Source organism: Antedon mediterranea, chromosome 1 (assembly GCF_964355755.1).
Source record: "Antedon mediterranea chromosome 1, ecAntMedi1.1, whole genome shotgun sequence".
Taxonomy (NCBI): Eukaryota; Metazoa; Echinodermata; class Crinoidea; order Comatulida; family Antedonidae; genus Antedon; species Antedon mediterranea.
Genome location: NC_092670.1, coordinates 16300489 through 16868432, shown reverse-complemented (window position 1 = coordinate 16868432; position 567944 = coordinate 16300489). Strand labels below are relative to the sequence as shown.

At 32.9% G+C, this 567944-nt stretch overlaps 31 protein-coding genes across 64 annotated transcripts; 17 read left to right on the top strand and 14 right to left on the bottom strand.

The window, feature by feature from the left end:
- Positions 1-24215: 24215 nt before the first annotated feature.
- LOC140059121 (voltage-dependent T-type calcium channel subunit alpha-1H-like) lies at positions 24216-78010 on the top strand. Of its 13 annotated transcripts, none has more exons than XM_072105047.1 (34): positions 24216-24585; positions 31101-31198; positions 31381-31552; positions 35458-35740; positions 38257-38349; positions 40393-40906; positions 41662-42134; positions 48669-48820; positions 49266-49451; positions 49796-49913; positions 50376-50531; positions 56488-56620; positions 56919-57085; positions 57261-57427; positions 57567-57813; positions 59570-59673; positions 60215-60338; positions 61215-61468; positions 61751-61877; positions 62420-62545; positions 63768-63857; positions 64028-64241; positions 65206-65357; positions 65445-65554; positions 65765-65895; positions 66936-67006; positions 67626-67704; positions 67873-67994; positions 68462-68692; positions 69168-69206; positions 70379-70411; positions 71854-71907; positions 73257-73434; positions 74772-78010. In XM_072105047.1, exons 1-34 carry the CDS (start codon positions 24296-24298, stop codon positions 76070-76072), a joined length of 6789 nt encoding a protein of 2262 aa, XP_071961148.1. In that variant the 5' UTR covers positions 24216-24295; the 3' UTR covers positions 76073-78010. The 13 variants fall into 13 exon arrangements, with proteins under 13 accessions (XP_071961148.1, XP_071961085.1, XP_071961093.1 ...); XM_072104984.1 differs by having other exon boundaries at positions 40393-41179; positions 56497-56620; XM_072104992.1 differs by having other exon boundaries at positions 40393-41179; positions 64028-64220.
- Positions 78011-78204: 194 nt separating this feature from the next.
- LOC140059201 (UNC93-like protein MFSD11) lies at positions 78205-84163 on the bottom strand. Its single transcript, XM_072105065.1, has 9 exons — positions 83986-84163; positions 82797-83061; positions 82239-82394; positions 82028-82151; positions 81709-81743; positions 81193-81258; positions 80446-80740; positions 79735-79870; positions 78205-79321 (listed from the first exon to the last, which is right to left on the bottom strand). The coding sequence occupies exons 1-9, from the start codon at positions 84082-84084 to the stop codon at positions 79163-79165; spliced, it is 1335 nt and encodes a 444-aa protein (XP_071961166.1). The 5' UTR covers positions 84085-84163; the 3' UTR covers positions 78205-79162.
- A 936-nt stretch (positions 84164-85099) lies between these two features.
- On the top strand, positions 85100-86905 carry LOC140059111 (large ribosomal subunit protein bL27m-like). Its single transcript, XM_072104955.1, has 4 exons — positions 85100-85164; positions 85590-85751; positions 86081-86151; positions 86314-86905. The coding sequence occupies exons 1-4, from the start codon at positions 85116-85118 to the stop codon at positions 86515-86517; spliced, it is 486 nt and encodes a 161-aa protein (XP_071961056.1). The 5' UTR covers positions 85100-85115; the 3' UTR covers positions 86518-86905.
- Positions 86906-87107: 202 nt separating this feature from the next.
- Positions 87108-95543, bottom strand: LOC140059101 (ubiquitin carboxyl-terminal hydrolase 22-like). The gene is made up of 13 exons (XM_072104946.1): positions 95386-95543; positions 94919-95051; positions 94610-94708; positions 94230-94346; positions 93891-94060; positions 93459-93606; positions 93068-93170; positions 92236-92360; positions 91900-91993; positions 91487-91613; positions 90725-90882; positions 90139-90288; positions 87108-89058 (listed from the first exon to the last, which is right to left on the bottom strand). Exons 1-13 carry the CDS (start codon positions 95503-95505, stop codon positions 89016-89018), a joined length of 1587 nt encoding a protein of 528 aa, XP_071961047.1. The 5' UTR covers positions 95506-95543; the 3' UTR covers positions 87108-89015.
- Positions 95544-96702: 1159 nt separating this feature from the next.
- LOC140059048 (uncharacterized) lies at positions 96703-155549 on the bottom strand. Of its 7 annotated transcripts, none has more exons than XM_072104875.1 (47): positions 155167-155546; positions 149010-149120; positions 148056-148418; positions 146932-147045; positions 146551-146664; positions 146038-146151; positions 145292-145405; positions 137878-137991; positions 137446-137559; positions 136435-136545; positions 134360-134473; positions 133639-133752; positions 133010-133123; positions 125873-125986; positions 124186-124299; positions 123661-123774; positions 122330-122443; positions 121337-121450; positions 120346-120456; positions 119919-120032; positions 119289-119402; positions 118982-119095; positions 117975-118088; positions 117369-117482; positions 116367-116594; positions 115800-115913; positions 114812-114925; positions 114238-114351; positions 113243-113356; positions 112944-113057; positions 112139-112252; positions 111738-111851; positions 111262-111375; positions 110827-110940; positions 110327-110440; positions 109393-109749; positions 108799-108915; positions 107788-107904; positions 107280-107393; positions 106127-106237; positions 105326-105442; positions 104891-105112; positions 104220-104333; positions 103557-103769; positions 102305-102425; positions 101411-101569; positions 96703-98784 (listed from the first exon to the last, which is right to left on the bottom strand). In XM_072104875.1, exons 1-47 carry the CDS (start codon positions 155261-155263, stop codon positions 98700-98702), a joined length of 6174 nt encoding a protein of 2057 aa, XP_071960976.1. In that variant the 5' UTR covers positions 155264-155546; the 3' UTR covers positions 96703-98699. The 7 variants fall into 7 exon arrangements, with proteins under 7 accessions (XP_071960976.1, XP_071961007.1, XP_071960968.1 ...); XM_072104906.1 differs by having other exon boundaries at positions 101444-101569; XM_072104867.1 differs by having other exon boundaries at positions 101327-101569; positions 155167-155545.
- LOC140059088 (uncharacterized) lies at positions 152795-169161 on the top strand. Of its 2 annotated transcripts, none has more exons than XM_072104934.1 (4): positions 152795-152947; positions 164905-165002; positions 165685-165780; positions 166792-169161. In XM_072104934.1, exons 1-4 carry the CDS (start codon positions 152920-152922, stop codon positions 166978-166980), a joined length of 411 nt encoding a protein of 136 aa, XP_071961035.1. In that variant the 5' UTR covers positions 152795-152919; the 3' UTR covers positions 166981-169161. The 2 variants fall into 2 exon arrangements, with proteins under 2 accessions (XP_071961035.1, XP_071961028.1); XM_072104927.1 differs by lacking the exon at positions 152795-152947 and adding an exon at positions 160481-160871.
- A 1246-nt stretch (positions 169162-170407) lies between these two features.
- On the top strand, positions 170408-199184 carry LOC140058982 (delphilin-like). 10 transcript variants are annotated; one of them, XM_072104808.1, is made up of 27 exons: positions 170408-170512; positions 175660-176349; positions 177932-178086; positions 178278-178352; positions 178505-178593; positions 179426-179614; positions 180958-181142; positions 181667-181737; positions 182072-182223; positions 182960-183133; positions 183545-183613; positions 184702-184743; positions 185505-185657; positions 186842-186904; positions 187820-187981; positions 189411-189982; positions 190753-190843; positions 191871-191888; positions 193016-193081; positions 193676-193803; positions 194119-194187; positions 194452-194607; positions 194721-194807; positions 195707-195889; positions 196794-196865; positions 198413-198577; positions 198705-199184. In XM_072104808.1, the coding sequence occupies exons 2-27, from the start codon at positions 175675-175677 to the stop codon at positions 198741-198743; spliced, it is 3900 nt and encodes a 1299-aa protein (XP_071960909.1). In that variant the 5' UTR covers positions 170408-170512; positions 175660-175674; the 3' UTR covers positions 198744-199184. The 10 variants fall into 10 exon arrangements, with proteins under 10 accessions (XP_071960909.1, XP_071960879.1, XP_071960903.1 ...); XM_072104778.1 differs by lacking the exon at positions 186842-186904 and adding an exon at positions 186198-186371; XM_072104802.1 differs by lacking the exons at positions 184702-184743; positions 186842-186904 and adding an exon at positions 186198-186371.
- Positions 199185-202910: 3726 nt separating this feature from the next.
- Positions 202911-208578, bottom strand: LOC140059038 (cytoglobin-2-like). Its single transcript, XM_072104858.1, has 5 exons — positions 208323-208578; positions 206417-206484; positions 205721-205835; positions 204874-205102; positions 202911-204145 (listed from the first exon to the last, which is right to left on the bottom strand). The coding sequence occupies exons 2-5, from the start codon at positions 206481-206483 to the stop codon at positions 203987-203989; spliced, it is 570 nt and encodes a 189-aa protein (XP_071960959.1). The 5' UTR covers position 206484; positions 208323-208578; the 3' UTR covers positions 202911-203986.
- A 1003-nt stretch (positions 208579-209581) lies between these two features.
- LOC140058971 (putative RNA-binding protein Luc7-like 2) lies at positions 209582-219134 on the bottom strand. Its single transcript, XM_072104767.1, has 8 exons — positions 218974-219134; positions 218682-218776; positions 216884-216982; positions 216585-216695; positions 214989-215132; positions 211049-211225; positions 210835-210938; positions 209582-210644 (listed from the first exon to the last, which is right to left on the bottom strand). Exons 1-8 carry the CDS (start codon positions 219032-219034, stop codon positions 210314-210316), a joined length of 1122 nt encoding a protein of 373 aa, XP_071960868.1. The 5' UTR covers positions 219035-219134; the 3' UTR covers positions 209582-210313.
- Positions 219135-219427: 293 nt separating this feature from the next.
- Positions 219428-227830, top strand: LOC140058959 (zinc transporter ZIP11-like). Its single transcript, XM_072104757.1, has 9 exons — positions 219428-219589; positions 221516-221554; positions 222054-222221; positions 223162-223273; positions 223593-223754; positions 224028-224097; positions 224284-224382; positions 224713-224871; positions 225023-227830. Exons 1-9 carry the CDS (start codon positions 219482-219484, stop codon positions 225099-225101), a joined length of 996 nt encoding a protein of 331 aa, XP_071960858.1. The 5' UTR covers positions 219428-219481; the 3' UTR covers positions 225102-227830.
- A 49-nt stretch (positions 227831-227879) lies between these two features.
- On the bottom strand, positions 227880-232330 carry LOC140047134 (target of rapamycin complex subunit lst8-like). Its single transcript, XM_072091972.1, has 9 exons — positions 232257-232330; positions 232042-232172; positions 231455-231506; positions 230913-231075; positions 230380-230455; positions 230053-230127; positions 229251-229453; positions 228966-229108; positions 227880-228521 (listed from the first exon to the last, which is right to left on the bottom strand). Exons 2-9 carry the CDS (start codon positions 232168-232170, stop codon positions 228403-228405), a joined length of 960 nt encoding a protein of 319 aa, XP_071948073.1. The 5' UTR covers positions 232171-232172; positions 232257-232330; the 3' UTR covers positions 227880-228402.
- Positions 232331-232677: 347 nt separating this feature from the next.
- LOC140058950 (ras-related protein Rab-40C-like) lies at positions 232678-246662 on the top strand. Its single transcript, XM_072104748.1, has 5 exons — positions 232678-233166; positions 238079-238139; positions 239838-239976; positions 240484-240706; positions 241748-246662. Exons 1-5 carry the CDS (start codon positions 232986-232988, stop codon positions 241981-241983), a joined length of 840 nt encoding a protein of 279 aa, XP_071960849.1. The 5' UTR covers positions 232678-232985; the 3' UTR covers positions 241984-246662.
- A 687-nt stretch (positions 246663-247349) lies between these two features.
- On the top strand, positions 247350-251489 carry LOC140058939 (thymidine kinase, cytosolic-like). Its single transcript, XM_072104737.1, has 7 exons — positions 247350-247504; positions 247879-247910; positions 248119-248232; positions 248874-248967; positions 249157-249246; positions 251063-251182; positions 251289-251489. The coding sequence occupies exons 1-7, from the start codon at positions 247415-247417 to the stop codon at positions 251487-251489; spliced, it is 741 nt and encodes a 246-aa protein (XP_071960838.1). The 5' UTR covers positions 247350-247414.
- A 1156-nt stretch (positions 251490-252645) lies between these two features.
- Positions 252646-263277, bottom strand: LOC140058919 (uncharacterized). Of its 3 annotated transcripts, none has more exons than XM_072104711.1 (10): positions 263157-263277; positions 261167-261380; positions 258696-258819; positions 258362-258445; positions 257726-257814; positions 257403-257573; positions 256913-257050; positions 255765-255820; positions 255116-255252; positions 252646-254386 (listed from the first exon to the last, which is right to left on the bottom strand). In XM_072104711.1, exons 2-10 carry the CDS (start codon positions 261329-261331, stop codon positions 254076-254078), a joined length of 1275 nt encoding a protein of 424 aa, XP_071960812.1. In that variant the 5' UTR covers positions 261332-261380; positions 263157-263277; the 3' UTR covers positions 252646-254075. The 3 variants fall into 3 exon arrangements, with proteins under 3 accessions (XP_071960812.1, XP_071960821.1, XP_071960828.1); XM_072104720.1 differs by having other exon boundaries at positions 261167-261350; positions 263157-263182; XM_072104727.1 differs by lacking the exon at positions 261167-261380 and having other exon boundaries at positions 263157-263249.
- Positions 263278-263880: 603 nt separating this feature from the next.
- LOC140058903 (protein CLEC16A-like) lies at positions 263881-304703 on the top strand. The gene is made up of 23 exons (XM_072104690.1): positions 263881-264015; positions 264674-264802; positions 265169-265302; positions 266619-266686; positions 266964-267044; positions 267438-267543; positions 268303-268426; positions 268906-269092; positions 269552-269617; positions 270106-270222; positions 270659-270872; positions 271532-271643; positions 273898-274048; positions 274834-275016; positions 275512-275607; positions 276307-276435; positions 277138-277258; positions 287298-287343; positions 288511-288619; positions 288856-289018; positions 289472-289646; positions 299712-299761; positions 299947-304703. The coding sequence occupies exons 1-23, from the start codon at positions 263939-263941 to the stop codon at positions 300888-300890; spliced, it is 3582 nt and encodes a 1193-aa protein (XP_071960791.1). The 5' UTR covers positions 263881-263938; the 3' UTR covers positions 300891-304703.
- Positions 304704-309977: 5274 nt separating this feature from the next.
- Positions 309978-312701, bottom strand: LOC140058908 (cytokine-inducible SH2-containing protein-like). Its single transcript, XM_072104701.1, has one exon. It carries the CDS (start codon positions 312392-312394, stop codon positions 311753-311755), a length of 642 nt encoding a protein of 213 aa, XP_071960802.1. The 5' UTR covers positions 312395-312701; the 3' UTR covers positions 309978-311752.
- Positions 312702-313828: 1127 nt separating this feature from the next.
- LOC140047125 (uncharacterized) lies at positions 313829-315615 on the top strand. The gene has a single exon (XM_072091962.1). The coding sequence runs from the start codon at positions 313961-313963 to the stop codon at positions 314618-314620; it is 660 nt and encodes a 219-aa protein (XP_071948063.1). The 5' UTR covers positions 313829-313960; the 3' UTR covers positions 314621-315615.
- A 1437-nt stretch (positions 315616-317052) lies between these two features.
- Positions 317053-319351, bottom strand: LOC140042346 (uncharacterized). Its single transcript, XM_072087695.1, has 5 exons — positions 319181-319351; positions 318617-318734; positions 318227-318366; positions 318000-318083; positions 317053-317869 (listed from the first exon to the last, which is right to left on the bottom strand). Exons 1-5 carry the CDS (start codon positions 319349-319351, stop codon positions 317060-317062), a joined length of 1323 nt encoding a protein of 440 aa, XP_071943796.1. The 3' UTR covers positions 317053-317059.
- A 121-nt stretch (positions 319352-319472) lies between these two features.
- On the top strand, positions 319473-322436 carry LOC140058895 (coiled-coil domain-containing protein 166-like). Its single transcript, XM_072104680.1, has 7 exons — positions 319473-319642; positions 319860-319913; positions 320179-320233; positions 320400-320544; positions 320691-320770; positions 321017-321193; positions 321332-322436. The coding sequence occupies exons 1-7, from the start codon at positions 319530-319532 to the stop codon at positions 321581-321583; spliced, it is 876 nt and encodes a 291-aa protein (XP_071960781.1). The 5' UTR covers positions 319473-319529; the 3' UTR covers positions 321584-322436.
- A 997-nt stretch (positions 322437-323433) lies between these two features.
- LOC140058883 (E3 ubiquitin-protein ligase SMURF2-like) lies at positions 323434-346186 on the top strand. 2 transcript variants are annotated; one of them, XM_072104659.1, is made up of 15 exons: positions 323434-323592; positions 325606-325644; positions 326686-326794; positions 327994-328127; positions 329843-330017; positions 332541-332624; positions 334139-334338; positions 334672-335069; positions 339700-339918; positions 340313-340491; positions 340710-340847; positions 341928-342048; positions 342308-342509; positions 343153-343240; positions 344076-346186. In XM_072104659.1, exons 1-15 carry the CDS (start codon positions 323541-323543, stop codon positions 344173-344175), a joined length of 2238 nt encoding a protein of 745 aa, XP_071960760.1. In that variant the 5' UTR covers positions 323434-323540; the 3' UTR covers positions 344176-346186. The 2 variants fall into 2 exon arrangements, with proteins under 2 accessions (XP_071960760.1, XP_071960768.1); XM_072104667.1 differs by lacking the exon at positions 332541-332624.
- Positions 346187-346364: 178 nt separating this feature from the next.
- On the top strand, positions 346365-358448 carry LOC140047116 (uncharacterized). The gene is made up of 8 exons (XM_072091950.1): positions 346365-346433; positions 347811-347913; positions 352319-352444; positions 353380-353503; positions 353663-353787; positions 354259-354517; positions 354888-355023; positions 356980-358448. Exons 2-8 carry the CDS (start codon positions 347841-347843, stop codon positions 357106-357108), a joined length of 972 nt encoding a protein of 323 aa, XP_071948051.1. The 5' UTR covers positions 346365-346433; positions 347811-347840; the 3' UTR covers positions 357109-358448.
- Positions 358449-359857: 1409 nt separating this feature from the next.
- Positions 359858-367490, top strand: LOC140042330 (uncharacterized). The gene is made up of 12 exons (XM_072087694.1): positions 359858-359876; positions 359986-360079; positions 360690-360806; positions 361687-362025; positions 363804-364076; positions 364640-364921; positions 365309-365590; positions 365799-366083; positions 366254-366364; positions 366692-366805; positions 367185-367307; positions 367456-367490. Exons 2-12 carry the CDS (start codon positions 359989-359991, stop codon positions 367488-367490), a joined length of 2052 nt encoding a protein of 683 aa, XP_071943795.1. The 5' UTR covers positions 359858-359876; positions 359986-359988.
- A 1153-nt stretch (positions 367491-368643) lies between these two features.
- LOC140042314 (uncharacterized) lies at positions 368644-394309 on the top strand (the record flags this gene model as incomplete). Its single annotated transcript, XM_072087692.1, has 62 exons — positions 368644-368764; positions 368940-369053; positions 369625-369738; positions 370249-370362; positions 370730-370840; positions 371170-371283; positions 371928-372044; positions 372229-372342; positions 373984-374097; positions 374243-374356; positions 374642-374755; positions 374855-374968; positions 375832-375945; positions 376064-376177; positions 376398-376511; positions 376602-376715; positions 376824-376937; positions 377049-377276; positions 377628-377741; positions 378002-378115; positions 378397-378525; positions 378817-378930; positions 379204-379317; positions 379487-379600; positions 379795-379908; positions 380004-380117; positions 380275-380388; positions 380774-380887; positions 381181-381294; positions 381789-381899; positions 382065-382178; positions 382262-382366; positions 382749-382865; positions 383094-383210; positions 383304-383417; positions 383740-383853; positions 383962-384075; positions 384244-384357; positions 384460-384573; positions 384675-384788; positions 385160-385273; positions 385506-385619; positions 385732-385845; positions 386087-386209; positions 386328-386441; positions 386522-386635; positions 386769-386996; positions 387358-387471; positions 387727-387840; positions 387982-388095; positions 388271-388633; positions 388944-389063; positions 389333-389452; positions 389731-389850; positions 390118-390231; positions 390492-390611; positions 390757-390873; positions 391037-391147; positions 391304-391423; positions 391759-391872; positions 392009-392122; positions 392720-394309. Coding segments are annotated over 62 exons (7659 nt in total), but the record flags the coding sequence as incomplete, so codon positions are not given.
- Positions 394310-394430: 121 nt separating this feature from the next.
- Positions 394431-398107, top strand: LOC140058875 (UDP-glucuronosyltransferase 2B15-like). The gene is made up of 4 exons (XM_072104646.1): positions 394431-395535; positions 395865-396090; positions 396471-396690; positions 396882-398107. Exons 1-4 carry the CDS (start codon positions 394618-394620, stop codon positions 397177-397179), a joined length of 1662 nt encoding a protein of 553 aa, XP_071960747.1. The 5' UTR covers positions 394431-394617; the 3' UTR covers positions 397180-398107.
- Positions 398108-399530: 1423 nt separating this feature from the next.
- On the top strand, positions 399531-454134 carry LOC140058857 (uncharacterized). The gene is made up of 110 exons (XM_072104623.1): positions 399531-399811; positions 402255-402389; positions 402861-403241; positions 403610-403729; positions 404029-404148; positions 404554-404676; positions 405939-406061; positions 406395-406511; positions 407088-407210; positions 407608-407730; positions 408094-408216; positions 408466-408585; positions 408723-408839; positions 408967-409089; positions 409237-409359; positions 409534-409650; positions 410024-410146; positions 410447-410569; positions 410770-410892; positions 411252-411368; positions 411705-411827; positions 412155-412277; positions 412416-412538; positions 412642-412764; positions 413167-413295; positions 413422-413538; positions 413715-413837; positions 413983-414105; positions 414367-414489; positions 414862-414984; positions 415299-415421; positions 415801-415923; positions 416356-416478; positions 416659-416775; positions 416992-417114; positions 417246-417368; positions 417562-417678; positions 417770-417892; positions 418077-418199; positions 418648-418770; positions 419403-419519; positions 420095-420208; positions 420724-420843; positions 421036-421152; positions 421487-421603; positions 421964-422086; positions 422465-422587; positions 422762-422881; positions 423111-423233; positions 423499-423615; positions 423914-424036; positions 424284-424397; positions 424554-424667; positions 424795-424914; positions 425371-425493; positions 425682-425798; positions 426180-426302; positions 426597-426719; positions 426931-427053; positions 427178-427294; positions 427677-427799; positions 428025-428138; positions 428429-428542; positions 428773-428895; positions 429027-429149; positions 429376-429498; positions 429899-430021; positions 430141-430266; positions 430374-430499; positions 431201-431329; positions 431679-431810; positions 432140-432274; positions 432670-432789; positions 433029-433151; positions 433283-433405; positions 433667-433789; positions 434003-434125; positions 434703-434819; positions 435290-435409; positions 435923-436045; positions 436439-436561; positions 437026-437148; positions 437362-437484; positions 438071-438187; positions 438646-438765; positions 439282-439404; positions 439798-439920; positions 440249-440371; positions 440536-440658; positions 441001-441123; positions 441349-441468; positions 441561-441689; positions 441900-442019; positions 442112-442234; positions 442579-442692; positions 443212-443319; positions 443656-443769; positions 444163-444276; positions 444705-444818; positions 445129-445491; positions 445956-446072; positions 446292-446399; positions 446718-446837; positions 448411-448527; positions 449056-449166; positions 449615-449728; positions 449979-450098; positions 450347-450460; positions 450904-451017; positions 452596-454134. The coding sequence occupies exons 1-110, from the start codon at positions 399655-399657 to the stop codon at positions 452820-452822; spliced, it is 13932 nt and encodes a 4643-aa protein (XP_071960724.1). The 5' UTR covers positions 399531-399654; the 3' UTR covers positions 452823-454134.
- A 268-nt stretch (positions 454135-454402) lies between these two features.
- Positions 454403-461864, bottom strand: LOC140058866 (diacylglycerol lipase-beta-like). The gene is made up of 12 exons (XM_072104636.1): positions 461675-461864; positions 460337-460443; positions 459357-459872; positions 459059-459137; positions 458582-458956; positions 458321-458404; positions 457932-458084; positions 457603-457736; positions 456842-456910; positions 456352-456424; positions 455927-456264; positions 454403-455636 (listed from the first exon to the last, which is right to left on the bottom strand). The coding sequence occupies exons 2-12, from the start codon at positions 460429-460431 to the stop codon at positions 455468-455470; spliced, it is 2085 nt and encodes a 694-aa protein (XP_071960737.1). The 5' UTR covers positions 460432-460443; positions 461675-461864; the 3' UTR covers positions 454403-455467.
- A 3465-nt stretch (positions 461865-465329) lies between these two features.
- On the bottom strand, positions 465330-468175 carry LOC140047105 (SPRY domain-containing SOCS box protein 3-like). Of its 2 annotated transcripts, none has more exons than XM_072091937.1 (6): positions 468147-468175; positions 467575-467615; positions 467272-467403; positions 466307-466486; positions 466002-466181; positions 465330-465851 (listed from the first exon to the last, which is right to left on the bottom strand). In XM_072091937.1, the coding sequence occupies exons 2-6, from the start codon at positions 467591-467593 to the stop codon at positions 465628-465630; spliced, it is 735 nt and encodes a 244-aa protein (XP_071948038.1). In that variant the 5' UTR covers positions 467594-467615; positions 468147-468175; the 3' UTR covers positions 465330-465627. The 2 variants fall into 2 exon arrangements, with proteins under 2 accessions (XP_071948038.1, XP_071948029.1); XM_072091928.1 differs by having other exon boundaries at positions 468096-468167.
- A 3368-nt stretch (positions 468176-471543) lies between these two features.
- LOC140058850 (tether containing UBX domain for GLUT4-like) lies at positions 471544-480057 on the bottom strand. Its single transcript, XM_072104610.1, has 14 exons — positions 479969-480057; positions 479499-479554; positions 479093-479308; positions 478838-478907; positions 478129-478647; positions 477872-477940; positions 477361-477500; positions 474025-474167; positions 473832-473894; positions 473292-473344; positions 473067-473118; positions 472824-472893; positions 472561-472730; positions 471544-472091 (listed from the first exon to the last, which is right to left on the bottom strand). Exons 1-14 carry the CDS (start codon positions 480047-480049, stop codon positions 472081-472083), a joined length of 1713 nt encoding a protein of 570 aa, XP_071960711.1. The 5' UTR covers positions 480050-480057; the 3' UTR covers positions 471544-472080.
- Positions 480058-483665: 3608 nt separating this feature from the next.
- LOC140047097 (RAD50-interacting protein 1-like) lies at positions 483666-490918 on the bottom strand. Its single transcript, XM_072091916.1, has 12 exons — positions 490751-490918; positions 489978-490205; positions 489651-489794; positions 488675-488831; positions 488016-488129; positions 487501-487726; positions 487216-487353; positions 486748-486947; positions 486209-486471; positions 485559-485739; positions 484943-485061; positions 483666-484305 (listed from the first exon to the last, which is right to left on the bottom strand). Exons 1-12 carry the CDS (start codon positions 490789-490791, stop codon positions 484095-484097), a joined length of 2022 nt encoding a protein of 673 aa, XP_071948017.1. The 5' UTR covers positions 490792-490918; the 3' UTR covers positions 483666-484094.
- Positions 490919-491551: 633 nt separating this feature from the next.
- On the top strand, positions 491552-534362 carry LOC140058841 (serine/threonine-protein kinase SMG1-like). The gene is made up of 72 exons (XM_072104602.1): positions 491552-492053; positions 492393-492526; positions 492876-492934; positions 493397-493477; positions 493797-493878; positions 494041-494137; positions 494611-494687; positions 494937-495009; positions 495219-495316; positions 495665-495747; positions 496439-496523; positions 496703-496775; positions 497073-497233; positions 497855-497956; positions 499331-499407; positions 499713-499905; positions 500312-500442; positions 500592-500750; positions 501280-501398; positions 501623-501716; positions 502017-502118; positions 502472-502675; positions 503064-503160; positions 503530-503650; positions 503854-503916; positions 504198-504325; positions 504661-504825; positions 505084-505235; positions 505502-505736; positions 505966-506105; positions 506407-506631; positions 506984-507140; positions 507359-507485; positions 507593-508186; positions 508465-508618; positions 508907-509072; positions 509505-509693; positions 509975-510161; positions 510589-510756; positions 511339-511609; positions 512015-512126; positions 512487-512657; positions 513196-513330; positions 513790-513983; positions 514558-514708; positions 514826-514912; positions 515128-515228; positions 515413-515566; positions 515743-515862; positions 516233-516681; positions 516774-516946; positions 517107-517174; positions 517412-517516; positions 517828-517913; positions 518234-518460; positions 518765-518863; positions 519114-519232; positions 519319-519585; positions 520092-520331; positions 520629-520746; positions 521028-521140; positions 521316-521566; positions 521787-521930; positions 522304-522508; positions 522659-522783; positions 528837-529041; positions 529458-529680; positions 530308-530392; positions 530845-530942; positions 531428-531619; positions 531909-532063; positions 532511-534362. Exons 1-72 carry the CDS (start codon positions 491624-491626, stop codon positions 532586-532588), a joined length of 11103 nt encoding a protein of 3700 aa, XP_071960703.1. The 5' UTR covers positions 491552-491623; the 3' UTR covers positions 532589-534362.
- Positions 534363-538387: 4025 nt separating this feature from the next.
- Positions 538388-566946, bottom strand: LOC140047082 (ribosomal RNA-processing protein 7 homolog A-like). 2 transcript variants are annotated; one of them, XM_072091897.1, is made up of 7 exons: positions 566583-566673; positions 562915-563054; positions 560898-561029; positions 552179-552302; positions 543578-543675; positions 541493-541691; positions 538388-539011 (listed from the first exon to the last, which is right to left on the bottom strand). In XM_072091897.1, the coding sequence occupies exons 1-7, from the start codon at positions 566632-566634 to the stop codon at positions 538926-538928; spliced, it is 831 nt and encodes a 276-aa protein (XP_071947998.1). In that variant the 5' UTR covers positions 566635-566673; the 3' UTR covers positions 538388-538925. The 2 variants fall into 2 exon arrangements, with proteins under 2 accessions (XP_071947998.1, XP_071948005.1); XM_072091904.1 differs by lacking the exon at positions 566583-566673 and adding an exon at positions 566888-566946 and having other exon boundaries at positions 538389-539011.
- Positions 566947-567944: the final 998 nt, after the last annotated feature.

Genomic DNA, 567944 nt, shown 5'->3' with positions numbered 1-567944 from the left:
CACTAAAGCTTGGTTCCCACTTAAGCGTGGTTCCCACTAGAACGCAGCGACGTATCGACGCAAGGTTCTGTATTGCGTAATTACAAGTGGGAACCGACGACGCAAAACAGTGCTGCAAAGTCGCAGGTTTGATTTCACGCAGGCTGGGGCAAACACAATAATCGGAAGGGCATTTTCTTACGTGGCGTAGGCTGCGTTACGTTGCGTCGAGCTTTAAGCTTGGTTCCCACTAAAACGTAACGCAAGGACGTAAACGCAACGCAAGCGTTTAAAAGCGTGGTTCCCACTAGCGACGCAACACAAGGACGTAACGCAACGCAAGTGAATTGACCAATCACCAGCGATGGCTTATTCGCTTGTGATTGCTAACTGTCTATAACTTCGCTTGTCATTGGTTAAAACGCTTGCGTTGCGTTTACGTCCTTGCGTTACGTTCTAGTGGGAACCAAGCTTAAATAAGGGGACAACCTGTTAAGGTTTCTTCTTAAAGGCGTTTTACTGTAATGTATTTCTCCATGCTCCTACATTTTATACAGAGGCTAGGGATTAGACTAATATAAAGAAAGCATACTATGGCGGCATCGGAGATTCATCGATTATATATCGTTGCGTGTTTGTCTACTTCAACCTCTTTTGATGACGTATTATAGTTAGCACTGTCTGTAGAATGTATTAAGATTCGTTTATTAAGATATCACGTGACCGTCTGGACAGAAGGATAGTGAATTTATCAAGCGGAAATTTCAACCTCTTCTTCGGAAATTAAGTAGTGAATTCAACTGTAATTTTACAAAGAGTTATATTTCCTAATCTAATTTCATATTTGTCATGAAACGTACTAGCAGATGCAATGTTAAGTGATGTATGATTCTTGCGCACTGTCTACCAACGAAAGCAAAAAAAAAGTTGTATACCGCAGTTTATTTTTGTCAACAAAGTTCATCCTCTCTGTCACTAAAAGAAATCGTTTAGAGCCGAGAACAGTTCATTATTACCTAAAATCGATTTAATTACTCAATTGTATCAAGCTCTCTAGAGAGAACTAGCGAACAGACAGCCCCTGGATTATATGAACATCGAGGTCTTATATATTAAGTATTGTACATAGAATATTCGTACTTCTTAATGTTGTGTGAACAATGTTACGGCATGCGCAGATATTATATATATATATTAGGTGGATTTCTTTCTCTCTTATTACAAAAAAAAAATTCGGGTGGTAATATGTTACCGTATGATTCTAACGATTTATAAGTAAGAAAAATAAAAATGTTGATGAGTCAAAATGAAATATATGGCATAAAAACTACGAAATAGATGCTATTATAAAAAAATAAATAAATTACCAAAAAGATTATAATATAAAACTTCTCTGACTATTGTTCATATCAATGAAAGAAAAGAAAAGAAAAATTAATAGCGCCCTCTTATTTATGATTGTTTTATTATTTTGGTAGGTAAGCACATTTTACCAGAAATAAGCTCGTCTAATCTTATAATGAGAGTAAATGGTATCGCCCGTAAACACAACTTCACTGTGCGGCAGACGACAGATCAACTATCTATCCTGGACCTCAGACCGGGCAGAGAACAAGGCTGACCATCGTTTGAAAAGTACTTTTGTCTGTAATTGATTTCACTAATAAATTGTATAAACCTGGCTCGTCGAATACGTGGAAATAATACAATAAAGAGGAATTACCACGTTCGTTATTATGGAGGTAAGTATAGACTTTAGGGATGACCATCCATGCTGTATATGTGTATGTTTCCAGGTGCCCACTTAGTACCATATTCGGGGGTCGTACCTTGTACTGTTACAGCCTAGAGAGTCCAGGTGGCGAGGCACATTCCTTACTGATTTTTTGTCTTCTCCAGCATTTTACTACTGTCTAAATGGACGAAAACTGCTTCATTTTCATGTTTTGCCAGAATAAATGATTTATTTAATTCATATGTATATTTTTTTTTCTTTTTAATAAAATCATATATTTATTTATGACTGTCATGTAGGCCTAATGATTTTAAAAAATGAAATTTGATTTTATTATGATGAAAATACAAACATAAATTATCTTTATTATCTGAACTGTACAGTATTTATAAATCCCTTTGTGATTACCAATAAAATATTTAAGATCAAGTCTTGTTGTAAATTGATTGTACATGTGGGAGTTAACTAAATTGTAAAACATATAAATAAATCTATATGTTGATGAGGGCTATTTTCCATTGAACCTTTTGTATGTCACAATCCGTACAGTATTGATAGGCTGTTTGTGATTTATGACCATGTAAGTGTTACCGTATTTGTTAATTGCTGTACGGTTAATATCGTCTTTATGCAAAGTCATTCCTCTCAAAACCAGCCCTCTTTGTAGTGGAACAATATATTATTTTTAAAAGAAGCAATATTATACAAAATATAAAAGAAAGTGAAAGGAGAAACTTTATTTTATGCAGCATGTAAATACTTCTTTACTTCTAATACTGGTGGGCTAGAAAAATACTATCACTATTTAAAATCTGAATAGGCATAGTTATAAGCATTTTTTTCTTAAATAGGCCAGAGGGTTAGTCAAAAAGGAAAATATATCAAATTTGTTTGGGTTAAATTAATGATTAAACGTACAATGAAGAGTATTGTAATTCTCATGTATTTTTTTACTTATTTTATTATTTGAAAAATGTTATTATGATTTAATAATCATCCAAATTTTAATATAATTTGAAAATAAATAATAAATATAACCTTTATTTTGTCAAACTATTTATTATACAGCATTTTATTATAGTTAAATTGTATATTTCTAGCTTTTATTCAGCAACATATTTTTTATTATTTATGTTAATTTTATATGGTTCCAATGTCGTTCCATTGTTCAGAATCAAGAGTTGTTACTGACTATACTAATGATAGGAGAGATTGCAGAAATGTCCTTGGCAAACAGAACAATCCAGGTAGCCAAAAATGAATGATGCATAGTACTAGTTATTTAAGTGTTATCCATTGGAAGATAAAACTGATTGATACTATAGTAATTAAATGTGTTTGGAAAAAAAATGTTAACATTTTGTTATGAAATAAAATTTATACATAAAAATTGAAATTACATTAATATGCAAGACATTAAACATTAATTTATATTAGTAAATATTTATTTGTAAATCAAAACAAATAAAAATTCTATGAATGATGTATAAATTTCACAAACTGATCAAATTATTTGTCACGTTTAGTAATGCGGATTCCTTGAACAGGGTGGTGAAAAAAAAATTTGTTTTTACCTCTCCTGCTTTGAATATATCACTTTTTGCTATAAAGTAATTTGCATTTAAATTAAAATAACATATTTTGTAAATAGTTTAATAGTGCCATGAGATGTCTGTTTTAAAAAATCTGAAATATTTCTGCTGCAAAAACAATAAAATTTGTTTTGTGTAGACTGTTGAGGAGATGGAATAACATACCAGAGTAACATCTTTATATTAAATTAAGAAGTATTCTAATCAAAGAAGGACAGGAGGTCTTGAAGGCGTTGATGGAATTTAGACTATTCAAATGTCTATTGATACTTTAGCATATGATCCGAGGACATTGCATAGAAATTTAGCAATCTGTTAGTAGTAAACAAATTATATATATTATATAGCCTACTGTATGTAAATGGCAATATATATTCCCTCGAACATAATATCATTTCCTCGGGGATGTCAAATCTTATATTTAACCTCTATATAAGCATTCAATATCTGTATAATATTGAATAAATTTGATATGATTGAAATATTATATTACAAAATAATTAATTATTTCATAGGATTATTAATGATCAGGGATTATTTAATAGATTAGTCATAAATATTCACTATTTACACTTGCAATTTAAAAATATTCCTACACTACAGTACTGTATATACTTTAACTTATTGACGTTAGTTGGGATTAGTGAATAATGGCTGTACATAGATCTAATATGAATAATAAATATTATTAAAGATTAATATTAAATATAATTATGAGTGTACTATAATTAAACAAATTTTAATGTAAGTAACTGCATATAGTATATATATTTTATTATTGTAGCTTTTAATTGTTATTTTAGGAAATGGAATGGTGCTGATGAGTGATGACATAAGTAGTTAGTGTTGGTGGGTGTTGATGGAAAAATGTGATTATCAATGTCCATGCTTTACTGCCTACAACATATTTTAAGTTGCAACTATTACCACTTACTAATTTTGGTCTGGAAAAAGCGTCACCTTCTATTGGCCCAATTATCCATTTCATTGAATTGTATGAAAAATCCACATACAGTACAGTAGCTATTAAGTGGATATTCTTGGGAACAAACAAAAGTGAATAAAATAGGGGTGTCCCTTGAATATTGGGTTGACTAATTATAAAAACATATTACTTTACCAAAGAAAAATGTCCCCTGGCAAAGGAGGTGTTCTACAGTTTAATACTTAGGAAAAGAAGCCACATGATACAAAACCCAGTAGGGTATTTCCCATAGTGTATTGTTAAGAATACAGTTAGTATATTATTGTTTCCTTATTGCTATATGAAACTTTATTTGTTACCAATTAAGGAAGGATACTTAAGAAAAAAATAAAGCATCTTGAATATTGACGACATACTGAAACGTTTAAACCACTAGACAGTGTTCTCCCAATATAGAAATCAAGATTCCGGCAAATTGACAACAATATACTGTAGCCTTTGACTGCTCTTGTTTTTAATGGCTACAGAAGGCCTAACCTACCACTAGTATTAGTAGATACAGTAGGTGTACACAATTTTTTATACCGGTTGGAGCCAATTTAGCCTGGCAAATCTTGCTGGCAAAACCTGCTTCGGGAGAACATTTTAAAAACACTTTACCAACGGCAACAGAATATCAAAAACCTTTTATATACCCTCCCTCTCGGCAACTTACATGTGCTAAAAGCTCAAGTAAATTTGTCTGAAAAATGTTTCATGGAAAAGCACCATTTTAATAAGAAGTAATAGAAGGTGCCCCAATGGCATGATTATCCATCCCTTCATTTAGGAGGTAGAATAGAGTACGAACGCTACACAACAGCTATTTTAAATGAGCCTTCGGTTATACGCATAAATTACAGTACTAAAATAAGATAGTTATTTTAGTGCATTCATTCAACTATCAATTTACAGTTTATATTAATCTGTAATTTAATGTTATTTTGCATGCGTTCCTTCCAGGAAAGAATTTACATCACTTTCACTGTTCATATTTTATAGTCTAGTCTTATTAGATAAAATGTTCTTTTATGTAACTGATAGGTATACTACTACTAGCCAGAGTTATGCTTATGGAAGATATATTTAGATTTTGTAATGGTTGCCAGAATTTTAGCCAGAAGATGTAAATTACCGAGATATAAAATAGAACAGAGAGTAATTAGTGAGTGAAACCGAACGTAAGCTGCACTATTAAACCACTAACTAGTAACTACAGATGAAAATAAATATCTGATTGTTTTGCCTCATCATTTTATCATACTGTGCAGTTTCATTTATTATGTCATATTTTCAATTTTATTCAAATTCATTTGTTTATGAAAATTTCTAACATAAAATAAAATGATAGACTTTCCTGTTGTTCTTATAGAATGGTTGAATAACTAGTACAGTCAATTACCAGACCATGATGGGACATATTTTACCAGCGACATATCACTACAAACAACAGAGAAGACATGGTCCGTAACCAATATAATGAACAAAACAAACAAGTGTTATAATAAAACTGTCAAGCCACTCTTTCACAATTTTAAAACGACTCCATAATACTCGTTTTTAACCAAAATTCTGGACTAAATTTAAAATATAGCATTTGCATTAAAATAAGGAACGCAGCATGTCTGATAATGATATAGAATGCCCGTCAGAAGAGGAGATCACTCGGAGCGAACATAGAAGTGATTCGGAAAAGAAAGGGTCGTCAAAAGGTCATAACAGTGATGAGTATAATGAAGAGTATCCCAGTGATGAAGATGGAAGTGAAGAGGAAGAGATCTTTAGAGAGACTGTGTTTTATTGTCTTCGAAGAGAAAATTTCATCCGGAAAGCATGTATACAGTTAGTCTGCTGGCCATATCCTTTTTGAATTAATTATTTTTTACATTTTTTTGTTAAAGCATATCAAGGTAAGTGAATTTGTGTTGAAATCGAAAACTTGATTTAATTTTTCGATTGGTTCACTTTAAAATAACAAGTTAAAAAAAATATCTTTATTAAGTCATAAACAAGCAATTGCTGTCCTATTCTTTATAAATGCGAGTACTTCTGCATAATTTATCTGTAAGATGCTAAGTGTGCCACTATTCAGCGTTCACAACAACCAATCTTGAAAGTAATTGTCTAACAATCAGTATTCGGTATGTCCATTACAATCTTCATTTGCATTAGTAGGTTATTTACCAAGAATTTGCTGATTAAATTTATTAAGAGTACACTGCTGCGATGGACAATATCAACTTTTTCATGACAATTATTACTAGGCTCAATAGTGACTGCTTTTGAGCATGTCTTAACAGAAGGATCCAGGATTTTGAAATAGGGGTGGGGTAGGGTATCCCAGGGCCTACATTATTTGAGGGGGGTGCCAGGTTAAACTTCCCCCACCCCTTGGATCTACAGTACCTAGGTTTTCTTCAACCATTTTCCTGCACTCAATATTAGCAGGCAACCAAGAGTGGGTGTTTTATGTGTGTTGGTTCTGAATCAACATTCTTATCTCTGGTTTTTGCATCGAGCGAGCGGTGAGGTGCGTACAATGTTTACTCAAACACATTTCAATCATGGTTATGTACAGAAACCCTCGTATCACACCAGGCTACACCCATGCCTAAACTATGGAATGATGAGTGCTACAACATAACTTCATAATAAATTGTGGGGATTGGAAGTTAAAATATCTTTTTAAGGTTGTTAATAGGAAAGCTTAATGATCATAAAATATATCATGATGATCAAAAGTTAAAATATCTTTGATGATTACACCTACGGAAGCTTGATGATCATATAAAATAAATCGTCGATAATAAAGCAAATATATTTGATGATAATGTGTAGAAAATACTTCTACTAGCAGTTGTCATCAATTCTGGATGATATCCCTCAAGTTAGATGAGATTGCATCACTTACAAAATGTGGAATGTTATCTCAATTGGTCTATTAGCACACTGACACTAAACATCTACAATTTTAAATATCTATCGCATTTAAATATGACATTGCACAATTTATTGTGCTGGAATGTGCTTGAAAAAGAATAATATTATAATATTATCTAAAATTATATAAAATATCTATGTGTTGTAAGACATTATTTACGAACTTTAGTTTTTAAAATCGTCATCTTCAACATTTACAAAATGTTTCTGTCACTCAGAAAACTTAATTACTGATTGATTAATCGTTGATTGATATGAATTTAAAGATAAGAAAAATGCCTTAAAAATTTAGATAGATTTACCCGAGTGAGGTATTAAAATGTAATAGAAACTTGTATAAAAGTTTTGGTTACATTTAACATTATCAAATGACTGGAATAACTATCTAGTTTTAAATCAAACAAAATTTTAGTTTAGGTTTTTTAATATATACATAATATTGGTATTTAAATGAATTACTATAGGGAAACCCAACAACAACAAAAATGATGTTAGAAAGATTATTTCTAATTTTGTTTGCGTTTTTTATTTCGAATCTAATATAAAATACTGTACAAAAATAATATTTAATTTCAGGGTGTACTGTAGTAAATCTTATCTTAATTTTGTTCTTATTAAACCCCTAATTATACATAGTGACTGATTGGTACGTCCTTAATACAAAAGATTTGAAGAATTTTCCTCTTTTCAGAGAAGCTATTTTTTGGTTTATCCAGGTGTATCAGGCACGATGAGACAAAATAAATATTTATGGTTTTGTTGTATTCAACAATCTTAATATTGTTCTTATTAAAACCCTAATTGTACATAGTGACTGGTTGGTTACCATGTCAATACAACATGCCTTGTTAAGTATACAGGCTATTGGTTATGTTTGCAAAGCCTGTCGTCCTCAGTTGCGTGTTTAAACTCACTTAATTCACACTCTTTAACCAGTTCTTTTAAGAGCTCTTTCGTTGTTTGTTCAAGACTACGCCGGCCTGATAGCAACAGACCTACACTAATAAGTGATTTCCGTTGCATCATGTTGATTATTCAACAGTTAACCAAACATTTAACTATTAATAGATGAACTCCCTTTCATTGATACATGCTGATTGAAAGAGACCAGGTGTTCTAACCATGGTGATGGTGGTGTGCTTAAAGTACATTCTCATTCTGAATTTTATCATGGTGGTATCCCTGAACCTGACATTATTATTTCTCTGGCATCTTAAAAATATACAGAAGATTGAAGACTCATTGAACCAGGTGTACATGCGTGAAGATACTGTGAGTCCTAAACGTTGCTAATGAAAAGCGTTAGGAGGCTGCGTTCTTTATCCCAGTGAACTTATATTCAGTATGGAAAAAGAGTATACTGTAGGTCATAGGCGTGAAGATATGCAGTGTTTAAATATACTAAAGTTTACATTTTGGGTAAAAGGAACCGCCCACCATCCCTTCATTGTGGCTGTTGGCTTTATTTGAAAAATTAAATCATTTTATTATCAGTCAATCTGCTACTCCTTGTTTTTGCCTGAACACTACAGGAAAAAACCCGTATTGGCATCCAATGAACTTAAGTTCATTTAGATCGTTTGAAAATGCCTTCCAAAAATAACTCGCTTTATAGTATAAATCAATTTTCTATCAGCTCGTCAATGTGCCCTTTAAGGAATATGAAGGCAAATATCACCTTTGTTAGTATACAGAATATGAACTTTTAAACAACCGATAAATTATTCTTTTTCATGCCTGTATTTATACCAGCGAGTCCTGTTTAATTCTCTTCTCTCGTATAATCGCCCAAGTAATATTTGTTAGTGGGAGGAAACAAATCATTAAACCGTGTTAATGTGTTGGTTACAGATCATTTACCATGATAAAGAAGTGTGGTTATGTTTCTAAAGCATAGAATTATATTTTGTAAAGATACTAACAAGAAAGTATGATAAATTATATTTTTTGCCAGTTCTAAATCTAATTTCTGCGATTCGTATTATCAGTAGATGTGATTAATTATGAAATATAGGATAGCATTAGGATATGAATTCAACAACCCCATAAATATTTATTGTGTCTCATCGTGCCTGATATGTACCTGGATAAACCAAAAATAGCTTCTCTGAAAAGTGGACAATTCTTCAAAACTCTGTCTACACTATCAAACTTTATGCGACAAAAAAATGTGATGTTCCCATATATGGACATGATGATGTCATCATATCACTACCATAATCAAGCATATCACTACCATATTTTGGCACATCAATCACATTTTTTTGTCACATAAAGTTTGATAGTGTAGATAGGGCTTTAAGGACATACACACGACATTACATAAAGAAATGATGATATACATGGGATGGTCCCCAGAGCGTGTACTTTGGTTTTCTTCATTTTGTAAATATATTTCTCTTCGGAGAGAGAGGCTATTGTTAATGTATTCAGGTAAGGTGGCACTTAGACTACAAACATAAATGTTAGTTGGTGTACTTATTTTATTGAATAAATTCAAATGATTCCGATAAATAATGAGTTTAATTTCATTTTTAAAAAGTAAATATTAACAGTAATATCTTTTTCATTTTATACGGTACTATTGTATGGGTTCAAAACAAAAAGTAAAAAAATGATTTAAATATTGTTTTAATTTTATTACAATTTAATACAACAGATTAAATTGTATTGTCAACTTTTTAATTCTAGTAGCCTATTGTTGCTTACTGTAGTGTGACAATATGATATATTAGACAATTACAGATTTATAGATGTATTGTCGTTTTCGGCTCAGTATTGCTTCACTAGGAACGATCCCTGTTGGATTAAACCGTACTTCTCTCGTTGGAATACTTATTCACCTCTGCATTCTACTGTTGGTTGGTGTGTTGCACTATATTTCAAAAGTTCTCTCAAGCATAGCATTGTTTTAATCCGATCAATGATTTGTCGCAAAATAACATTATTTTCATTGAATCTTGTTTCCAAATTTCATTTGAAACCTAGTTGACATAGTTTGACAAAAAAGTGTGATGTACCCAAATATGGTAGTGATATTCCCAAATATGGGAGTGATATAACATCATCATGTCCATATATGGGCATATCACATTTTTTGCTTTTTGTCATCTCATAGATTTTGTCATCTTAATCATTTCAAAATAAATTTATTAACGTACAACATATACCTGAACTGCAATTTATTTTTCAATTTTACATATTAATTATAAAAATTAATTTATTTTTAAACATATGTAATATGTATGTATTAAATCTTTATTATATACCGGCATATTATTGTACAGTTTAACATAGGTGTGTATTTACAGTAAATGAACATGGTAATAAACCCTCATTTGGAGTCTTCTCTAGAAGAAATCAAGTTTCTTGTCTCGAGAATTACAAGTTGTTAGCCTTGGTACATATTGATAATTATGAATGGAAAACTATAATAGAATAAAAAATATATAATATTCAACAATCTCTCAAAGATATGAATGTAGACCAACACACAGATATTTATTTAAATTTTTCATTTCAGCTATTTAATTACACATCAAAACATGACATCTGTTATTGCATAGAATATTCCGTAGAGGTGTTCTACTCGCCCACTATATCATCATTTGTATGCATGTCCTAAAGAAACATCATTATTATTATTATGTTAAGAATGTTTGTGCTATTGAGAATGGCAGAGATGATTAAAAAGGTATGGTTGAGAAAATGAGGAGTGAGAAAGTGATTAATGGGGTGATTATTAGAAAGATGATGAGAGGCAGAAAGGAAGTAATGAGAAATGTGTCGATGATGTGAAAATATAGTTTGAAATTAATGAAAAACTAGATAAAAGAGAGAGATGGTAGATTGCTGTAATGTAGTGTGTTTCAGTATACTATATACTATATCCTACGTTTTATTTATTACATTATTATTATAATAAGCATTTTAATAAAATTACCTGTAGTGGACTTTATAGGTTATATACAGTAGATTTTGAATTCTAAATATACAGATTATGCTTGTCTATACTCAGAAAATATACTCATTATTGACAGCCAGACAAATGTCCAAATATGGGCATGGAGAATGAGTTAGCTTTATGGTTAAGTACCACATGCTTAGGCCAGTGTAGAAACTTAATTTTAAATTGCACATGTTTTCAAGTGTTTCTTGGATAGCATTTGTAATCTGCAGATTACGACATATTGTAGGACATTGTACTCTGTATGATATTTAATTAATCAAGTTTTTCTTTTACTGTGGTGAAGTCATTGTACCAATACTGTCAACTTAAATCCAGTGAGATTTACTTTTCAGTTTGGACACAGAATAATTGAAATTAATAGTCCTTAGGACTAAGTAATGCAACAGGGCAGCCAATGATGCAGCCCAATAATAATCTATTGTTTCAATCCTTACACACATTTTCATCTACCATATTACATGTGTGTGTCATAGTAGGATGGTGGACAGGTAAAGCATTTGAACTTAAATCATCAGTACCCTACCCCTTAGTTGGAATGGTTGTTCAAACCCTAAGACTTAGATAGATGATGGTAGATGGTAGACAGGCTGAGCATTTGAACTTAACCCATCAATACCCTACTCCTTAGTTGGATTTTTTGTTCAAACCCCTATATAACTTTAGCAGGTAGGTTAAAGATGGTAGACCGGCTGAGCATTTGAACTTAACCCATCAGTACCCTAGGTGGATTTTTTGTTCAAACCCCTATATGATTTACCGGTAGTAGGTAGGTAAGATGGTAGACAGGCTAAGCATTTGAACTTAAACCATCACCTTTGTTCAATAATGATTATCATCATCCAGTCCTCTTGTGACCGGTCTAATAGCATTAACATATCCTACAAGACAGTCAAGCATAATAATGATTGCTAAGTTGATGGCCTGTGTCTCATTGGAGTTTCTACTGTGAATGTATTATTTAATAAATTCCCTCTTCTCTTCTTCCTTATTTGAGACGGTACATGCTTGTTTGATGTGAAGCACACTAATTAATTTGTATGTAAATAACTGCTGTTTATGTAATGTACTTTTGTTTATTTTGTGATTGTAAATGAATTTAACATTAGTAAATCAATAAGGATTTCTTTATCATTCTGACATTAAATAATAATATTCAAATTTGATGGTATATTTGCTAATATAATTTATCCTTACTATAGTAGAATTAAAGTGCAATAACACCGTTCAAAGTTATGATAGTATTATATGAATAATAAATATCATCATTATCTACTGTGTCATTATTATCATCACTACCGCCATTCCATCGGCGTCATTGCTAAATTGCATTGCAAATCATCATAGGTACATTATAGGTGGGTTCCAACCAGACCGAACCTATCCTCTCCACCATTACTGTACATTTTGAACATTGAAATACAGCACATTTAGTTCAATGCTTCATTTAACAATTTTTACAAGGTCCCTATTTCAAAGTCATGTATTCGCCGCTGATAGACATAATCAGTTTATACTTGTAAACATTGTTATCATCATTGTTTAGTCCTATGCTATCAAACCTTATTACTGATAATTCCTGCTCATCAATAATTACCAACTTGCTCATCATCATAATTATTGCATTGTTTCAACATAAACTGCAATGTCCTCATCCTCCTCTTCTGCGTCAACATCATCAACATATATTAATTATCATACAACATCAACTAGCAACAACAATATATTTTTTTACCATTTTCCACTGTTTGTTTGTCTATTACTTTCTGAAACCATTATGATACATTAACATATTGTTATTGTTAAAAGTATACTCGGTCGTCTGCTGTGATTTACTATCCATTATGGTGATATCATACCAGGATATTGGTTGGAAATATAAATTACGGTAAGTAAGATTTTTTAATCTTATATGAACATATCTCATTAACCTTTAGGGGCCATGCTAAAACTATTATTATACACTGCAGTTTACTGAAGTAACTACATTTTGTTTACCTTTTCACTTGATTATGCTATTATTTAGCAAGCTTACACTGTTGAGTGTTGCTTCATAAACTACTACTACACAAACTATATGCTATTGCACTGCAGTAACAAAAATAGTTACTGCAGTAAATTTAGACATGACCACTTACATTGCTAATATGTAATAATTGGGTTTGAAGGTTATTGTTTTATTGATTGTTCTATTTTGTTGGTAATTGTTCTGTAATTTAGGATAATTTTCCGTGTATATATATAGTACAATAGTTTGATTATTTTTCATACAATTTAAAATGTGAAATTGGCTACGTTAGTCAAGCTCTTCACACATAAATTTTATAAATCATTTAAATTTTGCTTTGATATTTTATTTAGATTCATTAACATGAACATTTTTGTCAATATGTACTACTTGTGCAGAAGCTTATACCTAGTCATATTCTGCCACTCCCTGCAGATAGTAGAATATACAAAAAGAAGCACGCGCAAATGTCAAAGGAATTTGAAAATGTCCTGATCAATGTTCTGTTACATTCATTGAAAATGGCCTAATTAACGTGCTGACGTTCATTAAAATAAATCAGACGCTTTACAGCAGACATCTATTAATGTTTTACATCTGATAACCTTGTAATCATATTGATATTCAAATTTGAACTAAACAAATATCATTAAACTTGAATTGGAGAAACCAGAACTAGAATATTGAAATTCAACCTGATTAGAGTATGATGATGATCAATCAATTCTATGAATTTATATTATATATTAATAATATTCATTTCAGTAAACTTACAGTATTGTCAACTGGATGGTTCTAGTATAAGATAAATTTATTATTAGGACATTGCTATACTGTAATATTTACCTGTAGGCCTAAAATGTTTGCGTATTTATGACAAACAAAATATATTAATACAGTAATATGGTATAAATATCTCCTAATGAAAAGTTCAGACGCTGAATTGTGTGATATTAGCCATATTAATTGCGGCTGGAATGTTATGCTTTATCAGAATATCATTACTACTTGTTTACAAGCCTCTCAAAAATACAAAGATATCCGTGTCATCCCTTGGGGGTGCTACTTCTCACATACTTAATTACCAATGATGTATGCTTAGTCACATCTTAGTCTAACTTAAGCCAATTCTTTATTAATCTGTTCGTGTAATCGTAAACCAGATTTTGTTTTATAGCCCTACTGAAGTAGGTTTGTTGTTGACATACAGGTATTATATACAATTTTCAATTCGTTTATTCCATATGATCAGTGACCGATACAATTACTGAATATCAAAATTCGTTTTTCAAATATAATTTTCTGTATTGAATCGGCTACCATAGTGTGTGTACTTAACTTAAATTTAAGTCTGAATGGAAGGATATACAGTAGTTAGTATGTTGAGGATCAACCATTTGCATGTATGAATAAATAGATATAAATATAAACCATGACAGACAAATTATCTAATGTTTGTTGTTGAACAGCTTAAGAGCTCAACATAAATCAATTGCATTCAATGATAAATTGAAGGACAAAATCTAAAATAATGCTGTCCATTTTTCTAGGTACGTATACTGACCTGGAATTAAAGCCCCATTCCCTACGTTTTTTAGATCTAATTTAAGATCACAAACTATATTTAATGTAAAAATAATACTATATGGTCCTATTGCGATAACCTTTTTCGTCTTTAAACGGTTAAAAATGTGAAAAATAAATCGATTTTAATAATTATAGCGGCCCGCTATAAATCCCAAAATGCATTGCGCGCGGATTGATATTTTTGTTTTTCACCTGTAATTCGCCCACTTTTCGATCGATCGTGAAGCCAAAACAAATGGAAGACTCCTAACTTTTCAGCGAAAATACCGGGTTTTCCCCAATTTGTATCAACGGAGTCTGGCAAAAATAGAAAGACAATTAATGCAGCAACTATACAACGTCAGGCTAGGTATATAGCTCGCGTACGATGTTCGTACGTTACCGATGTTTACCAGCTAGGCCTACAAAACTAAGCCTAGCTAGGCTAGGCCTGAGACCGTCCACGAGAGGTCGATCGCCGCGAGCTACTTAGCTAGTGCATTGTTTCTCACTTTTTATCATAATTTACCATAAAACGTACATTTAAGACAAGGAATGACATGGTTTAATGTTTTTAAAGTGATATATATGTATTATTTTCCAAAAAACGTCTAAAATTGCAGGGAAGGGGTCTTTAAATTAACCTAGCTATTCTTTGATTTGAAATTATACATTTGACAGTGGAAAAGGTTGACTTTTAGGCATATCTTCATAGGTTCTTTTAACATTTGCAAAATCTGAGAGTTGAGTTCTTGGAAAGTTAACTGAAAAGGTTTATTTCAATATTCCATACCATACAAGCCTGTACCCAAGATTTGTTACAGAGGGATACTTTTTCTCCGAAAGGAAACTTACAACATCCCCTCTCCTTCCTGTCCGAACGCTCCAGCATTCTTAACATCAGACTTTATTTGATTTCATAATGGTAATACAGTATATTAAATAAGGTAAATTTAGATTTAATCAAAGATCAAGCCTTTCGAAGAATATAACCACTAGTTTGAATGGGGAAGGAAGTTCATCAGGCACAGACTTGGACAGGGAGGTAAACAAGCTTTACATCCCCCCCCCCCCCACCTCCCTCTGAAACAGCCATGTCTTTAAAATAAGATAATGATTATTTTTATTTTCTGCAACCCGACAAATTGTTTTTATCATCTATGAAATATTTAGCCCCCCCTTAATCTATAATGCTGGATCCGTCCCTGTTCATTTGACCCTAGGACAAATTAATGTGTTGTATCTTAATTTGTGCACTTAAAGTACATATAAGACGGCTTCACTGTCAGGCGGTATTCTCTGTATTAGCACATGTGATTAATTCTTAACAGTATTTATTTGATATCATAGTCTAGATTAGTAGGGCATACACAAACCAATAATCAATGACGGCCTTATACCACAATGCCGTTAAACATGGCTGATTTAACTCTTCAATATCTTCATTTTTCTTTCAATTGATTTTAACTGAACACTGTATTTTCTATATTCTGTATGTGTGATATAGCTATTGTAACTATGGTTTCTGATATTATTTTATAACAAGTTTTTATTATTATTATTTATGCTACTGTACGTACATTATTGCAGTGTTTTTTTTAACGTGCAGATATAATCAGCATATTTGAGTGCAATTTGCTTACTATCCCAGCTAGGCTACTAGTGCTTGTGTAATACATAATGTGCTATACCCCAAATATGACATATAAGAAGACATATTTATTGGATTTGAAGTTATAATGCAAACTGTATATCCCTGTAGAATGCTTGGTTTGCCATTGTGCTATACAGTATGTACTTAATACCTGAACTAAAAACAAGTTTTAAAAGCAGATTGCTATTTAAGTATTAGTACCAAGAACCCCATAGAATGAGAATTCCTGTATAGGATGTACTTTTATTGTGAGACGCACAGAGCCTTCAACTCTATAACCCTATTCTTTATTATTATAATAATAAGACTATATTATATTATTATTTTGTAAGCTATTGTCACTTTCAATTGTCATTTTTACCACTTTATGTTTTGCTACTCCATAGTAACAGACTTTTATTACATTGTCTATACACACACAGGTAGTGGATAAAAAATGAAATGTAGTGCTTAATCCACTAACTCATTTTGAATTCCATAAAAAACGTACAGTACAATTCCATACAAAAGGTACAGTAAGATTCAATACAAAACGTACAGTATGATTCCATATAAACGTACAAAATGATTCCATACAAAATGTATAGTACGATTCCATACAAAACGTACAGTTTGGTTCCATATAAACGTACAAAATGATTCCATACAAAATGTATAGTACGATTCCATACAAAACGTACAGTTTGGTTCCATATAAAACGTACAGTACGGTTCCATACAAAACGTACAGTAAGATTCTATACAAAACGTACAGTACGATTCCATACAAAACGTACAGTATGATTCCATACAGTACGATTCCATACAGTACGATTCCATATAAAAGTACAAAACGATTCCATACAAAATGTATAATAGGATTCCATACAAAACGTACAGTACGATTCCATACAAAACGTCGTACAGTATGTATGTAAACAAAAAACGTAACATAGCTTTCTCCAGCCACCACACAGAATCAGTGTAAACACAGCTTTTATATAGCAATGAAAACATGCTTACAGATATATCTGAAATATAATTTTTAGCTTTCTTGTTGATTATTTAAATATACCACATACTACTGTATTACAGTAGTATGTGGACACAATGACTCAACCTGCGTAAAAAGGCAAGCCCATTTCTTGAGTAGCAATATAGTGATTTTACAATACAGCCTATAGTCATACATTTATGTATTATTTCTAATGGGTGGAAACGAACTGTTGGACTTATTTACCATAGATAGCAAATATGTTGAGTATGTGTACTTAACTTGTTGACATTGACTTAAGAATTTGCTAAATATAATCAAATCTATTATCTATTAGTTCTTTTACACCATTTTGTATACTGTTTTAATTTGAAGAAAAAAAATGTTACTTAGAATTGAATTTTATTTAGTATTTGACATATTTCATCCATTTAATAAAAAGTAATTCACAACAAAAAGTTCTTTATCTACCGTAGGAAAAAACAAGTTTTCCACTCTTTATTATAATCATATTCACACAACAGGGAGATCTTTGTGGAAAGATTGGTTGGCGAGAAATGATTTGGTTTTGTAATATTCAATATTTTTATCATATTCATAACAATGCTCCAGCAACCTTTTGTACATCCCACAGTAGTACTATCTACGGTAAAATACCAAATTATTACATAAATAATGTTATTTACACGAATGTACTGATTCAAAAGTTATTTTCATGAATATCTGGTATTCAACTGTTATATACATTAAAAATGTTGTATGATAAATGTTACATGAATGTACAATAATATTCCACCGTTATTAATTATATTAAATGTATCAAAATATTAACGAATGAAAGTGTTTTTTACATGAATATTAACAGACAGTGCTGTTAAACATACATTATTTATTACAGTAGTTTATGCATTTTAATCGTAAAGGATCCATAACAAATTCTAAGGATTCTCCTTAAGGCCGACTTTGATTTCATGCAGGTTCATCATCATAGAAATAAATGTTGTTATTTGATGCAGGAATTAAATACATACAATCCCTAGAGATCGTTAATTAGCCGTGCCTGTGGCCACGTTCAGTTAGCCGAACAGAGTCAAAAAAACCTTTCGACTAACGGTTTATCCGCACAACAGCAGACAATGAAAGATCGTTTGTTGACGCAAAAGCACAGTGTTTTACGTATTTCCTGTTCTTGTAGTAATGAGCGTTTATACCTGCACACTGCCTTGCATGGATTATTCTGTCAACTAGATTTTGAAATTTAAATTGTCTGAATAAAGATGCTTTTCATATTGCACTATGCTTATCAATCATGTTTTATTTAGATCATATTTTAATTTTTTTATGATGGCTATATAGTTTACAGTTCAATATAAAGCTAAATAATTAAATGAAGTGAGTATGCGTAGATTTGATTTAATTTAATATAACTACGTATCAGTATTTACACATTCAACAGTGTAAACACTGAATTGTATTACCTAAGATATGTATAAACAATGCTTTTATTTGCTAATTGATAACCGTGGTGCTAATAATAAAATGTTGCATAATTATAATACTAATAATTTGAATACCTGGTTATATTTAAAGGTATAATTAGGGAAAATATCAAATTATTCTACTGCAGTAACTACATTTTTTAATGTTTCAATTTATAAAAGTATATGAGGCAGTCACTGCAGTAACACAGTGTGTGTGTGTGATTATATATAAAAGAAAAAAATTACATAAACATGGTTTAAAAATTAAATGCAATGTAGTTACTGCAGTAAATGTTTTATTTACGTCAAACTCCTAATGACTTTAATTTCACTGAACATTACATTTGTTAATTCTTTTATATAAACATGTTTAATACAATTTTATATCAAATTGATCTTGAATATTGGATTACATAAATCAGTGTTATGATGATTGGATGTAAGTAGAGCGCAACGCTAGGGCTTCAGGATCGAGACGAGTGACAACTTGAGAACGTGATGTACCACCGTAGATGAGGGCGACTGTTATTAAAGTAATCTAGGAATGAAGATTTTGAATTAAGATTGTTAGCTTTTCAAACATTATTTAAATTTGATTTATCAATATAGCAGTCAATCTATTCATGTCAGACTTCAAATTAGTAGAATTTTTTTTTTTTCAATATAAATAAATGTCAAAATGTTAATATGCAAAATTTGTGGTAAATTCTTATAATCTCTTCTTCAAGAAGTTGTTTTGTTGGTATTTCAATTGTGTAACGACAGTGAACATTCAAAGTAATTTGGTTAGAAAAATAATGGACTTTCATGTTTCAAAACCTGTGGGAATTGTCTAGATGAGATGACATTTACGATGACCGCATCTTCTGATGCCATCATCCTCAATGTATTTAATCTCTGGAGGAATGTTTCTGACTGAGATGATGGCCATTCTGTGTAATTTGGTAGTACCCCATTATCTTTTAATAATATCAAGAGTCGGAATTAATTATAAGGTTTTAATCTGTTTCCTCTAGATTCTTAGTTTTAAACTGATCTGTTGTTTCTTCTTTTATCAATTTTCAAGAGTCACTAAACTGATTAAGAAAGTTTGTGATCCATGTTGGGTGCCATTAGTAAAAGTATGCTTACCATGTGAAGATAAACATGGAACGTAGAGTTGATATAAACCATGTATATGCTTGTAATTCTTGAGCATTACCTGATAACGTCAAACTGTAGATGACACTCTTTATTTTTATTTCTGATATATAATTAATAATTTTATACCCTCTTATTTCAATGCACAATGAACAAACAGTGTATTGATGTTCATACAGTAACCCAAGTCCCCTGAATAGAGATTAGCTATTATTTTAATAAATATGTTGTTCCACATTCATTTCAAAGGAAGGTGTTTCCTGCCGCCCCCCCCCCCCCCCCCACCCCACCCACTACCACCAAAGGAGGAGTTCTACTATATCTAGTTCACAAAAGTTCAATGTGTCGAGTCATTGCAACAAAATTATAAATCCATAAATTTTGTTTAAATCTTTTAAATCTTAAAGAAATCTGTATGACTGTTTTATAGCTACAGTCTACTTGTACAGAGTTGCAACAGTATTATAAAGGTATGGTTGATTTATACGCAAACATTGTATGTGGTTTAAAAAAAAGACATCGTACAAGAATGTAGGCAGGAAATATCTGGCTGCTTAGGCTAAATTGTCTCATCGATCAAGAACATCTACTGCTTCAAATATTTCAAACTTAGCAACACGTGCTGGACTGGTAGATAGATAACCTGGCAATTTTAGAATTCCATCAATGCTTGACAGATAGGCCTTTGCTTTCTATTTTTGTCCTGAACGATGGAAATATTATATTACCATACGTGTGTGCGTGCAGTGATAATTTATTGTTCGATGATTGCCAATGACCGTTGGCAGTTAACTTATTCTTCTCTCTGTGATTAAAATGATCATGTAATACATTTTACCAAATAAGCAAGTTCTATGAACAAACCCAGACAAAATGACAGGTTGCATGTTTTATTCAACATGTATTTATTAATTCATAATCTCTATGCAAGTTGAATGTATGAGTTGTTCACATGTTTCAAAGAAATTTGTCTGAAAAACACATGTTTTGTGGAAAATTGCCGTTATCACATAGGTCAGGAGGAGTGTGCCAACTGCATGAGTTTAAGCTCTGTCTACACTATGAAACTTTTTATGTGCCAAAAAAATGTGATGTGCCCATATATGGACATGATAATGTCATATCACTACAATATTTAGGCATATCACTACCATATTTGGCACATCACACTTTTTTTATCAAACTAGTTTGATAGTGTATACAGTGCTTTAGGAGCAAGTAGAATACATGCTTTGACACTACTTGTGTTAAAAGATAGATGTTATTAAATCATTTAAATATAGTAAATCAATAATACATAATAAATTGTTTTATTGAACAATTTTGGTATGTTTAAAGTTCATGAAAATTACATACGGTAGCATGTTTATTGACCATGGGTAAATTTGAATCGTCTCCGCGTAGGATTTGTTTCATTTTCTTTTTACTTCACTTCAACTTTGATAAAGAATTTCTTGTGCCTTTTTTGCCAATTTATTTCTTAGAAAATAGATTTATACATTTATATTAATATATTTTATATTAGATAATAATATAATGTACCTTGAACTTATAATGTAATATGACTTGACATTGTTTCATTTTCTTTTAATACGGTATTATGTATCTCACATCCTTACAAAAATGAAACAATTTCTGCCAATTTTCTTTATATAATAACTATCTTCTTTATATTTCAACATTGTGGTTTTTCGATAGAAAACCACCAAAACACCAGATGTGGAAAATAAGTTTTGCCTCATAAATATGAGATTCATAATTAATAAGCATTCATACTAAATATGTATGAGACTCATACTAAATATGCATGAGACTCATACTAAATATGCATGAGACTCATACTAAATATACATGAGACTCATACTAAATATACATGAGACTCATACTAAATATGCATGAGACTCATACTAAATATACATGAGACTCATACTAAATATGCATAAGACTCATACTAAAAATATGCATGAGACTCATACTAAATATGCATGAGACTCATACTAAATATGCACGAGACTCATACTAAATATGCATGAGAACAGAGACTCATACTAAATATGCATGAGACTCATACTAAATATGCATGAGACTCATCTGATGCCTGCGTAACCCTATAGGCACCATTGTGGCATTGTATACAGAATTTTTCTATGATACTAGACATGCCATATGTAGAGATACAGTACAGGAAATCTGGTGAAACGTGGTGGAATAGAAGAACATGGTCTAGAAATATTTATCAAATATGGCTTAAGATGTCATATCACTATCATATTTGGGCATATCACTACCATATTTGGATGCATCACACTTTTTTTGTCAAATTAGTTTGATAGTGTGCCCTGTCTACATTATTAAACTTTATGTGACAAAAAAATGTGATATGCCCATATATGGACATGATGATGTCATATCACTACCATGTTTGGCCACATCATACTTTCGTAGTGTAGGCAGAGCTTTAGTGTCTCTTGTACTTAATGTTACTACATGATATTAATGAACATTCTGTATTGTGATTGACAAATGTGATCTGTAGCTATGTTTGCTTTGGCAATCTGTTGTATCTGTAAAGTGTGCACTGCATTACTAGGTTGAGGTCACATTGGAAATTAATGGTCAAAGCAAACAATAACTTTGACAGCATTGACTTTGATTTAAAGAATTAATAGTAAAACGATGTGAAAACTCGAAATAATTTAATTACGATAGACATTAAAGTTAGTTCGTCATTTCTGCAAAAAATTACTATTGAATTAATTTGATATGAAATTATTATGATCTTTTTAAAACCATAACATTTTATTATTATTTATATATGCATACTAGTATAGAAATGTGTTATTTTATATTCTAATTCATGCCTAGCTTTTACTTGATTAGAGGAAGAGAGAGAGCGTGTGATAATATGAAAAGACAAAAGACCATGGCCACACATGGAGACGCCCCCCCCCCCCCACCCACAAATAGCCGTCATCATTTCTTTTTGTAATGTTGTTGTGTTACAAGCTACAGTACAAAGCATAAATGTTAATTATTTGACATTAGCTTTTGGAACACATAAAATATATTAATGAAATGTCTCCACTGAACTTTAAAGTGATTTTTATATTACATTATCTGATCAATGCAATTTAAACTTTTTTTTATTGCAATGTTTAATAATACTTATTTGGCAAAAGTTCTTAAAAGTAAGTTTTACATTTCATCTTGCCAGGAGCAAGTAATAGGCACGAGCCCAAACTAAAAACTGCTCTTACTCCGTCAATGTTTGTATAATAATTAAAGGTTATTTATTCGATAATTTTATTATAGTTCAACTAAAACTGTGATTTGTAAATTTTAAAAGTTCATAAAGTACCAAATATTTTTTTTTTTTTTTTCGACTACAACTAACTTTCTAAATACTAACTTGGAATTTGTACTTTTTCTTCTTCAATCATCACCCTATATCCATCTCTTCCACTACATAAACCATACATGATTATCACACGATTTACGCGTGATTAATTCCAATGCGCCTAGACACGCATAAACTTTCTGATGCTATTAACCACTGCATTGGTGTGAAGATCGCTTTTTAATACAATTTCAATGCATTGGGCACGACTCCCCAGAGACTGGACTCGGCTATCAATGCTGTAGAATTTAGGTTAACATAAAGTTGCAACGGTTCGCCAGATATTAAATTATTATTGTTTATACCATGCTGTGTCAGGTTTTCGCACAGAGTTTATGATTGGAACATAGTCAGTAAAGAACAGATTTTAAATTAATTGTTCAAGTATTGGCTGTTTTCATAGTAATGTTATAATTTGTGGAAAATTAAAGATTGGAGATTACACTGTTCTCCCAAATTAAAATCAATTCCAGATCAATTAAGCAAGTTAAAGATAAATGTAAAGGTGTGATCTAATCTCATACAGAAATCACAAATGCATTATACTTTATACATCGACATAACATAGCCTCTAACTAATTGTTTTTTTTAATCCTTTTTTTTATCTTGCTGAAAAATATTATAATTTCACCAAAAGAATATTAGTATTTTCAATAGTATGTATTATTGTTCAATTACTAAAACATATTTTATAGTCTAAACACCCACTCTTCCATGCTTTCAGTCACGTTATGTCTTTAGATTATAAGCATGATAGAATTTTTCCATCCATAGAAACAATATACTAAGATATAATGCAATATAACACAGTATAAATATATCGCAATTTTTCCACTCATATTTTATATTATCTTGATAAATTATAATTGTTTTATCTTATAAAATGGTTTTGTAGATATATGCAGTATTCTTTAAAAAATGTTTTTCTTAACAATATATTTACATGGTTTGAGAGGGTCAGTATGCTAATAATTATCTTGAACTGTGTTACGCTGGGGATGTATCGTCCGTGCGAGGACACAACGTGCGACTCAACTAGGTGCCTGGTGCTAGCAGGATTTGATCATTTTATATTCGGATTTTTTGCTGTTGAAATGCTGATCAAAATGACTGCGATGGGAATTAAAGGGAAAAATGGATATTTGACGGAATCTTGGAACAAACTTGACTTCTTCATAGTATTAGCAGGGTAAGTAATTTTAAATACTTAAAATATTCTAGTCTGTTATAAACTAACCTGGGTGTATCTTTGCCATGTGATTGGTTGATTGCGTATCACATGCCGTTTAATAATTCTACTATTAAAATGGAAAAGTGATATTTAGGCCCTAATTTTGACAATGAACAGTGCTAAAGAATGTTCAGTTTTTTAAAAAATATTTTCTGTTTTTCTTTATTTGTGTTTTTATTTCAAAATTCGGTCATTACATTATTTTATTTAATTGGTGCAGGCAACTTTTTAAATGTTTATGCAGTGGGATAATATTTTTTGGATATGATTAAAATTGAAATCAAAATGTAAAAGTAAACAGTTAAAGAGATGGCAATCTTTCTTTCATCGTTGCTATTTTATTGTTACATTTGGTGTATTGTCTGCAATATTCATAACACTTTGTTGTTGTACTGGTTTCATGTAATCAATTTACTTCATCATATGGCTTGCATGAAAACTGAACAAAGACAAAACGGTAATTAAGTCATCACCGATAAGTCCTTACTCATTATGTTAATGAACACAGCCTAATTAGTACTTTTTTATTAGCAACACCTATTCCAATTTATTTTTCACTTTATTTGTGTTTTTATTTCAAAATTCGGTCATTACATTATTTTATTTAATTGGTGCAGGCAATTTTTTTAATGTTTATGCAGTGGGATAATATTGGTTGGATATGATTCAAATTGAAATCAAGAATCTAGGAAGACTAAATGCTGGAACTAAAGTCTATACTAACAGTAGTAAACACATTAGAAAATTATAATTATGTCTTATTTGGACTGGATTTGTTTTTAAATTGAACAGATTTTTTATATTATTATATTATTCAACAATATGGCACTAGCATACAATATGGGAAGGTCTTAAGTGAAGGCCAATTAATTTATTGGAACTGTATTAAAACATTAGCATCATAGTAAATATAATATTCCTGTACAAAAGATATACTCTGTAAAATAAATTGTGTAAAAAAATAGTTTTTGAAATTGTTTTTGAATAGTGTAACTAGTGGGTATTCAAATGTTTATATGAGCACTATGTTCAGTAACTGGCGTAAACACAGTGGGCAAATTAGGCCCCTGGTTTAGCACTCCTAAGGGGCCTTCCAATGCTGGGGAGTTGCATTGGACTGTTCATGCTCTGAGGCCCCTTAAGCCCCTAAGTTTAGCCAGTGAGCATTCATAGCTGTTATGCCACTGATTTTAATTTATTTTCAACAAATTCAAATTCAGCAGTGTTAAAAAAAAATGAAAAGAAGAAGTCGGCCAGGTACTGCTAACAAGATATACCCAAGAGACTATAATACTAACTCTTAAATATGAACTTTGTATCTTTTAATTAAAAAGTTAAAAGATTACATTATTTATTATAAATCTAATTCATATCACAGTATACGATTAAGCCTTTGGTACCAAATTTGTTGCATTTTTAAATTGTTATTTTATCAGTACACTCTAATACGATGACTATAATAAGTAAGAAAGAAATACAGGAAATCAGACCAACTGTGAAATTAGATGTATTAAACTTAATGCTTGCTATTTCAGCAATTTAAAGTCGCTCTTGTTTTCTCACATTTGCTTAAATCTAAAAGGTTTGCTTTTAAAACAACTAGTTTATTGAGAAGACTATGCCTATAGGGATATTCAATACATAAAATCCATATTATACCTCTAATCACTGTTTTTATTTGCTTAGGTACTGTATATATTTGAATAATTATAGTAATCCATGCGAATAATTACCATTAAGAATTTCTTTTATACATAAACATTTGTCTGAGATCATCTACAGTATTGTCTTTATCAATCTTAATTGTTTATATGCGTTATGGCTGTAGTGTAATATGTGACTTCACTCTGTTCTGATCTAATGATAAGAATATGTAATTATCACATTTAGTACAAACCTGTTAAAGTCGGTAGTCTTTCACACACTCCGTGCAATGATATCAAAATAAAGTGATAGTTCCTGCAGGTGATACTTTACATATTTCATCACCTGAATAACGATGATAAAATATTCGGAGCCTTCAGAAACATCTGAGACCGATACCTCAAGAGGGATCTTTGATTCCAATGAGTTCAGGCAGCTAATTTTCACTTGCTACCACCAAATTCTTTGACTAATTAAAGATTATTTAACAAATAAAACACCTGGAATCGGTTTCTTTGTTCACACTGAAACAAGCATGAGAAAGTATGGCAGCAGTCTCAAAGTGCATTTGTATCTCATAAAACAGCAAATTGCTTGTAAAAATATAGATTGTCAGCACTTATTAAAAAAGGTCATGCTATAAAAATCAATATTAGTTGATTTAAAATTTACAATGGATTTTTTGTTGTTGCATACAGGTACGATAATCACAAATAATAATAATATTTTGTCTAATTTAGATTCAGGTTAAATTTATTATCGTATATTCGGTAGAAAGATTCAATGAAATCCTATTGACTTGCAAGAACTATAGAACTAACAATCTATGGTACACTAAACATTAAAACAAACATTAATATCTGGATAGCTGCCACACATGTATATAATAACTTATGTATTATAACTAGTAACGTCTTTTAAAAAAAAGCCTTTTTTATCTTATAATCAGATTAATTCAACAAAATTATTGTTATCCTTTTTCTCAAAGAATAACCAGGTATTGAAAAACCTTTCTCAATTTATTTATGTAAATTACATTCAAGAGGATCGTGATCACAAACAGCGGCAACAATGTGTTTATATGAAAAATATTTCTATGCATGTCGATAACGATGGTTCTTGATGTTGTCAAATATATAAATGTCATTTCGGAATACTGAATGTTCGTATTTTTAGATTGCATTTCATGCACTTATGATTGCCTGTGCACCTTCAGGCAGGCAATCTCATTTTAAAGTTGATGCCTTTAGTAATTATTCAACAAGCTTCTCCAAAATGGTTCTCATCTCATCAAACTAACTGTTACCATAGTGATAACGCTTAGACTCCTTGATAATAAGTGAAGAATAAAATACCGTATTATAATAATCATATGACTTCACACGAATCTTGTTCTTTTAATAAAAATAACGCATAGAAGATTTTGTATTACTCGATTCACTATTTGTTATTATCTGGTTTTTTATTCCTGTATTTATATTTCATTTATTCTTTCTTCAATTTCCTTTTTGTTGAATGCTTATAATAGCATTTATTTTTCCCTAACTAGGTATAAAATGCTTATTATATTTTGTACAAAAACACCAAAATGTGACTTTAATTAATTTAATTAATGGCAAAGAATCGCTATCCATTCCAACAAAATAATCATTAATTTTATTATGATCATCATCATCATCAGTTTCCTCCTTAATGTTGTCATCATCATCATCATCATCATCATCATCATCATCAGTTTCCTCAATGTTGTCGTCATGATCATGATCATCATCAGTTTCTTCCTCAATGTTGCCGTCATCATCATCATGATCATCATCAGTTTCCTCCACAATGTTGCCGTCATCATCAGTTTCCTCCACAATGTTGTCATCATCATCATGATCATTATCATCAGTTTCCTCCACATTGCCGTCATTGCACTGATGCCCCTGGCCTAGGAACCACAAGTGGCCCTCCAACGCTGGAGGCCTCGGGTGGTTTTAGCCTTTTTCGACATATTTTATGTTTTCCTCAGTGGCCCCCATAAGATCTGGGGCCCCTGGGTTTAGCCAGTGAGGGCTCATAGCAGTTACGCCAATGTGTCATTGTCATTGCTATCTGCCATCATCATGAAAATCATCATTTCATTTGTCATCATCAATCAATATCATTAATGCCGTTGTCAGCATAATTTTTTGATTCTGGTCATCATTACTTTTCTTGCCATATCATTTTCCAAGTGCCACTATCATTGTTCCTTTCATTGTCGGTGCCATCATCAGTAGCCTACTGTTGCCGTCATGTTCACTTTAATACTATTGATGTAATTACAGTTATTACATCACAATGTGAATTTTTATCAATTTTGTTATTTTTCATTCGTATTTTTGTGGCTGACGGATAATTCATCACAATTCTCTAAAATATATTCATTGCCATTGGTGACCTTAACATGACTTTCTATTCTATTTTATTATTACATTTTTAAAAAATTCTTAATAAATCAATCTATCATCTTTTGCAAATTTATTTTTTCTCTTTCTTTCTCTGGGTCAAAGGTTAACTGAGTTTATAATGCAGTAAGGATTTTTGCAGTATATTTCCAAAATAGATGCTTGTATAGAAAGAATGTATCTTTATATATTGATCACCTTTGACCCCTCATCAGCCATTATCAGAAACACTCTACTGACAATGCATGTTTACCACAGCACATTTAGACATAATTAGGCTAGAATCAATGAGAATCCATCAAGTTCATTAGAAAATAGATACATCAGCAGTGATGCTGGAAGAACACTTAACAGTAGAATAATATTAAGGGTACAAATTAGGGTGAAATGAGTGACGGGAAATGTTTAAACACTATTGCCAACTCCCTATTTAAGGGACACTCCTATTAAGGGCACACTTCTATTAAATATGGACACTCCTATTAAGGGGACACTCCTATTAAATGGACTCTCCTTTTAAGGGGACACTCATATTAAGGGCACACTTCTATCAAATATGGACTCTCCTATTAAGGGTACACTTCTATTAAGTATGGACTCTCCTATTAACGGCACACTTCTATTAAGTATGGACTCTCCTATTAAGTGGACTCTTCTATTAATGGGACACTCCTATTAAGGGGACTCTCCTTTTAAATGGACACTCCTATTAAGTGGACACTCCTATTAAGTGGACACTCCTATTAAGTGGACACTCCTATTAAGTGGACACTCCTATTAAGTGGACACTCCTATTAAGTGGACACTCCTATTAAGTGGACACTCCTATTAAGGGGACACTCCTATTAAGGGGACACTCCTATTAAGGGGACACTCCTTTTAAGGGGACACTCCTTTTAAGGGGACACTCCTATTACAGGGACACTCCTATTACAGGGACACTCCTATTACAGGGACACTCCTATTACAGGGACACTCCTATTACAGGGACACTCCTATTATGGAGTCACTCCTATTATGGAGTCACTCCTATTATGGAGTCACTCCTATTAAGGGGACACTGCTATTAAGATAACACTTTGTTGCTATCCTCTAATTATACCACTAAATAAACCACCTCTTAAAATATCAGTTTTAAGCGTTGACAGTAAAAATGTAATGCTAAAAAATTATGTGTGTGTTCAAGATGCAACTCATAGCCATATCATGTTATGTAACATTTACAGGAAAATTACTGCAGTAACTGTGTTATAAGATACATGTTTCTTTATTTATTCATGATGGACATTCTGTAGGTCTTCTGTATTTGCATTCATCGTTTGCATTTTTAGTTAGAATTGAATCAAGTATTCTACACCATATCACATGTACAGTATAGATTCTTCTTACTTAATAATCTCATTAATGACATAACTGTTGATAATTTTCCTTAACGATTCTGCATTAATTCTGTTCAATGTCATTCTAACATACTCAGAATATATTAACATTTCAAACTCGCATTGAATTTCATTTATATATTTCACTTTAAGTTCAGAAGTTTATTGCAGAAAAAAACCTATTGAAAATGTTTTGTACCTTATTGCTTAATTTTTATGATTTTGATTTTGAACTTAATAACTAACAAAGCATGCAACATATGTGTGTATAGTTTGTACTTGCACTTTTATAACTCTTTTTTAAAAAATCCTATTTCAAGAATGAAGTCCATTCTTTTTTGGAAATTTGAAAGGGTGTTTTTAAATGAAAGAATACCAAATTTATTATGTAAATATTAATAATATTTTTTTAAAGTCATGTTAAAGTCACCAACAACATGAGGTTAATAGAGGAATGTTTATCCATCATTTTCATAAATATACTCATTTATATAATTATTTGTATTTTATATAAAGTATCCATGTAATTGTGTTACCACCAGGTACCATTTTGTGTACTATATTTTTACTTCTGCAGTTGCTATTCCCAAGAAAAGTGACTTCATTGCTGAAATGTCAATTTAGTTTAATAATATTAGGGACCATGTCAATATTTTTCTACTGCAGTTACTGCAGTAACTACTTTTTTTGCTGTGCTGTTTAACCTGGTATAATATGTAATTATTTAGTTTTTTGTGTGATCATACATACTGTTTATTAGAGTCCATGCCTCAATAACTTCTAAATTTAAAAAAACACCATAAAGTTATTACAGTAAAAATGTAGTTACTGCAGTAACTTCAGTAGAATATTATAAATCTTGAATTGAGTTTGTATTGTGTATGTATCTGATATGCTAATATTCTAGTTATAAACTGCTATACGTATTTAGTCATCCAAATTATTATTATATCAACTTTAATATAATATTATTTTGTTTAAAAGTTAATCAATTTATAAATTTCTTATTCTCTTTCAGGACACTTGAATATTCATTAGATTTAGATGGTGTGAATTTATCGGCGATACGTACAATACGAGTGCTTCGTCCTCTACGTGCAATTAACAGGGTTCCAAGTAAGTTTTAATTCATTTTTTCTACTTGGGTTTTGGATCTACAATGCCTTGTCCACAATTCTTTGTAGTTTATATGTATTTTTTTATTGTAATATTTATGCCAGGTTGGAGACTGCTCAGTGTGTGGTATATTTCAAAAAGATGTAATAAACCATTCCTTTTTTTATACTTCTTCAATATAGGTTTACGTATTCTTGTAATGTTGTTGCTTGACACATTACCAATGTTGGGGAATGTTCTTCTTTTGTGTTTCTTTGTTTTCTTCATCTTTGGTATCATTGGCGTTCAACTATGGAATGGATTGCTTCGAAATAGGTGTTTCTTAGATCTTCCGACGAACTTAACAACATTTGAGTAAGTATAACGTTATAATGACTTTATTTGAGCGATAATTAGAGCGTGGGATACACTTAAGCCTTTAGGAAGTTGTGTTGTATTTGAAAATAAACTATTAAGAAATGAGATTACATTTGAGCAAATCTAAGGAGTGGGATTATATTTGACAATAAACTAAGAGTTAGGATTATTATTCAAGGCTTATCCTTATGTTAAATACAGACAATTAAAATAGAATTTATTTATTTTTAATGATCACAGTAACTAGTTATTTAATGCACATAATTTTATTATTATTATTTATTCAAGCGAAAGATACATTTTACAAAATATAATACAAATCAACAAATTAAACAAACACAACACAAGAAAACATAAAATCATAGTCACTAGCTACCAGGAAAACGCAAAAGCAGCCTAAAGCTCTGTCTACACTATCAAACTAGTTTGACAAAAAATTATGATGTTCTCAAATATGGTAGTGATATGCCCAAGTATGGTAGTGATATGACATCATTTCCATATAGGCACATCACATTTTGTTGTCACAGGATGGTGTAGAGAGAGCTTAAGCCACTGTCACCAATTAGGTATGTACCTCCAACCAGTATAACTAATTATAATTAATTATAGTTTATGAAAATTGACAAGATAGTAACAGGTATCATAATTTCATTTCTGCAACCGAAGTACTGTAGTAACAATTTCATAATGAATGAATGATAAATGTTATGTTGTAAAAGACAGTGCATTAATGCAGTATCGTTCTATTCAATGCATATTTCATCGTATGCTATATGCTGTGAATTATGTAAGCTATGTGGATTTAGATGAAGGAAGATATGTGTTATTATTTAGCAAACAAGATCAAATAAATTTTGCAAAAAGGGAAGGCTGATGTTCATGTTTGCTTAATATGGGAAGTTATGTACAGCAAATGTACGGCCACACTGAGTCTCATACTCATTAAACAAACCTGTCAAAATTAAAAATATAGACATTTAAACAAATTTGTTTTTCAGTAGCACCTGTCTTTAGACCCTACAATTCCGACCTAGTATCGTTAATATTTGGTAGAAATCGTAAGGGTGGCAACATTTTAATGACTTTCTAAAGAGCAATTTGTAAGCTGCGGATGTTTCACGTTAATTAGAACTTGTTAATTTATTGATGAGATTAATACTGAGATTTTAGATTTAGAACCGGAAAAAAGGCGGTAATCCATAAAATAAAAAATGAATAATTTATGTGAAACATTTCACTTGTGTGACTTCATTTCAATTACGTTGATTTGCTGATAAATAAAACAAGATTGTGTTTTGCCTTGCGTGCGAACAATTAATAAGCCAATCAACACATCCGTCGTTATTGATAAATCAATAAAACAAGTTTGATTCGCATGTCAACTACCTCAGTCATGTGGGATTATTAGTTTTAGTTGAGGGCATAAGCAAAATTTCATGTATGATGCTCAGGTGACATTGTGGGTTTTCTGCGTGTAAGAGCCCGTCCACCTACGTGTTATGCAAAACTGTAGATCAACCTATTACTTTTCTGCCCTAAGTTATAAATAATTTACATGACATTTGGGAGTTTATTATATCTTATAATATGTTTTTTTTATATCCAAAACTTTAGGCCATAGTGTTGTATATTTTAATATTTAATATATTCTTCAGTCATTTCTTGACAGCAAATACCATTAATACATGCAAGAAGTGTATGTAGAAATTAATGTTTGTACAGAGGCGCTTCAAAAATCAAGAATTTTCTCAAGTATTTATATTGAGGCAGCTTTTGTATACTTCATAGTACAAATATATATAAATAGCATACAGGCAATATAGAATATGAAGCCTGGTTTCCATAAAAATCGCTACACGACAGCATAGCGATTATATGGAAATGCTAAAATTTATCGGGAATCTAGTACGCGAGCGCTAAATATTCTTTGGTACGTATATACGATTCATCGCCGACAAAATAGGCAAAGTTGAACTGCGATGAATCGGGGAGCCTTCCCAATTGCGCAGCGACATCTGCGCGTGTAGCGATTTTAATGGAAACGCTGTAGCGACGGTGTGGCGATTTTATGGAAACCAGGCTTTGGGTATGATTGGTAAAGACCATTCTCATAATAAATACAGTTAAAATGAAAAACTTTATTTAGAGTCAGCCCTATTAAAGGACACTCTTCTATAAAACAAATGAGGGGCAATATGTTTTGAAGCCCTGTATACACTACCAAACTTCATGTGACAAAAAATGTGATGTGCCCATATATGGACATGATGATGTCATATCACTACCGTATTTTAGCATATCACTACCATATTTGGGCATGTGACACTTTTTTTTGTCAAACTAGTTTGATAGTGTAGACAGAGTTTAACATTATACAACCAACTCCTAAGACACTTTTTGTGTGTATTAAAAGATGATTAATTTTATATAACATGACAGATAATGTTGGATTAAACGTTTAAGAATAAAGTTATTTTTAGTTTTGAACACATGTATCACATTCCTAATTGAATCTCAAATGTAAACCCTTTAGCTGTTACATCATTGAACCCTTTCAACAATTTACGATAAAACTATCAATATATTTTTTCTATAAACGTAAAATAATTCTGTAGAAACAAGGTCTAACTAGATAGCATTGCACAGCAGTTTCACTTAATATTTATACTTTGTCTCGTGTTCAGTGATCTACGTAAATACGCAGTAAATCACATAATTGACCATGCTCTAAAAAAGGGATTGAAAGTAGATGTTGCCTATGGTAGTTGAATTGATTGACTTACGAACATTCTGATTGGTTGCGTTACACACCTCATGACATTTAATGCACTATTAGCTCACATTAGCATTGTCGTTAACACCGTGAAATATATAATCATATTTAATACATTATTATTATTGAGATGCAGTCAGTGTCAGCATAAACAGAACGTTTGTGTGCATACTGGTAGTAGACCGATTATACTATGTCAAAGGTATCTCTAGTTTGGATAGGTTTCAATCAGAAGCAACAATTAGAACTTGTCACCCAGATGAGACAAGATCACCTAACTGTTATTCAATAAGTACATTATAGACCATGTAAAAATTACTCTACTGCAGTTACTGCAGTAACTACATTTTGTATATTCTTCTTTTTTAGTGATTTTGTACACCTAGTTTATGCCATTATCATAATCATACACTGTTTTTATCGCAGTGACTATCTCATATAAACTTAAACATTATTGCAGACATTGTAGAATTCCCTATGAACCTGTAAAGTTTGCAATTTTGAGGAGGGGAAACTGAACATCATCCTCCACTGTGTATGAGCTTTGCATTTTTTTGTCATCCCTTCCATTCATCTTGTTTTCTTATATTTCAATTACGCAATTAGATCAAGGAAATAAACTAAAGTAATTAAAGTGCTATTGTCATAATTATTATTAATATTAGATAAATGTATTTAAATGTCAATTGATTATACAGAATATCAAAGTAAATAAAAATAAATCCACATTAATGTCTTGAGCAAATGTGCTTATCAAAAGGTCCTTCATTTCTCAATTCAATAAGCACATAATGTTGATGACGTCAATGCTACCTTATGTCTGCATTAAGATGTTGTCTTTAATATCAGATTGATTCCTAATTGTTAAATCTGAAGTTAAAAATAACTTTTTATCGATTTTATTCACTACTCTCAAGGTACCTCAAGTGTTCTTGTACAAAATAGTAACTTAACACAATTAAAACAAGTACTTATAACATTTAAAACGCATTAAATAGGAAACACATAATATAGTGCTTTATATGCACAAGCCTTGACGTGACATTTTGCAATTCATAATAAAAAACATCAAGAATGTGCAATTTACCATAAATAAATATAGACAATAAATTATTCATATTTACAGAAATTTGACCGATTTTTATCGACCTGATGACGTGTATGAGGACTTTGTGTGCAGCCTTGAAGGAGACAAGGGGATGCTGCAGTGCACTGATGATATTAGGCCGTCCTATCCAGTAGATGATACTATTTGCAATAACACCATGTTCATAGGCAATGGGTCTGATGATGGACAATGCACAAACTGGAACCAATATTATACTGTTTGTGAAACTAGTTCGTTCAACCCATTTCTAGGTTCAATTTCATTTGATAACATCTTATACGCATGGGTAGCAATCTTTCAGGTTAGTTACATTTATTAATTTAATTTCCTTCTATATAATTATTTCAATATATCTCCAATTCAATGGCCAGCTTTGTTTATTATAAATTATAAATAATAATTAAAGATATATAGCTCATTATGCATTTTGCAAACCCTTTATCAAAAATGTTCTCCAATGGCCCACACTGACCCTATATTTTCACCAGTAATATTAACCACACTATCGACTTTTTAGATGCCTTTGAACTTGTATCGGGCCATTTACTTCTTCAATATTATATTGATTTTAAAATCTTTACATGACTATATAGTCCCAGGAAATGCCGGGGAAGGAGGGTACATAATTTGGCAAAAATAAGGGGAATGAGATTAAAAATATTAGATTATTTGTTATATATTCCAAGGAGATGGGGCAAAATTGATGACTATTTTGTTCTCTATATGTTTTGGCAAGTTTCAAGTGTATTACAGGTGCATGTAATGCCGGTATATTGAATAATAATGCAATGATAGCCACTATTATAATTTAATTGCAATTATCAACTTCAATACATAGAAATTTGGAAAGGAAATTAAGTACATAGCATGTTTTAAGTAGACTGTTTGTCTACTGGTAGTGGCATGTTCAAAGCTGTTCACACCGCTTATTATATGTTATTTCCACTCTAGTAAAATAGAAACCAAATTGGTCTTTATGGATTGAGACATCAAAAAACGAAGTCGATTATTGCCTTTACAAGAGATACATTTGTGTCTTTTAAGAAGCAACACTCCAATTCAAATTGACTTAATCATCACTTGAGTTCTCATTTGTTTTACTTAAAACCAAATACTTATTATTATTATTCATGTGATGCCTTTTACATATGTATGTATATAAAGCCAAATGCTGAAACAAATTACAATGCTGTGTGGATCGATGGATCTCAAATAAAATAATCAGAAATCTACATCAAAACAATGAAGTAAAACAGCCAGAAAGAATATGGCAAGCTTTTGTAAAATACTACTTTCTTGATCAGATACGGTTCAAATTTAATTGGATAGCAACTCTTTAATACTGCTGTCCTGGTGTATATATGTACATTGTATTAAAAACAGATAAACTAAATAATGTATTTAATCACTTATTATTTTATACTTGCTTATTTCACTGGTGCTTGCAAAGAATGATTTCAATATGAATTGATGTTCACATTATAATTTGCCCCATCAATAATGTTGATGATATACCTTGATGCTTGACATATTTTATTAAAACCTCACTATTTTGTTTCTATTCCCACCTATGATTTTGGTGCTTGACTCAGTAGCTTATTCAGATTAGAAAGTGAAAACAATTAATAAGATATTACAGTATATGGATGAATATAAATGAAGTTCATTTTGAGTGCCTTGCTTACCTGGATAAACCGACAATGACCTATGGTCTTCCAAGGAAGGGCTACAATACAAATAACTTCAAGTTTCTAGAGTACCCCTACCATAACAGACTATTCTGTCACCCACACCCTTACATTGGTATCACGGGTGGATCCAGCATTATAGATTATGGTTGACAAAATAAAAATAGTCATTATTTTATTTTAAAAAGACATGGCTATTAAATTTTAGGGAGTGGGGCTAAAGCTAAATCCACACCTGGGCACCCCTATGTACAAACATCATTTTCAAAACGTGAGAACGTTAATCCAGCTAAGCAGCACTTGTAGTCTACTAACACCACTATTAGTTCAAGTGCAATTTTTGTCTTTTATCTCTGAATGAGCTACTATATGATTATTTTGATTACCTTGGATGATCCAATATTAATCCCCCTTTTCATTGGATAATCCTGTTTTCCTATACCTACCTGGATGATCAAACACTGTTAATCCCCTGTTTTATAAACAGTTAGTCAACCCATGAGTTTGCTTACTGCTTGTAATTTAGATCATCAGCCTTGAGGGCTGGGTCGATATACAGTACCAACTGCAAGACAGTCACTCAAAATGGGATTGGATCTATTTCGTTTTTCTGATTGTAGTAAGTAATGAGTTGCACGTGACAATTCCTGGTTTGTATCATGCATTACCATATTCATGCATATTAACTCCCAGCTAACTTTTTTTCAAATGGTATATTTTGGTTGCATTATTTGTTTCAATATTCTAAACAGATTTTTCTCATTCAAATTTCCATTGAATGCTTGATACGGTTATTTTAAGAAAACATAGCTCCTGGAGGTTTTGTTGGCCTAAAGTTTGTGCTTATAACCATGGAGTAAAGAACTTTATTTATGGTAATGCTATAATCTATTAAAAATAACTGTATGATAATAAATAAATGTATACCCTATATAATTTAACAATTTTGTGGAAACGATTGAAAAAAAATTGACAATAAAATAGTTAATTTGTAAATTCGGTGGAAAAAATCTGTTTACAATATCTATCCTGCTAGAATCATTGTATGCACCGCACACATTTCATTCCTCCACCACAATGTAGTCCATTGATTTAGAGGACTCACTTCATCGCTGTTTCTATCTGACAGGTTATAACCCTGGAAGGTTGGAGTGAACTAATGTATTATGTTCAGGATGTCCATAGCTTTTGGAACTGGACATACTTTGTTGTTCTTATTGTAGTAAGTATTTCAAAGCTTACACTATACGGAATACTATGATGCATTAGAGCGTAACACCTGCACATGTTTACGGACATAGTCATTAAAGTCGGTACGTGTTGGTGAGCATGTGCAGATGTATTAGACGCTCTATTGCTTTGTAGTCTAATGGCCAACTCAAACAGCATCGTACGAGGAAATGTCTTGACTCGTCGGTTACTATCTGAGTTGAATTCCGAGAGGCGAGTTGTCTAGAGATAACGTTGTGCATAGTATTAGGTCGTCAGGAGAACTTTAAACAAGTTAAACAAGGCCTCGTCGTACGACGCTGTCTGAGTTGGCCGTAAGTTTACTGTGTTCAACCACACAGTGAATCAAACCTCAACATTGCTAAACCCATGTTCACTCATAAACCTAAGGGATAATTAATACCTTAATTTTAATAAAACTTGCTTTGTGATTCTATGCTTATTATGCTATTAGAAAAAAAGTTAAGTTTCTGTGCATAGGATGATGTATGGTAAGTATAATTCAGTTTTCAGTTGCATATCCAGGGGTTACCTAAGGTGGTCCAGAAATAACATTTGTACTGACTTGATAAATGCTGAATGGTCAACTTATAAATGAATACTATATTGGTTCTTCTAAAATGCAGGAACTTGCTTATAACGAGAGGTTCATACAGAAAGTTAAAGACTAAATTCAATACTGGAGTTTATGTTGGACACAATATATACATCAAATGATAATATATGCTTACTGGCTGGTTGTAAAGCTCTGTCTACACTATCAAACTAGTTTGACAAAAAAAGTGTGATGTGCCCAAATATGGTAGTGATATCATCATCCATATATGGGCACATCACATTTTTTTGACACATCAAGTTTGATGGTGTAGACAAAGCTTAAAATTATAATTTTCCAATACCGTATTAAAATTATTACAAATGCTAATTTGGAATCTATTATAATTTGGTTATTGGGTTAAATTTGTCTAGTTTTATTTTATCTACCTTTTATTTGGTCATTTCTGGACGCATCCTGGCTATACCCATCTAAGTTCCTGGCTATACCCATCTAAGTTCCTGGCTATACCCATCTAAGTTCCTGGCTATACCCATCTAAGTTCCTGGATATACCCATCTTTAAGTTCCTGGATATACCCATCTAAGTTCCTGGATATGCAACAGGTTTTCATACATTATATGTAACATTTCTATGTATAATTATCATTCATTGTTCAATATTGAACATTTTAGATTTATGTACATTAAACAGCACTGTTTATGAATTTGCTAAAATAATGCACACATTAATTTGTTATTTGCATAACAGTTTCTTAAATACTTTGTATTCATGTCAAAATATATTAATAATGTAGCTTATATATGGCAGGATATTATCTAATAATATTAATTATATATAATAAATATATTAATCATACCTATGTATATTTTCTCATTTTATAATATTGCCATTCTCATACTGTAAATATCATGGAATAATGTATCTCTAATTCAATTATTTAAACCACTTTCAGACAGATTTAAAATAAATACACAATCATGGTTTGATATACACATTTAGAAATTCAAACTACAAAATAATTAATTGAAATGCGTGAATATAAATGCAATATTAAATGATGCAAACATTAATACAAATAATATCAATTATAAAGCTTAATTTATTACTGAAACTTAACTCTACTGTAAGTTGTTTTTTACAGTAAGGCCTTGCTCAAAAGAAAACAAATACATATAAAAATATGTTATTATCACAAACAAACTTTAACTAAGGTTGTTAATAAAAAATTTACATTGCAATTGAAATAGAATAAAATATTATAGTGTATTATAATATTACTACCAATTTATTTACAGTACCTGTATAATGGAATGCATTTAAACTTTGTATTGTACAATAAGTATTCTACGATTTTGCAATTACCAGTTAAATATAAATGTGTTTACATTAGGATTGCTAATGAACCTAATTAAAGAATGCCAGTTACTTCAATTAAAGCATAAAGTAATTATTTTATTAATTTATTTTCCTTTGCAGATTGGTTCCTTCTTCTTGATAAATCTCTGCCTTGTTGTCATAGCAACACAGTTTTCTGAGACAAAGCAGAGGGAAAACCGTTTAATGGCGGAAAATCGGCGACGATTTAAATCGACAAGTACTTTATCAACGTACGAACAAGGAAGCTGTTACGGAGAAATATTGAAATACATCGCGCATCTTGTACGTCATGGTAGACGTAAGTTAAGACAATGGCGCAAAGGTATGGACGGTAAAAGCAAAATTACTCCTGCATTATCGCTTCGTAGAAAAAAGAGAAAAAAGTCAGTGCATCTGCATCATCATCATTATCACCACCATCATCACTATCATTTTGGTAACTGTACTCCTGTACCACCTCATGCAAGCCCAGAGAGCAGTGACATTGGATCGTCGCCGACTCGTCAAAATCGTTTTTTAGTTCCACCCACGAACAATCTAATGCCAAGCTCAGACTCGTTGCATTCCATAACATATTGCACAGAAAGAATTGCTCACGTGGATGCGGAAAAAAGTAAGAAATTACCAGAACCAGTTAGGTCACCCCGTACCCACCTTATTACAACACTTTCAATTCATCGTGCTTCATCTATTAATTACCCAAATACGAACTCAAAGGATAAAACCCAGGCTTCGGTGGCGGCTAATCCTAATGCTAGTGAGGGCGCTAACATTGATTCATCAAATAAGCTCCCTGAGGAGTGGCAGCGATTTAAGGATACAGACTTGTCCCTTAAGCCTTTAGCCCGTTTACCTGCCATATCTAACACATCTGCAGATACTTCAGGTAGGATCACTATCATTAACTTGCTTGTTCCAGAAGAAACAAATATTTCCAAAAAATTGTTTAATATTCCTACAAAATACACACAAAAAAGAGCAAAGCAATATTGCTATTTTAAATAACTTGAGACTAAATTTGTATTTAATTTTTCTTTGCTTTGTTTTTGATCATCAATTTTTAACCATCTTGAACATATTTCTTCAACTATATATGATCACCCTTAAAGTTCACCTTTCCTAAATATGTTGTTTTTTTTTATAATAACAAATGATGTTGGGGAGGTGGAATTATATTAAATTAGTTCATTATCATTATTCTATTCTAAAATTATATTCATGTATTTTACAATGTTTGATAGCATTCGTAGAGCTATAGATATCCAAAAAAAAATTAGAACTTAGTAACTTACCAACATTTTAATTTGACAATATATTTATTTTATATATATTTTTATAGATTTTTTAATACTGTTTTTTATCCTTCAGCCTTAAAATCTCTACGTCCTCCGAAGCACCAGCCACTTGCCGCGAGACTTTCTGCCCCTTGCTCTCTAGTTCGTGACTACCCTCCGTCCCCCTTACCAGCTATACGTAATCAAGCTTGCCTATCAACCCAAGCAAAGTGCCCTATTCACAACCCATGTCCCCTTCACAAGCCTTGCCCCTCACACTGCAAACCGTCGTATCGTAACCAATCTTGTCCCCATACCTGTGACGAACATCACACCTTGCAGTACGAGTATACCGACTCGGATTCAGACAACAGCGAGTCTGCATTGAATCAGTCCGAGGAGACATGTATCACTGGACGCAAACAACGTTGTTGGCGATGTAAGAACCGTTGCCGATCGTTTCAACGCAAACTTGAGGGAATCATTGAGAGTGACTTTTTTATGCGAGGAATTCTAGTGTGTATCTTGATCAACACTTTGAGTATGGGTATTGAATATCATCAGCAGGTGTGTAACACTTTTTTTAAATCATATTTTAAAGCCTTGATTTCTTTAAAATGTTTAGCTTAATAGGCATACAGCAATGTTTCTGCTTTTGATAATAGGGAGCTTTCAACTTGTTGACAACCTATGACCTAGGAAGTAGTTACTTGATGTTGATTCATTGTGCGTATGCGCAGATATTGGGATGTGTTTCCTCAATCGATTCATTACACAGTAATAAGATTTGACAGAACCTTCTAGGTCATAGGTCATCACAAATAGAAACCAGCATCTGTTCCTAATTTTGTTTTCTTTAAAATCATTGACAAACAAATATAAATGACTATTGTACAACTGGTTCATATCAGTCTTTTTCGTAACTAGTGATTTTATTTCAAATTTTCAAATCGTAAAAATCTACTTGGCAAATTTAATGGCAACAGGGCATAAAAAAGTCAGCGTAAAATGTGAAATAAAACACATCAACATTACGAATATGACAAGTTTGATTTAAAAATCAGCTTAATTATGCATTGACGTTTGTATGATGAATTCAGATAAAGACTTTTAGAGCAGAATACATTATTTTATATTAAGGTTATTTTTGATCTGGAAGCTTATTCATTAATTATTGATAAATAAAAAGTGAGGGCGCTTCTCAAAAAATAATTTAATAGGGTTTTCTTCTGTGTACTGTATATTGTATTGATGTTTACAATTTACATGTATGTAGGTGGATGTATGCTTTTTAAGACAAATAGATATGTGAAAAACTAGTCTAGGTTCATTTTGGCACATATGGCATGTCATACATATACTTGGAGTGGAATAGTAAAATATCAAAACGGCTGCAGAATTACTAACAAACAAAAGACAATAACACACAACCTTATTGAGAACTGTGATGATGTTCAAAATACCTCCGTGTTCACATTAGAAATTGTATATATATATATTGATTATTTTTAGCTTAAACTCTTTGAAATAATACTGAAAATAGCCTGTTTGTTTATATTGCGGATATTTGTGTGGATTATGATTTATACAGCTGGCATTTACTTAATAGTCATGTGACTTTAGGGTCAATGAACGCACGGAATAATTCATGGAACATCTTCAAATGCGACTGACGAGGTACAGATAGGTAGAGATTTATGGTCATAATGTACGATTGAAAACTAAAACATAACTGTACAGTGTTTAGTCTGGACGGTCAATGACCTTTTACAGATTAGTTGTAGGCTAAACATAATTAAATGCGCAAGTACTTGATTGAACCGATTGGAGGATTAAACGATGATTTTATAGGTTTTATTATTATTATTTATTCAGGCAAAAGATACATTTTATAAAATATAATACAAATCAACAAATTAAACAAACACAACGCAAGAAGAAAATATAAAATCATAGTCACTAGCTGGCAGGAAAGCACAAAAGCAGACTGAGCCACTGTCACCAATTAGGTGTGTACCTCCACATAGTGACTAGCTGCCAGTAAAGCACAAAAGCAGTCTAAGCCACTGTCACCAATTAGGTGTGTACCTCCACATAGTGACTAGCTGCCAGTAAAGCACAAAAGCAGTCTAAGCCACTGTCACCAATTAGGTGTGTACCTCCACATAGTGACTAGCTGCCTGTAAAGCACAAAAGCAGCCTAAGCCACTGTCACCAATTAGGTGTGTACCTCCACATAGTGACTAGCTGCCAGTAAAGCACAAAAGCAGTCTAAGCCACTGTCACCAATTAGGTGTGTATAATACAAATCATAAAATGATATAGATGATGAGTTTAAGTTTAGATGAATACAATGCTTTTTATTATGTTTCTATATATATCAAAGGATACCTACTGACACTAAATTTTAGAGGTTCTTCTTTGCCCATGCCAATTAATAAAGCAATCCACGGTACTGATAGTTGCCACAATTACCCCAATTTCTAAATCCCTACCAGTGTATTAAAGTACTTGACATTTGGTCGGCCATGTGATCATTGTTGCCACTGAAAATTAATAACGAATTTGCAATATAAAGCACTACTAGATATATTGACATTTAGAATAATATAATTTATTCATGTAATTTATTATTGCTACTATATGATGGTAGAAAATGACTTGGCTTTTGTTATAATAAATGCAACATATTGTTGATTATGAATATATTGATTTTAATACATATGCAACATTTCAATGTGTTTCTATCAGACATAACATTTTAATGTGTTATTATAAGTGTAAGTTGTTAAATTTATAGGTAGGCAATTTTACACTCTGTTAAAATGTCAGGTGGAATATCCTGTATTTTGTACAAATGTGATAAATGGAATTTTCAGTACACAAAAAGTGTACTTCAATAAATAATTGTATGTTGCATTATGTTTATTGAAATAAAAACTTTTTAAAATATAATAATTTTTTTTTCTCTGAAGATTAGTATAATATCTACTGCTCAACTGTAATAATAATAATAGTTGTATTATATAGAACCTAATGCAAATTAGGTGCACTAACCGTATATGATTGACAATATATTGTACTTATATACCTACTAGTAATACATTATATAATTAATTGATATTGGATACTGGATACAAATCTTCTTGAATTTTCTTTCAATACAGACCTACTGGTCTCCAAGTCTTTAATTTCATTTTCATTTCATCTTTTATTTCGGAACAAATAATACAAATAATAAAAATACAAAATTCTTCATAGCTCAAGAACAAATTAGTGTCTACATTATTATAAACATAAAGAAACAAATATATATATATATTAAAAAAATCCTCACATACCGTAGTCACTAAAGCATATTGAAGATATATAAAATATAGAAATATAATTTAAATAATTTTGATAAAGAAGATGTTAGTTGTGTTATTATACTGTCATTTTTATCCTTAATTATATAATTATATACTCTAGGTTTATTTTTATTTTGTTAGTAATGTGTTTTCTTGTGGGTCCCTGCGAGACAAGTTTTTAACTTCTAGAAGGGATCCATGATAATAATGACTACCAATTACTGCTTTATCTATGTTCACTTTAATATCTTTTTTCTATTTTGTATATGTTTATTCATTATTATCTAAATAAATAATAAATAATTATCTGAAATGAAAATGAAAAAAAAAAAGATGATACAGAGGAACCATTTTCACTGTTTTCCAGTACTTTGAAGCTACTAAATGAGAAATCACAGGTCGAGTTTAAGTGGAAATGGTGCTTACTAATCTTTTGTTTTTTAAACCCGCTAATAATTAATAAAATAATGTTCCAGAATAGAAAATCTATAAGTGTACCTGCGTATGTAATATGACATAATAGTTTTAAAAATACACCTCTTTTATAATGTCATTAAGATCAAGACTAATAATTCAAACATAACGTTTAGGTTCGGAAACCAGAGATCTGTATAATAGTCATTATGGTTCCTTATGATCCTTTCCTTATAATAAAAAAATATCCCAGAATAAATAAATCTATAAATGCACCTCCGTTATAATGTTATTAAGAACAAAACTATTTTAATAATTCAAGCAGAACCTCAGACAAAATATAAATATTCTTTATTTTTCGTTATGATCATAATAAATGAATGTCGACAGAATATATTTTGTAATAGATTTCTTTAAAGGAATCTATTACAAGTGCATGTTGAGATCAGAACTATACTATTATCATTCAAGCAGAAACACATGTTTGGAGACCACTAGGTCTGTATTGAAAGATAATTCGAGAAGATTTGTATCTAGTATCCAATATCAATTAATTATATAATGTATTACGAGTAGGTATATTCTATTATGTCAATCATATCCGGTTATTGTACAGTTCTATTGGACTGCGAACAATACATTGCAATTATTTCTCTGGAAATGGAGATTGCGTTTAGTTTACTCATACGTGAACAAACTCGGATAAATTTCCAGCTGCTATGTCAGACATGCCCTAAAGGTTTCTACTAGATTCAATATCATCTTGTGATTGATTACGGTTTCAGCAAAACTGGAAATTCTATTGTTTGTCATACGCGTTCTTTCCCGCGATTCTTTCAAGTTCCTAAAGATGTTCTGTTAATACCTAAAACTCCATAGTAAGAAAAAGCTTTAGCTTACGATTTGCAATGGAACAAGTTAGTTGATGTTTCATCGGTTCTGTTCTGAACTTAGAAACCACCAATACAGTGTCGAGGTAGAGAGCAAGGAAGCACGTACCAACTTCCCCGCATGACATAGTTAGGTCGTCGATATCGTTGCAAATCAAAAGTTCCCTATTAAGTAACTTGGAGTTTTGGTGTGTGCGCACCAATTCCTTAACTCTTGGTAGATACTTAAGTAATTTTTTTTTTTTTTTTTTGATTTTTGTATCAATGACAATATTTTGAGGTAAAAACAGGTGTTGCAAAATAGATTATTGATTATATATATGGGCACTTTAGAATTTATTATTTTATAAAGTGCTTGGATATACATTGTACATTAATTAACCTAAGTAAATGAAAACATATAGCCTGAAGAGTATTTGTCCAGGTGGCAAATTGTAGCTGTGATGGAGCATCGTTAATAACATCTCAAATTTTCTAGTTGTGATTTATACGGCTGTTTTTAAACTGTCACAGAATTATGGTAATGAGTCGTCTGTAGTATAAAACAAGTCGCACGCAATCCTCCATTTACATTGTCATTTTTATGTAACATTTTGTAAATTGTTTTGGTTTTTTTTTTTTAGATAAAAAACAAATCAATTATTCTGTATAATTAGTTGTTTAGATTGAATAGTTTAGGACTTTCTTGACCCCAACGTAAAAGGGAAAATCTGTACATCTGTTTCATGTGAATATCACATTTACAAACATTTCAAATGTGATAATATAATATTAAACAACAACTTTATTTTTAAACGTATCCAAAACTTAATCATCAAATTGGTGTTTCCCCCTTAGAAAACTGATACAAAACTATTTTAAATTTTATTATTTACTAATTACTTCGTCGATCAAATAATGTTTGTGAAATCTTTTCAAATTTTATCTTTATCATTTCAATTGATCATGAATTCCTTTCAAAATAATAAAAACAATTATCATTTCTAGAAAGTAACTTTAAGTAATCTTAAAGTCTAAGAAACATTGACAAATTTCTATGAAGAAGACGACTTTATTTGATATTTCTTAAAACCAGTAAATTTATCATCTAACAAACGAACAATTCTTCACACAGTTAATTTACCAAGAATCATACATTCTTCTTTATTCTTGACTATCTGACATATAGAATTGATAGCTAGTCATTTACAATTCTGTACTTGATTAAAATTCTCCATCGTAATGATGTTGATGAAGCATTGTTATCGGTGCGTCTGAATTGTGTTCTACTTCTCGCTACACGTTACAGTCTTCTCAATTTGTATGTATGAAGAATCGCACATTAAAAACATTAAAGAGAGAATACATCATAAAAATCATAGTTTTATGTGAAAACTGATTTTTAGGAAATGAAATGAGACTTTTGTTGTCAGTCAGTAGACATAGTCCCTTACTTGTTTTTTCTCAAAATAATTTGGAAATTAGTTGTTCAATCATTGTGATAGAAAACCACTTAATTTAAGTAGAGCATCATCAAGGTTTTGGAAATTGAAAAACTTCCAGCCAGAAATAATTTACTCTCGTATTTCCAAACAATAATATAAGTGATCAACGTGATTAAGGCAATATCATATAAAATGCTATTTCGCAATCGTTTTCATATCGTAATCTTAAACTGGCTGAGAATGAGTAATCAACTCAAAAGGTTTCAGACAAATTATTATGATTAGATAACGTACCTAATGCCTTCTATACTAATTGTAAATAACACACTTGTATTAAACATTACCTCATCAACCAATATTGTATTTTTTCCCTTGTATGAAAACTTGATCTTTTGTAGGATTAGAACCTATGACTGCTATTGTACATGTCTGCCTATTTTATTTAAACTTATTTCTGCAATTGATTTTGTAGATATTGACGTCCGTTTCCGAAATAAAAGTAAAATGAATGAATAAGAATGGCACCAAACCTAGCCAGTTTTAAGAATAAATTGAGCCCCATTGACATTGAAAATACAAAGTGCACTTTGCTATTAATTTATCTTCTTGCACTTGACTCCTGACCAACGATCACCAGAAATGGTGTTTGTATGTTAAGGATACAGATACAGTGCTGGAACAGTCCCTAACAATTGTAAAATAAGCTGAACTTAACCTTATGTACTACATTTTTCATTTTAATTTTCCAAATTTAGGTTGACGGAGACGGTTAAGGGTTAGGGAATAAGTGATCTGACTGACTGCCTCCTCCTCCCCCTGGAACTGCCTATGAATACCATTAGACCATGGCAAAATACCCTGTAATAGGAAGAAAAGATTCTTATTCCACAAATTCTTATGAAACTCTATAAACCTACCCTTCACACATTTTTACTGCTCCCTGTTTACCTCTACTGTATAAGCATTTTGTATCATTGTATGTTATAAAGTTATTTAAATTCGTCGTATATTTGTATCTTTTAGCCAGAGGAATTGACGCAGGCTATTGAAATAAGCAACCTTATTTTTACCAGTATATTTGCATTGGAGATGATTCTGAAGATTTTAGCCTATGGCTTGATAGGTTATGTTAGCAATGGCTTCAATGTGTTTGATGGAACTATAGTTATCATCAGGTATTTTTGTTTTAAAATACATTCAATTAGAGAGCGGCTAATTCTTGTTCATCAGTATTCTTTAGTAAACAAGGCCATATACATTGGTGCAGTCGCATGCTCACATTTAGTGTTATCCGACCGACCATCCGACCGTCATAGTGAGCTGTATGTGTGTCGCCAATGTAGTAGAGCCTAAATGCTAAATTTATGAAAATTCTGGATTAATTTGTATCTAAAATAATCGATAGACATTGCACCTTTAGTGGGAGACGACAAATCACTTAAAAGTCTGTAGTTAAATAAAGATATGCATAGTTATTTTTTTGAAAATATTTGTAAAAAAGAAAGCTGTGTCCAATAAGTTGAAACAATTTGAATTAGACTAGAGGTCCACGGTTGAGTTTTCAACATTTCATTAACATTGGTTAGTAATCTAATTTAACTATACAAATATTGTTTTCAGTGTGGTTGAGATTGCTCAAAATGGTGAGGGTGGTCTTACCGTGTTGCGAACATTCAGACTTCTCCGAATCCTGAAGTTGGTGCGGTTTATGCCAGCGTTACGTCGTCAACTTCTTATTATGCTGAAAACGATGGATAATGTTGCTACGTTCTTCACCCTCCTGGCCTTATTTATATTCATTTTTAGGTTGGTATATATATATATAGGTTAGGTTAAATGTTATAGATTTAAATATTCTTTTTACAGCATTGGGAGATGTTAGACTGTAAGTGTAACCTAGATCGTAAATTTCTTGTAATATTAACATTGGTATTGTATCGATCTAAGAACAACAACCACATTATTTAAGTTAAAAGGTTTCAACTCTTATTAATAGAACTCTAGAACTTTTTTACACAAGATACTGTATTATTACTTTCTTGGAAAACTAGCTGTTATTTACCTAAACTACAAACATAAATTGTATACGAAAGAAATTGTACTTAAATGGCGAACTAGTTGTTGAGCATGTTTTGAATATTTTATTGCAGTATTTTGGGCATGCATCTGTTTGGTTGCAAATTCTGTTACGATCTCGATGATGGAACCCAGGAATGTGATCGCAAAAACTTTGACTCTTTGCTATGGGCAACTGTGACTGTCTTCCAAGTAAGAAATATTATCGCCGACTTTCATTATAATTTGCGATCTTCAGATTCTGGTTTTAAGGTGTTTTTTTATTTGGAAGGAGACCAGTTTAGGAAAGTTTACTGTACTCCTGTTACAGGAGGGACTGTGTAGACCAATATATGTCGATCTTATATAGTGCGATCTTATATAGCGCAATCTTATATAGCGCGTATATTAAATGCATAAAGCCTTTAAGCACTTTACATTTTTACCTTGGTTATGTTTTGGATGTTGAAGCAATTAATCAGCACTTTTGGTTTATGATCTTTGCCAGGTACCCATTTGTAAACCTTGGTGGAGAGGGGCAAACGTAAGAAAAGTATCTTGCCTAAGGATACAAGCAATGCGAAGAGCTTGAGATTCTAACTCATGATCACGTTCAACACACTGCACCTCACGCACACACATTTGATTCATTTTATTCTGACTTCTTCTATTTAGATTTTAACCCAAGAGGACTGGAATATTGTGCTTTATAATGGCATGTCCAAAACCACTGCCTGGGCTGCCTTGTATTTTATTGCCCTCATGACGTTTGGTAACTATGTTCTCTTCAACCTTCTTGTGGCAATATTGGTTGAAGGTTTTGCTGCTGAGGTACGTTTATTTTTTTAAATCTATGTACTCATGATGGTGTAAAGCTCTGTCTACACTATCAAAGTTTATGTTACAAAAAAATGTGATGTGTCCATATTATGGACATGATGATGTCATATCACTACCATATTTGGGCACATCACACTTTTTTGTCAAACTAGTTTGATAATGTAGACAGAGATTTATATGGCTATTTAACCTATGGTTAAGATGTTAACCCTGAGGTCATGTGTTCTAATCTGCCCAGATTCATCATACAATTACTATGACATTTAATTGATTAGTAATGCATGATTTGAGTACACACTGTAGTATATACAATTTGAAAAATAGTTATTATTCAGAACGTAATTGCCATTAGATATCAATTCACTATAGTTTGTATATACAGTATACAGTATATATATATTGGTACTGTATTATAACTTGGCTAGAAACCTTCTAATTATTCAAATTACTGAAAAGTGTCATTTGATATCAATTCACTCCAGTTTATACAGTATATATATATTGGTACTCAGTCTTATTAAACTTGGTTAGAAATATTTTAATTGTAAATTATGTACACTGACAAAATGACAACATTCGTAAAAGGTGTTACCACTTACCACCCACTTTACACTAGGGCGCACAGAGTAAATAAATACTAATTTAAAGCAGGTCTGTGTAGTAACACATTTGATAAGAATCCATCATTTCATTTTAGTTAATGTGTGATCCTATGAATAAATAATCATATTTGCTATCAGATCTGTCATATTAATTGATTTAAAGGCTGTTTTCTGAGAAAATTATGTCCTGTAGTATTTATTCAACATATGTTTTTGGAAATGACTCAAATATTTAAAAAATAAGATGATTATCAATAAATAATCATGTTAGTAAATGAAATTCGTCTGTTGGTGTACTATATACTATAGGCGTTCTGCTTAAAGTTGAATTTATGTATTTAAGTTTTGTGATACCAAAAGGTTATTGATGGTTGATCGCCATTTTCCTTGTATAGCTCTTTGACTCGGTCTTTCCATCTCTTTTTTTCTGCAAGATCTTTTGGGGTGAGGTCGTCTATAATATAGAACACTTCATCTTTAAGAGCATCATGTCGTTGTTTCATGATTTCAATTTTAGTTACGTAAGATAAAAAACGTACCAAGATATGAGGTGATTTACCTTTCATTCCCCGTCCAGCTCGATGCGCTCGTTCAATAACAGGGATAGTTGACAGCGTGAAATGTTTTTTTAAAATACTGTTTGCAATCTAGATGCAATTTTCGCCAGGATTTAATTCAAGGCCAACAAGCCTGATGTTATTTCGTCTTGAAAAACGTTCGGCTCTTTTAATTTCAAGATGGCAGCCAGTTAGTTGTTCTCGCATCAGCTGAAATGCTAATTAGCGTTGATTCTCTCGCCTTATCTTTCGTTTCAAGCACTGCAATCTTTTCAGAATTAAATTCAATGGATTTGCTTAGATCTTCTCTTATTTGAGCTTGGCCTTGTAGGACAGATTTAAAAGAATCCTGAACAAATTTTTAAAAGTCTAGGCCGAGCAACTCCATCTCCTGTTCAGGTAGAGCTGGCGGGTCTGGGCTGGCTGGAGTGGTAGCCTTAGCACGTGTGCTTCGTTTCGACGTCGGTAACATATCGTGTTCACTGTAGCATACAGAGTTTAATGGTTAACCAGGAGTTCGCGTCGAGTACGTCTTATCCCAACAGCGACATCAATACACTATCAAACTTTATGTGACAAAAAAGTGTGATGTGCCCAAATATGGTAGTGATATGCTTAAATTTGGTGATATGACATCATCCTGTCCATAAATTTGTTCAGAAATTTAGATTTGGTGACCTCATTTCAGCTTGTTCGAGTAGCACCAAATCGTCCTACCATTTAGTTGTTTGTTTTAAATGGAATATTTGAATATTTAACCATCTATGTTCATCCTAACTCTGGTGCAAAATTATTAATTTCAACAAGTTTTTTGTCTACAGTTTCGAACAGAAGACAAAAACAAGGTAGAACATGTAATTTTTAAAACTGAAGCAAAAAAAAAAACTGTTGAATTTAAGAATAAAATGTATGCATTACTTTGATAGGCTCTGCAAGTGAATATCTGCTGTAGCTTTTATGTTCAATGTATTTTACTAATATGGGAAATACATCAACCGCTGTAACATTATCTTTATACACTTCAAAATTTGTATTCCAATTTCTAATTTCCAATTTACCAAAAAAAAATAGGTCAATTGCAGATTAACCTCCAAAAGCCAATATGATAGCTTTTACATTAATTTAGATAGTTTTTAAAATATTACAAATATAATTGTTGGTTTCATTTTTGTTGTACGCCTTTTGTTTTAACTTTGTCTGAATAAGCAATGCTGTCGGTAATAATTTTCTCTAACTTTGTAGAAAAGTAATATTATACTGTATGTGCAATATTTGTAAATTGATTTGATGATGATGATAATAATAACAACATTAAAAATAACTTTAACAATAAGTACAGTATAAAATAAATAGTTATTCTAATTAAAGTACTTTTAACTGTATGAATGTAACTTCTTCTGTTCGATATCAGCTATTTATCTCCTGGTTGGCAGCTATAATACTCTCCATCTGTCATTGATTCGAGAGTTTCATACTGTAGCAACTACTGCTATATGCATAAATACGAACATTGTACATGTTTGTGAGGCAATGATATTATTTTTGTTTAACTTAGTTTTAGTTTAGTATTAGTTACAATTTGTATTTAATATTCGTTTACTTTTGTCTTTTATGTGATAACACTTTCAGTTTAATATTAGCATTACTGATGTTAATACCGTAAGTGGATCACAGATATACACAAGCAATACTAATATAAGCAGTACTATTTTTACAACTTTTTTTAATATACTAGTAATGCTATTGTAAGATTAATTAAGAGGTATTTCTACATTTGCTAATATGCTGCAAGATTATTAATGTTTTTATTTATTATATTAATGTTAATATTATTGTTTTTATATGAAAATAAATCACAACTGAAACGTATTAAGCCCCATCCTGTAAAACATGAGAGCCTTACATGTAGATGTGTTCTTATAGTGCTCTCTTGATAAAGACATTAATAGAGATATTGTTCTTATTTACAAAGTCAAAATATTTAATGAATGAAATGTCTTTAGAAGAGATGAATGCAGTTTTCTGTCTTGCGCGTTTTAAATACAACAAAACTTAACATTCAGGGACTTCATACAGCCCATATTAGCATTTTTTGTCCAAATAACATTTTCATTTATCAATTAAATTACTCATTGGAGAATCACAAACTCATAAAAATGTCATTGTGCTCCTCGCTGTTGTATTGATATTAAATGCCAACAACATTAATGCTTTAACAACAGTATATGTGGTTATGCTTTATTAATTATCATTAATAAATCAATATAACAAAGTGAATTTTCAAATTATTTTTGATTTATTTACTCTCACAAATCGTGCTTTGAGACCATGGCACGAAACTGTTTAACTGTCTCAATTTAAAACAAAATAATGATGTGAGGTGAAAATAATGTGGCAACCTTGATCGCTAATAAGTTTACATTAATAACATCTTGAATCATTATATTAATAATTTAATATTCTTTCATTGCTTCCAAATATATCATTTGTATTGCTGTATCTTCCAACATTATTTTAACCTTCTGGGTAAGTTGTTGTATTGATATATGTACATGTGATAATGTATATATAGATGTTCATTGATATATATAGTGGCAGATTCAGAAAGTTATTAATGGGTATTTGGGACCATGACCATCTGCAGGCGTGGCTTATATAGAGAGGTGATTCTGGATAGCGCAACTCTGGGACGTGACCATCCACTGTTGTGGATCAAATAAAGAGGTTATAATGGGTGACGCAACTCTAGGGCCTGACCATCCACTGTTGTGGCTCAAATAGAGAGGTGATACTGGAAAATGCTACTCTGGGGCCTGAAAATCCCCTGTTTAGGCTCAAGTAGAGAGGTGATACTGGGTCTGCGGCCATGGGTATTAACTGTTGTGACTTAACTAGAGAGGTGATACTGGGTATCGCACCTTTAGTACTATGCCCATCCACTGTTGTGACTCAGAGAGGTGGTACAGAATAAATCAACTCTGGGGCCTGACCATCCACTGTTTTGACTCAAATAGAGAGCTGACTGGGTCTGTTATCATGGGTACTCACTGTCGTAAGTTAACTAGAGAGGTGATGCTGGGTAACCCACCAGTAGGGCCATGTCCATCCACTGTTGTTAATGCTCAACTACTTGTATTTATATTCAAAGTGTTAATGAAATGGGTAGGGGAGGGGATGGGAGATAGGCATGCTGTACCTGGATCTGTCACTGACATAAGTTGTGTTTTAATTTTCTTGAAAACTAATTATTTTAATTTCTTAACAACTCTATTAGTGCTGATTTTTTTTATACCACTTTAAACCACTAACTAATGTGCTGTAGGATTATGTTCTAACCCAAACTATATGTTGTTGTCAATGTCAAATAACATTCAAACTTTAATCATAAATTAAAATTGTTTGTCCTTGTTAAATTGTTTTGTAACCATTTTATTATCTGGTCTGTATTAATAGCTAATGTTGTAAAATCTCATAGCTGCTTTTTCAACATCATTGTGTAATTGAATGTGTAGTTGCATGCATCTGGTCACCCATAGTATTGTCTGTAAATGTCATATTGTCTAAATGTCCAATGTTCCAATAACTTCAGGTCAAAGTTGAACGTGTGTGTTGCTTCTGAGCATGACAGAGGCTTGTTACTACTATGTAAAAATAAATCGGAAAATGCAATATTGGATTTTAGGATCCAAATACAAACCAATCAAAATGCTGTTAAATTAAGAAAGATTCACTTAATTAATTCATAGAATGACTGATAAACTTGTTTATTATTTTGATAGATTAAATAGATAGATATCTGTTATCTTAACAGATGGTTTGAACTAACCATTCCTATATACTGTGTTTTGACACGTGAATGTGTTTCTCTATCATTAATTAAGCTGCTATGAAAGAAAGATGATACCTGTCTGGTTAATTGTTTAAAACCGGAGCAAAATGATCAGTTTGACGTCAAAACATTATTAACATCAGTTGCCATAGTAACGACTGATCAGAAAACTTGAATGCTGTAATGAAAAGATTTCAAATACAGTATAACTAATAATAGGATACTTTGAAAGGGAAAACTTTACCACTTAAATAAATTATGTTTTTTACTAGTAAAAGCCAAAACAATTCTGTTATTCATAGTAATAATTCAATTCAACTTTCAGACAAACTGTCCGTGAATATATATATAATATATAAATACAATTTTTTTAAATAGAAAGAAGTACAAAGCATTATGTGACAACCGTCATAGAGAGATGACTAAGAATTATCTGTTGACATAGAGTGCCTCTCTCCACTTAAAATACATTTTGGAATCTAACAATAAATAATCATATATATTTTACACAGAAATCTTTAAAAGATGTTGAGGCGAAACTGAGGTTTACAACATATTGTTAATTATTCTTTAGTTTTCCTTTGTAAGAACTGCCAGCAGGTGCTTTTTTTTGTTCGTAACTAGATTCTCGCTCTAGTCTACCAAAATGCTTCTTTTTCAAATGAATAATTATACCTAAATCGCTATCTAAAAATGTGCTTATGACCAGGTCATGTTTACAATAAATACTTTTTATATTTTTTTATTTTGACATTGTTTTAACATTGTTTTTGTATGAATAGGGAAAAAGAAGAAAGAATGCCAAAATGCTTTTTTTTTCAAATGAATATTTATACCTAAATTGCTATCTATAAATGTGCTTGTGACCAGGTCATGTTTACTATAAATATTTTTGTTATTTTTTTATTTTGTTTTTAACTTTAATGAGGACATTTACACATTTGTTTTTGTATGAATAGGGTGATCAGAAAAAGGAAAACTCTGAGACCGATGAGGAGGAGGAGCAGTATGAAGGTGATTTTGAGATGGAAGCAGATGAGAACAGATTGAACCAAGAATATTGTTGTATGGAAGAAGCACATAAGAATAATGGTAAAGATTATAATTGAAATGAGATTCAAACAGCTCTGGTGCTCACATTTTTCCATCCATGTATTAGTAAGGTCTCGGGGAAAACTGTTGATAGTATGAAATAAATACAAAATGACTCCTCTGTATACACAGTAGTATATCCTCCATTTGACTGTTCTTGCCACCCACACCAATTCTTATCCCCAAGATTGTTTACCTACATTTCTGCAAATTCACTATCACTGTTCTCGGAATTTTCTGTGACTTTTTATATTTTTTTTTCTGCCCTTTTACTATATGTAATTTCTTTTCTATTTAGTTTTTTCATCTTCGATACTTGCATCAAACACAGGCAACCAACTCCAAAGCCCTCCAATGATAACCCACACAGAGGCCACCCCACAAGGATCCCCACATTCTGAAAACAGCCATGAGCTTAAACCAGTAATTAATATCAAAGATGCAGAAATCGATACACTCTCAGTGGTAAGTGACATACATTTATTTTATACAGGTATCACAACAACACAGAAATCTTTGATAGATGTATCTTCAACTTAAACTGATAATGTATAGCATAATATGTTACTGTAAGGCAAAAATATATCTTGGACAATTACTCTTTTGCTGTAATAAAACAATTATATTTGTCTCACAATAGAACACACAATCTCTACGAGGTTCTCCACGATTGCGGAGGTCTGGAAGTGCCAGGAGTGCTCGAAGTGTACAAAGTGAGGGCGCCATTCAGTCTAAGCCAATCAACGGAAACTTCTTGAGTCCATTTAGGATGTACGACAGTGACGGCAGTCATTTAAGTATATGCAGGTGAGATGTGAAAATGAATTTATATTATAACCGAGTTGAAGTTATTCTAACTAAACTGCAAGTTTACAAAGATGTTGGTAATCCACTACTTTTAATAACAATATGTTACACAACCAATATTTTAAAAATATTTCTTTAGATCTCAAGATGTTTCCAGTCACAATGGCTACGTGCCTGACAACGAGAGCAGTCGTAGGTCTTCCATCTGCAACGGAGACAGTAGACGGGTTTCCTTTTGTTCATGTAATGGACTGGCACCACCGATCAGTCAGACAGTTCGTCCAATGTCATTGCCTACAAAGGATAACTCTATGATTCGACCAAGCGAAGAGTTAAATCAAGCAGATGATGCCGATATTGAAGATCCTGATGCTATAGATGAAGGTGTAAGTAAAAAAAATAAATAAATTTCATTACATTACATTTTTTTTGTCAGCTTGTCATGCTGTCAGATTGTTGTCAGCCTACTTTGCACCCATGTTACTGTACATCAAAGTTATTCACAGAAGAAGACCCCACTTATCTTGGTTCGGTTAAAATTGTACTTATAACTGTATTATTATGCTATGCCATTTAATGACGCATGAGTTTTATGTGTGATAATCCTGTCATATTGTGATCTTATTCTTTCTGACTCTAAGGCTCCAGTATCGCCTGACATGTCCACTATAGCCTCTTCATCCAGACAGTTCAACGATGACTATTGCTGCAGTATTTGTTGTGGGGTAATCAAGGTCCTTCTCCTAATGCACACAAGAACATAGGCCTCCTAACAATGCTAAAATATGATGAATGTTATTGCCCTATATTTAGGCCTCCTTGCACATATTATTCAAGTTGCACTATATTAGCATAACATATTGTAATAGGCATGGTTACCCTGAATGGTAATTCCAGGTTTGACAATATCTCAACCTATGGCTCTAGTCTTTATTTATCTTTATTGGCAGTGTGCATTAAATAAACAACAAAATTAAAATTATTGAAAAATGTTGATGTATTCAAATTCAAATAAGAAACAAGAATTGTGCTTTTGCAATTTAAGTTTATTATATAGAATGTGTTATTAAAAGATTATCTTGTTTTGACTAATAATACAATAACATTCATAGTAATAACATTGTGATGTTCTCCATTATTAAGAATGCACAGTAAGATTTACTTAAAATGTCATCAGAGTATGAGGGGTTTAATGGATTGGTCGAATATACAATGTGAATTAAATAGATTGTTGAAACAGGTGGTGAAATAGATCAACACAAGTAATGAATGTTTAAATATCAAACTATGAACAAATAACATTTGAGACTGGGGGAAAAATTACTTTGTTTTTAACAATTTGTTTTTTATACATTCTTTCCCATGTATAAACTAAATCTTTTCCCCTTAACATTCTTAGATCGTCTCCCATCTCTACTTTTTAAACTACCCTACTTTATTCCTTCGTGATACATAATATTATTTTTTAATTTTTATTTTACAATTATTATATTACCGTAGGAGAGAGTACAGGTAATAATAATTAGTTGTTGTTTAAACACTAATATTTACAATATAATTTATATTCCAGACTACTGTATAATGTATGTTAATTAATGATATTGTATTAACAATAGTGTAGTATGTTAATTTAGTGATTTTGATTATCGAGTTTTAAATTTCACAATAATGTTTACGACATGAATACCCAATTTTCAAATTGTGCTGATTGAGTCAGTAAGGTTTTGTGGCACATTTTCATTATGTTCATTCTAATGCTTGTAGTCTAGAATGGCGTCTAGTGATATTCAAAACTCCTTAATAACAAGTAAGGTGTGCATTTGTTATAATGCTTACTAATCATAGTATCATGTTTCATCCGATCGCCTTGTCATACAGTATGTAATAATTTATGAAACATATGTATAATAACATTTCTATATTCCAGATTGATTCCTTGTAAACAAGTTTACGTTTCTTAGATTTTAATCCGAGATCAATGTTATAACAAATTCTCATTGGTGTTAATTTTTGTATTATAATAATTAAACTGTTGTATTCACGTGTAATTATATTATCTTAATTAAATCTTAAGTACTTAGTACAGTGAGTAAGTACAGGTATGTATCTGTGTTTTTCTTATATACTTATTTTTTCTTGTAGGATTGTGACTTGTTTGCAATGATTGGCAAGTGTTTACCAGAGCCACATGGGTGCTTTCTCACAAGACAAGAATACTCCCTCTATCTTCTGTCACCAAAAAACAAGCGAGTATTATGTTATTAATTTTATAGTCAGATTTAATCCCCCACAATATAGAGTATCACGGTGTGACGTCACAACGATAGAGAGCGCTGCATGGTTGCTAGCCAACCAACAAATGCGTTCAACGCTACTATGTTGATAAACTGTACAGATCTGTATTTCTATCAAATTATTTATCTTAGCTTGATTTTTTTAAACTTAAACGGTAGTTGAAGAATAAATAGATTATTAAAAACAAATATTTAGTGATCTTTTGAAATTTTAGTTTGTTTTTATTGAAAATGATTAAGTTTTAAAATGACTACTTCAATAAGCCTATTCCAAACCATTGGTGACCTTAAAGTCACTCAGGCAGGTTGAACGCATTTTTGGGTGCGCTAGCAACCACGCAGCGCCACCTACTGTCGTGACGTCAGCACCGTGATACACTATAGGCCCACTAATTAATTTTAAAAATTAAAGGACTAAATAGGTATGTACAATAGATATGCTCTTTTTTTTTTATAGATATGTGTAATTATTACTTTTTTGTTGTTTTCACAGGTTCCGTCATAATATTCAGTACTTGATCAATAAGAAGTGGTTTGACTACATGGTGCTAGTTGTTATATTTCTCAACTGTATTACTCTGGCCATGGAACGACCTTCCATTCAAGATGATGACTGGGTATGGAAACAACCACAATATTTGTTATTATATGCAATATTGGCAACAACATTGTCATCATCATTATTGTCAATTTCATCAACATCATTGTCACTATCGCCATCATTATCATGAGCATCATGTTCCCATCATCAACATCACTGTTATCATTATCACCATCATTGTCATTATAATTAGCATATGTGCTACCATCATGTCACCATCATCAACATCAATGTCACCATCATCAACATCAATGTCACCAACATCAACATCAATGTCACCAACATCAATGTCACCAACATCAACATCAATGTCACCAACATCAACATCAATGTCACCAACATCAACATCAATGTCACCAACATCAATGTCACCATCATCAACATCAATGTCACCAACATCAATGTCACCATCATCAACATCAATGTCACCAACATCAACATCAATGTCACCAATATTCACATCAATGTCATCAACATCAATGTCACCAACATCAACATCAATGTCACCAACATCAACATCAATGTCACCAACATCAACATCAATGTCACCAACATCAACATCAATGTCACCAATATCAACATCAATGTCACCAACATCAACATCAATGTCATCAACATCAATGTCACCAACATCAACATCCACCTCATTACCATAAGCATCATGTCGCAATTATCATAATTGTCACTGTCACCAACATCATTTTCATAAACATCATTTTCATCCACATAATTGTCACCAACATCAATTTTAACAACATCATTGTCATCCACATAATTGTCACCAACATCATTATCATCTACATAATTGTCACCATTGTCAGCTTCACTGTCACCATCATTATTGACGTTGTCTATTGTCAGTATCATTGACATTTTCTTTTCTTTCTTTCAGGAACGCACATTTTTAACCATAACCAACTACATTTTTACAGTTTTATTCACGATTGAAATGTTTCTGAAAATCGTAGCAAAAGGATTTGCAATCGGAAAGCATGCATACTTGCGGAGTGGTTGGAACGTCATGGATGGTTTTCTTGTATTCATTTCTTGGCTTGACATTTGCATATCTCTAGCATCTCAATCTAGCCCAGATATTTTTGGAATTTTAAGAATCTTTCGACTTCTACGAACTCTTAGACCATTAAGGTAAGTACTCTTAGACCATTATGGTACAATACAATGACTGATTGTTTTGTACTCTGTCAATACAGTACAAGACCATTAGGAAACTGTGGCAGGTACAATAGTGACTTTGAGGTCTATTTTGAACATATCTGACAGATAGTACAAGGAGCTTAGTTATATAGTCATAGTAAGTTGTGTGGATGATTTAAATTGGAAATTATGTTTAGAAAACAAGGTCCCAAAGAATTTGGTTCAAACAATTAAAATAATCTTTCTAAGTATGTTTTTTATTTTCATAAACAGAGTGATAAGCAGAGCACCAGGTTTGAAACTAGTAGTACAGACATTACTTTCCTCTCTACGTCCCATTGGCAACATTGTGCTTATTTGCTGTACATTCTTCATTATATTCGGTATCCTAGGAATTCAGGTAATATATCTATTTGTACAAATATTTTTCCTTACTATAGCTATAGCACCAAATTACTTAATGTCCCTTTCATATGTTACTGCTCTACGGTAGCTATATCACCAATTTACTTAATGTACTGCTCTACGGTAGCTATATCACCAATTTAATTAATGTACTGCTCTACGGTAGCTATATCACCAATTTACTTAATGTCCCTTTCATATGTTACTGCTCTACGGTAGCTATATCACCAATTTACTTAATGTCCCTTTCATATTTTTCTGCTCTACGGTAGCTATATCACCAAATTACTTAATGTCCCTTTCATATTTTTCTGCTCTACGGTAGCTATATCACCAATTTACTTAATGTCCCTTTCATATTTTTCTGCTCTACGGTAGCTATATCACCAATTTACTTAATGTCCCTTTCATATTTTTCTGCTCTACGGTAGCTATATCACCAATTTACTTAATGTCCCTTTCATATTTTTCTGCTCTACGGTAGCTATGCACCAATTTAGCCAAGTATATTTAATGTCTCTTTCGTATTTCTTGTAGTTATTTAAAGGTAAATTCTTCCACTGTGTTGGAAAAGATATACGAGATATACGAAACAGAACGCAATGTGAGGATATGGGCTTCCATTGGATAAACCAAGAGTATAACTTTGACAATATTGGAGAGGTAAGTCATAGCTGCTTTCCTTTTAAGCTCTGTGTTCACTATCAAACTAGTTTGCCAACAAAAGTGTGATGTACCCAAATATGGTAGTTGTATGACATCATTATGTCCATATATGGGCACATCACATTTTTTGTCACATGAAGTTTGATAGTGTAGACAGGGCTTTAGACTATCTTTTATCCTGGTTTTTCGGTTAGTTTTCATACAGTGATACCTGGTAAGGTAAAGACACAACTTTGCGCTGATTTCCAGCTACATTATGGGAGTACAGTATGTTTCCATATGTGTTTGATCCAAAAATGACTTGGGTGATAATATGTACAGAGTTTGGAGGTTTTACAAATTTACGTGTTTTATAAATGCAGAATATTATTATTTACCTCCGCCAAGGAGGTATATGTAATCGGTAGCGTGTGTTTGTTTGTTTGTTAGCAGGATTACTCAAAAAGTAATTACAAGATCTTTACCAAAATGAATATACAGATAGATATGTGGTCAAGGACCATTCCATTAAATTTTGGGACCATTGTCCCAATTCTGGACCACTTTTTAGTATACTTTTCAGACCTGCTAGTGTTAAAAGATAGGACATAAATAGGACAGCGAGCAGTCTTAAAGTAACAAGTATACTGAAATTGCATTTTCTCGAGAACTACTTGTCCAAAAAACTTCATTTTTGTACAAGAGGCAAGAGTTATAATTTGTAATTTTAAAACATAATTTGATTTAATGTTCACGTTTTTTGATGCCAGTAGTTTAAAAAACCTATTTTCTTTTCAAATTCACTCGTTTGATTTTCGCGTTGCTGTTCTATTGTTAGTCAACTGAAGCCATTGTTAATTGAAAGGCTTGTTATATAACCATTACACCAAACTCGCATACACATGCTTGTAGTGAAATTAGCCTAAATCACAAACAGCATTAAGACACACACAAATATATATATATTTTTTTTTTACCGGAGAAATCTTATGTAGGAGAATTTTACAGTAGGCGGAGGTATGCACTCTCGGAGTGGCTTTCTAGTTAGTATTGTGTTGATTTTTACTGCAATACAGAAAAATGTGCTGAAGTAGCTGTAGGCATGTTTTACATCCGTAGTACAAATAGAGCAGTTATCTCCATAACAAACATTTATTACCAAAGTACAAATAGAGCAGTTGCTGTAACCATCACAAACCTCTTTTACCATCATTTTAAACATCTCAATTTTTTCTTGCAGGCTTTAATGACATTATTTGTGTTGTCATCAAAAGATGGATGGGTAGAAATTATGTATAATGGCATTGATTCAGTTGGTATCGATCAACAAGTATGTAAATTTGTTAAGCCTTTGACATTTGACCTTTGATTAACATGTTTACGAATCAAACTTTCTAGATAAATTAAAATGTATAAATATGTATTTCAACTTTTTATTGAAAGCTTCTGAGCATAATAAATTCAGTTGTGGTTTATAATGAATTTGTTTTTATTTTTCAGCCTATTCGAGATAACAATGAATGGTTAATCATCTACTTTATCTCATTCCTTCTGATCGTTGGTTTCTTCGTCCTTAACATGTTTGTCGGAGTTGTCGTGGAGAACTTTCATAAATGTCAAGAAAAACAGGCAATTGAAGAAGCCGAGATGCGGGAACTTAAACGATTGCGTCGCATTGAGAAACTGAGACTTAGTATGCAAATTCCAGAGCTGGGTTTGTATCACCATCTTTGTCTAGTTCACCTGAATTGTCCACAAACCAACCAATCAGAAACATCATTTTTATTTCAAATTTTTCAAATTGCACATTCGCAGCTACAAATTTGATGACACTTGAATTACTTCATAAATTTATTCTCATACCATTTAATTTATGTTTTGTTTTTTGTTTGTTTTCTGTTTTATTGTAATGTGTGGATGATTAAACATATATCTATTTGTTAAAATACACCACGCATATGCTTCACTAAAATGAAATAACAATTTTGCATATGTTAGTTTTTGTTTTCTCTTTGTTGTTGCTGTGATTTTAACTTGTTGTTTGCTGTTGAAATTTGTGTAATTATAAAGAATATTTTGCTTGAACATATAACAAAATCTAGTAGTTTAAATCCTGCCTATAATGGTTATGCTGTGTTTGTTAAATTTAAATTCTCATTATTTACTCTCTATTTGTTTACTTCAACAAAGCTAAATTATATAACTAACTTGCCTTATGGCTTGTTCACAATTCACTTTACACTCTTAGAAAATACAATCAAAGTAACACACTAAACATTTGTGAACTATTTTTTTTAATGAAATTTTGGTGGTGGAATTATCTATGAAGGTACTAGGCATTTGGGGTGTTTACTAACTTATTTTCTGATTTCTATTAATAATTATTTAATGATATTCATTAAAGTCTGCAAATATTATATATGATAATATTTAATAGCACAATGTTACATAAATTGTATGAATTTGCTTGCAGCTATTTATACTATAGCATGATTGCATATGATATTTAGCTATGTAAGATAAACAAAGAAACAGATTGGTAATAATCAAAACAATCACTTGACCTTTAACAAGCACATTTCCCTTCATCACCATTTATTATTATTCACTCATTTCAACATTTATTGTTCTAAATATATTTATGTTGATATATAGATTATTGTTTAATCCCATTTTAGGAAGGCTTGAGCCGAATTACTGGGATGATTACGGAAGAACACGACGGCGATGTCATGCTATGGTTGAAAGCAAATACTTTGACCTTATTATTGCTTCTATAATCTTTCTAAATGTCATCACCATGGGAATGGAATTCTATGATATGCCACAGGTTGGTTTGTTTGTTAATTGAAACCTCTATATATATATATTTCACATTTTTTCAATTTTCAAATTTAATTTTTTTTTACTTTTATAGCTTCTAATTGAAGTTCTACGCTATTTTAATTATGTGTTTACGGTTGTATTCGTTCTGGAAGCCATTTTGAAGATATATGCCTACAGTTTTAAACGCTATATAAAAGACAAGTAAGTTTATCCCAATTATTAATATTCATATATAATCATCATTTTGTCATTGAATTGTTATTGCTAATCATTATTATTATAACCAATATCCTCATCATCATCATCATCATTACAATCCATATCAAAGTCCCAGAATAGTTTTGCCTTCATATTTCTTATATTAATTTAAATTTTGTTTTTTAATATTGATTATTCTTTATGTATTTATAGATGGAATCAACTTGATATGATGATTGTAATATTGTCAATTATTGGAATTGGTTTAGAAGAAGTAGAAGGCGATGTTATTCCAATTAATCCAACCATTATACGTGTTATGAGGGTTTTAAGAATTGCTAGAGGTAAGTTAGTACAGTGATATATTGAATATCATACAGTATGTTTATAGTAACAGAAAAAGCTTTAATTCTTTATTGTCTATATACACCTCTTTAATTTACAAATTCAATTTCTTCTCCTCTTACTTTTAATATTCATAATATATTGTTTTTTCTACGCTGACCTTTGACACTACAGTGTTAAAAATAATGAAAGCTATGAAAGGTTTACGTGAGCTGTTGGGTGTATTGATGGGTGCGATACCACAGGTAATGTCGAGAGTACATGGCATAAATTTGGCATGTATTTTAATACCCATTACCCATTCCTCCTAGCATGCTGTGCTCACTGTATTTACACCATAAAGATGGTTTACATTAGAGATGTATTGTTGCCACTTGCATATTAGCTATACAGTGCATGAATGTACTGATAATGTAGTGAAATGTATGTTGATTGTCGTACTGTATATTGTTGACATCAAGAAGCTTATGCAGCACCAAGTCAATGTTTATTTCCTGTACCTTGTCACTTGTATGTACATTTCCATGGGATCTTGCACGAGACAAGTATTTAAATGTTAAAATCAAATGCTTATTGTTATTATGCCATTATTGAAATGCATACATGTTCTTGAATTGATCTTGATGTATGTCACATACAATGTGATACAATTCAACAATAAAAAAGTAGGTCAGCTGGATCCGTTGTTGACCTCAATCTTAGTTACAATTATGACAAACTGTTGCTTGATGACTTATGGCTTTAAATTTCTGGATATTTCATCAAACATCAATGTTGAATTGAAATGTAATTGTACTAGCTTTTATTGTAGTATGTAACTTCAAACACATGTTCTCAAAACATAGAAAAACAATCAATTGGATGCTCTTGTTTCAAACACATAATCATTTGTTTAAAATTTTTTTAATGCTTTTGAGAACGTGAGATTGAATGTTGTTTATAGACTACCAGTATAGATTTTTTTGATGTTGCATGTTGTTTAATAGTGTTATTGTCTGCTTTTTCCCTCCATTTTCTTTGCATGTTATGTCTTTTGTAGTTCTCAAGTTGTTAAGGTATGCTCATGGCATCCGTACCCTTTTGTACACTGTACAGAAATCTTTTCCTCAGGTAAACATTGTGGAGTATTCATTTCAATTTTACAAAATATAGTAATAAATATTTGACCATACAGTATACGTATTTAGTGATTGAAAGTGCTGTAATTGGCACAGCCTGTTGGAATCTATGACATCATCCATGACATAATAGTTATTTTTGTTTGTCAGATGATTTTCATCAACAAAACCTAAATAACATTTTTATATAGTTGCGTATTATTTTCTTAGTATTATTTTTTAGTATTGTTTTTGTAGTTTTATACTGTTGCTATATATAGATTTTACCTTTGTAGTAATTATAGTAAGTCAAATCTGCTTTTAGAAATGCGTGGGAATAACTTTAACTTGTATACTGTAAAATTCAGTTTATATATAGACATATTTAAAAATAATTTGTATACAACATGGTGTATATTTAACTATGGGATTACAGCCAGCTGTAACAAATTAAACTAATTATATAGCTCAATAAAATTCACTTTTTTAATCATCCAAATTTGTTTTATTTTTCAAAATGCCAGCCCAAGGGTGCCCAGTTGATCATACTATCAAATTAGCCTAAAAATGCAGGTTTTTCTTCTTATATGTTCTTATGAGATAGTTATTTATTTATAATTTTTTCCCAACAGGTTGGAAACCTTGGTCTTCTTTTCTTTCTTTTATTTTTTATATTTGCTGCTTTGGGAGTTGAGTTATTTGGACGATTAGGTAAGAAGTAATACTGAACCGTATTTTATCTAAATATTATGACTTATAATACAGTGATGGCAATGATGATTGGTGGGGATAAAATCAACATGGCAGATGGTACTAGGGAGCATCTTTCTAAACAAAATCATTATTTATACTGTTTATTCGTTTCTATATAACACATAGGTTGTTCTGAAGACAATCCTTGTGAAGGTCTTGGCAGGCATGCTTCTTTTGAAAACTTTTTTATTGCTTTCCTCACACTGTTCCGTGTTGCGACTGGTGATAATTGGAATGGTATTATGAAGGTAAGGCATGATTAGTGTACAGATGAAAACAAAGAGACTCTCCAGCACCTGTGTAAATAGTAAAATGAGAGTGTTATTAAACACAAAGACAAGAGTATAAGGAATTATGAACAGTTTTCATCACTATTGATTCAACTTTTAGTGTTGTTAGACCAAAGCATTGAATATTGACAGAGCTTAAAAAGGACTAGATTGCCATAGTAGTATGTACTCTTTTCCAAAAGATGCCATGCCAACAAATATTATTTATACAAAAATATTTGCTAATTTACATATTTATACTTGCTAATTTACATATTCATATGCTAATTTGCATAACCATATGATTTATATGTTCATATGCTAATTTACATACTCATTCTAATTTTCATACTCATATGCTAATTTCTATATTCATATGCTAATTTACATACTCATATTCTAATTTGCATATCCATATGCTAATTTACATATTCATTGATTTGCAGGACACACTTAGGTCAGATGGGTGTGATTCATCGGCAAGTTGCAAACAGAACTGTTGTGCAAATTCAGTAATTGCTCCGTTGTTCTTTGTATCGTTCGTCCTGATGGCGCAATTCGTCCTTGTGAATGTAGTGGTGGCAGTGTTGATGAAACATCTTGATGAAGCGCATAAATTAGAGAATGAAACTATTCAAGAAGAGGAAGATCTGGCAGAGGCAATTGCCCAAAGTGAAGTAAGTTAACATCAGCAACATGCAATCATAAAGGAACATTGTTATTTTAATCTTCCAACACGATAGAAACTTGGAGTAGAAGTTTAGTTTATTTGTAGCCCTCAATAGTTGGTCATGTTCTGTATTAAAGTTACTTCAACCCATAGATTCAATCCAGCAATGCACATAGGACATTGGCTTAAAGTTCAGTACATTTTACAATTCTATTTCAAAATCCTCTGTCACTAAGATAAGTTACAACTGATACTGTTTAGGAGTAACCATGCTACTATCACAAACATATTGAATACCAAGATAGGTGCTGACGATATGTGCAGTCAGAAGTATGGCTGTGTGAACTAGCTTTTGTTCAAAATTAATTAATGTTAAAAAAATTATCAACACAATTGTAACATCTGTTGGATGCTGAAACATGTTGGCATGGTGCCTCAATATTTGTTCGTTAAATTATGCTGTAAATATCTTTTTATCACAGGCAGAGGATGCGCAAAATAATTCTGAACAAAGCAAAAAGGTATAATAAATATGATGATGTACAGAGCACACATGCACCCCTGGTTGAATTTTGTTTATATAAAAAGGAATTTTTAAATAAAAATTATAATAACTCCATATACAGTACATTTACAAATGAAAATTCCTTTTTGTCGATATTTGCACTCAATACTCCTGTAAGCTTGCCCTGTATTTATTTTGGTGCTCTTTATGTATGGTGGCAGAAACTATGTGATTTTGTATTTATTATAAAAGCTTTAAATAATACTTGGTTAAGTATTGCTTATAAGTTGCTTGCTAATACAATAAATTATGATAAAAAATACATCATTTATTGATCAATGGTTGGTCAAATTACATGAGTTACACCTACAGTATGTCCCATGTGTTGTGTCTTGGTTGAAACCAAAAAGTTATATAGAAAAATTCAATCTATACTAGGTACAGCCAACGTCATAATAGTTATTGTGGGGAATGTTGGAATTCCTCAATGATGCACTTAAAGTATATTCAGATGTACATTTCACCACTGTTGCACAATGAGCTTTGACCTACTGTATGCACATTTGTTTTTCTTGTGTGAATGTTAAACAAATATCTTGTCAAGACTCCAAGTCACTTCTTTATTTTCGTCATCTATTTATTTCTCCACTCTACATTCTTCTATCAAATATTTCACATTTGTTTTTGCAAGTTTAATCACCCCCCGAAATGAGGATGTTTTGTATTTGTAGTCAATTTAGCATCAAGTATGTAAGTGTGTAATGTAAAAAAGTAAACTTACCTATATGTCTTTAGAGGAATGCCTTCCCATGTGTTGTGGGTACCTACTTTAACAATAAAGGTTTGCATGGGACAATCTGTACTGTATAATCTTTTAGTTCAAATAGGATTTGTAGGCTAAATTAAATTTTGATTTCAATATAGAAAAAGATATAAATAACTGTGTTCCTAAAGAACAAAAAGAGGTGTTCTAACTTGTCATATAAACACCTTAATTTGATTACCTAAAATTAACTACTTTTTTTGACAGACTAATTAGTAGCATCTATTAGCGCAGCCCTATTTGATCCTAGATCCACCCCTGTGTGCTAGCATTATACAATAATTAAGTTAGTATGAGAAGCATATAATTCTCTCCACTATTTTCACTGTTGTTGTTATGTGCACAATTCTTTTTTTCTTCTGCAGGAAGAAGCTTCAGCTCTTACTCCACTCCTTAAGGTACTTTATCCTTCTCTTCTAATTCTTAAACTCATCTTTTCATCTAATTTTTAGGTCTCATTGTTATTGTTATGTTTGTTATATTTGATTATACTACAGAAGAGTAATGTTTCACTCTTTACTGATTACACACTAAACCAAGAAAGAGTGTGTTTCACTCTTTACTGATTACACACTAAACCAAGAAAGAGTAAGTTTCACTCTTTACTGATTACACACTAAACCAAGAAAGAGTATGTTTCACTCTTTACTGATTACACACAAAACCAAGGAAGAGTATGTTTCACTCTTTACTGATTACACACTAAACCGAGAAAGAGTATTTTTCACTCTTTACTGATTACACACTCAACCAAGAAAGAAAGAGTGTGTTTCACTCTTTACTGATTACACACTCAACCAAGAAAGAGTGTGTTTCACTCTTTACTGATTACACACAAAACCAAGAAAGAGTATGTTTCACTCTTTACTGATTACACACTAAACCAAGGAAGAGTATTTTTCACTCTTTACTGATTACACACAAAACCAAGAAAGAGTATGTTTCACTCTTTACTGATTACACACAAACCCAAGAAAGAGTATGTTTCACTCTTTACTGATTACACACAAAACCAAGAAAGAGTATGTTTCACTCTTTACTGATTACACACTCAACCAAGAAAGAGTGTGTTTCACTCTTTACTGATTACACACTAAACCAAGGAAGAGTATTTTTCACTCTTTACTGATTACACACAAAACCAAGAAAGAGTGTGTTTCACTCTTTACTGATTACACACTCAACCAAGAAAGAGTGTGTTTCACTCTTTACTGATTACACACTAAACCAAGGAAGAGTATTTTTCACTCTTTACTGATTACACACAAAACCAAGAAAGAGTATGTTTCACTCTTTACTGATTACACACAAAACCAAGAAAGAGTATGTTTCACTCTTTACTGATTACACACAAAACCAAGAAAGAGTATGTTTCACTCTTTACTGATTATACACAAAACCAAGAAAGAGTATTTTTCACTCTTTACTCATTACACACAAAACCAAGAAAGAGTATGTTTCACTCTTTACTCATTACACACAAAACCAAGAAAGAGTATGTTTCACTCTTTACTGATTACACACTCAACCAAAAAAGAGTATGTTTCACTCTTTACTGTTTACACACTAAACCAAGGAAGAGTGAAATTAGCTCAACTTTGATAGAAAAAATAACATTTATTTTTTGAGAGAACATTAATTAACCTAACCACAATGAATCAGTTGATACTATTAATAACAGTAAACAAACAATTTCGACAAATAACATTGATGAAAAATGAGTACTTTATTTTTAGTATTAATAATTAACCTTTAACCTTTATTAAATTGTTTTAATGATGAATGAATGTTTGTTTAATGTTTTTTGTTTGCCTTCTCCCTATTTTGTTCTGTCCATTAGCTTATATCACCAGCCGAAGTCGTTCTCTCTCTGGGTTATGATAGAAAACATTTGGTAAAACATGTTATTTTTATTCATTAATACAATTTTTGGCGGGTGCACATATGGTCAGTGCCAAAACCCAATAAAGCTTGTCTGATATATAGCTGACCTGTACCCTAGTAATATAGATCCACATCCATGTCATCATATAACCTCTCACCTGTACTCTAACATACAGATCTGCACCCATGTCATCTTATAACCTCTGACCTGTACTCTAAGTTACAGATCTGCACCTATGTCATCATATAATACTTTTAGTTTATCTCTTATATATATCTTTCACCTTTTCCACCAATTTATTAAAAAAATTATTTATATACTCTTAACAGAATTTCATTTTATTAGATGATTTTTTTTTTCAAAATGCATTTTTTTTAACATTTTTTGTTCAAATCAATTGCATGCACTAATAGATTATACACACCTTGTGTATATTTTATACCTATGCACAAATATATTAACTTAAAAGTAATACATATTATTTTTCTTTACTACTGTATTATAATATAGTACTTTTCATATTATTATAGTTCTAATATCAGCAAATTGTTTATTTGTATAAGCTCACATTCAATAACCTGTATCTTTAGTGTATAGTCTTTTCTTGATATTATAAATTGTTTCAAGCTAATGCAAAACATAATTAGCATGTCTGCTATGCAAAATAATTATAGTCATAATTTGTGATCTATATTCATAATAATAATATGTATTCATAGATGATATTAATGCATTGTATATCTACTTTAAGCTTAGCAATGCACTATTAAATTGTTTATAACTTTACCAATTCATTTATGGCAACAATTTTAAATTGTTAAAAGTTTCACAACTGAGATTTGAAATCTATAGATGAAAGGCTTTACTATTAGCTACTGTGACATGCCAGACATGAGGACGATAATCTAAAAGTTCATTCGAAATTTACGCACCAATAGGAACAAGATCATAATCATGCAATATTTATGAAACATCAGACGATTTTTTTTTGTACTGAACTATGGAAAACAATTTTAAATAGCTAAAAACGTCATGCCGCTTCAAAATTTGATGAAGGAGTGAATGTGAAACTGTCACATCTTTTGTCTACAGCTCTGTCTACACTAGCAAACTAGTTTGACAAAAATAATGTGTGATGTGCCCAAATATGGTAGTGATATGACATCATCATGTCCATATAAGGGCACATTTTTTGTCACATAAAGTTTGATGTAGACAGAGCTTAATGTGTTTGTTCTAACGTTGGTAAAAATGAGCCCACTTCACACAAACATTTTCCTCAAGAATTGTGGATGTTTGTTATCACCATATTTGTTACATTCTTATAATTACCTTTTTTGTCTTCTTTTTTATTTTAGACTGAAAATGAGGGTATGGAAATGGGTATGACCAGCTACAGTTGTCATAGCGAAAATCTACAGGATCATAGACTCTATGGTCAGAAACAACCCGTCTCCCGTGTTCAGTCATTACCATTTAGTTTTAAACCGTATTGTGAAAATGACAGCTCAACTACAGAAGCAGAGATCAATGCAGGTTAGTTACTTAAAGACCCCTTCCCTGCAATTTTGGACGTTTTTTGGAAAATAATACATATATATCACTTTAAAAACATTAAACCATGTCATTTCTTGTCTTAAATGTACGTTTTATGGTAAATTATGATAAAAAGTGAGAAACAATGCACTACCTAAGTAGCTCGCGGCGATCGACCTCTCGTGGACGGTCTTAGGCCTAGCCTAGCTAGGCTTAGTTTTGTAGGCCTAGCTGGTAAACATCGGTAACGTACGAACATCATACGCTAGCTATATACCTAGCCTGACGTTGTATAGTTGCTGCATTAATTGTCTTTCTATTTTTGCCAGACTCCGTTAATACAAATTGGGGAAAACCCGGTATTTTCGCTGAAAAGTTAGGAGTCTTCCATTTGTTTTGGCCTCACGATCGATAGAAAAGTGGGCAAATTACAGGTGAAAAACAAAAATATCAATCCGCGCGCAATGCATTTTGGGATTTATAGCGGGCCGCTATAATTATTAGAATCGACTTATTTTTCACATTTTTAACCGTTTAAAGACGAAAAAAGTTATCGCAATAGGACCATATAGTATTATTTTTACATTAAATATAGTTTGTGATCTTAAATTAGATCTAAAAAACGTAGTGAAGGGGGCTTTAAATATGAAATGTTGCAAAGTTTGGAGGTTGACCTTTTAACCAAAGAGCAAGTGTTTTTCATTCATTCATTCATAAATATATACAGTTAAAAACAAGATAAGAAAAAGAATGTTGTCATCGGCCGGCTATGGATGGCAAAATAAACTCAATTACTTCAGCCTGCAGGCCTGACAGTCAAAACTAAGAAATTCAAATATAAAAATACTATAGAACTATATAAAGCTGTATAAAAATACTATAGAACTATATAAAGCTGTATAAAAATACTATAGAACTATATAAAGCTGTATAAAAATACTATAGAACTATATAAAGCTGTATAAAAATACTATAGAACTATATAAAGCTGTATAAAAATACTATAGAACTATATAAAGCTGTATAAAAATACTATAGAACTATATAAAGCTGTATAAAAATACTATAGAACTATATAAAGCTGTATAAAAATACTATAGAACTATATAAAGCTGTATAAAAATACTATAGAACTATATAAAGCTGTATAAAAATACATAATGCACATAAAAAACATTACAAATATAAAATAGAAAGGAATGATACAATCAAATTTAAATGCAATTATGATATCACACATTGGCACTGAGTTGAAATACAACAACAACACATTTATGCTATATTTTGAAAATTAAAGATATTTTTGACTTGGAAAATGTGTATTTTTAATCTTTCAGAAACCAGAAAACCAAGGCAGCGATCTTTACGGAAAAAAGCTCGTCACTCTAACCCATTTAGAGGACACTGGTCTCCTACACCAGTAGCTAGGAAAAAAATGAAATCGTATGATGAATCGAATGAATCTCTTGACCTAAAGGCAATGACTGAACAAAAGTTGATTAACAACAATGCCTTTCTTCCGGTGCCTGCAATTGTGTTAAGCGATGAACCTGATTTTGAGTTGTCTGCGGACGAATCAAACGATAGAACAAGACTTAGTTCTTCAAATACACTTCGATTAGCGGATCCAAAGTTAGATAGTTCATACGAAAAATTGATAGAATTAGACGATGAAAATATGCCAGTATTTTCACCAGAAAATAGTAAAACGGAACAAAAAAATGTTCGAAACGAAACCGAAATCCTTCCCTTGGCTGCCTTTTCAATCAGTGATGAAATTTTTTCTGTGAATGAAACAGAGGATGATAAAGTAAAGAAATCAAATTCTGAAGAAAAATTACAGATTAAAGACAGTCCAGCACCGATACGGGTAGCCAGGGGGTCACGACCTACGCAGAAGGATGAGGTGAATAGTAGCGATGGTGGATTGGTGATCTCTTGTGATGAGCAAGAAAAGGACAATAATTGCCAATCGCCTAACATAGTTTTTAACGGAAATTCTAGGCCTCTAAGAAATGAACTGATAAATAGTGATACTATGAACTCTAGCAATGAACTAGAAAAAAGTAATGGCTGTTTATCACCAGAATTAATTAATTGTAGTGACAATAGTACGACGAGGCCGACCCCTCCGAAAGAAGAACAGATACAGAAAAACAAAATGGCAAATCAGTCTGACAACACTGATTTTCAGTCACCTAAATTAATTCGCAGAGGAACAAGACCTAGGCAACCAAGAAAAGAACAGATACAAAATAATGACATTGAAAACTCTAGCAAGGATAATAACTGCAAAGGGCCTAGTATGCCATCTCCAAATGGAACAACTCTTGGGCCTTCCGAGGACTGTCAATGGCCTAGTGAAACAGCTCCAACAGAAACAACTCCTAGGCCTTCTAAGGTCGACTACCAAGAGCCTAGTAAAACAGCTCCAACAGAAACAACTTCTAGGCCTTCTAAGGTTGACTACCAAGAGCCTAGTAAAACAGCTGCAACAGAAACAACTTCTAGGCCTTCTAATGTTGACTGCCAAGAGCCTAGTAAACCTGTTGCTCCAGTTGATAATGATGAACATTTATCTACTCCTATATGGTTACCAATAGTCCAAGTGGAGGAATGTGGCTCACAGAATATATAAAACAGATACACCAACTATAATAGTAGAAATGGATAGTTATAATAAAATAATTATGAATAAACCATTAAAATAATTGTAAAGTACGCTTTAACATTCAGTCGTTAAAAATTATCTGCCATATATATAGGTAAAATTAGGCAATTCCTGTAAAAATTATGAGTTACAGTTTAAAAAATCAAACCCAATCCTAGTGAAACTGTGCAATTGTAAATTGTTTACTTTTAAAACCTACCTTTCATGCTTCACTAAATCTATATATAATTTTAATTTTTAATATTTCTAGTTTAAAATTATAAATAAGATATAAACAAAAACTATTTATAAGTAAATGAATTTCTATTTATGTTTTTAATTATATTTTAATATTTTTAATTATATTTTAATTATATTCAAATATATAATGTATTTATAATGAAAATGTAAGTATCTCTTTAATTTATTCACTAAATTTAATTTAATTTTTTGTTCTATTTCAATTAATTTGAATAATGTTCTTATTTGTTTGAATAATGCACAGTCTTTTCATTTTGCAATTTCACTATTATACAAGGGTAAACAACAAACATAGGATAAAATGATTTTATATTGCTGGGAACAGTGATGTATATATCATTTCCAAGGAGACAATACAAATAGCATTTTAGTCTCAGACGTATTCTTACATACCTTCTTATTTAAAACATCGCATGCACTTTTTTATTTGGTAATTTTTTAAATTAAGTTTTTTTTTATTAATAATAATTCATAAATAACATAAGAAATCTTCCTAAAACACATTTTTTATAGCACTGTGTATTGTTTCACATAATTTTAAGTAGTAACTTACACTATAGGCCAAGCTCTGCAGGCTTTCCAATAAGAAATGAGGTGCACATGCCATCAAATCAAACTGTTCTGAATTGATTTTTAAATATATTTTTTGTATTAATGAACAGTGTTAAAATGGAGGTACTTACTTGGACAACTTGCGTATATTTTTTGAATTTTCACACCAAAAAATGTCATTAAATAAAGGAGCTAAATAAAATTCTGTTGAGATATAATATGTAGAAATTTAAGTTTGATACAATTATGCAATTAAATGTTGTGTTGTGCTGTTTAGTTATGTTGGTTGCCATTTATCTAACTGAATAATTCCTGCACGGACTCATTAGGCATGCACATAATTGGGTACATTTTGGGAAGCAAGCTGAATACAATGAATTAAAATGTGGGTAAGAGTATATTGTAACTATTCATGGAGTCTGTCTCCATACTGCAGTGCAGTACAATACATGAATTTAATTAAATTAACTTTATGTTTATATTAAAAACAATAATAACTAAATGTATAAAAATTATGAATTGTGATAAATTTAATATTTTGCCTAATTTATCAATTTCTATTCTTTTGATAACATTATATACACATTTACAGAATTTATATATACTACTTTTTATTAATATATAGTTTATGACGGTGACTGTTGCAAAGTTCTATAGTTAATTATAGAATATCCAAAGTAATATATTGTATCTGGACATGAAGATGACAAAGACATATTTGTAATTAAGAAAGGTTCTTAGATTAATTAAGCACCACATTCACTTTTTATTCACTTCACTTTTTTACGTTGCGGCCGCAAGTGTATGGAACAGCTTACCAGCAACAGTTAAATGCTCAACTAGTCTAAACAGTTTCAAGACCAACCTAAAGACGTCGCTATTCGCTGATGTTCTCGCACGTTGTTAATGCACAAAGCGCCACATGGGTGGAGGATACCGGCGCTATATAAGTTTTCATTTATTATTATTATTACTTTGACACAGCAATACATTTGAGCACGTTTGCTTTGTATATCCGATGATTAGTTTCATTTTGCAGGACAAAGGTATCAAAACTAAACTGAGTAAGTATATAAGCAAAGTAAACAAAATGTAATTTCTTTTAAGTTCTTTTTATTTGCTTTGTAGAGAGCTATGAATATTTTGGTATCATAGCATAAAACTGAAATTGTGATTCAAAAATGTTAAAATTGTAATTAGAAAAATAAAAAACATGTCAAACTTTGTTTAAAACGTTGTTGCTATTGCTGCTGTGTTAATCAAATCATTGTCTTTCAGTTCACATAAGTCAAACTGTGATGTAAAATTGGCACACATTAATGTTCTCGGATCAATGAATGCACATGTTGTCTGCCGTAGTAAAAAGAAAATGGTGATGTGCTTGGTAAAATATTATCATTTATCTAAAAATGTTTTACAAAAAGGCTTTTGGCTTTGTTGAAAATGAGATGCTGTCATGGATGGATGGATTTAATGTTTTGATTTGTATTTCAACATGCATCATGGAGGCTTTAAACTTACATCTACCTACAATATAGACCACATCATTGCACTTTGTACTAACTGATCAGTCTGAACACCTGGTAGAGATATGTCTCTATACAGAATACAAATCCACCACCAAATGCATCCAAAATACACTTAAGCTTGGTTCCCATGAGAGAGTAAACATGCCTTCAAGAGAGCTTGCACAGTGGTTTGCTGTTGAAATAGATATAATACATGGAAAAGCCTTAATAAACCAACATATATACTTTATTGCATTTTCATTGTTATCATCACCAAATTACAATATAGTACAGTTAAATAACAAATGTAATTAACATGATACAGTGTTATTCAGACAATTAATAAATATCTGTAAATAATAATCATAATTACTTTACATAAATAATTTTTAAAATATACATAACATTTTTATCAATATAACAGTTTGTACATTTTTTTACTGTAATACTCTTAATTTTGATCGCCTATGTGTAAATGTCATCACCTTTAAAAGCATTGTCTAAATTGTTTAAAGAATATCCTATCGATAAGGTCGATAATTAAGTACAGTAGCACGATTTTATTCAGCCTTTATTAATTAATTCTAAGGTTCAGACACCACCAAAGGTTAGTAACGCTCCAATATGCCGCCATAAGAGGGAGACACTGGCACAAGTCAATGAAAAATAGGCTCCATCTTGTACAACTGTATTCTGGTAGCATATTTAGCAAGAACCCTTATTGCATTGTCTATTTTCGATGTTATAGTCTATCAAGTTAAATTTTGCGATAGCATGTTCTTGAAGCCTCGCTGGCAATTCTTTCAACCATAAAGAAAGTGATCGTTCCAAGAGTTCCGGATATCACCAGTATTAACAACTGCCATTCAAGTTGAAGATGGTTACTGTAGAAGAACCCAGCAGCAGCGGCCAAAGACTAGAAGAGAACAAAGGTGCAAATTTAATGATGTAAACTTGTGGGTTGGTGTTCATTGGTTCATACACTTTACCAAGAGCTAATTTAATTACTTTTCTGGGCAAAATTCAACAGTGGCATAGTAAAGTGAAATAATTCTATTATATGATGTCTATTATTGACTTTATGACTTGATATTGATGTTAATAACTTTAGGATAGAATTGTTTGATATTTGTTTTTCCGTTATGTTTTATCTTTGTATGAGACAAGCACCATTATTTCCACTTGTTTTGTGGACGAAGTAAAGTTATCTTATCTTATGTAAACAAGAGGTCAAAGGTTAAACTGTGGACAAAAATAGACTGTTACTTTATGATGGAAATTAAATTTCACATTCACTTTTGTTACATGATGAGCATACACATAGATTACCTGTGTAAATTTAAAAAGTGCAAATGCTGGAGCACTGTCTTCTGGGAACATGTATCCAAGAATAGAATAGATTTGTGTATTGAAACAGCTGTCACCGAATCCTAACAGAAAAGCACACAACAAGCCAACACCAATGCTGAAATGCAAAATATGTTGTAGCTAGCTGGGGATATACACAACATGATTAACAATACTCTTGGCTCCTAATAAAGTGGGTGGGGTTAATGCTAATTTGAACAGACAAGCAGTATTAACAGTAGACAAAAAATCATGTAGCTTGTCCCAAGTACAATCTGTATCTATCCTCTCAGCAGAAACTGCCCGTCCACTCTATGCTTTGTGTAAATGGTCAAAAACAATAGATTCTATATTTTTATTACCGTTACTGCTCGTCTGTGTAATTTGGCCTTCAATGTACTGTTTATTTAGATAGCTTTATGTAATGTGACATAATGCCTATTATATGCCTTCAATTCATTCAAAATTAAACTTTTTATAAGTAGTAGTCAGTGAGATTCCGATCTATTGTTTAATCTTAGCTAAATATAAACAGTAGAGTCCATTGTGGATGCTTATAAAGCCAACGACGCAATAGTGCTGCAAACATCGTAGCTTTGATTTCACGCAGGCGGGGACAAACACAATTAGTGGAAGGGCATATTCTCATGTTTCTAAGTGGTTAATGTCCAATTAAGTAGTTAGTAGTAGTACCTTGGTTCAATGTATGCATTATCTTCAGCCTTGTGCAATGGTGCATTTCCAGGTATATTTAACAGAATCATATAGAAAGCTATTATATGGACGATATACCCTAGAAGTACTATAGGATCACGACCGTGCTTGTTGGTTTTATAACCCAAAATTCCAAATGTAGCGCCTCCGATGATCTCTCCACAACCAATCAGAGTACCGGTTAGTCCAATGTAACCTTTAGCCTTTTCACCCCAGAATGCAACATTGCCAATGCATGTCCCATAAACACCGCTAAAAAATGTCATCTCAACACCTACAATTTTATATTATATAAATCAAGTTAAAATTACAAAAAAAATCTATTCTAAAAATATTCTGCACTATTTGTATGCATATTTGAAATATTATTGCTTTACATATTTATTTGCTTTGCATATTTTGATTGTATTTGTATTTAAAATTTTTATGGATTTACATATATTATTATTTTTATTTGTTGATTTTTAGTTTAAATTTTAGTTATTATTTTCTTACCCGTGTAAATTACAAAAAAAATATATTCTAAAAATATTCTGCACTATTTGTATGCATATTTGAAATCATTATTACTTTACATATTTATTTACTTTGCATATTTTGATTTACATATTTATATTTAGCTCTTCCTTGTTGTTTGTATTTGAAATTGTTATGTTTTTACATATATTATTATTTTTATGTGTTGATTTTTAGTATAAATTATAGTTATTATTTTCTCTGCCTTACCCGTGTAAAAGAAGCAAACACTTAGTAGCAGTAGTTCTTTGGTACAAAACAGTTGGAAAGATCTCACTGAAACAACAAATATAGTTATTATTGTAAGTTTCATTACAAGCATTTGTTTACCATCTAAACACCAGTGGCTGTAGTCACCATTCACACTTAGGCTAAGGAAAACATCCTTAAAATTAAAAAAATCTCCTATCTAAGTGAATAAAATTTAAGGCAAATTTATTGAGTTAAATGAAATACTTAAAATTCTAAGTAAATATCTCACTTAAAGTGTGATTGGTGAATACGGTCACTGATTCTCAGTGTTTTACCTCCACATATGTCAATGTTTTGCTCAATATCAGAAGACAAATTGGTAATACAAATTGTGAGGTTAGGTTATGGTCAATGATACTATAGGCAATATATTGCTGTATTACAGAATGTTCCTATGATACTGCAGAAAAAAGTATATACAGTATCCAGAATAAGGTGTTTTAAACTGTAATTTACTTTTTGTAAGTTGCTTACCCAGTGCATTCCAAGGCTTTTCTACACGATTTACACTGAAAAAAAAAAAAAAAAGTTAATAAATAGACACCTAGTTGTTTAGAAAAACAATTTATTTTACAAACACATTGTATTTTTAGATCTCGAATTGTTTACAAAAAGATTTTTGATTTTTTATTAATCATCCAATAAAAAACTATGATAATAAAAACTATACACCTACAGTACATTTGATTCTTAAGCTTTCGCTTTTATCCAGATAGTTTTTATTGAATCATCAAAAAGAAATCGATACAATCTATAAATCCAGATGAACGTTTTCACTAATGTTGATTTTTACCTAGAATTTACTGATAATAAATTATCTGTGTCTTCTGGTCGCTTGTCTCGCAATAAAAGAAAGAGTGCAACCCCAATAGCGGCCAGTACTGTTAAAACTGTATACACAGTAACACGTGTACTATCTGTAAAACAAAAAGAATGAAATTATAAAATATTGAAATCTGTCAATATAATTGAATGCTGAATTTGTATAATCAGCTAAGCTTTACCTTCTATTGTTTCTTTTCCCTGCCACTCAAAGTAGATGAAGATATTTCCGAAAAAGAGACTACACTGCAGTAGTGCCCAAAATATACCACTGTTGCGAGCCATAGTATCTGAATTGGAATTGATTGTGAGATAGTTGCCTTGCGCAGTCCACAGAACTACAACGAAGATTTAATAAATGATTAGAAATAATACATTTTATTTATCCAAAGTCTTAGCTCTAGAAATGTATTCATAAAACAACTGTAACTTGAGAAAAAAAAATGTTGCAGTCTTTTTTTTTGTCTTTCATTTGTAGAGGGGGTTAAACATACTACTGTAGATATTTTTTTATGCTTTTTTGGCAATAAAATATTGTTTTTATAAAATACCAATTTAATTGATATTCTAAAAGTCAATTGTCTAATTGTTTAATTGCTTTGTATATTTCTATATTTAAATATCGGTATGGGTACTAGTTACTTGACATCAAAATTCCTATTAGTTATATGTCACGAACACAAAGCATTTATCTGAATGGGTGTCTGTTTATTTTTAAAAATGTTTAATGTGTGTCAGACCTGCAGCTGCGAATCCTAGTAACACTGAGCCAGTATAAAGACTCCACACCATTGGTTTGATGAAGCTCAAGATAAAAAGTGTATAGATGATTCCCCCAGAAAACATTGAGAATCTTGGACCAATCATCGCCACTACAGATGGCGCTATCCAGTTAGCAGCTGCAAATGTTGCATAAATAATGGATAAGCTGTAGTAGCCAGTGGCTTTGAAGTGATGCCCTGTCTTGTTGAGTGTCTCTGCATCTACTGAATTGATTACCGTTTCCTGCAAACGAACAACATTTTTTGTTTTGTATTTGTTTGTGTGTAAATCATTAATCAACCTTGTCGATAACTCCCAGACTAACTAATTTATCTATTGGAAATTTCAACCATCCAAAAATAATAATAATAATAAACAATATTTATATAGCGCCTTATGGATCACTGACCCCTCTTGGTGCTTTACATTACACCCTAACTAATGGTAATAAACTATCCCCCACCGGACACCATTCCGGTATTTCTTAGCCGAGGTTTCGGGGATGGAAACGATCAATAATGTGAAAGAATGTAACTATGCTTAACTAAGGTAAAACTATCCCCCGCCGGACACCATCCCGGTATTTCTGAGTCAAGGTTTCGGGGATGGAATGAATGAATGAATAAGTTAATTAATACCAGATGAGAACAGATGGGCTTTCAGTCGTGATTTAAAAATACAGACTGAAGGAGCAAGTTTCACAAAGTGTGGAAGTTTGCAAAAAAAAACGTTACACTATTATAGACGTACATGTCATACATATGATACAGTCAATAATAAACGCTCTACTATACCTCTCCCCACTAGCCACCACTCACTGGATTCTATTCTTCACTAGACCTAGCCTATAGATAGGGCCTGGCCCTAGCTACTACTAGGCTAGGCCTACTAGCTAGGGTTAGGCCTACAGTCACTTTTCTTTTACATTAAAATGTAAATATAATTACAGTATATAAGGATACTAATTCACAGTTCCATGATTTGTACTACTAATCTGGCGAATACCCATTGGGCCATTGTGTATGTAAGGCTGATTATCGCATGTTGAGGCTAGGCCTAGTCTAAAACGACACTGTGCCACTTCGAAGAAGGATCCTGACCCGCTGCAGACTTGACCAACCAACCTTGGCGGACAGCGAGTCAGAAGGAATTATGATGTGAACTTACTTCAATCATTGAACTCGTCTGGAACGCTGTAAACAGAAACATGAATGCTAGCCCGAGAATTATCACATTGAACAAATGAACATCAAAAACCAATGCCATGGTTACTGTATAAAGTATATGTTGTTATGTTTTAAACAATAAAGAAATAGGCCAAGGCTAGGCCTCAATTATTGACACATATCGGAAGGAAACTCGTGATGAAAACATTATATCAAAGAATATATATCACAAGAATGAGTATTCCGCGATTTTTGCATGAGAAATTTGTAACAGAGAGCTCCAGTGAGTGATGCCCGCCCTCATAAGGGCGGATGTATACATACTAAATAAGACTTGATTTAATAGATATTATACATGTCACATTAAATAGAATTATGATAATAGTTTTTGCAATTTTAAACTATTTTATAATACATATTTATTAACAAACTAGTGTACATTCACTTTTACAGACAATTATTTACTAACATCCTAAGTTAGTTCACAAAAAAGGCCTAACACAGCAACACCAAAAATCAATGAATCGTTTACTCAGCACGGCCTATTCTTTACCATTGCCGTGTACTACTCTACGCCCGGTAAATTAAGTATTGTTTTTATGATATAAATTAGTATAAAATACATGTTATTAATAGGACAAAATGTTAAATGTTATTAACATTTATTTGTTTTACCAGAAACAAGTTAAATATAGGAATATTATTAAACAATCCTTCGTGAAAACGCGTAAACACCAACACGCCCGGTCACGCTATCGTAGCGCCCGGTTGATAAAGCAAACTGTTTATACGGCAGTTTTTACTAAATAAATTTCATAAAACGAACAATTAAATATCCAAATAGTATTTAACATGAAGTTGGCATGTAGTTGATAACATTTTTTATCATGAAAATACTACCGGTGGTCTAGCCTTTGATTATTGAAACCGTCACAAAAAGTTGTATACATCCCAGATACATCCACACTTATGGCGGCGCCCTACCACATGGACAATATTACTGTTACAGGAAAAATCGCGGATTACTCATTCTTGTTATATATATTCTTTGATTATATCAACAAACAACCAAACAAAAAACTCTTGATAGCCGTTGATGGCGCTCTCATCTTTTTTTTATTAAAATACACAATGCTGGCTATATCAAATCACCTTAGAAATGTATTTTCTATTGGAAAAGGTAATTAATTTGTAGAATTAAATATTATAATGGTTTCATTACATTTTAATTTTCAAATGGAGAAAGTTGTAAACTTTAAGTAATCCGAATCTGATGCTAATTTGACCTCTAATATTAAGTATGGGCTAGGCCTGTCTGGATTTGTCGGCGTGACTTTCTGTACTGACTGAGTGAGCTCATCTCCTGAGCTAGGGATGTGAGCGGACCATCAAGGCTTAGACCAGCGGCCTAGCTTAAATCAGATTTTGTATTTGGTCATACAGTATATGAAATAGCTTGGTTATTTGTATATAAATATGTATATATTTATATAAACGCAAATCAACACAGAACATGAATTCTAAACCGCCCTGTGATATATTTATATACTGAAATTTAATAAATTAATTTGAAACAATATTTCTTCATTCTTTCTTAACATTTAGGTTTACTAGTTAATTCTATATTACAACAAACATGTAGGCATATATTGCCGCCAGCATCAATGGTATTACCGGCAAGATGTGCATCAAAAAAAGCAAGTAGCAGCAAAAGAAATACAGGAGGAAAAAGAAGAGGAAAACGTCTCGGCTTAAAAAAACGTGATGGTAAGTAACAAAGAAAACCACCATTGGTTTAGTGTTTATTTGAGGGAGACTTTTATTTTGTTTTGGTGTGTATGGTAACATGTACAAAATAATGCCCCCTATATATAAAACACAATTATTATCAATAAAATACAATGAAACTTCTTGTATAAAAATACTTTAAATAGTTTGGTGTGTTGTGATGAAATATTGAATGTGTATATACATTTAATTCCAAATGATGTTCTTTCGTGGGTGGGGATCATGTTTATTTAACAGTGTGTATTCGAATAAATAGGGTATCTTATCTTCAAAAGTTTCAGAGTTATTTCAATTGTATTTTGTTACAGGAGAATTTGTGCAAGTTGGGATGATACTGGTGCGGCAAAAGGGTGCTTATCGATGGTTACCAGGGCAATATGTAAGTACACATTAACAACTTGGATACAATGTGCAGCCAAAATGAATTATACCCAGCATAACATGTTTTAATGCCTTCCACAACAGATCAATTTTCACACAACCACACACTCTGATCATCCTAGTCTTTTTTAATCGTCTTAAAATAAATTTTTCTTTGCAGGTTGGAACAGGGCGTGACAGAACATTATATGCAATGGAACCTGGATATGTGTTCTTCACACGAGAACAGTGGATCCCAGCACCAGTGGATGATTTTACACGAGATGTAGCGCCAACGTTACCTGAAGAGCGCATGCTTAAAACATTCGTACACATTCAGCCAGAACCACAAGTTGGACGATTTAAACTCATTGAACAAGTGTAACATTTATAAATCTGAACTATTAAAAAATTGCTACAAGTACAATTATGAGAAGCGTAGATATAAATAATGATCGTGCTGATTATAGTCATCTGTGGTGCTTTTTTTTTAATGGGCAAGTTTTGTTTTATTTTTGGTTATTTGGTACAGGGAAATTGTCGAAAAATGACCAAATTTTGACCCTTTTATTTTTTTTAATAACTGGTTACTATGACTCTATAAGATGATGATAACACAATATATGCACATATATGGCAATATTATTACATAATAATTAAATTTAAGAAGTCAATTTTGAAAAAATCCCTGTACTATAGTACAGGGAAATTGTTGAAAAATGACCAAATTTCCACCCTTTTATTTTTTTAAATAACTGGTTACTATGCAATATTATTGCATAATTGAATGTACCAATTTTCGACCCTTTACTATATCATAATTGACATGCTCAGAACATAAGTTACCTCAACATATTGAATATTGAAGTAAATATATGCGCAGAACACATAATGTGTTTCGGCGCATGTTAATTATGATATAGTATATAGTAACCAGTTATGTCAAAAAATAAACGGGTCGAAAACCATATTTTAGCGATTTTTTGAAAATATCCCTGTACAGCACTATATACAGGGAAATCATTTTTATCTGTATATATGTTTTTATTTTATTTTTTGACATAACTGGCTACTTGACATGACATAATCCCTGTATCCTGTAATCAGTTTCACACTATAATAATTAATAGCAGAACTGAAAAAAATTAATATTTATTTCACTATATTAACAGCGCCGTTTGCATACCCAACGACATAATGTCACTTATACAGAAATTACTCAACTTTTTAAATGATGTTTCGAATATTTTAAGGACAATGTCGCCCTCTATACACTTACATCTTATCATAAATAGCTATTGAAAATATGAAATCTATTTTAAGTAAAAAGGCCAGCCAGTTACCACTACTAAGCATCATTTGTTTTTTGAGGATTTCTGAAATACCTCTTTATCATTTCTAAAAATTAAATTTCTTTTTTATAAACTAAAACTGCAGATTGTAGCAAAATCTATTGAAATATATAGCATAATATTATATTCCCATGTCTCTGTAAACCAGAAATATTTGTTATTTTAATATTTGATGCATTTTACTCTCACAAAAATATCAAATTATTCATATTGATATTTTAAAAAACAATATAGACCAACAAAACTCTTTTGATTGCTAAAATTTTTGTTTAAATACAGCCTTAGTCCTGATGCTTTATCGACTGCTTTATTTGACAAGGTACAAACGAAAATATGTATAAATAATACTAATAATAAAACAGTAGAGCCTCTATTAAGGGGACACCAAGTAAAGTGTTCACTGAACTGGGTTGGTAGTGTTAATTCATACATTGCCCCTGTTTCATGGGAAAGTGTCCCAGTACTAGGGGTGTCCCAATAGAGAGGTTATGTACCAATATATATATATTATTATGTATTAAGAAAGTATTATCGCAATATAATATTACAATTATGAAAATTTAACTGTCAGAATAGACACACTTGTCCGGCGCACACAACTATCCACCGGATTGAAGCAAGGAGTAATTATTATGATATTCAACTCGTTACTCTAATCTACTAACCATTGGAGAAAGATGATGATGATTTTGTCAATTTCAATTACTGTATGATACTGTATAATAACAGCCTCTGTGCCACCAGCTCAGAGGTTAGTTATTAACGCATAAAATGCTTATTTGTCTACATACGAAAATTATACAAAAATGCTTTCTTAATGAAATTATTGGCCGCATACTGATCCTAATAAATATATCAACTACTTATTAATTAACAGTTCTATAATAATACATACAATTCTATTATAAAAAAGTAATAATTTTAGTATTTATAAATACAGTTGATTTTTTTAAATACTTTTTTATTTATTATTTAATAAACTAAAGTGTAAGTAAAAGCACCAATCGGGTTCCCCAACAACGTTCATCTAATATTAAACCTCCTCTACATGGATAAATATAAAGGACTGTAATACTATATTGACATTATTGTAATAATACACTCTCTGCTTACTACTCTAAGACCTTCAAAACAAGTTCGCAAAGAATTATAAATATGAATTAAAAATATATGTCATTAAATACATTTTCAGTTTGTTTAATAAATAATTATATTCATTTCATATTTATCAGTTTCTAATTAGACATGCCCATCTTATTCCCTGATTATTAAATTCTTAAGCCATGTCTAAAGAACCTAATTTAATATTAAACTTCTCATTGAATGCGACCATACACCAAACTCTACCATTTTGGACCCTTTGAATCACCTCAACTGTTTGTACAGTACAGTCTGAGGTTTGATAACATGTTGACCATTATGGTTCCATTCAACGTTGGATTATATTCTAATAATAAGTAACACCTTATACACATAGCAATATCTATTACTTGTACTTGCTGTACTTCATGATCTGTTTCACTGCTGAGGTCTATTGATATTCCAGAATCTGCTTATGGTAGAATAGTAGATATCTGTTGAGAAAAATAATTTGAATGTTGCTTCAGTGTCTATTTAAATGTCATTTGAGGGATACAAGTAAAATTTTTCACGCTGTTGCTCTAGCCCGCTACGTCACACGAGATGACTCATTAATTAGATGAAATCAAGCAGCAGTTATAGTACTACACTTTGACATTTTTGTTAAAATGGAAACTCCACTATAATTTATAGGTAGCAGCTGCATTTCTGGTATTTATGAGTCCCATGATAATACTGTATTTCGCTGTCAGATAATCATTGAATTATTATCAAAACAGTCCATGAAAACTTTTGTTTGTAATATGATACTTCACACTTGAAGTATCTAAGGCGTGATGAAGTGACCCCCAGACTTGACCTTAGCAATAAAATAAACTAAACTGAGTCTGTTTCATATCAAAGTTATTCACTTCTGTAACAAAATTCACATTATAGAAAGAGAAAAGAAACGTTTAATTATAACTCAAAAACCACATTGTCTGACAGACAATTGAAGTATTTTTTGCTTTTAATTACATTTTTTCAGGTAAAATAACTATTATGTGACAATAAAATGACACATTCAAAAACAAATTTGAAATAAAAAATATTTTTCAGAGGGACAATATTATCTTTAAAACGGTTACGTCAATAAGCGAGCAGCGTTTTTTGTAAGAAATATTTCTTGTTTAGATTGTTACTATCGTTGAAAAGTATCAACGGAATTGACTCGGTTATATAACTAGCAAATATCTTAGGGGATTTCATCTACTTCCCTTCCCTAAAGGGCCTTTCACACCTGCTCCAGCACGGTTCCGGTCCGGTGAAGGCAAACCAAACGAACGTCAATGTTTTGTGCATAGCCGCATGAAGTCATGAAAACGAAACATTGACGTTCGAGTCGCCGTACCGAAACCGTGCCGGAACAGGTTTGAAAGACCCTTTATAAAGGTGGGTTGGGGGGAAATATATTGTCCCTATCATGGTCAGAAACCATTTTTTAGGTATTTTTCTCAAATCGCTGGTGTCGCCCCCAACATTCAAAATGGATCAGAAGCCTGGTTCGATATCTCAAATAAATGTAAATAAAATACCCTTCACTATCTAGAACTTCACCGAGTGTAGCTCTAGTGATAACGGCATCATCACATTTAAACCACTGATCTTTGTGTTGTCTAATAAAACATGTATAATGTCCTGATTCTAGTGTACCAATGTGGTTGACAACTGCAAACAAACAGTACCTACAAGATAATGACACAAAATGACAGTAATGATAACAAGTTGCAGTAAAAAAAATTCCAAATCTCAGTATAAAATAACTTTAATGATTCTAGTTTTAAGTAACTTCTAAAAACTCACTTGTTTGTTTTTGACAGCGCTATGAGCAATCATTGTTGGAGTGGCACTTTGAACGATTGATTAAACAATACAACTCCCATGGGTGGATCCAGGATTAACATATTATATTAATAGTATATTAATAGTGTATCAAAAATAGATTAATTTCAGAAGGCGGATGGAGCATGCACCCCTAGCTCTTTCTCTGAATATTCAGCATAAAGCCAATATAAGGAATTGCAAAAAAATCACAAAACACATCACTAATATACACAACACTGAAGAAGAATAACAATAACACTGACCTGAATATCAGACACGAAAATATTTCACACTTACTTATTATTAGTTGGTGATATACCGATATTAGACCTAAGATTATTACGTTGACCATTAGAACGTCTGTGTGATGACATGTATGGAGTCATATCAAGCTCATGAGGGAATGAAATAAAAGTATTAATCTTCTTACGGGAACGGGTACTATGCTCAAATCTCTGAAAAAGAATGTAATATAGTTCTGTAAGAAATAGACAAATATTTTTGATATTTTTCCTCTTTCAGAATTTTCTTCCAGAGGGTGCAGTTTCTTGAAACGAATGCCTCTAAAGCTGTGCCTACATTATCTGTGTGCCCAAATATGGTAGTGATATATCCAAATATAGTATTGATTTGACATCATCATGCCCATATATGGGCACATCACATTTTGCTGTCACATAAAATTAGATAGTGTAGACAGAGCTTTATACTAGATGACCTCTTCTCAGTTCAAGAATGTTTTTCCAGAGGGCGCTGTACAGGACCATGATCAGCACAACGAGAGATGATTTTTTTTTATTAGTGTACAACAACTTTATGTTTCATTTGGCAATGGGAGTAAAGTATCTTAATTAATGGTTCAAGCATTCTGGAATTAACATGGCTTAAACTAATGCCTCTTATAACATCAGGTACGATTATTTTGTACTGTCACAAATAGTTGAAAGCTACACATTTCAAATATTTTCGGTAACTGCTCTTAGATACAAAATTGTAATGTAACACTGTACTATGTTAAGTGTTTACGAAAACTGTACCAACGGTATAATGATTGTTTACCTTAAGATGGAAACATGCGACAATTGGAAGTTTCTTCATGGTTAGTTGCTTAGTTGATTCTTCATAACTTTGACATGAGTTGCATTTAATCTTTGCACTGCTTCCCAAATGCTCCGCCCTTGTAAATCTGAAAAAGTAAACATGAACACATATTAGCTTGCCAAATGCTTCATCTGTGTGCGTCTAAAAATTAAAACAATAATATATTATATTGAAATGAGTTGTTTTCTTCCTAAATGCTCTATCCTTGTAAATCTGAAAAAGTAAACAAAACACATAATGCTGATAATAGTCACATTGGCTTGTCAAGTGCTCCATCTATGCAAGTCTAAAAAACAAACCAAACACATGAGTTACTGCTTCCCAAATGCATTTTAATTGGTCATGGGTGAAAAGCCAAATAGTTAACCTACCTTCGAAGACAATCGTCAAGGGATGTAGGAATATCTTCAAATCCTGTCGGAGATAATAAACTTGGGAAATCATCAATACAGTTACAACTAGAGCCTAAAGAAAAATGACAAGAAAGTTCCTTTATGTTATTTAGGTATTTTATAATAGTGTGGAGTGTAACATAAAATTTGACATCCGTCGAGGGAACTATTATATATTCCTCAAGGGATTATGTGTTGAGAGAAAATAGTAGTCCTGGTATTCACAAAGTTTTGTTGATTTCTTATACAGTATTAAAATATTATCCGATTGTATTATTATTATTACATTTAATGTGTGGATCAAATCTTGCTTACCAGATGAATTACTGTCATTTGAGAGCACCGATGTATTTACTGAAATTGGATTTAAAAAATGACTGCCTGATGAGCCAAGGTCTAATGATATATCCCAGAAAGGATCAACTGTTGTACTAATTCCCCTGCAGAAAAACAAATGAAAAACTATATTGAGGCAGAGAAATTTCTATATAGATAATTTTGCATTAACAATTAAAATGTGTGAGTAGTTTATTGTGTGTCTTTAGGCACATGTGGCCAAGGATTACCAATAGTATATTAATGAGTGTCCTACCAGATAAGTGGTAATCCCCCTGATACAGGGGCTATTTTGTGAACCAGTTCACCAGAGTAAGCTCCTACTCGTCTCGAATGAACTGGGTTCTTTAAAGTGCACATGGGTTATAACTGTGTACACTGGACCTACAGTTTATAGTCCTTATCCGAGAAGACTTGCTCCACCACCAGAACTAGGAGCTAGTCGGCCTCAAATCTATGCCGACATTGTTGGCTCTTTAGGTACAGTAAAGGGTGCCCCAGTTAACTGCTCGGCCTAGTTGACTTACAGTGAACTCTCCCAAAACTGGACACTCTTGGACTGCTGGCATAATATAGTTTTCGAGAAATGGTGGTATTTTTAATGGTAAACAAAACATTTTGGACCTCTGATTTTGAGAGACTTTCTGGTTTTAGAGTGAATATTATTATTGGATGAACATAGACTCGAACAATTGATGACTGTTTAGCGACTAACGTATGTGCGGATGTTCCAGAATTGTTTTCATATCAAGCGCCAGTAGACACAATAAACGTGCAAAGCTCGTTATATGCTACAAAGTGATTTGTATACCTGCATACTTGACAAGTGACATCTGACTGCAGACCACCTGTAAATATTTGGTCAATAATACAATTACAATTGCTTGGGTTACTGCTACGCACTCCATTGTGACCTGAAAGATACAAAAGACAATTCCATACAAAAATGTTATTTCCTTCTGAAAAAAATTACATAAAAATAAACACAATTGAAGTGGAGTGCTGAGGGTCAAGAGTTAGGGCTATAGCCATTAGTACGATTGGGTAAGGTTTCAACCTGACCACTTGTTCACAGAAAAACTCAGTGACTTGAACAGAGATTGTTCCCTTTTCTTGCAAAAACCGCACCACTTTATTTTTTGTGGTTACATCACTGAGAGGAGAGATACCAATACTGGGAATGATGTGAACCTGCAACTTACCTTTGCAGTGTCTATGTAGAACATCTAATGCTGCTATAAAGAATTCATGCGCATCTTGCTGTTCATAACCTGCTAAATGCCTAGCATGCGTCCACACTAGATGCAGCAAACGATATGGAATGTGTACATGGCGTCTACCTGAGTAAAACTATAAAATGAAAATTGTTTGGTTATTATTATAAATCGATATATATGGATGTGTAGATTCAATTCAAGTGAAACAGTTATTGTGTACGTTTTATACACAGCAAGTCAAAGATGCTCTCCAGGTGGAATGCCATCCGGAGATGAGTAGTTAGTAATTAGTACAGTCTTGTTTATTGAATGTAATTTTACTTTCTATATAGACCCGAGATTTTGAAATAAAAGATTGAATGAATGAATTATTAAACAAGCTAATATCAAATGTACATAAATAAATTAAAAACATACCTCTTGGAATAGTTTTGACATCTCACATACTAAACATTGGCCATGCTCTAGCATTTGGCATTGGTGACGATCAGATAAGAAGTAATCTCGTAGCAGAGGTGTGTGGGTTAGAGCTTGTACTATACAGTTCATAAAACAAGTATTACCTAAATTTATCAAGCCTAGAAGACCTTTAAAGAAAAAAGAAAATTAGTTGAGAAATTGGTCAACATGTGTTTGACAAAAATATTGGCCAAATGGAACTCATAGTACGAAAATATGAGCCGATTGGGAATTTCCATTTATTTACATAAATGAAATGAAAATTAATAACTTACTACGTATACAGAAAATACTTGCCTATTGTTGAGTTATCTGTAATTTTTCTTCGCTTTGGATTTCGTAGCAGTAAATCAACTTCACGCTCCGAGGCCTCCCAAAAGGAAAACTTGTCTATACTTAGATGAGATGCAGATTCTTAAGATAAAAGAACAAACAAAAACTTCAGTTAGCATTATATTAAATAAGTAGATGATATTTAATTCCAGGGAGTGTGACAAATATTTCTGTTCATGACTATTTTACTATTCAGTTCCTTCTTAAAGATAAAAAATAATCTGGTGCTAAGCGGTGTGTTTTGTGTTTCCGTTTTGTTTATTAGTTACAGTGTTGTACAAAATACATTGCATTTATTTGACCTTCTAGCCCACAAATTTCTGCAGAAATTCAATGAAATGCACCTTGTAATTTAAACTTTTCATTAGCTTCCTCTAATTCTTGATCATAAATATAATCTCTGCAAGCACAGCAATAAACAGCACCATATGCCAAGTCCACAGCTGAGAAAATAAAACAACAACAACAAAATGATTATCATTCATAACACAATAAAAATACTAACTCTCTTCTAAAACCAATCAATTACTTTCACTGCAGATTTAGGTGGTGGATCAGGGAGCAGGAACTTGCACTGTTGACCACACCCACATTGAAACCAGGATGCATTAGAATATAAATTTTAACAATAATGGATGGAATCTCTTGTTTACCTAAGTTGTGTTGATTTAATTTAGCATGATCATGAATGTGCCCTCTGTTGTAGCATCCAAAGTATATGCACTGAAGACAGGCGTGAAGCCGACCATCATGACGATAACATGTGTTACATTTAGAAACTTTTGCCTGAAAAAGAAAAAAGATTTGATGTATATTGCTATTATTATAATATCTCTATGGTTAGACTATGTCGAGACAATGGAAATCATTGATTGAAATTGCCCAGTATCATTTTTATAATTTATTATCTCATCTCCACAGTAAAGTAGTAGCGTTTACAGTTTAAGAGACTTTCATATTTTGTAGACGTTGGGTCATACTACTAGCCTTTGTTGGGCAAGCTTATAATACTACTCTTGGCCTAGGATTAGAGGGAGGATGGGTCCGGTCAGGCCTCCCTGCCTTGAATGAAAATAGAGGGGAGGAGCTATCTAGCTAGGCTTAGCCATTGGCTACTTACCTTTCTTTCTCGAGCTTCCACGGAAGAACAGGCAACAAAATATCTATGTATTATTGAATATGGCCTTGTTCCTTTATTCGCCTTAAAGGTGCCTAAATGTGGGCAGCTTTGGAGGCTCATAATTTGAAAACAAAGCAACTAAACCATAAGCTAGTTGCGGAAACTACAGTTGTTTAGCTCGCTTCTTCATTGTTGTCCTCAATTTGGAGGTATAATTTTAGTACCAAATTGGTATAATAAAAAATCAACCCAAATATAATTTTTTTAGAAGGCTAGAATATTACACATCTAAAATATTTACAGGAAATCAGCGCTTATTTAAAAGAAATACATGTTCAATCAAACTGCTTGGTAAAATTTTAGAGATTTTAATAAACATTACAATGCAAAAAAGAAATCTGGTACTGGGAGACTAGGCATAGAACATATAAGAATACGGATTCTGACGGTTGCGGCTGAAAACTTACCAACCAATCAGAACTAAGTACTCAAGTACTCGACTGTACTTTAAATAACAATATAATACCAATTTACTATTGTCGGGGCTATTTGTATACAGTGGCCTACTAAAACTATGCACATACTTAGATTTAAAGATGTATTGTCTCCAAAAAACATGAAAAATGAAGATTAATAAATCAGACTTTAAATAGGCCATTTTGTAGTTTTAATAAAGTTATTGACTTCTGTAAAAAAAAATCCTCAAACCTTTGTAAATTTTTTTGGTGAATAATATTATGTGACTTAAAATGACATACCCACAGCTTGTCATTTGTTCAGTAATTTGCCTTTGGACTGATATATATATATCTATCTATATATAAAATTGATTAATGAAATTAATTACCAACCTTTAAGCCCTGTCGACAACAGGTTGTAGTTATCCAAATTTAATTTATATTTATTTTATGTGTAAGTTATATAACTTTAGAAGATGGGAAAATTGGAAGAAAAAATGCTGACAGGAAAGAGGTATATTTTGTTTATAACTTATAAAAAGATTGACTACTAAATCATAGATCGATCATTCATAACCTTTTTTTTCATTGAACATTAATTTTGTTTTTTCAAATGCAGAACCGCTATTATTAATTGTGTCCCTTTAATTGGCTGTAGTGTTAAAACACATATTGCTCTTAGTTGTTACACAAGAAAGTGTCCCCTGGATAGAGGTGTCCCGGCTGTGACATTTTTTTTCTTACGTTTTATGAGGGGTCATGTACGACAACATTTCTTAATGGGAGGGGGGGGGGGGTCTTCCAATTGATGGTTTACACTGTACTACATAATATAGATTTTAACTCTAATGAAAACAATGACATGACATACAAACACTTTCTTTAAAATCTCAATTCAAACCTTTATTTCCATATTTTTATAGTAATCAATACAAAGGAACAATGTATGCCTTTATTGATAAATTGATTTGCATAAACCATCTTAAAAGCGCAGCTTAAAAATGAACACTCAGCAAACTAGGATAATATGTATAGTACACAAAACCCCAGCAAATTGTATGGAGTATCAATCACTTGTTAGTTATCATTAGAATTAGCATTTAATGCATAAATACCACAGAAAAGTTGAATACAGAAGTAATAATGACATGTTCTACACATCCATAACTACAGAATTAATTTAATTAAAATCAAAGTAAATAAGAATATTATAAAATATTTTATCCCTTATCCTTTTTCATAAAAGTAATACACCTTACCAAATTAAATTATTTTAAGTAAGCAATTAAATAATTAAGTACTGTGTTGATTAATAAATCATTAAGTATATATTTGGAACACCACAATTAGCAATAATATTAAAATACAATTCTGATGAAAATATATGATTGCATTATACTGTGTATTAATACTTTCACATTTCAAGGGCCTGTTGTTATGTACAAAAACACTACAGTTGAACCCCTATTGGGGGGACACCTTTGGAACCCAACAATGTGTTCACTTAGGCTGCTGGCAGGCTTAACAATGAGAAATTTGAAACTAAAACCCACTACTGACATTTTGCATTTCAATACAAATTTAACACATTATTTATCTATTATACAGTATCTGTGTATATATTCATCCCATAAACAGAATAACATTTATTTTTTTACAACGGTCTGTACTTTTGAATTGATCTAAACTTCAAACTTGATTAAAACATTTGAAAAAACAAATGTTGTACAGTAAATAAAATAAGAAAAATTGTTTAATTTATTTATGAAATTTATAGAATGATTACTATCGAAAGCACACTTTTAAATTTGAAATATTAACAATAAATTTATAAAAAACAACAATTTCTCACTTTCACAAGAATAATAAATTGGACGGATTGGATTCTAAGGTCTTGAAAATGGTTTAACCCATTTGGTTTAACCCAAATGGTTTAACCCATTTAATTTCAAACTATTCAAAATGTCAAATACAATGCAGCAATAGAGCTTTTGACTACAGCTTACCTAATAACCCAGTTACTATACTTAATACTGTATGTACTAATACATGGCAAATGCTATTTTGCTATTGTTACGAGGAATAGGTAATTTCAAAAGGAATAGAAGCAAATATATCAAGGTGTTTAAAAAAGTTAATTATATTCTTTAAAAGTGTATTTTATTCTTTTTACAAATAAAATAGAATTTACACTCCATAATTTATACAGTATTTACAATAGATTATATATTCAACAAATGTTGGTTCCTTCACCATAACAAAATAACAACATTAGTTAAAAACCACAATCATCGTATAAAAACAGTTCTTAATTAATCTTTTTTGAAAACATTCCTACACAAAGACTACAAAACAACTTGCCACAATCTGTGTTGTCATAGATTGCACAGCTACCATAATTGTTTTTTTTTTGTCATACAGCCTCATAGTCTTGAATGCTGTGTAGCAAAATCAACTAAATTCTATTTAATATGAAGATAGCTTCTTCACAACTAAAAATTATTTGTAATTAATAAAATATTTAAAATCAATAATTAAAAAATGATTATCAAATTAAGTATTTACAGCTTAATATATATTTTATTTCATTTTGCAAGACACAGATATGCCCTTCATTATCTACACAATTGACACTGATAGAAATATAAATGTAAAGTAAAGAAGGCACATTTGAAACCAGCACATCATCAATGCCTGGAAACTACCAGATACGACAGCAGGCAGTCAACATTAAGTTGACACTTAAGTATTGGCTTGAATTGTCTTCATTACTCAAATATACAAACATAACACTATAGTCCAGTAAAATAGTTGTAAATTATAGATGTAGGAAAAAAAGAACGTTTTGACAGTAGACTATAATGTTGTTCGTGGAGGCTCAAATTCTTCTGTGCTAACTGGCCATGGGTTCTCATAACTGTTGATTTCAGCAATTGTTGACCTAAAAAATATAAATAAATGAAGGTGTTACCAGTATAGTATTTGAAAAATGTACTATTGTAATACAGATGAAATTATTACACTGAATTGTTATGTCTTGGTATGGGTATAAAGTCTAAAAATGAATTCTTAATAAGTAAATAATGTTGCTATAGGATGACCCATTAAAGGCCAATTTACACAGATGAGCGGTAATGGTAAGTGGTAAACGGAAAACAAAAGTACAGTATGTTATTTTTTATGACAATTTACCCAAAACGTGGAACTGACGGGGGCAGTTCAGCGATAGCTCGCTCATAATATATACATTGGTCAAGCACGCAGTTTTTTTTTCGCTTACCGTTAACGCTCGTCTGTGTAAATTGGCCTTAAAGAGGGTGGGCAGCCAGTCAGATCAGTAATATGAGTATTATATATTTAGCATTTTTATTAATACAAATTATATTGAATAAAAAAAATTCAAAATACACTATATATATTTATAATCAGCATAATTATACAAATAATATGCAATGCATGCTGTGTAATTATACATACTACACTTAGCTTTCAGTCAGACAGTGGAGAAAAGAAATTTAAAATTTGATGATACATTTTTGATAATTTTAAGATTTTAAGTTTCTGTCGCATTGTTTTTCTAATGTTTTTTTTTCTCTCCAGAGTCTGACTGTAAACAATTACACTACTACTATGAATTTAATACACAAAAAAATCAATAAAATATATAACTACTATATCAATATTTAACAAGCGAGTATGAAATAAAAGCATGATAATAAAATGCACTGTGATTTTGTTTGTTTTTAAAGGGCTGTGTGCAAAATATGTAATTCAATAATATTGTTTGTAAACGTTTAAAATATGGTACTATAGTAGGTTAATATTTTATTTCAAATAAAAATGAACAGTTTGGTCTTACAACAATAGTAATTTTGGTGATTATTTTAATTTTATAGGATCTTTGTTCAGGCTTTTGTTACTAAAAATATAATATATAACAAATAATAACTCACAGAATTAAACGAAATGAGCAGCAAAACCTCACACCAACTTTATAAAAAAAAATATTCAACCTACAACCTTTAACCTATGACCCAATTCTACTGATCTGCTATTACTATTCTAGCAATAAGCAATTTTTAAACCATTATTTCTCTACATGCAAATCAATAGCCATTTAATTAATTTCTATAGCATTTAGGCAAGGTTAAAAATGCAAAAAAATAGGAAACGCATTTTTTTCAAAACAGCTAAAAATAAAAGAAAAAAAAAGGAATTATCTGGAAAAATGGCCAATTGCTCCAACTCCAGTATTTCACTTCATAGGTGCGGTAGTTTTACATTGTAATATTTTTTTTTTGCTTAAATGATAAGAAAAATTGAGTGAGGCAATTTTTTTGAGTTGTATTTTTAAAAGATAGAGTTAATGGAACATTTACATCCAATTGGAAAGGCCTACAGCCTGAACAAGTTAAGAACACTCCACAGTGCAATATTTTAATGTGTTATATTTTGCATTCTAAATAAAAACAGCTCACACATCAATCAAATTATTAAATTAGCTAGAAATGTCAATAACAACGATTGTATGATATTGATGAAGATGTTGGGTAATTATGATAAAGATGATGCTGACCAATTATTATTACTAATAAATATATATTCAAAATTCTTAAAAGAAAAAAAAAAGATTTCTACTACTAAAATATGTAGCAATCATGAGCACAGCGACTGGATGCGAGGAGTTTATCTCCAATCTGACATTCAAATTTTGGGAAAAATACTTTTTGTTACTAAACTGGATTTATAATTTATTAAATACTTTGTAATTTTAAACAAGACAGGTTTAGTATGAATGTGAAAGAAATGAGTGCGAAAAGGTAAGCTATCTATAATTGTCTTCTCTGCTATATCATATTGAGCTATGGTATATGTAGTATAGCTAAATATCCTAATTTGCCAACATGCACTTAAACAGCTGATGTTGCTGACTTTTTAGAAAGACAGAGCTCTCACGATGCAGATTTGATATGTACATCATGCTACAGTACATTTTTCTATTTGTATGTCGCATGAAATATTCTCTGGTAACATGCATATAAATGATGCTACATCACTAGTTACATGCACTTCTACATCTAATACTAATGATGTCCTTTTATTACTCTAATGGATTTAAATATCCCCACATCCATAGATTAAAGATCCTAACAATGAACATGCTATATAGAGTAGGTCTCTTGCTATGAAGTTCAACAAGAGTAGGCTAATAAAAGTACTTCTAGATATACTGGATACCTGATAGGCCAAGATGTCATGCCATAGAGTTAGGATTAAAAATGAAAACTTTTTGGTTGGGGCAAAAACTGGGATTATCATATTTGCATGCCAATGGTGTTTAGTAGATCAATTATTTGAAACAGCCCTATAATCGTTTTACAGAATAAAATAAATTTAATCAAATTTGTTAAGATATGCCACTGTGAGCCTTAAGGCTGTTTCAAAATAATTTTAGAATTTAAAGAATTACAGAATGTAAGCACCTGTCATGAATGCTGGGAGTTGGTGTGGCGCCATTCATATGGCTTTGACCTTTTTTCTGGATGACCCAGTCCTGTGCATCATACCTGCTACCACTATTTGGTGGAATAAAACCGTACTCATTTTCAGCATTACTCCGACTCTTGTGAGGCGGAGACGGGATGCCGTTTCGCTCCACTATGTCATCATCAGCATGAAGGCGAGAAGCTTCTTCTTCACTCATTGCATAGTTTAGTCTTCTGTCTCTATTTTGAAGGAAAAAAAATGGTATACAAAATTAATATTCAATCAACAAATTTCACCACATAAAATTTGATCTAATACAGATCTAAAAAAAATCTCCTAAAAGTACTATTCAGAGAATAAAATATGAAATTAATTTTAAAAACCATATTTAATTTATTTGAAAAAAGAGAGAAAAACGATGCAAAATTTAATATATGGACTTGAACATAATTCTTAAAATATATTGCATATGTGTACAGTATGTCTATGACTTTGTTAAGTTTAAATGTAGTAGACATGTATCACAAGTGAAACGTTGTAATTTGTGATTTTTAACAATTTATTGTTGGGAGTTTTATATACTATATTTACAAGCCACTGTGTTTCACCCAAAAAAATTTAAGTGAATGACGTATGTTTTATATATGACATTTATTTGTAGATTAAGCATACATTAAAATATGTTGAAATCACAGAAAAATAATTATTAAATAACATACTTATATATACTGCAAGTGTTTACAAAAGCATATAACAATTTATACAAAGCAAAATTTACCAATAGCTAAACAGCTGAGTTACTTAATGAGTACTTACACAATGAAATTTATTCAAATGAAGTGGAACACCCTCCAAAATAATAGAACAGTCCATCCTTTCTAACTTGTGATACTATGCAATCACTTTTAATTGTTATAAGTGGAGAAGATTGGATGAATAAGGAACAAAATGAAACTTTTAAATGAATAACTTACTTAGGTGAGAACCAATAATAGAGTGTTACAGCAAGGACTAACAAGACGATAAAACCGAGAATAGCACCAACGATGATGATGATTTCTGTATTGTCAAGACCACTGGTTGAAGATGATTCAACTGTAACAAAAAAAAACCAATGCAACATTATCATGAATTATGTATGATGATAAAGATTATGATAATAAAGATCAAAATGATAATGTGATTAAAATAGTGATGTTACTGGTTATTAAGCCTAACCAAATTTGTTGCACAGTTAGAATACAAATTAATATACGTCATTAACTCAAAATCAGCTAAAAAAAGCTGCACTGATTTCAGTTGATGCTGTGCATTACATTTTTCCTTTTTAGGCCTTTATGAAAATAATGTGATGGCCACGATAATGATGATAGTAATGATCATGATAACAATGTGATGACAATAATGATAATGATCATGATAATAATGTGATGGCAATGATGATGATAATGATCATGATAATAATGTGATAGCAATGATGATGATAATGATCATGATAATAATGTGATAGCAATGATGATGATAATGATCATGATAATAATGTGATAGCAATGATGATGATAATAATGTGATGGCAATGACCATGATAATGATGATGATAATAATGTGATGGCAACGATAATGATGATAGTAATGATCATGATAACAATGTGATGGCAATAATGATAATGATCATGATAATAATGTGATGGCAATGATGATGATAATGATGATGATAATAATGTGATAGCAATGATGATGATAATAATGATGATGATAATAATGTGATGGCAATGACCATGATAATGATCATGATAATAATGTGATGGCAATGATGATGATGATGATGATATTAATGATCATGATAATAATGTGATGGCAATGACGATGATAATGATCATGATAATAATGTTGTAGCAATGATGATGATAATAATAATGTGATAACAATGATGATGATAATGATCATGATAATAATGTGATGGCAATGATGATGATAATAATGTGATGGCAATGATGATGATAATAATGTGATGGCAATGATGATGAATGATGATAATGTGATAACAATGATGATGATAATGATCATGATAATAATGTGATGATAATGATTATGATAATAATGTGATGGTAATGATGATGATAATAATGTGATGGCAATGATGATGAATGATAATAATGATTATGATAATAATGTTACCAGTAATTTTATAAAAAAATATTTGTGCGAACATAAAAAATTACTAACGTGCATCACAGTTCACGTCTACACCATTTTGAGAGCATAAACAGGTATAAGATCCAACTGAATTTACACAAGTACCATCACTGCCACAGGGCTTAGTAAGGCATTCATCGACGTCGTCATCACACGTAGCGCCCTCATATCCAGTGGTACACTCGCATTGGTTGTTGTTAGAGTTACATACACCACCATTTGAACAGCTATTTTGTTCACAACCTGGTAAAGAAAGAAAAACAGCTTACTTTTAAGCAACAATCTCCAGTATAACTAATTGATGAAAAACGTATTCCAAATAGATGCAATCGAAAATACTAATACTAATTTTAGAAACAAAATTTAAAAAACATTAAAACATTAATTTATATTTCAGTTGATAGTTTTAGATGTTTTGACTACATTTATGTATTTCAGTTAGTTTAACATTTTGATAATTTATCAATATCTCACTGTACTAAGTGACTGGTTTCCTGCTATTGGATATGATTTTAAATTAAACAAACACAATAGGATAATCTAGAAATCAATGAAAAATCAATTAAAAAGAAATAACAAATAAATTTAAAGAAAATATGAAAAAAATTGCTTTTCAGCATGCAAATTATCGATATATAATCCAATACAAATATATAATCTCTGAAAATACAGTATATATAAAAGATTGCAGACCTTCAGTTTGGCAATTGATTCCAGTAAAGCCATTGGTACACGAGCAAACATATGAACCATCCTCAGAGGCAAAACAATTGCCATTGTTTTGGCAAGGAGACGATGAACAAGGACCTAAAGCAACGTGCAAAAAGAACAGCAAAGTTGAAAAAAAAAAAACCCACAAAAGAGAGTAAAAGAAGTACCGTACTGACACGGGTATGAAGCAAAATGGGTTAAGTTTGGGCTTGCTTACACTCCAGATTGTGCTTATGATCGATACCCCAGGTTGGGCTGAAATTGCAAGGTTGGGCTGATACTCCAGGGTAGGCTTACACCCTAGGTTTGGTTTAAACCATATTCTTTATACAGCATACTAATATGTGCTATACATGCTCATATATATGTGTCAGTAGGGTACTAGTTTAAAAATAAAACATTCTTCCTCATACAACCAGGTAAAGGAAAATAAAATTGAAAACTGGAAAATAGAGATGAGCAATGACTTATATTAATTATAAATATATGCTCAGTTCTAATAAAACTTAAAAGGATAAACTGAATTAAATGTCTCTATAAGGACAAAATCTATAAACATATATAAATAATTTTAGAAAATGTAAAAAAAAAACAAACAAAAAAGACAAAGAAAAAAGGAAAAAACTAAAAATTATCAATGAATAAAAACTTACCATCCTGACAATTTAGGCCACTGAATGGAACATTGCTACAATCACATATGTAACTTCCTTCTTGATTCGAACAAACCCCTCCATTAAGACATGGTGCAAGCAGGCACTCGTCTACATCGTCATCACATTCTGGTCCAGTCCAGCCATTGACACACGCACACATGATTTGAGAATTTGCAATACTACATGTTCCTCCATTTAGGCATGGATTAGTTTGACACTCTGAAAATAATTGTTAAAAAATATGAATGTGTGAGAGCCCTTTTTATGGCCTGCAATGGCGCATGGACTATTCAATTTTTTTAAAGGGGTGTCCATATCGGAAATAATGTAATGTCTATAAAGTAGTAGTGTCTCACAAAATAGACTTATTAAGTAGGGATGACATGTAGGTTCATATCTAAAGTAATCAATAAACCCAGAGGTTTGACTTACCTGCAAACTGGCAGGTTGCACCATAGAATTGGTCAGGACATTGACATTGGTAGTTTGTACTGTCTACTGCATCGCAATATCCATTATTCTCACATGGATTTGGGTTGCATACATCATCTGTAAGGACAAAATATTCATATTAAAATTGGGTTACACTGGGTTGCTGAATATGGTCAAAATAAGTCATTGGTCTTGCACATAAATGCACAAGTGCAGAACAAAGACCTGTTCTATCATTATTATTGTTTCCAAGAGTGACGATCACAGCACTGTGGCTTCTGAGGATGGAAAGAACTGCTACTCTAACGTACTTTCAATACAACAGCAAGTAGAAAGTGTTTTTTTTCATATTTTTTTCCCTTTTTTACCAATTCACACCATTTCAAGTTTATCTTTCTGTTAAAATGTATAGTTACTAATGATGACTGATGGTAATAATTTAATGAGTTGAGGATTACAATGGAAATAGTAAGGATATGAATGATATAAAAGATGGTAATGATAATATGAGAAGGTTAATGCTGCTATATTATAATAAAAAGTACTAGATGATCACTATACACACTATAATGACTAAAGCCTTATAACATACAATGATTAAAACTTATATTAGTAGAAAGACAAACTATACTAACTACTATACAATGATCATTACATGTTGTATGTTAATAATAGAAAATATTAATTAAAAAGATGAATGGTCTAATCATAGAGTAAGAATAGTGTTAATTGAAGCAAGAAAATGATGGAACTAAACAATCTATATCATTACAAAAACAAAACATAAAAACACAGACAGACCTTGACATTGAGCACCTGAGAACCTTTCTGTACATACACATATAAATGTTGTTCCAGAAGGGGAACACTGACCCCCATTCATACATGGCATATTACTACAAACATCAGTGGCTAGAAGATGAGTAAATTAAACAGTAAGCCTTTTATATTATTAAGTTTCCCAAGATGGACGTTTACACACAATCCTGTATTATCAAATGTACAAAGTTGGGCAAAATATTATCCTAGGCATATTAACAGACACAAAAACCTGTTATTATCTTAAAGTTAACAAGTAAAGCTTTTAATAATCCTGACAACAAGTCGTTATATACAATCTAAATCTACGATTACTAAATTACATAGATCATATTTTGATGACATTTTAAATGTAGAAGCTATTGTATCTGCACATAGCGCTAGAGTTAGGCGAGACACAGTTAGGCTACATGCAGATAAAATATATAGCTACAATTAAGCTTAGTTTATGTTCTAGACAGCAACTTGGCTTAATATTAGAAAAAAACATTTTGACCCATATGGTGTGTCACAATTACCATACTTGAGCTGAAGGAACAAATCCCTGCTTCATAAAATGAAACAAAAACTGAAGACGTGGTAAGTCTACAATTAAGCAAGACTAGGCTAAGCGAGCTTGACAAGAAACTATAGATGACTGGTGGCAGGTACAAATTACAGTAAGTTAGTTGTACTTTATCTGGTAGAAATTAAGCCAGCTATAGCTATCAGCACCACATCTCTTTACCTAATTGTGTGGTGGTATCTGGGGTGCAATCAACACCAGATAGACAGTAGCAACCATATGTGTTGCCAGACGAAATGCACTCCCATGGAGGCTCACAAGGAGAGCTATGACATGCTGTGACTGTTCCATGTAATGTTACACAAATTGAAAATAAAATTAAAGTTTACAATCAATGAAAAAAATATAATTTATACAGTACAGTAGAATCCCTCCTTTGAGACAACACTATTCAAGAGACACTGTGTCAGGCGTTAAAGGTTTTCCCTTAATAGGGGTTTTACCAAGTTTTTACCCGTCTTTTACATTCTTAACTTCATATCATCTAACACTCAGCAGTATATATAACAATCCATAACTCTTCATTTTCAAAACACTACTTGATTTGATCTCTACAAAAATAAAACTTACTTGGTATCTCGCAGTCCATTCCAGAATATAATGCCTCACAGTTGCATATGTAAGAATTTCCAGATTCAATACATGTTCCACCATTTTGACAGGGACTAGCATCACAGGGTGAAACTAGAATATGAAGCAATTGCAATTTATAAACAAAATAATGATTATTATGTGTAGAAGAATTTAAAATACAGTTTATTCTCCAATACCAGACAGGCTGGCCTAATATGTCAGGATGTCTGGTATTTTGGAACACTTGGACCTCAAGAAAAGTCTAGATTTGGGAGAGTTTCGGTTTTCAGAGAGTCCGGTAGTGGAAGAGTAGACTGTATTAGAAAAAATGTAATAAAAATAAGTTAGCTCTGTTATGTGCACGTTATTAGTATAAAATGTTAGCATAAAAGCATGTAGAACAATTTAGATACATCAACACACAATTCAATATATTAAAGATTTCTTTTTTGGGTAGGGGAAGAATTATTGTGAAATGACATGATGATGATGCATGACAACTTACTTGTGGTATCACAGAACGAACCAAAGAATCCAAGTGGACAGGCGCAGACCAATGACCCACCACTGTCCATACACGTACCACCGTTCTGACATGGGGACGAAGCGCATGGCAACGGTACTAACAGAATAATGAAATGAATACTACTATAGAAGTGCTACTAATATAAGCATGACATGTAATAGGAAGAGATTTATCGCAGATAGCAAAGAAATGCGTGGCGCATGCTGGAAAGAAACTGTAGGAAACATTCACTTGTTGTTCATTTTCCCTCAGTTCCTTCCTAACATACATTATGCAACAAAGCTTTGTCACGATATCAGCTATTTGCGATAAACCCTATTATCAAAGCAATGAACTAGCATGACAATAAACTAATATTAGAATAGTAAAAGCTACTACCATGATAATAGTTTAGTAGTAGAATATGACCATACTGTTGTTAATATTTTGTGACAGTAGTCAAAGGAGTGGTAACAGACCGTGACAAGTGGAGGGGTATTCCGTCAATTTTACTAAGTGACCACCTCCTTTGTCCACCACCCGTAACGAAAGCTCACTATTATTAGAGCAATAACATAAAAACTAAAAACTACATGGTTAATGGAACTGCAATATTAGTAGTGATGATTAAGTGAATATGATTATGCAGAAATGAAGTGAGTGGTAAAAGAAGTAACTAACAAACACTAACTGCAAGATAATGACCTTAACCTAAGGTATAAGTTTGGCGACTCTTAGTCAAGTTCGGACTGAGTTGGTTTAACAGATGTTATAGATAAGATATGTTACAGATAATATATATAATCTTCAGAGTTGATAAAAATTATTAAAAGCACAACTAAAGGTGGTAATAAATGTAGGATTACCAAGAGTCAAATAAACAGAGATCAACTTAGTTAATTAATACAGTTATATTATAACGTAATCTACAGTGCTATGTTATGAAATAGGATTAGGGTGCATTTTGATAACATTTGGACAAACTCTCTATATATTGGTCTCTGCCATTACCTATTTCACAGTTGTCACCGGAGTACCCAAGCACACATGTGCAGGAGTAAGTTGTTGCGGTCAAAGGCACACATGTCCCTCCATTTAAACATGGCGATGCATCACAAAGGTTGGGAACTATGGAGAAAAAAAGTTTTTAAAAAGTGAAACAGCAGTACTCGTTTATAAATTATATGGAGTTATGGGTTTAAATCTGGTTCAGTATCAGTATATTGTTTTTCATGAGTAAAACAGAATAATTGTCACTGATAAATGAGTCAATTAGCATAGCACACACTACACACAGCTGACTTGTGTGTAGTTTAAAAGCCTAGTGCATTAGTCCAACATACTGGTCTATCTCAGCTCATCATGAACAAAAGAATAACAGCTGTTTGGTACCACTCTCGGGACCCTTAGAAGAGATGAAAGTCATTGTATGAAAAATCCAGTTCATTGAACTTTGTATACAAATGTGTCTTTTGAATAAGAATCAATAATAATAATAAGATCAAAGCGATGTATAAGCAACATACTACTTAAAAGGCTTTTAGAGGTGAATCATAATTAAATTTGCAGCTTGAATATGTAGTGTAATAATTAAATGTTGCATACCATAGCATGTGTCTTGTATCTCCACGTAAAACCCACTCTCAACTTTAGTAGAGTCTGTCTCAAATTGCATCCACATCTGGTCATCATTCACCACAAATGTTTCAGGTACAACACTGCCTGTAAATTCATACAACTTGGTTGAATCGTCAGCTGCATCTGAATACCCAACAGACAGGATATCATGTTCGTCTTCAATATCAAATAGAGAAAAGACTACACGTATCCCTGCAACCGGTCCTAAAGCATAGAACCGCCATAGGCAGTTCAAGTTGTTATCATATGGTTCAGGGTAATTTGGTGACGTGAGTACGACTTTATCACAATTATCTATTGTGAATACTTGATCGCAGCCAGTAGCTAAAGATAAAATAGGTGACAATATATAGGTTTAGAAAAAACAAAAGAGTATATAAACACATTAACAAACCCTGTTCAGGAAATAACTTTATTTTGTTAGTGGTTTTCAGAAAGTCAATGGCAGTCTTGTGTCAAGTTGTCATATGTACTTCTATGTCAGTGTCACAGAAGATTACCCTAAACTTTTCTAGTTCAGACCTATAAAGTTGTAAGCTAATACTTTTATCCACAGCGTGTGAAAGTAACTTATCTCATGAAATATCCATGTATGAATTTGCTAAATTTGATGTTATGTGTGTGTTATCAGGTACTAGATTGCTCACTTGGTGTCCTTACTGACAGTACTTTCTGGTTTCTTCAATTTATTAGACAACAATATGCAAGACCAAAGCTCTATTTACACTATCAAGCCGAAAAAAGTGTGATGTGCCTAAATATGGTAGTAATATGACATCCTCGTATCTATATATGGACACAATTTTTTGTCACATAAAGTTTGATAGTGTAGACAGAGCTTAAACCTATAGAAAAGTTGTTGATACTATGGTAAAGTAAATTACTGACTGTTAGTACTTACTTAGTTCACAATGTATTCCAGTAAAGCCTTGAGGACACTCACACCGGTAGCTATTGGTTTCATCAAAACATACACCACTGTTTGTGCATGGGTTTGGTGTGCAATCATTAACATCTATCAAATAAATAAAGGTAGATGGGAAATAGTAGTAGTCATTGTATAGAGGGTTTTAATAGAAATTAAATCAAGCAATTAATATAATAATAGGTTTCCATTTAATAGTAATAGTTCCAATTTGTGTAGCACCATTCCAATGATCATTGCTCATGGCACTGGATTTCAACTGAGCGTCATGCCATATGTTTGACTAGTACACCTCATCTCAAAAGATGTATTAAGTTCTTTAAACTCTGAACGTACGGTTTATAGTCCATATCTGAGAAGATTTGTTCTACCACCACAAGTGAGCCTTGAACCCTTGACATAAAAGCTAAAGATTACGGTTCCACTGTCTTAACCACTTGGTCATTCACTCGCCCATTCACTCACTTAATACTTACCCTGTTCACAAAGAATTCCAGTGAAGCCAGTACTACAACTACATGTGAACATGTTAGGGCCATTCACACAAACTCCACTATTCTGACATGGATTGCTGTTGCACTCATTGATATCTGTAACAAAAATGATAGTGACAAATTGTGGGTGTTGGGAAAAATATTTCCGGTTTTCCGGAAAGTCTGGTTGGTAGGTTTATTGCGGCTTTTTCTCAATCTCAATGATTTCCTTTATCGTTTCAAAATAAATAAATTAATATTCAGTATATCACCCGACACTTTACAATTTTTGATAATTCTTCTATGTAAACGTCCATATATATATCTTGGTATCTTTGGGCAATTATGTAAAAACATAATCTTTTGACTTTTTTTGTTTGTTTTTTACCACAAAAAAAAATGTTCTTTGTACCATGTAAAATAAAATGCTTTAAATACCATTTTCACAGTTATCTCCATTCCATCCGTTTAAACATATACAGCTGTAGTAGTTTATACCGTCCAAGCACTGACCACCATTCCGACATGGATTGCCATCGCACTCATTTTCATCTGAAAATTTAAGATAAGGTAGTATTACACTCTAGTTTAAAAAAAACAATATGTATATCAGAGATAGCAATATTTTACTTTAATATACGACAAATTTTGATGATCTAGAAGCTACAATGTACAGTGTAGTCAGTAGTCACTGTGGCTGTATTCACCAATCACTTAAGTAAGATATAAACAATAAATATACGTATACGTATCTCACTTATTTTTTCTTAGCCTAAGTGTGAATGGTGAATAAGGACATCGGACCTAGCGTGTCCCAATATCCTCACATAGTTTCTAGGTTTTTGTGAATCTAATCAACTAGAAAACTATGTGGTAGGCTTAGATTATGTTTTTGTAGCAAGCATCATACTAACTTGTATCACACTGTGTGCCTGTATAGCCCGGCTGACATGTACAAAAGAAACCATTGATTACGTCCGTGCAAGCTCCTCCATTTTGACAAGGAACGCTAGAACACTCATTGTAATCTAGAAGATAAAAATAATGAAAATAAGCAAAAAGGTTTATTAATTGTTACATAATGCTAGTAACTTTTTCATAGCTGCCCTCTTACCCTCTCTCTACACTATCAAACTTTATATACAAAAAAATGTGATATGCATGATGATTTCATATCACTACCATATTTGGGCACATGATACTTTTTTTTGTCAAACTAGTTTTGTAGTGTAGACAGAGCATTAGCCCTCATCCAACATTCTGTGTGATTACTAACCTTTGCCCCAAACCATCCCCCGACCCTTAAACAACGTACCTTGATCACAGTTTGTACTTGTAAATCCAGGTGCACAACTGCAGGTGTACATATTAATAAGATCATTACAAACGCCACCATTCTGGCATGGTCCACTTAAACAATCATCTTCATCTACAGTTTAACACAAAATACACAGTTAGAAGCAAATCAAAGGAATACAATAATGATTTAAAGGTAGCTTTGTGTTAACAGTTTCTAGTGTTTAGTATCATTAACCTTTGCATTAATGTTAATAATAAACCTTTACAAATTTGTCATCAACTTTAAAATCAACTGTAAAGCATACTAAGTGTTGTGAATTGAAATTGGTGGTTTTAAAGGACCTTTTGTAATGTATCTTCCAATATTAGTGTCTTACAACCAAAAGAACAGCTATGACTGAGCAGTTGAGCATATACTGCTCAAACAATGAGTTTGAGTGAAGATTTCAGATCTACATTCATTCCCATTATCTAATAATGGGAGAATAACAATGGCTAAAAGAATGGCTGAGTCACGCATATGTATGGCAGAAGATGGATGTTATGCTTCTGTATCTGTTTTTATTTATTTTTTTTTAAACATATTAAGACAAATTACCAAGGGTAACTTAAGCAAATTCATAACACTCTAAACTTTCCTTTACTGTCATTGATAACTATGTTATATAATCTAATAAAGCTCTGTCTACACCATCAAATTAGTTGGACAAAAAAAGTGTGATGTGTCCAAATATGGTAGTGATATGACATCATGTCAATATAAGGGGACATCCCATTTTTTGTCACATAAAGTTTGATAGTGTAGACAGAGCTTTACTTACTATTGTCACAGTTTGCTCCAAGGAATCCTTGGGCACATGTACATGTGTAAGATCCTAAAAAGTCTTGACAAGCTCCTCCATTCCGACATGGATTAGGAGAACATTCATTAATATCTGACAAAAATAAATAAGGTTTATGGTTAAAAGAATTTCGTTTTAATATGTAGGTAGGACAGTAAACATTTTTCAGTATCTACCAAAAATAGTCAGTCCAACAGAAAAATAGTGTCTATACTAAATTATTACTGATTTAATAAAAAATAATTTTATTTAATAATTTGAACAAAATAGAAAATTACCCAAATCACATAATACGCCTCCATATCCTGGTTGACACTGACAGGCATAACTATTTGCACCATTTATGCAAATTCCAAAATTTTGACACGGTCCACTATCACACTCATTAATGTCTTTAAAAGAAAAATAATTACAATATATTAATTGCACTGAATCTATTGGGCAGGTGCGCAACGGCTATGAGCGCTAACTGGCTTAACAGAGGCCCGGAGCTTACAGGGGCCCCTGAGCAGTGCCCTGTCAAAACAATTGTCAATTAAATTATGTCGAAAAAATCTAAATATGTCTGTAGCCTCCAGCATTGGGTGGGCCACTAAGGATTCCTAAACCTGGGGCCTCGGGCGCTTGTGTTACACCACTGACATTGGGTTAAAATTGTCAAAATTACTCAAACAATTACTTATTCAGACTGGGTACCAATTCATATGAGTAACTTATTTAAATATGATACTATAAACTCAAATGAAGCTACTAATTCAACAGAATATTTTTAGTAGTGGTCGAGCGGTTTAGACAGTGGAATTCCAGTAGTCTTCTTAGATAAAAACTATAAAACGTAGGTACACAAAATGCTTGTGTGCACTTTAAAGAACTTAGTACAACTTTCGAGAATGGGGAAGGGGGGTTACTCCAGTGAGTGTACTAGCTCACAGTCACTGTCGTGGAAAGAATAATTATCGCTGTAGTTGGCAGCTCCGACATGATGGGAGAAGAATGCTGTTAAAAAGTGTAACTAAGTCCACAGCCCATTGAGACAACATTGTTTGTGGAATGCACTATGTAAATACATCAACATTATTCAAATGGCTTACTCATATAATGAATGGGGAATCAACTTGGTACAGTACATACTTATTTGAACAGTGTGCTAACTAAGTTGGGTTACTTATTTAAATTTATAGGTCCTTAATCTTATAGCATTCTTACTGAAATGTTCATTTATTTTTTCTAATTTAGCTTGCTTACTGAACTTATATTTGAATACGGTACTTACCAATTTCACATCTAACACCTGTGAATCCAGGTGTACAATCACAAATAAATTGTGTGAAGGAGTCTCGGCAATAACCACCATTACCACACGGGTTGCTAGCACATTCGTTAGTGTCTAAGAAGTAAAAGTTTATTGATAATTGTCAATGGTATTTATATTGTGACTTCACTGCTATTTTTGATTCCTTTATAAATGTCAATATAGACACAATTTTAGTCTAAAACTGTTGACTTTATTTATGATTTAATTTTAATATTCAATACAATTCAGACTCATAATTCATTTTTATTTCACTTAATAACTTAAGTTGGAGGAGCCTAAATGACCGACATCACATAATAACGAAGATTTTTTTTTTCTTAACAAATACATTTTCTCTAACACATATTTTTAACAATTAGTTAAAAAATAAGACAAGTAACATAGATTATATAAAATATTTAAGATAATTTATTTAAGATAATGTCCAAATATGTAAATAATAAAAGAAATATATAATAATAAAAGTTAATTATATAACAGCCCACCCTTTTCTAATTAAATTATAAGAAAATGCTTTGAAAGCAAGACTCACCAGCAGTGCAAAACGGTCCCTCCCATCCTGTAGGACAATTACACGAATACTGTCCAGGTTCATTGAAACATATTCCACCATTTTGACAAGGCTGGCTATTACATTCATCAATATCTGTAATAAAACACATCAATTAGCATGGCAAATTAAAATAATTAAAAAATAATAATTCAAGTATTCAGAATAATAAATCACTGGACCGCATTGCCATATGACTTAGTAAACGCAACCTCTGTGAACGTTTTTGAAGGAAAATTGGACATGTATTGGTCAAAAAAGGACTTTAATATCATTCTGGGCTTCAAAGCATAACTGACTGTGGGTCACAAGAGGCAAATTAGCCTATGTAATATATACCCACACACAATAAGTTTCAAGAATTTATAAGCTTGTACAAATGTTTTACTTAATGCAATATTTTTTGTATTTCGATGTTTTTTAAGGGGCAACTGACTCTTTGAGTTATAGTAATTGTTTTGCTTTAGTTGCCCCTGACCATTGTGCTCTGTTTCTTTTCTGTTCTGTTTCTATGTGTTTTGTTCGAATAAATAAATGAAATGAAAATGAAGAATAATAATGATCCATTTATATAGCACTATTTCATACAGATCAATGTGCTTTAAGTGTTTGTTGATTTAAAATTATGTAGACTCTAAGTAGGAAATAGGCTAAGCCATTAATGACAACAACAATTGTTGTATGTTATGTTTGGTTAATTTAAGCTTATTTAATTAAGTTAATGTAATTTTGGCGTAATAAATTAAGTTAACATATGTTAATTTATTCTAAATTATATATTGTTGGTTTCTTAATTTCAAAATCAATAATCAAAATTCATTATCAAGTTGAATAAAGGCCAACTCCGACAGCATCATACGGCGAGGCCCGAAGAAACATCTTGGCTCGTCGGTGATGTTTGAGTTGAATCGCGACGAGTCGTCTTGAGATATTGTCAGGTATAGTTTTTAGGTCCATCTGGAGAACTTACCAATTTGACAGTTAACACCTTGATAACCTGGTAGACAATTACATCGATAAAAATCACGGCCATTGTCACAAGTTGCTCCATTCAAACATGGATTACTTGAACACTCATTAATGTCTGGAAATATAATTTTGTGTGTGAATAAGTGGGTAAACAAGTATATCACTATTGTATATCTATTGTAAGAAAGTTTGTACAGTTATTATTATTCCTACTGCATGCACCATACAACTACAGTTCAACTTTACTGGGAATGATTATATAACATTTCAACAATATCTTCCATTTTGGATATAAATTCCCACTTTTCCACATTTAAGATGGTTGTCTGTTACACAAATTGTTGCTAATGTACTTATCCATTTGAAAGGTTGTAAGCTACATATGAGAATTTCCCCAGAGTGTGGATAGGGGTTATGAGAGTACCTGCTCTGGGTCAGTTTTCTTTGCTATTAATATACAAGTATTTAAGTTAATATAGTAAGTTCCCAGGAATGGTTTTATCAGGGGTTTGCTTGTGTAGACCACCAGTACAAGGTAAATATAAGTTGTTATAAGTCAAAAACTCACCTTGATTACAATTTGTTCCAGTCCATCCATCAATACAATTACAGGTGTAACTATTCTGACCATTGTTACACTGACCACCATTTTGGCAAGGAGCAGAATCGCATTCATTAACATCTTGATCACAATTTGTTCCCATCCACCCTGATGGACAGTTACATTGGTAGCTGTTGATAAGGTTAATGCAACTCGCTGTACCAAGACATGGGCTACTTGCGCATTCATTTATGTCTGCAGATAAAACGAATATAATGAGATAAAGATAACACAATGGTGAATGAAGAATCAGAAGACAACGTTAGAAAGTTTGAGAGATCCACACGGCACCCGATAATTTTTGCCTTCGACTTTTTTTCAACCTCTCGCTATGGCCTTGTATGTTATGGTAACAGTTAGGTTAAGCTTATGACCTATGATAAAGGCAACACACTGTATTACAGAATCTGCCTATGATACTAACAAAATATAGATACAGTACCAAGAATTAGCTACATACACATCAAATTTATCCATCTCTACTAAAGAGACAATTGTTTAGGTCCCCAAAGTGAACCTGTAATAGTGGTTCTGTTATAGTACTGTACACTTGTAACATGCAGACAACTCCCATCCTCACATACACTTCACTCTGGTGTTTACACACAACTGGATCACATCAATAAAAAACACCAGCGTTGACTCTCCTTTGTTGTGTGTAAACTATGGAATTTTGCTAGATGATGTGAAAGTATATTTTAAGCAACTTCATGTTGACAATGACTCTAATTGTTTATTCAGTATTTTATTCTTCAACTTCTGTTTCAATAATAGTCAATATAATTATTATTATTATTATCATTACTGTAAATAATCACTGTATATATTTTATAATTAATATTTTTTTTGTAAAAATCACTGTAAATACAGGTTATTATGGTTACCATTATAATACCAAAAAAATGTATGATTGATGGAATAAAGTTCACATATAACACATTACCACATTGGAAAAATTAAAGCCTTTACCTGTTCCGCAGTTGGTTCCTGTGTATCCCAGAATGCATGCACAAGAGTAAGAGGCTAGTCCATCTGTACAGGAGCCACCATTGAAACATGGGTTACTTCCACACTCATTTATTTCTAAAAATAGATTGTTTGGGTAAAACATTATTTTTTAGCCCTTCCCTTGATATATTATGTTTTATTTATGTTTATAACTTATTTCTGGGTAACATAAAGATAATAATGATAGCAAATGAAAGGAAAAGAATTGACAAATGATAACACTAAATTAATTTGTTAACTGATGATAATTTTATTACATACTGTAATACTAATGATGAGAGGATAATGATAAAAATGATAATATTATGAAATCTTACATTATTACTAAAATTCATTTCTTTGGAATGAAAAAGTTATAATACTATTTAATAATTTTTCTATTTGTTTTATAAATTTGAATTCTTTATTCATCTCACGTGGGACAAATTCAAAATATATTTTTATACGTTTGTTGAATTTCAATAAAGATAATGAGATATATATGTTGATAAAAATGATGAGAAGATGATGATAACAATGAAGACATTGACAAATTGATAAGTAATGAAGGTCACGCGTTGTTTCTACCTGTGTCACAGTTGACGCCTTGGTAACCTGCTGGACAGTTACATGTGTACTGATTGGCATTGTTAAGGCATGTTCCATTATTCTGACAGGGGCTGGAACTGCACTCATTTATATCTAACAAACAAAAAAAGAAAACTTAGTATTACATTTATCTATTTAGATTTTTAGTATGAAGAATCATAATGCAGACTTTTCAACTAAATGTGGTTTTTTTTGTATGTATAAAAGATGTAAAAAAAAAATTTCTTGACAATAATTGTGAGAGTTTACCGATATTTCCAATATCTCTTGATAAAATGCAATTTCTCCGAATTATTTTGGTATACAAGGGTGGCAAAAATGCGCACCTGAAAAGTTCCTGGCATGTTCATTGTTTACTATAGATGCTTTTTTTATGAAAGTACCCCCTTATTTTTATAGCTTTTTCTCTTGTTGGGATGCTTTTATCAATTCTCCCGATATTTTTTCAAGTTGAGACATTTTTTAATGAATGAAAAAATGTGATAAATTCAATAAAATGTTACTGTAAGTAGAATAATAATAATGGAGATAATAATCTGCCTAGTGTTATGGAAATGAACAATAATTGAATGAAACAGAAAAGAATTGCAATTATGAACGATGATATTCATCCACTTCGTACATCCTTCGTGTTTAATCGTACTGGGTGTAGACTAAGAGTACCATCAAGGTTACGGACAGCACGGTACCGACTGTCATTTGTCCCACAATGCATATTTAAATATGACAACAAACACAAATAATTGTATTTTCGAACATCTGGGAACACCTAGCAGCATTATCCTCTTCTTATTTTTTGTATTTTGTAAATCTTGTATATGCATTTTAATCCTGTATATTTTTACTGTACTGTGTATTTTACTTCGTGTTTTAACATTTTATTGATTTTATTTCTATTTTTATATTCAGTTGCCATGAGAAAAATCAATTTCAAATCTTTCGTTGAACTATTTGACAATAAAGTTATCTTGTATCTTATAACATACCTATATCACATGCCGTTCCTTCCCAACCTGGCCGACACAGGCATACCCATTGATTGATTTGATTTGAACATGTACCTCCATTTACACAAGGGTTGCTCTCACATTCGTTTATAGCTAAAATAATAAAATAATTGAATTTAACCAATATTCTGATAATAAAATCCAATTTTAAAACAAGCAATATTAACAGTTAATTTCCGCCTTATTAACAATAGATTTTCAACTCATTAAATATTCTCTTTAACTCATATATTTAACTCATAATCATTCATTAGTTGTATACCATATAACTGACAAGTACTCATACCTATATTACATGTTGTTCCTGCATAACCTGCAAGACAAACGCAACTATACATATTGATATCATCAACACAATCACCACCATTTTGACATGGAAAACTATTGCATTCGTTGGTATCTGAAAAAAGAAGTAGTAAAAATACGTAAGAAAAGTGAACAGATTGATGCCGATCTGTTTTTTTTCTGTAAAAAGGTAACTCTCTTTTGTAGAAAAAAAATGTGAATCTATAAATAGAATTGTTTTTAAAGATGTTGTCCCCCAAAAACATGAAAATGAATATTAATTAAATCAGACTTTGGATATGTTATTTTGTAGTTTTAATAAAGTTAATCACTTCCGTGAAAAAAAAACCCGAAAAAAATAATGTTTTCACTTATAAAATGACAAAATAAATGGTTAAATTTAACAAAAAAAACATTGAACCAGCAAATTTGACAATTTTTTGCTTTGAATTACAGTTTTTTCAGGTAAATAAGTTTTTTTTCGATCCAATTTTTGGTAAAAAGTGGATGTTACATTAAAATTGCACATTCAACAAAAATGTTGTTAAGAATTATTTTTTCAAGGGGACAATACATCTTTAAGTAAAAAAATATTCCATTTTATTTGTATACAGTACATCAAGCATCTTACTTGTCTGACAGTTGACTCCTGAATACCCATTCACACAAAAGCAGGTGTAGACATTTTGAAGATTAAAGCATGTACCACCATTTTGGCAAGGGTCACTAATACATTCATTTATGTCTGAAAAAAAAGGGTGAAAATCAGTATTAGAATATTCTACAAACATGATCAATGTTTGAAAATACATATATTACACAAACCAACAGCGGTGTTGGTAGTCTATAAGTGAGATACTTACCTGTATAGTCTCTACATATTCCATTTTCCTTTCGAAGAGGTGTCCATATTGGGATTAATGGCATATGTAGAGTCTATACAGGTAGAGATCTCACGAAATAGACTCATTCGTTCATATATATTTTCTTGTGCATGGAAAAAATCAAACTAATTGAATTTATTGAGATTTAATGAGCAACTTAAATGCATACCGTACCTTCATCACAGTGTGTACCATTCCAGCCTGCTTGACAAATACAAGTGTAGCCATTCTCTTCATTTTGGCAAAATCCGTTGAAACAAGGGTTGCTCGAACACTCATTAAAATCTGTTATAAGGATATAATATACCAAAGTACAAATGACAAATCATACAGTCAACTACTAAAAGACAACTAAAGTTAATCAATTGTCGCTAACTTTGGTGGTTAGGTCACACACTTACAATTAGTAAAAACTATGCCTGAATTATTTATTTATTTATTTATTTATTAAGGTATAAAAAACATCAAATTCCAACCAGCAGCAAGAGCTGAAAAGGTTGGATTACAATCATAAACTGAGAAGTAAAATACATCATAAGAGATCTAAACTAAACATTAAACTTAAACTTAAAGGATTCGTGCTAAGTGCGGAATAGTAGACCGCCTATATCTTCTGTACGACATCTGCAAGAATCCAACTTTGAGCTAGTATTGCTCCTCAACGATCTTGAATGCCTATCAGATTTATATGCTGGTAACATATTTCTAAATTTGGTAGATTCTAAAAGACTCTTGCAAAACTTGAGAAGAATCTGTTCTCTAAGGCAAACCTACTTGCTCTAGGGCTAATTTATAGCTAACATAATGTGGGCTCAAAATTATGCGCAATGCCCGTTTTTAAATTTTTTATATTAAATTTGATTGCTGAACAGTTAATGATGAATGCCAAACCTGGCAGGCATATTCCAGCACAGGTCTGATATATGATGTAAATTATATTAATATTATAATATATTATTATTTTCTGTACTGTCAACTCTACCAAACTCCACATATATACAGTAATAGAAACTTTCAGGTAGCTAATTATGATCAGATATTAAGTCATTGGACCCATAAGTACAACATGATTTGGGAAAAAAAAACTATGGAAGATGACTTTAACCCATTAATATACTATTGAGAGGTTGGATGGCATGTGCCTAATACCGTTATTGTTTCTTACCTATTTCACAATTGGTGCCTTGCCAGCCTGGTTCACATGTACAAAGATACTGATTTTGTCCGTTGTTGCACATTGCTGAATTTTGACATGGGTTGGAGGCACATTCATTTATATCTGAAAAAGTTACCATAAGTTTGGAATTGTAGAAATATTCTTACTTTTATTTCTACACAAACATAATACTATATCATACAATGCAATATAAAGTATAGCATAGTTATATTAAATAGTTCATTATTTATTATTATTGTTTATTATTATTTATTATATCAATATTTATAAAGCGTCAATTCAAAGACCGAGGTACAAAAACAAAGGCGCTGGGCATGTTAGTGGTCGAAAAAATGAGTTTTGAGCAATTTTTTAAAATAAGGCAACAGAAGAGCAGTGTTTAATTTGTGGGGGGAGTGAATTCCAGAGTGTGGGTGCTGCAAAAGAAAACGATCTATGACCAAAGGTTTTAGTGGTTATGCGTGGAACAGAGAGTAAAAAATCATCAGATGATCTAAGAGTCCGTCCAGGAACATAAAAGGTGATTATTGACGGATGTAAGCAGGTTGGTTGAAAAGAAGTGCTTTAAAAGTAAGGAGCAAGATTTTAAATTTGATTCGATTGTCAATGGGGAGCCAGTGAAGTTCTCGAAGAACAGGTGAAATGTGAGAGCGACGGTTAGTGAACGTAATGATACGAGCAGCCGAGTTCTGTAGTCGTTGAAGACGATTAATTTGAAGTTTCGGAAGGGCATAGAACAGAGAATTGCAATAATCAAGACGAGAGGAGATAAAACCATTGTATCATTTATACTGTAGTTTGCGATGATGGTTTCCGGATCAGAAAACATTTGTGCATTCTCATACTGGTACTGGTTCAAATAACCATCTCACAGAGACATCTGGTAGCCATTGACTTGAAGTTGGCATTTGGATGTGTTACTTTTAAATGTACAGTATGAGAGTGACTATTCCAGTCAAGACTGGAAACATTGAAACCTACCAATATCACAGTTAATCCCTTGCCATCCATGGGGACAATAACATGTGTATTTATTTTGGCCGTCCGCACATGTTGCTCCATGTTGACATGGTGCACTTGCACATTCATTAAAGTCTGTGGAAAAAGGTAAAAAGCATTAAAAAAAAAGTGCCACAGAATGAATGACTGTATGAATCACTCACTTCACTCCTTAAATGAAGAAATAACTGAATTAATAAGTGAATGACTGAAATGATGACTAAAATGATGAATAAAATGAGTGAATGACTGAAATTAGTGAATGACTGAAATGATGACTGAAATGAATGACTGAAATGAGTGAATGACTGAAATCATGACTGAGATGAATGACTGAAATGATTGAATGAATGATTGAAGTAAATGACTGAAATGAATGAATGATTGAAGCAAATGACTGAAATGACTGAAGTGAGTGAGTAATGTCTGAAATGAATGACTGAAATGAATAATTGATTGAAGTGAATGAAATGAATGAATGACTGAAATGAATGAATGAATGAATGATTGAAGTAAATGACTAAAGTGAGTGAGTAATGATTGAAGCAAATGACTCAAATGACTGAAGTGAGTGAGTAATGACTGAAATGAATGACTGAAATGAATAATTGATTGAAGTGAATAATTGATTGAAGTGAATGAATGAAATGAATGAATCAAATGAATAATTGATTGAAGTGAATGAAATCAATGATTGATGTGAATGAATTAAATGAATAATTGATTGAAGTGAATGAAATGAATGATTGATGTGAATGACTCAAATGAATAATTGATTGAAGTGAATGAAATGAATGATTGATGTGAATGACTCAAATGAATAATTGATTGAAGTGAATGAAATGAATGATTGATGTGAATGAATCAAATGAATAATTGATTGAAGTGAATGAAATGAATGATTGATGTGAATGACTCAAATGAATAATTGATTGAAGTGAATGAAATGAATGATTGATGTGAATGAATCAAATGAATAATTGATTGAAGTGAATGAAATGAATGATTGATGTGAATGAATCAAATGAATAATTGATTGAAGTGAATGAATGAAAGGAATGAATCAAATGAATAATTGATTGAAATGAATGAAATGAATGACTGACTGAAATGAATGACTGATTGATGTGAATGACTGAAATGATGGATTGAAATGACTATGGAATTAAAGACCAAATCAGTGACTGAAATAAATGACTGAATGAATTAAATGAATACCTGAAATGAATAAATGGAATTAATGACTGAATGAATTATGTGTATGTGAATAATTAATAAAGAAATGAAAAAGTCTGAATAAATAAATAACTCACCTTGTTGACATGTAGTACCTGTAAATCCTGATGCACAATCACACTCAAAATAATTCTGCATATTGATACAAGTAGCTCCATTATAACAAGGATTACTTGTGCATTCATTGACATCTGATGACAATAAAAGATCATCAACAAATGAAACCTTAGATGAAGCATTACACTAGTTTGACAAAAAAGTGTGATATTCCTAAATATGGTAATGATATGAAATGTCCATAGTTTGTTATCCCATAAAGTTTGATAGTGTATTCAACAAGGCTTTAGACTAAACTTCCAACAATGTGCTGGTTTTCTGAATTCAAGTTTCAGATTCCATTTCAATTTTATTTTGTAAAAGTAACTTTTCTATATTCAGATTGTTTGGGAAATCTTTAGAGATGTGACTCCGTATACATTGTTTTTTTTTTCATTATAACTAGACAGCCATTACAATTTGGTGATGATTCACATTATATATTTTGCTACATTTTGGAGGTAAATATGCTTTATAGAGATTTCTAGAGAAATAAAAATGTTTACCAATATTGCAGAAGATACCCCTCCACGCTGATGTACATGTACACATAAACATGTTGACTTGATCAGTACAAATGCCTCCATTCTGACATGGATCAGAACTGCATTCATTTATGTCTGTAAAAGCATTAAAAGAATTTGGTTCAAGATGAATACAGACTAAACTTAGGTATAAAACTAGTAATTTGGCATAAACTGTTACAGTACATAAAGTCAGGTAAAGGCTATGAGCACTCACTGAATTTGGTTCAAGATGAATACAGACTAAACTTAGGTATAAAACTAGTAATTTGGCATAAACTGTTACAGTATGTAAAGTCAGGTAAAGGCTATGAGCACTCACTGAATTTGGTTCAAGATGAATACAGACTAAACTTAGGTATAAAACTAGTAATTTGGCATAAACTGTTACAGTATGTAAAGTCAGGTAAAGGCTATGAGCACTCACTGAATTTTGTTCAAGATGAATACAGACTAAACTTAGGTATAAAACTAGTAATTTGGCATAAATTGTTACAGTACGGAAAGTCAGGTAAAGGCTATGAGCACTCACTGGATTTGGTTCAAGATGAATACAGACTAAACTTAGGTATAAAACTAGTAATTTGGCATAAATTGTTACAGTACGTAAAGTCAGGTGGTAAAGGCTATGAGCACTCACTGGATTTGGTTCAAGATGAATACAGACTAAACTTAGGTATAAAACTAGTAATTTGGCATAAATTGTTACAGTACGTAAAGTCAGGTAAAGGCTATGAGCACTCACTGAATTTGGTTCAAGATGAATACAGACTAAACTTCGGTATAAAACTAGTAATTTGGCATAAATTGTTACAGTACGTAAAGTCAGGTAAAGGCTATGAGCACTCACTGGATTTGGTTCAAGATGAATACAGACTAAACTTAGGTATAAAACTAGTAATTTGGCATAAATTGTTACAGTACGTAAAGTCAGGTAAAGGCTATGAGCACTCACTGAATTTGGATCAAGATGAATAGACTAAACTTAGGTATAAAACTAGTAATTTGGCATAAATTGTTACAGTACGTAAAGTCAGGTAAAGGCTATGAGCACTCACTGAATTTGGTTCAAGATGAATACAGACTAAACTTAGGTATAAAACTAGTAATTTGGCATAAACTGTTACAGTACGTAAAGTCAGGTAAAGGCTATGAGCACTCACTGAATTTGGTTCAAGATGAATACAGACTAAACTTAGGTATAAAACTAGTAATTTGGCATAAACTGTTACAGTACGTAAAGTCAGGTAAAGGCTATGAGCACTCACTGGCTAAAGCCAGGGCTCTGGAGCTTACGAGGGTCCTTGAGTAGGGTCCTGATGAAAAAAACAGCCATTATAATATGTCGAAAAGGGCTAAAAACGCCAGAGGAAGACCACTTAGAGACACAGACAGACATCAACCTGTGCCATAGCAGGACAAATAGTGATTAAAATAGGCACTTAGATTTGCCCCAAGTTTATAATTATTGTCTTTTTTATGTTAGTAGGTTTTTGTCTTAAGTACTGTAGTCTTACTTTATCTTGTTACTATATTAAGTCACTAACTCACTGCTTTCAGTAACTATTATAGACTATAGACTATTATACAGTAGATATATGTCAAGATGTCAATTTGAAATCTTAGTCAAGTAATGCCTGGAAGATAATTTGATTAAGAAGTTACCTACCATTTTGGCAGCGGGTACCATCATAGCCTGGTTGACAAGTACAGGTATATTCATTTGTTCCATCAGTACACAAACCTCCAAACTGACAGGGGTTACTACTACACTCATCAATATCTGTAATAAACATAAGGTGGAAATATGTGTAAATGAGTTATTAATTAGTTTAGTATTTAGTAATTATGTCCCCTGTACAGGACCAACATGGTTCCATTCGTTTTCCAATAACATATAGTTTCTACAAAATTCTCACATGTTTTACCTCTAGTTTTTCAAAACTCATGTTAAAAGTATGGGAGAGAATTTGGGCTTTTAAATACATGTTCAAGGGGTGGTCCATATAAAGAATAATGACACTTGTCATATACAGGTAGGAATCTCACAAAATAGACATATGTTCAGTTTTCCATTATATAATTAATGTTAAGTTGACTAACCAGTACCACTCTGTAAAAAGTACTAAGTTGTCTGTAAAAAGTACTAAGTTGTCTGTAAACTTTTCTAAATGGGTAATAAAATTCAACACAATTATTTTATAAAAAGTTCCCATTGAAACACCATTTGTTGCATAGTTGTATTGAAAAATAAAAGCTCCTTAATTTCAAATAAAAACATAATATAAATACTGTATAACAATAATTGTATCCTAATACAGAAAAATTTTCTTAGCAAATAAGAAATAAAACCCTCAAACCAAAATTATAATTGAAATAATACCAACTACCTGATTGACAATAAAGTGCTGAACATTCATGTAAATTTTATACAAATATTGTACTGATTCAGATATAACCCTAAGTTTTCATCGATGGAGGCGTACCCAATGGGGACCACATGGGTGATGCAAGTTGTTTCAGTTTTATGACCAACTCAGACAGCATCAGACGAGGCCTGATGAAACGTCTTCACTCGTTGGTGCTGTGTGAGTTGAATCCCGACGAGACTAGCGTTTAATTTTTTCCCTGACGAGATGACTTTAGCAGACTGATGAATCTGCAGTATTATGGAATTAACTAAGCATACAGCGCAGCGCTCCGCACATTATGGTCGTAATCCCATGTTGGCACCCATTGATAAGTCTGGCTGGATTCGTGTAAAGCTAAACATCACAATCAATAGTGTAAATTTTATGCAAATAAATTAAGTCTCATTTCTAATCCTCCTAATACCAAAGTCAGTACAGTATTTGTTTACAAACACAACAATTAAATAAGTAAAGTAAATTACCAATCACCCTTATCAATCAAAAAAGGTTTAAAAAAAGTACTATATCTATCTGTGAATCAATGATTATTTTTTAATGAAAAAAATATTATAAATTTTAAAAGTGTGTACAAGTCTTCCACCAAACTGTTGCCACCATCTATTGTGACAAAAACAGCATTACATGCACCCATAACTGATGGGTAAAACTGCTGCAGTGATTGCTACCTATGTCACAGTTTGTGCCAGTCCATCCGTTAATGCAGGTGCAAGTATAACGATTGATGTCATCTTCACAGTTGCCGCCATTCTTACAAGGATCACTGATACATTCATCAATCTCTGAAAAATAATGTGAAAGAAGCATTATATAGCTATCAAACTTTATGTGACAACAAAATGTGATGTGCCCATATATGGACACAATGATGTCATATCACTACCATATATGGGTACATAACCCTTTTTTTTTGTCGTCAAACTAGTCTGAATAAAATTTAAAACCCAATTGAAGGTAGATCCCCTATATTTAAGTGGTGTATAATGTATTTTACTGTGAGCATTATTCAACTCTGTACTTTATACATTTGTGTGTGACGATTGTCCTATTCGATTTAGACTTTCACCGTTGAGTACAGTTTTTCTGTTGAGTACTTCTTTAACGGAGTATTTTGAGCGTTGAGATTGTTCTTAACAAAAAAAGCTTTCGTTGTCAACGTTTTCTATTCAAATGACTTTCTGTTGAGCACAAATTTACAATTCGAATACAAAAAGTATTCAACGAATCTTTACGTTGACAACGAAAGTTCCCAATCGAATACGACAAATGAGAGATGTATACAGTGGCTATTTCATATGGTGCCAATATACATATTACGGGTTTAGTAAACATAAAATCTTACCTGTTTCACAAAGTAATCCTTCATAACCTGATGGACATATGCATTGATATCGGTTTGGAAGATTTGTACAAATTGCACCATTCAAACATGGGTTACTACTGCATTCATTCACATCTATCAAAGAATAATGAAAGAAAATATTTTATTTTCTGGACCGGTCAAGGTGGTCTAAAAGTGTGTTGGCGAATTGTTTTATAGTTTAGTCCCTAGTACAGTGATTAAGTTCAATTTTGATAATTCTTGGCCCTTAGTTTGACCGGGTTTTTCCCTCTGTAATACTTGTTGTGCCAAATGTAAATAGATAAGAGTATGTGTATTGATCTCTTTATATAATAATATAAAAGTAAATGTAAGAAAATATGTAAGTACCCATGAGACACTGTGGTCCTGAGTATCCATTGAAACATGAGCAATTGTAACCATTGATTGCATCTTGACATAAACCTCCATTAAAACAAGGATTACTATTACATTCATCAATTTCTGCAAGGTAAAAAAAAAACATTACATTAGTGTTGATATTTCATATGGTGAGAATGATGAGAATGGTGAGAATGATGAGAATGGTGAGAATGATGAGAATGGTGAAAATGATGAGAATGGTGACAATGATGAGAATGGCGAGAAAATGATGAGAATGGTGAGAATGATGACAATGATGTGAATGATGAGAATGATGAGAATGATGAGAATGGCGAGAAAATGATGAGAATGGTGACAATGATGAGAATGGTGAGAATGATGACAATAATGAGAATTAAGAGAATGATGAGAATGATGACACTGATAAGAATGATGAGAATGGTGAGAATGATGACAATGATGAGAATTAAGAGAATTAAGAGAATGATGAGAATGGTGAGAATGATGAGAATGTTGAGAATGATGAGAATTAAGAGAATGATATGAGAATGATGAGAATGGTGAGACATTGCTGTTTTTGTAACCTGTCATTTATATTAAGCAAATTGAATAATTCTGGTTTGAAAGAAAAGTATAGTATGTTAAGGTCTATATGAAAATTGGTGGTCCATTAAGGCCAATTTACACAGACAAGTGGTAACGGTAATAAAAATATAGAATCTATGTTATTCCTTATGACCATTACACTCAACGCATAGCGGATAGGCAGTTTCACGCTCAGAATAGATACAGAATCTATATGGGACAATGTACATGGTTTCCCGCTTACCGTTACCGCGCGTCTTTACTATACTATACTACACATGACTTACGTGTAACTACCTATAGCTTTGATGGCTATAATCGCAAAATTGAAAAACAGTCATTAAATAGAGCATGTATTAGTGATTTGACTCTTAGAGAGCATCTGTAGTTTACCATAAAAACTGTATATATGTTATATTGAGATAAACATAATTAGGAAAAAAAAACATACCTGTATTACACTGTTGGCCTATGTATCCCTTGCTACACTGACAAGTGTATCCATTCACAAAATCTGTGCATTGTCCATTAATACATGGGTTACTTCCACACTCATTAATCTCTGAAAACAATTATTTAATTTTGCTATGAAAATCCTGTTTAAAAAATAGAGATAGGGGTATATGTTTACATAAATTCTCTCCTGTTTAAAATGGAGATAGCAATCATTGGGGTATATGTTTATGGTTTTCCTAAATCCTCAAGTTACAAACTATCGACTGCAATTCAAATTAAAACCAGACTGTGTCTCATTGTTTTGTATTTGTTTTTGAATTAGTTTTGCAACATTCACTCTTTTAAAAATTCACTTTCTGTTATTCAGAGGATAGTTTTTTGTTATCAAGAAATTGGAGTAAAGAAGTAAATGTAAGAATGTAAAGTATGGACATTCATGAATATAGCAAATGGAACAGAGACTTACCATTTTCACAAAATAGACCAATGAATCCTGGTAGACATCCACATGTGTACTGGCCAGTATCATCAAAACAAATGCCACCATTTTGACAAGGGTCACTAGCACATTCATCAATCGCTTTAAATTGAAAAGAAAAAGAACACTTTACAATGATACCACACAATTATCTTTCTTTATATTACAAACAATAGGGGTAGCTGACTCATTTGAATTACAGCAATGTATTTTGCTTAAACTGCCCCTTCCCAGCATTTTGTCATCTCTATTTTTTTTTAAATATATATATTTATATTTTAATTTTCTTTTATGGTGTTCAAATAAATAAACGAAACGAAATGATATTAAAAATAAATATGGAATGAATAATACACATGCTATTCAATTACTACACAAACATAACTTAACATAATATCAGTTTCACTATTAAGCTAAAGGTAGTGTTTTGTCTAAAAAATAATATATGAAGAAATTCTGAGTAAGCTTAGGTTATAATTAGCATGAATACAAAGTATGGTTGATTAACAATGGTGAGTAACTATGGTAACATGAAAGCAATACTGTACACAGTGAATTAAACTTGATGAGTTATATTTACATACATTGAACTACAGAGAGAAGTTGTTAAAGTGAAGTGCATGTTCAGATGACAAAATGGTGATGACGTTGGCAATGACATTATTGTTTCTTATGATGACAATGATGATGTTGGTGATAACTGTGAGAATGGTAAGAATGATAAGAATGATGAGAAAGATGAGCATGACAAGCATGATAAGAATGATGACAATGATGATAAGAATGATGATGATAAAAATGATGACAAAGATGACAATGATGACAATAATGAGCATGATAAGAATGATGAAAATGATAAGAATGATGACAATGATGAGCATGATATGAATGATGACAATGATAAGAATGATGAGAATGATAAGAATGAGAATGAAATGATGACAATGATTATAATGAAAATGAAGAGAATGAATAAAATGATGAAAATGATGAGAATGATAAGAATAATGACAATGATGAGAATGAATAAAATGATGAGAATGATAAGAATGATGACAATGATGAGAATGAATAAAATGATGAGAATGATAAGAATGATGACAATGATGACAATGAATAAAATGATGAGAATGATAAGAATGATGACAATGATGAGAATGAATAAAATGATGAGAATGATAAGAATGATGACAATGATGAGAATGAATAAAATGATGAGAATGATAAGAATGATGACAATGATGAGAATGAATAAAATGATGAGAATGATAAGAATGATGACAATGATGAGAATGAATAAAATGATGAGAATGATAAGAATGATGACAATGATGAGAATGAAGATGGTGGTGGCTGCCCAGTGATACTTGAAACAATTACAGTAATCAATTTATAGATATATAACTGATATAGCTGATGATGTGTTTAAAACTCTGTCTAGAATATCAAACTTTATGTGACATCAAAATGTGATGTGCCAATATATGGACATGATGATATCACTACCATATTTCGGCATATCACTAATCACTACCATATTTCGGCACATCACACTTTTTTTTTGTCAAACGAGTTTGAAAGTGAGTTTAAGACTTTATGAGAAACATGCCATTTGACTTTCAACAAAGTGTAACTAACAACACCACAAATACCATAGAGCAACAAGGCAAATACTTACATTGTACACAGGTGAGGTCCTCACAAAAATACAGCATCTCTAATGACATTTAAACTCAAACAAACAACTTCAGGAAAAATGTTACAGTCATGATTTATACAAGTAAATAAATAGAAACATTTACAAACACAGAAATCAGATAACAAGAATAATAATATAACTAATACTGTCAATATAAAATGTCAATTCAAGATTTACAACTACTGTACTAAGTTGAAAGAACATAAATAACAGTATGCCCTACAAAAATGTCTTTCTCTATAATGATTATTAACAAGTCCATAGCCAGGATTTTTACACAATGGTTCGTTTTCCCACAAAAGCCTTTTTACTATTACTTCTGCTACTAGTCTCTCGTTGAAAAGAGCACTTCAGACAAAATGGTGGTTCATTCAAACACTTGACCCTCTGGCTACAGGGTTGTAATATCAATAACATACAACATTTATTCTTAAAAAAGTTAACATTACCCTCTTGATTATTGTAAAATGTCATTACATCTGTGGTTATTACATTCATGTTTTAATTAAATGTAACACGTTTGCTCTTTAAAATATTGTGAGCTTTTAACAGAACAAAAAAAATGTATCAAATATAAAAGAAGTAGTCATTCTTAACATTACAAACAAGTTGATTTTGTGATGCACCTACGCAGCTATTGAGTCGAAAAGTCATTGATTGCAACATACAAATATGTGCAGAATGACTTAATTTATAGTAATGTGCATCATAAAACGAAAACTATATGTCAAAAGAATACCTAGCATGTATGTAACTAGCAAAATTATTTATATATACAAAGAGAAGGATTAATAAATGTGTGTGGTGATATAACAAGCCACAATCAATAATATATTGATTTTCCTCAATAATACAAAAAGGTATTATTGGTCAAATCAATATACAATATAACAATACCACCTGAATAATACACACTTGCTGCACCATGGCTGTGATGCTTACAAAATGTTCAAATATTTAAAATTAGAAACGTCTAATTTTCTTATTACTTAAAATGTTTCCCCTTATATTACTGTATTACAGTTTATCTAATGTATGTATTCTTTTGCGACTATAATTAAGTAAGCTTTTATGGTAATTATTCAACAAAATAAAAATAATATATAATATTTAATGGTTATTCTCTTTTAAAATGTAGTATTATAGTTGTATTTAAAAGATGCTAGTACATTTTAATATAATATAAGTGTTATAAAATGTATTATATTCATTACTGAAACATTAAACCTGTATTCTATAAATAGTGAAACCAACTTACACTAACAAAGAAAAATTTCGTTTTACTTTTCAATCAGTAGTTTGTTAATATGAATCAAACATGTGCATTCTTTTTGGATACCTAGCATACATAGGCTGTTCGTTTTTTAGTCAAATACAGAATTGTGGGTACACATGTAAGGCTCTTTCCACTTTGGCCATAGTAAAATAAATTCAAAATATAAGAATGTGTTTACCTTGATTGCATAGTATGCCTGCCCATCCTTCTAAACATGTACAGTCAAAACGATTCATATTATCTAAACAGGCTGCTCCATTCAGGCATGGACTGCTGGCACATTCATTAATGTCTAAAAGCATAAATTACAGAAAAACATAAACCATGGGAATCTGCAATGAATTTATACAAATTTCAGTAAACCATCTCATGACATCATACACATGTATCTACAGTACATTTAAGCACCCCCTTTGGAACACAATAGAGTATAAATTATTTGAGAATTTCAATTTGGTATAAGTATAATTTCTGGACATTTTTATTGTTAATGTTTATCATTACAGAGTTTTAACACAAAATGGAGGTCATGAAACAGTAAAGCGTGGTTCCCACTAGCGACATTGGTTAAAACGCTTGCGTTGCGTTTACGTCCTTGCGTTACGTTCTAGTGGGAACCAAGCTTTAGCTAGTCATGTTATATACTAATGTATAATGAATCTTTGTTATGGTGGGCTTATAAACTAAGAATAGGCAGTATGTGTTATATCTATGTATACAGTACATACAAACCCATGTAATCACATTACATACATACCCATGTAATCACATTACATACATACCCATGTAATCACATTACATACATACCTATGTCACAGTTGGTTCCTTCCCATCCTGATTGACAATTGCATGTGTACATATCGGGGCCATTGGAACACTGTGCATTGTTCATGCATGGAGAAGATGCACATTCATCAATGTCTGGAAGTAAAATATCAAACAATGATTTCATGATTAACAGAAAACAGAAAGTATTCTTGAAATTTAACAACATAAAACTATCCTCTTAAAAATTCAGTCTACACAATGTTTCAAAGTGGTTATGACAATATTATATATCAATCAATAAATAAATTGTTCATTTGTATAGGGCCATTCCATACAGTTGAACCTCCGTAAGCACAAAACAGTAAGACAACAAAAATACAATTTTGATACAGTGGTTTATATATTAGCTTTGTTTCGAAGCAGTTTTAAAAACGTTTCTATGAAGAGCATTCCTGTGTTTTTTAGATGAGATGAGAAAACTACACAGATTTTGACTGACCATTTTCTTATGATAAAAGCTTTTAAAATTTGTCTGAAAATCATAAATAATACTAAACCACCTGATCATAAACAATAAAATACAATTAGCTAGAGAATTTAGAGGCCTGTTGCATTAAGAACGCCGAAAAATATCGTGCATGGCCAATATGTGATTTTGGCCCTCTATCAGCATAACCTCCTGTAAGCGGCCACTTTTCCCGGTCCCGAGGGTGCCCGCTTACTGTATATTAAAAAGCGGATTACTACAGAATTTCAATACCTTGTGAGCATCTAGATCCTTCCCAACCTGAGGTACAAACACATGTATACTGGTTTAAGAGATTATTACAAACTGCTCCATTATAACACGGATTACTGCTACATTCGTTGTAATCTATGAAAAAAAAAAAGAATGAATGAAAAATATACACAAAACAATACACATAAATATTATTATAGTACAATTATAAATGGAAAGAAAAGAGGAAGGATAGGTAGAGAATATAGGAAGAAAATGGGAAAAGGAATGACAGTACATGGAGGGTAAAAGAGACAAATATAGGAACTAAAAGGAGGAGGAAAATAGGGAGGTATAGAGAGGAGTGAAGTAAAGAGAGGAGACGAGTAAAGTAAGGGCACAAGTACAGAGAAAACAGGTGTACAAGTACAGAAAGAAATGAAATACAGAGAGGAGTTGCGAGTTTAATATAGAGACAGATTTATAGAGTGAAGGAGAGTGTAGAAAGAGAATGGAATACAGAGAGAAGAGGGGTACAGAGTGGAAGGAGTACAGAGAGAAATGAAATACAGAGAGGAGTTGAGAGTTTAATATAGAGACGGATTTATAGAGTGAAGGAGAGTGTAGAAAGAGAATGGGATACAGAGAGAAGAGGGGTACAGAGTGGAAGGAGTACAGAGAGAAATGAAATACAGAGAGGAGTTGAGAGTTTAATATAGAGACGGATTTATAGAGTGAAGGAGAGTGTAGAAAGAGAATGGAATACAGAGAGAAGAGGGGTACAGAGTGGAAGGAGTACAGAAAGAAATGAAATACAGAGAGGAGTTGAGAGTTTAATATAGAGACAGATTTATAGAGTGAAGGAGAGTGTAGAAAGAGAATGGAATACAGAGAGAAGAGGGGTACAGAGTGGAAGGAGTACAGAAAGAAATGAAATACAGAGAGGAGTTGAGAGTTTAATATAGAGACGGATTTATAGAGTGAAGGAGAGTGTAGAAAGAGAATGGAATACAGAGAGAAGAGGGGTACAGAGTGGAAGGAGTACAGAAAGAAATGAAATACAGAGAGGAGTTGAGAGTTTAATATAGAGACGGATTTATAGAGTGAAGGAGTGTGTAGAAAGAGAATGGAATACAGAGAGAAGAGGGGTACAGAGTGGAAGGAGTACAGAGAGAAATGAAATACAGAGAGGAGTTGAGAGTTTAATATAGAGACGGATTTATAGAGTGAAGGAGAGTGTAGAAAGAGAATGGAATACAGAGAGAAGAGGGGTACAGAGTGGAAGGAGTACAGAGAGAAATGAAATACAGAGAGGAGTTGAGAGTTTAATATAGAGACGGATTTATAGAGTGAAGGAGTGTGTAGAAAGAGAATGGAATACAGAGAGAAGAGGGGTACAAATATAAATATAGAGAGTAAAGTTAAAGGATGTGGAGAACAGAGAGAATTTCTAGGTGAGGGAGAAGTTTATATTTATATATTGTAAATACATCTTTTTTCTTATTAAAGATGTATTGTCCCTTTGACTAATTCCCAAAAAAACATTTTTTTTTAAAGATTTCGAAAAAAAAAGTGGGTCATTTTGAAGTATCATAATAGTATCCCTTTGACTAATTCCAAAAAAAGTTCACAAAAAATTATTCGAAAAAAAAAATCATTTAATTGAAATACAGACGTTTTTTGGTTTAAAAAATAACTTTGACTTCCAGTCAAAGTTTTCGATGGCTACTCTGTATGCATAATCATAAAACTTCCTCGCGATCTGTGTGAGAATACCTTCTCAACCGTGATGAGTTGTAAACAATCCTAATTAGCATCATGCATAATGCATACTCGTGGCTTGAAATCTTTGTTTACTTCTGCTCGCGACGATTTTCCAGACGAAATGTAATCAAATTAACTTACCTGTTAATTACGTAAACTTTTTGTTTTTGGCTCAAATTTTCGACTTAAAGTGAAGAACTTTAATATTACTTTTATATGGCCAATTTAAATTTAGAATATTTTGACCTTCATTTTTTGTGTTTCAAGGGACAATACATCTTTAAGTCTTTTTTAACTAGAATGAAATTTCCCTGTGAATTATAAAATTTAAAAAAATACATATCACTTCTTACCTAAATCACATTTTGTTCCCTGCCATCCAGAATCACAAAGACAGGTAAAGGAATTCAAGTTATTCACACATTGGCCCTGGACACATGGGTTGCTTGCACATTCATCAATATCTATTAATAAAACATTTAAACATTATAGACAATAGTGGGAGTGAGATGAGGCATAATGAAGTAACAAATACCATAAAAAAAACTTGTATATCAGAACACTGCTGTATGTGCCATGCTATATTGTACTATTTAAATGGTAACACTGACACCATGTACTGTGTAAATGGTAACACTGATACCATGTACTATATAAATGGTAACACTGACACCATGTACTATTTAAATGGTAACACTGACACCATGTACTATGTAAATGGTAACACTGACACCATGTACTGTGTAAATGGTAACACTGACACCGTGTACTAAGAAAATGGTAACATTGATACCATGTACTGTGTAAATGGTAACACTGACACCATGTACTGTGTAAATGGTAACACTGATTCCATGAATTGTGTTAATGGTAACATTGACACCATATACTAGGTAAATGGTAACACTGACACCATGTACTATGTAAATGGTAACACTGATACCATGTACTGTGTTAATAGTAACACTGACACCATGTACTATGTAAATGGTAACACTGACACCATGTACTATGTAAATGGTAACACTGCCACCATGTACTGTGTTAATAGTAACACTGACACCATGTACTGTGTAAATGGTAACACTGACATCATTTATTATGTAAATGGTAACACTGATACCATGTACTGTGTAAATGGTAACACTGACACCATGTACTATGTAAATGGTAACACTGACACCATGTACTGTGTAAATGGTAACACTGATACCATGTATTATGTAAATGGTAACACTGACACCATGTACTATGTAAATGGTAACACTGATTCCATGAACTGTGTTAATGGTAACACTGACACCGTGTACCATGTAAATGGCAACACTGACACCATTGCTAATACATGTATGATGTGTTCTTACCTATTTGACAGTCTGCTCCAGTCCAGCCAGCAATACAATCACAGGTGTAAAGGTTCACACCATCTATACATACTGCATTATTCTGGCATGGATTACTAAAACATTCATTGATATCTGTAAATCAACAAAAAATGTTGAAACATAAATATACTGTATTACCAATATGTTGAAGGTATTGAATGGGCATGTGTAAAGGGTGTTATTAGTTCATTTTGTATACATTAATGTTTAAAACACTATTTTAAATTGAATTGGTACATTACAATTTCCGAATACCAAAACAATGTGCATTAGAGCACGTTAATTATCACCAATATTTTTGCATTAGGTAGGGCTAATTCCAAATGACACATGCCTAATTAACCAATAAAAGTGTGTTGTAAAATTTATTATAAATAAATTTATTATTTATAATAAACATTATGTGCTTACTTGTATCACAGTTGATCCCAGAATAGCCAGCTACACAGGTACACGTATAGCGGTTGGCTAGATTACTACATGCTGCTCCATTTTGACAGGGAAGACTGGAACACTCATCAAAGTCTATAAGATTATTCAAAAATAAATAATAATTCATAAGCATTCAATAGAGAGCAACACACCATTAACAGGATGGATAAACTATATTTATATATGCTTATAAACCAAGTCTCATTAGAGGCTGAGGGAGGTAAGTGGGAAGAGTTGTGTGTTACACAACCATGACACTAGGTCAAGATTGAACCCTAGACCTTGGGATTGAAAGGGAAGCACACAAACAAGCTACAGCTCCACTACTGCAACTTTACATATAGCTATTCAGCAGTATGATATTACAAAAGTTGCCTGTATGGAAAAGTTCCTGAATGAGTGCTGCTTGCAGACCATGGATAAATGGTGATCGCAGCTTTTGGTTACCCCCTGGAGAAATCCAGCAGCTACAGGCCAATGGTGCTTGTAGTTTATACAGGTCTTGAACAAATGGTATTGCAGCTTGATTGATGCTTGCAGCTGCTGCTGAACAAGTTTTGCCAGCAGCTAAACAACAAATGATGCTTGTAGCTCAGAGCATATGGAACCTACAGTTCATGAACAATTGATGCTTGCAGCTGCTGCTGAACAAGTTTTGCCAGCAGCTAAACAACAAATGATGCTTGTAGCTCAGAGCATATGGAACCTACAGTTCATGAACAATTGATGCTTGCAGCTGCTGCTGGACATGTTGCCAGCAGCTAAACAACAAAATGATGCTTGTAGCTCAGAGCATATGGAACCTACAGTTCATGAACAATTGATGCTTGCAGCTGCTGCTGGACATGTTGCCAGCAGCTAAACAACAAAATTATGCTTGTAGCTCATAGCATATGGAACCTACAGTTCCTGAACAATTGATGCTTACAGCTGCTGCTGGACAAGTGTTGCCAGCAGCTAAACAACAAAATGATGCTTGTAGTTCAGAACATTTGGAACCTACAGTTCATGAACAATTGATGCTTGCAGCTGCTGCTGGACAAGTGTTGCCAGCAGCTAAACAACAAAATGATGCTTGTAGTTCAGAACATTTGGAACCTACAGTTCATGAACAATTGATGCTTGCAGCTGCTGCTGGACAAGTGTTGCCAGCAGCTAAACAACAAAATGATGCTTGTAGTTCAGAACATTTGGAACCTACAGTTCCTGAACAATTGATGCTTGCAGCTGCTGCTGGACAAGTGTTGCCAGCAGCTAAACAACAAAATGATGCTTGTAGCTCAGAGCATATGAAACCTACAGTTCCTGAACAATTGATGCTTGCAGCTGCTGCTGGACAAGTGTTGCCAGCAGCTAAACAACAAAATGATGCTTGTAGTTCAGAACATTTGGAACCTACAGTTCATGAACAATTGATGCTTGCAGCTGCTGCTGGACAAGTGTTGCCAGCAGCTAAACAACAAAATGATGCTTGTAGTTCAGAACATTTGGAACCTACAGTTCCTGAACAATTGATGCTTGCAGCTGCTGCTGGACAAGTGTTGCCAGCAGCTAAACAACAAAATGATGCTTGTAGTTCAGAACATTTGGAACCAACAGTTCCTGAACAATTGATGCTTGCAGCTGCTGCTGGACAAGTGTTGCCAGCAGCTAAACAACAAAATGATGCTTGTAGCTCAGAGCATATGAAACCTACAGTTCCTGAACAATTGATGCTTGCAGCTGCTGCTGGACAAGTGTTGCCAGCAGCTAAACAACAAAATGATGCTTGTAGTTCAGAACATTTGGAACCTACAGTTCATGAACAATTGATGCTTGCAGCTGCTGCTGGACAAGTGTTGCCAGCAGCTAAACAACAAAATGATGCTTGTAGTTCAGAACATTTGGAACCTACAGTTCCTGAACAATTGATGCTTGCAGCTGCTGCTGGACAAGTGTTGCCAGCAGCTAAACAACAAAATGATGCTTGTAGCTCAGAGCATATGAAACCTACAGTTCATGAACAATTGATGCTTGCAGCTGCTGCTGGACAAGTGTTGCCAGCAGCTAAACAACAAAATGATGCTTGTAGTTAAGAACATTTGGAACCTACAGTTCCTGAACAATTGATGCTTGCAGCTGCTGCTGGACAAGTGTTGCCAGCAGCTAAACAACAAAATGATGCTTGTAGTTCAGAACATTTGGAACCTACAGTTCCTGAACAATTGATGCTTGCAGCTGCTGCTGGACAAGTGTTGCCAGCAGCTAAACAACAAAATGATGCTTGTAGTTCAGAACATTTGGAACCTACAGTTCCTGAACAATTGATGCTTGCAGCTGCTGCTGGACAAGTGTTGCCAGCAGCTAAACAACAAAATGATGCTTGTAGTTCAGAACATTTGGAACCTACAGTTCATGAACAATTGATGCTTGCAGCTGCTGCTGGACAAGTGTTGCCAGCAGCTAAACAACAAAATGATGCTTGTAGTTCAGAACATTTGGAACCTACAGTTCATGAACAATTGATGCTTGCAGCTGCTGCTGGACAAGTGTTGCCAGCAGCTAAACAACAAAATTATGCTTGTAGTTCAGAACATTTAGAACCTACAGGTCCTGAACAATTGACGCTTGCAGCTGCTGCTGGACAAGTTTTGCCAGCAGCTAAACAACAAAATGATGCTTGTAGTTCAGAACATTTGGAACCTACAGTTCATGAACAATTGATGCTTGCAGCTGCTGCTGGACAAGTGTTGCCAGCAGCTAAACAACAAAATGATGCTTGTAGTTCAGAACATTTGGAACCTACAGTTCATGAACAATTGATGCTTGCAGCTGCTGCTGGACAAGTGTTGCCAGCAGCTAAACAACAAAATGATGCTTGTAGTTCAGAACATTTGGAACCTACAGTTCCTGAACAATTGATGCTTGCAGCTGCTGTTGGACAAGTGTTGCCAGCAGCTAAACAACAAAATGATGCTTGTAGTTCAGAACATTTGGAACCTACAGTTCCTGAACAATTGATGCTTGCAGCTGCTGCTGGACAAGTGTTGCCAGCAGCTAAACAACAAAATGATGCTTGTAGTTCAGAACATTTGGAACCTACAGTTCCTGAACAATTGATGCTTGCAGCTGCTGCTGGACAAGTGTTGCCAGCAGCTAAACAACAAAATGATGCTTGTAGTTCAGAACATTTGGAACCTACAGTTCCTGAACAATTGATGCTTGCAGCTGCTGCTGGACAAGTGTTGCCAGCAGCTAAACAACAAAATGATGCTTGTAGTTCAGAACATTTGGAACCTACAGTTCATGAACAATTGATGCTTGCAGCTGCTGCTGGACAAGTGTTGCCAGCAGCTAAACAACAAAATTATGCTTGTAGTTCAGAACATTTAGAACCTACAGGTCCTGAACAATTGACGCTTGCAGCTGCTGCTGGACAAGTTTTGCCAGCAGCTAAACAACAAAATGATGCTTGTAGTTCAGAACATTTGGAACCTACAGTTCATGAACAATTGATGCTTGCAGCTGCTGCTGGACAAGTGTTGCCAGCAGCTAAACAACAAAATGATGCTTGTAGTTCAGAACATTTGGAACCTACAGTTCATGAACAATTGATGCTTGCAGCTGCTGCTGGACAAGTGTTGCCAGCAGCTAAACAACAAAATGATGCTTGTAGTTCAGAACATTTGGAACCTACAGTTCCTGAACAATTGATGCTTGCAGCTGCTGCTGGACAAGTGTTGCCAGCAGCTAAACAACAAAATGATGCTTGTAGTTCAGAACATTTGGAACCTACAGTTCCTGAACAATTGATGCTTGCAGCTGCTGCTGGACAAGTGTTGCCAGCAGCTAAACAACAAAATGATGCTTGTAGTTCAGAACATTTGGAACCTACAGTTCATGAACAATTGATGCTTGCAGCTGCTGCTGGACAAGTGTTGCCAGCAGCTAAACAACAAAATGATGCTTGTAGTTCAGAACATTTGGAACCTACAGTTCATGAACAATTGATGCTTGCAGCTGCTGCTGGACAAGTGTTGCCAGCAGCTAAACAACAAAATTATGCTTGTAGTTCAGAACATTTAGAACCTACAGGTCCTGAACAATTGATGCTTGCAGCTGCTGCTGGACAAGTTTTGCCAGCAGCTAAACAACAAAATGATGCTTGTAGTTCAGAACATTTGGAACCTACAGTTCATGAACAATTGATGCTTGCAGCTGCTGCTGGACAAGTGTTGCCAGCAGCTAAACAACAAAATGATGCTTGTAGTTCAGAACATTTGGAACCTACAGTTCATGAACAATTGATGCTTGCAGCTGCTGCTGGACAAGTGTTGCCAGCAGCTAAACAACAAAATGATGCTTGTAGTTCAGAACATTTGGAACCTACAGTTCCTGAACAATTGATGCTTGCAGCTGCTGCTGGACAAGTGTTGCCAGCAGCTAAACAACAAAATGATGCTTGTAGCTCAGAGCATATGAAACCTACAGTTCCTGAACAATTGATGCTTGCAGCTGCTGCTGGACAAGTGTTGCCAGCAGCTAAACAACAAAATGATGCTTGTAGTTCAGAACATTTGGAACCTACAGTTCATGAACAATTGATGCTTGCAGCTGCTGCTGGACAAGTGTTGCCAGCAGCTAAACAACAAAATGATGCTTGTAGTTCAGAACATTTGGAACCTACAGTTCCTGAACAATTGATGCTTGCAGCTGCTGCTGGACAAGTGTTGCCAGCAGCTAAACAACAAAATGATGCTTGTAGTTCAGAACATTTGGAACCTACAGTTCCTGAACAATTGATGCTTGCAGCTGCTGCTGGACAAGTGTTGCCAGCAGCTAAACAACAAAATGATGCTTGTAGTTCAGAACATTTGGAACCTACAGTTCATGAACAATTGATGCTTGCAGCTGCTGCTGGACAAGTGTTGCCAGCAGCTAAACAACAAAATGATGCTTGTAGTTCAGAACATTTGGAACCTACAGTTCATGAACAATTGATGCTTGCAGCTGCTGCTGGACAAGTGTTGCCAGCAGCTAAACAACAAAATTATGCTTGTAGTTCAGAACATTTAGAACCTACAGGTCCTGAACAATTGATGCTTGCAGCTGCTGCTGGACAAGTTTTGCCAGCAGCTAAACAACAAAATGATGCTTGTAGTTCAGAACATTTGGAACCTACAGTTCATGAACAATTGATGCTTGCAGCTGCTGCTGGACAAGTGTTGCCAGCAGCTAAACAACAAAATTATGCTTGTAGTTCAGAACATTTGGAACCTACAGTTCATGAACAATTGATGCTTGCAGCTGCTGCTGGACAAGTGTTGCCAGCAGCTAAACAACAAAATGATGCTTGTAGTTCAGAACATTTGGAACCTACAGTTCCTGAACAATTGATGCTTGCAGCTGCTGCTGGACAAGTGTTGCCAGCAGCTAAACAACAAAATGATGCTTGTAGTTCAGAACATTTGGAACCTACAGTTCCTGAACAATTGATGCTTGCAGCTGCTGCTGGACAAGTGTTGCCAGCAGCTAAACAACAAAATGATGCTTGTAGTTCAGAACATTTGGAACCTACAGTTCATGAACAATTGATGCTTGCAGCTGCTGCTGGACAAGTGTTGCCAGCAGCTAAACAACAAAATGATGCTTGTAGTTCAGAACATTTGGAACCTACAGTTCATGAACAATTGATGCTTGCAGCTGCTGCTGGACAAGTGTTGCCAGCAGCTAAACAACAAAATTATGCTTGTAGTTCAGAACATTTAGAACCTACAGGTCCTGAACAATTGATGCTTGCAGCTGCTGCTGGACAAGTTTTGCCAGCAGCTAAACAACAAAATGATGCTTGTAGTTCAGAACATTTGGAACCTACAGTTCCTGAACAATTGATGCTTGCAGCTGCTGCTGGACAAGTGTTGCCAGCAGCTAAACAACAAAATGATGCTTGTAGTTCAGAACATTTGGAACCTACAGTTCCTGAACAATTGATGCTTGCAGCTGCTGCTGGACAAGTGTTGCCAGCAGCTAAACAACAAAATGATGCTTGTAGTTCAGAACATTTGGAACCTACAGTTCATGAACAATTGATGCTTGCAGCTGCTGCTGGACATGTTGCCAGCAGCTAAACAACAAAATGATGCTTGTAGTTCAGAACATTTGGAACCTACAGTTCATGAACAATTGATGCTTGCAGCTGCTGCTGGACATGTTGCCAGCAGCTAAACAACAAAATGATGCTTGTAGTTCAGAACATTTGGAACCTACAGTTCCTGAACAATTGATGCTTGCAGCTGCTGCTGGACAAGTGTTGCCAGCAGCTAAACAACAAAATGATGCTTGTAGTTCAGAACATTTGGAACCTACAGTTCATGAACAATTGATGCTTGCAGCTGCTGCTGGACATGTTGCCAGCAGCTAAACAACAAAATGATGCTTGTAGTTCAGAACATTTGGAACCTACAGTTCATGAACAATTGATGCTTGCAGCTGCTGCTGGACATGTTGCCAGCAGCTAAACAACAAAATGATGCTTGTAGTTCAGAACATTTGGAACCTACAGTTCATGAACAATTGATGCTTGCAGCTGCTGCTGGACAAGTGTTGCCAGCAGCTAAACAACAAAATGATGCTTGTAGTTCAGAACATTTGGAACCTACAGTTCATGAACAATTGATGCTTGCAGCTGCTGCTGGACAAGTGTTGCCAGCAGCTAAACAACAAAATGATGCTTGTAGTTCAGAACATTTGGAACCTACAGTTCATGAACAATTGATGCTTGCAGCTGCTGCTGGACAAGTGTTGCCAGCAGCTAAACAACAAAATGATGCTTGTAGTTCAGAACATTTGGAACCTACAGTTCCTGAACAATTGATGCTTGCAGCTGCTGCTGGACAAGTGTTGCCAGCAGTTAAACAACAAAATGATGCTTGTAGCTCAGAGCATATGAAACCTACAGCTCCTGAACAGGTGATGCTTCCAGGTTGTAACGGTAGTCGTGTCGAGGGCCAGGACAATAACGATGTTAAAAATGTATTCAATGTACAAAATATAATATTTATTCAATCAAAAGTAAGATTATAAAACAATGTGAAAATGTAGTGATTCTGACTGATGTTATAGTCTCAAGAATCAATATCCGAACTAATATTTATAATAAGGGGACAGGAAGGATGACTAATTAAATGGTACCACATCCTGATTGACTTTCCTTGGAAGACCCACCTCAGGAATGTAGTGCTCCAAATTAAGTAGGCATCGGGGAGAGTAAGGGGTGAATAGCCTGTGTGACTACTACAATAGGGTTTGGTCCCATCATGTTACACAGTAGCAACTGCAGCCAATTCAATTGCTGTATTATCCTAGTGTTATAGGAACAAAGCAAGTAATAAGTGTATAAAATAGACCAACTTACCAACATTGCATAAAGTACCAGTCCATCCTGATGTACAAGAACATGTGTACTGATTGATGCCATCACCACAATTTGCACCATTTTGACATGGCTGACTTTGACACTCATTAGTATCTACATAAGTAGCAAATGAGAACATACATTTAATCTGAGATGCCCATTTCAGAAAGAATCTTAAAGATATATTGTCTCCATAAAAAAAAATTGTTTCCACATTTTCTTTTAATATATCATTTTAATGTCACGAAACTGGATGGAAAAAAAATTATTTACCTGAAAAAAATGTAATAACTAATATAAAGCAAAAAAATGCTTAAATTGTCTGTCAAACAATAGTTTTTGGTTAAAAATAACTGTTTCTTTTGTCTTTTTTGTGTATGTGCATTTTGCACATGTATTTGTATAGTTTGTTCTTTTTGTTGTTTTTACAGAAGTGAATAACTTTATTAAAACTACAAAATGGCCTATTTAAAGTCTTCTTCATTTTTCATGTTTTTGGGGGACAACACATCTTTTCATTTTTTTTCATTTATCTTTTTATTTCGGAATATCATGGTGACATAATAATATCCATAGCAAAAGAGAGAAAAAAAAATCTTAATCTAAGAGCTCATAGAACAAAAACAAAGATATGTAAATAAATAAAGTCAATGCAACAAAGCATTCCATTGTATGTGCATTCTAATGATTATATATGATTTTAAAAAGATTGATAATACTGTAATCATAATAAAGAATAAGCTTACTGGTATTGCATAGAGTTCCCTCGTAGCCTGGTAGGCATGTACAAGAAAATTGATTGACTCCATTAACACAGTTAGCACCGTTCAAGCATGGACTTGATGAGCATTCGTTGACATCTAAAAAAAAGCAGAAATTGTTACGATTTAAATACATCATTCATTTAAAATGGTGCCGGTCAAGTCAGCCCTAAACCATGTCGGCCAAATTCAAGTTTGCCCCACCTCAGCCCCATGGCACAGAACCAAGCATTAATATAATATTCTATTCATTATTTGGTGATGCTTGTGTATTACTATTTGTATATTTCCTATTAAATTCAATCCAGTTACTTTTTTTAACTATACTTATAGAGCTAAAGTTGTATTCAGATATATATTAATTTAAATGACTATAAAGATATACCGCTTAGTCCCAATAGATACATCACTGTTGGTGGTATAATATATCACCAACAGTGATGCATCATGGGACTAATTTTTCTGCCCCAACCCCCTTTCTCCTACTGAAATACATACCAATGTCACAGTTAATCCCTGTCCATCCTGGTGCACAAACACATGAATACATGGCTAACCCATCTATGCATTGAGCTCCATTCTGACATGGATTTGACAAGCACTCCTGTGTGTCTAAACAAGGAATAACAATGGTATCGAAATTATGAGAAGTTTAATTTACAATAATGATTAATTAAAAGTGACTGGAAGGAAGGAAAACTTATACTCAAGAATATTAAAATCTGGCACAATTCTTAGATAAATACATTGTTAATGCATAGTATAGTATAGTCAAAGCCAAATTTCATAACCAGGCTCCATGGACCATACTAAGGTATGTCTCATATATTTCTTCATTTATTTAACTGTTTAAAATGTCCAGTATATCAATTTACTTACTTGTTCTACAGGTGTCGCCTTCATAACCAGATGCACATGTGCAAGAATATGAGAACTCTGCATCATTGCAGATGCCTCCATTCAGACAAGGACCAATCAGACAGTCATCAAGATCTGAAATAAAAAATGATGTCATGTGTGGGAGACGTTTATATGTCCGCAGCGCTACAGTACCACCTGAATGTTCCATTTTTAGTTTGAAAGGTGTCTATACTCTGTGAACAATGGCAATTGTAGGTAGCAAGGCCATAGCGTGAGGTTAAAAACAGACGAGGCAAAGATGCTTTAAATATGATTATTAATATTATTAGGGAGCGTAGCGCAGTGTTTTGGACGTTCGATTACTGATCGTGAGATCGAGGTTCGAATCCAACTCTCGCCGCATTGCTTGGATCCTTAGGCAAGATACTTGCGTTTGCCTCTCTCCACCCAGGTAGACACAACTTTTCGCTGATTACTAGCTGTATTATGGGAGTATGTTTCCATACGTGTTTGATAAAAATAAATGACTGGGGTAATAGGTTTCTTACGCGCTATATACAGTAAATGCAGGATATTATTATTATTAATATAAAGACGAGCATTGCCGGGGATTGGGGGTGGGTGTCGTCTGCTTCATGCATCAATTTTCACAAAGGTACTAGGATATATGTAAGATAAAGAAAACTAGGAGGCTATTATATAAAGAAGATTTTTTGGGTGGGTTTTAATTATGTTGAAATAATTGAAATATATATTTATACTGAGTAACCTCTTCAGTCAAAGACTGGTCTCCCAGAGGGCCCAGTTGGTGATCAGTGGCTGTGATGTACTAATACACCGGGGTAACCCCCTACTCATCTCGAAAGATGTACTAGGTTCTTTAAAGTGCACACAAACTAGATGTGTACACAGGACCTACGGTTTATAGTTCTTATCCGAGATGACTTGTTCTACCACCAGAACCATGGAGTGAGTGAGTCTCGAACTCCTGCCGATGTTATGGCTACGTAATTACGGTTCCACTGTCTTAACCGCTCGGCCACTCACTCACTAATAAATAAATAAAGCACGTAGCAAGATCTTAAATATATTTTTTATTTTTTAAAAAGTGAATAAACAAACATAAACAGAATGCTCCATACCTGCTGAATAAGTTAAGCTCCATCCTGTGCGTGGATTGTTAAAATCTGTCTTAAATGAAATCCATGCCGAGTCATCAATAATTATGAATTCAAAAGGTAACGTAAAAGGAGACTCATTTGGCAATGCTGTGTTACCTGAAAACTGTGCAATTGCAATATTAACATCTGCTGTGCCGCCTGAGCCATATTCAAAGTAATCCTTGTCTTTTTCTGTACTAAATGCAGTTATTGAAAACACAATTCTTTGTGCTTTTGATACGCGAATAAGATAAATACAGGTTCTGTCATCATCATAATTTTGGGGAAAATTCTCTGAAGTAATAGTACCAGTCGGTAGGTAATTGTTTGTTCCACAATCTTGCCCTTTATAAATGAGAAATAATAATAACAATAAATAATCTGATAGTTATTTGACAATAATTTAGTTTGGCCTTTCTTTGTGAATTAATTTAGCATGGTGGTAAATCATTTTCTGTAGAAGTGAATGTACACTAGTTTGTTATTTAAATCAAGTCTTCTTTAGTCTGTGTACATCACTCTCTGTTACAAATTTCTAATGCAAAAATCGAGGATTACTCATTTTTTTGATATATAGTCTTTGCTTTAGGGTATTGTACTTGAACACAGGCAGGATCATTTTGGAGGGATACCGGAAAGGTGTCTGGTATTGGGAGAGTTGACTATACTACCAATACTACTGTACTTTTACACCTAACTTTAAATCACTGGGCATTCACACTCACCATCACGGCGGCACAGCTGGTGAATGCTTTTAAATTTTGTAAATCTCAAGAGATTGAGGTGCGCTGACTATTATGTATACTATCACTATATATATATTGAAAATAACTGTGTGACCAATACAAATTAATTGAAATCAAGCACATACTACTGCTCTAGGCGTAGCTTTCAGTGTAAAAAAATAAACTGTATTGAATTGAAATGTCACAATACCTGTCTGTTGATCACAGTTTGTTCCCATATACCCATATTGGCATTTGCAAATGTATGCACTAGCCGCTTCCTCACAAGCTGCTCCATTCTGACATGGCCCACTTGAACACTCTATAGAAATATAAAAATATTACATTAAGTTAACATGATACACAACAAACGGTTGGCTAGGCTATCCCACAATACAGGGTGCATTTTTAATAGGGGATTATTTGTATTTAGAGCCTAGGCCCTATAAAATGACCACTCCCGGGGGTCGTATAGGCTAGGCCTAGAGGGGGGTCATACAATTGACAAGTGCATTCACATAGCATAACTCTAAGACTAAGAAGAGGCTAAGTAGATTGACAGGGCCTAGCTATAGGGCCTAGACTAGGCTCCCTAGTATTATCATATTAGGCTAGGCCAGGCCTAACTAAAGTTGTATTTATTAATCTGAACCATGCATCATGGAAGGGATCATGGAAGTAGGCCTAGGCCTATCCTAGGCCTACCTCGTCATCAAGCAAGGTCTGGTTGGTTGTTGCCTGCCTAGCTAGCTGGACAGGAAGCCCATCATATAATACTACCTAATAGACATGCCATTAATATGGCATTATACTTATAGCCGGGCCTACCTAGCTAGGTAGGCCTAGCCTAGGCCCTCTACTAGTATGCCTAGCCTATAGGGCTAGGCCCTAGGCTAGGCCTAGATATAGGGTAGGCCTAGGCTAGGTTACTAGCTAGGCCCTAGGCTTAGGCTCCTAAGCCTAGCCTAGTAGCCTAGTAGCCTAGCTAGGCCCTAGGCGTGCTACCCACTAGCTAGGCCTATCTCATATTCACACACGGCCGGGGACTCAGTCAGTCACACACAGCACAGTACCTGGACTAGCCTATAGATCTAGATAGCCTAATATTAAACATCCTAGTTAGTTTAGCCAGACTAGGGGCCTACCTAACCATTTTTATTGCTTCAGAAAGTCATTTTAAACGCCGCGCCATTTATCGGCGTCTGTTTGAAAATTGAGGGCAGTTTTCACGTTTTGCGTTATGGCATGCAAATGATGCAAAAATGAGAAGGAGAGAAAATTGATTTTAATCAAGAATAGCCATTCAAATGTAATTAAAAATAAATGCTATAAAATAAAAATACAATTTGTGTTAATATAAAAAACATCTTCAACCTAATTATAATTAAAGTAGGGCAACATTAAGGACTATTAAAGGAATGGCCGCGGTGTATATGATAAATATAGGCCTATAACATTTATTTTGCTCTAATTCACTCCTCAAGTCATTTGAACAGCTACAACATCGGTTTAACATGTTATTGTAGTAGTAATAGTAGGTCTAGTATTCTTGTTTATATCACGGAATAATACACAAAGGGTATAGAAACTGTGTTTATACATTTCCATGGCAACTAAGCATTGGCTATTGTTATGATAAACCTTTAAAATTATTGAGCATACAATATCGTTTTGAAAGAGCATGGTGTCAAGGAGTCGTATTGTACGGTTGTGATTCTATGTACACAACTACAAGATGGCGTAGGCTATACTCAAGTTACCTAAACTTATAGCACCTAAATCTAAATACTGTCTAGGCCTATGCTACATATGATTTGTCAATAATTTTGATAATAATAAATGTGTAATTTTGTATAAATGGCAAATGATGAAATTGCCAATTTAGTTTTTAATAAGTTTATGATACCATCTTTATTATTAGCCTATGCATGAGGCACCGAGGCTACTGTAGCATGTTTGTACTGTTTCTCTTTTAAGCTTTGTTCCCACTCTAGAACGCAACGCAAGGGACAAGCACACCTCAAGCATTCATCGCGTCGTGATTGGTCAAATTATTACTTGTGTTGCGCTTACGTCATAATAGTGAAAACCAAGCTTTATTTGCTGCATGATGATTTTTTAAAGGGCCGATCACAGTCGAGCAGCAAAGTGCTCATTTAACCGTTAAAACGCTGTTTTTTAACTGCGCAGGTCACTGAGCATCGCCAAGTTATAGTGACTTCCGGTTCGCTTTTCACTTCGCGGCAAGCATTTTGCATGGGAATACCCTTACAAATCTGCTGCAATTTCCACCATCCGGGTTAAATTATATCTTTCTATATTTGGAAATTGTTACTCCTAATATGGAAGATTATTCCCGCCACAAAATTTTGGTATAAATAGCCCAGGAAAGGACGACAGAGCTTATTGCAGAAAAAAGTGCAGATGGAGGTGTTCGTTGAGGTAGGCTACATGATTTATTTGTTTGGTTTCGTAGGGAATCCGGCACTTTTCTCATCAGCACGGAACCTTTATAAAAACTTAGTGGTTAGTTATTAGGTTATTAATCTATCTTTTCTGAAAGTTTAAGCTTGGTTCAGCTTGTGGGACGGATTCAATATCCGTTCAAAGCTGGGGATATATTCTAAGCAGACTCCATCTTGGATTCGTATGTTTAGTACAGGCCGTGTGGTTGAGTAATTTCAATCCTTCAAAATCACTATGTGCAATCCGTTTTTAAACCAGTTAATATACCAAAATATGTTATTAGTAGCTTTATTATTTTGGATTTACTGCTAGTTTGGTAAATATTGCAATATAATTGTAGATTATTTGGTTGTAAAAAAATGTACCCAACTTGTAGTATTATCTAGGCCTAGGCTAGGCCTAGCCCATTTGACGGAAACCCAGTGCTATTTGTAGGCGGATAGAGAGGGCCGCAGGCTAGTTTTTAGTGGCATATCGCCGACTTATTATAATCAATGTGAAGCCATATTATTATTATGTTTAAAATGTTGAATCTATATCCACTGGATTATGGATATATATCGTCGGATATTTAAAGAAAGGCCTAGGCCTAGACCTTTTTATTTAATTAATTTAGGACTATATTACGGGAAATTCTTTGCCAAAGAAAAGAAAATACGTTGTGGCTGTTGGAGGTTTGTAAATATATGACAATAATGTAGCCTAGGCTAGGAAGGACTGTAGGTAGGATGAGGTAATTTGGATGGTCGTACATATGATATTTATATATACAGTATTGTGTATAGTAGTGATCATGGCGACAAAATTTAGGATGACTAAAGTTGACATTAAAATTATTTAACTATGAATAGCTCATTATTGGTGTTTTTTTTTCTTTCAGGTTTCTAAGAATAAACTATCCGACTTGTGATTCATCTTGTGCTGCAAAAACAATCCTATTTTGATATTTGTAAATTGATGTACGTAACAGATGTCTTTAAAAATAAAAAAAAAATAAAAATTTTTATTATCGCGATGATTTAACTCAAATATTGACATATATAACTTGATATTTTAGCCTGAGCAAGATAGTTTTATAGGCATATTTTACTTCGATGTAAATGATATTACATGTTGTTATACTGTATGTAAAATACTTTTTTGTAAATAAAATTATTTAATGGTGGTTAATTTATTAACTTGTTAATTTGTTTGTTAGTTATGATGTTATACTATTAATTATTTAGTTAGTAACCAAAGTGGAGTGGATTCGTGGCAGTTGCAACTTGACTGTAATATGCATATATATAATAATATTTACTTCTTCTTGGATAAAGTTAAAGCAAAATAAGCAATAATAAAAATTAAATATTTATTTTGCCATAAAGAAAGCAAAAACTAAACATACAGTACTATATGTACAGTAATACCATGGACCTATAGGTCCATAGTAATACATACTGTAGTATTGAGCACCAGTAGCAGAGACGTCTGGACAATCGAATATAATCGTTATCAGCTGTCTGGGTACCCAAGGCTAGTGCTAGAAAATGGCGAAAATTCCTGTATTCATTCGCCGTCAGCGAAATGAATCCGGCACTTTTCTCATCAGAAGCAAATCAACAAATCCTTTTATCAGTTTGTTTTGATATATAATCTGGATAATATATATTAAAATGGCCTTGGTTCAAGCATGTTTAACAGGTAAAATCAGATTTTTTCCTACCTAGGCCCTTTAGCACTGCGGTACCCTACGCCGTGTGGGGGAACCGATCTCGGCAGTATTTCTTAAGTAGCCTATCTTTCGTAAAATCCTTAGTTGAATTTTATTAATATAAATTTAATTGTATGAATATGCTATTTAAATGTTATTGACATTTTTTTTTGCTGCATTTTGTAATTCCGCACTACTTGCTTTATCGCGATTCCAAGATGGCGGCAATTCAAATTTTGATTTGGTAATAATTCGCGAGGTCAACCACTTTGCTGCCCGACTGATCAGATCCATTTTGCATTGTAGGCTATTTAGCATAGTTTCAACAAAATTGAAAATTTCGACAATTTGAAGCCATATTATAGCAACTAGTAAAAATATATTTCATAATATTAGGCCCACATGGCGCTTCATTGCTAATAATTGTGAAACTCTATAATTCTATGTCATAAACCTTGTTTGTATTATTATGTAAATTAAGAAAGGTTTTAGAATGATTATATAGTCTTCTAGGTTTGCATATTATACACAGTGTGTATTGTGCCTATATAATGATTCACACACACGGAGCGCATTTATGAAATTAGATATTGATTGGTAAGCCGTGGATGGGAAACAGTCATTAGCATAAGAATGCAACTTGTTGACACACTATAATAAAATCATTGATTTGTATAGGTATTTTACAGCGGCTTTTAAAACACCAACACGAATACTCAATGTGATTATTCTATTTCAAGAAATAGAATAACACAAATACATATCATACTGTACAATATTATTTATTACATTGTATTATGTCATTGCTAATATACATTATAATGTACAAGTAATAGGAAAATGAATAATAAATTAATTATCATGACAATATTATTAATCAATATACCTATAATGTCATAATTATTAATATCGTCATTATTCCTTTATTTCACTTCAATTTCTCTCTGTTCTCAATCTTCACTGTAAACCATTTCGTGTTACATTTTTGTAAAATGATGTTTTTTGTAAACTTTGTCGTTTTAAAATTCCTCTCTTTTAGTTTTATCAAATAATTCCGGCCAGTTCCTTATTTGGCATCATGGTACACTTCATGTGGCCAACGCGCGCGTAACGTGGTTTTGTGAAATATTAAAATTATTTCATGACAAGTTAAATTAGATATGCAAAATCAACCCCACGCATTTGTCACCTAAAAATACAAATTAACGCACTAATGAACTATTGAATTTTACTAAAGGCCCTAATTAAAGTACAGTAATCTACCACACCCAACTACGCCTGTGTTATGTCCGTGTCATTCAAGTCTAAGCCTCATGCGTGAATTCTTAAATAAGTTTACTGAAGTTAAAAGTATATTAATGACAGGACAAAAATAGAAAGAAAATAATTGACAAAAGAAACACTGATATATTTATTTATTATTTTTTTAAGTAATTCTTAGGGAAGAGAGTTAGTTTTCATTTTGATTGTAAATAATGTTTACATGTTGTTTAAATTGTGTTATATTTTACCAGGGAAGAGGGTAATTTCACTCTTCTTTGTGTTTACATTATAATATAAGCTAATTAAGTTGGTGTACAGTATTTTAAAACAAATAATCGATTTATTAGTTTTATAATTCCCCCAAATGTATGTTCATCGTTTTTCATGTAAAGCAGTCTATGCATAGGCCTATAGAGGAGGAATTAAAACTAACGGTGAAGAAATTATAGTAGGCCCTACATAATAATCATTGAGAAATACAATATTGTATAATGAAATTGTGTTTTGATCGGAGTACTAATTTTGCTATTAAAAGGATCCTCCATTTAAACCCAAAATAAACGTGGGATGGATCATGTTCTACATCCTGTCCGATATTAGAGAGTTTGGAGGTGTTACATTATAATTTTTATTATATTTTTTATTTTAACCATATTTAATGAGGGTGATCTATTCAGCATTTGCTGATCATTTCGGACCCTCAGCAATATTTCGTTTTTATTTTAAATAGTAAAACTTAAACAGCAAAATTAATATGCAGTGTATTTTATTTTGTAGGTCTATATATATATATATATATATATAGAATATATATTTTCAGAACTAATATACGTGGTGTACGCAAACTTATATCAACAATTGATTTCGCCATGCAAACCTTCAAACAATAGAACACCCAAACAATACAGCCTATTAGGTCTATATACTGGGAATCCTATATACTTACCGCCTGTGCCCCATACCATCCAACCACGATTTAGAATACACAAACAGATTATAAAAGTCCTCTGTAATGAAAGTAAATGTATCTTGGTGGGAGACATTTTGTTTTTTAAAATAGTCCTGTGTTCTTCTGTAATATTCTTAGTTGACCACCATAAAAAGAAAAATTCCAGCAATGAATGTAAGTATACGCTTTAATTGTTAATCACTGTTGCTAAGTGTCTTTCGCAAACATTTCAAAGCCGAGCGAAAACACAATATCACGTCTGGTTGTTATATTAACACAAGACTTCGGTCTTAAAACACGAATAATCATAAATAAAACATGCTGACTTATGAAAACTATAATAACATACGAACGATAATAATATCATTGGAACCAACAAAATATCTCTGTTTCCTACAGACGCTGACGTGAAGGGAATCGATCAGGTTTGAAGCATCTATCCAATCATATATTATGTTTCATAAAGGTTGTATTAAATGACAGCAGTTTTGATTGGTTCAGTGAGCAATGCGTATTGTTTCCATTTCTATTGAATATTACCTGTGATGCGAGTTGTAAATACGTTTGTCTGTGACTTTATTGATTAATGTATTGTGTCCCTTTAAATTTCAAATGAAGCTTCTCTGTTCACTTTACCCCACCCAGATTACTCAATAGCCATTGAAACGGATGGCGCTGTGAATTGTTTTCTTTACAGTTACGATATTCACTTCAATTAAGAGAGGTGAGAGGCGAAAACCTGTAACATTTTCTTCAATTGAAGTTAATCGAATATAATTATTTTTTTATCCTACAGAATAAAACAAAATCATTATAAAATAAATAAGAATATTTTTCTTCACGTTCTTTATTACAACTATGTCTACATATTATTATGAGCAGCGAGTTGTTAATTAGCTCCTTGATATGAGTTTGAGGTCTTTACTGCTTACTTATGAAAACGCACTTCTACGAAAGCCTGTTCCTGTCACTTTAGTATAATTTCAATTTATCGAATAATAATTTCAAAATGTCTACATTTTTTTAATACGCCATTTTAATGTCACCTAATAGTTATTAGTAATATAATAATAATTAAAAAAATTTATTTACCTAAAAAACTGTAATTTAAAGCAAAAAATAGTAAAATTGGGCTTTTGGTTAAATTTAGCCGGTTATTTTTGTCATTTTATAAGTACTGTAAGTTTTTTTTTTACGGAAGTGATTAACTTGATTAAAACTAAAAAATAATCTATTCAAAGATTTCATGTTTTTGGGGGTGACGGTTTCAAGTATAATATCTGTTATACATTTTGCTATATTCTTTGATTTCGACACTATATCACACGAACATTATAATCATTTTCAAATAAGAGAGGATTTTTGATAAAATAAATACAAGTAAAAGTACGTATCCAGCACTGAACCAGGTAACTATACAGCATATGATGATGAAAAACTACATCAACAACAGGAACAAGGAATTTAATTGCACATTATGTTGCCTAATTTGATATTATCTACTACGGAAGCCTCTAAGTGCCATCCACAAGTTAATGACACATAGAAGCTTCCGTAGTATAAGCAATGCTAAACCATTAAACATACTTATTTATATGCGGAATTACAAGTCTTAGGAGCAATTTGCTGGCGTTTAGTCTCTTTTGCAAGAGTTTAAATATATAGGCTACAACTGCAGGGAGAGGTGGATTTGGAGTTTTGAATACATGTTGTCGTACCCCCTCAACGAGAGAACACTACATACGTTGAAGATGATTGACTTGAACAAGCGAATTGATCAAAGGCAAGCAACAATTCAAATAATCTATCGCAGCATCGCTTACGGTGATAAAATAACTTGCATTGCGCTTACGTTCTTGCGCTATCTTACGTTCTAGTGGGAAACACACCTTTATATCGTCACTATGACAACTGCGATGGTCAGACTATCGTTGGTTCGGGTTAAAAAAAAACCCGATCTTTCATCACTGATGAGGCAGATTCTGATGATGGAGAAAAAAAGATGACGATAACTATGACGATGATCATTAAACACGTCATGGATAAGTAAGATTTATGGGGGAAAAAAGTCATGCTACAAGAACGTATTTCGTTTTTTAAAGTGTTAGGGAGTTTTCTTGATACAGTGTCTTCGTTCAAAACTATCGACTTATATTTCCTTTAAAATGTTATGTTGGCCTACAATGATAAAGAGTATGCCACGGCATTACAATGATTTAAATGACGATTTATATACGATGATTAAGAAAAGTGCAATCAAAATGTTTTTATAATATCCATAAAATGTCATCGCACAGGCTGTTGATCTAAAATTCTAGTCATTTATCAGAATTCAATCAAAGTGGAGATCTGTCTCTTTCTTATCGTTTTATTAACATATTACTGTTTCATCCTCCTTCATACGTGTGTACAATTATAAACCTATCATTTTGTAATGTAGCGTGGAGTCATGAAGTCTGTTAACTACACTGATTAAATACATCATGATGAACGTAGCCTAACTAGTCCTCATTATGTGTATCTTGTATAGAATGTCATCCGTACCGTTATTTTGGTCTCTTTCTACCCTCGTTCGCATTTCTATTCAGATACAGAGGCCTAAAGTTATTATCTTTTTTATGTTAGTCGATTTTTGTCTGAAAATACCAGCCAAAGTAATATACGTATGAAACGCCATATATGCCAAAATATTTATCTTTTTATTAATATTAAGTAAACACACTTCGTCCTAGAACCCAGACTATACATAGGGGTACATTTCTGCAACAATGCGTGAAAAACGATGATTAGAGTACACTAGGTTGTCATGTAATATTAGTGTGAAAATAGTACAAATGACCAGTGACAATCTTCACTTTATTAAGTGTTTGTTTTTCTAAGAATGTATGTTAATCTAGAAATTTTTAAGTAAATTTGCATAACAGTGGTTTCCATGAAGCATTGATTTTCGATTTAAACAAATATAGGCCTAATTGAAAGCGACAGTATTCCTTCAAAAACTTCCCATTGATTAAAGGAAAGAACTTACGCAGGTGTTTAGCCTATATAGGTCAAAACACAAATGCCTTAATAATTTATTTACTACATGAAAACATTTTTGTAATGTATTTATAAATTTATATTTTAAGTGAGGGTGCCACAGATTAAAAGCTTTGCTTGCTTGTGATTATCCTGTTTTCACACTTTATTGTAATTTATTTTCTTCTTCTTTTAATATCTTTTATGAATTTTGTTTTGTTTGAAAAATAAAGAATACTCAATCAATCAATCAATCAATCGTTTCTATTATCACGCATCTATTCGCGCGAATCGAAAACGTTGACTAATGCGCATGCGTTATTAATATTTTATCTACTAATATATCATCTACTATTTGTGACGCGAAAAATTGTGCAACTAATCAGAAGTTTACTGTATTCGCTATATAGAACAGATCCAGTCTTGATGTACACATAATTGTACTGGGGATATTTTCACTACACTGGTTAAACTATACCCATTGTAACGAAACTCCAAACTGAATTATATCGCTTCTCCTATAATTATAACGTACACATTTACGTGATAGGATTATCAATTTCCCGTCTACCGTTTAATTTCACCAACTCAGAATTCTAAACCACCTCGGGTGTTTGAATTCATTATCATTATTATGAAGACGTTCTAAATTATCAATTTACGAGAAATAAAGTTCGTTACAAAATGGTAAATTTCAGTAGCAGTAAAGTACTTTTTCTTTAAAAACGTTCGATAATATGTATTCCACCGTCGTGGAAAACGTGCGTATGTGAACGCAGTGCTTGGAAACGTAACTCACATTTTTCCGGCCACCGGACCGGAATCCGGGGGCTTAGTATGATCTTCATGCTTGGTTGGCCACTAGGACGCCTAACCCAATGACGGCGTACGCGCAACTTATGCGAGTTGACCAATGATAAGCGATAGTTCAAATAATCCATCGCATGTGTTTGGTCAAATGACTGTCGTTGATTGAGCCTTGTCTACACTATCAAACTTTATGTGACAAAAAAATATGATGTACCCATATATGGACATGATGATGTCATACCACTACCATATTTAGACATTATCACTACCATATTTGGGCACATCACGCTTTTTTGTCAAACTCGTTTGATAGTGTAGACAGAGCTTTACGTCCTTGTCTTACCGTACTTTCTCTAGTGGGAACCGTACCTTAAAACGATCGCGCAGAAATAGATCATAGGTGATTGCAAGATTAAAGTTGAAACAAATATGACATTGTATATTAAATAATTTATTGTACATATTTAATCTGGTTTATTATCTACCTGGTTATTGAGATATTAATTAAACAGGATATTGATATCGTCTTGATTGAGTGTGGATTTTTACTCGAGGGCGTTATGAATGTTAAAATGACGGAGTACATGCACTGAAGTATTTATTTTACCGAACTCGATTTAGTATGAAATTCGACCAAGTGCCCTATGCAGCAAATTTCAAAACGGAAAAATAAGGATATTTGAATATTATTTGGTAGTCAATTAACAATTAAAACATAGAAAAAAACAAGATGATGTCTATGGTCTTTAAGTCATTATATAAGTAACAGGCATATATAAACACACTAGGCATAGCTCATAAATTCTAAACCGCCCGGTGATATACTAAAATTTAATTAAATAATTTGAAACGATAAGATGAGGAAATATGTAATATTTAAAAAAAGGCAACGAGATTCGAACCCGGACCTTCTGCTTGATATGCAGATGTACTAAAAATTAGATCACTGGGCTTTCATGGTATAGTTCAAACCCGATTGGATATAGCGACTCTTTATATATTTGAAAATAAATACTATATATCATCTGAAAGCTCAACAATTATTCATTCACTCGTTCTACACAGCTGGGATAAGGCATTATAAAAACAGATTTGTTAGATAGTTTTTGTTTTGTTTTTTCCCTTATATTTATTTTAGGCAAGCCAAGATAATTTATGAGCACTGTAATTTTCATTTATATTGGACAATAAATTAATTTGTATCTGTATCTCTATCTATTATTTCAAATTATCATAATAAAAACAACTTATATTCGTCGTTTAAAAAAATGGTAGGCATGTATATCATTATGAAGACGTAAACCTCTCTCGTGGCCTGTAGTAAATTCATAAACGCTCAGTACTATTTGTAAATTTACTCAAAATTATATAAACACCAATTCGCTAACGGCAACATGGAATTATGAAAATTAAAAAACGCGTATAAAGTATACAAGTGAATTGTCTCATTCATTATTAAAGAACGAACGACCGGACACATCATCATTATTTTAGTAGTAATTAGAAAGTCACAAATCCGTACGGAATTGACTCTTTTAATCATCAAGTACTGTATTACACTTAATTTAAATTTAACAACAAACCAAAAGTTGGTTGGGCATCGCCGCCGGATTCTTCAGTACGCGACATCTTCCGGTCGTTGTTGGTTCAAATGCGTTATATTCAGCGGTTTCAAGAGAGCGTATAAAATCGCTGCTGTAGGCTACGTCAGTCAGTCTTATTCAAAATACGGCACGAAGGCATCCGTATCTCTCTCTTGACGAAAAGTAAGTTTATCGAAAAATAGGTGTTCAAGATGGAGACGAAATGGGTGGTAATTGTTTACCATATGCTTACTTTTCTTTTTGTTGTAAACAGCGTCACGGGTGCACTTAGTAAGTATTTCTAATTTTTGTTTAAAGTATATATTTTATGTAAACAATATATATAAACGAATGTATATTATACAATTTCAAAAATGTTTTAAACTTTTAATTTATGCAATAAAGCAAATTTTTTTATCCTTTTCTTGCTTCTAACCTAATTTACATTTACTGTTAGGCCTTATTTCTGTATATTTATTCTTTTCTGTTATGACACTTCCAGTATCACAATGATTTTAAATGTGGATCACCAGCCTACATACTGTAAAATAGCAAAAATAGTACTATATAAAAAGTACTATATCCTTCTTTAATTATAGGTCTATATGTTGTGATTCGTAATTTGTCGCTTATAAAAATCCATTCAAAACATATGAAAATTCACGATACCGTACCTTATCTAATAAGTACATACGACTCGGTTTGACGCACCTTCATGTCGAAGTGTGCCGCTGATATAAAAGCGTACATTCAATACAATTGCAATTATTTTATTATTTACTAATAATAAATACGTTTAATGTCGCATCAAGGTACTTGATCTAAATGCGTTTATGGAAACGCGTCGAGATACTTTATCTAAAAGCGTCTATAAGTAACGCGTTAAGGTACATGATCTAAATGCGTTTATGGAGACGCGTCAGGATACTTTATCTAAAAGCGTCTATAAGTAACGCGTCAAGGTACTTTATCTAAAAGCGTCTATAAGTAACGCGTCAAGGTACTTGATCTAAAAGCGTCTATAAGTAAACGCGTCAAGATACTTGATCTAAATGCGTTTATGGCAACGCGTCAAGATACTTTATCTAAAAGCGTCTATAAGTAACGCGTCAAGGTACTTGATCTAAATGCGTTTATGGAAACGCGTCAAGGTACTAGATCTAAATGCGTTTATGGAAACGCGTCAGGATACTTTATCTAAAAGCATCTATACACGCGTCAGGATGTAAGTGCATTTAAATGCGTCAGGGTACTAGTTGAATATTGATCTAGAAATACATTGCAATTTTTCCTTGAATATAGCAATTAAGTACACGTCGCCTTATTTTCTGTTTGAAAAACAAGAACATTTATAAATTTTAACGATAAAATTTAAAAGATTTGACAAATAATTTATGAAACTAGATAAGTTTTTTCTTAATTGCACCCACGTGATTGATTGCGCCTATACGTTTGATATGTAGGTTTGATTAAAAACCTGAACGTCATGACATACTAATGATAGGCCTCTACGATATTATTAATTGACCATTTGACTTCATTTATATATTTCCATCACCACTACTAACTTTCACTCGTAATATTACCAATACACACGGCAATAATATACAATACACTCATATGTGGTTAGACTCAAATTTGTGCTGAACACGGCCGGGTCCAAACATACTGTCCCAATAGAGGTGTCCCCTGAGTAAGGGTTTGCCGTATAGTGTTAAATCGTTGCTCCTCATTCCCTCATAACCCTTTGGAATTATTCGACATAAAACAGGCTAACACAACCACCATATTTAAACAGCTTTTAAAAACTCACATTTCAACAAATAGGCCTATTTTCAACCTCGATAAACTATATTAATTGAGTTGAGATACATATATTTTTAATTGCTCAGTCTTTTTTATTTATTTCATGGATTACTTTTATTTTTATGTGAAGCGCATAGAGGCTTTTTGTATGCGCTTAAAAGTCTAAATGTAGGCTTTAATATTATTTGCAGGAAATTTTCCTCCTTAATATAGGGGTGTCTTCCCGAACAAGAGTGACACAAAGGAGGGGGTCTACTTTAACACGCCTCAGGCCTGTACTTCTCGTAAACTGAAAAAGGGGAAATATTTGTGTATGTGTTTTAAAACATTCAACCAAACCAATTTTACCGAACCAAACCCTATATATTATTAGGCTAGAGGACCAACACTGTTGGCTCACTAAGGTGTCCCCTTAGTGAGTGAGTGGCCGAGCGGTTAAGACATTGGAACCGTAATTACGTAGCCATAACATCGGCATGGGTTCGAGGCTCACTCACTCCATGGTTCTGGTGGTAGAACGAGTCTTCTCGGATAAGGACTATAAACCGTAGGTCCAGTGTACACATCTAGCTCGTGTGCACTTTAAAGAACCTAGTACATCTTTCGAGACGAGTAGGGGGTTACCCCGGTGTATTAGTACATCACAGCCACTGATCACCAACTGGGCGCTCTGGGAGACCAGTCTTTGACTGAAGAGGTTACCCAGTATAAATAAATATATATTTCAATTTCAAATATTGTAACATATGACATGATAAGGGAGGTCTATAGATTATGAAAAACGTGAAATAAAATGATGCGGAATGAAATATGAGAGAGGAGGTGAGAAAGGAGAGATGAGGATAGAAAGAAATTAGAATAAAAAGAAGGATAGTAGTTAAATGAATGTTAAAATGAAAATAAATCATGTCGACTAAAATGTAAGTATTTTTCTCAGTATTATCCAGTACCGTCCGCCGTTAGAGTAGGCGTAAGTGGTTTTTAGATTAACCCTTGATTTTCTAATTTTTTTTAATGATACGATTTATCTAAATTTACCCAATTCAAGACACTTGCAGTCCAGATTACGGAAGCTATTGTTAAAATCCAGGTGGGGATATAACGGGTTTAGCGGCACCTTTTCGATTTGTCGGGATGTAATCTTCTAGATATGAAGTTAAGGCAAATGCTTCCAAACATTTGATCGCTTAAATGTGTGCTAAATTGCAGTTCTGTTAATTAAGACGTTTTCCTATACGATTCTTGAATTACTAATTTAAGGTAGTGATATCCGAATCTATAGATTAAGCTCTTTGTAGAATATTGGAGTGTGAATTGATATGGACATAGATTAACGTTAATTTTCGTAGACTTTAGAAAATCAAACACATCGTATACGTATTTACGTCACCGACAAAAATAAGGTAACCCGGCGCGTCACGTTGTATTTGTGGTGCGGTGGTGTCACCGCCGGAGAATAAAATGCATATTACCGGTCGAAGATACAATCAAGTTATTAAGCTATATCTACATTATCAAACGTTATGTGACAAAAAAATGTGATGTGCCCATATATGGACATGATGATGTCATATAACTACTAATTTTGGGACTAACACTATCACCATATTAGGGCACATCAAACTTTTTTTTGTCAAACTAGTTTGATAGCGTAGACAGAGCTTTTGTCTATTGAAAAAAAAGGGAGAAAAAACACATGATACTAGAAGTGTATTTCAGTTCCAGTCTAAACACAGGATGGTCGATCACATCATGTAACTGGATTCGAACCGCGAATTCATGGTTTAAAAATCATTACCTGCTTTAGAGATTGATTCTTACAAAAGCATATTGACCCGAACGTACAATTAAAGCCCTAGAGGCAAAGATGCAAATTTCACCATTGTATCAATATATATGTAAACAAATAATTTGAATTGTAAAGAAAATGGTAATTAATATACGTTACTTAATGTAATTACTTAATCAATGAGAGTGTAGGGTAATGGAGATGTTAACGATGTATTAGAAATATACTCATCGGAAAAAAAACTTGATTTAATTAATACATTACACTTTAATTTGGTTAACAGCGCCTAACTAAATCAAGATCTTTAGTGTACGCGAATAAAGTCTGAAGTTTAGTTGGTGGTGCGTGACATAATTTTGTGGTTTCTCTTTTTGTGGCGTAAACACCACTTTTATTCACATTAAAATCATCTTTCACGTCACCACCATAAAATCATATTATTTTCAATCACATTTTTGTTAATTTGATCAACTTCATCAGTAACATTTTAAATCTTGTAAATTCATCTTGTATTCTATATTACATCCCTTTTTCATGATTTTTCTTATATTCTTTGATACTACACTCACAATAAAAGTTTAAGAAGTTTACTCAAAGACGATATGCCTAAATAACTGCATCGTTAACCATAATTTTGTAATGACATATTAAATTATTTTTTAAATGCTAAAGCAAACAAATAAAACGACCTCCATCTGTCATGATTGTTTTTGTTTTTAACTACTGTAGATCTAACGAGTCTGCCTTGTTATAAAAAAGGAACATGCTATTCTAGACAAACTCGAAAAGGTATATTCAACCGAGATAGCACCGATCAATTCCAATATGTAAGTTATTCTTCAATTACTGTGGGTGACTCATTGTAGGCCTACACATTGACTCGTTTCACCCAGTTTATTATTATTATTTTATTATTTAAGCCGATTTTCCACTAGGCGAATTTGTTCGCGCGAATCGAAGGCGTCAGCTAATACGCATGCGTAGAGAAGGATTTGGAAGACGTAAACATGAATACACATGCGTACAAGCTGGCGCGTTCGATTCGAGCGAACAAATTCGCCTAGTGGAAAATCGGCTTTAGGCTGGATTAATGAATATTTATCTATTCATTAATCCATGTAGGCCTACTGTTAATCTTGAAGTTTACTTGGTACCATTGACACTTGGTCAAGAGACCAACGTGTATGTTATGCCCGTAGCCATGATTTTTACAGGGTTCCTTCTTTTTTTCTTAAAAAAGGCACTTCCCCTCCCTTATGAGGATTACTCTTAGGTACTCCTTTTTAACAATATTAATTTTATAAACGTATGTGAATTAATCCAAAATCAAGATTTAGAAAAACACCAATGTTGTTTGCCCGCCACGCCTCCCCTCCACAAACAGCCCGGCGTGTAACAGGCCATTGGGTCAAGGGGTCACGTGCAAAAAGAATTTTTCCCGGTTTAACTTCAGTTACATAACCACTTGTCTCCAACACCCAGTATTAATCGAGTTGTATTTTTTTAAAGAATGGTGCGCCAGGACTCAAAGCATTTTTAAAAGTGAATACCGATGATGATCCTGCAGTTACCCTTCAAATAGAATGGAAACAAACGATTCGTGATGTAAGTATATTGGCCTAGGCCTAGTAGGGTGTTGAAACAATTGGTACCCACACAATGTCCAGATACCACAAAAAAACATAGCTGACACATGTACGAGACGCGCCGTTCTAATCTAAATCTTGGTTGACACTTTGACGCAACGCAATGACGTACGTAAGCCCAATGTATAAATATTTTGACCAATCACGACGCGATCATTGGAAATTACCAAGAGTCATCGGGTCAACTCGCTTGTATTGCGCTTACGTCCTTGCATTTTTAATGTGAACCAAGCTTAAGCCTCTTTTCCATTACCGAATATGTTCGCGCGAATCGAACATCCTGAGTTATGATTGTTTGCGCATTATAAAAAGTAGATAAAAATATTAATACGCATGCTCATTATTGAACACTTTAGATTCGCGCGAATAAATTCGTCTCGTGGAAATCCGGCTTCGTATTTCGCTGAATTTATTGAATTATTTTTTCAAATTTTTAAATTCAAAAGACATTTATTTACGTCCTAAAGACAAAAAGTAAAAAAAAAAAAAACAGTAACGACAGATTGAGATTATTGTTAAAAATGGACGAATGCAAATGAAAATGTGTGAACTATTTTAAAACGGGATAGATGATAATGATGATCCTGTCAAGTGTATAACAAAATATAAGAAAATTAATGAAAAAAGGAGTAATACAGAATTCATATATGTAAAAATGTTACTTATGAACTGTAACGACATTTACAAGTTAAATGTTAAATAATACGATTTTATGTAATATGAGATAATATGAATGTGAATAAAAGTGGTGTTTGCGACACAAAAGAGAACAAAAAAAAATGGACGAATGCAGGATCCCAAAAAGACGAAAATCTTGTGGCGGGATTGCCTTGACAAATTAATAATTGATAATATGAAAAAAATAAATAATAAATAAATCAATAAATTAATTAAAAAGCGTGTCATAACAATATTAAACTAGATTTAGTTAACATATGTTTAATTGCATTTCAATATTTTTTCTTCACAGTTATTAAAATTAGCTGCAATTGAAGGTCGTCCCCATTCTGTTGACTCTGACGCGAAATGGAACACATTACAAGAAGCAGCGGATGATAGCGACGAATATTATTTAGCCAGTAATGAAGAGATGAGAGCCAACGAAAATAACATTCCTGATAATAGTCTTTGGAAAATGCTTTTCAAAGATAGAATATAATGAACTGATATTTGTTTGTAATCATCAAATTTGTAACCCTATATGGTTCAGTAATTGTAACGCGTTTTTGCGTTACTGGCAGTATACCACCGATTGAACACACCAGCACCAGTCTGTCTGTCTGTCTGTCGGTCAGACGTAGACCGGTCCCTATTCAACATTAACTTGATTTTTTCCAATATAACTGTGAGCACAAAAATGTAATTTAAACACTGTTTTGTAAGAATTAAAATAATATATTAATGTTTAATTTATTGTTTTAGGCCTGAATATAAACTAATTGAATAAGCTGCTTAGTTGTCGCGCATCAAACGTTTGATTTGCTTAATCGCTGAGTCGTTATTATCCTGTCTTAACATGAATTTAATTATCACCGAGAAGTTTAGTTTACGAATTAAGTTCTTTGAAATTCAACTTATTATGTACATTATGTATACGGTAAATCACACTGTGAGCAGCCGCCAGAAGTTGTTACCACGAGCGTCTCTTGAGCTAAATTAAAAACACGAATTACACAGGCCTCTAATGATCGATGTTAAACATTAAAAGTTTGGCATTTTATTAATTTAAAACTTTATCGTATATTAATTTATTTCAATTCTATTACATTTTTGATCGATTAATGTTAATGTTGACTTGACAGAAGATCCAATCAATTATTTATAAGTAATCGGTAAAACTTATTACCAATTTATTCAACGTTTCTCCCAAGAGATAGTGAAACCTGATATCGTGTGTATAAAATGAGAAAGAACAAGATCGCTTTCTTAAATAATTACTCTTGTACAATTAGGCCTAATGTAAATGTATTTACAAGTAGACCTAAGTGTGTTATAGCCTATCAAAGGGTACGTCTAACTTTCACTTAGAAGTAGGCCTAAGTGTATTATAGCCTATCAAAGCGTACGTCTAACTTTCCATTTTGCGACGACCTAGGACTTCTTGTGACGTCATATTAGGCCTATAAGCATTTTTTTCAAGTTTCGAGACACAATTTTTGATCGATTCTATCTATCTGAACCATCGCTATCGTGATAAATCGAAATTGATTTAAAGCAACTGGACGACGACTTGAACACATGAAGTAAACACTCTATTGAACGCTCTACTATTTATAGGCCTATATATCCTTCCTGTTTTCGTCAAGTGCGGTCATTAAAAAGCTACCGACCGTATCTACGCGCGTAAACCGGTTATGTTCATGATGTCTTCGACGATCTAGTGTAAAATCACTTGATTTTGGGTAATATCAATCAATTGATTGTAATTATCATAAGAATTGTTGCGTTCAAATGGTGATGAAAGTGGAACATCATTTGTACGCGCGCGTCATCTGTTCTCCCCAGCGAGGCATATCACTGACCGATAATACATGACCAGAATCAAACACAATTATCGTGTACTGAAATAGAAAAATCAAAAATTCAATCGATATCTTAAACGTAAGTGGGTTGTGAACTCATAACATTTTGTCTACTACAATTTAATTATTTATTTCCTTGAAATAGGAAAAATAAAAGATTTACCGAATGTGATAATGTATCTGGGGAATAACACCGACGTCAGTGGGATTAAAAATAGCCAATTCTTGATATTGTATCTAAGTTTGGCCAGTATCATTGGAACCGTGATACAACATCACATGTGTTTAATCTCCTTGTATCATAGACCCTTAACCTAAAAGGCCGATTTATACAGACGAGCGGTAACGGTGAAGCTTGGTTCCCACTAGAACGTAACGCAAGGACGTAAACGCAACGCAAGCGTTTTAACCAATGACAAGCGAAGTTATAGACAGTTAGAAGCCATCACTTGTGATTGGTCAATTCACTTGCGTTACGTCCTTGCGTTGCGTCGCTAGTGGGAACCACGCTTAAGCGGGAAACCGCGTAGCTGGTCCCTCCACGTAGAATCTATCCATCCTGAGCGGTCCGCCACGCGTTTTGTTTAAATGGTCATAAGAAATAACATAGATTCTATATTTTTATTACCGTTACCGCTCATCTGTGGAAATTAGCCTTAATCAATCTTCCGTGATATAGGAACCACATGTGATCCTGTATTACGGAATTTGCCTATGACAGTCGTACGGTATCTTTTCTCTGTATTCATCAAGCGTGTTTGAGCACTGATGTTAACTAGCCTTTTCCCGTATCGTTTTAAATTTGTAAATAAATTCTGTCGAGAATCTGAAACTGTGTACTTATTTTATTGATTCATTACCTTTAAAGTACAGTCTCTTCACATTTTAAAACTATAAAACAGATATAGAAAATAGGTAATAATGTATTGAAACTGACGCAAACATATTCAAGTCTACAACATATCTTATAAAACGTACAATAAGAACGTGAACATTGTTATGGACATTAATATTTTATAACTTCATGAAATTTAAGCGTTTATGATAATAAAACAAGACAATATTAATTGCTGGAAATTATAATTTCCAGACGATAATATACATTTACGTCTTCCTGTGAAAATGATCTTTTAAATGGTCAAATGTAGTTTTAAAAGACAATAATATATCGGTCTTTATTTCAACATTACAAACCAAACATCTTTTTAGCAGACATAAATTGAACTCAAAAAGGCCTGATGGCATACATCAGCAACAACAATCAAAATACTTTGTATTAAAATCTTTATAAAAAACATCAATATGGCGAACATGAACAAGAATATTTCTTACAAAAAACGCTGCTCGCTTATTGTTATTGCTAAGGTCAAGTCTGGGGGTCACTTCATCACGCCTAGATACTTCAAGTATCCTATTACAAACAAAAACTTCAATGGACTGTTTTGATAATAATTCAATGATTATCTGACAGTGAATTATAGTAATATCACGGGACTCATAAATACCAGAAATGCTTTGGGATTTGTCATTAGACTCTTTTCCCAGCCGTTTTTTGGATTCAACAGGTGGTACCTATAAATTATAGTCGAGTTTCCATTTTAACAAAAATGTCAAAGTGTAGTACTATACTGCTGCTTGATTTCATCTAATGAATGAGTCATCTCGTGTGACGCAGCGGGCTAGAGCAGCAGCGTGAAAAAAAATGTATTATGTATTATGAAAAGCGAATTAATAAAACTGAAGATGACTATGAAGAAGATTGTAACGATGATAATGGTTAGTGGAAAGAGGAAATATACAAGTTTAAAATTATAATTAAGATAATGACTTGAAAGGTGATCATTGATATTTATAATATTATAATTGATGAGTTTGTGCCTGTAATTAGGCCACTGATAACTGTTATTTTCGTCCTCAGAGTTTGACTGTGTGTAAATCAATGATGATAAACTATTTATCAATGCCTCCCTCTATCTAATAAAACATTCAGAGTCAGTGGCCACTCTAGGCCTCGGTAATTCAAGCTTATCGATCGTTGCCAACAGACGCTATGAGGCATTACTAAGCACGTACTAAAGTGCTACTGTAGTTGGTTCTTAAAATGATGTGATTTTGACAAAAGTACAAATTTATGTCAAATTGTATGATATGTTTCTAATAGTATATAATGTAAGTATTTCACTTATGTATATTTTTAAAGTAATAATTGCTTAGAAATGAATCTAATTGAATGATATTAGTCGCGATATTTAGGCTAGATATTTACTGCCAAGCTAGTGTCTGAACTCGCACGCACTGGCAGAGCAGTTTCGTTCGTTTCGTTTCGAAAAACAAAACAACATTTACTTTAGGCATAGGCCTAGAGGCTAGCATAGGCTTGGAGGCAGGTTTTACAGGAATTTCGACCCAATTATATTCATTTGATTTTACTAGATGTGGTTGAATGTTAACTTGTCTTATTCGCAAATCGTATAATAAAAATTAGAGTAAAAATTAAAAAAAAACATTTTTTTAAAATGTTTTTTATTTGCAAAAAAAAATTCCAACTGAAAATACAGATACAAATAATTATAATAAAATAGCAAAAATTGAGATAAAATAATACACTCACCACTCGCATAGTAACTAAAGGGAAACCTAACAATGGAAGAAGTTAGTTGGACTTATTCACGAACGTGTTTACGAATTTTTCAATTTACAAATAACCTTCTGTACTGTGGGGCACATATTTGGAGGATTTTCAGAGATGAGGTGAGGGTATTGGGGATGGGGGTTCGCAGTCGGTTAAGAGGGGTTCGCCGGAACCAAAAACCCCTGGCTACAGGCCTGCACTGTGTTTAGCTATTTTGCAGATGACATATCATTTCTATTCTTAAGGTATTTTTCTAATGTGAACATTGTAGTATTAATTGCATATGAAAATAATCAGAAATACTTATATTTATGAATGGAAGACATTTACATTTACAGTATTAAAAAAACACATCCTTTAGGACCCATCAAAGTATCCCCTTAATAGGGATGTCCCCTGAATAGTGGGTGGCAAGTGTTAAACATATATTTCCCATAGTCCATGCCTGAGTCCATGTCATGGGAACGTATCCTTCATCCTTCATAGAGATGTAAGAACCGTATAGGAATTTCCTAAAGCAGGGGTTATAATGTACTGTACATAGTTTATGCCTGGCCAGTTAAAAATTGTGTCATTTAAAATATTGTAATACCTACTGTATTACAATAGGCAATCCTGCCGAATTTAAAGCAACTTGTGCATGCCATTGGTTGGAGTGCAATAATAAAGTTTTTGTTATTTAATAGATTGAAAGGTCATTGACTTTTAGTTTGACTGTTGGTTGTGAATTTTGAATTTCTTTGTATGACTCAACAATCTTCAACAATGAACTTATTTACATGCTTTTGTGTTGTATCACCATAGCAACTTTTATACTAGATTTACTTATAAATAATTTTATTTGAAGCATGCCTCAAATCAAAAATAAATTGTTTTCTACAAGGTAATAACCCTATAATAATATAAAGCTCAATTTGATGCTTCGCAATTTTCAATTTTTACATCTTTGTATTTTTATTGTTTACTTCTACTTCTATATGTTCAAGTGCAGTATATGGAGAGCCATCTCGATAGTGCTTTTCAATTTAATGGCAATCCTCAGGGTGCTGCAACCCTGTCTTGTATGTATTTTTGTGCCTGAAAATTGAATAAATAAAATACTGTATGTGACAGTGATGTGCCCATATGCACGTGACGATGTCATATCACATATCATATTTAAGCATATCACTACCATATTTGGGCCCACTTTTTTTTCAAATTAGTTTGATTGTGTAGACAGAGCTTTATACATAATTTAATTAATATACATAAAAAAGATAATAATACACAAACCCTGGTACATGTAGGCCTATGTAGTTTAGTTTTTGTAGATATTGATATTTAAAATTGGTTATCCGCACTTGGCGGATAACCTCTTGTTATTGTCAGGATCTTTTTTTTTCTCTTTCTCTTTTTTCTTCTATTTTCTTCTTTCTTTCCACGATTTTTGTTCGCAGCGTATCTCTAATTCTGGCCAACATATGATTGTATAACTTTGTCAAAAGATAGCCCTGTAGCTGTAGATGTGCAAGAAACTTTTTTTTTCGAATTTCGAGTTGCGCAGCGTAAGTTACGCGCAATTTTATGAATTTCAATGATTGATCATAGAATAAAAACTAAAAGTCATTTTGTATTGAAACTTGGTGAAAATTTAAGTCATAACATGCTCAAACTTTCTATGGATTAAAAATGGCATGTTTGACAGAAAGTTACGCGCGCACGCGCGTTTAAAATTTCAAAATGCGAAAATTCAATTTCTAATCAACTTTCTACGCGTTTCATGTCATTTTGAGCATTTCAAAAATTCCCACGCGTTCGCAATTTTTTTACGCGCGCGTGCGCACGTAGCGCAAAAACGTATTTTTTTTGCTTGATTTTTGTTATTTCAGCCTTTTCTAGTAAATTTATCAATTTTCAATCAATTTCGACTTAAAATCACGTCATACGAGCACGTAGAATTGAACAATTTATGCACGTTTTTGAAGAAAAACTTCAAAAATTCGTCAAAATTAGACATTTTTTTAAACAGTCATAAATTCTAAACTACGTGGTGAACTTTTTTAAAATTACATATTCTGGAATTTGATGAGTTGTAGATATAGAATCATGCATCGATATGGCTAACCGGACATTGTGACGTCATCGTTTGGCCACTCGAATATAAAAATAGGATTTTGTTCTCTTTCGTCATAGCTCGTCAAATTTAATAGAGCGCATCTCTACTTATCCGTATTCCATTTCACTCAATTTTTTTATATTGTCTAGGTCAATCAATTATCTTTCGCATGAGTTAAAAATATTTAAATTGTTATGACGTCATCATGTCCAAAAGCGTCAATAACTTATTTTCACCTATTCTGCACTGTCTTTAGTACGTATACAATATATAGTGTATACCGTATATACTCAGACGTGACGTAAAATAGAGAGCGCACTAACTTTTTTTCAATGGCATAATCGTTTTTCTGTGCGCAATATTCGAACGTATGACGTGCACGTGGCTTTTGGGCTGCGGATAACCTAACTCGTCCGTAGTGACGAGTTCAAATCTAGTTCATTTTCCGATACTTAATCTGTGCATGGAGAATGCATTGAGTCTCCATGATCTATGTTTGTCTATTGATTTTCGCCTCGTTTTTTTCATTGCATTGACAATATGGACTGATTCACCTACAACAAGCGTGGTGTTCGTAAAATTCTTTTGTTTACCATTTTGAATTGATCCACACGTATGATACGCCTAGAGTGGAATCTCAACATGGCGTGTTAATTGCTATATAGCTATGTTAGTCACAGGGTGGAGTTTATGAATATACTAATTAGTAATAAGTGTTGATAATTTGATACCACTATTAAAGCTCCTACCCTTTTCTACATGTTGGTATCTGTTTTTGACAGACTATTAATATTATATTTAGCATTCCACGTTAAAAAAAATCCTGGATTTGCCCCTGGCATAAAAAAAAATGGAAGAATAAAAAGATTATATTGGCTAGTAATAAGTGTTAATAATTTGATACCATTATCAAAGCTCCCACTTTTGACAGCTAAAATGAAATGATGATCTACTTTTTGGTGTCTGTTTTTTTTTACACTATTAGTATTATATTTAGCATTCTCCTTTTAAAAAAATCCTGGATTTGTCCTTGGCATGAAAAAAAATTATATCAAATTTGATTTTGATGAAATGATATTTACACTGTGTGTTAAATAAGTAAGCGATTTCCCCATCAATATAGCACAGGTGCACAGTTTTTACCTCTAAGGGCCTGTTTCTATAGAGCAGAGAATACGGTTTTAAATACCGTTCTTTTCAAGAACCGTTTTTTCTTGCCAGCAGAAATGGGTCCCCACAAAAAACCACAAAAAAGAACCGATCTTAAAAACGGTTTCAAAAACCCCAATTGATTGCGGTCTCGATCGTAAAGAACCGTTCTGAAACCGGTTTCCGTGGAGCAATTTTTAGCTGCAACACAATCGCGGTCTCAATTTGACCCCAAAAACTGAACTCTGCAGTCTGCTGCACTGGGACGATTGTGGTCAACTCGCAGTCGATCAAACCCGCGCAATAGGACCTAGGCCTAAGTCATTTTTATTTCTCTAGAAAATATGTGAAGGGAAGAAGATGAGGGGACTTGTCGGGAGTCGGAAGAAAGACTCACGTAGGCCTAGGCCTACATGTTTTTAAGAATATTGTAAAGCGTGTGAAAGCTAGACGAGTTCAACTTGACAATATCAGAGGGTGCGACGTACCTATACTTTAACCAAGGACCACAATAAAGTTTCAGGTAATAATTCCCCCTTCTATGATGAAATGGATGCTATTTCTTGGGGATCGCGCTATGCATTGTGGCGTATATAATGACGTCATTCATAACGAACGCACGTACATGGACGGAACCGGTTTTATTGGAGTAAAAATTGAGCTGCAACGCGATCTTTATTTATAAACAACAGCCGAAACCGGTTTCCAAAAAACCGTTCTTTTTTTATTTTTCAATAGAAACAGGCCCTAAATAAACTAAGTATGGTTGACATGGTGCCCATCCTTGGGAGGGCTTTTATGGGTCTTAAGGGGTCGCTAGTTACCATGGGTACCACAAACTTCAATTTGATGTCTATATGGTTACCACTACTACACTCTGTTCTTGTTTTACAGTATGTATCTACAGTATATATTTTATTATATTCAAATATATCAAAATATTGTGTTTTTTTTATAATTTATTAAATGTCATCACACTTACAGATAATGATATAAAAATTGTGTTCTCTTTCTAATTTAACTCTATTTGATACTCTATTGTTTAACTGATGAAGTTTTTTTTAAATTGGCTAATAAAGTATTAAAGAAAAATTATTTATTAACAAAATTTTTGTTAAACATGCCATTTTAATGCAACATAATAGTTATCCACTTTGACCAAAAATTGGATGGAAAAAATGTATTTACCCACAAAAAAAAGCCAGCCAGTGAGTTTTTGGTTGAATTTAACCATTTATTTTGTCAATTTATATGTGAAAACATTTTTTTTTTTCATTTTCTTTTCTATGGAAGTGATTAACTTTATTAAAACTCCAAAAAAAAAAAAACCTATTCAAAGTCTAATTTAATTAATCTTCATTTTTCATGTTTTTGGGGGACAATACATCTTTAAGAAAAATATAAATTAACAGGATACAGTTTCGTTTAATTTACCAGTGATCAAAGGACAAGATGCCTTCAAGAATAGGAGCAGCAAAGAAAGCGCGGTCAGTTGGCCGTGCGTCCAAGGCTTCCAGTACAATTTCACGTCGAAGTCAACCTGCACGTTTCCGACAACCCCTACCAATGCCCGTGAATAACAAACACTGGCCAGAATCTTTTGGTTTCTCTATCGGAGGGGATGCTCCGTCGTATATCACTCTCGTCAAGAAGGGAAGTCATGCGCAAATGGCAGGACTACAGGGAGGGGACCAACTTGTGGAGTTACATAATCATAATGTTACGCAGATGTCGGCAGAAGGTATAAAAGCTCTTGCACGTCAGTGTCCAAACGTACCACCAAGTATTGTTGTCGTGTCATGCGTGCGACAGTGCGACGTTGTCCGAGATCGTAATGGAAGATACGGAATGACTTTGATTGGTGGAGGACCAGTTTATGTTGAAATTGTAGAAAATAACAGTCCCGCATTTTATGCCGGACTTAAAACTGGAGACATGGTACTTGAAATAAATGGTACGTTAATTAAACATTCGGACGATGCTAAGATATTTGTAAGCGGTGGATGGAAACTTAATATAAAGATTATTCCTGGTGCCGGACACCAGTCAGTTCGGCAGTTGGCGCTGCGATTTGAAGGCATGATGGGTGTTGATCGAAGAACAAGAACTGAAGGCTTTTTTAAGAAGGTTGGTAATCATCTAATTTTTGTTTTTCAATTACTGTAAAATAATAGAATACTATAAAAAATCATGCACAAAAGTTTTAGTCATAATTAATCCAGGGTTTGTAAATTCAAGTTTATCCTCTAAAAAATGTGTAAAACAATTAATATCGGTTTCGTTGGTTGAAAATCTGTTGGTTAGTAAATAATTCCCATGATTTTATGATTTGTATCGTTAACATTGACAATGAAATTAAAATCAATATTGTTTTGTATTTGTATCTGATTAGTATGAAAAGCAAAGTTAGCAAATTTCAATTTTGGGTGAACGGATATAAACTGGGGGGTGGGGCTTAATTCTAGGGCGAGAGGGCTTAATTTTCAACAACAATTTTTCTTTAAACACCTCAAGATGTTTCATAAATAATGAATAATCACAATAATAATTGACATGAAATTATTATTTTTGACCAAATCAATTTCAATAAAAAACATATGGTTACAATGTTGAATAATTCATGTAGGTCCTTGATACACTAGCTATGCATTGTATTGTACTGTAGTTTAAGCCTTTATAATACTGTACAATACAGTACTTATCTTATTCATTTCCATCCATAATAAAACTAATCATTTTGATTACGAGATATCCATTTCACGCATGATTGGTTTAGAATAGTTTTGGTGTCTTTTATATTTTGTGACAAGCTGTGCCCTTTGAAATTTACATAGAATATATATTAAATTTCATATTAAATTGTTGTACTGCAGGAGATGATCCACTAATTTTGAAAATTGTGTTGTAAATGGAGGATATGTTTATACTGAGAAAAAAAGATAAATTCTTTATGGGCCACTATACAGTATACAGTACAAACAAATGTGATGTGCCCATATATGGACATGATGTCATATCACTACTATATTTGGGCATATCACTACCATATTTTGGTACATCACACTTTTTTTGTTTGTTTGATTGTGTAGAGCTTTACAATACAGCTGGAGTGGGATGGGCCCTGCAAAGGTGTATTTGCCCTAGATATGCTACACATCGCGATGCGCACCTGCGACCACACCCGGTCACAGGACCAATAACAGTAATATACAGCTAAAAGTATATGAAACTAAAAATATCAACTAAAGGAGAAAATCTAAATGGTTATCGTTCATTTTCTCTACCTCTTGGAATTCTTAACAATACAAATACATATAGATTTATTCATCAAATCACAATAAAATAATAGTTACTCTATGTACAATGATTCAAGAAAATAATTAAATGGGGTCTCGAGAATCCAGGAGGTTTGTTTGATAGAGACCCCAGATTACTTTTTAAAAAATTATTTAGAAATTGGTTTACAATATAATAGTTTTAACAGTAAAACAGATAATGAAGATAGACCAAAAAAAAGACAAGCAAATTATGTTTGCCTTTTGGGCAGCTATAAAACCTGACCTTTTTTAACATATCTTTTTGTCAATTTTGTAGTATCTTATTGTTATTATGGGGTATTTAGCCTAATGAGCTATAAGCATGCCTAAATTATTATTTATACAAAGTAACTAAACTGTATATTAAACTAATTGTGGTTTTTTTTTCGTAGATGGATGCAGTTTTTATAGATGAACCATCAAAGAAAGAGGCTTTGATTGCCTTACTTAAACAATATGCTCGAGATAAAAAAGTAGACAACTTTGGTCGAGCGTTGGCGGCGCTGTTAGACTCAAGTAATCAGAAACAAATTTTGGACGATGTCAGGTTAATAAAATCTTTGTTTTCTTTAATTTTCACATCATAAACTTGTAATGATTCTTGGTTCAGGCTAAAAAGTTAATAAGACATGTTTTTAAATGGTTAGTTTTTTCGTCCTGTAATGAATGGATTTTCTAGGACTGTTATATTAGATTTTCACAGTAGCATTATTATTTTTAATATCCTTTTTTTGACAGGGTATTTGTGCCACCAGCTCAGAGAGATAGATTTGATTTGTTTTTTAGTAAAGAAGCCCAGTATGTTGGTAGAAGGTGAAAACATTTCTAATTTCATGTGTATATTTCCAATTTCACATTATTTATCTATGCAAATGATGTAAATAGATTATTTCATTATTCTTTTTTTTTCTTCTTTTATATAAATTGTAAGCTTGTATTTAACCTATGACCTTTTTTTTGTACAGTAAAACCGTTTCAATTGATCGGACTGGTGGTTCTTTTGGTTTTATGTTGGTTGGTCACAGCCCTGTCATGATTGAATCTATAGACCCAGGTAAGTTGAATTGCATGGCCAACTAATTCTCATGTGTAAAACAACAACACTGTTTGTAACAAGATGGCTTGTTCCATAAGTTGTCCCTACTTTCCCTGAACCAACTATGCAAACAAAATCTCTTTACATAATACTGCTAGCATATTGTCAGAGCTAGCAGAGCCAGGTTACAAGTGGTAAAACGTTAAATACTTTTACAATGAGTCCTATTGACAAGCTGTCATATATTGATTTTATTACAACTAATGCCAAAACAAAAGATATCTGCTGAATACATCACTACTACAGTACTACGCTAGAATATGAAATAATAATCTATAGATAAAAGATATGAATACACTAAGACCAAAGCAGTGGAAAATCTTACACCATCGATGTTTATATTTAACTTTAAGACAAACTTACTATCGTGCAAATTCTTATGTTATTGATTTTGTGTTTTCAATATATAGTTACAATTATTATGAATTTGTTGAATGAAGTAGAAAATACAAGTATCATATATTACTATTTACTGTTCTTCTGAAGACACATGGCCGTCATTGACAGATACATAGTATCAGTTGACTTCACTGCAGGTGTACTCGAGATCCACGTTTATACCATGCTATACACTATTTTGATTTTTTATTTATATAACATTAAGAATAAGTGCTATTATATAACAATAATAATTATAAACAAATTTTTTTTTTCCTTTGCAATATCTATGTACAGACACTACACAATCTATATATACAGTAAAAATAACAATTCTATAAAATATTAACACTGTATAATAATTTGAAAATAAAAAATGTAATCTGAATTTATTTTGTCTGTTTTTTCACAGGTGGTCCTGCCGATCGAGCTGGTCTTAGACCAGGTGATAAAATTATAAAAGTGAATGGATTAGACGTACGGAAAAAGACGCATCTACACCTCATACAATTTTTAAAGGGGAGTGGAATGAGCCCGACACTTCAGATTGAGACTGGAAGCCCTTCCAACCTTCCTTCTCCTTCTCAAAACCAGGAGGCTCGTAAGTTTTGATTTTCTCGTTCACAGTCACAGAATGCAACTGAACATTTTATAAACTCATTTATGCCCATAAAAGGAAATCTCAGTTTAATTTAAATTTAATTTGAACACTTCACCTTCAAAACAGCGGCACTCACAAAACAAAAACCATTTGTGGTGCAGTAAAAGAAGAGAGAAACAAAATAAAATCAACAGTATAAGCATTAAAAATATGTACAGTATATAGCAGTAGAAAAAAAACTACAAGGTACCGTATTTACAAAGCAACAACAGAGGAGAGAAAATAACTAAAGGTTTTTTAGTTCTGATCGTTTCTCCCAAGCAGCTCTTAAGTAACGTTTACAAAAATAATAACAAATGGTGAGAGATTCCTTGTTAATTGCAAGAGGATCTCCGCCTAAAATGTACATTAATTTATTATCAGCATTTGCTGATGTATAGAGAATCCATGTATCATAATTGTGCAAAACGGTTACAATTTGATAAAAAATAGTATCTTCAATTTCTCCATTTCCACATAATGTGCAGAGACCACACATATCCTTATTCCATTTACAGGTTTTACAATGTAGTTTCTGCAAGTTTCAACAAAATTTAACTACATCATTTATGCCAATACTTCTTTGCATACAATTCATTTAACAAATCAATAAAACTATTAATAGATCAAAGAGCCAATATGTTTAGGTGTTACATTTGTGTTTCATATTTTGGGGTTGATTTGTATGTATTTTCTGCATACATGACTACTGTATGTATGATGTAACGTATACAAAATAACTGGTCTTTATGTTTAAAGAAGTCAGAAGTACTTATTATAAAGAACATTAGATATTACTGTACCATTATTTTTATTCAAAACAAACACAGATGCACAAATTAAATATACAGTAAATTGGCTGAGCATCTGAAACCATATTACAAACCATATTACTATTACTATGAAACCATATTACTATTACTATGAAACCATATTATTATTACTATGAAACCATATTACTATTACTATGAAACCATATTACTATTACTATGAAACCATATTACTATTACTATGAAACCATATTATTATTACTATGAAACCATATTACTATTACTATGAAACCATATTACTATTACTATGAAACCATATTACTATTACTATGAAACTATGTTATAATTACTGTTTATTGAATTATTAAATAAATTTAAATATTACTTATTACTATTATATGAATCATGTTGATATTGTACCAAAATAATTTCTTTTTCATGGTAAATTTTTTATCCCAAATTAATTCCTTTATTTCCTCTGTATGTTTTATTGGATTCTTGTTTCATCCATTCATTCCTTCATTCTTGTCATAGTATATGTGTCGTCCACTATGAGCATGATGAGTGGTATGTCAGTCACCAGTCAGGTGTCATCAGCCACAGGATGGCTATCCGAGAGCCTTCACAGTAAAGCTACAATTGAAGATATTGAGGAGCTTAGGGCTGGTGGGATATCTAGACCTGACTTCTTTACAAGCGGAAGGACATTTAAAGAAATGGTAGGTTGAAAAAAATGATAACATGGATAGAAGTATACAATATATAAGCTACGTCCACACTGACTTATGGTGTATGCACTCTGGGCTATGTTATATTTCTTTAGACCGATGCGTTCACACATGCTTTGTACAGAATCCAGAATGAAAATTCTATTCTTAAAAACTAGACCCATTTTCCCCAATCTTTTTTTCTGGTCACCGAACTGAAATCTGGCCTCAGTGTGAACAAAATAATAAAGTTGCCTACAGTCGACTCTCCCAATAAGAGGCTCTATGAAAAACAGAAACTCTCCCAATACCAGACTTTTCTTAAGGATCAAAAGGTCCCAATTTCCTTTTTACCATTAAAAACACATTCTAAATACCAGACTTTCCAGAAAACCAGACTTATTCTGTTAGCCCAACAGTGTCCGGTATTAGGAGAGTTGACTTATTATCAATTCTGCTATTGGCCTACTGTTTATACATTTAGGGCTTCCCCGTGTTTCTTGACCTAATTTAAACTTGGATTCTTCTTTTTTCAGATGGATCATCATTTGACATCAAGAGAGAAACAACTTATAAAGAAAGCATTACAAGAATATTACAGATCAAGGTAACATTTGTTGACAGACACAGACAATTTTTGTACAAAACATTTATACGGTTTCATTGATTTAAATTCCTTTTATAAGAGAGCAGTGTTTAATAAACAGTTTGAATTTGTTCAGTATCGCATTGACATTCCAAAAAGAGAAAATAATAGAATATACAAAACAAACAAGGAAATTGAAATGAGATACAAAAAAAAGCATGAATGCTTTAAGTCTTGTCTACACTATCAAACTTTATGTGACAAAAAAATGTCAAACTAGTTTGATGGTGTAGACAGAGCTTTCAACTTTACTTTTTAAGTTTTTGATGTTACCTACCTAATTCTTTTTTTTTAGAAATCTTGATGGTATGATTTTGAGTATCTTTCCTATTCTTGATACTCATGCTAAGAAGACAATCTGGCCGTACATCATACAGATATTACCTGATGAGCAACAGGAAGTCTGCAAGAAGAAGGTCATCTATCTGATAGACAGGCATGCTGCAGGTAAAATAGACAGAGACACTCTCTAGTGGACATTGTTTAATAGTCGTCATTGCAGTAATTTTGTATATAATTAAATCACTCTTGATGAATTTGAAAAAGATTTTGTGTCCAAAAAATTAATTCAACTGGATGCACATTTTGTATACCTAAGCACTAAGTATAAATGTCATTCAATAAACTGGCTTTCATGTTTACTTGCAAAGGTTGTAACTTGATTAATATTTATAACATGGCACATAAACATTATGTATTTAATAATCAACACAATATTTAGAGTAGAAAAAAATCATGCTTCATCATCTTATACTGACAAGCTAGCAAATTGCCTTTTTTGCATTGAATTTTTGTTTGGTCTTGTGAATAAAGTGGTGCGTTTCCTACTAATTGTAAGTTACTTACCTTTAGGTGACCATAATGCACACATTTTGACGCATTTTGACAATGTTCATGATATGGTGCGTGATAAATTGATGGACACACATTGTTCATTGATGTCACATACCATCCAGGTTTTTTGACACATCTCTCTGCATCACTAATTATTTGTAAATGACGCATCCATGACGGTCGTATAGTGTGTCATTGACAAGTATTAAATATATATTTCCGCTTGTTCATTTCACAAGAAAGTGTCCTACTGTAGGTTAGTTTGCTATCTTGTCAGTAAAGCATAATATAATGCTGTTATAACTAAAACATTCACTGCATGAAATGTTTGCATGGTTTTATTATATAGAAGCTGTATATGGCAATCCAAATCGTTTGTTTCTAACAAATGCGCATCCTGATGATAATGAAAGTCAGATCAAGTATTCACGATCACCATTTTCACGTGGTGCACGATATGATGTGGCGCCCTCTCAAGGTGATGTTATATTTCATAAGAAGGAAGAGGATGAATTCTTCCAAGGTTTGTTCATTCTACCAAGATTCCCTTCCAATTTTTTTGGTGATAAATATTTTTTTAAATACTCAATTAAAACATTTTATAATAAATATATTTATAGTATTGGCTTGTTTTAGTCTGACATCACATTGAATATGTCTACAACAAGAATATTTAAGTTGATGTTACGATAATAGTTAAATTATTTACTTAAATGGAGAACCTCATATCATGTGTTGAATGTGCTTAAAACAACATACTATTTGCAATGTATTAAACTATAACAAATGTTTTTATATTAAATACTGCACATGTATATAACTTAATTTGAGAACATTCAATGTTATTGTTCTAACCCACTAATTACTTGATAAAATTAATATTAATGCATTTATTGACAATAATATTTTTGACTTGTGCATGTATTTTCTTTAGTTGCGCAGGCAGCATTTATTTTGAATAACAGTAAAAGTGATCGTAGAGTATCAAGGAGATCAATAGATTGTAAGTACTGTATATACTCACAATGTGTAGTACACATGGTGGGCTCAGAGAACACTCTATAGATAGTGCAATAAGAGGGGTACACTAAGAGGGCACACTAAGGGTTAGGGGCACACTAAGGGTACACTAAGAGGGCACACTAATTGGGTACACTAAGGGTACACTAAGGGGCACACTAAGAGGGCACACTAAGGGGTGCACCAAGAGGGCACACTAAGGGGTGCAATAAGAGGGGTACACTAAGAGGGCACACTAAGGGGGTACACTAAGGGGCACACTAAGGGGTACACTAATAGGGCACACTAAGAGGGCACACTAAGGGGTACACTAAGGGGCACACTAAGGGGTGCACTAGAGCACACTAAGGGGTGCACCAAGAGGGCACACTAAGGGGTGCATTAAGAGGGCACACTAAGGGGTGCACTAAGAGAGCACACTACGTGGTGCACTAAGAGGGCACACTAAGGGGCACACTAATAGGGCACACTAAGAGAGCACACTAAGGGGTGCACTAAGAGGGCACACTAATATGGCACACTAAGGGGTACACTAAGAGGGCACACTAAGGGGTGCACTAAGAGGGCACACTAAGAGAGCACACTAAGGGGTGCACTAAGAGGGCACACTAAGGGGTGCACTAATGAATGCACTGAGAGGGTATGCTAGAGATGCACTAAAAGGGTATAGTATAGGGTACACAAAGGGTTGCACTAACAGGTATTCTAAATGGATGCATTAGGTCACTCTCCTATAAAATGCAAATTGGGGAAAAAAATAATGGTGTACTGCTTTAAAATGCTAATTAATTTATTCTGCTTTTGCTGTTACTTTGGGGGTTAATGCAAAAACTACTAATCCAAATACATCTTTTTAATCTCAATCAAAAAATAATAATCTCGTCTAACAAATTCTGGCTAAAAATCAAGTTTAGCACGAATCCTTGTTTACTTGAATCTTGATTTGAAAAAGATGACTGCACTGAATGATAACATAATCAACTATATGTATTCATATTTCTCTTCTTCTGTTTTTACATTTTTGTTATTTTATGATTTTCTTTCTTTATTTAATAATTTAAACTATCATAGACAAATCTGATGATAATGACAGTCATGCTACGATATCTGAAGGTAAACAATGCAGATGATAAACAAATTCTAAATTTTTGCTTCAACCGTTTTTGTAAAAATTATTATTCTATAGGGAATGAAATTCTTTGTTGCTATGCCAATACTTTCAACAAATTTGCTTATTCTTGTTAGTTGTCATGCCAACATATTTCCATTCAACCATTTTATTACCATTAGTAACAAACATACAGTACATTAGTTACCATGTTATTTTCCCATACCATTCCATTTCATTATTGACAATTCAATCACATATGCTATGGCTCAGTGGTGGTCCTCACTGTACATTTTACTGGGTTAAGTTTTGTTATATATGTGGTTGTAATAGGGTATGGTGTTTGGTTTACACTGCTCAATAATTCAAAGGGCACAACTTGCACATCTACACTTTGCTTTATTTCGTACTAACTTCTTTTTGTCTGTAAACTGTCTGTGTCCGAGATTGTATTTTTTTCATGAAGACAAATAAATACCTTGCTTGTTGCTCTTTCAAGAATGAAAATTAGAATTTTGTAGCTTGAGATGAAAAGAACATGCTTGAAATAGATTATCCTGTACTTCAGTGCACGTGAACACGATACTTGTCGGCATATTTACATGATGTGGTAGAAGAGATGAAAAGCACTGATATTTGAAAGCTTACCCTTAATGTATTGCAAATTTGAATTAAAAAATATAGTATTTTGCAGACATATATATAATTAATAGATGATAATATAATCAGTACATTGTATTTATAATTTATTAATTTTTAATTATAGTTGAGGATGGTGCCATGTTACTCAGTAGTAGGAAGACGGACAGATCATATGATTTGAGCATTCCTCCGTCAGAAGCGCAGTTCTCTCCATTGCATGAGACACGTGTACAATCCAACACCAGTTCAAGATCGGTGTCCCCTAATGGCACTTTAGGTGAGTGTTGTGTTGGGAGAGTGGTGACGGAGAGGATATATTGTTCTGCTTTCACAGATTATAACAAAATCAGCACCTTAGAAGGAATTCATTGAGCGAGTGAGTGGCAGTGGAACCGTAATTACGTAGCCATCGGCAAGTAAAGGGTTCGAGGCTTACTCCCTCCATGGTTCTGGTGGTAGAACAAGTCTTCACGGATAAAGACTATAAACCGTAGGTCCAGTGTAAACATCTAGCCCATGTGCACTTTAAAGAACCTAGTCCATCTTTCAAGACAAGTAGGGGTTACCCCTGTGTAATAGTACATCACACCACTGAACATACCCAGTATAAATAAATAGCAAATTCAAAAGAAAAGTTTGTAGAAATGAAATGAAAAAACATAATTACATTGCAGAAATTAATAGTTTAAATCATCCCTAATCCTTTCCTATTTCATTTTGATTGATATTATATTTTAAATTGTTAAAAAATCTTTCTAAATTTAAAAAATGGAGATACATCATCGCAATTACTATCGTATCATATCCCAAAATACAGTTAACGAGAATGATGATGATGATGACGATTTCACGAGTCCAGAACCAGAAGTGTTTATCCCGGGAATTCATAGTCCATCACCTTTGAGCTTCGATTCAGACATGTTTGAGCCCCCGGAAAGCACATCCATCGAAACGACAAACACATCAAATTCTCAAATATCCCCTCAGGAAGGTATGGGTTAGACCATTTGTGGTGATAGGGTTCACATAGAAGCAATCATTCACTTTTTTATTGGGTTTCATTCTCTCACTGCATGACATTAATTCTTGTTCACACCTTTTCATATCATGGTATGTCTGTAAATTGATTTTATTTACTATTCCTATCCAACACCTTGGTGTGGCTAGCTAATTCATCAAACAAAGTGGCCACAACACATAGAAATATGATAATAAATAAAATCAATTTAAAGCTCTGTCTACATTATCAAACTAGTTTGACAAAAAAGGGTGATGTTCCCCAATATTGTAGTGAAATACCCAAAGATGGTAGTGATATGTCATCATCGTGTCTATATATGGGCACATCACATTTTTTTGTCACATAAAGTTTGATAGTGTAGACAGAGCTTACGACATTCTGTACCTCATTTTGTGTTGTCTTAATTGCTATTTCTTCTACTTGTTGCTTGGTTTCTTTAGTCATTGATGAACCTCAACTATTTTCTCAATCTGAACCGAGCTCACCGATTTCATCAGCAAGAGGTACAGTAATCTTTGCTGTGTGTGCACCTATTACTAACATATTGTTTACCAAAAATACTAACCTTTCCCTCCCAGATAGCCTTTGGGTAAAGTTTGTTTATTATATAGGAAATAATACATTATAAATGTATATTCAGATAATTGTAAGAAAGCAGTTTTAAGCATGATATTTTGGGTTTTTGTCCCCCTTATTTTCCCTCTTATTTACCCTCTCCCAAAAAGTGTTTGGTGTTTTTTTATTATAAAAATTAAAATTTAATTAGAAATTAAATATTAATTAATTAAATTATTGAATAAGAAAGTTGTCCTGGTCAAGCCAAAACAAGTTCCATAAGCTAGAACTTGCTTATTAAATGCCTGTATAGTGCCCACAGTTAGAAACAGGTTGCTTGTTGCCAATACATATGGAATGTGAGGCAGAGGGGAGACTAGAAAGAATATTTCTGCAGACTGATTAGAAACTTCTTGTGTTATCTGAATATTATCTAGATTTTAGATATTTACAGTTCCTATATAAAAAGGAAGGAAATTGCATCTTTTAAAGCTTTCAGTATGGGATACTTCTATGTAAAATATAAATATATGGTGGTTTGTTTGTTATTTCTATTTCAGCATGATTGTTTGTAAAATTCTTTAAAGATAACTTTATTTTATTTTGGTTACTTTACTTTCCTCCTAATTTAACTTGTTATTAGTGTGTAGTTTGGTTGCATTTTTACTGACTTGTTTGGTCATTTTTCTTGTTTTCTGCTTCTTCTGGTGCTTTGCAAAAACTAAACCCATGCTTTAGCTTTATATCATCTTTGTTGCTTATATCTTGTTAATCCCAAACCATACGTTTGGTTTGATTGCTCATTATTTTTGCATCAAACCTCCAGTTTCATTTCATATTCCCTGTGCTTCTTGTGCATGTAGATTATGGCGATGACGACCCTGTTTTAACACCGCCCTCTGGAGGTAGTAGTCGTTTGTATACTCGTAAAACAGCACATGCTACGTACACTACCATTAATGACATGTACCCTCCCGAAAGGCGTATAAAGAAGAGGCATGGTAGTTACACGGTCAATCGTCCAGGTAACTATGACCACGAAGCAGTCTTTACTCATCTGGCCAATCAAAGACTAAAGCTGTGAACATATTGGAGTTAAAAATACAGTATCAATCATGTACCAATTCCCATCATTTAGAGTGTTTTTTTCTCTAGAAGACATACGTACTTACCCATCAACCTATTTTGTTAGTGATTTGTTCATACCTGCTTCAAATCAAATTTTTTTGTATCTTCCTCTAAAATGTCATGGTGAAGTCAATTTTCCACTATGCAAATTTGTTCGCGCAAATCGCAAGTGTGAGCTTATACACATGCGTATTCATGTTTCCATCTCACAAATCCCTCTCTATGCATGCGTATAAGGTGATACTGTTGATTCGCACGAACAAATGCGCCTAGTGTAAATTTGGCTTTAGACTGTACTGTTTCTTCACTTGCAAGAAGCAAGCCCAGGTGAGGTTCAAACAAACCCCCTATGGCCTGCAGTGCCCTTTTCAACCAGAGACCAGTAGCGCAATTACAATAGCCCAGCTTGTGATGATTTTTTTACCCTTTTGTGGAAAAACGAACCCCCTGTAAAAATCCTGGCTACAAGCTTGAGAAGTATTGTTTTTAATCCAATGCAGACACAGCTTTAGTTACCACTTTGGGACTATTTTTTGTTACCTTGGAAGATAATTTTTTGGTTTGGGTATACTTTAAGTTAAGGAAAACAATAAAAATACAACAAAAATGTGAGAGACATAGGTAGTGTCATACAGCATTCAATTTTTATTGTTGGGCAAAAAAATGAATATTTGGTGAATGGTATTGAAGTGCCTTCAGAGCTAATAAAAAAGTTACCAGTAACAAAAAAGGTTTCATATTATTTCAATGACATCATAATTTTAATATGAATGAAGTTTATTTAATATAAGAAACGGGAATGAGTGGCGCTCCATTAAATTAATTCTATTCAAAATTCGCATGATTTTAGTGCATGTTTAGATATCATACTTCATATTTTATTTTTGATATAAAATTTATCATATTCAAACATGTCTGAATCTGAAAAAAATTACTATTATTTATTATCATCCAATCAAATTCCAAACATGGTAGGAATCATGATGTCATCCATAGGCCTATGTGCAATGTCCAAGTACACATATGCAAGTTGTTATCAGCACACCCCTTTTTTTTTGCAGAAACTAGTGGTATTATTGTTTTCCCCTCCCCTTGCTTTTTTGTCAATATTCATTAGCTTGCTTTTTATCATTTTAACATAAAACTTTCATTATTGTAATTTTTTTTCTAAGATTGTAAATTAATGGTTTGTATTTGTCCTATAAACGAGAGTGTATATAGTATTATATAGAGAAGTTATATATATCAAGGTTAATATAGAAAAATAGACAAGAAAATTATATATTCACTTGACTGAGTAATTAATAATACTTATTACTGTTGCAGATGCAAATTCTGATAACGAAGGGTCATATTCACTGAACCATAGCAGAGATTTTCAACAATTCCGCAGCCACAACACAAACTCAAACAACTCTGTGTCGCGTAACAAAAGAAACCGGACAGAAACCGATTTCTCCAAGTATCGTAAATACAACACATCGCCACAAAGTGTGGACGAACGGCTGGATAGTTTGATAAAACCGGATACCACAAGTCCGCCAAGAACGACAATCAACGGAGAATACTCAGTCAACCCGGCTATGGCAGCAGCTATGATGAATGCTGCCACCAACCATCAAAATGGGGACATACAAACAAACTTTGTTGAAACATTTAACAATAATCAGGATGATGATGATGTATACGTTCGGAAAAAAGCTCCAGTGAAAGCTCCTGTGAAAGCTCCGATACCTGTACCACCACCACCACCCTTCATTCCGCCACCCCCACCAGTTCCCCCTCCTCCTCCCCCAACTATTACAAATGGTGTTTCGACACTTACAGTACCTGGTATGTCTGTAAAACGTATGAATTGGGAAAAACTGAACCATACAGAAAACACAGTTTGGAGTCAGGTAAAGTAATGGTTCAGTTAAATAAATTCTTGTATTTTATTCTGAAAACTTCTTTTTCTTTTTGCTTTAATTTTATTTAATGAACAAAAGATTTAAGAAAAAAAAGATATAAGAATTGAGTTATAGAATAGATTACTTAAAGATGTATTGTCCCTTTGACTAATTCCAAAAAAATGAAAAATAATAGATTTCGAAAAAAGGTGGGTCATTTTGAAGTATCATAATAGTTATTAACTATCACCAAAAATTTTTCGGGAAAACAAAAATTTAACTGAAATACAGACTTTTTTGTTAAAAAAATAACTTTGACTTCCAGTCAAAGTTTTCAATCGAAACATATCCCATAATGAAACGCGCTTGTTTGGCTACTCTGTATGCATAATCAAAAAACTTCCTCATGATCTGTGTGAAAATACCTTCTTAACCATGACGAGTTGTAAACAATCCTAATTTAGCATATGCATAATGCGTACTCATGGTTTGAAATCTTTGTTTACTTTCGCTCGTGACGATTTTCCAGATGAAATGTAATCAAACTAATTTACCTGTTAATTACGTAAACTTGTTGTTTTTGGCTCAAATTTTCGACTTAAAGTGAATAACTTTAATATTACTTTGATATGGCCACTTTAAATTTAGAATATTTTGACCTTCATTTTTTTGTGTTTCAAGGGACAATACATCTTTAAGCAAAATTATTTACTTAAAACAGTTTAGATGATTTTTTTCCCAAGTAAGGTTGAAATCAAACCATAACCATTTTCTTTCAGATGAGAGAAGGGGAAGATGAATCATATTTGAAAGATGTCATCAAACATTTAGAATTAGATGAGAAATTTAGCACCATCAGCAAAGCAAGAGGTAAATAAATAAAGCTCATTGTAACCTATGTAAAAATAATAGTCAACTCTATTAAAACCGACACATACAAATTCTCAATTGTAAACTACTAAAGTTACGTATTTGAATACAGGGCTGGATGTGAAGTGCTTAGTGAAAATCTGAAGCTTTATTAATCAAATACGTTCTTTTACACAATCAAACTAGTTTGACAAAAAAAGTGTAAATGTGCCCAAATATGGTGGTGATATGCCCACATAAAGTTTGATTTTATGGAATAATCATATAAGATTCAAGAAAGAAAAATGTATAAATCTTTGACTTTCATCTTATTATTCATTTTTATTTTTAAGTTTTATACTATCATTATCATTGACTAAGCAAGTTTGATAAATCTGGAAACATGGTGTCTGATTTAGAATAGAGTTGACTTATTAATTAATTTTAATGTTTTTTAAAAATATTTATTGTTCATCGAAGTAAATGCTATATTTATTGTCAGTTTAAATTATAGTAAATTACTGTGTTGTTGTGTAATGTCTATCTTTATTTGTTTACTTACTAACATTTTTTAAATAATCATTAAAACTATATTTCTTCATTACAATTGTTTGTTATTTAAATAGTATTCTAATTGATTAGTAATATATTGTGATTTTAGTAAAGTTGATTACAAGAGATCTTTGCTCAAAAAATGGATGCAAAAATTCTCCAAACAGCTTGGTCTTGCGTCTGTAAGCTAATTCCTCATGTGTCAACATACAGATGTTTAATTCATTGCATGGATTGTATATTATGGGAGTCGCCAGAAAGTTTGATAAGGTGGTAAAAATTGTCAAATTTAATCTGTGTCAGTTGCAGTACAGCATCTTACTTGGTACAGACTTCATTGTGTACAATCACGCAACAAATTTTTCAGTTGAGAAAAAAAAAAGATTATTTGCATACCATGACCCACCTCTGGCGACACTTGTATGTTATTAAATAATGTTGCATGAACTTTATAAATTTATTGAACACCCATTTTATTTTCACTATTTCCCTTCAGTTAAACCATCTGATAAATGTAAGTGACTTATCTGTAATTTCTTGCACATTGTCTTTATATATTTCATCTAAATTTCATTTTTTTTCACCACTTGTACATTTTTTAATTGTGGGTGCTGGAATCTTTGTATAGTTGTTAATAGTACGTACTAATGTCTATAAACCCACAAGCATTTCAACAAATCCATCCAAAACATGAGACAAAATAAACCAACACGTTCTAATTTAGTTATAATTTAATATAATAACTATTATTGCCCATGAAATATATTGGATTTGGTCCCACTAGGATACAAGATATAAGTGCAGTGCAGATGAGTTGACCAATGAAAAGTGACAGTTTCAATAATCCATTGCTTGTGATTGGTCAATTTACTTGCGGTGCGCTTACGTCCTTGGGAAACAAGCTTAGCAAGCATCTTAACTACCAAGCTATGGATTCCTTTTTTGTCCCCAGATTCCTAATGCAAATTTGTATTCAATGTGGGTGGCCAGTAATAAATAAGAGAAAAACAAATATTTTATTGTCATTAATTAATGTTTTGCAATCATTTCATCTATATGCTTGTGTATTATTATAGTAGTATTCACTCCAGTGGGAGCGTTTGCTTTATAGAGGGCCACATTCCCCTACAATTGTAGCAAAGCTTGTACCCAGGGACTAAAAGGCTCATTCTGCAACATCACTGGTTATAATCTTATACAACAGGGTGGCTTAAATTATATGGTTGGGGTCAAAGATTACCTCCTTTCTCCATCAGTGTTTCCACTTAGGCCTACAGATAAGTTCTCTTAGTTCATGGTCAGTATTTTCCATAAATGTCATACGTACTTCATACCACCAATTTAACCACTGGTCATTTGTAGTCGAGTATCTTTGTAATATTATTGTCATCACGTAAAAACCTTTCTTATTTAAAATTATATTCATTTAATGTGTTTGTCATTCATTTCTGTAATTATATAATGCATCAAAATACATTATTCACAAACATTGCTTCTTGGTATAATTATAAGTGGCTGAAAATCATCATTATTAGGCTTTTATGTATGTGAAATAATTATAGTATGGTTATTATTGTTGTTTTTTTGTAATTACATCGTAATTGTGATTAACTACATACTATCTGTTAATTTCCACATTAGCAGCTCCAAGGAGGACAGGAAGTAAAGTGGAAACAGTTATCAATCACAAGAAAGCTCATAACTTAGGTTAGTTTGGATTTCTGTTACAGTAGAACCTAATTGGGGGACATATTTGGGACCCAACAAAGTGTCCCCTTAATAGAGGTGTCCCATGGATAGGGGTTTACTAAGATGAGATTTTACTCCAGTACCAAGAGCTGCAGCTCCTAAATAGTACATAAAGTGATATGTATAGGAAAATTATGCAGTAAAAGTGGTAGCACTACCATTAATAAGTCTGTTACAGTAGAACCAAATTGGGGGACACATTCTTGACCCAACAAAGTGTCCACTTAATAGAGGTGTCCCATGGATAGGGCTTTACTATAAGATTTTACTACAGTACAAAGAGCTGCAGCTCCTAAATAGTACATAAAGTGATATGTATAGGAAAATGATGCATCAAAAGTGGTAGCACTACCATTAATAAGTCAGTAGAACCAAATTGGTGGACACATTCTGGACCCAACAAAGTGTCCCCTTAATAGAGGTATTCCATAAATAGGGGTTTTCCAAATGAGAGCTTCTAACACAGTACCAGCTGCAGCTTTCAACTAGTACATAAAGTTATATGCAAAAAGTGGTAGCACCACCGTTAATAAGTCAATTGTTTCTTTTCAGCCATCTTGCTTGGTCATCTCCGAATGCCTGTAAATGATATCAAACAAGCACTTATTGCCACAGATACCAGCAAGTTCTCAGTTGCTCATTTGCAACAAATGAAACTGTATGCTCCTGATGAATCAGAGGTTTGTATGTCTGAAACTTTTAGCTGACTGAGAGAGTGGGATGTATAGGCCTTATTAAGTGAATCTTCCAAAGGCTCCAATTTCCCTTTTATATAACTGTGAGAAACACAGTATCTTTTAGGACACAAGAAATATATATAACAAGCAAGAAGGGTGTGTAAAACCAGCTGCACCAATTGGCAACTGATATTATATTAATTATATTCTTTACTACATATGAATGTGTTTATGGAAAATAAACAACAATAAACAGTTGATTTTCTATTTTTGTTTGTTTATTGTTTTATAGTATGATATTTGATTATTTTTTTATAGATAAATCAACTTAAAGGATATATTGGGAAGATGTCCTTACTCAGCACACCTGATAAGTTTGCACTTGAGGTATGAATTTGAAGATAATCCATTACTGCAGTACAGTTACTGCAGTACTCTGATAATGTTTCATACTGTGTATTAAGAACTGTTACTAGAGTATGTCTAGACTTATTGTGGCCACCATCCACATTTAGAAATATTTAAGAATTTTTAAAAGAAAATATATGTATTATTTGTGGAAAACTAAAAAAAAAAAACAAGTATGGTGCTGTGGTATTGGTACTTTCATACATTACTGATACTGAGATGATTTATAATTTTCCATTTTAGATGAGTCGTATTGGTGGCATTGAAAATCGGTTAGATGGTATGCTTTTTAAAGCAAATTTTGCTGAGAGAACGGATGAGCTTCGTGATTGTTTACAGCTCATCCTTACCGCATCCAACGAGCTGAGATCAAGTCGAAAACTAGCCAAAGTTTTAGAGGTAATATACCCAATAGTATTATGTGATGAAAATATGAAATAACTTATATACATTATTGTTTTAATGAAATTCATTTGTTATTGTTATTTGAATTGAATTTTCATTTACTTCAGTTAACGCTTGCTATGGGCAACTACATGAATCAGGGCAACCAACGAGTTGCTGGAGCAACAGGATTCCGTATAAAGTTTTTATCCGAGGTAAATCACCTTTTTAAGCAATTTGCTTCAACACCCACACAAAATCTTCATGATATATGCTGTTAAATTTGCATGTACAAGAACCTTTTGTTTTTGCTAATAATTACTTGCACTTTCTCAAAATCCTTGACTTTGGTACTCAAATCCTGCTATAGGCAAAATAAGTACCTACTAGATTTAATTATAGATAGAATTTTGCACCTAATAGTGAGAAACTTAGCACATACAAGATGGCGATAAAGATAAAAATAAAACAGTCTAGAATTCAGGTCTGTGAGGATACTTGAATAAATTATTTAGAAGCTGCAATGTACATTAGTACTTGGTAATACCAAGGTCAAAGATAAACATGAAAATAGAATAATAGAGCAGGGTTAAGGATCTGCGAAGGTAGGCAGTAGTTATTAAGAACCTGTGAAGTACATTAGTGGATATTAAGGGCAAGGTCAGCGTTGTTATACATCAAATACAGTTATTTAACCAAGTTATTTAACATGAAAACCTTGTACAACTCAATCTTCATTCTACTGATAAAACCAAAGGCTATGTGTACTTTTAGTTGCATAACGCAAAAGCCTGAGGCCCCTGGTTTAGGAGCCCTAAGTGGCCCTTCAACTCTAGAGGCCTCAAGTGTTTTTAACCTTTTTCTACATGTTTTAATGTCTGTTTTTTTTTCCCACTGGGCACTGCTCAGGGGCCCCTGAGTTTAGCCAGTGAGCGCTCATAGCTGTTGTTTAGTTAATTATCGCATTTACAGTATTATATTGACATTACAGAAAGCTATTTATACTTTGTATTAAGATGTATAGTATTTTATTGGTCTAGAGTTCCAAGAAAGAGCAGTGTTTTTAACAGATTATAATTTGTTATTAACCTTTGATATTTCTTTAATTTTACAGCTTGATACGACAAAAACAAGCGATAACAAATCAACATTTTTACACATTCTCGCAAAAGCAGTAGAAACTAACGTACCACGAATGGTAACTTTTGGAGAAGAGATTCCGCACACGCCAAAAGCAGCTAAAATAAGTTTGACAAATTTAGGAGATGAACTTAATGAGATAAAAACTAAATTACAGGTAAAAAACAAAATGTATTTTTTACTTCTGGTTTTAAATTGATAATACTGTAAAGTCATTTCAGGATGTGATACTAGACAGTTTACGATTATGACCTAATACCCTTTTCACACCTGGTTTGCATAATGTGAAGACAATTTTGTGAAATATCTCCCCGGGATTTCACAAGGGACCAAAGGAGAAAAGCACACAGATAAGTTGTAACAATTTATGCAAATGTGAAAAGGGTAACTATAAGATCTACTCATATTGTATCGGTTTTCATATGAATCTACAATCCACCAAACTGCACAGAGCAATTGAGTGAGGAAGCACATCCCAACTTCCCCGTATGCGCACAATAAATTAAAGATGTATTGTCCCCCAAAAACATGAAAAATAAAGATTAATTAAATCAGACTTTAAGTAGGTTATTTTGTAGTTTTAATAAATTTAATCTATTCGTTAAAAAAAATAATGTTTTCTCATATAAAATGACAAATTCAACCAAAAACCCATTGGCTGCCAGCCAATTTGACTATTTTGTGCTTTAAATTACATTTTTTTCGATTCAATTTTTGTTCAAAGTGGATAACTATTATGTAACATTAAAATAGCATATTCATCAACAACAAACATTTCAGGGGGACAATACATGAAGTAAACCTAGTTCCTAGGAAGTCACAGACTGAAAACTCCAATAATAATAATAATATTCAAAGAACATAAACTTTGAAGAGCACTATTATAACATTAAATATGTAACTAGCCCCTAAGGGCTCTCCAAATGTTTAATCTTTGATAGTTTTGATAACATTTGTTTAACTGTTGGTATACTTTATACACCGTCATTATTGATTCCATTATTCTCATGAGGTACTCATTTTGTAATAGTGCCTTATATGTGTTATTATTGTCCCTTCAGGAGATTTCTGAGAATTTGGACGATTCGGTGGATGACAGCAATTCTCAAGATAAATTCAAAGAAGTGATGAGCGTATCCTTTCACTACTATCATAATAAATTAACAATTAAAAAAGAGACATATTTATTCTTAGTGAGGATATATTAATTATCCTGAAAGGTGTGGGACGCAATTGGGGCAAATCCGGGATTTTTTAATGAAGAGGCGCTAACATATTATATTAATAGCCTGTCGAAAAATAACTTTACTTTATTGGTCAATGGGAGGAGTGCATTCAGTTCCAACAAGGTTCTATTTTTAAAATGCTAGATACAATTTATGCTGATGTTATACAAACTACATATTCTAAAAAATTTGATCATAATCTATCGATTTAGATTTTTTTAAAAATATCTATATTGATGTATTATTTTCAGCATTATTAGCATGCTATTATCATTATGATGTATGATTATCATCATTATAGCTATAATATTATCACAATTTATAGATATTGTAATAATTTTATAGCCCTTTTTTCAAATATAATGTGTACATAATACAAACAGTCTTTTCAATTTGAAGTTTACTCACGTATGTTTACTTTTTGATTGATTGTTTATACAATGAAAAAAATGTTAAATACATATTTGGATAACCCAACCTCAAACATAGAATTTGAGGTGTTTAAACACCTGTTTTAAAATGCGAATTTATCCCATATGGGACGGTAACCTTTGGTAGACCATGTAAATAGAACATTCACTATCTTAGATACTTTGTTAGATATGCGTGCAAAGATTTATTACATCAACTACTTTTGAATAGATACGACTGTTTTGTCACTTATATATTTTGTGACATTACCATCTGGTCTTATTTATGTTTTCCTTATTTGTCTCCTTTATTGAATTGCTGTTATTTAAAAAAATGTACTATATGTCGCCTGGAAAAAGTTTGGGGACAATTGCGCTTTTTTTTTGTCTTCTTGTGTTGTATTTTTTTGCTTTATCACTTTGAGAATGTCTATGATTTATTACTATTATTACTGCATATACAAATTGATAATAAATAACTTGTACTGGCATTGACTTGGTGGTTGACGTGCCTGTTTTCCAATCCAAAGGTCTGTGGTTTAAATCCCAATATAGTTCCAGGATTTTTCTGATGCCACCACTAAACCTCAAGTGAGACTTAAGTTCAAAATCAAGGGCTCCCATCCTGTAACTGTCACGTAGTGTATTTTCAGTTGGATGGCGTGAAAATAAAAGTAAGGTTGCAGTGCACCATGTGTTTCCAAGAAAGATATAAAGTACAGCTGTGGATATCTGGACCTTTTAGGCTACAACTGACTTCCTACATTCTACTTTCATTTCATTTTTGAAGGAAATGAAGACCTAAAGCTCTGTCTACACTATCAACTTTTATGTGACAAAAACATGTGCCCATATATGTCATATCACTACCAAAGTTGGGCATGTCAATACCATTTGTGCACATCACACTTTTTTTGATAGTTTGATAGTGTAGACAGGGCTTTATACTTTACTAGTGTTTATTTGTACAGTATTGTAAATATACTTTTCAGCTGAAATAATTTGTATAAGTATAGTTTAATATAATCCTTAATAATAATACAGCAATTTAGCAGTGAAGCCTCTGACACCCTGAAGCAACTCTCTGCTACATTTAACAAAGCATCGGAGGAGTTCCATAAAACATCTCAGTACTTTGGAGAAGATCCCAGTGCAACAGACACGGACCAATTCTTTGGTATTTTCGCATCATTTACCACAAAATTTGCTGTGAGTTTTGTTTTCTATTTCATTTAAAGTAAAATAAAGATTAAATATACCAAAAATTCAAAAAATATGCACATAACGATTGTTCTTTTGATTTATTAAAAATGTCTTATTTTACTTTTTCTTACAGAAAGCTCACATTGATAACAGCAGTGGAAAACACCAATGAACTTTGACCTGAAAAATTGTGATTCCTTATGAATGTATCACTTGAAACATAATCACTCATGTGTATGGTCCATGAAAATAAACATTAAAATGTTCCCATTATGTTTTTATCACACTCCCCAAAATTGTTCCTGTATAAATAATATAACAATGTGCTTAAGAGAGAGAATGTGAAATGCAATAGAGTATTAGCCCAAGTTAAATATTAAGAGTCACTATAACTTTATCACTTCCGGCCCATCCATCATAGATTAAACGTGCTTTACTTGACATGGCTGGGGCATTTGGTCTAATCAATTATCTAATATCCGATATTCTGGTATTTTTTTGTCAACATGAAAGTGTTTGTCTTTTTGAAGGGATTTTTTTTACATTTATTTAAAATCATGAAAACAAACAAATGTTTAATTTTTATTAACTTAATAAAAGTATTTGGCAGAGATGGACGTGTTCTTTTAACCTAAAATAACTGAGAACCATATGCCTGACAGAGAAATACATACTGTAGCCTACCTTAGTAGGTGTTCTTTTATCATCCATGACATTTAACAAAGACAGTGCTAACTACTCTTTTGAAAACTCTTTTGAAACTTCATCACCTTGATATTCAATCCTTTTGTAAATAGTGCTCGCTCTCTCTCTTTTCTAACTAATCTTCTATTTAATCCGTCCACTCTTAAGAAAGTATTTGGTATTGTGTGTCCGTCCATTTCCAATAACTTATTCCACAGTACAGTAGTAGTAGTTTAGCATATACCATTTTCATAATATTATCTAGACAGGGTTTAACATAGTTATAAATTAATAGTAAAGTATGTTAATATTTAGGAAAAACTTGAAATAGTTTCAATTATCATCTAAAATATGACAGTATTCTTATGAATCATGCTGTATTGTTACTATAAACAGGGTACTACCTGCTGTACCATGTTGTTAATATAATTATTTACAAGTTCTTCATTTTCATTTCATTGATTTCGTCAAGGAAAAACAAAGTACGCACAAAATATTTTCTGATCTGTTTCTTACAATTTTATCTTTATTCTTTTATTGTAGGCTTACACAGTTTACATTGACCTATATCTTAAATACAATAAAAAATACTGTGGATTACACATATACTTCCATTTGTGTAGGTCTATTATTTTAATACACTCCGTCCAAGGATTACATTAGTTTTTTTTTTGATCTTTCAATAAAACATCTTACAATAGGCAGAAGTCCATTTGAATAGAATAGTCAGTATTGTTTTGTATTGATAATAACAGTTAATAGTTATTATATAATCTAGCTATATTGTGACAGAGCTACGTGCAAAATATCAGTGATGTTTTTACCTTTTTTTACAGTATCAATTTACACACTCCTGACAAAGAAGAACAACACATTCCATAGGGTTTTATTTGTTTGATCTGTCAATGAAGGTATAGACAGCAGTCCATATGAATAGAGTAACCAGTATTGTTTTGTAGTTATTATAGGTTCATGGTTGTGCAGAAACCTTTTCATCATAATTAGTGAAGTGTACTGTAATAATCTAGCTATATTGTTGACAAAGCTATGTGCATGATGTCAGGGATGTTTTACTATTTCTATAACACCAGATTATAATTTACACACTCCCAAAAAAAAAACCCCATACCTCCTAGAATTCTCTGTTTGATGATTTTGGGGATTGTTGATTAAATCATTGACAATTAATACATATTTTATATAAAATAGATGTAAATATTTATACTATATTTCAATTTTATTGTGATTATTTCTTCTTCATCCTGCAAAGAATTTTTATTATTTTGTTTTCTATTTATTTTATATTTTTATGGTTCCCAGCTTATGAATGTGGTGTTAAGTCCTGTGTGTTGCAAGAGTTATTGTAAATATTTCATTTTAAATTATGACTATGATTCTGAATTCGTGTCTTTATAATTATTATACGATCACATTATTATAATATTTGTTCGAATATGAATTGAATGTGAATATTAATTTAAGTTTGATATTATTTTATTTCAATGATATGTATTTCATTTATTTGTTTTTCATTTACTAACCAAGTTCAACTTTGTACTTTTTTTAATATGCGAACGCATTACAAACGATGTTTTTTTAATCCATTTTCATTGGCGACGATATTCATTATTTTATCTATATGTGTGGACATTATGGTTTCTTACGCTATTAACCTAAATATTTCAGAAAGTAAATAAATGGTATCATTATGAGTTCAAGTGTTGATAAAACAAACCTTTGTTGTTGATTGACCGCCATTACTTGCATCCGGAGAGACAGAAAGTCGACGCGCGCGTACTACTGTATTTAGTACGCGTCGGTATCAATGTACGCATCAAATTTCTTACGCGTCAAAGACGGTAAAATTATGTTGGCTTTATATACACAGTTTTGGTATAATGGTATTACTGTATTTATTATTTTCCTTTAGTAATGGTATTTAAACTAGGGTATCCTATAACGGGTATTGTATAAAGAGGGTTGGTCGAGTCGATGCCAACCACACTCGCTTTCAAATAATTGCCAATGAGTCTATTTTATAAGTGCTAACATTACAAGTTAATTTTCGTTAAATTTAAATAAATAATTTGTATAAATATAGAAACTGGCATGTATTAAATTGACTATGAAATTAAAGTCGATATGTTTTGATTAAACTTAATTGTGTGTGCATTCCAATAAATACAGCATCAGTAATGTGTTATTCTTAGTATTAAGGAATTTCTATTAAGAGTTTGATTAAAAAATACATCTATGGATTTTGTAGTGCGTTGATTAGCTTAGATCCAATCCAATTATTGTGTATACTTCGCAGTGTACAGTAATAAAAGCAGTATAGAAAGACAAATAGAACATCATTTTGACAATACAGCGGATCTCTGTTATAACGATAGAGTTTCCCCTCTAAAAATTATGTTAAACAATTTTATTGTTATAATATAGTCCGTGGTTAACTTAATACAGTACTAAATTAAACATTTTAAAAAAGAATTCTCTTATAAAATAAGCGAAATAATTTGGTTTTTTCCGATGAAGGGAATAATTTCAAATGTTCTACTGAAATTTAATTTTATTGGTATCCGTATACACATAACTAACTCCAGATCATAAGATGACACATTTGCTCTGATTCAATTCATCTTTTTTGTCCATGTTTTTTCATTATCATCTTTCACACATCTCAATACTTTTTCTCAATACTTTTATTTATATTTAATATTTTACGAGGGTGAACGATCCAGCCGAAGCTGATCATTGGAAGCTAAACAATTCGACCACCAATTACTAGCAGATGCACATATTTCGATAGTTGTCGATGATGACGTAGTATTGTTGCGTTCACCTTTCTCGTGGGAGCATCCGATTGGTCCAAAGTAAATGAAACAAATTGTGCTTTACAACTCCCAACATCCCCTACGACAGCAAATTAACTTGTAAATTTGAATCGACTGACGTTTTTACTACTTGACAAGTTTTTCAAAATAGTTTTGTTATTTATTTTGTAAGCTTGACCTAGTATAATAATTTTAGTTGATGTTGAGTTTTTCACTATATTTTCTGCGTTGGAATTGTATAAATCATATAAATTATTATGTATGACTATATAGTCATAATACATTACAGAATGTCTACCAGTCTTTAATTTGGTTAAATAGTAAAATGTTATATTCGTACAGGTCGTTATGAATTTTAAACATAAAAAAACACTTATTTATCACCTTTTATTTTAAGTATTTATTTTCTTCTATATCTATCGTGAGTGATTTACCAGTCTCGCCATTTTTAGTGACGTCACAAAAAGAAAGTGGCATGACACATAGAAATACAGATATACATACTACAAATAAAATAGTCATCACCTTTTACGCGCTGTTTGTAGGGCCTACCTCAATTTGTCGGCCTCCTACATACTAAAATTGTCATCACCTTTTACGCGCTGTTTGTAGGGCCTACCTCAATTTGTCGGCCTCACTTAGGCCACAGGTGGTGAATGACAGACCCGATCGTTTAATGAGGTAATTTACGGTGCCATAATGATACCATTTAATGTATGAATTAATTCTTGGTATGCATTTGAACCCAATTGATAATAAAACGTTGATAAGTACCAACGGGGCGAATCGTAAATAGCCCATTCAGTGAATTTCACTCTATATATAACCACTTGTATATATTCATTGCCATATACACAGATAGGCCCCCCTCCACTTAAATTAAAGATATCAGGGTTGTCTGTACTGTTACCTTAATACATAAACCATTGTTCTAAACTATAAATATAATACACAATCCTCATTATCGGAGAAAAAATTCCGTAAAAGTGGTGCCTGTATGTAAGGCTATATTAAGCGTTAGATGGCCTATAGGCCCTACCTACATGTGAGAAACGATACTATCACGCAATTTTCCTATTATACCTGGGGAAAACTAGATACAGTCTCTGGTGAATCCCCTGAAAAGACCTAAAGACCTATATCAACCTCGATTATGCTGTGGACAATGCTGAGATAAATTTAGATTGCCATGGCGAGTAATAAATGTTGATCTAAAACGTGATTGAACAAGGACAAAATAAACAACAAACCCTACTTTAAAGAAACACAACACTACATAATATTCGAAACTTATTCCTAGTACAAGCATAGACGTCCATGGTACAATGTTATATCTGTTATACAAAGTATATTTAAATAGTCTGCGAACAATAATCGGAATAAAGAGGTGTCACGTCTATCCTCTAATGTTACAATAGACTATTGTGTAAACTTTCAAACTTCTCAATATAGGATTTCTCTAAGAAGGAAATCTGATAGGTACGACGCTTACCTGACATAGGCCCTTATTAAAGCATTCGATGGCCATTTTTGTAGGCCTAACCTTTGAAAATGGAACGAATAAATCGATTAATAACGAACGTAGATATTCAATACAGTAATATAATAATTTTACACTAATTTTTATTAATTAAAGAGATTAGATTCTATATACATCCATGCACTTTTCACATAGTCTTATTTTAAATGACCACCACCGTTATAACAAGTATAAAACTTAAACAATATAGTGGGCCTTTAGTGTATAAAATATTACGGCTTTGTAAACTTACGAACCGTAGTCCGTGATTGGATTTAGTAAGCCATTTAACGCAATACATTCAACGCAATATGCGTGAATTTATTGTCACTGATGGTACGTTATTTAAATTCGCTGCGCTCAACGTAAACGCGTACATCACTCGCTGTGGTGCTGCTCCTCCCCAATTGATTGGAGTTCTGTAGTGATGATCTTAAACATGTATCCTTGAAATATATCCCAACTTGCGCCTCTTTCTGATGTAAATTCTCGTCCAAGGTGTGTTGAAAATGTTTCGATCATAATGGGACCTAAAGCCTGAAAGAAAATACATTTAGAAATACAATATTCAGAAAATATAAAGTAGACCTATATCAGGAAAGAGGAATAATGAACTGCGTTCACACTGAGGAACATTCTGTAGGCCTATACACAATGACCATGAGTTAAGGGCATTTCACACCTGATTCACAGGTGCCACAAGATACATCTTTCGTTTGTCTTGTCCATTAGCCTCCACATGTTTATCTTCAAGGTAAGTCAGACGGGTATCATTCTCTTCTAGGATGTCATCTTCCGTTGTACGGTCATGAAAGAGAGAGTTCTCTTCAAACCTACAGCATAGGCCTAGCCTTATTGGATAACACGTCACTCTAATTCGTATAAGCTAAAGCTCTGTCTACACTATCAAACTAGTTTGAAAAAAAAAGTGTGATGTGCCCAAATATGGTAGTGAAATGCCCAAATGTGATATGGCCACAACACATTTTTTTTTGTACTTTATTATAAGAATGATTTACTCTCCAAAAAGTATTTCAAATATCTAGAGACATGGTAGCACTATGTGCAATACATCCGATAGTTATTGTTTTTTTAGGAACATCACCAAAGAGAGCCATAAAAAACTGCGATAGCGAACAGGATGTTGATGACGTATAATGATGATGATATAGCAACATTCTAATGAATTAATGTCAGCGATAGTTAACAACAAAGATGCCCCGCCCCCTCGCTCACCTGCACGATCCCCAAAATGTATATTTTACCTTAAAATGACTTGTTTCAACTTTAAGTTTGAAGTGTGATGCTGCTAAGCCTACTAATAGCTGTTCGAATACTTCAGGATCTTCAATATTTTCCACACAAGTTGATAATAACCCCATAAATCGACCTGAATGTGCTTTCAGTTTTGGACTTTTTCCAAAGTTTTCATCAAATGTTAGTTTGCGAAGGGCTGGAAATAGTTGCCGTGCTTCCGGGTATTCGGTAAATAACCTATAGAACCAAAAAAGCCAAAATTTAAGAACTTCTTAAGATAATCTTGAGGTCTATTGAATGTAGACTTTGCTTACCTTGTTCTAAAGATTTGAAGAACAAGCTGAGAATATGAATGTTTTTAATATTAAGTGAACAAAGTTTAATGTTATTCTAAAATTAATAAAATTATTTATTGCGATTGTGATCGCAAGTCAAGATGCCAATTATTCATGTATAGCAGTCTCTCTGTGTTTGTGGTTGACAAAGATGCGTTTAATCCTGGTCCTTGACCAAGAGCATTAACAAGTTAAAATCTTTCTAACTATAACAGTATTTATTTTTATTTGTCATGTTTTTACCAATTTCACCGTATGGCCTTTTTATTTGCGATTGTGTAACATAACTGATTTTAAATATCAAAGTGGAATTCATATACATAGGGACTTATAATGTCGATTAATAGACAACAGACATTGCCTGTGAGCAGACTGCACATAATTACCGACGTTGAACTCACATGTTGAGAATATTAAATAAACTAGAAAATAAATTGTTCGAAAACATTAATAACGAATATACTATCGTTATGTCGAGTCCCAGTAGACTAAAGTGATTGAATAAATAAGTTGAGCATACTTCACAAAAATTCCAATTCCGACGTTAATTTTATCCTTGTTAATTTCCGTCCACATTTGTCGAATTGATTTTCGTTGCCGGGATGTCAAGCCAATCACGTCCCTTTCCTGGTCATCTGTTACAAATAAATTGGTGATAAAATGTGAAGAAATTTAGTTTTCAATTTTGTGAATGTTGGCAAGTCTCGGAACCTATATTAGTATACGTTGCTGTACGTTACAAGTTGGCATGCTCAATCCGACGTGATCTGTTTAAAGAGCAATTGCATTATAATAGCATTTTAAGTTATGAAAGAAACATGTTCAACCAACGCCTCTGAACTCCTCTAAAAGCGAGTGTGAACGTGTACATATTCATATAGTGGGTTGAACCCATCCCTTTGGACATTATTGGACGTTATTTATTGGGACAGAAACACGTTTTCGTGAAATGACCGTACCAAGAGGCAATACAGATCATATGTTAACGAAGGCTAACAATTATTCAGCCGGGTCACTTCTATTAAAGCGACACTTATTGGGTCCAGAATCTGTCTGTTAATAAGAGTAGGTTCTACTTTATAATTAAAATCGTATTATATTTCCAGCACCCTCATCGAGTTAATCTATCAAATAAAAGCGATTGTCGAACATGTATTATTCCTGCAAACAATAAATAAATAAAAAGGTACGATAGCACATCCAGGTACGTACTCACCTTCCCATCCGGTAAACCAACGAATAGCAGACCACAGTTTACCTAAGTACGATTGTTCACCTCCCATCCTAATATTAAACAAAACAATTATAGACTTCAATAAAACCGCGTAATCAACTTTATGTCAATAATAAATAATAAAATTTCACCGTACGTGCCAAATTGAACGGAGATAACTTTGTAGTATTCTGTAAGAACAATAATGGTACAGTATAACACTATTCACGTATCAGGATAGATTTCCAAATTGGTCAAAGATCACTTTGTTTTTTTTCTTCTGGTTTTAGTCTGGCACGTGTATGATTTTATACAATTACTACAGGATACTACATCTATACAGACAGATATATAGCTTAAATGATTTGTTGAGTAGGCCGCATGTCTTTTATAGAAATATATAGTCATTGTAGGCCTACAATTCAGTAGACCTATAATTGCATTATGTTGAGCTTCGAGGCAATACACTTGCAATATCTACTCAACACTAATCATCTTTTTGTTAAGCAGATCAGACACACATTTCAAACAATACCGACCTATATACGATGATACTTATAGTAATACCACTAATTAAAAACAATGATAATGCATATGGTTTTTAAATGTTGACGCAATGTGATTTAATATTTCAACAGTTAACCTTATTATGACAAACCAAATTTGAACAAACAAATGCCACAAATGTCACAGCCACTAATAGTGACCCCATAATTGTTATTGTCATTAACAAATTATGTGCATTACATGAACTTACTAATTGTCTATATAGCTTCACAATTATGGAAATCCCTCAGTGACAGTTTTTGACCATTTTTAGTTTCTTTATTTATTTAATCTTATTTTATTTTGTATTACACCTTATTTATAGAGGGTGACCTTAAATAGCGCATGCTGACAATCAATGGGCCCTCATGATGAGTGACAGTGTGTATACTAGTACGCCGGGATAACCCCCTACTCGTCTCGGAAGATGTACTAGGTGCACATGAGTCAGAACTGGACCTACGGTTTATAGTCCTTTTCCAAGAAGACTAATTCTACCACCAGAGCCACTGAGGAGCGAGTGAGGCTTGAACCCTTATAGATGGTGACCCTAAACAGCGTATGCTAACAGTCAAGGGGCCCTCATAATGAGTTACGATACTTTTCACGCACATACAAACTCTGATAAAACATAATAGAGGCCCTACATATTTTTCTTTTTCGGAAATGCGCGTTAGCCACCTGTGTGTATATTTAATCTTGGTTCTCATTAAAGCTTGGTTTCCACTAGAACGTAATGCAAGGACGTAAACGCAACGCAAGCGTTTTAACCAATGACAAGCGAAGTTATAGACAGTTAGCAATCACAAGCGAATAAGCCATCGCGTGTGATTGGTCAATTCACTTGCGTTGCGTTACGTCATTGTGTTGCGTCGCTAGTGGGAACCACGCTTTAGGACGCAACGCAAGGTCGAAAGCGCAAACGCAAGCTAACTGACCCACTAAATGACAAGCGAAAATTTCGGATAATCCATCGCTTGTGATTGGTTGCGTCCTAATGGAAACAAAGCAATATGGTCATACAGAAAATAATACTAATTTAATTAGTCTTATATAGGATAAGTGTGATAACTTTGTATTTATCAGCCTTGAAATAAAAGGTGGACAAATCCGCTACAGTATCTATATTAATTGAGAGGCATCAATTGTATTTAAAATTTATTCAAACAGTTGAGGGGATGGGACCAACCCCGTACACCCCCACCCCCACCTATACTAAATGACCATGCTTGTACAGTCGGATAAAATATTAACAAGAATTTATAATATATAGTAACAATTCAGTATAACACATAGTATAGACTAACTTTGTTTTGATAAATATAATCTAATTAATTATAATATGATATTAAAATATACTTACTTGTACTTTTGTACGCAAATATTCCAAAGCAATTATGCAAAATATAAGTTGCAACAAAAATTAACAACCTGCTGAAATATAGTTGAGTTATGTACACTGGATGATAGCTCAAGTATTACTATGCATACCTCAGAAGATGCCAACAAAGTGATTTCTAATCTTTATTTACTCTTTGTTTATAGCCACCGCCACGATATTTTTGTCGACAACCTTTAAACGAACGATGTTTGAAATGTTTGGGAGCAAAGTGCAGGTCCTCACCTCACCGTAAAACGGTACGCCAGTTTTTTTTCTGCAGAATACTTATGTAATTGAATAGGGGGCGTGTGATATGAGAATTGAAACATGATAATGTAAACGAAGAAGTTGTATATTACATGAGATAATTCTAAACGTTAATGAAGAATCCATATAATAAATTCTGATTAATATATTCCAATTTATTTGTGGAGGTCTATGGCTTTCATTAATATATAGGTCGCGTTTATAAGCCTGGTCTTCACTTGGTGGAGAACGCAACACAAGGACGTAAACGCGCCAAAAGCTTACATTTGACCAATCAACACTAGTACGCGATGGACCATTCGAACTGTGCTTGTGATTGGACAACTCAACTTTCGTTGCGCCCACGTCGTTGCGTCCAAAAAGTTAGAATCAAGCTTTAGCAATTTGACCCCCAATCACGACGCGATAGGTCATCCAAACTTTCGCCAGCACGCCGTTGAGTTGCGTCGCGTCCAAGAATCACGCGTTTAACGGAAAACCACCTGTGTCGTCACAATCCCTTGTATTTAATTGAAGTTCATGTAGTTAAGCGTGGTTCCCATTAGCGACGCAACGCAAGGACGTAACGCAACGCAATTGACCAATCACAAGCGATGGCTTATTCGCTTGTGATTACTAACTGTCTATAACTTTGCTTGTGATTGGTCAATTCACTTGCGTTGCGTTACGTCCTTGCGTTGTGTCGCTAGTGGGAACCACGCTTATGTGAAGATAATACCACGGAGGAAAAGATACTTGATGATGTTATCTTGCAATACAGCGAATAAATGCCGCATTTAGATATGTATATGATAGGATATGAAGTCTGTATCAATTATCGTTAAAGCTTGGTTTTTCACTAGGACGCAACGCGATTTGACCAATCACAAGCGATGGATTATTCGAACTGTCGCGTGTTATTGGTCAACTCGCTTGCGTTGCGTCTACGTCCTTGCGTTGTGTCATAGTGGGAACCGATAAACAAACACATACAATACATTAACTTAATATTTAATGTGAAAAACAGAAATTCATTAATCGATAACAATTAAATACACCAAGACTACTGTATTTAACTCCTGTGCAAGCCCTGTGTGTACTATTGTACTTGCTTGCAACGTAATTTCTGTGTATATGACAAGTTTAAAATGATTTACTTAGACTATTACTATATTCAACAATGTAATTCAAATGTATTACTGATGGTCGTCACCAGGATTCGAAAATGCAATTTGAGGCAGTCTTCTCCCTTGGGCCACCTATTCAGAGGGGCCACCCCATTCACAGGGGCCACCTTCCTAAAAGGGATGTGGGGGAAAATATGTTTAACACCGTCATCAGTTAACCACTATACAGGAACAACCATAACAAAATCCCAGATATTTGAGCATTATCTGATGCGTCACTTTTAATTACATACAGTATTTCCATACAAATACAGTATTTTTAAATTCAATAAAAAATAATATTAAGAACTGGGAACTGTGTGTGGCCAAAGATTTTAAGCATGAAAATTAATTTCCAGTAGTTTAATTTACCATTATTCACATAAAATTCTACAGTTTAAATTTTAACAACATATTCCCAATTAATTCTTATTTTGTTCTGTTCATTGATTTAATCAATGAAATGAATATAAATGCATTACATTTATAATTTAACGCTGCAAAAAAACATGTATAAAGACTTCATATGAATTAAAAATTATGATTAAAATATTACAAATATCAATCTACACTTGCACTCCTTCTGTCTCCATTTCTATCATCACTATCATGTGACTGCCGGCTACTTTTCTCATTAGATTTACGGTCGCGAGAACTGCGATCACGGGAACTTCTATCACGAGACCTTGACTTTCTTTTTTCAGAACTTCTTGATCGTGATCGTCTGCGGCTAGATCTATCTCGTGATCTGGAGCGTCTACGCCTTTCCCGATCACGGGAACGAGACCGGCGACGACGTTCCCGGGAACGAGATCGGCGGCGATCGCGAGACTTTTGCCTGCTGTCTTCTCTTGAGCGTGATCTTCTACGTTCACGGGAACGAGATCTTGTCCTGAAAATAAAAATATGTACATTGCACTAAGTCTAGGAGATCTTACTTAAAATTTCTTATTGGTGAATAAAAGTCATGTGGACATTGCCAAACTATTTAAATTCTTTACTACTTTCTATTCCCTAATATATATATTTTCTTTCTGTTTTTTTTAAATTGCTAAAAAGTAAACCCTTCACTTCATACATACCTTCTCTTCCTACGTTGTAAGTCTTTTTCTCTCTCCTTTTCACGCTCTTCTCGTCGTTTGGCTCTTTCGGCTTCTCGCGATTCTTTCTTTGCAGCAACAAGTTTCTAGATAAAACACAAAAATATTGTTAAAAAATGACATAATATTCTCAAATGTTAACAAGCATTACAGTAGAATGTTTATATTTCTTATGATTGCAATTGTTTTAACTTACTTTTAAAGCTGCAAGTTTTTCACGGATCTCAATAAAGCCCAGATGTAGCTTGCCACCAAAGTGGTCTGCAAGACGTCTATCATTATCTTGTAGGCCTAAGTAGGCTGAACATACTTCACACACTCTAAGCTTCTGCTGCTGGTACGTAGAGGCTGGCATCGACTGACGGTACTCTTCCTGTTAACAATAACAGTATACAATGTTACTTTATTTTAATAATTAACAGGATAAATGAGTAAAATCTTGCATATGGGCGCAGTGTGCTGGACATTTTGATCGTAAGATTGAATCAAATGCTTCTTTCCAAACAATTTAGGTGTAAATTTGTGTGGATTACAAGCTGCATTATGGCAGTATGTTTAAAATTTAAATACAGTATGACAAAAAACAACCGAACACAATATATGCAGCACATCATACAGTACGTGATTTTAGTAAGTAATTCTATGGTAAGACTATGCTGTTTAAAATGAAATTTAAATACAGTGTGACAAAAAACAACCAAACACAATATCTGCAGCACATCATACAGTACTTGATTTTAGTAAGTAATTCTATGGTAAGACTATGCTGTTTAAAATGAAATTTAAATACAGCGCGACAAAAAACTCCAATATCTGGAGCACAGCATGATTGTACAGTAGTTCATATTAGTGTAGTTTTAATTTAAGATACATTAGATTAATATTCAGTGTATCTCTAGGGGATACAATGCTTTGTATACTATTATACAAATAATGAATGTTTATGAGTGCAATGGTACAAATAATGGCACGAGGTGAATGATGAAAGGTTATATCAACGAGGCAAAGCCGAGTTGATATAACCTTTCATCATTCACCAAGTGCCATTATTTGTACCATTACACGAATACAAAACATTCATTATTTGTTTTATATAACATCTAGACGTTTTTTTTTCGTACACAAAAATGTTTCAAAAAGTACTATTTAACGATCGTTGAATAGTGCGTACTATTGCACGCCATGTGACCCACATTCGTCCAATCAAATGACAGGAATTTATATAGGTGTTATATAATAAGCAATGCTCCATCCAGCACAAATTACTCATCACGTTTAAACAAAATCTGAATGTTTGTGTTTAAATTGTTATAGAAAAACTTACAGGGAATTGTATTACTCTTTAATGTAATCGCATTATGTTATGTATTTAAAATGTAGATTCAGGATAGGAAATATATGTATGAGAAATAATTTAATTTAGATGTTTTTAGATGGTTTTTCTAATGTAATGTCTAATATAAATTTATATTTATACTGTAGTAACACCCGTATCCAATAAAATGCCTCATAGATGAAGGGGTACTGTAGGTGCATTACATATACAACAATTATAAGACTCTAGTATTAAACTGATCAAACACAAATGAGAAGAAGAAATAGAAAAAGCATGGCTCTTACATAGGAATCCGACTGTATTCCAATTCAATTTGAAGTTGGTGGTAGCAAGGAATCGTCTATTTAATTAAGTCAAATTTATAGCGTAGATTAATAGTACAGTACATATTACTGTAGTTACATCTATTTACACATTAAATCACCCTACGTATTGTGTACAGCGCTATTGTAGCTTGGTACATCCTTTTAGCTGTTTTACTTTTTCGCTTTGCTTATTTTATTTGTATTTCCGTTGAGATCCAGGCACTGATGCCATTTTTTCAGTAATTTGCTTTTGGATTGATGATGAATAATCAAATATTTCTTATGAAAATATCAACAATTGAAACACACTAATGAGAAATAACTACAAAATACAAATTACATTTAATTATATATTTGTTTAATGAAGTTAATTTTTTTTTAATACAAAAAGCAAAATATATTTCAATACTGTAATTAAATTTGAGGATATTGAGAGAGTAAACAGCAACTGATTCAAGCTGAAACTTAAAAGCACTATTGTTCTGATTCTGTCAGAGATACTCAGAGTCATGAATTAAGGCAGAGCTATTGTTAATAATTATATTCAAATGATAAATTTGGCAACAAAAGATGGTAACTAATGACTGTAATGACTGGTCACTGTAGGTTTTAAATAACAACATTATATACAGTACAAACAGTTTGGTTCTAAGAGCAGACTAGAGAAACATTGGCTATGTTATTACTACTGAGTAAGATACATTAACAACATTTGATATGATGCATGGTAAGTACAGGCTTACTGTAGATAAGTTTGCAAAATTAGTCAGGGCTCTTCAAATCTTGTGTTTTACAGTTAGAATTATAATTACATTAACAAATATAATTTTTATTACTTTATTTGTTAATATTTCAAATTGTAAATTTATTTTTATCTTTGTCATAGAATATGAACTATTCACTGTTGTGATGTCAGCAATGATATTGTTCGCATGTGGGCACAATTGCAACGAAAATACAAAATTAGTAAATATATTTGGAAGATATAGCTGTGTTTCTATAATTCAAAAGAAATGTTTCAGATATTCAGCAGTTTCAGCCAACGACACAGGAAAAGATGACAAGATGAATAGCTTAAAGTTACATCATGTTAGCCACCGAGTGACCACCCCACAGCGAGTGACCACCCCACAGCGAGTGACCACCCCACAGCAAGTGACCACCCTTGATATTGAAACCACTCATTTGTTGACCACCTCAGAGCAAGTGACCACTCTTGATGTTAAAACTACTTCTTTGTTTACAACCCAGCAAGTGACCCACCAAAAAAAAATGACCACCCTTGACATTAAAACTATTTCTTTGTCTACGACCCAGCAAGTGACCACCACACAGCAAGTGACCACCACCCAGCAAGTGACCACCACACAGCAAGTGACCACCACCCAGCAAGTGACCACCACACAGCCACTGACCACCACACAGCCACTGACCACCCTTGATGCACTGAATTCGAATCTATTGGCACATTATTCATTTGAAGACAATTTAAATGATGTATCTGGTAATGGTTATGATGGCGCTGTCGTTGGTTCAGCAGTAACATACACTCAAGGACTACAGGGAAAAGCAGTACAATTTAACGGAAACTCAAGACTGTACATGGAAAAGTTTGAAACATACAACTTTGGGTCTGAATTTTCATTCAGTTTACTTTTAAATTGTGTCCCATCTACCACTGAAAGGATTGGATTTATTAGTAATGGATTCCAGGATTCCGGCACTTGGGAGATGAAAAGAAGAAGCAAAAATGGGTTTCGAATTTCTGTTTTTGGACCTCCACCTGAATTAACCATTGACGATTTTCGCTTTAATGAATGGATCCATGTTGTTTTCACATTTGGTGGAAAAACATCAACTGTCTATATAAATGGGGTACTGGCCAATAGCATGTGTTGTGCTGATTTGGATAGCCTTGGCAGGGGCAGTGGTGTTACAATCGGAGCTTTTGGAACTGGGCATCTTGACAGCGATGATGGTTATTTTTATGGAATGATGGATGAAATAAAGTTATATTCAACCAACTTAACGGCAGATGACGCAGTCGCACTTTTTAAGTATTATTCTCCGTTACCAGCATAATGCGACACAATATCTATAGATATTAATGTGTTAGGCCTCTGCAATCTAACCTCGAAGCCTATCACTACAATGCGAAGCGTTCAACAAAATCACAAATAACTTCGGGCTAAAGCATTTAAACATGTGCAAATTTGGACATACGATTCCTGACAGATACGGTATCCACCTATTACCTATTAATTACAATTATAATATACTATACAGTATGTATATCGCTTAGAGGTTTCACAACACTAGGCATTTTGGAACTCTGGGATATTATTACTAACTAAAGCTCTGTCTACACTATCAAACTCTGTGACAAAAAAAATGTGAACACAATGACATATCACTACCATATTTGGGCACATCAATTTTTTTTGTCACATAAAGTTTGATAGTGTAGACAGAGCTTTAGAATTACTTCTACTAACCTCAGCTTCACCTTTCTTCTTTCTAATTTCTTCAATCTCTTGCATTACTTTCATTGATTCCTCTACTTTTCCTTCCGCTCCTAACTTCTCTGCCTCCGTCACTTTTTTACCAATGCTCTCGGCAAGTTCATGTACCTTATCAGCCTATAGAAGATAATACAAAACAATCGATTACAGTTAATATATTTATTATACCAACAGAAACATATATATTTCGCATACATACCAATACATTTCTTTAATATAAATTGCATACATATAGACACTAACCCCAAGACTACTAGCTAAAGTCTTGCTTTCTACACATTAGATAACACATTTGGAACAATTTCACTACAGACTATATTCTCCAGATTTGCTGTGCAGCAAGCATACATATTCACACACTCACACATGAACCCATCATAACCATCGATTTTTAGACTCGTCTACAGAAACATCACGGATGATATAACTTACCAAAACATGTATCACATCTGTATAAACTCACACAAGACACCCCAAATATCACGCTTGATGATTTGAGACTTCTTTTACATCGTAAAACGTAAACAATTTATGTTGCCAAGATACTCACAATCTTTCGCAACTAATGTGTGTGTTGTCATAACACAAATTTAATTTAGTTTTAAGTACTATATTTAAAAAATAGGTAATATGTTGTGATATTTGGAAGCACAAATTACCTACAGTAATTGATGAGACAATAAGTAATATATATTTTTCTTTCATTAAAACAAAACTAATTGAATTAAGTTATAGTATAAACTTCTTGGTTCAAATATTTATTAAATATACTATGATTTCTGATTTTATAACTAATAGGAAATTAAATGTTGGTGAACGTGCCGATTTTGTCTTATATATTTTGTCTGTATAATAATATTATGTTAATTAAAGTATATATAGTAAAATAAAAATAAATAGCTTCTCACAGTATAATAGTAATTTCATAAAACCTGAGGGAAAAATAGTTTGTTAGAAACATGTGATTTTAAGTGATAACATACAAATAACAATATTGTTTAAGCTATCGTGGATTTAAGTCCTGGTGGGCTTAACAAGACATTTATAATTTGGACATTTTGGGGAATGATATGACTTACAAAATCTGCCTCCCACTAAAACTTAACGGCGGTCTCTCATTGGCTGTTGGCTTATCTGAGAAAGAATGATGGGAGAATTAAGAGTTTTGTCATTGGTGTATTTGACTCGCTTGTATTCACACATAGGATTTGATGAAACACACTAAATAGTCATAACATGCACATTGGTTATAAATCTTTGTATTATCATTACTATATGTGTAAAATACTATACAGTAAACACATTCCTTTGGTTTACCATTAGTTTGTTTGTAGTTATTTTTTGGGCAAATTACCAATTTTACATAAACCTATGAACAGTATCCAAAATTTCATGTCTGTGAATTGTAATTTCAATCTGTAATAATTTTGTAGTATTTAAGTAAATTTGGGTCAGATTTTGTGAGAATATTTTCTATTCTTTTGTGTAGTGTTTCTTGTGTATGCTTAGTTTGTGAAGAATTTCCGCATGTTTGGACGGATATGATCAAATCAAACCACAACAACCTACCTTAGAGTTAATTTCTTGACCAAGTTCTTCTTGAGTTTCAGCCAATCGTTTTTTGGCAAGTTCTGTTCTGCGATCACAATCAGCAATGAATGAGGACAGATGCTCCATAGCCTAAAAAGTAAATACATATGTTTTAAGATAAATGAAATTTATGTTACATTTCATTAAGTTTTAAAATAAAATTTACAGGTACAGGCATATGGTAGCAGCTGGTACAATCTTATAGTTACAGTAGTGTTCGTTTGCTATAGGAGAAACCAATTACAGTACGATTGAAATCAGTAATTTCAATTACATACATCAATGTCATAACCATAGTCTTTGTCTTTGGAAGCAGCCTCGTAGTCAGCTCTCAGCGCCAGGTCATGAACCTTTGCACAATCTCCAAGATCCATTCTCTAAAAAAACAAATTAAAATTGAATTTTTCAGTTAATTAATACATATGATTCTTGAATTAAACAAGAATAAAGGCCTATTCTATACCATAAATATTAATGAAACAAAGCTTAATAAATGAAAGAAGAAGTAGATAAATGGACTGTATTGTATCCTAATAATAAATAGATGTGTTATGCGCGATTTGAACGATTTGCGCAATTTGAAATTGCGCAAAAAAAATCCTTGCGCAATTTGAATTGAAACATGTGTTTCAAATTGCGCAAGCAACGTATTAAATTGCGCAAGTAATCTGCAAATTGCGCAAGGTTTTTCGACAGATTGTGAAATCATGCACACCTATATTTTTATAGTAATTTCTAAGAATGATTCAAATTTAAAGATAAATATCGCATTTCCTTATTTTAGTAGTGCAAATATTGTTATAAGTTAGCATACCGTCGAAGAACCGACGAAGGAAAACGAAGCGGTGGTGTTCCACCAGGCGGGCGCGGCGCGGGCGGCCGGCTATACTACTCTAGCCTAGCTAGGGTCTGGACTACTGATACTGACTAGGTTACATGGCCTAGCTTAAACTAATATTAAAAACTTAAAAAGTGAGTATTAATAGGGTTACCGAGAGTTGACTCCATTGTTATTGCCACGATTCAACTCCGCGTACGTTACCATGCGCGCTATGTCATTGACGCGATTATTTGTCCATTGGTTAACACATTTTTATGTAGTATTATTCTGAAAATAATTGAACTGTAAACATAATTCTTTTGAGTATTTATTTATTTACATATCATTCCATAAGATCAACTATTTTTTATCTTCATTACATTCAACCAAACATGTAAAAAATGTGGTTAAAATATCGTACTGTCTAGCGCGTACGACCATACGCGGTAGATTGTTTACTCAAAAACCTTCAAACGGTCCAGTGACCTTACCCTATTCAACCTTGTTTTTGTAGTTGAGCCTCTCATGACCTGAGATTTGTTTGTCTTCCTATATAGTTCTACATGCCATGTGCTTTTTTCTCTGAGAAATATTTATTATAAGTGCCAAAAAAACGGTTTTTTCTCGATATGAAGCCTTTATTATTCAAATCTTTTAGAGAAAAATCAGACATACCATAAAGAAGGTCTATTTATTTCATTTTTGAAATAAAATTGTGAAAATTACGTGAGGCTCAACTACAAAACCACCATTTTGTGATATGATGTCATCGTAATCCAATCAAAGCTGAGATTTCCCGCGATCGGCAGAGCTCACGGTTGAATGATTTTGGATTCTGGCTATTTGATTGGTGGACGCGAATCACCCACAGCGGAATGTTTTCTCTCGCGTGTACCGCGAAGTCACATGGTCTGTCTGTACTGATGTTACTACACAAATTTAGAGCAATGAATTTGTACGAATTCCGTTAAATAAACAACTTTATATATTTTGTAAACATTTAATAATATATTTTATTGATATTTCCAATGTTGATATATAAAATAAATTACTATAAAACGTAATTATATGTAATTATTTTAGCGAAAAACGGTGTGGTTCATACAATTGTCGACTGAGGGCGCAATTTGAAATTGCGCAAGTTGATTGCGCAATTTGAAATTGCGCAAAAAAATCCTTGCGCAATTTGAAATTGCGCAAGAATTCTTTGCGCAATTTGAAATTGCGCAAATCGTGCATAACAGATGAATACTTACTGTACTTGACAATATATCGTGCGGGCAACAGTTCAGTAAAAAGGAACGACATACTTTTGAATCTTCAAATCTTACTCTGTCTCTACCAACCTCACCTGAAAATGGGTGAAAAAATATAAAAATATTACTGTTAAAAACTTAGGCCTAGATATGGGCTAGGCTAGGCCTACTTCAGCCAAGACCACGTCCCCGACATGCTAGCCTTGGCATAGCTAGCAAGCCTAGGGCCTAGGCCATGTTATCTTTTGTTTCAGGTTTTTCCGACCAAAAAAAGTAGGCTACAAATACTCACCGTTTCTCGACGTTCCCATAAGCTCATCCAGCATTTTCCGCATCTGCTCTTGCGCAGACATCTTTACAATGTATGTTTATACAAAATTATAATTATAAACTTTAAAAACCATACATTTAAATAAGTTAAAATCTAGGACTGGATGAAAACGTTTTTCACGCGAAAGACGAAACCTTAAAAAAAATGGCCAGCTAAAATGCATTGTGGGAAATATTTTGCCAGAAATAAGAAGTATTTTTAACCCAATTAAGTTGCCTTTTACAGGAAAAATAAATTACGTTTTCCACAAAAACCAAATATAAAGTAGGTAAATAAATGTTTAAATAAATTAAAATAAAGATACATGATGTGCTATCTATTTACTAAATGAAATTTAATAAGTAACGTCATCGTCGCACGTTACGTGTACGTGCGACGCATTGAAGCATGACAATTCGCAAAACGTGGATCTTTTTGTTCACACGTTCAATCAGATGATTTGTGTACAGATCGCCTCCAAAACAAAATCATGATAGAAGGATATGATCCAGTTTACCAAGCCCTGTTTGGTACTCTGTTTACATGGGGTCTAACAGCATTAGGCTCTGCATTAGTTTTTGTATTCGCAAGTGGGAAGGCAAGTATTAATAAGGTTAAATATATAAAATCTAGGCCCTAAGGCCTAAGTTAGTAGGCTAGTAGTAGGCCTAGAGTAGTAGGCTAGTCTAGATATTTTGTCAGGATAACAATACACTCTAGCTAGCCTATATGGGCCTACACTAGTAATATATAGAGGGCGGTGTAGGTAAGAGGACCCAGAGCCATATATATAAAGAGTTACGACATTTGTCGTATTCGATTTAGACTTTCACCGTTGAGTACAGTTTTTCCGTTGAGTACTTCTTTAACGGAGTATTTTGAGCGTTGAGATTGTTCTTAACGAAAAAGCTTTCATTGTCAACGTTTTCTATTCGAATGACTTTCTGTTGAGCACAAATTTACAATTCGAATACAAAAAGTACTCAACGAATCTTTACGTTGACAACGAAAGTTCCCAATCGAATACGACAATTGGATTATAGTCACGTGATATGCAGATCAATTTGTGTCAAACTTGTCTCCGTTAATTCATGTAAAGTATAGATAGGAGCAAGAAAATACTATATTTAAAAAAATGTAATTGCACATTTTACGGTGAAATATCGATGTGCACAGCATACAGAAGTACTTGCGGCAAAGAATATTGCGCGCGCGTGCGCTAGTATATTATAAAGTTTGATTAATTGATTTTGTAACGAAACATCCCATAACTACAGTACGTCCTATTAATAACAATTATGTAATATTTTCAATTCATAATGCATGCTTTGATGACTAAATAAAAACAAGAATATTTCTTACAAAAAACGCTGCTCGCTTATTGTTATTGCTAAGGTCAAGTCTGGGGGTCACTTCATCACGCCTAGATACTTCAAGTATCCTATTACAAACAAAAACTTCAATGGACTGTTTTGATAATAATTCAATGATTATCTGACAGCGAATTATATCATGGGACTCATAAATACCAGAATGTTTTGGGATTTGTCGTTAGACTCTTTTCTCAGCCGTTTTTGGATTCAACAGGTGGTACCAATAAATTATAGTGGAGTTTCCATTTTAACAAAAATGTCAAAGTGTAGTACTATAAAGCTGCTTGATTTCATCTAATGAATGAGTCATCTCGTGTGACGTAGCGGGCTAGAGCAGCAGCGTGATAATAAAGTGTTGTGGATATAATTTGTTAATATATTGAATAGGGTATGAACAATATTAAAATAATAAAGGCAAATTATTACAAATGAAATAATGAACGAGTCTCTGAAAGTTTGTGTCAAAAACACACGGAGAGCATATACTGTATAAAAAGAGGGGTGAATTTGTATTGGTTCATGCTTTGATGTATCCTGACTTGCATGTAGGCCCTAGCATTTATTCTTTTGTTATTATAGACACAATATATATATGTTACCAAATTAATACCATTAATAAAATTAATTACTAAAATAAAAACGGAATATAAGCATTATTTCATAGACAAAAAAATCTAAAAATAATGCATGAACTACAGGAAAACGCTATACAAAATAGACGCGCGCGCCCTCAGCGTGCGAATTTTTTGACACAAAAATGGCTTCTAATTTTCAATGTCGTAACTCTTTATATATATGGCTCTGGAGGACCAAGCAGAGCCAATATAAATGATAGATAATGCATGTTGCGGAGCGTTTATTCAAGTAAATAAATAAATATATTTGGGCTTTAATTCAAAGCAGGTTGTTTATTCGAATAAATAAAAGTATTTTGTTGCTCCTATACTTTACATGCATTTAAATAGAGACAATTTTTTTTTAATTTGATCTGTGTATCACATGACTCTTTAACCCAATGTCGTAACTATTTATATATACTTTGTATGGCTCTGAGCTAACAAGTGAAATTGCGCACACAGGTTGAAATATTTCTATTTAAATCATCAAAATAAGACAATATTATACTGTTTATAATATAATTTATTTTACAGAGAAAAGTATTAGATGGCAGTTTAGGATTTGCAGCTGGGGTATGTTTTTATATATTTAAATACAGTATATTGTTGCTATTCGAAACACAACCCCACTATCTTTAATAATATAGTGCCTAATGTTGTGAAACCTCTAAGTACATAAACTAATACTATAAAAGGGATTCCAACCATGCCAAAAAAAACCCCAAACCAAAATACAGTAAGGGGATACGCCTTCGTCGCTAACCAGAGATCGGTCTAATTGAACCCCGGTCAACACCAGTTGTACCTCAGTCAATCATCAGGCGCCTCCTGCCCTAGTTAAATAGATCTAAAACAATTTAGGTGGCATGGTAAAGAAAAAAAGAGGGATTAATATGCTTTAATATAAACAAGTATGTCACCGACTGTGCATCTTTAATGTAGTTTATAAGTTTAAATGTATTCTGAATGATTATAAAATGTATAAAGATCTATACACATCAATACATTATGATTTAAGTTATAATAATGTAGTTTTGAATTTCTCAATTTAAAATATTATGTTTTTTTAAAGGTTATGCTCGCTGCTTCTTATTGGTCGCTGCTAGCCCCAGCCATTGAGCTAGCGACACTATCAGGTACATATGGACAAGAAGGAGAATGGTCGTTTATTCCAGCTGCTGTTGGCTTTACAATTGGAGCTGCATTTGTGTATGCAGCTGATATACTCATGCCTTATTTGGTAATAATTTTTATTAAATCACACCACTGTTGTAATTGAGGTTGAAATCTATTTCCTTGTTTTGCTTTTCTTTCTGTCTTCTCATTTTATTTTTTTTCTGTCTTCTCCTTTTCTTTCCTCCTTTTCTTTCCTTATTCTTTTCTTTCCTTCTCATTTTCTGTCTTTTCTTTTCCTTTCCTCCTTTTATTTCCCTCTTTTCCTTTCCTTTCCTTCTCCTTTTTCTTTCCTCCTTCTTCTTCTTTTTCTTTTCTTCTTCTCCTTTTCTTTCTTTCTTTCTTTCTTCTTTTTTATAGATTTCATTAATCATGTCTGTACAGTATACAGTATTTGGGTTTTGTTAATAAATTACACAATATGAATGAATTTGTTTACTCTCATCCCACCACCCTAATGCACATACTGTATGTTGATAAAATCAATTTGATTATAGATTATACAACAGAAATCATTAGTCAGTTATTATACCGAGTGAGTGGTTGAGCGGTTAAGGCAGTGAAACCGTAATTTTGTAGCCATAACATCGGCAGGGGTTCGAGGCTCACTCACTCCATGGTTCTGGTGGTAGAACGAGTATTCTCGGATATGGACTATAAACCGTAGGTCCAGTGTACCCATCTAGCTCGTGTGCACTTTAAAGAACCTAGTAAATCTTTCGGGATGAGTAGGGGGTTACCCCGGTGTACTAGTACATCACTGCCATTGATCACCAACTGGGCCCTCTGGAAGACCAGTCTTTGACTGAAGATGTTACCCAGTAATATATATATTTCAATTCTATTTCATCTGTAAGTTAGTGAGTGCAATGTACAGTCGTACAACATGTATTGTGGTAGTACAGTGTTATGTAAATGCAATCCCAAATTATAATAGTTTAAAACAAAATGATCCAATGATGTCAAAAAAGTGTAGAATAAACATAAATGAATTTACCTATTTTTAGGGTGTTACCTCGTCAAACTTAGCAGTAGTATTTAACAGTGAACAAAAAGAACATTCAAGAAATGAAGATATATATAACCAATATGATGAAGAACAACCGTCAACTGTAATAGGTAGGCCATACTTTATCTCTGATGTTACTTAAAAACTGTGCCAAATTTTAAAGTATATATGTTGGTGATTAAAAATATTATGGAAGAGGAACACAATGTATTTGACAATCATATAGTAAAAAATCCCACCCACCCGTTTTTTGGACACTCTTATTCAACAGAGAACATTTATTTATTTATATAAGAAGAGGAAATATATGTTTTAACACTACTACCATTCCCATTCAAGATACACCCATATTAAGGAGACATTTCATTAGGTCCTAGAGGTACCCCCTTCTATTCTATTTTTATTTATTATGTTTTGTTAAAATGATAGGAATGTCAGATAATGGGTCTGTAACACAAAGAAGAAAGAAGATGACAGCAGATGATACCATAGACCAATCATCAACTAAAGTTAACACAACACAAAATAAAAGTCATCAATGGAAACGAATACTACTTTTGATTTTAGCAATAACTATTCATAATATTCCAGGTAAAATTCTTTAAAAAGTGTATATTGAGTTTGATTTGAATGTGTCGTCGAGCATTCACAGACATAAACGATAAAATGTTATGCCACTGTTGAAGTTTATCAAATTGTAATGACAAAAAATATTAGAAAATAACAAAAATGTGATAATGATTATATTTATGCGACTAAAAGTGGTTTTTATGCCACAAAAAGTTGTTCATAGTAATTCTTTACTATTAGTACAGTAACTCCTTAATAACAATGAATTAATGTGTATGTAATTTGTTTTGATAGAGGGTCTGGCAGTAGGTGTTGGATTTGGTGCCATAGGAAAAACACCCTCAGCAACTTTTGAAAGTGCAAGGTAAGTTTATTAAGAACCTCTCCTTTGGGAAACCACTATTCAGGGGAAACTTCTATTAAGCGGACAATTTGTTACACATGGGGTATTAAAATCTGTCTTTTTTTTACACATTGAGTATGAAGATCTTACCCAAATGCTGGCTGATCATTAATTATACCTTACCTGTTTTATTATTCTGGTTCGTAGGAACTTAGCAATCGGTATTGGTATCCAAAACTTCCCAGAAGGCCTTGCTGTTAGTCTTCCACTACGAGCATCAGGATTTTCAATATGGAGGAGCTTTTGGTAAATGTGTTTTTGTTTGCCTTATTTTTCAGACATTAATACTAAAAATGAATTCTACATGTAACAATACATGACAAAATATTCTGTATTTGTACAGTGTAGTATTGTACAATATTTTGTACAGTATAATAATGTAGTTTGATTGAAATAGTCATTAAAATTGGATTTTTTTTTAAAATCCAGTATTAGGAAAGTTTACTGTATGATAATCTTAATTGTTAATTGTATTTAGAATACATAACTCCACTCATTCGTTAGAATGACAATGTCATGTATTTACTAGCACAGAGTATTACACTGTACTTTTGTATTTTCTGTAATAATATGTAGGTATGGACAGCTAAGTGGAATGGTTGAACCTATAGCTGGAGTGCTGGGCGCTTTGGCCGTAGTCATTGCCGAACCTGTGCTTCCATATGCTCTGTCCTTTGCTGCTGGTGCCATGGTGTATGTTGTCATGGATGATATAATGCCCGAGGCTCATTCAGCGTAAGTATACAACCATTAGTTGAGATTAGTGTTGTGATAGCATTTGTAACCACACCAAATCCAGAATTTGTTATAGAATGTAAGAGATTTCATCAGACAAATTTTACCTTTCACAAATATTTGATTAATTTTTTTTAATTCTTTCTTTCAGTGGTAATGGACGTCTCGCCTCATGGGGTTCTATTTTTGGGTTTGTTGTTATGATGACCTTAGATGTTGGGTTAGGTTAAAGGTCAAATACATTTTGATTATTTTGTTCCTTTATTTATTCAATCAATTCTAGTATTTTATATTATATATTTCCATGAAATAAATATAAAATAATTTAGTCTTAAATTAAATCTTACAATTTTATTTACAAAATGTGCCTTAGAAAATAAATTAAACATATAAGTATATGTGTTTAATGATTATCACTTAATTTGATTATGATTTAATGTTATGATGATGACTTGATTTTAAAATGTTTTTCCAAAATCACAAATTTTAAAAGTTTGTAAAAGTGCAATCCAGTTTAAAGAAAGATTTAAATAAAAAATGATACATAATTGATAATACTGTATTTAATAACTGTTAATAACCTATTGAATAATGTTCTACTAGAGATTAGTTCAAAACTATGACTGCTGCTGCACATTCCTTTTCTTGGGACTGTCTTCCTTAGGAATAAAGTTTAATAAATATTGTTTCAAATTGTATTTTCTTAATCTCTAATTAAGTGTATTGAGGCTTTTAGAATGATTTCCTATATAAAGCTCTGTCTACACTATCAAACTAGTCTAACAAAAAAAGTGTGATGTGCCCAAATATGGTAGTGAGATTGCCCAAACATGGTAGTGAGATTGCCCAAACATGGTAGTGATATGACATCATCATGTCCATATATGAGCATTTTTTTGTCACATACAGTTTTATATTGTAGACAGAGATTAAAAATGTAGATACATACAAGCATTTTGCATTTATTATTTTTTCACTTACAAGAAACTTTGAAGGGGGCTAATCGCATGTACCTGAGTTAATAAATGGATATGTGTGTCTTAAGCTCTGTCTACACTATCAAACTTCATGTGACAAAAAAATATTATGTGCCTATAATATGGACATGATGATTTTATATAATTTATATATTTATAGATTTTATATATATTTAAGCATATAACTGCCGTATTTGGGCACATCACACTTTTTTTGTCAAACAAGTGATAGTGTAGACAGAGCTTTACAACATTTTAAAAATATCAAAGCTCTTGAATTGATGACTGTCAATCAATGTTTTTTTATTAATGTAAATATTATTACGGTTTATGAACCAAAGTATAGACCAAATACACCGTGTTTAATACTTAAAAACAAAGGCAATAACTTTAAAATAGTGTGCTTTCATTTTGTTTTTAAATTTTACTTTTAATCAGGTAATAATGCATTTTAAAGTTTATTTTCAATTGTTGTGTATGCATGTCTGATAGACAATTATGTAAAACAATAGAAACTCTATTGAGGGGACACCTTTTTGACCAACAAAGTGTTACCTAAATTTAAGTGTTTATTTAAGTTGGTCGTAGTGCTGAAACATACGTTTCCCCTTGGACATTTTACAGGAAAACGTTTTCTTAAAAGGGATGTCCCCTGAATAGGAGTGTCTTAAAAGGGATGTCCCCTGAATAGGAGTGTCTTAAAAGGGATGTCCCCTGAATAGGAGTGTCTTAAAAGAGATGTCCCCTGAATAGGAGTGTCTTAAAAGGGATGTCCCCTGAATAGGAGTGTCTTAAAATGGATGTCCCCTGAATAGGAGTGTCTTAAAATGGATGTCCCCTGAATAGGAGTGTCTTAAAAGGGATGTCCCCTGAATAGGAGTGTCTTAAAATGGATGTCCCCTGAATAGGAGTGTCTTAAAAGGGATGTCCCCTGAATAGGAGTGTCTTAAAAGGGATGTCCCCTGAATAGGAGTGTCTTAAAGTGGATGTCCCCTGAATAGGAGTGTCTTAAAATGGATGTCCCCTGAATAGGAGTGTCTTAAAAGGGATGTCCCCTGAATAGGAGTGTCTTAAAATGGATGTCCCCTGAATAGGAGTGTCTTAAAATGGATGTCCCCTGAATAGGAGTGTCTTAAAAGGGATGTCCCCTGAATAGGAGTGTCTTAAAGCAGGGGTTCTACTGTATTCTACTTTGATGCTTTTTTGTGTATTTACCTCCGCCAAGGAGGTATATGTAATCGGTAGCGTGTGTTTGTTTGTTTGTTTGTTTGTTTATTAGCAGGATTACTCAAAAAGTAATTACAAGATCTTTACCAAAATGAATAGACAGATAGATGTGGTCAAGGACCATTCCATTAAATTTTGGGACCATTTGGGACCACAGTCCCAATTCTGGACCACTTTTTAGTATACTTTTTCAGACCTGCTAGTGTTAAAAGATAGGACAGAATTTTTCAAAAGCTGGCGAGCAGTCTTAAAGTAACAAGTAAACTGAAATTGCATTTTCTCGAGAACTACTTGTCCAAAAAACTTCATTTTTTAACAAGAGGCAAGAGTTATAATTTGTGATTTGTAATTTTAAAACATAATTTGATTTAATGTGCACATTTTTTGATGCGAGTAGTTTAAAAAACCTATTTCTTTTCAAATTCACTCGTTTGATTTTCGCGTTGCTGTTCTATTGTTAGTCAACTGAAGCTATTGTTAATTGAAAGGCTGGTTACATAACCATTACACCAAACTCGCATACACATGCTTGTAATGAAATTAGCTTAAATCACAAACAGCATTAAGACACACACAAATATATATATATATTTTTTTACCCGCGAAATCTTATGTAGGAGAATTTTACAGTAGGCGGAGGTATGCACTCTCGGAGTGGCTTTCTAGTTAAATATTTAATTCTTTTGATTACAATTTTTAGGGGAATACTATGTTTACCTTTTCTATAATGTACAAATAAAAACAAAATTACATTATCAATTTAGATCTTGTATTTATTTATATAACACAAAATGACATTAAAAAAAACAAAATCATAATTGTCTATATATATTATGTACAGTAATTAATATTGACACCATCAACTCATTAAGGCCAAGACTACCATGGCTTTGAATGCGACATCTCTAAATGTTAAAATACCTGGGTTTTATTCATAATCAAATGGTAATAATACAATAGATAATTGGGCTAGTAACTGCAATATTTGACTACCCACAGTTTTTCTAAGCACACCCTTGAAGCACCAGGAAACAATATACGTGTATATGATACTGTACTGCTGTATATTACCGAATGGGGCCTGTGTATGAAATTTGGTAAAAACTAGTGGGTGGGATTACTCGGATTTAGTTTTTTTTTAACATGATTTTTTTATATTATTTTATCGCCATATAAACAATCAGGTTGGTATGTGTCCATGACCTGAGCTTGGTAGTGACCACTGCTTTTTGCAGAGTTACATTACCAACGTGGGTAGTACTGTACATGACAATATTTGATGGGCAGTACCACTGTGAAATACAAAACCAAATGTTGATGACTGTTACTAAGCTGCTATACCATCGTGAAATGCCAAGGCAGTGACCGCTTTTTGATGACCATTGTATTCTCTCTTGACCTCGCCATGTTCAATGCTCCATAATCTTGCCATGTTATCAGATGAAACTAGATAATAATAAAACTGATAGATTACCATGCGATTAAGAATGATGCTTTTCTATAAAGGTAATTTGTGTAGGTATGGCTCATGGCTCATATATGGCTCTTGGAGCCAAGCTGTGTGCACATACAGTGCTGGTACTTAGATACATTGTAAGCACTAAAACAGTAATTGTAAGGATACCTGTGTTCTCATTTAAACAATTTTGTTTTGTTTCATATGCATCCAACAGCGAGCACAAACTCGCCAATAACAGGATGGATAAACTATTTATAATTTATTGTGCTTATAAACTAAGTCTCATTTGAGGCTTAGGGAGTGGAGTTGAAAGAGTCGTCAGTTACAACCCTGGCACTAAGTCAGGATTGAACCCTGGACCTTGGAAGGCAACCACGTTAGCCACCAAGCTACAGCTCCACTACAGAGCTTTAGCTTAAAGATAAACTAACCTGAAACCAAGTACTGTGAATCCGATGAGAAAGCGCAATCCCAAACCCAACGTTGACTTGCATCACTTAATGTAGTCATCAGTGAAAAGTCGCTTGTCTTCCATAACTTGACTGTTTGATCTGACGATGTTGTTGCTAGCAAACTAGAAAATTAGAATGTAATATTTCAGTATACAACAGTACAGTGGGCAGATTCAATGTTAAGATCATCTTCAGACTAATAGCGTACAGAATGATGCTCTAGGTAGGTAGCTTGAGAAAATACCTGATCCAAATTATACTTACGTTGAGTCTGGGCTAAATTTACATTTAAGTGCGTACTTCTTATGTGCCTGAAGTTTAGTCTTTGGTCTTAGCTGTGATGTTTCTGTGCTTCGTCCACCTTTCAAAGCCCAAACATAACAGTTTCCTCTATTATTAACAGCAGCCATATAGGAAGCCTCTGCATCTATGCTGATGCTTTGTATTGATGCGTCTGCTTCAGGAATCTGTAGATATAGTGTGTATTAAATAATAAATGTAATTATTATATAAAGACTGGGCTCTCTGACACAAACCTGTTTTGAAACTTATACCTGTTAGAATACTTCCTTGGGGTTGAACTCTAAAAATCATCACCTACTGTAAAGGTATAAATAGCAGGCTAATGAGTAATGTGAGTAGTGCTGTGGGTTCACACCAAGAATTTAAAATGATCATGTTGGTGCAGTACCTGCTGCATCCTTGTGCTTGAAGCCATTAGCACAAGCTCTGTGATTTAGAGGTGTGAATGGCAGGCTAATGAGCTGGGAATAGTGCTGTGGGTTCCCACCGAGAATTGAAAATTATCATGTTGTTATGCAGAGGTATAACGCTAGACTATTGATCTGGGGTAGTGGGTTCTTCTCACCCAAGAACTACCTTCAAATTTCTTTTAAAGTATTCTCAATGTACTGAGCATCCAGTACAATTACGTCTGAGTAGGGCAAAACACTTTTTTTTTTTTTATAGCACGCCTAATTATTTTCCATGCTTAAGGCAGAGAGTAGAAATCCTCTACGTCCATTTTATCAATCAGTGAGTGAATTCTAGTTTAAGACATAATTACCAGTTGCTCATTGTGATCAGTTCGTAAATCCCAAATATGAACTGCTCCACTTTGATCACCAACAAACAAGTCTCCCTGCAAAAAATAATTTCAATAATGTACTTTATTGTGTTAATCACCCATCTGCCACTATTTCCCCACACTATCATCCTTTAATCTAAAACTCTGTCTACACTATCAAACTAGTTTTCCCAAAAAAACTGATGTCCCAAATATGGTAGTGTTATGCCCAAATATGGTAGTGATACGACATCATCATGTTCATATATGGGCACATCACCCTATCTTCTTCTAATCTAATAAATAAAAGTTGATATCTAGTGTTACCTGATTTGGATGAAGACATACACAGTTTACTGCAGCATTTACTTGAAATATACGCTGACACTGCAAATTTCTTGATCTGCAACCAATTAATAAAAACAATATCAGAAAGAGAATATTGATGGATGTCTTGACATTGAGCAGAAGTATAAAATCAAAATAGTACTGCTCTTCTTATTTTCCAAAAACATATCTTTGGCAGGTGATTTTGCAACCAAAGGAAATTGATGAAAAATATTGTAAAAATATATGATGATTGTGGGCGTAAAGAATCAAATGGCCAATGCTTTAAGATTGGAGCAAGATTAACTCAGGGATCCCTGATTAACCTTCCTATATAAAGCTCTGTCTACACTTTTAAACTAGTTTGACAAAAAAAGTGTGATGTGTAAAAATATTGTAGTGATATACCCGAATATGACATCATCATGTCCATATATGGGCAAATCACATTTATTTTGTCACAAGTTTGATAGTGTAGATAGAGAGCTTTAAACATGTCAAATATGACTTAAAACGTATATTTATATTGAGACCTTATATCCCATATTTTGGCTGTGCAGTCCTCACCACCTGTGTACATCCACCTGCCATCTTCATGGAAACCTACTGCTGTTACATTTTTAGAAATTCCTTCATAGTTGATCACGGGACTCGTTTCTGCGGAATTTATATCATACATTCGGATGTGCTGGTACCCTATGGGGGAAAAAATTACATTATATGTTATTCAATGCAGACGATTGATGGTTGTTTGATTGAATTAGAAATGTGCTGTAAAGTTCTGTCCATACTATCAAATTATGTACCCAAATATGGTAGTCAAATGTCATCAGGCACATCACATTTTATTTTCACATACAATTTTTATAGTGTAGACAGAGCTTTAGATGAACTAATGGAAGAAAAGAGAAGATGTATTATACTGATGATAATTGGATTTATAGATATAGTAACTGGTAAACTAATTAAGGAGGATGATGTTAAGATGGTTAATAATTATTATCATTTTGATTAGACTATTTGAGAATAACGATTATAATGACAATGTTGATGAAAACATTGATGGTGAGCATACCTGCCGCTGCCAGCATTGTTCTGTCTGGAGTAATTTCAAGGTTATTTACTTGCTGTGTACATATTATAGGAATTTTTAATTTAAATTTTTAATGATTTGTTTTTTTGGTTGGTTTAGGATGAGTTTACTGAGCCAGCCGATACACCTTAACCTATAACCATTCCTCCTATAGTGACAAATGAAATTGATTGTGTTTGAAATCAGTTGTGTTACCTTCCAATATTTTTTATAGAGCGTCGCTATATGGACTGCACTCATATTTATTGAGTACTGTACATACTACAAACAGGAGGGATGTTTTGTTTTGGGTAAGTACATTTATTTAGATGGCAGCTCAACTTGGCGGTGACTAATATAATTTAAAGCATAGCTAGCAGCACCCCATATACAAAATATCCGAAGAAGTTGATTTTAATCACAACCGAAATAAAATGTGACCGATATACAGTGGACAGTCAGTTGTCACCGAACAAAGTTATTATAACATTCATACATATATGTATCTACTTCAACATATTGTTTTTGTGCGCGATTTGAAAGATTTGCGTATTTAACAGTAATACACCTAAAAACAATATAAAGGATACAGAATCAGGGTGTTGTACTGTTCGGTGGCAGATGCCACTGTGTGCCTGCCAGAAACGAATCGTGTGGTCGTAGCCTGCTGTTGCCAAAATAACTGGATCATGGCTATCACTTGAGTTTGATGCCGCCATATCTGAAAACAAATATTACAATTAATTTTTAATCACAATAGATTATGAATAGACCAATATTATGTAAAATAAAGGGGTAAGTCTACCTCTCAATCAATCAAATTCTTTCCTCCTTCTATCCTACACATACAACACTGTTTTGATCCTTCTTACTATTTTTGATAGCGCCCTCTTTTGTTGATTTATTTGTTGTTATTTTTTTTTCTTGAGAAGGGTCAATTAAAAGGTCAATCAGTCGGCCATTGAAAAGAAGTTTTTGCTGTTTTGTGAATAAACTCCTGAAGTATTTCAACTTTATTATACGTATTTAGTCATTAAGATTTGACATGAGGTGTTTCACATTTTTATAATTTGTTTATTAGTAAATATCACTTATAATTTTGTATTGTGATCGTCGTAAAACGAGAAATTTAGGCAAAATATTTTGGGCGTTCTGTGTTTTGCGAAATGAAAAACTGTACGCGGGATACATTGAGCTGTGTGTCGTGTGGATAGTAGGGGGAATTGAAATCGAGACATTAAAATCGAGACATTAGATCAGTCTTTTTTATTTCAACTTCAAGAGTATCTAACTATCAGTATGTGGTAATTGTTGAATTACGTATAATTTATTATAAATAGAATAAGGCTGTGCTTTTAGGCCATCAGAAGTGGAATTCAAAAGAATGGGAGTTGCCATTTTTTACTAAAAAAGAACCAAATTAATTCAAAGTAGGAATAGGCCTACCTACTGTACGTACCTAGCCTAGGCCGGATTAGCCTAAATTATCTTGGAAGATACATTGGTTTAATAGTTGTAAGTACAACTTAACACAATGGCTAGTGTACGAAGTGTAACTGTGCACACATCAAATCAAAGCGTTCGTCCACATTCTCCTCGTTCGTATGATTATCAACTTAAGTTTCTTCTCGTCGGGGATAGCGATGTAGGAAAAGGAGAAATACTAAACAGAATTCAAGATGGCACACCAGATTCTTCGTTATATATGAGTAACGGTAAGTTCTCAATAAATATTTTAATGTAAAAGTTGCCAATAATTGCTTGTTCTACAGTAACTTAGCATCAGATCTTTTTTCGACAGGTTTATCATAACTTTTTATTCAAATGTAAATGTTATGTGTTACTGTGTTGGTATATATAGCTACCTATGTGATCATTATATAATATAATATAGTGGTTTTTTTTCAAATTCAGGAAAAAATATATTGGTAAGTTTTGTCAGTAAAATACCAAAGAACTTTTGTTTTTAAAGGGTCTGACTATTCTATGAAATGGTGGTTTTGCTGGTACCTGTTTAGGCTAAAATGTTTAAAATTTCTGAAAATCTATCAATATCATAATTTAATCCAAAGGTAAATAACCAAAACAAATCAGTGTCTGGATCTCAATGGAGATACTGTTAAAAATAAGCAAAAAGCTAATATCAAAATCATAGTTAAAAGAAGGGCCTGGCTTCAGAAAAAAATAATTCCTTTGTCAATGTATGGAGTACTAATAATTACACATGGTCAATGTCAGGTCAAATGGCCGAGCGGTTAAGGCAGGGGCACCGTTTACCGTACCTAAAGAGCCAACAACATCGGCAAGGGTTCGAGGCCGATTCGCTCTTAGTTCTGGTGGTGGAACAAGTCTTCTTGGATAAGGACTATAAACCGTAGGTCCAGTGTAAACAGTTATAACCTGTGTGCACTTTAAAGAACCCAGTTCATTATACGAAAAGAGTAGGGTGTTACCCCGGTGAACTGGTTCACAAAATAGCCCCTGTATCAGGGGGATTACCACCTGTCTGATAGGACAGTGATTAATTCACTATTGGTAATCCTTGGCCGCATTGCCTAAAGACATAAAATAAAATAACAAATAATAAAAATGATACAATTAAACTATAGTTTTTTAGTAGATATTTACAGTAAGCAAACATGTTTGTTTATAAAAAAAAACTTTAAATTGCATAGAAATGTCACATGATCAACAGATTCAAAGGAAATTACACAATAATGAATCATCATGTTTTGCTGGTTTTCATATTTTCCATTTATTCCACGAACATTTTCGGCAGTTTATTTATTTCAACAACAATATTTTACGAGGGTCGTCCATCCAGCCGAAGCTGATTATTAGGGACCATTGCAAAAATTCAATATGACAAGACATAAACATGTAACAATTAAAATGAAATACAGTACAGTAGCTATAACACTAGTAACTGTACCTTGTATTGCTATACAGATTATTATATCCATGAATACTGTAGTTTAGACAATAATCCATTTATCTTTCCTACTACTCGGATTTAAGATTTATTTTGTCGGTTAATTTACTAATCAAAATGTTCAAATGAATTATTTCACTATAGATAACACTAGATTTGATAGATTAAATTTAAAAATATCGTACATCATTACTTGATATACAATATTGTAATTACTTATTTGTTGTGAATCAAAGTGAAACAAAATTAAATGATTATTAATTTATTTTATGGTTTTATATTTAAATCCAAAGGCAAATTACTGAAATAATGACAAAGCTGTAAATATCGGTGGCTGAATCTCAGTGGAGATACAAAATAAAACAAGCAAAAACCTAAATCAAAATGATAAACAACACTTAATTTCTAATATTTATTTTTTTATTTACTTAAAATACAGAAAATCATAATCTTTAATAATTTCAAAATACTTTAACTTGATATTCAGATGGAAATGAATGAAAACTTCACTTGAACAAAATCAGCAGAGTTCTACTTTTACTCAATGTGACATTTTGTTTTCTTTAATTCCAAATGTCTGTACGTGTTATTACTAATTTGAAATCACTGTGAAATATCAAGAAGCACGTTTCTTGCTCAAATATCGTTTAAACATTTATCGTAATCCCTGGAGCCCTTTGTTGTTTGCTCTGTACATGCAGCCTGCCATCATACTCATTTTCTTTATTCAGCAAGATAATTCCTACAACATTTAATCCAATATCGTAACTGTATCTTAAAGGAACTGTGTAAAAAAAGAAATAAAATGTTGTGAGGTAAAATCAAAGTGTTTGAAATATCTGTTCCCAGAAGACCACTTGTAGTGGCACGCGTAGCCAGTCATCAGAAAACAAAACCTTTTATTTTTTTAAGTTGAACTTGACGAAAAACAAAAATGTCTCTTTAATTATTTACAGTATTATAGTACTACATTATAGAATTAAAGAAATATACAGTAGTATAGTATAAAAATATCATATATTTCTTTATTACTATATTTAATCAGTAATTATTTATGTTTTATACTGTCTGCTGGAATAGTACCCCTATAACACTACAGTTTTTTAGTTTGTCTTCTAGGCATTAGAGGTATACAGTACATTAGTTGACTCGGCTGGCGTATAATTGTCCGAGGGTACTTTTCCCAGGAACTGTCAAGGAAAAATTGTCACGGGATGGGGAGTAGTCTAGTGGTGCTAGAACCATCACAGTATACAGTTTTTTTTTAGTAGTATACAGTAATGTTAGTACTGTATACTGTAATAGGCAATACCTGATTTGCGTATGAAACTTGATATAGATTTATTATATAATAAAGTCTTATTAATGTAGGAAGCTTATATGACTTGTTTGTTACAGTGTTTTCCTGTTTATTGACCTTAACTAGTATCTTTGTGGTAGATCTTTGTCCTTGTAAAATGACTGCTAATAATACCACATTCCTTCTTCAGTCTGCTGTACCTGTACAGTACCTGTGAACAACACACTTTACTGTAGACAGTTATAAAATACTGTACATCTTGTAGTTTTTTTTTACTAGTCATATTTACTTCTACCTGTAGAACATTTTCAAAATCCTTCTTCATACTGTACACAGGAGATTACAATAGTTGTGTCTGGTAGTTATTTTAATTCAACTTAAATTGTTTACACTTTTTTCAATTGTACTCTATACAGTATAAAGACATTAATTTTTTGTTATACAAATTTTTCCGAAATTTCAATTCAATTACTAACAATAATGAGTTTCTTAATTTTCATTATAAAAAATATATGACGATCGTCTTATTTTTAATTCTTGTGTAAAACAAACATTTTCTGATTAATCTTAACTGTTACTCTATCCTACGCAATCTGTATAGTATTTCGTTCAATTAAGATTTCGATCTAAAAGAAATGTCTATGTCTGTAATAAGATCATCTTGTGTACCATATTAGTCCTCCTTTGACATCAATCACATTCTATACATCTACTTATTGCTGCTGTTTATCATTGATATATTGCGATTTGTTACTGCTTCTTCCATGTTAGACATTCCAGTGTTCTCCGGAATCTGGTTTTACCAGGAAGATTTACAAGATTAATTTTGCTCTGATCGGTAGTAAAAATGGTGCAATCTATACAAAGATATGAAATATACACTTATCGAAAAATGTACGTTGATAGATGTAGTGTTCAGGAGTGTCTAAAGAAGACATTTCACCAAAAAAAAACCTTTCTTGCAATTTTTTGATTTAATTAAATGTCTAAATCTCATGGACTAAGTACTGTACTAAGTCAAGCTATTAAACTATTAAACAAGAGCATTCAGAAGTTAACATTACACTACAGTATATGACATTTGATTATATATATATAGGTAACTTTATTCCAAAAAATGTAACAAAACCACGCACTGTGGATTTACAAAATCTGATACGTTCTTATATGCATGCCTCCTACAACAACAAAAAATATAAAATAATGTAAAAATAAAGATTCAAAATAACAAAAGCCACTTATTTCTGTTGCTGGCAATCTCACGCAAATTAATTAAGTTATTAATAATATTATATATACCTAGGATTTGGTACAATGCTTAATTGTCAAGAATTTATTTCTAAATTGGAAGAACACTGTTGCATGTTTAAAAAAAAACAAACATGGAGGTAAAAGTGAAATATTTCTCTTGTATTCATTTCTATACTGTAGCATTATTTGTTAACATGAATGTAGTGAATTGTTTATACCTCCATTGAAAATACAGTGTAGATTATACAGTATTCACAATATTTGGTAGTAGGAAATTAGTGGGGGTTTTCCATTAGGACACTGTGATCATTGTACTCATCACTGGCATTGTGTTTACATCACAATAGCATCCCAAAATAACAATGACAAACTACTAGATTTTTGTAGGTTGTCATTCATCCAAACTAGATTATGTCTGTGTATTGTCATAGCAAAAAAGCTGTGCTTAAGTCCCTATTGAGGAAGTGTGTGCTTACCTTAAATCCTCGGTTTAAAATGTGACTTAGGGTATGGGTTCCTTTCCACTGATGGTGCAAAAACTGCAAGGTGGTGCAAAAACTTTCAACAAAAGCTAATTAACAGAACAAATTCTTAATTAAAATATAAACAAAAATATGCAGAAAAACTTCCTCTATAAAAGTATCATATACTATATTGAATTAAAAAAAAACATATATTTTTTCTTTTTACAGGATAATATCAGGTATAAGATGGAGCACCTGTTTTACATACCTGTTTTATATAGATACAGTAGACTAGTAGTACAGTACTACTGTACAGTATCTATAATAAACAAACTTAATATTTTTAAATAAAAAGGTATAATATAAAATAAGAGTAAATGTAAAATAGATGAACATAAACTTAAAATGTTCTCATAGAATGGTAACAGCAATACAATTGTTTAAATTAATAAAAAATAAATACAATTGATACATTTTCATATGTATTCCTCTTTTTTTGGGGGGGGGGGGGGGGGCGAGAGAGAGGCTATTATTGGTATTGGTTTATCCTGGTAAGCGGCACTCATAAGTCATAAACTACCAACACCACTGTTTGTGAAATGTTATTGTGCAGCATACATTATTCATATTTCTAGCTCTTTCCTAGATGGTCATTGTACATTTATGAATTGATTTTACAGGAGTTGAACATAAAACAACCACTATCTTATTGGATGGAAAACGAGTTCGTCTTCAACTTTGGTAAGTAGTTTTATTCAGTTGTTCAGTTTTTTATGTAACAAATAAAATCATTAAACTTATATTCAAACAATTCAAACTGTAATTTTCTGTCATATTGATAATAATTATGCATATACCGTACTGACGCGGGTATAAGCCCATACTCGGGTATAAGCCCACCCCCGACTTTACTAATTTTCATGAAAAATGAGGCACTCGGGTATAAGCCCACCCATTAATTCGAAGATCTACAGTGTGTGTCGTAATACATTATTTTGTATTTGGCGACGTCCATACACCAAAAATACACCTACCTTTGATCATAACCAAGCTAGGCTAATATACGCTAGGCCATATGAGGCCTACAGTAGCGGTCCTGTTTTGTTTACACTCCATCGCGGTCGAAGATCGCTTCACACACGACGCTATAAGTCGGCAAAACGGAAAACCACTATTTGGTATCGGCTGCCATAAACAAGCTTATTAAATTTCTTTGGTACATTTCCAGGGAACATTTTCGCCAGTGTAGCATAGCAAAAAGCTATACAAAACAACCTTATTGCTACACATTTTGAAAATTGTGTAGCAAAAAATACTATACAAAACTATGTTTCTCGACTTAAAAATCAGTTTGATTAGCAATATTGCTAAACAAAATGTTTAAATGAAAATTTTCCCTGATTTCTATTTAACGAACATTGTATACTTGCTTTTCTGCTTGATAAATTCTTGTTCAATTGATGTTTAAAATAAGATATTCTACGATAAATTACATGAACTATAGGCTATAAGCTTAATTTTGCGACACTCTACACCTCGTGTGTTTAGAGGCAACGTCGTACACGTGAGGGCGCTCGCTCGCATGGTGGAATACACAGTGTACATGTGCTGTTTTTGACGATCTGCATTTTTGGATCCTCGGGTATAAGCCCACCCCCCAAACTTGGCGTGATTTCATGTTCAAGGGGGGTGGGCTTATACCCGCGTCAGTACGGTATATTGGAGTAACAAAATATAGTTACGGTACTGTAATAATAAACTGGAGTAGAATAAATTTTGACATGATCCCTAAAATTATATTCATCTATGAAGGCTTTGAAGCAACTCATCAGCTGATTTTAATATTAAAAGGTTATATTCATATTAAGACATCTTAGTTGGTCAAAGTATTTCTACTAAATATTATGAGTAACAAAGTTCAACACATCCGCCTTATTCAAAGGAAGTTATTAAAGCCTTTAACTGGATGTATTAAATTCCTTATATAGAAATATCAGTAAACCATATGTTTGTAAAGGTAAATAAAGTATAGTAAAATGATACTGTATTTTTAATATTTAAGATATTGTTGCCCTGAATAAACTATTTAAAAATAAATTTTGTTAGGTTATTGTAATGTACTGTATATTTGATCTTAAAAACTTTCAACATTATTGAACTAAAAAAACAGATGTGTTTTTGGTTTAAAAATTAAAACTGTAAAAACAGTTAAACTGTTTATTTTATTTTTATAAGTGAAATTATTGTTTTTGTAGATTTTTTACCAAAAAATGGTAAACTTTGATTTAAAGTGATATTTCATGTTTTTTTGGTATAGTACTTTTTTGATTAATAATAGTATTAGTATTTGTCATATATTACACTGATATTTATAAATGAAGTATATTATACAGTAGTCATCCAAATAACATTTAAATAATATTGTGATTGTCTTTGTAGGGATACGTCTGGACAAGGACGGTTCTGCACAATTCTTCGTACTTACTCAAGAGGTGTCCAAGGAATCCTAGTGGTGTATGACATCACAAACAGGTGGTCCTTTGATGGTATTGATAGGTGGCTTAAAGAAATTGATGAAGTAAGTAAAATAGACATGACGATCAGGGTTAATGTTGCAGTACAGTAATTGTCTGATTTACTGCAGTAATTTGTTGTTCATTGCAGTCTTAGACAATATCAGAAATTTGAATAAAGTGGACAGGGAATAATTTCGTACACAAATTTTGATTAGCAATTTTGTACTGCAAACACATGCAATTTACTTCGAAGATTGCATAGAGATTGTGATGCAATATTGGCAGAATTATTCCCTGGTGAAGCTGTAGCTTGGTGGTTAATTTAATGGCGCAGTATCTTGGTGGGTTACATGATTACCTTCCAATCCCAAGGTCCAGGGTCCAATCGTGAACTAATACAACTCGTTCTATTCCACTCCCTAAGCCCTAAATGAGACTTAGCTTATAAATAAAACATGATATAGTTTAAATGTAATTGACGACTTACTTTCTAATGGATGTATTAAAATAAAAATTAAAACAAAAATATTTATGTATGTGTTTAAAATTTGTTTAATGTATTTTTAAAGCATGCACCTGGAGTACCGAAAATCCTATTAGGAAACCGTCTTCACCTTGCGTTCAAGCGTCAAGTTACAACGATTGACGCTCAGCTGTACGCCTTAAAAAATGGTATGGCATTTTTTGAAGTGAGTTCGCTGTGCGATTTTAACATTCTGGAATCGATGACAGAGTTAGCTAGAGTTGTTCTGAAAAGAAATGGAATGGAACGGGTCTGGAGAACAAATAAAGGTAAAAGAAAAGTCTAATTAGTGTTAAGCTCTGTCTACACTATCAAACTAGTTTGAAAAAAAAAGTGTGATGTGCCCATGTACAGTATGGTACTGATATGTCCAAATATGGTAGTGATAAGACAGCATCATGTTCATATACTGTATCGGCACATCACATTTTTTTGTCACATAAAGTTTAATATTTTGATTGTGCTTCATTCATCATCATCATCATCACTTCTTAGGCCCATTCTCACTATCAATCAATCGTTCAATTTTTAAAGTGCTATTCCTAAGTGCTACCTGTTTATTAAATTTGTCAATGATTTTTATTTTCATCATGCAGTTGAGCTCTTTAATTTTCATGAGTGCCCACGAACATGTTGGTTGCGCAATTGGCTTCGCAAAAAGTAACTTTTCAAACTACTCATTGAGGAAAAAAAGCTATAATAGATTAAGATTTGTTGCAGAAATGGATTTGGAAGATGATAATACAAATATGCACACACATAGGCTAATGCTTTTTATTTGTGTAAATAAATTGGCCTAGTGGAAAACAAGCTTTAAAACTGACTATTTATAGATTTGTTAATACTGTAGATTATCTTGCCTTTTGCACAATGTTGTTATCATTCGTCTTCTAGTGGGAAACATGCTTTAAAACTGACCATATAGATTTGGTAATACTGTAGATTTGGTAATACTGTAGATTATCTTGCCTTTTGCACAATGTTATCATCATTCATCTTCTAGTGGAAAACATGCTTTAAATCTGACCATTTATAGAATTGGTAATACTGTAGATTTTATTGCCTTTTGCACAATGTTGTTATCATTCAACTTCTAGTGGAAAACAGGCTTTAAATCTGACCATCTATTCTCTTTTGTACATTTGGTAATTGATTATTTTGCCTCTTCCACAAATGTTGTTTATCATTAATCCTCAAGTTTCTCTATTATATTATTTATTAGTAATCATAAACATTTACTTACAGTTAGTACAGCAATAAAGTTATTAATTTGATTCTTAAGAAAATTGCTTTTGTCTTTTTTTTTTCAGTTTTGAGTCTGCAAGATTTCTGTTGCCGAGTAATAGTGAACTGTACTTGTACCTATGCTATGGAAAAATTACCTTTACCGCCAACGCTGCGATCACGTCTTAAGTCATTCGCAGATGCTAACCACATGCACCGGTACATGCTACCGCAAACCGACCTGCGCTCGAAGAAACGGCGCACGATTCTCAACCCTTCAGATCCCCCTTATTCACAACGGAAGAGCTGTATTATTTCATGATACTTCTGGCATTAATTAAGTATGTACATAGTTTATCTAATGAGAAGAATATTTAGAATGGAAAACTGAAAAGTGTGCTTCCCATGTCAATATTGTCCTACATCAGTAAATTCATTTTTTACTGCAGTAATTTGATTAATTTATACATCTTTAGCAGTAATTGAATTACAAAGTAAATCAAATAATATATTTAATGTTGTAGTTGTAGTTTGATTACTGCAATTACTATATTATAATTACTGCAGTAGAATTATTTGGCATGATCATGTGCGTTTAAGACTATTTGAGTTTTCTGTAATTCATTTGATAAAACAATTTGTGTTTGATATGAGAAATGGAGCTGTTTAATTAGGTGTTCTTGGTTTACCCTTATACGTAACAAAATCACATGGGATTAACAATGTAATTTTTTATACTCCAGAAATGATATAAAACAGTTATTACTGTATATCAAGTTTCTCAGTTTAGCTATGCTACAAAAATATATCTCCTCTCATCCTAACACTCTCGCCCTGGAGTTTTCAGAATTTGAATTTATCCTCAGTAAGCAAGGCATTAAAACATTAAGATATTCATTGTCAGCATTGAGGTGTGTGTATCTCTATGTAAAAAAACAAAGTGTGCGACCTGTGAGTAATAGATTCTTGTTTAGTTTTTGTACAAGCAAGATTGTTGGTAAACATTGTACTAGTAATGTATAAAAAACAGTCACTTTAAAAACAACGTGAAACCTATGAATTTGATAGACTTTTGATATTGTATCTGCTAAATTGGTATTAAATGTTAATCTGGACTGTAGCCAGTTTTGGGAAGGGGAAGAGGTAAAGAAATATATCTTCAAGAGGGTTTGTCTTGTTGAAAATATAATAAACAATCTACTTTAGTATTGTACTGTAATGATAGCAAGCGTTTATTTTAGGACTTTAGATAAAGGACTGGACGAATGTTAAATCAACCACTATATAGTCCCGATGATAATGAACTGTGCTTAAAAGATTCCTCCTTTGTCTACTCTCCCAAAACAAAAGCTTGCTATTGTAAGCATGTCAAGTTTAGATGATACTAAATTCTTCCGAGTAGAGGATTGTATTTTGTCATACTCATCCTGTGATGTGGTCTTTTAGTCCTTCAATGCACTCAATACTTCTCTCTGCCGTTGTTTGGCTACAAGTCTATGATTTGTACTGTATGTACCTACCCGTGTCCACAGTTATTTCTGCATCAAATATATATACTGCAGTAATTTTTTTGTCAAACAACTGTACAAAACTGTACACAAAAAACTCCAACAATGTGTTATTGTAAACTGTTTAGTAACTACAGTACAGTATACCATGGAGGTATATTATGGTGTATACCTCCATGAGTACAGTAATGTACATACGATATTCATCAAGAAAGCTACAAGTTACTACACAGTGCAGTAAATTCAATTTTGTCACATTTGTTTTGTGACTTCCTCCAGTGTGTTGTGCCATTTGTAGTTTACTCAATGTTGACTAGTAAATGCCTTGAGATTGTCTATATCAATGGTGCCATAGATTGTTTCAGTATATATCGTTTATAGAATTTCTTACATGGTACTTTTCAATTCAGCAGTTCTTCATAATTAAAATATAGTTAAGGCGATTTTTAAAGCAGCAATTTACATGGTGGATAGAGTGGTTTTATAAACAGCATGTGGTTCTTAGCACTAGTAGAAATATAAATGTGAAGATATGATACCCCCATTATATAAAAACCTTACACCTATTTACTGACTTTGATGAAAAACTATTTTGTTATATAAGTCGCAGATGCTATGTAAATTTCTCCAAATTATGAACAAAATTGCCATAGTATATTTTGAAATTTAAGCCAATTTGTAAAAATTAGGTTTGTCCAGGAGAAACAAATAATTGCTAAAACGTCCTAGGCAATCCCTTGATTACCCACTAAAAGTATGTATTGGTGACATTGTGTTAGGATAGGGGATGGGTTTAAACATCTCAGTACACAGGTAATATCAATGGTTGTAAAAAGTAATGCAGTCAACTCTCCCAAACTCGGACACCATTGGGCTGGCCCAAAAGAGTTTTCTTTCCCCGAATGCATGTTAAATATGGAAGAATATTGGACCGTAGGAAAATGTTGGTTTTGGGGGAATTTCTAATTTTATGGTTCCAAGAAAGTTGACTAGTAATTTTCTAGATTTAAATTAGTTGATTGTATATATATTCACTAAACTTATATTTGTTGTATCTAGATATTTCATGACGCTCATTGTTAGTTATGTATGCCATTCAAATTTGTTGTATGGAATTATTGTGTCATATTTTCAAATAAATATTAACATACTTTGATTTGATTACCATGGAAGCAAGTGAAATAATATTTGTATACGCTAAAGCTTTGTCTACACTATCAAACTTTATGTGACAAAAAAATATGATGTGCCCATATATGGACATGATGATGTCATATTACTACCATATCTGGGCATATCACTTCCATATTTGGGCACATCTTTTTTTTTGTCAAACTAGTTTGGTAGTGTAGACAGAGCTTTACAACCCTTACTGGCAATGTAAGTATTGTTTAAACTAATAAGTGTGCTGCAGTAACTGCAGTAGGAATTGTTTCCATGGTTCATTAATAGAGGTGTGTGATTGAAAGTCAAATAAACAGGAGTATGTATTCATCATAAGCCATCTATAGGTTATCAGAGCATATTAGTATTCCTATAATATTTATGTTACGTGCCAGTAATGTAATTCAGGGTTGGGTGTGGGTGGGTATTTGCCTGTTTAGTATCTTATTTAAAAATGGTTTTTACAATTCTATAATAGGGTGTCACATAATGTCACATGTGTTCCCTGTATTATAGGCTATAAGCCCTACTTAACATTAACATAACACGCAGGTGCCACATGTGATGCTGTATTACAGAATTTATCCTATGATACTGGTCATATAATGCCATATAATACAGTAAAGAGAACCAGGTGTTATTTTAAATGTTCAACCCTTCTTTGACTTTGTGTTTAAATGTAAATATTAAAAGTTGTTTTATTTAAAATAATCTTTATATAAGTTATAGATGTATTGTCCCTTTGACTAATTCCAAAAAAATAAAAAATTAAAGAATTCGAAAAAAGGTGGGTCATTTTGAAGTATCATAATAGTTATTAACTATCACCAAAAAATTTTCGAATAAAAAAAAAAAATTTCACTGAAATACAGACGTTTTTTTGTTTAAAAAATAACTTTGACTTCCAGTCAAAGTTTTCAATCAAAACATATCCCATAATGAAACGCGCTTGTTTGGCTACTCTGTATGCATAATCATAAAACTTCCTCATGATCTGTGTGAAAATACCTTCTTAACCGTGACGAGTTTTAAACAATCCTAATTTAGCATATACATAATGCATACTCATGGTTTGAAATCTTTGTTTACTTTCGCTCGTGACGATTTTCCAGATGAAATGTAATCAAACTAATTTACCTGTTAATTACGTAAACTTGTTGTTTTTGGCTCAAATTTTCGACTTAAAGTGAATAACTTTAATATTACTTTGATATGGCCACTTTAAATTTAGAATATTTTGACCTTCATTTTTTTGTGTTTCAAGGGACAATACATCTTTAACAATTAAAATAATATTTTGACTACATTATGTACAAATCATGTGACATGAAATGTTGTAATACTTTAAAAGGTAATTATTGATTTGTTTTTATAGAGAAAATTGATTTCTAATGTGGAATAAGCATAGAATATTTTTGGATAAAACCTGATATATTATTTTATGGTGTTATATTAATGAGTTTACGAAACGAAAACTTCCCCTTTGTTCCTGAATTTCCCTTTTCAAACCAGCATAAAAATTGCTAGAAAATAAGCCTTAACTAATCTAGCTCTTGATGACTCCTCAAATCCCTGATCCCCATATTTGTGACCCTAATTCCTCTTTGCCCCTATGAAATCCTAGTTACAGACTTGATGACGAATGTGTAAAGCTCTGTCTACACTATCAAACTGTGATGTGCCCAAATATGGTAGTGATGTGATGACATCATCATGTCCATATATGGGGAAATCACTTTTTTTTGTTGCATAAAGTTTGATAGTGTAGACAGAGCTTAATAAAGGTAACTGACACTTGAAGGTGCTAGTTTAAATGTTCAACACCATCTTTGTCCTCATGCCATACAGTTTCGTAAACTCACTATTCTATATCCTTTGAATGAATGATGGTAAATTACAACAGAAATAAACCCATTTATCAAGTCATTAACTAATTATCAACATGGTTTTCCTATGTTATCATGTTATGATCAGTCCTTTCATATTAACTATATAACTACTAAAAAGTGGTCTTAAGTAAAGCTTGGTTCCCACGTGGATGCAACACAATGACATGTGAACTAAGTGAATTGGCCAATCACAAAATGATAGGTCAAATTACTTACAAGTGGGAACCAAGCTTAAATGGTGGTCTTGAGGAATGTGTTTTCACCACATCTTATGTATAACCTGTATTCTCTATTATTTTTTAATATATAATGTTTTTGCAATTGCCATAATGATATTAATATTATTTAAATGATTATGTAATTTGTGATGATGGTGATGGAGTAATGATATTCTGTTCAATTTATTATAAGTTGAAATGTACTAGATTATTGAATAAAATGTCCGAAAAAAAAAACAACCAAAATGTTCTTTTCAAAATAATTATTTATTTTATTTATTTCACAACCAACAGCGATGAAACCGCCACTAACAGGTTGAATCTAAACATAATAAACTATAACAATAAATTCAAATAAGCAACAATAACATAAACAAAGATTGGAACATTATAGAGATTTAACAATTTTACCCTTAAATACATTTAAACTATCATAAAATACATCAATATCCAAACAAGTAACAAGCACACTATTAAATGTGTTGGGTAACCGCTGAAAATACCTCGTATTATTGTTACATTTTGTAATTGTTAGTCATTTAGTGCATAATAATGTACACCATTATGTAAGCAATTTTGGATGTGAATGATGAATATTTGTTTTAAATGTACATTTGCTATAATATAAATGATGATGATAAGAGTGTGAACAGTGAGTGGGGTTTTGGGTATTGTATGTGTACTAGCTTATTTAGCACATTTTGATTGGCTCCACCATTTACGGTTGAATGACTTGCGGCAGTGTGACCCTCCCACTTTACTAAAACCCTCCAATGAATGCAAAACACAGTGACTGTCTTTGCATTCATTGGTCCCCTTATTGGCGGTATAGTCGCGCCAAATTGAACAATTTAGCGCCGATCAAATTGGTGGGAACTGACTGATTATCTTTGTTGTTGTACATATATAGCCTAGGCCTAAGCTACATCTAGGTGGTTTTTGCTGTTCCTAATTGTGTTTTTTTGCATTAAATTATGGATTTCACCGGATCAGTGTCTACTCCAATGAATATTACATTATCCCAATCACATAGTAGTAAGCCTAGGAAAAGAGGACAAATACAGGTGAGTCAAACTGCTGTCTAGTGGTGTCAGTCACAGACGGCCTGGCCTAGTAATGAATAGGATACGGCCGGACCTAAAAAAGTAGGCCTAACTAGGCATAGGCAGGAGGCTTTAGGTTAGCCTGGCGAGGGCCCAGAAATCCCTCCCAATGAATAGCCTAGGCCTATCTAGCAAGGTTCTAGCCTAGGCTAGGTAGGCTTAGCTAACTTGACCAATTTTATTATCTGGATCATTATAGTCATTATACTCCAATAAAGCCGGAAAACTGCATCACACTAAACTTGGGCCTCCAGTCCAGAGTTTTACTTTTATTTTAGGCCTGAATTTTATATTTAATTTTCAAAATAAAGACAAAAGCTTTTATTTTTTTGTAGGTAATATTTGGACCGATGTTTTCTGGTAAAACGTAAGTACATAATTATATTTGATAAATTTAAAAAATGTCCATGCATGTCATTGTCAATGATGATGTCATACTCATACTGTAATAGTAGAAATGTTACTATTAAACAAGTTACTAATTTTTAAATGTCAGAATGTATGCGTAATGTATCTTTCCTACTACTATTCATATTGGCAACATTCCTTTATAATAATTTACATTTTTTTTATAGAACTGAATTAGTAAGAAGAATCAAAAGATATCAAATAGCAAATCATAGTTGCCTTCTCATTAAATATATCAAAGATGATAGATACAGCTCAGAAAATATATCAACTCACGACAGGCAAGTACCACACTAAATGGATTACATACATACTCAAAATCGGCCATGTAATTTTAGAAGCCAATATATCTACCTAATCACTAAATAATCAGCTTAAAACTCCTATATAATCGATGTAACCGTACCCCTAAATAATTGATCTAACCCCTAAATATTTGAACTAACCCCTAAATAATTGATGTAACCCCTAAATATTTGACCTAACCCCTAAATAATTGATGTAACCCCTAAATATTTGACCTAACCCCTAAATAATTGATGTAACCCCTAAATATTTGACCTAACCCCTAAATAATTGATGTAACCCCTAAATATTTGACCTAACCCCTAAATAATTGATGTAACCCCTAAATATTTGACCTAACCCCTAAATAATTGATGTAACCCCTAAATATTTGACCTAACCCCTAAATAATTGATGTACAGTAACCCTATAAATAATCAACCTAACTTATAAATACACTGATTGTAGCTCTTCCACTCAATAAAAATAATGTTCCCGATTTCATTGGCGGCCATCAACTATGAATAGTCACCGGATTAAAACAAAGCTCCAAAAACAATTTTTGTATTATGAAAATTGTATGCAGAATGTGAAATTATGACATGTGTATAATCTCTGGTTAATCTTTTGATTTCAGGCATACTTGTCCAGCTGTGGCAGCAGACAGGCTGTATTCGTTATTAGCTCAAGCTGCAAGTTTTGATGTCATAGGAATTGACGAAGGACAATTTGTAAGTTTTTATGAAAATCCTGTTGCATAACATTTCAAAAAATTATCATCTTTTTATCAATATCATATTTATCCTGGCTTAGTTTTGGGTGTTCCATACTTTATGGCCACCTTTATTCCATAAACATCATCCTTATCATATAAATCATTGTAAAATTCATATTGTCAATCAATCAATATTTTTTATTAGTTCACAGATTGTGTAAAATTTTGTGAAGAAATGGCAAATCTTGGTAAAATTGTAATAGTTGCTGCACTAGATGGAACATTTCAACGGAAGGTACATAATTTTCAATTCAATTCAACTTTTATTTCAGACAATTGTCCATATGGTATAATACATTACAAAGATAATAAGATAAAGGCGTCTTCAATTTAGTATTATAACACACATTATACACACAAGTGTAACCTTGCCATTTGAATATGTGTCATGCATTATTTGGATCCATCCTCATATTCAGGTTTGTTTGCACGATTAGAAGAATTGTTGTACAATGCGAGGCTGGTGGCTTCTAGTGCACTTAACTATACTCCGCAGCCAAATTCTGGGCACCGTATTTGGATGGGTCTACGGCCTAACATTCAGTATAGAACAAATAATGAATGTTATTAGGCAAATAGATTTAGAATATTTTTATTCATTGAAAAATATTTGATACATTCCACTCATTTATTTGTATATTAACCAAGCATATTCTATAAGGCCAAAAAAAAAAAATAGTTTGTTTGCTGTCATCCGCCGCCCCTAATTTCGCCAAAAATTTGGGGCGGAAATAAGAAAAAGTTTTTTTTTTACGTTGAGGGCGCTTTAAAAAAAAAGTTTTTTTAATGATTTTTTTTGGCCGAAAAGGTGTAAAAATCGAGTGTGCGAGGATGAAACAATAAAATAATAACGTAGCGTATATTTCGGTGTATAATCGCACTTTTGACACGCAAATTTAACCTCTAAATTAAGGGTGCGTCTTATACACCGAACATAAATGCCTCAACACACAGATATTGCAACCTCGTTGGCTAGGCCTGGGCTTTTTAAGGTAAGGCCTAGGCCTATTAGTATTACTATTAAGTCTAAAGAGTAGGCCTAGCCTAGCTACGTGTACTAGCGTAACAGCAACCTGCTAGTTTTCAAGGCATTTTAGCGTGATTTTGTACTAAATATGATGAAAAGATTTGTTCATTATGGAGCTGTTTTAGGCGCTCCGATAAAATTTCATTTTAAAACGACGTTTACGATTGGAATAGTATTATAGTTATACGCACGACCGTCGTACCCCCAGCGCGAGCGAGCCCTTCTTGGCAACCACATTGTGTACACAGTATTCGACTAGTATATTCTCCAGTTGATTATAGCATAGACCTAGCGTACACACTTCTAGGATACATAGATACTAATCGAATACGATTGTCCGTGAAAACGTGCGCCTCTCGATAAAAGGATCGAGCGAGGCTAGCCCACACACACGTGTCATGCACTCGATGTTGCGGGTGCGAAACTCATTCATAACAAGTTAGAAAGAACTGACGGAATATGGGGGACTTCCCTTCTTGTTGAGGCTGGGCGCGGCCGTCTTATACATCGACGATATACAAAATACCGATATTTTACTCTCAGTTAGGGGTCGGGTGCGTCTTATTATACACAGGTGCGACTTATACACCGAAATATACGGTACACTAACTTCTAAAAATTAAAATATTTAATTAGGCCTGCTAACAACGACCTACTGTGTAGTAGTAGGCCTAGCCTAGGCTAGTTTAGACACGGGGCCTAATGCGCCCAAAACAGAATTAAAGTGTGAAACAAATTATGAATAGATGTTTGAGCTCGTTGTTTTATTCAGTGTGTTTTGTTACTCTCAAATTCGCGAGCAATTAACAGAGAAATTAACTAAATAATTAATTAACTTTTTTCCACCTGCCCCCCCTACCAAAAAAAAAAAATTGACAGCAAACAAACAATTTTTTTTTTTAGGCCTAATGTATAGAGTATTCCGTATGGACTAGCCTCTATTGTATATATTCATTATGAACTAGCCCGAGTAATATACCTCCATCATTCAAAGCATTTTAAAGATACAATTATTATTTTGCAGGGTTTTGGAGAGATCTTGAATTTGGTACCATTAGCCGAGAATGTGATAAAGTTAAATGCTGTATGTATGAATTGTTATCAAGAAGGTTCTTATACTAAAAGGATTGGATTAGAAACAACAGTAAGTAATATTAATAATATTATTAGGTTACTCTATGTTTAGCATAATTATAGGCCCTCAGCCTCTGCTATTTCAAATCAACTAAAACATGCGTTTTTCTAAACAGGTTGAAGTCATTGGTGGCGCCGATAAATACATGGCCGTGTGTCGAGATTGTTTTAATTTGCCACTGTCCGAACATAACAAAGAAAACATATGTACACCTGTAGGCGATGAGAATGAAAAGAAAGCAAAAGTAAATGGGAGGAAGCTATTCGCACAAAGGAATGATGATATGGATAGTCAAGGAAATTTAATAGAGCACTAAGTTGTATGAGATGCAGAACACCTTTAAACCCTAAGTGTCCCCTTAATAGGGGTATCTCCACTGAATATAGGGTTGAATAATAGTGTCAAAACATATTTTCCCTTTCATGGGGAAAGTGTCCCTTTAATGGGGGTGTCCCAAAGGATTGGTTCTACACCAGCAGTGGCTCTCAGTAGCTTGGTTGCATGCCCTACATTCACAAGAATTAAGCTCTGCCTACACTATCAAACTAGTTTGACAAATATATGTTCATATATGGGCACATCACATTTTTGTTGTCACTTAATGTTTGATAATGTAGTGTTCAATTCTGTGTCAAGATGTTTTAGAACAGTACAGCAATTCAGCCTACCTAGTGTTACGAATTGTATTTTCAATTTTTTTAATTAAATTTTATTCTACAATCCATCAGCAACTACATTATGGTTGCTATTGCTGAAATTACTGCAGTAACTGTAAAATGATTCTATGCAACATGCTCAGGGATAACTGTACATATTTTAGAATACATTTTTTTTTAATAATAAAAAAAAAAAATTAAAAAAAGTACACAGCAGGTAATATACAGAATGTAGTACAGTACTGTGTAACGATTAAATTTGGTGAGTGGTGAGCTTTTTTAAAAATAAATAAATAAACATGGTGCCAAGTTCTATTTTATTAAAGTATTTCCACTTAGTATACTATATCAGAAAAAAATGATTTAAAAATAAAATTTAATGGTAGCAATATAGTTGTATATTTTAAATTACCAACACTAATCATCTAATTAAAGAGCAATCACATTGTTAAAATATTAAGCACCGTTTCAGTAGGATCTACATTTTACGTACTCTGATTTTACGTTTTTATGAAACTGTTTGTGTTAATATGTAATTGTGTTGTTTTTTGTGTATTTTCCATTCAGTATTCATGTTTTCTAGGCCTAGCATTATTGTAGCCTTGGTTATAAGATCATGTTGGAGGTATATTTAAGGCAGGTCAACCTTTGATCCCTGCCTTGAAGTACTACAGTATAAGTAAAATGTAGGTCCTATACTGTGTTTTATTAAAAATTATTCTACTTAAAGATCTACGAAGCCTCTGGTCCCAAAGTGGTCTTTATTTAGATAGTGGTATAGTTTTTTACAACTAATATATGTTTAGTTTGAATTTAATAAATTACTGTATATAGAAATAATTCAAAATATGGTTTCATTTTTACAGACAGCGGAAATAAGTGTGTGTATGTTAATTTATTGTTCAATGATCTTGTGTTGATAGATAAATTGCACAGAAATTATTATCGACTACCTTTCACCATCAAAATATTAACACTTAGATTTAGGAGTACCAGGGTGGCTAAAATGATAATTATTAACTACTTTTTAAAATCTATTTTGACAATCCTAGATCTGCCACACTGCCTTAATTACTTTAAAACGGATATAAAAATGTAGAGAATAAATTATTTTGACAAGGTTTTGTGTTCGCATATGGCAAAGTATAGAGTGTTGGGTAGAATGGTTTACAACCAAACTGTAACAGCATTCTCTCTTGAATCTCCTGCAAATTTGATTGAGTTAGAATGCACATATCATTTTTATTCTATACTTTAAAGCTCTGTCTACACTATCAAATTAGTTTGACAAAAAATTTGGCCAGATATGGTAGTGATATGCTTAAAGATACATTGTCCCTTTGACTAATTCCAAAATTTTTTTTTTTTTTTAATATTTAAAAAAAAAAGTGGGTCGTTTTGAAGTATCATAATAGTTATTAACGTTCACCAAAAATTAGTCGAAAAAACAAATCATTTAACTGAAATACAGACGTTTTTTTGTAAAAAAAATAACTTAGACTTCAAGTTTTCGATCAAAACATATCTCATAATGCAACGCGCTTGTTTGGCTACTCTGTATGCATAATCATAAAACTTCTTCGCGATCTGTGTGAAAACACCTTCTCAACCGTGACAAGTTGTAAACAATCCTAATTATCATATGTATAATGCATACACAGGGTTTGAAATCTTTGTTTACTTTCGCCTGCGACGATTTTCCAGACGAAATGTAATTAAATTAATTTACCTGTTAATTACGTAAACTTGTTGTTTTTGGCTCGAATTTTCGACTTAAAGTGAATAACTTTAATATTACTTTGATATGGCCAATTTAAATTTAGAATATTTTGACCTTCATTTTTTGTGTTTAAGGGACAATACATCTTTAAATATGCTAGTGATACGACATCATCATGTCCATATATGGGCACATCACATTTTTTGTCACATAAAGGTTGATAGTGTAGACAGAGCTTTAGAGACCATGTCAAAATGATTGTTACTGCAGTAACAAGCTGCTTATATAGCAAGCTTTTTTTTTGTTGGCACACATGGCATTTCATACATAATAAAATAAAATTTACAGAATCAAATCAAAAAGTCGACTGGTGGTACACGTACAGGAATACACAACAGACAATAACTAGAGACTATGGCATGTTTAACTCATAACCTGGTACATTAAAACTAACTAAATATCATGTTATTGCAGAAAAAGCAGTAGAATAATTTTGATATGATCCCTAAACCATAATAAGAACTCATTATTCTTCAACACTATATCCTTTTCCATCATCAAAACTATCAAGGACTATTTGTATCTTCTTTATTGCTAATTCGATATCACTTTTGCTTATATTTTGATGTACAACAGCGCGGATCGTAGTCTTGGAGCCAGGAAACATCTTCAAGTTGACGATGCAACCAAGCTTGCTTTCCTCTTCCTCGGTGACCCTGGCCATTGCCTGGCAGATTGACATCGGGTTGATACCTTTATTAACCTTAATCATGACCATGTTGCTAAGGACATCTTCTAAGCAAACACTCAAGTGGTCGTTTTTAATGTCAAGAATTCCTGTAACAGTAAACAGAGATTTTGTAAGCAACTTTTATTTAAGTTAGTAAACCAACCTGCCTACACATGTATATCATCATGCCCATATATGGACATGATTCATATTAATACCATACTTAGGCATATTACTACCATATTTAGGCCATCACACTTTTTTTGTCAAACTAGTTTGATAGTGTAGACAGAGCCTAAGTTATACATCTAGTACACAAATTTAAGATTTGACTAAGTCGAGTAGTAGATTGGCTAAGACTGAGGTGCCGCAAATCATAAAATCATCACACATTCAAGTCTCTCCTTGACCGTAGTGTTCTTGGATGAGGATTTAAAACTGGAGGTCCAGTGTACATATCTAACTTGTATGCACTTTAATGAACCCAGTGTGCCATCTTTTGATAAAGTATAGTATATACTTTGTTGTACTGGTCTATCGCAGCCCTGTTGTCGTGGACACACAAATGAGTGGAGCTGTACGACACAAATACTAATTGTACGCTCAGTTAGGCTGCGAGACGGTGGTTATAGATGTACATTAGTTAATGCTAATCTAATACAGTTGAATAATATGAATACAGTATCTTTTATTGATATTACACTGCATTACTTTCATCATCTTTTTTTTTATTTCATAATACTAATCTATAATATAATTACTATAATATAAGTGAGTTGTTAGCTCTTCACTAATTAAAGTTTTTTTAAATTAAATCCCTGTAAGTATATCCTTACCTTGTGCAAGTCTTTTAGCATTATCATGATCCATTTTGATCTTTTCTGTTGCTCTGTCTAGGCCAAGCAATGCAGCTGCTGCTAAGATTCCTGCCTGTCTCATGCCACCTCCAAGTACTTTACGATGCCTTAAAGATCTATCAAAAGTAATTGTAAGATTCATTTCATTAGATTTTAAAGTTTATAGATCTGTCATATTTTTGTGTTAGATCTTTCATGACGTTTTTCCAGAGATCATTCAAATATCTGCATATAATTCTTAACATTAAACCATTCATGAAAATGTAAGTGTGCAAACAACTCATTTTACCTCAAAAGCTGAAGAACTTCGGCAAATCGCAGACCAAGGTTACTAATAGGGGCGCTGCTCTACAACTAGCAAAGCTACAGTACTCCTGGCAACCACTAACATCTAGTCATTGCCAGATAAAGACTTGGAAACAAGTCAAAACGTTGCACACATACATATTCATGAATGGTTTAACGTAAATAATGATATACAGATGGTTAATAAAAAAACAGATGAAAACATTTTTCGAAGATCATTAAAATATGTCGAGAATTTAATTATTGAAGAGCTGTTTTATAATCATTCAATTTTTAGTAGTCTGAAGAGTAGATTTATATTCATGATAAAAATTGAACTAACCTGTCTATAAATGCTTTGCTACCAGCAATGATTGAACCGACAGGCGCTCCCAAACCCTGTTACCAAAGAAGTAAAAATAAGTAAACTTTATCTACTGTAGTTATACAACATACAGATTAGTGCGGTGGTGGATCCAGTGTTTTGAAATAGAGGGGGTTGGGGGCCTAGAAATCAACAAATGGAGTGCTATGTCCTATCTTTAGCATTGAAATCGCTTCCCCCACAATTTCTGGATCTACATATGTAGTGTATGACTGCTGTACAGTATAAAAGACATATTTATAGTCATAATTTGTAGTCACATCATGTAAATAAAAGTTGACATTTAAATGTGGTGCATAACCCAGTTATACTTCAGGGAAACATGCAATAAATCAACGTAGCTATGCTCACGGCCAACAAGGATACATAACATTAGGCCTCTACATAGGTCGTGGTCTGCTATAAATCTATACACAGTGTGAAGCTTAACCCTCTTATAAATCATTGAAACTGCCATAAATAATGTAGCTATGATAGCTCCAACTAAGCTACACAAACACATAAACCCAAATGTTTCAAGTACAATTACCTGGATGGTAAACAGGAGTAACTTTAACAAGGTGGTTGAACCCACAAACTAATGTTGTTATCTTATCTGTAACTTGATTGTATTGTGGTGCAGTCTCACCATACTTTCAGTATTAGGGCACGGTCCCAGAGGATATACTGTTGAAATAGTTTACTAGAACATAGACTAACTTAATTATGGTATGGCTTCGATTATTATCAACAACAGTGTTTAAGAATAGATAAACCATTTTGGCACATAACATGGTTGCTAACATCCTACATCCCACAATCCTGGGTGCAAATCTTGAATCAAGACATCTTCGTAGCTAAACAAATGCCACTGCATAAGCCTCATGACAGCATGTGGGTCAGATGTTTAGCCCTAATCTGACATTGTTCTACTGAATACTAATACTAAATTAATTCTCAGATAGGACCTGCCCAGCTTTAATACCTAGACCACTGACCTACTTAATAGTGTACTTATCAAGAATGAACTTTGGTTTTATTCTGTTATTGGTAATTAACGTTTTGTTAGATTTTGTTTTGTCATTTTTCCAAAACCTCCTCCATAAATATATAAAAAATAAACAAACCTTTGAGAAGCACATAGATATTGAATCTGCATATTGGCAGATATTTTGAGGTGCTGTATCCATTGCAACAGCAGCATTCATCAACCTAGCACCATCCATGTGAACTGATAGATTATGTTTGTCCGCAACTTTACGTACCTAATAAAAGACATTAAAAAACATTGTTGTTGTGCTAATGTTTTGCCATTAAACATTTGAAACTTATTGATTGTAAAGCACTGTCTACACTATCAAACTAGTTTGACAAAAAAGTGTGTGCCCAAATATGGTAGTGATGTGCTTAAATATGGTAGTGATATGACATCATCATGTCCATATATGGGCAAATATTTTTGATATAAAGTTTGATAGTGCAGACAGAACTTTAGACATTTTGAGATTATTATATTTCAAAATAGTTTTTAAGGAAACATTTTCTTTATCCTTCTCCAGTTTACTGTAGGTGTATAGAATATTGTGCCATACAATTTAAATAAATAACATTACTTACATCTTTCAGAAACTGTAGAGGGAGTGGTTTACCCCCAAATGTGTTTTCTACGCATATTAGCCGCGTGACTGTTAGGTGTACATCATCACTTCGGATCTTGGACTCGGCTTCTTTGATATCGAACGTCCCATCATCTTTGTTTTTGACAGTTCGCGGGTGGACTCCTGCAAGCTAAATGAAGGTAACACATCTACACATACTTATATACACATATACTGAGACTACACATTGAACTGCACTAAAGCATTCATGCATTGATGTCACATTATAGGTGTACAAAAAAAGGTGCTGCAGTATTTTGTTATAATTAACCATAATAATACCTGTGATATTCCACCTTGTTCCCAGATAAATATATGACTTTGATCGCCTAGTATGACCTCTTCCCCTCGTCCAGGACAGTGTGACATTACTGACAAGAGAAAGATAAAAATCAGTCAACATTAGTATAGGCTAATCGAAGGTGGGATAACAACAGAACTTCATTTTACAATTTTTAGGCCCTGGGCTTCTGTCATTCAAGATCCTGGATCCACCGCTGATTAGAATATTTTTGTGGATTTCAGACTGCAGGGGTTTTGGTTCGAATCATGTATGTGTCATGTAATATGACATCACAGCACACAAACTTAGCCTCTGTATGACAATTTATATAGCTACATCATTAATTCTTATAGCGCATATAAGTAGGCTAAGTCTGGGTTCCAGATGGAGTTTTGACTTAATATTAGTAAAAAGATAAATATTTTGGCACATATGGCGTTACATAAACGTCGACTGGTGGACTAACATAAAAAAGACAATAAATACAGACTCAGGGCAAGTCTAATAGGCTTCCAAAGCACATAAAGGAAAACCGACCGAGATAGCATCCTGTTGTTTTTAGGAATTGCCATTTCCTGCAAAACACCCATAAAAAGACAATTGTTTATATGGAGTACAATTTTGTAGTAACAAACCTGAAATAAGGTTAGCCATTGTCCCTGAAGGTACAAACAAAGCTGCCTCTTTACCAAGTAACGAGGCACATCTTTCTTGCAACTCTGAAATCAAAATATTTAAAACAAATGAAATAAACAGATGAGCTACCTTTACCACCACCCCAGATGCCTGTATCATCGCCACATCATCATCGTTTTATTTATCACTACGAAAGATATACAGTACTCAGGGTGATTTTAAAGTGTAGTTTAAAACCTTTCCCAGGACCATTACGATCATAACAAACGCACAAACACCCTCTCTTATAAAAGAGAGATATCTTAATTATTTAATGCAACAATTTGTATTTACTGTTGACAGTAGGATCTTCACCGTAAACGTCATCTCCAACCTCTGCTTCCGCCATTGCTTTACGCATTTCAGCATCCGGTTTGGTCACTGTATCGCTCCTCAAATCAATCACATGACCAGAATTCTACAGTGGTATGGTAAACAAGAATTTAATTGAGGTGGTATTAACTTTTGTGTTAATTCCTCTAAAAATATGTTCATTATTTTTAGTATAAAAAAGTATTAGTTTTACTGTTTTATAATAAGCAAGAGCGTAGGGCAAAAATTCACTGACCATTTTGCATGTGGGTTTATATAATAAATTCTAGGTAATGCACTTTGTACTGCTTTCTTTCCATGGAGAATAATGTACAGTATACCCTTGAGATTAGCACTCTATAACAAGATCACTAATAAGTTCTCCATAGGGAGCAAAGAACCAACATCTCTCTAGGGAGCTTAAAATGTACTATAGTACAGTACAGTATGCGCTGCAGTTATATAATCCAATAATTGGGATAAATATTTATGACACTGAGGTTAAATTGTCATTTCCGTGTGGATTAAAGATCAAGGAAAGCAATAATTCATTCATAATATAAATCAAGATTATTTTTTTCCACAAACCATTCTTGTCAAGTCAAGCAATGTAAACAAGCGAGCAACCAACATATGTAAATAATAATGCAAGATATTCCAAAGGTTGACATTTGACCTCTATGGGTCTCTGGCCCACTTTATAACTCATAAACTAGGTCAATCCTAACTAGACCTTCGCTTCATATTACTACAGGGAACAGGATGTAAGGTGAAAACAAAATAATTGAGTAAAAGGAACAATCTTGTATGAAATCAACTTTGATCCTTCTAAACCTAAAAAAGTACAATATTTCTTTCATTTTTAATGTATCACTTTTTTTAAACATCACTGATAATATTATGTCTTATAAAGTCCAAAGTGCTACAGCTGTTTGATTATTTTTTAGAATCTAAGGAAATAACAAAATAAAGTGTTGGGTTTCGTGTGTCCTCACCAACCTCACAACCAGACTAGAACTTTCAGCTAAACATAGGACATGAGGAAGGGAAACAGACGCAAGTAGAGTACTGACTAGCAGTGGCTTTTCTGAATTTATGCATTGGACTTTCTTGAGGTTAAATGAATTTAAGCCAAACATCGGGGGCTCGGGTCTTTGTGTTACGCCACTGCCAAACATAGGACACAAGAAAAGGACAGACATGCAAGCAAACAAGAAGTGGCTTCTTTGAATTTATCCACTGTCTTTGGTCAAATTATTTGCGTTGCATGCTAGTGAGAACTAAGCTTTAATCACCCCCGCCCCCAATCTCAGACATATTTCTGAAATGAAACATCATGGGCTACCCCAAGTGTGTGCGGCTTGGTAGAGTTAACTATAGCAGTTTTTATTTAATTCATAAACTTGAATTTAAAAAAAAAAACTGCTTTAAGAGGAAATATTTCCTCCAAGCTTTAAATAAACTGTAATTTGTACTTTAGCAATAACATCTGCTTCATTTATCCCAAGGCTATGTAAGTTAAATCCTAAACTGACTCCAAATGGTAAGCATTATCATAAGTAATTCTGCATACCATACTTAGAAACATTCCTTACCGTACTTAAAGTATTATTGATAAAACTATAAGCTTTAAAAATGATTCTGTATCCAATAATGACCATGAAAAAATGAATTATGTGGAAATTAATATATAAATGTATACTACTACATACTAAAATATAAAAAGAAATTTCTTAGTAAATTTATACAAAATTGTTCATGTTTTAATAATAAGGAATGATTTAGAATGCATGCATTTAATACTTACTAATTTCTAGAATGTATGTTACTACATAAATCACATTAATACACAAGACATTATAAATGATCATGCTATAATATAATAAATCACCACATTTCTGAATCTGGGTAATTGTTGCTACATCCAGAATTTTGCCACAGATTCTCCATTGAAATTAATTGGTAACAACAACATGCAAAGATTTGTATTACATGTATAGCATGTACCAGACAGAGTAGAGCATATAACAAGGGGGGACTTTCACTACCCCAAAATTTGCATTTTCCCTACCCTGGATCTTATATTTCCCTACCCTGGATCTTACATTTCCCTACCCCTTGGATCTTATATTTCTCTACCCTGGATCTTATATTTCTCTACCCTAGATCTTATATTTCCCTACCCTGGATCTTATATTTCCCTACCCCTTGGATCTTACATTTCCCTACCCCTTGGATCTTATATTTCTCTACCCTGGATCTTATATTTCTCTACCCTAGATCTTATATTTCCCTACCCAGGATCTTATATTCCTTTACCCTTGATCTTACATTTCCCTACTCCTTGGATCTTATATTTCTCTACTCTGGATCTTATATTTTTCTACCCTGGACTCTGAATCTTTCATGCAAATTGTAGCTCTAAAAAATCATGCAACTTGCTTAAAACTCACCAGCGCAGCAGGAACATTATGGTAACAACAAACACCAGACAGTGGCAGATTGTGAGCTGAACAGGATGGTGCATAAATATGTGAGAGGTCCGCTTGAGGGCGGAGTGGGGTGCCATGCAAACGAAACAAACGTTTAAGCTGATTGGCTATGAAGAATCTTGGCATCTTCAAAAGCTTCTATTAACTACAGTAATAATTTTGGCACACATAATTACTGCAATGTGAAAAGCAAAAACAAGTTTTTATAGGTTTTATCAGGGCTTGAAATTCACTTTCATCTCCCAAAATTGCTTGGTTGATTGGTCAATATTCTGTTTTTTTTTTTAAACCTTGCAAATGCTTAGTAGTAGTGAATTTCTAGCCATGATTGTATACTGTATGATAATGGAGTAAGATATGGTATGATATTATTAGTATTATTAATCACAAAACGATCACAAAAGCAACAGAATTGAAAATATATTTAAAACTACCTGCAAATTATATAAGGAAATTTGAAATATAGGTCAACAATGTGCAGGATTTAACAGAGGTCACAAGCATTGACTTATTATCCTCATTTAAGTACAAATTTACATAAATGATAATGTGGTTGAAAATAATAATATTAGATCACAATAAAAACAGTGCTAAATTATTTAGTGTCTGTATCATTGTGTATTGTGCCATGCATATTTAATCTAAAACATCTAAATACTAATAATATGTTAAACAGACATACTAATGGTAAATAATTTATGTTAAAAATGTCATAATTTATGTTGAAAATGGAAATACTAATATTAATTTCTGTTAACATTGGAAAAAAACTAATAATTACATGGAAATACGAATAGTTTAATGTTAAAAATGAAATACTAATTTTATGTTAATAATGGAATTACTAATTTTTAAAATTCACTGAAAATAATAAATTAAAGTGAATTTTATTTTATTCAAATAAATCACCATGGTAATGACTTGTGGTAAATCACAGAGAAAGCAGATTAGGTCACCTATTTTGTTATTATAAATATTTCCAGTGTAAACTAATAAGCCTGCCTTAATCAAAATGTGGTCTACTTATTTATTATAATAATATGTTATAATAACAGTAAACTCATAAAAGGAGATTTTCTGATTCATAGTATTTTTGGCTATTAAATTGTTGAGCTACCTTTATAGAAACACTTAATGATAATTTTTGTACAAAAAATGAATATATATATAGGCTATATGGTATATATTTATTAATTAATATCAGCTGCTGCTTTTACGAATTTTTTTCAACTTTCGTAAGTTGGAAAAGCTCTGAAAAAATCTGTAAAAGAAGCAGCTAATATTATAACTACTTAAAAAATTGGAAAAAAAAACCTTCGGCACGTTTTCCGAAATGTATAATATATATTGAAAAATAGTGAATAACAAATCTCATTTGTTTTAAACAAGTTCATTTTTGTTGCTCAGGGATTGAGTTTGTGTAATATTAAATATTTAGTACTAAATTAAAGGATTAAACTGTCTACTTGAAAATACTTGTGTAACAACAAAGGTGTTAAATTGACAAGGATGTAATCAAATTTACTTTGCAGTTCTATTTTTAATGATTTGATCATTACTCCATGATTTGATATAATTAGAAATTATAATAATATACAACAATGATAATTATTTTAATGTTGGGTCTAGACTGACAGTCAGGTGTCAAATTTATTTAACACTCAAATGCAAAATGTCATTATTATTTACTGCCACATGTCATACTTTACTAATACACAAAAAGCTATACAGTGAAAATAATAATTCTGAGTTTAACAGAGAAACACCCGTCTAAATATCTAATTTCAGACTGATGAGCAAGAAGGGATAATGCCACACTTCCATTAACACAACCCATCATGATAATGTGTGTGGTACCTCATGGGTGGATATTTCATCCTCCCCACCATGCACCATCTCCCCAAAAAAGGTTCAACAGACTTTAAAATACTAGCATAAATATAATTCTTACCTCGGTTCCTAAACTGTACTTTTTCGTTGAATCCATAATAATATTCTAAATAAATTAAATGTATAAAAATGAGTGAAATATAAAATAAATGCTGCAATGTATTGATCACCACCTCTCCCACTCACGCCAACAAAACAAATGAAAATGTGGAAATCAATCAAGCGTGTTAGGAAAAGCAAAATGTATTGAACTTTGACATGTGCTTATCTTTAATGAAAGGAAAGCCAATCACTGATCTGCGCTTATTATATATTTATTATTTTTATTATATTTCAAAAGTGCTCATTTACTAAGTTAATTTAAAAACTTCATTGAAAAATGATACTGATGATCGATTATGATAACGCCAAAATGATACTGAGGATGATAACGCCAAAAAAATTCTGAAGATTTATATTTATATTATATTTCAATAAAAGTTTATCTGTAGATTAAAATCAGGCCCCTAGGCCTAGGTCTAGACCTAGGATTATTCGTTTTTGTGAATCGGTCTATTATAAATCACAATGATTAATTGTTTATGTTCTGTTTTTTTTCCTATTATTTATGCAAAACATAATGGGAAACAAAAGTGTTGTGATAATCTCAAAATTAACAATGTCGCCCTCTATTTTATATTATGACCTGTCCTCTCTCTAGCTAGCTATCTAATCGATTTGTTTTTGTGTGTTACGTTACGTCCGTAGTATACGTATTTACTTTTTTTTCGCTTTGTAAAATCAAAGATGTCGTCGAACCGATCAGACGAAGTTGATTAAAATATCTCAAAAATCGACGTAAATATGTTCGGTAAACAGAAAAATTGGTTTGGATCTAGTTACTCTAAACCTAAAAATGTTCATTCACTTGAAAATCTTAGGTATGTTCATCATTTCAGGAATAAATTGGTAAATGTTTTGTCTGCTGGTAGGCCTACTAGGCTAGGGCCAGGCCAGGCCTGGCCTCTAGGTTCCACCAAAAAGGCATCTCTAATGGACTGAGCTGCTCGGCTTCCCCAGTTGGCTTGCAACATTGGCGTATATGGCCTTGGGTTATCATTAATTGTTTTTTTACATATCACATACATGTATTATATTCTAGAATAGGTTCATGTGTTTTTTTAATTTAAAATAATAGTTGGTCAACAAACAGGAAACAAAAATAAAAATCATTATGAAAGTTAGGCTACACTGTATCCTTTTTAGTATGCTACTGTAGGCCTACAATGATTTTATTAAGCAGGCTTGCTTAATAGTGTATATACCTATATCTAGAATATAGTAAAATCTTTGTAAATTCATAATTAAAGTAGGCTTTAAAACTATAGAGTAATGTATCCAATGTTTTAAAACCTATGTAATTGCAAATATTATAATTGATTTTTTTATGTGTAATTAATTTATAATTTAATGTTTTTTTTCTAATCTTTGATAATACATTGAATCAGTCATGTGAGACAATTTGTACACATGTTTTTAGATAACCATTTCAATATGCAAAATTGTTAATTTTTTCTGGATATTTCTTTATATTTACAGATACCTACACCATGTGTTAATGAAGAATGCAGTAGTGACCGACTCCAATAGAAGTTTATTAGTAGAGACACTAAGAGCAATCTCTGAAATTCTTATCTGGGGAGATCAGAATGATAGTTCTGTATTTGAGTATGTTAAAGCTTCTAACGAACAAAGTGGGCCCCTTCAAATATTAAGTATAGCATAGAACCCTTACTAAGGGAACATATTCAGGGGTCCAAAAAAGTGTCCCCTGAATAGGGGTCGGCTATACAGTAGTTTTTAAATATATATTTCCCCTCGTTTGTTTCTCATGAAAGTTTCCCCTTAATAGAATGGGTTCTATAGATCTCAAAGTTGTAGATTTAATGATTAAACACTATAATGTACAATTTAATAAAAAAAAACTTTTATAATGTCATGCTTCTATAGTTGCACATTCTATTTCCCACATAGTGTGTTGTATTTAAACATATTTTTATAAGATATGTTTTAACATACCATATTTATTTTCAGTTTCTTTTTGGAAAAGAACATGTTGGTATATTTCCTTAAGATCTTAAGGCAGAAAACAAGTCGATATATATGTGTACAACTACTGCAAACACTTAATATTCTGTTTGAGAATATAAGAAATGAAACTTCACTGTGTAAGTTTTATATTTCTTTGTAAGCTATTGCTCCCAAATGTGTTTTTTTAGTGGATATATTTTTTAATGGAGTGTATAAACATTTGAAACCCAACTTGTTGAGAGTTTAGTTTGTCATATAATCCTGCTTACTATTTTTCTCTAGTACTTGTAATTTTTTAATTCAACAAACTAGAAAGCCACTTCGAGAGTGCATACCTCCGCCTACTTTAAAATTCTCCTACATAAGATTTCTCCGGTAAAAATAAAATATATATTTGTGTGTGTCTTAATGCTGTTTGTGATTTAGGCTAATTTCACTACAAGCATGTGTATGCGAGTTTGGTTTAATGGTTATGTAACCAGCCTTTTAACAATTAGCTTCAATTGACTAACAATAGAACAGCAACGCGAATATCAAACAAGTGAATTTGAAAAGAAATAGGTTTTTTTAAACTACTCGAATCAAAAAAAGTGCACATTAAATCAAATTATGTTTTAAAATTACAAATCACAAATTATAACTCTTGTCTCTTGTACAAAAATGAAGTTTTTTGGACAAGTAGTTCTCGAGAAAATGCAATTTCAGTTTACTTGTTACTTTAAGACTGCTCGCCGGCTTTTGAAAAATTCTGTCCTATTTTTTAACACTAGCAGGTCTGAAAAATATACTAAAAAGTGGTCCAGAATTGGGACCATGGTTCCAAAATGTAATGGAATGGTCCTTGACCACATATCTATCTGTACATTCATTTTGGTAAAGATCTTGTAATTACTTTTTGAGTAATCCTGCTAACAGACAGACAAACAAACACACGCTACCGATTACATATACCTCCTTGGCGGAGGTAAATTATGTTAAGTACATAAATTTAGTTGGTGATAGGCTTGTTTTATCTTAATAGGTATCATCATCTTCTTCCTATACTATGCAAAACCTCATTTGAGTATAGACGCACATGGGTTGGTCACATTTTTTGCAGCCGGCCTTCCTAATTTTCCTTAAATTTTGTGTTCCACACGTTTCATAGTATTACATTTTTGTTTTTTTTTAACCATTTTGGAATCCCTCTAGTGATGTTGACTCCACAGCCTCTTCTGGTAGTTTGTTCCAAAGAGAGATGGTGGAAAAAACATATGTACATGTACATATTTGTACCTCTGTCTGTGACCTCTGGTGGCTATACTGTACCTTGTCACCATTGGTCAATTGTTTTTGTTGACAATAAAGAGATTACAGTACTACTGTATTATGTAATTTAGAATATAATACTCTTGTAGTGTCTGACCATAACTTTAAACAATTTAGATAAAAATACAATTTGTTTTTTCTTCAGATTATCTTCTATCCAACAATCATGTTAATTCAATCATTGTTCACAAGTTTGATTTCTCAGATGAAGAGGTAAATTAATTTTTGCCATCCTAATTTGCTTTCAGTTGATTTGAACAAACACATACAAATTGTCCTTGCCTGTCATAATATTAAATACAATATAAACACCACAAACAGAAGACCAAATGAATCACAATACTGTATATCACAAATGGGAAAATACTGGTACAGTTTACTGTACCAGTACATTAAAATGCATCATTGCAGATGGAAGAAATGATTAATAAACTGATGAATGATTGAGTGGTTTTTTTATTGTATCCTAACATGTTGTTCTTGTTCTAAGGTTTTGGCTTATTACATATCATTTCTCAAGACACTTTCATTGAAGTTGAATTCACACACCATTCACTTTTTCTACAATGAGGTAAGTAGAGCCAACTAGTGCTAGATATTATGAATCTTGTCTAGTACTATAGTAGCTGGATGAGTTGAGTGGATTTTGTACAATGTTTTTAGCCCATGGTTTAGTTAAATTTTATTCTTTGTTTTATTTGCTATTTTCAATAAACATTGAGAAAACATACCAGGATGACCCATAATTCTGAAACGGCTTATTTCCAACAAGCAATTTAAGTTACTCAAAATAATAGGAAGACCGACATTGACAATTACAAACACATATTATTATGTTAATATGGTTTTATGCTAGCTAGCAACCATACAACAGTTTGACTCAGCCAGACCTTTAGGCCTCTGACGATTGTTAACAAAAATTGTTTTATTAATTCATTCATTAATTTTTTCTTATTTCGCCCAGCATACAAATGATTTTGCATTATATACAGAAGCCATCAAATTCTTCAACCATTCTGAAAGTATGGTACGCATTGCTGTCAGGACACTCACACTCAATGTTTACAAAGGTAACACCTTAATATCACTTTTTACTAATAATAATGATATGGTAGTCTTATATAGTGCCTAAACCTCTGTCTTCACTATCAAACTAGAACAATTTTGATGTGCCCAAATATGTCATCATGTCGATATATGATCGTGAAGACAAGGCCACAAAGTACACATAAAAGCGATCCATTAAATGTCCTAAGATAACCAAAAAATGAAGAAGAAACAGATGAACCATTTACAACGCTCCGTTCTCCAGAACAAAATTCATGACCACACTTAAAAAATTCAATTCAAAGCTTCATTCCTGTCTACAACCTAGACTAATACTATCGACCAGAAAAGCAATGATAGAAGACCTGACAATTTCATGTCATGGAATACTGTCAATATATAGGTTTGGTTTGGTTGGTATCTTTGTTTTGGTATCTTTGTTTTGGTATCTGTGTGTTTATTGTGTTGTAAGTGTACTTGGGCCAACAGGAGTGGAGTTGTGGCTTGGTGGTTATGATGCTTGGCTACCACTCTAAGGGTCCTGGGTTCAAGTCCCGTCACATGTCAGGATTTTTTCTAAGGACCAAATTACTCCACTCCCAAAGACTTGTAATAAGACTTTGTTTATGTAGAGCATCTTGTGTATATGTTTGTCTTGTGAACCTCTGAGGGTCCCTAATGATCAGCAATAGCTGGATGGATCACCCTCATTAAATATGGTTAAAAAAAAAAAAACAATTTTAGTTTTTTTATTCACAAGTTGTTTTTATTTTTTATTTTAGTTGATGATGAAGCAATGCAAACGTACATACGTAACAAGACTGCTGTTCCTTACTTCTCAAATCTGGTCTGGTTTATTGGTAACCATGTTCTTAATCTGGACAACTGTGTCAGGAATGATGTTGAGTAAGTTCATATAAAGTCTCTGTCTACACTAACAAAAATGTGATGTACCTGGATATCATAGCACTACCATATTTGGACATAGCACTACCATATTTGGACATATCACTACCATATTTGGACATATCACTACCATATTTGGGCACAACTCACTTTTTTGTCAAAGTAGATTGATAGTGTAGATAGATCTTTAGAATATCTACTCAAATTAAGTATTAACTAGTTTGACAAACAAAAAATTGTGCCCAAATTTGGTAGTGATATACCCAAATATGTTAGTTATATGACATAATCATATATAAGCATATCACATATTTTGTGTTACATAAAGTTTGATAGTGTAGACAGAGCTTAGCCTTTAATATTATGCATATTTAAACTGCAGTTTCATCCGATGAGATCATTTCAGGAATGTGTGTTAAATCTCAGTTTCTTTCTTCACTTTTCTTAAGCCAAGAGTGCTCGAATATTTTTCTTTTTAGTCATCAAAGCAAAGACCGCTTGTCAACATTGGTGGCGGAACACTTGGACCACCTGCATTATGTAAATGATATCTTATCGCTTGGGATTGTAAGACTTAATGATGTTCTGACTGACCACCTGCTTAATAGATTATTCATTCCACTTTATGTTGACTCACTGACTAGAAACAACGGTGTTGGTAGTTTGGTAAGTATGTACATTACTTGTTTGTATTACTTTAGTGTCAATGTAAGTAAAAAGATTGATGGGTAAGTAACAACAGTCAGTAGCATTAGTTCATAAGTATAGGCAGACCAGGACATTTCTTGTAACAAGCCGATTTTTTCAGGAAAGGTCCAGAACTATGATTGGAAATTTTTAAAATAGAACTGTGTAAATTGTATATTTTTATTTCCACATGTTTTCGTAATCTGAATTGCTCGATCTGGATTATTTGACCTTTTAGTTAAATACACTAACTATAGAAGATATTCTGATAGTCGGTGACTCATTAAATACATTATCAACTTATTAATTATTTTAGATTGGAAAAACTCTCTCAAACAGCTTACATGGTATTTCATACAAAATATACTCCAATAGTTATATTATTTCTTCTATTTATATTTCTTGTAAATTAATTGTTTTACTCTTTTTAAATTACAGGATAGTAAACAGCAGGATAATCACACTCACATCAGCTCTGTTGTCTCACTGTTCCTTTTATCACAAGTAAGCCTAATGTTTTAAAACTACTGTAGTAAACAATTTGTGACTGATACCTTCTTTTGATGCTGGGCCAGTATGCGCCGCTGTCAAGCTCTAAACTTTTATTCAATAATTTTTGTAGACACACATTAGGCTCTGTCTACACTATCAAACTTTATGTATCAAATGTGACGTGTCCTTAAATAGACATGATGATGTCATATCACTACCATATTTAGGCATATCACTACCATATTTAGCCACATCACACTTTTTTTGTCAAACTAGTTTGATAGTATAGACAGAGCTTTATATACGTATGATACAGGATCACATGGTATTTCTGATAATAAGCTTATTCCAGCGTCTTAAGCTCTGTCTACACTATCAAACTTGTGACATGTGATAAAAAAATATGATGTGTCATATCACTACCATATTTGTGCATATCACTACCATATTTAGACACATCACGTTTTTTATTTGATTTCATTAACCATTCTTTTACTTAGGTGTTCCTAATCCTTAAACATGAACCAATTGTGTCAACACTTGCTGATATTATATTCAATGGTAATGAAGATACAGTAGCCCAACAACCTACTGATATTAGTGGTATTGAATGTGAAGTAAGTTTATGCATTATAATCATATTGACCCTTGCAAGTGAGTTGATTGGTTGTCCTATAGGTGTTTATTTGGTGTATTACAAATTAATTAAAACCTGTGAACAGTGTGTGTGACTGATGCTGAGCTGGTTAACAAAGAAGATTTGAAGTTCTCAGACTTTGCAGTACACCTGGTGGTATCAAACAAGAATTTAAAATACCCAGTTTTGCCTAAGTGAAGATAGTTAAGAAGTGTATATGGAAAATGTAGGCTTCATTAATAAAACCAGTTTTTTTATATTATAGAATTAATTTATAAAACAATTACACAAAAATATTTGTCTAGGTTATTTTTTAAACTGACTTAAGCAATATCAAAACTGACTTAAGCAATATAATTGTTAAGCCTGTTTGATAAAACTGAAATCCACACTACAATTATATTGTATCATTTTAGATTTTAAATGGAAAATTGAGGGCATTTGTTGCTCCAGAAATCTCTCTTGAGCAATCAATGGAGAAAGTGAGAGAAAGTGCCGGTACTCCAATCCAATCACGAAGAAGACCAAATTACAGAGATGTTGATTCACCCACTGAAAAAATAGAATATTCCATTCCAGAACCAATGGGTAGTAGCAGTCACTCTGACTCTAAAGATACAGACGAAAAAAGTAAATTTAAGTCTTCAATAAATACATTTTTTTTTAGTTTGCATTCTTGCATATTTAAAAACAATAAGCAATTATTATTAACAATTACCATTAATGGAAAGTTGTATGTTAAAGCCCTGTTTACACTACTACAATATGGAAATTTGTTGTTGTTGTAAGCTCAGGGTTTGCTACTTTTTAGGGAATTTTATGGTACGTGTACAAGTTTAAATTTATTGTTAAATACATGGTAATTGTAATTCAATGTAAGTTGTATTCCAAGGTTCAAAAACACGAGAAAAATACATACAAAAAAAAATACAATATATTTGCTAGTTACCAAAAACGGTCATTGTGTCCATCTGCAGGAATCTGTAGACTTTGATTCGCTTAGTTTACAAGCATCAATAAACTGGGTGGTTAAGAAGGTGGACTGCTTATCTTTTGCAAACTATTTTTCTGCAGTTTGCCCAAGTTTATCAGCGTCAACACTAGCAAACTTTAGAAAACTTTTCTAGAAAAGTTTTAAAAATAAAGTGTTTCCTAGTATAGATGGGAATAATGCTATTAATAATAGTCAGCTACCCCTTTTATGTCAAATACTAGTTTCAATCGTAATGGCTTGTTTTTTAAGCAGCCTAGGGTGTCAGTTATACAATAGATGTGCTTATATTTTGCAGGTGATACTACAGATTCAAATCAGCCTGTATCGTTAGTTGTTAATAATTGTACAGATGAGGAGAAGTCATTGGCAGCTGTAACAAGTAAGACTGAAATGACACTAGCTAACAGGTCAGTGGGTTCATATTTTACATCACTTACTGCTATTAATAATGTTATTAGTTTTTTGTAGATTACTTGAGCTCTGTTTACACTGTCAAACTTTACGTGACAAAAAATGTGATGTGCTCATATAATGTACACGATGATGTCATAACAATACCATATTTGGGCACATCACACTTTTTTTGTCAAACTAGTTTGATAGTGTAGACAGATCTTTATAATAATTTCTATATATGTTACAATGTATTATGCACCTTAGTAAACCAAATATATACTGAATCAAATGTGAGAGAAGGGTTATTATTTTATAATTTTGTTTGGTTGTAATGAAGGTGTGAAACAGACTTATCTGTTCCGTAGCCTAGATTTGCTTTACTTTTCCAAATATATATTTTCGTGTCATTGCCTACAAAAATGAAATTATTTTTTTTTTACATTGTGATTAAGAGATCACAAATAGGCACCTAGACCTGGGTTGCGGAATAGTGGGTGTATTCACCAATCACAATTAATGCTTGGTTCCCACTAGAGACGCAAAACAAGGACGTAACGCAACGTAAGTGATTTGACCAATCAAAAGTGATGGATTATTCAAACTGTCGGTTGCCATTGGTCAACTTGCTTACGTTGCATTTACGTCCTAGTGGGAACCAAGCTTAAGTGAGATATTTCCCTTGAATATTAAGTGTTTGAGGATTTCCCTTAAGTGGTGTTCAGTTTGTTAAAAGAGTTTTTAAGAGTGTTTTGCCTCAGTATACCTGTTGAATACAGCCACTGGTTACTAAACTGTTTAGTAGAATGCAATAGTGTTACTAATAGAATGAGCATGAACATTACAGAACACTAATCTGAACATATTTCTTGAAAATTGAATGATAACTTTATTACTTTCCATCCTCCATCCAAAAGAAAAATTCGGAGGTAGGTGGAATTGAAATTAGATATTGTTTAAATCGCTGCTTAAATACTTCATCATTGTTTATTTGCCAGTCTGGTTAGATTTCTTACCAAACATGTTGTCTAGTGGTGAAGTCTTGATAAACCAACTTCAGAAAAACAACGTCTTTTTAGATATCTCATTAAGGTGACACCCCTATTAAGTTGATACTTCTGTAAAAAGAACAAGGGTCAATACTACGGCTTAATAAGACACTTTATTAGGTCTTGTGCCCCTAACAGAGTTTCTAGTTGTATTTGACAGGACACATCATTTAATATGAAATGAATAAAGGGCAATATGTTTCAACATTATGGCCAAATCCTATTTAATGGGACATCCCTATTAAGGGGAGAATTTGTTTGGTTTCAAAATTGGTGTTATGTATGGATTCTACTGTAATATATAACACACGTTTTATTGGGATACATTTTGAGTTGGTTTATCTAGGTTACTATCCACAGACTATCAACATGTCTTAAGTTTTTTATAATCCATCAGATTTTGGTTCAAAATCTTAAAATATTAATTTTCATTCAAATTTCTTATTAAATATTCATCAAGTTTCTTTTTTTTCCAAAAATATATGATTTTGATTTATTCAAAAAAATAAATTATTATCATATATTTTTCACACAAACACACACACAAACAGATTATATTAAATGATTCAAAATGATTTGTATTAGCATGTTCTTGTAATCTCTGGTGTTGCATATGAGGTCCACAGCTTTGTTGAAAACCATTCTTCGTTGTTTTTTAAAAATAATTTTTTTAAATTTTGTTAATCGTTTGATTACGGTATCTCATTTTAAGAACTTTTTAATTTAATGCATGATTAAGTTTGTCTATGGCTGGTTTACAGAATGTTCTACAAACAAAGCTTTATTGTGTCTGGAGCTCTCAATGGTTATACCATATAACTTATAATCTAACACTTATCTTTTAATTTAGCTACTTGTGTGGTGTACTGCAATCATTCAGTTATTACGTATTCTTCATGCAAACGGTCTGACGTCACTGCTGTGTTTTTTAGGGCGCTGTGTTTAATTTTTTTTTTTTATTTGATCAACATACAAAAAAAAGTTACCTATAAATTTATTATTTGAATTACACTTTTGTAGATGTTTTATTTCAATTCATTGTTAATTATGTGTATAAAGCTCTGTCTACACTATCAAACTTTATGTGACAAAATAATGTGATGTGCCCATATGGACATGATGATATCAGTACCATATTTGGGTATATCACTACCATATTTGGGCATATTCACTTAATTTGATAGAGCTTTATGTTTATTTTGCTTATCTTTTTCCTTAGACCGTACCTAGCCTCAATATTTACAGCATTAAAGTGTGCAGATAGTGATTACTCGGCGTTGTTCTCACTTTGTCTACTTTACGCTATTGGTTCGAATCAAGGCATTAAACGATCACTCTTAGAGAGTGTCTGCTTGACAAATCAATCTGAAGTATGTATAGTTTTGTTTTCATCGTTTTAAATATAAGTTAATAATTTTATAATAAACATGTTGATAAAGTGTAGAAAAAGCCCAAGGAACTTGCATACAGTTGTGTACAGTCAAGTCTCCCAATAGCGGACTTTCTGAAAACCGGAACCTCTCCCAAAACCAGACTTTTCTTAAAGATCCATTTTTCATTTTTATCATAAGAAACACATTCCGAATACCAGACTTTCCGGAGAACCAGACAGTTTAGGCCAGCCCATGCTTGAGTATAATCCCACCCGCTTATTTAGGCTAAATGGTTTCTCAAGACTTGAGTTATTAATGTAATCTGAGTATAATACCCTTTTCACATCTGCATAAATGTGTACAACTTGTAACCAGGTTTGATCTCCTGATTTATTACACATTTTCATACACGCATAGGCGAACCGTGAGAAATCTTGTAAGGAAAGCATAGTTGGTCAGTTTAATACCAGGGCAATACACACTTGTACAGTAAGAACTTGGAACAAAAACAGGCCTTTCATCAGTGTGTTTTTTTTTCAACAAATTTGGCTTCGCACTAACCTGGATACAATAATGTTACATTTTGCAGATGTGAAAAGGGTATTTTACCACCCCCTAATTTAGGCTATATACTTACACAAGACTTTGTTTGTTAATATAAACCTAATATAATATTAATATCACATCCTAGTTTCACCAAATTCCATAACTACTGTACATTTAGTCATATAGAGTAATTTAAAATGTCTTTAACGTGATTTATATACTTTCTTTCCTTATAGAATAAACAGTATTATAACATGATGCTAATTGAAAAGTTAATAACAGTGATGAGCCAAGCATGTCAGTACAGCAATACTAAGATCCGACCTGTGACCTTAGAGATGTCGACATTACTACTAGAACAACTAGTGTGCTCTGATGTTCACTGCTATCTACAAGATATGCATCTAGCCTGTATAGAGGTTAGTATACCATGTTGAAATTACCGTATTTGGGGCGTTTTTTGATCAGGAGGATCTTTAGGGGGCGGCTATTTGAGGGAGCTGTTTATTCGGGGGATGCATCTATTCGGGGAGGCGTTTTTTTTTTGTGTAATATGGTAACATGTATACCCCTAGATATTAAAAAAAATGTGATAATATACAGTAAAAATTGTATATGGGTGTGGCAGGGCGTTCATTCGAAGAGGCTGGGGGCGGTTATTCAAAGTGGGGTGTTTATTCAAATAAATATGGTACTTTTAATTGGGAGCTTTCGAGACCTAGGTATTGTTGTGTTGTGTCATCTAGACCTACTATAGAAACCATTAAAACTAGAAGTAGAGTGAGGGAGTTCGTTCCAAGTTCCGTGCATGTGCACAATGACTTAACATAACCTTATTTGTTTCACAGTTGGCAAATCAAAAGCTACCTATGGGATCATCTACACAACTAAATAAGGTTTTGTTTTATCTGCAGGGTGCGAAGGAAGAAAGTAATCTCATGTTGAGAAATTTTTACAAAGGAGATGAATTGTTTTTGGATATGTTTGAGGATGAATACCAGAGCATGAAAGTAAGTATACACTTATTAACATAATGAGTAGTATAACAAAATGGTGTGAGTTCATTTGTATACTTGGTTTGTGTCTCTTATACCAATGGAATACCTCGCTCGATCACTCAACCATCATCTGATGTACACCAATGATGAAACTCCATTCCTTTCTAACCTGCAGGTGTGTCCATGCAGTGGTGCTTGAGCTGTGTAGTCTGTCTGGTCTTTCAATTTATCTTCTGCTCTGAGCTGATCTCTAGGTCACCAGCTCTGAGACTACTCTTCCCACACATTTTTTGCAATGCCCAATATTGATGTAATTTCTGATATGTCTACATAAACATATTGTTAGTCTTAGCATAGCTGTAGAATTTACTCCTTCAAGCCAATTTACTAGCCCATAATTTGTTACCGGTCCATCATCTCTCGTACAAATAGGTTTTGTAACAGCTTTTATCCAGCTGCTATTCGGGCACTGAATGCTTGTCAGTATACCGTACGAGAATGATGTGACACTTTATAATTGTTTTTCATTTATCTGTTGTCTCGGAGCAAACATAATTTCTATGTATATTTTATATGCAAATGACAGTAAATGGAAGTAATTTTCCACTGATGAATGAATTTTGCTACTTTATCTGACTTTTACTAGCCCATATGCTAATATTTAATAGCCTACAAGCCACTTTGTATATGTCATGTTTATTTTGATTTCAGTCTCGTCCGTTGAATGTGGAATACTTAATGATGGATTCATCATTGTTACTGCCACCAACTGCAACACCAATGACAGGTATTGATTTTATCAAAAGACTGCCCTCTGGAGAGCTAGAAAGATCAAGAAGGGTGAGTGAAGAATATTCATTCTCAGATTTTATATGAAATCTATACAAAATACAAAATACACATAATTGATAGAGAGGAAATTTGATGTTGCAAGGCTTAGATTCAAAACAATCCAATTAACCCAAATGAGGTTTCGCTTGGAGGTATTAGGGTCTAGTTATTCTTTATTGAGTGTATCTTTGCCATTTGATTGGTTAATTTCATACCACATGTCATTTGGTATTAGTTCTGCTAAATGGTAAAAATAATATTTAATGGTTCTATTTAATGGTTCTATTGCACATTCAGCTTTTTGTAAACATTTTGTGCCTTGCAAGGTGTGACTGTTAGTGCATGTTTGAAAACTAGACTTGTTTGTAGTGTCCACTGTATATTGTTCTACTCCCAGCCAGAATCCAAGGGCTGGCTTTTTGAATGGCTTAAGCTCTGTCTACACTAGCACAAATTAATGTGACTAAAAAATGTGATGTGCCCATATATGGACATGATGATGTCATATCACTACCACATTTAAGCATATCACTACCATATCAAACTAGTTTGATAGTGTGAACAGAGCTTTAGCCTCCCTTGTATAATAAGTAGTAGAGGATGTCCCAAACTATTGCATTATCAAATTTTAAATAATCCTTTAGCTTATGCAAGAATATACAGTAATCGGCACATTTTTTAATATCTCGCACGTACACACTTTTTTTGCAGGCTATACGTGTGTTTTTTCTACTCAGGAACCATTCCTTAAAATTAAGAAAACTACAAGAGACGCAGTTACCTTTGACTAAAAAACAGGAATTAATATTGATAGGAGATAAGCTGGATCTGAGTAAGTTTATTGTTACTGTTAGCAATACATTTTTTTAAACATTTCTATTTATTTTTTATAGTTAATTTTAAACGGATGTGCCTAGAATGACTTTATATTTTATTACTGCAGTAAATAATGAGGGCATTGTTGTATTTACTGTTGTGGTTGATTACATTTACTGGAGTAATTATCTGCTTGGTGTTCTTATGACCCTGTAGACAATGGCTGCTTGTTCACTTGTTGCAATTTGCGGCATAAACACATAAAAACCATTGTCATTTTTGGAGTGAACAGGATAAATATCTTTTTTATTCTAGGGCTTAATAACATCCTTCATTCCAAAACATTATTTTTAGCTCAAAATAAAACGATTATATGTTTTATTCTTAGAACTTTCTTTTATTACCATTCTGATCCCACGAAGTACACAAATAAGGAAAAGAAAGAAACAATTTCTCTGTATTAATTGTACTGAGAATTTAGATCAATTGTGTTTACTACAATGAAACTAATTATAAAACTTGCAATTGTGATGAAATTAAGTAACGATAGACTGACTGGTGCTATTGTAAGAAATTCGTACATTACCACAAATTAACAATAGATTAGAATTTATAAAAAGTTTAAATTGTTGTTCAGGATGGTTTTTAGTAGAACATTTATTCAAGAGAGGTGTTAAATCTAGGGCAAGTTTATTTTTGGGTGTTAAAATGGGAACATATACTCAATAAATCTCCCCTCAATATGAAAAATAACACAATATCAAGATTATTGCAATTGTATATCGTCTGCAGTCAGTAATTTCTACTACCAATAGAAATGTATTTTATTGTGTGTACAGTGTGAATGTGGCATTTATCCAAGCAAGAATATAGATTTATTCGAGAGGGCATTTACTTCAAACGATGTTCCATCCTCTCTTGAAACATTTTCCATCATTCCGACATTAAGCTTTCCACGATTTGTTTTCATATTTTTCTTTTTTGGGCAGGATGGTTTGTAATTGTGCTAAAGACTACATTTTTTTCATTTTAAATATTTTTTTATTTGGTTCATCCAGTTTTCTTTTGGTCTGCCTGGTGTCTTTTTACTTTCTTTTCCGTTTTCTTCATTGAGGGAAGAGGGTGGGCTGTCTATTCAAAGTGGTGTGATATTTAAATATGGTAGTGGAAAATCCAACTTTTTCATAATTACATTTTAAACCCTGAATTGAATATTGTTAAGTGTAGTCAACCGTATCCTCATACTGTTTCACAATGGCACTGAGAATACAATGTGCCGATATTTTGCAATACAGTACAAGTAAGTAGGTTTTGTGAAGGAAGTTATGTAGGTTTTCCAGAAGGCCTGATTGACAGTATTTCTCACAATCAATCTATTTTTAGTTTTGGTTTATTTTGAAATTTAATATCCAAAATTTCCATCAAGGCCCTTCATTGAAACCATTATCAGTATATTGCCACCACAGCTATTAATCATCAAGTGGTCACTGCACTATTTTTCGTCATTCAATTATAAATATTAATGATAAGATCTGTTAAATATACATACATGTAAACAAATACCGGTAATCAAACTAATTGATGATCAAACAATTAGATAATTTTAATTTATTAACGAGACCAGCTAGCTTTTTCATATTAAGGAGCTGTTAAGTTTTCACTGTTTTAACTCTGTTCAAACTTGCATCCAGAAATTTATAAAGTATAAGATTGTGGCTAAAAGCTTGTAATCTTAATAAGGGAGTCAGTGTTCTCTGGTTTTGCCAGCAGGATTTTCCAGTTTAAATTTACTCCAACCGGTATTAAAAATGGTGTAGGAAATTATACATAACATTTACTAGTGGTACAGTAGGTTAGCCTAGCCATAAAAAACATAGACCAACGGCAATCAAAGGCTGTATGTCGTCAGACAGTTGATAGACAGATTACAATATTAATTTATTTCTTTGTAGTACTACTAGTTACATCTTTATATAATTTGGTACTCCGCTTAATTTGCCGTACTTTATTTCTATATTGGGAGAACCATGGGAGGCGTTGTATGTTTGTCCGCATGAATCCATACATATGCGTATCAAAATAACTGGAATGATCATAGGGAGATTTTAAACTATATTTCAAAATTAGCTGGGTCTCTTTCCTATTTTACAATAAACTATTATGATATTGTATGAGAAATTGATCTACTATGTTTTATATTCCCTGATTGTATTATTATGTAAAGCGCCTTTGAACATGTTCTTTCATGAAAATGGCGCTATATAAATATGGCATTATATAAATGAATAACAAATTGATATTTTCAAAAAATGATTATATATTTCAAATAATTACATAAAAAATATATAATAATTAAAACATTCAATGATCGGTTGGAATAGTAGTAGAAATAGAAAGATGAATAGGTCATTGTTCTAGGTGAAAATGTTTATTATTACTAATATAATTCAAAACATTACCACATGTTTCCTAGTGTATTGTATTAGTAACAAAATATAAGCAGCAGAGTATGGTCATTGTCAAACCTTGTCCGCTGTTTAAAATCATGCCTTACTAGTAATGGTGACAAAACCATTACCACCAGTCACAAATGTAATGTGCCCAGATATGGACACAATAACATATCACTACCATATTTGGACACTTTTTTTGTCAAGCTAGTTTGATAGTGTAGACAGAGCTTTACAGAATTTGAATAATATTGCCATCTCTACATTATCAAAATTTATGTGACAAAAACATGTGATATATGGAAGCGATGACATCCTATCACTACCATATTTGGGCACATCACACTTTTTTTGTCAAGCTAATAAGTTTCATAGTGTAGACATAGTTTTACAGATTATGAATAATATTGTCATGTCTACAGTACATTATCAAACTTTATATGTCACAAAAACATGTGATATTGGAAAAACGATGACATCCTATCACTACCATATTTGGGCACATCACACTTTTTTTTTCAAGCTAGTTTCATAGTGTAGACAGAGCTTTACAGAATAATATTGCCATGTGTTTCATCAGTTACTGTACTGTATATTTCCAGATGATAATGATATTGATCAGAACCGGATGCAATTAAAATTGAATGCGTTTTAAGATTACATTACAATTAAAATACTAAATTAAAACTCTGCTTGGAATTACCAAATCAATACCTTATGAATTATTCATAAGATAATATAAATATTGATTAGTTCTTAATCATACAAAAATCATTGACTGTATAAGTCTTTAATCAACATTGTGGTTTCAATTCTTGTAATATGCATTTGTTTTACCATCAATAATTGATTCTTTTAATAAAAAAACGAAAGTATCAAAAGAAATTCTGAGAATAAATCACTAAAGCTATTGATAATACCCTGTAAACCGGTGACTTTAAAATTGTGTATGTTGAAGAAGTAATCAATATTACTGTTTATCTTTACTTATGAATATATTCATGATTTAGATTATAGAAATTCTTTAACCTCTAATATAGTACTTTACAATGGAGTTTTTCCAAGTGTCTTTTCCAGTCCATGTTGCATCAAACAATTTTTAAACTTTATGTTTTGGAATGGTAACCATGCACTACATGACTTATTAATGTTTCAAATACACTATAAAATCCCTATAAAAAGAGATGCTTTTGGAACCGAACAAAGTTTCCGAAGGAGTGTCTCCTATAGGAGTTGGATAGTGTTAAAACGTAGTGGAGTTGTAGCTTGGTGGGGTCTGGGGTTCACTTCTGACCTTGTGCCGATATTCAATCCTGACCTAGTGCCAGGGTTGTAACTCACGACTCCACTCCCTAAGCCTTAGTTTATAAGCACGATAAATATAATATTATAAAATATAGTTTATCCATCCTGTAATTGGCGAGTTTGTGCTCGCTGTTGTATGCATATGAAATACTGTATAAAAAAAATAAAATATAGGCCATCGTCTGTTTCATAGGAAAGTGTTCCCTTAATAATAAATGTTTCATAGAATAACAAAAAACTTGATTCATCATGTTTTGTAATGTGTTTTATGTATTTTAAACTGTTTCCGCTGATATTTATAGGCATATTGAATGCTCATTAGTTGGTCATTGTCAGATTTAGGTTGCAATATTGATTAGGCACTTCCAGGAAGATGTTGAGTAAATCTTAAGTAGAGTTACGGTTAATCCGCAAACGTGCTCAAATCCAAGTACACGCTTGTCATCCAATCTTTCCATAACACAAAAAACTTCTCAAATAATCTTGGAGAAGTCGTTATGAGTAGAGAATTATCTCAAGTTACTTTGGTTATAAAGTTGATTCTCTTGGTTTTAAGAAGTGAAGTTACGGGTCAGCATGAGGCATGATGATCATTTCTCTATATTTTGCGAGGGGTGAGGTGTGGGTGAGCTTATCAGTACTAATGTTAAGTTACTATCATGGGTAAGGGCTTGTATCAATTGTGGGCTATTTTATGGATGGAGGTATAAAATCAGGGATGGGGAGGGGGAAATATCAAGGGTGGGAGGAGAGTATATGAAGGGTGGAAAGGGAATATATGAAGGGTGGGGAAGGGACATATATGAAGGGTGGAGAGAAGAATATATCAAGGGTGGAAAGGGGAATATATCAAGGGTGGGGGAAGGGACATATATCAAGGGTGGAAAGGGGAATATATCAAGGGTGGGGAAGGGACATATATGAAGGGTGGAATTTGGAAAGGAGAATATATCAAGGGTGAAAGGGGAATATATCAAGGGTGGGGAAGGGACATATATGAAGGGTGGAAAGGGAATATATCAAGGGTGGGGAAGGGACATATATCAAGGGTGGAAAGGGGAATTTATCAAGAGTGGAAAGGGGAATATATCAAGGGTGGGGAGGGGAAATATATCACGGGTAGGGAGGGGCAATATATCAAGGGTGGGGAGGGGAAATATATCAAGGGTAGGGAGGGGGAATATATCAAGGGTGGAAAGGGGAATATATCAAGGGTAGTTTTAAATCAACATCCTTTAAATTCTGAAAAACGATTAAATTACATTGAATTTCTCTTTTCTAATTTTATATTCTAGATATATTATAAATCATTGTCAATGTTAATTTAATAATGGAATGACATGACAAATGTCCATTTATTATGAGCTGTTATTATTTTCAATTATATAGTTTCATTGAAACATGCAGTGAGTCAATTATTAATCATTTCTAAATGACAGCTTCATTAGCTGTGTGTCATTACCTGTTCATTGTGTAACTTTTAAGCTAGTAATATGTTCTTGGTAATTACAAACAAAATATTTAAAGGGAGTCAATCAAGAGCTCACAATTCTTGCTTGATGCATTGTAATGTTTATTGCTGTATATATTTTATTTATTTTTCGCGCCGCTGCTCTAGCCAGGTATGTCCCAGGAGGACATATTCATTAATAAGCTGTTTCATAGCGGTAGCTTTAGTATCTAAGGCCGACAGTTTTGCTAAAATGGAAACTCGACTATAATTTATAGGTCCCAGCTGCTGGACCCAAAAAACGTCTGGGAAAAGAGTTTATGAGGGCTCACGGTTAAACGATTTTGGATTCTTGCCATTTGATTGGTTGACGCGAATCAACAGATTGTGGAAGAATTTTCACTTGTAAGTCTCTAGAGGGTATTCAGTTGCATGCCTACAGTTCAGGTTGAGGTCACAGACAAACAGGCTACAGCACATTAAAGTTCAAAATTTACCATTTTTAAATGCCATTTTTAATTAGTAGATTAATATTTGTTGGCAAATAATACATTGTTGGAAAGGTACACATGTCTTCCTTCAAATGCTGTGTATACAATTAACTAGTGAAAAAATGGGCATGTGATTCATAATTAAAGAACTATCTCTGATTTTTATGTATCTTTGCGATTAAAGGACGTCTTTTTATAATTAATCATAAATTAATCAAAAGAACAATGATTAATTTTGAAATGTCGAGCGGTGTTTTTTGTAAGAATTTTTTTGTTGTAAAACTGTAACTATACTTTATTTTAACTGTATTATACTTTATTTTAACTGTAACTATACTTTATCTTCTCGGATAAGAACTACTATATAAACCGTAGTTCCAATGTTACACATCCAGCTCATGTGCACGTTAAAGAACCTAGTAGATCTTTCGAGACGAGTAGGGAGTTACCCCAGTGTACTAGTACATCACAGCCACTCATAACTGGGTCCTCTGGGAGACCAGTCTTTGACTGAAGAGGTCGGCCAGTATATTTTAATATTTCAACACTAATTCAAAATCTAAATGGTTTAAAAAGAATTACATGTTCACAATACCCTGTTCACATAAACACAAACCTGTATAATTAAATTGCACATAAATATGAACCCAGCTTTTTACATTACAAAAATTACATTAATAAAGAGCTAAATACTAAATTGCCATGTGAACTGTATCAGTCTTTTTAACCCCTTCACTGCGTATACCCGGTACTACCGGGTATAAACAGACGTCGTTGAAATATGTATACACGGTAATACCGGGTATGGGCAAAACAATCATTTAATCGTATTTGCCTATAATATATAGCACCCTCTATATTTTTTCGACGAACTTGAATATTTATGCAAGTCATTAAAATTTTTTTCCAGCAAAAAAAATGGCCCTCTATAGTTGTATTATTGTCTTGAAAATAATGCGCCCTCTATAGTTAATTAATTATATATAGTATAGCATAATAGTATTTCTACCTTGAAAAGTTGTTTTGAGAAGCATAATTTTGCCCCAAAACTTTGATTTGTGCATAATTTTTATAAAACAATAAAAATAATTCAATTTTTTTAAATATTTTTATTTGGTATACGTATCTTTATCAATATCCAGTTGGAAAAACGTATTCCATAAGAATTTCTTACAGAAAATATAATTTTTTTGTTGATTCGATAAAACACACAAAATCCAAAATACCTGTAATGACGTCACATGACGTCATCAATATGCAAATTACTTTTTTTTTATACCTAACTGTAGACTAACCCTTTGCCCATCACACCCCACAAAAATAATTACACAATTATCTCAATTAGTATTTTTTTGCAATTTATTAAAATATCATGTTTTTCTTAAATATATATTACGCACAGAGGTGTGAATAATGCTCTGCAGTGAAAGGGTTAATGTTCTTTCTTTCTGTTTACATATTGGTGTATTTTAGCTGGCCTGCGGCGGTCAGGAAAGACTTCTGGAGGACCTTGTGTGAAATGGTTTCCTTTACGAATCAAAACAGGATAGAATCAGCTATTGTTCATAAAATATTCATTGTCCAAATCTGGATTTCGTGGAATTGAGTTGAGACACTATTGTGGTAGATAAAAATCTAATAAATTCTCTGAAAAATAACCTTGATTGCAGTAGCTAAAAATATCTCATTGTCATTGAGTGTCAAAATGATATATTTAATTTAATAGAGCTTGATTAAAGGAGAAATATAATTGGAACTGTCGGCAAATAGGATTTCCTGAAAATGTATTAAATTGAAAGTTAAAACAGTTGTGTCCTTATTCAAATAATAAAAAGGGTAAAATAAAAAAAGGGTTAAAATTGAATTATATTATTTTAAACTTTATTTTTTCCATTTCAAACCAACAGTGACATTTACAGGTTTAATCTAAACATGATAAATATTATATGGTCAGTGAAAATTGTTATGGTCAGTGAAAATATGTAATATGGTCAGTGAAAATTGTTATGGTCAGTGAAAATATGTATATGGTCAGTGAATATTGTTATATGGTCAGTGAAAATTGTTACATGTATATGGTCAGTGAAAATATGTAATATGGTCAGTGAAAATTAACAAGATTTAACATTAAACAAAACAAATGTTTGTCAGTGGCTGGACAGTATTCTTTTTTCTGCAAGTTCTAAAAGAATTCTCTTAGAATTTATATCAATTTCTAAGAAAAACTAATTATTTTGATGAAATAGTTGTTCTCTTGTAGAATTTGATCTCACAATCTCAAAATTAGTAATACTTATCATTTTAATTATTGTAATTTGATTGTTCAACCATTAATGGATGACTTGTTTACACAGAGGATTGTAACTATTTATTATACCATTAATTGAATTCAGAGATAACACAGTAGATAAACATGACAAAGGAAACATAATTGTTGTATGTTTGAGATAGGGGCGTCGGCCCTTAAATCTAACTATGTCATTTACTGATTACACAAAGGCAATTTATTTTATTTGTTTTATATGCATCCAACAGTGCGCAACTCACAAATTACAGAATGGATAAACTATTTAATAATTGCTTATAAACTAAGTCTCATTTTGAGGGTTAAGGAGTACAATTACAACCTTGGTACTAGGTCAGAATTGAACCCCGGACCTTGGGATTGGAAGGCAAGCACAATATGCATAACTTGTGCTTAAATAGAATTCAATGTTAAAATTCAATGTTATATTTCATCATAGATACTACAGTACTAGTGAGGGGACATTTTTTGAACAAGGAACAATATAGGTTTTAACACCATGATCAACCCCTACTCAGTTGACCACCCCTATTAAGAGACACTTTGACATGTGAAAATATGTAACATGGCCAACCCTATTAAGAGACACTTTGACATGTGAAAATATGTAACATGGCCAACCCTATTCAAGTGACAGAAGGTGTCCCTTTAATTTCTACTGTATTTTGATTCTTTAACTTCAGTATTATGAAACTAGTAATACTATGATTTAATTTGAAAAAATGTTATTGTACTATACACTATTATATTCCTTTTCATTGAAATCTGACATTTTTGTAAAAAAATGATTTCTGAATATTATTGCTAAAAATATGATATCTTCTTGAAATTTAAATAATTGAATAATTTCGTAGAAAATGTTAAATATTTAATAATCAATTTTCATTTGTAAAAGCAATAAAACTGATTGTTTCAATCCCAATAGAAACTAGCTATATTTATCATTTACATTTACAAACTATAATTTTCCAAGAAATTACAATCTATTATAAATATATTATAATTATCATTTTTTGTCATGAGGCTGTAAACCATAAATTATTAATAGTTTACAATTCTTCGAATTTATAAATTTTAATTATGCAATAAAAGAAAACATGTTTTATTATTCAATCTAATGCTGTACTGTATTAGGAATGAAAATGCATGAATGTTTAAAGAGACAGTGTTGTAAAGATTTACAATAAGGGATCATGTCAAAATTATTCTACTGCAGTTACTGCAGTAACATTTTTTTTTAATGCAATAACTACTGAATACTGAAATGCTTTATTTGTCCATCATCATCATAAAATAACAACAGAAATTCTTCTTGAAGATTGACAATTATTAGTAAAATAATGAATAGATATACAATATAATATATTATGTACACACACATAATTGCACAAAAAATATAAGTTATGAAACACGGTGTAAAAATGACTGGGTATTAAAATTGAATAGGATTCAGGAGATTAAAATAGTTTAAAACAGCTTTAAAAGGATTCAAACCATTAGAATGTTCCTAAAACCTTTACAATTTATAAATTGCTAAAATTTCAAATAGGCTAAAAATGTTAAAAACGTTTACAAATATTAAAAATATAAAAACATTTATAAATTGAAAAAATTTACGTTTTAAAAGTTTCATTGTTTACATAGTCTTGTATTACATAACATTTTATCGATGGTGACGTGAATTAATTATATGAATAGCATTTGCAACAAAGGCATATCTCAATCTGTTTGTTTTAGTTATTGGAACATGTATTCTACCATTGCGTTTGATATGATTTTATTGTGTTTGAATATAGTTTTGCAAGTCCGCAATAAACAGTGTGTATGATTATCCACCACCACCCCCTTCCTCTCCCCACCAAAAAGGCATAAATGAGTTTAAAGATTAAACCAATTATAGTTACTGCAGTGACTCCACCAGTAGACACGTACAGTGTACAGAAATAGAGGGGATTGTCGGGGTGAGGGGATGGCATTACTTGATATGACCTAAGTTGACTTCCCTTATGTCTTATGCACCGATTCCCTGAAACATTTATTTTTTTCATTTGCAGATAATAGTGATCTAATAGCTTGCTCTGTATTACCTAAAGACAAAGGGTAAGTTATAATGCTACAGGGCGTGCAATAAACATTCCAGTACAACACTGTCACCAACCATCATCATTATAACCACCATAATATAGTTTATTGTTACCAGCACATAAAGAAATATCACCACCATGGCTACCATATTTACCTTTCATCATTATTACTATTACGACATATACCATCTCTACCGTCATCACCCCTACAAGATACATCATAATACTAATAATAATAGTTCATTCTTATATAGCGCTCTACAAGCAAGCTTCTCTAAGCGCTGAACATTATTACCCCAGTCATTTTTTGGATCAAACACGTATGGAAACATACTCCCATATTGCAGCTAGTAATCAGCGCAAAGTTGTGTCTTGATCTAACCGGGTACCCATTTATACACCACCTGGGTGGAGAGAGGCAAACGTAAGTAAAGTATCTTGCCTAAGGATACAAGCAATGCGGCGAGAGTTGGATTCGAACCTCGGTCTCACGATCAGTAGTCCAACGTCCAACACCCTGCGCCACACGCACCCCTACAACATACATCATCACCCCTACAACATACATCATCACCCCTGCAACAGACAACATCACCCCTACAACAGACAACATCACCCTACCACAGACAACTTCATGCTACCACAGACAACATCACCCCTACAACAGACAACATCACCCCTACAACAGACAACATCACCCCTACAACAGACATCATCACCCCTACAACAGACATCATCACCCCTACAACAGACATCATCACCCCTACCACAGACATCTTCATGCTACCACAGACATCATCATCCCTACAACAGACATCATCATCCCTACAACAGACATCATCATCCCTACAACAGACCACATCACCCCTACAGCAGATAACATCACCCCTACAACAGACATCTTCATGCTACCACAGACATCTTCATGCTACCGAGGACATCTTCATGCTACCACAGACATCTTCATGCTACCACAGACATATCATCTTAAAGTTGCTATTGTACATAAAAATGACTAAGCACCACAATCCTATTAAAGATTCCTAAGAATATTTATCCTAGAGGTTGCAGAGGATCAACCAACTATCAAAACATCAGTAATGATAATTCCAAAAGAACATTTACACACCTTTATTTGTATTCAAAGACATACCTGTAATTTTTTGTTTTATTTTGATTTTAGTCAGAGGCAGCGGCGTTTCCTTGTTATGGATAGTTACCAAGTGATTTTAGTTGAACCTGATGTTAAAAGACTTGGATGGGGTGTGGTCAAGTTTGTGGGACCACTTCAGGTTAGTACTTATTGATGATGTTAAAGTTGAACTTGAATAGTGTTGAGATTTTGGGATATACCCCAAATTTGTATTGGATCATTTATATTTGGGAGCTTCGCATTGGAAGTAGACGGTAAAGTGTTACGTTATCTTTATTATTACCTTTTCATGACTGTTCAATAATTGTCATCTGTCATCATAATACCCAACATTATAATCAAATTATAAATTAAAGTATAATTAAATTATTTTAGGATGTCGAAGTTCAAGGCGACAAGGATGATAGTCGATCACTGCATGTTACGATTCACAAACGATTGATAAGTAGCCACGCCAAACCTTTCCCGTTATTGGCTGCACGGTTTATTTTTGATGACCATATAAGGTGTATGGCAGCTAAGCAAAGACTTTTAAAAGGTACAGTTAATCAAACTTTTACCATCATTTTTGGAAAAAATGGTATAATGACATAAAAAGGATTAGAATGTAGTAAAGTTTGTCATCATTGGTGTTTCTATGCATGCTGAAAATGATGTTCAGTGACCCAGTGTTCTCCTAAAGCAGGTTTCACCAGCAAGATTTGCTGGAATAAATTGGCTCCAACTGGTATAAGAAAATAACACATAAAATAAACACTTGTGTAGTAGTGGTAGGTTAGGCCTCACCATTAAAAACATAGAGCAATCAAAGGCTATATTTTGTCAAAATACCATTTTATTTGACTTTTTTGTATTTAGAAGATTAATTACATCTTATAGTATATCAATAATTTAGTACTTTGCTTAATTTGTTGGACTTGAGTGGGAGAAAACTGGTGACCAGCATTTTAGAGATCTAAACAGCATTATTAAAAGAGCATCCTTCTTCCAGGTCGTCAGAAAGTACGGCAGATGAAGATGGAGCGTTTGGCGTTGCTGTTGGAAATTCCACCTCCAGCCTCCCCAGTTGGTGGGTCATTCTCTGCTGCCTTTTCATCACGACCTGGGATGGCAGTTCCTGCTGGTGCATCTCGTAAATTAGATCCATTTGCTACCTCCACAGCAATGTAAGTTGATGATCCTATTCTACAGTTCTTAAATTATTCTAGTTTGGTTTATATTTGTTTGCTGCCACCAATTGTTTGTCAGTCAGTTACATAAACCGCCGTGAGCAATTCAATCCCCAAGTTGTTTCTTTGTTTAGTTTTCTTCTCCATGTGCGATTAGTGCCCTCTTTTGTTTATGCCACGCCTCTTCCACCACCGATCAAGGTGTTCTAGAAATTAGACAGGAAATTGGTTTCATAAGAGGCATCGTTCCTAAAAAGTTTAATCAATTTATCTTTATCATTGTCCTGGCCATTGTGCTAGTGTCAAGTAATACAAATCAATTTAAAAGTTTGCAGAAGTTGTTGTCAGACATTGTACACTTGATCATGCCAACGCACATAATTTCCGCTTAGTATTAAAAACAGTGCAGAGGAATTACCTAGACGGCTTACTTGAACCAGTGCCAATATGACATGTTATTACAGATTTTCAATATGTATTCCTACAAGACTGGATAACAATGACTTAATCGCATTGAAATTCCAAATAAAATAAGAAATTATCTGAATAAAATCTTAAAAGTAAGAAAAACTAAGATATGTTTATAAAAAATATTGCATGTATTTAATTTCATGATAGTTTGAGGATTTCTTTGCTTACATTGAAAAAAAAATCAAGGGTCTTGAGTTAAAATCCATCAGTTCAACTTTATGTGACAAAAAAAAATGTCATGTGCCCATATATGATGATGTCATATCACTACCATATTAGGGCACATCACACTTTTTTTAGTGTAGACAGAGCTTAAGCCTTGTACAAAACTGTTAGCATTCGTTTGGTAGGTTTTTCCGGAAAAAGAATTTTGCATCATCAAGTAAACATTGGGTTTTAATTAATTTGAGGCAAATTCAGTTTGGTGGTTTGGCAGTTTCTACCATGAATACCAAGAAATTAAATTAATGTCATATTTCATGAAAAATATTACTTGGAAAATTATTATTAATGACCCTTATTATCTTGCGTCACTGTACTTTAAGATTATGTCCATGTTCAGTTATTTAATCACTTCTCAGAAATAATTCAAATTGTTCGTATAATATTGCTCTTTCTCAAGAATTCTATAGAATAAGACAATGTGATCGTTTTATTTGTCAAGCAGCATACTTAGAACTCAATATAAAGAAATTAACAATTGCTCAGAAATTGCGTCAATATTTTACCATATTTGGTATTTTAAATATAATTCTAAAAAAAAGGTTAATGGTTTTAAACAACTATTAACGTTTTTGTGACGAAAGAATCGTACTTTTACACGATTATCGGTGATTGCTCGATTTCTGAAGTGGTTGATTGCTGTTATCGCGATTAGTTCTCAGAACAAGCTATTAGATAGATTAGAGAGATTCAAGGTTCAACTTTTAAATTGTATGCATTTTTAAATTGACTTTTTTTTTATGGATCGTGATTGGTTAAAAGAAAATGAGTAATGAGTAATGAAACCGAGTGTAGCACTAGCAGTGATAAAAGATAAGGTTACATTTGTATACGGGAGCGGCGATGTGGATCGCGACTGTTCTTACTGTTTTTACACCAAGATGATAGCGAACATTGAATGCGTACATCCCAGTACAACATGTATTTTACTGTTGATACATAATTAAAAGCATTATATTGTATACAGTACACTTATTAGTTGCCGATCCAGGGTCGGCCCAATTGTTATTGGGGCAATAGATGAAGGTGATAAGTCACATGAATGAAAATACAGTCAACACTCCCAATACCGGACCCTTTTGGGCTGGTCAATATGTTATGTTTTTTTGGTATTCACTCTATGTTTTTAATAGTAAATAGAAATTTGGGACCTTTTGGACTCTCAAGAAATGTCTGTATTTGGAGAGCTTCCGGTTTTCAGAGAGTTCGTCTGGTATTGAAAGAGTTGACTGTATTTATTTTATTTATTTTATTATTTCGGCAATCGGGTTAAGTAACCCAGCATGTGAACAGTCAAAAGGCTCAAAAGATTGTGCACTAATGCCAATTATAACTAGATAGATAGCAGTAGGTATTCAGGTATTGTCATGATCATTTAAAATATATGTATTTCTGTTATAACTATTCCAAGAAACAACCAATTTATTAGTAAATTTGACATTTTCAAGGCAATGGAATATTCCATTATAAATTATAGGGGAAATATAACAATTATTAGAAACCTGCTCCATAAATACGCAAAATAATTGGTAATATTTTCCGCACAATATGATTTTTCACAACAATGATTTTTAGATTAATAAAAGTATAAACAATTGACATTTTTTCTAAATTAAGGTCTATTGGACTGAAATAAAATATTTCTTGTTTTAAAACTGTAAAATAAAGGACAACATTTGCATAATTCACTTGCTCAGAGCAGAGAAGATTTATTTCTAAAATTGATTTCTTTTGTTCATTTCAACAAAAATTAAGCATTAAAGCAATAAATAAATAATGCTTAGTATGATGGCCTACTTAGGTGAACTTAATGCTACATATTTTTTTATAAAGACACACTTTTTATGAACCCTCTTTTTTTAGATGAATAATAAGTCTATAATACAAGTCCCTTTGGAAGATAGAAGAAAAGAAATGATAGTGGAACTGGAGCTTTAAGAATAAATAAGAACAAAAGCATTAGAATTTTGTGACACTGACTGGTTAACAAACCAGATCCTCTCACCTCTGCATTATGCCACTGCCCTGAAAGCCAAACATTATTTAAATAATCAATTGCCTTATTTAGATAATTTAAAAGTATGTTCCAGATAATGAAACTTGTTGGAAGTAAAGCTAACTCTTTCCAACAGTAAGGCCAAAGCATTTGTTGCCCTATAACCTGTTCCTATCAGATCTAACAGTAAGCCCAAATCAGTCTTTATTCACCATTTGTTGCCCTATAACCCGTTCCTATCAGATCTAATGCATGGATACTCAAGTGTCTCATTTCTTACTCCAGGGTAGTTTTTCACTTTCTTGGAACTTATCATTTTTATATAACTTTGTGTATTAATTACCCTGGTATGGGCATTAAAGATAAAGACAACCAACCTGATTGGTGTTGTTCTGGTTAAAACAAGTCCCTGGGTAGTAGTAGTAAAACATATAGATAATACAAACTAAAGAGAAACAGATTACAATGGCTTATATTTATTTAGGCCTACTATTAAAACTACTTAAGTGGGAAGCCTTTTTGTTGATATGTGTACAATGTAAGTCCACGCTAAAATGATGAAAATTGATCGACATAACAGTTTTGTATATTTCCATTTGAACAAATTGATTGAATCCACCCACTCGTTCACCAAAATGGCGATCGTCTTTGTTGTATACTATTTAAAATTGCCTTTTCCACAAAGTCTATTATAAACTGTGAAACGTTCAGTCAAGCCCAATTTGCACGCTCCGATAGTTTTCTTGAAACTAGAACCTGTAGTGTAAGTTTAATGAATAATATAGTTCTATAGAGTTAATATAAACAAATAAAACAAACCAAACTAAAGGCTTTATATAAAAAATACCGCTTGTTTTTGGAGAGAGAGAGAGAGAGAGAGAGAGAGAAAAGCATAGTAAAGATGAAATTTGTTTTTTATGCACTGGAAAAATGAAAGATAAACCACTAAACCCTACCCCCCTGCACCACCATCCCCCCCCCCCCCCCCCCCACCCCCCGACCAATAAAATTAAGACTTCGTACTGCATACCACATTCGTGGGTCTGAGGTCAAGGGGTCATTTGATTTTGAGATTTTCAAGAGAGCTTTTTCACCCCGCAATGCTGGAGGCTAGACAGCTGGAAATAACACTCTATTCCATGCAAGAAAGTGGGTGGCTAGTCACATAATTAACTCCTTCAATATACAGTCATGCAGTAAAAACATGATGAGTGCAATACTTAGACATCCAGGGGTATTTAATACATAAGAATTAGTCACATTAATCCAGGCTACATTAAGTCTAGCATGTAAATGATATTTATATTATGCTCATCACTTTTATCTTAATCTATCACTGGTTAAAGTCAACATCAATGATTCTTATAAATTGAGTACAATCTGACCTTTTATAGATGTTATCCAGGCATGGCAACTTGCCAGATAGTAGGAGCAGTTTCTTGGAACTTGTGTGTCTGTTGGATATTTGCTGACGTCAGCAGATTTTGCGTGCTAGCAGATGCTGATATTTTACAGCTCATACTGATTTGGTTTAATCTATGGAGTAAAAATGTTTCAATTGCACACTAGAAATAAAAAATAACCACATGCACTGAATATTACATGCATCATTCATTCTCCTACGTATTCATCCCTTTTTCTCTGAAGTATATTTAATCTTCAGTTCATATATATATTCGCAAATCAATCTAAAAATTATTATAAGTTTTGAAAGATTACAGTACCGAAACCAGCACAAATCTTGCGAGGCCTTTGACCGCAATCTGGATTGCATACTGTAGCAAAAAAAGGCATGTTACGTGGTACCGTGACGTCAACTATGTATAATAAACACTAAACACAAATTAGTTCCCCTTTGTTGCTCTTATGTGTCAGGGTAGGTTTTCTTAGAACCTGATTGATGTTCAAGTTAAAACACCTCGCATATGTAAACCCATTTATAGTGAGATTAACAGTTTAAAAAGAAATATACGTAACGTAATAGTCGTAAGATATTTAGTAAGCAATATCTCAGGTACTATGGCAATTCAGCTGTAAAGATGTATTGTCCCCCAAAAACATGAAAAATGAAGATTAATAAATCTGACTTTGAATAGGTTATTTTCTAGTTTTAATAAAGTTAATCACTTCAATAGAAAAACAAAATAATAATGTTTTCACTTATAAAATATCAAGATAAATGGTTAAATTCAACCAAAAACCCACTGGCTGGCAGCCAATTTGACCATTTTTTTGCTTTAAATTACAGTTTTTCCAGGTAAAAACATTTTTTTTTAATCCAATTTTTGGTAAAAGTGGAGAACAAAAACAGTAGCTAATGACATAACAGACATAATATAGTACATTTTAATAAAGGAACTGTAAACTTCATATTGTAGTTACTGCAGTAATTGAAGTAGAATAATTTTTAAATTTGATCGCATATTGGCAAACTAAATCTACAGTTTCGGCTCAGTTGTACTTTGTTATTTCATTCATTATGTAATTAATAATTTATTTATTTATTCATATTAAATATAATACAATATACAGCTGTTGATGCTAATGCTTTTTTTATTCATTCCTTCATGTATTCATTTTATACATTTTATTTTTAATATGAATGCCAGATTATACTTGTTATATAACATTACATATTGCATAAAATTATCGAGTGAAACGAAAATTATTAAATTTTACGGCCCACGTACACGATGGATTGGCATTACAGTAATCTGAATTTCTGCGAAAAATGAATTAGAAATTATTCTTACAGAGAAAAATCAATGAGGCATGATATATTGTACAAGAGCCAGATGCATTAGAAATAATAAGAGAAGCCATAATCAAGAAACTATTTTGAATAAAATCCTCATTGACCCTAGATTTTCCATGTATTTTGTGATGAAATAAATTGATTATTATCTAGTGACAAAGTTGATTAAAGTATTGCTATATTTCTGTATATATTATGGTAATTGTTTTATTTATATTGAATGACTGCGATGTTTGAGGCCTACATTTTTTAAATACAAATTTTTTTTTCTCTTTTCTGGCGTAAGCACCACTTTTATTCACATTAATATCATCATAGTCATGTATGTGTATTATTTTTGTTGATGTTTTTTATTATTACAATTTGATTGACTTCATCAGTTTGGCCTATAACATTTTTTTAATTTTGTATGATAAAATTTGTTATAGTAAACCAGATTACCTAGCTGCAAGACTAGTTCTTGTACAATTTTGTTTTTTTATTGTAATTCTGCAGTTATTTTGTTATTTTCTAATGTTTTTTTTTATTACAATTTGATCAACTTCATCATTTGTAGGCCTATAACATTTTAAAATGTTGTATGACAAAATTGTTTATAATAAACTAGATTACCTAGCTGCAAAACTAGTTTTTGTACAATTCTTTTTTTGTAATTTTGTGGTTATTTTGTGGTGCATAAAATGATTATCGGTACTGTATATTAAAAAAGTTTGTTCATTTTTAGTTGCTGAGAAACGATTTGCAATTTTGTAGTTCTGCGGTTATTTTAAAGTGCATAAAATGATTATATTAAGTTTGTTCATTTTTAGTTGCTGAGAAACGGTTTGGATTTTGGAAATTTATAGATACACAGAAATGCGATTGCTTGTTTGGGAATTTTTCAGTTGCAGAGAAACAATCTCTTGGTAGAATTCGGGAAACTCCTAATACTCGGAATGTGATTGGTTGGTTGGCAACGCTTTTGTAGTTCTGTAGAAATGAAAATGTTTGTTTTCTTGTGTATTTTGTTCATTACTCTGTAGTTATGAATAGAAGTAATATAGGATGTAGGAAGCTATTGTGTGTTTAATAATCAGGATTGTAGTGCTCAATACCTTGTATATTAAATTGGTTAATCATATTGACCTACAGCTATTCAGTGTGATTAGCTACTTCTGAGAAAGTAACACTCCGCATTGCAGCCTGCACTCAACCATTACCAATCAACGTCTCTATTTATGATAATAGTATTCCATTGTTGTTGTGATACAATGTTTGTTAACTTAAACACTTCATAATAAATACATGTATTTTATTATCCAAAACAAGTTATATAGGTTCTATAAATAATACATTGTAAGTTTCCAAATTTGCACTCATTCATGTGGAACTGTTCAGTTGGCATGAGGTTTAATTTTAAAAAGTCACAGAAATGTTTAATTGTAAACGCTCGTTTGTGTAACTGCATACTGGTTCATTTAACATCATAAAAGGCAATGATTTCTTAACATACAGCTTTATATTTTTAATTTGGACTAGCAATTTGGGCTAACTAGCTACATTAATTAAATTAAACTGGGAAATTGATTGATTCAGATTAGTTTAACTCCATTCTTTCTACTGTATGCACTCTTTAGCCTAGTGTGAACACAGCCTGACATTGCTTTATTTAATATTGGCTCAGCTGCTGTAATTCTAAACTTCTTTTGTACTGATAACCTATAACAAAATCTTGTAATTTGATGTTTAATCGGATTTAAGAAAATGTATGAATTCAAGTGAAATTCAATTCCAAAAGCTTTAGTATCATCCCAATCTGGAAATTGTTTGTGGGGGTTGTTGCAGACTTGCAAAGGAAGACATACATTTAATGATTGAAATAATATGTTAAAAGGACATTAAACAATAAAACAATTGGACAACATTATCTATTAAGAGTACCATTTTGAAATCTATTGTAAAGTCTAAAAGAAACAAATGTAACAAACATGAGAGAGAGAAACAAACATGCAAACACCTTTGTATAGATTAGTAAACACGGGGCAATATAAGATACTAGCATGTGATTATTAACAATGGTATCATATCAAGTTATTAATAACCATTAACACATTATCCAATGTCTATTGGTTTTTGAAATAGGGATAAACACCAATAGATAGAGAAGGATATAAATTGTTTTATAGAGCTAGTAGCGGATCCAGGATTTTTAAATAGATGGCCTAAAGACCAATTTATACAATCAAGCGGTAACAGTAAGCGGAAAACTGTGTAACTTGTCCCAGGTAGAACCTGTATCTATCCTCAGCGGAAAACCACCTGTCCGCCCTGCGCTTTGTGTAAATGGTTATAAAGAATTAACATAGATCTATATTTTCATTACCGTTACCGCTCGTCTGTATAAATTGTTGGCCCTTAGAATTGTAAACGAAGTTCGTCCAGTTTGTCCTGTGTTTTTCATTAATTTTAATAGGTTAATTTTAATTAACCTATGGAATAATTCATTGACAATTTTGGATCTGCTTTCTATGATAGCATAAAACAGCATCTCAATACCAAAGCCTCATAATAGGTATCTTGGGTATTTGTTTTGCCACGAACTATCATGATCCTTCCAACAAACTTCTTTCTACACTATCAAAATAGTTTCACAAAAAAGGATCCTCGGTTTGTCTCTGGCCTCCTTCTGTATGTAGTTTTTATTCATTTATATATTTTTTTTTTTTGTGGAAATAAATATATACCGTAGATTATATTATAAATCCAAAGGCAAATTACTGAAAAAATGACAATGCTGTGGGTATCAGTGGCTGGATCTCAATGGAGATACAAAAAAAAAAGCGAAAAGCTAAATCAAAACGATAAAGTAAAACAGCCAGAACATTATATGTATATTAATTATTATACAAAAGGTATTTAAAGAATTAATATTTTGATTTTTCACTGTTATTCTATCAGTATGGTTTTGTTAAATATGGCTATTTGTAGTTTTATTATTACAATTTGTTTGGAAATACCCTGGGTTTTCCCCTCAATCAATATTCAGTGTTGAGCCGTTGTTGTAAAGACCTTCTATCGATCGCAAACTTTATTTAGCCACTATTCTGATAACGATATCATTTTCAATGAAACTGATATTATTATTTGTACATTATGATAAAGCTCACTCACTTATCTAATGTTGTAGAACATTCTAGAAATGAAGGATTTAATATTTTAAATATTCATTTTATTTAACTGTTTAATACACTATGCAGAATATTTAATAATATATGTTTGTAAAAAATGTGTTTAATGTTTTCAATGTGTGTATCAGACATTGATGATATCTACACATGGTGTTATATATGCCACTGTTCAGACATGTTCAGTATTGAAATGCCTGTGTAAACAGACATCGTGGTTGTGGAATATTGTTTAATAATAAATATATATAAAATGTCCAGACACACACAACAATTCTGATATGACATCTGTTTAGACTCATTTAATATTAGTGTTTTATGTGATGCGTGTCTATATTTTTCCGCCAGTCACACCCAGCCCAGCATAAAATTGTTGTATAATACTTTATCTGTCGAAACATGATTTATGTGTTAAAATGTGGGTCTGAACAAACTACATGTATTTCCATACAAGTATATTTTTATTATGCATAATTATAGGTATGTGTTGCATTGTTAAATTTCTTGGAAAAGCCTTGATGTTGTATCTGATATGAAATGCAGTTCCCTGATTGGTCGATGTGTTTATTGCAATCCGATAATATTTTATAGTCAAATTCAGATCCAAAATTATTGCTGTATTTTTTAGATTGGTTTATAATATAATAACAGTATGTAAAGCACAACTGATGAGTTTATCATAGAAATTTATGCTATTATACGTGTTAATTTAATATATTTATTGTGGTAACAAAATGTAAAAATTGTTTTATTCCTAGATTTGGTCTTTTCTGTTCTACTTAATAGTGCTTTTAGGATAAAAATGATTCAATTTATCAATTTATAGAAGGAAATATCATATTTATAATAATTTCACACAGGGCTTCATATTATACCTAAGGTTATGTAACATATTAATGGTTGAGTCAACAGGGAAAATAAGCAGCCTCCAGCATAATGTCTGCACATGCAACCTATATTGATTGCTTATTGTCACGGAACTACATTTTAATCTATTTTTGACAGACTATTAATATTTTATGTTAGTACACTCCCAATTTAAACATTCCTGAATCCATTCCTGGTATTAAGTGAAGTCAATTGTCCAACTTATATTATAGTCTTTTCATCAACTGCACAACCAGTTCATTTTATGCTATTCCCTTACACACACAAATCTTGCTTGTATTTTGTATTTTAAACTATGCATGTTATCTGTATTTTAAATGATGTGTTTTATTTGTATTTTACAAAATTTTAACCTTTTTAACTCATTTTCATATTTTTATGTGAATTTTTAACTTTAAACAAACAAAAAAGAATTTTAAACCATGTACATATTTTACTGTGTTTGACCATAAATTAATAAATAAATGAAATGAAAAATTAAATGAACCCAAAAAACATAGGAAACTTCCAGTTAATTTACAGCAGTCAAACGACTATCATGCTAACATCATGTCTTGTCTTTGTAGGTCTGATGGAAAAGAAATGATATCAACTGGTTCCCATCATAATGTCACAAGTAAGTCATAAGACTGTCAATCCATTGATCAACATTTATCATTAAGACATTTTAATGACATCACCCATTCACACCTATTTTACTAAAACAACATTTATAGCACATGTTCTTTTCATGAGTTTAGTTTATTTATGTTGCACAACACCCACATTGCTAACATGTTAATTTTATGCACCGTTTGTTAGGCGTTCATAGAAAAACACCGCCTGTAGCAATGACAGGGGCACCAGCTCATGTCAAATCAACCAAAGCAAAAGTAAATAGCTCTCCAGAGGTTGAAGAAGCTCAAGATGCCATGTCACCATCTGCTTACACCACCACATCATTTGTTGAAGACAATCATGTGGAAACATCAAGAAAATTACATATTCATCAAAACACAGATATCACTCCACCATCTCTGACACCAGCACAAGCACCACCTCTTTCTTTGATAACTGACGCTGCTGTTGAATCACAGAGCGGTTCACCAAGGATCCTCCCTCCAGCTTCGACTGCTCGAGTCAGAAGCTTAAGCCATCCTGGTGGAGAGATGCATAGTGATTCTTCTCCTATTCCACTTGGCAAATCTCCCCCAGGAATTCACTTAAACCTTACATCTGCAGAGGTAGTTCCTGGTGAAGATCAAGCTCTTGGAAGTGCCACAGCATCTCTGTCAAGACTCACACAGATGGCTCAAGATCTCACTACACCAGATGAAGCACATTTTATTGAAATGACCACCCTGTCTACTGAGACTGTACCGATAGCATTGCAAGAGGAGTATGAAGAAGATCCATTTGAATCTACTGGTTCAGGTTCAATGGATGTTGACACTGAACATTTGGAAAGTGAACATTTGGGAACTCAAGTTCCAAATAAAAACTCTGACAATAATGACCAAAAAGATGATTTTGAATCAGCAGAACAAGAACAAACAAACATTGGATCAAATAACAAGCCTATTGAACTTGAGGACAATAATGAAGATATTGAAGGAACTGATCTTCCTCCATCTTCACAACAAGATCAAGAATCTATTGATCAGCAACAACTTCATGTTTCATTACATAAAGAACAACAATCTGGACAACAACCTGATTCCACAACAGAGTGTGCAGCTGGTTTGCGTGAAGAAGCCTACATTTGATTGCTATTTCAGTTTACATGTATTCATGTAACAAGGAATTGTTGTTCAGACAAGTCGTAGGTCTCACACACATTTTTAAAGTCTTTTTAGTTAAACAATGTTGCGCTCATGAAAATTAGTAGAATTTGAGGTGCACTTATTTGAACTACTATGAACCAGTATAGCTTATTTTTGCATGGCTATGTACCAATCTTCCATGACTATCCAGACTTCATTCATAATTGGTAAAGGGCGGATCCTAGGATGTAACTGGGCAAAACTATGTGTGCATGCTCCTCCCCACTACAATCCCCTTCCCCCACACCCCTCACCATTTTGACAATCACAATTATTGACTTTTTGTATTAATTTATTTAAAATAAAACTATTACATAATTTTGTGATAAATGTAGTAATAGTAGAAGAACTGTATACTGTACATTAATGATATGGGTGTTTATTCTTCCTCTGGTTATCACATCCTTTTTTTATGATCATTCACTAACTTACATGTGGATGATGTTCTCTCAAATAATAATAATTTTCAGCTGGTGTTCCTTATCAAAACCTACTACCACAAGATGGAGAGAAAAGACCAGAAATCCTGGATCCGCCTTTGGGATAGTCATGGAAGCATTTTTTATAGTGATTGGATTTTTGGCAAAAGTGCAGACATTTTGTTTTCTTGTCTACCACATTATGAGTTGTCATTCATCCAGATAGATGTATAGGTAATATAGTTGAATCGAATAAAATAGACTTACTTAACAGTTAGTGGATTGGTTATGAAACCACTAACATTTTAAGTAGTAATAATAACAGAAATTTATGATGTAAATAACACCAATTCATACATTTATCAAAGGCGCTGTGTGAGAACATGGAGTAATAATATTACTCCGTGGTGAGAATAAAGCAAAGTCAATAAAAACTCTGAAAAAGATGTGTTTTTAAGTTGATTTTAAAGGAAAGTAGATTTGGTGAATTTAACGAATAGAGAATGGTAATGAGGAAAGGAAAAGGCCAATTGTTTTGTTTCTGTGTTGAAGAGATGGAACTGCCAATAAGTCACACCTGTTCCGGCACGGTTCTGGTCCGGCGCCGGCATATACAATTGGACGTCAATGTTTCGTTTTCACGTGGCTACGCGCATATCGATTGGCGCATAGCCGCGTGGAGCGTCTTGAAAACGAAACATTGACGTTCGATTCACCGGACCGAAACCGTGCCGGAACAGGTGTGAAAGACCCTTAAGTCCAGTTGATTTGATAAAACTATTTTATCCATACCTCATCGGTTGATTAGTGTGCTGTTGAATATGATGTAGCATAAGCTTACTATAATAAAGTTGTAATATAGTTAAAACTGCAATTTAAAAATTACTCACAAATATTTTTATATGTAGTAAAAGGTATTATTTTGTTTTATCAAATTCTTATTTTGTATTATTAATATACCATATCCGTACAATAATGGTATGTAGATAAATTAATATAAGAAACCTGTACAGATGACATAATGTGTATTTCAATAATATAAGATTGTATATTTATATATCAATAATGTTGTAACATCGATCTTCCCTAAGTTCTCGTAGGCCATGTCATCAAATGATACAATGATGTACAAAACATGGACAACTTTTAGGACGTTTGTGGTCTTTAGAGAGAGAGGCCTGTACTACGTAGTATCTATTAATATACTGTAGTATGTGGGATATTGTTAGATGTGTCACATGAATGGCAGGGAAAACATTATGTTTTTCTTTTATTCACTTTAACATTTAATTAAATTACTAAACATATATATTTATTTCAAACAGTATTTATTTTAAGTATATACCGTGTTTATTCGAATAAATTCCCCGCTTTAAATAAACTCCCCCTCTAATAAACGCCCTTTCCCCCATCATTTTGAATAAATGATGCGGGAGGCTTTTATTTATTTCCTTGAATAAACGTCAATGTTCTATTTGTAGTAGAATTCATTGAATGACATAGTCTACAATTAACCAAGCATATTGATACTTCTAGATATTAATTGTGTTGTATTTTTTCACATCTATAGGGAATATTTATTTGTGTATACACCCAAAAAACGCCAGTCCCCCGAATAAACGCCCTCCTTCGATTAAACGCCCACTAAAAACCCTCCTGAACAATAGACGCCCTGGGGCGTTTATTCGAATAAATACGGTATTTAAGTAAAATGTTGCAGTAAAACACTTAGGCCTACAAACGAACAACATCTTTTACAACATGATAAATCATTGATTGCATTTTTCTGCTGTTAATACTGTAATAATAAATTAACTAAGAAAATTAAAATCAACACCTTTGAGATGTGATCCGACTTGTGAGTAAAATGTGAATTTATAGTTCTCAGGAGAGACATTCATTAAGCCGACATTAAAGGCTGAAATATTATAAATAAAAAAACACCAAAATATCTCTGTTATTATGTTATTACTATTACATTGAGATGCCAACATGTGTGCAAATGCTATGTAATATTTGCTATAGGCCTATACGAGTGTATTAAAAGTGGACCGATACAGTTTTGATCAAATAAACTAAGCATTGGTTTTTTCCATTCTAGACAAGTGACTTTCTGTCAATATAATATTTGCATATTCACTCAGATTGATTTGACAGTTTCATGGAAATGGTCCTCTCGTGGGAATTACGGTATTAAATCAAACAGCATTGCAGCAGTCATGTAGAATGCGCGTACAAAGGCCGATGTTCCATTCTCATCAGTGTTTGAACGCGCATATCGCATTGTGTCGCTAAATCAAGTGTAACGCTCGCGCCATATTTGTGTTGGTATGCCTTTATCATCAGTGATTGAAAGCGCGCACCACATTTTGTTTCGCTGATAATTTCAAGGTTTTAACGCGCGCACAGCATTTTGTGTCGGTATGCCTTTATCATCAGTGATTGAACGCGCGTACCACATTTTGTGTAGCTGATAATTTGAAGGTTTTAACGCGCGCACAGCATTTTGTGTCGGTAATATATCATTAGTGATTGAACACTCGTACACTTTTTGTGTCGGTAATAGTCTATCACGGTATGGACACGCACACGACATTTTGTGTCGGAAATAATTAATCATTTTTTAAAGACGCCCATCGCATTTTGTATCTGTATAATTGAGTATCAAATTTAAACACACACGTCGCATTTTGTATTGTTATCATTTAACGTAGGCCCTACATATATGCAAATAATCAATACATTTTATGTAGACTAGGCCTATGCACAAAAAGTTTGTCATGGTCTGGGGGTTTTCCCTTTATTGCGTTCTGATTTAAATAAAAAAAGTATGCAAAATGAGTTTTCTAAATATATAGGTCGCTTAAGCATTGTAAAGGTAGCCTATATACTGATGCATGTTTGTCTGTATTTGTTTGTGGTTTAGCCATACCTTCTAGCCTACAGGCAATTTTAACCTCATTTATTCGCGGAACTACACAGAACATAATTCAAACAATTCATTTTTAGAAATGTTTAATTGTTGTCTCGGTTCAAAACCAGACTGCATTATACATGATAACTCTGCTATTGTAATGAAACGCTATAAAATTCTGATTGAAGTTTACATTTTTCACCCGATTCCCAGTGCTGTATCTCCATGACATACCATCTATATCAATCAATACAGCTCATGTATATCGCACCCTGTATCATGTAAGGTTACATAATACTTAGATATATGTGAACACCGTGATTTTGTTTTACCAAATATTTCTATGATATTGTTATCTTGTGCTTTTTCTATGTTATATTTGTCTTTGTATTTTGAGTGAACCGAATAAAACTGAACTGATACTTCTTCTTAAATAGGCATAGATACAGTACCGAGAATCGGCTGCATTTTTCATGTTGTTTGTTTGTTTGTTTGTTTGTTTGTTTGTTTGTTGAAATAAATAAATATATAAATAAATAGAAAAAAATATAATTTAACGCGCTTTAAAATTTGCTTCATATACTTTTATCAAATGAGACACATATAGAATATGCAGCGAATATAACAGTTTTATGCACTAAATCAAATTGTTTTTCTTAGAATACTGCTTGTGCTAATGCTTATTGAGGACAAATTTATCTTTACACGTTTTCACAACTGTGCCCCAGGTTTAATATGCGATCTGCAAAAAAGGGGTATAAATGTCTGCGATCGATATGAATATATCCTTTTGTATTTACTCAAGGTTTGCCACGTTTCTCGGCTTTAAAAATCGCTCATTTCTATGGAAACTCAACATGTCAAACATCCGTAGGCCTACATTATATACGCGTGTCTGAGTAACTTATTTTTAGCAAATGGCATTTCTTGGAAGAAAATTTAACATATGCATAGCGCAAGGAAATTGTCTAGACATCTGATGGTGTTCATCGTAGAATTGCAATTACTGAAAGAAGATACGCCCTGGTACTCCGTCGCAAATTTGATTATAAATTCCGATTAAAAAAATGTTTTAATATTCCATAAAAAATATATATTTATAGATTTACTCGCGATTTTTATTATTTGGTTAGATTTTAAGGATTTTTGATCAACATTTTAAAAAAAAACGATTTTTTTTTAAATAAAAAAAATACCATATCGTTCAATAGGCGTTTACGGTACAAACCCGGATATTTTAATTACATAGTTGTGTATTATTATGTGGCACATTAGGCCTGCAGTGGTTATGTTTCGTGAATTCTGTTCACATTTTGCGAATGTGTGGCGGATACAATCTGCCCGCTCGTTTAAAGAGCTGAAGTTAGCAACATTACTGTTATAATGGTTGGGCGTATGTATAGACCTATCTGGCAGAAGTCTATAGCATTAATGTTATAATGGTTTGGGGCGTAGGCCTATCTAGCAGATAGGCCTATATATAACACAAGTGGTGTAATGAATAGGGCGTGTACACAGGCCTTGCTTGCAGAAGTGGGCCTATAGCATTGTGGTCATGGTTTAGGGCGTGTGTTTGAGTCGTGCCTACGACCCTATTATCTCATTTCAATTGATCTATTTGCAGAATTCTCTAACCATGGAGGTATAAAATTAGACCTATGATATAGTAACAGTAAAACTCTATGGAAGGGACACACCTGTAAACGGGACCGTTTCTCGTGAAATAACGTGAGGAATTTAACATACGACCAACCCTATTCAGGGGAAACTGTATTGGGTTTACTCAGGCCTATTGGGTTTCGAAGATGTCTCAGGGGTGTCTCATTGTATTATTTAGGCTTTTTGGTAAATGGCGTTGACGTCGTATACCGTATGACTGTGCGTTTCTTTGTTTACTCTGCTGTCACACCCAGTATTGCTTCATTTATGACGAGGCAGTGAGACGTTTCAAATTAAATATCAGTAGGCCCTTAATTGTTCATTTGTAAAGTTTAAATAAATACGTATATTTTCCTCCCTTACCTACTTTCTACCTAAACTAAAAGTTGATGTGTTAAAAGCTTGGTTCATAGACACAACACAAGAACGTAAGCGCAATGCAAGCGAGTTGACCAGTGACGGTTCATATAGGCCATTATATTTTGTAAATAGTAGGTCCTAGTAGGAACCAAGCCTTAAGGGCTACTAATTTCAGCATGTCGACTTTTTAATACCTGCCATAATTTTTGCGAACCTCTGCAGTTTTTCATACGTTTATTTAGGTTTAACACTAATGGTTTTCACGAACCTTTCTGGGAAAGCCTCTAAAAAAACCTTGCCGATACAAAGAAAGATAGGTCGATAATGATAGACACTTGTGGATCACGCACACATAAGGATTTGATTGATTGATTGACTTGTTTGAAACACCTCCCTGTTTTAACAACTTATATAATTTATGAATTTTATTAAACAAAAAAATGTTAACCTTCAGTCCAATTTAGGCTACAAAAGTAATACACGTAGTATAGCAGTACCACTCAGTGTAATTCTGATTATTTAGGCAGAAGTAGAACAAACTCTATCTTATCTAAATTAACTCACTAACAAAAAATGTATTGTCCACTCGGTTTCTGACGTCTCCCCTCTCCTTCCCGGAACTTTTTTTTTGGAAAGAATAAAGCAGGAACTTCCCAGGGATCGCGTGCCGTGATACTTTCGAAAGGTGTCTCCCCAATCCAATTCAGTTTAAATTATGTACAACAAACCCCAGATTCAGCAATAACGCTAAGAAATCAACTTTGTTTTCTTCTGAGAAATTTGTTCCTAATGTGATTTTCCTCTAGGAACGCATTTATTTGCCCGTATTATTACAATACTGTAATCTATATATATATATGGGCTATAGACTCGATAAGTTTATATTAAACTTTTTTCTAGCTCCTTCCTATGATAATGTCATTCACCGTATCATTATTGTTAGGCCTATATTTTTATAAGAAAGAAGATAAATAAATTTGAATTGAATTGAATTTTTGATGGTCTTGCCTTATTAAGCCTATAGCATTGATACGTTTCGTTCTTATTAAACTGCATTTATCAAGAAATCTTCGAGAAAAATGTTTTCAATTCTTCGTAGAAAATACGTAAATTGATATTATCCCTACGATAATAAATGTGTTGTTTTAGGTCTAAAAACCAGTTTAGACGGTCAATGTCCGTTTGTTGCGGTAACAAACATCGGTGTATTTCTACTTGTAAGATGAGAATAGGGTTAATTACTTTGTATGATAACTACGTGGATACACATTAAAAACCACGCGGATACCACACGGATACTTGTACAAAAAACCAAGCCTACTTCATCGTGATATGCGAATTCATTCATATGATATCATGAACTTTGTACACAAAAAGATAATTTTTTTTTATTCCTGAAACCACGCCCAGTCATGACATGATGACGAACATTTATACGATCGATAGAACATTGTCTTATCGTTGTTTTTCAATTGTAATAGATTAGTTTTTAGTATTTTATTGGCCTTATTCTTTGAAAAATTAATCATAAAATCTCACTATAAGGCGGATGTGTACCTTTTCATTTGTTTGAGTATAGAAAAAATGTATCGATACTCTATTTATTCTTTTTGTTGGTGTTACGGTCCGTTAAACTCTATAAAGTGTTAACAAAATTATACAATGAAGGAAATTGTATCAAATTTATATTATTTCTTTCGGAATCGCAATAATTTTCCAATTTAAAAAAAAAATGTATGTTAACCGATATTAATTTACTATTTTACGATGAAATAGTTTGAATCGCGAAAAGTAAAAATTATTATTGTTGATGAATATCGACATTGACGTCACAAGAGGGCCAGACATTGCGGCGCGCGCGCGTTCAAACGCGGATAATGAATGATACGGCTTTTGTACGTGCGGTGTGTCAACTTTATATCTATATCGGTTTCTGTTACGAAATGTTAACATGGGCGGATATTAATAGTGGGCGGATTAGATATTTTAGGCTGATTTTTTCATATACTTTCTAAATAGGCGTAATGATAATTATTTAATGTATGTGCTATGCGTCAGGTACCAACTAATACGTAATATTGAAATGACATGAAACGCGGATACATGATTCACGATAACTTTCCAAAGATGGTTGCAGGTGACTAAAACAATTACGTTTTTGGTAACAGTTACTGTGGTTACCTATTTTGCTGTTTTCTCCGCATCATTTCATTCAATTTCAGAGAAATTCACGGAATCCGGTTAAACTCAAGGTTATTGAGGTTAAAGTAAAATGATGTTAAATAAAGCCATAGCAAGAGAGTAGATAACAAGTTAAACCATGGATGTCCTTACCTATACCCCCTAACCACGATTCTAGTGTACATTCTTAACATTTTATAAGTACATTATGTAATAATATGCCGGCCATATGGTAAAATGGATAGAAATTATTGCGCATAGAAATATTTAAGAAATCATTGTAAAATGATTTTTAAATGACTATGTCTCACCTGTAGGAATTATGAAATGTGACATTCCGGTACTAAGGGTTAGTTTTGGGGTATGGTAGGAAATAATTGGGTATGCCACCGTAGGTTAATCATGATGTGATCATCATATTGTTTCCGGTAATTTCCGGTATGACGTAAGCATAATTTATCGTATTGTTTAATATATTGATATGATAGTTGATTATTGCATAGATATATTAATAGTGAACACTATAATATCTCTATGGTTGTTGTTATACAAAAGTTCAATATCTCCCCTTCCCCTCTCCATGTACATGATGGCACCGCAAGTACGCACAAAGTGACCGCCACGCGTGCGCGTAATTAAAAACCATACCATTTTCTCAGCGTTTTAACGCCGAGTCTATTTTAAATAAAAGTATGTAGTTTCACTTTAAAGGGAATAAATGAAATGAAAATTCAAGTTATACCGTCTATAGTATATTTATAATGAACTATAGGTATAATGCATCTTTTGTTGTATTTTGTATCGTTTTTGTCAATATACTGAGACAAAAACATTGGGGAATCCCCAAATTGTAGTTTATATATCGTTATCACATTGTTATTAGGTCCCGCATTTTCGATTTTTCTTTCACATAATAAATTGATTGCCTCATTAAGACCATGTGTACTATTCGTTTTCTGAACTGTGAATTATGCAATTCCATCACGTTCCTACGCATGTGTGTTTAACGTGACTGTAGTTTAATTCTGGATGGCATTTTCCATGAATTCTCTATTATACCATATGTCGCGTAATTTGTTTTACTGTTGATAATTTGTATACCTCTTTTTGAAATATTGATAGTGCAGACTTGGTGTCACAAGAATAAATATCATTGTATTAATGCTGGCCTATTAGATGAAGTTATAGGCTAGTTGGATAGTTGTTTTAGATCAGATCATCCCAGTGTAGGCCTACCTAAGTTCATCGGTATGCTGAAATGAATTTTGGATGCGCGTATAACTTTTTCCTGTACTATTTGCTTGTATATTCATATTCTGTTGTAGAACATAGGCCTAATCATGCAATTTACCATCAAAATTGATCATTATTTAATTTTTTCTGACCTTTTTTTTGGGTCAAATAAATAAATGAAATGATTGATTTTTCTGTACTTATAATCAACATGTCAAAACATTAAATTTCGTATAATTTCAAAAAGCCCCTCATTAAAAACAATTTTCAAATCCTGGACATGAAACTGAATGACGACCCCCTACTACCATCCAGCTCTCCTTTTTCTTTCACATTTAATTAAGAAATGTTCAGACTTATAATCTCCCAATATTCTTCACGAGTTCATAGTATTTTAGTACTTTTATCAGCCTATAGTAATATTAGAACGTTTTGATATGGAAAATGTATTGAAACATAGTCTACAAATAAAAACACGTTAAAACCAACCACATTCATGTTATCATGTTTACTGCCTGAAGTAGTATAAAAATACATTGCACCAAATAATATTGACTAAACCTCAAACGTTTTTAGTCAATTGATAGTAATTATACTGTAACAATACGGTAATTATACTGTAACTATTCATTAATTATACTGTAACAATAGTTTACATTGTAACAGTAGAAATTATGTTAGGCTACTAAGCAAGAATGCAGATTGTGTAAAAACACATTGTTGACGGTAACTATTCATTAATTATACTGTAACAATATGTAGTTTACACTGTAACAGTACAAATTATGTTAGGCCTGCTAAGCAAGAATGCAGATTGTTGACGGTACCATTATTTAATAAAGTAAACATTGCTGCTCTAGTCTAGAGCAGTTTTCTTTTCTTTTAACCACAGTGACATTGGCAACATTGTACATAATATTGTGCTTCTTTCTTGCCGGTTCAGAGACTAACAATGTGTTTATTTTATTTCAATAATTATAAGTTTAACACATGATGTGCGTATTTAAAGCTAATAGAAAATTATTTTGTTTAAAAATGATTTGATTCATTATCAAAATTACCATATTAATTTATTATTATTATTATTAAACATGGATAAATTATGTATTAACTATCACTTATGGTATTAAAGTCACAGAGAAATAATAATAAGTACTTCCAAGCATAAACGATATTTCAGTTAAAAAATGAATCGACAGCTTAAATCATAAATAAATTATAATCATGAATTGAAAATAAGTCCGGGAACCAGTAAACCCACGATTTGACCTCGTAAAGCGAGAGTTCCTGGAAAGAAAAAACGAGGACAAACAAACTGCATTTTCATTGGTTTCAATGGATTCCAGCAAGCAAACGCACACAACGAATTAAGACTTTATAATTGGACTTAAGATTTAAGAATGGCGGACGTCGGCAGCAGGCTGTGAAAATATGTTCTTATTCGTTCGGCTTTCTATACGCATATTTGTATGAATTTTCCTGCTGTGTTGAGTTGTGAAATGATAATACCCACTCGAAGACTTGAAACAACGTCACGTTGTTCTAAAGCTAAATGGCTTTCATCTTGTATGAATTCTATTCTATGTCTCGTTGTTCGAACACAAATTTTTAACTGTCATTTTTTTACTGTCGTTGCACTGTAATTTCTCGAAAATATTATTTAACAATCATGAATGGTTCTTTGCTTTGCTCACGTGTTGTGACAAGAATCGCAATTCTCCGGCGGCAAATATTATGATTATTCAATTATTCAACAACCGTTCATTTAGGTTTCAGGTCAAATGATTGTCTTGTCAATATTGGCATAATGGAGGAAAGATTGCTGAAATCGCGAGACGTTGACTGAGTTAATGATCTAGAATATCTCTGTAGATCAATCATGTTCTTAAATTAAATGCTTGTACTACAATAGCAGTTATAACAATAGGGCAATACGAAATATATTAACAATATAATATGTACAAGCAATAAATACAAGAAAACACTATATACATTATTTACATTTGAGTTGATAAACCAGTAATTGGTGGTTAGATATATCAGAGTTTGTACGGATAGCGATCAACGTAATACCTCAGTGATAAGGGGAGGTCTAAGTCCATGATATCCCATCTATCACAGCTCTTATTGATAGCCAATCGACATAAATGTTGCAAACTATGTACATTAGTTAATAGAGGTCTCATTAACTTTGCTTCAGTGTCCTTGCGTCCCGAAGGTTCTAGCCACACCAATTGTCCATTATTAGATGTTTTCAAGTCCTTGTGTAATTTACTCTTCCCAGTCGATGCACTAATGTAGTGACATAATAACTTTATAACACATTCGAATTTAGGTGCATATGGCTTTAATGCGTCTTCACAATCCAAAGCAAATTTGCCCCTGTGGTATATTATTCGCACACTGGTAGCACCTCGAGGGGTCTTCACGCTTACACTGTATAAATAATTCGGGTCCAAACTATCTCGTACCAAAAACGTTCCATTTTTTGCATCTTTTAGCTTCTGTCTTGCTTGTTTGTAAGTAATGCTTCCGTGGTACCAACTCGATTCCTCTAGTATCTGATTAGTCCTGGTTATACTGTCAACATCTAGTTGAGTATTTCTGTTACAAGACGTCATTTTCAAAATGATGTCTGTAGGAGTTGAAGAAGTAGTTAATAGTCCGCAGTTCTGTTTCATTTGGTTCACTTTTCAAAAATAAAAATACGAAGGTTGAAACCGACTGCTGCTAAATCCCAAATGATATGAAGCTGTAGAAAACAAATGAGTTTATAATAGTATGTTGGCTGATTCTTAGAATAGAAACAACAACGGTGATCATATGAACCTGCTGATGAAGTCTCTGCGCATGAGACGATCGTCGATCTCAGCTCCCTAATGATCTGTCAGTAATGATATTACGACTGAACTCGTCAAATTATTTAAACATAGTAGACATGAGTTCAGGGAAAACTCTTGTATACATAATCTAAAGCACTTCCTATAGATTCCCTTACAAACTGTAATGAAAAAAAATCCCTGCGGTTTTGAACTGAGATTACCATCCGCATAAGCAATTACCCCATTGACCAATCACGATTCGTTATTAGTGAATGACTGCTTAGGACCGCCCCCTAATGATTGATTTTCTTTGAAGCGGTTTTTCGTGGAAATACTAATAATAGTAATAGATGTAATCGCTTAGGAAATGAATACAGTATTGAATGCGGCTGTAACCATGGAGGTATAAAAAAGACCCGTATAGAAAGCTAAAACCAGCTGTTTATATCACGAATAGCCAAAACGCATTGCTTCTAAAAGTCTATATATATTTTAAGTAAGCTTCCAAACTACTCAAGATAGATCTTTAATCAACAGCTTTTAAATACCGGTATAATATATATCCGTTTAAAATTGTCGTGTATTTGTTTGTCACGATCCAGGTTAAATATTATTACACTATTAATATAATATATATTTTATTAATATTATAATATAAATGTACTTATGAAAGGCTAGTGGTGCTCGAAAGCTCTGCAATTTTTTCTGGCTGTTTTACCAGGGAATTGTTCAACTCCCTGGTTTTACTTTATCGTTTTACTTTAGCTTTTTGCTTATTTTGTATCTCCATTGAAATCCCTTTAGTCACTGACAGAATTGTATTTTTTTTAGTAACTTGCATTTGAATTTTTATATGGGTTTAACCTGACTAGTAATAAAGGGAATTTGATGGTTACGTTCCTTTGAAAAACCATTTGAACATTTTCTTTAAAAACATAACTAGACAAATATCGGATTGGATAATTATTGGATTGGATAAATATCTGATTGTTTTAGTGCACAATCTACCGCTGGACAATATTTTTATTTGTTAAAAATACAGCATAATTTTATCATAATAGTTCTAGGATGAAAAATATATGTTTATTATTTTATTCATCGTCGATCGTCTATCGTCCTAGTATAAATGGGCCTTAAAAACGGGTATACTTGTTCTAGATTACCAAATATTGTACTCAGTTCACTATCTTGATACTCAGCGAAAGTAAACTTTAGGTGGCGCCAAACGAAAAAAAAATGTAGCATCGATCAGTGCGCCCTCAAACGACTAGGCCTATACCTGTCTTTGTTTAGTTTTTCTGTAGAGGTACGTCGAAATAAGCTGTGCATTAAACAATTTAATTTGAGATATTTTATATTTATTTAAGAAAAATATCGTTCCCTGTGGTTTGTACACGTTTTAAATTATTTAATAATCATTTAAAAATGTCAGACGGGGATCAGAAAGAGGACAATATAAAGCAAGATAATGTGGAGGCAGTCGACGATGCTGCTGCAGCCGAAGAGACACAAAAAGAGGACCCTGGAGAAGAAGGGGAAGCAGGCGCAGTAACTGGTAGGAATACTAGGCCTAGACCTCGTAGTACTAAAACTACAGAAATAAAGAAGAAAAAGAAAGCAAAATGGAAGCCTACTCATCCAAACTCAACTTTAATGTGTGTAGAGGCAATTGAATCTTTAAAGGAAAGTAAAGGCAGTTCAGGAATGGCTATAAAAAAGTACATTTTATCCACATACGAAACTGTTAGGCCAGACATGGTGAATTATATGGTACGAACAGCGCTTACTAAAGGTCTCCAAACTGGAGTGTTTGTAAGACCTAAAGGTGATGAATCGGGTGGAGCTCATGGTCGCTTTAAAGTTGGGAAAAAACCAGATGCGTCGACAACTTCATATAAACCAACCTCGCGGCAGAAACGATTAAGCCCAAAAAAGAAGGGAAGTAACAGTACAAAAAAGAATGACAAAAAGGGGAAAAGCAAAAAATCAAGGAAGAGTGGTTCTAAGAAGAGAAAAAAGACAAGACCAAGTAACAAAGCTACGTTAAAGGTTAAAGCTAGCCCTAAACCTAAAAAAGCTAAATAACTAACTTTAAATGGAACCAGAGTAAACTGAGCTGCTCTATTTTTAAATGTTTGTAATTCCTTAGCATGCTTGATTGTTGCTTAAAGTACTATTAGAAATTAGAACATTATTTACTGTCACCGGTAATTATGTGGATGCAATGTTTTATATGTTATTTTCAGCATTTTTATTCAATATTGTATATTATTATTGTTGAAGTATTGCTTATTGATACCCGGTTGCAAAAATGGCATACAGAACGAACCTGTTTTAGTTTTTTATAAATATGTTAGATCATGGAGATATAAAAATAATATATACAGTATATTTCATACCTCCATAGTTAGACGATACTGATTATATCATATCAATATAATTTAATGTTACTTTTCACAAAAAAAAGTATGAATAAGATTTCACTTAGACAATTGGTTTATTTTAATCAAGTTTATTAAATTGTTTAATACATGTATAATGTATGCGTTATTAATTTAATTGATAAACTTTCAAATTAAATTTCATATGTTGAATACAGAGAACCCCTCTGTGTATTGTTTATATAACTTAAATGTAACCTTGTATTTTCATTCTACACCATTTTTATTTATTTGACATGCATCATGATGTATTATAAAATCATGTGACCCTTTCCTAACACCCCTATTCATAGGACCATTTCCTGTGATTTGAATGTGGGGTTTAAAATTATGACTTAAAAGTGACTTTCTAATATGGATTTTACTGTATGTTTTGATAGTCAGTATATATATTGAGTGTACTATTAGTGTGTACATACAGTACTGTGTACCATACAGTACAGTAGTACATACAGTACTGTGTACATACAGTACTGTGTACCATACAGTACAGTAGTACATACAGTACTGTTTACCATACAGTACAGTAGTACATACAGTACTGTGTACCATACAGTACAGTAGTACATACAGTACTAGTACAGTAGTACATACAGTACAGTAGTACATACAGTACAGTAGTACATACAGTACTGTGTACCGTACAGTACAGTACAGTAGTACATACAGTACTGTGTACCGTACAGTACAGTAGTACATACAGTACTGTGTACCGTACAGTACAGTAGTACATACAGTACTGTGTACCGTACAGTACAGTAGTACATACAGTACTGTGTACCATACAGTACTGTAGTACATACAGTACTGTGTACCATACAGTACAGTAGTACATACAGTACTGTTTACCATACAGTACAGTAGTACATACAGTACTGTGTACATACAGTACAGTAGTACATACAGTACTGTTTACCATACAGTACAGTAGTACATACAGTACAGTAGTACATACAGTACTGTTTACCATACAGTACAGTAGTACATACAGTACTGGTACAGTAGTACATACAGTACTGTGTACCATACAGTACAGTAGTACATACAGTACTAGTACAGTAGTACATACAGTACTGTGTACCATACAGTACAGTAGTACATACAGTACTGTGTACCATACAGTACAGTAGTACATACAGTACTAGTACAGTAGTACATACAGTACTAGTACAGTAGTACATACAGTACTAGTACAGTAGTACATACAGTACTGTGTACCATACAGTACTGTGTACCATACAGTACAGTAGTACATATAGTACTGTGTACCATACAGTAGTACATACAGTACTGTGTACCATACAGTACAGTAGTACATACAGTACTGTGTACCATACAGTACAGTACTACATACAGTACTGTGTACCGTACAGTACAGTAGTACATACAGTACTGTGTACATACAGTACAGTAGTACATACAGTACTATCATCAATCATGTAATTTTGTTAAATAAGTGTTTGTAATAGATTTTAGAATTATGCAGTAAATTTTAATTGATTTTTATAACATGGTGTTGTATTCTTCACATTGAGATGAATAATTAAAAACTTGAGAAGCACAGTCATACACTAATATGTATATTTTGTTACTTCTTAAGCTGAAAATATTGATAAATTAAAAAAATAATTGTTATTGCTCATATTAATTTGACGACAAGTATTCACTTCTTTTATTTATGTTGTTTTTATTTTAAAATAAATTATGTTCGTGTACAATCCAACAAGCAAGTTGGAATTAAATAACTTAGTCAAATTGTTTTAACTAGTTTTTGTAAAGCTTTATCTACACTTTCAAACTTCATGGACATGTTGATGTCACATCACTTCCATATTTGGGCATATCACACTTTTTTTGATAGTGTAGACAGAGCTTAAGAGTATAAATCAATGTTTATTGAAAATGAAAACTAATTAATGTAACCTCTCTTTCATGTTTTCAACTTTCATTCATTCATTTTTACTGTATGGATATTAAATACAGTACATAAAATAAGCACTTAAACACAGTTTTATTTATTAAATGTTTTATTTATTAAAATAAAAAACTTTTGTTAAAACTTAGAACTTCTGTATTATTCCTTTTAGTAGTCTGCCGCCAATAATGATGAATTCACAGAAACAAGTACAATATTATCTCCTCTTACAAACATTTGATTTGCATGCCGTCTCAAAAAGTCCTCTGGTTTGAATTTAATTTTACCACATTGGTGGTCTGCTGCCCTCATTTTTTTCTTTCCTGTTGGTTGTTCACTGATTGGTTGATTTTTTGACAAATCTTTTTTGGAATTTACATCATGTTTTTTGGAATTTACATCATGTTTTTCTGATGTATCTTTATCTTTTTTATCTAATGTCTTTGCTTCTTTTTCTATATTGTCTACTGTTTGAATTTTATTACAATTTTCCTTAGAATTTTTGTTTTTTGATGCATCAGTTTGTGATATTTCTAACGTCGTGTCAGTTTTGACACTTTCTTTTTGACCTTTTGTAACATCCAATTGTTCCTCTGTTTCAAGTTGTTCTTGCAACAAAGCGAGTCTAACCTGAAGACCAGAAAGGTCATCGTCTGCTTCCTTTACCTCACCTTCAGAATCCTCCTCGATCGCAAGTTTATAATGCATTTTTTTCAGTTCCTCTTCTAGCGTTTCTAACCCTTGTTTATCCTCATCATCATCTTTTGTGTCATCAGTCTCTTTATCTTCTAATCTGTCTCCAGGGTCATCCCTAGTTGTTCCAGGGTCATTCGAATATGAACTTTCACCTTTCTTTTTTTCTAAACTAATTGACCTTTTTGGACCATGTGATCGCTTTGTTTTTGTATAATGATGCTTTTTCATCTCATTTCTTTCTTTTTTTGTTCTTACGGGAATTTGTGAACTGAAATTTAGAATCTAAAATAAAAAGAAACATTAAGTGTGTTATGTCAAAAGAATTGCTCTACCATGACAAGAATCAATAAAAAATATCAACGATCATATCTTCTAGAGACAAACATTTAGTCCAAGAACAAACCTACTGTACCTTACAAACTGTTAAAGCTTCTTCATGGTAGAACCTTTGACCTTTTGAAGGTATTCTGTAGATTTCATCGACATCTCGCAAAACCTGTATTAACATAAATAATGATGGTTGCCATGAAAAAAAAACACAACTGTGTAAGGTGAGTTTGTTTTACGTAGCTGAAAATCTAACAATGTTCAAAGACGTTACATAATATTACAAGTACAGCAGTTTATGTATTGTCTTACCAAATTGAAAAACTTATCAAACGCTTCAATATAACCGATACAGACTCCACGGATCCCTTTAAATGACCGAGTTACAACGCGTACACGTATTCTTTTCTGTAAGCATTCATGTAACACTTCCATATGACCGGATATTGGATCTGATTTAAAAAGAGAAAAAAAAAATGTTTGCTCTCTGGAATTATATATATATTATTTATTTATATACTTTTATCAACATTTTTTTATTCATGTTTTTAAATTGTATTTGAGAAATTTAAAGTACTATAGTATTATCTCCATTTAAAATAAATTAGGCCATTTCATTATAAGGCTATTTCCACTAGGCTAGACAGAATTTAAAATGTTTAATTTTCTACAAGAAATGAGCATTATTTGTGTAAACTGTACCTTGCATACGCGACAACACATTGATTTCTACTTTCTTTTTACTTTGGACTGGAAGCAAGTATTCTTCTAAAAGAATTTTTTTCTTAACCTTTTCCACATTTTCAGTCTTTTCCTTTTCCTAATAAAAATATAATGAAAGATATAAGCCAAAATAGGTGGTGTTTTTGTTCTAAATAGTACTACTGACACTAGGTCCGTATATTGGGTGGGGCCCGGGGCTGGAGGCATAATAACTGGCTGGAGGAGGTAATCTTCCAGATAAAAATCAACCAGGCTTCATCCTCCTCCAGCTGGCTGGGGGATGGAAAACCTTTAAAAAAACATAAAAACGAAGAATCAACTAATTAAATCTCTCTTGTCATTATTATTGTGAAAATTATTTTTCATTTCTATGAAAATCCTCTCCATACACAGCATGCAGCAGGACTTGTTCGATCTTGAGGCTAGGCATGTGGTGTTCTCCCATCACCCACAAAAGCCCCGGAATCTGCTCATCAAAAAAGCTAGATAGAGGGCCTACTCTACTAAACGAGTGGTGGTGGGGCCTAGCTTTTCGTTGCACACCTGAGCTTTTGATTTCCTCCCATCGACATCGTACTCATCAAGTGATTGCGATTTTTCCGCAGATGGGCATGGTATTTCCACTTCTGAAGAATATAAGGCTTTGAGTGGATTAAAGTTTGATGAACATAGATCTAATTCGGGATCCACGTCTTGTTCGGCGGGCGCGTCCATTTTGAAAATGTATGATTTTTTTTTAAATGACTTTTTCGCATACAAACAAAGTAGACGAGCCTCCTAAGCTCTCTCTGTACTACTACTACGAAGAAGAGTTTATTGACCTTTCAACCACCAACCACTTGACAACACCTAACACAAGAATCTGAAATTTATAATCTTAATAAAATTAAAAATGCCACCTAAAAAGGGCAAAGGAAAGGGAAAAAATAAACCTAAAGATGACGCTGAAGGAGAAGTGGAAGAGCCGGCTCAAGCTACTGAGAAAGAAATACTTCTTAAGCGAGAGTACATTAATTTTCTCATTTAACAATTGCTAGGCCTACTACTACTAGCCTACCTAGCTAGGCCTACTAGGCTCTAGGCCTCTTAATATTAGGCTAGGCCAGTATTGCCGAGTGCATGTTGGCTAGGCCTTATTTTTAATTTTCTTTTAAATACAATTAAAATGACACTTTATTTATTATACTTATAGTCACAGTGCACATTTTTGTTTACTTTTCAGACTTGATTCTCTAACTGATGAACTTGCTGGTTTGAAGAAAAGGGTTGACGAACTGTATCCTTTGATATGTAGACAAAAAAAAGTATAAAAATGTGAAATTCTATAATTAAACAACTCCAATTTGAACTATTTCATCGTATTACTAAAACTTTTTCTCATTTTTCTAATAAAGATATAATAACATTAAAGATATATTATTTTATAGGCTTCTATTGAAAAATCAATCGCAGCTTAATATTTGGGTTTTCAATATGCCAAATGAAAATCAATTATAAATTATACACAATCTGTTTTGTGAAGTTTCTTAAATTTAACAAAGTCGTCGGGAAAATGAATGGCTGCAAGAGGAAGCGCATAAAACACGCGTTGAAAGTGTGAGTATAAAAATCATGATAAACATGCAATACTACCATCCTCATTATCATTCATTAGTCAATACAATTAAAATGTAAAACGTGACCTGCACAATATCTAGGCCCAGCGAACGGTAAAGTTATATTAGATACAGTGTGTATAACATATATCAACTTTTCTCACCAGCATGAGTACATGTCATACATGGCAAAGAAAGCTCACAAACGGCAGACTACGATCATCACACTGAGCGACCAGAACCAAGAAGAGATTCGTCAGATAAACCAACAGAAAGAGTCTATGTTACGTGAATATGAGGTCAAGAAAAAAGGTCAATCTTGGTTTAACAGTTCTTATTATAAGGATCAGCTTGCATTTCATTCCAATACTAATCTCACATCCATGGAATTTGAACTAAATTCAAATGTCTGTTTACTGGGGCATCATTTTAATACCTTGTCTGTGTATTTTCTGTAGTTTTGCGTGAGGAATTGATGGAGAAGGACTCTGAACTTGCAAAAACAAATAAAGAATTGCAGGAATTGGATGAATACAAGGTATGCATAAATACGTGTTCTCTAGTCGATTTGTTTTATCATCATCATCTACTATTTTGTTATAGAGGCTGTACACAGTCTAGACATACAATCATCAGTAGTGATCATGTTGTCTTTAAATCTCTTTCTACACTATCAAACTTTATGACAAAAACATGTGATGTGACATATTTGGGCACATCACACTTTTTTGTCAAACTAATTTGATAGTGTGTAGAAAAAACATTTCTTCTTTGGTTACTATAGAAACTTCAAGCTGATCAAGTGAAGCGTATTCGTGACCTTGAAAAGGAAGTGATGCGTATGCGTGGCAAACACACTGACACAATTCAGAAACTTAAGTCCAAGTTTCTTGCTGAGAAACGTGACTTCCAACAGGAATCGGATGGAAAAATTCAACAGGTTGCACAACAGGCTAATAGGGTAAATTTAGTAGAACTTTTTTTTTTTTATTATAATGTTGCCCTTATGACTAAAATACCTAGCCAAGTCAACTTCACCTGATATTACTGATACACAACATTTTAAAAGAAAGAATTTTCTATATGTTTTTATTTTCAGGAAGCGCTAATTTGTCTACAAGATCACACCAACAAAATAAAGCAAGAAAACCGAGAACTTCGGCATGAGCTTCTGAAATTAATCCGTCGATCACGTGCATTGCAAGAACACAAAACAGACCTTGAAGAACAGAAACGACAACTATTACGCGAGAAACAATATGCAGAGGATCTGAAACAATTACGAAACACAAGACAACACCAAGTCCTGACATCATTTGGACTTCTTGACAAAGAAAATATTTCAAAATAAAACTTTTGAACTGCTTTTAAAAACTTTTGAAAAGTTACTGTTTTTTTAAATATACTCACTGTTGTATGAAATAATCTTTTTTAAAAATTTATACAAAACATATAATTCAGTTGTACATTTAAGGCCTGTCCCGACTGATTTTTATTTTTGATTTATAAAAACACTTCCTGAAGGTGAATTTTAAGTACAATATGTTCACAAATATATTCAGTTATTGTTTGGTTTCAAGTATCATAAACTTCATTAAGTAATTAATTTGTTTAAAATTAAATTTCGTTCATCCAATTGAACATTCAAATTCTTATTTTTGATTTATAAAAACACTTCCTGAAGGTGAATTTTAAGTACAATATGTTCACAAATATATTCAGTTATTGTTTGGTTTCAAGTATCATAAACTTCATTATGTAATTAATTATTTTAGAATTAAATTTCGTTTATCCAATTGAACATTCAATTTAACCAACTATTAAGACTTTGTCAGCATTTTATCTAAGTCAGAGAAATAGAAATTTGAGTGTACGAATTTTATTTTACAAGGTTTTACGTTTATATCAAATCTAAAGAAATTAGAAGTGAGCCCTCTATTAAAAAAAAAATAGTTTTAACTTTTTTTCACAAAAAAAACTCCATTTCTTCTGTGCATTTAAATACGTAATATTTGACAATTACATTTCACTCGCTGTGACATTTATCATATCAGAGGTAGTACGCAGAAGACCCCAGGCTATTTTGGTTGAAACAAAAACTACGGTATCCCCCAAAAATATGAAAAATGAAGTTTAAATAGGCCATTTTGTAGTTTTAATAAGTTTGAAAACGTGCATAGAAAAAAAACGAAACAAAAATAATGTTTTCACTTATAAAATGACAAAATAAATTTTTAAGTTCAACCAAAAACCCATTGGCTGGCAGCCAATTTGACTATTTTTTGCATTAAAATACAGTTTTTTCAGGTAAATATTTATTTTTTTCTAATCCAATTTTTGGTCAAAGTGAATAACTATTATGTGGAATTTTAAAATGGCATATATTTAACCAAAATTTATTTAAGAATTAATTTTTCAGAGGGACAATACATCTTTAATTCTTCATAAACTCAATTAGTCAAACGTGAGGATATTTCATAATAATAATAATGTCCTATCTGTTTTATCAGATAGTATATTAGTCTTGTGGCTAGTGGTTGTATTAAATCATTTCATAGTTATAATAACTCCAACATGGCAGTGCGAAAAAAATTAACAATAATGGATCGCAATAAATCATGCTTTTTCGGTTCCAGAGAATTTTCCGACATTTATAAAAGTTTCATTCAAAATCAGGGTCTAGTCGACGCATTTTTCCTACAATGTTGACGTGTACTGTTTCAAATCATGGTGGAAAAACGACTAGTTATAAATTATTAATTTTCGAGTACTGTAAAGTGTAAACATTCGTAAAAATGAAACAACTTTTTTTCGTACAAAAATACAAAAACTTTCTTTGTGTCATTGACCCAGACAATAAATATCCTGTCTACAATATCCAGACTCACGGTAGGCGCATTGGGTCTTCTACTTATTTTATAGGTGTAATTTGTAAATTACTGCAATGAATGATATCCAATAGAATTTAAAATGATTATTTTTTTTAATTTTAGCATATTCAATTTCTTTTATGAATATATAATATTAAAGATTAATCAAATTGATTATATGAATAAAAACGAGGTACTTGCTTGGTATGTTGTAGGTATACCTCTATAAAAATGGACTAGCCAATCTAGTTGATTCCTTTTTCTTTACGTCTGTATGGAAACTAAGCAATCTGGCTGATGACGTTAAGGTCAGTCAAAGTGGCCATTTTCTGTTGATACACACAGGGATTTCCTGAAAGCTCTCTACGAAATGATGGTTTTTTAGACTCGTTTTTGGCACACCACACAGGAATACTATAGTTTATCACGTATCATATAATGCCAAATCATACAGGCAGACGAGATGGACCAATGAAGCTACGGTTAACAGGTAAGTCGTATTTTTGTAGTTATGAAATTTCTCTTCGGAAAATAGATTGTCGCCCCAGCCAGTCGAGCCGTCTGCTTCTCACTCATTGACATAATTCCATATACACCGTACCACACCACCACCTTTTTATGCGGCATCCACTTTACTAGGCTTGGCTAGGCCAGTGTGGTACAGTATGCCTAACTATATTGGGATAACTAGACCTCGCTAGCCACAGATAAAGCTGTGATAGAAAAAAAAATGAGATTTGACCCATATTTACTCCATAAATTTAATTAAGCCTTAACAATTGATTAGGCATATTATTATTAATACATTATTAATATTATTATTAAATACATAAATCAATTTATAAATGAAAAAAGAACAAATGACAAATTTGAGAAACAAATGGGATACAGTAAGGCCTCTAGGGTAGTACTATCCCATTCTATATTTTATTCTTTATTTTGTCTAAAGTTTGGTTTATTTTATAGACAGACGAACTAAAATCTAATAATAGGCCTAAAATATTATTATTTGTATTTAACTTTAATTATGTTTATGTTTAACTATCTTTTTTATTGATCAATAACTTTGTATATATTATTAATGAATTTGTTTACCTTAAATTATTCAATTAAAATAAATACATTTTTCTGAAACAATGTGAAAAAAGTCAGAATAATGATGATTGTGTGAGGATTGACAACTACTGAGAGGAAGTGGCCTGACTAGACAAACTATGAACAAGATCAATAAAGTACTGAAGTAACATGCTACAAATTAATCCTTCAATTACCGTTTCACAGGCGCATATGGATCCTGTTTATAAACGTCACAGTACATTCAGACCTGTCAAAATTTGGTGAAAAGAATGAGTGTCGTGTTACTGGTTGGGATTGACATTTCTAACTGTATTTTGTTTTAAAAGAATTTCGGGAAAGTCACACTTTTTAAAGTGTGTAGAATTTTGATTTAATATTAAAATATAAATTGCTAAAAAATACTATACATACTAATTGGATTGATTTAATACTTAAAAGTGTTTAAATTATGCCTTTTAAATCAATCCAAAATTCATCCTTTTGACAGGATTATATTCCACCCAACCTTTTGAGTCATTTCATAAATTATCAAAAAAAATATTTTGTTATTATTACTGTACTTGTAATTTGAAAGCTATAAACCATGAAGCAATTAATAATTATCACAATAAAAAAAAGCCAGCAATATGTTTTTGATGGAGACAACTTTCTTGAGAGGAACAGATTTGTGTTAATCGACGGAGCCCTGATTTCTGAAACTTAAAGAATAACAGATTTGCCGGTGCCTTGTATTCTGTGTGTATTGAGTCTAAAACATTATAACGACCCTTGACTTTTTTTGACTTATTGAATAATGCCTTTTTATCCTGTATTAATGAATGAATTACCATGTACAGAAAGATTGAGTCTTGAGTGTGTAGAAGAATAAAGAGACTGCAATAGTCTAATAACCAGCCAAAATGTTGGCATCATCTTTGTTGTAGACAGGATTAGTAAAACATGCACTGACTGGTGAAAGTAAATAAAGCTCTGTCTCCACTATCAAAATAGTTTGACAAAATAAGGACAGTACAATTTTTCCATTGAAACAAATTCTGTGATGTACAGTACAGTATATCATCGCATGTTGGGCCTCCGTCTGTTTATGAATTTTATTAATTATCTCTCAGACAAGACAAAACAATCTGTCTGGTTTTGTGGTTTTTTTAGTGAATGGATAACTTTACTGATTTTATTCTCATTAATATCAGGATTAAGTAGGATTAATAATCTAATTAAAATAATTTGTACTAGGGCATTAAAACAGTTTAGTCTTGTTTTTTTACAATATAATGTAAGATTGAGAATGGCTATATTTAAATAACTCTATAATATTGGCCAGGGTCATACAGTGTGCTTTGTCTCAAAGTGTTTTACTATGAGTTGCTACAGTACACTGGATGGCAATCATTCTGATGATTATCATAATTTATTTTTTGTCTTGCAGTATTATGTGCCAAAAATGTTTACAAACGAGACTTTTTCCGTAAGTATTTTAAAAATGCATAATTAGTGTAATTAATTCTTCTTTCAACTATTGAAATCATTTTGTAAGTGCTGGAACAATTAAAGCTTAGTCTGTTTAATATCAGTTAGAATTCAGTAAAATTATACACTACCGGTAAAGTATATCAATTTGGGGTGTGTCAATGCTAACCTCCATAATTAGTATACTATGATTTCTGCTGTATTTAAAGTATTAGTGTTAATGTTAGTAAATTGTTAATATTATTTCAAGCCAGATATTATGTTATTTCTTTGTGCTTTGTGCCAACAGAATAGAGGCAATTTGAATATATTTAATTCATGTGGGAAACTGCATACTGAGGAATGTATAAAACAATTACTAGGTTTTCAACTGTGCTAGTACAGTAGTCTATATTCCATAATATAAAACAGTAGCGTCCTTGTGTAATCGGGCTAGAATAAGATCTCCAAATAAAGTGTTGAATTCACAAGTCAAAATGAACAAATTATAAAGATCTGTAGCCAATCAAATATGCTAATCAATTGGTGTTCATTGAAAGAGGTAGAATAGTTAGATTGTCATGCTTCATTAAGTATAATTACACGCAAACAAACATCGAAAATAAGAACAAGCTTCTAGTGACTTACTGTAGGTGGTCAGACCATAAATTTCAGGTAGTTTTATTGTATATTATTGTGTCTACATCTTGATACAGTAAATTTGTAAAAAGTATACTGTACCTATAGCCCTACTCTTTGAAGGAAGAAATCTATAAAATTATAATTAGTATCTCTCATTATAAAGGAAATTGTTGTAGCTTTAATTAATTTAATTTTGTATATAAAATATTGTTTTAACATATTTTTATTTAACATTTTTCAATAATATTTTGTGAGTATGGTGGTATGAGGATAGCCTTTGGGCTATTTTACTGGTAATAAAACAATTAACAAATGTAATTAAATAGGAGGTATCTCAAGAAAAGGAACACTTCTTCTGAAGTACACTAATTTAATTTGCTAGTTATAGTTATAATTATTAAATGTATTTAATTTGCAGGTCTACCTGATGCATTTGCTAAAGTGGTGGTGGATGGATCTGGTCAATGTCATTCCACATGTACCTGTAAAGGAACACTAGACCCTAAATGGAACCAACACTATGATTTGTACGTATAGGCTTAATGGCTTGAGGGTGGACTTGTAAATGAGCTTACAGTTCATAGTGGGATTACAGTTGTACATAAGATTTTAGCATGGCAAATTATACAGTACCCCTTTCACAGACTGCGGAGTTTTCACAGACTGGGGCTGACACCACTCAAAACACAGGTGCTGATGCCTCTAAAGTTTACACAGACTGGGGCTGACACCACTCAAAACACAGGTGCTAATGCCTCTAAAGTTTACACAGACTGGAGCGCACATGACACAAAACACATGTGTTTATGCCTCTAGAGTGTACACACACAAGGCGCATAGCACAAACAACAACAGTGTTGACGTCTCCAGAGTTTTGCTAGGCAGTGTGAAAGGGGTATTACATGTTTTACTGTACAGTATATTCAAGATAATAAATATTATTCTTTTATTTGTCTTATTGTAAAGACCCGTTGACAGCTTTGTAAGATCTGTTTCCTGCATGTAATTCTAATGTATATTGTCTTTTTAATGCTTCCTGATACTCTGTGATGACACTCTATTTGACGACAGTCTTTTTAATGACGTCTGTGGATCTAGTTGTTGGCAAGAAGCCATCTTTTTTTTATTACCAAACCACTTCATATCCCTCATAAAATGAATACAGTAGTGTGTATGTACATACCACTTTCTATTCATTTATATAGGTGTGTTTACAAGGGTCACAGATCGCATATTATTCAATAGTTCACCATATCTATTTAACCATTTCAAAGCCTGCAGTTTATTATCACTTACCTTTATTCATGCAGTGGCTATTAACCACTTACCAACTACAAAAAGAATAAAACATGGTGTTTTCAAATGATTTTGCCACACTGAACTTGTCTGAGCCCACCCAGTGTTTTTGTAGGGATATGCCTACTAGTGAAAAGATAATAGTTGGAATTGAATGTCAATGATTAATGCAAAATTTAGAAAATTATTTATGGGAAAAAATCATTGTCGGTATTGTGTAGTATATATATGATCGGTATACTGCACATTAGAACCAATCAAGACCCAACAAAGGGATGCCTTGATCGGCATACAGTACAATATCCTCTAGGGTTTGGTCATACAAAACATGTATTGTGTCCTCTGAATAGGGGTTCTATAGACATATTTTAATGAGGTCAGTTTTATTTTACTGCTATTTACTAACATTACCAATTTAATTTTTCTACAGGTTTGTCGGTAAGAATGATAGTATAACAATAAGTTTATGGAATCATCGTAAAATACACAAGAAACAAGGGGCTGGATTTTTAGGCTGTGTACGTATACTATCAAATGCTATACAAAGACTCAAGGATACCGGCTGTAAGTACACTCATATTTTTAGGCCAAAATAAAATATTATACTTGCGGTAAGCGAATGAGACGATTTTGAGTTGTTTTTTTGTCATTTAAAAAAAAAACAGGGTGGCCTTAAGCTCTGTCTACACTATTAAACTTTGTGTGTCAAAAAAATGTGATGTGCCCATATATGGACATGATGATGTCGTACCACAGCCATATTTACGTAGTTTGATAGTGTAGACAGAGGTTTATACAGTATTTTATTTTATTGATTCATTAGTTTGTATTTGTGTCTTCTTGGAAGAAAGACAAAGGAATGAACAAAAACACGCTTATTGCTACTGTTGCATTTGAAAAAAAAAATTTGTTATTCGATTGTAATATCGAGCCACATGAGTTAGATGTACGTCATCAAGAACAGACAGACAATATAAACATTCAAGAACTTGGCCATAAAATGCTCATCACAAATAATCAGTGTTTCTATTTATAAATTCAGTTACCATCTAACACATTGCTTTAATTTTTTTTCATTGTTTTTTCATTCATTTTTTGATTGATGTTGGTGGACATATTCACCAATCACACTTAAGTGAGAAATTTTTCTTAAAATATGTTAATTATTTGACTTAACTCAATAAATGTTTACGTATTTCCCTTTAAATTTTATTCGCTTAGATCGGAGATTTTTTAATTCTAAGGGTTTCCCTTCAGTTCAATTTCCCTTAGCCTAAGTGTGAACGGCTACTGGTGCTCAATACAGTTTGGTTTGTAGAAATGAACTGCCGATCAAACCTCTGTCCTATAATTGCTATTACTTTCTACAGTACCTTCAGCTTGGTATTCTTACAGTATGCAGAACTATACTTTACCGTACCCAAAATGATTTTTCTTTTTTTAATTTAAACACAATTTTTTGCAAACTTTCTGTAGAAACACAAAAAAATACACAAAATTACTTTAGAATACAATAGTGCATCATTCTGTAGCTTATGATTTGCTACAACAAAGGACCAAGTTATGTCATGATAATACATTGTGCGCATGCAGGGAAATTGGGACATTCTTTTTCACTCTTAACATAGATTTGGATGATTCTAGGTACAGATGGTAACTAACAACATGTGTAGGTCGTAGGTCATCATATAGTTAAAAGTAAATAATGTTCTCAAATGTTTAATCAGGGAGTTGTTATTAGATAACAACTCCCTGGTTTAATCTTAAACTTAACTACAGAGCATTAACCTACAAAATGTCAACTTCTACTTTCTAACAACCTAATAATCATATCACTTTTGAATGTTTATTTAATGCTCCCTCTAGTTACCATCTATTATATCAAATGTTATTACCAAGTTAACCTCCATCTATACTATCAAACTAGTTTGACAAAAAAAGTGTGATGTGCAAAAATATGGCAGTGATATATCAAAATATGGTAGTGATATGGCATCACCATGTCCATATATGGGCACATCACATTTTTTTTGTCTCATAAAGTTTTATAGTGTAGACAGAGCTTAAGGTTATACAGTAATTGCACAAATTTAAGAATAGGTAAGTTGAAGAGAGATTGTTAGGAGATTGAAGGTGAGCGATAAGGACAAATCTAAGGCATGGCTATTAAAATAATCTTTAGATTTTTATTTATGATAACTTAAGAATCAGTGAAGAACAGAGTACTAATTAAATTTTAACACCCTATAATTTAAATTTATATTCTCTATTTAATTTAGACCAACGTTTAGATCTCTGTAAACAAAGTCCAGATGATAACGAGACGGTGCGAGGGCAAATTGTGATAAGTTTGATGTCTCGTTATCGTGGGGCATACTCTGGAAGCGCTGTGATAGACTCGCGCAGTATCTGTTCACCTTTACCACCTGCAGACCCTAATGAACTCCCTGAAGGGTAAGTTTCTTTTTAAAGCATGGTTCCCACTAGAGACACAATGCACAAATTTAGACGAAACTCAAGTTGTTGACCAATCACACGCAACAATTCGAATAATCCATTCCTTGTGATTGGTCATATCACTTGCGTTGTGCTTATATCGTTGCATCGCGTCTCTAGTGGGAACCAGGTTTCATAGACCATTCAAAAACATTGTGCAACTTTAATGTAAACCATCTATTAAATCTGACATTTATTATTTTGAAATTATCATTGTTTTATTTATACAGCTTTGCGGCTATTTGTATTTAATTTCTTTAACTAGGTTTTGAAAATAATTTTACATAGATTAAGAGTACAACTTATTTCATGTTAGTATTTGATATTCTAAATCAATTATTCCAATACGCATATGTAATAACACATGCAGGTATGGTATGTCTTTAGCCATTGAGTAGCAAACAGTCCGATTGGCGCCTCATAAATCCTGTAATTGATTGATGTTTAACTAAGAAGGAATATTCCATTATATATTCATAACAAGTAATGTGTATTGTAATAAGATATGCAGATATAATAGGGATTCATTAGCCCAGTAACCGACCAATCTCAATCGCACGGTTGAATGATTTTTTTGCCATATTATTATAGGTCTTGTTCAAATCATGTATGTCCTGCTTTTTTTCACAACCTCACTCCTTAAGTCTCTCTATGAAATTATAATTATTTAATTTTCTTAAATTTTCTGTAAATGTGTGTTTTGTTTAGAGGTTGTATAGCAATACTACAGTATAAAGGTAAGGTCTGTGATGTTGCACAGTATCAAGGGAGCATTGTTACCAATGTAGCATAATTACAACCTTATTGCTTCACTTGTACTGCATCCCAAATTCATTGATCAACAGTTTTTAATAAAAATGTACTTTTATTTAATTGTACATAGCGCTCTGTCTACACTATCGAACCAGTTCAACAAAAAAAGTGTGTGATGTGCCCAAATATGGTAGTGATATGGCCAAATATGGTAGTGATATGGCCAAATATGGTAGTGATATGGCCAAATATGGTAGTGATACAGTATGACATCAGCATGTTCATATATATGGACACATAAAGTTTGATAGTGTAAGCATACAGTAGCTTAAGGATAATAGTTATTGAAAACAAAGACAAAGGTTGTATTGTTGTTGTGTTGTTTGTTTATGAATCCAACACATTTCTGTGTTTTTTAATTATTTAATTTAAATTAAATTTACATGATGTTATTTACCACTGGCAGCTGTATGTACACATTACACTATATGTACAGTAGGGCTATACAAAACTATGAATTCATTTAATTATTAAGTCTGTACTTATGAGTTGTCTCCAGCTTTGATATTATCGATAAGTATCAAGTTGCTTCAGTCAATCGTTACACTAGCCACTCTGTGATGATAGTAGAATTCTAAGTTTATATTATATTAATTAGCAATAAAGAAAAGTAATAAAAACAGAGGAGCTTAACTAATGTTAAGCAGATACAGTAGTTAATGAAATGTTTTATGCAGTAAGTTGACAATTTAAGAATATCATTTATAAATATAAAACATACATTTGATACAGTGCTTTAGAAAACACAAAAATGAACACTGGTAGTTGTACTTTACTCATGTAAATTGAAAATTATTTTACTTTCAATTTATTCAGTTTTTCATTCTACGTCTGGCATAATTAATCTATTCTTTTATGAGGTTACTATAATTACTAATATTTTACTTTGATATAACTAAGTATGATACAAAAAATGTTGAGTAATGTCTGTCTGGTATATTTCCTGATGTACTATCAGAAACTAATTAAAAAGGGATGCTAATAGTAACCTTGGTTACACACTACTACTAGGCATTGAGACATGAAGGACAGTGGGGCAAAGGAGAGAGGTTTTGAGGTAAGAAAAGGGTGCTAGTATGGCCATGTATGTTGGAGATGAGGAGAGGGTGTTGGAGACAGGTAGAGGATAATACAGTAAATTTAAGAAGATGTTGAAAGAGGAGCCAAGGAGAGGGTAATAGATCCTAGCAGATGGTGGTATAAGGTGCCAAGGAGAGGGTAATAGATCCTAGCAGATGGTGGTATAAGGTGCCAAGGAGAGGGTAATAGATCCTAGCAGATGGTGGTATAAGGTGCCAAGGAGAGGGTAATAGATCCTAGCAGATGGTGGTATAAGGTGCCAAGGAGAGGGTAATAGATCCTAGCAGATGGTGGTATAAGGTGCCAAGGAGAGGGTAATAGATCCTAGCAGATGGTGGTATAAGGTGCCACGGAGAATGTAATGGGGAAATAATTGATCTTATAGTACATTTAACTGTACCCTAATTTATAGTAAATTAATAGTAGCGCTGAACTACCAAGTGTTTCTTTATTTAGTTAAAGGATGAATAAATCATGCTCACTGTAATATTAAAAGAAAAATTAAAAATTAGGATAGATTACTGTAGTATAACTTTGGTGAAAAGCAATTCTTTTGAGTGTGAATTTGTTTTGTGTTTCCTCACTTAGATGGGAAGAAAGAGTGTCTACGTCTGGGAGAGTGTATTTTGTAAACCATTTCTCACGATCTACACAATGGGAGAGACCAACCAGGTTAGATCTTTGTTTTCTCACATTTTACCCTTCCACCGCACCTCATTTATCCAACCATGTGTGTAGCTTTAGCTTGTTTTATTCGTATCTTTACAAGCCACATCTCCTACAGTACCTGACCCATCTTGGAACACATTTGCTCTACCACCCTAGCTCTGCTTATCTTGGCTAAATTCTCTATCTAGACACCTTGCCCTATCATAGCACACATAGACTAGAGCACGTCTTCCTAGCATTTGTTTTGTATACTACCGTAGCTCTCTCATTCCAGTACTCATTTATGCTTCAAAGTTATTGCTTGTAAAGTTTAGTACTGTATATCTGATAAATTGTATTTTTGGTATTATACTACTCAATGAAAAGTCATTATATTTTCTCTATATTCTTTTTTTCCTCTGCAATATTTCTTCCTTTCTGCGTCTTAAAGCTTCTTTCCCATTTGGACACAATGTAACTTTGTAGGAACAGCGCAAATGAGTAAACCAATAACAAGCCACAGTTCAAATGACCCAGCACATCGTGATTGGTCAAATTAGTTATTGTGGGCTTACAGTACATGCTTGCGTTACATCCAAGTGGGAACCAGGCTTTATTCCACACCTTCAAATCATTAGTACATTCAATGTACTAATGATTGTAAAAACTGTCTAGCTTTTTTATTATTATTGTAACAAATTAAATCCTATTGTTATTCTTATGGTTTTCTATTAATCTTTTGCAACCAAATATTAAAAAAAAAATGTTTTCTTGTTGTCATGGCACCTCTCATGAATGTTTATTGTTATCGTTTGTAGAGCTTTTGTCTGTTCCATTTCAGTAATTCCAAATTGATTATTTCATTACATTACTGGTCACTGATTCACAAACTCCATAGAAACATGTGTTTATTCCTATGTAATAGTATGTGTACTGTAAGGTTTGAAAATGTACGCTGAAGGTATATTAATCTCTATTACTGTAACTAATAGTAACTGTAGCTTTGAGTACGGTATACTAATTTCTTTGTTTAACTTTACAGATTTTTTATTAGATTTTGGAATTGCTTGCATTCTAAAATAAAAATATATATAAATCATAATGATAATTAAAAATCATATTTTGAAATTATTACATAATCAGTGCTTCAATTGATTAATATCTGTCTGTTGGTTGTTTGTATTGTGTCAAATCTCGTAAATTTATGTTGAAAGTATTGTGGAAAGTATACAGTAGTATATGAGTGATATTTTCCACATATATTTTATCCTCATTTCATGTATCCTCATTTCATGTATCCTGTAATTATAAATATTCATATTCAAAAATTAATCCAATTCTGTTGATAATTGTGATTAACCCTCTGTGGAGATATTTTTAATTTTGGTCATTACTGTAAAATAAATTACTTTGTATGTCTGCTTATGTTTTAAATGTTTTAAAAATCATTATTGTTGAATATTTTATTGTTGGTTCATTTCTACAGTATTTCCTTCTATTCTTTACTTTGAAGAATTCTAATTTGATTTCATCTACAGGCCAGCTATTGAAACTGCTGGTAGCAGTAGTGGCAATATTACAAACCATCTAGTCTCCACAAGATCAGTGCATCAAGCACGACAAAGGACCAATGAGGAGGGCGGTTCAAAATCATCAGTTAGGCGACAGTCTTCACGGTTTAGGAATTACCAAAACAGATCTACGTTGCATCAAACATTAGACCTACCCGAAGGATATGGTTAGTGACTAACTATTTAAATACCAGATGTCAGATTTATCAAACTTTCATAGCAAAAAAAGCATCAATGATTTTGTTTATTAAGCCATTTTTTTAAATATTTTACTGTAAGCAAATACAGTATGTTTTCTTAAATTTTAGATGACAAAGTCCATACTTAAATAAATCTTCTGTTTTTCACTTAAGTACTACTTATCTATCTTTACTTAAATGAAACGATTGATAAAAATGTCAGTTCAGGTACTCATGGGTTTACATGAAATCTGCTTTCCCAGAGTATGGTGTTAAAATACAAACAAAAATGATAGAAAATCGTATAATTTAATCTTCTAGAACAAAGAACAACAGCACAAGGCCAGGTGTACTTTCTGGATACTGGAACTGGTCTTAGCACATGGCATGACCCACGACTACCACGTGACCTGGCCATCCGCGAGGAAGAACTTGGAACATTACCACACGGCTGGGAGGCCCGTCGTACACCAAGCAGTCGTGTATATTTTGTAGATCACAATAATCGTACAACACAGTTTACAGATCCGAGACTAAATGCAGAGATAATTAACAGAGCATTGACGGAAAGGAAGCGCGGTGAAAGCAGTTCACCCCAAGCGCCACGCTACCAGAGGGATCTTGTTCAAAAACTAAAAAGTATTCATGCGGAACTCCAGCAGCTACAACCGCAGACTGGACATTGTAGACTAGAAGTGTCAAGGGAAAATATATTTGAGGTAAGTGATTACAATAATAATCATCTGTGTACCCATTGTCCCTTTCAGTGTTAAAATTTTATTGGTTACCGTATTATATTCTGGTTATGGTCAATTTACTTGGACCTCTCCTTAGTTTAGTCTTTGTAAATGCACCATGATCAGCTACAAATTTGTTGTATGTCAATATTACCATACTTATATTGTAGTAGATACACATATACGAGGTTTACCTTTTACATATGAAATAACAGTGAAATGACATACCAAGTATAAATACAGAAATACTTCAAAATAAAAGGATTATTAAATGAATCACTAAATAAAAAAAAAATCTTATAATTGTATAATCCATAAAGATTTCAATCTAATTGTCATTTTTTTTATTTCTGAGTCATGGAAAATCACACAATAGACCAACAGCAATTAATCCATGTCACTTGGAATGTTTATAATAATTGCAATACTGATTTAATTACAAATTGTGTAAAAAAATGAAAAAGATCACTCGGTTTGAAAACAAAGAGTGAACAAGTTTTACTGAAAATCACTCGGATTCCTCTGCTAATAAACCCCCATTCCTACCATTTAAGTGCTAGTGCTCTGCTGTCATTGTTAGTTTTCACACTTGTTGTAACTCTGTTAAACATATTTCAAGTACAGTATTATACAGATATTGACTGTTTAGAGGTTAAATATAAGATTTGACATCCCCGAGGGAATGATATTAAGTTCGAGGGAATATATATTCCCCGAGAACTTAATATCATTCCCGATATAAAAGGCAATATCTGTTATATTATATAGCCAAGAACAAGTCTGGGTTGGGTGAAGCTAGGCTAGGCCTCCTATAGTATTTGTATTGTATTTAAACAAGCCTGCCTAGACACTTTACCTTGCGAAGAATAATATACAGATAATTACTAATTAATGATTCCTTGGCAATAAAATATTCACTTAGGCCTAGGTCGTTTAAATTAACAGGAGAATTTCCATCAATAAGCCTATTAATAATAATATTATAATCAGGTAGGCCGAATAAACAATTCGTCTTCTTCTCTTCGAGGAGCCGAATCACACCGGATGTTCAGCGTGTACTAGTTACTAGGTTACTACCGTGAGTATTGACCAATCACAAACTGTGTTTCGTCACATTTAGGGTGGACTAATAACAAATGAGGGCGCTATGTATGCATAGCTTAAATAGTTTAGAAGATTAATTTCTTCAAGCAACTTCCGTGGCGCAGCGGTTGAAGCGTTGTCTTGCGATGGAGTGACAATTCCACCCGAGTTCAAGATCATCGTTCTCGAGGATATATACGATTTACGATCCTCGCAGCGGTAGTCATGTGATGCAGTTTCAACCAATCACGTTCGAGTATTTACATAGGCTATGTAATATAACCCAATATAACACCCCACCCAAATTTGTCTATTCTATTATGTTTTTAGTTTACTGTATACTTCATTGTGTAGAAAGAGTCGTTTACATTTTTGATGTCATCTTATCAATTACTGTATCATACAATAATTGAATAAGATGCACAAAAACTATTATAAACATTCCAAGTGACATGGATTTGATTGCAGTTGGTCTATTGTGTAATTTTCCATGACTCAGAAATAACAAAAATGACAATTAGATTAAAATCCTTTTGGATTATACAATAAAATAAGATTTTTTTATTTAGTGATTCATTTAATAATCCTTTCATTTTGGAGTATTTCTGTATACTTGGTATATAATTTCACTGTTATGTCATTTGTTATGTAAAAGGTAAACCTCATATATGAATTTACTACAATATATAACACAATCAATCTTCAAAAGATTCATTAAATATTGAATGTCTAAATGGAATAATCAGATTAGTACTAAAGAAAATTTAAATCAGAATTTTAAGAGTATATTTAGTTGACTAATAAAAGCAATCAGCGTATTTAATTACAATATCAGTAGCCGACGGGCTGCTTGCTGCAGACATAAACGACGTTAAATTAAAAAATAAACGAGTCCCCGAACAGAAGACTACACCACAAAAACACCTAGAAGGCATTAGAGATAAATCAATAAACATTGCGTTATTGTCGCCAGCTTTTTAAGTTAGTCTGTATTTTACCTTCGTTTAATCTGGTAACCATTATCACTTGCTATTATTTATCGTGAATTAATGAGGTAGGTATAATAATGCCTGAAAAAACCCTATTTTATTTATATTTTTATCCAATGCAGAGCCTTGATCTCAGCAACAAGCTTTGTACCCAAATAAAAAGATGTCTATTATTAGAAAAGTGAATAAAGGCTTTTGTATTGAGGCTATTATATTAAAACCATTTTATTTATTCAATTTTATCTTTGAGCCTGTACAAAAAATACAACTACTGTCGCTTTGTACCAAAACTACTTTACCCAAAAAAAAATTATATTCAGTATTATTGAGGCTTTGTTATTAACTAAAATTTCTGTTTGAGACCAGAGGAAACAATTATCTTAACAGAGATACTGTATTTACCCTAAATTAATATTTAAGGATTTCCTTGAAGTGGTATTTACCTTTAGGGTATTTCTTTTATTTTAAGGGTGTTTCCATAGCTTAAGTGTGAATAGTGCTTTTGCAACAGTTTACATACATTAAAAATTTAAAAATTAACATTATGAATTTAATTATGGTATAATTTAGAAGCTTTTAATTATTTTCAAATAAAATTATGTAATTTTGAATATCCACCACAATTTACTGCCTAATATTAGAATTATACTTCATAATTTCGCTCTTACCTGAATTAAATTAATCTTTTTTCAATAGCCAAGCATGTTTTAATATTTGAATTGTTATAATATTAATATCTTGATTGTTAATGTTGCATTAATATGATAATCTTGCGGCACACAGAAGTGGTTGTGTGGCTGATGTTCTCGTAATCTTGGTGCCGATTTGCTTAGACAGAATCTTGTCTCTTAATGATTAGTCATGTTTTATTATTAAAAGACGTCAAATGCAATAATCGCATAGTTTGTTGACGCCTTCAATAGAAAAGTGCAGATTTCAGTTAAAAGGTTGTCTATTCCATCAAAAATGATTTGTATACTGTACTGTATATTTAAAGTTTTGTCACTAAAGAAGAACTGAAGAACTCTCTGGGAATTAAAGCTGGTGTACTTGGGTACCAATTCTACAAACCAGGAACAAAGTCATGTCGAGCTTAGGGCAAAAAATCCAATACAAATTTTAAAGGGTGGTCACATCTCTTATGAGGTATCTTCAATGATGTTGGAACCCCAGACTCTCTGCAATTATGTATTGAAGTCCGAAATAGAGTGAAAATAATTGAGACTTCTAATCAATATACTGTAACTGTACAGTACTAACTTTTCTATAAAGTGTATCTGCAACAAGAATCAGTGAATCTGCACAACTTTAGGCAGTGTTAAGGGGCATTCCCACCTGTTCCGTTTCGCTGAACGGAAGACGGCGCCGTTTTGTTACGTAATCGAAAAGCGTTAAAAAAATAGAAGCGTTCACACCAAGTCTGTTCCGTGACAAATGAACGGCCGGTGGAAAAACATCGAAACGGATCGATCGCCCTTGACTTGATCGAGACGGAACGGAACGAAACACGGTCTACTTTTGACCAATCATAGCCCAGGTTTATATGTCGAAGGAAAATAAACCGTTGTCATGATGCGAGGTCACGGAGTACGTGACAAAACATGTATGAATGTATTTCACGGACAGGTAAACGGGCGCGTCATGTTGAAATGAACGCCGTCGTCTTTCGTTCCACGAAACGGAACAGGTGGGAATGCCCCTTTACGAAAACCCAACAATAGTGTAATCACTCATCTAAAAAACGTAGGCAGTGTTAATCCACAACCCTTCAAAAAAGTGTAATCACACATATCGTGTCATTTTAAACTTGTGCTATATAATGCACACCCAACAAAAGCCTAATCGGTCACATCTTTTTTAAACTGCAGACAAGCACTTAATAGCCAGAGACAACTCTGTCTGGACTATTAATAATAATGATATAAAACCAAGCGGTCATCACTCTATTAATCTACTTTAATTATGATGTTATTGTTACAATAAAATCAAGATCTTTTGTAGACAGTGTGTCACAGACAGAGTTGATGTACTTTTTATATTTCATTAATGAATGTTTATGTAGTCTTTATAGCGTCATTTTGTATTGACTGAAGCTGAATACAATTTTAATGGTATTTTTTTGAGTACAAAAAAAAGGACTCAACTATAATTTTTTGCAAACGTTCTGCTTTTTCAAGTAAACGGTTAGATGCAGTCTGACTTGACGTCACCTCAATGTTGGTGAGGCCGCCATGTTTTACTGCATCATTGATGTTAGTCCCCACTCTAATCACTCTACATTTTTTCTAATGTACTGGGAAGTTTTTTTAACTATATGTATATTTTCTCTATTTATAATTTTGATTACTCTTTGACTTTGTTATGATATTTTCAATTACTGTACCACTTTAAAATCAGTGCACTAATACTGAAAGTACCTGCAGAATAAAAAAAGCATCGATAAGGTAAATAAAGAAAATAAACTACATTTGGAGCAGGTGTCCTATTCTAACATAAGTTTACTAATATAAATTTATGTTTCATACTTTTTATCCTTGCAGGAATCATATAGGCAAATAATGAAATTAAAACCAAAAGACTTAAGGAAACGATTGATGATTAAGTTCAAGTCAGAAGAAGGCTTAGACTACGGCGGTATTGCACGAGAATGGCTTTATCTCTTGTCACATGAAATGCTCAACCCCTACTATGGATTATTCCAATATTCACGAGATGATATATACACGCTGCAGATCAATCCAGACTCTGGCGTTAACCCAGTAAGTTACCATGTAATGTAATGAAAAAAAACTTTGTGACAAAAAAATGTGCCTGTATATGGACATGATGATGTCATATCACTACCATATTTAACAACCATATTTAAGCATATCACTACCATATTTAAGCATATCACTACCATATTTGGGCACACCACAGTTAGTTTGATAGTGTAGGTAGAGCTTAAGAGAGTAGAGTAGTTTCATACTCTGTCACTAGGTCAGAAATGAACCCTGGGTCTTGAGATTAGAAGGCAAGAATGTTACCACCAAGCTACAGCTTCACTAATATACTATGTGTTCCAGTTTTGTGCATCGTATCAATACATAAAGTCTTTATTTTGGGAAACAATGTTCTGATATAGCTTTTTATTCCGACTGCCTTTTTTTCTAGGACCACTTATCATATTTCCATTTTGTGGGCCGTGCTATCGGTATGGCTGTATTTCATGCACACTATATTGATGGTGGCTTCACCATGCCATTCTACAAACAACTACTTGGTAAACCAGTGTCTTTAGATGATATGGAGGGCGTTGACCCTGACCTACACAGAAGTCTTTGCTGGATGCTGTAAGTAATATAAAGTCTTTCTATTTAAATAGTATACTGTACTCTAGTAGCCAATTGTATAGCCACTCTTCATGAGCTAAGATCACTATTTTTACACATTTTGCAAACTTGCTCGTTACCTCTCAGTTACCCATTACACACACAAGGTCCTACATTTTTCTCATATGGTATCTATTTTCAACTCTATATTTTAACTTTCTTTCCTGTTGAAAATTTAGAGAGAATGACATCACTGATATAATTCAGAACAACTTTGCTGTTGATCATGACTGCTTTGGACAATTGACGACCTCTGAACTCAAACCAAATGGAAAGAACATACCTGTTACCATGGAGAATAAGAAAGAATATGTCAAGTAAGTACCCACTCTCTACTTCTATAATAAATACATACATATGTAACAGGTTCATTTTACTAGCGTCGTAGCCTTATCGCGTAGTAGCTTTATCGCGTAGTATTTTCCGGAGCTGCAGCACTGGCACAAACACAATAAAATCATCCACAGAGACAGTTCTTGGTTTGGAAAAGTTAAATTCTTTTATTGAAGCTAGTAACCAGTCGGAAGGAGATATAACAAAAACAGTGTTACTATATTTAAAATAACATATCAGTGATCGATCGATCGTATCATTAACGACAGTATAGGCTACTATTGCGTTGTGTCTAGTATAACAATCAAATAACTAATCAACTATATTAACTATAGTAAAACATCAAATAACTAATCAACTATATTAACTATAGTAAAACATCAAATAACTAATCAACTATATTAACTGTAGTAAAACAATTCTAAATTTAAGAGAAATAAAAATATAGATGCTTACCTAGTAACCAGTCGGAAGGAGATGAAAACCTTCACTTTGGGCTAGGCACTAGTAAGTGTCATCCATTCCCAGTTGGGTACTATGACCATTTTTAACCGATGGTATATACATTTACCATAACGTTATTTCGTAGTTTACAGACCGATTGTATTGTAACTTGAGTCATACACATGTAATTATCAATTTAAATTCGGTTATACAAAAAAAGAAACTATTAAAAATGCAAATCAATTAACAAAATCCCTTGTCCATTTATGAACTGACCCATACTGAAACATTATACACTAAATATTCATGACCATTTTCCCGCCACTTGGATGAGGTGACTCATCTATTTATAGCATGGTCACTTATCATTCCAGCTTTTACTTTAATGGGTCCCACAAGGTTTCTCAGATTCAAGTCAGATTCAGCAGATAAATCATTTATTTTAAAGTATTTGGGTATAAGCATACCTGTTACCCTGTTACACATAAACCATTTATATTGCACCTTATCAAAAATTTGATGCCGTACAACTACTGTACAATCATAATATAGTCTGTTGGTGCACCAGTCTGTTAAGTGTAAACTTCAAATTTGTATTATTTTGCTTATTGTTCTTTCAGGCTTTATGTGCAATGGAGATTTCTAAGAGGTATTGAGCCACAGTTTCTAGCGTTGCAGAAAGGTTTCAACGAACTTATACCACAACATCTTTTACGTCCATTTGATGAACGAGAATTAGAGGTAATTATTTACTTTCGGGATCAGTTGCCATAGATGTTGTCCAATCTCCAATCTTTCGTTTCATTTAATCAACATCAAAAATGTCATGGGACCCCAAAAGCAACAGAGTCACCATAACATGATATACTTGGCTTAGTTGATTATTGTAGTTATACAGCCTGGTTTTCTTTACATGTTTTCAATATACGTTTTTAAAGAACAGGAAAGAATTTGAGCCTTTAAAAATCATGTTTTACGATTGTTTTCTTATTTTCAACAGTTAATAATCAATGGTCTTGGCAAGATAGATGTAGAAGACTGGCAATCTAACACAAGATTAAAACACTGTTCAGTGGATTCGAACATAGTGAAATGGTTTTGGAAAGCGGTGCAATCTTTTGATGAAGAGAAACGTGCACGGTTGCTACAATTTGTAACAGGAACGTCTAAAGTACCACTACAGGGATTCAAAGCATTGCAAGGTTGGTTGATATTCCATGTGTATCTAGAAAAATTCCTACATACATCGTCACATGTGTCACGGTTTTTATGTAATCTTATCCTAAAAATAATTCCCATGATTCAGTTATAACATCTGAACAACATGTGATACTGTATCATAGAACTTTCCCATGATACAGAACACGTGTAGATACAGTACAGAGAACCTGTCTGCTATAAGCAAGATACAAAGTTGTACTGTATTCTGCAATGTTGAATCAAACATCAGTGGCTTATTTGAATAATATGGGTAAAAATGTATTATTACTTACTAAAATATGAGAACCAATGTTGGCGCTCTAATAAAAACACAAGAACTAAAATTATAATTGGTCCAAATACTACTGTATAATGATTATACATACGATCACTGCCTGAACACCATACAGTTATCAGCCCAGTGGCGTAACGGCTATGATCGCTCGCTGGCTAAACCCAGGGGCCCAGAGCATGAGCAGTCCAATGTAACTTAGTAGCGCTAAACCAGAGAAGCCTTTGCCCTGTACGTTATGCCACTGTATCGGCATCATAGTCATAAGTGCTGCATTGAAATGTCAATCACATCCATCTTTCAGTCAATTATTTTTTGGATACTGAAACATTCTATTTGTTTTCACTCATTAGGGTCAACTGGAGCTGCAGGTCCCAGGTTATTTACTATCCATCTTGTACAAGATACCAATACTGATAATCTACCCAAAGCACACACATGGTAAGTAGTCCTGGTGAACATTATAGTGCTAAGTAGTGCTATTACTATAAATATGAGAGTCACTGTAACCGCAATACACATATATCATGACATATTAACCATCATGATATCGTAATTATTGTAAAAATTATTTTACAAACATTACAAACTACTGATTTTAAAGGCGAGGTGCGGGTAAAAAATTTCTATTGATCATACATTCCAATAATTATCGATCTATAGTTTCCCCTATGTTTCATAATTTTGGGGATTTTATTTGTGTTACACGAGCTTGTAGAAAACAAGCACTTTCTTATCAGTTCAAATTACATAGTAAAATCTCTATTATTTTGTACACAAATTTTGTAAATAGAGAGGCATTTTAAAAAGCTATGAAAAACAAACGGTGTGGTAAAAAATGTTATCAGATGACTAAATATAGGTAATATAACTTGAATATTACATTTCTGGTATTTTTATTCAACTTCAGATTTTTATTTTCATGCTATAGCAAAAATTATCCACCGTATATCCACCATCTTTTTTCACCTTCTAGGGAGTCACCATACATGTTATTACATTAGGTTAACTACCTAACTACTGAAAAAAAGTCTTCCTGGTTTTTATAGCAGAATTTTGCCAAATTTTGTATTTGACCATTTTAAGGGAAATTTATGTTTTTTTGTCTTGATTCCTTTTACAAATACTTGATTTATGTAAAATTAACCAGATATTATATTTAAAATTCATGCCTGTACCTGAGCTTTAAGCTGGTTATCCCTGATATTCATACATTAATATTTATTACTAACAATCAATTTTATTATATTTTAATCATTTTTCCTTTCTTCCACAGTTTTAATCGAATTGATTTTCCACCCTATGAGAGTTATGAGAAATTTTTTGACAAGCTCACCTGTGCTGTTGAGGAAACGTGTGGCTTCACGGTTGAATAAACATGGGCACTATCAACCAATCAATACCTTCTCATACTGCAAAAATTTGAATACTAGATATTGATGCAGTGAACGTGTGACCAAAAGAGCAGTTTGGTTAGACTATTTTATGCAACTATTGTTGCTGCATTGATTTTAATGGTAACAAGGTTAATGAAAGATGTTTGCAAACCTATTTGACAGGGCCAAATGACCACCTAAATTCTGTAACTTCTGAGACTACAACTACTATCACTAACATGTAAGCCTTCCTGTATACATTTTTCTACAAGAGGAGATAATGTTTTTCGAAAAGATGAAGAGGAAATTCCAAGAAGGAAAACTGAAATGATTTAAAGTTTTCTTACTTAATATTGTTGGAATTATTATTTATTTTCATAGTTATTGCTTTTTAACTAGGTAATTTGCATACATGTGGTTGTGTCTACCATGTAGGAATGTCTGTTATTATTTGTATAGAGAAAATCATGCACCAACATTTATCTGTAACTATAAATATAATCATGTATACTGTAAACGTCTTGCACATAATGTACACATTTGATCATATTTGATCAACAATTCCGCATATGTATACTGTATTTGCTTAAGTTTCTATGCTCATTTGCATGTTGTTTGGCCACCTGTGTTTATATATAATTTATATTTATATAAACTAAAGTATTCTGATTGGGTTATCTAAATTCATGACATGATACAAGCACATACAGTGACTTATCTTTAAGAAGTTATGTCAGCACCAATCAAATGCTTGCAAAGGGAAAACACTGTTATATGCGTTTCTGGATTTTATAATGGTTGCTGTCTACATAACGTAAAACTGTGTTATATCTTGACACGCAATACTTCTGTAGTCAAGGATGTGTGTATATTTACAGAAATAATTTGATAGAATTTAATTGTATAGTATTTTGAGGTACAGTAGTGGAAGTTGTTTATTACATGTAATGTATTAGTTATTGATTGTTACAACTGTTTTGGAAGATTTTTTTAAGAAGGATATCAAGATAGTTTTGTACAAAGTTACCATCACAATGTAAAAATATTGAAACATATGCCGTGGAAGGTAATAGGAACTGTATGTATATTACTGAACTTGCTTATAATAAGCTATATCGTCGTTCTTTGCTAAGCAATTCAAATTTTGTATCAATAGTTTACGGATTTAAAAGAGAGACATTGTATCTAATTGCCCCTTATTTAATGTATTCTTAGTTAATTTATATATAATATCTTTTCTCTATCTAGCTACATGTAAAGGTTTTAACAAGATATATACTGTATATTGGTGATTGGATCATGCAGAATATGTGTAGTTTGTGTGTACGTATACAATTTGTGTGAGTGAGAATTTGAATGACAGGGTATACATGGATGGTGCCTGCATACGTGTGGGAGTATTAGTCGGGCGTGTGTGTGTGTGTGTACGTACATACGTGTATGAAGCTTATTTTGAATAGTGTGCTAGCTAGTATAGGTTAAAATTAGAATAGTCAGGTAATTCAACATTAGTATTTGGTAATAATGAACATACATCATGAGAATAGTAATAAAAATAAGCACTAATCCCACAATGCCATAGCTACTAAGACATGGTGCTTGATAACTAGTCTGCTGCCCACAAACAATGTTTTATACATTTATAATATAGCATTGCTTTTTATAATTAAGCACTATCAATCGCTGTTAACACGTTTTCTGCAGATATTTCATGTAATGCAGTAAACGATTTTCATTGTTTTACAACTATAAGTTGCTTCTTGTTCCTATATGACCATATTAGGTGAGATTGTGTTGGTCACAGCTTTACTCTGCAAGTGTATATGAAAGATTTTAAAACTACTGTTATAACAGTGCATTAAAAAAATTACTGCAGTAATCAAATTACTTTACTGCAGCAATTTCAGTAGATGCATTTTGACAATAAGCTGTAATATATTTATGTACAACATTAATGTTACAAGTAGTCTAATTTTCAGTCGGTAATAAAGACACTATTACGGCAGTTTAATATTTTGTCGAATATATTTTGTATTTTATATATTTTATTTTACTTAATTTTGTTGCTCATGGCGCCCCATCACAATGTTTACACACCACCGCATGAGGGCCAATATGGCGTGACGTATTTCCGCTACAACTCGTCACCTCAAAATTGCAGTGCTTTGCTTCATTAGATTATGTTGTTGTAGTTGCTGAAGTGTTGTTTTGACCGGGAAAGTTTCACTTCATTCAACTAGAATCGATGCATTGAGAAGGTAAGTAAAACCCAGTTTATTTATAAAATTAATAATGGGATAGATAAACTTCACTTTACCTCTGCTAGTTGTTATTTAGTTCCACTTAAGCAGATCTAATTAGTGTTTGTTCCGAACGTTTGGGCTAGGCCCTCCTCGCATAACTTTAGACTTGTTTTGTAGCAGCTGTGGCTTAATTAAGACGCTGAGTACGTGAACTTATTATCACAGATCACATCCAACCAGCCTGGGCATATATGTTTCTGTAGTTCCGAAGTGTATATTTTACTAGTAACAGTTGGATTGTAGGTAGTAGTTATGTAGAATGAACCAACTAAATGATTCTTATAACATTTGATTAATTTTCAATAATATTTTATCTAGACTAATATAATATATATCTGCCATATTATTACTGTAGTTAGTAAGTAGTATCATCTGCTTCTCCACACCTGTGACCACCTCTATAACTATACAGTACCTGCAACTTGTTTATTTCAAACAGAGATTGCAGTTTTTCTAAACTTTTCTTTTAATAGAACATTAATAACAAGTAGTTATGTCTGATGTAGTATCTTTGATTCTAAAGCAAACTACCAAAAAGAACAAAACGTAAAAACTCTAAAAATAACTTTTTATTGCATTGCGTAGTACTATACTTGTTTATGAGTGAAACTAAGCCTCACAGCCATATCAATTGTCCAGTGTTACAATTTATCATTTGTCATCTAAAAATGAAAAAAATTATAATTTCAGAAGCAGATTATATTATATGGGAGGATTGCAGTAGGAATGTTGAATAATTTAAAGGAAAAGATACTTTTGTTATGACGATTACTGAAGCTCTGTCTACTCTATCAAACTTGATGTGACGAAAAAAAGTGTGATTGTCCTTAAATGGACATGATGATGTCATATCACTACCATATTTGGGCACATCACACTTTTTTTGTCAAGTAGTTTGATAGTGTAGACAGACTAGCTTAATAACTAAACTAAAACATTGGACTAAAAGTATATTATAAGCAACGTCTTAGTTAAGTCGAAGATGCTCTCCAGATGGAATGCCATCCTGAGATGAGTAGTAGTAATTTTGTTTATTTTATTTATTTCATTTATATGCAATTTACTTTCTATCCAGAGTTTCTGAAATAAAAGATTGAATTGAATGAATGAATATAGCAACGTAATAATTTTAGTATAACTTTGTTGCATTTAAATTCACAATACACATTAACTATTATACCCTGCTTGCCTTTTTATTTGTTTTAACTGATGCAAAGTACATTATCTCTTAAACTACTTATTTTTTTATCCATTTACCAGTGATTACTTTCAGCTTTAAATCACACTAACAGCTTCTATCCAATTGAAAATGCATTATTTCTTTACATCTAGGTATGCCGCCATTGACTGATTAGCTTAAGTATGGGTTGGAACATCAATATCATGCAAATCGCCCTATTTATCCATCTAACCTCCGCCGCTCGCTACAGTACAGGTAATGTCCCATGAGTGTTTGGATCAATTAAAATGCCATTTGCATGATTGGTTCGTCAGTTACCTTGTGCATGCGTGTATTCTTCTCGTGGTGGTACTATTAATATAATTATTTAATATCAAGTTTTTACAGCTCTGGGAATTTATTTTCCTGAAAACATTGCATCCTACTATAGCATCGTCATTTCATCATTTTGTTTTCATAGATAACAACTTACTGTGCTTCTGATTTTCTAAACTAACTGTTGAAATTTCTTTTGTGCTCTAAGAGAAATGTAAACACTTTACAATATTTTACTTTTCTCCTATATAGAATAACCTTCTTTGTTGTATACTTTCAAGAACTTCGCCTGAACATTCTTTCAATGTTTTTCTACACATCAGCTGGTTTATCTCTAGTATTTGTTTGTTTTCTTTGGCATCCTTCATTTCTTTCTGATTATTTCTTTAAAAAAAAATATAACTAAAGCTCTGTCTACACTATAAAATTTTATGTGACAGAAAAATGTGATACCATATTTTTTAACTACTGTATTGTATTGTAACTGTTTGTAACAGTATAGTATTGAATTAGATACTACCATACTGTAGTTTATTTAAACTGGTCTATGATACTTTGGACTTGTTATTTAAGTACATACTTATAGTGTCTAGTTCCCCTTTTCATTGTCTATATTATTGTCTATTCTTTCTGTCCTACCAAATAAATGTGAAGTGATTATAATATGTATTGTAAAAATAATATGTATGCAACAATGACATTTAAGGAATAATTAGAAAGTATATGTTAGTGGACCTCAAAATAGGCCAAAACATTATTTTCAGGGGCAACAATTTGCCAGGCTGACGCTTCCCGGACCGAACAGTCATCCCTGGGTTGAAACGTCCTGTACAATGTAACATAGTTTGTACTCTACAGTACTGTACATTCAATCTCTTCCATACCACTGTCAATAAAACCATATTTTAAATAATGAACTTTTTTGAAAGGAAGTTGTTCATTGAAAGTTGAATTGTTTGAATGCAATCACCCACATAAAATAATATAAGGAAATTGTAGGCTGGCTGTCAAAAGGTTATAATTCTAGAAACAATCGACTACATATTTGGTCTGTAAGTCATAAAACTTAGTGATTAATAAGAATGTCAACAATTTGTAAGCATTAAAATATTTAAAGACTTAATAATAGTTTGCATAAACAAATTTGTTTAATGACTTTTTAATACGTAATGATCACCAAAATTATAATAATTAGATAATATTATATACTGTATAATATTAATAATAGTAATAATTAAAAATAATAAAAATAAATTAAAATTTAGTTTTTGTCTTTGAAAATCAGTAATTGTACTGCGTTATAAAAATTATTATAATGTGCTTGCAGAAATTTGTGAATTACAGTAGTTAAAACAAATAAATTAGTTAAAAACATTTCAATTTAGGTAAATACAAGTAAAGTAGGTAAAAACAAGTAAATTGGTAACAATTAGTTTACCAACAAAAGAAACTGTTTCAAGTAACTAAAGTAATAATCATACACAGCCAGATCAGTCTGTTTTATTTCATTGTTCTTGAAAAGACCATAACCAAAAAATATATGAATAGAAAAGTTTAAGAGGAATTTGATTTAATAAATTGTTGTCATAATATTTATATCTATCTAGAAAAACTTATAGTTTGAAATGTCATGAAAAACAGATCCCATATTATTCTTTTTTTTTGTTTTGTTAACGTTTTCCGTCTTCCGACATTACGCTTTCCACTCAGTGTCCTGAATATTATTCTGCTTATAATCAAAATACCACAAATCTAGTACTTTGTTTGACAGGGTTTTTTTTCATGCTTTTTTGTTTTCTTTCCCAAGAATAAGTTATATATGCTCCATTGCCTTGAATAAGGTTTCTGTACAAACTCACCTATGTGTTATTAATTGGTCTACTTTATGTTTAACAATAATGCAGGTCTAACCTCATAAAGAACAATACTTTATGTACACAATTGAATAACCAGTGTAACTAGTTGTTTTTTTCTCAACAATGAAAATGATAAATATTCCTGCCCAGTACTATATGAAGTATTCAAATTTTATGTTACCGTTTTGAAGTATATATATTTGTATCATTTCACTTTTCAGATGATTTGATTAATCAAAATTATAAGCAATCAAACAACAGAATGCTGAGCTTTGGAGATCAACGGGTTTATCTGTGGCTGCGACACGATCAGTTTCATGCCCATTATTAACAGACACCACACGCTACAAAGAATATGTACATTGTACAATACTGTTAATATTATCACAGCCAGACATAAGATCAAAGAACTGTTTCAGAGTTCCTATCTTGGCAAGGCGAGCTCAGTGTCCTGTTGTTAGATTGCCTTGCTTCAATAAATGAACACCGTAATTCTTATGTATTGTAATAATTTTCTAAACCACTGAGTGTTGTTTTTCTCCTATGTTATTTATTTATTCAGGTATGCAAAATTTGTTTTGCTCATTTTCATTTTATATTCTTTGATATGATCAATAATTAACACCTTATAAATCAGTACATTACAGTACATCAAATACTAATAGGCAATTCAAAATACTTCACTTTAGCATGATTAATATTGCATAAATAAAACTTCATAGTTCTACGGCAAGCACATTGGCGCTACCTCGATATAACATTACATATCAAACTATTAGTCGTAATGTGAATGTAAACATGTTTGTGTCGTCGTCCCAAAATAACATTGTGATGGACATGTTCATCTAAAAATATACATTGAAATGTATTAATAATTATGGTTAAAATTATATATCAAATTGAATAAGGGCATACAGTAGTATTCTGACCAAGACATATGCGAATCCTGGTGGTACTATAAAATAGTAATAATGTTTACTGTAAACTATACAAAGTTTACGATAACAAGTTTCCAGAAATAACATTGCAAAACAATATTGTTAATAATTAATGTCCTTATTAGGTAAAAATCATTTACTTCAAAATAACATTGAAATTAATGTGCTTTTAATGTAAAAACATCTTGCCATATCATTGCACACAAACAAGTTTTGTTTCGACTTAATATATGGATATGTCGTACATCTCTGCACAAAGCAGTAAATCAAAGAGCAGAATTAATCTCTCCCTGTTGTCGTTACTATATTTACAAATAGTAAGCATAGGAAGTACTAGTCTTCCGTCGAAAAGGTTTCTGTTTCTCCCAAAGGATCTTGATATGGGAAGTTGCATATGTGTGGGATTACCCGTAGTATTATAAGCCGGACTGCCGTTTGATATAAAGCCAACCATCAGTTCAAATTAGTCAAATTTAGTTAACCAAATAATTGTTGAATACTAAATAATTATTCTCAACGGTATATAAGTTGAAATAAGCTTACCTTACAGTAATTGTAGTCATTTATAATTTATTAACCACATTTTAGATTGAAGTATGATTTTGAGTACATACTGTAAGTAGAGAAGACTTGAGTAGAATCAAAACAGAAATAAATTGACTATATATTAGTAAGGCGACACTGTATATAGACCGATAAATATGTATAAAGTTCTAAATAGACATCATTTAAACTGTATTATATATATTTAAATATGATATAAATCCAAAGGCAAATTACATAGAGAGTAATAACGGCTGGATTTCAGGTAAAAATAAAATAAGTAAAAAGCTAAATTAGAAACGTTAAAAACAGCCAGAAATATATAATAATAATTCAGTAATACTAAATTTTTCAGTGCAATTATTATATAAATGATATATTTTAATTAAAAAGGTATAACTACAATGATACAGTAGATTTATTAGACAATATTTTGTTACACAACTGTACATAAATGAAATAAAATAAGCATCAATACAGATTAATATTGCTTAAATCACTATTTCTATTTCTTTTAATGTTACTCATCTTTACTAATCTTCATTAATAAAAATTAAAACTTTTGAGTTTAAATTTCATTTTAGGTGGAGATGGCTAACATGTGGATTTCACCAAAAAAATAGATAGTGTATCGACTCTAGTATTAGTGAGCTTTTGTTTTGGGATGACAAGTACAAAGTATTCTAACGTTAAATCAACCAGTTATGATAATGAACAAACAGTGTATAGTTGGCTTAAACACATAGAATAATATATATTGCATTCAATAATACTGTCTCCTCCGTCTATCGAAATGACCTTACTATATTAATACATATCTTGAGAGAAAGCCCCTAAATTTTATGTATTCTGTGTATTACTGTATAGGCAATCTCCTTGTTTAGGCCAACATTCTAGGCTGGACGAAGACAGGTTTATAGCAGAGCCATTACAGTAAAATACACCAAATCCAATTCAAGTTTTTTTCATTCCACAAAAATAGTATTGCAGCATATTTTTCTTTTAAAGGTGTATGTGATACTAACTCTAATTGTTCAACGCTGATCAATTCAAGTTGTGTAAGTGGAAGCTGTTCTTGTCTCGAGGGTTTCCAACTAACAGAAGATAATAGTACTTGTACACCTATAACAAAAGGTATTCATAAAACTGACTTACTTATGTGCATATTTCGTTGTTTATACTTCCTTGAAATGCTGCTGTTATTGTTTTCCATGCATGTTGTCTTGCTGTTTACAGTTTGTACAGTCATTTCAGTCAGATCCAAGACTCTCGGATAACTGGAATATCTTTTACGTTTCAAAATTTCTTATAATTAGAATGCCTTCCAAAAAGTAATATTTAGAGTATAGTATATAAAATATATTTTTAAGGCTTATAGCTAGAGTTGACTGTCAACGTTTGTATTGTATTCAATATTTTCATTCATCGAGGCAGTTAAGATTTTAATTTAGTATTTTCACCCAAAAATTATTGATTTCTAAATATTCTTACGGTTTTCTTATGTTATTTTGCAAAGAAAAGAGCCAAAACTTAAGATGAGTCATTTTGGTTTATGTTAACATTTTACAAAGTTGATTCAGGTTATCAGAATGTCATATTTTTTATCCATCAATCCAGATGTTTCATCTACAGTATGCGACACAATTGCAGCTTCATTTTTTATTATCATTTAAGATAGTTAAGCATAACATGATGTTGGTGTTTGAAGGTTTTCATGGCAAATAAAAATCAAATGTTGATATAAAGTTTGCGGTACAACACGTCCTGAAAATAAATGTTGTGTTTCTCGACGTTTCGATCAATATGCTTTGATCGTCCTCAGAAGTGAGAATGCAGAAATTCCAGGAAACTGGGAATATAAGCAAAATAGGATAGAACTTGTGTAAAAGCTAAAAACAATAGCAAGTTCATAGGGGGAGAGATTGAAACTAGCTATAGAAGAGCATTGTTGAACTCAACAGTTATTTTCAGAATTAATACGTGGTGTACCGCAAACTTGATATCAACACAATGTTGTTATTTTTCATATGTTATATAAGTTTTATTCATAATCTCATTTTCATTTTTAGCCAATGTTGATGAGGGAGGGGGAGGATTGACAACATTTGCGATCATCTTCATTGCAATAGTGTTTACAATCACATCAACCGTTTTTCTCACTATCATCTGCTGCATTATTTATAGGAGGAATAAGTAAGTAGAGTAATTCATAACTAGTGTGCAGTAATATATGGACTTTCATATGGTAAAATATAAAATCATAGTCACTAGCTGCCAAGAAAGCACAAAAGCAGCCTAAGCCACTGTCACCAATTACGTGTATACTGATTATACAAATTTTTCTGTGTTTAGGGATCACACAAATTACGCTTTAGCTCTCTCAAGTCCGTCAACTGAAAGAGATACAGAGAAGACGAGTGACTTTCAACACCATCACCTGGAAATGCAAACAGTCTCACAGAGAGACAGTGATTTTGGTTAGTATACCCCTTTTCTTCATTCTATGTGGCCTTTTCAGTACAAGACAGTTCTCTCATAGGAACCTAGGAACCAGTACAGGACAATGGTCAGCACACTGGGGACCGATACTCTACTCGTTTTGATCAATGTAGTAATGTCCATAGGACCAACTGCTTTAGTGAAGGAAATGAGAGTAACTTACCTAACGATACAAGCAGTATGTCACATACATGTCTACTGTGCATGTTACAGTAGTCCAATATACCTTATCATATATAGTACCATGCACTCTCAGTCCGATATCCCTTGCTTTGAATATGCTAACTATTTTTTTAAACAAGAAAATCAGGCATCAAATAAAGTCAATAAAATACATTTTAATATTAAGATTTATTTTCTTGTTTATTCACTGAGGCAATGGTTTACTGAAGTATTTAAGTTTTAATGTTAATAATTTGTTTCTTAATATTATAAAATGATATTTTTAGAAGAAGAAGATCAAGAGGAAACGGTGCAGGAGAAGAGTAGCTTAAAAGAGAATATGGATGTTACACAGAAGAGCGATGATATAGATGGTGAGATTGAGTCTCTGTATCTGACGACACCGAAGAAAGTGAAGCGTGACATGTTTCTACAACAGATAACAACCCTAAAACCATCAGCTACAACATTCCTTGCCATGTCTAATGAGGTCAAACATTTAGTAGATAATTCTAAGCATGGTAATCCAAGGATCGACACTTTCAAGTAAGTCCATGGCTTCCGAATAATTGTGCGAAGTTCTTGATATTTTAAGTCTTTTTCCCAGCTCCCTCGAAGGAGAAATTTTACTTTATAAATGTATTATTTTGGCTCTGTAACTAAACACTAGTTGTTTCTAAACATGCCTTGAAAGTTCGTGGCTTATTTATTATTACTGTACTACAGTATAATGTTTGATGTATTTTTCAAATTGTTACAGCACCCTCTCTTGTTTGGCTATGCTTTTACAAATTATCCTAATATTTAAATTGTTGTCATGTTGGGAACTGTGTATAACTTTTTAGAATGTACCACAATAGTTTGGAAAATAATTCAAGCTTCCCTGATTTGATTTTCTATTTTTTTTTTCTATTAGGGATGTCATAAGAGACTTGTCACGTGTGCTGTTTATTCTTAACAAGAAAGAAAGTGATATCAAAATGCCTCCAGATGGAAATGAGCTGCTCCGATGGGCAACAAACTCCATGAAAAAATATGAAGAATGCCATCAAGTAAGAAGTGATTTTCATCATCATCATTATCATATTCTCAATTATTTTTGGTACCATCATCATTTTCAACTTCACCTTTATCATTTTCACCTCATTATTATCATTTTCACCTCATCATTATCATCTTTCTACAACTCATCATTATCATCTTTCTTCACCTCATCATCATCATCTTCACCTCATCATTATCATCTTCACCTCATTATTATCATTTTCACCTCATTATTATCATCTTCATCTCATTATCATTTTCACCTCATCATTATCATCTTCACCTAATTATTATCATTTTCACCTCATTATTATCTTCACCTCAATCTTCACCTCACCTCAATCTTCACCTCATCATCATCATCTTCACCTCATTATTATCATTTTCACCTCATTATTATCATTTTCACCTCATTATTATCTTCACCTCAATCTTCACCTCATCATCATCATCTTCACCTCATCATTATCATCTTCACCTCATTATTATCATTTTCACCTCATTATTATCATCTTCATCTCATTATTATCATTTTCACCTCATCATTATCATCTTCACCTAATTATTATCATTTTCACCTCATTATTATCGTCACCTCAATCTTCACCTCACCTCAATCTTCACCTCATCATCATCATCTTCACCTCATCATTATCATCTTTACCTCATTATTATCATTTTCACCTCATTATTATCTTCACCTCATTATTATTATCTTCACCTCATCATTATCATCTTCACCTCATTATTATCATTTTCACCTCATTATTATCTTCACCTCATCATTATCATCTTCACCTAATTATTATCATTTTCACCTCATCATTATCATCTTCACCTAATTATTATCATTTTCACCTCATTATTATCTTCACCTCAATCTTCACCTCACCTCAATCTTCACCTCATCATCATCATCTACACCTCATCATCATCATCTTCACCTCATCATCATCATCTTCACCTCATCATTATTATCTTCACCTCATCATTATCATCTTTACCTCATTATTATCATTTTCACCTCATTATTATCATTTTCACCTCATTATTATCTTCACCTCATTATTATTATCTTCACCTCATCATTATCATCTTCACCTCATTATTATCATTTTCACCTCATTATTATCATTTTCACCTCATTATTATTATCTTCACCTCATCATTATCATCTTCACCTAATTATTATCTTCACCTCATCATTATCATCTTCATCTCATTATTATCATTTTTCACCTCATCATTATCATCTTCACCTAATTATTATCTTCACCTCATCATTATCATCTTCACCTAATTATTATTATCTTCACCTCATCATTATCATTTTCACCTCATTATTATCTTCACCTCAATGTTCACCTCACCTCAATCTTCACCTCATCATTATCATCTTCATCTCATTATTATCATTTTCACCTCACCTCAATCTTCACCTCATCATTATCATCTTCACCTAATTATTATCATTTTCACCTCATTATTATCTTCACCTCAATCTTCACCTCACCTCAATCTTCACCTCATCATTATCATCTTCATCTCATTATTATCATTTTCACCTCACCTCAATCTTCACCTCATCATTATCATCTTCATCTCATTATTATCATTTTCACCTCATTATTATTATCTTCACCTCATCATTATCATTTTCACCTCATTATTATCATTTTCACCTCATTATTATCTTTACCTCATTATTATCGTCATCTCATCATTATTATCTTCAACTCATTATTATTGTCATCATTGTCATCTCCTATCCTTAACATTGTCTAAACTAATTATTGTATCTCTTTTATATCAGACACCGTCTCAATGAGATGTGCAACAAATATACAGTCAATAAAAATATATCAAATTACATAATATTTATCTCTAACAAATATTAATAATTTCACTATTGTTCTTGCTAACCTTTTTTTAGTAAAGATATTTTATTGATATTTATTTTTTAGATTGCCAAGCGTGGAGAAGACTGGAAAGGGATGACCCCAGAGGTCACCAAGACCATGTGGATCGAGTCAAAAGATGAATCATATTTCAAAGAAGCACAAGAAGCACACAGTGAAAGTGCATTAATATGAAGACAATAAAGAATGTTATCAACTTGATATGGTACAGTGTAAGTGTTTATCAAATAGGTTAAGTCAAAAAAGTATTTCCTTAAAAAGTAATTACTTAACACTTTAGTGTAACTAAATTAATGTTACCAAAATTACAGAATATTGTAGTGAAGTTGTTTGTGAAAAACACCAAAAGGTTGTAACTTTCAAAAAGTAGTCAATGTGATCATAGTACATATTGATAGTACTTTAATAAGAAGAGCAACCTCAAACTTGCCAAAACACTGTAGGTATAGTAGATAGAATTTATTTTAAAGAATGGTAACTTCCAAAAGGTGTTCAGCCAAATGAAAGCTCATAAGTAGGCTGATGAACATGAGGACCTCCCAAGCATTGACAACTTCAAGATATTTAAAAGTTGCTCTTGAACAACTGTGTGTGACCACTAGTATCAGAGGTAGATGTTTTCCTGGTTAAGTGATTTGAAGCACTCAGTACTAGTCTTGTTGTTGACAGTTCTGTGCTTTTTGCTGGATAAGTAATGAACACAAGGCTTACATTCTTCCTGATCTGCTTCTCTAATTTATCCAGGTATTATTTTAGTTTTCTACAGGTTGAGTTTCAAGTCTAACACGTTTACTGTAAAATAAGTGTACCATCAAACATGTTAGATGGGTATTAGAAAGGTCAGTTTCAAGTTTTACTTCATAGCATTTCAATTAGTATGAAAGTTAGAACTTACTAATAGCGATTGTGCCTTACATTTTTTATATTCATAGATAAAACTTTTTTTAATTTTTACCATTTTGTGCCAATAGATAATAATAGATAATAAATAGATTTTAAAATTGTCTTTCTTACCAAGATCTTTTTTTTTTAAATTGATACAAATACAGATGAATAATGATGTTTTTGTATGGTTTTGCATTTTATATCAAAAATAAAAATGCACTATATAATCTAATCAATTTCTACAAGAGCATAGAGGAAATTTCTTGTAGGCCTGTGAATCCACAATGAAAATCATAAAGTGCAATAACTCATTATTACATAAACGTTACGTTCTTTTAATGGTTTTGCAACGTTAATCATAGTTTAAGGTATGCAATGTCTTGTAAAAAACTTGTTTGCAGTGAGCCACAAAAAACGAGTTTATTTTTACCTTTACATTGTGAATTAACAGTGAAGAGTTTCAATAATATAATATGGTAAAATGTTCTAAATAATTGAATATCCTATGTTATGTACAAGGAATCTCATTTAGCATGTAAATAGCATTTTGTATTTGAATTTATGCAAATATTCAGCTAACAATTTTAATGTATTAAACATGGTTTATATTTGTGTGTGTTAATAAAACGTTTTAAAGTGTATGTGGTTGTAGTTTTGGTTTTAATTTTTAATAAGAGGGGAACATGGTTGAGTGTTCTGAACATATTTAAGTGTTAATATTTTCACAATCTTATTATGTTGTAGAACCCCAATTGAGGGAACACCTTAGGGACCCAACAAAGTTTCCCATTAAAGCTTTTTCTAAAAATGTGATGTGCCCATGTACATGACGATGTCATACACTACCATATTTAAACATATCACTACCATATTTGGGTACACATCACACGTTTTTTGGCAAACTAGTGTTAATAAGGTTGTCCTCGGAATAGGGGTTGGTCATAATCATAAAAGTGTTCCCATAGGGGAGTCGGCATAATGTAGGGTGTTTGGAAGGAGTTGGGTCGGTGGTTGATAATGATTAAACCTGTGGGTTGTAGTTCAATCTGCCGTGCTCGTGAAGTAACATTAACAATAGCGTTTTGATTTCGGATCGATGGTTCACCTGTCTGTTGGGTCAGTCTACTGTCTCCAGTCCGTGTTATGTTACGTTCACTTTGACTAAAAAACGTATCACCTATCTGTTATATATCGATATCGCCTTGCTTTGCTTTTGGATTAAGCTTTTAGAAAACAATCAACCAAAGTAAAAAGTTAACACCGGAAATCAATTTATTTACCGCTGTGTGTGTCGTCTAATGAATTCCACCAGTTCGCGTCAATGGGATGTTTAGTTGTTGACCATTTTGTTGTCCAGTATTGTTAGGACATCGTGTAATGGACACGCGTGTACCTGAATGGACCTCAACACTGTTTGGTATCGATATCACAAGTCCGATATATTCAAATCGATTAGAATTAACGAACATTTTTTTGAATAATTGCTGTCCTCTCTTTAAAAATATACACTATTTACGCAAATCGACGCACGAAAAATCGACGCGCGCATACAAAAACGGTACCATTTTCATCAATGTTTAAGCGCGCGCGTAATTTGTTTTGGAATTTGTTCAGGAATGAAATAATGTTCAGTGTTGTTAATTGGTCATGTAGGCCTAACTAATCAATTTCTTTGAATTTCCTTTTAACTTAAATTTCATTGCACAAGTTTAAATAGAATATTTTAATTTATCATCAGTCATTTAATATTGATTGTATTTCCATGGACCTATAGGTTCATGGTATTTACAAACATAACATTGATGACAATGCTTGGAAAATAGCAGATTTATGGTTATTGTTAATAGGCGTTAATTCTATTGATTTTACCTAATGGCCAAATCACTCAAATCTTCACATTGTTCATTTCGTTTTACCGTACCAAAACATCGGCTGGGATGTGAAATTGAATTATTATATATATTTATTTGGGCAAATATAACATGAACAACTTCAGTTTGCTTGAGAAGATAATGTTAATTTAGGAACGGCATTAGGAATGTACTACATATTTAACTGTAAGTTGAGAATTTTATTTTGAGCAAGGGACGATCAAAAGTTGGAACTTAACGTCAAGCATTGAAAAAGAGATTTATTTTCTAACCACCGATTTTGTTTTATATCAAGATAATGTTTGGATATAATCAGTTGAATGTGCTCAACAATTGGAGGTTACTCATCTTGCTGGTTTCGTGCCTTCATTCATGTTGTGTAAATGCAAGTAAGTACTAATACATTTCGTTAGTGTCACGACGCACGTGCTGATTTGTATATACTAATATTTTTAGCGTTATTTGCACATTGGCGATGTCAATTATCGTCCCAAATCATCATTGATACCATCAAATCATAATGTACCTTCATTTCGACTGATTGAATGTATCTTCACAAATAAAACATAACACATTTCACCGCGGCGTTTTACATCAATTAATATCATCATAACATTGCTTGAAAAACATTTATCTAACAAGTTAAATACATCATATTGCTGTATATGGAGCTGGGGTCCCGTTAGGCATTTGAAATCAGCATTGCTGACTCTTATGGCAGCCCCTGTATCTAGTATCTGCCTCAGACGTATTGGCTAATGCCTTTCCTCTGGTCAAGGTGGACACTGGACGAGAGAAGCCATTTTTCAATGTTAGGACCAATCAAGGTGCTTTAAACAGTTCTGGTTTTGTTTGTATCAAACCTGTTAGTGGCGGTATTTATCGCTGTTGGTTTCGATGGAATAAAATAAAATATAAATAAAATATTATGATGTATTTAACTGTTAATCAGATAAATATTGTTTAGAAGTTGATAGGATATATTTTAATTTTTTCTAGGCTGCTCACCTGATCCTTGTCAGAACGATGCTGAGTGTTTAGAAGCAATCCATGAACCAGGCTATATTTGTAAATGTCCAGTCGGATTTCACGGCCAAAATTGTGATGAAAACTCATGTAGGCAACATTTTTTCTTTAAGGCCAAATTACTTTTTTATTAGAAAAATGTATTGATTTATATAAATAAAAATGTAGACAACAAACCATAGTATAAACGTTTGGTTACTGTACTGTAAGAACGAACACAGATAACATTGTATTAAGTCGGGTTACTGATTGGTTAAAAGTGTTACCAATACTTGTTTTCTGATTGGCCAAATCTAATCTTGTGCCGGTCTCCTTAAACCATCTACCAATCAGAAATATAATTCGTTTCTTAATGTCCGCTTATCCAATTAAAACAACACAAACTGTTATCTAAGTGTTCTACGTCATCAATATCACTTTGGTTTCTTGGCCTCTCGGATATACCACACAGGAGGAGGACAGCAGCTACATGAAAAGCAAAATTCTTATATTTTTTAATGTTAGATTATTTTCCCCTTATAGTGGAATAAATTTTATAAAATACTGTGGACTTTATGCTAGGCCTGGGCTAGAGTAGAGATGAATATATCTAGCCTGGGTAGGTATTCACCCAGAGTTGCAGTACTCTTACTCTAATAAGCTAGGCCTAGGCCTAGGCCCTAACTAGGCTAGCTAGGCTAGGCCTAGCCTAGAGGCCTGGTGAAAAAGGTGTAATAGTAGTAGTAGGGGTAACCAGTAGTAGCCTAGCCCATATTTACCAAAACACGGTCTTCAATTGAGTTGGTGTGTAAATCATTATTAATTTATTAACAATAACATCACAATAAAATATAATAAAAAGATGTGATTATCAAAGAAAGATCTGTGGAGGAGGAGAGGGGACGTGGCATCTATGGGTGCAGATCTAGTTTACAGTAAAAAATTGTTTTTATTTTGTTATATATTAATAATATTACAACTTAATTTTCAGTTACTGAATGTCAAGAGAGTCACTATGGTGAAGTTGGCGAGTTATTTTCGCCTAATTTTCCAGAACCCTATGACAGTCGTGACAACTGCCTCTACTTTATCAAGGTTCCATCTGCCTCCCACGTAGTTTTAAACTTTTCAGTCTTTGATGTTGAAGATTTTAAAGACTCATTAGAAATTGGCGCAGGGCCACTTGCAGACTACGATTTGCCAGATGTTGTTTACTTGGAAGGTCATGAGGTTCCGCCACCACTGGAAGTTGAGTCAAATCAAGTGTTTTTTATCTGGAACACCGATAGAAATCTAGTGTTTCAGGGGTGGCACATAAAATACACTTCAGGTAATTAAAATTATACTATATTCATAACACTATAGTTTAATTTAACAGGCTTATAATTTAAAACTTATTGGTAAATATTCAAGATTCAAGATAACTTTATCAAAAATATATAATGATTTAAAATTTGTCTTCCCCAAGGCAACAATAACACTATTAAAAGAAATTTAAAAATAAGTTAAAAGTTGTATAAAAATATACAGTAGGTAATGTTAAAAAATCTACAGATTTATAAAAATACAGATGGTAATAGGTATTTATTATCGTCCTCAAGTTTTTGCACAGAATTAAAAGCTTAAATTAATCAATTTGATACATTAATTAAGACGTTTTAATTTCATAACCCAAGTGATGTTTTATATTATAATTTCTGTCCTATATAGAAATCAATTTTGACAATTAAGTGAGGTATCGAATGCTAGCTGATAAAATATACTGTATTTCATAATTTAACAGGCTTATAATTTAAAACGTAACGGTAAATATTCAAGATACAAGATATAATTAAAATATAATGATTTAAAATTTGTCTTCCTCAAGGCAACAATAACACCATTAAAATATTTTTTTTTTCTAGAAGTAGAAAGAATTTAAGTTAGTTGCATTTTTTAAATTGGTATTGTGGAAGTTTGTGTACCTTTAATGCAACCCAAATGTCAATATAAAAATAAAAAATATTAACCACGCCTTGTTCAGTGATTTCGAGCTCATGCCTCATGGGCGTCGCTTTCGATGCCCGGCATGTAGAACAAACCGGAAAAGGAATTCGTTTTTGCCAGTGGCTATTCGACTCTTAAATTCTTGAACCTTGACTTGACTTTTTTTCTATTTTGTTCTGTGTATTGTGATATTTTGTATATTTTGTAAGATCATTTTAATCCAGACCTTTTTATTTGAATTGCCCCGTGTGGGATGATTAAAGAATTTTGAATTGAATTGAATTGAATTGAATATAGGTTTTGATTGTTATTAATAGGACCTTAGTAAATTAACTATAATTGACATGGTGATGTAATTCAATATGTGCTAACTAACTCTATACCAATCGATAATCGTTTTAGTTATTCTTTTTGACTTTGTTTATTGTGATTGATTTTTTAATGAACTGTTTGTATTTTACGCCGATGTGACCTTGATTGAAGCATTTGGCGACAGAAAGGCGAATGTTGTTTTTTCAGTACCATGTCACGACAACGACAATGAACAATATTAGAATAACTATGTATTACACAAATTAACAAATATTAACCAAATATTTGACCGCTATGGAAACAAGCTCTAGAGCTTATATGGTTATCCTCTTGCTCTCATCCTGTCATTTGTATATGTATTTGTAATATTGTATTTCATGAATGAGCAATAAATAAAAAAAATAAATAAATAAAAAATAAACCAACAATAAAAAATGATACTTGAAGTCAGTACTGTATATTTAATTGAGAACAAATCATTTGAGTAATAGTGAATATTGTTGAAAATTCTACTGTCATTGGAAATATATAAAAGATAACAAGCTGTTTAAGTGCTAGTCATGATGGTGATGATATTCAATACAATTATGTTACAAACACAGTTTTAAGAGTACTGTATGTGTAGCTATATAATTGAAGAATTGATCTTTTATTTTAAATATTGTACTTATTATGCTAATGGAGTTCTTTAATTATTCAATAACTATTAACACAATAACTAACAACAATTAGAGTTGTTATTTGTATTTTTATTATTTAGTATAATATACAAAGAAAATAAAAGAATTTCTCATTGTCAATTATTTTCAGTTGAAGGCCCGCCAGTTCTTCTTCCAATCACAGACCATGGAGAATCCTGGGCAAATGCTCAATGGCGCTTTTCAGAGTTTGTACCTGTAGAGTATTTCATTGTGATGTACTCTGGTGATGTAGACAATGTGGAGATGTCTGGGACAGTGAGTAGAATGTCAGACTTTGAGTTATATGTGGCTGATTTGAACCCAGGTCAAATATACACATTTCAGGTCATATCTGTGTTTATGGATGAGGAGACTGAAAGTAACATTGAGATGCTTGATCTCAGTAAGTTTACCTTTTCTGCTTTATCAGCATCCTTTATCATTGTTTCTCTCTTGTTCATACTTTAAAGCAGTTTTGTTTCTAAAAAATTCAAGGTAATCTAATGACAGGGCACTAAGCTCGCCTTGCCAAGATAGGAACTCGTACAGTCCTTTGATCTTATGTCTGGCTGCGACAAATACCACAGTACTGTACTATGTACATATTCACGGTGTCGGTTAAGGGGCGTGGAACTGATCGTGTTGCAGCCACCAGATAAACCCTTTGATCTCCGGAGCTCAGCATCCTGTCTGTTAGATTGCCTTAGTAAATTCAAGAAGTTCCAATGTAAGACATAGGACTTTATATTAGGTTTAGCACTCCATTTGTTTAATAGTGAGAACAATGAATCTTTGTGATACATTGCCTCATGATAGCAATTTTGCTTATTATTATACAGTACATTCATTTTTATGGCTTCAAACTGTAAAATTGTTCCTGATGATGATAAATAAAAAGATTGTTTAATCATGATTTTCCTCTTATTATTAGAGTTTAATTGTATAGTATTATTTTTTTTTTTATAGGATTTGCTGGACCATATTTGCATCCAATCACAAACTTCGACTCTACATATGCTGGTCTTGAATGGTCGTACAGTGGATCCGCTAGCAGTTTTATTGTCCGTTATCAAGCAGCGTCAGATGGTTCTATCAATGAACAGACTGTCGATGGATCCGCACGAAGTTTTATGTTTGAAAACCTGACCCCAGGAGAAAGCTACACATTTAGTGTTTCTTCTGTTAGTCAAACTGATGGCTCCAAGGCTCATTCAAATCAAGTCAATTTTAATTCAGCTGTTGGATCTGGTAAATGATTAATCTATTATTCGATCTATTTAAATTTAAATCTGTAGCAACAATTCAATTCAATTTATTTCCACATATACTACTACTTCAACCAAGTACATAGAGGATGAATATTTTAAGGTCTGTGCTGAGCAACAATAAACACAGAAGCTAATCCAAATAAATTGTGCCCTTTGTTTTAATTCTTATATAATTTTATGAAGATACAAACTTTAGAGACAGTTGCGGTTCCAGGATTTTAATAGAGCCTAAAAATTGTAAAGTGAAGTGCTGAACCTGATCCAATGAGAAAGGCCGGCTGATTCTGCCTATGTATTTATAATATCGCTGGATATATACACAATTCTAATGCAGTTTATTAACACGTTTATTTTTACCTTCAAACAGCGGAAGACTCTCCCTTTCTACAACAAATCACATCATCAGGTTCCAACGGTGCCCAGTTACAGTGGGACTATGATGGCAACAACGCAGATTCGTTTATTATAAGCTACAGACAAGAGGGCAGTGCAACAGAGCAGACAATGACAGTTGCCGGGTCAGAGAGAAGCGCAATTGTTAATGACCTTGTTGTCGGAGAAAACTATGAATTCCGTGTAGCCGTGGTAACAGGAGATGGAGATGAATTTGCTTCTAATTATGCAAGTTATGATTCGGCTAGTGGCCAGAGTATGTACTATACAAAATATACTTAAAGTAAACTAAAGCTCGCTCTACACTATTAAACTTTATGTGACAATAAATGTGATATGCCCATATATAGACATGATGACATCTTATTTGGCCATATCACTACCATATGTGGGCACATCACACATCTTTTGTCAAATTAGTGTAGACAAGGCTTAAATAAATAATAACATTTTTGTATCATTAGGTGTCAGTTCGCCACAGGCTGGTGAGGTCACAGAATTCTCATCCACCAGTGCCAATGTCATGTGGGATTACCAAGGGCCAACACCAGACTCGTTTTTCATCCGGTACAGTTCGGAGGATGGTGGTGGCGATGGTGGTGGCGGAAGCCAACAGGTTGCTGTGGCAGATGGAGAAGCTAGAAGCACTACCATTGATGGCCTGACACCTGGAGCAGCATATTCTTTTAGTGTGTCTGCTCTTGTTGATGGTTCAGAATATACGTCAAGTGCAGTGTATCTTACAACACGTAAGAAAACAAATATGTATTGGAAACATACTGAATTGTTTTTAGACTTACTGTCGCTTTAGTTTTTATGATACAAATAGTAAACAAAAAGACATTTTCATAAAAAAATATTAATAATTTCTAGTTTACAACATTTTGTGGTGAAAAACATTTTTGTATTTTTTTCATAGCACTTGGATGTGAGGTGAATCCATGTACTAATGGAGGCGCTTGTCTAACGGTAGGAAATGCGTACAGTTGTAACTGCGCACCAGGTTTTAGTGGACAAAATTGTCAATCAAGTAAGAAAGAAAACCTGTTTGAGTTTTAATAATGTTTACCAGTATTTTACTATCTTTTGTGATATGAAAGTCACTTTTAAACAATTTATGGGATATTGATATGTAGTTCATTGATTGTAAACCAGTATATATTTAACTTGCGTTTCAAGACAGTTTCGTCAAGCTATCAGCTAAACTTTGTCAGTTGTATGTGGACAGCTTGACGAAACTGTCTTGAAACGCAAGTTAAATATATACTGGTTTACAATCAGTAAACTACTTCTAAATATACTACTTCAAAACCAGAGGAAAATGTTTAAACAATTTATGGGATAATATTTGTTTCAGATGTAAATGATTGTAGTGGTATTTCATGTATGAATGGTGGTGAATGCATTGACCATATTGATGGGTTTGATTGTGCATGTGCCGATGGATTTACTGGCACTACATGTGAAGTTGGTAAGTATCGAAATCTACTCCCTAGACTTTTAATAGGAAAGCCTAAATATTTATAATTTAATTATTCTGTGTTCTATCTGCCAAGTAATACCAGAATCAGTGGTGTAACGCAAAGGCCTGGGACTCCTGGTTTAGGAACCCTAAGTTTTATGATTATGCATACAGAGTAGCCAAACAGGCGCATTGCATCATGAGATTTGTTTTGATCAAAAACTTTGAGTTTTCAGTTAAATGATTTTTTTTCGAATAATTTTTGGTTAAAAGGTAATAAATAGTATGATGCTTCAAAATTACCAACTTTTTTTCGAAAAATTTTATAAAAAATTGTTTGGAATTAGTCAAAGGGACAATACATCTTTAACTTAATTTGTTATTTTAGTTGTATCATCTGTGAATGAGTGTGGAAGTAACCCATGCCAGAATGGAGCAGCCTGCTTTGATGGACACAATTCATACACCTGCAATTGTGTGGACGGTTTTGATGGCGATCATTGTGAATTAGGTAAGTTTACCATATATAGAAACATCATTATTATATGGTTGTAAAGAAATGAATTCACATGTTGTTTCCATATATGGGCGTGATGATATATTTTTTATTTAAAAGTCATTGTATTTACTTTAAATTGATTGAAGTATTTCAATTATAGTATGTATCGCCTTAAAACTGAGGTTACTGATTTAAGTCAATATTATACTATAAAACTTACTATTTAGATATTATTTGCTTATAAATTGTTTACTTTCAGAATTAAATGAATGTGCAAGCGATCCTTGTCTCAACAATGGGGTGTGTGTCCAAGCAGATAATCGTTATACATGTAATTGTCTAGATGGGTTTGAGGGTACTCATTGTCAAATTGGTATGTTGAAATATAATGTCATTTAAATGTAGATTTTAATGTTTACAATAAATAAAACACATATAGCCAGAAAAAAGATAGTTATTGATGTTAATATTTAGAAACTATACCTGAACTTACCAGTTTTTATATACATATAAAGGCCTAGACTGTCATTTGAATGAGTTGAATCCCAACAAGACGAGTTGTATTGAGATATCATCAGGCGTAATTATTAGGTCGTTGCGAGAACTTCGAACAAGTTTAATTTTTTCCCGAAGAGATGACTCGTCAGGCCTCGTTATACAACGCTAGTTGGCCTTTATAAGAACTAGACGGTCTACTGTACTTCAACACAATCACAGCTTACAAAGCATTTCACCATTAAGAGGTCATAACCATTTGATATCACTGTTGCCTAGTTCACTCTCTCGCTATTATGATTATTTCTAAAACATTTAACCAACCTAATTTAAGAGGAATGTTGATGTATAAGAGTAGTAGTAGTGATATATTGAGAGGATTTGAAACTTTTTTCTTTTCAGATATTGATGAATGTGGCTCAAGTCCATGTCAGAATGAGGGTGTGTGCGTTGACGCAGTAAACAGTTTTGTTTGTGAATGCGCCGATGGTTACCAAGGCCTCCAGTGTGAAGAAGGTAAATGAGTTTAATAATCAAAGTACGGTGAGAACAATCCAACAAGTTTAATATGCAGGAACTGAATTTTTCCTTTTAACACAAGATTAGTTTGCAAAAGAGTATAGTGTTTTACACCATTCTCATGTTAGATTCATTTGCTTACAAAGCAATAACTGGTATTAAGCCTTGTCTAGACTATCAAACTAGTTTGACAAAAAAGTGTGATGTGCCCAAATATGGGATGATGATATGACATCATCATGTACATATATGGGCACTTCACATTTTTTGTCACATAAAGTTTGATAGTGTTGACAGAGCTTTTTTCCTATATGAAGTTTATTTGGGACATTTTTTTCCAGATATTGATGACTGTGCGAACAACCCATGTCTGAATGGCGCTACATGTGAAGACCGTGTGAACGGCTACCATTGCACTTGTATTTTAGGATATACAGGAGGTCGCTGTAGAAATAGTGAGTGTATTCCAAACCATATAAGTATGCTCACATGCACTGCCTAACATTTAATGTACATTGAATTGTAATTTATGCCACATATGAAAATATAGTATATGTTTTTCTTACAACTCCTGTTTTTATCTGAACATAGTATCTGTTTTTCTTACAACTCCTGTTTTTATCTGAACAGACCCTAACAACTGTAGAAATGATCCGTGTCAAAATGGCGGTGAATGCACTGATGGCTTGGCGCTATATACCTGTGAATGCTTAGCAGGATTTGAAGGTTCAGATTGTGAAATAGGTAGTGTACTTTTTGTTTTGTTTATTTGATTTATTCCTTTCAGTGAAACATAAAAAGGGAGCGCTGAGGAGAGACAGGAGCTGTCAAAGACAACTATCACCAAAGGGCCTGTCTCTCCAACTCCAGACATACAAGCAAAATAAAATAAAGAATTACAAAAATAAATGTACAATATTAAAATCAAATTTGTTACAATATATGTATGATTAAAAGTTTCTAAAAGTTTTTCACTTTTAGAGGGAAACTGTATATAATGTATTAGGTGAGAATAGAATGTTTAAATTAGCTACTAATACCATAGGCGAATCCAAGTTAAGGACCCCTTCCCATCCTATTTCAAATCCTGGATCCACCACTGTATATCAAATCACCCTTATCCCATAATATTGTAGTACCAAAATTCACCTTATATGAATTCATTTACTACAGTAATTCTCTATGAAAGAATGGTAATTGATCATACATGTACTACTACTTTACTATTGTAATTTAGGTAAAACTCTATAAACATTATATGTGTATGATAATATGTATATGTATAATCATTAATTTAAATGATATGTATTTGCAGACATAAATGAATGTGCAGCTGATCCCTGTTTGAATGGAGGTGTTTGTGAAGATCAAATTGGTCAATATGTTTGTACTTGTCCTCCAGAGTTTGTAGGCTTATCATGTCAAACTGGTAAGTACTTGTGCCTGTATTCACAAATAACATCTAAGTGAATACTACAAATCCTTTACTTTTAAGTGCGATTGGTGAATTTGCTTATATCACCAACTCTCTGAAAATGTATTATAATATGCCATCAGAATGTTTAGTAATTCTTGTTACACTTTATCGTGTTTAGAACCAACATTTTTAAATTGTCTTTATGATTTCATAATGAATATTATATAACACCTAAATAAATTCTTATCATTTCATTGGACAATTGTGGGTCACATGGCATGCAATAGTACACACCATTTAACGATCGTTAAATAGTTCTTTTCCCATAAAAAAACATTTTTAAGACAATTACTGTGATTCTGAACATGAAACAGCGCCATTGAACACTCACTCTTTATATCTATTATTAGATATACTTACTAATTTAGACCAGACCAGACAAAGCATTTAAATTAGCTTTAGATAGATGTATGATTTTGATTAATTCATTTAATTTCCATATACTTATCTTTTGCTCTATAGCAATTGCACTTTGCTTATCTCAACCATGTCAGAATGGGGCTCGATGCGATGAAAATACAGAAGCCTTCTGGTGTGAGTGCACAGAGGGCTTTGAAGGAGATATCTGCGATCAAGGTATGGACTTAATTTGTTTATTCATTTATATTGACACATTGCCGTTTTTCATAAAGACGTGGGTATAACTTATGCATACCTCTATACGTGTATGAATGTCTTAGAACAAGAGGCTTCTAGCTTACACGCTTTACACTGTTCATTTCTCACTTTTTTTTTTTTAAAGGCCTTCAGTGCACTTCTTTAAAAAAAATGTGATGTGCCCAAATATGGTGGTGATGTCCATATATGGGCACATCACATTTATTTTGTTACATAAAGTTTGATAGTGTAGACAGAGCATTACAATATGTTCTGCTTATAGACAACACTTAGGTAATAACAAGAATTTAAAATGTAATGATCAATTGTGCTGTATCAATTTCAGATATTGATGACTGTGTCCCTGATCCGTGTGGTGCAGGGGATTGTACAGATGGGTTGGCATCGTATACCTGTACATGTTTAAGTGGATTCTTTGGTACAAATTGTGAATCAGGTAAGTTGTTTGCATAAAAGTACATTTGAATATACATTTATGTTGGTATCAAGTTTGTTTTATAACTTCATATTTAGTTCTGAAATAATTTGTTGAGTTTCTTGAAGTTCCGATCATTATATATATAATGGGTGAGAATTGATTTTGCCATGCAAACCTTCAAACAATATGCATTTAAGTATACAGAAAAAATTTGTAAAGAATGTATTTTCAATTGCCCTGGCATAATATACCTATAATAGAGATAGACAGGAGACATGTTCATGACACCCTCATAAAAATGAGTTCCTTTGGATATTATATTGTATAACCAATCCTTTTCTTTTCAGAGGTCAATGAATGTGCTAGTAACCCATGTCAAAATAATGGATTTTGTTTGGACCTGTTAAATAGTTACAACTGTATATGTTCATCTGGCTTTACAGGGGATAATTGTGAAATTAGTAAGTACAAGTTAATATAGTACAACCAGGGAGTTGTTTATTCTACAACTCCCTGGTACAACCACAGACATGAGGGACTATGTGATTCCTTATAAAGTGCCTGTCTGGAATTTCAAAAGATGATAGAATACTGAAAGTTTGAATGAGCATGCCATAGCTGCTGCAAGGTACAGTACTACAATACTAAAACTGTGAATGAGCGTGCCATAGCTGCTGCAAGGTATGGACAACACTACAAAAATGAAAGTTTGAATGAGTGTGCCATAGCTGCTGAAAGTTTGAATGAGCGTGCCATAGCTGATGCAAGGTACTGTGTACAGCACTACAATAATGGAAGTTTGAATGAGCGTGCCATAGCTGATGCAAGGTACTGTGTATAGCACTACAATAATGGAAGTTTGAATGAGTGTGCCATAGCTGATGCAAGGTACTGTGTATAGCACTACAATAATGGAAGTTTGAATGAGTGTGCCATACTTGCTGCAATGTACAGCACTACAATAATGAAAGTTTCAATGAACGTGCCATTGCTGCTGCAAGGTACAGCACTATGATAGTGAAAGTTTGAATGAGCGTGTCAAGCTTTTGCAAGATACAGACTTATTCTACTTGATGCATACAATGTGTTTTTGTTTTGTTTATAGATATAGATGACTGCCCAGAAGAAGTGACCTGCCTTAATGGCGGAGTATGTGTAGATGCAGTCAATGGTTTTACTTGTGATTGTGGTCCAGGATTTGCTGGAGACACCTGTGAAATAGGTATAAATAAAATTATGACATTAATCATTATGGCATCAAAGATGATGTTGATAATGGTGTCATTCAAGATAACTTTGATGATGACATTAATAAAATGCATGATTGGATGGATGATTTATGACAACATTGATGATGACGTTCTTGATGGTTAAATCTACTCAATGTTTCTGTTTTATGATTTCAGCTACCGATCCTTGTATTGAAGCTGTATGTGAAAATGATGGAGTTTGTGTGAGTTCTTCCACAGACTTTACTTGTGAATGTGCCGATGGATTCACAGGAGAACGATGTGAAACTGGTTTGTTTTTGTTAAAATTGAGATATATATATTTATATACAGAATTTTAATATAACTCATTGTCACGTACAGAGAGTGATATCCTACACTTTGAATAAAAGTATAATGTTAAATATATGCACTTTAATTTCTTTTTCTGAAAACATACATACAAAAATCCCCAAAAAAATCAAATTAATGACCCCACACATAGATTGTTCGTCATGAAAACCAAGTTTTTTAAACCAAACATAGCCATTGCTTTATAGATTTTTGTATTTCAACAAAACTGATTTGTTTTTGATATGTAGAAGTAAATGAATGTGCAAGTGCTCCGTGTCAAAATGGTGGGGTGTGTTTAGATTTCATCGACCGCTTTAAATGTCAATGCCAAGATGGCTTTACTGGAAGGAAATGCCAGAAATGTAATATTACAAATTTCATTTTGATGGCATCCTTGATTGATATGTAACCTTTGATCCTTTTAGGCCTGTTTCATTTGAGTCAGTTATTTCATGAATAATTTCTCATTCTTGTATTCTTACGGTGCTCAACTGATATGGAGCCTCTAAGTACTATCTTCTGGTGTTCTTGTATATTTGACTCCATTAGCATGGAGCAACCTCTAACGTCTTCAATTGTCTTACTACAGCAGTAGGTCTATAAGATAGTTGCTTGTATCATAGAGATATTATAGTGAACTATCACTATCTTTTTGTAGTATAATTACTGCAATCATAGAGATATTAATATCTCTATGCAAAAATAGAATAATTTTAACATGGTTTCTGAATCTTATATACTGTATACAGTAACTTATTTGGCCTGGAGCTGCCTTGTCTAAATTCCTTCAACTGTTTCATTTTAGAAGTATGTACAATAATATGTATAAATAATATCAATGGTAGTATAATTACTTCTTCAACCTACATAAACGTAGTATATTAATTACGTGGTTTTCCATATATTATAGCTTCAGACCCATGTAGCAGTAATCCTTGCCAAAACAATGGAGTATGTGTAGGTGCATCATCATCCTACACATGTCAGTGTGTTTCTGGATATGTTGGAGGACGCTGCCAAACTGGTAACCTAATTCATCGATATACTCATCTGGTTTCAACTTTAGTTCATATTTTTCATTCTGTCACAGGAACTATCCAATGTTTCCTCACGTTCTCTCTCTTGATAATATCTTACAATTTTTTCTTGTATTCTTCGTTTTTCAGCTTGTTTTTCTTAACTTATTTCATAATAGGAATACTCTTACGGTGTCATATTTCTAATTCTTTCCGGTCACAGGAACCTGTTAAAGCTAATCTTATTGATAAATCTCATTTTTTTATTTCGTCTTGATACTACTCATTGGTTGCTTTGTCATCTTGTTTGGAAAAACTTGAAACTGCACTTCAGATGTCACACTATCAAACTAGTTTGACAAAAAAGTGTGATGTGCCCAAATATGGTAGTGATATTCCCACATATAGTAGTGATATGACATCATCATGTCCATATATGGGCATATCACAGAGAGCTTTACCCTGAATTTCTATAATCTGAATATTTTCTTTGTCATCTTTAATGATCTGATTCTTCAACAAAAGCATTATACTACAACATATTAGCTGTTCTGATAACACATTTTGTTTTTCTTTTCAACAGAAATTGATGAGTGTGCAACAGGGCCATGTAAGAATGGAGCAACTTGTGTTGATCTAGTGAATGGATTTGGATGTCAATGTGTTAGTGGCTATACAGGAACAAATTGCAATATAGGTAAACTAACAGTTACTGCAATATCTAGTTGTCTTAAGATTTCTGCCTGTATATGGTGACACAATCACCACAATGTTGGTCCCAGATGCAATTATATTGTTTATTGTGCTGCTTTATTGATGCATTACTTTCGTTTTCCGCTCAGATATTGATGAATGTGCCACTAACCCTTGTAGAAATGGTGCCCTCTGTACTGATCAAGTAAACAACTTTCAATGCACATGTGCTCCTGGTTATTTTGGTGATCTTTGTCAAACAGGTAAAGTGTTTTATATCATACAGTTCATACTATTTGTAAGTGAAATATATAGAAAAATCATTAGTGTACAACAGTGGACCAGTTTATTACTCTCATTGCCATGGCATAATTTTGAATTGCTGTTAGTAACATCCAGAAGGCAGGTAGGCCTACTATATACCTACCTGAAGGAGAGATTGCAGATGATGATCATGTGTATGTGATTTGTCAAACTGTTATGTGTTTCCTTTTCTTGCATATACACAGAAACCATGTTATTTCTTGTTATATCTTTTTACTATACAGAGGTGGATGAATGTCTTACCCGTCCATGTCAGAATGGTGGAACTTGTCAAGATCAATTAAATGCATATAGTTGTACATGTACGTCAGGTTTCACAGGCGATTCTTGTCAAACAGGTAAGAAAATTGTGGTTAAGACACTTGTCAGTGAGGGTGAAATTCTAATTAATTACATGTCTATTTATAACATAATGATTTTACCACTGTGTTTTACAGACATTGATGAGTGTGAAAGTAACCCCTGTGAAAATAATGGAGCATGCCAGGATGATGTCAATGGTTTTCAGTGCACATGTACAGCTGGCTATACTGGAACCAGATGTGAATCAGGTACAGTACTGTCACATATTATAGAAATATTATTTGTCAAAGAGCCATAGTTAAAGATCATTTTTCCCGCTTACAGAAATTTATACAATAAAATAAATAAATAAAGTTTCCTTATATGGAGGTAGATATGAATGTTGGTTTCTTTTCTTTGACCATTGAAATATTTCTTTACTACTTAGTGTAATATAATGATATACTTTTATAATTAAGAAATCAACCTTTGTATTAGAATTCAACCTTTGTATTAGAATTCAAATAAGTTCACAAACTTGGCCCAGAAAGTCCAGAGGAGAGTTTGTCCAGATGTTTTAAAAGTCCATTTAGTTTATAATAGAATCCCTAAAGAAAACACTTAGCTTAACTTTGTGACCTCTCCCATCGTTAAACCAGGAGAGATTGACACTATTTAAGTACAGATTTGACAGTGTCATCCATCATAGAAATACCTTATTATACCGTTAATCACTTCTACTTAAACACCCCTGGATCAACTTAAGACCAATCAGTAACCTCTGAGATTACGTATTGACATATGCAAATGAACCGAAGCCAATATACCCCCAAGTTTCAGAAGAGCCCAGACACACCTCACAGCCACTTCTTCAGAAGAACATCTACACCTCACAGCCACTTCTCCAGAAGCAGACCTACACACTTCACATCTCACCGACAGCATCACTGATCCTCTGTTTCTTATCCTTAGTTATAGTTGTATATTGTACTGAAGTATTATTGTATCATCAAGTATTATACTGAATAAACAATATATGTGTTACGACAGTTAAGCGAGTAAGAGTCTTCATTACAAGTCAGTACCTCAACACGCACTATATTACATTAGTTATATTTTTGTTATACCGTAGATGTCAATGAGTGTGCAGCAGCACCATGTCTCAATGGTGGACTTTGTATTGACAGGGTTAATGCATATACATGTGTGTGCAATGCAGGCTTTCAAGGAACCAACTGCCAGACAGGTATGACTAAATGTATCTGTTTAAAGGATTTATGTGGGGATGTTGATATGTGTATCACATTATTCGGAACTACCATGTTATTTTATACTATATGCTTTTTTAAAATATGTTGTTTCAGAATCCAACGAGTGTCTGAGCAGTCCATGTCTGAATGGAGCCTTGTGTCTTGACCTTGATAATGCGTATGCATGTCAGTGCAGTGCAGGATTTACTGGAGCTCAGTGTGCTACAGGTAAGCTGACCAAATCTCAGAGTTAAAGTACATCAAGGAATAGAGAAAAGAAGCGAGGGAATGGGGTTGATCGTATATATTATTCTCATACAGTTTTATACATGAATATGTGATTTTACATCAAGGAATAGAGAAAAGAAGAGAGGGAATGGGGTTGATCGTATATATTATTCTCATACAGTTTTATACATGAATATGTGATTTTCTTTTTACTTTGTAGACATCAATGAGTGTGAAAGCAATCCATGTGTGAATGGGGGTTTATGTCTTGATGAGGTCAACGCATTTCAGTGTCAATGTGTGGCAGGGTATATGGGAAGTCGGTGTGAACAAGGTTAGTAAACGACCACTTTATTATGTAAAGTTTGCTATTGACGGTTCTAATTATCATTATTTTTGTTCAACACTAACCTTTAAATTTCAGACATAAATGAATGTATTGGTGATCCTTGTCTTAATGGTGCAGTATGTGAAGACAAAGTAAATGCTTATCTCTGCCAATGTGCTGCAGGATACTCAGGGACCAATTGTGAAATTGGTAAGTACTGTATTACAAATCATATGACATGCTGATATTTCACTTGTAGTGTTTTGATATTTTGTATAATAACATTGATTAATTTTTTCCGTACATTTTTATTTATAGAATTGAATGAGTGTTCAAGTAACCCTTGCTTGAATGGTGGCACTTGCCAAGATCTTGTCAATCAATATGTCTGCACATGCTCAGATGGGTTCATTGGTGTCCATTGTGAAATAAGTAAGTGTTTTTTTTATAATTATAGAAATTAAAAGAATACAGTATAAAAATTAAGCAAATAAAAATAAAAAGGAGTAATACAAAATATGTAAAATCTAATTTATTTTACAGACTTCAATGAATGTGGAAGTGGTCCATGTGCAAACGGAGCTTTATGTGTTGACCTGGATAATGCATTCCAATGCGAATGTGTAGCAGGTTACACTGGTTTCCTGTGTGAACGAGAGGTTAATGAATGTGCTGGATCACCATGTGAAAACAATTCTACATGCATTGATTTACTGAATGCATACCAGTGTGATTGTAATGCTGGATTTATGGGTTTAAACTGCGAGATTAGTAAGTACTTTAGCTTTAAGTATGTATTCACATTAACTTAAGTACTAAACGTTTAGGATGTCTTCACATTCATTAGTACTTTATTTTTACATACAATTTTATATATTCATTCACATTAAACATATATATATATATATATATATATATATATTATATAAATATACCCTTGCTCTGATGAAGGGCTAGTGTTGCCCGAAAGCTCTGCTAACTTTTCTGGCTGTTTTACTTTATCGTTTTGATTTAGCTTTTCGCTTTTTTTTTTGTACCTCCATTGAGATCCAGATCCACAGAATTGTCATTTTTTCAGTAATTTGCCTTTGGATTTATATATGTATATATATATTTTTGCAGATATACAAGAATGTGAAAGTCAACCATGTCTGAATGGTGGAGTATGCATTGATCATATCAACGCTTATGTGTGCCTTTGCCCTGAAGGGTATTCTGGAACTCACTGTGAAATTGGTAAGATCTTACACAAACATTGTTGACCTACTGCAGGTATCCATATATACTGTACATGGAATATATGACATTCGAACATTATCTGCCATCTTGGGTCCAATGTAGTGGCTAAAATACCACTTGAGATGGATTGAGCTCTTTATTCATGAAATGCCAGTACATCACAGATTATTTCCAGTGTATGTAAGTACTATAAATAGAAACAAATTTAGATAGTTACAAAGGACACCATTAACTTACCAACTCTATTGTTTCTACAGAGGCTGATCAATGTGAGGTGAATCCTTGCAAAAATGAAGGAGTTTGTGAAAACTTTATTACATCGTTTGTCTGTCACTGTCAGCCAGGATATCTGGAGGTTGATTGCAGTGTAGGTAAGTAATAACATGTATAGGATCTTACAAAAGACATCTGCTCACAGAGAAGTTAAATAATTGTTAATTTTATGTAGTTCTTATGGTGATCAAAAATCAAAGCTAAGCAGTATTCATTAATACCTAGAATAAGAATATTTTTCTTACCCTAAATGAAATTTTTAAATCCTTATGGACAATATAAATCATAGTGTGTACTGTAAACTTTGATGTCGTTTATTCCATGCATGTAACTTTGAATTATGATTAAGTACATCATTATTTTTTCTTTTTCTCTTTAGAAATCAACGAGTGCAATAGTGATCCATGTGCGAATGGTGCCACCTGTATCAATAGGGTCAGCTTCTACCAGTGTGCATGTGTTGGTGGATATACAGGAAGAAATTGTGAAACTGGTAATATGTCTAACACTTCTACTTAATCACTCATCCAGAGAGGGAGAACATAGGGTTGTGTACAGCAATGAACTTAACTAACTATTCTCATTAGGGGATATGTTATACAGAACAACATTCAGAAATGTAGAACAATGCAGTTGGAAAACAAAATTGGACCAACTTTGGAGGGGTGGCATTATTTACCTGCAAGGGGGATAATTTTGCATGATACAAATGTGATATTTTTCAATTGTACTGCTGGGTTGTTTTTATGCTTTTTAGTGCAGTATTTTTAACAATGTTTGTATTGTGTTTTGATAACAGAAATTAACGAATGCTTTAGTAATCCTTGTGAAAATGCTGGAGAGTGCATTGACCAGCTAAGTGGATTCCATTGCACATGCTCAGAAGGATTTACTGGAGATACTTGTCAACTAGGTATGTGGATATAGGGAGAGCTTTTGGTAACCTAGGACATAGAAACACTTGCATAACGTTAATTCAATGGGATGTGCTTTCTTTGCTTGATTCCTCAAAACAGTTTTAGTAGATTTTTGGTGCAGACGGCAACAAATGACATAATAATGTATAGGTCATAGGTCATCACAAATACTGTAGAAACGTCCTTATTGTGAGCACAAGAACTTTAAATTTCAATGCAACAGTAAATTGCTTTTATACTAATTCTAATAAATATCTTTATCTTCTCAGAAATCAATGAATGCTTAAGCATACCATGTCTTCATGGAGGCACATGTATTGATAGACTCAATACTTACCAGTGTCAATGTTCAGCACAGTTTGCGGGAACTCATTGTGAAATTGGTATGTATCACCTGCTATCTATTTCAAGTGTAATATATACAGTACTGAAAAAATAGATGTTCAACAGTGGTTTAAAGTTCATATGGAATGCTCCATTTTCATCTGAGGGGTGTTCATTTTAAAATGTCTGTATTAACTAATCAATCTGGTATTTATTACATATCTGAAGAATTATCACCATGTGCCAGTAGTCCATGCATCAATGGTGGTCAGTGTATTGACAATATTGACTGGTTCTTGTGTAGCTGTACTGCAGGCTGGATGGGTCATACATGTAATATAGGTTAGTCACCTTACCAGGATAAACTATTTTATTACAATTTAGTGTTATTTTAATTTAGCTTATACCAATCTACATTTATTGTGTTTGTTTCTGTTCTTTTACACCTACAGTATATTGCACTTGGTTTACTTCAGAATAAAGGGGTCTGACACAAAATGAAGCAAATAATATTTTGAGATTTATTTTTTGTACAGAAATAGATGAGTGTTCTAGCAACCCCTGTCGTAACAATGGACAGTGTTCCCACGGCATTGATGTGTTCACGTGTAGTTGTTTGACTGGTTTTACAGGAGAACTATGTGAAACAGGTGAGATATGCTTATTATTTTATAATAAATTCATTTGTTTAGAGGTGTTAGTGTTCTTTATTTTCGTTTTTATTCCAATTCTGTTTTATTCCTAGAAATTGATGAATGTGCGAGTCAGCCTTGTATTAACAATGGTAGATGTGTTGATGGTATTGCATCATTCACATGCCTCTGTACTTATGAGTTTACTGGTTTGTTCTGTCAAATTGGTAAGTTACTGAATTTAGGTGAAACCTAATTGTAATATATAAATATTTTCAATTTGAATTTGTAAAATACTGATTTTTCATCCATATTTTAAAAATTAAATATTACCACTGTGCTTTGTGGTAAACTTACAGATTCTTTCACCTTCATTTATTTCAGATGTCAATCCGTGTGAGAGCTCCCCTTGTCTTAACAATGGCAACTGTTTGAACTTTGTCACTTCATTTGCATGTCAGTGTGCCTCGGGTTGGACGGGGCAAAATTGTGAAACAGGTATACTTTTATTCTGCTTTTTTTGTTTGTTTGCAATTTGAAAATAAAGCTTGGTTCCCACTTCGACTCAATATAAGGAAGTAAGCATAATGCAATTGAGTTGACAATTGACAGTTCAGATGATCTATTCTCGCATTCCGTCCATGTGGGAACCATGCTTAAGCTCTGTCTATACTATCAAACTAGTTTGATAAAAAAAGTGTGAAGTGCCCAAATATGGTAGTGATATGCCCAAATATGTTTAATGATATGATGTCATCGTTTCCATATATAGGCACATCCAATTTTTTGATAGTGGCAGAGCTTAAAGGTTTATTCAGATTGTTGTTAAATTTTGTGAATCAACAAGAAGTTATAAGCTGTATGTGTAATTGTTTTCATTTAGACCAAGATGAGTGTAACAGTCAGCCTTGTCGCAATGGTGGTGAATGCTTAGATCTAGTTAACGCCTTCCTCTGTCGTTGTCAAGAAGGTTATGCAGGAGAAACGTGCAGTACATGTAAATATAAAATGATTTTTCTTAAGGCTCTGTTTACGCCATCAAACTTTATGTGATGTGTATGTGTGAATGTAATGTGCCTAAATATGGTAGTGATATGCCTAAATATGGTAGTGTTATGGCATCATCATGTCCATATATGGGCACATCATATTTTGTTGTCACATAAAGTTTGATTAGTGTGGACAAAGCTTAACACAATATTTTTGTAGTTTTTGATTGTGATACTTGTAATTACTGTGGTACAAATTCTACTAATTCAATAACTAACTGTTTTAATTTGTTATTTAAAGTAACGGACCAATGCTTACTATTGCCATGTAAAAATGGAGCGACCTGTGTCAATCAAGTGACATCATACTTTTGCATATGCCCAAGTGGCTGGACAGGTGTCACATGTGAAACGGGTAAGCTATCACTCTGTCAGTAAAATAATTTTAAATTATAAATACTATCACAAAAAGTTATGTATCTTATTTACTTGTATGTATAGAATATAGATATAGTATAGACAGATTTCATTCCTTAGTGTTATGATCCCTGTATTTATTAAGTAACTTATACCCTTTTCACATCTGCAAAATGTAACTGCAACTTGTAACAGGTTTGTATACAGTATGTCCTGTGTTGTTACTGCACGTATGTGTATTGCCCTGGTATTAAACGGACCAATCATAGTAATCAAATACATAGTGCACAACTATTCTTTCCTCCCGAGATTTCTCACAGTTCGCATATGCATGTGTGAAAACATGTAGTAAATTGGGAGATCAAATCTGGTTACAAGTTGTAACAATTTATGCAGATGTGAAAAGGGACAGTATTTTTCCTTTGCTTAATTAGATAGCATACAGATTGTTGCAATTTTACATGCTTAGTAACAGTGTTGGTATTTGTTTAGTTGACCCTTGTTCTGGTACCCCTTGTTTGAATGGTGGTAGTTGCGTACAGCAGAATTATTACTATACTTGTCAGTGTCTTGAAGGTTTTGTTGGTGTCAGGTGTGAATACGGTAAGCCTTTGCTAGCTTTATGAATACAATGTCATTGTTGTTATAATAATAATACTTTTCTTCATCCCTATTTCATAAATAGAACAGTTGGATTACTGTTGTTATGCTATGAGATACTGATTTCCCTTATGAAATCCTTATAAATATTAATGTACTTGTTTTCAGATGTGGATGAATGCGTAAGCTTACCATGTCTTAATGGAGGAACATGTATAAATAACTTCAATTCATTTACATGTAATTGTCTTCCACAATATTCTGGAACATTCTGTGAAGTTGGTAGGTAACGTAGTTTATGCAATAGTTTCTGAATTTGTAATCATTGAATTATTATTGTTCATTAATTGATATTTTCTTTTCAGCAATCAACTCATGTGAAAACTTTGTATGTCTGAATGGTGGTGTGTGTAGCAACTTAAACGTATGCACATGTCCTGAGGGATTCACAGGAACTTTGTGTGAACAAGGTAGACTAAATTTATTTCCTGTGCTCATTAACCTAGGCAACCTATATGAAAAACTATGTATGTAAGGACTGTGCACATGTGTGTATGTGAGGACTGTGCACATGTGTGTATGTGAGGACTGTGCACATGTGTGTATGTGAGGACTGTGCACATGTGTGTATGTGAGGACTGTGCACATGTGTGTATGTGAGGACTGTGCACATGTGTGTATGTGAGGACTGTTTGTGTACATATTGTAATAGACAGACTAACTGAAAACAATAAATTTCATCATACTGTACACGCTACTCTGAAGTTTCATTTAAACCAATATACAATGATAGTATAATATTTAAAATATAAAGAACAGATCATCACTGTGCTTTAATTTACCTGTTTGCAGTGTTGGGTAATTTTTGTTCCTCGAGTCCTTGCCAAAATGAAGGAGTATGTCAAACTACATCTGACAGATATGTATGTCTGTGCATGCTTGGTTACCAAGGAGATAACTGTGAATCAAGTAAGCTAAATTGATTTTAAATATATTTCATATTACTTACTTACTTAGTCCCGGAAACCCACAATTATATGACTAGATTCCTCCATAGTTTCCTATCTGCCATTTGTGACAGCCAGTTCTTCTCTGAATCTGCATACCAGTATTTGTCTCTATTACATCAATGTATGTGAGTGTTGGTCTTCCTTGGGTTGCTCTGCTCTGTCTACACTATCAAACATTATGTTTCAGCATCTTCAGTCGAGTGTAATGAAAATATTTGTATCAATGGTGGCAAATGCTTGAACATTACGAACACTGTATTCTGCCAATGTATGGATGGATGGACTGGAGATCGGTGCCAATATGGTGAGAAAAAATTTATTTTAAAAATGCATTAGTTTTTGCGTGTGTATTACTGCAGAACTGTGTGGTATAAATTTAAATTGTGTATATTTTCAGCCATTAATGAATGCAATAGCCTGCCTTGTCAAAATGGAGGAACATGTTTTGATGAGATCAACTCATTTTATTGTGCATGTGTCAATGGTTGGCATGGTAATGCATGTGAACTAGGTAAGTATAATGACTAATATTAGGGGCTTAAGTAGGTTAATGGCTCGAACACTATGATTTAAAAAAATATTGAAACCATCAACAATATCCAACACATAGTTGCATCAAAGTACCAAGATTTAAGTATAAGATATATTATCTATGGTTGTCTAAAGCTCTGTCTATACACTATCAAACTTTACTGTATGTGAAAAAAAAAATGTGATGTGCCCATATATGGACATGATGTCACTACCATATTTAAGCATTTATACTTTTTTTGTCAAACTAGTTTGATAGAGTAGATAGAGCTTAAGAAGGTTTTTTAACAAATTTTTTCCAGCTGTGAATCTTTGTGATGCCAATCCGTGTTTAAATGGTGGCAGTTGTACTAACTTCCAAATGTCTTATACATGCGCTTGCTTTGAAGGATACTTTGGTACCAACTGTGAACAAAGTAAGAACTATTCCTCAAAGATTACTTTTCTTAATACTTGAAACATAAAGATATTATAGTAATAACTTTATGTTTGAAATAAATATATGTAATTTCTTTCTTCGATAGCTGTGAACCTGTGTGAACCAGATCCGTGTTTGAATGGTGGAATCTGCATTAACCATCAAACATCATACACATGTACTTGTACTGTTGAATTTGCTGGAGACAACTGTGAAATAAGTAAGAACTTTTAAATAATGTCTTATTAGTGCAATAACTATTAAATCTCATTTACCTGTACTACTGAAGTTGCTGGCGACAACTGTGAACTAAAATATATTAAAGTATGGTCTCAAAGCATGAAACTTCTTTCTTCCATTCATGTGTATTGGTTTGTATTGTTTATAGGTTTAGATGCTTGTGTAACTGCTGTGTGTTTAAATGGAGGCACCTGTAATAATCAATTTACACATTACACCTGTACCTGTCCACCTGGATATATTGGTGACAAATGTGAAACAGGTAAGAGCACCAGACACAGGTTTTGATATATTACCTCCACGATTATATTTAAGTACGTACTTACATTAAGTGTTATTATCAATAATGTTTAACTTTGTTTAGCTTTAGATGCTTGTGCAACCGCTGAGTGTTTGAATGGAGGCACCTGTAATAATCAATTTACACATTACACCTGTACCTGTCCACCTGGATATATTGGTGACAAATGTGAAACAGGTAAGAGCACCAGACACATGTTTTTGATACATTATCTCACCTATTCAACATACTTAAATTAAGTAGTGCATTCATTATCAATACTGTTTAATTTTGTTTAGGTTTAGATGCTTGTTCAACCGCTGAATGTTTGAATGGAGGAACCTGTAATAATCAATTTACACATTACACCTGTACCTGTCCACCTGGATATATTGGTGACAAATGTGAAACAGGTAATCATACCAGAAGGCATATTTTACCTGTTTATCCTTTATCCACTAATAAATGTAGGCCGAACCTACATTATAAACTCTACCATCAGCAGGGCAAACTTCTGTTAAAGCTCTATCTACACTCTCAAACTAGTTGGACAAAAAAGTGTGATGTGCCGAAATATGGTAGTGATATGACATCATCATGTCCATATATGGCCACATCACATTTTTTTTGTCACATAAAGTGATAGTGTAGACAGAGTTTTAGGATGTTAACTTCCTATACTTGTATTCAAGTTCACATGTACTTAGCCAAACAGCAGCATGGAACTTGCACAAGAAAAAGGGCATTTTTCTGTAGTTCCAATTTGGTTCAATTTCTTTTTTAGAGTTGGATCCTTGTGCAAGTTCCCCCTGTCAAGTGGATGGTGTGTGTAATAATTTTAACACTTATTACACTTGTGATTGTCCTGATAACAGAGTGGGAATACATTGTGAAACAAGTCAGTACTTAATATTAACATTTACATATACAGTACTACATTCATATACATTTAATAATGTATTTAATTTTATCCTACCTACCAACCTACCAACCTACCTACCTACCAACCTAACTACCTTGTCATCTGCCATTTGGCAGGTCCATAACACACCTCTTTCTCCATACTTCTTTATTTTTCTCCTAGGTTTTCTAAATTGTTATTTTTGCCTTTTCATTTCTTTCCTTTTTAGCTCTAAGCGCATGTACAAACACAACATGTGGTCATAATGGCACCTGTATTGATTATTTTACATATTCAAGGTGTGAGTGTACACCTGGATGGACTGGTAGCAACTGTTATTTAGGTAAATCATTTTCATTAAAAAAAAAATTTTGTTGATGTCTAAAATGTTGTAATATGATGTAGTCTAAATAAAGTGCTGTATAAGATTAATGTAATCTTTTTGTTAAATTCAGCGATTGATCTTTGTATACTTACTAACTGTGAGAATGGTGGAACGTGTACCAACTTCCAAACTTACTATACATGTGCCTGTCCAGAGACACACACTGGAACACATTGTGAAATATGTAAGTCACAAGTCACAAAAAAAGTGATATGTGCCTAAATATAGTAGTGATATCCCCAAATATGGTAGTGATATCCCCAAATATGGTAGTGATATCCCCAAATATGATAGTGATATGACATCTTCATTTTTTTGTCATTTGAAGTTTGATAGTGTAATTAGGTTCAAAACCTACTATTTTCACAGTTCTAAGCCTGACAAATTTATGACATGTTTATTGTTTAATGAACATTTTGTTTCAGCTACTGAAAGAATCAGCAGTTGTTTAAGCAATCCGTGTGTGAATGAGGGCTTATGTGAAGATATTGATTCTGGATATATTTGTACATGCACGCCAAACTATATGGGTATTCATTGTGAAAATAGTAAGTAATAGTAAGATGAACTAAAAAATGCAATTGTAAAACAAAAATATTGGAAAGTTCGAAAATTTAAAAAGTTTATAAATCAATTACAACAGTACAATAAATTATTTTGTTATAGTTATAAGTCAATGTTGGGATGTTACTTGTGAAAATGGAGGCTCCTGTGTTGAACTGGATTCCGACTACCGCTGTGAATGTACAAGTGGATGGAAAGGGTCTTATTGTGAACTAGGTAGGTTATTGCTGAGTACAATAGGATGAATGACTATTATTAGCGAAGGGTTTGTTAAAATATATTCTTTTTATTTTCAGTGATTGACACTTGTCAGAGTTCCCCATGTCAGAATGGAGCGACCTGCCTAAATTTCCAGACTCACTATCTCTGCTCATGTGCTCTTGGTTTCTCAGGCCTTCTCTGTTCCATAGGTAAAACTAAGTTTTAGAATCTTCTTTTCAAATTAAAATGATGTCTTTCGATTTTGTCTGTAGTCCCTCAATGTTTGCTACTCTGTTGTAATTTTATAACATTGCATTACATTAAATTATTATTTGTTTTTAGATGATGATGAATGCGAAAGCTCTCCCTGCATGAACGGTGCCACTTGTACAGAGGGTGTTAATCAGTACACATGTTTATGTGCATTAGGTTGGCATGGTGATATATGTCATTTAGAACTCAATGCATGTGAATCCTCACCATGTGTGAACGGAGGTCAATGCCAAAATCAGTACACATATTTTGTTTGTGTGTGTCTAGATGGTTATACTGGTGAAACCTGTGAAATTGGTAAATTTTAATCTTCTTAACAATTTCTCAATATTATTCTCTATAATTATTGTTAATTATAGAAAATATGAGTACTAGTCATAATGGGATTGGATGTTAAATGTAGGTAGGTAGGTATTACATGGTATTGTGAGTGTTATACTGTCAGGGTATCAATTGATGGTGGACTGTTAAAATTATTGTACAAAATTAGTGGAAGAGCAGTCGCTGTTTGGTGGGATCCTTAGGTGAGAAGGTTTTGGTATTTGTCGTCCACACCTGTGTTATGTGCAATTCAGCTCAGTAGGCTTCAAGTCGCAGGTTATTCCCAATTTGCATTTACATTAAAACCATTTTATATGTGATTATTCTTTTTATTTAGACATATATGATTGTGGTAGTAACCCTTGCCGAAATGGTGGTGCCTGTACAGATTTGGTAAATGGATACCAGTGCACTTGCGTTGAAGGCTGGACAGGACATCATTGTGATATTAGTAAGTATTAGTATAAAATCAAGATATCCACAGCCCTGTTTTTTCAGGAGCTTTACTAGAAAAAGATTTTTACACAAATCATAAATTTTGTGAAGTTTATATTGTTACCTGTTGACGAGCAATATATTTTTCAAGCCACTGTGACTAAATAACAACAAATTTAATTGAATTTTAAGATTTGTCAAGATAAAGTACATTGACTAACATTCCTACTTTAGAGCTAATACAGGTTATTTTATTTGTGATAATCTTTAGGATCAAATGCATGTGAAGATCATAAATGTGTTAATGATGGACAATGTCAAAACTATTATACATTCTATGTATGTCTTTGTCAAGAAGGATGGACAGGTGAATTCTGCCAAACAGGTAAGACGTGCTGAAGGTCATTTTTGCACCAGTTACTTAAAATAAATATGTACCGACTTAAACATGTGTTACTATGACAAATTCACATCTTTAGTTTTCTCTTTCCATTTTTTTTATTTCATTTAAATTGTTTTGTTGTAGATGTAAATGAATGTGCAAGCAACCCATGTTTGAATGGTGCCACCTGCGTTGATGACATTAATAGTTTCGTCTGCACATGCTCAGAAGACTACAGGGGTAGTATGTGTGAGATAAGTAAGTCTGGTTGATTCAATATTTGTCAATTTCTGTTATTATACATTATTCAAATGTTGACATTAAGAATAAATATTAACAAAGGATATTTATATTATTTATTCTCAGCTGTGTGGCAGATGAATATTATTTTTAAAAAAGGTTTTAAATCTGTTTAATTTTAATTGTATTTCAGAAAATAGCTGTCGTTATAATTATACATTGGGGCTCAATGATGTTGTCAAAATTGAATCTCCAAACTACCCCAACAACTATGACAACAATGAGATGTGTGAATGGTTCGTCATTGCCCCTATGGCCAAGTCGCTTCTTGTCCAACCAGACACCTTTGCATTGGAGAGGAACTACGACTGGTTGACGATGGGTGAAGGAACTGACGTTGGAAATTCAAGCAATGCCATGCTGTCACTTGCAGGTTATAAGTCGCCAATACAGTTTTTGTCAAGTCAGAACCACATGTGGTTTTCGTTTGAGTCAGATAGTGACAAGACAGAGGCTGGCTTCTCAATTCGTGTACAAGCTGTTGATCAAAATGATAGTATGTTATATTGTTTTTTTTAATTCCCTTAAATATTTATGACTATAAAGTGAAAATAAAAGATACAAAAAGATTTTATTCAAATGGATAATTAAATACAGAGTACAGTGAAATATTATCTTAAACATGGTTATTCTAGGTGTGAATAATAAGAAAAAGTATGGTAAATTGGAATAAAATAACCACATAAATACACATAAAAGACATAGAAGGCATTATGTTTGTTATGTACAAATATCAGTATAGCTATTGAAAATTGTATATATGTTATAGTGCAGAACATTCTATTAATACATTGTTTTCATTTTAGCCATTGATGATTGCGCCAGTAATCCATGCCACAATGGAGCAACTTGTCTAGATGGGATTGATGAATATTCATGTTACTGTAACCATGGATTTGAAGGAGTTACATGCCAAGATGTCTGTGGTAAGTAAATAATACAAGGTCATGGTCTGCATTATCACAAAATGGCACAAATTTATATACCATCACTTCTGCTGCTTGAGTGTCTCTCGTTTGAAAATGGCACTTAAGCAAAACAGGGGTTACAATCTGAACACAATTCCTCCCCACTACTACCAACCATTGGAATAGGGCGATTAAGTGAAAGTAACCATTGGCCAACACTAATCTATAACAAATAAACATTAATGTAAGAGTAAGGTGTGTTTGTCATTGATTTTTGTATTTTGTAGATCCAAATTATTGCTATAGCAACCCATGCCCTATTGGATCTGAGTGTTTTAGTAACGGCAAACAATTTCTATGCATCTGTCCGCCTGATGTAGACGATAACCTTTGCATCAATCCTGAAGGTAAGGATCTAAATCTCTGTCTACACTATCAAACTTTATGTGACAAAAAATATGTGATGTGCCCATATATGGACATGATGATGTCCTATCACTACCATATTTGGCCATATCACTACCATATTTGGGCACATCACATCTTTTTTTTGTCAAACTAGTTTGACAGTGTAGACCGAGCTTTAGCTGTATATTTAGGTTATCCTTAAAAAATGCTAGGCCTACAATCAAATCTCTCAAATGCGGACATACCTTAAAGGCTAAAATTGGTTTGAAATTTGCAGAAGTTGATCCTTGTAGATATACACCTTGTTCAAATGGAGCTACATGTGTAGTTGGTGAGGATGGCATAAGCTTCAGTTGTGAATGCACTGAAGGGTGGCAGGGACCATTCTGTGATGTGGGTAAGTCTGTTTTGTGAGTACTACTTGTATAACTGGCATGCACAATTATTCAAGAATGGAAACCCATGGAAAGGAAAATGAAACAATCTCTTGCTCAGGAAGGAGTAACTATAGTTCGGTTTTTCCAATTGGTTTCAATTGGTCAATATTTATTTCTTTGTTAGACTGCTGCTCTGTATTGTACATTATTGAAGTATGAAATGAAAATGAATGAATTGCAAAATGTATTCAGGATATAATTCTAAGCTGTTGTTTTCTTTTTTATAGATATTGATGAATGTGAAAGCTGTCCATGTCAACATCAAGGAACTTGCCTAAATGCTTTCAACCACTTTGTTTGTATCTGCAACATTGGTTGGACTGGATTCACTTGTGAAATACGTAAGTTGGAAACTCTTTTTTATTTATTAGCTCAAGATTACCATCATAAGAAAATTTTCAGAATAATCAAAACGGTACTAACTTTCTTCATCAGTGCTTTTATGAATGGATGACTTTTTGGAGTAGGAATACTAATAGACCATTCAGGAAATTACCTGATGACATTAGCTACCATTATTAATAATGCTAAGCAAGTATCAGAATACCTCTTGATCTTGAAGTAACCATCCATAACATTTCATTTGCCTGATTTCTTTTAGCTGTGGACCCTACTGTCTGTTCAAGTGGTCCTTGCTGTAACGGTGCCACGTGTGTCGCTGACGAAACGTCTTACCAGTGTGTTTGTCCCCCTGGTTTCCATGGCCACAGATGTGAAATTGGTATGTTATCGTATTTCATTTAGTGCTGACCTATTTATTTTGCTTTCTATTATCTCAATGACCTGCAAAGGCAGAGCTATTTAGGTAGAGTATAAGATGAATTAAAATATTGTTAATAGAGATTTTAATTTATGGCTTTCTTTAGACGTGGATGAATGTGGTAGTGACCCATGCAATAATGGTGGACTTTGTATTAATGGGATAGATGAGTTTCTCTGTGTCTGTCCTTATGGACCATCTCAAGGACTCTATTGTGAAACATGTAAGTAATAAAAAATTAACTTATGCTACAATCGTATTTCAAAATCTGTTAAAAAGTTCTGAGAGATAATAAAATATATAGGCATATGCATATTTGAAACATCTGTGCCCTATAATGAAGCACCTTATTATATTTTTAAAACTTGTTCTCTTTTGTTAAACAGCTGTGTGTGACCTGACCCCATGTCTCAATGGTGGATCCTGTCAACCAATCTCAAACTTGTTCTTCTCCTGTGAATGTCCAACTGGTTTTATGGGACCATATTGCAACATGCGTATGTTTATTTCATTTCATATTGTAGATATTTTTTTTAAAGATATTAGTAATTCCTGGAAAAGATAATAACAAACCTGGAAATTCCATGGCAAACCTGAAAAATCCTTCCATGCCAAACCTGAAAAATAGTAATAATAGTTCTTTCTTTCTACAGCTACAGCAATGATGTGTGACAATAGTTTCTGTAATGATCAAGGAATATGTGCCATCACACAAGATGGTCACCAAATATGCAGTTGTGGAGAAGGCTATACCGGCAGTCATTGTCAAAACAGTAAGTGATTCAGATACTTAAGCTTTGTCTACACTATCAAACTAGTTTGACAAAAAAAGTGCCCAAATATGGTAATGATATATGTAAATATGGTAGTGATATGACATCATGTCCATATATGGGCACATCAAATAATGTCACATAAAGTTTCATAGTGTAGACAGAGCTTCTGTTTTAAACATATTATTTCATTTAAAAGCTGGTTATGCCACAAGAATTTCCACCTCTTCCTTGAAATAAAATGGAACAGTCCATGTATAAGCATCTTGTAAAGATTCAAGTACTGTAAACTGTTTGACATTTATATAATAAACAACACTGTCTTTTTTATATAGGTACAGACTTTTGTGTGGACCATAGGTGTAAGAATGGAGGAGAGTGTTGGGTCATAGATGGTGGATACAGGTGTTTATGTCAACCTGGATATACCGGTGCTTACTGTCATGTTCGTAAGTTAGACCATATAAACTTATTTCAACTATAACCACACATAATACAATCTAACACGATATAGTAGTTAAACATGGTTAATACGCCAAAATGAAAAGGTTAAAACAATCACAGAATTGTTTTTTTTTTCTTCAGAAATCAATCCATGTGAATCGAGTCCTTGCATGAATGGCGGCACATGTGCAAATTATATAACATACTTTAAATGCCAATGTACATCACATACAATGGGACCAATGTGTAGTATAGGTAAGTGAATGTAATAGAGGAAAGTAAAGAAAGGAGGAAGTTGCTGAGGATGAGGTAAGAGGGAGTGGAAAGAGAGGAGGAAGTGGATAAGCAAGTAGCAAGGCAGAAGGGGCAGGGAAGAGGAAGGGAATAAAAAAAAGGAAGGAATATGGGAAGGGGAAAGGAGGGGAAGAAGATAAGGAAGTAGGAAGGGGATAAGGAAAGAGGAAGGGATATCAAGGAAAGAGGAGGGGATATAAAGGAAAGAGGAGGGGATATAAATTTAAAAAAAATAAATATAAAGGAAAGAGAAGGGGATAAGAAAGGAGAATGTTATAAAAAAAAAGGAGGATCAGTATAAAGAAGGAGGTAGGGGATAATAGAGGAGGAAGAGGATAAGGAAAGAGGTAACAAATGGGAATGAATTATGTTATGGGATCAATAAGTTGCATACATATAATTTATGACGTGTATGAGTTGAGATGAAGAAAAATACCATAATTATTTGAAGATGCTGGTAATGATGGTAACTAATGTATTTCAGAAAGACAATTGGTCATATACAAATTATAGACTTAACCTCTGAACATGATTAACACCACATCTTTTACCTTTCAGATGTAAGCAACGTGAACAGTATAAATAACGCCATCACAGACGAATCTGATACCGAGTTGGATGCCAAGTGGATTTTGGTTGTTGGCGTACTTGGTTCCGTAATCTTACTACTTGGAGTCGTACTCACCTACTTACTACAGAGAAACAACAAAAAAGAACTTGCAAAAGTTTAAACGGTTTATAAGAAACACATTCTTAATATTCTCATTTCAAATAACTGCTGCACAATACTAAAACCACAATAATAATATGTAAAATGTACTTTAGCAATTTATTCTTAACTTTCGATACTTGTTTCTGCACGGAAGTCACACATGTTTATAACCTACTTGTTACCTAAATCACAAAGCAATACATTTTGAATTAACTGTTTATTTATTTATGCCTATTTTCTGTATAGTTATTATAAAGTAAGCATTTGTTGTATATTTTGATCACTTAATCTATCTAACAGTGTAACCACTGATCTATAATCTAATATTCATAGTGTAACCATTTTATTACAATGTATATCAGTAATTTCACTTGTATCTTTTATTTTTCTTTATATATTTTAACTTGAATGCACTTAATTTATGTGTAGAGTATTGTAATACATACCTTAGAACCACCTTCTTTGGGACACTCCTATTAAAAGGACACTCCTATTAAAAGGACACTCCTATTAAAAGGACACTCCTATTAAAAGGACACTCCTATTAAAAGGACACTCCTATTAAAAGGACACTCCTATTAAAAGGACACTCCTATTAAAAGGACACTCCTATTAAAAGGACACTCCTATTAAAAGGACACTCCTATTAAAAGGACACTCCTATTAAAAGGACACTCCTATTAAAAGGACGTACGTATGTCCAGAAGGTGTACCCTTAAAGATTTAATAAGCAATCTTGGAAGAATCTTATCCATAACTTTACCAAAGCAGCCCAGACGGAACAGTCAGAAGACTGCTCAGTGTAAAGGCAAAATCGGTAAGTTAAGCAATAACATATGAGCAATAATTCTACTTCTACTAAGAAGAACCATTAACAAGAAATAATTTTTTTTAAACATGTTCTTTTATAAGTATTAAGTAAGTTTTAATTTCCATAATTATTTCATTCATTTTTTACTATCAATCAAATTTATAAAACGAACAATATAAAGTTTAGTAACACACACTTGAATTCACATCATTAACGCCACTTTTTTCAACTTCCCATGGTTTATAGTTGTATCCAAGGCATTATTTATTTTTTTAACATTACATAAAATCAATACCTCAAAACATTTACCTCATTCAGTGTACATAAATATATTATACAGTATATATACAGTATATAGAATACACTTGTGGGTATGTGGTATTTTATCACAAGATATTTTATTTGTAAATAGAGAATGTAGAGTTTACATATTTATTACAGTTGTTATTACAAATAGTTGTATTCCAGTTGATTTATGGAATAAAATAAAGTTTCAGTAAGTAATCGTTGTTAGTGGTTATACAAAACGTGTCAATGAAACCCAAATAATCGAAATCAAACATCTTAAAAACTGACTTTTACGCCTATGATACGGATTTGTTCATGTTGTGCTATCTTCTTCATAATTAACCCTGTTGAGATGCGTATATTTCCAGTTGATTGAATTACTCGTTTAATAAATGTTTATAGTCACTGAAAATGCCAGCAAAATGACGCAACTGTAATGTGATATTTGAAAAAAACTTTGCTAATTAATACACTGGTATAATTGCACCGTTGTACAACCCGCACTTAAACACATTTATAATGTTTTGATTCAACGGTAGAGCTAAGATCATTTTGTAGTAGACCAAGAGAACAATAGGTGTTAGGTGATAAAGGTCTAACGTAGTAAAAATCATCATAATTGTGGGATTTTAGAAAACTGATATAATGGATCTACTATACTACCATCGTTGTTTATTCAAAGGGTGCGTATATCTGCTATTTTTGATTCTGACCATACACCATTCGGCTTCTAAAGTTATCGAAGATTTTTCTCCTATGGAACCTCAGAGTATACTGGTTGTACCAGATCTTCATGATGCAATTCATATTGGTTTATTCACTACAGTTGGCAAGCGTCTTGTCGAAAGAGGACACAACGTCAGTATCTTAAGTCATAAGAACTTACTTAACGATGACTTGAATCGAAATTTCAACATTATTTCATATGAGTCTACAACAAATGTGTCAAGTTGTACAACTGATAGGATATCTCTTACAGAAGGCTCTAATGATTGCGCACTGGTAAAACTGATTAACATTGCCTGGTATTGGTACAAACACTCTGATCAAGATGCTTATCTCAATGAATGTAGCTCAATTCTTGGAAATGACAAATTAATAAAGAACCTCATAAGATCTCAATTCAACAAGGTCCTCTGTGACGTATCATCACCTTGCTGTTCAATTTTAGCAAGATATATCAACGTAACCTTTGTGAATTTTGCTAGTAAAGGGGCTCTTGGCACCAGACATTTCCGTTGGTACTACGTACCGAATGTTCTATCAGTGGTTCCGGAGTTTATGTCAGGATTCACTAACCGTATGGACCGTTGGCAGCGCACTCAAAACGTTCTCTTTTACCTTCACTCCGTAATCGTTTACGATTTCTGGATGTTTGGAGCGTATGATAGATTAAAACACAACCACAATATATTAACAAACGAGAAAGCTTTTGATATCATTGGAAAAGCTGATTTACTTCTGTTGAATACTGATTTAACCGTGGAATTTCCAAGACCGTATATGCAGAATGTTATATTCGTAGGTGGTATATCGGGTAGAAATTCGTCAAAGCTCGACAAGGTAATTCTGAAGAAATTGTGTTATCATAGAATATCATAATAATATTTTGATAATAACACTTCTATTCTTCGGTTGTTAAGAACCATGATTGAATAGATAGACATTAAGTACATTCTAAATGAATAGGCCTAGTATACATTTTAGAAACTGTTTAGTCAATAGATTATAATCCATGAGAATATCGAATTCTGAAATGTATCTGATAAAAACGTGCAATCGTTAAATTAGTAAGTTGCTGGTAGTTATACTTCTCGCACAATGGTGCTTGTACTTATTACGATTTCTTTCTCTTCATAATATTATTGTGATTTCTTTTTTATGATTTTAAGGACTTAGAATTGTTTCTGCAATCATCTGGACAGAATAGTGTTATCGTAGCTTCAATACATTCCAAGTTTTCTTCCACAAAACCAGAGAATCTTCAGTTATTATGGAAGGTGTTGACATCGGTTCCACAGAAAGTAGTTTGGGTTGACAATGGAGATGTTCCAAAGATGGTTACAGCCAATGAAAACGTTACAGTTATTCATGTGAACAAATTAAATGATGTTTTAGGTAGTTCGCCGATTTATTTTCAGTGTGTATGTTGTGTAGACTAATATATAATTTCCAATGTAATGTACACAAGTTTGGTTTGTAAATAATTGTTATTGTTTTAAAAGTTAAGATTGCTAATTGGTTAGTTTAGCAAGGTGTAAGCTATATGGTATAAACATATTTCCTCCACAAACGTTTCCTAGTGTAGACAGGTTTAATGTCTGCAAAAATAATTTTCTGCTGTTAGCCGAAATGTGTAAACTGGTCTACACTAGCAACCTTTCTTGCTAAAAAAAACCCTGAAATTTGCTAGTGTACGGTATACTGTAAAAGTCTACATCAACATGATATGCTAATCAACCTTTATTTGTATGTTCACGTATTTTTTTTATCTTTAGGTCACGATAGCGTAAAGGTATTCGTTAATCATGGAAACATTGACTTGGCTTACATGTCAATCTACCACGCTGTACCTAGTGTTGTCATACCTTTATTTGCTGACGAATATGAGGTGGCTGTTCGTCTCGAAGCCAAAGAAATTGCACAAATATTGCATATACAAAGGCTAACTCGAAATGCATTAGAGAATGCTTTAGATCAGGCTTTGCATAATGCAACGTAAGTCTTTATTATTAGTTTATGTAAAACATTCTCAGATAATTAGCATAAGTTTTTTCATCTTTGTCTATGTGTTCTCTATTATTGCAATAATGGATGAATTGGGGAAAAAATTAATAATATTAGGGATAGGGTGTAAGAAAAACATAAATTGATTTTTTAAGATTAATTTGTACGTTTGATTTTTGCAGGTTAAAGGAACAAGTGATTTGGTGGTCTGAAGTTCAGCAAGACTTTCATGACATCCTGCTGCCCCCTATCGACCGCGCAGTGTTCTGGATTGAGCATGTGATGAAGTTCAGTGGCGAGTACTTACGCTCAGCTGCGTTTCAATTGAATACATTACAATACTTTCTGTTAGATGTTTTGTTGTTTGTTTTAATCTGTGTGTTTCTTTTTATTTACATTATACGGAAGTTTTGTTTGCTGTGCTGCTGCAATAAACGAACCTTCTCAAAGGATAAAAATAATAAAGTGAAGCAACAATAGAACAGTGAATAATTGGTAGAATAAAAGAGGACTTTTTTTATTTTATCTATCCAGTATAAAAGGATATTCCGATAGTAGGCCAGTAACTATACAATACAAAAGTTAGAATTTACATAATAATAGAACTTAATAATAGAAAAGTCTGCAAAATTGTTTCACAATTCACATCTTAAAAAGTTGTAAGATGTCCCATTCGCTGAGGTAATGAGTGAATATGACCCGAAAGTGTCACTCTGCATATTTACTTTTAATTCCATTAGTGATCAGTCTGTATAGTACTGCTTATTTGATGAGTTTGTTTGCAAAATACCAAACAATTGGTATAGTCAGACTACCAGAAACTTCAATACAATTGGCGCTAAATCCCATTGTCCAAGCTTTCAAAAGCAAGTCTTTTGCTTCTTTATTTCCTAATGTTTCACACGAATTGCTTTCAAAAAGTACGTTAGCACCCGAAGGCCCTTTGTGACGTAGCTGAATGATTCGGCACCGGGGATTATATAAGGTATTCCCTGCTTTACACTCCACCTAACGTAAACAATTTGTACCAACACACGATGCATTCCAAAAGCACTTTATGGTAATCTCACTGTATTGTGATTATGATGTCATATGATCTATTGTAAATAGGCTGTCTAATAAAGACAAATTCACATAGGGTTGTTATACCAAAACTCAAGAGTGAAAGATGTGAAAATAAATACCTTTCTTTCTGAGTTTGTGTTCGTATCTTTGATGCACACTTGAACTTGTGAATTGGTATTTTTAATATAAATACATTAATTAAAAGATCAGAGGCTATATATAACAAGAACAAGAAACTTATATATAGCAACATGATACACAACTTTTTCTCGTCACTTTCAATTCAATTAACAAGAAATATATAAAATCAAAACTATAATAAACTAAAATAATTTTTTTGCCCTTTTCTTTTTTTTATGTTTTAGTCTATGCCTAATAGTGGATTATTGTATGTATTGACGTACATGCTCATTTTGTTGCCCTTTTCTTTTTTTTATGTTTTAGTCTATGCCTAATAGTGGATTATTGTATGTATTGACGTACATGCTCATTTTAATTAACCAAATTGATAATTTCAGTTGCAGAGAAAGTGTTTTTTTTAATTAAAATGATATTTGAATATAATGACAGAGACAAGAAAGAATAGAGAAATGGTGACTATAGATTATCATTGAACCGAGTTCCGCATGGAACGCAGATTGTATCAATTTTATGTTTACGTTTCGAATGAACTGATTCATACGTAATTGAGTGAGTCAGTTGTATGTTATGTGGATATAATATTTAAAAGACCTCCCGTGGTTTGGATTAGAGATTACGGAAACCATCATATTTATCTTTTCGTTTGAATTAAATAATTAAAAGCTCCCTCGAACTTGTAGATTTATCAGTGACATTGCGGAGAGGCACACAAGTTGACAATTGTTAATCCTTTTGTAAAGTAAGCATTATGCTATAATATAGGAATTAGTTTAACGAATTCCTCCATCGTGCTAGTAGTTGACATCCTGTTCTTTTTCCAATCAATAAAAAACATTTATTTACGTATTACACATTTTGGAAAGACAATTTTTAAAATAATTAATATCATCTCCCACTTTGACAAAATTCTTCGAAATTGTGTTTAAAGTAATGTCATGACATGACGTACCAAACTTCTGACATTTATTTAAATCATTACACCATGGAGGTATAAAATTTATACCTCCATGATTACACTTTGTAGTACAATTTTGATTAATAAAAACTAACTGCACAGTTTAATTTATATTAATATAACAAGAAAGTGTGAATAGCACGTTATAGACTATGATGTTTAAAGTTTATTAGCACAAAGCTTTGAATATAGTCTAGTCACCATAGGCCTATGTAAAATGTTTTGTTATTTACATATAATATCACTAATTATCAACTCACCAATGATATGTGGCTGTTAAACTTTTTGTATGCATTTTACAGATGATTTTTTTGCTATTTTGTTTACATTTATTCTGCAGATTTGACACATAATTTATGCCCAGTCATGGGGAATATAGTGAATAGCCTGAAATAAAAAAATCAATTAGTTCAAATTGGTTACAGAATAATTGTCAGAATCGTCGTCTGCTTCTAGTTTTAACACAGCGCCGCCAGTGGTTGATTAACTCATTGATGCGTACATCTTTTGATATTACTAATTCGCCTATTGTCATAGTGCGAACCCAAATGCTTGGGTAGACACGGCTCAATAGTGGGCGATAGAATAGGTATTTATTTAAATATGAATAGGCACTAGTCACCACTTGCTCTAATACAATCCGAAACCATTTCAAAATCAATCGAGTGCACACAACAAACAACATTGGACATCTTACAGCGAGTTTATAACCGTTTTATTTAAGAAATCAACATTTTATGGTGAAAAAATCATAAAGCATTTTGCACTGCGATCGAATAATTGGAATATACTATATGTCATTTTTAAGGATTTACTCTGTTTTTCGAAACTGGAATTATGATATAACACTGAGTAACAGACAATTGGTGTCATCAGTCAGCACAATGGAACAGTTATATACAATTCTCATTTTATTTTTAAGTATTACATCAACGTTAACGCAAGAAGACGGTAAGTAATTGATACCATCTTCCTCCTGTTGATTGCATTCAGCCATTTTGACAGTTTTAATTTGAGATTCATCACTGTCTGTATCCTGTCATACAGTATCTCATTATTTCTTTGTCAATCGCAATATTCAGATCTCATATATTTCTTAACATTCGATTTTTTAAAAGTTCAAACACGCATTAAATTGACACTAATTTTATTATTGATTTCACCCAATGTTACAATATTCTTATGCGTCTGTAAAACCATCTAAATAATGTACAAACCAACAGCAAAATATTTTATAGTAAGACTCACGGAGGCCTATTTTGATATACTGTTAATAATGACATCTTCTTCATCCCCCTTCCATAGCCTACAGTATCTCTGTTTACTTTAAAATTCTTTACCTATTTTGTATCTCCAGTTTATGTCGCCAAACTGATTTTTCCTTTGGTATAATATTCTTCTATGAATGTTGCACAACAGGCGAGAAACGATTAAATAATACCTATTGTTGGTGTGAGAACACTAATGAATTGTGTTATGTATAGTGGCATTGTTAGAAAACAATCCAAATTATTTAACAATCGCTTTGATCAGTAGATTTTAATACCATTTAAATGCCATCGGCTCTTATAATCGACTGTAAAAAATGTACAACAATCACCAGGTAAAATGAGTAATTTACATTTTCGTCTATATTACGTAATTTAGAGAGAAATCTATAGTGATCTATAGTAAAAACAAACATTTAAAAATAACCCAGAAAAGAAGGTGAGGAAACAAAATTGGTCATTAAAATAAATTTTCTACTATACTGGTGTATACCTGTAAAACTGTTATTCTGATAAACATTTTGTGTAAAAACAAATAAATGACTCATTAAAAAGTAACAATTGATATTTTTATATAAGAAACAAACACATTAACAATTTCCGGTACGTTTTAACGATAGAAATGTTAATTATGTCTCTATAATTGAGAAGATAGTACAGGTTTATGTTGGTTTAAGACTGTATATGGGCCTACATTCAAACTGAGAATAGAAGGATCACGTTTACCAAACAATATGTTTGTTATGAATAAAATTCGTTTGATTATGTAAAGTCTAACATTCACTGGTATTGTATTTTATCATTGAATCGGACTAATTGCATCTTTAGTAATATCACTATGGTTACAGTGGCCTTTGATTATATCATCTCATTATGAATGCAAAATACGGCTTAGAAAATTGTTTTTAAAAAATGAAAAATTTTTTATTATCCAGGTCTACATGAATATGCACTTGAAGGAATAAGACACAAGTTGAGTTTAAACCCTCGTAGCATTAAATTTGTCGCGACAACCTATTACAATATTAGGCCTATTATTTTCTCCTCGTGGCCATTGTTCAGTAATATCATGTACCTATAAATTAGGTCCGGGGTGGATCAAACTTAAAGTTTTTCTGACTTATATGACTCTCCTTCCCCCAACCCCCAACATAACTTCTTCATTGTAGGCCATTTATTGTGTATATCTAGTATGTTGTATTATTGTGGAAATAAATTAAATTGAATTGAAAAAATGAAATGGTAATATCAATCAAAATAACACATTTACTAGGCCTGCTCGTTCCCCCAAATCTTTACTTCTTGTGATACAAATTAGGCTTCGTATTACGTGAATATAACGCGTAGTTTACATATTTTAGGAATAACTACACACGAAGGTCATGGATTTAAATGCATTGTAATAATAATGGAATAGAGGATATTCAGATCCTAAGAAACCTACTAAAATCCCAATAAAACCACACTGACTCATCTTGTGTCTTCTGTATATACAGTAATAATATAATGGGAATAACAAAAGAGATGGTGGTGAATATAACCCGTTGTATACTGTACAATATACTGACTTAGCAATAGTATTACTGAAAACGTGCGATTTATGTTAAAATACCGCGGTCATTATTATTATTATTAATGAAAAAAGACTGAAGTATTTGCGGTCGTTACTGTAATTGTTAAAGTGCAAATATTGACTGTAAACAGTGTAACCCAATGAAATCACACCTCGGATACCGAATGAGGTTCAAGTTGCAGGTATACCGTGTGTGACCAAAAAGAACACTAAACTGTTGTATTTTTTTGTGTCCAAATCACCATGAAAAGTGAAAACTCGTTATCATGTCCTGTCATATGGAAGAATCATTAACAAGCCGTAATCGATATTGGTACTTTTGTTGAAATAATGAACTTGCATCTTCTGTCATAATAAACATGTGGCATTGTCAACACCAATCAGCGCCCACTTTTCAAATCCACCTCTCAACAATATCAACCTTCATTATAGGTACTCCAACTCATTTATAATGATTTCTGTTACGCTTCCCTTTTAGTTTTTCTTCTTCATAGTTTCAGCAGCATGTGTTATTATGTTTTCTTTAAACAATGATTCATTTTCTATCTTTCAGGTTCGGCATGTTTAACCAGTCCTTGTCAATTCACAGGTTTAGATATATGTTATGAACGTCCAGGGGGGTCACCGAACTATGCTTGCGAATGCTTTTTCCCGACGTATATGGGATTTCCCTGCAACGAAGAGAATTGTAAGTACTGTACAAATATTATTATGAAGACTTAGGCTTACAAAAGAATATATTCAAAACTAGGAATTGCAACTTTTAACCACCAATCTCAGATCACTTCATTCTTTTTTTGAGTAGACTATTTATTCCAAAGCTCCTACTTCTTGAACAACGCAATAGCGTATGCGCAAGGCGTCCTTATTAGTCAACATTTGCGCTTACGACATCCTTGCATTGCGTCCTAAAGCTTGGTTCCCACTAGAACGTAACGCAAGGACGTAAACGCAACGCAACCGTTTTGACCAATGACAAGCGAAGTTATAGACAGTTAGCTTATGGCTTATTCGCTTGTGATTGGTCAATTCACTTGCGTTGCGTTACGTCTTTGTGTTGCGTCGCTAGTGGGAACCATGCTTAAACCAAGATGATACAATATATGCTAGCCTAATTGTACGTTATGTCTTCTTTTAAGTACAAATTACTTTTTTTCAGCTGTAATCCAGGATGCTGAACGTTGTTTTGGATGGCCTAATGTCTGCAGGACTTCTGCCTTCGCATCCCCCAATTACCCTAACCCCTATCCAAGCGACCTTCGAAAGCAATATCAACTTTACGTGCCAAACGCAGTGACCATTATGTTAGAGTTTGCTACGGGGTTTGACGTGGAAGCGACCAAAGACGAACTGTATATAGGCACTGGATTGTCTTTTCCTAGCGATATAAGCTTTACAACAATTCCTGGACAGCAATATGCATTTGACAATGATAACCCGCCTCCATCGGTTTTGTCACTATCAACTGATGCGATTTGGATTTATTTTTATACTGATAGAAATACGAATTTGAACGGATGGCAGTTACGATGGACTGCAGGTAGGCCTACAACATTAACAAAAATTAAAATTAAATAGTTTAATTTAAAAATACGTTTTTGTAAAAAGAGAAATGAACAATAATAATAATGAATAACAACAAACCAAAGGAAACTTTAAATTTTATTTAAAAAAAATGTAAACAATTACCAGCACGCGCAATGCATATCTGGAATTGCCGTTTTTGATTATGTAAATTTGTAATCTACATACAGAAGCATTTCACCTTTGAGATGAGGGCGCTGCATCATTTCGATCCGCACCACTGCGCACACATAGTATAGCAGCAGTAAAACAAAACATGTGAGAGAGCGACGCGGAATATTCAAAACAACATTTTATTTATTTATTTGTTTTTCTTGATTTTAGAGTTAGATGCGTGTTACTGGTCGCCCTGTATGAATGGAGGTGTTTGTTCACAAAATGGAAACTCGACCTCTTACACATGTGCTTGCACATCTTGCTTTCTGGGTGAGAGGTGTGAAGCAGGTAAGCTTCTTTCTAGAACTAAAGTAAAACCCTTTGGCTTTGCCTACTAATAGTTTTGGACCTCTTACTGACTGGAATAGTAGAGAGGCTGCTGCTTTTCAACTTTAGGTCGTTTCGCCCTACCCTTATCATAGCTTGGGCCTTGCGAGTAGAAATATGAATAATAATATAAATAAAGATGTCATTGTTGTTACTGTATAATGGTTTGTAGGTCTAGGCCTATATAGGCTTAAACTGCAGCTTATTTGGTAAAATTGCACATTTTTAACTTTTAAATCAACACATTTTTGTTTTGTTAGCGGTTGATCGCTGTGACGCTAGCCCATGTCAAAATGGAGCTACATGTGTAATGTCGGATGATTGTGCTTCCCTCACTTGCGCATGCCCAGAATGCTGGACAGGTGCACTTTGTCATGAACGTAAGTAAATCATGATAAATATACAGTCAATTACTGTATACAGGTCATTAAAATTCATGGAGGAGCTCCTTTTCTGGCAAAAAGCAGCCTTTACACAAAGGAATACACTGTGAACATTTTTTTTTTGTATAGAGAATATCCTATGTATTAATTTCAGTAAAGATAACTGATAGTACTGTACTATCTATATAAAGTTTATTTTTTAATCGGTTTAAGTGTTTTACTGCTTATTGTAATTTATTTCATTTGATATAATATTTAACACATTTTATCCTAATACATAAACCCTGCTCATTCGGTGCTGTATTCATTTTCCAAAAGATGAATCAAGGATCAAGTTGTTCCGCTCATAATACTATATACTTGCTATACATTCACATCCCATACATTGATATTTCTTTACAGGTGTAAACCAATGTGGTAGTTTACCATGTCAAAATGGTGGTACCTGCATCCCTCTTGGTACTGGTTGTGTCGACTATACTTGCCAGTGTAACCCATGCTATGTTGGACAAGATTGTATGACAGGTAAAACAATTTCTATTTTTGTATGTGTGCCATTATGCATTCATCTATCCAAAAGGCTGATTAAAGCCATGTCTACACTATCAAACTTTATGTGACAACAAAATGTGATGTGCCCATATATGGATATGATGATGTCATATCTCTACCATATTTGGGTATATCACTATCATATTAGGCAACATCACATTTTTTTTGTCAAATTAGTTTGATAGTGTAGACAGAGCTTAAGAACCATAATTGTAATGCAATCCAGTGTTTGATAGACATCTATACTACTCTAGACAAATCAATGTCTATAAACCAAATACTTGAGTTGCTACAAGACAATAGATGATATTCAAATCAAGGACTGATTGTCACAGTATGATAAACATGTTATATAAAAGGCTTCAAAAGTTAAGTATTGCACTTTACAAGGTTAAACTCATTTTATAATAATAGAGATATTTATACAGTGGTCTTCCTATGTTGATGCATCATGGTTACAGGTTTTAGTGGTGTGCTATACTGAATTTTATGCCTGATGGCTTTAAACTCGGGGGAGTTTTTGTGAACCCCTTTTTCTGCAAGCACCCACTTTAAACATAGACCAATAGTGAAATTGATGGTAAATAGGCATAACCAGTATAGCTCATGATAATTGTTGCCCCTTTGATAGAAAAAAATAATCCCATGTAAAAATACAGGCTTGGACTTATTAGTTATTTGGGGGAGTGGAGGTTGAAGGTAAAGTAATATCTGTATAATATTTGACCCATGTAATTGTAGTTATTTTGAACTTGGAAAAACATATTTTTAAAAAGATCATAGATGAAAATTGAGATAAGCCAAAGAGAAGATACTGTCAATTTACAAATGATACACTATTCTCAGATATCATCTGTGAAATTCTTTCATTAGATTATAATATAGAGTATTTGCAATTAGTGCAAGGCAGAGTCTGGTACTTGTTTTATTGTTATCAAACCAAGAATTTCAAACCAGTGAACCAGAACCAATTACAAATTGCAGGCAAACAGGTTTTCTACTTGAATACAATATAAATGAAAAAAATACATAGTACTGTACAATTAGTATGTAATCATTTTCGTTTATAAATAAAATTATTATATTGATATAAAGTTTGCTGTAGTTGAGTTTCTCAACGTTTCGATCAATATAATACTTTGATTGTCCTCAGGAGTTAGAAAATTATATTTATATAACATTTATACTTCAGCTGAAAATTCTGTAGTTTTAAACTTGATTGTTTGTATTTTCAGCGGTTGATTTGTGTGAAACGTCTAACAGTTGTCTAAATGGAGCAACATGTCAAATGCTGGATGATTGTAGTGAGGCAAGATGTTTGTGTTCTGGATGCTACACTGGACCAACTTGTTCAATCTGTAAGTTAAACAAACTTTAAACTTAAGTTAGATTTACTTGCTTACTACCCCATACAGTTATAGTCAATTTATCATGCTCTATGTACGTCAGAATTGATATTAAAGTTTAGGATCCCAGCTTAAGAAATAAAGAGGCAATTAACTATTCAAGCAAGGAAGTCAAGCAACTTCAGTTTTACTACAGACTTAATAAATTTTGAAATACATTACAGTACTTACTACTAATAGTACTTAGCACAATTACGAATACTTTATCGTTGTTCTATCTGTTCTAACTTTTGTAATATGATCAAATTTTTCATTTATATTACTTATTACTATGTATGATTTCAGTACAAAATCCTTGTAATACGTTTCCCTGTCAAAATGGTGGAGATTGCACACCTAATTCTTGTATTGAGTTCTCCTGTACCTGTCGAGGATGCTACACAGGTTCACAATGCCAAACACGTAAGTAATAATTAAACAAAATATTAAGCTGTGTCTACACTATCAAACTTTATGTGACAAAAAATGTGACGTGCCCATATAGGGACATTATGATGTCATATCACTTCCATATTTGAGCATACAGTATCACTACCATATTTGGGCACATCACACTTTTGATATTGTAGACAGAGCTTTTGTCTTATTAGTGGGTATTCCAAGACATACAATTTATTTTACAATTTTCTTGAATTTAGATTAATCTTCCATAATATACCCTCCAAAGTTATCAACTATGTTTTTACAAGAGGTTTATTAACTGTTTCAATGATTATATTTATTATTATAGTGATTTATATAGTACTTTACAAAACAACAAAAATAGAAGTCTCATGTACAATAATAAAATAAAATATTATATTGAAAATACTATAAAAATATACAAAATTGCAAAAGTTTTCGAAAAAGATGATAATAATTATAGTTAACAATTCGAGTGAAATTTCAGTATACCTTTTCATGTCATATTTGGCTACAACACCTAACTTTCCATCTGCAACCACAAAGGCTAATTCTTTGTAATTTTGTTTCTTTCAGTACTTGATCCATGTAGTGCGTCGCCGTGTGTTAATGGTGTGTGTGTGGCTAGTGCGACAAACTCATGTCAAGAATACACCTGTAGCTGTAACTTCTGCTTTGAAGGTGTCAATTGTGATATTGGTAAGTGATCAGCTTTAGTACCAAATGAGGGGTTTCATTTTGATAGGGGTTAACCATAGTGCTAAAACATATATTGCCCCCTGTTCATTTCACAGGAAAATGTCTCTTTAATAGAGCTGTTCCAAAGTATATTGAACTAGTTGTAATATTAGCTAAACATAAAGGAGCAGGTTAATTTCGCTAATTTTGGGGTTTTTTCAAAAAAAACTACTAACTCATAAAGGAGCATAGTTTGTAACAAATATCAAAAAAATTACAAGGTTATTCATTATGTATTTTCAGTAATTGTTCCTAATTTCAAACAAGATAAATTAAACTATAAAACAGATATATTAAATTAAAGTAATTTATTTGTATTTTACAAACAAATTGTAAATTATTTATTTATGTTTTTCAGCTATTGATCCCTGTCAAGATGCACCTTGTCAGAACGGTGGCATTTGCACGACCAGCTCCACTTTCTGTTTATCTGCGGTTTGCACATGCGACTCATGTCATTATGGTCCTGAATGCCAGTACAGTAAGTATATATCATTGCATTCAACTCACAATTTGTGTTTGCCTAAAATATTAGGTTTTTCAAAGGATTTAAAAAAGTATTTAATTTAGCCTGGTTGTTCAAAAGCTTACGAATTCCATGTTCTTATTTCTCCCAAATTCTTTATAATAAAAAGCTTATTTATTTATAATAGAAACATTAGTTTTCGATATTTAGCAATATGCCTACAAAATAATGTTTTATACTTTTTTTGTATACATTTTATAATGGCCATAAACAATTTGGCAATTCAAAATAGATTCTATATATTGTATCATTATATGTTTCAGATTTTTGTATTATGAATGAATAAATATCCCAATATATATTTTTAATTATTTTCAGCTGTTGACCAGTGCCAGAACAATCCTTGTGAGAATGGGGGTAATTGTGTCCCTAGCCTAAATTCATGTGTTGATCTCACATGTGAGTGTGCTGCCTGTTTTACAGGAGATATGTGCCAAACACGTAAGTTTACAATCTAAAATTATTATCTACCTTAAGAAAGATACACTATTATTACTAATGTATACATTGTATGTTATCTTCTTGTCATGCATTCACATATGCTGCTAGACATTAAGATCCAGATAATATTTTGTAATGCCATTCCTACTCACTACAAGATATACAAAAAAAGATTCTATACTTATAATTCTGTATTTTCATGAACAAAATAGGATATAGAAATAAAATAATGTTTTCTTTTTTTTGTAGGTATTGATATTTGTTCATCTAATCCGTGCAACAACTTTGGTATTTGTATCGAAAATTCTGATTGTTCTGGTTACACATGTACTTGTCAGAATTGCTACACTGGAACAACATGTCTCACGTGTAAGTATTTTAAATTTATTTTTATCAAGTTTTAACTCCTCAATATTGATGGGGTGTTCCATTGCTGTAAGAAAAGGCATTAGATCTGTAAAATTTGGTCAATTTGGAACTTGGATTCTATTTTTTGTTTGTTTCAGTGTTAAATGCATGTGATGGTGTAGATTGCCTGAATGGTGGAACATGTAATGAACTGTCATGTACAGCCTTCCAGTGCAATTGTGTTGGATGCTATTCTGGAACTAATTGTGAAACATGTAAGTACCTTTCAAAATATATTTGAGATATTTTTATTATAATGTTTTGTATTGGTTGGTAGAGACTATATCATTTTATGGCATCATTTACTGAATATAAAGTTAATTCAATTTGTTTTTGTTACAGTGCTAGATCCATGCTCATCTAGTCCTTGTTTGAATGGTGGTACTTGTCAACAGAGGGCAGGCTCCTGTACCGAGTACGACTGTGTATGCTCCAGTTGTTATAGAGGCCAACTTTGTGAGCAATGTAAGTTATCAACGTTATTTTAATGGTCATATAAGGAAGCATTTCCCAAAGTCTCTGCAATTCCACAATGAATTATCATGAGTTCCTTGGTTATAATTGTAACTTGGGTATCCTATTATCAAATCCCTTTCTCTTTGTTTCCTCCAGTCATCGATCCTTGTATTCCTAACCCATGTCAGTCTGGTGGAATCTGCAGTATTCTTTCTGGCACATGTGATGGCACTTTCTGTCAGTGTAGCGGCTGTTATACTGGAGATAATTGCGAGACATGTGAGTATCATTCTTTTACAATTATACATGTAAAACATGTATAAATAAACATGCATTGATATGTTTATTGAAAAGTTAATTTAATTAATTTACATTTTTAACCATAAAGTATCTATAAATATTTCATATAAAAGTATATATCCTGTGATAATGTGATTTTTTTTGTTTTTATAGTGCAAGAACCTTGTAATCCAAACCCATGTGAGAACAATGGTATTTGCATACAAGACACCTGTACTTCTCACACCTGTAACTGTCAATCTTGCTTTACTGGACCCACTTGTGAAGAATGTAAGTGAAGTTAACAGTAAACATATGTCTTTACAATACCAAGGGTGCATAAGAAATTTGTATACACAAAGTTTGAAATCTTTTGGCCTTCCTAAACCATGACTATGCACAAATTGGTATACTCCACTGTTCTGAACCAAAAGAAAGTGATTCTAAGAGCCTACCAACCTGCAATGCAGTATTCTAGAGTTAGTGTGTGTCTTGGGAAGAGCTTACATATAATATTAATAGTCTGTCAAAACTAAATATCAAAAATTAGTTCAGGAGCATGTGTCCTAGTGGCCCTGACATTGCCTACTTTTGAATGTATTTGTATTGCTAAACTGTAGTTAGAAACACAATTATCGTATACTGTTTCATGTTTATTTTTCAGTTGTTGATCCTTGTTCAAATGACCCATGTGAAAATGGAGGAACATGTACATCTGTTATTGGCTCCTGCACTATTTACACCTGTCAATGTGTGGGTTGTTACACTGGTGCCAGTTGTCAAATATGTAAGTAATCTGTTTTAGACATCAGTTATACATTTTAAGATGGTGTTAAAGATTCACAATCCAATAACGTGCCTTTCAAGTATATTTTTAGTGTAATAGTTCATTTGAAATTATGATACACTTTAGTTTTTATACATTACCCTTTTTAGAAAAAAAATTAAATTATTGTTATACGATAGATACTGTACACCAAATATTGTGCAATAATTGTATATTCTTTAATGAGCTATTTTGAAGTAATCTCGGTACCATTGAGATATTTTTCTATTTCTTTTGTTTGATTTTTTTTTCAATCTGTAGTTGAAGACCCCTGTGCGAACCATCTTTGTCAGCAAGGAGGTCAATGTGTTCCACTGCCTGGATCTTGCTCTCAATACACTTGTGACTGTGTTGGCTGCGCTACTGGAGAATTTTGTCAAAATTGTAAGTAGGCCTAGAACAATCCCAGTAGGCCTTACCTGAATGATTACCCTAAAGTAATTTAATGTTAACCGTGTCTACACATCTACTTTAGGTTTTGATAGTTGAACAAGAAATATCTTTGATAGTATGATTTCTGCTTTCATATACTAAATTATTATCAACTGTTGACTGATTGATTGATTGACATATTCTTTTTACAGTGAACAATCCTTGTTTGGCATTTCCATGCCGATTTGGTGGGACGTGTACTCAAGATGTTAATTCTTGTGGTGATTTTGATTGCTCATGTTTAGGATGTTACAGTGGACCTACTTGTGAAATTTGTAAGTTAAATAAACTGAGAATGAATAAAGGGTGTTTAACCCAATCGCAACAAGTAACAAAACATGCATTCTGTAAAGATTGCATTTTTCTCATGCAAAAGAATATATTTATTAAGTTTAGGCCATTTATACTATAGAACAGTGTAAATGGTAATATAACATATATTTGACGAAAAGTAGCATAAATAATTGCAAAAAAATCTACAAAAGCAAAAATATTTACAACAAAATAAATACTATCCTGAATTTTATTATGATTGCAAAAGTCTTAAATTCTTCAAAACGCATTCTGGAAACTATACTAAAGGGGTCATTTTGTGAGACTGTATAGTGTGTATAATAAAGTTTTTGTTTTTTAGTACAAGATCCATGCTCTCCTAATCCATGTCAGAATGGTGCTTTCTGTCTGGCTACGTCCTGTACTACTTATACATGTAGCTGTGCTGGTTGCTATGAGGGCCTCACATGTGCCACAGGTAAACTTTACTGATTCAATTTATTCATTGATTTAATTTATATTCATGATCATTGTAAGTCTAAGTGCATTAGGCTACTGACTGACTGACTGTTCAAATCCATGCTCGTCGCATTGCTTATATCCTTGGGCAAGAAACTTTACTTACGTTTGCCTGTCCACTTAGGTGTACAAATCGGTACCTGGTAAGGTCAAGACAACTATGTGCTGATTACTATAAAAAAATAGACACAAAAAAAAAACAACTCATGTCAGTAGTTGTTGTTATTGTATGTATTCGTTTAAATCAATGTTTTTACTTCTATTCGTTCTCACTACTTCAACATTTTTTTTGTAGAAATTAACCAGTGTTCTCCCAATCCATGCCAGAATCAAGGAACCTGTGAGCGAGTGGCTGGATCATGTTCAGCATATACATGCAGCTGTACTGGTTGCTTTTCTGGAAGTACATGTCAACATCGTAAGTGATTTTGAATACAATTTAAATCTAAATAAGACAAGCATCCGAAAGCCATATCTACACTATCAAACTAGTATGATGTTCCCAAATATGGTAGTAGCATGACATCATCGTGTTCATATATGGTCACATCACATTTTTTTTATAGTGTGTAGACAGAGCTTTAGAGAGAGAAAGAAATATGGCACTATGGTATTATAGGAAGAGTTTAAGATTTGTCTGTTATCTAGTTGCTTTACTCTAATTATAATTCATCAGATATTCTTTACAGAACCACACAATTTATTTATTTATTAATGTTAATGATAATGGTTGTTGTTTTTGTAGAATTGAACTTATGTTCACCAAATCCTTGCTTAAACAATGGGATATGTACCAACTCACTAACAGACTGTAATGCCTTTGATTGTACTTGTCCTGGATGTTACTCTGGCCAATACTGTCAGCTTCGTAAGTATTTTGTGTTGTTTAAAAAAAATTAAATTACTAGGGTTGGATAATTATCTATATTGATGGTTTTCACATGATGATTGCACTACAGTATTGTAAAGCGATAGATTAAACACTGTCGCTGTTTTTTGTTTTCAGTTATCGATCCTTGCGGCAACTTTCCCTGTCGTAACGGAGGTGCATGTGCTCTTGATGTTGGCAGCTGTACTAACTATACATGTACTTGTGCTGGCTGTTATACCGGACCAGCTTGTGAAACATGTAAGCTATTTATTTATAAAATTATTATTATATTCTAAAGCTCTTTTACATCTTTAAGATTGAATTATGTACTGGTTTGATATGTTTATTATTTTTTTTGTAGTACAAGATCCTTGTTCAAATTTACCGTGTCTGAATGAAGGTATTTGCATTGGGGAAGCCAATTCTTGTACTGAATACCAGTGTTCTTGTTCATCATGTTACTACGGGAATAACTGTGAAACACGTATGTTTTTGTTTATTACTTATTATTTATTCATTTTTAATTTAATTTATTTTAATATATTTATTGCCAAGCTTTTGAATGTTCATATTTGATTACTTGTATTAATTGTCATGCTGTTACAAAAGAACCTTTTTAAGGGGACACATTGGGAGCCAACAAAGTATCTCCTCATTAAGGATACCCCTGAACAGAGGTTGGTTTTGTAGTGTTAAAATATACATTGCTTCTCATTAGTTTCACCGCAAAATGTCCCCTGAATAGGAGTGTCCAAAAGGAGGGCTTCTACTGAACCGCCTTCCCAAATAAACCTAAAATGTGCGTGCACTTCATCTAATTAGTTTTGGTATAATATATATATATATATCTTAGAGTGAGAAATACTAATTGCAATGTTTGTTTCAGTGAGGAATCCATGCCAGGATAATGGTAACCCATGTTTGAATGGTGCAGTGTGTGTTGTAGTTCCTTTCTCTTGCACGGAGTACACCTGCTCTTGTGTTGGATGTTATGATGGACCTTTCTGTGAAACACGTAAGTTACCTAATAAATTGATCATCTCCCATTTTTTATGTAAATATAAACTTGGTTTGTTTTACACAAAAAGATTATCTATTCAACGTATCATTGTTTTAATGATTTATACTATTTTCTCCACAGTGCTTGCACCCTGCACACCAAGTCCATGTGCTAACAACGGTGTCTGCACAGAAACAAGTTGCACAGAATTTTCATGTGCTTGTGAAGGATGCTGGGAAGGCGAAACATGTAGTGAATGTAAGGAGTTAATTTACATACAGTAGAACTGGAATATTGTGTGTTAGATGTATAATATTTACTATTTATTAAAACAGTATTAATCGTTTATGATATTTTGTTATTTTAGACATTTACAATAGATAGCTTTTGATTGATTATTGTATTGATTGATATTGATCAACCTTTGTTCTCAGTGAGTAATCCATGTAACCCAAATCAGTGTATGAATAATGGTCTTTGTGTCCCATCCTCAACATCATGTACGGATTATACTTGCCAATGTCCACTCTGCTTCTCTGGCGACCAGTGTGAAGTTCGTAAGTACAGTTTTAATTCTTATTATAATATTAAAAGCAGTTATGCATTTAAAATGTATTATTTTTTAAAATAACTATCGAAACAACATGTATTGACATTAATTAAATCACTAATGTAACAAAATTGATGTAATTTATTTTTTAGCTGTTAGCCCCTGCGATACCAGTCCTTGTGGAAATGGTGGTGTTTGTACCCCGGTTAATGGTTCCTGTACCTCATACACTTGCCAGTGCCAAAACTGCTATAGAGGTTTCAACTGCGAAATCTGTAAGTATTTGAAAAAATATTGTTATCCATTTGTTCATGTTTGACATAAAGTATTTCTAATTTTCGTGTTCAATACAGAGCAAGATATTTAGGCCAACTATATATAATTTTTATTTTTAAAACTTTTTAATAATTATTCAAGAATGTTGATATACTATACTGAACAAAATCAATTCTTTAGCAATGAAAGACTAAAGAATAAATAAATAAATACTGTTGACATTTTCATCATCATTGTAATGTTTGCTTTTTTACTTTTAGTGACGGACCCTTGTGAGACTAACCCATGTTTAAATGGAGGCACTTGTCAACAGGTTGCAGGCTCTTGCACTGAGTATGAATGTGTATGTGTTGGATGCTATACAGGAACAATCTGTGAAACATGTAAGTTAGAATAAATTATCAAAAACATGTATTTATATATAAAAGTTTATTACTATGTTTGTAAACTGTCACTATAAACTTCCAAATGCTGTGTTTGGATCCCTTGATCCGCAAAACATATACCTTGACACCAAAATCTTATCCATACATGATGTAGAAGCTGAGATATGTAAAATCTGTATTTTATCACGGTCTTTCTGAAAATCCAATATGACGGTTTTCCAAACCAGATGAGCTGGAACTTTTTTTGGTGGATATACAGACCCCATATGACACAAATCATTTGAGAAACACTTGTTTCTAATTTTGTTTTCACAGAGAAAGTGGGAAATGGGGATACTACTATTAATAATAATGTTTGTTTTTATACAGTACAAAATCCATGTAACTCCTTTCCATGTTTATTTGGGGGATTGTGTAGCCAAGTGGCTGGTACGTGTGATCAGTATAGTTGCCAGTGTCAGAACTGTTATGAAAGCGACAACTGCGCTGTTTGTAAGTCTTTTTTCTTTGATGAAAATTAATATTGTGTAATTTTGTAGATGTCTATTACTATTTGTAAGTCTTCAATTTCAATTTCTTTAATCAAAATTAATATTGTGTAATGTTTGTTTGTTGTTATCAGATTTATAAATATGTATACAAGACTAACAAGTAACACGTTTCACCAGTTTCTGGTTTAATCAACTAACAGTCAAGTTCAATGCTTAGCCTGTTTTGCTTGACAATTATGTTATGTATGTTTGTTATTTAGTTTACTTGTGAATGTAATTACTCAATTCTACTTAAATTAATTAATATTTTTTTAGTTTTGGACCAGTGTAGCCCAAATCCATGTCTAAATGGAGGATTTTGTAGCCGTACACCTGGGTCATGTACCCTGTACCAATGCCAGTGTCAGTCATGTTATACTGGTAACAACTGTGAAACAAGTAAGTCTGTTTCTTAACTTTTTACCAAATTGTTAGCTCAGTACAAACTATCTAGTAGAAAATATTCATATTTCATGGGAGAGATAATCTGAATAGCTATCACACAATACAAAGTTTAATCAAATACATAATACATTATCTATATATAAATAATGGTTAATTCTGACATTATATATTTAATTATGAATAATAATAGTAGCTTTGTGAATTTTTAGCCATTTTGGACGTCGTTGGAGATGAGGAATTATTTACCCTAAGGATGTAGGCAAACTTAGTGTGTTAATGTTGAGAGATGTTGCAATGGACGCTCTCTAAATATTTTCTTTGACATCTGCTTAATATAAACATAAATACATAATTTCTAATTGTTGTCTTATAGGAATTGATCAGTGCGCTGTAAATCCATGTCTCAATTCTGGAACATGTTCTCCTGTTGCTGACTCATGTATACATTATGAATGCCAATGCCCATTGTGTTATATTGGAAGTACATGTGGTACATGTAAGTACTGACTTAATGATAATTTAATTTATTATTAATAAGTCTTTAGGCACATGGCCAAGGATTACCAATAGTAAATTAATCACTGTCCTATCAGATAGGTGGTGGCTTTTTTTGTGAAAAAGTTCACAAAACCTCTTACTTGTCTCTATGATGAACTGGGCTCTTTAAAGTGCACACAGGCAAACTGTGTACACTGGACCTGCGGTTTATAGTTTTTCTTTGTTCCACCACCAGAACTAGGAGAGAGTCTGCCTCAAACCGTGCCGATTGTTGGCTCTTTAGAAATGGTAAACCATGCCCCTGTCTAATAACCACTTGCCCATTTCACTAATAATAATACTGTAACTATAATATAATATTTCATACTGTACTATCATTTCTTCTTGCCATTAATTACATTGTGAAATATAATGTATATTTTTTTTAAAGTTTTGGATCAGTGCAGCGGAAACCTTTGTGAAAATGGTGGAATTTGTCAAAGAACAACTGGATCATGTGATGCATACACCTGTATTTGTCAAGGATGTTACACTGGGACTTTCTGCTCTGTTTGTAAGTTCTATTTGCAGATTTTAAAGACAGTCACAATGCTGGTTTATTCAATCAAAAGTCTGTATTTTATGATTTGTGTGTGATAACAGAGAAGCAATCAAGCTGATTGGCTAACTGATTATTTTTATAGAATGGCTAACATATATTTCAATGTAAAACATTCGTTCTTTCTTTCAACAGTGCAAGATCCTTGTGGTGACAACCCATGTGCTAATGGAGGACTTTGCACTGCTTTATCATGTACAGCTTTTAGCTGTACATGTGTTGGCTGCTACACAGGAATGACATGCGCTACATGTAAGTATTATTTTGAATTTATCTACTGTTAACTGTTACTGCATAATTTTGTCATGACCTCATGTGTTTTTAGTTGTTCTAGTTTTTCACACTATTTTATAGTTTATCCAGCCACTGATACCCACAGCATTGTTTATATATATCTACATTTTCTTTCTTCATGTTAATTGAGTCTTTTACAAGGAACTAAATATCAAATCAATTATTATCTTTTAGTGCCCGATCCATGTGCAACTACACCTTGTTTGAACGGCGGCAACTGTGCAATATCATCTGGAACATGTAACCAGTATGAATGCATCTGCCAAGGCTGTTTTACAGGAGCCAATTGTGAAACAGGTGAGTGAATAATTAGCAGTAGTACATGATGTGAACACAGGCTCTGTCTACACTATCAAACTTAAATGTAAAATAACTGTTTTCTTCATCTAAATAGTGTGGACATAATTTTATTTTTTTTGTCTTTGTAGAGATAAATCCTTGTACGGCAGCACCATGCAGTAACGGAGGAACATGCTTACAAGTGCCTGGATCATGCACAAGTTATACATGCCAATGTGCTGGATGTTACACATCAACCAACTGTCAGACATGTACGTATACTTACATTGTTAGGGCAGCTGTTGAATCATTCTCCACATGTGTATATGACCGTGTGCTTAATGATTATGTTACTCCACTGCATAGTGGAATGATGTGAAAACAAATTGTCACCCTAATTTTAGGTCTCCAATATCACACTGCTTTATGAAAAATGATTGGGTATTCTTATTGTTTTGTTTACAGTGTTAGACCCATGCTTAAACAATCAATGTGAAAATGGTGGAACGTGTGTACAGACGAGTTGTTTCTCATTTGAGTGTATCTGTGATTCATGTTATGAGGGTATTACATGCGCATCAAGTAAGTATTCATTTAGTCAATTTTCTTAGAACTAAGTTTCGTTTTGTAAGATTTTTTCAAACATTGTAATTTGTATGTTTGTGTTCTACAGGAATAAACCAATGTGCTGTAAGTCCATGCCAAAACCAAGGAGTATGTCAACCTACATCTGGGTCATGCATTGACCTTACATGCCAATGTCCAGGATGTTACAGTGGTACATTCTGTGAAAATTGTAAGTATAATATTCATTATTTTAATAATCGCTTATATATTCTGTTATTAGTATGCTTTATTAATGATTACTAGTTGATGATTTTGAATATCTTTTTGAAGTTTATTTCCAATCTATACTACTTTATTTGTGGTTATTATGCACATCAATTTTTTTTAAATATCATGTTAAATTTACTTTGCAGTTGATGATCCGTGTGCAGGTGGACCTTGCTCAGATGCAGGTGAATGCCGTGCTGTGCCTGGTGATTGTACACAGTTTACATGTGCTTGTGACCCATGCTTTACAGGGCCTAGCTGTTCAGTCAGTAAGTTTGTTTTATTATTATTCAAGGTATATTTATTCAGCAATTAAAAAACATACATGGCAGTCAAAGGCTGAGATGCATATATATTTTTACAGATTAAAAAAATATCAACATATATGCACAATTAGCAATCAAATATAAAATCAACGAAGGCTAAAAATGAGTAAAATATCAATTAACAGAAGAAATATTTTGTATTCTTAAAGTTAACAAAATTTTGTATATGTTAGCATTATGCAGTTTTCTATCGCACTCATCTCATGCTGGAGCATGTTATAATGTAGAATACAGTGTTTATCAGCATGAATATCATCATCACCTCCATTATCATTTACCATACTCACCATCATCAATCAAACCATCAATGCCACACTACCATCATCACCATCCATATATTGACAAATTGATAGTCTTGACATTTTTCGGTTTTTACTTCATTTTTTTCTAGATGTCGATCTTTGCTTGAGTCAGAACCTTTGTCAGAATGGCGCCGTATGTTCCATGACAACTGAGTGTCAATCAATCAATTGTGATTGTCCTTTTTGTTTTACTGGTGACTTTTGCGAGACAGGTAAGAGTGACCCCATGTAACCCCTGCATTAATCCAGCAGGCCTACTGATGCTGCTACAATATGATGTACAGACTGATAACAGAGTGTATATTTATCAATTGCACTTGTTTCTTTTTTATGTTACATCCTCTGTGGTACAATATACATTGCAATATAGGCACCCCATTTGAATTAAGTGGAGTGGGGTTGTGGCTTGGTGGTTATGATGCTTGGCTACCAATTCAAGGGTCCTAGGTTCAAGTCCATATGTCAGGATTTTTTCTAATGAAAAATTACAACTCCACTCCCAAAGACTTGTAACAAGACTTTGTTTATGTAGAGCATCTTGTGTATGTTTGTCCTTTTGTGAACAGGATTTTAAGAAGGATAGTGAATGAATTCGCTCACAATAATCCTTGACAATTTTCCTAAATATGTAATAATAAAAAATTTGGCCATTTAATCGTTGTTTGTAATGCTGATATTCTTTTAAATTATTTGTATGTACTGTATTTCACTTGAAATCATGAATCAAGAATCAATCATGTAAAAACATTTATCAGACATACATTAATTGTTAGTACCCTCTGGAATTACACTTCTACACGCATACTGTATTTTCAATAATTTTATTACATCATTGTTGTTACAGCTCGAGATTTATGTGCAGAAAATACCCCATGTCTTAACATGGGTACTTGTGTCAATGAATGTCCCAACACGCGATGTTTGTGTGGAAATTGTTTTAGTGGACCAAATTGTGAAGTTGGTAAGGTTATCATTAAGTAAAGGTTACATGATATATTTTGTTTGTCTCCCCTATTTAAACACAGTGGCGTAACGGCTATGAGCGCTCACTGGCTAAACCCAGAGGCTCCGGAGCTTACAGGGGCCCCTGAGCAGAGCCCAGAGGAAACAACAGGCTTTAAAATACGTCAAAAAAGTCTGAAAACATCTTAAGGCCTCCAGCATTGCAAGGCCACTTAGGGTTTCTGAACCAGGGGCCTCTGTGTTGCGCCACTGAGTATCAACAGGATAATTGCTGCAGCTTACATTATTAATTATTTTGTTAATGTTTTAATATAATAATTTACCATAATAGTAGTAACTGTAAAAAAAGTGCTTTTCGTCTTTTCTCTCTTCGTGTAGTTTACCCTATGCAATGCTTTCTAATTTGAAAATGTCAGGGATTGATACAAGAGAGGGTGGCCTTTAGGGGAAGTATATAGCCCCTGGCTCCCAGCCAAACGTTGACCTTTCAATCATAGTTGTTTTTTGTTTGCATTCGCCCCTAAAAGTTTCTACGGTAGTTTGATAATTTGGTTTTATTTTGATTTTATTTAGTTATTGATGCTTGTGGAGGCAGTCCTTGTCAAAATGGTGGAATGTGTACAAACAACTGTAACTCCTATACTTGTGCTTGTCAAGGCTGTTTTACTGGAGTAAACTGTGAAATACGTAAGTAGAGCACATTCCTCAAAATACATGGAACGGTCCTATCAAACCTGATATTAATTATGAATTAAGTCAAAGAACTTATAACACAAGAATCTCCTGTTCTTCAATTTGCATTCAAAACACAGTATCGGAAGTACAGGGTTAAAAGGTCAAACTGGGCGACGCCATTTCACAGCATGGAGCAGCGCCCCCTCCAAACTAGGAAGTCAATTACTCTACCCCCCCCCCCCCCCTAGAGTATTAGCAGATCCCCTCTATGATTTTGACTTTCTAATTTGATGCAGGCGCCCTACTCCTCAGTCAATTACTCTACCCACCTAGAGTATTAGCAGATCCCCTCTATGATTTTGACTTTCTAATTTGATGTGGGCGCCCTACTCTATGACTCACAATGGCGCCACCCATAGCTCTATTCTATCCCACAATGCCTTTCGAAATTGTTACGCGCTTCGGACGAACAGGAGATTCTTGTGTTAAAAGTTCTTTGATTAAGTTGAATGAATTTTTTTTTTTAGCAATCAATCCATGTGAAAACAGTCCTTGTGTAAACCATGGTCTGTGTAGTATTAGTGCTGACTGCAACACATATTCATGTCAATGTAGTGGATGTTTTGAGGGTGAACATTGCCAGATAAGTGAGTTTTTCCCCTTTTTTGTTTTATCATAATCCAAACAAACTCCATTTTTTTTATATACAGTACTTTTTAGATATTGAAAAACTCTTTCATATTTTGCTTGATAAAGACTTAAATATAAACTTTTGTGACTGTTCACATAGTACAGTGGAACAGCAATGAATTAATAATTAATAAACAATTAATTTTAAGGTACTGATTCATGTCTTTCTAACCCATGTCAAAATGGTGGTCAGTGTTTGACATTCGGATGTACATCATTTTTCTGTGTTTGTGGAATCTGTAACAGTGGTACTCGCTGTGAAAATGGTAAGTAAAATCATTTTTTATAGGGTGGAGTGTGTATATTGTTGAGTAAGCGGGTAAGGAAGGATTACTTGCAAAGTATAATCATAAAATCAGCACAATTCTCTTCTTGACCATTGTTCTAGTAGAACAAGTCTTCCAGTGAAACTGGAGGTCCATTGTACATATTTTAGTTGGTGTACACATTCAAGAAGATAGTCCATTTCTCAAAGAAGAAGCAGCCCCAACAAATGAGCACTGTTTGGTTGTGTCTTAATCTTCAATTTAAACTGATGAGAATATTTATATACTTTATGAAGAACATTGTTCATCATATGGATACTTTTATTTTTTGTAGTGCTTCAACCATGTGTGCCTAACCCTTGTGAAAATGGAGGTTTTTGTGTAGAAAGGGGCTGCCAGAATTTCCAGTGTACATGTCCAGTTTGCTACACTGGTGTTAATTGTGAAGAATGTAAGTGCTAGACTTTTTCTTGTTTTATTAGTTGATGTTTCACAAAATACTGAATTAAAATTATGAAACAATATGTATCTTGATTGATTGATTGAATTTATTTGATGCTCAACATTAAAATAACAAACAGACAAAAGACAAAATAACGAGCATCAGGAACACCCATTAGGCCGGAAAAACCAGCCCATTTCCAATGGGGTCCAAATTTCACATAACAAACAATAGAAAATACAACATTTATAAAAAATATATATATATATATACATTAAAAATAAAGCCCAGTGTGAGCCCTGTGTTGTATTGATAAAAAATAAATGTATTGAACTAGAAAGTAAAATGTTTTAATTAACCTGTCCACAGTCCAAGATCCATGCCTGTCATTGCCATGTTTATCTGGTGGAACATGCTCCACCTCATCAGTTTCCTGCCAAGCCTTTCAGTGTACATGCCCTGAGTGTTACAGTGGCGACCAATGTGAAATCTGTAAGTATTTTATTCAATCTCTAACCCAATGAATATGCATGCATGCCTACCATTTGTGGCTTAAGCCTGTTTTCCATTAAGAGAATTTGTTCACACGATCGAAGGGCATCAGCTTATACGCATTGTTTTCATCTTCTAAATCCTGTTTTGCAACAAATTCTGGTTCTTTGAATTCATTCAAAGCAAACAATTTCGCAACAGATCAGAGCTCAGCAGCTATTTTCTGTTTTAGTGGAAAGCGTAGCACAGTTTGTTTCTGTGTTAAAACATTGGATTCACACAACTAAATTGGAAAACAGGCTATACCTGATATTTGTTATGATTCAATGAGGCGACTTCAACCAACTATAACCTACCTACTTATTTTTTCTTTCTCAGACACTACACCTTGCTTGTTTCAATTATGTCAAAATGGCGGTACCTGTCAACGTGTACCACAAACATGTGATAGCTTCACATGTTCTTGTCCCGCTTGCTATGAAGGATTTTTTTGCCAGAACAGTAAGATTCTCTAGTTTGTCTTTCCCATATCTCATAACAACAATTTTGAATCATTAAAAATAAATTTTATGTTACAAACATATAACGTTGGTACTTTGTTAGAATAGGCTTATATATTAGAAGTTAAGGAAAAATAATCTTACATTTTTTCTTACTTTTTTTCTGTTTCTTAAGGAATTGATCCGTGTGAGACTTTTCCATGCATGAACGGAGGTGCTTGTGTTGGCTTGGATACGTGTGAAAGCTACAACTGTACTTGCACTGGTTGCTTTGAAGGCTATAACTGTGCCAATTGTAAGTGTGAAAAAATCAATATTATTATTACATTAAAGGAATTCAATGTTATGATAGCATACTTGATAATTGACCCTTCCTTCCTTAAGCTCTGTCTACACTATCACACTTTTTGTCACATACAGTTTGATAGTGTAGACAGAGCTTTAGGGTAGGGTCCTCATCTTTTCTTTAAATAACTTTACTCTCGGTACTCCACTATGAATTTGTATCATTTTTTTCATTTCAGTGATAGATCCTTGTGATAACACACCTTGTCAAAATGGAGCATTTTGTCACGCAGCAGACAACTCCTGCACTGAGTATACTTGTACATGTACTGGATGTTACGTAGGACCAACATGTGACATATGTAAGTACAGTAAATAGAACCCCTCCTTTGTAGCACCCCAATTCAGAAACAAACAATTGGAGATAGATATGTTTTAACACTTTGGTCAATTCCTATTCAGTGCAAATCTATAGAGATACTTTATTATTTACTGAACATATCCTCTACTGTAGCTAATTTAATTCTGAACTAAGTTTACTACAATAACATAATCTTATTTACCTTCAATTAATTTTTTTATTAAGAACACCAAAAAGATAATACAGTAATTGCAATTTATTTTTAGTGCTTGATCCATGCAATCCAAGCCAATGTTTTAACGGTGGAGTTTGTAGCCCAGATGGATGTACTCAATACACCTGTTCATGTCCAGCATGTTATGAGGGTGCTCAATGTGAAACTCGTAAGTAGAATAACGCATCACCATATAAATTGTAAAATCTAAGGACTGTACTCTATTCTTCTTTACATTGCTAATTATATTTTATCTCACCAGGGTTTAGAGAATTGGTAGGTAAAATTGAAAAATTTAAAAAAATTGATATTTATGGAGAACACAAAAAGAGAAGAAAATGGAGAAAGTCCATACTGTAGCCTTCTTGAAAATATTATGCTCACTGTGTTTAGAAATTTAAAAATATGTAACCAAAATCTTTATTTATAAACATTAATGGATAATATTGTTATTTTTTATTTTGTAGCAACTGACTTGTGTGCGACACAGAATTTGTGTCAAAATGGTGGACAGTGTGTGCAAGATCCGAGCTGTGTTCTTACTTCTTGTCTCTGTACAGAATGCTTTACAGGACGATATTGTGACCAGTGTAAGTTACCCTCATACAGTAAAACCTCCTCTTTGGGACAGCCCCCATACAGGGGACAACCTTATACAAGGACATCCCTATTAAGGGGACACGTTCTTCTTAAAACAAACAGAGAAATAACACTACAGAGAACCCCTATTTAGGGACACTTTGCTGGGTCATGAGATGTCCCTTTAATAGGGGTTCTTCTGTGTATGCTTTAACATTATAGCCTATTGTTTTACTATTATTATTGTTTTATTTTTAGTGATAGATTATTGTACGACAGACACATGTAAAAATGGTGGATTATGTCAAAGTAATTGCCCAGAAGTCTCTTGCATATGCGGCACTTGCTTCACCGGAGATGACTGCTCAATACGTAAGTATATTCTACTGCAATTACTGCAGTAATTTATCTATATTAATTGCAGTGTCATATTCAGTGCTGATATGCATGATTGATTGAAAACTTTGATAATGCAAATCTTTTAATTTTACAACAGTGATTCAATTGGGTATATAACATTTTTTTTAGGTTTATCGTCTTGTGGAATTAACTCATGTATAAATGGTGGTACTTGTGAGGACTTTTGTACCTACCACACATGTATGTGCACGTCGTGTTGGAGTGGACCAGACTGTGAGACTCGTGAGTACCATATTTTTATGATTTTAGTATATTATTATTATGTTGAATATTTGAATAAAGTTATTATAATGAGCCTTTGGTGCACTACGAGTTTATGCTCATAATAAAATTGAATTACCTTTTTAAGCCATTAATCCTTGCGAAAATGACCCATGTATAAATGAAGGAACGTGTGTTGTGTCTGACGACTGCTTAGACTTCACCTGCTTATGCCATGCATGCTTTGGAGGAACAAACTGTCAAATACGTAAGTAGCTTAGTGACTATTGTTTTGTTTGTTTGTTCAAATCCGAAAGCTCTGTCTACACTATCAAATTAGTTTGATAAAAAAGTATGATGCACTCAAATGTTGTAGTAATATGACCTCATCATGTCCATGTATGGACATATTACATTTTTTGTCACAAAGTTTGACAGAGCTTTAGGGTAAGATGAAGGTGAATACTGTCAAATCAATGAAATCGAATAATGGTGACAAAAGTTATACATGGCTACTTTAAACCAAAACGGATCATAATCATTATCATCATATGTATAAACACCTTTTTTACTGTTACTTTACTTTTTTATAGGTAAAATTCTGTTATTAGTGTGACTACCATTTAATAGGTAACATCAGATAATGGTGTTTAACTAAACCTTATAAGTTTTCCATTTTTTTATTTTCGTCTTTACTATTAAGTAAGTTTCTTTTGCTTTTTAGAGTTGAATCCGTGCGATCCAAATCCTTGTCAAAATAATGGATTCTGTGAAGTAGCGGAGAATTCATGTGTTGAAACTCAATGTATTTGTTCACAATGCTACGAGGGAGAGTTCTGTGAAATGGGTATGTTTTAAAAGAAACTCAATCCACTTGCTGTACTATACCATCATCTGAAATCCCCCAACTTCCAAAGAGGTTATATAGTTACTTAGAGAGTCAACTCCAATGTAATCAGAGGTCAGGGGAGCACACAATATAGCTGCATTAAGTCAAGCATTATTAATCTTTTTTTGTTTTGTTTTTTTTTTCAGAATTGGACCCCTGTTCATCAAGTCCTTGTACAAATGGTGGTTTGTGTGTGCCTGTATCTTGTTTAGAATATCGCTGTGAATGTGTTAATTGTCACATTGGAGATGTTTGCCAAACAGGTACCGTACTCACTTTAAAGCCATCCAATAACGAGAAACTTGCCAATTACAGAATGGATAATCTTTTTTTTTTGCTTATAAAATCTCAGTTTGAGTAGAGTGTAGTAGAGTAAAACGAGAATTAAAACTCTGGCACTAGGTCAGGATTGAACCCAAGCATGTCAACCACCAAGCAGCAGCTCTGTTACTAACTAACTACTTTTATTTTATTAATTAATTAATCTTAAGTATTAAGCATTTAATGAAACCCTACAGTACCATTTATCGGTCAAATAATTTTGTAAACATAGTATTTAATATTTAATGTAAACGATACTGTTGTAAGCAATATTTGTTATATTAATGATTTGTTTTTAAACGCTGACATGTTTTTTTCTTTAGAAATTAACCCATGTGTTACCAGTCCTTGTTTTAATGGTGGAGCATGTGTGGGAAGCAGTGTTGATTGTTATGCCTTCAACTGTGTTTGTCCCGAATGCTATTCAGGTGGCCTCTGTGATATACGTAAGTTAAACAAATATGCTCTCTACTGAATTACATACACAAAAGTAGCTTTATTGTATCAGGGAAGAGTGACTCTGGTTGTATACATCTAAATGCTAATTGGCTTAACTGAGATACAAAATGAGTAACCAAACAGTTAAATCCAGTATGGAGCCAAACAAAAATATTAGAAAACACTTTCTTCAAGTGTGAAAAACTTTATGTAGTATCTATTGAGAAATATGTTGCATACATTCAACTTTTGGAATATTTTCTTTTTTTATCGGTGTTTTAACAAACTTTTTATATTTTCAGGCACAAATCAATGTGAGACTAACCCATGTCAAAATGGAGGAACCTGTTACCAACTAACAGATTCTTGCACACGATATACTTGCCAATGCCAAAATTGTTTTACTGGGGAGACATGTACTACACGTAAGTTCCTGTGTGCAACACTAAGTTGCTAATTTTACCATTTTCAGAGATAATAATAAATAATTTCAATTTTATTTCAATAATAAAAGTCCACATATCAAATTATAAATCATGGCCAGACTGAATGCTATGTTTACACAATAACAAATTTACAATTGATAACATAAGTATATATAAATGCATAATAAAAATACAAAATGTTTTTTTATAGCAATTAACCCATGTGACAACAATCCATGCCAGAATGGTGGCGCTTGTCAGCCTGTAATCGGTGACTGTACACAGTATCAATGCTTCTGTGACGGCTGTTTTACAGGCGATGTATGCGATATCTGTAAGTATTTTTTTAATTTGTGATATGGTGAATTTACATACCTAATAAGCAATTAATTGTTTGTGTAAACATAAAAATTACTACTAACTAGTGATTGTATACATTGATTTTTGTTATTTTTCAGTGCAAGATCCATGCTTTACTAGCCCCTGTCAGTTTGGTGGTACATGCATCCAGACATCTTGTACCACTCAGACCTGCTCATGTCCTCCTTGTTATACTGGCAACAATTGTGAACAAAGTAAGACAATTTAGAATTATCAAACATGTTTAGCAAAAAAATATCTTAACTTTATTTTAAGCAAATGATTTTGCATAGAAATAAGCAAATATTTGTGTGTATTTTTCTTTGAATTGTAGATGACTGAGTCCATTCCTTAAGAAACTTGACTTAAATAAGCAAAGTATACATCACTTATGTTCTGTCTACACTATCAAAATAGTTTGACAAAAAAGTGTCCAAATATGGTAGTGATGTGATATACTGTCCATATATAGGCATATCACATTTTTTGTCACATAAAGTTTGATAGTGTAGACAGAGCTTTAGATTATGATCAACTACTTTCCATTATAGTTTTTAAATTTGATTGCTACTGTTTTTGCTTTTTTCTTTTATAAAGGAATTGATCTTTGTGTATCTAACAACCTTTGTCGAAATGCTGGAAGTTGTTCTCAGAATGGCTTGTGTAACAGTATCACTTGTACATGTGATGGATGCAGCATGGGTACATACTGCGAAGAAGGTAAGAAAACATTATTTTGTTTCTATCTAATGATAGAAACAGAGGAGGATTCACAGCAGGGGAAATGCTCCCTTGTTTTGAGAGATAAGAAAACTAATGCTTCAATTTATGTTCATCATTTTATTATCATTTTATCACTGATTATACTGATTGCAATGATGATAATGATAATTGATTACAATTTTTAGAGTAATTATAATAATAAACTTTGTTCATAAATTTTAGTTGTTGATGTATGTACTGCGGATTCTTGCAAAAATGGCGGATTATGTATTAGTAATTGTCCAAATTTTATTTGTGAATGTCAGCCATGCTGGGGAGGTCCGACCTGTGAAACACGTAAGTCTATAAAATGATTTTTAATTTTGTATACAAACTGTGTTCTTAATTTATTGATTGATTTTATTTATTAACCATTTCATTTTTGAAATTTCATTCTTTCTCGGACGGAGTAACTGACCTGTGGGTTAAAGTTTTATTTTAAACTCTGGTTATTCCTTGCCTTCTCAGATTGTGTATTTTTATGGCTAATAAATAAATGAATGAACCAGAGTCACACAAAAACATATAAAAATAAATATTTAAAACAAACTGTATTTCTTGATACACAATAATTTGTTTTGTTCTAGCTGTTGACGTTTGTACCAGTAACCCATGCCAGGCAGGTGGTACTTGTACCAACCTTTGTAATTCATATATTTGCACTTGCCCACCCTGCTATGAAGGACTTAGCTGTGAAAACTGTGAGTATTTGGTTGTATTTTGAATAAACTTTAATACAAAATTTAGGAATATTTTTAGGCCGACTTAATAATAAAACCAGAACCAGAAGGAAACATGTTAAACTTAATAATAATTTTCAATCTATTGATCAGTAACCAACAGAGATGATCAACAGACAATGTAATGAATTAATGAACAGTAACTATAGCTATTGAATGGTATATTAATATCTGTATTCTTTGTACTTTAGATGTTGGAGGTTGTGCCAATGATCCCTGTTTGAATGGAGGAGCATGCGTCACTTCGGTTACTATGTGTGAAAGCTACACATGTTCTTGTATAGGATGCTGGCAGGGGCCAAACTGCAACATATGTAAGTACAGTATTAACAGTTGAAGCAAGTTGGATGTATAGGTTTAAAGGAGGAATGGTTTCTTTTACTTGAAAGAAAAATAATTGTAGCATTTTTTGTGATGATTTATTTGATTAATTTTTTTTTTAAAGTGCAAGATCCATGTTCTGGTCTTCCTTGTAAGAATGGTGCCACATGCTCCTCTCTTGGTGGTTCATGTACTGAGTTCCAGTGTCAATGTGCTGGATGCTGGCAAGGAGTAACCTGTGAAGAATGTAAGTCTCAAACATTTAAGTAAATACTTGAAAGTATAATACTGTTACTGTATATGTAAACTACATGCTTAGGATTAACACACTGTATTTAGCAAAGTAATTACTTCAGGTTAATATACTATATAAGTAAAATAAAAGTTTATATGTAAGATAAACATACTATAGTAAATAGCTAGGATCAAAATATTGTATGTAAAGTAAAGTTTAACAAATCTTTTCATTGCAGATGCAAGACCATGCGAACCAAACCCCTGTGCAAATGAAGCAGTCTGCGTGCCATCACCCACTGAGTGCAATGGATTCAGTTGTATATGTAGTGGATGCTATACTGGTGAACTCTGCAATATTTGTAAGTACTCTCTGTCCGGTTAATCCACCACAAAATAAATTATGATGTTTTAATATAGTATTAACATCAATTTAAATAAATTTTGATTCGAAACTATTTGAAGTTTGAAATTTTAAAATTAAGCAAAATCATCTGTGTGTGTGCTTATTTTGTACCTTATTGCAATCAGTATAACATTATATAAGGTTGGATAATTTATATAAATGAAACAAAATTAACAATTACCATAACCAAACAGCAAACAAGACAAACACACTTTTGATTTGTTATGACCTAGGAACAAGTTATCTCATGTCAGTAAAGACGACATGCTAATGTATGCTAATGTATGCTAATGTATGCTAATTGCTAATGTATGCCTGTATTATTAATGCATATAAACTATTGTTTTCTTTTACAGTGCCCAATGCGTGTGACTCAAATCCATGTGTAAATGGAGGAATATGCTTCCAGGGATCCTCTACTTGCAATACATTCGCCTGTAGTTGTGACGGATGTTTTAATGGGCAATTTTGTGAACAAGGTAACTATTGTAACTTAATACAATTAAATGTAAACATTTTTTCCCCAATCTATTTAAATCTGATATACGGATTTGAAACTCTATTTAACATTATAATGTGTATGATTTAATTTTTTTAGCAATTGATGCATGTTCTCTTCACTTTTGTGAAAATGGAGGAGTCTGCCGACAAGTTGTTGGAGGTGGTTGCTATGACTACACGTGTGAATGCACAGAATGTTTCACTGGCGAATTCTGTACAATACGTAAGTTTGTTGAAATAATTATTGAAATTATTGCTCTTCAGGAGCGTACTATTGTTTTATTATGACATGAAATTCTTTCTAAATATATTTTGTTTTTTTGTATACAGAGACAAATCCATGCGAGAACTCGCCATGTGCAAATGGAGGTCAGTGCCGGCCAGTCGTGAATGGGGTATGCACTGAGTATTTATGTAATTGTATTGGATGTTGGAGTGGTGATACATGTGCTATACGTAAGTGTCTTATTAGTTACCTCTTTGTCTAACCTAAATGTACTGAATAGTCTAAAAACTGAAGGAGGATGTAGTCCATTTTCAGATCACTGTTATAAAAACAGTCTCACTCAGAACCAAAAAATTGTTAACATTTCAAGGTATCAATTATATAAATTATAGATAATCTATCTATATATAAATTTACGTAAGGGCAAAATTCGGTAAATCGCGCGTTATTTCTAGAATGTTTACTCAATGGTATATAAAGTTGGTTAGAATCTCGGTACTGATTTTAACCACCTGATGTAACCCTGTTTACTAATTAAATTTAGTTAGATAATTAGTTATTGACAATTAAAACGATTTAGGTTCAACGATTTGCCCCAAATAGGGGTGTTTTACGATCGTGGTACGCGAGCGAACTAGTATTATTAATTTCATTATAAATAATTTTACTATAACTGTCCACCATTGTCTTAAGCTCTGTCTACACTATCAAACTTTATGTAAAAAAAAAATGTGATGTGCCCATATGGACATGATGATGTCATATCAATACCATATTTAAGCATATTGCTACCATGTTTAGGCACACACTTGTTTTGTCAAACTAGTTTGATAGTGTAGACAAAGGCTTACTGTACACTGTTTGCAATTGAATTTTAGCAGACAACTGAAATCAGATTTTTCATTAAATCGTTTTTATTATTGGTTTGCAGCTGTTGATCCGTGCAGCAGCAACCCCTGCGCTAATAATGGTGTATGCAGCTCCATTATTCAAGCTGGTGATTGTTCAACCTATGTTTGCAGTTGTGTTGATTGTTATACAGGAATTATGTGCCAAGATGGTAAGAATTCAAATTGCAGTCTTCCCAATTTATCAGAGAGGATAAAGAAAGAGATACAGTGTAGTGGTCTTGATGCCATTACACCATATCTGGAGATGCAGACTTGTATTTACACAAAATGATTAATATCTTTTTAAGTTAAAAATATTATTCCAAAAAGTATGAAGTTGTTTCTTGATGTGCTTAATTGGGTTTGGCCCTATGACTGACTTTCTTGAATTTCCACTGTTTCCAGTAGAAAGGTTTATCAGTATGTGTTTACCATGTTACATTTTAAAATGTACTTTTATATGTTCTGAATGTATTATAATTCTTTCATTTATTTTTATTTGCTGTTTTCTTCCTAAAGTAATAAGCCCCTGTGATAGTAACCCATGTTCAAATGGTGGAACCTGTTTAGTAACAACACAGGTGTCTGGTGGTTGCCCTGGTTACATATGTGAATGTCCAAATTGCTGGACAGGATCAACCTGCTCTCAGGGTAAGTTGAAAAGCATTTTAAAATGAAAAATTATTGATATTTCTCAAAAATAATTTCTATTTTTACATTGTAAATCTAGTAATTTCTATTTGCTAATTTGCATCTTTAATACATTTAAGCTGTTGACCAATGTGTCACTAAAGCTCGGTCTACACTATCAAACTTTATGCGACAACAAAAATGTGATGTGTCCATGTATGGACATGATGATGTCATAACACTACCATAGTTAAGCATATCACTACACTAGTTTGATAGTGTTGACAGAGCTTTACCTGTAATAATGTTTTTTTAATAATTTGGACCTTTGTATAATTTCTTTGTAATAGCTGTCGATCCATGTATGAGTAACCCATGTAATAATGAGGGCACATGTTTGATGATGACTAGTGCAGCGCCTGGAACTTGCTCTACTTACCAATGCCAGTGTACACCCTGCTACTCAGGAACACACTGTCGTACACGTAAGTTACTCACTTTGTCCTCAAAATATTTAAATAGATTTATTTTTAGTGTTTAATTCAACTCTTTCAATACTGGACACCCTTGGCTAATATGTCTGATTTTCTGGAAAGTCTGGTATTCTGAATGTGTTTTTAATATGGTAAAATGTTTTGGGAGAGTTGACTCTAATATAATCACAATTCTATATTTAGTTTTGCTATGTTTATATACATAAAAGGTTACAGTAGCTAAGTGGTTACGACACATGACTATCATTCAGAAATACCTGGGTTCAATTCCTGATAAGAACAACTCCCAGCTCACTCCGCTTTAAATGAGTACCTGGTTGAAAAATACTAGAGAGGATAAGGCATGTAGAAAGAGTACTCGCATTAAGTCTCTTATTTCATTTCAGTAATTAATCCCTGTGCAGTCAATCCATGTGTGAATGGTATATGTTCGGTTGATGCAAATGACTGTACACAATTTCTCTGTCTTTGTCCAACATGTTATACTGGTGACACATGTGCCATATGTAAGTATATAGTAGTACTAGGTATGTTTTTAGCAATCTTAAGATTATAATAAGACTATTCTTATATACTATTTTAGCTGTAATGATAGTATAATTTAAAGCAATATTAGAGAAATTGGTTTAAATAAAGACAGGCTTATTACAGAGGAGTATGTGTTCAGGTACTCAATCCCAGTACTTATTACACAGTAGGCCTATCTCTACAAATATTGTCTGATACTGAATACTTGTATTTCCAGCTGTTGATCCATGCGGTAGCCAACCATGTCAGAACAATGGCCAGTGCTTCACCCAAGGAACTACATGCAGTGCATTCGTCTGTCTCTGTGAAGGCTGCTGGGAAGGGGATCAATGTGAGATAGGTTAGTATTTCTAAAATATTATTTAACAGGCAGTGTTTTAAAGTTTGTTATGAAAATAATCGGCACAGAGTCAAACCTAGAGTCACATTTTAATGCAGTGTTTGTAATGTGGATATTGTTATTTCTTTTAGCTGTGGATCCTTGCCAGAATTCTGGATGTCAGAATGGTGCACTATGTCAATCAGTTCCTGGTAACTGCCAAGCTTTCTCATGTCAATGTACAGGTTGCTGGTCTGGTGTATTGTGCGATGAAGGTTAGTGCTTGCAGACCATTCCAATTACAATTGACCAATTTTCATTTACAGACCAATTGAATTATAAATATACATTTATTTATTTTAAATATATCCATAATCTTGATGGATTCAAACTTCTGTATTCTTTCTGTGTGTCTGACAACATTGTTTTCTCAGTTGCCAAATGGCTGCAAAAATATAATTCATAATTCAACCACTGTTTGGTTTGTTTTTATTCCTTGCATGCAAATATATCATTGTCATGTGACCCTTTTTCAGCAATTAATGGATGCGACAGTAATCCATGCCAAAATGGAGGTACCTGTCAGTCTAATGGTAACTCTTGCTTAGATGTCTCCTGCACATGTCCTTCCTGCTACACTGGACAATTCTGTGAACAAGGTATGTGGCGCCAAAACAGGAACTTTGTTATGTTTGTTTTTATGGTTTCTCTGCACGCACACATTTACAAAGAAAGAACAAAATTACACTAGTAAAAAAAAGTGTACATAAGGAGGCCAAAATAAGTTTGGAGACAACTTATGTAACTCCAGATCTTTATAAACGTAGAAGATCTTGATGGTATGTTTTAAACAATTATTTTTATTTTGATAGAGGCTGACCCATGTTTTAATAATAACTGTGCAAATGGTGCGGCGTGTACCCCAGTGCCTGGATCATGTGATTCGTATACATGTAATTGTACTGGTTGCTATACAGGTACCTTTTGTGAAACTGGTAAGTTTTCTTTTATCAATTTTTAATACCCCGATTAAAGTCTGAAATGGAATCAAAGCAATCTGATAAATGTAGATTGAAGTTTCAAATTTCCCTTGACAAAACTAAATGTTAATAGTTGGTCATTGCTAAACACCTAGTGATTGACCAATAAAAATTAGTTTTTACCAGAACCATTCCTCACCTGTAAAATGCATGTCCTGTTTTCTTTATTTTCCTGATGATGAAGACTACCATTATAAGGCTCACTATTATCCATTAGGAGTTTGTTGTGTTCCCACAAACATTTGTTTTAAGCTCTGTCTACATTATCAAACGTTATGTGATGATGATGTCATATTACTACCATATTTGGGAACATCACACTTTTTTTTCTTGTTTGATGGTGTGGAAAGAGATTTATTTAATTTATCAGCAATCATTATTTGTAAAATTTATTTTAAATTACATTTTCACTGACTTAATTCCTGTTCTGTTAATTTTATCTTGTTTATGGGATATTCTCTGTTTTTTACTGTTTCTATGGGTGATAATTTTTTTATGTTTTTGGTATTCTTTTTCTTTACTTAATGCTTAGAGCAAAGATCATGCTTAAATAACCCATGTCAGAATGGTGGTGTATGTTTCCAAGGTGGGTGTGACACCCATTTCTGTTCTTGTGCTTCTTGTTGGGAAGGAGATTCATGTGAAATAAGTGAGTTTTTCTTCTAATTTTGACTTCTAACTTATATTTTGATGGTGTTTTGCTATTATATTTTCATCAAAATGATAAATATCATCATTGTCATCATCATTACTGTCATCATTACCACCATCATAACCACCATCATATCATCAGTATTACCATCATCATTATCATTTTTGTCATCATTACAACCATCATATCATCAGTATTACCAGCATCATCATCATTCTGTCATCATTACTACCATCACATCATCAGTATTACCATCATCATATCAGTATTACCATCATCATTATCTTCATTACTGTCATCACTACAACCATCATATCATCAGTATTACAGTCATCATCATCATTACCACCATCATATCATCAGTATTACCATCATCATTACATCATAATTCACATTTTTTGTTTCGTTTTTTATTGTGCTTTGATTTAAAAGGCAAATATTGATATTTAATTTATATTAATTCCTAGGTATACAGCCTTGTGCCAGTAACCCTTGTTTAAATGGAGGTCAGTGTGTTGTTGTTGGACAATGTTCTGGCTATACTTGCGGATGTTCAGAATGTTTTACAGGTCCCAGTTGTGAAACATGTAAGTTGAATATGAAATTAGAAAAATGAACAATTGGGCAGTGTAGTAGTGGCATTATACGTGTAGACTATCATTTTCTGTCTGCTTTGTATGTATCTACATCTTATGCAGTTGCAAATTAAGCAAAATAGGTTACAATAAAAACAAGTATTGATTGAGGCTCACTAAGATAAATAGATGTATCTTGAGTGACAGTGTGGCTTCTGTTTTAATCATTTAATAGCTACCATAATTCCTTTTCACACTGTCAAGATGTTATCTTTTAGTAGTTTTGGATCCTTGTAATTGCAATCCTTTTCACACAGATTTTATGTTATCTTTAATAGTTTTGGGATCCTTATAATAACAATAATTCCTTTTCCCACTGACATGATGTTATCTTTTAATAGTTTTGAATCCTTATAATAACAATAATTCCTTTTCACACTGACATGATGTTATCTTTTAATAGTTTTGGATCCTTATAATAACAATAATTCCTTTTCACACTGACATGATGTTATCTTTTAATAGTTTTGGATCCTTGTGATAACAACGGCTGCTTGAATGGGGCAACCTGTATATCTTCTGTGAATACATGTAGTAGTTACAGCTGCCAGTGTTCTGATTGTTACACTGGTGACTTCTGCGAAACATGTAAGTTGTTTTGTTTATAAATTCTCTTCACTTCTACTTATTTTTTTCTACTCAAACAATATTTAAGAGGGGGACAGCAGCACTTCTTTTGCTTAAGCAACAATGTAGGTGCAATGCAAAAGAGTTGACCAATCACAAGACAGTATTGAATAACCCATCGTCCGATTAGTCAAAGCACTTGCGGAGGACTTACATCCTTGCATTGCATCCAAGTAAATCTTCCCTATCGCATTGATACATGAGGATATATAGAAACATGTCATTTTTGAGAAATCCAAAAGCTAGTTTAATAGCAAATATAGTTTTACTTTCTATAAAATAAATTGTTCATGTACAGATTTAAATGATTAGTAGTCATTTTTACTAAAATTATTATTTTGTTTATGTTGTTAGTGTCTAATCCCTGTGCATCAAACCCATGCTTAAATCAAGGAGTGTGCTCAACATCTGGGGTTAGCTGCTCAGTCTTTACCTGCACATGTACTGGTTGCTTCTCTGGTGACAGATGTGAAATAGGTAAAGTATATGTTTATGAAGTATTAGGCTTTAGTTTACTGTAACAGAAGAGGGAATGACCATTGAGGTATTTGTAATGATACTACAGGACTGGTCAAATGCAACCATCTCCCTTAGACCTGGATATCGAAATAATTTAGCACATCTGAAAGATGTAATATATTCAAAGATCTTAAAGCCTAAGACTAGATCGTCAACTCCAATGCGGCCATCTTGTAAAGAAGATCCACATTCACTGCCACACAATCTGCCCTCTAGCCTTAGGCTTAGTATCACCTTTCTAAATTTTAAATATATCCATAATCTTGATGGATTCAAACTTCTGTATTCTTTCTGTGTGTCTGACAACATTGTTTTCTCAGTTGCCAAATGGCTGCAAAAATATAATTCATAGTTCAACCACTGTTTGGTTTGTTTTTATTCCTTGCATGCAAATATATCATTGTCATGTGACCCTTTTTCAGCAATTAATGGATGCGACAGTAATCCATGCCAAAATGGAGGTACCTGTCAGTCTAATGGTAACTCTTGCTTAGATGTCTCCTGCACATGTCCTTCCTGCTACACTGGACAATTCTGTGAACAAGGTATGTGGCGCCAAAACAGGAACTTTGTTATGTTTGTTTTTATTGTTTCTCTGCACGCACACATTTACAAAGAAAGAACAAAATTACACTAGTAAAAAAAAGTGTACATAAGGAGGCCAAAATAAGTTTGGAGACAACTTATGTAACTCCAGATCTTTATCAACGTAGAAGATCTTGATGGTATGTTTTAAACAATTATTTTTATTTTGACAGAGGCTGACCCATGTTTTAATAATAACTGTGCAAATGGTGCGGCGTGTACCCCAGTGCCTGGATCATGTGATTCGTATACATGTAATTGTACTGGTTGCTATACAGGTACCTTTTGTGAAACTGGTAAGTTTTCTTTTATCAATTTTTAATACCCCGATTAAAGTCTGAAATGGAATCAAAGCAATCTGATAAATGTAGATTGAAGTTTCAAATTTCCCTCGACAAAACTAAATGTTAATAGTTGGTCATTGCTAAACACCTAGTGATTGACCAATAAAAATTAGTTTTTACCAGAACCATTCCTCACCTGTAAAATGCATGTCCTGTCCTGTTTTCTTTATTTTCCTGATGATGAAGACTACCATTTTAAGGCTCACTATTATCCATTAGGAGTTTGTTGTGTTCCCACAAACATTTGTTTTAAGCTCTGTCTACATTATCAAACGTTATGTGATGATGATGTCATATTACTACCATATTTGGGAACATCACACTTTTTTTTCAAACTAGTTTGATGGTGTGGAAAGAGATTTATTTAATTTATCAGCAATCATTATTTGTAAAATTTATTTTAAATTACATTTTCACTGACTTAATTCCTGTTCTGTTAATTTTATCTTGTTTATGGGATATTCTCTGTTTTTTACTGTTTCTATGGGAGATAATTTTTTTATGTTTTTGGTATTCTTTTTCTTTACTTAATGCTTAGAGCAAAGATCATGCTTAAATAACCCATGTCAGAATGGTGGTGTATGTTTCCAAGGTGGGTGTGACACCCATGTCTGTTCTTGTGCTTCTTGTTGGGAAGGAGATTCATGTGAAATAAGTGAGTTTTTCTTCTAATTTTGACTTCTAACTTCTATTTTGATGGTGTTTTGCTATTATATTTTCATCAAAATGATAAATATCATCATTGTCATCATCATTACTGTCATCATTACCACCATCATATCATCAGTATTACCATCATCATTATCATTTTTGTCATCATTACAACCATCATATTATCAGTATTACCAGCATCATCATCATTCTGTCATCATTACTACCATCACATCATCAGTATTACCATCATCATATCAGTATTACCATCATCATTATCTTCATTACTGTCATCACTACAACCATCATATCATCAGTATTACAGTCATCATCATCATTACCACCATCATATCATCAGTATTACCATCATCATTACATCATAATTCACATTTTTTGTTTCGTTTTTTATTGTGCTTTGATTTAAAAGGCAAATATTGATATTTAATTTATATTAATTCCTAGGTATACAGCCTTGTGCCAGTAACCCTTGTTTAAATGGAGGTCAGTGTGTTGTTGTTGGACAATGTTCTGGCTATACTTGCGGATGTTCAGAATGTTTTACAGGTCCCAGTTGTGAAACATGTAAGTTGAATATAAAATTAGAAAAATGAACAATTGGGCAGTGTAGTAGTGGCATTATACGTGTCAAAAGACTATCATTTTCTGTCCGCTTTGTATGTGTCTACATCTTATGCAGTTGCAAATTAAGCAAAATAGGTTAATAAAAACAAGTATTGATTGAGGCTCACTAAGATAAATAGATGTATCTTGAGTGAAAGTGTGGCTTCTGTTTTAATCATTTAATAGCTACCATAATTCCTTTTCACACTGTCAAGATGTTATCTTTTAGTAGTTTTGGATCCTTGTAATTGCAATCCTTTTCACACAGATTTTATGTTATCTTTTAATAGTTTTGGGATCCTTATAATAACAATAATTCCTTTTCCCACTGACATGATGTTATCTTTTAATAGTTTTGAATCCTTATAATAACAATAATTCCTTTTCACACTGACATGATGTTATCTTTTAATAGTTTTGGATCCTTATAATAACAATAATTCCTTTTCACACTGACATGATGTTATCTTTTAATAGTTTTGGATCCTTGTGATAACAACGGCTGCTTGAATGGGGCAACCTGTATATCTTCTGTGAATACATGTAGTAGTTACAGCTGCCAGTGTTCTGATTGTTACACTGGTGACTTCTGCGAAACATGTAAGTTGTTTTGTTTATAAATTCTCTTCACTTCTACTTATTTTTTTCTACTCAAACAATATTTAAGATGGGGACTGCAGCACTTCTTCTGCTTAAGCAACAATGTAGGTGCAATGCAAAAGAGTTGACCAATCACAAGACAGTATTGAATAACCCATCGTCCGATTAGTCAAAGCACTTGCGGAGGACTTACATCCTTGCATTGCATCCAAGTAAATCTTCCCTATCGCATTGATACATGAGGATATATAGAAACATGTCATTTTTGAGAAATCCAAAAGTTAGTTTAATAGCAAATATATTTTTACTTTCTATAAAATAAATTGTTCATGTACAGATTTAAATGATTAGTAGTCATTTTTACTAAAATTATTATTTTGTTTATGTTGTTAGTGTCTAATCCCTGTGCATCAAACCCATGCTTAAATCAAGGAGTGTGCTCAACATCTGGGGTTAGCTGCTCAGTCTTTACCTGCACATGTACTGGTTGCTTCTCTGGTGACAGATGTGAAATGGGTAAAGTATATGTTTATGAAGTATTAGGCTTTAGTTTACTGTAACAGAAGAGGGAATGACCATTGAGGTATTTGTAATGATACTACAGGACTGGTCAAATGCAACCATCTCCCTTAGACCTGGATATCGAAATAATTTAGCACATCTGAAAGATGTAATATATTCAAAGATCTTAAAGCCGAAGACTAGATCTTCAACTCCAATGCGGCCATCTTGTAAAGAAGATCCACATTCACTGCCACACAATCTGCCCTCTGCCATTGTCAAGTGGTGACAGTTTCTCCATTGTTTTATTCACATTATAATTATGTTGAATATTATATTGCAGCTACACAAGGCTGCAGTCCGAACCCATGCCTCAATGGAGGTGTTTGCTCTGAGAGTGGAGTTGGATGTGGAGACTACACATGTCAATGTAGTGGTTGCTATACTGGTGATCGATGTGAAATCGGTTTGTAAAACATCTCATATAATCAGACATAACCAACACTATTGAATATTTGAATAAAATAAGACAACAATAAAACAGACATTTTGAACTTTCCAAAGGGTGTCATGTAAAGTTTAATGTATCACTTTACATAGTCTCTAAGTACGGTTGTTTTTGTTTATTAGATACCAATTCATGCATGAGTAACCCGTGTCAAAACGGAGGTCAATGCTACCCAGCGGTTAATGATTGCGGTTACTTTGGATGTCAATGTGCACAATGCTATACAGGAATTTTCTGTGAAATCAGTAAGTTTTGTAAAAATGTTCTCATTTTTTATTAGTATTTACAACTGTCCATGGGTTGCTATGATATTCAGTCAATCTTTTGTTACCATAGTGATTGTAAACTCCTTTAAAGCTCTGTCTACACCATCAAACTTTATATGACAAAATAATATGATGTGCTCATATATGGATATAATGATGTCATATCACTACCATATTTGGGAACATCACACTTTTTTTGTCAAACTAGTTTGATAGTATAGACAGAGCTTTAGTGTCCTTGGTTTAGTTAAGTGAAAAACTTCGGATTTGTTATTATTAGTATATTGAAGTTTAAACTGTATTTCTTTTTTTTTTCTCAAGGTGTGAATGGTTGTTCCACCAGCCCTTGTCAAAATGGTGGGGTATGTGACGTAGATGCATTTAATTGTCAAGCCTATTCATGTCAGTGCTCGCTATGTTATGGTGGAACCAACTGCCAAACAAGTAAGATTCACCACTAATTAATACACACCTTGTAATATAAAGCTCTGTTTACACAGACAGACAGTGGCCAAAATATAGAAGTGATATCATGTCCATATATGGGCACATAACTTGTTTTTATCTCATAAAGTAGGATAGTGTATACAGAGCTTAAGAGAGATGATATTTGGTAAATAATTGCTGAATAAAAATATATATAATTTTTTTTTTAAATAAAAATTTCAGATGTGAACCCATGCCAGAGCAACCCATGTTTTAATGGGGGTGAATGTGTGCCTGATGGATTATGTCAAGGGTACACCTGTACCTGTCAAACATGCTACAGTGGCAATCAATGCCAAACAGGTAATTGCACTAACAACATAGGTGGCACACTGTCACAAACCAGTATAGTGGTAGAACATCATTAATCGTTTGTTTGTTTTTATTCAATTCAGAAGCAACATTGTGTGAACCTAACAACCCATGTTTGAATGGAGGTGTGTGCCAGCTAGATGCATCAACAGACACCTGTAGTTACACCTGTACATGTCCTGTATGCAAATCTGGTCCCAACTGTGAAACAGGTAACTTTTTTTTGACTTAATGAAGTATTTATTCATCTTACTACTACTTATTACTGCAGTAATTCCTCTTTAGTTACTGCAGTAATTTCTCTTTGGTTGCTGCAGTAATTCCCCTCTTAACAAAACATAAGTGTACCTCCTCAATGTAATCAATCTGAGTAACCAGTGAACGCCGTAATGCTAACTTAAATTAAATTATTTAATTTATAGATATAAATGCATGTGCGGCCTTTCCCTGTATGAATGGAGGTAACTGTGTCCAAGGAAACTCATGTGGTGAATTTACCTGTCAGTGTTCTGAATGTTGGGCTGGCAGCACCTGTAACATACGTAAGTCATTAGATACATAAAAACTAACATTAAAGGTATATTTTGACATTATAATATTGATTATTATTAACGATTGTATGTTATTTGTTTAGTTGTAGACAACTGTGCTTCATCACCATGTCAAAATGGAGGTGTTTGTAATAATGGTTGCCCAGATACAGAGGATTTTGTATGTCAATGCCAAGAATGTTGGACTGGTCAACTCTGCACTGAACGTAAGCATTTAAAAATTTTTTAGCCAGACACTACTAAAAATAAAAAATATTGTAAATAATAGTTATAATAAACTGGTTTTACTTCATTCAGCTTTACTTTATAGTCAGGCTGCAATTTCTACAAACTGATAAATTTTTGTTTGTAATCGTTTGTTATTAAGCTCTGTCTACACTATCAAACTAGTTTGACAAAAAAAGTGTTGTGTCCAAATATGGTAGTAGTGATATGACATCATCATTTCCATATATGGGCACATCACATTTTTCTGTCACAAAGTGTGGTAGTGTAGACAGAGCTTTAGACTCTCACAAGCAATACTAATTCTGTTCATCATTTCTTTTAGAAATCAATGCTTGCAATGGGAATCCATGTATTAATGGAGGGACGTGTACAAACTCGTGTTCTTTTTACTCCTGTGAATGTGCTGTCGGTTATTCCGGAGACAATTGTCAAAATTGTAAGTAGTATAAAATGACATTGTTTAATTTAGCAGATTAGATAATGAATACATTTCATTGGTCTTTTTGTTAAAATATGTAAAAATGTGTCTTGGTGACATTTGAGTTGAAAGATGACGATTTTCATACTATTCAACTCACCTTTTTAGGTACATGTTAACACAGTCGAGTGGTTAGGACACTTGACTGTCGTACAGATAGACCCGGGTTCAATGCCCGACAACTCCCGGTCCACTCAGCTGTAAAATGAGTACCTGGTTGAAAATACTAGGGAGAAAAAAGACGGCGTGGAAAGGAACTGGCCACCCTACCACATAATGCCGAGGCTTAGTACAATGTGCTCCTAACAGCTCATTCCCCTACGTTCAGAGAACACGGGACTCACCTTTACCTTTTACATGTTAACAAATATCAAGATCACTGTACATGGAAGAGCCTAACTAACTGTGCATTTTGTTTAATGATAGACCTTAATGTTAGATTTATCATTTGTTTATTTCTTTTTTTTTCTTTGTTAGATATATGTGACAATAACCCGTGTGTGAGCGGTGGCACATGTGTACCAACACCTGAAAACTTCATCTGTGCTTGTGACTCTTGTCATTCTGGTCAATTCTGTCAAAATGGTATGATTATGGAGACCGTTCAATAATTGTTGTGGCCTAATCTATTTCTGTGTGTATAGCTACAGTTAACAATAGATGCACTGATTTTTTTTAAATCACATAGTTTAAAATTTACTCCAAAACGTTGCTATTCCTATTACAATATTTGGAAGCTTTTATTTTACTGTGTTATCTACCCATCTATCCCATTTTGTACACTTTGTTTTTTTCCTTATAATTCAAATTTACACCATAGCTGTAACAGTTTATTTTGGTAATTGGTTGTTCACAGTATGTTTTACTTCATTGTGCCATATACTAGTTTAAATTCAAGTGTAATTATATTATTTTGTTTAGATGTTTCTGCTTGTGTTAGCGCACCTTGTCAGAATGGAGGTACATGTGAGGATGCTTGTACTTCTTATACATGTGTTTGTACAGATGACTATGACGGAACAAACTGTGAATTTGGTATGTAACAAAAAGAACTTTTAGAACTTTCTATTATCTTTATTTAAACATGTTTACTTATTTTATCATTTTATACTTCATTTCCCTAGAGTTTAGTCTAGGGTTGTAATTGTATTAAACTACTATGGAGTAGCTTTTGCGTCAGGGAGTAATTGGTCAGATGCCCTACTCTGACGTAATTTGTATTTCATACTAAGTACATTTGAGTAATTCTTGGGTGGGATTCGAACCCGCGATCCCTAGCCTATCGTTCATACCTCTAGACCACCGAGCTTGCGCTGATGGCTAGTGGTTAGATTCGAACCCAAGTAAGCAGCGGGTACTGCACCAACAGGGTTGTAATTGTATTAAACTACTGAGTTTAGTCTAAAAATATCTGTTTTCTGTTTTTAGATAAAAATGCTTGTTTAAGTAATCCTTGTGTGAATGGTGTGTGTTTTAGCCAAGGAGCCAATAGTTACATGTGTGATTGTCAACCTGGATATACTGGCTTTAACTGTGACACGTGTAAGTACACAATTAAATTAATTATAGAAATAAACATTGTCAACCTGGATATACTGGCTTTAACTGTGACACGTGTAAGTACACAATTAAATTAATTATAGAAATAAACATTGTCAACCTGGATATACTGGCTTTAACTGTGACACGTGTAAGTACACAATTAAATTAATTATAGAAATAAACATTGTCAACCTGGATATACTGGCTTTAACTGTGACACGTGTAAGTACACAATTAAATTAATTATAGAAATAAACAAAATTAAATACTGTAATGTTTATGTCTAGTAACCAGTTAGTACAATCCAGAACAAATACATTTTTTACTTTATCATTTTCAGAACATAACCATGTCCAGAACAAATAAATTAAAAATGAAACCAAAACACACAAAATAATGTGAATAAATGTAACAATTTTAAATTTCAGTTGAGTCGAAATGTCAAAATGATACTTGTCTTAATGGTGGTGATTGCTTTCCATTTGTGGATGGATTCATATGTCTTTGTAAAGGGCAGTGGTCTGGAACTTTCTGTGAAATTCGTAAGTTAATTCATGTTTGTAATCATAGTTTCATGTTTTTACCTAAAGCTCTTGTATTTTTCTTTCCAATTGTTTTATTTTAAATATTTTTTATTGTATATGTTACTAATTACTTTTGAGTAACATAAATGATCCAATTTTTTCGTAATGAAACTGACAGTGACAAATTCCTTAAAGTTGAGTTAAGTTGCTAAAGGCAGGGGCAACATACAGCCATAACATTGGCATAGTTTCATGGCTCTTTTCGACAGTAGTCACTCACTTTGAAATATCATAAATTATATATTATCTTTTTATGTTCCTATATTAGGAGAAAGCCAGTGTGTAAATGACTACACAATACCAACTAATGACAACTTAGTACTGACTTCAAATAACTACCCTGAAAATTACAACAACGGAGATAACTGTTTGTGGACTATCACAATTGCCGAAGGTCGTAGAATACGTGTCATATTCAACGATTTTTCAACTGAGCTTATGAATGATTGGTTGGAAGTTGGTAATGGCGACAACCCAGCCGACACATCAATGCTTGTTGTCAGACACTCGGGACCAGATAAACCGCAAAACTTTATTTCTACAGATAATAAAGTGTTTATTAGTTTTATTTCAAATGATGCTATAACTGCAAGAGGATTTAGTATTACTCTCCAGGATGATGAAATACAAAGTAAGTAGGACTAATATTTAATAATACTGTAATAAAGATTTTATTACAAAACCTTGATATAAATATAAACAACATTGGTAAACTGTAAAGAAATTACACAAACTGAAAAGTATTTTTTATTTGATTTGAAAGTACTGAAAGAGAAGAGAGTATTCTTGACAAAATTGAAGCAAATTCTGTCCCAATTCTGAACAAATATAATTTTTCCTTTTATTTATTTGCTGTACTTCGATTCAAGTTCACATTTATTTAGCGAAAAAGTATGGACCTTTCGCAAGAAAAGGAATTTTCTGTAGCTGTAAATAAGCATAGAGTTATTATATATAGAGAGTTGAATACAATCGCATCTACTATGCCATTACCCAGCACCATGCCTGTGTTGCTGCATGACTCTAGTTGTAATATACTAACTCTATGGTAAAGACATGATTTTATATTAATATGTATATTTTCTTTTACTATAGCTACTAGCCCATGTGATAGTAACCCATGTCTGAATGGAGGAACATGTAATGATGTCGTCGAAAGTTATACTTGTGATTGTCCTACCAATTATATTGGAACAAACTGTGAAACTCAAAGTATGTATATATTGACAATTTCCAACTTTAAGACAACATTTTATATATATAATGATATATGGTTCTATCCTTGTTTATGCCACAATACCAAAGTATCAAGTTAGATTTCATCCCCTCCTATAAGGTGAGTCAGCCATATGCTTGTTGCGATGGGTAGAACTAAATGTTTAATATTTATGTCTCTTCCATTATTCTTGTAATGTGTTTTTGTTATTCCAGGTGCATGTAATCCCAACCCATGTCAGAATCTTGGATCATGTAGCCTGGACTCACAAGGCAATACAGTTTGTTCCTGTCTGCCTGGCTTTACTGGACAGTTCTGTTCTTGTATGTATATTCTGAATGCAAATGCTAAGTTCTGTCTACACTATAAACTTTATGTGACAACAAAATGTGTTGTGCCCATAAATAGACACGGTGATGTCATATCACTACCATATTTGGGCACATCACACTTTTTTTGTTAAACTAACTTGATAATGTAGACAGAGCTTTATAATGTTATTGATAATGATTGATGATAGTAGTTTTGAAAAGTGAACTTTGTTTAGAAAGCATAATTAATTTTGTAATTAGTCATCTAACGGTTTGATGAAGAATATTATTCGTAATACTTACGTCAGCATGTTTTTTTTCCAAAACCAGCTACCGATGGAGGTTGTACACCAACAATGTGTCATAATGGAGGAATGTGTGTAGTAGGTTCAGATGGCATCAGCTTTTGTGATTGTGCACCGGGATATATGGGAACTTTCTGTGAACAAGGTGAGCACATGTTGGTTTAGACCCTCTTACACATGCTAGGCTAGAAATTCCAGTAGGGTAGGTAGTGAATAACCTGATTGTAAATTCCAGTAGGGTAGGTAGTGAATAACCTGATTGTAAATTCCAGTAGGGTAGGTAGTGAATAACCTGATTGTAAATTCCAGTAGGGTAGGTAGTGAATAACCTGATTGTAAATTCCAGTAGGGTAGGTAGTGAATAACCTGATTGTAAATTCCAGTAGGGTAGGTAGTGAATAACCTGATTGTAAATTCCAGTAGGGTAGGTAGTGAATAACCTGATTGTAAATTCCAGTAGGGTAGGTAGTGAATAACCTGATTGTAAATTCCAGTAGGGTAGGTAGTGAATAACCTGATTGTAAATTCCAGTAGGGTAGGTAGTGAATAACCTGATTGTAAATTCCAGTAGGGTAGGTAGTGAATAACCTGATTGTAAATTCCAGTAGGGTAGGTAGTGAATAACCTGATTGTAAATTCCAGTAGGGTAGGTAGTGAATAACCTGATTGTAAATTCCAGTAGGGTAGGTAGTGAATAACCTGATTGTAAATTCCAGTAGGGTAGGTAGTGAATAACCTGATTGTAAATTCCAGTAGGGTAGGTAGTGAATAACCTGATTGTAAATTCCAGTAGGGTAGGTAGTGAATAACCTGATTGTAAATTCCAGTAGGGTAGGTAGTGAATAACCTGATTGTAAATTCCAGTAGGGTAGGTAGTGAATAACCTGATTGTAAATTCCAGTAGGGTAGGTAGTGAATAACCTGATTGTAAATTCCAGTAGGGTAGGTAGTGAATAACCTGATTGTAAATTCCAGTAGGGTAGGTAGTGAATAACCTGATTGTAAATTCCAGTAGGGTAGGTAGTGAATAACCTGATTGTAAATTCCAGTAGGGTAGGTAGTGAATAACCTGATTGTAAATTCCAGTAGGGTAGGTAGTGAATAACCTGATTGTAAATTCCAGTAGGGTAGGTAGTGAATAACCTGATTGTAAATTCCAGTAGGGTAGGTAGTGAATAACCTGATTGTAAATTCCAGTAGGGTAGGTAGTGAATAACCTGATTGTAAATTCCAGTAGGGTAGGTAGTGAATAACCTGATTGTAAATTCCAGTAGGGTAGGTAGTGAATAACCTGATTGTAAATCCCAGTAGGGTAGGTAGTGAATAACCTGATTGTAAATTCCAGTAGGGTAGGTAGTGAATAACCTGATTGTAAATTCCAGTAGGGTAGGTAGTGAATAACCTGATTGTAAATTGCAAATTCAATGTACTCAATCTTCTGTGTGTATGATTTCAAACCAATTATACCTGCCCAATACTGGAATATCTGAAAACAGGAAACTCTACCAAAAACGAGACTTTTCTTGAGATCCAAAAGGTCCCCATTTTTTTTCAAAGTGAAAACCAGACATATTAGGCCAGATCAAGGGTGTCTGGTATTAGGGGAGTTGACTATGGTCCATACCTCTGAACCATCAAGCGTTGAATTACCTTTTATCAAAAGAAACAGAAGTAATTGCGACTTACTATCATATTTTGTATAATTTTTTACACGGCAGATATTGATGAGTGTGAAAGTCAACCATGTATGAACGGTGGCACATGTTTAAATAGTGTAAACCAGTATTATTGTAGTTGTACTAAAGCATTCCAGGGAAACAACTGCGAAGAACCTAGTAAGTACAATATTATCATATTAGTTTTAAAGGACAAATAGAGAATATGTTGATTTGTATATTTTATTCTGCTGATATATTTCTTATATAAAGCTCTATCTACACTATCACACTTTATGTGACAAAAAAATATGATGTACCCATATATAGACATGATGATGTCATATCATTACCATATTTGGGAATATCACTACCATATTTGGCGACATCACACTTTTTTGTCAAACTAGTTTGAAAGTGTAGACAGAGCTTTATAATTATTGCACTGAGGAAGTGTTAATGTTGCCCGAAAACTCTGAAAATTTGTTCTGGCTGTTTTATTTTATCGTTTTTATTTAGCGTTTTGCTCATTTTATTTGTGTCTCAATCAATCAATCAATCGTTCGATTTATATAGAAATACAGCCACTGATACCCACAGCATAATTTTTAGTCGCATGCAACACAACTCTACAGCTAATTTTTTAGTAATTTGCCTTTTGATTCTTGATAATGATAATTCATTACTCCCGATTCATTTTGTTTTTAGTAATTTGTCGTGAGAATCCTTGTTTATATGGTGGAACTTGTATTGCAACCTCACCTGAAACCTTCATCTGTACTTGTACTGTCGGCTATGAGGGTGATTTGTGTGAAATAGGTAAGTCTAAAACATTATTATTCATGTTCATAGTCAAGACTTTATCAAGACGCCTGCACCAATCATTGGTAAAGTATATTTTATACACACAGTGGTTAATTCAGGATTTTGAAGTAGGGCACTGAGGGCCTAAAAATTATAAAATGAAGTTTTGAACTTATGTCACATATTTTGTATTGTATTTGGTAATTTAGGAGGAATTATTATTATTATTATTATTATTATGAATTATTTGGGTTAATTGTTTAGAGTACATTGAACAGGTTTTTCTAAACATTTTGCAATTGTGTGCTATGCCCTGGGCTGATGAATAAAGCATAATAAAAAACATATGGCTGGATTTGAAGGACCATGTTTTTTAGTCTATTCTTCGTCATGCAACTCAAACAAAATAGTCCTGTTAAAATAATCGTGATGATAATGTGCATTTTTTTGTATCTTTTAATAGATAGCGATGAATGTCAAAGTCAACCTTGCTTGAATGGGGGTAATTGTATTGATCAAGTAAATAGCTTTGTGTGTTTCTGTCCAGCAGAATATATAGGTGCACAATGTGAACAACGTAAGTTTACTTCTTTATCCTACCTTCATTTTGATTTACAATCAAATGTTTAATTGTATTGACTATTTGTCTAAATAGATGTTTATGATCTTCCCTCCCCCACCCCGACTACCTCCACCCCTTTTCCTCACCCCATATTTAATTAATACCATAAGTATTTTATAGTAAAAAATGTACTGTATCATGCCAAGATACTTTTTTACATTTTCTGTTTGTAATAGTGACGTCATTTTATAAATTTTGTTTTTAGCTGTTGAAAGCGACTGTGACATAGCCCCTTGCCAAAACGGTGGTACATGTCAACCATTTTCAAATTCTGGATACATTTGCTTTTGTCCTCCAGGATATTCAGATGCAAATTGTGCTACAGGTATGGTTTTTGTAGCCCAGTCGGCTACCAGTAATCTTTAGCTAGTTTTAACTCAGTTTAGAAACATATCCAACATGTATATTGGTAAAGATAACCTAATATTGTATAAGGAATTGACAACTAAGACTAAACATTTTTTTTCATCTGTAACCACCCCTAGTGTTTCTAGGAATAAACCACATTGGATTTTTTAAGCTACCGATGGCTGGTTTTTAATATAAATTTGTTAAATCATTTTTTTTTTCCAGATGTTAATGAATGTTTAAGTAATCCCTGTGGAAATAATGGTGTATGCATAGATTCTTCCAATGGGTATATCTGCAGCTGTTATCCAGGAATAAGTGGAGATCGATGCGAAATTGGTAAGATAAATTTATTTTTGTATATGGGAGATTTAACATTGTTTATTACAGTTTTGCAAATGATGTATTTGTTGATTATTTCTTTTTATGTTTATGTAAAGCCTGTTTTCCACTAGCAAATGTGTTCGCGCAAATCAAATATTCCTGAGTTCTTATTGGTTGTGTATTTTTCACGTCACAATATATGAAATGTTCATTTATTTGGGGCCCGTCCACCACCGACCAGCGTGGTGGCATCCCTGCAAAATAACAATATGCATGTGTATTGATGTGTCAATGATTTTGATAAATTGCTCTGGACTCTATTTGGTAAAATTTATCAAAATTTACCATAACTATGCAACCAGCCCAGTAAGATAACCTGATAGTAATACTTATCAAATTTTACTGTACACAATTTTGTTATTATTATTCGTTTTTATTTTCATTGTTATTTTTGACAGATTTTGACGAGTGTTCTAGTAATCCTTGTGAGGTTGCAGGTACATGTCAGAATCAAGTAGGCTCTTATCTGTGTCTATGTGAAGCAGGTTACTCTGGTACTAACTGTCAATTTGGTAAGTACACATTCCTTCCAAAGCTCTCACTTAATTAAGTGCCGCTTCTCTACATTTTACTCAACATTTTCTACATTCATTTTTCAAGTTTATTGTCATTTTTGCTTGTTTTTGGTTTTTTAATCAAAATATTAGTAATAGAAGGTAAAATTGTTTTTACCCATAATACTCTTGGTTTATATGGGCTTTGCTGTTTTGTGAATGTTTTTACACAGTTTGTCTAATGTCTAAGTCTTCTGGGAAAGGCTACACAACATACCCAAGGAAATTGTTAGTTTTGGGTTCTTTGAAGTGCACATAATACAATTACTCTATGCCTATGGTTTACGATCCTTATTTGACTTGATCTGCAACCAGAACAATATGGTGTGGTGTATACTTGCTATTAGACATGAGTTCATTTTCTACACAACCTAACATGCTACATTGAAATAATCAACATAATGAATATTGATAACTTCATGTCAAAGGTCAAGTAATTGGAGTGTTTTATTGTCTTAAAGATTTTTCTAATAGTAATTGGTGATTATTTTTTATAGTTGATATATAGTGATTTTTACCAGATTTTCTTTGATGTAAGTAAACTAGTAGTCTCTAACCAGTCACACTTTAGAGATGTCTGCATCTGGATTCACGCTAATTCTTAATGATTCTTAACAATCTGCATACAGGTGATATTCAAAGTGGATAACTAATTTTTATAGATTTGTATTGGTCAAGCAGTTGAGGGAGGGGCTCAATGTTTAGTGTAGAGAATTTACTCTTGAGAGTAGAAGATTCATAACAGTGTATTGGTTCATGTAGTCGAGTCTTCTTGGGCTACTGTGCACTTAAAAGAACCTAAGTTCCTCTTTTGAAATAAGTAGGTCACCCCAGTGTTCTGGTTCATTTAGGCCCCTGATGTTTATCACTGTGTTCACCAGTTGAATCACTTGGTAATGTAAGCCACAAGAGTGGCTCAATGCTCAATGGGATGAAAATTAACTAATGCGCTCATGAAACCTCTTAATAAGAGGTACAGAGAATGATACATGCAACTTGGCCATCATCACGTCTATAAATCTATATTAAATAATAATTAAATAATTAACAGTCATAGTATATTTCTAATGATGCACACAATTACGACTATTACGTAAACCATTTATCGTTTAATTCAAATCTTACTACAAATAAATAACACAATAACCTATTATAAATAACGTTTTCTAATATATTTTAATAGTAGTTATATATTGAATACTAGTGTGATAAAGAAGGTTCAACCTTTATACTAAATTTCTTCAATCATGTGCAGATGAACACACATACTGTTTCTTTAACTGCACTCTCATAACATGATAAAAAGACATGCACTTGCACATAAACAAATGTATTATCAACTCTTCTTATCGATTTTTAAACAGAAGTTTTAATGAATATGAAAATATCCCCTCTCTTTGAGATTTTTTATTGTTATACTACTGAGTCATATATATATTTTATCATATTTCATGTTCAAGGGCTGAGCTTGTAAGAATATAAAATACCCTTTAATACAACTATATTTATATTTCAATGTTTTTCAATATCTTTCAGCTCCAAATTCAGAGGCAGCTGCAAGCACTAGTGACAACTCGTTTCTGGTTGAGCCATGGTGGATAGGTATCATAGCTGGCCTAGTAATTTTAATAGTCATCTTTCTCGTCGTTCTTGTTTGTACTGTTACTAAAAGCAAACAACCGTATGACAATGTTTTTCAATCAATACCAGAAGGGCCAAACACTGAGGTAGATGATGACATCTTCACAGTCACAAAACAGTGATATCTTTATACCAAAAAAGGTGGTAGATGGTGATATCATGAAGCTATAAGTAATGATATATCATATATCATCATTATTATTTCCTTTGTATTTGGTGCTTTTAAATTCAGTGCAACTTGTTGAATATGTTTTTGTTGGTGTTATATTATAAAGATGTGTTTCAGTGGAAACAGGGCCTTCGAGAAAGAACTATTTTTAATAACTAATATTAAATCATCATTCATGTCAACAGTAAATCTACTGCAGTTACTGCAGCAATGTTTCTTAAATTGTAAATATGAAAAGGATTTGTCAACACACTATGGTTGAAATTTAGATCTACATATAATGTTATGTATTTATATTTGATATGATGCTTGTAACTAATGGGATAAAGAAAATATTTGTAAAAATTCACTGTGTATATATATTTAAATGTTTTAATATTTTAATATATAATTATTTTTATATTTAAAAAAATCATTGTAATAACCATATTTCATAAATACTAATATTTTACTGATAATTAGCATATATATACGTTATTGGTCATTTTTAAATCAGCTGAATACTTATTAATTGTTAATATATTTTTTTGGACATAATACTTGAATGGTTTGTTATTTGCTATCAAATACCAATCATATTCCCCCTAAATTTTTCTGATATTTAAATTTATATTAATATATATATATTTTTTATTCATACGCAGAATAAACAATTCTAGGTTTTTAAATATCAGCATTATAAATTCATGTGTTTCAACTATTATAGCAAAGTTGATTGACAAAACAGTAAAGCCATGATTGTACAGTAGGTATAGTGGGCTAGCCTTGATAATTGTCATTCTCATGCAGTCACATACTGTACAAATCTCCCATTCAACACTTAATATATTTATAAGTATGTATCTCCAGTAGTTCTAGTGGATATTGATGAAGGGTGGAAATAAATTAGCCAAGGTCCACTCTAAGTTACTTCAGTTCCACAATTCAGAAAGTTGGAGAGGAAAACTGCAGCCCCATAGACTTAAAATCTATTTACAACTTGCACTTTTAACAATTAATATACACATTTGATAATGCATTTATATATATCATTATTATATTAACAATAATATTAATATATTTATGAACCAAGTATAAAATGTAATAAATTAAGACTGTACTTAGATACATTAATAGACCAACTTGTAATTAATTAAGTAAAAATAACTATTCTAAAAGATTATATTTTACAGTAAAATAATTTTGGCTTATTTTTTTTTCATATGTGTACATATCCACAGTTGAGTGATCTGGTCAGTATTAGTGAGAAGCTGTGATTGAGTTGAGGCTCAGTTTGTTGTTAAATTTATTGCTCTACTATTTGTCTTTTAAGCTCTGTCTATACTATCAAACTACACTGACAAAACAGTGGAATGTGATATGACATGATTGTGTCCATATATGGGCACATCACATTTTGTTATGGTGTAGACAGAGCTTAACACACCACGCATAAAGATTCCATTTCAACAATTAAAGATTTCTATGGTTTTCTACACTACACACAATAAGGTCATTTAATTCAAAATTGAAAATTTTATTCACAAGTATTTTAACAGGACATTATTTAAGACTCTCAATTAAATATTCTACAAAATGTATACATTAAACTGTATTGATTTTTGTTACAAAAGATTAATTTACCATAAATCACCATATATACTGTCAATGTACATAAAAACATTTTCTACAATAAGGTGAGGAAACGAGTGCCATGCCATCACTACTTTAGTTTAAACGAAAAGAGAGAAACTAGTGATCGGCCATCTATCAAGTAGACTAAAGCTCTGTCCACACTATCAAACTAGTTTGATGTGACAACATCTGGTGACAGTATCTTCATTATATAAAGAATGGCACTTTCCACTTCTGATTTATTTTATTAGAATCATTCTTAATTCATCATACAATTGGTTTATTCTAAAGCTCTGTCTACACTATCAAACTAGTTTGATAAAGAAGTGTGATGTGGCAAAATATGGTGGTGATATGCCGAGATATGACATCATCGTGTCCATATATGGGCCCATCACATTTTTTACTACATAAAGTTTGATAGTAGTCAGCGCTTAAAGTTTGAATTCATCCTACCATTTACACACGAGTTACAAGTTATAATATTGCTGCTGTGATGCATAACCTAGTTCACAGACCAGGAACTGAATTGACTAGGCCTATCTTCAAATTATTGAATACACATATCCTTTGGTAAAAGCAATGAAGGAAATGCTTATATAGCAATAATGTGTTATTAAGTGGTTCTACTATACACTATTCTGGAATGTATTCAACTTTTACTTCTTCCTCTAACCTATATTTTGCAACACCATTGTATTAATATAATCCATTAACCACAAAGTTTTTTTCTTGATTCATCACTTTCATTTTCAATTATGAATTAGCCCTTCTCATAATGCATTATATATTTGTTTATGTTCATAATAATGATTGTTTAATGAAAGAAAAAATAGAAGCACAACCCAGCCTTTTTTTAAACTACAAGGTATTTCATATCTCTTTAGCCCTGTGCTAAATTTACCTCTGTTATAACCTTATTCCTACCCTTTTGTTATAACATACTAACTATACTAAACTGTTCAATGCATGAAAACCAGTTTATCAGACCTGTTGATGTGATTCACGATTGTCATTTATAATCAAATGAATTGCATTCATCAAGTTGTAAGGTACGTGGTCTGTGACCATGCTAGGTTTGACTAAGATAGATGAGAAGTCTTCATGTTTCGCCCATGTAGCAACATACTGTCGTTTACCACAACATGAGTTTCTGGAAGAAGACAATAGAAAATTATTTCAATTTCTTAACTCTGTCAACACTATCAAACTTGTGTGATGTGTCCAAATATGGTAGTGATATGCCCAAATATGGTTTTAATGTGCCCAAATATGGTAGTGATTTTAAATGATATAACATCATTATGTCCATATATGGGCACATCTAATTTTGTTGATAGTGTAGACAGAGCTTAAGTATAATCACCTTATTTTTATTTTGTACCCATGTGCCGCCAGATGTACTCTCTTAAAAACAGTAATTATTATTTTGAAAATACTAACCTTTCTATTCCCTCTGATATCTTTTTGATCCATAAAATCTGGCCTGGTAAAAACAATTGTCTATTTTTGGCGTGATCCCCATCTTCCTCATCATTGTCACCTTCCCTATTGTCGCCCTCCCCATTATCACCCTCATCAACAGCTGTAAGGCCAGTAGTCTCATCAATGGTGTTGTCATCGCAGTCATATAGATGCTGGTACGATGATGAGGTTGCATTAGGCTGGCATTCCAAGTTCTGGTTGTCATTTACTGTCAACATCATCTCATCGTATCCGTAAGTATCATATGTGTCCGTTCCACACATACCGCTCAAACATCCCTGCGATAACAGAGAGCACTGGAGAAAGAAAACATTATTCCCAATTTTAGTTCACACTTTTAAAGATGTTATAAGTTAGTATTCTGCTATAACATCATACACTACCTTTGATTGGTCTGTTTCCATCACTGCCTTTATAAGTTGTCCTTTTATATCTTCTAAACTCTCTAATGACATTCTATCAAAAAAGAAACAAAAAATATGAGTTTGTGACAATATTGCCCATATATATTACAGTCTACTCTCCCAATACCGGACTCTTTAAAAACCGAAAACTCTTTTATTTATTCACCATTAATAACACATTTCGAATACCAGACTTTCTGGAAAATCAGACTGACATATTAGGCCAGTTGAGTAGAAATTTATAAAAAGAAATTGATAATACCCAGCACTGTTTTAACTGTATATATGAACTGTTTTATAAGTTGTTTTATGACTGTGCAATTTGGTAGTGGTCACTCTCATACTGTACATTTAAAAGTAACACATCCAAATGCCAACTTCAAGTCAATGGCTACCAGATGTCCCTGTGAAACGGTTATTTGAACCAGTACTTAATTAATATTATATTAAATTAATCATTGTTTTGTACCTTGAAATTAGATCACTGCCCAGAATCACTGTGGTGATAAAGCTCCTAGAATATTGCACTGCTACAGAACTGGAAAGAAGAATATAATGTAGTGCGGGGTCAAAGATAACAAAAGGTAGCCTTTATTCATTATTCCACTTTTGTGAGAGTTGTCAACTTCTTGTCAAATATACACAAAAACAAGATTTTATATTGTTAGGCACTTTATAAAGTCTTTCTATCTATGAATACCTTTTAAGGAAAAATAATAATTGACTTAAATACACAGATGTTTTACTTTATTTATTGTTCATGATTCTACTTTTGTGAGAGTTGTCATCTTCTTGTCAAATATACACAAAGGCAAGATTTTACATTGTTAAGCTCTGTCTACACTATCAAACTAGTTTAATAAAAAAAGTTTGATGTGCCTAAATATGGTAGTGATATTCCCAAATATGGTAGCGATATGACATAATCATGTCCATATATGGGCACATCACATTTTTTTGTCGCATAAAGTTTGATAGTGTAGACAAGGCTTTAGGCACTTTTTAAAATCTTCCTATCTATGAATACCTTTTAAGGAAAAATATTAACTTAAATACACAAATGTTTTACTTTATATATTGAGACTTTAAATACGGGTCACTGAACATCAGCATTTACTTCGTTCAATAAAATCAGAAATTCTGTACACTACTTTGTAACATCTAAATATATAAAGCAAAATCAACAATGTTTACACAAAAAAATTGTACCCACACACACACACACCTTACCTGACAAGTCCTCCTGGGCATGCAAATGAGAAGCATTTTATGTCTGGCCAATCAGGTTTGAGAAGTATTGTTAGGATAGCTGCAGCTCCCCCACCAAGGCTGTGTCCTGTTACCACTAGTTCATAATCATTGCTCTATATACAAACAAACTACTTTGACTCAGAAGGTATTATTTTAGGGGGTAGTGCGGAGTGATATTTGCTTCCAATGACCTCCCTTTTCCCAAAATGTTGATCAATTTATGTATTGGGTGCTTTCCCTTCTCTTTTCTTTTCCATAATTTCCTCCCCTTCAACCCCTCATGTTTTGCAAGTTTAATAATACCTCACCTCTGCTATTTCATAGGCTTTCTCAATAATTTTCTCTCTGTCTAATATTATTTTAACATTTTGGCTGACTATCAAAATGCCCTTATGAGCGTACATCCTTTGGTTATCAACAATCATCAAGGCACTATCTGCATTTGCATCTGTCAGTGCATCCTATGAAAGAAAAATAACATATTAACAGCTTTATAACATACACTAAAATATTACATTATTTAAAAAAACACAAATCAAAATAGTGTTTTTTGCACCTCTTTAAATATTCCTAGGTCGATGGTAAAATGGTACAAAATCTTTTCAACCTCTTTAAAAATGAAAAATTCCTAGCTTGATGGTAAAGTGGTACAAAGCCATGCTTTGGTTCAAATCCCAATTGGTCCATGTTTGCTTACCTCAACTGACAATGTTCCACGTAGAGATATGACTATAGATTTATGTTTGTGATCCACGGCTACAAAAAATGGTATTTCATAAATCTAGAAAGACAAGAAGTTCAAATATCTAAAGCTCTGTCTACACCATCTAACTTTATGTGACAAAAAAATGTGATGTGGCCATATATGGACATGATGATGTCATATCACTATAAATAAATTCATGGTGGCTACAATCCTGTTTGTCTATCTGAAATCAATATTTTGTAATTCTCTTACTTTATTTTGATAAGTAATATAAACAATTTCATCATCTGTTAATCCATTCGTCTCCTTGACAACAGCTGTGTTGTACCCTGCACAATTTTCATCTTCATAGCAACAACATATACAATCTTTATATCGGCATAATTTACAAATTCCGCATGCAATGTTATCAAAAAGGTAGAAAAGATATCCATATGAACTAATTGCATATTGCAGGTAGTGAACAGCTCGCGGGAGCACGTCAGTAACAAGCTGAGATGGTTTTGTAAGTTTTGGGAAATGTGACTGGGATGATTTCGGCATACAGCCCTGCATTTTTAACAGTTTGTGCTCTTTTCGGATTAACGTTAGACCAGCTAAAATATCCGAAGCTACCACATCATGCTCCTGAGGAGAAAAAATATACAGACATTTATAAATATATACATTGGGATATTGGAATAAAACTCTAGTTGCAAAAAGGACTAAACAATTAAGTTATTTACACACCTCAAACACTTGTGCGAATATTGATGAGACATCTGCAAAGGCTTCACCAGCGTTTTCATTACAACACATTGTACGACACCTGAAATCATAATTGTAAATTTTCTTAATATTTCTTATAAATTCAACCATCATTTTGGTGGCAATCCTCCACACTAATTATTACCAGTATTCACCCACTCTAGCAGGCTCAAGGCAGACTTTTGGTCCACAGTCCACACTTCAACTTGTGAGATGGGGTTATAACTGAACACAAAAATAAATAAAGTATTAGTATAACACAAAACATTCATTTTCTTACCGGCGTTCCCATAATGCTTTTGGTGTTTCAACATTGAACACAGACCTCACAGAAGACTTCCTGCGCAACCGTTTATGCAGTTTGCGTTTTTCTTTTTCACGTATGTGACCCAACGGATCAAACTTAATAAATATAGTGATAAGGTTGACAAGTAGTCCTGACCAACTTAGAACAACTACCGCTAACATCAATGACATCACATCATTATCACAGTTCAATTTGTCTGTATTCCAATTCCTAGAAACTGTCACAATTCCAAGAATACTCAGCAATATTTCGAATATGTATAGAAACAATCGAGAATATAAAAGACGAGGAATGTGTCTGCGTGGATGAGTATCAATAATAGTACCTCGACTGCTCACGTATATAATAAGTATTTCAAAGATAATAGTTAGAATCATAATTGTAAAGAATCCAGAGAAATAAGTGTATGTTATTCTTTCTGCATTGCATTTTTCAAAGTGATTGTGGCTTGCGATGTGTTCTGTAAAGATGACGGCAACAACTATGAACCTAGTAATAAACAGATAGGAAAGTGATTGGTGAATATTGTACTGAGTTTGGATAGGTAGGTGGGCTTATGCATGAGGACCAAAAGATGGTCTGATCTCTGATGACCAAAAGATGGTCTGATCTCTGATGTCCAAAAGGTGGCTTATTCTTAAGCATCAAAAGGTGCTTAGATTAGGATCAACAGTGGGTTTTAAACTTGAATAGGGACCAAAAGATGGGGTTCCATGTACATGTGGACCAAAAAGATGTGTTTTAGAACTACATTAAGGACCAAAGGTGGGCCTATAGACCTAGGCCTACTGAGGACCAAAGGTAGGCTAAACCTAATTCAGATGGGTCAACTGCATAGATCATTGTCTATGTAAATTACCCCAGCTTGTGTTGGGTTGACACTGTGCAATGTAGCAATCAGATACACACTGACTAACATGATCAAGGCACATAATTGGCAACATTGTACTTACCATACAAGTCGAATAAGAAGGGGAACAACACCAGACAATGCAAAATCATCACTACCTATTGCCCAGCGACGGTTGAATGCCACCAAAGCTGGCATATTTCTATCTACCTGCAATTAAAAATAATATTAATTTAAAATGTTATATATCACTATTGCAATCCACTACAATATTGAATCTACAGTGTGAACTGATGGATTTACCTCGTAAACATGTAAATGTTGTTTGTAGACTTTTGTAGGCTCTTATCTGCAAGTCATTTAGAGTACCAACTGAGTTTCAAGGAGTTCAGACATCATAAATTTCAATTACTTAAGACTTTCTTATTAAGAACAGGTAATATTCATTAAAATTGGTGATATATCTACAGCAATTTGAATTCCATTTAGTAATTAGAGTATCAACGAACAGATATTAGATTTGACTCGATGATGAGACTTGTTGCTAAGCAAGCCTACGTGACAAGTCAATTAAATAATTACAGTGTTGTGAGTTCCATTAGGCTTCATACAATACTGTACATTCATTATTCATTAGTGCATGCTTTTAACTGTATGTATCTTGGTTGAATATATATCAATCTTACATATATAACGCCTACAGTGTAACACCAGGGCCGTAGCCAGGATCTGTCATGCTGGGGTTCGGACACTAAGTATTTGGGTCAGGTTAAAATCGGCAATTCATTTGCAACTCTTAGAAATTTACAGACACGTAGGCCTATCGCTCGAAGTACGCTCATAAACAGGGAAGAAGGTACTGTATGAGTTATTCCGAACGATTTTACGAATTTTTCAATTTACGAACAACTTTTTGTACTGTGGGGCACGTATTTGGACGATTTTCGGAGATGAGGGTGAGGTATTGGGCATGTCGGGGATGGGGGTTCGCAGTCGGTTAAGGGGGTTCGCAGTCGGTTAAGGGGGTTCGCTGTAAAAGGGGGGGGGGGGGGTTCGCCCGAACCATAACCCCCCCCCCCCCACTGGCTACGGGCCTAAACACGTAGTACCTCTCAATATCTATACTGAACAGTTTTTATTATGGACAATTTGTATAGCTTTATGATATTACTTATGTGTAGAAATAGACATGAATAATATGATTAAACTTCAAGCTCTGTCTACACTATCAACTAGTTTGGCAAAAAAAGTGTGAATGTATGTTAATGACAATCTGTGGGTATCTGTGGCTTGATCTCAATGAAGATACAACATAAATAAGCAAAAAATTCAAAACAATAATGTAAAACAGCCAGAAAAATGTGTATAGAAACACCTCACCTGATTAGAGTCACCCAGAGTAAATACGTACAGAGGTTCCAATGAAGAAGGATATCCTTACCTTACAGTTACACAATCTGCAAAAGATGATATGATACTAGCTACCAACCCAGAGAGACACACGCCTAGGTATTCTACTTGTGAACTGTAAAAGTGTTATTACTAGTAATAAACTAGTAATAAAAAATACTCTTACAATATGTATATTGTATTGAATTTATCTAAAGAATGTGAACGCTTGCAGGTTTCTTTTTGTGTTCAGGAGGAAATTCACAATTGAAGAAACTTAGTGAACCATGACACAACATGTGTATTGTTTGCATACTCAGCTTATAAGGAAGTTCTATTACTCAGCTCCGATCAAATGGAATTTATTTATCATGCTATTTATAAAACTAACCAATGAAACAAACACAGGTGACAATAGAAATGTCACTAACAAAAGTTGAGACGGCTCCACTGCAGTATTATGAGGGAAAAAAAGAATAGTTAAAATTTTGAATGAATTAATAAGTGAATAATTATTAATTATTAATATACGATATTTCCTCACTATATGAATTGATTCTAATTACCTTTTTTTCAATAGACCACCAATCTTACAACATTATAATTCCATGAAAGAATGATTAAGTAGGCTTTAACAGCAAGCCTACTACCAGTAGTGAGAAAGACCTTGTAGTTAGGAAGTGGACTTAACTGTAAAACCAGGATGAAGATCAAAACATTATGTAATCAATCTGTACATCCTAGTAGGTATATCTTGCGTTGAACATATTATATATATATATTATTATATGGCCACGATGCGTTAATGTAACTTTTTTATTACTGTTTTTTTTTTCGCTATAGTTACAAAAATTAGGAGAGAGAGCAGCAGCAGTCTTAAATGCTCTGGCTACACTATTAAATTGTATGTGACAAAATGTGATGTGCCCATATATGGACATGGTGATGTCATATCACTACCATATTTGGGCACATCACACTTTTTTTGTCACAGTCCTTGATCCACCACTATGGTGGTTATGTTCTAAGAACAAATTAGAAAAATTATAATAAGAATAAATAAATAATTATGAAATATGTTTTTAGTAATAGTTAATACACTATTTTAGTATATATGTTCCAAAATGCTACTAAAAAATGCCATTAGGTCACTGTTGAGTATAGGCTGTTAGCTAGGCCTAATCTTTAGCCCAAATTGGTCTTAGGCAGAGCCATATATATATATATATATATGGCTCTGGTCTTAGGCTAAGTACTAGAGTAGCAGTTTAAAGTAGCTGCTGCCACCACTGCCACTGGTGGCAGGTGGTCTGATGGGTAAGCATTCAATTGTAGGCCTATGCTAAAACCAACAACGATCTTAAATTACCAAAGATATAATGATAACTCATTTTTAGGAATACCAATCTTTACATATAATTCAATCTTCAGTAAAATTATTCCATTTTAGCCACCACTATTCTCTTCCATCATCCAACCTTCAGTCCTCAAGAAAAGTTTTTTAACTCTAGATGGCGCTATCTTAAAACGTTGTTCGGCCTCAACTTTATTTTAATTTTGCAACATAATATATTTTATCGTGTTTGTGTATGAGTTTGTCGCATAGACACGCCAATAATATATCTCACTTGCATTTTGCAGTTGCTAGTTAATATTCAAATTAGAAATGTATTTCAATTAATTCAAATCAATTCAAAATATTACCAAGAATTTCTTCTTTTTCTTACAGTTGTAGGCTTCTTTCTTTCTTCTTTTCACTTGAAGTCTACATTTTAGTGCAGATACGTCTACGTGTCCACTTTTAGAATAAAATAAATATTACAATAAACGAAATTAATATGATAGTTGATTTATAATCTGCACTTAACTTTGTTTTAGACATTTATTGCAGTATACGTTATACCACCACCTGATAAGCACGTATGGTTTACATTCTTATCTGTTTTAATGAATGCGCTGAAGATTTACATATTATTGTGGCAGTCGCTTTCGGTTTATTCTTGTCGTTATTGTTTGCATTGAGAGTGAGGAGACGTCAACATAAATGGAATTTTAGGAAGTAAGTAGTTATATGTATATAGATAAATAAATAGGCCCTATCAATCATACTTGTATACAATCAAACAGTATAATATCGATGTTGATATCCATTGATGTATGTAGGCCAATTGCATTAAAACAGATATACCTTTAAATCGTAAACCTCGCATCACACAATCTTGCAATAGAATATCTAACAAGTGAATAAACATTCACCTAATATCATTTTATTTATATTGAATCGTGTAATTGTTTTCAGAAAAAAATTAATTCAACTTTCGTCTTTAGTTAGCATTTTACCAAATCTTATATACAATCTATAATTTATGTTATTTTTAGGTGTGGTTGATGTAAAGTAAACAAATCTGAAATATCAATTTAAGAGAATCGTATCACAAATATAAAAAAATAGGCCTATATATTAAATTGTTGCATCACAGAACATCAAATCCAATTTGATTTTTTTTCCCTCTTGGATTTTAATTTGGTTCATCAAGATTTTCTGCTGAATCGTCAAAACTCTTAGGCCTACTCTTGAATTATCAAGATTTCTCTGGGATTTTACTTCTGATATCAATATTTATCATTTGGATCATCAGTATTTTTCGACCAGCAAATCATCAAAGAGGTAAGAATAATACAACCATTCTCATAAATACTGAAATATTCCCGTTACCATTATTCAGTTTCTACTGTCAACTGATGCGTTACCGTATTTATTATTGTAAAAATCTTGATTTTACTTGGTAGTAACTTACTGTCTTAAACGAAACGTATACTAACGAAAAATGGCTCCAAGAAAACATGATTCCAACACTTGTTAAATGCAATTGTAATTTATTTACAGATGGTTTTTTTTAACAATCCGAAATATTCGGAAACTAAATTGATAATTGCAAAACAAAATACTGATATATAAGAATATATTCGATTCATAAAATATATACTTTTAAACTAAGCTTAAATTTGATATACATTAGCAGTTGATGAGCACGGAAGATATTATACAAAGCACAGTACATCTTATATTTGGAATATCTAATACAAGCCCATCGCCCATCGCCCACCCCCCCCCCCCCCAACATCCCTATAACCTGGAACCTTTATCCCCATACAATTATAGATTGTTGAACCAGAGTATGCCTAAAATGTTAATCAAAACTAATTTCAAATATTTAAATTTAAATAATCAAATACTGTAATGAGCAAATACAAACTTAATATAAGTAAGTGAATTGTAAAATGATACTGTAGGCCCTATATAACCAGGCCTGGTATAATCAAACAGCCGAAAAATACTACGCAATTATTGCACTTAATTTCTAGATTCTGTCTATCAACTCCTAAAAGTTGTCTGCTACACTTTTACATTTTATCGCAATGACGCAACCCCGCCATTTGAAAATGAAAAAGAGGTAATCGGGAGATGGGCTTATCGCATTTTTAAGTGATTTAGCTTTTATTCACGTTAGCGTTTTGTATAATCAGAATGTGCTTATATACGAGTTAGTATGCTATTTGTTTTTTGTTCATTTAATACTGTACAAACGAATCAGTATAATACTTACTTGTTACCTGAACGTTAGAAATCAACGTGCTTCTCTTTGGTACAATCTTACTTAATTTAGGTAGTAGCCATAATTTCAACCTATATCTTCTAAATAATATTATTTTTCTCTAAATATTTCAAGTTTATATACTTCAATAGTCATGAACACTTCCAAACCTGGAGACTAAAACATGTCAGCTGACAGTCCTTGTTTGAGGTCAAATTCAATTGTCAATTCTCTTCCTTAAATTTAATAAACAAAGGACCCTCAATTGCACTCTGCGCAATAAAACTCATCGTAGCTACACTTGTCTCTGTATCGTCATTCAACCAATGACTCTGGTCCTTGATTCCACAGTGGGTTATTGGTGTATGCATGATCTTCCATGGATTTCCCAATAGATTTAGGACACCCCTCATTTGTACACTGCAATCCCCTTCAATATGTCTTTTAACAGAGGGGGTAGTGGTAACTGATCTACTTTTCTTTTGCTGTTGCCAATACGATTTAAAATCGCGGAGTAGCATTTTTCTTGGAGGGATAGTTTTCGGGATGTTCGGATTCCAAGCTCGAGTTCCGTCAAAGCCGACGTCGAGCAAGCAAGTGGATAAATGTCATCCATATCTTCTCCTGATAACCCTGTAAAACACAGTACAAAATGTTAATTAGTTAATTTTACAAAAATAATAGTCATAAAGCCCTACTTGTATGTGTATACTCTACTTATTATGTTTGATACTAGCAACTTTTGCTCATTTTAAACCAAAGTTATAGTGTGACTTCACCAACCTGTAAATGCAACCCCTAAGTTGACCCCATTTTTGTAAAAAGTCAACGTTCCACTATACAAGTTTAGCTGTACCCCAATACGAGTTTCTTGATCAAAAAATGCCTCGCAGTAGTTACGATATTTCCCATCATGCCATATTGTTCCTTTGTGTGATATACCCCAGCTGTGGCTGTCTATACCTGAAAGAAAAAAAAATCATGTTATACTTGCTATCATGTTTAATGTATGCTATACTGTATAACTGTAAGTTTGAAGTACTGTATCACATGCATTACTTTTAGCAATTTGTTTGTTTATAACTTACCTATTAAGTTTACATACTGATAATTGCCTGTGTGTAACAAAGCTTCACATGTGCCGACACCGACCATAACTGCTGTACCAAGAGGAGGTTCTGTAAAGATGACCTCCCAATAGTATTCACCCTCCCTAAATCCTTTTGTTCCCCGCACACCTGCCGTTCCAATACTCTCATATACTGGATCTAAAAACAATTTTAATCATACACCATTTATCATTACCACTGTTGTCATTTAGGACAGTGTACCCCTACATTGGGACACCCTTAATTTTTCTTTTTTATCCTTTATAGGATTTTATTGTAATACTAAGTACAATCACACTATAATTGTTTGCACCTTTTGTGAAGTCACTATGCTTGGATAGCCTTATAAGATTAATTTGAAATATATCGAAAGACAATTTAAATATCCTGATTCCACTAATATGGAAAATACCAGTAAATCTCTTAATCCTAATATGCGTCACCATTGATGACCCCAATCAGGAACTTATGAGTGACAATCCTTCCTGAAGTGTCACTTTCCTAATGTCTAATGATGATGCATTTATTCACACTCATGTTTTTAATATGTTCTGCTTCTGTTTGGCATGTTTAAACAATCAGTCTATAAATGACACAACACCATTGTGCAAGTTCATATCCTAGGGTGCGACTGCTTTATGATTCTTTCGATCTTTGTTTGTTTGTCTTATCTATATCTGTCCTCTTCGCTGAGTTTCATTAGATTTTTTAAGGTCAATGTTTAAGTGTGAATATTGGACGTACGCTCACTCAAATGAATTATGTGTATAATTGCTCTGTGTACACTATCAAACTAGTTTGAAAAAAAAAACGTGTGATGTGCCCAAATATAGTAGTGATATACCCAAATATGGTAGTGATATGACATCATCATGTCCATATATGGGCACATCACATTTTTTCCCACCAAGGCAATGCAAAAAAATGTGTCCAAGTATGTTTACCTGTATGAAAATATGCAGCTAAATGATTGGTTGATAAAACTACATCGGACGATTTGTTGCAAGGATCCCAACACCAATCATCTGAGTGATATTCTTTAAAAGCGTGCAACGATTCAACAGAATTTCCTTCACCTAAATTTAGAACAAACATGAACACAATGTTGTAGAAAATTAAATTAATTGATTAAAACCGATTGTGGGATATAATAACTGACATGGACCTATGGGAATGCGGCACATAGGAATTAGATGTTACTAGATGTGGTGTAGTTAAATGTAATTGTTTCAAAAGTGTAAACTTACCTCCACTATGCTTTACCATCTTAATAAAGTATCAAATATTTCTAGGGGAAAAAGATAGTTGAGTTCTTAAAAAGCTGCAAAGTAAATTAAATTTTGCATTTGTTTGTGAATTTATAGGCCTACTGCTGTGTAGGCCTACACAGACTGTACAGTATATCAGGCAAACCTTTCCAGATATGGTGTTAAAAGATCCAGTTAAAACCAGTTCCGTACTATATTAGGCCTAGTTATGTGTGGTAAATTTTCTGGCCTAGCTAACTATTCCCATTCTTCTAATATTCATTATCAAAGACCAGGTAGCACTGGCAAATCCCCGGCTAACCTAACTCGGTTGTTGTCATCACCATCATTCTTTATACCATTTATTCTTTATAAAAAAGTAACACGATATCGTCGAGTAAATAGGCTAGCCAGTCAATTCAATAAACAGAATCGTGTTCTATATTAGGCTTAGATTTTAAAGCTAAACAGTACTCAAATGAATGTATAAATTAACAAGAATTCAAATTTCAAATACATACCAATTTAAATGTAAGAAATCAGCATGTAAAAACCCAAAACATTTTACTCACCACTAGCTAGCCACTTGTTTTGAAACTGCAACCACGAGATTTTCTGTTTACGTTGATATGCAAATTAGCTGTTTAACCTGATAAGCTTCCATGGTTATTTTGTAGTAAAATTTTAACTATTTGATAATGTAAGCACATTTTCTATAAAAATATATTTTAATAGATATTTTTATGCTTTTAATTGTACAATATGTAATATTTGTTTTAATTTAAACGTTTTATGTTGGTAAGACGGAGAATACGGAGGGAGTAAGAACAATTTCCAACAATATGACGCAAGGACAAGCCCCTTTCACGTCATCAGGACGATTCCATTATAAAAAGTCAGCTGTTGGCCAATTTATTTCACTAAATGACCATGTTATTGTTAGCGTAGTTTGTTTGTTTTTTAAAATCTATTTATTTGAACAAATAAATAAATTTTTAAAACAAAAACAATCTAAGTTGGAAGAGTTCCTAAATACAGAAGTCAATATTGTTGTATTTAAGAAATAATATATATAAATAGACGTATTTTCAAATTAAAAAGTAAGTCAAGTAAACAATATCCACAAAAGACACATGCCACCATAGTTGTTTTCCGTAAAAACGCATTATAATTTTAATACAATTTTACTGTGTCCCTTTCATTCAGTTTGAATAAGGAACAACCGAACAGGTATAGGACCATGGTTTAATAGGTCCATTGATGATACCATTGATAATAATACTGACAAAAACACATGGATTTAATTGCCGTCACGGGGCGTTAAACACAAGTATTGATTATTACAAAAAAAAACACGGTTTTCTCATAAAACTAAATACCTGGTATAGTTAAAAACCAATGACCGTGATTTTTTTTCACGCTAAGGTCTTATTAGTACTAAAGCCATAGAAAGCCCTACATTTGATTAATTTTTACGACTATGTACTTTTGGAGAGTGAAAAGTCGATAGCGTTTGATGAAACCTAAACCTAATTGTTGGGGTAAGTTTTGTTATTAATTAAATGAACTAAAATGAATTATAGTTAAGTATGTACAGTATTTGCAATTAGGCCTATGTTGGTAGGATAAAATCGATTGGAAAACTTGTACACGTCTACGTTAAGTCTTAAGTCTGAGTTGTAGGCCTAGTTGCAAAAGAGTTCTTGTTTGGAAAAAAGTTGTTTACTATAAGCATGGACCAGGAAGTTTTAATTACAACTTCCTGCATGGACCTACCTCACCTATAGGTCCATGATATAATTTGCTTTATTTAGGCTTTATTTATGCGTAATCTTTTTAACATACGAATGCGCATCAATTTTGTATAATAAATATTAGTAGGCCTAGTAGTATATTGTGTAAAATAGTAGTATTGTAGTAGATACAAAAATATCTTAAACCGTCAGGAAAAATAAGTTGGTTCTTTGTTGATCTCATAGGCGGATTGAAGGCCAGGCCCCGCCCCTAAATTGCAAGAATTTATATTGCAAACTATACACTTTTAAGTTCAGCACTTATGCCTAAGTTCAGCACTTATGCCTAAGTTCAGCACTTATGCCTAAGTTCAGCACTTATGCCTAAGTTCAGTACTTATGCCTAAGTTCAGCACTTATGCGTAAGTTCACAATTACATACATAAGGCATATTGTTTGTGTGTTAGTTTTGCACTGTTTTCTGCATTTATATTTCACGTGTTGTTACTTCTCTAAGAAATCGATTTTCTATGTAATAAATGATATGATTGAGCATATATAATCCCACCAGAGACATTTGTTCAACTAAAAATACGGAACTAGTTTCCGATGAGCTATGCTTGACGCGATTATGAGATCATGTTTCGAATATGAGCACTGTTTCTATAATTTGACGTATGATTTATAGTAAATAGATTCTTAAGTATAAGCTATAGCATATTTGTTGTATATCTATAGTATCTATTTTGTCTCCAAACTTTAGCCTATATCAATTAAGCCTATATCAATTATACAAATTGTATAGATTGATGTGTGACGTAGTTTGTTATTGTTATGTTATTCAATTTTGTATGGAATTCGGGATGGGATGTAGACATTCTTTAGAATTGAATAGTAAAGGACCTGCTTGTGTTGAATGGTATTAAACACCAACGTAAATTCCTATCTGGATTTTTATTTTTTTTTCCATCATGCGTGGCTTGCTATTGGTTTTTTGTTGCTGCTTTGACCCTTTGTGTTATTATTGAAATAAATAGGCTTTACATTATATAGAGAAGTTGTTGACTAGCCTAAAGTGAATGTACTAAAGCTTGGTTCCCACTTAGCTATAGTAATCTACGCTACATAAGCAAATGCCCTTGTGTTTTCCCCGCCTGCGTGAAATCAAACCTACGACGTTTGCAGCACTATTGCGTCGTCGGGTCTCACTTGTGATTACGTAATACAGCACTTTGCGTCGATACGTTGCGTTCTAGTGGAAACCACGCTTTAGCCGTACGCCTATAGGAACGTCGGTAGGCCTACTATGAGAGCTAGAAAGTTAAAAAAAACCAAATAGGCCTACCAAATTATTTTATTTTAAAAGGTTGTATGAATGAACATAGAGGTAACAAATGAGAATATTTAATAATGTATTTGTTTCATATTTTGTTCGTCATAGGTTCGGAATATTGTTGATTTCCTTGGTTACCACGATTACGTCATGTCAAAGAGGACTAGGAACAGAAAAACGTCACGTCGTCGTAATCCGGAGACAATCGCATCATTATTAGATGATGAATATTGCGAGATTACAATGGAAGATGTCTCATTAATTGCAAAATGTGAATCCGAGTGCGCTCAATCTGAGTGCGCGCAGTCTGAACGACCATGTTCGCAGAATCATGAAGACCCGGATGACGAAGCATACGTAATTATTACGGCCGATGACGTCAATAACGCACTTCGTAGAAAACGTGAGGACGAAGAATACTTGGTGATATCTGATAAAGGTATATGCATTCTAACTCTGACACATTCATACGTTCGCAAATATCCAACCGTGAGCAACGATTATTACTGCGTTATTTCGTATAACATAAACGCACCTCCACCCGCTGAAGATGCGCATCAGAGAAAGATGTCACGTCACGAGAAAATTGACGAAACATCTTTGTCTCGACGACGAAAATCGTTTAATAGGAACTGGGCTAAAAGATACTTAGGCGGTGGATCAATGAAACTCATCGAATACGGACACGTGGCAACAACTAAGATATATAGTAAAGTAAAGAACGTCCAAGATTTCGATTTAGGACTAGAATAAAGTGAGAAGTGAAATACAGTCAACATCATTGCTAACGTTTTATAAGAAAACTGTAGTTTGTAACAGACTTTAAAACATGATGGATGGATACGGTACTCTTATTCGCGATTTGATGATTTTAATTTTGTTTTAAAAATTCGGCCATGAGAATGTTTTGAAAACGAGGTTGATTAAATTAAAGCTCTGTCTACAATATTAAACTTTATGTAGAAAAAAAAAGTTATGTGCCCATATATGGACATGATTATGTCATATCACAACCATATTTAGGCACATCACACTTTTTTAGTCAAACCAGTTTGATAGTGTGGACAGAGCTTTAGAATAAACTAACTGTATGATGAATAATGAACGACCAGAAAGTGGAACAAGCTGCATTCTTCATATGATGAAAATACTGTTACCAGATGTTGTTTAATAATAGTAATCGTTTAATAATATTTTATTGTCGTAATATAATGATTGTGTGTATGTAGCATAATTAGCCATTAAATTAACAGAGAAATATAGAAATAGTAACAATTTTATAACTTATGTTTCAGCTATTTTGTGTGATCGGATTATTAATATTATCACTATTTATTTCCAGATGCATTCATTGAATATATAATAAATATCATTGATTAAACATAGAAGTTATCTTAATTTCATTCCTTCAGCGAAACAGTAGTCTATTTGCTAAACCTTTCATTGCTTGCCTAAAAAAAACCAACAAAAACAAAAGTAAACACACTGGTAAATATACTGTAACAGGTATATGCAAACAGAGAAATAATATGAAAGTATACAATAATGTAATAGCATAGAGATATTATAGTATTTTTATTTTAGCAACACAATATAACGCAGCGACGTATCAGTGCTGTATTGCAGTTGGAAATCAAATAGAGGCAAAAGAATGCCCGGAAAACACAGTACAGCACATACTAAAAAAGTATGCTGGGTGAACCAGGTAAAAGGCTACGGCATGCCAACGTTAACGCGCAACAAGCAGATTTGATTTCACAAAGGCGGGGGAAAACACAATTATTGGAAGGGCATTTTGTTACATTGCATGGGTTGCCTTGCGTCGCTAGTGGGAACCACGTTTTAGTAAGACAGCACGGGTACTAAAGACCGGGATATTACACCTTTCTAATATGAATATTATACTTCAATAACATTTACCTAGTTTGAACCATTTTGGAATCTTTTTGGAGTTTGCACTAGAATCATTTGAAGATGGACGCTTACTAGCCGCTGACGACGGCGGTGATTGCGATGTTCCTTTCGCATTGATAGAGGATGCCCCTCGTGAAGTGCTTGCCCTGTCAGCTTCTGCTACAATGCCTGTTAAACTGAAAGAAAAAAGCAAAAACTTGTTAATCCTATCGGCAAAGACTTGTGGGCTTTGAGCATGTAACATTCAAGCAAGTTATTTTGTGCTTTACCTTTTTAAAGATTCATTTACTGCTGCTACTGGTTTTATTAAGCTCAGAAGAGATGGAGAGAGCCAGCAATCTGAAAGCCAAAGTTAAATATATGTGTTATTGCATAACTAAAAAAAATTGGTAACAATTGGCATATTTGATTGGCATCTTTTCCATTGACGAACAAGTAGAAAATGGATACATTTAAATGATACATTTTAGGAATCAAATAATTTATTATAAATTTTATTAATGTTAACTTACCTCTTTTGTCCTTGCATCCAAAATAGACTTTAGCAGCTGGGAACAAACCAGTCTGTGAGACATAACATTAAAAATTTTCACAATAAAAAACTAAATATTACTAAGATACACATGTTCAGTACTAGATGCTGCCAACTGTAGCCCGGACTTATAGGGAGCGCAATCGTGCACCATGCATAGTGGTCTGTACTAAGTTACATACTTATTACCAAATGTTAATCTTACCGCAAAAAGGCTGTCCTGTGTATTTTTTAAAATTGATTTTGGTGGAGATGTATCTGAGAAGAAATAAGTATAGTCATTAAAATACAATAGAATCCCTATTAATAGCACCTAAGAAGAGCCCAACAGAGTTTCACCGTCATTATGGGTGTCCCTAATACACATTGATTTTTGTTTTTATTATTTTATGTTTTTACGCACATGTGGCTAAGGATTACCAAAATAAATCACTGTCTTATCAGATAGGTGGTAATCCTGCTGATACAGGGGCTATTTAGTAAACCAGTTCACAGAGGTAACCCTTACTCCTCTCGAATAATGAACTGGGTTCTTCAACGTGCACACAGGTTATAACTGTGTACACTGGACCTACGGTTTATAGTCCTTATCCAAGAAGACTTGTTCCAACACCAGTACTAAGAGCGAGTCGGCCTCAAACCCATGCCGATATTGTTTAGGTACAGTAAACGGCGCTCTTCCTTAACCGCTCGGCCATTTGACTTGCTATGGCTATAATTGTATCATGACATAACATTAACTTACATAGGTAGAATTGCAGTGTTTGTTCTTCTAAAGAGTTCTTTACAAAATCAAACAAAGCTTGTACTAGTAAAAACAAAGAACAGAGAAATGAATTAAGTGCAAAGTGCAAGGTAGATGGCAGTCAAACAACAACATATAGAATACATGGGTGTGAATTACCATGCCCCATGATGGGACTATAAACAATACTTACCAGTTTCCTTAGGTCTAAACAGTCCTTGTAAAATTACTTTATCAGGGAAGACGACTCGAATTATAGCTTTTTTGTAACGCAACATTTTCTGTTTTTCCTTATCCTCTCTCATTTTTGTTGTTTCCAAAGGTGCATCACTTGTGCTGTTGTATTAAATTACAACAATTATCATTACATATTTTAAATGGTTTGGCAAGTATGGCATTACCAGTATGGTTGTAGATCTACTTACAATCCCAGAGTTTGATGCTGGGTTTGATGCTGGCTGTAACCAAGTATGACTTTTCTCTGGACTCCTGAATATCATTTTTAAACCGAGCAGAATAAAGTGGTTCTAGGCTACATCCCAACCCACTCTAGACACCCCCCCTCCCCCACCTAAAGCAGCATTTCCCTTCCCTGACTAGGACTGTTGCTTCTTAGAAAGATGAGGGTGAAACAAAGGTCAGATCCATGGTTTAACACAGATATTCTAAATGATATACGAACTCGTGATCAATATTTTAATAAATTTAAAAAGAGTAAAATCAAAGAAGATCATGATATGTATTGTAAATTAAGAAACAAGGTCAAGCGCAATGTTAAAAAAGCTAAATCAACGTATTTTCGAAATAAAATAATTGAAAATAAAAACAATCCTAAGAAATTATGGCAACATCTTAAGAAATTAGGATATAGTGAAAAGACGTCTGAACAAGCTAAAGTTGTTTTGGAAATAAATGAATCAAAAATTCACAATCCACAAGAGGTTGCTACACATTTTAATAATCATTTTACCAATGTAGCAAGATATCTTGTTGATAAACTTCCACCCATGAGTAACATGTTTAACTATGGTTCCAAAATTGTAAAAGACTTTTATTCTTCAAAAGTTACAACTCTTTTTAGCCTTAAACCTGTGTCAGAAGAATTCATTCTTAAACAACTTGAAAGTCTTGACCCTACGAAAAGTACAGGTCTCGATGGGCTACCAGCTAAATTCCTTAAAGATGGCGCCGGTGTACTGGCTTCCCCTTTAACGTATTTTATCAATTTGTCAATTAATACAGGAGTTGTTCCGAGTGATTTTAAAATAGCTAAAGTCATCCCACTGTATAAAAAAAAATGTCGTAAAAATCCAGAAAACTATAGACCCATCAGCGTCTTAAGTGTTGTCTCAAAAATTCTCGAAAGGTCGGTTCATGTTCAGTTAGAACAGTACCTTGTGGAAAATGATCTTATTTATCAATATCAGTCAGGTTTTCGGCAATTTCATTCTACCGAAAGTACTTTAATTAATCTGTTAGACACAATTAAATTAAATAACTCCGAAGGTACACATACTGGTATGGTACTTATAGATTTATGTAAGGCATTCGACACTGTCGATCATGATATATTGTGTGAAAAGCTTTTGTTAATGGGCATCACCTCATTAGACTGGTTTCGTTCATATTTGTCAAACAGAAGCCAAATTGTTAAAATCGAAGACTCCTTATCCGTTCCCATGGATATTTCATGTGGAGTTCCACAGGGTAGCATACTGGGTCCTTTGCTTTTTTTATGTTTCATAAACGATATGGTTGTAAGTATCGACCCTGAATGCAAATTGCTGTTATATGCTGATGACAGTGCAATTGTTTTCTGGCACAAAGATCCGACTGTCGTCGCTGATAAACTTAGTAAAGCTCTTGATTCATGTAGAGTATGGCTTGTCGATAACAAACTATCTATCAATATCAGTAAAACTGAATCTATCATATTTTGTACCCAAAAACGACTTCAACGTTTACGATCTTTCAATATTATTTCTCATGGCCTTACTTTAACGGGTTCTAAGTCAGTAAAATATTTAGGTATAGAACTTGATAGTTCTGCCTCTTGTAACAACATCGCCAAAAGTGTTATAAAAAAGGCGAATAGTAGATTAAGGTATTTATATCGTCAGGCTAGTTGCTTGGACAAAAACACGAAAAAACTGTTATGCTCTGCCTTAATTCAATGCTTGTTTGATTACTGTGCTTCGACTTGGTATGAAGGTATTGACAAAGTTTTGAAGCAAAAACTACAGACCACTCAGAACAAATTTGTGCGTTTTATTTACGGTTTCGGACCACGATCTCATATTGGTCAGAAGGAGTTATCAGACATTGGCATGCTTAAGGTGGAAAGTAGAGTAAAATTTCTCAGGCTTTGTAATGTTCATAAAATTGTCAATAACAATGCAGCTCCATATCTATCTGAACATTTCTCACGGACATCCACAATCCACACACATAACACACGCCAACGTAATGTTAATCTGGTTTTACCTCTACTTAAAGGAAATAAACAGTCTCATTCTACTTTTTTCTTCTCTGCTATCAAAGACTGGAACGCTCTTCCATCAAACTTAAAATTAATTTCCAACTTAACTACCTTCAAATCTCATATTAAAAAACATTTTGAACGCAATATTTTATATTTAGAATAATTTTGATAACTATAATGGTCTTGATTACGTGCAATTTTTCTCATTTCTTGTTTGCTTTCTCTTTTAATTTTTCTGTTTTACTGGGCTTTATTTTAATGTATATTTATATATTTATAGTTTTATTAATGTTGTATTTTCTCTTGTTTGTTATGTGCAATTTGGACCCCATTGGAAATGGGCTGGTTTTTCCGGCCTAATGGGTGTTCCTGATGCTCGTTATTTTGTCTTTTGTCTGTTTGTTATTTTAATGTTGAGCATCAAATAAATTCAATCAATCAATCAATTCTTCAAGAGCCTCCCAAACTTACTTTAATTAGGTTATATGCATATTTATTTATTCTTTCCTTAACACAATTTTGTCCGTGAATTATCTTGGTATCAGTTTAATCTAGCTAAGTCAATTTTTCAGAGTATATTCCTTATGGCCAGGAATCGATGTGGTTATGTTTTCACGGTGCGCAATCAAAAATTACGCGGTCTACGCACGATTTAACGAAATCACGTTTGTAATCATATCTTCACAAGCATGAATCACTTTTAAACAAAATTTGAGGTCATATTTCATCATATGGCACTACAATTACGTGCGTAGCGCATATAACGCATGCGTACGCGCTTAAAATGTTCAAAATTGTCAGAATTTATTTTCGATAAAATTAGAGTACGTTTCAGGCAATTTTAAGTGATTAAAAAATTGCCATGAGTGCGCAGATTTTTGCACGCGCACTGTTTTTGTCCGATTACTTTTGTATAACCTTTCTTTAATAATGTCATATTTTTATTCACTTTTCAACGCGAAACAGCGTTATACGAGCACGTCAAAAGTGACAGGCTACGCACGTGTAAGTTAACAAAATGATGAATGACGAATTAAATCTAGTTACCTTTGATGTTTTAAATCAGCAAGCATTTTTCTAACATCATTAACAGTCACTTCAAAGAATTCATCAGTGTCTGGGGTGTCCTTAACTTCTGATGTATTTTCATTTGATAAATCAAATACGACAGCCTCACGATTACAAGGCTGTGGGAATCAATACAAATATGTAATTTAAATATATTTAGGAACGTATTATAGAATACAGTAGAGTTTAATATGTACAGTATTTCCTCTCGTTTTTTCATAATAAAGTATCACTTAGGTGTGTTCCCTTAATAGGGGTGTCCAAAAGCCGAGGTTCTACTGTAGATTTCTTACTTGTGTGTGTCCAGATCTATCCTACTGTTTTAAATTAACTTTCTTATACTACAAACAATCTTTTTTTCCTCTATTCCTGGTTGCTGTTTGACTTATCTTAGTGTTTATGAGAGATGAAATGAACTACTGTATATCTGCTAGTCTATGTCAGGCTATGACTTTGCCAATCAGATAGATTATATTGTGTAATACATTACCTGTGATAGCACCTCACTAGATTCCTCTGTATTCATTTGCATATTACTGTCGGTTGATGGTTCTGGAAACTGAAAATAAAATCGTAGGCTTTCCAATAATAGCTTTTAATAATAATAATAATGGTTGTCTTTCATAGCGCCTAATACAAATTTTTCTAAGCATTTATTATTCCTTATTAATGTACCATTATTGCCTAAGGTTATAATGTCAAAAGACTGAATGAACTGACTTCCTGAATGAAACAAAGATTTATTACCTTAAAATTAGCAAATTCACTTAAACGCAAATCAGAAGTCTGCAACGGCTCTCTTGCAGGCACAGACTTAGGTACCTTTTTCCTGACATCAGCTACTTTAGAACTACTGACATCAGCTCCGATTGAACTCGCTCCTTTATCTGACCTAACAGCTTCACTCAAAGCATTCTGTTTAACGTTATTCTTTTTTGATGAAAGAACACCTTCTTGTTCATCTTTTTGTTCATCTTTTTGTTGAATACATATTTTAGCACCCATTTCTGATGCCTCACTAATGTCCATAGCTTGTGGGGACATGGGAGAAGTATTTTCAGGCCCTTCACTTGTGTCCATATTATCTGGTGAGGATATTGATGACGAATCTAATTTAATTCTACCCACATCCTCTTTTGTTTCTATACTGTCATTTGTAGTCGTGGTGGTGTCAATTGCACGTCCAGATAAACGAATAACGGCCGAACCTCCTGTCAGACCCAATGACCTCAATTTTGTCTCCTTCAATTCCTTTTCTCCTGTTATCTGTTAGGTAAAAATAAACTGAGTTGTAACCACAATTAAGAATAAAATAAAAGTCACAATATCGTAATGATACAGTATACAATCTCCTTTGGTAGAACATTCTTATTCAGGGAGAATCCCTATTCAATGGACATCAATGGATGTATTCCCAAGGTCCCAAAGGTGTACCCTTAATAGGGGTGTAGTTTACCGTATGCGTCATATAGACAAGTGTTAGTTCCATTACTTTATCATCTTTAACACTGTCAGCAAGAAGTTGTCTGTAAATTAAAAATAAATACATACATTAACATATGGTTGGAATTTTATCCTATCAATCAACGCTTCAGTTATGTTTTCTATCTTTATCTGTCATATGTAAAGATCCTTTTTCCCACTATCAAAGACTGCCATTTACCTACAGTAAACTTAGTTGCAATTCAAAGTTTTAAAATATTATACGTACCTGTCGAGTTTCTTTTGCCAATGTTGAATAATATCCCACAATGTATTACTTGGTAAGAATGCATGTTGTAGTCTCTGTCCATCAGGCATCTGTAGAGCAATTTGTATACTTGACTCTGTTCTAGCTGTTGCTGCTTTAACAAGCTCCAGCTTGGCATTGTTTGGAATATTGCTAAACCTCACAGATAGTTTTGGATCAAGAATCTTTCTTTGATGCCTAAAAAATAATAAAAAACAAAATTAATTTATTCATAGATTGGGAGATCGCTAAGCAACTAATGATTAATAATAAAAAGCGCTGATTTGTTGATTGTCTGTTATTGTTTTGTAAACAATAATATATTAGTAGGCCTAGTAATTATAATATATATTTAATCATGATTCTGTATTGAATTGGATACAATTACCTTAAGTCATATTCAGCACTTGTATAACCTTGTTTCTCACAGACTTTTTCAATAATCTACAAACAACATAATGAAAAACAAAAAAAGGTCATCTTATTTCCTTCAAAATCAAATTAGGCAAAAAATCATTAAAAAAATAGTTAAAAGTAAAAATAATGCACAATAAAATTATAATCAAACAACAATACAATATTACAATAAAAATATTTAAATGATTAGTAAAAGGCCTAGACTAGATATATCCGTAGGCCTAGGTCCAGTCTCTTTGTTTGTGGGATTTTCCCAACCAAGCACGGGGAAAAGGCTAGTCTAGGGCTAGGCCCTATGCCTCCTACCGTAGGCTGAACAGTGAAAGTAGGCCTAGCCCTAGACTAAGTAGGCTAGTAGTAGGCCTACACTGCTTGTCCTACCTGTCCTATACATATGCACTTTATACAAGATGTAGGTTAAGGTAAATAAGAAGAACTTACCTGTAGTATTGTCATATTTGCAGAATATTTAACATTTTGTCTTCGTCCATTTGGAGTTAACACATTCACTGTACCCGACATGTTTTCAGAAATTGTGTACGAGACGACGATGCGATGAGTAGTGAAAAAAGTTTCGAACTATAGAGGGCGGTATACATTTTAGTGGTATAAAATAAATATTACGTAATAGTAATAGATTTTAATACACAAACATTATAATACAAACAATTTATATATAGAAAATGTCACGAAGTTAATAGCTTTCTTCACGCATTTGCATTTGCGCGACCCATATTTTACAAGAGAGAGGCAGATGTAGGTCATTTAGGGTGGTCCTTATATACAGTGTATCAATACTAGGCCTATTCCCATATGCTTTTACAACCCAAAATCGGCAATGATGCTCTTCTTGAGTAGACGGAACCTCTTCTTTGTTGTTTTGTCACAATTGGAGGAAAGAGCACTTTCTGAAGTTCTATAAAGCTTTTATCATTCATGCATTTATTACTAGACGTCTCTGCAGAGTGGTTGAATCATCATTCGGGATGTGTATAAAACTTTGTTGGTCGACTTTGCGTTCACTTCTATGTTGTTTGACTAACGGTAGATCTGGTAGCAACGTGTTGAATGGACAGCTAGTAGATACATTAATTGACTTTCTATCCGTGGTAACGGCACATTTCGTGCAGTTTATTCTTTTCCCACTTGCTGAATTTGAGCACGGGGCATTAAATGGTTCACGCGCGTTCTTCGTGATAACACGTTCGCTTTTAGACGAGCCCAACGAATGTAAGTCTACTGAAGAAGTGAATACATTTGGTAGTTTTGTCACAGATCCAAAACTACTCTTCATCAAAGCAGAAAAGGTTTCTTTAGCATCAAAGTTAAAATTTAAACTTTCCGTAAAAGATGATCTTGTTTTTATTACGGTGTTAATAAACTTGGTCTTTCTAGCTGCGTAACTTTCAGCAATCTTCTTCTCTTGATGGCGAATTCGTTCCAACTTTAGATCAAGCAACCTACCCTCTGTCACATTTTCATATAAAATGACTTGCTTTAAAGAGGTTGGCAGTAAGTTATGACGGCCGATGGGAACCGGAAAATTCGATTTCACAACTTCGAGCGATGGCTTCGACTTTGGAAACAATTGTTTGCAGTCCCATCTGTGTCCGGGTTTCTTGCCTTGATCGTTTGTTACACACGGTCCCCAATGAACCTTATTCCCTGGCATCTTAGGACACTGATAAGCCTATATTGGTCACTTCAATTTATACTTGGTAGGTCGCAGGTGGATTCCGGATAAGGTTTTACTGATAACTTTAAGGCAGTAACGAGATAGGCCTAATGTTAATTGACGAAACTGTGCCGCATTATGTTTTCTTGAGTTGTAGGCCTAAAGTTTAGTCTATGACTTTCAAAATCGTGTAAGTAGGTCGACGTACATCGGAGGAACCCAGCTTAATTATATTCAATATCTTCGCTAAGATCGAATCAAACGTAGTGTGCGACAGATACTCAGGTACAGAGAATATCCACAATCTGAGAATTATTTTCAATAAGAAAGTGACTTGTGACAAATAAAATCGAAAACTGACGCATTTCAACTCTTCATTCTTTACAATATCAGAGCGTCAATCAAATTTAATTCTTTCAACTTAAAAATTAATGATAAAAATGACCTTTCCTGTTTTACAAAAACACAGCTTATTCCATATACAATATTATCCCACTGACGTAATTAAATCGATAAAACCAAAGAGTATTTTTGAAAAGTAGCAACAGTACCGTGGTTTAATGAATAGGCACAGAGGTTGGTATATTGTTAACAACTCACTGTAATTGTTGTAGTTATCACACTTAGACATTACAAATTGGAAATTGATATTAAAACGACTCTAATTGACAATCGTGATTACGTCGAAAGAAAACTTGCTGAGTTACTAAATGTCAAGTACTCTACAAGACTTCAAGCTTTTTACTTTTACAGCAGATATTTAAGTACAGTCATTGTTTAAAATATCAACGGCAAAGTGAATAAAGGCCATTATGAAGAAGTAGGCATTTAGGACAACAGATATAATTACTCCTTAAATAGTAGCCTAACTATTAGAAGTAATAACAGCCAACAATTATCAAATAACCTTCACAATGCACTTAACAGAATCATCGATTTTAAGTTCGGGTATAAATATTTTGAACTTGAACGAATTAATTACTTTGTATATACCACGTGGATAAATTACAACCATTAACTGACGTAACACCATTATGGCAAGCACGTACTACGGATTGGTAAATAGTATACTGATAATTTGCGATAAGAAATTGATGATTATTACACGTATCCATACTTGTCAGACCTAACACTAATTTATTCAGGTGCAAGTATAATAACTCGATAGGCAATAGAATTTCTAAACAAACACTTAATATCATCAAATTTGAACCGACGTTCAGAAAAGTTCGTAAGGGACTCATTTTTAGATGATCATCTGACAAGCAGAATCTAGATTTACTATTCACACGAATGAGAAGGTAATTGATACGCGGTCTATTTATACGGATCGTCAAGCAATGTGCATACGTTAGCTAACTTGGATATATCACTTATATCATTGATACGGAGACAGGAAACGTTGCTGTAATGTCATCAGCAACCATCCAGCTACCTTGTCTCCAAGTATCACAGAAAAAGTTAGTTGCTATAGACACACACACAAGTAAACGCAATGTACTCAGAGAACGGACAAATAACAAGAACGACGGACGTACCGATAGAAAGCACGTCTTTGATTCTAAGGAAACTGTAAAAAAATGTTCGCACGGCAATAGAGTCAGTCAAACCAATGAACGGGTTATGAAAGGAATATTAGTAAAACCTAAAAACTGTGAAATTGATACGAATTTACATTTACCCGAAATACGAGATGGAAAAATAAAAAACGTCGAAAAACGATCACAGGATCAAAAGAAGATGCCACGACGCACAGGACTTGAAGAAATACTATTTAAACGGCTACAAACAGAGAAGCTAAATACGCCGAGATGTAAGTTACACTTTGATGAAGATTATCACCATATTACTTGTACAGAGATAATGGAAGACGGCAATCCAAACCATCATATTACTTACGTTAAAACGCATTTACAATTTTATTCTCCATTATTATTACTTAACAAAGTGGGACCGCATAATGTGAAGCATATTAAAGATGATAATGCCAAGTATATAAATGACCATGAAGAACCAATGAGGATCTGGAAACCGAAATTAAAGCAAATTTTATCAACTTCTTCTAAAACGCTTTATAACAGACAAAGTAAAATACATTTGTGTAAGTTTTAGAGATCAAGTTGTTTAAAGCAATCAAACTACTACAGAACAATTATGGTACAGTTTATTTGAATTACAGCAGAGCAATGCGAGGAATCACTTTTTAAGATTTCTATTTTATTTACTGTGAATGTTATTATTTAATTAAATGTATAAACTGAATTATTCTGAGGGTGCATAAAAATCAGATTCGGCTGGATGAACCACCTTTACAAAATATTGTTTAAATAAAATAAATATATTATACTATTATATTAATCCAAAGGCAAATTACTGAAATAAAAACCCCGAAAAGCTAAATGAAAACGATAAGTAAAACAGCCAGAAAAGTTAGCAGAGCTTTCGGGCAACACTAGCCCTTCATCAGTGCAATAATAATATACTATTATATTATTAATATTACATGTCTATGGAGACAAGGTACCATAATTGTACTGTGTTTTGTTGGATTTTAATTACTTACATCTGAGAATGCATATCAACAATTAGCAATCACTAGTATTACAAGATTCATGTTAAATGATCACTCAAAAAAATTCTCTCAAATTTTCATTGTTTAGTGTTAATTTTATTAAATTAATTATTACTTTCAATACTTGTTAAATATACTTTATAATAGAGAGTAATCTGTTCTCATTTTTCTTGTATCCTCGATACTTATGTATGTCAGAAAATACATGTTATTTATAACAAAATCTAAAGTTTACTTCTCAAATAGAATTAATACTGCATAATTGTACATATACTAGCCTGTCCTGCTCAATTGGACAGCAAAGCATACACTCACACAAGTTAAATCTTTGGCCAATCGGTACGTAAATTCAGAATCCTCTCTGCGGCCTCTTTTTTCAACCTATACACACCAACATCATGGAGAGCTGTCTCAGTCGATGTCTGGCTTGCTTGTTCGTTCTGGTTGTCGTGAAGATGTTTAAATAATAAATCTCTCAAAAGTATTGCAGTTCCTGCTTTCAGATTCAGTAAGAGACATGCTTCCTTTATCCTAAAATGTAAAAGATTTCTTTAATGAGATAACAGTATTTAAAATACATTTGTCTGTGTTAAACTCATCAATTACAGGCTTCCACTTACCGTTACCGCTCGTCTGTGTAAATTGGCCCTTAGGAGACACTTTAGGGACCCAACAAAGTGTCCTCTTGAGATTTCCCCTGAATAAAGGTTGGTGTAAAAAGTGTAAAACAAACATTGCCCTTTGTTCATTTAATTGGAAAGTGTCCCCTTACTTAAAGTCTCTCGAAAGAGGGGTTCTACATAGCGCCTACTAGTACTGTTGGTTACCAGTAACCTGCTGTGTTTCTCACACACCTTTTTACCCCCCTTTTCAATAATTTTAGTTACAAGCCAAATAAATATTATAATAATCCATATTATGTCAAATCATCCAAACATTTTAAAGCAAAACCTGGTCAGGTTATGGCCTGTTATCTTGTCAAATCACACCACAAACAATCTTAAAACTTATCTCATCCTATTAAATGTTTGTTATCATCTGTAAGCACTTGTCTATATTTGCTCAACTACAATACAGCCAAATACGTGTTGTTTCTATCAGAACCAAATCACTTTTATCTCTTTCATTTTGCAGGGGTTATCTCGTTAATTTTTGGCGACAAACTTACTCTTTGAAGTAGTTTTCAGGTCTTTGTGTGTAGGCACCAAATAATGGAAACAAACTTCTTGCCATATCAAATTGTAACTGAGCAGCTCCACCCTCATTGAACTGGTTACAAAGAATCATCTAAACAAGAATATAAATTGAGATCAGATGTGAGGCAAGTCTGAGGACCAAAATGGCACTGCCAATTAATTCACGGACTTTATTGACCATTCGTACTTAGCCTAAGGGAAATACACTATACACTAATATTTATGGGAAATATCTAACGCGTTGAGTCGTCCAGCAATTAGGGCAGGGCACTGTAAACCAAAGACAAATAATGTATATATATTTCAGAAAATTGCCAAGGATAACCATAAGCGACTTACTATCCTTCTTAAATCAAAACCGTAGTCTTAAATCATAAACAAAGTCTTTGGGAGTGGAGTTATAATTTGTCATTAGAAAAAATCCTGACACTGACAGGACTTGAACCCAGAACTATGGATTGGTAGCCAAGCATCATAACCACTAAGTCACAGTTATTAATGAATACGGCCACAAAATTGTCAGCTTTATACTCATGGCATCCATGAATTATTTTTTTATTTAAAAAACAGAAATTTCACAAAAAATACCTCTTCATAAAGGAATTTGTTAATCCCTTCTGCCATTAGACGCCAACATATTTTAAACAATGACAGGCATAGTTGCTCTTGAAGAAGGTGCAGATTGTCTTTGACAAAAAGAAGCATTTCACATGCTGAAAACGTCACGGATTGAGCTGCTAAATCCTTGACGGAAGGTAACGAAAACCATCTGAAAACAAGTAAATAAACTCTATAAATGCATACATTTTACTCTATGGTTTTACTAACATATAAACAAGTAATCCTTACAAATAGTAGGGGTTGTTATGCCTCCAGAAACATACCTAAAAACCTTTCACATTGTCTCTATCAAATGTGACAAGTTTTTTATATGCTTATTAACTAACTAACTTTATTTTATATATGCAAGTAGTAGCAAATTCATACTTTTGTATTAACTTATAGCCTTTGCACTGGATCCTGTGCAAAACCATGTACTAGTGACCATAAGCCTATGTATGTGATGATACTTCTAAGGAGCAGATTCATAATTTTGTATTTAATTTCATGGATTTGTACAGTACAGGTAGTTTAATACATAAGTAACCCAAATGTGACTGAAAATAAATAAGTGAGGTAGGAACTACAACGTATTTCTAATGTCTAATTTACACACTGTATAAAAAAATGTTAATTACTTTTCTTTCAAATAAAGTTTAGCTTTTGAATGTAGCTGATTAAAAATGCATGTGTTAATCTTCCTACACATATCCTGTTGCATGTGTTTATATAGCTCTATGATATCGTCAAACACTGCACTCTGCATGGCGTCCAACTCTTCTCCGTCAAGACCTTTGGAGAGCAGGTTAATATCGATGTTGGCACTACTGCTTTCTAAAGCTTGGTTAAATGCGGCCATGTTCTCGTCTTCTGCGTGGTGATATTGCAACTGTAGAAAAAACTGGGAAAAAATTCTTCTTGTTACTGCTGTATACTATAATCCTATGCTCAAGTATAATCCCACCCACAATGTTATGTTTGCACTCACACATGCTATATCTAAGTCTATATGTTTCAATATACGTGTATAGTCCCACCACCTGATTGTCTCAAAATTTCGCATCCAGGACTATACTCCGATATATCTATGTGATAGAAATATATAAATAATGAGAATTATGAGAATGCTTAAAATTGTTTAAAATGTTATATTTTTAACTTAGTTACAGATACTTACTAACTGATCAGACCAGTCTTCAAGAACTCTGATCACGTAATTGACAGAGTTAATGATTGCACAATACACATTGCTGAGAGGGTTGTACGCTTCTTGCTTAGCAACCTGAAGCAGACGAACTCTAAAGTCATCAAGAAGATCAAGTTGAAGAACAAGAAATTGAAGCTGATTGGTTGGAAATGGAACAGTCTTGTAACGATCTAAAAATAAATTTATTTCAGACTTTTTTAAAAATGATGTTTACAAGCTAGTATTTACATACAAAACAGGAAATACAGTTGAGACTCTGGTCTATAGTTTGACCCTAAATAACGCCAAGAGCAAAGACACTTTTTGCCCGGGAGATGGCCAGATCAAACTAAAAAAACTTTGAGCTTTAATTTTACCCTAACCCCTAAGAGAAAGAGTGAATTTTGTGGAGGTAGGGTCAAACAGAAAGACCAAGGTAGAGCTCTTGGTTGAATATACCTGTTATAACTGAAAGTAATGTGACAAAGCTTTCAGCGCATTGTGGCACCTTAAGATCATCTCCATCATTGATGTCTTTATATTGACAACGCCATGCATCAGGGTCACTCAGTAAGGCATCAATCTTCTCAACAGCAACTGTAAATAAAAACAACATAAAAACTCAAAACCCATTTGGTTGATTTAAATAACACTTTACCCACAGCTACACAGATCTCTTAAACTGTAATCATAAACAATTAACTTCATTATTAGATCCACAATTCTTAACGGACATTAACTTACAATTTCTTTCAATTGCCAGCCATCGCTGAAAACAATCTGCCCGAGTTAAAACATTTATACAGCTTGGTTGCCATGGCGGGTAACTATGGGTTACATGAAGCTCGGTTTCAAATGCTAGAAGCTCATCAATAAAATGAGATAACAACTGATCATCAAAGATCAACTCTTGAACATCACTTTCAGCTTTGGAAACCAATACTTCAATCAGTCCACGACAAAATTCCATCTGAAAATATAGTTCCATTAGGTGGTAGGTGACCATTATTAAACAACATTCAAAATCATGATAATATCGATTATTTATAAAACTCTCTTTACCGGAGTCTCACAACAGAGCAACATGAAATAGGTGAGATTGCAGGAGAGATTTTAATTGAAAAGGGGATTGAGTGTAATGGAATTAGGAAGTGGTTCCAGATCTCTGGTGCCTGAGCAAAGAAGCCCTTAGGCACGGAATTTAAAATTATGACATACAGTATAATAATGGTATAAAGCTTATTAATGATAAAACTTACCCTAGCAGATACATGTGACATTTCTTCTCTATCTAATATTGGTTGGATTTCATTATCAAGAAAATCAGCGTGGTCACGAAGCCAAGCAAGAATTTGAGAAAAATAAAATTCAGGCTAAAATGTAAAAAATATGATTTACAATCAAAGTAAGTTAGGAAATGGTAAACAATCAGCATTTATGAAAGTGAAAAGATCTCTAATGAGATAAAGATAATTAAATTTAATTCTTGGTATGCAAAGTTGAACACATGTAATGTTCAACATAGTTTGTTTGGTGTTGTAATAGACCTACCACATAGCTTTTTAATTGCTTTTATTATTTACTTTTAATTTAATTATTATTAAAAATGACAGGTTACTTTCACTTTCCTTGCTAATTGATTTTAAGAATGTTAATGACTTTAACAGAAAACAACATAGAAAATCCAAAAGCTACACCTTTCATAGCACTGTCTATTAAATACTGTATATATTATCTATTTATTGAGAATCATTATATGATTTGCTTGGAATAAATTGCATAGCTTACATTACACATTTAGTAGTTTTACCGTTTACCGTTGAGTTAACAATTACTAAAGTGGTGACCGGCGACTTTAGTAAATTAGGCAGAGTACAATCGAGCACTTTTCTTAAATGAGTAAATACAAATAACAAACCCTTTCTAGATTATTTGTTTGTTTCTTGCCAGAAAAATGAAATTTAAATCGTTTTATAAGTGGCTTGAGAAGTAATTCAATTGGCAGACTGATAGGCTTCTGTCCCGCTAGGCTGCTGCTGCTGCTTGGAGGCTTAGACTCTAACTCAAGGTCTTCACTTTATTACCAATACATTATGGAAAATAAGTATAAAAGGAAAATTATTCTTTATAAGCAGTTCTAGCTGCAGTACATTTACTCTCTAATTTTTTTTTTTATTTCATACTCATCCCACAGCGAGTAACCCGCCAATTACAGGATGGATAAACTATTTAAAATTTCACAAGACAAACATATACACAAGATGCTCTACATAAACAAAGACTTATTATTAAGTCTTTGGGAGTGGAGTTGTAAATTGTCATGAGAAAAAAACCTTGACATATGACAGGACTTGAACCCAGGACCCTTAGATTGGTAGCCAAGCATCATAACCACCAAGCCACAGCTCCACTGCTTGGTTCGCACCAGAGACGCAACATAAGTGAGTAGACCAATCACAAGCGATGGATTATTAGAACTGTCACTTGTCATTGGTTAACACGCATACTTTGCGTTTACGTTCTTGCGTGCGTCCTAGTGGGAACCATGCTTTAATGCCAATTTACACAGATGAGCATTAACGGTAAGCGGAAAATCTGTATCTATCCTGAGCCAAAAACCACCTGTGCGTTCTGCGCTTTGTGTGTGGTCATAAGCAATATTCTATTCTATGGAAAAGAATAGCATAGATTCTATATTTTTATAATGGTTAACGCTCGTCTGTGTAAATTGGCCTTTATGGCACAACCTGTTAGAGCTGTTGCAGTATTTCTATGTGTTTGCAGCTGTAAATCCACTGCAGCCATGACTGACAATAACTATTGTAAGTTGTGAGGCAAGTACTTGGGATTGAAAGGTAAGTACCAAACTACAATGCCATGCACAGAAAGGATACGGTAATTGTAGCTTTAGAAGTAGTGTAAAGAGTGTATCCAGCCTGCTTTGGAAGTCTTCTTTAGTTGCTGTGGGTTGCGGAAGTGATGCCACTTTATTAGCAATAAACGGCCAACCAACAGCAGTTGCTACTTCTTCGAACTCACTGAAAAAAAAGTGTTTTTCCTCCAATTAAATTATGTAATAAAATAAACTACAGTTGTACAAAGTTGTTCAAAGTACAAATAATAAAATGATATGAAGTGGCAAATTCATGATTTTTTAAATAGAGGTGGAGTCTAAAAATTGTAAGTGCTGCACTTTTCGGAGTGTTGACTGCATTTCTTACCCAGAAAGTTTTTCTTTCAAAATGTTGTACCAGAACAAAATAGTTGAATTAACAAACTCAACTAAATTGCAGCATTTTGAATCTTGCAACAACTTGCTGATTTCAACTAATGCTACAAAATGCTTGATAGCACTTGGCATGGCACCTGCTGATATTGATTGTTGAACTTTAACACTATGGAACTGATATGGAGTTGAATTCACCAACAAGGATCCTTGAATGTCAGAACTGAAAGTAATTAACAAAAAAAGCATTTAACTACAAGAAATGCATACTTTTGTACAGCAATATAGGTCAATTTACACAGACGAGTGGTAACGGTAATAAAAATATAGAATCCATGTTATTCCTTATGACCATTTATACACAACGCAGAGCTAACAGGCAGTTTCTGCTCAGGATAGATACATATTCTACATGGGACAAGCTACATGGTTTTCTACTCAACGTAACTTCTCATCTGTGTGTGTGTACATCTCTGGTTATAAAAGCAGTAGGTGTACCACATTAACCAATTAGAAATGATTTTATTGTTAGAAAGTATCTTAATTAACTGAGTTGTATGTTAGATTATACATGTATATATGCATAGATATTAGCCTTTTAGACTCTTTATTTTATATTTCCAGTATTGCAGTTTTTAAAAACATTAAGACGGAGCAGAAATGATGCATTCAGGTAGACCATTCCTTATTTGTTAGGATTGAGAAATATAGAACCCTCTTTCCAACCTCTGTCTGACAATTTTCAACTAAGGCTGATTAGTTAGCTACCTGAGTTGCTGAATAAGTGCCAGCCATTTCATGTACTGCATGCATTTATCAAGTTCATTGACTTTTTTCAATGAACTCCCCAAGTCTTCTCGTAGTGGTGAGCATTGTTCTAAATGAGATTGTACGTCTTTTTTTATTTTTGCATGTTGTTTTTTTAGTTCTGTCACTCGTTGACTGGCTTTACTTGCATCACCTAAAGCCTTCTGAATCTTAGAAGGTGTTTCTTGATTTGCAGATGAAACCTAGAAAATAATTATAAAAGTAAAATTTATCAAGAACGAACCACACACAACAAGGCCAGCAGGTGGGTCTCTATCTTTATTATAAAAAATGCATGCAATTTTAAAATATATATATTGTAGTAATATACCCACACCCTAATACTTTTTGTTTGTATTTTATTTTTAGTAACGTTTCAAAAGTTTTCTCTAGGCCCATAGGATCACTTCCTTTATCTCTATTCACAGCTCGCTAAACAACTTATATTGCCGTGAATACCATATGAAATAGTTTGTAAACCAATATAACAGAGGCTTAGCTGAGGTAAAGTACTGTGTAAACAAATCACATTAGTAACAAAGGTAATGCATTACATGCACTTCTAAAGATAAATTTTCTTCTTTAGCTAAACGAAGAAGTTCATGGGCTTTCTCTAACGATTTGATATCGGAACCAAAACAGGAATTTACGAAACTGGACACGTCGGGTTCAGCCATTTTCCTTATTTTGATATACCGCCCTCAACAATTGAGGGCAACATTTATATTTATTAATGGCGGCTGACGGGAATGGATCAGACGATGTTCCTGACTAAAATAAAATGTTTCTTGCTAACTGTTTAAATATAATAGAGAGGTAAAGTTAGTTTGTGTAATGAGCCAGAAACCAGGGTTTTCCAGCTTCAATAAAGCGAAGAAGGAAAAACAACCGCCTCGGACCACTTTAAGCAGTAAGCGTAAGGAAGGTACACCCAGCAGCCCAGGAAACCCGAGCTCGCCTGGGCTAACGGTTCCATCAGGCAGCAGTAGTGCTCGCCACATCAGCAAGGATGGGAATTCCCCACGACGAAGGGCCCCACTGTTAAGTGAAAGTCAAGATAAAAAGGGTAGTGATAGTCGTCAGTATAAACCGATTTCTAAGGATAATGAAGTACAAAATGCAAAAGGTGATGAGGCAAACAAAAAAAGTAAATCATCCCGCTCGAACGGTGATGATTCCTGTCTGGCAACTGTGCGAATTGGACCGGTGAAAGCCGCTACTGAACATGTTGAATCGAAGGACACCGGTATGAAAAAGGCAAATGGTAAGAACTATTTATACAATCAATGTGCACTGTATTTATTAAATAGTGTTACTCCATGCTGTATTATCTTCTGGAAGTAAGCCAACAGTATTTTTATTTTAATATTAATAATTATTTAAATTTTATTATCTGTACACGTATGTTTGTTTAAATGCATTTAAATGAGTGGAAAATAAACGAAGCGGAACGAAACTGTCCACTTCCCCCCAAAAACTCCAAGATTTATAGTATTAGTAGAACTTTATTACCATTAAGTTTAAGTAGTATTTTAAATAATTTAAATCTTTATTAGTCACATTTCCTTCAGTAATTTTTATAAACAAATTAATTTTTTTACAGATACAATCTTCAGTGACAATTCCAAGTTGTCCATTTTGGTGCGAAGAGTAACGAATACTGAAACAAGCAAAGAGAGAAGACTTGATTCTGTACGCTCATTGAAAGACTACCTAAAGAGTCTACATTACACTAAGGTATAGAATAAAACAAAAATTGAATGATCTCATCTGTGTTTAATTTAATTCACATTTACATAATTTAAATTAATTAAAATAGATTAAATAGTGAAAAGCATAAAATGATTACTTCAAATTCATAATCAGTTCATATACAGAATTCATTCATATAAACATAGATTAAATTATATAAAAAAAATATAATATAACAAGTTTTTTTTATAGATTTTTTGTTGATTTTGAAAACATGTACTACTTTACTTTTCTTGTCTGTGTAATTTAAAAAGGAAATAAAATATCAACTATAAATTTAATATATTAATTCAATTATTTAATATTGTTTATACTAATTTATGTTTCCTTTCAGGAAGTTGCTAAGAATGGAGAGAATTTGCTGAATGTATTATACAATGTAATTTGTGAAAGGTTAGTATATTATTTCAGTTTTAAAGGATATCTTTATAATGTTTGGTCACAAAACTTTGAGATTTCCAATTCCATTAGGTTCAGGCTCTTGGTCCATAAAGCTGTGGCCATATTCACCAATCACACTTAAGATATTTCCCTTATTTCACTTAACTTAATAAATATTTAAGTATTTCCTTACATTTTTAAAATGTTTCCTTTAGCCTATGTGTGAATGGTGAATATGGCCACAGGCCTTTATCTCAAGCTATGCTTCATTGCTTTCAATTATGTCTTTAAATATTCAATTATGGATGGAGTAAAAGCAGTTGTTTAGGCACATTCTTATTACTTATTCATGGTAAATTCTATTAATTTAACATGACAAATAAATATAATTATTATTACAATATTGAGTATATAGGTGAATACGTTTATCTTATAGAAGCACTATTATTATTATAATGTGCCTTTTAATTACAGTAAAAGTTTAAATGAAGCCAAGTGTCTACTTGTTGATTGCCTTGTGATCACAGCACATATATTGGGACAGAATGCAACCAGGTAATCTGTTCTTTGTTATCATCTTTAATTACTAACTGTAGTGTAATATTTATTCTTAAAATGATATCTGGTTCAAGATAGTGTCTTCTGTCCTAATTATCAATAGCACATTATGATATAAATTAAAGTAACTACACAGAATGTGGATTTTGACTCTCTCATGGTACAACCTTCTACTATATAAGTAATAATAAGCATAAATTCCATAAGTATTTAGTGGTTCTAGCTGACATGAATACAATCACATTTCTTTGCTCTAAAAAAAAATATTAAAATAAATTTTGTTTTCAATTGGTATGGTTTTTTTTAATTTAAAAAGGTTTTTCCAGTTGATATTTTCAAAACTACAACTTACACCGTCGGATGAAACCAAAATACACCTAATGACTATTGTATCAAAGGTAAACATTTTGTTTTAGTGTCCCAATGTTACATACATGAACATGTTCGACTTATTGGTAGTGATGTTGATTGTGTGGATGATGATAGGAACGACATTTTTGTGGATGATATCATCATCAATTGCAATTTGAATGTGAATATATATTTTATGCATTTTATAGGCTTTGAAAGAGGATTGTAGCAAGCAAGATTTCAAGCTGTTGACGTCGATGTTGATGAAGAACTTACAGAAAGTCTTGGAAAATATATTTTCCGCAGGTATACCTTTTGTCACAGTTGTATATAAACAGTGTGGATTGAAATGATCAAAAGTAGTATATTTCTACTACATAGACCATTTGGAATCAATACTTTCTTTCAAAGTTCTCCTATAGTAGATCAAATTTCTCCATAATGAGATTACTTTTATTCTTGTACCATCTCTTTCTTTAGGCTAGAATTCTAAAAGAAGTATATTTAACTGCAAAGACCATTAAGAACCAATACTTTTCTTTCAAAGTTCTCCTATAGTAGATCAAATTTCTCCATAATGAGATTACTTTTATTCCGGTACCATCTCTTTCTTTAGGCTAGAATTCTAAAAGAAGTATATTTAACTGCATAGACCATTAAGAACCAATACTTTTCTTTCAATTTTCCTCCTTCTCTATGCTTCCCTCTAAACATAGAGATATTACAGCTCTAAAGAAGAACGTAGGTGTATATCAGTAAAACTATTGTTTTTAATTCAGATTTGTTGGTGCCTTCATTGGATGCAATTGGTGTTATAGCAAGTGGGTATCCTGATGTTTTTGCTCCATATTTTAGGGTAAGTTTTTTATTTTCATCTCAAAGTTATTTTAAATTATTTCTACTTCAATATTAGTTTCAAGTTAGAAGTTCATAATTAGGTTATATAATTTAAACAAAACATTCTAAAGTAGAATAACTTTGACATGGTCTCTTACAAAAAAAGTATTATTAGGAAAATGTAATATGATACAGTGTATTGATGCTTGAAGGCCATGTGACCACTATTATATTTATATTGGTTTACTTATATTGGTTTTATTTCCAGGAAACGGTTGATATTGTAGTGGGCTGGCACATTGATTCAACACAAAAGAATTCTGTAATTGACGCCTGCTCAGGTTTGTGAACTTTATTCAATCAATCATAATTTTTTTTGTAAAAATAAAAAATTAAGTATAAAATATATACAGTTATTATTTACAGTAATGATAATAATAAAAATAAATTGCATTCAAATAAACATTAAAATATCCAGTACTTTTTAGATGTGTATTGCCTAGTTTACAAGTACATGTCAAAGGTTATTTTTTTAACCCAATCTTTACAGATATTCTTGTAATTTTACATGAATTCTGGGTGGCTGATTTGGCTTTCTCAACTACTCTACTGGGCCAGTTTCTCGAGGATATAGAAGGCTATGCGGAGGTAAGTTTAACATAGTTTTTAAGTTTAAACCTCCAATAGTAACTAAATACCTATTCTTAATTGTTATCAACTAAATTAAAAACAATTTTTATCATTGTATGTCAACAATGATAAGGCAAACTGTTTTGGAGAAGGAATTTGGATCTAAAGTTTGATGTGCCCAAATATGGTAGAACTATGCTTACATATGGTAGTGATATGACATCATCATGTCCATATATGGGCAGATCACATTTTTTTGACACATAAAGTTTGATAGTGTAGGCAAAGCTTTAGACTTGGAAGGCAAGCTACAGTAGTTAAGTACAATGTAAAGTATAATTTTCTTATTGAGGTTATTTTTGCTAGGATTTTGTGGTTGAAGATTCAGCAAGTAACACTGACATCCCACCACCAGAAGTATGCAAGACTAAAATACTGGAACTGATGAGGTAACATTTGATTATTGTTATGTCATGTGGAGGTCAATGAAATCCCTATAAAATGTATCTTAATTTAATATATTTCTGTCTAGGAAATTCCTATGAAATGTATCAAAACTCAAACTATTACTCTCAGGGTGATTCCTATGAAATGTATCTTAATTCAATATATTAGTCTCAGGGAAATTCCTGTGAAATGTATCTATTCAAGTCAATCTATTGCTGCTAGGAAAGAGAAAAAAAAAGTATTCTAATTCAATATATCTCAATGATTTCCCAAAGTAAGGTACTATTGAGTGAGTGAGTGGCCGAGCGGTTAAGACAGTGGAACCGTAATTACGTAGCCATAACTTTGGTAGGGTTCGAGGCTCACTCGCTCCATGGTTCTGGTGGTAGAACGAGTCTTCTCGGATAAGGACTATAAACCGTAGGTCCAGTGTACACATAGCTCATGCGCACTTTAAAGAACCTAGTACATCTTTCGAGACGAGTAGGGGGTTACCCCGGTGTACTAGTCCACACAAACACAGCCACTGTCACACACAGCCACTGTGCAAATTGGGACTGGACCGTTTTAGAGGTGTTTACCACCTGTTGGTCCAGATCCTTCACTAACTGAGTTAGTGAGAAGTCGAATAAATAAAAAAAAATAAATAAAATAAAATAAAAAATATTATAATATTCATTGTGTTTGTTGAAGGGTGTTTTCAACTGTAATGCAAGCTTTAGGCACAAACTTTACACCGGCACAAGGACCACCTATCACTGAAGGTTACATCGTTGAGGTAAGTAAACACTTGGATAGATCATGGATATATACAGCCAGATATGGAACACAATAGCCAATCAGTCAATGAACCGAATCAAGTCAAAAAAGCAAAAGCATTTGATTTTTTAATTGAGTAGGAGTTAAGTAAAATGTTAGATAGTGGAAACATATGTATATTGTTATTTTATTTTGTAGATATTTAGAAGTCTGATAGTCTGTGTGAACATAACACAGCAGAGTCGATATGACCGAGTTGTTACATTTCATGGTAAGCATTCATTTAAATATAAGTAAATCATCATAAATAATGAGATGATGATCCTTCCCACTTCCTTTCAAAGGCTAATTTATTTTCCCCCACATATGGGTGTAGTGACACAATAGCATGGTGCCTGCCAGGATCTGGGTTTAACTCTGGTGGTGTACAAGTATCAATATTTGTCTTGGTTAGATGTTTTGGCCTTCTCTGACGTACCTTATACTAAGTACATTGAGAATAGTAACATAGTTACAAACATTTAGAATATTTTTCTTATCATTACTTGAATTATTATTTTCTTTGCAGCCAACCAATGTCTGTTACTGTTGTGTGAGTGTGTGCAGACTAATCTGTCAATAGCCGCTACGGACCTACTCAAGCATGCCACTGTACAACTAAAGCTTCTACTTGAGAACCATCTTACTTTTGGGAAACCACTTAATATTCTTCTTGACATCATTCAGATAGTAAGAACATATACTATCATCATTGATTCATATTTTGTTTCGTTTATTCAACACATTCTCCACATATATAAAAAGCATTATAATACAACTAATGTATGTGTTATAAATAATAATAATGATATAAACAAGTTTGATAACAAGTAAACACATGAGGGTTTGTTTGTTATTATTTATTTATACTGGATGACCTCTTCTTTCAAAAAATGGTCTCCCAGAGGGCCAGTTATCAGAAATCAGTGGCTGTGAGTGACCATGGCTGTGTGTGTACTATACCGGGGTAGACCCTCTCCACTCGTCTTTAAGATGTACTAGGTTCTTTACAGTGCAGCTAGATATGCACACTGGATCTATGGTTTATAGTCTTTATCCTGGAAGACTCTTTCTACCACCAGGTCAAGTGAGGCTTGAATCCTTGCCGATGTTTTGGCTACGTAATTACGGTTCCACTGTCTTAAACTTGGTGTTTAACACGCTTTCTTACCAATCACATGGGTTGGGTTTGTTGGTCGTCTCTGTCTATTGTTGCATCAGATCCTGAGTAATTGCTCCTTTATAAAGTAAAAGATACAGTTTAGTACCATTGATCAGTTTATGATTGATTTATTTAACTTCTTTATAAAGGTGTTTGAATGCTGTACACGTGATATATCACCAGGAATCATCTTGGGCTTAATTGGTCCACAGTCTGTCGTACACCAACTCAGATACCAGCCTACTAACATGGTAAAGTTACTGATTGTGTCTTTATATAAAATCTCTTACTGCAAAATACAGTAGTTGTATTGCACTCAGTGTAATCTTGCTGTCGCATCTATATATAAATTTACGTAAGGGCAAAAATCGGTAATCGTGCGTTATTTCTAGAATGTTTACTCGATGGTATATAAAGTTGGTTCGTACTTTCGGTACTAATTTTAACCACCTGATGTAACCATGTTTACTAATTAAATTGAGTTCGATAATTAGTTATTGACGATTAAAACAAATTTAGGTTCAACGATTTGCCCCAAATAGGGGTGTTTTCCGATCGTGGTATACACTGTCTAATGGATGTCAATTTGAAAAATACCCGCACACAATAATACGAGGACGCTTCGCATTTTCCTATCTCCTCCTACGATAATTGTTTTTAATAGCTGAAAACCGGTTGAACAGTTCGAGTACAGCATCATAATGTTGAAGACAGGCCGATTTTCTTTAAAAAATGCTATTTTGATACATGTAATATACGTTTTTACAAATGTATTGATTTGTGATGAATGGAACATTCCAAATTATTTGGTTTAACCATAGAGGTATAGATTTAGATTTATGGGCCCCCTTGGAGAATAAACATAAATAGTATTGCAATGCTGTACAATACTGTTAAGGTATTAACCACTTTTGATCGCAATTTGAATCGCAAATTTCGTACTGTGAGTGTTGGTACTGTTAGATATAATAACAAATATACAAATAAACGTTATTACTGTGAGTGTGGGTAGGCCCTACTGTTAGATTATAAACATATAATATACAAATAAATAAACGTTATTACTGACAGTTGCTTCTCAACGTTTGTAGTAGTGGTGTATCGTTACATGTACTTTACTATTTCAATAGACTATGACAGTGAGAGTTTTAACAAAGTATTAAATCGTAAATGTTTTACTGTATTTAGTGGTATATTATTTATAGGCCTATAAAACATTAAAAACAATATTTCGTTACTGAGTGGATAAGAATATATTTTAAAATGTTTCCTCTTTGTACCTATCTTCTTCCCCCATCCCTCAACCCTTAATGTTACATACAAAACACAAATTGGGTTTGTTTAAATGAGTCCAAATAAAAAAATTTGACTCATTTTGTTTCTCTCTCGGAAGTAATTCCCAGGGTGCTAATTTTAGCTGACTACATAAATCATCGTGTATATTTATTCGTTTCTGTAAACGACAATGTATTATAGTCCTGCAGTACGTACATTTGAAATCTCCATTTTTTTCTCGCTGGAAAATACTGTGTATTCGAGAACTATATGTGGGCACGACCTAGATGGTACGCGAGCGAAGCGAGCGTGCCATCTAGTTAATTGTAATTTCTTTTCTTTATTTCTAGTACCTTCCAAATCTTGTAACATTCTACCGAGCACTTCTGTCCATCAAGAACATACCTTCATTAGAGGCTGTTTACAAGTAAGTGGCTCAGTAACCTGCTGCTAAACTTTTAGGGTTTGCATTCAAGTCTGATATATTTATTTATATTCTCTATTGTCACTTGATAGGCTAATGGAGACACCCCTAAATTCTTAATATTGACTGTAAGCTTGATGATAATATTTGTATTTATTCAACATTGTTTTTACAAAGGGAGCTCTATAGCTTTAGATTCATAATGTTAAAATTCACATACAGTTTTAAAACCTAAAATGTTAAAAGTTAAAATTCACATACAGATTCTAAAGTAAAAATGTTAAAAGCTAACTTGTTTTTCTTTCCAGTTGTATGTTAAGTGATTTGGAGATGGCATATAAGAAGTTACTTAAGCTTGCTGGTAGTACAGCCAACATCAACATTGTCAAAAACAATTGTTTTTCTGATGTGGAGTATACAGAGGAAAAAGCAAAAATAGCAGTTATTCTAAACCTATCTGCTTTATCCAAGATTGCAAGCACAAAATCGTCAATCATTGGGGTATGTAAATATTATTAAATCTCCTCTATTGAACATTTTAAGTGATTATTATTTTTTATTTAGCATTGTATAAGCTGGACTCTTAATGAAAAATAAATAAAAGTCCTTGTTATATTTTCATTCAGGATCTTTTTTTTTTTAAATTTAAAAACATTTTCTTTTTTAGTGTACATTAGTGAAGGATGGGACCAACAGGTGGTAAACACCTGAAGCGATCCAGTCCAAATTGCACAGTGGCTGTGTGTGACAGTGGCTGTGTTTGTGTGGACTAGTACACCCTACTCGTTCCGAAGGATGTACTAGGTTTTTTAAAGTGCCCATGACCTATGGTTTATAGTCCCTGCAGCTGATTCTAAAATGGGCAACACCTTAAATCTGTATTATATATTTTGTAATTTTTTCTCAGATGTGGGCACTGTCGCCTAATGTATTTGATCTTTGCACTCATCATCTGTCCTTACCTGATTGGAAGATTGCAGAGCATTTCCCATCTGTTCATTTCTCTCTGTTGCTTATTATATTTACACACTGTGAAAGGTAATTTATATTTTCTAAGGAATAAAAGGAATAACTAAATAAATATGGCACACTGTTTTGTTGTTATATTCAGAATGGAACTATTATTTGTAATAGTGTTATTGTTATTAATTTAGTTTTTTATTGCCAAATAACTACCGTTTTTCTAGTCATGGGCACTTTGTGACCAGCTGTCTGCCAAGAGTTGGTGGTATGTTTGATAGCAGTCTTATGGCAGGATCAACATCCAAGACAAGTGGTTATCTGGAGAACATCTTACAGTTACTGGCAGACATCCTTCCACATCCATCTCTCTCATTCGACTCACGGTATTACATCTATCCTTACAACAATTTAACTATGGAAACAGTAAACACAAAATATTAAACATGTTCATAGACCTAATGAAAATGGGCTGTTCTGACCTACATTGACTCAAGCAGTCCACACCATCTGGGAGACTTGTGATGGCTTCTGTTTCACGACCTCTTGTCAGATCCTCCTATCTTGTTATGTTCTAGTTGCACTTGTTAGGGATCCTTGGTTTCTTGATGTGCAGTCTGCCTTCACACAGTCTAACCATTTCTTGGCTGGTCTCCCTCGTCTATTCTCTTGGACAACTTCACCTAAAAGTAAATGGGCTATCCACTTTATTTTTATTATTATATTATACCACCAAGCATTTAAGCTTGTACTTTGTGTCATTGCATAACATTATGTTACTGTCGCAGCTAAGATTTGAACCTAGAGCTCTGCTAATTTACCACCATAATACACTGCTACTATATTCAATAACAAATTATTAAACATTAAATTCACAAATTAAATGGTAAAATTAGTAAACGGTTGTGATTTCAGGTTGTTATCTGTGAAGTGGATGTTTAGTCTTGCTGATAGTTTCAAGCAGTGTAAGGAGTTGCACCATATATTCACTTTCAAGAAGTTCCATGCTTCATTAGAGGCTCTTCTGCCGTTAGGTAAATAAAATTATCTGTTAATTTTTATCGGATTTTAACCGATTTTCTTTGGTTCAATTCAATTCTGTAAAAAACACCTACTGTGAAGGTTAAAAGCTGGGTCCTAATAAATATTGCGCTCAAAACGTTATGTGCAATGTAAACCTAATTGTGAGGATGCATCCCATTAATAAATGTCATGTGATACATAATCACTATTTTACATGTACCTCTTTAATCCACAGCATACCATGTTGATGAGAATGTATGCATAGGTGTTGGTCAATGTTTAATCAAGTTCTTTGAGTGTGGCCAGCTTCCGCTTGAGTTTATGCAAAGGTAGTTAGTTTGAAATACAGTAAACATTTTAGTTAGAGTAATTTAAAATAAAAATGATCAAAGATGCAAAGTGTAATTTAAGCTCTGTCTACACTATCAAACTAGTTGGACAAAAAAGTGTGATGTGCCCAATTATGGTAGTTATATGACATCATCATGTCCATATATGGACCCATCACATTTTGTTGTCACATAAAGTTTGATAGTGTAGACAGAGGTTAAAAAATGTTTGGGAATGAAGCAAATAGGTCCATGGTTGAACACACTGAGTATATTGTAAAATCTTTCTTCTGTCTCTAGGTGTTTTGAGGTGACTAAAGCGATGATTGTCAACTGTAAACCTACTGTACGAGCTGTATATCATGAGTTAATGTCTGTCATCCCTGCTGATATTATTTCAAGGTATGTATAATAATGATATGATAATATAAGAGTACGATTTCCATGCAAACTATTACATATGGTGGCCGAACAGGCCAAATTGCATGTATTTAAAAAAAATGAATATAAAATCACAGTAAAATATAAAAATATATATAAATAAAATATATAACAATAAAAAAACACAAATCGGAAAGTATAAAAGCTCTATCAATGGTTACAAAAAATCGACACAGGAACAGACAGAAGGAACTCTGATGGAGGGCTATCGGAGAGAATGGGACCAAGGAACCCACTCAAACCCACACTTCCATACCTACACACTGCACTGAAGTCCTTTCTCTGCCTCATAAAAAGCAAATTTGTATTCACAGATTTGAAGTCTCTCCTCTTAGTCATGTGAAGAAATTGAGTGAAGGTCAGCAGATTGAGTCATGCTTCAGTGAAGAAGATTGCCAAGGAGTCCAAGCAATCCGATTGGCTAAACAAAAGCACATGAACAAAAGTTATAATCTGACATTTAGTAGTCAAGACTTCAAGATCATCATGGCTTACTTGTTGATGGGGAGAAGCCCAGAGTAAGAATATTTATCCAGAAGGAATTACATCTGATAATTTATTCACTCGTATAAAGAAATATATTAAGTGTAGTGTTATGATATACAAATGCAATACTATAGCAAAACCAAGAAAGCAAAGCTTAAGTATTGTAGGTCTGGTTTACAAATAAATGTTAACACAAACTTCTCATGAATAAATTCTTGCTGATGGAGAAGAATGAAAGAATCAAAAGCCTTTGTGGTTCTTATATATTATACAAATGTATAATTGTATAAAAAAGAGTAGATTAGATTTACAGTAGAACAGATATTATGGAGACACCTTCAGGACCCAAGTGTTAAATTATAGTGTTTTAATATACTGTATAGTATATATAATACTAATAATATATTTGTGCTTTTACAGAGATTATGATGGAGACAATTGGTTGGAAGAGATGTACTTTGCAAACCAACGTCATCAAGAGTCACATGATGGTGCTAAATCTCTCGCAGAAAGCAATGTTAGTAGTATACATTGCTATTATCACACCGGAATATTAAGGATTATTGGTATAGTACATCAGTGGTGTAATGTAGAGACCTGATGCCCCTGGTTTAGGAACATATGTGGCCCTCCAATGCTGGAGGCCTTTGGCGTTTTTAGACATATTTAAATGCCTGGGCACTGCTCAGGGGCCTTATAAGCTCCAGAGTCCCTGGGTTTAGCCAGTGAGCGCTCATAGCCATTACACCACTGTAGTACATGTAAATTAAGATGTGAGGTGGTGGTTGAAGTGTCCTTCTTCCCTCTCATCAGTAGGCCACATCTAATGAGTGACCTTGTTATTCTCTACTAAAACATTTAAAAACCTAATGAACTGTCTTTACAGATGGAGCAGAATGAAGGAATTCAATGGTTTTGGGCAACATGGGAGGTTGCCCAGTATTGTGTGCATTCTAAATTAAAGACACCCATTGGCAAACCACAGGATACATTCAGAGCTATTGATAGTAAGTATAACACTATCTAGATCTTTTTCTTTTCATCTTCCATTATCTACAACAGTTAAAATCTGCTCAGGCATTATTATTATATAATACACAGTATTGTATGAGAATAACAATATGCGAGGACCCTTGGACCCTTGGAAGGTACAGTATACTAACCACCAAAGTACCATGCCACTACATGACATGTTATTCTTTTTCTCTAGGTGTATTGAAGGAGTACAGTGACCATGCTAGAAATGGCAGAGAGACTGCAATCAAAGCAGAATGTAAGTATACAACAGATGATTTGTGCATCGTGATTGGTCAAATTACTTGTTTTGTGCCTGCAGTGATACTTACAAGTGACTGTTTGGTATATGTAAGCTTCCTTACATTTAGTCTTAGGATTCCATGGTACTGTATGTTCAACAATATCCAAGAATATTTCAGGATTGTTATACATAAACATGCCACTCTGAGGTCTTGATAGACAAAAAAGTAGTTTATTAGATGCATGTTGGGTCTCTACATCTGATTTCCATGCATCATTTATTGTTTACTTTTATAGTGCTTGGTACCAGTAATTATGAAAATGTACTCAGACCAAGGTTGCTTCTACAATTTCTTGAACATCTAGAGAAATTAATGTATAATTCATATGAAGGTTGTGCTATTGCTATGCCATCTGCTTCTAAGGTATTTATCAATTGCAAATTTTCTTTTATTTTGTAATCATCGTTTGGTGCTGTTTATTTTGGGAAATTTGAAACCTGAGGTAGTTGTGGCCCTATTTATCTGACCATTTTATGTCCGAGTGCCAGAACATCTAAACCTCTATCAAACTTTATGTGACAAAAATATGTAACACAATGATGTCATATCACTACCATATTTGGGAACATTACACTTTTTTTTGAGCTTATAAAATGTCCTCATAGTACTGAAATAAACACTACTATACAGGAATACATCATACATAAAAAGAATTAATGTTAGTTCTGAGATTTATTGTTTAATGTTCACTTTCACAGACGGTCAAGACATTCTTCAGAACAAATCGTAACTCCGTGCAAGATTGGTTAAAAACAATTCGACCATTAGCTTTGGACATTGCTTTGCATTGTAAGCATTATGCATGTGCTCTGAGACACGGACTTGAACTCCTAAACACGCTCAAATCTACTGGTTCATCAAATGTAAGTGTATATTATTATGATAGAAGACTGTAAATCTGTATTTAGGCATACTGTGTAGTGTAAATAATAATCTGTTTAGACATAGTGATAAATGAATTATGACCAAAAACAAACCTAAAGCTCTATAACTTTATATAACAAAAATTGTGATGTGCCTATATATGGACACGATGATGTTGTAAACAGAGCTTTAGAGACAACTATTTGAAAGCATTTATTTCATTTCTTATACAAAAAGCTTATTTTTTACATTTCTAGGTGCTCTTTGATGAGGTGCTTCAGAAAGTTGTGACTGCCCTGATCATGGTACGCTGTCCTGATAACATTACTGGCTTGGTTCAGTGGAGTTCTAAATACACTAGTAATGCTTATACATGGATTGATGCTGCCACTAGCCATGCAGAGGGAAGGTAATTCATATTATTTATACCAGTATCGTGTTAGTACAAAATAGATATAAGTAGATGTACTGGAGCTGTAGCTTGGTGGATAACATGCTTGCCTTCCAATTGCAAGGTCCAGGGTTCAATCCTGCAAGTGCCAGGATTTAATCCTGATATAATGACAGGGTTTTAACTCACAACTTTTTCAATATAAAATACTGTAATTGGCAATTTACTCACTGTTGGATGCGTATGAAATAAAAACAAAATATCTAATAACATTTTTTTTAAAGGTATGAAGCTGCAGCATTGGACTACATGGATTGCCTAAAACGTCATTTACAATTGGACGAGAAAGGAGGCGAGAAAATGATGCGAAGATTTCCAAAGTTGATGGATTTAACAAGTAGTACTGGAAACAGCTACAAGACCAATAAAGAAGAAGCACAGCCTAAGAAGATCCTCACCAGGCTTAGCGAGGCCATACCAACCCCAAACCAGGGAGTCGTTGAATTCATGGTACATCAGGTATGGGTTAACACAATGGAAAATCGTATCTTATACTGTACAATTAAATAGATTATTCCAATGCACTGAAATAAACAGAGGAGACCAAGGACTCAAATAAGTTGAAGTTGATGCCAGTCAGTATCAGTAAATTTTTTATGCCTCTATTCTACTTGAATCACAAATTATATTTTATCTATATGATGGTTATCCTAAAAACTAAATGCTGTCTGGTGTTATTGTATTTCAGGTGGCTACTTGTTACAGTGACCTATGTGATTGGAAGTCTGTCATGTTATGGCAAGAGACAATCAATGAATTACACCATCTGATACCAAGTCAAGTTAACAAATCAGGCATCTATCAGCTCCCAGATGTTAATGTTATTAAGTATGTAATCACAACTCAATAGACATAATGATTCCTTTTAAGCATTGAGACAAGCTTTTGCTTCTAGTGTGGGCCCCAGAATATTATTGTTATAACTGAATAAATGTGTATGAATGAATGAATATATTTATCAATCTTTATGATTAAGTCAGAATAGTTAAGTGAATCTGGCTTTTGATTTATAACAAAGAAATTCTTTCAGATGTTTTGAAAATGGACTTAATTAAGCAAAATCATTGACTAAACATGTTCGATAAATCTAACCCCTGTGATCTAATCCTGAACTCTCTTTTTTTTTCAGAGCTTTGTCAAAGTTTGAAGAGCATGATTTTGAATCAGTCAGCCACCACCTCGACTTAATTCCTGGATGTTCTCTCGCTGCGCCAATCAAACTATCAAATTGGCAGACATCTTGGAACCCCGACAACCACAGAACACAAAGTCTGCTGGAGTTAATAAGAGGCATGACACATATGCATACCACCGGATGTGCACCATCAGATGTTCACACTGTGCAAGAAGAGTTGTAAGTGTAATCTATCTCAGTTTAGGACCATTTGCACCATATTAATATTAGATGTCTATTACTACAGTATAGATAGACTATGGATTCATCACTCAATTTCTAAGTTCATTCATGAAGGCATAAACCCCATGGTTTATATATTCATTCATTCATTCAACACTTTTCTATTCCTTCATTTTTAATTTACTTTGTGTGATAAAGTGAGTGCAACCCCTATTCAGGCGAAACCCTTAAGTGGGCACACACACACACTTAAAAAGGGTTCTTCACCGTGACTTTATGCAGGCCTAGAAATTCTAGAACATTTTGTCTAAACATACTAATCATACCCATCAAATTGATTGTATTGTAGGCTGACTGTGAACAAACTTCTGGATAACAATGCAAGCCTAGCTGATGACTGTTGTAGAATAGCTTGCCTTGAATGGCCGTCTTTAGGAGTCTCTCAAGAAAACACATTACGACAATGTCAGCGACTTTTGAAGAATATTTATACATCAGAGGATAAGGTAAACTTATAAAGTTAGATTTGATTATTATTTGTTGTGGAATTAGTCATGATGGCAAGTCACTTCGTCCAATTGTCTTAGGTTCCAATACTAGCTCTGTTTCAGTGCCAGGATTTTCAAAAGGCCAAAAGCAGTACCGCAAATAACATTAGTCCTGTTATAATACTATAAAAACATATTATTAATAATTAAAATATACTGGTTTTATTTTTTTTCAGGATCAGAAGATTCCATTTTCTGAGGCGATTCTTCAGTCTGGTATCATACACAATATTAATGTATTCCATACATCATTAGTAATGTCACAGTACCAAGAGTTTCTTAACTCATCTTCAGGAACGAAAGGTATTCAATTAAATATAAGACCTATAATGTCATGTTGATTTAATGAGCGCATGACGTTTTTTTTTATTAATTCATATATTTTGAATTATAACTTTATTTTTGTTTAGGTGTTAAAAAGAAAATAGCAAAATTGCATCTAGCAACAGCAAAAATAGCTCGCAAACACAGCAACTACAGTATGGCTCTAAAACACCTTATGAGTCAGGCTGATTTAGTCAACAACACTGAAGTTGTACCAAACATCTTTAACATGGAAATCCAGAACAGTAACAATAAACACAGCCAACCGCTACTGCTGGCCATGCAAACACTTCATGAACAAGACACTGCTTTGATAGATGTACTCCAACTAAAGAGGGAGACTGCAAAACTTCTGCATAACATGGGCCAGAAAATAGATGCTTGCGAATTGCTGGTAAAAGCGATAGTTAAATATGCACCACTGGTGAGCACTGGGATGGTTGTCGGTCACGAACTAGCGATGTTAGCCGACCTTAACTCAAGATCTTTGCTGAATCTTGTGAAGTGGTTTGTGGGAGATTACAAGACGGCAACTTTTTACTTAAAACAGAGTGTTAGTTCGAGTCCATCAAATACTATATCACAGAATTTGAAGTTGCTCATTGATATGGAGTACAATGGAGCTAGCTTGGGCTTTGGTGTATCAACTGTTGCTTCAGGACTGAGTGATCAACTCGAAGGTATACATTTTGAGATTATCTCTGTATATATTTATTTATTTTGTATGTATCTTTGCCAGGCCAGTAATTAAATGTATTTACATACTCACTTCCAGAGGTCCCAAGTTCCCAGAAATTTGCGATTTTTTCGTAATATTAGCTTTCATAGCACCCTCTATATAATTGTCAATTATTATAGCACGCCATCTATTGTTTACCCGAAAATGAGTTTTTTTTAACTTGGGGCCGGGACTTTTGTATGGTAAAATTTACTAGAAATGTTTCATATTGTTTTTCAGCTGTTGGATGTAGCCCTGCTATAAGCGAGACTGATGCAGTATGTGGTAAGCTTTTACATCTTAGCACCATGCAGGCACCAACTCTGTCCAAGGCATGGTCTTCACTGGCTTCCTGGTGCTATAGGTGGGGACGCAAAGCAGTAGATATTGCAAGGTAAAATGAAAGTATATAATTACGCATTGTGTTTCTGATATATTAGTGGGTGTTGGTCATTGAAAATACATCTATTTTTTATACTTCCTCTATAAATATAAGTATTAGATAAAGTAGACCCTCTCTGGGACACTCTATTAAAAGAAAAGGTGAAAGGAACAAACAGCATTGTATTACCTATTTAGGGGAAACCCCTATGAAAGGACACTTTGTCATGTCATTTAGGTGTCATTTTATAGATTCTACTGTAGTAATAGTATAGTATGAAATTATTGGTTTTTTTTACAGCTCTGAAGGTGGAGTACCGCTGTTACATGAAGAGGAAACAAAACTGATGTACTTGTTACCTGCTGAGGTCACTAATGATGTTAGTAAATGTATAATGCAGATTGTGAGTCAGGCACACTGTAGTGCAACCACTATTCAAGAAGAGGACATAGCAGAACAAATGCAGGTAGCTACTGCTACTCATTATTCCAAATATGGACACCCCTCGAAAAGGAAAATGGAACAGTCCAGATACCGTAGCAGGCCATATAAACATAATGCATAAGAGATGTTCACCAACACAAATGTTCATGTGTAATTTCTCTACATAGACCATTAAATTAGACCAACTCCTCCTTAAGTAGAGAGATTTTGTTAAAACTGTGTGTGTTCTCGAAACTAAGCTTAAACTCTGTCTACATTATCAAACTAGTTTGACAAAGAAAGTGTGACGTGCCCAAATATGGTAGTGATAAGCCCTCATGGTAGGGATATGACATCATCATGTCCATATATGGGCATATCACATTTTTTTGTTACATAAAATTTGATAGTGTAGACAGAGCTTTACATGTAGGTGTAATAGAAATGATTGATATGTGTGTGTTTTTTTTTTTAGTCTCCTTATCATGATGGAAGAGAGACAGTTCGTAAACAATTAATAAATGTGTGTCCAATACTTGAGGATTCACCTCCACACATCATAGAAGGACTGCTGGAAGTGTGGCAATTTGTATGCAGACGTATTTTTAGTCAATATAGACTTGCTGCTAATAGCTATTTCACATATTTGAAGCTTAGCGCTGGGGTGAGTAATTTTACAAGCGAATAAAGACCTTTTTCTTTAAATTCTGAATAGAGCTTCACAATACAGTAGAACCCCTATTAAGGGGACACTGTATAGTATAAGTGTCCCCTTAAATGAGGAGTCCCAAAAGAAGCGGTTATACGGTAATGATATAGTGGATGTTTATAAGAGCAATGATATGGAACAAGCACTGATATCCCTATTGAGAATCAAACTGTATATTTTGTACATAAGTTCAAAGATGCATCGTGTGTAATGTGTTTTAGTATAATATCTTTCAGGTTGTAGACAAAGACTCTAATGTTACTCCAAAAGAAAATGACAAAGAAACAGATGCAGAAGAGACCAATGAAGATAGCAACATCACCGCTACTCTTAGGCTGTTGAGATTGTTAGTGAAATATGCATCTGAGTTGAGAGATGTCCTTGAAAACGGGCTTGCTAGTACGCCAACTGTTCCATGGAAAGGTTAGTAATAGTTGTAATTAGTAGAGTGATTGAGAGAAAGCATTAATTCCAGATGTAACAGTATTATCAATTTTTTTAAAATGTTTGGTTCCTCATCTTTTTGAAAGAATGTACAGAAAAAAAGTATTAAAATTACTACTATAAAGCAGCTTCTGTAACTACAGTAAACCCTATTCCTACTACACTACTAGTACTTACTGCTAACTAACTCACTTAATTAAAAAGGCCTACGTTGTTCTTTGTACATTGTTCTAAAGCTCTTTCCACACTATCAAACTAGCTTGACAAAAAAAGTATGATATGCCCAAATATGGTAGTGATATGACATGTCATATCATGTCCATATATATATGGCCACATCACATTTTGTTGTCACATAGTTTGACAGATTTAAATTATAAATCGTTTACAATATTTTCTTCTATAGGTATCATCCCTCAGTTATTTTCCCGCTTGAATCATCCTGAAGCATACGTGCGTCAGAGCATTTCAGACCTTTTGTGCAGAGTTGCAAAAGACTCTCCTCATCTGATAGTCTACCAGGCTGTTGTAGGGTGTCCATCATCTGCCAAAGACAATCTAGAGAATGGAAAAGGTATATACCTTTAAACTTTTTATTTAACTAATTTAACTATTTTCTTAAGATATTATTACCCATTATATTACAAATACCATAATCCACAGAAAAAAGAGAAATCATTGGCGGTGGACTTTGCTCTTGTAGTATAGTTTGCTTTGCTGATTTCAAAGTACTTTACCTCCATTAGCTCCATGGTGAATGAGGGGAGGGGATAAGAATCTAATGATGTTGTGATGGCCTTACCAGCTTCTCTATGTCTTAAGATTTTTTTTTTCATTTATTGAACATTCTCCAGACTGATTAACATTATAAACAAGTTGAAAAACATAATAAAACATTAGGTTCATAATAACAACATTTATTCAACATTCAACAGTTTCCATAGTTTATGGGAAAGACACACAGAAGCCAAAGTGGCTTGTCTTTGTAGTCCCAAGCATAAACATAAAACATAGACAACCGCACATTGTATGTGTAGGGGGAAACTGAGCCTGAATAAGTAAGTAGGCTCCCAGAATTTAGCAAATTGTTTGTTTCCATATATCTTACTGTTTAAATGAGTGTAAAAATAGCTACAATTACATTATTACTTATTAGAAGTCCTTCCAAGCTTGATTGCTAAAAGTCCAAGCAAGGCCACCACAGATGTACTCGAGGATGAGGATGCTGAAATGTATGAAGAAGAAAGAGAAAAGTCTATGGTGCTTCTGGAGGATTGCTTCTTGGCTATTGTGGATACGCTATCCAAGCATAATCCAACACTAGTCAGCCATATTGAACTGATGATAAGAGAGTTGAGACGAATTACCATCCTGTGGGATGAACTATGGCTGGGAACATTGAACCAATTACATTTGGACGTCACAAGGTATTAATACAGTAAATTGGTTGTGCAAATCTAACTGTATAAAATTGGCCCTCCTGAATAAACACTCTTAAAACATTCGCATGTACCTGTAGTACTATTCCAGCAATAGTTACAGTAACAGTCACAATAATTAAAAAAGGAATTGTCAATATTAAATATTGATGGTTCTGCATCCTCTGGATTATTAAGAGGACACTTTGTTTTGTTCTGAAGGTGTCTTTTTAATATTGTTTCTACTGTATGAATTATAAATAATAATTAAGTACAAAAGAGCACATTACCTACATGTTTTCACCTATGGTACTACATACTACTGAAAGAAATTCCTGAGGCTTCATGGGATTACCCAGTTTCTTTGGTAATATTTTGCTATTGTACACTAATCTGTATCTTTGTTTCTTCCAGACGTCTGAGCACCATTGATGATGAAGCAAAGAAAGTTGAAAGCAATTCATCTTTAAGTAAAGATGAGAAGAAAGCCATTATATGGGAGAAGTACAAGGCTTTCATGAAACCGGTTTGTTACCTTTCGCTCTTGCATTGATAGAAAATTGGAGATTTGGTTATCTGATATGGTATAATTTAGACAGTGATGTATGTATATAATATTGCATACAAATTATGATGAGATGAATAGTTCATTAAATATTGAAATTGATTATGGTTTAATATTTATCCAGTGTGTTTTTAAATGGCTGTTGATCTCAGTACCATGTCAGTCTTCGTTGGTCAGTCTGTTCTGCAATAAAAATATTCCTGAATCTGCAACTTCAACTCTCGCATGTGAAAACCACACAGAATCTTACTGAAGACACTGCCGGATGCCTAGATATATATATACAAATTAAATTTTAAATTGTGTAATTTTTTTTCTCAGATCATTTACGCTCTTGAACAAGTTCAAACAATAACTAACAAAGTAGCAGAGACGCCCAACGAGCAAGCATTTCAGGATAATTTCAAAGAGAGTATTTCAAAAGCGTTAGATTCATTACAACATCCAGAGAATCCATCAAATCCTTACATTAGTTGGACTCCCTTTAAACAGGTATTGTATCTTATTTGTTTTGTATTGTATTATTATTTGTAATGTATATTGAACTAACATCTACATACAGTACTTTAACATGTCCTCACTCTTTGGCAATAATAATAATAGTTCTTGTATAGCTACGAATTCCAACTAATGCATCATTGCTTATGGCGCTATGGACTCAGATGTTACACTTTTCAACTACATGCTTCTAAGGGTCACGTCATGTCAGTGCAGCCACTTTAAGAGTCTCTCATCTGTCCACGACACAGTGGCTGTGTGTGAACTAGGTTCGGGATAAGGGTAACCTCCTACTTGTCTTGAAAGATGTACTAGGTTCTTTAAAGTGCACACAAGACCTACGGTTTATAGTCCTTATCCGAAAAGACTAATTCTACCTCCAGAACCATGGAGCGAGTAAGCCTCGAACCCTTTCTGATGTTGTGGCTGGATTTCCGGTTCTACTTTCTTAACCGCTCATTCACTCACTATTAACAAACCACAGTTCTTTAGCAGTGTATTTTACAAAGACAACAACCTTATTTTGTTTCAGCTACATGCAGTATTGCAACAGCGTGCCACAAGAAAGTCTACATTTATGTTGCATATGGAAGATATTAGCACCAAGTTAGCTGCTTTGAAGGGAACACCAATCCCACTACCAGGCTTAGTTTGTCATCCTATGCAGGTAAGACCAAAACATGATATAGGCAGGTGAAGCATAGTGATATATTCAAAATTTGCACATAGCATAGTTCTACTGATGATATTGCAGTGTAAACCCCTATTAAGGGAACACCCCTATCACAGGGACACTTTCCAATAAATGAATAAGAGGCAATACACACTATTTTTTCTCTCTTTTTTGGAACAGTTCACTTTTAGTATTTAAATGCTTTTACACATCTAATAGGTTAATAGATTATAGAAAAATTGATATTGTGTTAAAATCTAAATATGGGGACTATATTAAGGGGACACTTTGCTGGATCCCAAAGATGTCCTCTTGACTATTGTCACACATTGGAATTCATAACCCACGATTGTATTTTAACAGCACTGCAACAAAGATTTCATAAGAAGTCTTAACACTGTCATTCTTTGCTCAGGGTACCACATTTAATTATATTTAATTATATTTTGACAGGTTGTTACTATTGACAAGTTTGCGAGTTTGGTCACTATCCTGCCCACCAAAACCAAACCGAAGAAGCTACTGATCCATGGTGGTGATGGCAAGAAGTATGCTTACCTATTCAAAGGCCTTGAAGATCTCCATCTTGATGAACGCATCATGCAGTTTCTGGCTATTGTTAATACTATGTTTGCTAAATCAAAGAGGTTGGTATTGTTTCATGCTAGATATTTAAATTAAAGGTTTCTTCTCAATTAATGCATTTGTGGCATTGTTGCTTGGTCTTCCAAATTCATGTGTTCAATTCCAAAAAGAAAAAATATTGTGTACACTTAAAAGTAGCATTAATCTAAATGCCAACATTATGTCAATGGCTACCAGATGTCTCTATGTAGATGGTTTACCTGAACCAGTACCAGTACCATACTCTGTATCTTCATGGCTGAAAACCATTAGTGATTGTAAACACTATTAAAGAAATAAGATGACTATAGCGAGGCATTTAATAAAAAGGCAAACTGCCTTAAAATGTGACATGTTTCGAGTTAAGAGTGCTTATATACCAATAAGACATGTTGGTATATATAAGCACTCTAGGCGTTGTTTACTGTTCTGATGATGAGAATAGTTTCTCGAAACATGTCACATTTTAAGGCAGTTTGCCTTTTTATTAAATGCCTCGCTATAGTCATCTTAACTCGTAAGTTTGGTGGTATTATTCATGATTTAACTATTAAAGAAGTTGTTAATTTAAAAATACCAATATTTTGTTTTAATCAGACATGAAACTCCATTATATCATGCTTGTTATTACTCTGTAACACCTCTTGGACCACGATCTGGTCTGATTCAGTGGGTTGATGGGGCTACACCACTATTTGGACTCTACAAACGCTGGCAGCAGAGAGAGGCAGCAGCTCAAGCCATGAAGGTAAATAAGGCATTCTATATTGTTTATTATTTTCCACAAAAACAAAATAATACAAATAAACGAATTTAATTTTTTGATAATTTTTTTCAGTTTATATTGATTTTTCTTTTTTTCCAGAATTCAAATCAAGCAATTTCTCACAATGTGGTGGCAAGACCAAGTGAAATATATTACAATAAGCTAAACCCAATTCTAAAAGAAAAGGTATGTATGATACTAGAGTATTGAGCAAAAAAAGAAAAAAGAATAGATACATTTGTAACATAAAGTGTCACAAATTGTTATATATAGAAACGTGCCTAAACCTTTATTTTCCATTATATGGCTACTATGAAACTAAACATAGATCTATCCTCTTTGCCAACTACAGTAGTGTTATACTCAATTGTAACCATTGTCAGTTTATTTCTTATTTTTAGGGTATGAGTGAACAGACAGCAAGGAAGGACTGGCCAATTGCTGTTGTGAAGACTGTACTACAAGAACTTATTCAGGAAACACCTGGAGATTTACTCGCCAAGTAACTAATTTATTTTTATTTCCAGTTTCTTTTTAAAAATTCTATTGTTGTGTGGGTGCTTGGTTGATCAACAGGAAACTGTATTTGAAATTTGCTACTTTTTTTCTGCAAACTTGAAGAACAGTAAACTGCCTTTGTCCTCTTTCTCGTCATATATTCCATTTATTTTCTTATTTCTTTTCAGGGAGCTGTGGTGCTGTTCTAGCAGCGCATCTGAATGGTGGGCTGTGACCCAAGCCTATTCAAGGTCAACCGCGGTCATGTCAATCATTGGTTACATAATTGGTCTTGGTGACCGTCATTTAGATAATGTCCTTGTGAACTTCATGACCGGAGACGTAAGATATAAGATATAGATTATCTTCTTATAATTTGAACTATAAAAACAGGAATATCCTGTGAAATCTAAAAGATGAGAAATCTGTAAAACAAGTAAACAGGAAATTATTAACTGTGCACAGTTTAATTTGCTTTTTAAATGAAGACACAAAATGTACATTTAACATTTTCACAGGTTGTGCATATTGACTACAATGTATCTTTTGAGAAAGGAAAGAATTTAAGAGTGCCAGAACGTGTTCCATTTAGAATGACACAGAATGTAGAGCAGGCTCTTGGAGTCACTGGTATCGAGGTAAGCACAAGTACTGTACTACTGTAAGTAGCCGGTATTATATGGTAGCAAGGTAATCTAATATCATTGCCAAGATAGGAACTCGTAACAGTAATTGATCTTATGTTTGGCTGCGACAAATACCTTGAACAGTACTGTACAATATACATTTTCTCCATGGTGTGTGGTGTCTGTTAAGAGGCGATCAGCATCCTGCTAGATTACCTTGGTGGTAGGATGGCCAGTTTCTTTCTATGGGAATTTAACAAGAGTCCTAAACACTTCACTACCCCAACTACAGACCTTTTTTCTACTTATGAAAAAAACTTTTAGGTTAATAAAAAGAAATTATATTTTCAATTAAATTGACATTTTTAAAATTTATTTTTAGGGTCTTTTTAGACAATCTTCCGAAGATGTTTTGAAAATAATGAGGAAAGGTCGTGAAACCCTGTTGACCTTATTAGAAGCCTTTGTGTATGACCCTCTGGTGGATTGGACAACAGGAAATGAAGGTGGTTTTGCAAGCGCATTTTATGGCGGTGGACTAATGAACCCAGTCATAGCTAACAGAGGTCAGAGTAAACGAGAAATGCAACGCGAGATAACTAGGAGTCTATTTTCATCACACGTTGCAGAGGTCAAAGGATCATGGTTTAAAAACAGGGATGACATGCTTGCTGCCCTGGCACTTCTTAGTGACGACTTATCAATTTTTATCGATGCTGTTCAAGAAATACATGGATTGGAAGAGATTCATAGAAGTCTTGAGTTCCAGAGAGAGTATGTAATGGCAGCTCAGTCGGACAAAGCGCACTCATTGCATACCCTAGGTCAAAGGTCAGTGTTCTGCAAATTGAGTATGAAGCAGAATTAGTAGATGTTTTTGATGATACTGGTGGTATTACAATACACACAATTATTCATTTTAGGTACATTGAATTTCTTGGAATTGAGAAGAAGAAGACTGAATCGCTCGGGTTGATAAGAGATAAGATATGTGAGCTTGAACGTTGGCACTCTCAGCATAAGATTGCCTTGGACACAACAAGAGGGAGACATCTTGCTATTATGGTAGCTGAGATGGACAAGAAGCTTCAATTGAGTAAGTAAAATTTGAGTAAGAGATTTCTTTCTTACAAGAAAAATATTTTTTATTCTCAAGGTTTTTCCATTGTTATACACTGCGTACAATGAGGAACTGTATGTATGTTTTATGTATGCTAAAAATTTAGAGGTCATCCGTATTTATGTTTTTATTTTAGATCCAACATTTCATGCTGCTGCAGTGGCTGTTATGAAAAATGCTGGACAAGGCCAAGTTATCTCCCAGGTAAAACATTATAAATTATACTTCTTTTTCAACAACTTGCGTGGTTTAATCCGATATGTTGTAACCAGACAATCTAACAACCGGACACTGTGCTTGATTCGATAAGTTATCGCAACAGACTTTGATCTGCTCTTAGAGGTGTGAAACTAGAGGTTAACTTTTCGATCTGGCTGAGCTCAGCATCCTGTTAGATTGCCTTGGTTGTAAGCACAACTACTTTGCTTTTGTTTCTTTTAGTGTGAAGTCATGGAAGGCGAGTTGAATGGGCTGTTGACTCAACGCAGAGTGGGGATAAAAGCTTGCTTACAAACATTGCAAACATATGCTTCTATGATTACAACTGTAAGTTTAACAACCTTAAAATAGTGGTTGTGCTTATTCGCACATTTATTCTAAACTCTGTCACACTATCAAAATTGTGTGATGTGCCCAAATATGGTAGTGGTGTGCCCAAATATAATAGTAATATGACCAATTGGTAGTGATATGACCAAATAAGGTAGTGATATGACCAAATATGGTAGTGATTTTTTTTTACATAAGGTTTGGTGTAGACAGAGCTTAATGTATACTTTTTTGAGTGAAAATTAAGCAAATAATAATTTTATCTTAATCAAGCATACAGTATTAATCCAGTCATATTTTTGTTACAGTTTCCGAAGAACTTTTCTGAGATGAATCGTGCATATGTTTGGCTGTGTTGGTTGCAAGATCTTATGCCTGACTTTAACTTTGCTGAGTAAGTCACTCGTTTTGTATGAGCAGTTTTTCTAATCATCCATATGACATATTCCTTGTATCCTAGGCTTTACACTCAGTTCCTCATCCTTTGGATGGGACATTAAGCTGTTGGTTCCATGTACATGTGCACTATGTAAACTTGGTACACTTTTCAAAAAGTAAAGGATCATCTCCGGGTGTGCTGATCATGGTAGGGGCTGCACTGTGGCTGCTGTGGGCCTAATCTGAATTTTGGATGAATAATATCATTATTTAAAGCATGATGAAAACAGACCAAATAGATATGCAGGTATAATTTCAATTTCTTTAATTTTTCAGTGTTGAAAAAATAATTGTAAAGTTCCATGCAAGATACTCACAAGCTAATGAGAAGAAAATGTCAGAGATATTGCTTGTTGAGAGTAAGCTACACCACTTGATGTTGGAAGCTAACAAGAAGATGGTACACGCAACTGAGAAGGCCGCCCTCACAGATAGCGTTAATGTTGTTAAGATAGAGGAGGCGAAACACTCGGTTATTGAAAGGATCAATGCCGTTGTCCAAGGTTTTTAAAATATTTTTTTTAATGGATTATTCCTTGAATTTTGAAATTTCTTCTTTAACAAACTAAGAAATCCTAGATGGAAAAAAGTTACCTTAACCAGAAGAATGACTATCTGTGACAGCAGACTGAACTTTGAAGGTTGTTTCTAGAGCAACTAAATTACTAGATTTTGTCTACACACTACACCTTGTATTTTTTGGATTACATTATTGTATATTATATCAACTGTTTAGTATGGAATGACAAAGTGGTCAAAAACAGAACAACTACATACGCTATATATAAATATTTGTTTCTGTTACAGAACATGGTGATGCAGGTGTTTACAGCATGAGGGCGGTAGTTATGAATGCTTTGTGTTCGTTTAACAGAAGATCACTAATAATGGAAGGAGCTGTAGCTGGTATGTTCTCATATTCAGTTTATTCATCATATGTATCTAATGTAATGTGTTTATAATAAAGAATACAGTACCATTGTACATTTAGACCATCAGAAATAAAAGGTGGTAACTGGTACATTGGGATCCTAAAGTTTTTACACTTTTACATGTGTATAATATAATATTATACTTTTAGTAAATAGAATAAAATAAAATATGATTGTTCTTATTTTGTGTAACAAACACTATTAATGGCATGCTTTGCATACAGGTGCTGGAGACCACCTGGTGGACTTTACATCAAGAAATGGTAACTGGTTTCTAGATGAGATATGCACAATGTTGTCTAATGTTCAGTTTATACTGAGCCTAATGCAACAGCATCAACCGGTGAGTTTAGCTGATTTATTTAGTACATTACTTTATTATTTTTCTATGCAGTATTTTTGATTTTATATACATTTTACTCATTACAGACAAACTTGGAAATCTCAACATCCATGTTCAAAGCAGTTGACACCTTCAAAGCTTCTAAACAAGTATTTGAAAGTCTACATGACCTTTACGCAAAGTTCAAGACGGTGATCTTACCGGAAACGATTAAGAATATCCAATCAGATGATTCCAGCCTTACTCTGCTCTTTACATCCATATCAGAACTCTGTGACCATCCTGATATACATCTAATGACATCATTGCGCAAATTGGATCAAGCTTTATCCAGCATATCACTTGGAATGCAGGTAGGTTGTTTAACTAGGTGATTTACATGCCTACTGAACAAGGTTTTTAAGCTCTGTCTACATTATAAGTTTGACAAGAAAAGTGTGATGTGCCCAAATATGATAGTTAATATGACATCATCGTATCCATATATGAGCGCATCACATTTTTTTTGTCACATAAAGTTTGATAGTGTAGACAGAGCTTTAGATGGAAAGAATCTCTGCTATAGTCGAGAAAACCAGTCCCATTACCTTATCTTATTTAGAAGTAGCAATATGTATTTGTATTGTCATTAAAACACATGATTGCTTACTGTTGATGGTATGAGGCCCTGTGCTTGCCCATTCCAGTCAAAAACAACAGTACATAGCCAACAATCAGTGAGAAACTTATCCTGCAGCAATGTAGTTATGGAGATCAGTGTGTTTGAATGGCTGTTGTAAGGTGACAACATACAGCTTTATTTAATATATTGTTGATAATCTTAATACCAGGTTAACTACATCACTGTTGTTGTTCTTAGATCGATGACTTAAGTATCCATGAAGAGATGTTAACACTGCGAAGTGCATATAACGACCTCTTACAAGTGAACCCACAAGACCAGCAGCTTAGCATGGGTCAAACGTTGCTTACTGTCATCAACGGCTTATTTGAAAGCCTCGAGTTCAGTCTCAGCAACTTCATCAACCATTTGGACGCTATGACTATACCAAGAGAATGGCGGAAGCTGGATGTCATTCAAGAAGCAAGGGCACTGCAGGTTTGTACCATCTTAAGCTCTGCCTACACTATCAAACTTCATGTGATGTGCCCATATATGGACATGATGATGTCATATCACTACTGTATTTGGGCACACTTTTTTGTCAAACTATAGTTTAATAGTGTGGACAGAGCTTTAGTTTTGCTCTCAATGATGTCTTTTATTAATTCAATAGCACTGTTGTTGGTTTGTGTAATTGGAATAAAGCGTCTTGCCTTGTCACACACAACTTATTACCATTACCCCCATCTTGCTCAATGTATAAAATATTCAAGTATTTGTTTATGTTTGCAGATGTCAGTTGTGAATGGGAAGACAAAACAGCTTTTAAGCGATGTGTTTTTCATTAGAAAGTTGCAGACTGTTCATGTATTCTTTAATAAGTGTCACAACTTTACAAGTTTTCTTAATGGTAGGTGTTCTCATTCCAGCTCTGTTAATCCCTGTAGCAACAATAAAAAATGTCCAGAAATCATTGTTTTCTGAAAAGAATAATATTTGTAGTAGCCTGTTCCTTTACAGACTTGCTTATTGATCCTGGTTTCTGGAGTCATCTATTCTCATGTTAGTAACACATGGCACTTTGTGTCCACTCAAGGGAAACTAATAAGAATGGAGCCTTTTTTTGAAAAGAAAACCAACCTGCTTATTTAAATATGTACAGAAGTACCACTATTGTCTGGTTATTTTCAGGTGAGCAAAGTCCTGTAACAAGTAACCAATCAGATCCTGCCAAGTATCTGATCAGTGAAGACCATCTTATTAAATCTGTCAAGAAGTTTGTTGCTGAATTTGTTAGAAAGCAGGTGAGAGACCATCTTAACAATTAATGAATGTGCAGATGAGGGACAATCTTAACAGTTAATTTGATATGCAGATGAGGGACAATAAATAAATGAAGGATACCAATGAATTTATGAAGTGAAAAACAAAAGTTTCTCATAAATCTCTAGATTTTATTTTGGTCTATTATTTTATTAGATTCTTGGAATACCATCTCAAGTTATTGGCTACACTACATGCACATTGATTGAGCAGTTTGGTGTCAATACCATTGCTGAGATAAATGCGAAAGACGTTGGTGCAAATTTCAAAGTCAACATGGAACATTTATGTAAGAAGGCAATGGATTCTGGATTTCAGAGTGGAGTGATGTCTCAGCATGTATATAATAATCTGAATTCACTCATTGTAACAGCAGAGGGGCATTGGAAAGCAGCAGATAGTGCTAGGTTAGTACTCTTTTATGCTGTATTTAGTATTTGTACTTCTAGTGTGGGACCCAGTTATTATTGTTATAACTGGTATAAATGTGTATGAATGAATGAAAGACAGCAGAGGTTAATACTTAAACATGCTATTTGCATTTGTATTAAGTTTCTGTAGTTTAGAAGTACACTATAAATTATTATATTTCTATTTTAATCTCAATGTGTTCACCTTCATTTACAGACAAAATGCAGATTCAAACACCGCTAAAGAATGCGCTCAAAGAGCTCGATTACAACTAGCAAGATTCCAGTGGCTTCAAGAAGATGTGCTGTTACAAGCCAACTCTAAACAACAGCATAGTATTCCTAAACTCTCACCTACAAGGTATACACCGTATATTACAAGCACAAGTTGTTTACTGTTTACTGTACTCACTTGTACATGCCCTGTAGTGAATAGATGAGAGTGCACCACTGGTAACAATGTATTTGAATATGCTACAGGTCCACTACTGTATATGAATTGTTCTATATAAACACATCAGGCATAGAAAATGAATTCTAAACCACCCGGTGATATACTGACATTTAATTCTCACAGATTTCCCCATCTTTATCGTTTCAAATGAATTTTTTTATATATATTCTTTTTCTAATCCTGCGAGTTCACATAAATGAACTATATTGGAATACTGTATATTTCAGCCCTAAAAATATATACATCCAGCAAATTGATATTCATATATATTTTTTGATAGAACTGAGATAATGTCAGAGATGAGAAAGCGAGTGTTAGCATTGTCTGGTATGGAGTCCAACATCAGCACAGTAAACGAGAGATTTCTACAAGTACAGACAAGCATTGCGCAACGACTCAAGTGGGCTGCTGGTGCAAATCCTGCCCTCACAGGTGTCATGAAGCTGTTCGAGTCTAGTCTTAATAACAGACTTGACGTTACTAATGTAAGTACTGTCTGATATGGTCGGTTGGTTGGTCGGTAAACACTAACTTGAGCACGCGACTGCAGCCATGTATATGGCCTTGTTACAGAAAGTGAGTTATTTGCAATATATTCTTGATAACTTGTAATTATTTTGGTTTTTTTTTAACAGCTTGAAAATAAAAGAAGCAATGAAGTGATTGGTTTGTGTAATGCTATCCTCCACTTTGAAGCTTTACGTACAAGAACATCAGAAGCTGTCAATGCAGATACTCATTTTAGAACCACTCTTACTAAGTAAGTTACTTATTTTAGTACTATTGAAAGTAAGTTACTTTAGTACTACCCTAATAAGTTACTTTACTACTACTCTTAATAAATTACTTTAGTACTACTCTAATAAGTTACTTTAGTACTACTCTTAATAAGTTACTTTAGTACTACTCTTAATAAATTACTTTAGTACTACTCTAATAAGTTACTTTAGTACTACTCTTAATAAGTTACTTTACTACTACTCTTAATAAATTACTTTAGTACTACTCTAATAAGTTACTTTAGTACTACTCTTAATAAGTTACTTTAGTACTACTCTTAATAAGTTACTTTAGTACTACTCTTAATAAGTTACTTTAGTACTACCCTAATAAGTTACTTTATACTAGGGCTACTCTAGTAAGTTACTTTAGTACTACCCTAATAAGTTACTTTACTACTACTCTTAATAAATTACTTTAGTACTACACTAATAAGTTACTTTACTACTACTCTAATAAGTTACTTTAGTACTACTCTAATAAGTTACTTTATACTAGGGCTACTCTAGTAAGTTACTTTAGACTAGGGCTACTCTAGTAAGTTACTTTATACTAGGGCTACTCCAGTAAGTTACTTTAGACTAGGGCTACTCTAGTAAGTTACTTTAGACTAGGGCTACTCTAGTAAGTTACTTTATACTAGGGCTACTCTAGTAAGTTACTTTATACTAGGGCTACTCTAGTAAGTTACTTTATACTAGGGCTACTCCAGTAAGTTACTTTATACTAGGGCTACTCTAATAAGTTACTTTAGTACTACCCTAATAAGTTACTTTATACTAGGGCTACTCTAGTAAGTTACTTTATACTAGGGCTACTCCAGTAAGTTACTTTAGACTAGGGCTACTCTAGTAAGTTACTTTAGACTAGGGCTACTCTAGTAAGTTACTTTATACTAGGGCTACTCTAGTAAGTTACTTTATACTAGGGCTACTCTAGTAAGTTACTTTATACTAGGGCTACTCCAGTAAGTTACTTTATACTAGGGCTACTCTAATAAGTTACTTTAGTACTACTCTAATAAGTTACTTTACTACTACTCTTAATAAATTACTTTAGTACTACTCTAATAAGTTACTTTACTACTACTCTAATAAGTTACTTTATACTAGGGCTACTCTAGTAAGTTACTTTAGTACTACTCTAATAAGTTACTTTAGTACTACTCTTAATAAATTACTTTAGTACTACACTAATAAGTTACTTTAGTACTACTCTAATAAGTTACTTTATACTAGGGCTACTCTAGTAAGTTACTTTATACTAGGGCTACTCTAATAAGTTACTTTATACTAGGGCTACTCTAGTAAGTTACTTTAGACTAGGGCTACTCTAGTAAGTTACTTTATACTAGGGCTACTATAGTAAGTTACTTTATACTAGGGCTACTCTAGTAAGTTACTTTAGACTAGGGCTACTCTAGTAAGTTACTTTATACTAGGGCTACTCTAGTAAGTTACTTTAGACTAGGGCTACTCTAGTAAGTTACTTTAGACTAGGGCTACTCTAGTAAGTTACTTTATACTAGGGCTACTCTAGTAAGTTACTTTAGACTAGGGCTACTCTAGTAAGTTACTTTAGACTAGGGCTACTCTAGTAAGTTACTTTATACTAGGGCTACTCCAGTAAGTTACTTTATACTAGGGCTACTCTAGTAAGTTACTTTAGACTAGGGCTACTCTAGTAAGTTACTTTATACTAGGGCTACTCCAGTAAGTTACTTTAGACTAGGGCTACTCTAGTAAGTTACTTTATACTAGGGCTACTCTAGTAAGTTACTTTAGACTAGGGCTACTCTAGTAAGTTACTTTATACTAGGGCTACTCTAGTAAGTTACTTTAGACTAGGGCTACTCTAGTAAGTTACTTTAGACTAGGGCTACTCTAGTAAGTTACTTTATACTAGGGCTACTCCAGTAAGTTACTTTAGACTAGGGCTACTCTAGTAAGTTACTTTATACTAGGGCTACTCTAGTAAGTTACTTTATACTAGGGCTACTCTAGTAAGTTACTTTATACTAGGGCTACTCCAGTAAGTTACTTTAGACTAGGGCTACTCTAGTAAGTTACTTTACTACTACTCTTAATAAATTACTTTAGTACTACTCTAATAAGTTACTTTACTACTACTCTTAATAAATTACTTTAGTACTACTCTAATAAGTTACTTTATACTAGGGCTACTCTAGTAAGTTACTTTATACTAGGGCTACTCTAGTAAGTTACTTTATACTAGGGCTACTCCAGTAAGTTACTTTAGACTAGGGCTACTCTAGTAAGTTACTTTATACTAGGGCTACTCCAGTAAGTTACTTTAGACTAGGGCTACTCTAGTAAGTTACTTTAGACTAGGGCTACTCCAGTAAGTTACTTTATACTAGGGCTACTCTAGTAAGTTACTTTAGACTAGGGCTACTCCAGTAAGTTACTTTATACTAGGGCTACTCTAGTAAGTTACTTTATACTAGGGCTACTCCAGTAAGTTACTTTAGACTAGGGCTACTCTAGTAAGTTACTTTAGACTAGGGCTACTCTAGTAAGTTACTTTATACTAGGGCTACTCCAGTAAGTTACTTTAGACTAGGGCTACTCTAGTAAGTTACTTTACTACTACTCTTAATAAATTACTTTAGTACTACTCTAATAAGTTACTTTACTACTACTCTTAATAAATTACTTTAGTACTACACTAATAAGTTACTTTAGTACTACTCTTAATAAGTTACTTTATACTAGGGCTACTCTAGTAAGTTACTTTATACTAGGGCTACTCTAGTAAGTTACTTTATACTAGGGCTACTCTAATAAGTTACTTTATACTAGGGCTACTCTAGTAAGTTACTTTATACTAGGGCTACTCTAATAAGTTACTTTATACTAGGGCTACTCTAGTAAGTTACTTTAGACTAGGGCTACTCTAGTAAGTTACTTTAGACTAGGGCTACTCTAGTAAGTTACTTTACTACTACTCTTAATAAATTACTTTAGTACTACTCTAATAAGTTACTTTATACTAGGGCTACTCTAGTAAGTTACTTTATACTAGGGCTACTCCAGTAAGTTACTTTAGACTAGGGCTACTCTAGTAAGTTACTTTACTACTACTCTTAATAAATTACTTTAGTACTACTCTAATAAGTTACTTTACTACTACTCTTAATAAATTACTTTAGTACTACTCTAATAAGTTACTTTATACTAGGGCTACTCTAGTAAGTTACTTTATACTAGGGCTACTCTAGTAAGTTACTTTATACTAGGGCTACTCTAGTAAGTTACTTTATACTAGGGCTACTCCAGTAAGTTACTTTAGACTAGGGCTACTCTAGTAAGTTACTTTACTACTACTCTTAATAAATTACTTTAGTACTACTCTAATAAGTTACTTTACTACTACTCTTAATAAATTACTTTAGTACTACACTAATAAGTTACTTTAGTACTACTCTTAATAAGTTACTTTATACTAGGGCTACTCTAGTAAGTTACTTTAGACTAGGGCTACTCTAGTAAGTTACTTTAGACTAGGGCTACTCTAGTAAGTTACTTTAGACTAGGGCTACTCTAGTAAGTTACTTTAGACTAGGGCTACTCCAGTAAGTTACTTTATACTAGGGCTACTCCAGTAAGTTACTTTATACTAGGGCTACTCTAGTAAGTTACTTTATACTAGGGCTACTCTAGTAAGTTACTTTATACTAGGGCTACTCTAGTAAGTTACTTTATACTAGGGCTACTCTAATAAGTTACTTTATACTAGGGCTACTCTAGTAAGTTACTTTAGACTAGGGCTACTCTAGTAAGTTACTTTAGACTAGGGCTACTCTAGTAAGTTACTTTATACTAGGGCTACTCTAGTAAGTTACTTTAGACTAGGGCTACTCTAGTAAGTTACTTTATACTAGGGCTACTCCAGTAAGTTACTTTAGACTAGGGCTACTCTAGTAAGTTACTTTATACTAGGGCTACTCTAGTAAGTTACTTTATACTAGGGCTACTCTAGTAAGTTACTTTATACTAGGGCTACTCCAGTAAGTTACTTTAGACTAGGGCTACTCTAGTAAGTTACTTTACTACTACTCTTAATAAATTACTTTAGTACTACTCTAATAAGTTACTTTACTACTACTCTTAATAAATTACTTTAGTACTACTCTAATAAGTTACTTTACTACTACTCTTAATAAATTACTTTAGTACTACACTAATAAGTTACTTTATACTAGGGCTACTCCAGTAAGTTACTTTAGACTAGGGCTACTCTAGTAAGTTACTTTAGACTAGGGCTACTCTAGTAAGTTACTTTATACTAGGGCTACTCTAGTAAGTTACTTTAGACTAGGGCTACTCTAGTAAGTTACTTTAGACTAGGGCTACTCTAGTAAGTTACTTTAGACTAGGGCTACTCTAGTAAGTTACTTTATACTAGGGCTACTCTAGTAAGTTACTTTAGACTAGGGCTACTCTAGTAAGTTACTTTATACTAGGGCTACTCCAGTAAGTTACTTTATACTAGGGCTACTCTAGTAAGTTACTTTAGACTAGGGCTACTCTAGTAAGTTACTTTAGACTAGGGCTACTCTAGTAAGTTACTTTATACTAGGGCTACTCTAGTAAGTTACTTTATACTAGGGCTACTCTAGTAAGTTACTTTATACTAGGGCTACTCTAGTAAGTTACTTTAGACTAGGGCTACTCCAGTAAGTTACTTTAGACTAGGGCTACTCTAGTAAGTTACTTTAGACTAGGGCTACTCTAGTAAGTTACTTTAGACTAGGGCTACTCTAGTAAGTTACTTTAGACTAGGGCTACTCTAGTAAGTTACTTTATACTAGGGCTACTCCAGTAAGTTACTTTAGACTAGGGCTACTCTAGTAAGTTACTTTATACTAGGGCTACTCTAGTAAGTTACTTTATACTAGGGCTACTCTAGTAAGTTACTTTATACTAGGGCTACTCCAGTAAGTTACTTTAGACTAGGGCTACTCTAGTAAGTTACTTTACTACTACTCTTAATAAATTACTTTAGTACTACTCTAATAAGTTACTTTACTACTACTCTTAATAAATTACTTTAGTACTACTCTAATAAGTTACTTTATACTAGGGCTACTCTAGTAAGTTACTTTATACTAGGGCTACTCTAGTAAGTTACTTTATACTAGGGCTACTCCAGTAAGTTACTTTAGACTAGGGCTACTCTAGTAAGTTACTTTAGACTAGGGCTACTCTAGTAAGTTACTTTATACTAGGGCTACTCTAGTAAGTTACTTTAGACTAGGGCTACTCTAGTAAGTTACTTTAGACTAGGGCTACTCTAGTAAGTTACTTTAGACTAGGGCTACTCTAGTAAGTTACTTTATACTAGGGCTACTCTAGTAAGTTACTTTAGACTAGGGCTACTCTAGTAAGTTACTTTATACTAGGGCTACTCCAGTAAGTTACTTTATACTAGGGCTACTCTAGTAAGTTACTTTAGACTAGGGCTACTCTAGTAAGTTACTTTAGACTAGGGCTACTCTAGTAAGTTACTTTATACTAGGGCTACTCTAGTAAGTTACTTTATACTAGGGCTACTCTAGTAAGTTACTTTATACTAGGGCTACTCTAGTAAGTTACTTTAGACTAGGGCTACTCCAGTAAGTTACTTTAGACTAGGGCTACTCTAGTAAGTTACTTTAGACTAGGGCTACTCTAGTAAGTTACTTTAGACTAGGGCTACTCTAGTAAGTTACTTTAGACTAGGGCTACTCTAGTAAGTTACTTTATACTAGGGCTACTCCAGTAAGTTACTTTAGACTAGGGCTACTCTAGTAAGTTACTTTATACTAGGGCTACTCTAGTAAGTTACTTTAGACTAGGGCTACTCTAGTAAGTTACTTTATACTAGGGCTACTCCAGTAAGTTACTTTAGACTAGGGCTACTCTAGTAAGTTACTTTAGACTAGGGCTACTCCAGTAAGTTACTTTATACTAGGGCTACTACTAAGACTGAGTAAGTTGTACTTTATTTGATACATCATCTAATCCCCAGATGTTGTGATAGCATTGCAATAGTAGAAAAAAGTAAAGTAGCAGTGAGCCATGTTGAACAGAGCCTTCTGACATTGAAACCAATCCCGAAGGATGAGACAATTGGAAAGAAATGGTTAAGAGGAATGAATGAGATCTTGAAGCAACACCTGTCAGAAACCAAAGAAAAGGTTGCCCAACATAATGATGCTGTTTCATCAGCAAAGGTAATCTGGCTTTTTTATTTGCTTTTAATTGTGAACCAGTTTATATTACATCACATCGAACTGCTCTCTTTACAGTAGGATCTCTATACACAGATGTGACCCAGCAATCCCTAATAGGTTTTCCTGCTGACTAAAGCCCTGTCTACACTATCAAACTTTATGTGACAAAAAAAATACATATATGGACATGATGATGTCATATTATTACCATATTTTGGCACATCACACTTTTGTAGACATAGCTTAAGAATTGATTGTTGTGGTAAAGCAGAACATTTGCCTCATAAATTTCCCTTTAATTGTGATGTCCGCTGAATATTGCTTTCCTGAAGGCTGGTTCTACTGTAATTGTTTTTAATCTATTTATATCATGAAGATAAATACATAAACATTGTAAATGTTTTTATTGCTTCCAGGAGACGTTATCTAATCAAGTTGACATGGTTAAAAACTGCTTGTCAACACACCACAAACTGATGTCCGATTTTAAGCACTTGTTAAAAGCATTAGCACGAGATGAAAGTGAAGATGAGGAGGATGGTGAAGGAGCTGGCGGAGCAGGAGGAGTTAAACTCTTTATGGCTGAATATAAAAGTTTTTCGGAAGCCTTTACCACAATGATTAAGATTCTTATTGTTGGTATGTGTATACAATATATAAAATTTACACAAACCCTAGTGTAACTGTTCTCATGTAACTTTTAAAATAGCTCAGGAATTACCTTAGCATGAGCTTATCCTGAAGTCCTTAATTGTGGTAGTGCCTAGTTCTGCTAAGGAGTGAAATAAGACTAATCTCAGTCTACATTATCAAACTTTATGTGACAAAAAATGTGATGTTCCTATATATAGACATGATTTCATATCATTACCATATTTGGGCATATCATTGATGCCTGTACAGTACTCATTCAAAACTGGAATTGAGTACCACCAATGTAGCGAGCCAATATAATAGCAGGGCCAACAATCCTGGTGCTGGAATTGAGTACCACCAATGTAGCGAGCCAATATAATAGCAGGGCCAACAATCCTGGTGCTGGAATTGAGTACCACCAATGTAGCGAGCCAATATAATGGCAGGGCCAACAATCCTGGTGCTGGAATTGAGTACCACCAATGTAGCGAGCCAATATAATGGCAGGGCCAACAATCCTGGTGCTTGAATAAAACAAAATATGTTAAAATACTGTAGGTTGTGTTCCTGTGAAAAGTAAAATCCTTTTGATTTTGTTAAGCTCAATTTTCATTGCTAATTCATTTACAGGTACAAGTGAAGATAAGCTGGACAAGGTGAATCAGTTGGCAAAGTTGCTAGTCAACATACAGAACTTAACAGAAGAAACTAGAAGGTAACACTCAATTTTAATATACATCCTCAGTTCTGTGACTGGTCCTGTAACTGGGTGTGGGTGTTGCTTCATAATTAAATATTTAACCATTAATCTTGCCTATGTGCCAACATCTGTGTTACTGAGGAGCATTTTTCAGTTCATTCAGTAATCTACCCATTCGTTTCTTTGTTTGCCGCTTCTGCTTCCGGAGGTGATTCCCCAGAGGATTGTCGCGGACAATTTATTGAACTGGACAAATTACATTTTCTATAATACATGCCCCCACACCATACAAATCTCTGTGGTTGATGCCCTGGTGTTTGTAGAACTCTTGAGTTTTACTAGGCGATAAAAGGGGTATAATTTAAATAGTTAAATAATTATTACAGTGAATGTGAATGATGAATACAGCCACCTGTGCGTAAGTTGAATGATCTTTGCTACAAGTTGAACTGTTTTTTTTATATTAGGTTGTATGATGACTTGGTCGGACTAGCAGCACCGTTAACAATCCCTAAAGCTTTAGATGAGCCTGTCAGTGACAAATCACCACCAAGTTTTGCTTCAGGTAATTAATGCACAATACTTGATGTAATGCTAGTGTGGCATGCACTACCTCTTGTTAATCAACCAACTAATGAGATGGCGGTAAAGCTCTGTCTACACTATCAAACTTGATGTGACAACAAAATGTGATGTGCTCATATATGGACATGATGTCATATCACTACCATATTTTAGCATATCACTGCCATATTTTGGCACCTCACACTTTTTTTGTCAAACTAGTTTGATAGTGTGGACAGAGCTTAAGAATGAATTATAACCCTGATACAGTATAAGAGAACTTGGTTATTATAGTACATTTTAAAATGTACTATGTAATCTGAAACATAGCCTTATAACAAATAAAAAATGGTAACCAAGCATATCACTGCCATATTTGGGCCAAATGCAACCAAGTTGCATTCTAATCTTCAACCATCTCCACCTAGATGGCGCATATATACTCTATGAATAGAAGGATAATAATCTTGTTCTTATTTTTTAAAGCTCTGAGAAATCATTCTAAAGATATCGAACAAGAAAATGAACAAGTTCAAGAAGAAGATAAAGGTTCATCTGAAAAAGTAGTTAAAGCAGCAGATGTGAAAGATAAAGTAGAGGTGAAAGGTTGTAAGGTCAGCGGTCAAGAAGGTACAGGAGCTAGTCCGTCTACATCTCCTGTTGTTAAGCAAGTGCAAGGTAAATACAAATTAAATTCACTATCCTGGTATCCTATAGAGTGGACTTACTAAAAATAGAACCCCCTACAGTATAAAGTCCAATTTGCATAAAAATATAGAATCTATGTTATTCCTTATGACCATTTACACACAACTCTGAAGATAGATACAAATTATTGTGGGAAAAACTATGCGGTTCTCCGCTTACTGTTATTGCTCGTCTAAGGATGTCCCCTGAATAGTAATGTCTCAAAGAAAAAGACAAACATCTGAAACATAATCAATTAAAAAATTAAATTTCTTTTTAGCACCTAGACAGCCAACAACTGTGATGAGAGACCCACGCACTGGCAAAATGTTGCAGGTTCGAAACACACATGCCATTAATGTTTGGAGGAGAGTGAAAGGTAAGCTGGATGGAAGAGATCCAGACCCTACTAGACGTTGTACGGTCCAAGAACAGGTATGTCTTTTTTACAAATTTAATCTACAGTATCTAATCTGTTTATTTGAACTAATATGTTCATTTGGCACCTTTTATAAGCGCACGTAACCTGTAAGCGGCAGTGGACATTTTTTGATTTTTTTTTATATTTCACCTCCCTTCATGGCAATCGAGAAACCATTTATAATAATTATAAAATAATTTCTATAAAAATACTTCTGAATCTATAAATTTATTATAATAAATTCAAATTTATAATAAATTTCAAAATGTGGTGAAGACTTTGCGAAATGTTGGACATAGGAATGCTAAAAATGCTCTTTTTAGAAGTATTTTAATTTGATGTGCAAGTTGTCAATTACAAGGCGCAAAACATGTAGTTTCTAAAACCTGTATGTTACTGTTATTGGTTGCAATACTAGTGACTTTTGACATGATTTGCACTTATTAATTCTTCCTATAAAGGTTGATCATGTAATAGCTGAAGCAACAAGCATGGAGAACCTTGCAACGCTGTACGAGGGTTGGACAGCCTGGGTATGAAGTAGAAGTAGCAAGCAACCAGGTTTAAACAACCCGATGATGGTGGCGTAACAACCAATCGTCTGCTGGACCCTTATAAGGTCAACGACCTAGCACTTGCCAGATGTTTCGGAAGAATAGATGGTGTGCATAGAATACTCGGCACCGTCCCTAATTTTAATAACCTTGTTCAGAATAGGTTCAGGGACTTTAATATAGCATTGGAATGTTAACATCGTATACTCCATGCTATTGCCTATGAAATGCATATTGCTATGATAGCAATAAGATCGGAATGGATCAGTAGATAGAGCTGAGAAAGGTGCAAATACATGTTATAATATACAACATGGCACAACAAAGTGTTATCATAATATTATGATAAAGATATTGAGTTTTAAAAGGAGGAGTAGAACTTTTTTTAATGATTGAAGATCAAGAAGTTTTAAGGATATAAAAAGCCCAAGTGTTTATTGTTTATAATAGATAGATAGCGTGTTTCTTTAGTGCTTAGTGTTGTTCAACTTATAATCACATCAATTTGTATATATCTATGTACGTGCAGGACTGCTGGTTATTCTAGTTATAGTGTTCTATGATAGTTGCATTGTCTTGAACATTAGGCCATAGCATAGAGATATTATTATATTGCTATGGGCCTAGTTTATGTAAATTTCTTGCATGTTTATGTGATTTTTAAAAGGTTTTTTCTTGTATAAATACAATAGTTGCATTGTTTTATCATTAAGCCCAGTTTATATTTCCAGCATGCTATGTTTGTCGAAAGGTTTTTCCTTGTATATAAATACAAAAGTTAAACAATGTTTTTATTTCTGCATGCCATGTTTATCAAAACGGTTTTTTCTTTTATAAATACAATAGTTGCATTGTTTTTATCAGGCCCAGTTTGTATTTCTCCTGCATTGTTTATTGCATTGTATACATACAATAGGTGCATTGTGTTTTATTTCAGCATGCCATATATCATAAAGGTTTTTTCTTGTACTATTATACATGTTATATTAGGGGATTTTTTATCTAGCCTAGTTTGTATTTCCTGTATTGCGTATTGAAAGGAGTTTTCCTGGTATAAAGTAGTTACAATAGTTTGTTACAATACATTGTTTTTATCTGTCCTAGTTTATGTTTCTTGCAAGTTGTGTTGAAAGGTTTTCCCTTGCATGCATACAATAGATGCATTGTTTTATTTCTGCATGCCATGTGTAGCAAAATAGTTTAAACTTAATTATATTAGGGAATTTGTTTAGGCTATTGCTATATGGCACAATTGTAACAAATCTTTTGATGTATACGAAACTAATGTGTTGGTTATTTTCTTGATTCAGTCCTACTAATATCTATGTCCATATCATCTCTTTTCTTTTACCTAGCCATTCATGATCACTCACTTATCAGTCCACTGCACTATAACATTTTAATACTAATACTTGTTTTGTTTTACCAATTTACATTTGTCGTTTTTCTTCTTCTTTATCACTGTAGTTAAATACAATTATTATATAATATCATACAAAATACTATAGACATGTGGTAATTATTAATGCTATATAAATTATTAATTTCACTAATACTTTTGGTGTTTATGCAAACTGCAGTATTGTATAATAGAGAGCTTTTGTTTTCCACGGTGCGCTCGACTATGCTGCACATGCTCACGATGTGCACAATGACAAAGCTCTCACATTAGTTTTTAAAAAATATGTAGGAAATATTAAAAAATGATTTAATAGTGTTTAGTATTACATGTATAAATATAATTTTAATGTTAAACTAAGGTGGTATATATTGACAATTCCATTTTATTTGTCATTCAATCAATTTTATTTGTGATTAAATCAATTTCCATTTTTCAAAAAAATGGCCAATTTTCGACCTTTTTATTTTTCGATAAAACTGGTTACTATAGCACAATTAACATGTGCAGAACCCATTATTCGTCTCTGCGCATGTTTAGTATGCTGTCAATTGTGCTATAGTAACCATTTATCAAATTGTCAAATATGGTTATGATAGCACAATTGACATGCGCAGAACCCATTATTCGACTCTGCGCATGTTTATTATGCTATAGTAACCATTTATGTCAAAACTGGTTACTATAGCACAATTGACATGCGCAGAACCCATTATTCGACTCTGGGCATGTTTATTATGCATTAGTAACCATTTATGTCAAAAAATAAAAGGGTCGAAAATCGGCCATTTTTCGGAAATTTACCTGTACTATAGTACAGGGATTTTTTCGTCCCTGCGCATGTTTATTATGCTGTCAATTGTGCTATAGTAACCATTTATGTCAAATATGGTTATGATAGCAAAATTGACATGCGCAGAACACATTTTTCGTCTCTGAGCATGTTTATTATGCAATAGTAACCATTTATGTCAAAAAGTAAAAGGGTCGAAAATCGGCCATTTTTCGAAAAATTTCTGTACTATAGTACAGGGATTTTTTCAAAAAAATGGCAAATTTTCGACATTTTTATTTTTCGATAAAACTGGTTACTATAGCACAATTAACATGCGCAGAACCCATTAGTCACCTCTGCGCATGTTTATTATGCTATAGTAACCATTTATGTCAAAACTGGTTACAATAGCACAATTGACATGCGCAGAACCCATTATTCGACTCTGCGCACGTTTATTATGCAATAGTAACCATTTATGTCAAAAAATAAAAGGGTCGAAAATCGGCCATTTTTCGAAAATTTCCCTGTACTATAGTAAGGCATTTTTTCAAAAAAATTTCCAATTTTCGAACTTTTTCTTTCTCGATAAAACTGGTTACTATAGCACAAATGACATGCGCAGAACCCATTATTCGTCTCTGCGCATGTTTATTATGCTGTCAATTGTGCTATAGTAACCATTTATGTTTAAAACTAGTTACTATAGCGCAATTGACATGCGCAGAACCCATTATTCGACTCTGCGCATGTTTATTATGCAATAGTAACCATTTATGTCAAACAATAAAAGGGTCGAAAATAAGCCATTTTTCGAAAATTTCTCTGTACTATAGTACAGGGATTTTTTCAAAAAATTGGCCAATTTTCGACCTTTTTATTTTTCGATAAAACTGGTTACTATAGCACAATTAACATGCGCAGAACCCATTAGTCGCCTCTGCGCATGTTTATTATGCTGTCAATTGTGCTATAGTAACCATTTATGTTTAAAACTGGTTACTATAGCGCAATTGACATGCGCAGAACCCATTATTCGACTCTGCGCATGTTTATTATGCAATAGTAACCATTTATGTCAAACAATAAAAGGGTCGAAAATCGGCCATTTTTCGAAAATTTCTCTGTACTATAGTACAGGGATTTTTTCAAAAAATTGGCCAATTTTCGACCTTTTTATTTTTCGATAAAACTGGTTACTATAGCACAATTAACATGCGCAGAACCCATTAGTCGCCTCTGCGCATGTTTATTATGCTATAGTAACTATTTATGTCAAAACTGGTTACTATAGCACAATTGACATGCGCAGAACCCATTATTCGTCTCTGCGCATGTTTAGTATGCTGTCAATTGTGCTATAGTAACCATTTATCAAATTGTCAAATATGGTTATGATAGCACAATTGACATTTATGTCAAAACTGGTTACAATAGCACAATTGACATGCGCAGAACCCATTATTCGACTCTGCGCATGTTTATTATGCTATAGTACCATTTATGTCAAAACTGGTTACTATTGCACAATTGACATGCGCAGAACCCATTAGTCGCCTTTGCGCATGTTTATTATGCTATAGTAACCATTTATGTCAAAACTGGTTACTATAGCACAATTGACATGCGCAGAACCCATTATTCGACTCTGGGCATGTTTATTATGCAATAGTAACCATTTATGTCAAAAAATAAAGGGGTCGAAAATCGGCCATTTTTCGGAAATTTACCTGTACTATAGTACAGGAATTTTTTCGTCCCTGCGCATGTTTATTATGCTTTCAATTGTGCTATAGTAACCATTTATGTCAAATATGGTTATGATAGCAAAATTGACATGCGCAGAACACATTTTTCGTCTCTGAGCATGTTTATTATGCAATAGTAACCATTTATGTCAAAAAGTAAAAGGGTCGAAAATCGGCCATTTTTCGAAAATTTCCTGTACTATAATACAGGGATTTTTTCTAAAAAATTGCCAATTTTCAATCTTTTTATTTTTCGATAAAACTGGTTACTATAGCACAATTGACATGCGCAGAAACCATTATTCGTCTCTGCGCATGTTTATTATGCTATAGTAACCATTTATGTCAAAACTGGTTACTATAGCACAATTGACATGCGCAGAACCCATTTTTCGTCTCTGAGCATGTTTATTATGCAATAGTAACCATTTATGTCAAAAAATAAAAGGGTCGAAAATCGGCCATTTTTCGAAAATTTCCCTGTACTATAGTAAGGGAATTTTTCAAAAAAATTGCCAATTTTCGAACTTTTTTTTTTCGATAAAACTGGTTACTATAGCACAATTGACATGCGCAGAACCCATTATTCGACTCTGCGCATGTTTATTATGTAATAGTAACCATTTATGTCAAAAAATAAAAGGGTCGAAAATCGGTCATTTTTCGAAAATTTCCCTGTACTATAATACAAGGATTTTTTCTAAAAAATGGCCAATTTTCGATCTTTTTATTTTTCGATAAAACTGGTTATTATAGCACAATTGACATGCGCAGAACCCATTATTCGTCTCTGCGCATGTTTATTATGCTATAGTAACCATTTATGTCAAAACTGGTAACTATAGCACAATTGACATACGCAGAACCCATTTTTCGTATCTGAGCATGTTTATTATGTAATAGTCAAAAAATAAAAGGGTCAAAAAATAAAAGGGTCGAAAATTGGCCATTTTTCGAAAATTTCCCTGTACTATAGTACAGGGATTTAAAAAAAAAATGGCCAATTTTCGACCTTTTTATTTTTTGATAAAACAGGTTACTATAACCCATTAGTCGCCTCTGCGCATGTCAAAACTGGTTACTATAGCACAATTGACATGCGCAAAACCCATTATTCGTCTCTGCGCATGTTTATTATGCTATAGTAACCATTTATGTCAAAAGTAACCACTTTTGACATAAACAAATATACGTTAATCGCACGCAACATTTAGGAAACGGAACGTCACATCTGTTTGTGACGACAATAAAACCCCATGGCCCCGCCTCTAAGGATACGAACGATAGCCCGTTGGGTCGTTTCCGCCATCAAGTCAGCGTATGCATTTTCACGCTTGCCGCCGCCAGCTCAGTGGCTTCGTGGGCATTATTTCGGGGTGTGCTCGTTTCGGATATTTTAGCGGCGGCATGGTGGAGAGCTCAGACCACTTTTTCATCGTGCTACCTTCAGGGCGTTGTCTCGTCCCAGGCGAACGTAGCGTCTGCAATTTGTCGGCCTCCTAAGTAGGGTAAGTTTGGTTTTAGTCACAATCACGCCCTCCTCCTAGCCTGATGCCGGTGCTACTCTGGCATATGTAGAGTCTATACAGGTAGGGGTCTCACGAAATAGACTACACAAACCAACAGTGGTGTTGGTAGTCTATGAGTGAGATAACTACCTGTATAGCAATCCCTCCCGCCTCCCCTCGCCGTGATCACGTGGATCTCGGAATATGAGGACGATGTCATGCGTGAGAGACGTTTGTACGGCCCGCTACGGCGCCTGGACTATTCCATTTTCCTTTCGAGGGGTGTCCATATTGAGAAATTTTCGAAAAATGACAAATTGTTGACATAACTAGTTACTATGACTCTATAGGATGATGATAATGCAATATATGTGCATATGTGGCAATTTTATTGCATAATTATTCATTTTTAAAAAGTCGATATTTTGGCCATATTTGAACAAATCCTTGTACTTATAGTACAAGGACATTTTCAAAAAACACCAATAACTTTATAAGATGATGATAACGCAATATATGTGCATATCTGGCAATATTACTGCATAATAATAGTATTTTGACCCTTTTATTTTTTGACAGGTAGCAGTATTATATAATAATTAAATTCCATATTTATTGCTATTTTTCAATTAAACAATTATTTTTTTTACTAGAATGTAAATGAGCCATAATGTATACATACATATGTATGAATTGTCTGAACATATACATTCATATTGTGGTCAGTGGCGTAACACTGAGGCCTAAGGCCTCTGGTTTAGGAACATATTTTAATGTCTGTTTTTTTCTCCAAAAGCTCCAGGGCCCCTGGGCTTAGCCAGTGAGTGCTCATAGCCATTACACCACTGATTGTGGTTGAGGTCTGAACCAGCATTATGTAAAAAAAGCTTTTTTAATACGGTTTAAATTTTCGTGCAACTTTCATTTCTGCAATCTTTCGCTTGTCCTCTTCAAATTTCTTTCGAAGTTCAGCAATATCTGTGAGAAATCAAAATAGGAAAGATTTAGAATGTAAAAAGAAGAATGACCAAAATAAATTATTTTAATTTAAAAAAATAGATAGGAACATTTGAATGGAGTGCTTTCAGTATGGTTTCCTATTTAGAGGGCGCTATTCGGCACTCATTTGGAGTACATTTCATTGACAATGTACTTCATAAACAAATTCTAAAATTTAATTTAGAAAGTGCTTTTCATGTAAGCATATGATTTATGTTCTTTAAGTGATCACTCAACTTTTAGTCTAGACCTACAGTATATTAAACAAAGATTATGTATAAAGCTCTGTCTACACTCCACACTTTATGTGACAACAAAATCACTACCGTATTTGGTATATCATTACCATATTTGAGTATAGTAGTAGTAATTGTATATCTTTATATCCTAGGTGAAAACCTAGACATTAGAATAGTTTTTTTACGAACATTTACAGTAAGTCATTTAGAATCACAATAGCACAAAACTTCCAACTACTTTTAAACCTAATTTTCCTCAAGAATGCTGCTTTTAGGTCATCAATACCTATTTCTTTTAGCTGACAATAAAACATTCTGGACATTACATATGGTGAGCAGGAGTGTTGAGACATCACTTCCTCTCATATTTTTAATGGTAATATAATTAATGGTGGTTTTTAATTGCACAAATCTTAACTGCATGATCGTTCACGTAAACTCAGCAGATTTTATACAAAATGTTGTTACATCCACTTGGATCCAGCCTAGTAAAAGTAGTCTAAATTTACATCAAGTGGAAGATGAAACATATTGTACGTGATTCGCTATTAACGCACTTGGCATACTCCAGCCTACTGTACTTAACTATTCTTAAATCAACAACAGGTTTGGTTTGGTCTAATATGGGTGGGCTAAAGAAAAACATTCTGATTTAACTACTCAAAAACAATAAGTAATGCAGCAACGATAGTAGAAATAAAAATAATAATAAGTAAAAATATTTAGACTGTTAAGGCCAATAATACACAGTTCACATAGTCTTTATGACTATTTAAACAAAACATGGAGAGGACGGGCGATTGATTGAAAATCAGCTCAAGATAGATACAGATTCAATGTGGGACAAGCATGCGGTTTCACGCTTATTGTTATATTACTGCAGTGCTTGTCTGTGTAAATTGGCCTTTATGGGTTAAAGAAGTTTTGTTGAATATGAATATGCTTTCTAACGAGTACAAGGGTTTGTTTCAATAACAAACATTTTTCATTAGATGTCTACACTGTAAAATACACTAAAATAACAAAAACAAAAAAAATGAAAATCCTACAAATTCTATCCATATTCATCATTGTACTAAGGACAACTAAATGATTTAAATTAGGGTTTGTCCCAATAACAAACATTTCTCATTAGATGTCAACACTGTAAAACAATGCACTAAAATAACTAAAATGAAAATTCTATCCATATTCATCATTGTACTAATGACAACTAAATGCTTTTAAATTATTCTTGTCGCTTAATGCCTACATAAGTAATTTTAGAAATAGCTTAATGACTTTACTAAGAGCATCATCTCACATTCAATAAAGTTTAATTATACATAAGAATCAAAATATAGCATTTAATTGCACTGTATTACCGCTGGTAAAATGTCTGTAATGTATCTAATTCTACCATCCTTATTGTCGCTACAGGCCTGTACTTCTGATTTTCAAAACAACTTGATCATTCCAGTTTTCATTCTAAGTTGATTCATTACACGTTGACAATTAAATATCAGAAAGCACATGACCAATTACAGAATGGGAAAAAGTAATCATTCTAGAATATTAGTACTAATTACTGCAGTAATCACTATGATATTTAGTATTCATTAAACGGAAATTATTTTACCACATTTTCTGCTTAAACCATACTGTTCATTAGAGTATACAAAACAGCGCCCTCAATGTTACATATTAACCATCAACATCAATCATACTAACACAAGTGCCATTAGTCATGTGACAGACTTCGGAATCAATAATGACAACTCTCCGTCATCATCAACGCAACATGTAATCTGTTAAAATGCTATTAAACAATACGCCCGAATATTTGACAATTTAAAATTTAATCGCTTGAATTGCCTTAGAAGCATGTAATGAAAGGACATTGCCCATGCCGTGACAATGATAAAAAGAAAGAAAAAAGTGAAAATGGAATGACTGTCAACAAGATAAATCCTTGTCTTTTAGTGTGTTAATAAGGCTTATCTGTAAGTATCAAGAAAAAGATTCAGAATTTCAATCTTGAAAATGTTCACCATCTCACCCATGTACTGTTTATCTTTTACATAGTTGATTCCAAAAGATTTGTTATTTAGATATTTGTTGTTATATATATATATATATATATATATATTTCCACTTTCTGTTGCTAAGCTTATATATTTTACATGTTGGGCGAAAAATTGAATACAAAAAAAATGATAATTTTTTTCACACCAAAACTTACGTTCACGTTTTGTTTCTCGCATTTGAAAGGTATAAAAATTGCTAAGTTCTTTCCGTTTACGTTTCTGCGACTCTTTTATTAATGTGCGGGTTTGATTTTTCTCGGTTCTGGCAACTCCAGGTTTTGGTCCTTTTCTTGAAACGGTTATCCATCCCTCGTCATCAGGTTCTTCTTCAGATTTTTTCCTTTTTTCTTCTTTCTGCATTTATAAACAATAATAATTTTAACATCTTTAAGAAAACCACCAATATTATTGTAGTAGTATGAACACTATATTAACTATTGTATATATCTACACTATTTACACTTTATGTGACAAAAAAAAGTGACGTTTCCATATGGGCATGATGACGTCATATCACTACCATATTTGGGCAAATCACACATTTTTGTTAAACTAGTTTGATAGTGTAGACAGAGATTTAGAAACACTTACGTCACTCACTCTGTCAAAGTTGTATTTTTTTACTTCCATAAACATTAAGAAATTTGAAACGTGTTTCATTAATGACAAAACAAAGTATTAAGTAGAAATTAGCAGATGGGAATTGACAATCATACTAATAATGGTAAAACATGTAAACAATCATTAAGTGTGAATATCTGCTTAGGAAGGAATTGGAAGCAAAGAAAACATTGTGTCAAGAACCAGAGAGTACGTCCTTTACATATTAAAGATGAGATCTGTCGGCTTTGAGTTGGCTTATCTGTAATGTGAATGGTCAATGTTATACATTTAATCGGAATCTAAGCTAATTAAACTACATACAGTATGTAACAAAACATAAATTGACCATTTTAGTGTGAACTTACAGTCCACCAGTTGTAGACCAAATACAAACTTGAAAGCAAGTAATGAGAATGATTGCAAGTAGCCCCAACCCAAATTAAAAAGTGCGACAGGGTGATAGGAATGAAGGGAGAAGTCAAGGATACAGATGTGATTATTTATTACCTTGGACAGTTTTACTTATGTTATGCCAAACGTTGATATATAAGAATTGTTATTGTTTAAGTATGGTACCGCAATAGTGTAAAAATGTTGTATTTTGAATTAAAGACACGTACAAAATACCTGTCACATCATTTAAAAATAATATGTCGAGGACAATTTGTAATTTTTTGAGTTACGACTTTTTGATATAGGACGCTTCATTTGTGCAATAAATTGAGGACTCTAAGCTTAACAACCTGCTTCAACAGCTTATGCAGAAAGATTTGTTCTTTACAACAATTTATAGGTAATAAAATTATTATGTTTATTTGATGAAATGTCATTATATATTATTCATAAAATGTAAATGCAATCAATAAATGATAAAAATGGGAGTTTTGTAATTTATATTTGAAATTCACAAGAGAGTAGAAATTTACTTCTACTTTAAATTATTAATTGTTTGGTAATAAAAGTATTTTGAATAGTTCTATTAATTCAATAAATAAATTATGAAAGAAATTCTTTTAGGAGATGTTTTTTTTGTGACCAACTGGATAAAACAATCAATAAAGTGTTTACGACAAAGTCAGGTATTAAATTCTCGCTAAAGAAATTTGTCATGAACTGTGTTGCTAGTTATTTTTTGCTTAAGTCAAGATAGGTATGCAGAGCTTAAGTGAAAAACTGAACCTTAAAGATGTATTGTCCCCCAAAACATGAAAAATGAAGATTAATAAAATCAGACTTCAAATAGGCCATTGTACAGTTTTAATCAAGTGAGTCACTTCTGTAAAAAAAACTAAAAAATTAAATAAAAATAATTATTTCACTATAAAAAGACAAAAGAAACGTTCAATGTAATTATTTTTTGCTTTAAATCAAATTTTTTACAGGAAAATAATTTTTTTTTAGATCCAGTTTCTGTGTGAGTGAATAACTATTATGTGACATTAAAATGGCATGTATTCAATAAAAAATATATCTTTAAAGAATAAATTTAAAATGCAAATATGTAAACATATTTTGCTTAGATTATTGTGAAAACTTTTTTTCTAAGCATGTTAAATCCAACCTGTTTATTTTTCCAGCGCACTTTTTTTAATTTCAAGATTTATTTTGAATTAAATTCAGAGTGTGAATCAAACTACCTTCTTATTATCTTTGTCATACGCCAACATAAATTCATCAATCTCCTTCTGCAAAAGGTCAACATCAGGTCGTTCATTTCTGTATTCATTGCACCATTCTACAACAAATTAAAATAAATGTATCAATATTTACACATTTAATACATTATATAAAACATTTTTATTGATTGAAATTATGAGTGGAATAATGAATGAGAAAGTTTTTGGTTTGTTTTTGAATCTCAACGGACTGGTTCAAATCTTGCAGAGAGTCTTGAAGTTACAAAAAAGGATTTACTTTACGCTGAGACCATGTCAAAATTATGCTACTGCACTTATTACTGCAGTAAATACATTTTATTTACTCTTTAAACCTGTTTTTATTTTTTTGGGATTTATTATAATAATACACAATGTATATTGCAGTGACTGACTCCTGTATATAAACAAGTTAAGTTAATAAATTGCAGCAAATAGGTATAGTAACTGCAGTGCAATAATTTGACATAATCCCTTACAAATGAGTACCAAGATATAGGTTGATGTTAATCATCCTAATATTAGTTGATAAATTCCAATAGACAGTGCACATACAAGTTTTGCAAATTATTTACTTTTAGAGTCAATCATTTTCAATTTAATATTAAGATACGTTGTCGGTGTAGAATAGCAATTACCAGAAAAGATACATCTTCATCAACAAGAGAACGCCATCTGAATTTATTTAACAATTTATACAGGATCTTTTAAATCGTCACTCGTCACACGAACCGGCGAATCGTCATTTTGGCGCGAAATTTTTTTTTGTATATTTCGAAAGTATTTATTCTAAAGAACAACTGATGCAAATATCAACTGCGTATCTTATTTCAATAATTAATTATTTAAATTATAATTTGGCGAATATATTGTGATATTATAATCATTCGTCACACGAAGCGTCGAATATCGATTCGTCACTTCGTGTGAGTAAAACGCGCATCACGCACACTGTTTACGCGCCTGAATAAACGGCGAATATGCAATTCGTCACTAATTGCATGTGATCTGATTGGTTTATTGCATATCTGGAACATTCCATTATTTGATGGCCAATTTTCAGTCCCGCGAAGTTAGATTGAGCATAGATTAAAGAATATTGAACAGTATTTTACCCAGTAAAAACTGATTTTTGTGGTTATTGATAAATCATTTATTTCAGGAAATGTAATGCAACGTTTCGATGTTTGATCTTTCGTATGTTCACTCGAGCACTAGCAAAACATTACATTAAAATTATGGCACTGACAACACATACCCGAAACGGTACGGTAACGATTAGGCCTACATCAATGTTATAGTCTTAAGTATTTTGAAATATTTAATTTTTTAGAGAATAAATAACCTGATTATTAAAAAGAAACATCAAATTTCACCTCTATTGTTAATTGGTAATGCTACTAAGGATAATAACTTTCATTTCTGTATACACATTTTTATTAAACAATTCATACATTTTGATGTTAGAGTATTTATATTTTTTGTTTTTGCTTTTTAAATTAGATAGGCCTAGTTACAGTATAATTATTATAATCAGTGAGTCACCAAATATCTTTGGGGGCATGGCTATACTAAATACTATCGTATACTATATAGGGTAGTCTGCACATTATCCTGTGATATGCCTACAATAAGACCACATTGCTACGGTATCACATTAAATTAGTAAATAATTTAAATTAGCCTTTTAATACGGATATTAGAAAAGGCAAATAACACATTTAATGTTATTTAATAAATACTATATTGGCCATAAATGGCTAAATGATTGTAGGCCTAATATGCTGAAAAAGTCATATTGTACAATGGACTGTCTAAATAATTTTTTAACTGTTCCCGTTGGGCCTACTAAGGGAATATTGAATTAAAAACGTTTATTCTAACTATCTAACATTGCCTTGCCTTATGTAGAGATCAAATAATGTATAAATTAATAATTAAATTTAATTAAATGAACCATGTTTCCGTTTTTCCATTATTTACAATAGCTAAAATGATGTTTGTGGCTACTATAAATTATATTTTGCAACTGATTTGTGATTGTTCTTTTGCAATTTTAACAGAATAATTTGTTTACTTTATATTATTATCATTAGGGCCCTATCTAAGATGTTTACGTGGGACCAGGGAAGAGTTAACTCTTCCCTGGTGGGACTGCCTATTCATTACCACGCAATCACGGCGAATACCGCATATTTCATAGTCATTGCGTAAGATTCTTGTTCACACGAAGTGACGAATATGCGTCGAATATCGCTTAGTTACGCGATACGCGGTAAATAATCTTCACACGAAGTGACGAATGTATTAATTAAGTGATTACTCTTTAATTAATGAGTATATTTTTTTAGGGACACTTTAAAAATATTCATTTGATATATTTTTACATAATTACCACAAAAATAATGGACATTCGCTTTTTTTCTTGCGAGAAATGACCGTGCAAAAAGTGCCTTTTTTACAATCGCGATTTTCTCGAAATGGACATTTTGCGGATTCGCCGGTTCGTGTGACGAGTGACGAAATGTACAAATACCTACTAGACTGTACATTAACACTAATATTTTTTTTTAAATCAGCTAAAAAAACAACCTTTTCCCTACCTCTTGTAAAAATCGTGACTTAAATTCCAATTATTACTACACTAGATTATCTAAATTTAATTGAATATCTTATTACTAAACGTTCTTATAACTTATTCATTTTTTAAACAATTCTATCGGCAATCCATCGAATAAGGTGACGATATGACCTATATGCAGAAAAGAAAGGTTATTATGTCTGAGTATACAGAAAATAATTCAGCAATTGACACTTGACACTGTATGCTTCAATACAAACATGTTTTGCTGTTAATGTAACCAATACAAGTTAATGAGGTTAGAAAATGACCTAAATAAACTCATGAAATTAAACTAGCAATTTAGCAAGAAAGTTTCCAGCAGATGTCATCACTAAGACACTAGTTGTTCTATTGGGATAATTTTTGCAAATAAACCAAACACAATGTGCATGTTGTGGGACATAATGTGGACAGAGCGCAGGAGAAAGTAGAAGCAACTGTTGTCTTCTTTTTCATTTTACCAACTTTTCCAGGATTCCCTTTAAAAAAATACTGTTGATCAATGCTGAGATTGTTTCCAGGTTCAGTGGCTGATAGTTCTTATCCAGGGGCTGATATAACCTTATCCAGGGGCTGATATAACCTTATCCAGGGGCTGATATAATCTTATCCAGGGGCTGATAAAACCTTATCCAGGGGCTAATATAATCTTATCTAGTGGCTGATAAAACCTTTTCCAGGGGCTAAGTAATCTTATCCAGGGGCTGAGTAATCTTATCCAGGGGCTCATTAATTTTATCCAGGGGCTGAATGATACTATCTAGGGGCTGATTGATACTATCTAGGGACTGAGTGATACTATCTAGGGGCTGATTGATGCTATCTAGGGGCTGATTGATGCTATCTAGTGATTGCTGTTTTATTCAAATGTGAATAAAGCATTTCGCATTGCAATATGTAGTTTGCTTCCAGATAGAAAGCGGGATACAAATTTCTGGATACTCGGAGTTTATAAGTGAAATTGGCAGGAGAAATCAAACACGAAAAATACGATCTGAAATATTATCAAGAAAAATATTGTAAAAGATATTCAAGATAGCGAACAAATTTAATCTGAAATATCGTTGATAAAATTTTAATTTGTAATATATATTCTGGTAAAAAGTAAAGAGTTTATGCAAGGCATTTCAAATTTTGGGTGTTATTTTCCTGTTAAGTTCTAAGTCTGTAACAAAATTAAAAATTTCTACTACCCATAAAACTGTACAATTTTTGTCAACAATAAATTTAATAGAAATTTGCATTTTTTATATTTCATACTTTGGTTCACATAAAATCTACATGTGACGTGACGTACTGTAAGTACTATAATTTTCCTGCAGATAAGCATCTACAATTAAACAATTTTAGAAAACAGGTGTTTTGTATTAACTATTTACTATTATTCATTAGACATTCTTGCTCACACATGTATTTAACCAGACAAACTACTTATTTCAGTTCTGGAGTGAATTGAATCGTAAATAATAAATAGAAATACTATTCAATATTTAAGGAAGTTATTACAAATAAATTTATACTATTTAATGTAGACTGAAATTAATTTAGTAAAGTTAGGTTTGATGTACATCATGTGTTTCCAAAAGAAGTAAAGTAAAGTTGAGAATGTCTCAATTTATTTCCTTTTGGAAAGACATGGTGTATCGCAAACCTAACTTTATTAGTGTCATGCAAATCATCTTCAAACAATATATAATAAACATGTCATGAAAGCACAGTTTAAATATATTTCACTAAGACGTTTTGAATGTGCATTTGCATTTAGCAATTTCTTATTCCTCATATCTGGTTTATATACCATTCAGAATATAATATCACTTATTCCGGCAACATTTTTGGAATTTTAACAGAAAACGAATATTTACCATTTGCACTTTCTTGCTTGTTTGGTTTCAACTTGTGCAACAAACTCAACCTGAATGATTTATTATGCAGACATTTTCTCTAAGAATTAATTACCTCGTTTAATTCCTCCAGATTCCATTAAACCTTTCTAGTTTTTACAGATGAACACGCCAGCAACAGTTATTTGTTTACACAACTAATATCGGACAAGATTGTATCACTCTGTTAAATCCTACTTAATTGCATAATCTTAATGAGTGTAGTATGTTTGTGTAGTCTGTAGACTTATTGCACACATTTTAGAAAGGATACTGGATAATTTGCTAACAACAGTAGGTTGTAAATTTGAAAGACGTGAAAATCTGGGACAATAAAAAAACATAGTAGCCATAAACAAAGGAGTATATAATTAAGTACCTTTATTCCATTCATGGGGTCTGAATGAGGACACATGTCTGTTTTATGGCATGGGTCCGAATAGTGATTCTCAGTGCTGTGCTGTAAAAATTCTGTAATACATGTGACACCTGTATCATAGGCCATAAACATAATACAGGCACTGTATTACAGAATTATATATTGCCATATATGGAGAGTACTTGTCCGGTGGTTCAAATCCATATTCAAAGTGACTTCCTGAAATAAACATCATACCGACAAACAACACCTAAAAATCACAGAGGTTTGAGGATTGCAATGACCCTTCTTCATGCATCATTAGACATCTAGGTCAACGATCTTGGATTTGCTCCATCCCCTGTTAAATTCACAAGATCGCCACTGCAACCAAATGCTCAAGCAAACAAACAGTACTAATGGGATTATAGCTTAGATATCTACACCACAATTATGAGTTGTTTTTCAAGCAGTTAAAAAGGTTTTTACTCTGTATGATGTAGAAATAGGGAGAGCTGACAGCTGCCGGTGTTCGACGTTAAAAGCTTTTTACAAATCAACCATTCTGTTTTATCTCAATTACCAAAGAGAAAAACACAGTCATTGCGAATGTATCATTATCAATTACAAGAAATTGCCTCACTGTAGGTAATATTTTCATCGACTTTTAAGAAGAAAAAAAAACAAGATTTCAGAATGTAAAATGTATTTAGTAAAGAATATAAATGAAAAAAAGTACTTTGAAGTACAAGTAAACAGATTAAAAGGCTCTTCAGCAAATAAAACCATGTTAAAGGGATACCTACGTAATCCAACACAAATGCTGCCAGAATAGGAAATGGCTGGTAATGTTTCCCATCATTCGGTTTCACAGGACAATGTCCCTTTACTGTTCCATGAAAGGGGAGGGGGGGGGGGAATGTCTCAAAAGAGATCTACTCTGTAATATGGCAAGTTGTTTAATTTAACAAATATGTAAATGGTATTATATGTATTACACAAATAATTAAATATATTCATGTCCCTCCTCCATAAACAAATCTTTATAAAAAAAAGGATTAAAATTATTCAAACTTTCTTGTGTATTGTCCAATAGTTGTAGGTGGCAGAACATAAGAATTATTTCTCTTTATTGAGTTCTGTCTGACTGAAGTGAAGCGCCATAAATCAAAATGTACGGAAATCTAAATGTTGGCATTTGAACCTTTTATCGTCTAATGAGGCAAAAAGTAAAACTTTATTGTCCACTGTAATTTGCTACTCTAATTTTACCTTGTTAACAGGAGGAAAATATGCAAGGGCCAACAATCAACAGAATTAAGTGCGTCTAACGTCACTTTCTATCCGTCTGATTGTATTATAACGGAAAATCCCATTAGAACAAACATATGTATTTGTATATACGCAAGCAAAAAAACTAGTAGTGTACAGATAATAAGCCTGTTAATGATTGCACACATTTTGGTCTGCCAATGCTCCACAGACAATGGAGCATGCTTGGCAACTTATGGTCGGTGGGGGACAATGTTGGAACTTTTTTGCACATGGCCAGAAATGTCTCCATGATCTTTCTCATTGTTGATACTTTTATAAAAGCATGGTTTCTCAACGATATATGCATACCACGATTTGCCCCATAGTGTTCACGCATGGCGTAAACTGTTTTTAACGTGGTAATGCGTGGAATACCAGTGCACTGCACTGAATGCGGAATATTGTTCTGTTATTACACAATCTATTAAAACAAACTTTTCACCAATTTTTATCATACTTATCATGGGTGAAGATGTTAGTTAAGTACGATACCAATGATAACAAATTTATTATCACTCATATCTCTGGACATCATTCTCGTTAAACATTGCAAATGGTACAGAACATGCTGTTTCATGATGTAATATATGGTCCACATTTCTGCGAATTTACAATGTTGTTTTTATTGAGCAATAAAAACAAATTATGATATCGAAGATAATCATTTTTATATTATTTAAATTGTTTCCACTTTCTATGAATCTATATAACTTTAATACTAAAGTTGATTTCTAAGAAACCAACCGGTCATGCTGAGATTTCAACATATTCCAACATTTTTGTACTAAAGATTGAGTTAAACATTTTTTTTTTTCCCATGAGGATATAAATAGGGTCAAATGGGAATGCGATCACAAACATGTGGTCTTCAAATACTGACCGCTCATTGAACCAAAAATTAAATTCACAAACAGTTGCCTGTAGCTATTCTCTATTATACATGAGCTCTGTCTACTAGTGTGATGTGCCCAAATATGGTAGTGGTATAACATCATCGTGTCCATATATGGGCACATCACATTTTTAGTCACATAAAGTTTGATAGTGTAGACAGAGCCACTCGGCTACCACAAGTTTATTCATTTAATACACCAACAGTTTTTTTTTATGCTTCACTACATCAGTATAAACACTTCGCAATGAAAATGGTTATTCTGTTAAAAAAAAAAATTATCAATGGTTTTCAGTCACATATATAATATGTAAAAAGAGATTGCATGACAAAACCTAGTTGATTCCCGTCTATTTTCCCATGAGCTATTGTTCATTACCTAACAGCTAATCAGTGTCTTTAGCAAAGCGTCGACAGAATCCAATTAATTGAGCAATAATTGCATTCGCGAAGACTTTTGATCCAATATACATGGAAAAGCAACGCTTCTGAGGTTGTTAAAAAGCCAGAGGCGAGGATGGTAATTAGTTAAGTATATGATATAATGATCTTGAATGTCTAGAGATTTGTTAATGATGTCTAGCTATTATAACATTAATAATCGGCTTTAATGTGGAACACATTCATATATGACTTGAAAATAAAATTATTTGAACCTTGAAATGCTAAACATGAATTAATATAATTTAATTTCACATCAATTATTTATATAAATTAATTATCTGAACCTTGCGATGATGCGTATTTATTAATAAATGTAAATTAATAAAATATAAAGTAATGATTCGAACTTTGTAAAGTTGTAGACAGAGGCCATAGAACAACCTAAGGGTGATCAATGAAGCACACATAAGACAACCGGTACTTAGCAATGAGGGTTGTTTTAAACACTAATGATTTAGCATTTGTTGTTGTTGCAAATTTCAAATTACGTAGCCATAACATCGGCAAGGGTTCGAGGCTCACTTCCTCCATGATTCTGGTGGTAGAACGAGTCTTCTCAGATAGGACTATAAACCATAGGTCCAGTGTACACAACGCTCATGTGAACCTAGTACATCATTCAAAATGAGTAGAGGGTTACCCTGGTGAACTAGTTAACACACAGCCACTGTCACACACCGGCAACCAAACCGGTACCCACATCCTTTAGGAGCATGGTGTAGAGGGTGGTTGAAGACCCACAAGGGCCCCTAGGTCATATGATAAAAAAAAAAAACGACCTAAGCCTTCATGCTGTCTAATTTACTTTTACTTGTTCCTTTAAACGTTCCATCTAGTTGCCTAAAACTCCTCTGATAAACCAAGACTTACGGTGGACTCTCTTTTTCTTTTTGTTGTATCCTCCTTTGTAAAACTTTCACCTACTCACTTTTGACTCATTTAAGATAAATTTAAAAAACATTTATTGAGCAAATTTCAGGATACAATGGGCCTTTGATCATCTTTTTGTAATTGGCCAGCGCTATATACAATGTTTAATTATTATTATTATAAATTTTTAACTACTTACTTTCTAGACCTGTTGCTATGTGTGATTTTGAGGTCGACAAAACTTTAGGATCTTTTATTTTCTTCTTTTTTAATCTTTCTATAGAATCTGCATCTTCATAAGTAACATAGGCTACATGAAAACCCTGAAAAAATAAATAATAATAATTAGAATATGAGAGAATGTTTCGGTGACGGGACTGAATATCACTACGTATGCATCACAGCCTCTTCACTGTTAATTTAAAGACATTTTAAGATTTTCGTTATCTTTCAAATAAAATGTTAAAAACTTAAATAATGGTTTTGCATGCCTTTAATAAATCGTCACAGGCATATCCAGGGGCTTGGGGGAGGAACAAAAGAGACTTACTACATTTACAGCAGCTACTATCAAATATTATAAGCAGAAATAAACTTCAGAATTTGAATGTAACTTGATTTTTATGAAGCACCAGGGATGCATTTAAAAAAAATTGTTATACATATGATAAAAATAAATTGCTAGAAATTGAGCAAAAAAACAGCAAACAACACGCTTTTATTGCCACATTTTTAGAGTCTCTAAAAAATAAGATCATTCAATCATAGATATTAGTAAGCCACTGCTCTTTAAATAGTACGTTCTTTAAAAGAAAACATTCAAAACGCTGTCTGTTAAATAATTATCACAAATTACTATAATTACAGTAATTTATAGTCTTATTAAAATTAACAGCCAAAGAGGCATTGCCTTTTATTTAATTTTTGTATGACTTCAGATAGTAATAGCGAGTTTCATCAGGATACCATCGAGAGGGCCCCATGACTTGTTAACGTAGTGATAGCCTTTTAACTATTTGTGTCTTTTTCTGTAAATTTGAATATATCATACTTAATATTTGCAACACGCCCTTTGGCTACAACATTTGTAATTTGAATCAATATGAAACATAAATTTGATTCCTCTCAAAAGAACTAGTATCTGGTAGACACTAGGTTGACAAAATAGTGTGATGTGCTCAAATATGGTAGTGATATGCCTAAATATGGTAGTGATATGACATCATCATGTTCATATATGGACATGACGTTTGATAGTGTAGACAGAGCTTTAGAAAGAAATCTAGCTACGTCTTCATTGAGCACAAATTCGCTCCATTGGCAGCAGAAAATGAGTTTGATCATATACATTGTTTTGCGCAGAATCAAAAATGTGTTTGTCTTAATAACAGTTACATTCCTACCCATTTTAATCATTTTTATTCGGCCAAAAGCCTGGAATCAGGTCAATTTGAACATAGTTTCAATGTTTATTATTTACTTAGGAATAGGTCATATGGTGTGGACATTATTGAAAGATAAGAATAACTGAATGCACTTAAGTATTACAAGGGTTACTGAATAAATCGCTGTGTTACATATAGGTGCCATTTGCAATAATAAGAAAGTGTTATATCACAGAAAAGCTGAACACAATGCTATAAATTAACTACTGCATTTGTATCGTATTACAAAGATGATAAATCCTGACTTTTATATTGCAACTGATACAGTCCACAAAGTGATAACAATCTGTGCAAGACTGCTTCTTAAAAATGATCCAGCTTCCAACATATATATTTTACAGTATCATCTTTATGTAGAAGACTGTAGTTCTGAATAATAGAGAAAGTTTATTCTGGAATGGTTACAGTAATCATTTGTGCCCTTTCATTATTAAGAAGTACAATAAAGTTTCCGAAAACCAATTTGATTTACAAAATGCATTTTATACGCATTTTTATATATATTTAGTATACAGTATTGCAGCGTAGAATTACAGTATCGTTATATTTAAGTTCCTTGAGATATAAAGACAATTTTGATTTTGGTTATACTTAAGCATGTAACTCAAACATGAGGTTATACTTATATTACACTCAAGATTATACTTAAGTACGAAATTTAACTCAAGCATGCTCAAAGATAAGATTGGGCATGTAATTATACTTGAGAATGGGATAATACTCGAGCATGAGATTAAACTTAAGCATGAGATTATACATATAGGGTACTTAACAGTGCTGCAATTAAGTGTAGCTCTGTGGAAAGTAATGAGTCCAATTACTGTGCTTAGTCATTAAACTAATAGTAATGTTAAGGCCTTGGTGAACTGTACAGACTCTCTGTCTTATATTACTCGCAACCGAAATCAAAAGAAAATTAAGAAAAAGTTAATCAAGCTATATATACAAAAAAAATATAATCAATCAATCCTTTCTTAATTTGTCAAGAGTCAATATCTATTTTATTTCAAGATGCAATGGCAAAAATGAAAAAGTATATTTGACAGAGAAGCATAATTTTTGGAAGATCATATCTCTTGAGTAAGAGCGACAGAATGCATTACCTTTAAAATGCGGACACCTCAAGGTTGTTTTGTTATAAACCATGTATAATAATATTAGTTCTATAATAAATTTTAAAAAAAAAGAAAAAATTATTTCCATTTTAGAGACATAAATTCCCATTTATCATTTAAATGTGATTGCGTTTGGATAAAATAATAGCTTTTAGGGTGAAAGAAAGGTGAAGAATAATACTCTGAATGGGAACAATAAGTGTGCTTGAACAATTGGTGCAGACACGTATTAATACGAAGTTACTGCTTGCAGTAGGAACAGAAGGCGTCAAAAAAGACGAACAGACGTATACAATTGTATTGGGTAAAAAATCATAATTAACCATTGGGGGGACTAATTTTGTTATGTTTATACAGTACATGGGATGTTCTCAATGTTTGTGTTATAACATAATAGTTCTTTGCATATTATAGTTACATTTTCAAAGGTTGTTAAACATTTCAAAATTTGACTTTACTATGGTAAATTAGATTTAGAGAGTGGTAAAGAAAACAGAAATCGGTGTAGGGTCTAGGCCCAGTGACTGTGTGCAACATATTGGATGGCCTTGTGCCAAATTCTGATGCATTTATTCTACTTTAAATAGATTTAGCAGTAATTACACTAAATTTATGTATAATAAATTTCCCACATCTTGAAAGACATCCAGATGCTTGATGATGGTATTGATAATGTATAACAACGCGAACATACTATAAAACCATTTTGTATTGATTTAATTGGTTCATTTGATGAGTTAGAGAAAGTGAAGCTAGCAAAATGATATTTTATATCGTATGTTATACAAGCTTCAAAAGAGACCATTTGTAGCTACTTAAACTCAAAGCACCGCTGGCTTTTAAGATCTTGAGTGTAAGCTTGAGAAAAAGTATAAAATCATTGTCTTTTACAAAGACCAATTTTGTTATTGACTTAGTACTAAATGAATTTAGCTGACGTCAATGGTGTGCTTAGACTTGAGTTTCTTTAAGGTGTCTTTACATGTGTTGGAATTTCAATCATAATCATAGCGGTAATTAATAGTTTACGCTTTTAAACCAACATGAAATAATTTTGTTTTACATTATTGAAGAGGATATACAATAGAGCCCTCCTTTGGGACAATACTATTCAGGGGACAACGCTAATGGCGACACCTTTTTGGGAAACGAACAAACACTATAAAAGCAAACACTTTGTTGGGTCCAAAAGACGTCCTCCCTATTCTGTATTCCATCATAAATCAACAAATCCAAATCTTTAATTTAATCTATATATAAAAGTTACTGGTATCAAGGCAATCTAACGACAGGAAACCGAGCTCGCCTTGATCTTAGGTCTGGCTGCGACAGATACCGGCAATACTGTACCATGTACATATTCTCCGCAGTGTGTGGTGCCTATTAACTGATAGTGTCGCAGCCACAGATAAACCCTTTGATCTCCGGAACTCAGCATCCTGTTGTTAGATTTTCTAGCTGGTATATCGATTTATGCTTACTAATTCTGTCTAAAACATGGATAATGTATATTACTTTAGAGAATTGAGCAAAATGAAATCGGCAGCCTGTACATTTAGTTTTTAACCATTAAATAAATTTATTTATCACATGAAAAGGAAATGCCATAAATCTTGGTTTGTAAAACATTGCCCAATTACATCTTATAAAATATACAGTACAGTATGTAAGAATACTGCTACAGTTTAATCAAATTAAAGATGAAATTGATTGATGTTTACTATACAACCCTCTTTTATCATACTGACTTAAAGTAGGTTGAATAATATTATTCAGCTCTCTATGTTTCGCCAAGCCTTTCAAACCAAGGATGCAGTGTGCTTTATAATACTGTATTACATCAAAGAATCCATGTTTTGTTGCAACATAGTGCCTTATACAGTATTTATGTTTTGCTAATTATTACTTGGTAAAATAGAATTTTGCTCAAAATATAGTACTTGCTTGTTTGTTAGGGCCTACAATTCTAAATTTTAAAGTGTAAATAGATATATACTTAAAGAACATGCCTATTGAAATTGAAAAAAGAAAATCGGTTAATTAATAACCTCACAAATGAAAAAAAGAACAATTTATATTCTTTTAACATGGGCCAAAATATCAACATGCGCCCTCTGTGGAAATATTTTGCCAAGTACTTCACTCAGTTACTAAGTGCATTCATTTTGATATTTTTCTTGGGAAAATATATACCTGTATAGAGATAGAGAGACACAGAGTGGACAAAACCCAGTGTACTAGGTCAGAATATTTAAACACAATACAGTTCCAGTACTAATTTTAGTTTTTATGTCTAGATTGTTGAAAATCCAACAACTTATATTAGACTAGTGCAATTCCATCTGCCTCATATTTACAGTATTTTTAAGCAAAATTATAGTTTAAGAAATGTATCAAATTTAGTATAAATTTTAAGTGGCCCATAATCCACATAATACATACAATCAAAGATATCCGCAATCCAATACACGAACTGAGCATGTACAATTAAATAATACTTTCACTGCAGTAACTGATAAACTATACCATTTATCGTAATAAGATAGTTTAACAGCAAAAGAGGTATTGTTCGCAATATCTATTGATTGATAAAATTAATAGACGTACGAAACATAAGAGATTGAAATCACAGAAATGTATTGTAAGAAAGCTACGGTATACCATTATTCATAACTTCTTAATTTCACTGACCTATTTATTTCTTTAAATCACAAATCCTGTATTTTAGCTAGCTAATTGTGTTGTTTTGGCAATAAGAAAAATGATGGTACTAACTCAGGATTTGGACCAAGAACCCTGAAATTGGTAAGGAACCATGTCAACACCCAACCTATTGTGTCATCACAAAAAGTGTAGATCTTAAACAACAATAGATTCAACTGTAAACAAATGATAAAATCATTTACAACGAAATGGAGTCGTCCATGCCCTTGTATCTAATGAAGAAACAACAGATGTTTTCACATATAAATAATATTTTATGTAATACTGGTAAACAAGGAAATTAAAGGCTAATTATGGTCAATATTGGTCAACAGCTGACGAAGATAGTTCATCAAGTTTAAGAAAATTATATTGCAAATGTGTGAAAATTTCAAATATAACTGATTGAGGTCGCAAATATAATTTTTTTTTTTTAGCCGTCATCGAGTAAAAGTTCAAGCTGTCAATTATGGAACACATGCATCAACAAAAAAGTGACATGATCATTAAAATGACGGGTAAAGGTCGAGAACAAGCCATAAAGGCTCAGTCTCCACATTAGCAAAGAAGAAATCAAATTGGTCAGGTCTTGAAAGTATGCATTGATTGGAAGTTTACAGCGAGTAAACCACATTCGTAATGGAAACAAAATCTTGTTTTGTTAGAATTGGTCACATCAACAACTTCCAACGACCATCTATGTTATTGCTTTTTTTTTAAACATAAAGTGCATAAGATTTTTAATGTGTCCTTTCTTAGATTATGACATTATGCCTTGACAGAACAGAGAATAGAGGGCAAGTATTTTTAATATCAAGAAAGTATATAATTGATCAAGAAAGTATATTTGATATCAAGTATATAATTTATATCAAGAAAGTATATAATTGATATATCAAGTATATAATTGATATATCAAGTATAATTGATAAAAGTATATAATTGATATCAAGAAAGTACAATTGATATCAAGAAAGTACAATTGATATCAAGAAAGTACAATTGATAAGAATATACCATTGATATCAAGAAATGTTATGGTTATAAAATTGATATGGCATGAGGATAACGTCATGATAAAACATTGTTTACAATAAAGTTGAAAAAATGACATGAATAAAAACAATAACCTTTTACCCCTTGATGTTGTAAACATTATATAATGATGAAACATTGTTACTACTGTAACAAACGATGTTAAATGTCAGCCGCATTGAAAAACATAGATATTAAACAATCCTTCTACTCATTAAATATTGAATCAACTTCAGTACATATAGTAAAACATCTTTTTAATTCATAATCAAAATATTTCAGTCATTATACTGTATACGTTTAAATCGATAAATACATTTAGACGGCCAGTCTGATGAAACAAAAGGTTAAATGATACTAAAGGCAACATTTGTAATTACTGTGAAAACATCATAAAGAAAGTATCATATATTTTTACGATTTCTACGTTGTAAGCATGTCTCTACTTTCTCACCCCTGAAATCAAACCAAAACAATTTTTGATGTCAATTATTAGAAACGCAAAAGAAAATAACTGAAAGACACTAGTAAATGTCCAAAGGCTGCACATGACTTTTGTGAACATGTGTCCAAATATGGTAGTGACATGCTTAAATATGGTAGTGATATGACATCATCATGTCCATATATGGGCAAAGAACATTTTTTTGTGACATAAAGCTTTAGACCTAGCTCGCCCACATTAAATTTAATTATATTTATAATTTATATGCTGTAAATAATATCTAAAAATTGTATTTGTATTTTTGTATGTGAATGGTCCTCAGGGAAGAACAACCAGTTGATCTGGGCCTCTGTGGTAAAAAAAAAGTTGAATTGAATTGAACCCCGTTACAGATTCAGAGTACGCCATTATTTCCAATTCTATTACATCAAATAAACCAATGACATGTGCAAGAATGGAGACAGAACCATTATATTGAAAGTAAAACTACACAGCCATGCCTCAACATGCTTTCCTTTAAAAGGATCAGTTTTTCATAGATTACTTTCACTATTAAATTTAAATAAAAGCATCAGCGACAGTGTGTGATTTTTTTTTCAACTTGACAACACACTACAAACTAAACCTTGTTGGCTACCTATCACGATATGTACAATACGACTAATGCCACATAATTCCATACAACATCCTTCGTTAGGCCTGGGATTTGTAAAGTACATTAAGTAAAATGTAAATGTCATCACCATAGAATATATATGCTTTTCTAACCAAACACGGTGATGTCTGATTGAACAGTCAATGACAGTTTACTGCAGTAAATGTATACATTACTGCATCACACAGTTCATTTTAAGTTCATTTGTAAAACTAGAGTGTGCGTTCGCTTCGCACGGTCACCCTCTAGTGAGTGTATATGAATGGTTTTTGGAAACCATCACCATTTATATAGAACTATACAGTGACATTATGTATGTGTACTGTATCAAATTAATATACTTATAGTGTACTGTAGTATTATTACTGCAGTAACTGCAGTACACATATTACCTTTGACCTACTTTTTGTCCAAAAAAAAATGGAAAAAAGTAAACAATTTATAGCCATTTGACCTACTTTTTGTTAAAAAAATTGAAGAAAGTGGAAATTGGTTTTGATATCGCAATACAATACAAGCAAAGGCCATTAAATATATTTCACATCTGATAATAAATTGCTTCGTAGTAGATGTCAAAGTTTGTAATTAAGTTCTTTTGTTTTTAATCCTTTTGAATTTTAATGGCCTTGTTAAACTAGTTACATTTATCTTTTACATTTAAATGGTGCCAAGTACAAACACAATTCCTCAATAAATTAATTTATTAAAGTTTGTAATATATACAAGTGTTACTGACCTTGTTGAAATAAGATTTTAAAAATGTATTTATTTAAAAAAATTTGAATTATATTATTTATATATGTCAATTGCATGTACAATTTTATGTGACACAAGAAATTAAATTGTTACGTGTCAAAACAGATTTGATTATTCTTATCATGTCCATGGAAGCAATTGAGCCGTGATAAGATGGGCCGAGGACGCACAGCCTATTCCAAACCGCCTAAAGGCTTATAAAAGCACTTAAATTAGAAAAAGTGACAGAATTTGCCTAATATTTGATGATTTATTTTACACTTATTTTTTTTGTCAGCGTCAACTTCAAAATCTGTTAGTACTGTAATGTCAAATCTAAAAGAATTATTTAAACAGAACATCTTGGAAGAACAGTTAAATGCAATTCAACTTTTAAGAGTACATATAGAAAATTTAAGATGTATTGTCCCCATGAAAAAATAATTTTACAATTTTTTTGTTGTTGAATATGCCATTTTAATGTCACATAAATCCCAAAATTTGATCTAAAAAATTTTTATTTAACATGAACAAACTGTAATTTAAAGCCAAAAGTGGTCAAATTGGCTGCCAGCCAATGGATTTTTTTTAAGGAAGTGATTAACTTTATTAAAACTACAAAGTAACCTATTCAAAGTCTGATTTAATTAATCTTCATTTTTCATGTTTTTGGGGGACAATACATCTTTAAAGACTTTTCATAATCAGTAATAGTAATAATGTACAGTAATATTAAAGAAGGAATTACTACAGAAAGAAAATAATGTTGGATTATTTTTTCTAACCGTTATCTTTTCAATTGGAGGAAAATACTGTGATGTTTTCAAATTTGATGATGTCACTGATGGACCTGGAGTTTGCTGAACAACAATATCTTCAATTTCGCCATAGCAACCAAATAGCCTCTCAAGACATTCCTAAAAAAAAGAAATTATTTTATACAATAATCAGTATTAATTACAATAACTCCAAAAAATATTTGAATATAAAAACTTATTTCTTATATATGCATTCTGTATATGATTGTAAATAAAATAAGATTTTATAATAAATTACAGTACTAATCAATTGTACTTGAATGTTAATAATTTAACCATAATTATTAATTCATCATCAATGGTATACGTATAATTTTGTTTGAACTTCATGAATAGTAAATTAAATTACGATGGAGACTTGAATTGTGCATATTTATTAGAAATTTAACCATAATTATTAATTTATCCTCATATAGTATACCGTATCATTTTGTTTGAACTTCATGAATAGTAAAATTAAAAATCTTTTTATAGTCTTTGATGGAGACCTGAATTGTGCATATTTCTTACTAATTTAACAATAATTATTAATTCATCCTCAATAGTATACCGTATCATTTTGTTTAAACTTCATGAATAGTAAAATTAAAAATCATTTTACAGCGTACGATGGCCTGAATTGTGCATATTTCTTACTAATTTAACCATAATTATTAATTCATCCTCAATAGTATACCGTATCATTTTGTTTGGATAGTAAATTAAAAATCATTTTACAGCGTACGATGGCCTGAATTGTGCATATTTCTTTTTAAAATTCTATTATTTAAAATGGTGTGATTTCCAATTGTTATTATGTTGTTAATATTGATCACTTATAGCAATGCATACATGTTTAAAGAAAGCTACAGTAGCATTGGATTATATTCATTTCTTTTAAAATCAAACACTACCATTAATAACTTTCTTCATAAATTATAAAATCACACAAAATATCGTTTTTATGAAATATTATATTTTGTCAAATATAGATAAAAAAATATTTCAATCATGAGAGAATCAAGTTTCATCTTGCGATAGCTATAAATATTATTCGATGCCATTTAGAACGTTAAAGCAAATATGCGCGGTGAGGCATGGATATCGGAAGCAAAGTGTCTACTTGGACATATCTATGCGTTTGTTGCAATGCACGCATATTGACACGAAGGACTAATCAATCAGAGTTTGAACATTATGGACGTATCGCAAAGTGGTAAAATGCTAACGTCTTGCATTATCACTATAATTGGCCAAGTTATAATACATCTTAGGACCAATTTAGTTGACAATGGGGAAGGGTAAAAGAAAACGTTCAAATAAAAAAAAAACCATGTTGAAGATAATTAGATTCACTGTCAATAGACAATAATGGGTTTTTCTTTTTTTTTGTAAAGAGATTTTGTTACGAATAAAAAATAAATACTAAATACAAAATTCAAATCAATACAAGTAAAACCTGATTTTAAACAACATGCCTCATTCATATTGTAACCTACTATGATTATCAAATTGAAGTTAAACAGTGATTCATATAGAAATTTAAAAAAACAAACAAAAACATAAATTTATATACAATATATATATAAAAATATTCAATCTAGGTAAAATCACGTATCAAATGGAAAACATAAAATTATAACAAATTATTTTCAACGAGACTACATGCATCACTGAATTTTTCTTATCATTTAATAAAGATTTAAATGATGTATTCCAATTATAGATGAAAGGTAAAATTTAGTAATTTCACTTCCAAGTATTGAAGTACTTCTTTTGCTATGCTACGATTGATTTTTGTTCATATATTTTATTATTTTTTAAAAGCAAGAATTTTGCACACAGTTCTACTGTACATATCATTTAAAAATATTATCTCTTTTATTTTTATTTTTGATACTGTACATCATTTTTTAATCAATAGAATTACAGGGATTGCATGCAATAATGGAATAGACATTTCTTAATTGGTACAATCCATTCAAAAAAAGTAAAAAATAATTACCTGAGTACAATATGGTGGAACATTGATGACAAAGACTGTTCTGTTGGACACCTCCAACTGGGATGGCTCCTTTGTGACATGCTCCTTAAAGTACATCACATGACCTGCATCACTTTCATGGCTGAACTTGACTGGAAAAGCTTTTAATAAAATTATATAGTTTTAAGGTGGAGTGCAGGAGGAGAAGCAGAGTAAGAGAAGGAGAAGAGTAGGAGGAGGAAGAGTAGAAGGAGGAGAAGGAGAAGAGTAGGAGTAAGAAGGAGAGGAGGAAGAGGAGAAGAGTAGGAGTAGGAAGGGGAGGAAAAGAGTAGGATGAGGAAGAGGAGAAGGAGAAGAGTAGGAACAGGAGGAGAAGGAGAAGAGTAGGAGTAGGAAGGGGAGGAAAAGGAGGAGAAGAGTAGGAGTAGGAAGGGGAGCAAAAGAGTGGGATGAGGAAAAGGAGAAAGAGAAGAGTAGGAACAGGAGGAGAAGGAGAAGAGTAGGAGTAGGAAGGGGAGGAAAAGAGTAGGATGAGGAAGAGGAGGAGAAGGAGAAGAGTAGGAGTAGGAAGGGGAGGAAAAGGAGAAGAAGAGTAGGAGTAGGAAGGGGAGCAAAAGAGTGGGATGAGGAAAAGGAGAAGGAGAAGAGTAGGAGTAGGAAGGGAGGAAAAGAGTAGGATGAGGAAGAGGAGGAGAAGGAGAAGAGTAGGAACAGGAGGAGAAGGAGAAGAGTAGGAGGGGGAGGAAAAGAGTGAGATGAGGAAAAGAGGAGAAGAGTAGGAGGAAGGGGAGGAGGAGAAGAGTAGGAACAGGAGGAGGAGGAGAAGAGTAGGAGTAGGAAGGGGAGGAAAAGAGTAGGATGAGGAAGAGGAGGAGAAGGAGAAGAGTAGGAACAGGAGGAGGAGAAGAGTAGGAGTAGGAAGGGGAGGAAAAGAGTGAGATGAGGAAAAGAGGAGAAGAGTAGGAGGAGGAAGGGGAGGAGGAGAAGAGTAGGATGAGGAGGAGAAGGAGGAGAAGAGTAGGAGGAGGAAGAGGAGGAGAAGAACGAGGACATCTCCCTGGTCAACCCAGCATACAAATTTCAACAAAGAACCCAGAAACGAAATTCTGGCTATAATTTAAAATGTTAATAATTGGTTTTATTTCTTCCATAACCTTTCACCCATGAATGGCAAATATAATTTGAAGTTAAATAACAAATTTAATTTTAAGCTTGAATGCATTAAATCAAAATCAAATAATTATATTAAAATTAAGTATAAAATTATACACTTCAGTGCCCCCTTAATAGAGGTGTATTTTGAATAGGGGTTGGCTGCTCCTTGTAATAGTTTGATGGGAAAGTGTCCCTTAAAAGGGATGTTCCCTGAATAGTGGTCTCTTAAAAAAGGGAAGCGGTTCTACTGTATATAGTTTGTATCACAAGAATTTGATAGATAAGTTTTGATAAATTTATTCATAAACCTTTCCAAATGTGTTATGTTTACACACATTTATTTTAGATACATAGAGAGTACACAATGCCAATTACGATTATCACAAACTATTTGATATAATAATGTGAATGCTTCTAATGTTAAAGTATTATGTGTAATTATGTTCTTAATACTTTGTATTCTTTATACTGTCAGGGGACTTAACATTAGCATGAGGGCCATTTAAAATTGAACTTTTATTAAAAGTAATGTACAAGTGATATGACTTGATTCACAGACCAAGGTTATCAATAATGCTAGGATAGGTTCATAATTTCTTGCTAAAAGCATTGCATTAAAGTATATTATACAGTTAAGTGTGATACTACATTTATTTTACTCACTGGTATAATAAACAAAAAAATAATTTAACCAAACAGTAAAAATGAAGAGTTCACAAGTTGAACTCTACAATCAAAATATTTTAATGTAAAAGTAATATAGAAATATATGACAATGAAAAATATAAAGCAGAACCCCTCCTCTGGGACATCAACTTTTGCTTTTAAAACCAACATATAATTACATTTATTGATCAAAAGCAAATATAATTAACATTATAAAAGCAAAAGAGTAAAATCCCTCCTTTGGGACAAGCCTATTCAGTGCACACCACTAGGGACACTTAACCATCAAACAAACAAGAAATATGTGTTACACTTCCAACACCTTTAATAATAAAAAGTCTCCATTTAATAGGGTTCTATTGTATCAGTTGTATTTTGTAGGCTTAGAATAACATTTTTATGAGGCTTAATATTAAAAAAAAGCATTACAAATTTATCTGTAAAATAAAAGAACTAAATATATACTAGTACAATAGGCTTAACTAGCAGTAGGCTAGGCCTAGCTAGGTCCTAGGTAGGTAACTAATAGTATACTAGTATTTAAGCCTAGTCTAGTAGTAGTAAGTTACATACAAGAGTACTACTACTAGGAGGCTAGAGCAGTAATATACTATAGGTATGCCTCCGTGTCCTAGGCTAGACTAAGATTAAGAAGATAAGAATTAATTTAACGCCGTGGTTAGGATTCCGGCACCGGAACTCAACTGCCCACCGTTAGGGAATCCGACACGCTATTGCGCATGCCCAGAGCTCTGGGAAGTGAATTATAGCTTATATTATAGTGAATTATAGTGCCACACACCACAGCACCGAGAGTCGGATTGTTATCGAGATTTACTGTAGCCTAGTTAGTCGTTGCGCGAGCGATGGATGAAACTTGGCCTAGGCCATACATGAATTAATAATTAAAATACGACTACGCCACGCGTTAAAATAATTATTATGATATTAATAAGAATCAGTATCTATCTAAGAATCGTAATGCTGTAATTAGCGTTGCGACCCCGACTTCCCGAACAGTTTTTTCACATCCACGCGGTGGCTGCCGTCGACAAATCAACTTGTGATTGCTTGTTATGTACTGTACAGTATAATGCGTTATATGAAATCTTTTATTTTGTACTTGAAAAATCATAAAACTAGTCATGTAATTATATAATTCATAATTATATGAAGTTTATAAATATGAATGAAGCGACCCCTTTTTAATTACAAAATAAATAGGCCCACTGGTCACGTCTAACTGGTAGGCCTAACCTAGTATTTACTATTAGTGGATCCCGTATTAGTAGGCATCTAGGCTAGGCTATAGTTCTTCGCTGTGGCGCAGCTAGCTATGAAATGACCCATCGCTGTTGATAAGTATAGAGTCGCCAATTACCTCGCTCTGGGCATGCGCAATAGCGTGTCGGATTCCCTAACGCTGGGCAGTTGAGTTCCGGTGCCGGAATCCTAACCACGGCGTTAATTTAATTATTATATACTACTACTGCTAGGCCTAGGCCTATATAGGCTAAAAAAGCGTCTAGGCCTAGGCGGAAAATAGAAATAAATATTAATAATTCTTATATCAATTCTGAACGTATGGATTTCCATTTGATTGTTTTCGCACATCGAACCATAGCTAGGCATATGTAACCATATACATGGTGCGCCTGCATATATCAGCAACGCCGTTAAAATTGGGCCGCGACCCACGACGTTCATGTTTGCAAACAAAACACACACATGTGGTACGGCCTGGGACGGAACGAACGAAAATTATGGGTTTTATTATACAAATATGTATAATTGTAACCTATGAATGTTTTTAATATCTACTATATAACATTTTAAGCACCATAAATATTAAAAAAAAAAAACAATACCACTAAAACCAATGTTTAATTCTTTTTGCAATTTTGTTGACGCTTCCGCCATGATGAATTCTCTGGTAGATAGTTGCCAGGATATTGCTAAAATCTGCACACTTAATTTTAATGGTTAATCACAGGTACGATAACATAGGCCCATTGGAAACAAAGCCAGAAAAGATTGAAATTACTTTCGCTTTAATTTCACTCTTCTCTGAAAAACACACATAAACAACCGTTGATTGAACACTTAAACTCCCCGGTGATTTGGTCAAGTAGACTATAATGTGACGAAATAAAAAATGGCGTATACAACTTACTTTTAAAGTAGTAGTAGGCCTAAGATGTCACATTATGGTGAAAGGTAAAAAGGAGGAAAGGGTGTGTAACAGTTAATACGTTGAGGGGTGATTAGAGTACCGCGTTTTTACTGATGACGTCAATCACAAAGCTGTTTAGAGATAAAACAATTATATGCTTTAAACCTTTCAAGCTCTGAAAATGGCAGTAAAAAAATTATTTCTACTGTTAATCACAATGCATTGATATCCTTTAATAATGTCCTTATCATGGAGGTATACAATGTATACCTCCATGGGTCTTATACAAACATTAACAAACAAGATAACTCACGGTGTTCAAAGAAACAATACATTCTTGACACTATTATTGACTTAGAAAAGTGCCTTAGGTATTAAATTCTATTCTGAACTCACTAATAATTATATTAGAAAAGATAAAAATAAACTTTAATAACATTATACATTCATTTTATATTATTTATTAAAGTTTAAATAAAAGGTTAAATAGTGAAAGTTTATATAAAATGTTGTGACAAAACGCGTGCGTTCATGGTATCAGAGCAGGCTGGGTCACGCGACGTGTGCGTCAAGCGAGACATACTCCCAGAAAGTTAACGTGTACGTATTTGAAAGTTCACGGTGGTGTCATTGACGGACCTCAGCAGTATGAAGCGCGTTTAGTGAACTCTTGTGTTTATGCCGTGGAAATGTTGAAAATTTACCCCTCGCACCAGCTGTCGCATAGACCCCATGCAGAAAAGTGATATGAAGTGATCGTAAAGTAATTCGTATTTTCTAGGTTATTTTAATTCGACCCGGGTTTCAGGTCACTGCTGTCGTCAAATATTAAAAGGTTTCTCCAGGAGATAGGTTGCATCTGATATCAAGATGTTCCTTTCGCACCTGGGTTGTTCCGGTGTTACCCCCATTCCTGCTGGGATCGATCACCTGGTGTTCATGGTAGCGAAATATATGAATATGTTCACATACTTGAACGGAAAATATAAATGTACATTATTAGATGCTCAGATCATCACATAGTAAAAAAAGGACAATTATGCTTAAAAACTAATAT

Bases quoted from the DNA above. Each gene is read 5' to 3' on its own strand.
- LOC140059121 (XM_072104965.1), top strand. From the start codon at position 24,296: ATGCAGTATTCTTTAAAAAATGTTTTTCTTAACAATATATTTACATGG. The intron at 60,339-61,214 runs GTATGGAAACAA...TCTTTCTTTCAG, and splicing joins CCATTCAAGATGATGACTGG to GAACGCACATTTTTAACCAT. The intron at 62,546-63,767 runs GTAAGTCATAGC...TTTTTCTTGCAG, and splicing joins ACTTTGACAATATTGGAGAG to GCTTTAATGACATTATTTGT.
- LOC140059201 (XM_072105065.1), bottom strand. From the start codon at position 84,084: ATGGCATTGGTTTTTGATGTTCATTTGTTCAATGTGATAATTCTCGGG. The intron at 83,062-83,985 runs GTAAGTTCACAT...GTTCGTTTGCAG, and splicing joins AGACGAGTTCAATGATTGAA to GAAACGGTAATCAATTCAGT. The intron at 82,395-82,796 runs GTCTGACACACA...TCTTCGTTGTAG, and splicing joins ACTAGGATTCGCAGCTGCAG to TTCTGTGGACTGCGCAAGGC.
- LOC140059111 (XM_072104955.1), top strand. From the start codon at position 85,116: ATGCTGGCTATATCAAATCACCTTAGAAATGTATTTTCTATTGGAAAA. The intron at 85,752-86,080 runs GTAAGTAACAAA...ATTTTGTTACAG, and splicing joins CGGCTTAAAAAAACGTGATG to GAGAATTTGTGCAAGTTGGG. The intron at 86,152-86,313 runs GTAAGTACACAT...TTTTCTTTGCAG, and splicing joins GATGGTTACCAGGGCAATAT to GTTGGAACAGGGCGTGACAG.
- LOC140059101 (XM_072104946.1), bottom strand. From the start codon at position 95,505: ATGAGCCTCCAAAGCTGCCCACATTTAGGCACCTTTAAGGCGAATAAA. The intron at 94,709-94,918 runs GTAAACAAGAGA...TTATTTTCTCAG, and splicing joins ATTAAATCAACACAACTTAG to CTGTGGACTTGGCATATGGT. The intron at 93,171-93,458 runs GTAAGTTGCAGG...TGTATCTTTCAG, and splicing joins TCTACATAGACACTGCAAAG to GTCACAATGGAGTGCGTAGC.
- LOC140059048 (XM_072104867.1), bottom strand. From the start codon at position 155,263: ATGTCTCCCACCAAGATACATTTACTTTCATTACAGAGGACTTTTATA. The intron at 133,124-133,638 runs GTATGTATGTAA...TTATGCTTTTAG, and splicing joins AGGAACCAACTGTGACATAG to ACATTAATGAATGTGCCAGC. The intron at 105,443-106,126 runs GTCTGTCTGTGT...TTGTCCTTACAG, and splicing joins CTCAGGTGCTCAATGTCAAG to ATGATGTATGCAACCCAAAT.
- LOC140059088 (XM_072104927.1), top strand. From the start codon at position 160,793: ATGGAGACGAAATGGGTGGTAATTGTTTACCATATGCTTACTTTTCTT. The intron at 160,872-164,904 runs GTAAGTATTTCT...TAACTACTGTAG, and splicing joins CAGCGTCACGGGTGCACTTA to ATCTAACGAGTCTGCCTTGT. The intron at 165,003-165,684 runs GTAAGTTATTCT...ATTTTTTTAAAG, and splicing joins GCACCGATCAATTCCAATAT to AATGGTGCGCCAGGACTCAA.
- LOC140058982 (XM_072104778.1), top strand. From the start codon at position 175,675: ATGCCTTCAAGAATAGGAGCAGCAAAGAAAGCGCGGTCAGTTGGCCGT. The intron at 178,087-178,277 runs GTTAATAAAATC...TTTTTTTGACAG, and splicing joins CAAATTTTGGACGATGTCAG to GGTATTTGTGCCACCAGCTC. The intron at 194,608-194,720 runs GTAATATACCCA...CATTTACTTCAG, and splicing joins AACTAGCCAAAGTTTTAGAG to TTAACGCTTGCTATGGGCAA.
- LOC140059038 (XM_072104858.1), bottom strand. From the start codon at position 206,483: ATGGGAGGTGAACAATCGTACTTAGGTAAACTGTGGTCTGCTATTCGT. The intron at 205,836-206,416 runs GTGAGTACGTAC...TATTTGTAACAG, and splicing joins TTGGTTTACCGGATGGGAAG to ATGACCAGGAAAGGGACGTG. The intron at 205,103-205,720 runs GTATGCTCAACT...TTGGTTCTATAG, and splicing joins GGAATTGGAATTTTTGTGAA to GTTATTTACCGAATACCCGG.
- LOC140058971 (XM_072104767.1), bottom strand. From the start codon at position 219,034: ATGTCTGCGCAAGAGCAGATGCGGAAAATGCTGGATGAGCTTATGGGA. The intron at 216,983-218,681 runs GTAAGTATTCAT...TTGTTTTTTTAG, and splicing joins ACGATATATTGTCAAGTACA to AGAATGGATCTTGGAGATTG. The intron at 210,939-211,048 runs GTAAGTTAAAAC...TGTTTTATCTAG, and splicing joins AAAAACTTGCAGCTTTAAAA to AAACTTGTTGCTGCAAAGAA.
- LOC140058959 (XM_072104757.1), top strand. From the start codon at position 219,482: ATGATAGAAGGATATGATCCAGTTTACCAAGCCCTGTTTGGTACTCTG. The intron at 223,755-224,027 runs GTAAAATTCTTT...TTGTTTTGATAG, and splicing joins AACTATTCATAATATTCCAG to AGGGTCTGGCAGTAGGTGTT. The intron at 224,098-224,283 runs GTAAGTTTATTA...TCTGGTTCGTAG, and splicing joins GCAACTTTTGAAAGTGCAAG to GAACTTAGCAATCGGTATTG.
- LOC140047134 (XM_072091972.1), bottom strand. From the start codon at position 232,170: ATGGCGGCATCAAACTCAAGTGATAGCCATGATCCAGTTATTTTGGCA. The intron at 231,076-231,454 runs GTATGCTCACCA...TTTCCCCCATAG, and splicing joins AACAATGCTGGCAGCGGCAG to GGTACCAGCACATCCGAATG. The intron at 230,128-230,379 runs GTAACACTAGAT...TATTTTTTGCAG, and splicing joins TATGTCTTCATCCAAATCAG to GGAGACTTGTTTGTTGGTGA.
- LOC140058950 (XM_072104748.1), top strand. From the start codon at position 232,986: ATGGCTAGTGTACGAAGTGTAACTGTGCACACATCAAATCAAAGCGTT. The intron at 238,140-239,837 runs GTAAGTAGTTTT...TTGTCTTTGTAG, and splicing joins CGAGTTCGTCTTCAACTTTG to GGATACGTCTGGACAAGGAC. The intron at 239,977-240,483 runs GTAAGTAAAATA...GTATTTTTAAAG, and splicing joins GGCTTAAAGAAATTGATGAA to CATGCACCTGGAGTACCGAA.
- LOC140058939 (XM_072104737.1), top strand. From the start codon at position 247,415: ATGGATTTCACCGGATCAGTGTCTACTCCAATGAATATTACATTATCC. The intron at 247,505-247,878 runs GTGAGTCAAACT...ATTTTTTTGTAG, and splicing joins GGAAAAGAGGACAAATACAG to GTAATATTTGGACCGATGTT. The intron at 248,233-248,873 runs GCAAGTACCACA...TTTTGATTTCAG, and splicing joins AATATATCAACTCACGACAG to GCATACTTGTCCAGCTGTGG.
- LOC140058919 (XM_072104711.1), bottom strand. From the start codon at position 261,331: ATGCCAAGATTCTTCATAGCCAATCAGCTTAAACGTTTGTTTCGTTTG. The intron at 257,815-258,361 runs GTTTGTTACTAC...TTCTCTTGTCAG, and splicing joins AATGGCTAACCTTATTTCAG to TAATGTCACACTGTCCTGGA. The intron at 254,387-255,115 runs GTAAGGATATAC...TTACTGTTACAG, and splicing joins TGCTAAAAGACTTGCACAAG to GAATTCTTGACATTAAAAAC.
- LOC140058903 (XM_072104690.1), top strand. From the start codon at position 263,939: ATGTTCGGTAAACAGAAAAATTGGTTTGGATCTAGTTACTCTAAACCT. The intron at 267,544-268,302 runs GTAACACCTTAA...TTTTTATTTTAG, and splicing joins CACACTCAATGTTTACAAAG to TTGATGATGAAGCAATGCAA. The intron at 289,019-289,471 runs GTACAGTTAATC...TCCTTCTTCCAG, and splicing joins TAAGCAAAGACTTTTAAAAG to GTCGTCAGAAAGTACGGCAG.
- LOC140058908 (XM_072104701.1), bottom strand. From the start codon at position 312,394: ATGAAACAGAACTGCGGACTATTAACTACTTCTTCAACTCCTACAGAC.
- LOC140047125 (XM_072091962.1), top strand. From the start codon at position 313,961: ATGTCAGACGGGGATCAGAAAGAGGACAATATAAAGCAAGATAATGTG.
- LOC140042346 (XM_072087695.1), bottom strand. From the start codon at position 319,351: ATGGACGCGCCCGCCGAACAAGACGTGGATCCCGAATTAGATCTATGT. The intron at 318,367-318,616 runs GTACAGTTTACA...TTTTTAAATCAG, and splicing joins TGTGTTGTCGCGTATGCAAG to ATCCAATATCCGGTCATATG. The intron at 317,870-317,999 runs GTACAGTAGGTT...TTTTTATTTTAG, and splicing joins AAGCTTTAACAGTTTGTAAG to ATTCTAAATTTCAGTTCACA.
- LOC140058895 (XM_072104680.1), top strand. From the start codon at position 319,530: ATGCCACCTAAAAAGGGCAAAGGAAAGGGAAAAAATAAACCTAAAGAT. The intron at 319,914-320,178 runs GTATCCTTTGAT...AATTTAACAAAG, and splicing joins AAGAAAAGGGTTGACGAACT to TCGTCGGGAAAATGAATGGC. The intron at 320,771-321,016 runs GTATGCATAAAT...TGGTTACTATAG, and splicing joins AGGAATTGGATGAATACAAG to AAACTTCAAGCTGATCAAGT.
- LOC140058883 (XM_072104659.1), top strand. From the start codon at position 323,541: ATGCCAAATCATACAGGCAGACGAGATGGACCAATGAAGCTACGGTTA. The intron at 328,128-329,842 runs GTAAGTACACTC...TATTTAATTTAG, and splicing joins AAGACTCAAGGATACCGGCT to ACCAACGTTTAGATCTCTGT. The intron at 332,625-334,138 runs GTTAGATCTTTG...TTTCATCTACAG, and splicing joins CAATGGGAGAGACCAACCAG to GCCAGCTATTGAAACTGCTG.
- LOC140047116 (XM_072091950.1), top strand. From the start codon at position 347,841: ATGGGTTGGAACATCAATATCATGCAAATCGCCCTATTTATCCATCTA. The intron at 352,445-353,379 runs GTATTCATAAAA...TTTCATTTTTAG, and splicing joins TTGTACACCTATAACAAAAG to CCAATGTTGATGAGGGAGGG. The intron at 355,024-356,979 runs GTAAGAAGTGAT...TTTATTTTTTAG, and splicing joins AATATGAAGAATGCCATCAA to ATTGCCAAGCGTGGAGAAGA.
- LOC140042330 (XM_072087694.1), top strand. From the start codon at position 359,989: ATGTTTGGATATAATCAGTTGAATGTGCTCAACAATTGGAGGTTACTC. The intron at 364,922-365,308 runs GTAAATGATTAA...ACCTTCAAACAG, and splicing joins TAATTCAGCTGTTGGATCTG to CGGAAGACTCTCCCTTTCTA. The intron at 365,591-365,798 runs GTATGTACTATA...TTGTATCATTAG, and splicing joins TGATTCGGCTAGTGGCCAGA to GTGTCAGTTCGCCACAGGCT.
- LOC140058875 (XM_072104646.1), top strand. From the start codon at position 394,618: ATGGATCTACTATACTACCATCGTTGTTTATTCAAAGGGTGCGTATAT. The intron at 396,091-396,470 runs GTAGTTCGCCGA...TTTTATCTTTAG, and splicing joins CAAATTAAATGATGTTTTAG to GTCACGATAGCGTAAAGGTA. The intron at 396,691-396,881 runs GTAAGTCTTTAT...TGATTTTTGCAG, and splicing joins CAGGCTTTGCATAATGCAAC to GTTAAAGGAACAAGTGATTT.
- LOC140058857 (XM_072104623.1), top strand. From the start codon at position 399,655: ATGTCATTTTTAAGGATTTACTCTGTTTTTCGAAACTGGAATTATGAT. The intron at 420,209-420,723 runs GTAAGTAGAGCA...TTTTTTTTTTAG, and splicing joins TGGAGTAAACTGTGAAATAC to CAATCAATCCATGTGAAAAC. The intron at 431,811-432,139 runs GTAAGTTGAAAA...TCTTTGTAATAG, and splicing joins AGGATCAACCTGCTCTCAGG to CTGTCGATCCATGTATGAGT.
- LOC140058866 (XM_072104636.1), bottom strand. From the start codon at position 460,431: ATGCCAGCTTTGGTGGCATTCAACCGTCGCTGGGCAATAGGTAGTGAT. The intron at 458,957-459,058 runs GTGTGTAAATAA...TTTTCTCCTCAG, and splicing joins TATTCGCACAAGTGTTTGAG to GAGCATGATGTGGTAGCTTC. The intron at 458,405-458,581 runs GTAAGAGAATTA...TTGTCTTTCTAG, and splicing joins ATATTACTTATCAAAATAAA to ATTTATGAAATACCATTTTT.
- LOC140047105 (XM_072091937.1), bottom strand. The intron at 466,487-467,271 runs GTAAACATACTT...AATTGTTTTTAG, and splicing joins AGCTGCATATTTTCATACAG to ATCCAGTATATGAGAGTATT. The intron at 466,182-466,306 runs GTAAGTTATAAA...TTTTTCTTTCAG, and splicing joins TCAGTATGTAAACTTAATAG to GTATAGACAGCCACAGCTGG.
- LOC140058850 (XM_072104610.1), bottom strand. From the start codon at position 480,049: ATGTCGGGTACAGTGAATGTGTTAACTCCAAATGGACGAAGACAAAAT. The intron at 478,908-479,092 runs GTACGTATAATA...TTTAATTTACAG, and splicing joins TGGCAAAAGAAACTCGACAG to ACAACTTCTTGCTGACAGTG. The intron at 472,894-473,066 runs GTAAGTTAACAT...TTTGGCTTTCAG, and splicing joins TGGATGCAAGGACAAAAGAG to ATTGCTGGCTCTCTCCATCT.
- LOC140047097 (XM_072091916.1), bottom strand. From the start codon at position 490,791: ATGCAGTACATGAAATGGCTGGCACTTATTCAGCAACTCAG. The intron at 488,832-489,650 runs GTATCCTTTCTG...TTGGTAATAAAG, and splicing joins CTTCTAAAGCTACAATTACC to TGAAGACCTTGAGTTAGAGT. The intron at 487,354-487,500 runs GTAAGTTAATGT...TTTTATTTACAG, and splicing joins GCTGGCAATTGAAAGAAATT to TTGCTGTTGAGAAGATTGAT.
- LOC140058841 (XM_072104602.1), top strand. From the start codon at position 491,624: ATGAGCCAGAAACCAGGGTTTTCCAGCTTCAATAAAGCGAAGAAGGAA. The intron at 508,187-508,464 runs GTATACATTTTG...ATTGTTTTTCAG, and splicing joins ACTGAGTGATCAACTCGAAG to CTGTTGGATGTAGCCCTGCT. The intron at 516,947-517,106 runs GTAAGTAAAATT...TTTTTATTTTAG, and splicing joins GGACAAGAAGCTTCAATTGA to ATCCAACATTTCATGCTGCT.
- LOC140047082 (XM_072091897.1), bottom strand. From the start codon at position 566,634: ATGGCGGAAGCGTCAACAAAATTGCAAAAAGAATTAAACATTGGTTTT. The intron at 552,303-560,897 runs GTTAGAAAAAAT...TTATTTTTTCAG, and splicing joins CTCCAATTGAAAAGATAACG to GGTTTTCATGTAGCCTATGT. The intron at 541,692-543,577 runs GTAGTTTGATTC...TTATAAATGCAG, and splicing joins ATGACAAAGATAATAAGAAG to AAAGAAGAAAAAAGGAAAAA.